The sequence below is a fragment of the Papio anubis genome, chromosome 2 (genome assembly GCF_008728515.1).
Source record: "Papio anubis isolate 15944 chromosome 2, Panubis1.0, whole genome shotgun sequence".
Taxonomy (NCBI): domain Eukaryota; kingdom Metazoa; phylum Chordata; class Mammalia; order Primates; family Cercopithecidae; genus Papio; species Papio anubis.
This window is the reverse complement of record NC_044977.1, coordinates 14,091,937-14,664,279: the sequence shown is the minus strand read 5'-3', so window position 1 is coordinate 14,664,279 and position 572,343 is coordinate 14,091,937. Positions and strand designations below refer to the sequence as shown.

The 572,343-nt window shown below is 37.7% G+C and overlaps 5 protein-coding genes, 2 long non-coding RNA genes, 2 other non-coding genes and 2 pseudogenes across 29 annotated transcripts in view; 5 read left to right on the top strand and 6 right to left on the bottom strand.

Moving 5' to 3' along the window:
- The window catches only part of LOC110742507, a 67,957-nt gene extending 37,295 nt beyond the window's left edge, over positions 1-30,662 (bottom strand). The window contains exon 1 of the long non-coding RNA XR_002520237.2: positions 25,137-30,662. This is a non-coding gene — a long non-coding RNA (uncharacterized LOC110742507). The remainder of the gene's footprint in view (positions 1-25,136) is intronic.
- A 57,176-nt stretch (positions 30,663-87,838) lies between these two features.
- On the bottom strand, positions 87,839-307,378 carry NSUN3 (NOP2/Sun RNA methyltransferase 3). 12 transcript variants are annotated; one of them, XM_031662949.1, is made up of 8 exons: positions 305,461-305,570; positions 293,082-293,680; positions 285,248-285,591; positions 275,264-275,418; positions 274,408-274,529; positions 202,335-202,466; positions 195,966-196,023; positions 189,364-189,458 (listed from the first exon to the last, which is right to left on the bottom strand). In XM_031662949.1, exons 2-7 carry the CDS (start codon positions 293,216-293,218, stop codon positions 195,996-195,998), a joined length of 918 nt encoding a protein of 305 aa, XP_031518809.1. In that variant the 5' UTR covers positions 293,219-293,680; positions 305,461-305,570; the 3' UTR covers positions 189,364-189,458; positions 195,966-195,995. The 12 variants fall into 12 exon arrangements, with proteins under 12 accessions (XP_021789647.2, XP_021789646.2, XP_031518809.1 ...); XM_031662950.1 differs by lacking the exon at positions 189,364-189,458 and adding an exon at positions 194,593-195,068; XM_021933955.2 differs by lacking the exons at positions 189,364-189,458; positions 195,966-196,023; positions 202,335-202,466 and adding exons at positions 87,839-91,104; positions 108,149-108,306.
- On the bottom strand, positions 139,907-153,560 carry LOC103880988. Its single transcript, XR_642330.4, has 3 exons — positions 148,596-153,560; positions 146,623-146,660; positions 139,907-144,311 (listed from the first exon to the last, which is right to left on the bottom strand). It is a non-coding gene; the product is annotated as an uncharacterized LOC103880988 (long non-coding RNA).
- LOC116273986 lies at positions 270,993-271,052 on the top strand. Its single transcript, XR_004182469.1, has one exon. It is a non-coding gene; the product is annotated as a U7 small nuclear RNA (small nuclear RNA).
- Positions 307,379-307,543: 165 nt separating the features above from the next.
- Positions 307,544-311,246, top strand: DHFR2 (dihydrofolate reductase 2). The gene has a single exon (XM_009198597.4). It carries the CDS (start codon positions 308,518-308,520, stop codon positions 309,079-309,081), a length of 564 nt encoding a protein of 187 aa, XP_009196861.1. The 5' UTR covers positions 307,544-308,517; the 3' UTR covers positions 309,082-311,246.
- Positions 311,247-312,976: 1,730 nt separating this feature from the next.
- On the bottom strand, positions 312,977-386,503 carry ARL13B (ADP ribosylation factor like GTPase 13B). 8 transcript variants are annotated; one of them, XM_009198569.4, is made up of 11 exons: positions 385,832-386,500; positions 370,962-371,032; positions 370,199-370,320; positions 363,030-363,279; positions 331,750-331,855; positions 330,395-330,597; positions 327,490-327,598; positions 323,901-324,126; positions 320,773-320,889; positions 319,421-319,489; positions 312,977-317,133 (listed from the first exon to the last, which is right to left on the bottom strand). In XM_009198569.4, the coding sequence occupies exons 3-11, from the start codon at positions 370,281-370,283 to the stop codon at positions 317,057-317,059; spliced, it is 1,242 nt and encodes a 413-aa protein (XP_009196833.1). In that variant the 5' UTR covers positions 370,284-370,320; positions 370,962-371,032; positions 385,832-386,500; the 3' UTR covers positions 312,977-317,056. The 8 variants fall into 8 exon arrangements, with proteins under 8 accessions (XP_009196833.1, XP_009196827.1, XP_003893868.1 ...); XM_009198563.4 differs by lacking the exon at positions 370,199-370,320 and having other exon boundaries at positions 312,977-315,609; positions 317,020-317,133; positions 385,832-386,497; XM_003893819.5 differs by lacking the exon at positions 370,199-370,320 and having other exon boundaries at positions 385,832-386,496.
- On the top strand, positions 338,500-352,804 carry STX19 (syntaxin 19). Of its 2 annotated transcripts, XM_009198549.4 has the most exons (3): positions 338,671-338,757; positions 348,420-348,479; positions 351,691-352,804. In XM_009198549.4, the coding sequence occupies exon 3, from the start codon at positions 351,704-351,706 to the stop codon at positions 352,586-352,588; it is 885 nt and encodes a 294-aa protein (XP_009196813.2). In that variant the 5' UTR covers positions 338,671-338,757; positions 348,420-348,479; positions 351,691-351,703; the 3' UTR covers positions 352,589-352,804. The 2 variants fall into 2 exon arrangements, with proteins under 2 accessions (XP_003893871.2, XP_009196813.2); XM_003893822.5 differs by lacking the exon at positions 348,420-348,479 and having other exon boundaries at positions 338,500-338,757.
- Positions 377,923-378,340, top strand: LOC116273701 (annotated as a pseudogene).
- Positions 386,504-389,197: 2,694 nt separating the features above from the next.
- Positions 389,198-389,304, bottom strand: LOC116273897. The gene has a single exon (XR_004182401.1). It is a non-coding gene; the product is annotated as a U6 spliceosomal RNA (small nuclear RNA).
- Positions 389,305-392,239: 2,935 nt separating this feature from the next.
- PROS1 (protein S) lies at positions 392,240-493,793 on the top strand. Of its 2 annotated transcripts, XM_003893818.3 has the most exons (15): positions 392,240-392,660; positions 437,184-437,341; positions 440,286-440,310; positions 452,886-452,972; positions 460,219-460,341; positions 460,447-460,578; positions 465,001-465,126; positions 467,439-467,560; positions 469,298-469,413; positions 473,173-473,362; positions 479,514-479,681; positions 481,286-481,454; positions 486,921-487,072; positions 489,112-489,337; positions 492,534-493,793. In XM_003893818.3, exons 1-15 carry the CDS (start codon positions 392,585-392,587, stop codon positions 492,692-492,694), a joined length of 2,031 nt encoding a protein of 676 aa, XP_003893867.1. In that variant the 5' UTR covers positions 392,240-392,584; the 3' UTR covers positions 492,695-493,793. The 2 variants fall into 2 exon arrangements, with proteins under 2 accessions (XP_003893867.1, XP_017810545.1); XM_017955056.2 differs by lacking the exons at positions 392,240-392,660; positions 437,184-437,341; positions 440,286-440,310; positions 452,886-452,972 and adding an exon at positions 457,340-457,391.
- A 25,323-nt stretch (positions 493,794-519,116) lies between these two features.
- Positions 519,117-519,215, bottom strand: LOC116273932 (annotated as a pseudogene).
- Positions 519,216-572,343: the final 53,128 nt, after the last annotated feature.

Below are 572,343 nucleotides of genomic sequence, written 5' to 3'. Positions count from 1 at the left end.
AAGAAAGAAAGAAAGAAAGAAAGAAAGAAAGAAAGAAAAGAAAGAAAGAGGCCGGGCGCGGTGGCTCAAGCCTGTAATCCCGGGCGGATCACGAGGTCAGGAGATCGAGACCATCCTGGCTAACATGGTGAAACCCCGTCTCTACTAAAAATACAAAAAACTAGCCGGGCGTGGTGGCGGGCGCCTGTAGTCCCAGCTACTCGGAGGCTGAGGCAGGAGAATGGCCTGAACCTGGGAGGCGGAGCTTGCAGTGAGCCGAGATAGGGCCACTGCACTCCAGCCTGGGTCACACAGCGCCAGACTCCGTCTCAAAAAAAAAAAAAAAAAAGAAAGAAAGAAAGAAAGAAGGAAAGAAAGAAAGAAAGAAGAGAAAGAAAGAAAGAAAAAGAAAGAAAGAAAGAAGAGAAAGAAAGAAAGAGAAAGAAAGAAAGAAAGAAAGACTGCTTCTCTCAGAAACACTGCTCAGTTTGAAATGTCCTCTCCCACCTGTTCTACCAAACATATCCTTTGTATTCTTTTAGACTCTGTAGTTTCCCTAAGTAACCACTACTTGTCACATTGCTTTATTAGTGATTGTTTATTTTTATATCTCTCCCCCTAGATTTTTTAGCTGATTACAGGAAAAAGATGATGCCTTTCAGTTCTGAATCCAAAACACATTGCTTGGCATGTATTAACAGCACAAGAAATGTGAATAGCTGAATGAGAACCCCAGGGGCATTTTTTCTTTTAAGTTTTCATCTCTGGCAATTCCCACTTCTTAACAATGGACACAATTCTCCTTCTGCTTGAGTGGTGACACGCTGAGACAACATGTGGTGATCTCACTTCATTGAGAACACATGGCCCTTCTCAAACAATCTGTGGAATAAATTGGTAAAGCAACCCAGTTCACTGCAGTAACATCCTCCTCCTACTTATTTTTACCAATTTAGGTTTTCCTGTTAAAAAATACTAATAATAAAAAATAAAAATATTTAACCTTCTTTATATTCATTAATACTTAGCATTTTCCTCTTTAGTTTCAAACACTAAGTTGACTTGACATCTGAAATAGTTTTCACAATAGAGCAGAGTTTGATATTTGGAATTTATGCAAACAATTCTGAAAAGGCCACTGCTAAAGAGAATCTCAGCTTTTCCAGTTTACAGGAAATATCACAAACATTAATTATGATCTGAAATCTGTTTACTAGTGGTTTGTTTTATCAGTGTGGCTCAACCATGTAGAATAATTTAAACAATAGTTATTAAGCACCCACCTACTGCATGCGAAGTGTTGTACGAGATCTATGGGAGATACAGAGTGAAAGGAAGTATAGTTCTTGTCTTCAAAATTGTTGCATTCTATTTGCGAAACTATCACACCAGGTAATATAGTTAAGTGTCACAAAGAATATACCTATAGATGTTTGGGAAATAAAGGGATTTGGAAAATAAAGGGATATGTGACAGCAAGGTATTGCAGACAGTGTACAGGAAAGAACCAAAAAAGCACATAAAACTTTCCAAGGACAGTGAATGACCTACACTTGATTTGTATGCACCTTAAATCTGAGAAGCACTTATGTAGAGTATTTGTTGAAAAGTGAAAGAAAAAACAATGGCAATATAGTATGAAGTCATTTCCCGAAAAACTACTACGTTTTGATGAACACCTTTATAACTCAGTAGGGACCATTGGAAGCCTTTGAGCATGTGATCTGAGACTATGTTTTAAGCAGATTAACATCACATATGTTTATAGGGTGATTTGCTAAGACTTTCAAAAGCAGAGAAACCAACAGGTAACTCTTTTGGAAGTCTGTAAAGAGTTAATGAAGACATAAATGGAGATTTAAGACAGCAATAGAAGACTCAGGATAAATGAGAGAACATTTCAGTAGTAAAATCTCCCAAGATGAAAACTGTCTTAGTCCGTGCAGTCTGTTACAATAACCTGCCTTTGAGTAAGTAATTTGAAAACAACAGAAATCTATTGCTCACAGTTCTGGAGGCTGGGAAGTCCGGGATCAAGGTGTTGGCAAGTTTCATATCTGGCGAGGACCTGTTTCTCATAGGTGGCACCCTCTATGTATCCTCACATGGTGGAAATCAGCTCCTCCGTCTTTTTTTTTTTTTTTCATAAGGGCACTACTCCCATTCGTAAGCAATTCACCTTCATGAAATAATCACCTCCCAAAGCACCACCTCTTAATACTATCACCTTGGAGATTAGGTTTCAATATAGGAATTTTGCGGGACATACACATTCAGACCATAAAAACAATTCTTTGAAGGTCAGGGATAAGGAATTGATATAGGGAAAAATTATTCCTGGTGTTGAGACTGAGCCACTAAAGAGAAGTAGCTGAGAGAAATGTGACATTACACGGAAAGAGGAGAATAAGGAGGGCAAGTAAATTGTAGAATGTTGAGCAGATAATGAGTCCCCATATGGCCATATTGAACTTGTTATACCAGCAAACATCAAAATGAAGATGTTTAACAGGCAGTATCAGTTGTTGGAAAAATGTAGAAGCTGAAAGTATGGTACTTGAAATCATGTAAACAGAGACAACTGTTGTGAAAATATTGGACAAAACAGAGTATGGGGATAGAAATTAAAAGAAACCAGGAAAAATACTTGGAGTCTGCTAAATTTAAGAGATAAAAGCAAAATAGGAGGGAACAAAGGGGACAGAACAAAAGTCTCACAGGATATTTGGGGAAAACCATAGCAGCATATGCTGTCAAGACAAGAAAAGTTGGCCGGGCACAGTGACTCATGACTAGAATCCCAGCACTGAGAAGCCGAGGCAGGAAGATCACCCGAGGTCGGGAGTTCGAGACCAGCCTGACCAACATGGAGAAACTCCGTCTCTACTAAAAATACAAAATTAGCTGGGTATGGTGGCACATGCCTGTAATCCCAGTTACTCGGGAAGCTGAAGCAGGAGAATAGCTTGAACCTGGGAGGCAGAGGTTGTGGTGAGCTGAGATCGCACCATGTATTCCAGACCGGGCAACAAAGGCGAAACTCCATCTCAAAAAAAAAAAAAAAGACAAGACAAGAAAAGTCCACCTTTCGAAGAAAGAAACTGTGAGCACAGCAAGGGTGCCAAGAGATTAGGAAGAAGGATGATATTTTCTTATGATTAAAATCAATTTTGGTAATCAAGTGTTCATTACTATTTTAATTAAAGTTCTCTCTAAACTCTGTTTTTCAAGGATTTCTAAGTACATGCAATATGAGTAGTGCAAAGCAAACATAAGTGTATTATAGAATAAGTATCAATGCAACAATATTGAAATATGTTTCAATTTATTTAGCATTATATCCATGCTTCTAGAAAACCAATTATGCAAACAGCAATATGTATTTTCTGCATACAACATTAGAGGATTTGTATTGCTAACTTAGTCTTTTTGAAGCCATTAATAAACCAGGGAATTATTTTCATTGTTGTCACAAGAATTACAATGTAAACTAATCCACAACCTGAGTAGAGTTACAAAAAATATCAGCTGTCAACTTGCTTTGTGAACCTTGAAAAGTCCTAACTTCACTGATCTCCGTTCTCTCTTCCTTCATATAAACTGTAGGTGCTGAATAAATCTCCAATGCACCTTCCTCACTTTCCACATTTTCTAATAATATTCCTGAAATGCCTTTTAACTGATTAGCTTGTTTAATATATAATGCTGGATCTGATGAAAGGAATGAAGACAGGAAGAGAAAAGAGAAGAATATGAAGAACGACAGGCCTCCCATACACAGAAAGAAAGTTGTATTAGGTTCAAAATACTATATTGAAGAGGAGCTTCAGTTACATGATAAGAGACAGGAAATGTAACCTTGGATGCTCAGCCATGCTCTTTTGCTCCAGGGAATGACAGATTAAAATAGCAAGGACTGTTGTTTTAAGAAAAATATTAGGCAAAATCAGAGCTCTTCTACCAGGGAATACCCTGCAAAGGTTAAAAAGAGACTATCGGATCTCAGCCTCTGTTAAAAATTGGTATTTAATCCTTTTTAAAAAAATAAATACACACAGCTAGGTCCTTCAAGATCCCCTTGCTCCTGGCAGGCTGGGGTAAATTCAACACTCAGGTACTTAGGAGTCACTTAAATGAATCTCTGCCAGGAAGATGAATTGTTGTCCAATCCCAGCGCCACCACAGCCATAATAAGAGACCTTGATATCAGGGGCTGCATTTTAGAAATCTCCCATCCCACAGCACATTACAAAGTCCACTTTAAGTATATATCAAGGGGGCAATCTGCTATTTATTCTCAAATGTGCTCAGTCATTTTCAGAAAAATATTAAACGTGAGCTCGATTTTTTTTTTCTTAACTTCTACCTCTTAATAGCACAAGCAGATAAAGAGGCTAACTGGACCAGTTCATCAGAATAAATGTAGAGCTGGTTAATCTTATAGATTTTTTTTAAATGCAGTATCTGTCCCAGTCATAGGAAAGTTTGAAATAGCTGATTTTCCTTAGTGATTGATAAATTATTTTTAGCAAATAAATGAGACTAGATAAGATTATGTATTTTAATTCCAGATTCATTTGTTAAGTTTTTGTTTTACCAGCTTTTGCAGTATTTAAAATAGTGGAAACTTTCATTAAGATTTCATTAAAGGCATACAAACACAAACACTAAAGACTTACAGAGAAATAATAAAAGCGTGATATTCTGATGTAATAAGAAACATATATATTGATCTCTCCCCCACAGGTCCTCAGATAAGAGCTCCTAAATCCTCGTAGATAAGGGCACTAGGAGGATCTTTTGTTCTAATATTTAATCTTTAACTCAGTTCTTGAATGTGTGTGTGTGTGCGCGCACGTGTGTGTGTGTGTGTAATATTTTCAATATGTGGTTAGTTGAACCCACTTCGGAACCCACAAATACACAGGGCCAGCTGTACTTAAAGAAACAGCTGGCATATGGAGGACTGAACTATACTGATAGACATGGAAGCTAATAAACTTTTCTGAAGGACAATTTGACCATTTGTGTCCAAATTGTTAAAAATATGCTTAACTAATAATTACACTTTGCTAAAAAATATATATATATATGGCTACAAAAAAAATTTACTGCAAAAGGAGCTGTGAAAGCCATATACATAATAGAAAATAAATACATAAGACAACAAAGGAAATTTTGAATAAAAATAGCACGTTATTTAAATTATGAACCTGATGTTATATACTCATGCACTAGACTATTATACAGTCATTTTAACTGTTGTAATGTCTGCTAAATGGATACTGAAAGAGGGAAAATGTTCATGATACACTAATTTTTTTTTAAAGATGAGAAGACAGTATGAGAGTCTGATTCCAGCATGTATATATCTCATACATGCAGACAGACAGAGAGAGGAGAGAGTCCTGTTTGGTAAGGTGTGAGAGAAGCTACCAGTTCACTTCACATTCTGGGTAAAAATCATTCATGCTGGAGCATATTTTATGATATAAAATGCTGATATCCTAATATTATATTTTTTAATTAGCTGAAATAACATTATACACAGATATTTCTTTTATCCACCATTTGGTCACCCAAGGGTACAGTTTATACAGGAAGGCAACATAAATGCCTGTTCTTTCCCTTTGCATACTATTTTTCAAAATATGTATTAATCCCCTTACATTTTCAAAAGGTGACTAATTTTTGCATCATTTTAAACTCATGAATTTAAACATACTGTCTGGGTTTCAGAACATTGTATCTCTTATTCTATTGACTTTCAAATTATCCTACATTTGGCCAGCTGGAGATACTTCAAGATAGCACGTCATTCTTTTTGACATCATCCTATGGAGTCTCTGTTAGCTGTCTTGTTACCCAGTGTGACAAGATTTTGCAAACTTATCCTGTACATTTCTATCCTTCTATGTAGAATCAGCCATTTCTCCATGAAGCCCTTGGTTTTTCAAGGCAATTTGGTCATCAGAAACATGCACTGTTCCTGGGTTAGTCATCGTTTCCAGCCACTTTCAGTGGATATACTCAGTATATACATATAAATAATTAGCTTTAATTATATATATATAAATATATAATGTGTAAATATATGCATATATTTATAACCACATTGATATTATGTAACCTCTTCTATATTATATTCGTATCTTCTCTCTTCCATGCTATGAATCTTGGTTTTCAAATATAGAGAAGATACCCTTGCTTTATCTCACATTATACACAGAATGATCCTAGAATAGTGATACTAACATAGCTACTACCAGCAATAATTATTAGAAACAATTTTTTAAATTTTTACATAGGCTAATCCCTTCTTCCTTCTTCATTTCTAAGCTTATACTCCAAGTATATTTTCTCCGTTTTAACTCTTCTTTATTTCTAGTTTTATAAGTATATATTCTTATCACCATTCCACATGTAATGTCGTGGTAGTCATCTGAAGTTTGCTGTCAAGCAGGTCGCTCTGAGAAGTGCTTGCAAGAGCAGTTTTCTCTGAGTTCCTGTATAGTTAAGAGTTTGTAACTGTTTTACTGATAATTTTGCTACATGTAAGTTTCTCATTTTATGATTTCTCTCCTTGATGTATCAAACGTATCTCTTCATTCTTTTTCTGGCATGAAGCATTACTGCTGAAAACTATGAAGATAATACAGTTTATCCCTATAAGTGATAACTTTTCTCCTCCAGACACTCAAAGTTTATGTTTTGTCTCTCAAGCTCAGGAGTTTCTCTAATGTATCTTAACATTAGTCTTCCTGGGTTGACATTCTTGAGCATATGAGTATATGCTGTGTTCTTTCAATAAGTTTCAAGGTTTTTTTTAACCCCATAAGCTTTCTTGAATTATGGTTTTGAGCATTTGTTCTTCTTTCTGGCTTTAGTTTTCTTCTTCAGAGAATTCTATTATCTGTGTTGCATATCTTTTTTGTTTATCTTCAGTGTTCCATTTTTTTTTTCCTTTGGCTTTAATTTTTAACCTTTCCTTTTTCTTAAGACATTATTAACTATGTTTATTTTCTCTCTTTTTAATATGATTGTTCCTTATATCCAATTCGTTCTTGAGTTCTGTCATTTAATTTCTGATTTTTCCTAATTCTGATGTGTGTTATTCATTTATACTTTGTATCATGTTTGAATGATGTTAAAGTTGCTTTGAAATAGCAGGTTATAATTTTGATCTGTCTTCAGGCATATCGTTATGGCATACTTTCATTGTCAGTACAGATGTTATTCTGCTCCTTATTCTCTTTGTATATTGGTAAGTTTTAATGGGATTTAACCTCAACACTTTTTGTTGTTTATTTTTATGTGAAATTGTATTCTTGAATTTTTAGAAGGGATCTTGGTTCAAATGACATTTTTTTAACTGCACAGAGCTCCTTCTTCTAGTATTTCTATGTAGCATTAAAGTATATAATGCTTCTTACTGAGCTTTTCTGGTTGTTTCTTTCTCATTTTTACTGGGACACCATGTTTCCTTCCTTGCTATTGTCCCCAACCTGATCAATTATGATTTTATTCTTGGCAGTTTGGTGCTCTATCTTGGAAGGTTGATCAGTTTCAAGAGTTTATAAAGTCTAGACAGCTCCAGCTCCTTACACCTGAATGGAAGCCTCACATTCACTCATCATGTAAATAGGTAAGAGCTCTCCTCCTTTGTAGCTGTTGCTCTCTGATGGTATCATGTTGGCTAATTTGGAAGTCTGTATTCTCAAGTCCTTTAGTCATTCATTGCGTCCTTCTTGTTTTTTCTAATGAAGATACTGGTATAATGCAAAGTTTATGGCTATTGGTGACATATTTCTATCTGCTTATATTTTGACGCTTGAAGAAATACTTTGTGACCTGGTTTCATTATAAATATTAACTTCATGGATGTTTTTATTTCTGTTTTCTGGCTGTCACTATATTCCTAGAATTTCCTAGGACATACTACTTTTCAATACAGATATAAGTACAGCTATAGCTACAGATGTAGCTACAGATGCAAAATAGAATTTCAGGTGTAGGTAAAAATGTGGATACATCTACAGATACAGAAACAGAAGTGAACACGCATGGATAACATGACTAGTAGAATAAGCACTGAAATATATATTATTGGGTAGAATTTTGAGTGATTTTTTTTGTTTTGATAATAGTGGCTTTTTTTAAGGCCACTATTATAATAAAAACAAAAACCAAAGCTAGTACTTACAGGTCTATGAGAATCACTTTCAATTCCTTAGCGACATGTGACAATGGTCACTTTCAGGGTTCCCTCAGCATCTAAATCCCAGTCACATCAAATTCAATTATCTCCCTCAGTTCAACTAGCTGTACTTTTATTTTCCTCAGGGTAAAGAAAATAGTTCACTGTTTATTTCCTCCCAACCCTTTGGTTCTCGGTATAAATTCTATTTTGAGTGAGAATATTCAAGACCAACTTCTGCCATTCCATTACAAGCCTCTTATGTCTCCATAGTGTCTAGCTTTTACTATTTAAACATTTTTCAGCTTTCAAACTAATATCTCAAATAGAATATTATAAAAGCCTACTTAGAAGCTATAAAGTCAAGAATTTGATTCTTTGGAGTTCTTTTTTGTTTTCATTTTTGTTTTGTTCTCCCCTCCCCATCCCAGGGCAATAGATTTCACATTCATTTTCCAGTTTAATCATGAAGGCTGCAGAGTTAAATGACAATTATCAAGAAGGAAAACCAAAGTACATAGTATTTCAAAATGTTATCCATTTTTATTTCTATATACAAGTCATTTTCTCTGGATGATAGCATTATCCTTGTTTACAATGCTAATGGTTAAAAATCAAACATTTGGTTATTATCAGACCTCTTCATAGTAATTTAGAATCCTCATTACGGTATCTTTATACTTATTGTCAATTAAATTTGGCTGTTTTTGCTCTGAAAGAGCAACTAAGAGAAGTAACAGTTACTGCTAAAATAAAGTTTGCATTTTCAGGTTCTCTCTTTTCTACTGATGTTTTGAAAGGAATTATAGAGCATAAAATCCCCTGGGGAAAAAAAAGTCCCTTTTTCCTCTTTGAGTTCCCCCAATACCATCACCCTTACCCCAGTTTTCCTATAGGTTTAACCATGTAAGATTACTGATATGCAAGATTAAATGGGTAATGGTAAGTGGATGTTCTGTAATTCTCAGCTGAAGAGACAGCAAGTGTAATGACACTTTTTTCTCGGTGGTACTTCCCATCATGCCTCAAGGGCTACGTTATCCCAAGTCTTTCAGAAACTGAAATAGTTGAGAAAAACTCCATCCTCATCTTGCTCTGAAATTAGGTTTCAATAAATGAGTTCTCTTCTTCGTGGCCCTTTAGCAAGTTTAGTTTTTGTTTGATTTAGCTAATGACTGATAATAAGAACCACAGTACATCAAATGCTACTCCTACCCAGTGGGGTGGTCTTTGAAGAAAGCTATCATGATAAAGTTGCTTTTTAAATCATCCAGAGTTTATAGATAAAATGTGTTTCTATATCATGGAAGAGAATAACAAGGCTAATAAAAAGATAGTAGGCTCAAAATGGAGTCACTCATGCTAAAGTTCCATATTACCTATCCAAGAACTAAATTGTTTATTTGTATGAATCTGACCTTCTGAGAAATTAGGAGAAAGATGAAAACCAAATCCCCAAACAGGGTTGTTTTCAAAGAAAAAATAATAAGAGATTTACAGCAACCAAACAAAATGGGATCAGTAAATCTGAGCAGGCAAAATAGGGAAGTCCTCTCAGCTTTAACTCATACAAGGAAAGTACCTGAGGACAACCAATCCACTTTCCACCCTATTCTGTTTTTCGTTTGTTTGTTTGTTTGTTTGTTTGTTTTCTGCTAAATCTGTCTTACAAAAGTCAATCCTTCTGCCACTCCTGGCAGAGCTGCTTCTACTTTGCAGACTGAAAAATACTACCTGGTTCATGAATTGCTAATAAAAACCAATTGGAGCTTTAAAACTCAATTTATTGAAATTTTGTTCCGTGACAGTAATAATGCTTGTATTTGTGTAGTAATCCACAATACTTTTACATACTTATTTCATTTGATTTTTAATTCTATATTTTACTAAATAAGTATTTACTGAGTATCTATCACACGTCTGGCACTAAGTTGGTCATAATGGGTACAATGAAGTATAAGAAAAAATCCCCAGCAGCCCGGTGGAGATGGAGGCATTATCATTGCTGCTTAAAGAAGGAAGAAACAGTCTCAGAAAGATTAAGCAATTTTCCAGGGTCACTGATAGGTAAATTGATAGCTCAATCTAGTATTCTCTCAGTGAGAATATGATTTTGTACCACCCACTAATAACTTCCATTGGATCATTTACACTAATAACATGTATACATATATTAATATTTTCCTTAGTCACCATAAAATAAAAAGTAACACTTCTGGCTACAGAAAAAAAAAAAAAATCAGCTTTATTTGAAACGAAATTTTCATGCAGATTTCTGTCTCTAGCATAAAACATTTTACACCACTATCAAAGGAACACAAAATCCAAATTCTAAACTGTCAAGCTTTCTTCTGCGTAGAGTTCAGATATTCTGGGATACAAGATAGTAGAGGGAAGAGAGAATTTTATACCTGAACTAGATTTGTTAAGCCAAAACACTTCTAGTGCTTATTACCTATTCAGCGACTCACTAGCCTATCAGTCTACTGTAGAAATAAAAGCTGCATTTACTTTTCTTTCTTTAATCTCAACATTCTTAATTGCCATATTGACAAAAAAGAAACTTGTTTACCTTCCAAATTCTCTGGAGCACCAGCCAGATTAATCCTTCTAAGCAGTGTTTCTTCAGCTCCAGAAACAAGTAGAATGCAAAGTAGCAAGAGGCTCCCTTAACAGGCAACAAACACAAGATGCCTAGACATTAACCTTCACTGGGAGACCCCTGAGGGCATTTACTTCTAACTTTGGAAACAGCCCTGAGGTTGGGGTGGGGGTGTATGCACAACTAGAGCTGGATGAAGGAGTAGGCCAGCTAGGCAACTCCCTATGGTGTCAATCTGCAAGGGAAAGCCTGGTAAATACTGTTGATTGCCTCCCCTTAGGCCGTTTTCCCTTCTTTCTTGATAACAGGATCCCAGCTATGTTCTCAACCACAATTTGTTTGGTCTGAGTGATGAATCATTATCTGTTTGAACTGATGTTGATATCTCATTTCCTTTGAAACATGCTTTTATTCCTAACCTCCCTTGCCTCTATGGGTGGCTATTTGCCCCCAATTCTTAAAAACACTGTGAAAGAAATAATATGTTAGAACAGTGTTGGCTGACACTGCCCCTTTTTCCTTCTTGTTTGGGACACTGCTGTGATGCTGTGCCCACAACCCAGGAGTGGGAAGAAAGGCATTCCAGAGGAAGTGAGACCTAAATATAGAGTACAAATGACCAGACTAAAGAGGTTGGTAATTAGGGCTCCAAGAAGGAAAAGTACTCTACATAAAAATCCAGGCAAGAAACAGCATGGTAACTTACAAAACATTTAATAGGACCATTATAAAGTATGAGACTTAGAGTGGTAAGAAACAAATTAGAGAGATAGACAATGATTGTGTGTCTGGAATTTATTCCTTCCAGTGGGTTCTTGGTCTCTCTGACTTGAAGAATGAAGCCGCGGACCCTAGAGGTGAGTGGTACAACTCTTAAAGATGGTGTGTCCAGAGTTCGTTCCTTCAGATGCTCAGATGTGTCCAGAGCTCTCTTCCTTCCAGTGGGTTGGTGGTGTCGCTGACTTCAGAAGTGAAGCTGCAGACCTTGGCAGTCAGTGTTACAGCTCTTAAAGGTGGAGTGTCTGGAGTTGTTTGTTCCTCCTGGTGGGTTCTGTTCTCACTGACTTGAGGAATGAAGCCGCAGACCCTCGCGGTGAGTGTTGCAGCTCATAAAGGTAGTGCGGACCCAAAGAGTGAGAAGCAGAAGATTTATTATGAAGAGCAAAAGAACAAAGCTTCCACAGCATGGAAGGGGACCCCAGCAGGTTGCGGCTGCTGGCTTGGGTGGCCAGCTTTTAGTCCCTTACTCAGCCTGCCCACGTCCTGTGGATTGGTTCATTTTACAGAGCACTGATTGGTCAATTTTACAGAATGCTGATTGGTCCATTTTACAGAGTGCTCATTGGTGCATTTACAATCCTTTAGCTAGGCACAGAGTGCTGATTGGTGTGTTTTTACAGAGTGGTGATTGGTGCGTTTACAATCCCTTAGCTAGACACAAAAGTTCTCCAAGTCCCCACCCTACCCAGAAGCTCAGCTGGCTTCACCTCTCAGTTTGATTATGCAGGACACTTTAAGCCACAGTAAGGGATTTATATTTTAAACTAAAAGCAAACGAGAGCTATGGAAAGCTTGTAATTAAGGTGACAATTAAATTAGCACCTTAGAAGAAGAATGCATGGTATAACCAAAAGGCAGGTTCAGTCACTCACCACTTGCAGAGTCCCGTTAACAAGAGTGAGGTCTGGTATAAATGACTTTATTCCAAAGCTTAGTTTAGGGAAAGTAGTACAGGTTCCTACCTTTAAGGGTACCACTTCATTTGGGGGGCAGAATGAGCAGCTTTTAAGGCGGAATTTGGCATGAATGGCATGCAGGGGAGGAAGCAAGCAGATGCAGGGCCTGTGTGACTCACTTCAGTGCCTTATGTACCAGGTGGTTCAGCTGGCATCATAACAGGTAGTGCTAGGTTTTAAGGTGTCCATAATCTGAGATGGTGGGACCGAGTTCTATCATTGTCATCCTTGAGGATGTAAATTGACAGGTGTCAACTGAGGCAATCTCCTGGGGAGAGAGAGTTTCAGCTCTGGAGCTTCTGAGTAAGCCCATAGTTTGGTAAGCTTGCCATGTAGCCAGTGTCTGGTGAAGGGAAAGTAAAGATTATAATTGCATTTCTAAAGAGCTAAGTGGGAAGTGGAAAACAGGGGAGAACAAGGAGAGAGAGAAGAAGAAATTAAAAAATAACTCACTCTCTTCCTCTTAGAAAAATGGGGGTACTCAGTTACAATGGGACTTTAATAGAAACAGGGAAACATGAAAATTACAGTTGTAATAATTTCAATGAGAGATGATGTGGGCCAGACTAAGGCTAGTGACAGTGGTACTATTGGGAATTGAGTGAAACATGGATATTCAGAAGGCAGAATAACCAGGAGCTCATGAGTGAATGAATACAGTGGGAAAGAACAGAAATCAGGGTTACCTCCCAGTTTCTGGTTCTGGCAGCTGTCAGGTGCAATGCCAATCACAGAAAGAAGAAAGTCAGGAGGAAGAGGAGGCTCAAGGGGCTTTGAGGTATTTGTGAGTCCTCCAAGGCGAGATAAAAGTCTGAGAGTCAGGAGTGAGATTGGAACTGACTCAAAACATAGAGGCCAGAAGAAGTTCAATGCCCTTTTCAACAGCAGGGATAAATTTGGTGTGTCTGAAACAGATGTGTGCAGGAATCCTGAAGTAGCTCATCATCTTAGTAACAAATCTCAAACTTTACTGTGCATAAGACTCACTCAGAGAAAATTTGCTACAAGCTGTATTCTTGGGTTCCTCACTAAGAGACTTCACTTTCAGAGGACTGCCCTCAGTCTGATAAAAAAATTTGTATTTCTTTAAATAGGAATCCTATTATGATTGTTATGCATGCAGAAGGCAAAGACAAAGACAGAAGAGCTCAAAGAGACGGGAAGAGAATCGAGAACACTGAACTCCAAGGAAGGAGTGGGAATTACTTTTTTTACTCTACTTACTTTTCAGAAAGTAGAAGAGATCAATTGTGCCAAAATTAGGAGGAGCTATGCTAGATTTTACTTTAATTCTTTAAGCAAGACTGGGAATACCATCAATTCAGAGGAGAAGTCACCAAATAGAAGAGATACATGTTTTCTCGTTTGTTTTTCTGACATTTAGTTTCAATTCACTAGTTACTATTAAATATTTAAGCCCACTTTCTCAAATGTCCTATATATAGGATTTTTTTCTTATAAATTGTTTTTAAGTTTTGTTGATAATACTTCAAAGTTATTTTCCTTTTAATTATAAAAAATAACAATTATAAATATCAAAACTAAAAGAAAAGTTGTGATTAATATTACAGATAAGTAGCAACAAATTACATAATCCATTGTTGAGAAAAAGATATATAATTGACCAAAGGACATGGAAAGTGGTTACTAAATAAGTTTTTTGTTTGTTTGTTTTTAGAATCCCTTAATTGGGAATGTTAGGACAAATGGATTATACGTTTTTATTTTAATAGGTATTGTCAGATTACTTTCCAAAAAGGTTGTGGCGAGCTTTTCTGTTCTCACTGACAGGACATGAACTTCCCCATATACTTGACACTCCTCAATCTTATCAATTTTCTAATTTTTGCCAATATGATAGCTGAAAAAATATTTCTTAATTGGTGCTTTAATTTTCATTTCCCTAATGATCAGAAAAATGTCTATATTTTTATTGGCAATATGTATTTTTTTTCCAATAGATTTCCTCCTCATAATCACAGTTTTTTAAAATTTAATTTTATTTTATTTTAGATTCTGGAGTACATGTGCAGAATGTGCAGGTTTGTTACATAGGTGAATGCGTGCCATGGTGGTTTGCTGCACCTATCAAGCCATCACCTAGGTATTAAGCCCCGCATGCATTCATTAGCTATTTGTCCTGATGCTCTTCCTCCTCCCACCTCCCCGACAGGCCCCAATGTGTGTTGTTCCCCTTCCTCTGCCTGTGTCCATGTGTTTTTATTGTTCAGCTCCCACTTATGAGTGAGAACATGCAGTGTTTGGTTTTATATTCCTGCATTAGTTTGTTGAGGATCCTGGCTTCCAATTTCATCTATGTCCCTGCACTAGCTGGATTTCCTAGGCCAACTAAGAATTCCTAAGCCTAGCTGGAGAAGGTGACCACACCCACTTTAAACACAGGGCTTGTAACTCAGCTCACACCCAACCAATCAGATAGTAAAGAGGGCTCACTAAAATACCAACTAGGCTCACGGCAGGAGGTAAAGAAATAGTCAATCATATATCAACTGAGAGCACAGGGCGAGAGACAGTGTTTGGGATATAAACCCCAAGCATTCAAGCCAGGAGTGGGCAACCCCATTTGGGTCTCCTCCCATTGTTCGGGAGCTCTGTTTTCACTCTATTAAATCTTGCAACTGCACACTCTTCCGGTCCGTGTTTTTCCTGCTCAAGCTGAGCTTTCACTGACTGTCCATCACTGCTGTTCACTGCCATCACAGACTCGCTGCTGACTTCCACCCCTCCGGATCCGGCAGGGTGTCTACTGTGCTTCTGATCCAGTGAAGCACCCATTGGATTCCTGATGGGGCTAAAAGCTCGCCATTGTTCCTGCAGGGCTAAGTGCCCGGGTTCATCCTAATCAAGCTGAACACTAGTCGCTGAGTTCCACAGGTCTCTTCCATGACCCAAGGCTTTCAACAGAGCTGTAACACTCACTGCATGGCCCAACGTTCCATTTCTTGGAATCCTTGAGGCCAAGAACCCCAGGTCAGAGAACAAAAAGCTTGCTGCCATCTTGGGAGTGGCCACCACCATCTTGGGAGCTCTAAGAACAAACACCTACCCATAACAAAAAGACATGATCTCATTCCTTTTTATGGCTTCATAGTATTCCGTGGTGTATATGTACCCATTTTCTTTATTCAGTCTATCCTTGATGGGCATTTGGGTTGGTTCTATGTCTTTGCTATTGTGAACCAGTACTACAGTAAACATCGGTGTATGTATCTTTATAATAGGATGATTTATAATTCTTTGGTTATATTCCCAGTAATGGGAATGCTGGGTCAAATGGTGTTTCTGGTTCTAGATCCTTGAGGAATTGCTACACTGTCTTCCACAGTGGTTGAACTAATGTACGTTCCCACCAACAGTGTAAAAGCGTTTCCACTTCTCCGCAGTCTCACCAGCATACGTTGTTTTTCGGCTTTTTAATAATCACTATTCTGACTGCTATGAGATGTTATCTCATTGCGGTTTTGATTTGCATTTTTCTAATGATCAGGGATGTGGAGCTTTTCTGTCATGTTTGTCGGCCACGTAGATATATCCTTTTGAGAAGTGTCTATTCATGTCCCTTGCCCACTGTTTTATGAGATTTTTTTTATTCTTGTAAATTTAAGTTCCTTGTAAATTCTGGATATTAGCTCTTTGTCAGATGGGTAGTTTCCAAAAATTTCCTCCCATTCTGTAGGTTGCCTGTTCACTCTGATGGTAGTTTCTTTTGCTGTGGAGAAACTCTTTAGTTCGATTAGATCCTGTTTGTCAATTTTAGCTCTTCTTGCAATTGCTTTTGGTGATTTCATCATAAAGTCTTTGCCCATGCCTATTTCCCAAATGGTATTGCCTAGATTTTCTCCTAGGGGCTTTTATGGTTTTGAGTTTTACATTTAAGTTGAGTTAATTTTTATATAAGGTGTAAGTAAGGAGTCCAGTTTCAGTTTTCTGAATATGGCTAGCCAGTTTTCCCAACACCATTTAGGTTATTTAATGAGTTTTGATAGAGAAAAAGATATACTTTAAATGTGTCTTTTGGTTATAAAACAAAAACATTATTCTTGTTATAAAGGAAAAATATCCAAGGCCATACAAGGATCACAAAATCAAAATCTAGTCTCAATATACTCCCTATTCATGAGGTGAAATCCATGAACTAGAGCATTAAGATTGTATCATATGTTAAATGGGGAAAAAAGAAGAGTTGTGAGGAAGATTATGAGACTTTCTACTTCAAAATAATTGAGAAAATGCATAGAACGTCATTGAGCAAATTTTTAAGACACAAAACTTTCTGGTCTCTCTCGTGGCTTATGGAATGAAAAAATATGGGCAACAATGCATGAAAAAAAGTGAAGAAAGGAGTTGTGGAATACACTCTATTTCTTTTGAAGATTAAATACATCAAGTATATATAAGTCGTAAATATAAATGACCGAAACCTGAAAGATAAAAGTAAAATCATAGAGCCCTCTTTGTGCAATTAAGCCAAATAATACTAGTCTCTATGTTATTCATGCTGTAGCAAAGGAAGGAAGGGTGGGAGGGAGGCAGAAAGAGGGAAGGAAGGAGGGAGAGAGTGAGGGCATATTATTCTGCTAGACTGTCATATAGTCTAGAAGCTGTGCAATTGCTTTTTTTCCACTACAGAAAATCTAACTTATGAACCCAATTGTCTTGGAAAAAGACATTTTGCCAATTTATCTTTCTATTTCACAGTGTAGCCAAGCCAATTTGTTGGCCACAACTGCTCTGATTATTTTACCATACTATATAACTCTAGTAAGAAACAAATCTTAGTGTCATTCAGTTTGGTAATCAAATTGAGTACATTGCTCTTACATTCTACTTCCAGTTAGTGTTGCCATAATTTCTGAACCTCTCTAATAACAAATACCCTTTGGGCAACTTTATTTTTAATGCCACCCTACAAGAAACTTCCATTATTTGGCTGAGAAACAGTAGTAGGTTATCATGACTTGACATCCACTGTATCATGACTCCAACACAACAGGGTCATTCAGATCAGAATGACATTACAACAGCAATTGTACGGGTCTCTCCCTTGTTACAGTCATTATCTTTGGTCATTCAATTTAAATGCATCATTTAGTTTGACAGCAAATTGTATGACAGAATAAAAGAGACCTTAGGGGTGAAAAAACATCCCTAAGTAAAACTGATTTAACATCAAATAACTTCAAGGTTAACTCTGCACAATCAGTTGCTACCTTGCCATATCTCCTTTACCAAGAAGAATGCTGTCATAGCGAAACTGGGCCATTTAACCTTGAGGGTTAGAGAAACAAAGGAATAGGCTACAAATGTCTTTAAAGACACATGTATAGGAAACTCAGCAATTATAAAACAAAACCTAAATGGTTTGCAAAAAAAATGTATTTCAAACACAGAAAGTAGGGTCAAGTAGTGGTTAGGATTTTAAACTTATTCTTAAGAGCACAGGCTTTGAAGTGATACAAGCTTGTGCTTCAATCCTGGTTTTGTTGTTTACAAGCGATATAATTTTGAGGTGGGCAAATGATTAAACTCACTAGTACAACTACCCTCACCTGTAATATTGAGATTGTAATATCTATTCACGGAGTTATTTGGGGAAATAGAGTAAAATAAAAAGCTATACTTAACACTGAAAATAACAAATGAGGGAGGGTAGTTTTTATGTATGGTACGGTTGTTATTTAACTAATAAGAGAAATGAAAACCTCTAAATAATTTTAAAGTTTAAGTTGAAGATTAAGTTTAAGGAATAGGTGATTACTTCCATATTCCTTCCCAGCTGTCTTATAAATCCAGATGTGTCTTCAATTAGCATAAAAAATATGTTTTTCATGTTATAGCTTAAGGTTAAATGGCCCAGTTTAGCAATGACATAAAAACATAAAAACACATTTCTATGTATTTCTACTTCCTCTCCTTTAAAATTGAAGTATGGAATGCAAATTTCAAAAAATAAAGCAAAATAGCAGTTATATACATGTGCTTCCTTACAAATTGACCTATTGTGTTAGCATGAATCTATAGCTTTAATTCTAAAAGCATACAACTAAATATTATAGCTCCAGTTCTTCCATTAGGAATGTATCTCTTGCATTAATAAATCATTGTTTTCAAAATATGAGACACAACACATCCATAACTATCAAACCCTCATATTTCAATGTAAACAAATGAGGCGTTTCCACTGTCTTGTGGAGAACAAGGGAGTACAGCCCAGAGTGACACAAGACATCGATAAAACAGCCTGAGTGAGGTTGGTACTTTAGCAAGCATGGAAATAGGGTTGCCAACAGACATGTAAGTAGAAAAAAAGAATATATATATTCTTTATATATTATATAATCTATATATATAAATATATATATATTACACTTTTGCCTAGAGGTTTCATAAGTTTGGACTGTAGTAAAATCTTTATGTGCTGAAACTTGCTGTAAAATATTTTATTCACATAAGGTGTGAGTAAATCTTTGTGCGTCTATTGAGGGCCAAGAGACGCCCACCATCTCAGATACCACATAACTGAGGATGTTCCATTGAGCCACTTAGGAACATATGGCAGAATTGGCATCATCTGCAATTTCTTGCTAATCCTAATTTTTGTCTAATCTATTAAATTCAGTGGATTCAATAATTCAAGGGTCTCTTTCTGGTTAACTCACTCATTTTCAGGTTATAGCTCCGTTCTTCAAACTCCTCTGTTTCTCCCTAGGCTACTTTCTAACATGTTGTCTTACAAGAGTGGGCAAACTTTTTCTATAAATACTCAGATACTATATTTCAGTCTTAATTGGCCATATGGTCTCTGCTGCAACTATTCAATTCTGCCGTTGAAGCAGGAAAACCCTCATAGGTAAGCCGTAAATGAATGGCTCTGGCTATGATTTAATAAAACTTTATTTATGGTACCTCATATATAGTTTGATTTTCACACAACATTCAAGTGTTACAAAATATTTTGATTTTCAATCATTTAAAAAAGTAAAAAAAAATAAAAATAAAACCACACATTTTAGCTTCTAAGACACACAAAAAGAGGCAGCAGGCACTACCCAGCTTGTGGACTACAATTTGCTGACCCCTGGGTATATCGTGTCCTTGGTGTGGATATTTGAATGATCTTGGGACCTGTGAGAGGGAGACTCTGTAGCTTCAAGCTACTCTTTGGGTGTGTTAGCTGGTGATCATTCAGCCATTGTTAGCCTATTTGTTGTGTAGTTGTACCCTGTGATCCAAAATTTCTCGGCTTGGTCCATCCCCTTACCCCTCCAAGCCAATGCAGCTTCCTGTCTGCTCCCTGCTTCTGCAGACTCCTGAGTCTCTGCCACACCTTCCATCTCATCTTCATACTCAGGCTGTTCCCACCATTAGTTTAAGTGTCCTTAAACTAATGTCCATGTACTCTGGAATTAAAGGAAACATGCCGATGTAAATGAGATCCACTCTCCATCAGACCAAACCAGTCGGTCTCTTAATTGTGCTGGTCAGCTGCTGCATGTTGGCCAGACAAGCTCTGAATATCACTTTCCTACTGGAGAACCAAATGCTGAGCAAGGCTGCAGGCCCTCTGCCTTAGTTTTCTATCTACATGTGCAATGAACTTCCTCCTCACTCTGGGGCTTTGAAACATTAGAAGGTAGATTACACATTCTATTACAGTATCCCCCAACATCACATTCTCCTTTCTTCAGGGAGAGCATTGTCATTTTCCCTTTCTTGATGACAAAATTATGGAAAGTTTGCAGAGAAAAATCAGTTAACTGATAAGCAAATACTTTAGTAAGTATTAAAATTACTACACCCTTAATATATAAGGGGTAGTAATTTTCAGAGCTATAACCTGAAAATGAGTGAGCTAATATATAGGGCTTTCATGGGCAGAAATGAGGAGGTTAAAAATTTTAGTGAAGAAGAACATTATAACCAAAGAAGAAAGCAAACATAAGATTGTCTACAGACACATTGCTTTCACTCAAAAGCATAATGCTTATTCTGTAATTTGGTTCAGAAACCATTTACAGTGAGGCAAAATAAGCTTTATGCTAATTACTAACAGGACTTTTTACAGATAGCATTGTGTTTAGAAAGTGTATTTACTAGGAGAATAGTACTTTATCTTGTACTCTGGGTTGAAAAATATTTTATACTTTTATTGTATGCAAACTTGTATTACAGAAGCAATTTAATAATGGATTTTTTTTCCATCTGCAGGATGATGGATGAGAAATACTAGATTTGGTACTGAGAAAGAATAGTATACATTCTAAAAATTTTGTTAATGAAATAGTTTTATTTCATATGAACATAAATTATTAAATAAAACTAGAAAAGAATCTGCTGATAGTTTAGTAAATACTCATTTACTTACTCAATGACCATTAAACAAATATTTGTCGAGGACTTACCATATGTCAACTGCTATTGTAAGACCCGATATAGTATGGTGAACAAGACACTGTCAAGCACTATGCAGTCAATAAGCAAAATAAATAAGAAAAATATATAACATGTAAATAAGTGATGTGTGTTTAAAAAAGAACAAATTATTAAACAGGAAAGAGTTCTGTGAAATGTGAACTTAGGTATTGAAATGTTAGATAGAATGGACAGAAAAGTCCTTACAAAAATATAACTTTGGGTTGGGTGTGGTGGCTCGCACCTGTAATCCCACCACTTTGAAGCTGAGGTGGGAGCATCCCTTGAGCCAAGGAGTTTGAGACCAGCCTCGGCAACATAGTGACTCCGTCTCTACAAATAATAAAAAATTAGTTGGGCACATCTATAGCCCCAGCTACTCAGAAACTGAGGTTGGAGAACCACTTGAGTTCAAGATATCAAGGCTGCAGCGAACTGTGATCAAGCCACTGCACTTCAGCCTGGGTGACAGAGTGAGACCCTGTCTCAAACAAACAAAACAAATAAACAAAAAACCCTACAAAACTTTGGAATAAAAATCTGAAGAAAGTGAGGGAAGTAACTATTAATAACCATGACAATTTAATGGAGAAGAACATTCTATTGGCTGTTCTTTGAGAGCAGCAAGTACAGAGACCTTGTCTTGAGAGTATGTGGGATAGGTGGGGGAAACAGTAAGAAGACAGAGTTGCTGAGGTCCTCAGAGGAAGAAATGAGGGTTGAGAGGTAACAGCAGGCCAGATCACATGCAGAGAGGTTATAGTGTGGATCTTGACTTTTACTCTGAGTTTTAAAGCTATGGAAATAGTTGTCCAGAAGACAGACCTAATCTGATTATAATTTAAAAGGCTCACTCTGGCCACTGTATTAATACGGCCTTGTCTTAATCTCTCAGGCTGCTATAACAAAAAATATTTTTTACTATTCTAGTGGCTGGGAAGTTCAAGATCAAGTACATACCAGAAGATTCAGCTTCTAGTGAGGGCCTACTTTCTGGTTCATAGATGGTACCTTCTTCTTGTTTCCTCACATGGTGAAAGCGGCAAACAAGCTTTCTTGGATCTCTTTTATAAAGGCATCAATAAAAAGCAGATTCACTCTTGTGACCTAATCATCTACCAGAGGCTTCATTTACTAATACTATCCCCTATGGGTAAGAATTTCAACATGTGAATGTTGGGAGAATATAAACATTGAGTCCATTGCAAGGCTATAGAAGGGCAATGATAAAAACAGAGGTCAGATAGGAGGCAAGAGATGATGGTGGCTTAGACCTAGGTGACAGCAGTAGATGTAATAAGAATGATCAGATCTAGGATATAGTTAAAGGTTCAGCTGCTAGGTTTCCCTGAGGACTTGCATGTGAGGTCCAAGAAAAAATTAGTAGTCCAGGATGACAACAGGGATTTTGGCCTAAGATACTGGAAATAGACAATTGTCATTTACTAGTATGGGAAAAAACTGATAAAGGCATTGGCTTTGGGGAGAATATGGAGCTCAAGTTTGAACATGTTAAGTTTTAAAAGCCTATTAGACACCTAGATACAGAGGTCAAGTAGGCAGCTGGTGCTAAAGAGAGAAGTGTGGAGTAGATAGATGTGTATATAAATGTGTGAGTCATTAGTGTACAGAAGAATTTTATAGCCTAACAATTGAATAAGATCAAGGAAGGAGATGTCAGCAAAGAGACTGAGTAGGACTAGACAAATAGGAGGAAAACTAGATGAATAGAGTGTTTTAGAAACCAAGTAAAGATAGTACTTCAAGAAGTAGTGATAACAGTTGTTGAGACTGGTTCTCCATGTGCTCAAGTCATGATGGCCTTATGGTTTGCTTCTCTATTATGTCTTCTTTGTATTAGCTGATGTTCATTGTAGTTGGTTATATCAGATGACTTACTGAATGAGTAAAAGTACTTGAGCACCAGGGCTAATAATGAATATATGAATATACGAATAAGTTGGTTACTAAGACAATTTACTAGTGGGAATGTTTTGGATTAAGCTATTCAATAAAATTGAACAAATATATATTAAGTTCCTACTATTTTTAAGATGCCTGGAAATCAGAAAAAGAGAGGCAACCACTGTCCTATAGAAATTCACCATCTAATAGGATTTATTAAAGCTGGCACACCAATAACTTAAATACAAATTGATATGACTTAAATGTCTCCTCCAAAACCAACGCTGAAATTTAATTGCCATTATGATGGTATTAATAGGTGGAACTTTTAGAGAGGGATTAGATCATGAAACCTCTGCCCTCATAAATGGATTAATGCCATTATTTCAGAAGTTTGCCCCTATTTTCCTCTAACTGTCTCAAGTACTTTTGCCTCTCTAGCCCTTTCTCACCATGTGATGTCTTTCATCATATTATGAAACAGCAAGAAGGCCCTCACCAGATGCAGCCCCTTGATCTTGGACTTCCCAGTCCCAAAAACCATAAGCCAAATAAGTCTCCTTTATTTATAAATTACTGAGTATGTGGTATTCTGTTATAGCAGCAGAAAATGGACCAAGATATAAACTGTAATGGGTATGAATGTCATTCCACAAAACTCAAGTGGGCAAAAAATGTTAATTTGTTTGTTTTCCTATATCTCAAGTTAATTTTGTATTTTTGGTTCCCATTTGATAAAAATGAAATCTTAAGATAATCACCTTTGTTCCAGGGGTTTTGTCATAAATGTAGGGTTCTTAGATGATGCCTTAGTATAAGGGAATGGGGAGATGGTATTGTTCTTTATTCAAGAGCTCCTCCTGCTGCATCCTCTGAGATAAACATGTTAGGACCTAATAGTTACTGACCAATGTAGGTTTCCTTCAAGTTTTCCCTTGCTTCCTCCTGTAGGAACTCTCCAGGTGTCGTGCACTCTATGTCTCTGTTTCTCTCTCTCTCTGTCTCTGATGTTTTCAACATCTCAGAGGAACAGAAAACAACCAGCTGCTTTCCCTTGCCACTGTAAGTTGTGAGAAATTCTGTGAGGCTGCTCTAGGCTCTCTCATTTCGGACATGACACTGAAGCCTTCCTTTTGCTCTTACATGATACTGGGCACCAGGGGGAGGTCTGGTCTTGGGATTTTCTTGGTTATTCACTGGGAAGGAGAGAATGGATCTTGCTTTCAAATCTGTGATTTGTCTGTGCCTCTCCAGTTTTCAAGCAAATATGGAGGGGCAGAACACAGCAGCTCTACCATACATAAACGTTCTTGCTTATCTTCTGATTACTTCTTTCTTCTCAGTACAAGCAAATTTTACAGAGTCACTAGGGATGGGAAATACTAATTCTCTCTGATCATGTGTTTTTCCAACTTGATTGTTTGTTTATTTTAACTTTAAGCTTTAGAAATTCCAAAGTTCTTCACCCAACTAGGAGTTTTAAAAGTCTTTTCAAATGGCCTTTCAAAAGTTGTTTTTTTGTTTGTCTGTTTTGTTTTTTTCCTCTCTCTCTCTCTCTGTTTCTGATTCTGGTCATATTTTTTCCATTAAACATAAATGTGGAATATTTTAGCTACCTTCTCTAAAAGAAAGATTATAAAGAACTACAATCCATATCTCAAAGTATTATCCTACTACATTTCTCCCACTGGCAAATACTTGCATTCTTCAACAAAAACTCTTATTCCAAAGCTCCCTTCATGCTAAAAAGGTGAAGATTTACTTGAATTTGTTTCTACAGAATCTTAACTCCTGCATTCAAACAGCCATGGGTACTGTCTTAGCCTGTCATGTGCTGTTATAAGAAAATATCACAGACTGGTTAATTTATAATAAACAGAAATTTATTACAGTTCTGGAGCCTGAGAAGTCTAAGATCAAAGTACCAGCATCTGGTGAGGGACTTCTTGCTGTGTCATACCATAAGAGAAGGACAAAAAGAGGGTGAGAGATAGAAAAGGGGGACAAAACTGTAGTTTTATAAAGAATCTACTTGCATAATAATGAACCTGCTTCCATGATAACAGCATGAATCCATTCTTTATGGTAGAGCCTTCATAGCCTAATCACCTTTTAAAAGTCCCATCATTTAATACTGTTACAATGGCAATTAAATTTCAACATGAGTTTGGAAGGGGACATTCAAATCATAGCATCTGTGGTTTTCACCACCCCCTGCAAGGTTGTGTTGTAAGCTTGGAAGTTAGGAGAAGTTTTCACCTCACTGTACTGTGTCTTCACTTACTGTCTCAGGTGTCTCTTCATTCTCAGAAACAACTTTATTTCCTTCCATCTACAGGAGCTGAGCCATGGGTATAGGTAGAGCTTCTCTATCCTTCTATCACCATAGTTACCTGAATCTAGCCCCTGAGAAGCCTCACATTCTGGTACAATGATGGTTCTCAATTGTTTTTGTCTAAAGTCGTCAGTGATATAAACTGACTCCCTACTCAATCTCTACTCATGCCTTCTTTCTACCAGAGTTGCGTCCAGCAACTGAACATCAGTTCTCTGGCTCAAGAAAGAAAATAAATTCTGTCCAGTTTCTTACAGAACCATAGTATTTCAGTAACTTTTCGACTCTGGCTTCCTCCTGCAACTCCTCAAGACCACCTTAGTTTCCACCTAACCAGTGGTGAACAGGTTACAGGTACAGTTCACCTGCAGATTGGTTTTCCTATAGGAAAGGCAAAAAGAAGAAAAGCGATGTGTGTGAAGTTTTTAAATACTCTCTTTAAAATGTCTCCCCTGTGTTCTACTCTTCCACAATTATTGAAGATTAAAGGGTTTCTATAATTCACTAGCATAAATTATTTGACATGTTGAAATAATTCAGTTAAAACTATTTCTATAGTTGGTATGCTACGTTTTCAATTCCTTAGCTATTTTCTCTTTTACTAAAAAAAAAAAAGAGCATGGTAGCTGAAAGTTAAACTGGAGTAAAATAGCTAAAATAATGTACTTTAAAATCTATTTTGTTTATGCTAAAAATGCCTTCTGAAAGGCCATATTAATATTTATTTTATATGTCTAAAATATTTTAATTCTGGGGTTAAGGAATTTGAAAATTCTTTGATTCTAATTAATCAGAATTTTCTTTTATTTAGTTCTGGAAACCCATAAAAAGTTATTAGCTGTCAGCAGCTTTAATGCCAGTTTATTAGAGGCCCTGACTCAGTGCCTGCTGATAGTTATTGTGAAGGCTGAAAGGTTAACAAGAATGGGCTGCTACCAACCGCCTTGCCAGGTGTTTTTCCCTGCAGTTAATGGACTTGAGCCAATTGAAATTATTACTCTAGAACAAGTTGCAGACTCTCTTAATCTTCCCATAGAAACACTGCTAGACGGGGAAAAGAAAGCTGGGATTTGTATTGTTGCTTTTCACCACTGTCAAATTTGGAACAATTAAAATAAACTATAGTTAATCTTCTATTTGTAAATGAAGGCTTGACAACTCTAAAAAGAAAGAAAGAAATCTTTAAAAATAATGTGCGTGCATAGCATGTTTCATTAAAGTAATAACAGTCCCTTCGATGAAACAATGTCTTGTAAAACCTTTCCCAATTTTTCTTTTGAGGCATTGTGGTTAAGGGCTACATAAGTATTAACATGTCTAAGTTCTTTTAATTGCTGGGTTTATACATCTGAACAGCTGTAATGAAATAATCAGAAACAACCAGATGGAATTGGAGCCAGTCACCATGGGTATTTGAGAAGTGCATGCTGTTTGGGGAGACTGAATATGTACTGATCCAATCTAAAATGGAGCAGATGGCACAGCAAACAGGTAAGCATTTGCTTTATCTTCCAGATATTGTGATTCACTGATTACCTCTATTTATTTTGGGAACTTTAGAACATCTGTAAAAATCAGATGAAAGACAAACAGAGGTGACTGTGAAAGACTTGAATAACGTGTGGAATTTTAGAGTTTTCTCATTGTCAGATGAAGATGGAGGGATTCTCACCACTTGCCAATCTTTAGGAATCACATAGAATTTTAGGTAGACACATATGAAGTTAACTGCTTAGCTACAGAAAATACAAAGGAGGGAAATGCTTTAATTGAATGAAATCCAAAATTAGATAAGTGGAAACAATTAGAATAAGAGGAAGAGGAATGGAAATGGACCAGATATAGTAGAAGTGGAAATTGGTCATGCCCACCCTAACATTGGTATGCTCATCTGGTGCCAACATCTAAATACCATCCTCCCATAAGGGAACTTGAGTCCCTTGGAGAAATGGCTGAGGGCAAGAAAAATCACTGGCGAATTTAAATATTCTTATAATGTCAAAAAACAAGAAGGTCCTCAATAATTAATGGGGACATAGCAAAAATGCCTAAGGACAAGCTTGAAAGATCCAGCTGACCAAATTTGAGCCAATTTGAGCATTAAAAAAAAAAAGAAAAGAAAAAATCATAATATATTGCATTTTAAGTCAACAAACTGTAGAGGGGTAAGCAGGAAAAAAGAAAGAAACCCTTAAAAAAAGGTATGCCAACTACTGTAAGTAGAAGAAATGATACCATTAGAAAATAACTATTTTGCAAACAATTTCAGAATTGATTAAGCAACAATCACCAAATATTACTTAAAAATGTGGAGTAAAATGACCTCCACATTGTCAGCATTTCACCTAACAGATTATTATGGATTATGAAGGAAAAAAAGGGAAAGTTTGCAATAGTGAGAACATCTTATCCCAGGGATCAAAGTAGGCATCACCAATAATGGGACAAATTACCATTATGTGTCTCCTGATATGATACAGTGGGAAACCACAATACCACCTTACTGTCATATTCCTGAACAAAATATTTAACCTGATGTATTCCAAATTGTGGAAGATTTTCCAGAACAGTTTACCTGAATTTGTCAAACCTGTCAAGATATGAAAGACCAAACAAATTAACAAACAAAACCCAAGAGATGATTATAGATTAAAGCAAACTAAGAACACATGATAACCAAATGCAAATTGTGATCCCTGGTTAGATTCTAAAAAGTAAAAATATTAAAAACCACATTCACACAACTTATAGGGGAAACACATGAAACAATTGGAGAACTCTGAATTGAACTGTATATTGAATATTATTAATATTCAGTTTCTTAGATATGAAAACTAATGTTCCCGTGGAAGGATGAGGCCGTTCTTATAAGGCATGTGCTGAAGCATTTAGGGTAAAATAGCATGATGTCTGCAAATTACTTTCAAACGTGTTAGGAAAAAAAAGGCGGTGGGGAGAACATAACAGTAAGTCTGAAGGCCACGTGGAGGTAGTTTGCATGGAATGTAGCAGGACCTGCAAAATGATATGACTGGCTGAAGTGGAATGAGGAAGAGATTTATGGAACCAGGGCCAGCTTTTGGCCTATGTGGTGCCTTTGTTATATATTTTAAAGATTTGCCACAAGTGAACATGGAATTGTGCAAAGAAAAAGGTATCTCTTCTCCAAGAGGCATCTGTACATTTGCCCAGTTACCCTCAGTGCGGTACCTTCCACAGACACAAACTGCACATTCATATGCAATGATCCCGAGTAGAATGTCAAGGAAAAAAATAGGAAGAAAAAGTCAATTCAAACATATAATGGAGACGAGTCTCATCTGAGTGTTCGTTGTCCAGTGCTCTAGCAGGGAGAATAGCATAAAGGTATGCACAGTAAACTGATCATTTGCATTTAGTCTCTACTCAAACATTTTTCCCCGTTGAGCATTATCTACCACAGCTCTTTAGTTCAACATTTTTGCCTACCAGTCTCTCAATGAGTATTAGCCTAGAATGCAAATGTAATACTAAGCACTTTAAAAAGATATTAAATTTCTAGTAAAATATTTAAAATATTATGAAATTAATGAGAATGACATTGGAGATTACTTGAATAACAAGAACAATCACTAATAAATTAGGAAATGGCCAAGTCTAGACATTCAATAGTTGAAGATGAGATGTCATCAAGAGTAATAATACTATTTGCAATTTAAAAGGAATAATCTGAATATTGAGGGATTTAGAGAATGTTTAGGAAAATTGATGAATAGTTTTGCAAAGTTAAGAGGAAAATTATTTGAATAATTTTTTCTTCCTTCTAATAATGAGCATAGTCAAATGTAAATTATATTAAATGTAAGAAAAAGTAAACTTACTTTCACATCCAAAGATAACCAAATTTTTAATAACATTTACTTATGAAAGTTTAGTCTTCCTTTAAATTGAATTAACTTTAATTAGCCTTTCTAAAATACCAATTATTCTCCTACTGAACCCTCTGTTCTCTTATTCTTGTTCATCAGACCTAATTCCACAATTCCAAAACAGATCAATTTAATACTCCCCAGCGTAGTCTCCTTCCAGAAGGATATGCTATTTCTCTTGCCCTCAAGGAACTTACAAATGGCAAATATATAAATATTTACAGTAAAAATAGACCTTGGTTTATCTTGAACTTAGTATTATAAGAGAAGCACAAATAGTAAGGGATTCAGAAGAAGAACAGATCGTCTTCATTTGAAGTCATCAATCAGTACTTCATAAAGGAGGTTGCATCTTAGAAGAATAAGTAGGATTTCTACAAGCAGAGTTGAAGAACTGAAAATATAGCAAATATCCAGGAATCAATGTACAATCCATTTTGGTCTTGCATAGCATACATATAGAAGAAGGTGGACTTAAGGCTCAGAATAATATTGAGGCTAGAGCTTGGAAGCCTTGAATACCAAGCCAAGGTGTTTGGAATTTAGACAATGAGAAACAAGTATGGTAATCAGTCTTGTATTCATTTTCTTCAAAGAATATGATACTATATACTAAAGTTTTGTAAATTCACTTTCTCCAAATCTCAAAGAGAAAGCAATTTAATTTTTTACAGCCATTATTATCATTGATTACCTTAAAGGAAAAATATATATTATCATTATTTGTAAAACCTGGGAGCACTGGTCCCAAATCCTTGTAAAAGACACACTGTTGAATTGGGATCACGACCTGATTTCCTAAGGAAAAAAAATGCCATGACAGCAGGTTCTAAAGTTGCTCTTCCAGACAGCAAGCAGAGAAGATGACTGCCTCTTGAAGGAGTTATCCTGCCCCCAGGTAAATGTTTGTTTCTGCTCAGTCAGCTCAGGTCTTTGATCCCATGCCCCTTAACTAGTTTATCTGTCAAGAGGACGTGGATGAAACCAACGGTGGCACAAACTCGTTTTTAATAGAAAAAAATGACATGGAACATGGAAGATCCATATACTAATAGGCAACAAAGCAAATCATTAAAATCAGACTCCATAGTATAAGCAAATATTCACATGGCAATGCTTTACTATAATTGAAGACAATAAGGAAATACAATTATTCTAAATGACTCAAGCACGAGCACTTCCTGTGTATTTTATCATCGGTTCATTTCTTCATTCATCAAACATTTATTGGAGCACCAGCTAAGTAAAAGGCATTGCAATGAATTGAGAAGCAGTGGCCATAATGACTCCTACTTTCTCATCAGAAAATTATTATAATTAAATGTCATTTGATAATTTTAAAATTAAGGTTCTCAATTCTAGGTCAGCCACACAATCTCTAGCATCGTTATTACTTATTGAGCCTCTGGACTCAGGTGAGTTTTCCACTGATATGCTGTGCAATCCTCGACAAGTTATTTATCTCTCTGGGAGTCATTTGTTCATCTATGAAATAAAAATAACAAAAGCGCATATTCTATAAGGTTGCTGAGAAGATTAAGTAAAGTTAGGCTAATACTTTTTTTTTTTTTTTTTTTTTTTTTTTGAAATGGAGTCTTGCTCTGTTGCCCAGGCTGGATTGTAGTGGCACAATCTCGGCTCACTGCAACCTCTGCTCCCCAGGTTCAAGCGATTCTCCTGCCTCAGCCTCCCAAGTAGCTGGGATTACAGGTGCCTGCCACTGCACCCGGCTAATTTTTGTAATTTTTTTTTTAGTAGAGACAGGGTTCCACCATCTTGGCCAGGCTGGTCTTGAACTCCTGACCTCATGATCCACCTGCCTTGGCCTCCCAAGACTAATAAAATATTTAGAGTCCAGTACTTAACAATAACTCAATAAATGTTAGTTATGACTACTATTTGTAATTATTATCATTAGACTAAAGAGGCCACACCATTATTGAAAGTATCATTGTTAGAATCTCAGAGTGAAGTTCTATATATTTGAATTATTCTGAAAACCAAGATTCAACATCTATGTGTTTGCCTGGTAGTGACAAGGGAAAAACAACTGTTACATTGCAATGTAATGTTATGCATTTATAGCTTCAAGCTACAGTAGGGAATGGTTGTTAAATGAAGGGAACCAGAGAGACTCAAAATGCCTAATCACCTCCTCTTTGGGATTAGTGTTGCATCAAGTCACTGTTCCTGATCATTAGAGGGGACAGTTCACCCATAAGGACGGACCAAATCAGTAACAATCAGATCAATGGACAGACACCTTGAGATATGAGGTTATTCAGATGTTTAGGTTGGATATCTATGGCAGAGAATATATTTTGTAAACTCACCATAGTTGTGCTGGCAATAAAATCTCATTCTTGTTTTTTGTTTTATTTTCTGTTTTTCCTTTGGAAGTTGTGGTCAGCTATTGTAGGTGCTCTTTTTTCCTGTGTATTTGATGCCCTCAGGGCAAATGTTTTCATTCTGCGCAGTGGACTATGTTGAAACATTTATTTTGGAAGCCCTTTATGACTGCCTCTAAAGGAGTTTAGAACTTCAAAGATATTTAGATAAAATCAATGTACAGGCTGGACATAGTGGCTCATGCCTGTAATCCCAGCACTTTGGAGGCCAAGGCAGGAGCATCCCTGAGTTCAGGAGTACACGACCAGCCTGGGCAACACAGGGAGACCCCATTCCTCCAAAAAAAATTAAAAAATCATCCGGGTATGGTGGCATGTGCCTGTGGCCCCAGCTACTCAGGAGGCTGAGGTGGGAGGATGACTTGAACCTGGGAGGTTGAGACTGCCGTGAGTTGTGATTGTGTCACTGATATCCATCCTAGGTGACAGAGTGAGACCTTATCTCAAAATAAATAAATAAATAAAGTTAATTTATATGGGGAAAAAAACACCATTTTTATCCTTTCACCTCCACAGAGTGACCATTGTAAACATCCTGTTAAGTATATACAACTATTATCTCGTCATCAGCAAAGGCAATGTCTCATACTTGCCTTTTCTCATTTCTATATAGCTGCTAGTACTGGAATATCCTAACACACCAAAGAGAATGTAAGTCTGACCTTTTGAGAAACATTGATGTTAAGGTGCTGGGGGCGGGGGGGGGGGGGGTGTGGTTTTTTTTTTTCCTACTCTTATTTGTATTTAAAAAGCTCTAAATGAAAACTGTCATCACAGTGAACAGGCAACCTACAGAATGGGAGAAAATTTTTGCAATCTATCCATCTGACAAAGGGCTAATATTTAGAATCTACAAAGAACTTAAACAAATTTACAAGAAAAAAACAACCTCATCAAAAAGTGAGCAAAGGATATGAAGAGACACTTCTCAAAAGAAGATTTTTATGCAGCCAACAAACATGAAAAAATGCTCATCATCACTGGTCATTAGAGAAATACAAATCAAAACCACAGTGAGATACCATCTTACGCCAGTTAGAATCATGATCATTAAAAAGTCAGGAAACAACAGATGCTGTAGCGGATGTGGAGAAACAGGAATGCTTTTGCACTGTTAGTGGGAGTGTAATTTAGTTCAACCATTGTGGAAGACAGTGTGGTGATTCCTCAAGGGTCTAGAACCAGAAATACCATTTGACCCAGCAATCCCATTACTGGATATATACCCAAAGGATTATAATCATTCTACTATAAAGACACAGGCACACATATGTTTACTGCAGCACTCTTCACAGTAGCAAAGACTTGGAACTAACCCAAATGCCCATCAATGATAGACTGGATAAAGAAAATGTGGCACATATACACCATGGAATACTATGCAGCAATAAAAACAGATGGGTTCATGTCCTTTGGAGGGACATGGATGGAGCTGGAAACCATCATTCTCAGCAAACTAACACAGGAACAGACAACCATACACCGCATGTTCTCACTCATAAGTGGGAGTTGAACAATGAACACATGGACACAGGGAGGGGAACATCACACACTCGGGCCTGTCAGTGGGGGGAGGGCTAGGAGAGGGACAGCATTAGGAGAAATACCTAATGTAGATGACGGATTGATGGGTGCAGCAAACCACCATGGCACGTGTATACCTGTGTAACAAACCTGCACGTTCTGCACATGTATCCCAGAACTTAAAGTATAATTTTAAAAAAGCTTTATATGAAGTATATATGACGCTCTATATAGGAGTAGAACAAGTGTTTTCATCACAGCTTCCTCTGTTTAACTGTCTTTTCTAACCTCAAGGCTATTCCAGATCATCAGTAAGATAGAGTACCTATGCCAGACTTCCCTGGAATTACGTACATCCATTTTGCTTCTCCTGAGACCATTTGCCTGGGACTTTATCCTGACATATGTAGCAGTTAAGTAGGGAAACATCCAAGCGGACATTTCCAACACCTACGTGGTTATATTTTGTATACTTTTAGAATCATCATGTTAAGATGGCAGGTTAGACAACACTCTCCTAGGTATAGATGAAAAGTGGAAAATTGTTTTCATCATTGGGAACAAATTGCTTCGATTTAGACAAAACCTGGATACTAACTCCAGCCTTAAAGCTTTAGCTGAGTTACCTTGGACAAGTTAGCCAACTTCTTTAGACTCCATGTATCCGTCTGTAAAATGGGGATAAAAATACCTCACAGGATTGTTGTTGTAAGGATAAATGTGGCAATTTGATTCTAAATGTGTTCGTTTTGTGATGCCTGACATTTAGTAAGCATTCGCTAACTGGTGGCTATTATTCTACAGCTTTCTTCATTGTTTTATGTTTCAATTTAAACACAGACTTTCAAGTTGGTCAGACCTCGGTTCAAATAATATTATGTATAAAATCTTTGTAAGAGGCTTCATCTTCCTGAATCTCAGTTTATTTGTTTTCTCAAAGGGTATTTTGGGGGATAAACAAAATAATGACTGGAAAATGCCTAACATACAGTGTTAAAGTTAATAGTTCCTCTGCAAGTGGCAGTTTCTTTACCCATTTCCAGTAATATATACCCTAGCTTCTGTATAAATGTGGCCTAAATATAATAAGCATCAAACAAAATAATACTGTTGACTAGCCGAAATCCATTTACAACTCTGCTCTCCATTGCCTGTCTACCCTAGAAAGCCCCTTGGACAACATGGTGACCCTGGATCTGGCAAATGAGATATTCGCACATGTCTGCTGAGGTTTTCTAGAAATGCTTTTGCTTTACCTGATAAAAGGGACAGAAGAGGTTAACACCATTCCCTTCCTGCTTCTTCCTGCCTTGACTGAGGTCATCATTTCTGGACCTCCAGTAACCATCTTGAAACCATGAGAGACAGGGCAATAAAATTTCAGAGACAGCGACCTTGGCATGATTAAATAGATAAACCAATGCCAAACAACTGCTTATTAAGTATTTCTTCTCAACCAAGGTAATAACTGTTTAGTTTGGACAGTCAAATGTTGGTAGGGTTTTCTGTTACTTTTTAAGTGGTGTACTCTGATAGATAATAAACCTCATGTCTACAAATTAGTCCCAAGAAACCGAAAGAAAATATAACCCGTACTCCTGCTGATAATTTGAATTTGATTTTTGATTTTGCTATGTATGCTCCTGGCCAGATGCTTCCTTATTCTCTATTCTAATATCCCTAAGAATTAGAAAATAAAGTGACATGTGTAAGTAATCTTTTATTTAGTCATTCCTCCTAACTCTTATACTTAATGAATTCTTTTGTTTCTATATACAAAGATTAGAAAGGGTGAAGCTAGATACATGTATTATAGATGACATTGAATCCTGGAATGACTCTGTGAAGTAGATTCTATTACCATCCCCATTTTACAGATGAGAAAACAGAAGAATCAAGAGGCCCAAATTTTCACAGTTTGTAAGAGGTGAACCCAGGCAATCTGGGTTCCATATCATATTCTTTGGGCCTCATGTTCTTTATCGGTAAAAGGAGATGGTTTAACTAGATGGCTTCTAAATTTTCTTTCACCTCGAATTTTATACTTCTTTCAGAGTATTAACCCCCAAATTTCTCCTAGTTTTGCTGTCCCCACCCAGTACCATAATTATAATTCCCTTAAAGCACCAAAAGTGGGAAACAGTTTAACACAGACTGGATTTGGAGAACATTGCCTTTGTTTCAATCCTGTCTTAGTCACTTTTACTACCTGTGTGACCATGGGAAGATTACTTAACTTCTGTAAGCCAAGTTCCCTCATTTGTGAAGTTGTATCATACCACATAGATAGTAATTTGATCTAAGGATTTCAAAAGATTATCCATATAAAGTACTTAATGCACAGGACTTAGTGTATAATTCTCAGCAAATGTTAGTCATCTTTTTGTTGTTATTGCTGTTATGTTTACCTCTGAACACTCGATTTCCAGCAAGGTGGTGAAGATTTTCCTGTGATCTTAAATCTATTGTCCTGAGAAAACCATCACTCCCAAGTTTGGCAAATTTTATTAATCTACATTTATGATATCATAGTATTAAGTGCTTTTCTTAATATGCATGTTCTTTCTTCCCAGAAAAAAAAATTATAAATTTAAAACCCACTTTTACTAGGCTTTTAGCAAAAGAAAAAATAGGATACTTTAAAAAGCAACTTTCTTTTATCAACACCTACCAATTATCAGATCCTGATAACACGTATCTCAAGGTAGTTAAGGAATTGACTAAAGCAATTAATGAGCCACTAAATATTATTTATGATGCCTCTGATAGTAATAACTCATCACCGTTCTTTCTGAATGATTAAGGGCAATTCTAAAAGTAATAAGCCAATCATTTTGACCAATCATGTGCCTTAATTTTTTCCTCATGCTTATTCACATTCCTCTTTTAACTTTCATTAAATTATATATACATATACACACACACACACACACTCTCACACATTGAGTATCCCTAATCCAAAAATTAGATATCTGAAATGCTCCAAAATCCCGAACTTTTTGAGTGCTGACATGGTATCACAAGTGGAAAATTCCATGTCTGACCTCATGTGAAGAGTCGCAGTCAAAATGAAGACACACAACAAAGTTTGTTCAGCATCTCTAAGGGAAAAAAAGACCATTCCAGCCCTCTTCAGCTGTGATATATCTTTTTTGTGCGTGCATAGATTCCCCTACACAAGCACACCCACAAAGGGTAATAAAATGGCACATGTGCAGGTGGGATGTGCCAACAGCAGCTTCCCCAAGGTACCCCACATGAGGCCAACACCTACAGCAATACTCACCGTGTTTCTTTGCTTGTTCTCTGTTCTGTGATGTAAAAGTATTATTGAACATTTCAAAAAGACCTGTAGATATCCCTATGGGTAACAGTGATAAGAAAAAGAGGAAGCACGGGAAGTCAAGCTGTTGGAGAAACTAGACGCTGGTGTAAGTGTGAAACATATTACAGAAGATCGTAATGTCAGAATGAGCAGCCTAAATCCCCTGAAGAAACAGAAGGATAAATTGCTGAAGTTCTATGTTGAAGGTGATGAACAGAAGTTAATAAAAAGTAGAAAAACACCACATGAAGCTAAAAATTGAGATCTTGATTGTGTATCGACAGAGTTGATCTATCAGCTTTGCAATGAACACATGCCACTTAATGGTATGCTGACTATGAAACAGCAACGATCATGATGAACTGAAAATGGAAAGAAACTGTGACTATTCAACAGTCTGGTTTGGAAATTTTAAAAAGGACACAAGATTAAATTTTTAAAGATTCGTGGTAATAATGCATCTGCTGATCATAGAGAAATTCAATTAAGAAATTCATTAATGGCCGGGCGCGGTGGCTCAAGCCTGTAATCCCAGCACTTTGGGAGGCCGAGGCGGGCGGATCACGAGGTCAGGAGATCCAGACCATCCTGGCTAACACGGTGAAACCCCGTCTCTACTAAAAAGCACAAAAAAATTAGCCGGGCGTGGTGGCGGGCGCCTGTAGTCCCAGCTACTCAGGAGGCTGCGGCAAGAGAATGGCGCGATCCGAGGAAGCGGAGCTTGCAGTGAGCCGAGATCATGCCACTGTGCTCCAGCCTGGGCGACAGAGCAAGAGCGAGAGAGCGAGAGAGCGAGAGAGAGAGAGAGAGAGAGACTATAATTCTGATTAAAAAAATCAATGTTTGGGCATTATTGCAAAAGAAAGACACTGATTAAAGCTAATGAGGTATCCCTATAGGAATTAAGGATCCCAAGGATAGAATAACTGTACTGACATATGCTAATGCAGCAAGAATACATGAGTGTAAACTTTTGATAAGCAAAAGCTGTGTGCTCACTGTTTTCAAGGAGTGAATTTCTCACAAGTCCATTACTATGCTAACGAAAAAGCAAGGATCACCAGAGACATCTTTTCTGATTGTTTTACAAATATTTTGTACCAGTGACTCCTGCTTACTGCAGGAAAGCTGGACTGGGTGATCACTGTAAGATTTTGTTATTTCTTAACTCATCCCCCTTCTGAAATGCTCACCAAAAATAATGTTTATTCCAGATACCTTCCCCCCAAAGTAACTTCATTAATTCAGCTATATGACCAATGAAGAGTATATACAAAAACATTTTTTTGAATAGCATGCTAGCAGCAGTGAACAGAGGCAACGGTATGGGAGGTTTTCAAAAGGAGCTTTGATGAAGAATGCAATATATGCTTAAGCCAACACTTGGAATAAAATCACTAAAGACACAGTTGTATGTGCCCAGCACCACCTCTGGCCTGCAACTATATTCAGTGATGATAATGAACAAGACGGTGACTTTGAAGAATTCTATATGTTAAATTAAAAAATCATAATGTGTGACCTCCTTACATACAAAGAAAAATCTACTTTCAGAGTCCATCATTAAGCTGGAAGAAGTCAATCTTGAAGAAATTTTTAACATAGATATTGAGGATCCCATTGTTCGTTCATTGACTGATGGTGAAATAGCCAGCAAATCAAAGTGACCATAATAATAGTGATGATGAAGATAACATTGTTAACACTGCAAAAAATGTGACTATAGACAACATGTGGAAACATATGATGGGCTTATTGACGGACTGGAGCAATGTATATTCATCATACAACAAGAAATTATGTCCATTTATAAAATCAAAGAGAGATGTCTAAGAAAAAAATATTGTTACTGAGGTGAATGACTCTGGAGGAAACACTTAAAGGGCCATCCAGCAGAATGCCTCCTCATCCCTAGAAGACCCACTTCCTGGTCTCTTAACTTTTCTGATGTTTCTTCTCACGTAAAAAAATAGAATACAGTGTCCAGTAACCCTTTAATCAAAATGCAGCATCATATATGGAGACTGAAAGCCTGCTGTTGTTCCTTGTTGCTGTAGTTTCACAGCTGATACAGGTATTCGGGAGATGCTACTGTGTTGCTTAGTTGCCTTGAACATATTATCTTTTCATTGTGTTAATGGTATGTCATATTTTTACCCTTATGTACTTATGTGTAAGTGTAAGAAAAGGATTGCTTATCAGTTCCATATAAATTCAGTCAGGAATGAGGGTGATACCAAACAACCAGATTGTTCACATGAGTGCCGTAGATAGTGACACCTTTGTTTTCTGATGGTTAGATGCAGGCAAACTTTGTTTTATGCCCAAAAATATTTAAAATATTTTATATAATTACCTTCAGGCTATTTGTATAAGGATTATATAAAATATAAATAAATTTTGTGTTTAGACTTGGGTCCCATCCACAAGATACCTCATTATGTACATGCAAATACTCCAAAATCTGAAAAAAAACTCAAAATCTGAAACACTTCTGGTCCCAAGCATTTCAGATAAGGAATACTCAATCTTTGTGTGTGTGTGTGTGTGTATGAAAAGATTGAGTATCCCTTTTTATATATGAATGTTTCAAAGTGTATACACACAGACACACACATATATATACACACTTTATATACATATGTATACTTTGCAATTTACATATATACACTAAGAATATTCACTCGTGTGTGTGTGTGTGTGTGTACACTTTGTTTTTAAGAAAGGTTTTAAAAGCTCAAAAGCAAAAAGCAAACAAACAAAATTTTGAATTTTTATGACTGAAAAGACACAAGAAGAAAATCACCAAATTGTTTAAAATCAATAATTTTTTTTTTATTTTCAAGGCTTTTGACTCACAACCTTCCGTCAAATGAGAGTGAGTATTACAAGGATGTTGCATATTGGAAGTGGGATTTTAATCTCTGCTCTTTAAATGTCCCATTCAGAGTATTAATGGTTAACTAATATTGAAATCCACAAAGTACAAAGTTGGGATTTATCTAGTTAATGAGAATGAGCTAATGGGCATTCGCACCACGATCTCCAGCCTACAGAGGGTACCTACCACAGAGCTGTTCACGGACTCTCATGACCCTTCACTAAGGTATTTTTAAACGCCTAATTAAGAGAGTTTCTCTCTCCCTCTGGACAGGTATGGTTAGGAGAAGTATCTGAACAGTTTGAAATATTAAATGAATTCAACACGGTTATCTCCCCGGACCTTTTAACTCCTTCTACACTATGCCATGGAAGTTGCAGTATTTCTACCTTACTGATGGTAGGCCACCAATGACTCACCTATAATTAGACAACCTAATTGATTAAATCATTTGTAGGTGCGTAAGCCAGCACATTAAATTCTGTGATCTTTTTGGGCATATCAATCATTTTATCCAACATTGTCCAATCAAACAATGTTTTTCATCCTCCTTGGTCTAACACCCATAGAATCTAATCTTATACATGTTCCTGATTCCTGCTAAGACAAACTGGGGCGGTCCTACAAGCTTTTGCACGTACAACCTGTATTTTTCCAGAGTATACCTTGAATGTCTCCATCTGTGCCATGTTGAGATCCAACTCCCATTATGGGCATGAGAGCCATGAAGGGTAGTGAAGGTAGGTAACAAAGAGAATTGGCATTTTTTTGTGAGACAGTTCACACCAATAGCTGTCATTAAAAGTTTCATTCAAGGGAATTCTTATTCACTCGGCTGAGGTTAGGAGGTAAGATTCTTCTATGCCCAGGAGATTAGGCTTTGAATTGCTACTGTAACTCTGCAACCCTTACAATCAGATCCTAGGTGTGCTTTTCAGCCATATCTGTCCTGTGACTACCGGAAATGAGAGGAGTACTCAAAGAAGCCCTTGAACATTTCTGATTTCCTCTTTGTGTTCTGGATTGCATTTTTATTACCTAAAACTTGTCCCTTTTACCATGTATGATCTCTGGAGCCTATGGAAATAGCTAGGTGATCCACAATCATAATCAATATTTTTACTATAGAACCAAATGCCACAGCACCGGATTTTCCAGTCCCTTGCCTTCTAACTGTTCTTTACCCTGTGCCTCACAAGTGAAAATTTGAGGAATTATAAAAACTCTATAAGTTCTGGGTTACTAGTGTCCTATCCCCACTTCTGAGAAGACTATCTATGTGTTCCTCAAATGTGTAGAGCTATTCAATTCAAGAAACCATTTCTTAGGTCACTCCTACCACCAGATACTTTATTAGTCAATTTCCTTGCAGAAAAGAGATTACACATGCAATCTGACTAATTTGTGAAAAGTTTAATAAAAGACTACTTAAGAAGAAGCAGGCATGAAGTGCAAGGAAAAAATAAATGAAGATTTAGTAACTCCAGAGCTACCAACAGCTGGAAACTATTATTGTTCCTGGGACTAAAGGAGAGTGAGCAGTATGATAATGTGAAGTTACTAGTTGTCCACCCAAAAGAAGCTAGGGCAACCAACTGTCGAAAGAGAATTGAGTGGGTAATGCCCTGAAATCGCTCTACTCCTAGATTTCTGGAGCAGCAGATACAAATCAAAATTGTTCATCATACATAGTCTCAGTAGGAAAAACATTTCCACTGAGGTCTTGTAGCCAAAAATTACAAGATTAGACATCATTCTAAACATCATGAAAAACACTTGAAATTTTTAAGCTGGGAAATAACATTGGATTCAATTGATAATTTAAACATAATTCTGTGGCTGTTCTGTAAAAAACAGATTTGAAAGAGTCAAGAGAGAAAATGAGAAGATGAATTTGGAGGTTATTACAATGGTTCAGATAAAAGATGATTTTGGTTTGCATTAGAAAGGTGGCAGCAAAGATGGATATAAAAGGTATGGATTGAGGTACATTTTGGAAGTAAATTAGGAGGACTTAGTGGCAAATACAATATGGAAAATGTGGTGAAAAATATATGTCAACTATGAATCCCAGTTTTCTGAACTCACTAACCAGCTACCACGTGGTATAATTTACTGAGATTTGTTCAGTATTAGGTAGCTGAGAATTAAGTTTGAGAAAAATCCCTGAAGGGAGAAGGAAAAAGAAAACGTGTGTGTGTGTGTGTGTGTGTGTGTGTGTGTAGTGCATAAAGAGTCACAAAAGCTGCATAGATTTTTAGGAACAAAACACATTTTCTTATAGTCTATTTCAGCATTTTGGACTCTAACCACAAATAGAAAAGTCAGCTTTATGGCTGTCTTCTGTCACTGGTAAATGGGAGCTTTCAGCGACGTCTGCTCACCTCTTTGAGATAAATGGGATTAGTAACTGAAGGCAGTAAAGTTATTTGTGACAAGCGAATTGAACATTGATTTTATTCTATTTTCTTCTTGTAACTTTTTAAGAAATATTCATAAGAAGTGAGGTTTCAAGCCTGATCAATTAAAAATAACAACAGAATCAATTTATTGTTAAGTAACCCATTCCCAGTATTTCCAGCTTCTGCATTGATTTGGCTTTAGTTTATATATCCTCCATTACTCAAAATTTTATTAACTCTTTCCAGAATTGTGCACTCCACAGACACTCTAACAGATGAAATACGATTTAGTTTCAATGTCTGCCTTATCCTCATCCCAAAATATCTGAATAACTTATTAGCTTTCCTAATAGGGAGCTAGTCATACCTGCAATGAGAGAATCTTGAAAGAATTCTTGGGGGAGCTTTTTTCCTTTTTCATGCTAATAAAAGTAACTCATACCATCGGACTGGGTAGCATGGCAAAACCCTGTCTCTACAAAAAATAAGAAAATAAGCCAAGCATAGTGGAGTGTTCCTATAGTCCCAGCTACTCAGGAGGCTCAGATGGGAGGACTGCTTGAACCCAGGAGGTCAAGGCTGCAGTGAGCTGTGACTGCACCACTGCACTCCATCCTAGGTGACAGAGGAAAAACCCTGTCCCAAAAAAAGAAAACAATTACACTGGGATATCAGAGGAGATTGGTGACCCTCAAGCTTCACAATCCAGCTACTTCCTATAGGAATTCCTTTTTGGTATCCACAAATAGGTAATTTTGTAAGGACTTTTGCAGGGCCTTTAGCAGAGAATCTGGGTGAATGTAGTGCCACCTGGGACTGGTCTTAGTTCAGGTTTACAATGATTTCTCTCAGTGATACCCAGAAACAATGTGTAGAGTCTATTGTAGGCAGCTACGATAAGCCACTCCAGTAAAGAAGACTACTACCTAGAACTTCTTGGCAAAAAATGTCCATAAATTAGTATGTCCAGAAAGTACACAACATAATAACTTTTTTTGCTTCCTTAGAGGTTAGAAGGATATAGTACAGTTTAAGTCCCTCTATTTAAAAGTTTCAGGGGGGCGGAGCAAGATGGCCGAATAGGAACAGCTCCAGTCTCCAACTCCCAGCGCGAGCGACACAGAAGACCGGTGATTTCTGCATTTTCAACTGAGGTACTGGGTTCATCTCACTGGGGAGTGCCGGACGATCGGTGCTGGTCAGCTGCTGCAGCCCGACCAGCGAGAGCTGAAGCAGGGCGAGGCATCGCCTCACCTGGGAAGCGCAAGGGGGAAGGGAATCCCTTTTCCTAGCCAGGGGAACTGAGATACACAACACCTGGAAAATCGGGTAACTCCCACCCCAATATTGCGCTTTAAGCAAACAGGCACACCAGGAGATCATATCCCACACCTGGCCGGGAGGGTCCCATGCCCACGGAGCCTCCCTCATTGCTAGCACAGCAGTCTGTGATCTACCCGCAAGGCAGCAGCGAGGCTGGGGGAGGGGCGCCCGCCATTGCTGAGGCTTAAGTAGGTAAACAAAGCTGCTGGGAAGCTCCAACTGGGTGGAGCTCACAGCAGCTCAAGGAAACCTGCCTGTCTCTGTAGACTCCACCTCTGGGGACAGGGCACAGCTACACAACAACAACAACAACAACAACAACAAAAAAGCAGCAGAAACCTCTGCAGACGCAAACGACTCTGTCTGACAGCTTTGAAGAGAGCAGTGGATCTCCCAACACAGAGGTTGAGATCTGAGAAGGGACAGAATGCCTGCTCAAGTGGGTCCCTGACCCCTGAGTAGCCTAACTGGGAGACATCCCCCACTAGGGGCAGTCTGACACCCCACACCTCACAGGGTGGAGTACACCCCTGAGAGGAAGCTTCCAAAGCAAGAATCAGACAGGTACACTCGCTGTTCAGAAATATTCTATCTTCTGCAGCCTCTGCTGCTGATACCCAGGCAAACAGGGTCTGGAGTGGACCTCAAGCAATCTCCAACAGACCTACAGCTGAGGGTCCTGACTGTTAGAAGGAAAACTATCAAACAGGAAGGACACCTACACCAAAACCCCATCAGTACATCACCATCATCAAAGACCAGAGGCAGATAAAACCACAAAGATGGGGAAAAAGCAGGGCAGAAAAGCTGGAAATTCAAAAAATAAGAGCACATCTCCCCCAGCAAAGGAGCGCAGCTCATCGCCAGCAACGGATCAAAGCTGGACGGAGAATGACTTTGACGAGATGAGAGAAGAAGGCTTCAGTCCATCAAATTTCTCAGAGCTAAAGGAGGAATTACGTACCCAGCGCAAAGAAACTAAAAATCTTGAAAAAAAAGTGGAAGAATTGACGGCTAGACTAATTAATGCAGAGAAGGTCATAAACGAAATGAAAGAGATGAAAACCATGACACGAGAAATACGTGACAAATGCACAAGCTTCAGTAACCGACTCGATCAACTGGAAGAAAGAGTATCAGCGATTGAGGATCAAATGAATGAAATGAAGCGAGAAGAGAAACCAAAAGAAAAAAGAAGAAAAAGAAATGAACAAAGCCTGCAAGAAGTATGGGATTATGTAAAAAGACCAAATCTCCGTCTGATTGGGGTGCCTGAAAGTGAGGGGGAAAATGGAACCAAGTTGGAAAACACTCTTCAGGATATCATCCAGGAGAACTTCCCCAACCTAGTAGGGCAGGCCAACATTCAAATCCAGGAAATACAGAGAACGCCACAAAGATACTCCTCGAGAAGAGCAACTCCAAGACACATAATTGCCAGATTCACCAAAGTTGAAATGAAGGAAAAAATCTTAAGGGCAGCCAGAGAGAAAGGTCGGGTTACCCACAAAGGGAAGCCCATCAGACTCACAGCAGATCTCTCGGCAGAAACTCTCCAAGCCAGAAGAGAGTGGGGGCCAATATTCAACATTCTTAAAGAAAAGAATTTTCAACCCAGAATTTCATATCCAGCCAAACTAAGTTTCATAAGTGAAGGAGAAATAAAATCCTTTACAGATAAGCAAATGCTCAGAGATTTTGTCACCACCAGGCCTGCCTTACAAGAGACCCTGAAGGAAGCACTCAACATGGAAAGGAACAACCGGTACCAGCCATTGCAAAAACATGCCAAAATGTAAAGACCATCGAGGCTAGGAAGAAACTGCATCAACTAACAAGCAAACTAACCAGTTAATATCATAATGGCAGGATCAAGTTCACACATAACAATCTTAACCTTAAATGTAAATGGACTAAATGCTCCAATTAAAAGACACAGACTGGCAAACTGGATAAAGAGTCAAGACCCATCAGTCTGCTGTATTCAGGAGACCCATCTCACACGCAGAGACATACATAGGCTCAAAATAAAGGGATGGAGGAAGATTTACCAAGCAAATGGAGAACAAAAAAAAGCAGGGGTTGCAATCCTAGTCTCTGATAAAACAGACTTTAAACCATCAAAGATCAAAAGAGACAAAGAAGGCCATTACATAATGGTAAAGGGATCAATTCAACAGGAAGAGCTAACTATCCTAAATATATATGCACCCAATACAGGAGCACCCAGATTCATAAAGCAAGTCCTTAGAGACTTACAAAGAGACTTAGATTCCCATACAATAATAATGGGAGACTTCAACACTCCACTGTCAACATTAGACAGATCAACAAGACAGAAAGTTAACAAGGATATCCAGGAATTGAACTCATCTCTGCAGCAAGCAGACCTAATAGACATCTATAGAACTCTCCACCCCAAATCAACAGAATATACATTCTTCTCAGCACCACATCGTACTTACTCCAAAATTGACCATATAATTGGAAGTAAAGCACTCCTCAGCAAATGTACAAGAACAGAAATTATAACAAACTCTCTCTCAGACCACAGTGCAATCAAACTAGAACTCAGGACTAAGAAACTCAATCAAAACCGCTCAACTACATGGAAACTGAACAACCTGCTCCTGAATGACTACTGGGTACATAACGAAATGAAGGCAGAAATAAAGATGTTCTTTGAAACCAATGAGAACAAAGATACAACATACCAGAATCTCTGGGACACATTTAAAGCAGTGTGCAGAGGGAAATTTATAGCACTAAATGCCCACAAGAGAAAGCAGGAAAGATCAAAAATTGACACTCTAACATCGCAATTAAAAGAACTAGAGAAGCAAGAGCAAACACATTCCAAAGCTAGCAGAAGGCAAGAAATAACTAAGATCAGAGCAGAACTGAAGGAGATAGAGACACAAAAAACCCTCCAAAAAATCAATGAATCCAGGAGTTGGTTTTTTGAAAAGATCAACAAAATTGACAGACCACTAGCAAGACTAATAAAGAAGAAAAGAGAGAAGAATCAAATCGACGCAATTAAAAATGATAAAGGGGATATCACCACCGACCCCACAGAAATACAAACTACCATCAGAGAATACTATAAACACCTCTATGCAAATAAACTGGAAAACCTAGAAGAAATGGATAATTTCCTGGACACTTACACTCTTCCAAGACTAAACCAGGAAGAAGTTGAATCCCTGAATAGACCAATAGTAGGCTCTGAAATTGAGGCAATAATTAATAGCCTACCAACCAAAAAAAGTCCAGGACCAGATGGATTCACAGCTGAATTCTACTAGAGGTATAAGGAGGAGTTGGTACCATTCCTTCTGAAACTATTCCAATCAATAGAAAAAGAGGGAATCCTCCCTAACTCATTTTATGAGGCCAACATCATCCTGATACCAAAGCCTGGCAGAGACACAACAAAAAAAGAGAATTTTAGACCAATATCCCTGATGAACATTGATGCAAAAATCCTCAATAAAATACTGGCAAACCGGATTCAACAACACATCAAAAAGCTTATCCACCATGATCAAGTGGGCTTCATCCCTGGGATGCAAGGCTGGTTCAACATTCGCAAATCAATAAACATAATCCAGCATATAAACAGAACCAAAGACAAGAACCACATGATTATCTCAATAGATGCAGAAAAGGCTTTTGACAAAATTCAACAGCCCTTCATGCTAAAAACACTCAATAAATTCGGTATTGATGGAACGTACCTCAAAATAATAAGAGCTATTTATGACAAACCCACAGCCAATATCATACTGAAGGGGCAAAAACTGGAAAAATTCCCTTTGAAAACTGGCACAAGACAGGGATGCCCTCTCTCACCACTCCTATTCAACATAGTGTTGGAAGTTCTGGCTAGGGCAATTAGGCAAGAGAAAGAAATCAGGGGTATTCAGTTAGGAAAAGAAGAAGTCAAATTGTCCCTGTTTGCAGATGACATGATTGTATATTTAGAAAACCCCATTGTCTCAGCCCAAAATCTCCTTAAGCTGATAAGCAACTTCAGCAAAGTCTCAGGATACAAAATTAATGTGCAAAAATCACAAGCATTCTTATACACCAGTAACAGACAAACAGAGAGCCAAATCATGAATGAACTTCCATTCACAATTGCTTCAAAGAGAATCAAATACCTAGGAATCCAACTTACAAGGGATGTAAAGGACCTCTTCAAGGAGAACTACAAACCACTGCTCAGTGAAATAAAAGAGGACACAAACAAATGGAAGAACATACCATGCTCATGGATAGGAAGAATCAATATCGTGAAAATGGCCATACTGCCCAAGGTAATTTATAGATTCAATGCCATCCCCATCAAGCTACCAATGAGTTTCTTCACAGAATTGGAAAAAACTGCTTTAAAGTTCATATGGAACCAAAAAAGAGCCCGCATCTCCAAGACAATCCTAAGTCAAAAGAACAAAGCTGGAGGCATCATGCTACCTGACTTCAAACTATACTACAAGGCTACAGTAACCAAAACAGCATGGTACTGGTACCAAAACAGAGATATAGACCAATGGAACAGAACAGAGTCCTCAGAAATAATACCACACATCTACAGCCATCTGATCTTTGACAAACCTGAGAAAAACAAGAAATGGGGAAAGGATTCCCTATTTAATAAATGGTGCTGGGAAAATTGGCTAGCCATAAGTAGAAAGCTGAAACTGGATCCTTTCCTTACTCCTTATACGAAAATTAATTCAAGATGGATTAGAGACTTAAATGTTAGACCTAATACCATAAAAACCCTAGAGGAAAACCTAGGTAGTACCATTCAGGACATAGGCATGGGCAAAGACTTCATGTCTAAAACACCAAAAGCAACGGCAGCAAAAGCTAAAATTGACAAATGGGATCTAATTAAACTAAAGAGCTTCTGCACAGCAACAGAAACTACCATCAGAGTGAACAGGCAACCTACAGAATGGGAGAAAATTTTTGCAATCTACTCATCTGACAAAGGGCTAATATCCAGAACCTACAAAGAACTCAAACAAATTTACAAGAAAAAAACAAACAACCCCATCAAAAAGTGGGCAAAGGATATGAACAGACATTTCTCAAAAGAAGACATTCATACAGCCAACAGACATATGAAAAAATGCTCATCATCACTGGCCATCAGAGAAATGCAAATCAAAACCACAATGAGATACCATCTCACACCAGTTAGAATGGCGATCATTAAAAAGTCAGGAAACAACAGGTGCTGGAGAGGATGTGGAGAAATAGGAACGCTTTTACACTGTTGGTGGGATTGTAAACTAGTTCAACCATTATGGAAAACAGTATGGCGATTCCTCAAGGATCTAGAACTAGATGTACCATATGACCCAGCCATCCCATTACTGGGGATATACCCAAAGGATTATAAATTATGCTGCTATAAAGACACATGCACACGTATGTTTATTGCAGCACTATTCACAATAGCAAAGACTTGGAATCAACCCAAATGTCCATCAGTGACAGATTGGATTAAGAAAATGTGGCACATATACACCATGGAATACTATGCAGCCATAAAAAAGGATGAGTTTGCGTCCTTTGTAGGGACATGGATGCAGCTGGAAACCATCATTCTTAGCAAACTATCACAAGAACAGAAAACCAAACACCGCATGTTCTCACTCATAGGTGGGAACTGAACAACGAGATCACTTGGACTCAGGAAGGGGAACATCACACACCGGGGCCTATCATGGGGAGGGGGGAGGGGGGAGGGATTGCATTGGGAGTTATACCTGATGTAAATGACGAGTTGATGGGTGCAGCACACCAACATGGCACAAGTATACATATGTAACAAACCTGCACGTTATGCACATGTACCCTACAACTTAAAGTATAATAATAATAAATAAATTAAAAAAAAAAAAAAAAAAAAAAAAAAAAAAAAAGAAAAAAAAAAAAAATAAATACTCCATGATGTTTGACAGCTAACCCCACCAAAGCCACCATCTGAGAACGGAGCTAAGGGCTGGTCCTTTGGAAGTGATGGTCATGATTTTCTCATGTAATCTGAAATACTGGCAACCACTGAATAGACTAGAAGTGGGTGCCGGTCCTTAGAGGCTGACCAACAAAGACACTCTTTGTGGGGTTTTTTACTACTACGTCAAATCAGAGCCTCCTTTAGAGTTTGTATGTGAGACACAAACGGGAATTCAGACAATAAAGTACACAAGTCACTGAGTCAGCTGTTGTTGGTAACAGCATAGAGGTAGCCAGAATCACAGTAGATATTAAAGAAAGCGATGAGTCCAAAGCAGGACAGTCTTCTAGAGCTGCCTTAGGGCCATTATAACTATTATTGTGGACTGAAAAAGAATCTATTTATCCAGAATACTAGTTCTAAAACTGTAGAGCCTGGTTCCTATTCTTTCTTATTTTCCAGTACATCTTTCCTATGACTTACTACCCAAAATTTTCCAAGCATATCTGGATTCCTGACACCTAACTCCTTAACACAAATCCTCATTTTGATAATTATTTTTGAAAACTTATCAACAAACCGTCACTTTTAATGTAGTAAATGGGCACATTACCTTTGAAATAGAATGTCTTGAATCCAAATTACAGCTTTTCTATTTATGCTTGTGACTTTTTCTAAGTTACTTAACCTCTCTGATCTTCAGGTTTTTTATCTGTAAACTGGAGATGAGGCAAGTGTCATAGTTGTAAAGTTTAAACAAAATTTCGCATTTATAGTATTTAACAAAAGATAATTAGCTGTCTGTTGTAGAATATAATATTGTAGAAAATTATATTTTCTAAAGATGGATAGGCTATATATATCTTCTAACAGTGACTAGAATATGTATATTATATATATAAAGTTTCATACCACACTGTCTTCTTATAGTTCTTATAGTTGATATTCCTCTATCAAAGGTTTGATTCGACTTCCCCTTGAAACTGAGGAAATTTTTGTAACTGCCTTAACCCAATGAATGTAATAGTGACACTACTTGACTTCTGTCAAGATCATAAAGACTAAAATGGAAGGGGCTTAATATAAAATAAAATAATAAAAATCATAAAACACAATATGACTTCTGACAGCTTTTTACTCACTTAAAACTCTCAGCCTTTGAACCCAGCCACCATGTTGTGGGAAAGCTTAGGACACTTGGAGAGCCAACGTATAGGTGTTGACTGTGATCTAAATGTTTATGTTCCTCAAAAATATTTGTGATGAAATCTACTCTTCAATGTATTGGTATTAAGAGGTGGGGCATTTGCGACATGCCTAGGTTATGAGGGCAGAACCCATAAAACAAAATGGGATTTGTTCCCTTATAAAAGATGCCTGAAGGAGCTTTTTTACCCCTTCTGCCATGTCAGGACACAGCAACAGGTGCTGTCTATAAGGTGCTGCTTTTGACTAATCACTTTCTGTAATATCTATTGTGATTCTGTCTACCTCTATGTTGTTACCAACTCACATCAGACTTTCCAGCCTCGAAAACTGTGAGCAATACATTTCCTTTTTTTTTTTTTTTTTTTTTTCTGAGACGGAGTCTTGCTCTGTTGCCCAGACTGGAGTGCAATGGCACAATCTCAGCTCTCCGCAACCTCACTGAACTCGCCTCCCAGGTTCCAGTGAATCTCCCGCCTCAGCCTCCCAAGTAGCTGGGATTACAGGCATGCACCACCACACCTGGCGAATTTTTGTATTTTTAATAGAGTTGGATTTTTGCCATGTTGGCCAGGCTGAACTCAAACTCCTGACCTCAGATGATGTCTGAATGGTCTAATATAGTGTTCCAGCGTAAAGTGCTAAGGCCTTAGTTACAGCCATCATTAACCACCAGATATGTGAGTGAACAAGTCTTCAGATCATACCACCTCTCAGGCTTGGAGTCTTCCAGTTGAGACCCCAGACATTACAAAACAGAGAAAAGTCATCTCTACTGTGCCCTTTTGAAATTCCTGATCCAGAGCATCCATAAACATAATAAATGGTTGTTTTACACCATTAAATGCTGAAGTTATATATTGCACAGCACTGTAACCAGAATTTTTGATAAATGATAGGTCTTGTAACGTCGGAACTCCTCAAATATAATGGAATAATATTATAATTACCAAAAACTTTATTATTAACATTATCATCATACTCATCACCATTATTAAAACGACAGTATTTCATAGGTGTCCTAAATATTTTCTCTTGGAAAATGCAAAGTCAAGGGAAAAGCATTACTCAATTTATTCAAAGATTCTCTGAACTTAACTTTCCTGTAGCACACATTTCTTGAAATGAAGAGTGCCTATAGTGTTTATAATGTGTTCCTGCCACTGAAGACCTGAGTCAGGAGAAACTTCCAGAAGTGTTTGACAAGCTGTATGTGTTTGTGTTTATTTTAATTATGCTGAACAATGAAGAGAATTGAAATAGAGTGTTGTGAAGACAAGCATTTTTTTGCAAGTTCCCAAACACAATGGGTGTTTAATGTGCTCAGCTTCTTATACTAGCTATAGGGAAAAAAATGACCTAAACAAGCCCTTTCAATAGGAAGTTGATGCTTTTTTTATGGTAATAGGCAGCAAGATAATTTGCTCTTGTTTATTTCTAGTGAATTTATAGAATTGTTTTTAAAAAGTAAACCTTTCACTCTTAGTAGAACCTGTACACAATACTATTGTCATATGGGTACCAGGCAGTGACAGATGCTGGTAATGTGGTTGGCTGCCTGGCTAGTTCTCAGCAATTCCTTGGGTTAATGAGCTTTTTATGGTTATATTTTATTCTTCCATCTTCTACCCTCACTTATCTCTAATTTCCACCTTCTTGCTGAAACTTATAAAGGCAAAATACCTTTTGAAATATGTGAAATAACCCTATGTCTTTAATGAAAAAGTGCCAGTGTCAAAAAGGAAGGATAAAAAATAGCAGTAAAACTAGAAACTATGGGAGTTTCTTTATACCTTGAATTATGCAATATATGCAGTTCTTAGAAGTTAAGTATAACTTGGACTTTGGTAAATTATACTTTAGATATACTATTAGAGTTTTAAACTGAAAAAAATCTTGTTAAATATCTATTTATTTTGCAAACGCAAATGTTCAAAAATTATTTAAGATAAATAGTGCCTAGTCTTGAAAATTCACATACAAATTGAATTAGAGATGAATAAAAAGTCTTAATGCAAAAGATAAAATAAAAACCACAAAAATATTATGTCTCAATATAAAAATATCGATCTGATTTTGATTTTTTAATCTAAAAAAATCAGAATTTTTTTAACTCTGCAACTGTGAAGAGATCTTTAAAAATGAATTTATAAATTTAGTTTCATAAGCATTTGAAATTTAGATCTCTAAAATATAATTCAAATTAATTTAAAAGGCAAATGAAAAAGTATAAAAATAACTGCAATACGCACTATTAATAATTTCATATATGCATACATGTAAATATACATATATTTGCAGAGAGAGACACAGAGCCCCTACAAATCAAACACAGTAATGAAAAAATATGTCAAATTGTAAAGAGGCAATTCAATTAAATAAACCAATAGCCTAATTAAATTATGTCTAAATATATACATCACAAAATACACAAATATCAAATCAAAACAATGAGTTTTTAAAAATCTAACCAATTGTCAGTCACTGAAATGGGGAAAACAAAATACTCATACTCACTATCATACATTGTTTTTAAAAGTATAAAACAAAACCATTTTGAAGGGCAATTTTGCATTATCTACCAAAAAATGTATGATGGTTCATATCATTTGACTCATCAGCTTCGCTTAGGGAATTCTATAAAACTGAGATATTCCCACAAGTGAGTGAAGGTGTATGCATATGATATTCACTAGAAAAATGTAATAGAGAAAAATTAAGGAAATACCAACAACAGAAGATCAGTTAAACAGAGGTATATACATATATATATATAGTCATTAGAAAATTAAAGTTCTTCTGTACAAACAACTATGCTTAAATAGGATATAAGTAAAAATGCAAGTTACAAATTAATATTTATACCATGATTTAATTTTTTATAAAATAATATTAAAAAATTATAGAAAAACTGAAAACTGTGCACTGTTTAAAAATGGTTATTTCTAGGGATGAGATTATAGGACCTTTCTTTAATACATACTTATATAGTGATCAAACTTTTATATAATAAACATATACTATTTCCTAATTAAAAATTTGAAAATGTAGGCCGGGCACGGTGGCTCACACCTGTAATCCCAGCACTTTGGGAGGTTAAGGTGGGTGGATGACTTGAGGTCAGGAGTTCGAGACCAGTCTGGCCAACATGGCAAAACCCTGTCTCTACTAAAAACACAAAAACTAGCTGGGCATGGTGGTTGGTGTCTGTAATCTCAGCTACCTGGGAGGATGAGGCAGGAGAATCACTTGAACCCAGGAGGCAGAGGTTGCAGTGAGCCGAGATTACACCACTGTATTCCAGTCTGGGTGACAGAGCAAGACTCCATCTCAAAAAAAAAAAAAGAAAAAAGAAAAGAAAAAATTGAAAATGCAATGAATTGCAGTAAGAAAGAAGTAAAACTTAACCGAAGACTCAATTTTATGTGTTTTTGTCCAACCTACAGAACAAATCCATTTAAAACTACAAAGGCTCAACTAGCACTAAAACTCACATGTAATAACCTTGTCACCGATAAGAACTTGTTATATTAGGATTTAATGCATGTGTGATGTAAATATATGATCTTCAGCAGAACTCTGTCATGTACTTCATAACTATGAATATATAAGTGAAAGAAAAATCTAAACTAAAGATACATTTTGAAAGTGTGTTAAAACAGCCTTTAATACAGATTCCATAGGCTCAGATTCTTGGCACTTAGAACAAATCTTTTCCTTGACAGCTCTAAAAATAAAAGGATTGACTAATCAAATTCACAACATTTAAAAATTTAAATTACTTCAGAGGGAAGCTTTCTGAGCATATTTAAATAATTCATTTACAGATAAAGTAAATTTTAATGAAACAAGAACTTCAAAATTTTGTAAAAGTACTCTGCATATATTCAGTACTTAGAACTTGCCGCTAGTTTGTCTGGCCTCCTCATCCAAAGTCAACTCTTGTTTGCTCGTGTTTTTTAAGAACATTGGTCATTCAAACACTGAATCTAAAGGCAGATCCCAGTTTTATATGGTTTATACAATTTAAAGAGCCCTCTCTTAAGAATAAGAATAAAAAGGTACGTGTCTATGAAAATGCATTGCTAGTGTCCCTCCCCAGAGCATCATTATCTTCATGGGACGCCTGCTTCTCTCTGCCCCTCACTTTATAATCAAGGAAAAGTAGTTTCCCTCTGCCTTGATTGTAGTTGTACCCTCTTTGAAGAATTAGGAATGCTTTGCTCTTCCAACAGAACTTAATTTACTTTGCAGACTTTTCTCTTTCCCCAACAGAGGTTTCTTGGCCCTCTTTCAGCAGCCTACTGAACCCCTTTCCACTTTGTGCTTTCAAGAGCAAAGACAACAATTCACTTTTCCTCATAAAGATTTGTTCTTATGACTGCAGAGATTCCCTCCTTATCACATCATCATTTTCTCCCAATTTTATAAAATGAAGATCATAAGAGAAGAATAAATCAAATGTTTCTATTCATTCCTTCCCAAGGAGATACAAGTTCAGCTTTTTCTGAGATGATTACAAGGCGAGCAAATAGCCTTTCACTGTGTTAACATGTCAGGATCAAGAACTTTACTACCTTGTTAAAATACTGTTAGTAATCAGGATACAAAAATGGAACAGATTTATATTTCTTCTTGAATAGCTATAAATGGCAGTAGGCTATGCACAATAATTACTCAAATAATCTGAAATACAAAGGAGGGTATAAAATCAAGAAAATATAAAAGCAAGTGCAACCAGATTACTGCTTGCAACTTGCCTTCAGACTCTAGTTGCAATATCATTAACAAAGGCAGATATAAACCACAAAGAATGGAAAGAAGTAAGAAAGGATTAGAAAAATACTGGCAAATATTGCTGATAATTCCTTTCATTTAAATACAAATTATTATTACACTTAAGTAAGAGAACCACATACAATAAATTTTGAATACTCAAATCCATTAAAAATCAATATAAACTCTTTTTCTTTACCCAGCATTTTTTTTGTAAGACAGCTTTCATAGGAAGTCTGGCTACATATTTCCAATTACTTAGCATCTCACCTAGCAATAAGGAGATATACTCATTAATTTTAAATCGTTTATTCCAGACTAACAATGAGCTGACATACTGTTTGTGCTGGAAAGGTTGACATGGAAAGAGCTTTATTCAATATTTGTTTTTATTATTATCTTCAGACCGTCTTACTAAATAGATTACTTATGAATATGGTAATGAATAATTTGGACTCATAGTTTGCTTTGTTAAACAAAGCATCAGCATCTGCCTCAGGGGAATCTCTTACTTGAGTCTTTGCTTAAAACATTCCTGCCACTTCGCGTTAGACTCCAAGTTACCTCCAAGCCCCTGAAATGAAACCTCATCCAAAGCTTTGTCATTTTCTTGAGAGACAAAGAGGCCACCTTCTGAGAAATCAACTGTAAGCAGTTGATCAAATTATTGCTACCTTGTAATACGACATCATGATTCATCATCTTAGGGCTTATGTTCTGAAGATAACATCTGAACTGATGTATCAGCCCAAATTCATAAAATCCAGAGGAAAAAAAAAAAACTTAATGTGTACCATCTACTTCCCAGGAAAAAATAAATAACTAAAAATAGAAATAAATATAGCCTCTGTCACTCTAAAAATGCACATGAATGCCCAAATGCAGATCCCCCAGCATATGCATGGGGGCCATTTGGGACCATCGGATGCAAAGAGACCTGGAGTAACCCAACGGGAATAATAAACTAATTCTTTATTTCAAACCAGAGGCCACTGAATATCCCTTCTTCTTTCTTTTCCTCTCATTCCTTCTCCCCCAAGGAACCAGCGTACAGCTTTTAAATCAATATCTGGATTCCACCAAGAATTCTATAAATTCTAGTCTTTTCAGTGTAGTGTCAATTTATATTTTGATTCCTCCTAGTCAATCTTTGTAAAATCAAGTCTGTTTTTCTCTATGTCTTAGGCAGTTTGGACTGCTATAACAAAATACCATGAACTGGGTAACTTATAAACAGCAGAAATTTATTTCTCACAAATCTGGAGCCTGAGAAGTCCAAGATCAATAAACCAGCAGATTTGGCATCTGGTGGGTCTGGTGAGGGCTTGCTTGCTCATAGACAGCACCTTCTCATTAGGTCCTCACATGGTGGGAAAGAAAAGGCAACTCTCTGGGGTCTCTTTTATAAGAGCACTAAACCCATTCATGAAGGCTTTGCCCCCAGGACCTAATAGCCTCCCAAATTTCCCACCTCTTAATACTATCACCTTGGGGGTTAGAATTTCAACATATGAATTTTAGAGGGACACAAACATTCAGGCCATAAACTAGAATAATTATGAAAAGGATATTCAGGGTTAAGAGGATCTACCTCCTTGGACTCCTCCTTCCTCAAGAAGTATTTGTGACTTCTTGTGCTATATGATATGATATGAGAAACTCTGCCCACCATGGTTCACACTGTATTGTTTAAGGAGGCAGCAACATGTGGTGGTTGAGAGTGTGGGCTCTTCACACTAACCTCAGCTGTGGTGCATGCTAACTGTGTTATATTCAACAAGCTATACTACTTCCCATACCTCAGTCTTCTCTTCTATAAAATGGGAACAATAATAGAACAAAACCCACGCTGTGATGCGCAGGAGGATTAAATTAGTTAATTCAGGTAAAATATTTAGGATAGTGACTTCTGCAATGTAAATGCTCAATAAATGCTAGCTGTTGTTGTTAGAGAGAGATTTTTCTAGGAAAAGTGTATGGCCTACGAAGTTTCTCTGCATATTCAAAAAACCCCACTATGTGTCCGTCCCTCTCACTGCAATATTCAAATTCTTGCCCAGTTTTCAAATGATCAAATTCGCCATGTGTTCTTCTCTGAATTCCCAAAACCCCTTGATATCCAAAGACATCCAGTAGCTAAACAAAAGCTTTAGCCTAGGTGATTTTAAATTCTTTTATTTATTTGTTCCTAGAGGAACCAATTTTTAACACAGACTTTGTCCATGCAATGTGCTAACCATTAGAATAGTATAACCAAAGAATTGAAAGACATTGTCCCAAGTCTCCTAATTGGATGGGAGGGGCAGTAAAGAGGAAAGAAACAGGTAAATAAGTAAATTAATACCTACCAGTTTTCTGCATCACTTTTCCTTTAATGTACAAATTATAATAGTCCAAGTCATTATCCAATCCATGTGTATTCAATTTTGTTGTTTATGATGTTGAGGAATCTGATGAACTTTACAGTTTATTTCTGACTGCCACTGTTTGTCTTTTAGAGTGACAGCCTGCCCTGGCTTCTATCCCACGAGGGTCTCATGGGATTCTCTCTGAAACACTTAACTTTCTATGACCTGTTCTCTAATTTTCTTCACCCCTAAGCATGGATAGAGGTAAAACTAAAGGGTCTAAGAAGGCATGGATCATATCTGGGGGACTGAACCTTATTATAACCTCAGAACCTAACACAGTGCCTGGCATACAGGAGAGGCACTATAAATACCTATCGAATGGATGAATGAATATTTGAAAGAATTCATAAACAAACACATAAAATAATAAGACTTTTTTTCTTCTTTTCTCCCCCAAGTCCTAGGCCCCTTCCTCCATATATGGACAACCAATATGACTTTTTAAAATTTCTACAATTATACCTTCAATGATAGAATGAAAAAAAAAACTTCATATTTTGTTTCAGAAAACTCTCAAAGCATTTTTCTCTGTGTTCACACCACGACAACTACAATCAACACAGAAGAAGACTTCTGCAACCAAATGTGTGGGACGTTTTCCCCACACAGTACTCAATGGACACCAGCTTGGTGGCCTCCAATTTAAGTCCATCACTGTCTGCCAGGTGATAGGCCAGATACCACAGGTTGAGGACCTAGTCCCCATGGCTGCCTCCCTACACACACGTACCATTCACAAATCCAGGCCTCCGGAACTCCTGACTAACCGGTTTCAAGTTGGGATTCGCATAACCCCATCTTTGGGGTTTGATTTGCAGGAATGGCTCACAGAACTCAGGGAAACACTTATGTCTATCGGTTTATTACAAAGGATATTGCAAAGGCTACAGATGAAGAGATGTGTAGGGCAAGGTATGGAGGGAGGGGAGCAGAACTTCCATACTCTCCGTGGCCACACCACCTTCCAGGAACCTCCAATGTGGTCAGCTATCTGGAAGCTTCCTGAACCCAGTCGTCACTGGTTTTTATGGAAGCTTCATGACATCAGCATTGCTTCCACCAGGGTTAAGGGCAGGGCCCTCTCTTGGTCTTAAAACCTTCAATCAGAAAGGTGGAGAAGGTTTGATTCCTTGAGGCAGGTGAAAGAAGGATAGGAGAAGGTCAGAGAAATTCTATTTCCTGAGGTCTTCTCCTGAAACCTACCACACCCAACTTTATAACAAGGGTTATGAGAGTTATGAACCAGGAGCTGTGCATGAAAATCAATATATATATAACACCACATTTTCTTACATTATTTTAATATTAAACATCTCAGTGGCCTCATATCTGTATAATTCAATAGGCTCTCCAGAGCTGTCCTTTTCAAAATTAAGAGAGCACTCTCCTCCCCTCCTAGTTTTGCCCAGGTAAGACATGAAAATTCCATAACTTTTACTTTTATATGTAATACTTTTCCTCATTTCCCTCTCTTTTGCTCATTGTTTATACTCTTATTTATTTTGGAACTTATCTGTATAATCTCCACACTCTATAACACAGCAAATTGGAAGATGAAGTCTAGGCAAAATTATCCTCTGGACTTTTGGAGAGAAGAAGTGCACCAGGTCTACACTTATAAAATAAAACAACAACAAAATTTGAGAATCGTTTGTTGTAACAACAACAAAAGAAAAATCCACAGAAATATTATATGGATCTGTATTTAGATATATCTTGGGGTAAAATGCAAAAATGACATAATCTTTCACTCCACTCCGAATCCACATGCTTTGTGATTGAATTTGCACTTTCTTCCATCAAGAATGGGACCAGCCGGACGTGGTGGCTCACACCTGTAATCCCAGCACTTTGGGAGGCCGAGGTGGGTGGATCTCTTGAGGTCAGTAGTTTGACACCAGCCCGGCCAACATGGTGAAACCTGGTTTCTACTAAAAATACAAAACAATTAGCCTGTAATCCCAGCCACTTGGGAGGCTGAGGCAGGAGAGTCACTTGAACCCAGGAGATGGAGGTTGTGGTGAGCTGAGATCACACCACTGCACTCCAGCCTGGGCAAAAGAGCAAGACTGCACCAAATAATAATAATAATAATAAAATAAAAAGAATGGAACCAATTTCTCCTCCTCTTGTGTTTGTACCAGACTATGGATCTGCTTTGGCCGATAGCATGCAGCAGAAGTAATGATGTGTCAATTCCAGGCCTAGGCCTCAGGAAGTCTTGCATGCTTCCTCAATTTCTCTTAGAATCCTAACCAGACACCATGGGAGAAAAAAACAAAACAAACAAACAAAAAAAACACTGGTAAGCTCATTGGGGAATGAGAGACCACCTGGAGCAGAAATGAGCCATAGCAGCAGAAGTTATCCTAGATGAGTCAGTCCCCAGATAACCCAGCAGCAGATCACACACACCTGCGTGCACCCAGCTAAGATTAGAAGAACCTCCCTGCTGAGCCAACCCAAGTTGTTGACCTGCAAAAAAACCATAAGTAAATACTTTTTTATTTAAGACATTAATTTCAGGCTGGCTTGCTATGCAGCAAAAGCTAACAGACTCATGGAAGCTACCGATTGTCTATGTTCTTTAAACAGTCTTGTATCTATTTCCTGTGAACTAAGGAAATGTATATTTGTCACCACTGGTCTCTTCTCTCAAGTCTGAATTGTCAGGAGGACAAAAACTACAAGGCAGTGGCTAATAGACCTAGGCTGAGAGGACAAGATTTACAGTTCTCTTCTGCCATCCTGAAACCTCAAATGTTACAAAGACAACTATTAATAATGTCTTTGTAACATTGACAAGTCATAATAATGAGTTCTGCCTGTACTAGAAGATTCTGGTTCTCCTTTCATTTGGGTTTTCATTGCCTGGAATTTCATATTTTTTTTTGTCAAGTCTCAACTGCTGTGGCCCAAAGACCCATTGGGCAAAGCCAAGAGGGGTCTTGGAAGAATCAGGAGCCTCCGTCCCAAGGGAAATGATGACAAATCTGGTTTCAACAGGGGCTTTGTGAAACATGGGCCAAACTGCCCACTGTGTCCCCAGCACAAAAGTATGGTTCAAAATAAGGAGAAAAAGACATTCTCCTGACTTTGGATAGGACAGACCCATGAGTAAGTCAATGCCAATGCCTGGAAGCAGTGACAGAACACGAGGCTGACACTGATGTCCCACTAAGGAGGCGAAGGCTCTGCAGAAAAGGTGGGTGCCGTGGTGTTCAGCTGTGATGGAATCTGTTAATGAGCACGTGTAAGGTACTTCCTGAGAACACCAAGAAATAACCAAAGGCAACAGCTGCAGAAGTTTAAGGACCTGGGGGTTTTGAGCAGTAAACCCTGAATAGAACAACTAAAATGCATAGGCTGGAGGTAAGTTGTGAAATTTGTATGACTTTACATATTATGACATGTTTCATTTCATGCATTTCTCTCAAAATCATTTTAAATATTAACAAAATCTGGAAAATAGGCTGTGAGGAGGTTGCTCATTTTCAAGATCAACAACTTGCCAGCAACAGTGAGAAAACAAGAGGAAACAAGAACTCTGCCTCCCTTTCCTCTCAGCCACTGCAGCCCCTCCTGGCTGCCCCTGTCAGTCTCGCTAATAACACCACAGTCAGTAAAGTAAGCTGGTGTCCCGCACGGTGAATGCTTCCTTCAGTTTTTAATTGAGCCACTGGCTAGCTCGTCAGTGCTCCTTTCACGGGAAAGAATGGCTGAGCAGTCGAAGACTCCCTCTTCTCATATTGCGTGACTTGACACCCAACAGCAAGAAAGCAACCCTCACAGATGCCTAACAAATGCTCTCAACCTGAAAGAGACAAGAGTGTTTTCACCGGCCTCTGCAATCCGCTTGTCAAGTTAGAGGAGGAGAAGCGGGAGAAAAGGAGAAAGCCTGCCAGAGCTCAGTCCTCCCTACCCTCTTGTCAAAAGCATTATAACCGCTCTGTTTGTTTACTAACAAAGACGTCAAAGTCCTTTTCAAGCCTGGGGTTTTACATACTGATCATAGCAAAGAAAAAAGCAACAGAAAAAAGACTGGGACGCTTTTTCCCCCTGCTTCTTTGTCAAACAGAATGTCATCAAAGAACTCCCGGGCTCTGGAAGATGAAGGCATTGCCACCATGGCCTGAAGAGATTTCACTCTTTGTTCATAATCACACCAGGGTCAGGGTCTGCTTGGATGTGACGTATGCCACTTTCAAAACATGGGTAGCAATGTTCTTTTAAAAATACACAAATGTTGGCAGCTGAAAAGATTGGGGGTTTCTGTGCTTTCGCAACACATAATATTTTTCAACATTCTTCAACACTGGACTCTAGAGTGATTGAAAACACACTATGTTCACAGATGCCTTTGGCCAGTACTGAAATACACAAATAGGACAGACATGCAAGTATAGAAAGATTTTGACAGTTTCCAATCAAGAAATAGGATAGGTAAATTTAAATGTTGTCACAGTCAATGTGGTTGCAGATGCACAGAGGGTTCCTGGATTGGTTTAAGATTCAGTTGACCTACACCTTTCAAAATTACCGAGTTCAGGGAGGGACAGGATAAAATGCAGATTCTCAGGCCCAGTGTAAATCAGCATCCCCATGGATGGGTTGTAGTTATCACTATTTTAAGCAAGTCCCCCAGAAGTGTCTTCCTTAATAAGCCAGATGCAGTCTGCTGTATCTGCAACTGGGAGTAGTGCCTAAGGATTCTTCAGATGCAAGATGGTATAATTAGGAGTTTCTTTCCGTTTGTTTGTTTGTTTTGCATTTTCAAAAATAAATTGCCTACACTTGCAAGACCTACGTGAGCAAACAGCATCCTCGCCTTCTAGAAGCTTTATAGTAGATGCCTCTAATGTACATGAACACAAAGTGAGGTGCATTTGCCCACATGCAACAGTGAAACTCACAGACACTGTAACTGAAAAGAATTGGCAGTTGGTAGTGGAAAAAAACGAACTGTGATTTTACTTTCCCTAATGAGGGACTCATTCCCCCAAGAGTACTTAAGTGTCCTTTCCAAAGTCATGTGGAAGTGTGCTTGACAGGCTTAGCCATTAAAAGGCCTCCCAGATTTGATGGACAGGACAGAAGGCTCACAGAAAGAGTCTCAAAAGGTGGACAAAGGGAGATAATCTCCAGAGAACACAGCAGTTCTTCCCTGGATGGGACAGGAAGCGGTGCAGGGAAACATCCCACAGTTGGGCGGGATCTCAGGAAGGGTCAGAAGATGGAGATCCTTCTATTCCCAGCGCAGCCTGAGGGAGTATTAGTGCCTCTACCCAATTTCTACCACCCTGTTAAACTGCCCAAAGTGTTTTTAGTAATAACAACATCCTTTAATGTGAACAATTAGCATTTCTCCATCTTTCAGAGTAATAAATTATCTTTAGAAAACTTTGCTATTTATATGGGTCTGCAACATAAAGATAATTTTGAAAATATTTTTGCTAGGCACACAAACCAAGCTTCTTCATTCACCTTCCCACTGGCTAACTCCTCCCTAAATAGGAATAATGGAGCAACTACTGCTTTTGTTCTGGTCCTGGCTTGGAAAAATTACTCATTCTCTTTGGAACTTTTTCTGCAACATTCAGGATTGGCCCATGTGATTTCTATGTTCATGTAGCTAAAACACTATATTTGTTATTATTCTCCAGGTATAAAATATTAGAAATATTAGAACACTGTTTTCATCAAACCAGAACCCAAAATCTTCTTGTGCTTTTCCTTAATTTGGCATGAGGCTCTGCTTGTTCTGATTTGATCTCTTGAAACTCGCTAATCTTCTGATGGAGGAAAAAAATTAGTTCCGTAAATGGCCCTCTGGTGATCAGGGGATCTTAGAAGCTAAGCTTTATTTGTAGCAACTCCATTCTTAGCATGAGTCCTTTTCTCCCTTTGCACATACCACAAATTCCATCTCTGCGTCTGTGCCAGCTCCTGGCAAGCACTCACACCGCCCTAGCTCACTATGATCAAGTTAGAGTGTGTATCAAAATAAACCCTAAACATCGCAAAGCCTAATAGAAAATTTAATCCATCTCTATTTTTATGAATTCTGCTAATACTATAAATTTTGTTTTTAACTGGTGGATGCCATCCTGTGGGGAAATTGGGTAATACTGAGCCATTGCTAACTTGCCTCTGGTCAGCTCTGATGTAATTAGCAGCAGGTAAATGTGCGTTTTACACTTCAGAAGCCCTGAGATTGAGCTAAAATAAGCCCAGGATGGTCCCTACCAAAACCTCCAGCTCCCGTTAGTGATAGCTGCCTAAATCATTTATTGAAAGGCTGCTAGCAAACTCAATAAGGGAGGCAGTTTTGTTCCACGGATGATTATGTTTCCTGCTACACATATAAAACCTCGTTGTGTCTTCACAACGTCCTTCTGAAAAGTCTGCATGACTATTTCTTTCCTTCAAAAAGCAGAAAGAAAAAAAAATGTGTGGTGTTATATCTCAGAGAGGTAAGAACTCAACTCTGCTTTATCACTGAGCTTACTGCCTACCTCACCAAATGAATCAACCTGATTAGCTGTCGAGCACAAACTGCCGAGAGCCCACCACAGAGCGGTCACCTTTACACTGAACAGCACAGGAAAATTACAATTTCAAAAAAAAAAAAAAACATTTAGTCACTTACTTTAAAATAGCAAATCCAATCATTGTCATGAATGCTGCTTAACACAATTTCATGCCCTCTCAGCCTTGCTGAGCTGCGTTTTTCTCCTCGCTGTCTTTGCACAGGGGAAGCTGAATGATTAAAGCTGGCAGCCTCACCACAGGCAGTTGCCTGTTAGCTTCTAAAAGCACTGAAGAAGTCTGTGGTCCTAGAGATGCCACCAGAGGAAAATGGCAAGCTGGGAGTGGCCCTTGAGAGTAGTTATGTTTGTCCAGCAGTGTTCATTCGCCCCAGGAGTAGGTGACATTAGGGCAAGAGAATTCTCTCCTCTATGGGGGTTCAGTATTTGAGAAATAAACAGACAACAGACAGATTAACAGGAGAAAAGGCATATAAATACATTACATGCATGGGAGCAACTCAGGAGAGTGAGGACCCAATAACCCAATGAGATTTCAAAGCTTGTATCCTTCTTCATAGGGGAAAAGGAAATGGGAAATGAAGGCAATTGTAGAGGAAGAATAAATACTTTTTAGGGGAGATGAATGGGCCCAAAGTACCAACCACAGCATGGGACAAAGTCTGTCTGGGCTCTGGTGTGGCGTCAACTCTGCTCTTTCTTCCTGTCACGTGTCATCCTCCCTCCTGGTTGATGAACTCTCTGGGAAAGGGATTTACAACAGTTGAGCTTCTGGAGGGCCCAGCCTTTAAGGCAGGCAGAGCAACTTCAGAGAAAGCCCTTTCCTACATGCGATGCTGCCCAGACGCTTTCAGTTTGAAGGACAAAGCAGCATATTTGGGGGTATTATCTTTCTGGGCCCCAGCAGTAACTTATTATACATAAGAGGTGCTCCCTTGTACTAAAGTAATTTGAATGTTTTTCCCAATTCCACTACTAGATTGTGAGCTCCTGTAAAGCAGCAAAAATCTTACACAGTGTTGAATCTTTCAAAAATAATAATAATAAAATAACTATTTGGCAAGGTGGCTCGCCTGTAATCCTGCACTTTGGGAGGCTCTAGACGGCGATCACAGGTCAGGAGATCGAGACCATCCTGGCTAAATCACGTGAAACCCCGCTCTACTAAAATACAAAAATTAGCCGGATGAAGGGCGGCGCTCTAGAACTCCCAGCTACTCGGGAGGCTGAGGCAGGAGAATGGCGAACCCGGAGGCGGAGCTTGTAGTGAGCCCCAGATCGCCACTGCACTCCAGCCTGGGGACGACAGAGCAGACTCCGGCCAAAAAACTGAGCAGCACCTTGTAAACATTAATGGCAGTACTTAGAAACTTACTTTAAAAGGAGTCGGGAAACAGCTAAGTAAAACCTGTTCCCACTTGCTTAGGTAATAGTCCTTTTAAATTACCTAACTTCACCAGAGAAAAATTATCATGCCAATTTTGAAACGTATCTGTTTCTCCAAATAACAAAGAAAAATTAAAACCTTAACTAGGAAGTAGTAGAAATAATTGTAAACACCCAGCTTACCCAGCACACATGAGAGAAAATAGAAGACTGAGAGGGAGTGTAACACATGATTGCAGCTAGATCACCGGTGTTTTACTACCTTATTTAAGGTTGATATTAACAACATTTAGGGCTAGAAAATTTATTGTTATGGGTTGTCCTGTGTATTAGATTATGTTGGTGCAACAGTAATTGTGATTTTGCCATTGAATGTAATGGTAAAAACCGCAATAACTTTTGCACCAACCTAATAGGTTATTTAGTAGCATCTCAGCCTCTACCCACTAAATACCGGTCACATCTCCCCCTAGTTGTGACAACCAAAAAACAGCTTCCTCCAGACACTGCCAAGTGTCCCCCCAGGGCACAGTTGGCCATGTGTGAATCATTGATCTGAAGTTACCTTGAGTACTTAGGATGAACTTCCCAAAAGAAACAAAATGGACAATAGATTTTACCCAGCATATTTTTATGTCTGGGTCTTATATTGTTCAGCCAATCACTTAGAAACAATAGTTAGAAACCTATCCTAAACGACTGACTCTACAGTTGACTCTACAGCTAAAGCCACTGGGACCCAATGCATTTCCCTAGAACAGTCATTCCCTAGAACAGTCATTCCTAGATCTTTTTGAGTTTCACCCTGATTTTTGTGATGAAATTAAGAATGAAAAGCAGAGGACTGGTCTTACCCAAGATATTGGATCCTCAGTATCACAGCCTCTTAAGCCCATTAAACCGTTCCGAAGAACTGGGGACCACTCTACTGAGCTCAGACCTCTGACTCACCAGGAAACGTGGACTGGATCGAGCTGCAGTGGGCGGCAATCATTAGATTGAATCAGGGCACTCAAAGACTGAGAGAGGCCTCTGCCCTTCGAGATTCTGAGGACCTCTCGATATTAAAAAGGTAAAAAATTACATGTCAGGATAATAGAAAAAAACATTAAGGCTGCTTATGTGATAAATAATCAAAAATTTAATTCAAACCTGATTTCAAAAGACGGGAGAATTTTTTATCATAAACATGAAAGTTCCTCAGCTATGTCAGGCGTCAGAATTGGCAGATCTATAATGATATTGTTGGAGTCAACATAAAAATGTAGAGATGACTGTCTAAATTTAACATTTTATTTGGGAAGAAATAGTTGCAGTTTGGACATACAGGCAGACCAGGTGGTCTTCAGTATGTCTGAAGTACAAAGAGAAGTTTGGGGATTTTATACAAAAGAAAAATATTATGTGTGCAGCTGAGAGAAAGTTCTTTTGTATTATTAAAGTTTTGGGGAGCTGGCAAGATCTGCTGGGTGGGCGATGGCAGTGGACAAAACTAGTTCTAGAGTTGCAGCAAGTTATCTCAGCAGCTGTAGATCAAACTGGTCTCAGGTTACAACAGGCAGTTTCAGCAGCCAGACTTGCATAGCAGTTGTGGAGAATTATATTTCTAGAGCAATGTTATGTACCTGAGTGCTATTTCTCCTGTTCCTTCCGATTGGGGTCAAGCTTTCATATTTCTCTTCCTTTTTTTTTTTTTCAGACAGTGTCTGGCTCTTTCACCTAGGCTGAAGTGCAGTGACGCCATCACGGCTCACTGCAGCCTTTACCTCCTGAGCTCAAGTGATCCTCCTGCCTCAGCCTCCTGAATACCTAGGACTACAGGTACATGCCTCCATGCTAGACTAATTTTTTATTTTTATTTTTTGTGGAGACAGGGTCTTACTATGTTCCCAGGCTGATCTCAGACTCCTAGCCTCAAGATCTTCCTGCCTCAGCCTCCCAAAATTCTGGGATTACAGGTATGAACCACTGTGTTTGGCCCATTTCTCCCTTTTGTTCAAGTTCTTTCTTTGCAGCTATCAGTAATCAACTATTTTGCAATTAAGCTTAACTGTCCCTCTGTGCCAAGATGGACCTGTCCCAGTTTTCTCTGTCTCACATCAGTGAAAAAGGACAGGGATCTATGTCAGAGACATGGACCACGTTGAGTAACAAAGAAGCCAGAATGAAATATGTCCTCAGGAAAGGTATTTTTGGAGTACAGTATCAAGCTCTATCTTATCAGTCCCTTAGGCATCAACAATCATCTTCAGGTATTGAGGTAGCATTATCCTGGTGGAAGAGTTGGCTTTACAAAGATTAGACAGGCAATAAGGACAAAGCTTTAAAAATCATAATACAAAAAAAAAAAAAAAAAAAAAATCAGCAACAGTATAAAAAATCCAGTTTGAATAATAGTTCTAAACCATGACCTAATTTTGAAAGTAACCAACTAAACAGATCAAAAAGTCCAGAAGTATCTGGTGAGAATTGTTGAAGCCATTTTTTAATCTTGTGTAATTGTGTTTCTACTTAATTAAGTTAGCTATTGCACAAACACTAGCGTAGCTAGTAAGTAATCTAAAGCAATTCTGTTAACTAACACTACTTTAGCTAGAAAATCTAGGGAAATTTGTTGGGTCACAGTGACCTTAGCTCTAGAGTCAGCTCCAATTGTTAAGCATAGGTTTCCAACCATTGTTTCTAAGTAACTGATACAAGGCAGAAAAGCTCTGGCAACTGAGACCCACCAGACTGGATGTATGCCTTCTAGGGGGGTATCTCTGTTAATATTAAAGCATAAGGTAATAGGTGTCAACAATGTTCAAAATTTGTCAACTTAATTTGAATCCAGAAATACCCTAAGCCACATTGGCCTTCTCCTTTCCATTTATTGAGGTGTGATGTTGCCTGTGCATACGATTGATTACCAAATCCCCCATAAATAAAAACGTATCCTATTGAGGCACAGCAGGCAATCCCATGTAGAGTATTCATAGAGAAGTATCAGCAATAGTTATTCAAGGTCTTACTATCATGTTATTACATTGTTGCAAACCATGAACAATTAAAGAATTTGGATCATAAATATTTTTACAAGTTTTTAAGTTCTAACTTTTATAATTTTTAAATCCATTTTCAAAGTAGTTTCTACAGACAGCTCTGTTAGGGTGAAATAGGGAATCTGAACATGTGAGTCTGAAAGTTTGACTTTATAAAAAGGACCAGATGCACAACTTGAACAAACAGTTACATTAGTAACATGAGTGAAATCTGTTATGTGGTAAACTAAAAGTGCACTTGCCTCATGAACAGATCAGAGTTTTGAGTGACAGATCCAACAGTTACATTTCCACCTTTGGCATTAGACTAGAAAATGTGCACTAGGGCATTATCTTTCCAGGAAAAAGTAGGCATGTAAGAAGAGACCAAACATTTTTTTTTTAAGTGGTATACTGACCTAGTCCACAGTCCACTACAGATAGAATCTGCTTTATGTCATTGATGAAGGGAATTTAGTTTTAAATTCCCTGTTTGGGTGCTGGTTCAGTGAGAAGTAGAAATCTTTTAAAATGAGAGATGTGGATCCAGGAGTCAATGCCTTTTAGTTTGGCAGCACAGAGATTGGTGAGAAGGACTGGTTATGGGCCTTCCGGTGAGGCTGGAGAGAATTCTTATGTAGGTGTCTTTTCCAGTAGACCAAGTTGCCAGGCTGCAGATCTTGGTATTTTAGGTCTTTGTTTCCTGGGACTGTGCTGTGGAAAGAGGTTCTACCAAAGTATGATTGCCATTCATTGCTTTAATAATGCCTTTACAATATTGAAGTATGTCTCCTTTCATTGATTGTCAAAAGCAGAAGGAACCAAGTGCATAGGATGGCCTGTGACAGTTTAAAAAGGTGAAAGCTTATCCGCCCCCCCAAAAAGTGACCTTTATATTTAACAATACCAAAGAAATAACTTTAGGCCAAGGAAGGTGTGGAGTTTCCATATATCTTTCCAACTGGGTTTGTAGAGTTCCATTTGTTCGTCCTACTGGGCCAGAAGATTGGGGATAGTAGGCGCAATGGAAATGCTATGAAGTTGTCCAAACTGAACACACTTGTTTTATTACATGGCCAGGAAAACGGGATCTCCAATCACTTTGTAGTTCAAGAGGAGTTCCCTGGGTGGAATAATTTGTTCCAGAGGAATTTTGGCCATAACTGAAGCACTTGCTTATCTACAAGAAAAAGCCTCTACCCAATGGGAGAACACGCAAGCCATTACTGGTGTATATAAATATATGCCCGAGGGAAGAGGTAGTTGGGTGAAATCCATTTGCCAAACCTTGAAAGGCCCATTAGGTCAACTAAAATGTCCAGGATTGGTACATACGGGTTTTCCTAGATTAAACTTAGTGCAGGTGGTGCAAGGCAAACAGGCATGTTTTGCAGCCTTTTAAATGTCACCCCACCAATACTGTTTTTTAAAAGAAATTAATCTGTTAATTGCTTAGTGAGTCAAATTATGTTCTTTGGTTAACAAAGAATATTTTACTAAATTTGGGAAAACTAATTTACTATCAGTTTCAAACCATAGTTCTTTTTTGTCATCAAACCAGCAGCAATGATCTTTCCTTTTCAGCTTCTGGTGCCCATTTTGTGAGTCTTTCGTAATTATTTTTCAGTCATCTTTTGAGGGCTCTTTTAGTGGGGCCACAATAGAGATTTGATTAAATCAAACTTTAATAGCATCATTCTTTACAGCATTATTAACAAGGTTGTTTCTTCTAGCTTCCATAGAGTCTAACCTGGAATGTCTGGAGTTCTGGTAATAGCCCAGGCGTCTGGGACCTGGATGGTATTTGGGAAGTCCTGTACATAGAATCCATCTTTAATTTGATCCTTAGTGGAAGTGAGGAAACTCCGTTATTTCCAGAGCATTCCACAATCCTGAGCAACCCCAAAAGCCTATCTACTGTCTGTGTGTGTATATATATATATATATAAAAATATGTGTGTGTATATATATTATATATATATTTTATATATTTATTTTATATATACATATATTTATATATATATGTACATTTTCTTTTAGCAAGGAGGAAAAGCTGAGCAACAGCAAAAAGTTCTGTCTGTTGGGCAGAAGTAGCCATAGGTAAGGGAGCATCTTCAATGACTTCAAAGGAAGTAGTACTGCATAACCTGTATAGTATTCACCACTGTCATCTTTTAAATATTGTTCATCTGTAAACCATAATAGTTCAGAATTATCTAGTGGAGTTTCTTCTAAATCTTTCTGAAGAGTCAGAAAGTGTCCAATAGTCATGGGGTAGCGGTTGGGGCTCTCACCAAAAGGAGGAGGCAAAAGGGTAGCAGGGTTGAGATTATTACATTGAAAAAGAGTCATGTGAGGAGAAGCTTATAAAAGCAGTTCATAAGACAGAAGGTGACTGGCAGAGAAATGCTGGGTGTGATGTGAATTTAGAAGAGATTCTGTAGTGTGGGGAACAAAAATGCTTAAGTGAGATTTCATGATAATTTATTTAGTGGGAGTTAATTAATAGGGTGGTAGCTGGAATTGCTTGCAAACAAGAGAGTAATTCTCAAGCTACTACTGGCTGTAGTTGCCGGCTGTAATCTCCAAGGGGGTGGTGCTGAAATTCATGTTTCTGGGTTAGGATGTCCAAGGCATTTCCTTTCTATTCATAAACAAAAAGGAAAACAAAGTTGATAATTAGGGTGTCTAGGGCAGGGGTATTTAAAAGCCCTTCATTTAAGTTTAAAAAACCAGTATCTTCAGATTTTTTCCATATAATGGTATCAGGTTGAGAGGTTTTAAGTAGGACATGCAGGGATCAGACAGTCAAAGAGAAGTTTGGTATCCAGTTAATGGCAGTATCCCATCCAGTGATTCCAAAAAGCCCTCAAAGTTGTTATTTTAGTTTGGGCTTACAGAATTGTAGAACACCATGTAGTTGTTTAGGATCCAAATGCAGCTCTGTTTCTGAAATCAGATGACCCAGATATTTAACTTGGGACTTAGCTAGTTGTAGTTTTTCTTTAGAAACCATGTGACCCTTGGAGGTGATTGTCTTCCTTGCGGTCTTGCCTATGAGGAAGAACAAAGAAATAACTCATCGACATAATGTAATGAAGACAAGTTTTAGGAAAAAAGCCACATCTCCTAAATCAGCATTCAGAACTTGGGAGATGTAAAAAGGATTTTCAGTATATCCCTAAGGCATGACCACCCAGGTATATTATAGTTTCACCCAGGTGAAGATAAATATGTATTGATGGCCTTAATCAACAAGAAGCTAAAGAAGGAACTGCAGAGGTTAATTACAGTGAAAAAATGTACTATCAGTTGGTATTCATGTCAGCAAAGTGTGCAAATTTGGAACTATGGGATGATGGGAAATGATGATATTATTTATCTTGAACACATCTTCATCCTTGGCTCTTAGGTTTTCTTATTGGGAGAATGGGAGTTTTACAGAGACTAGTACAAGGAATTATTAAACTTTGAGTCTTGTATTTTTCAGTTATGGGTTTTATGCATTGTCAGGCAAATTGACTAAAGAGATACTGTTTGATATTAGGCATGGGGGTCAATCTGGATTTTTATTAGGAGTGTACTCTGTTGATGATATGGCCCATAAACACACAGGTATCTGTTCCAATAAGGAATTTTGGAAGGCAGCAGAGATGTCTTTTGCACATGAGACAGCGTAACAAATAACTGAAACATCATTAGTAGAGTCCTGTTGACTGGAGGCTAAAATAAGAGGCTATAAACTTAAACTATGAACTTAATTTTATTTTGAGCCAAATTTGAGGATTGCAATCCAGAAATGCAGAATTAGCACAAACCAAGAATGTGTCCCAGAGTGGGCTACATCAGCTCAAAATTTCTACATTTTGTTATCTAGAAAATGAAAGAAGGAGGACAGTAAAGCAAAGGTGACATTCTTACAATTCTGATTAATGCTCAGTGACCTTATATATAAGACAAAGCAAATAAGTGGTTAACATATACGGAGTAAAATGTTAACTAGTATATAGAAGTTTTAAGGTCTGGAGAGAGATAACTGCCTTTATCCTGTCTTTGTGCTTTATCTGATAGGAAAGGTGGTAATCAGTACATGTCAGTAAATATTTGACAGATCTCATCATTATGAGTGAGAGATTAACTTTAGTTTATAGGCCTAGTTTTTATTACCCATATGTCCAAACTGAAGCAATCTTGGGTCGCTTAAAAAACATATTTTTTTTAGGTTTTAATTTTTTTGACAGTCCAGTGAACTATTGGGATCATCAAATTCTAGAATCATTTCCCTCTTTTGGGAGAAGTAGATGCCATCATGGTTTTTCTCTTTTAAAAATCTTATCCCAGTAAATAAGCTGGAGCAGACTCCACCAGTAAGAAAAGATGAGTATCCTGTAAAAATGTCAAGCAGAAAGTAATAGACTGGGACAGAAAGGCTATTGGTGGCTTATTAGAGACTCCCACCCTTTGAATGTTTTATCACTCTGAGGTAGGGGCTGATTGAGGCTGATGGGGTTCAACTGATAGGGTTGCTCCTGTGTCTCTGAGAACTGTTAGAATCTTATTGCCAATTTGAAGAGTAATCTCCTCACAGTGATTAAGAGGGAGGATTGAAGAAAACAAAACACTGAGTCCTCACATCCCCTACATTGTGGGGTAGATAATGGAAGTTCATTTGAAGAAGGATGTCTAATTCATTTAAGCTTAGGATAGTTCTTATTCCAATGGTTTGGCTATTTACAATAGTGACAATTACCAGGAAATAGCCTTTGTGGATTCAAGTTGTACCATTTAGGGTCTCAATTATGGGGTTTTTTGTTTGTCTGTTTGTTTTTTGTTTGTTTGTTTTGTTTTTGAAACAGAGTCTCAGTCTGTTACCCAGGCTGGAGTGCAATGGTGCCATCATGGCTCACTGCAGCCTTGACCTCCCAGGCTCAGGTGATCCTCCCACCTCAGCCTCCCAGGTAGCTGGGCTACAGGCATGCACCATCACATCCTGTTGATTTTTGTATTTTTTTTGGTAGAGATGGGATTTTGCCATGTTCCCCAGGCTGCTCTCAACCTGTTGGGCTCAAGTGATCCAACTGCCTTGGCCTCCCACATTGCTGGGATTACAGACATGAGTCACGGCACCCAAGCCCCAATTGTTTGTTCTGGAAGCATTCATCTGTGTAGTTGGACATTTAAAACTTTAGTGGCCTTCTTTTTATTGATATTATCTAAGGTTCCAGGCCATTAATTTGCCAAATTAACAAGATTAGTAGTTTATATGGTCTCCTATTTTAGGCAGGCTCTTTTTATTAGTTGAGGAAGTTCTTAGTAAAAACCATTAGCAAACATAGAATTAAAGGTGACTCTACTGGAGTCAAAATCCATGGGAAAACTAGAATTTTCTCTAAGTATAGCTTGGAACCTGATATCATAGTTGTGAACTGATTCATTTGGCTGTTGGGTACAAGCTTGAATTTTATTCCAGTCTGTGGCTTTGAGAAATGCTTTGATAATGGCCCCATGTACATTTCTTGCAAGTTGCTGAGCCTGTTCCCAATATTGCAGACCATATGCTGAGGAAGTAGGGACAGGTCTCACTAAATCCTTTTGGACATGTGTCCAATCTGCTTTTGCATTTGGTGATGGGCCTGGCTTTCTACAAGCACACAAACAAGTCAGTAAAGGCCAGAGAAGCCAAGCTGTTTTAAGCCTGAACTGTAATGTAAAATTCATGGACAAAATAATGGGAGTCTTCAGTAACTAGGAAAATCCTTGGCTATAGCATGAAGTTCAAATTTAGTCCAAGGGTCATAAGAAATCTAGGGAAACTCAGGATTGTTAGAGAGCCTGATCTTAAAGGAACAAGTTTTCATAGGTTGAGACTGAAAAGCAGGAGGTAGGGCATTAGCACAGGAAGATGTATTAAAAAGGAAGAAAGTTTGGAAAGTGAAAGATTGAGAGGAGAGGTAGTAGATGGCACCTGAGAGACAGAAGGATTTTGGACTTTTAAAGCCTTTTTTTCTTCCTTTAATTTTTTATTTTTCTTTGATAATATTTTGGAGGAAGAAAAATTTTGATACCCAATTGCATTTAGATGCCTCAATGTACCAATTAAGGTACACATTTCATTAAGATTGCTTAGTTTTAGAGCCTTACTTTCTAGTTTATTCCTGAGACAAACTAGTTTAGAGAAATCAAAAGAACCTCAGGTAGGCCATTATAATTCCAGGTCATCTTTAGTATACTTGGCCCATCAAGACAAGAAAAGATGCGAAGATGGACCATAATGCTTAAATGTATATCCAGCTTCAATTGAGTGCCCAGTGGGGAGTTGTTTTGGCGTGTCTTAAGAATTTTAAATTTTAAGAACCCATTGTGATCCAGTTTAATGCCGAATACACAAAAGCCAATGCAATGCAAGCTCCAGTTCCCAAAAGCCAAATTAAAATGCAAGCACCAAGGGAAGATAAAGTCATACTAGGAAGGACAGTAAGCCTTCTCCAAATGAAGGCAAAAATCCCTTCATCCAAATCTGGAGGTCAAAACCTCACAGCTGAGGTCAACATGAGGAAAATAACCCTCCTCAACAAAAGATATCCCAGACAAGAGAGAGAAAGACTTCTCTTCAAACAGGAAGGAGAAAGACCTCTCCCAACCAAATCCCAAATAAAATGGAACTCAAACCAAATTCAGGAGTTCTGTCCAAGAGAGACTCATCGGGGGAAAACGGGCACTCAAAGATCTCCATTTTAGGTACCTCACATAATAATCCCAAGGGCCAGTGATGCTCCTCTAGGTCAATCAGCTTTGGAGCCCACTTCTGACACCATGTATTTCAAAGTTAAAATTAAAATGTAGAGATGAATCTCTAAACTTAACGTTTTATTTGGGAAGCAAGAATTGTAATTCAAGGCATATATGTAGATTAGATGGTCTTCAGTATGTCCTAAGAACAAAGAGAAGGTTGGGGGTTTTATAAAAAAAGAGGAATGTTATGTGTGGTCTTGAGAAAAAATTCATTGGCATTAGTAAAGCTTTGGGGAGCTGGTAAGCTTCAATAGTGGGTGATATCAGTGGGTAACATTAGTCCTAGACTTTCAGCAAGTTATCTCAGCAGGAGCTATAGATAAAACTGATCTCAGGTTACAATTGTGTATTTGGCCTCAGGTTTATTGTGGCTACAAAAATGAAACACGTTGACTGTCAAGAAAACCAGAACCATTCTGTATTGAAGGTACAGTGAATACATGAGAGATGAATAGAGCAAAAAGAAAATCTGAGTAATATTTGCTGAACTCGGCAAGTTCGGCAGCTGGACCTGCAGAGAATGATATTTCTAGAGCGATGTTATGTATCTCAAGTGCTTTTTCCCCCTGGCTCCTTGACTCTGATTTAGCTGGGTATGACAGGAATGACCTAATTAGTAGGAACAACTTTCACAGTATAATGGAGGGACCCAATTCTTCCTCTCTGTTGTCATAAGGTTCATTCTTCTCCTAGTATAAAGTCCACATTTCTTCGTTCAAATCTATTGAGAGAAGAAATATAACAGCTTTCCAAGAAAGAGTCCTGGAACTTAACCAAGCTACACCACAGAAGTCACATCTATCCTTTAACCAGTGGTTGGGGCTACAAAAATGAAACATGCTGTCAAGAAAACCAGAAGCATTCTGTATTGAGGGCAGAGTGAACAGATGAGAGATGAATAAAGCTGAAAGAAAATTTGGGGTAATATTTGGAAGTGGGAAGGCAGAAAATGAATTCCAGAAATGCTACTAAAGCTATCTACAACTGTGGTTAGATTTTCAATATTTACCTTTAAAAATTACATATTTTAAGCAAAAATTATAATGCTACTATTTTGCCATTTGCCAGATACATATAGGATATTTTAAAATACATATCAATAAATTAATAAACTAAGTAAAAGATGTCAATAAACTAATTGATGTCTCTATCAATTCATAGTGTGTTATTTTGATGTGGTTTGGGAACAGCAAGTTTGAATTGTACAATGATCATCTTTCAATACATTATGTATGTATCTGCATGTTATTTTCATATTTTAACATTATAGAAAGTCTAAATTTGAGACCTTTTCTAAATGTAAAGCTTTGGCCAAATAACCCTACTAGGCAGCTCTCACCACCACAACCACCACTGCTCTAACTATAGACACAGTTTCTACTTCTTTGGATCTTCTAGTTTTATTAGCAAGCTTTCAAAGATACTCACTAAATTAGAAATAGGGTTCACATTCAAATGCTCAAATGAAATATAAATATTTCTGCCTAGAGTGTATTCAGAAAAGTAAACTCCCTGTTAGGGAAAATTACTTAGCAGACAATTTCTATGAAGGTGAGTACACACTGCAGTAAAGAGCTTTAGAGATTGGGAAAGGCTAAAGTTAAGCTGAGCTCCCTGGAGGATTGTTAAAGCAGTTTATTTTAAATATGCTAAAATGTTAGGGTATTACCTTTCTAATAAGATGAGATCAAAGAAGAGTCAACAAACAGAACTAAGAAAATAGATGCTGTTTCAGAGTTCAAAAGTTCAATAGCATATGCGTTTAAGCTTCCTGCTGACTTTGCTGGGGTTGTTAGAATGTTGACGATTTTCAGGAGAGCTTGGAGAGAAACCAACAAAGATTTTTTTTGGTATTTCTAAGCATAAAGGTACCCTCTAACTTCCACGTGGACGTGTTCCAAGAGTTCAGGTTGCAAGTTTATCAAAACTCAATTTGCATTTTTCTGATACACAACCAGATAGCTAAAGTGGCAGGAACAAAGTTCTGTCCTGAGAGTTTTGTGAACAATAAATGCATGTTATAATACTCCTGTGAGAAAATGCATTCAGCGTGTCAACTTGGAATGGCAGGGGCATATTTCCCATCAGAGTAGGAATACTTCAGTTTCAAGTCCCTGGACCAGGAGGCTGAGCTCCGAAACAGAAGAAGATAAGATATGATAATTAAAGGAAACTTAAAGTAAAAACTTATAAAACCCAGGGACGCCAACCAGGGAGTAGGAAGTATCCTCTCCTCACACTCCCATTAACATCCTTTACCTCCATAGGCCTAGGCCCATCTCAAACTGGAATTTGAGAAGATTTCTTTCTACCTGACATTTTTTAATGTAATCCTTAACTCATTTTCCTTCATTTTCTTTCATCGTAAAATAAGCTTACTTTGAGGTTTTATAAAGGGTTATATTTTAGGCAAAAGTAGAGAGTAGCTATTAAGAAGAATATGTCTTTTGACTTTTTTTAACCTTTTTAAAAATTTTGACCCATGTGTAGATCAGTAAAACTACCATAAATTTAAACATACCAACTTTTTACAACATTTAAGGTAATAATTGACTGTAAGAATCATCTTATAGCCTTATAGACAAGAGATGACTAATGAGTCTTCCAAAGGTGTTTAGCCTTTGAGAAGTAGTTTAAATCATAGGAGAATATAGATTAACAATATATTACCTATTCCTGTTCCTGGGTTTTAAGTAGTTAAAATTCTTTTGATGTTACATAATTTAGAGCTGAAATAAAAGTTCAAAATTGGGTATGTTGAAAGAAAATACATTGTTCTACCAAAAAGACACCTGTACTTGTATGTTTATTACAGCACTATTCACAATAGCAAAGACATGCATTCAATCTAGGTACCCATCAGCAGTGGGTTGGATAAAGAAAATATGAGATATATATCTCCTATAGAATACTATGCAGCCATAAAAAGGAACAAATCATGTCCTCTGCAGCAACATGAATGTAGCTGGAGGCCATTATGCTAAGCAAATTAATGCAGGAACAGAAAACCAAATACCATATATATTCTCACTTATAAGTGGGAGCTACAAACTGTATACTCAAGGACATAAAGATAGCAACAATAGAGACTGGGGACTACTAAAGCAGGGAGGATGGGAGGGGGTGTAAGAGTTGATAAACTAATAGGTACTATGCTCACTACCTGGGTGATGGAATCATTTGCATTCCAAACCTCAGCATCATGGAATATACCCGTGCAACAAACCTGCACATGTGCCCCCTGGATCAAAAATAAAAATAGAAAATAAATAAATAAATTAATTAATTAATTAAATACAATTGGATATTGGATGCAACTGTAAATTGAAACAAGCCCAGAACTGATTATGCTAGAGCATAAGAGAGAACTTGCCAGTGGGGTGAAGAAATAGCCAAATGTGACAAGAAATGCCCATCGGGTAGGGAAAAAAAGCCAAAAACAAGGACAATCATGTTGTAGAGAGAAAGAGGGGGAAAAAAAGATGACTAAGAAAAACAATTGTTTTGCACAAATAAAGAAAAGGTGAGTACAAGAGAAGGTAATAATTCCTATCTTTCCTTTTCTAAAATCAGAATGGTATTTGGCAAGCAGTGTATGGATTTCATGATTGTCAGGAAGTAAGAACTGACTAAGTTGGCTGTCACTCCTGGGATTAGGGGCACGTGTGACTAGAATTATAGGAACATTAAGGATCATGCCCATTAGAATTATAGGAACATTAAGGATCATCATGTATCCCCTGTGAGCAGTGTTTTGGCTGGCCGGTCTCAAAATCTAGACTTTGACGTCTTAGGGAAAGCAATGACAACATACCAATCACTGAATTATTGTTACCAGTTGTTTCACATTAATAAGCGTCAATGTTTTTTTTCAGAAAAGTGTTAATCTGCTGGTCTTATATTAAATAAATTCCCCTCTAGAAAAAGGACACAAACCAGGATTGATTTAGTCCCTGACACTGATCTCCTGGGAAGATCATGTAAGAGAAGACACTCATGCATGCATATGATATTCATCTAGTAAAGCTAAGAACCCCTTTCCTCTTCCCTACCCTAAAAGTGCTCCCCAGATAAAACACATACTGATTATTTCAAGACAAAAAAAAAAAAAAACAGCAATTTTTTTACTCTGAAACAGCCAAGTATATTGAAATTTTTTGTAATATACAGTACTTTTTAATTAAGAGCAACTATTAAGCTGGCTTTCCATAGTCAACAAGAAAAGAGGTTACATTGGGATGAGAAAGGGTTTATATATGCATACCTTGGAGATATTGTGGGTTGGGTTCCAAACCCTGAAGTAAAGCAAACATCACAATAAAGCAAGTCACACAAATTTTTTGGTTTCTCAGTGCATATAAAAGTTATGCTTACATTATACTGTACTCTATTAAGTATGCAATTGCATTATGTCTAAGAAGCAATGCACATTCCTTGATTAAAAATACTTTATTGCTAAAAAATAATAACAATCATCTGAGTCTTCAGCAAGTAATAAGTCTTTTTGTTGGCCAAGTGGTCTTGCCTCAATGTTAATGGATGAATGACAAATCAGGGTGATGGTTGCTGAAGGTTGGGATGGCTGTGGCAATTTCCTAAAATAAGAGAACAATGAAGTTTGCCACATTCATTGACTCTTCCTTTCATGAAAAATTTATCTGTAACACGTGATGCAGTTTGATAGCATTTTACTTACAGTAGAAGTTTTTTTAAGACTGGAGTTGATCCCCTTGAACCCTGCCACTGCTTTCTTGGTTACGTTTAAGTAATATTCTAAATCCTTTGTTGTTAATTCACCAATGTTCACAGCATCCTCACCAGGAGTACATTTCATCTCAAGAAACCATTTTCTTTGCTCACTTATAAGAAATAATTCCTCATCCATTCAAGTTTTATTGTGAGATTATAGCAATTCAGTCTCATCTTCATGCTCCACTTTAATTCTCATGCTGTTTCCACCATAGCTTCAGTTACTTCCTCCTCTGAAGTCTTGAATCCCTCAAAGTCATCCATGAAGGCTGGAATCAACTTCTTCCAAACTCCTTTTAATGTTGATATTCTGACCTCCTTCCATGAATCACAGATGTTCTTACTGGAATCTAGAATGGTGAATCTTTTTCAGAAGCCTTTCGATTTACTTTTCCCGGATCCATCAGAGGAATCACCATCTATGGCAGCTACAGCCTTAAAAATTTATTTCTTAAAAAATAATACTTAAAAGTCAAAATTCCTCTTTAATCCATGACTGCAGAATGGTTATTGAATTATACAGTCATGAAAATAACGTTAATCTTGTACATCTTTATCAGAGCTCTTGGGTGACAAGGTGTATTGTCAATAAACAGTAATATTTTGAAAGCAATCTTTTTTACTAAGCAGTAGGTCTCAACAGTGGGTTTCAAATACTCAGTTAACCATATTATAAACAGAAGTGCTGTCATCCAAGCTTTGTTGTTCTATTTATACAGCACAGGCCAAGTAGATTCAGCATAATTCTTAAGGACCCTAGGATTTTCAGAATGGTAAATAAGCATTGGCTTCAACTTAAAGCCACCAGCTGCATTAGCCCCCTAACAAGAGAATCAGCCTGCCCTTTGAAGCTTAAAGCTAGGCATTGACTTTTTTTCTAGCTATGATAGTCTAAGATGGGATCTTCTTCCAATGTAAGGCTATTTTGTCTACATTAAAAATCTGTTGTGTAGTGTAGACATCTTCATCAATTATCTAAGCTAGATTTCCAGAATAACTTGCTGCAGCTTCTACATCAGGATTTGCTGCATCGTCTTGTACTTCTATGTTATAGAGAAGGCTTCTTTCCTTCAACCTCATGCACCAATCTCTGCCAGCTTCAGACTTTTCTTCTGCAGCTTCGTCGCTTCTCTCAGTCTTCACAGAACCTCATAGAACATGAAGAGAGCTAAGGCTTTGCTCTGGATTAGGCTTTAGCTAAAAGTGATGTTATGGCTGGTGTGATCTTCTAACCAGACCACTCAAATGTCTCCATATAAATGATAAAGATGCTTTGTTTTCTTATTATTCATTTGTTCCCTGGAGTAGCACTTTTAATTTCCTTCAGGAACTTTTCCTTTGCAATCACAACTTGGCTAAACGGTACAAAAGGCCTGGCTCTTGGCCTATCTCAACTTTCCGCATGCCTTTCTCACTAAGCTTAATCATTTCTACCTTTTAATTTGAAGTGAGAGACCTGCAACTCTTCCTTTCACTTAAACACTTAGAGGCCATATTGTAGGGTTATTAACTGGACTAATTTCAATATTGTGTGTCTCAGGGAATGGGAAGGCCTGAGGAGAGGTAGCGAGATGAGGGAATGACTGGCCAGTGAAGGAGTCAGGACACGCAGGCTATTTATCAATTAGGTTTGCAGTGTTCTTTGGGCACAGTCTGTGGCACTCCAAAACAATTACAATAGTAACATCAAAGGTCGCTAATCACAGATCACCCTAATACACATGATAATAATTTCAAAGTTTCAAATATTGCAAGAATTGCCAAAATGTGACACTTACACAAAGTGAGCGCATACTGTTGCTTGATGCAGGGTTGCCACAAACCTTCCATTTGTAAGAAACACATTATCTGTGAAGCACAATAAAATGAGGTTTGCCTGTATATTTATCTTATTAGATAGAAACCACCAGATGGCACTGTGTTAGGTGTATCCTGGTAATTTTCATTATGCATTAGTGTACTTGTGGTTGGACCTTAGGGAAAAGCAAGATGGCACTTTGTGCATCTCACAGGAAGTAATTAAACGTGCTAGTAAAGCTTGCTCCATTGCTGAATTTGTGGCTATGATCATTTCTTTACTCTCTGCTACCCACCGTGTAGAAATACACCAACCACAACAGTCTGTGCTACTCACTGCTTAACTAGAGAAGGAAAGAACCACTTTGAGTGGGTGAAAGGGAGTGTTTTGTGGTTGTTGGACTTCTGCACTGTGGGCTGATAGCAAGAAGTGATCTCAGTCACAAATACAACAGCGACTTGGGTGTCTTGCAGTTTACTAAATAATACTTAGTGTTTCATATTGTGTACCTTACAGACAATATTACCTTCATCCTGAAAAACATCTCAGTGAAATAAACAAGCGGAGATATTGCAATTATCTGTTACAGAGAAATTTTTACCACACAATAATGTCATAAGAACTCAAGTATTGACTAAACATAAATTCAGAAATATACCTCTAATATTTAACTATCTAGATTGTGGCTTGTTAATTATTTGGGATGTAGGGCCTCTAAGTGGAATTAAAAATCTATGCAGCACTATGATGTGTAGAGAATTATAGTCATTCAACATAGAACCTAAAGGCCTGACTAACTAAATAGCTTTGTGACCTTGGAAAGGTCATATGACATCTGAGCCTAAACTACTTCATCATAAAATTAGTGGGGTTGAACTACAACTCCATCATATCCGCAATGTTTGAAAGTGTTCGCATGTGTAGGGTTTACAGTCAGAAAGACTCCGGTTTGAATTCCTACTCTGTCACTTAGCTGTATGAACTTGAATAAGTTATTTAACTTCTTGAGCCTTAGTTTCAATATCTTTAAAATAAGGATCATGATACCTATTTCTTTACTTGCTTGAGAAAATCGTGTGTGATTATAAACATGGAGAGCTCAGTATAGTGCCTGGCGCACACTAAGCATTGAATAATTATTAAGTATTATTACTTACAGATACGGAGTTAACCTTTTGCTTCTTTATTGGGCTTTGTTTACAGGGTTGAACATGCTCTAGAATCTATAGCTGACTCAGGCTGTGCTGGCTCATCATTTGGTGCTACTTAGTTTTTAGTAAATGTAGTAAGTAATAACTTGCTTTTTCAGTTCTATCTCTGCTGCTCTATAGTGGGGATGAGCAGGTCTGGCCATAAAGTTAAGGCAAATATTTAAGAATGCAGGAAGAGTGATTTAATCAAAATCACAGCTGGTATGAATGTCAGAGCTTTATCTACTGTTCCAAAAAGTTTTTGGCTTGCAGTAATGTCCTTAGTCCAGGCTGCATCTTGCCAACCCAAGTAATATTTCAAAGGTTGATTTAGATTTGGCTGTTCAAAGCATAGATCACCACTCCAATCTTCCTAACATTTCCAGCCCACGGCCAAGATTCTACCATCCTTAAAAGTTATTGCCACAAACAAAGCAAGGATACACTGCGAAATTAAAATGGGGACGAAATTATCCACAAGGAAGTATATTTTAATTATTTCACCAAGTTTAGGTCAATGTAAGTGGATTTGGTAGTATTTCCTGATGAGATCTGTGTTTTGGCATTAGGAAAAGGATTCAAAAGTGGCCCACCAAGGTCTAAATGATCTCTAAGAGTATAATATCCAGCATCTCTAATGTTCCCACTAAAATACATAAGACGATTCTGTGAGAACAAATAATAAGAAACATAAAAACTTACAGCCATTCCTCAAATCAGAAGCTAAGAATTTTTACTCTGCATCAGAGTAGGGAATATAAACGAAAAGAAAAAGAAAAGCCCTTAGAAATTCAGGGTGACAGATACATGTTCTAAAGATGGTCATTCCAACATATCCCATCCCACGTGATCTTACAACACTGACACTCTTTCATGAACATAGGCCTCCTTAGTTATGTGCTATTAACAAAATACAGAGGAAATCACTGTGTGACTTCCATGGCTAGGTTAGAAAAGTCAGTACTACTTCCACCTCTCTGTCTCTCTCTCTCTGTACCTTGCCCTTGGTATTCAGCCACTGTATATAGGGAAACCTAAGCCACACAGAAAGGCCACTATTAGGTTTTCTAGGCAACAATCCCAGGTAAGGTCTAAAACAGCAGCCAGGACTGCTGGCAGTGTAACAGTAACCACTAGATGTGTAAATGAGGAGGACTTCTGATGATTCCAGCTCTCAGACTTTGAGATGTCCCAGCTGGTGCTGAGTGGAGCAGAAATGAGCTACCCAAATGCGACTTATCCAAATTGCAGATTTGTAAGGAAAAGAAATGTTGTTTTAAGCCACTAAATTTTGGGGTGGTTTGTTACACACCAATAGATAACCAAAAGACCCTGATACACACTTTTTCACATGAATGAAAGTGATCCTTTTGTTGTTAAATTGGAATTGGAAATATTGTGTTCTTCTCTCTCTGCTTGTCCCACCACTCAGAAAAACAGTTTCAACTGCAAAATTGGACTGTTCTTCCTTTATACGCACTGTTACTGTCATTAGAGTTTAGCAGGATATTACCAATAAAAACAATATCATTCACTAATATTTACTGAGTGATTATGATTCAGCATGGTGTTAAGTATTTTGCCTACAATTTCGCATTTATTACCTTCAATAATTACATAAAATATATAAGAGAAATTCCAAAAAGTTAAGAAATATTCAAAATTTCTCAGCTGTAAGCAGAGGACTACTATTTAAAACCAGTATATTGAAACACATGGAAATATACAACCATCCCCACAAACTCTTACATCAATGAGAAAATAAAAACTTCACTGGGAACCCTATGGAAAATAATAACAAAGACACCATAATAAGATAAAATAATACGTCAAAATTTATGGGATGTGGCCACAGCTGTACTCAGAGAACCAGAGTAAAATATATTCAGAGTAAAGCTAATAGGTTTAAATGTTTTCACTATAAACAAATAAACAGAATAAAAACAAATGAACCAAGAATTCAATTCAGTAACTTATGAAATCAATAGAAGGAAGCCAGAATGGATTATCAAGTGAAGCTTAGATCAAATGGAAAAGGTAGAGGTATCAAAACAAAACAAAACAAAATAAACCCAAAAGCACTGTCTTCATGAAAAAATAAAACTTGCACACATTGAATGTAGTAGTCGGGGTAAGCTAACTGTTGCAGAAAAAAATAAATAAATTTTCAATCACGTACTAAAAAATGATTGGTTGTTTATGTCATAATCTAATAACATGGCGATGGGGTCAGGAGGGCTCTGCTTCATAAACTTGGCTTCTTCCATTTTATGTGGCCATCATCGCAAACACGGAAACTCGAAGGATGCCCTCAAAGAGGAAGGGAATAAATGATCGTTAATGGGTGATTTTTACCGACTAGACCTAGAAGCTGTATAGAGCACTCCTGCCCACGTTCCATTCACAAGAATCCTGTCAAAACCTTATCCAACTCAAGTTGGCTAAGAAGTTTAGTCCACCAATATTCCTCAAAGGAAAAAGAAGTGGATTTGGCAGACGTATATCACTGTCTCTGCCACATTACTCTTTTGTGGAGGAAATGTTCATTTCACTTTTCATCCCACATATGGAATACACTCATCCATACCTCAAGGAAAACTCTAAGTCCGAAGCATTCACTGCCATCGGTTGAAAGGTCAAAAACTCCTGATGATATAAAGTCCTTTTTAACTTGCCTCATGTTGCTTCCCACAGTCTGGTGACTAATGAACCAGAAAGAGAAATTATCTGCCTCCCTCTAACACCGACTACATAATAGTGGAGAAGGAACAGTGAAACTGCAATAACCATTCCCATTCAAAAAGGGGAAGAATGGAAAACACAAAATAGTTATTGGTACATAGCAATTCTGAGATCCTGTGGGACACATATTACAAACCTGATTCTGTGCTTTGGAAAGGACATCATCTATTCATTACTCCTTTGGACCCTGCCCTTCTCAGTTGAGGGAGTTTGTTCTTCCATGGGCACAGTTAAAATAAATTTTTGGAAATTATGCCCTCTCTGGGGGCAGAAAAGCTTTGGGAACCTACTTTCTGCTCATCAAAGGCTGAAGTTCCAATAATTGTTGTAGGGTTTAGTAGGAGTGTTTTACTCCAGGTTTTACTTTTTTTAGGCTTCTAAATTATTTGTTTCCTATTAGTGTGACGGACAGCAAGCATACCCAAAGTTCTTTCATAACCATAGTTCCCAAATCTAATTTATTTATTTTATTTTTGTCAACAGATCATTCCAAAATTAATGGCTGCTTTCCTCAGGAATCAGAATTCCTTGAGGAAACAGGGTTAACTAGAAAGGTTTTAAAAAATATATTAAAAATATTGTTACAATTATTATACATAATATGTTTAATAATATTAAAATATTATTATATTATTAAACCTCTAATAATATAACTTCTGTTCACAAGTTATCTCAGTCATATTTGGTATCAAATCTTATTTCTAATCATTTCAGAGCTAGAAACAACCAACTTTTTCAACTCTTCAAAGACCAATTTTCTAGATTCATCTATTCCTATGGATTTTGCTTTCAAGTTGGTCAATTCCTTCCTGAAGCCACCTTTATCTTTAACAATCCCAATTAATATTAGCCAACATGTGTTACAGTTTTATTCTTTCACTTGACTCCCTTAGGCCTGTCAGCTGAGCAGGCATATGGTCTACCTCCCAATATGGCAGGTTATAGCTTTACCAATTGTGTCGTCAGTGCATTATACAGATTGCCATATTTCCAGCCTCCAATATCTGTTTCCTTGAACTCTGACAGCCAAATGCTAACCCACTCCCATGTATTTCAGATTTGTATTTTAAAGCCACAGCCCACTCGTAAATAAATTAAGGAATACTAGCTGCTTTTGGAAAAAAAAAAAAAAAAAAAAACCATGCAAAGTCTCAGAGGCTTAGCATATCATAATCCAGTGCAGATTGACAACAGGGTTTCTACTGCATGCGTCATTCTGGAATGAAAAGAACCTTGTTACCGTGCACAGTGGTTCATACCTGTAATCCCAGCACTTTGGAAGACTGAGGCGGGCGAATCATGAGATCAAGAGTTCGAGATCAGCCTGGCCAACATGGTGAAACCCCATCTCTACTAAGAATACAAAAATTAGCTGGGCACGGTGGCACATGCCTGTAATCCCAGCTACTTGGGAGGCTAAGGCAGGAGAATCGCTTGAACCCGGGAGGTGGAAGTTGCAATGAGCCGAGATCACGTCACTCCACTCCAGCCTGGGTGACAGAGCAAGACTCCATCTCGGGGGAAAAAAGTATATATATAGTACTAAATAAAGTTTTAGTTTTACTCTCTTCAACATATGTTTTCACCATCCATATAGCATCATTCAGCCTGGGTGGAGAGAAAGAGAAAGAGAGCATCTAGAGAATGCACATCCTGCTCTTAATTGCCTCAAACTGAAAATGGCACCTAACTTTTCTTAAATTTTATCAGCTGGAACTAGACTTATGTACCACTGACTGTGTCACTCTTCTGGATGTGAAGACCTGGGAAGTATAGTTTAGTTACGCACCCAGGTAGCGGAAATGGTTCTGGCCTATATGTCCCAGTTCAGTGGAGCCTATGCATCTGTTGTAGGCAAACTCTTAGAAAGAGTTTATAGACTAGACAGGAAAAAAAAAAAGAAGATAAAGCAAGGAAACCACTCTGCTCAAAATAGGATAGAGATTAATACTAGCAAAGAGATGTGAATATATACTCAGTATTATGATCTGGCCTACTGAGATGACTGGATTCAAGGCCTTGATACCTAGTGACAGAAACAGAAGATAAGGCAGGGCGCGGTGGCTCACGCCTGTAATACCAGCACTTTGGAGGCCGAGGCGGGAGAATCATCTGAGGTCAGGAGTTTGAGACCAGCCTGACCAACATGGAGAAACCATGTCTCTACTAAAAATACAAAAATTAGCCAGGCATAGTGGCGCATGCCTGTAAATTCAGCTACTCGGGAGGCTAGGCAGGAGAATCGCTTGAACCCGGGAGGCGCAGGTTGCAGAGAGCGAAGATCGCGCCACTGCACTCCAGCCTGGGTGACAAGAGTGAAACTCCGTCTCAAAAACAAACAAACAAAAGAAACAGAAGATAAAATTGCTGCCTCTAGAAGAATGGAAATTAGGAAGAATTTTCAAGAAGAAAACTAGGTTACCACAGAGAAGACCACAGTAATGTTTCACCGTCAAGCATCCCTTCCACTCTTAAATCACTCCTAAAATCAAGACTGGTTCTAAAGTATGAGGAGCAGTTGAACCTATATGTGAGGGTTAACCTGCCAAGTCTGGATGGATGTAGAGACAGAAACCAAAGCACCACACTACTAAGCCTAAGGGAAAAAAATCAGAGACAAGGTTAGAGGAAAGAAAATTCATGGAACATGGAACAGGTACTAAAATTTCTCCAATTTATATTTTTGAGAATGTACTGATGCTGAAGACGCAAAAGCAAGGAAGGAATATGATGTGATCCTCAAAGGACAGGTTATATTCAAAAGCAAGGCAGAGACTAATTGAGGAGTCATTAGTCAACCCAGTGGAATTAGCCCAGTTCATTTCCCCTTGGATATTCTCCTGAAAATAATTCATTAAAATCAAAGTCTCAGAAGTTTTGACAAGAACAGTCAAAGAGCATTAGATTGTCACATTTTAAAGGATACTAACTTTTATCTGGGAGGAGGGGTAATAAAATTTTTAATGCTTCGAATCCCCAGTTTAGCTCTCTGTAGAATGGATATTTTTTTCTCACCTGAGCATCCAGGCTTTTTGCCATTATCATTTGTTCCACTAATTAGAAAAGAACATACATAAAAATTAACAACTTGAAGTAAATGTGTCTTATTTAGTACTATAAGAATGATATTATATTCTCATATGCTGCGACTTGCAATAATCATGTAATTCATTCCGCATCAGTAAATAGTGATTTATTCTTTGAAGCTTTAATGTGATTCATTTTGCCAGTAGTGTACTTACCTATTAGTTAATGCTTTGCTGCTGCTGACCTCACTAGATTTTTTGGCAAACCTTCATATAGTCTTCATATAGCCTTTAGAGGTCACAAAAATGCCAACCATGTTCATTATGGTTATTTTCCAAACCACCCAAAGCAAAATGTTTTCCCTCAACTCATTTGTATGTTTGCTCCTTAATTGATGCTCCACCTCATGCCAGATTATAGTGAAATTCTTGTCACTTTACATGCAGCATGACATTTACTCAGATGCCTGCTGAATTTATCATGAGCAATGCACACAGAATTTGTATCATGTGCCTTGAAGGCAGACAAACCGTAAACCTAGACCCATATACCTGCAGAATGAAAAGCATTAAGGAAATTAGAAAAGTGAGAGTCCTTGTAAAAGTTGAAAATGTGCCTTCCTCATCATCCTCAAAGGCATCTTGACTACAAATTGCTGTTAACAGATAGATCTTCCAAAACCAGTGCAGAACTTTTATGAATGTTTTTAGGAGGAGATTGTATATACAAGAAATATTCCTTATCTGAAAGACAGATGAGTCCTTTAAAAAAGTCAAAAACGGTATTTGAAAGATTCTTAAAGGCTTAATAAATGGAGCCAAACATCAATCCATTATGGAGAAAGTCCTGCCTGGAGATGACGGGGATTGAAATGGTGCCATTTGACTGTTCAAGGCATAAACATGTCATTGGGAGCATAAAAGAGTTCAGTGAACAGAATTCAAAATTTTTAGATCCAAACTAGATTCTGGTATGGGAACAGTGAAGAACTTTCTGTTGTAAGGTTGATTTACATGAGGTGTACCTAATACAAGAATGTTCCAATAGCCCCATTTTAGTTGATGTCTTAAGCACAGCAAGCACAATGCTAACAGTGTTTAACGTAGCCTCTGAAGCTAGGCCATTTGGGCTTCCATCTCTGCTCTGCCCCTAAGTCACTGTGACACCTTAGGTAAATGTTCTAACCTTTATGTCACTTAAGTTTCCTCATTTAGGAAACTTAAATGAGGGGAGGGCTTACAACAATAATGACTTCATGGGTTTTTATGAAGATTAAATGAGTGAATATAGGTAAAGCAATTTAGAACAGGGCCTGGCTCATAATAACCATTCACTAACAGTTACTATTCCTACTATTCCCAACTTACAAGGGAGGTTACATCCCAAGTGACTCCTAAGGTGGCACAGATGCTTAACGACCACCATTGTCCCCTTAATTTCCTTCCCTGTCTCTCTGTCAGTCCTCTCCCAAAACTTCCCACACAAACTGTAATAATAATAATAAAAAAAATCTAAGCTTCAGCAACATTGTTGATTTTTAATTCGATTTGTATTCAAACCACTACTCGCTAGTCCTGTCCTGCAAGTCACCTGCAGTGATCTCCCAACTCACACATTTTTTTCCACCTTTCTTTTTCCTTTAGGGTCCTTCAAGCCCTAAAATGTTTGAAAACATTTTTTTTAATTGAAATACAATCAATCAGAACTTGGACAGGGCTTCCGATCACATTTTCCCTGGATTTCCTCTAAGTAAGGGTCAGCACTTACTCAGAGGGGCTAAGCCTTTCAGGTTATAGCTGCACGAGCTATCTTTTGTGGTCCAATCTTAATCACCAGTTGACATTTTAGGGATTTAAACACCAAACTCTACTGCTTTGCGTTGCATGCAAACAAAACCAGGACAAGATGTTAATAGACCATTTGTTCTGCAAATATCTGATCACAAAATGTCTGACTATACAGATAGCACACAGCTACAGATACAGTACAAGTCATGCAAAAATGACTCTGAGACCTAGCTTCTGTTTTAGCTCTACCTCCTGTCGGCTTCTTGTCAAACAAAAAAGTGAGAATAAGTGGTATACAAGTCTTTAACGGTTAAGACTCTAGTACAATAGTGTTTTTTTTTTTTTCTTAAATTATGTGTCTAATTTAACACTCTCTGATACCACTTGGTGATCTCGCTTATCTTTCTCAAATATTTTAAACATAATGATTTTCTCTAAGAAAGCAAAATATATGTAACATATATATTATATATGTATATATATATAAAATATATATACACACACACACATATATATATGGCTCTCCAAGCAGGAATTAAATTGAAAATAATCATCTAAGAAAACATACTATTATGGAGAATACTAATTAGCTGAGATTTTTACACAGGAATCTTTTTTCTTTTTGAGATGGAGTCTCACTCTGTCACCCAGGCTGGAGTGAAGTGGTGCGATCTCGGTTCACTGCAACTTTCTGCCTCCCCAGTTCAGGCAATCACAGGAATCTTTAAAACACCAACCTAGATAAAAGAAAACAATTAATTCTGCTGACAAAATTAGATCAATTCATCAGTTAGCTATGCAATGGATATATTTCACACAGGAGGGGATATCAGCTAAGTGACCTTAAAAGTTTTCTCTGAAACAGGAGGTCCTGATAGATTTTTTAGAGAGAAAAAAGGCAAAGCAATGGTAAGGTATTTAAAATGTACTGTGTCTTTGTAACATGGATGAAATATCTGCTATTTATCAAAATTATTAAGATGAAGTTGTCAACCTTATGACACTTTAACAACTATTCTCTTTACCTTTTAAAAAATGACAGGCTCCTTTCACAAACTAGAGTTCTCTTTTGCGGGCAGTGCGCGCCATGTGTTATAACAACCAAACAGCTGTATTTAAAATAACTTTTTAAGAAGCGCCTAGAATGGTATATGTTGCTGATTCTGTGCATATCCTTTTCTGCAATGATACAATATTGTTAGGATAAGTCCATTAAAACCACATTCAAAAGGAACTGAAAATAATAAGATAATAAAATTGAAGAATTTTCATAGTCTACATATACAAGAAGTTCTGCTTCAGTTTATATGCTGATGGCAAGAATGAGCAAAGGTACAGTAACACATGCCTTCTGACTCACTCCAGGAAGAAGAGAACAATACAAATTATGAAGAACAAAACATGAGACAGCTAAATTCCCCATTAATATGTGTTAATATAGATTATGGGAGAGGTGACTAAACCTGGTCGAACTTGAGAACTAGATGAGATTAAAATATTCCAAAGAAGATTTGCAAGCCCAGATACTTATAACATACTTTTAAATATTTATAACCTTTGTGCTAGGAAAAAAATAAAGATTTGTACTATCAAGCCCCAAGATCTATTTGAGTGCTAATATTTTCTAAACCTGGTAGAGACTAGGAAGTTAAGCATCCTTTCTAGGAATTGTTCTAATATCTTACCCAGGGAAACAAAAAGGATTTACCTATGCTTGTAATGTTTGATGTATTCTGAAATGTTTTTTAAAGAATTCTGAAATGATTCTAGATTCAGTGAGACAGCATTTGTGATGCGTGAAAAACAGGGCGCACAGAGAGATACCAAGAGTTTTGTCATCCTTACCTTCTAGGTACAAAGCAGGGAATAAGTATGATGAATGCTGAACAGTCACTTCTCAATATTATATTTAGTTAATGTCTGAATCACATTTCAGAATTTTGGCTGGATGCGGTGGCTCAAGCCTGTAATCCCAGCACTTTGGGAGGTCAAGGAGGGCAGATCACCTGAGATCAGGAGTTTAAGACCAGCTAAGCAAACATAGCAAAACCCTGACTCTACTAAATAAAAAAACTAGCTGGGCATGGTGGCGGGCGCCTATAATCCCAGATACAGGGGAGGCTGAGGCAGGAGAGTCCCTTGAACCCGGGAAGTGGCAGTTGCAGTGAGCCAATATCGTCGCACCACTGCACTCCAGCCCAGGCGGCAGAGCAAGACTCCGTCTCAAAAAAATAAAAAATAAAAAGTTTTAAATACCACATATTTTAATAGTAACACACACACACACACACACACACACACACACACTCACACTTTCTAAGCAATAGCAATTTAGAGTACGTTTCTACCCGGCCCTTCAAGCCTAGCCAAAAAACAAAAATCAAAAAAATGAAGAACAAAAGAAAGGAAGAAAGAAAACAGATTTGATAACGTTTAAAAGAGAACCATGTGAAAACGACTGTCAGATACTACATGATTTCTAGTTGAAAGTGGATGTCAGACTGCCGCAAAACCAGTTCCTAAAAAGCTCACACCACAAAATTGACATTTCATTCTTAATTGAGCTTTCAAGAAACAGAACGTTTTCAAAGCCTGACTTCTATTTTATGCTCTTATTTTTCCTCTGCATTTTTTAACACATCAAGATACACTGAAGTTAATGAGGTCAACAATATCAACATCTGTGATCAAACTACGAACCAATTAGTGTATAAACTAGAGGACGAATGTTTAAACTACATTTTCCATGTACACTTGACTACTAGAAATTGTCGGCCCGTGAGGATATTTCTTCTACCACTAGATTTTATGCCAGCTACTAAGTTACCTATAAAGATTCTGCCAGGTTTTCAAGTTTATAAAATTAACCCTGCAATGCTGGGTAATGATTAACAATATGGATCTTGAATTTATTTTTAATAAATTACAGGTTAGTGAGATAAGTAAAGATTACATTCAGCCCTGTAGAATACTTGATTTCATTGATCAGGTTATTGCTATCAAATGAGCCAGATGCTCTCACTGTGTAAATCCATATATTTTTCTACAGCAACCAAGAGCACTGAGAATAATTTAACTGACAATTCTTTCCAAATACAATCTTTGCAGTACACTCATGTGCCACATGATGACTTTTTGATCAACAATGGACCACATATATGACAGTGATCCCATACTATTATAATGGAACTGAAAAATTCCTATCACCTACTGATGTTGCCGTGATGCTGGTTTAAACAAACCTACTGCACTGCCAGTCATATAAAAGTATAGCACATACAATTATGTACAGTATATTAAACAATTATGTACAGCACATTATACTTGAAATGATAATAAATGACTACATTACTGGTTTATATATTTACTATACTACACTTTTTATCTTTAAAAATAGAAAAAGGTTTTTAGGATAAGAGTATAGAGAAAGAAATATATTTTGTACAGCTGTACAATGCATTTGTGTTTTAAGCTAAGTGTTATTACAAAAGAGCCAAAAGGTTAAAAATACTAAAAAATTTGTAAGGTAAGGCCGGATGTGGTCGCTCATGCCTGTAATCCCAGCTCTTTGGGAGGCAGAGGCGGGCGGATCACGAGACCAGGAAATCAAGACCATCCTGGCCAACATGGTGAAACCTCATCTTTGCTAAAAAAAACACACACACACACACACACACACAAAAATTAGCTGGGCATGGTGGCACACACCTGTAGTCCCAGCTATTCGGGAGGCTGAGGCAGGATAATTGCTCGAACCTGGGAGGCGGAGCTAGTAGTGAGCCGAGATCGCACCACTGCGCTCCAGCCTGGGCGACAGAGCGAGACTCCGTCTCAAAAAAAAAAAAAAGGTGTAAGGTAAAAAAGTTCCAGGCCGGGCGCAGTGGCTCACGTCTGTAATCCCAGCACTTTGGGAGGCCGAGGCGGGCAGATCACAAGGTCAGGAGATCGAGACCATCCTGGCTAACTCGGTGAAACCCTGTCTCTACTAAAAATACAAAAAGTTAGCCGGGCGTGGTGGCGGGGCCTGTAGTCCCAGCTACTCGGGAGGCTGAGGCGGGAGAATGGCGGGAACCCGGGAGGCGGAGCTTGCAGTGAGCAGAGACTCCAGCCTGGGCAACAAAGCAAGACTCCGTCTCAAAAAAAAAAAAAAGTTCCAGTACGCAAAGGCTAATTTATTATTAAAGAAAAAAATCTAAATAAATGTAGCGTAGCCTAAATGTGCAGTGTTTTTAAAGTCCACAATAGTGTACAGGAATGTCCTCAGCCTTCATATTCACCCACTGGCCCATCAAGAGCAACTTCCAATCCTACAAGCTCCATTTATGGTAAGTGACCTATACAGGTGCACCATTCTTTATCTTGTATACTCTACTTTTGCTATACATTTTCTATGTTTAGATACCCACATATTTGCCTTTGAGTTACAATGTCCTACAGAATTCAGTACAGTAACATACTGTACAGGTTCATAGCCAAGGAGCAATAAGTTATACTGTATAACCTAGGTGTGTAGTAGGTTATACCATCTAAGTTTGTGTAAATACACTCTATGATGTTCACTCAATGACAAAATCACCTAATGATGCATTTCTCAAAAGTATCTCCATCATTAGTGAAACAAGACTGTATAGTTTAATAATTTTGATACTTGAAATCCTCACTGAACTCTTTCTTGTAAACCTCTTATTCACTTTTTTTTTTGTGTGATTTCCCCCTCCTTTCCTCACTCAATCTCCTTCTGTTTGAACAGTCTTCCTAAGGTAAGGAAGACTCAAAATTGTGGTCTACAGGATGGAGGAAAGCATGATGCTATGCATAGTTAAAGGCATCTGAAGACTTCAGGATCAATGTTTCTCAGCCTCAGTCAGAGGCTTCAGAATTCTACATAGAAACAGAGTAAGCAAGATGGCGGGAAAAGGGCAGTTGAAGACGGACTAGAGGATTTGCCTTAAGGCTGTATTTATATAGCAATTAAGTATGTATTTGGGCAGTCTCGAGGTTGATGTTTTAATTGACTCAACTGATAACCCATGGAGATTTCAGGACTCTCTACTGGTCAAAACCACTGCTATTGACACCTCTACCACCCAACTCTGAGAATCATATGTCACTGAAAATCTGTGACAGAGATTGCAAAATGACAGAGTAAATGCATAGTAAAGTTAAGTGTCTGTTTTAGCAAGAGATGAACAAAGCAGGACAGTGAATCAATGAAGTGGGACAATGATAATGACAACTGCAATTGGTGCTTCCATAGAAAAGTCCAGGATATAATGAATATGTAACAAGAAGACTTAAGATAGACTAGTGAGTCAGGGAAGGACTCTGTAAGAAAATTAACACTTAAGCAGCTTTATTTGTATATTCCACACACATTAACTAAACGCAAATACATTTATTTGTTGATTGAACAAAAATTTCCCAAACTTCTAATATGTGGCAGGAACTCGTCTGAATGCCAGAGGTACAACAGTAAATGAAACAGACAAAATCCCGGCCCCCATGTAATTTAAATTCCATACTAAAAGACAAAAAATTCACCAGTATGGTGTGGGGTTTGGTGCTCATTACTAAGGAAGCAAATAACTGAGATGAGTCAGATGCATTCTATGAATACTCTGCAGCAGTTAGGAACAATAAACATGTTTTATTTAAACATGGATAGATTTCTTAAAACATGGTATTGAATAAGAAGAGTAAGATATACACTAGGGTTTAAAACATAATACCACCAAAGAAAATTAAAAATAACTCCCACATAAAACAACACTATATATATTACAAGGATTTAAACATATCCATCGCAAACAGATTAGAGTTGATTACTATGTGTCTTAGTCCATTTTATGCTGCTATAATAGAATATCTGAGACTGATTTATAAAGGACAGATTTATTGCTTACATTTCTTACAGTTTTAGAGGCTTGAGAAGTTCAAGGTCAAGGGGTCCACATCTGACAAAGGCCTTCTTGCAGAAAGTGAAGGGCAAGAGAGCAAGATAATGGCATTAACCATTTGTAAAGATAGAGTTCTCATGACTTAATCACCTCTTAAAGGTCACCTCCAAACACTCTTGCACTGGGGATTAGGTTTCTATCACTAACTTTGGGGAACACATTCAAACCATAGCACTCTGAGAGAAGGAGAATAAGAAAGACAATCAAAGATGAGGCTGGGCGCAGTGGCTCATGCCTGTAATCCCACCAGTTTGGGGGTCAAACTAGGCAAATCCCTTGAGCCCAGGAGTTCAAGACCAGCCTGGTCAACACGGTGAAGCCCCATTTCTACAAAAAAATACAAAAATTAGCCAGGCTTCATGGTGAGTACCTGTAGTCCCAGCTATTCAGGAGGCTGAGGTGGGAGGATCACTTGAGCCTGGGAGGCAGAGGTTGCAGAGTGCCAAGACTGTGCTGCTGCCCTCCAGCCAGGGAAACAGAGCAAGAGCCTGTCTCAAAAAAAGAAACAGAGAATCAAAGATGAAGAGGGAAACAACCATAAAACCAAACAAAAAGTAGACTTTACAAAACCTGTTAACAGGAAGTCAAGGACTTAGGAATCTGATTACCTTTTTTGAATTCCGGGTGCCGAGAACAAAAAGAAAGGAAAGGCATCTTTTCCTACTTCACATCACATTTTCACTTTTGTGACTTAACAATAAATGTACATTTCAAATATTCAATAACATAATCATGTATTTTCAGTTTTCTCCTTTTTAAAAAAAGTGAGAAACTGGCCAAAAATTAAATTCAAAGCTACCATTGCATAGAGCGGGCCTTCCGTGTTCCATGCAGATAGAACAGAGGGATAGAAAATGAGTCCACTTCTTAGAGGTGGATGTTAGCTATTTCCACAATTACGGTGCAAATTTATTGTGGAGACACCTCTTTCTAAAGTGACGTAAATAAATTATTGCCCTCTCCTCTATGGAAGGTCCCAGTTACTCCCAAGGAAAAGAGAAACCTATTATTTAAATTATTAAAAAACTATAGGCTGAGAGTCTTAATTACCTTTCTAATTCATAAAATTCAATTGTGTGGTTCCTTCCAAATAGAGATAAGTCTGTGTGTATGTATTCTTGGAATGACTGCTCAGTATTTGTTGATCTTTTTATGGTGAACAGGAGTATAATTCAGGATATAGAGTTTTTAGCAGTGACATCTTTAAGTTGGGTCATTTTGAGTTACTTTTCCTGGCTACCACTATTGTTTCTGGGGTTCATACACTCAACCACAGGGATCTTCACAGCTTTGTAGAATTTGCACAATCCTTAACAAGAGATAGGGGAATCATTCTGTCCTTGATTGGCTGGAGGACTGGGATTCTTGTAACCTTCCTATAAGTTAGACATAAATATATGTTGCCTGTTAGCTAGTTCCTCATCCTCTTCTGTAGCATAAACTAATTAAGGATGCAGAAGATTAATGTTGTAAAAGGCTGATTCTGCCATGGAAAAATCCATTTCCTCTCATTTGATTTTATATTTAAAAGTCTTTAAATGATATAAAATAGTCTAACAAGATGTTCCCTTCCTTTTCCAGTGAGATCTAATCCTATGAGTTCTGAAATAGAGGAAGGGAAGCTAGCAGAAATGAAAACAAAAAGTCCCCAGGAAACTCATCTTAGAGCTATTCCAACCAGTTTTAGAAGCAGCTGTCCAAAATGAACAGTTCTCAATTTTTTTGGTCCCAGAGTCACTTCACATTCTTAATTATTGAAGACTAAAAGAGATTTTATTTATGTGGGATATATCTCTCCAAAATTAAAAGTGAGAAGTTATTAAAACACTTGAATGCACAAACACGCATTCCATTAGCTGTCTGAGTAATGATATCATCACATACCATGTAGTCTCTGGAAATCTCTGCTGTGGCCTGGTGTGAGGATGAGGGTGAAAAAGGCAACCAATGCTCTACTAGTGTTAGAATGACAGTTTTAGTCTTGCAAACTCCCTGAACGTGTTTTAAGGACCTCTAGGAGTCTACAGACCACCTTAAGATCCACTTTTCTGAATGAATGAATGCTAAAATATATTTCTATAGGATTATTTAGCTTTCATTTAAGTATGTGCTGAACCTCATTTTTCCCCAAAGTGATGGGGCCGGGCCAGAGAAAAGCCGATGGTGAAATCTCGGGACACCCCACTAGTGAACGGTATTCAGTCCTTCCATGCAGACACGCAGCCCATTCCTTCCACCATTCACTGCCTGCCAGAAGAGCCACCCGCTCTGATCTCCTCCCTTTCCCTTCCCGTTCCGCCTTTTAAACCTACCGTTCATTTGCCCTATTCCCTGCCAGACTCCCTCCCAACTGAATAAATATAATAAACTAATTGCCTTTAAATATTCGTGGATATACGAGAATAGTGTGTATTTACATTTTAAACTGAGACCTATTAAAATGATCTTAAGGAATCAACTTCTAACGATAAAAATTTCTGAGGCAAGAAATTGGTGGAAAATTTCACCTGGCAAGAAATTTCAGTTGTCAACAAATCACACCAATAGCAACCACCTATAGATGAAAGAACAACTCTAATTTGAAAGATGCTTTTACACTTTTAAATATCTACAAATCCAGCTCAGTGCTTGACACATTGAAAGTCCTCATTAATGTCACAGTGAGTTCCACGGAATTTACCATTAGTCTCTGTGGAAAACCAGAAACATCTGAAAGCAGATGGAATTTCCTCAAGTTATTAAAATGCAATCTACTGTGTTTTCTACGCACAAAAATGCACTTCCAATGCATTTGCAAAGGTAAGGCAATTTCCAAAGTTTCTGAATTTTAAGATGTAGAGAAACAAATATAATTTCTTACTCAATTCTTCCTTTCTAAATTCCTTCTCTATTCTCTTTTTTTCCTTCTTTTTTTCTTCAACAAATAGTTACAGGTCACATACTGTTGTGCCTGTGACTATTCTCCATGGTTTGGACTTATGATTGAATAAATACCAATCAATATCCAGGCAGATTTCTCACCTGGGAGGTGCTTATTTTCTATAACACAATATCTAACAAGCATATTAAATAAGTAAACTCTATGATATTCAAGTTGCTTTTCCCCGTATGATGTTGGTTAGAGACCGTCCAAAGCAGAATTTGTCGGAGACATGGAAGGTGGGGTGAAGCAGCAGCCATTAACTCTCTGAGGGTCATCTTGGTTGGATGAGGTGAGAGGCAAAAATGCAGGTGCTGATGGTTCCAGCTTGCTCTCCCTGATCACATCGAGTTCACTTTCCCATCAGGTGAACCTTCTGAACAGCAGCAAACCTGGGCCCACTAGAAGACACAGAGGCAGGTGCCTTTCATAGATTCTTATTTATTTAGGAGATGGAGTCTTGCTCTGTTGCTCAGGCTGTAGTGTAGTGGCGCGATCTCAGTTCACTGCAACCTCTGCCTCCTGGGTTCAAGTGATTCTCCTGCCTCAGCCTCCTGAGTAGCTGAGATTACAGGTGCCCATCTCCACACCTGGCTAATTTTTTACATTTTTGGTAGAGATGGGGTTTCACCATGTGGTGGCAGGCTGGTCTCGAACTCCTGACCTCAGGTGATCCACCCGTCTTGGCCTCCCAAAGTGCTGGGATTACAGGCGTGAGCCACCACGCCCGGCCACCTTTCATAGACATCTATACATATCCCTTTGTATACCCCATGGGGATGTGCTGGCTCCCCAGATTTCACAGCAAGTTTCAACATTTTCTGCACTAGATGGCAAAGGAAATAAAAATAATAATAATAATAATAATAAATAACGTTTTCCTGTTGTTGCAAAAGCTTTTCCTGTTCTAAAGCCTGATGTAGGGAGAGAAGTGTGACATGCTGTAATAAGCACATTTGAGGACCACACAATCTGTGTTCTAGTCCTGTTACTACCATGTAATAGTGCTACCCTACTGTAAGGGCTTTCACCTTTGGCAATATTGACATTTTGGTCTGGGTGGTTTATTGTGGGGGCTGTGCATGTTTAGCAGCATCCCTGACCTCTACCCACCAAATGCAAGTAGCACCCCCTTCCCCAGCTACGACAACCAGGCATGTGTCCAAACACTGCAGATGTCTCCTGGAGGACAAAATCACCTATGGTCGAGAACCACTGTGTTCATGAGACAGTCACTGTGTTCATGAGACAGTTCTGCTTTTCCTCTTTTGTAAAACGAAGAGATCATATCTCTGTCAAAATGTTGTTAATTAAACGAGATTAGACATCGTAAACGCTTCTACAGATATTTATTAATATTGACCAATTTATTTTTAACTAATGGGTTTTGCCTTTATGTAACCACTTGCTTGGGGTTTTTCTAACTCACCTAATCATAGACACTAATTAAGCATTTTATCAAGTATAGATAGTTACCATGTAATCTTTTTTTTTTTTTTTTTTAACAAAGTAAGGTAAATATTCTTGGTCTGTGCCTGTTTACCAGGAACAGAGGCACATTTGCCATTCAACTCAACAGTTATCTCTCTGATTACAACACAATATTTGATTCAAAAATTCATATTCGGTTTTAGAAACACTCACAGCGTAGACAACTGCCACTACATTTGACAGCGCCTTTTAAATTTCGGCAGCTTCCCCCCAATCTGCATTACAATTCAGTAGAGGATGATCTACTATATCAAGAAATGCTCTGGACAAGCTTCTGATTAGCCGGAGGTTCCAAACAGCGGTGTCTCTGCCCGACAGATGTCAGCAGAATCCAACCTCCCAACCTTGTTGCAACTGTGCACAGGAGCTGCCTAACCACAGTGCTTTGACATGCCCCTCATTAGTTAAGATTTCATACGAAGATGTTCAATAGTAAATCCATTTTTTTTCAGAGGTCAGTATGTATTGGCCCTTCCAAAACCACCCTGGCATCAATCCCAGGACATAATGTATTGCCTAATAAGCACGTAAGCTTTTCAATGATTTGCTCTCCCCCAAATCCCATTTTCTATGATTTGGCTGTCCTGCTGCCAACTCCCAGAAACCTAAGGCTAGATGGGAAGGGGAGGGGGATCCTTAAAGAGACCATCAATGCTACATAAAAATTTGGAAGAAAGGACACCTTTACCTGATTTGGTAGTTGCCACTGATTGATTCACACTGCATTCTTCTAACTCCTCTTTCCAGAAGTCTGAGTCTATGTTAGTATTACAGTTTCCTATCAACAGCTGTCCTTTCATTTCTCCTCCCCACTTTCATTTTGCCCGGAAATCCCCTATTTCATTCCACCTACATGCCCCAGTCTAGTCACTCTGGAGAAGTTTCTGAGTTAATCAGGAAGCTTTAGCTTTTCCTGGCTAAAGCAAAGGGGCAGCTCAGAATAAAACTCATCTTTGGCCCTTGCATTGGGGCTTCCACCTAATCGCCTTGCCCTGCCTTCTCTCTTTGCACATCTCTTACATACTTGCAAGAGCTGGAGTCCTTTCTGCAGCAGCTGTGTCTAGCTTATGAACTGCTCATTCCTCATCCTGACACCTGCTTCTCACCAGTACTTCAAGTTATATTCCCTGGCAATGGTCCTTCACCCGACGTCATTGACTATCTAGTGTTGGAACACCTGAGGTGTCAGGTAATGCTGAAGTAGACTACATTTGACAAGATAACATAGCTTCAGAACTTTTGGACAATTATGGGCCAAAATAATTGCCTACAAGGAGAAAAATAATCCTACATCAATGCAATTCATCCTTTTAAGAGTGAGCTGTTTTACTAGTATTTTCCTTCCAGCATTTTCTTAAGTTTAGTAGCTTACTGAAAACCACCAGAGGAAGAAAGCTGGAGAATGTGGAAGAATTTCTAGCCTAATACATTGTTATTCACATTTTTTTTCTAAATAATCTGCTTCTGGAAAAGAGGATCTGTAAAAGGTAATGAGGGATTAGTGTTGGTTCATCGACACTCTTTTCCCTCTTCCACCCGATCCCATGTCCTGCTTGAAATCACTGACTAGGGTACAATATCAATCTGTCGATACAATCAAGTTCAACTTATTACATTTAGGTTAAATCTGAATTTTCTTACAATAGTAGCAAATCTAGAAGCTTTAGATGAAACCAATGTCCTCATATGAGATTGAGAGAGTGCTGTGTGACGCTAGTAAGGTCATCTGTGTCAACATATCTAGCAAAGTTCTTCTACAGCTCTATCTGTATACAATTTTTGGATATTTGGCTTACTTAGAAGTTTGATAGAAAAAGAAGTATAAGGGTAAACGATGGAAGAACTCTTTTGATAATTAGCAGAGCAGAATGGAAAGGTAGACAAAGAAAAACTGTTATTCTCACTCTCTGTCTTCTGGACACACACACACAAAATCACTGACCATGGTAACCTCTGAGGTGGCAATTTCAGACATTCCAAGTACTGAAATTCTAAAAGAAAGAGAGGATTACCAGGCCAATGCTAGAAGAATGATGAGAGATTGCTTAGGCAATGCCCAAGGGGATGAAGTAGGCTGTGGAATAAGAGACTGCACACACAGGGTGTCACTCATTAGTTTTGTAGGATAAACTTCTCTCCAGGCTCTGGCCCTCAGCCAGGTCCCTTATTTTGTCAGGACATCAAGAGTAAATCCATCTTTCACGGCCAAATTCTTATTAGCAAGTTTATGAAAGGAATTTATAAACCCAGAATTGGATAACACATTGGATGGCAATGTGGTTTTTTATGCAAAGGATTTGAATCATAGCAATTTAGCTAAGTTAGAACTACATTTCCCATAATTGACTTCCCAGTGGTTCAGGAGAGCCCTTTTGCATGAGTTTTGGAAGTTAGGCTGAAGCAGTGGCCATATTGCTTTCATGCTCAGGCTAGTGCAGGGGCACCAGGCACAGTTCCAACCCATGCTCATTGACACTTCAGCTGACACTGGATTAACATGGGGCAACACCTAGCCCTGCAGCTGCTCCAGGCTACCTTCAATTACCCTTCAGGTTCTCTGTCTTCTTGGCCCAGGTGTGTGTTAAGCTCTGTGACAAAGGGCATCAGTTTCCCCTGCAGGCCACCAGCACCATTGAAGTTGGAGGCAGAGTGAGACCAGAGTTTCAGTGCGTCCTCTTGGACTGCAGCTTGAGCGAATAGGTTATAGTTTTCCTTGCTCTCCCCACTCCAAATCTGTCTTCTTTTCTTGAATACCTGTCCTGTAGACTTTAAGCTCCAGAAAAGATGCAAAGGTAACAGTCTTGCAGAGGCTGATTAACCATCTCCCATGATTGCATAAGGTATAATCTGTATAAAAAAATCTTAGCGATTCTGTTTCTCTGATCCTACCCTGACTGTCAAAAAAGAAAAAAAGCTAGTTAAAAGATAGCTATTATGGGTCTTGAGTTCTTCAGGCCCATGTGACAAGCATACTTCTTCTCTATAGACAGAACTAACTGAGAACGAAATAATAACCAGAAGTTTTGTTAAAAAACTTAGAAACAGAACCGAGCATTAATGAAATGAATGAAACATCTATTGTAAAATAGATGTCTTCGTATAGCATCTTCTTGCCAGTTTACTGTAATCTAAGACTCTCTTCTCTGAACTACGTTAAGATAGACTTTTCCAAAGTGTGCCTCTATACCTGTATCAATATGACCAGGAGTGAATGACCAATGTGTGAATGATACTTTTTTCCTTTGATGCATTAATCATTCCATCACAGTTCAATCTACATTGTTTTTTGTTTTGTTTTGTTTTTGTTTTGGTCAGCATGAGATGACTTGTGTATCTCTTTTCACATATCTTATCACTCAAATACTGACCAAAAAATACAAAAGATCACATTTCTTCCCCATAGTTAAAATGCTTTACTTCATTTCTTAGGTTCTGCAAGTTAGAGATAAACTTAACTTCTCAAGCAATCTTTTTTATGAGGCAAATACCCCATGGAGGCTAGCAGACTTTTTCATCTTAGTATGAATTAACTCCATCTGTTTGCTTTCTTCTTGCTGTGGTCAGCTGTGCTAAAAGAATCGATTTCTTAGCAGAGGGTTAGGAAGGGAGAAAATTGTTTTAGAATGCAGGGATCTTTGAGGGAAGAGGAACCCAGTTGAATCATCACAGGACAAAGTGGGCAGACTTATGCAGTCTAATGGGTCAGGGCTTCTGAGAAGCAGGAGAGGGAACATGCTCAGCATACATTTTCTCACTCTAAATTCTTCAGTAGATGATCTAGACTCTGCCATAGATTCTTTCAAGTCTCCGACCTTGATTGAGAAAATTAGATGGTGAATTGTAGTTCAAAGGCTAAGTACATGAACAGCTCTCTCCCCAATCAGACATCAATGCCATCTCAATCTACAGTTCTCATTAGATGTCCTTTGAAAGGCTTTGGCACATATGTGTGGCATCAGAGATCTTGATAATTGCAAAATAATCAAGCTGTGAGCAGTAATTATTGACAATATAGAAGAATCATTGTATTTTTGCTGTTGTTGTTGTTAACTTGAATACAACCTCCAAATTAAGTGCCAAATGCAAGCCAAATGTGAAGTTCTCTCTATCAGAACTCCAAATATTGGAGTTTATTTGATTCCTAAAAATAGTATTTTCAGCCTTAAAAAGAAAGCTTGGAATTATTGGAATAAAAATGAACGAGTGTATATAACCGTATTTTATAAAATTTCACTTTCAAGCAAACTTTATGAGGCATTTTATTTTGTATAGAAACTTTGAAATAGCCTAAAGGCTTTCTTTGACCAGCTGCATATTCTATCTGTTAAATGTCTTCGGAGTGAAAAGATTCCCTCAGCAGAGGCACCTGCAGGATGTGCAACGATTCATTTTTATTCTGAATATCAGTTCTGTGGAAGCATCAGCTCTACTGGCTCATCATTTACATTCACAATGGACATCTGGAGCCAGAAAAATGAAACATTAGACTTGTTTGTGTTGTCAAATTAAAAAGGAAAAAGAGAATGGTTTAAAGTTCTGAGAGTCTCTGTAACATTTAATTACGCTTTCGACTGCAGTCCAATCAAAAATATGCTTTTGCAGGAAAATGGTCACCAAGAAAAAACATGCTTTGCTATTCAGATTGTTGCTAGGTCAACCTCTAAAATCACAAGCTTGGCAAAAAGCAGCCACCACAATGGGCAGAGAGTCTTTCTCCTGAAGAAGCCGAACAGCTCCTCAATAGGACTGTTTCCATACATTCCCAGGGGATGACATTATTCGTTTTTTCCTAATGAAGCACTGTGAAGCCCACTGCATTGAGAAGTTAACTAGATCTGGAAGACTGTGCTATCAATATATGTATCATCCAGCTCTCATAAGATAAATTCAAATCCCAAATACATGATTGGATACCTAGTTGACAGAGGAACAGTGTGCAGTACAAAAAATAATATTTCGATGATTTTCTTACAGAAATTTTTGTTTTAGAAACTTTTTACATAAGAATTTTAGTAATTTTCAAAATCACTGCTCAGAAAGAAAAGAGCCTTGCTGTACCAAAAAAAACAAAAAACAAAAAAAAAAAATTGGGGGCAGGCCAAGCGTGGTGGCTCACACGTATAATCACAGCACTTTGGGAGGCCAAGGTGGGAGGATCACATATGCCCAGGATTTTGAACTCAGCCTGGGCAACACAGTGAGACCCTGTCAGTATTGTAAAAGAAACAAAATGGGGACATTAATAACAACTGCTGCCTTCTAATGATCTTATACTGATTATTCCTGGTGAAATTGTTTCAGATATTAGGCTATTTCTAGCCTAATTCAATCTGATTCAAATTAATTTAATCATCTGCTGAAGGTCTGACAAGAAAAACTTCAATAGGCAGATGAAGGCATTGGCAAAAAAAAAAAAAAAAGTGTTTTTCTTTTCTGTCTTATCCAGCTATTACATCAACATTTATTGAGCCTTTACTGTGTTTACTGCACCATATTAAATAACAGGGAAAATGCAAAATGGAGCTTACAACCTCACTAGAAAGAAGGAACACAATAAATGACAATAAGAAGACAATGATTTCTAAAACTCATAAGAAGCTTTGTGTAAATCAGTGATTTCCCTTTGTTAAACGTTCCCTCTCTACACACACACTGATGCAATGGGACAATTGAAAACACTGGACCTCTGAAAGAAAACTGTACTTGAAGAATAAAACAAACCCCTTCAAACTCAGATTTTTTACAAAATTGAAGCAAATTAATAACTATGAGGTTGGATACCAACTTCCTAAGATGAGTATACTGTAAGAGAACATATGAACAGTATGCAAAACTTTGTCATATTACGGTTACCACATGTTGTTTATATTCAAAGTATTCTTTAAAATACTAGTACTTTTGAATAAATTTGTTATTGTTCTGAATGACTTTACTTATGAATTGACATTTACTTCTAAGTCACTTTAATATTTCACTTGACCTCATTTTTTAAGAGTTGAGGATTGTTTGGTTTTGTATTTCACATTTCTACAAACGTGATAATTCATGTCACCTGGTAATACCTCTGAGCAGCACCATGTATTTTTATTTAGCAAATGACAAGGGATTGGCACAGTGTTCAGGCTTGAAAATCTGTTCCTCACTTATTCATATTTTTTAACATACCAACAGCAGCTAGTCCTTATTTTTTTTAATTCACAAAAGTATTTAGATTCTATTCTTAAAATTCCCTTTACTTAAGTTTTGTTCCCTGTACAAGATGGAGATATTAAAATAGCAGGATGTCTTTACCACACTAGGGTATTGCTTGTGGTTAAGCTGTACATGCCTAAATGCCCAATATCAGTTTAAGGAACCCATCAGGTAATGGTCGTAGCAGGTATGGGGGGCTTCTCCTCTACTTTGGGCTCCCAGTTTCAGTACAGTTGCACATCCTGCCAAGCTAAGCAGTGATCAGACAACCCCAACTCGGTAGTTTGCCACCCAGAAAATCCAAGCAGATGTTCTGTGAGAGAAACGTGTTTGAGAGCCAAAATATATCATGAAAAACTATTGCTTTAATTCCTCCTGTAACCCTCAAATGATTATATCATAAAGTATAGATTGCATTTCTCTACATTTTTCCTATAGCTTATCACTAGCAGGACAGCCGAAGCACCTATAAAACTGGAGTTTTCTGTTCTCTAGCTCAGAGTTTGGTTCTCAAATTTCCTACACAGCAGAAGAACCTAGAGGGCTTTCAGGGCTCCACCCCTGGCGTTTCTGATATGGGAGGTCTGGGTGGCACCTGAACATTTGCATTTCTAATGTGTTTCCAGGTATTGCTGCTGCTGCCACCCCAGAAAGCAGGCTTTGAGAACCACTGCTGGCCTCACGGCTTTCTCTGCTTATTCTAATGTTATACACATTCTACAGTCACTTTAAGTCACAAAACACATTCTCCATACAAATATTAAAGGTATCCAGGCCAAACCATTAATCTCAGTTCAATATAAGAGCTCTCCAGTGTTCTCTCATTACAGTCTAGTGCTGAGGTAGGCTGTCTGCCTTCTGAGAAGTGCCTCTGCTCTTTCCCTCCACTCATGTCCTGCCCCACTTGCAAACTGTTCATGCATAGGCTACTAGCTGGAAATAAGATTAGAAAGTTCTTAATTGGCTATTACCTGTCGCTGTCTTAAGCTGGCTTTGCGCACCCTAAGCCTGGCAAATGTGGAAAGCCAACTCTTTGTCCTGGGTAATTTTGTGGGTCCTTTTGGTGTCCCCCTCTAGTCCAGCATCCCAATACCCTGAACCTGTCTGACCAAAGCCCCCGTGGTCAGGGCAGTGTCCCTTCTTTGACTGGTGGCTGTTCTCTAAGCCTCTGCTTCTCTAAGTCCACTCGCTCACAGTTTCTCACCAAGGGAATGTGCTTACCCTCCCTGTGAAGCAGGATTTTCTTCTTGGCCACTTTGCAAGCCAGGGACCTCCAGCCAGCGATGCCCCACCTGGGCTTCACACAGCCGCACTTCCTATTGCAGGAGATGACCCACCCGGGCCGAATCAGCTCATGCACTGCTTCCTGAGTTCTTGTCCTGCACCCAAGAAGAATGAGGATGTGCTGATGATCAAAGAGTGAGCAAGGCAGGGAGTTTTACGGAGTGATTAAACAGCTTTCAGCAGAGAAGGGACTCAGGTATGATCCTCCTACCCAAAGGCAGGAAAGTCCCCCTAATATGGCTGAGTTCAGGGCTTTTATAGGCTCAGAATGGGGAAGGGGCAGGTATTGGAAAAGGCAACATTTGATTGGTTAAAAGGCAGTATTCAGAAAGAATCAGTCAGGAAAGGGCAGTCAGACAGGAACAGAAGTTCTCACTCTGGGTCATGGGTTTCATCTGGAACCAGAAGTCCAGTCTTTCAGCCTTCAGGCTATTTTTGCCTCAAAGGTGGGGTTTCACCAGGGACTCACTCCTGTTTGCCTATGCATTTAGCTGCCTCCTGTTGTTATCACCTCAGGGTTCTCTTGGGCAGCCTTTGAAACAGTTCTAGGCCCAGTCTCTCCTTCCAGACCTTGGCCCTGGACAATGTTCACACATTTCTTGCCCCAATGTCATTGGGATGTTTTTACTTCCCAAATCCAGCTGTTGGTGAACACAAGCTCGCTCTCTACTCTGCTACAGACCACAATGACTACCCAGTCACCAGTGCAAAATATACCCCACCTGTAAAGTGTGGAGTCCTGATAAGTCAGCAACAATGAGGGAGGGGCCCCAGGTGGGGAAGAACAATTGTTCTTAGAGACAGTTAACCACAAACAATCTGCTTGTACAACATCCTGTTCCCAAACACCTCACTCTGCAGGTAGCCCCTCCAACATGACCCTATAAAACTTCCCTCCAACCCCTGCCTCCTGGCAGATGCCTCCTTCTCTGCTGTGCTGCCCATTTGCCCCCTTGAAATGTATTGTCTCCCTAATAAACTTGCTTTAACTCACTGCTGTTTCAGTAAATTATTTTACCAACCATGACACCAGCCCCAATCAGTCACAACCATGACATAAAGAATGCATGTCAGGTTCTGGCTGGTTTTGTAGTGCCGCCTCCTCACCAGGCCTCAAGCTGAGGGAACCACTACCATCTCTAGTCTCCCTTAGGAGTAATAAGATAGGGAAGGGCTCACAGCAGAACTTTGTCCTAAAAGATCCTCTCCACAAAAGGAATCTTCCACATCCTTGTCCTCTTCCTTTGCTTCACTTCCTCCTTCCACTTCCTTCTCACAAGCTTAGAGCCTTCCTATATGCAATCATGCCCTTTGAACGTCTGCATTTTGTCTGGCATCTCACTAGGAATTCTCTACGTTTTTTCTCTCGGGGCGCTATAGCCAAAAATTTCAATGTAAACATCCTGTAACAAATAGAATCTTACATCCTCTTGAACCAAACTAATTGCAATACCCAGCATCAAGGCTTTGTGTTCTCCAGACCACTCACTTTTGCAAATGCTTGTGAACAGTGTAGATTTTAGTGCGTTTGTCACCTGCACCTATGCCTCACATGATAACCTCATTTAGCCTTCAGGAAAAACACTGTGAATGGAATATTAGAAAAGATAATTTTATAATGATGAAATTGGGGTGCAAGGTCTTAAGCTACTTGGCCAACATCACAAAGTAGAGGAGTGGCTACATTTACTTTTCGTGTCGTCGAGGTGCATTTTATTATAAAATAATAAAATTCATGTGATAGCCTGGCCCGCAACCTTCCTTCCAACTTCACCCAGGTGTGTCCTGTCAGGCTAGTGTCAGAAAAAGGAATGGGCACAAACAAATCAGCCTGGCCCAGGAACAGTGAAGACTTAGTATCAATCGATCAGAATTAACACTCCTAGGAGAAGGCATTACTTTTCAGCCAGTAGCTGCTGTCACCAACCACCGTACTGGCCACCATTTTAAAGGATTAGTTTCAAATTGCTTGTATTCCAAATTCCCACCAATTAACTCAGACTGACACAGGTTTGTGATATATTGAAACAAGAGGGGGCAGCCGTCCTCTCCTGTGGAGAAACAAGGGATTTACTTCTGAAGCTGCTATTTGCATTAATGGGAGTTGTGAATTTACCTTGTCTCATTTCAGTGGGACGAGAGAGTTGGCTGGATGATGAATGTAGATAAGATTGTTCTATTCAAATGATTGTTTGCAATTTCTATTAGTAGCCATGGTTTATCTCCTTGTATGTCTTTATGAACCAAATTTTGCTCAAAAGTCATAATGCTTTAGATTATCAGCCGTATCAGGTAATGTCACCAATGATAAGTGCCTGCTGTTAAAATAAATGCTGTGTTCTGTTCTGCCTCTCATCTTGTTTTTAATGCAGACTCCTAGGGGCTTGTGCAACAGTGGGAATCCATTTATTCGCACAGAACAGCCTTTTGTTTACACAAGATCACTTGGTAATCATGCCGCCTGTGCACCAGAAGTCAAGAAAAATAATAAGCGTGGCTCAATCTGCAACGCTAAAACAAGGGGGCTGTCTTTTGACAGTCAAGCACTATTTCTGAGGATTCATGTGGCTTTTGATAAGCTGCCAAGCAACCAGAGAGGCCACATTTAGAACAAGGCCCACCGAAGACCTTCTGGCCTCTTCATTTTCATAAAGACTCTTCACAGGGCATGTTGAGCCATTTCTCAGTAATTGGAAATCAAACGTATTAAAAGAAAGCATAGCTAAGTATTCTCCCTGGAAGCTCAATAATCCCATTTATCATATTCTTCATACCAAAGAAATTATGTTCTGCAATCATAAAAGGTAAAGATATTGTCTCCTTTTTCCCCATAAACCCCACTGTCCCCAGTCCCATGCACACTTTTTCTGAAATTTTAATATATGCACCTGTTACAAGAAGGCAATTGCTTATGTGACATGGCTTCAGAAATGCTACGAAGTCCTGCAAACTCCAAAATTTTCTTTTTACCTGCTTACCTGGATGAAATGGAATTAAAATAATACTTTCAAGCTAAGTGTTGAGAGTCAGTCTTTCACATATCTCTCATGCTTCTATACATCCTGCTGGGTGTGCCACGAATGAAAGCCCATGACTGCTCCTTGCACTCTGCCTTTTATCAGGGCTGTGTTTCACTGAGCAACCTTGAGAAATGAGGTAACACCTCTCTCCAGACAAAAGGCAGGCTTGCTTACTACTTGCTATAAAAGTATTGAATTGCCCAAGTTATTGTTCCTCAGATGCGATGTGAACCCACTGCATGTGAGGCATCCATCTGTCCCCTAGCACATGGAACTTGAAGCAAGGAGAACTGATGCAAACATACTGATAGTCATGCTGCTTGCTGTGTCATGAGTATTAAAGTCCTTTGTCTCTGACAAAGGAGTCTCATGTCTTCTGCCAGCGTCCATGAAATACTAACAGGATAACTTATTAGCTTGTAAGAGTCAACTCAAATTCCAACCCTGACACTAAGATGTATTATCTGTTCATGTTATACATACCCAGAAAACCACTGGCAAAATAAGGAAGGAAAAATCTATTAGCATATTAGCACAGGTTTCTTTATTGGATTTTCTTTCTTTTTCTTTCTTTTCTTCCTTCCTTTCTTATTTCCTTCCTTTCCATTTCTCTCTTTTCTTTCTCCCCTCCCACTCTCAGTTCATGTGGTTCAGGTGTGTCGAACCCCTTTGCTTCTTAACTCTGTAAGTAGAAACATGGTCTAGTCTAGCTATTTGGAGCATTCCATCCTCCTGTTCACAGCAGTTGGTTCCAGCTCAAGCTAAGTAAATGAGACTCAATTTATTGAACACCAACCACAAATAGGGACTGTTCTAGCAGCTGCAAATATATTTGGAAGCAAAACAAACAAAAAAAAAAGATTCTTTTTTGGAAGAGTTTATATACAAGTGGAATTTTTCTGTACTATCAAGAAAGGACTGCTGTCCTTGAGCTGTGGTGGATAAACTTGTTCAATGCAAGACTAAAGTGGCAGTGGCCATCCTCGTCTCTGTAAAATTCTATTTGATAATAAGCTCACTCCAGAGGAAAGATGACAACATTGATCTCCTAATGACCCATTTGCACTTATTTTTTAAACTGACAAATAAAAATGTTATATATTTATGATGCATAACATGTTTTAAAATATGTATACATTATCTTATGGCTAAATCGAGCTAATTGAAATATGTGTTACTTCACATACTTAATCATATTTTGTAGTAGGAACACTTAAGATCTACTCTCTTGGTGATTTAGAAGTATGTAATACAGTATTATTAACTGTAGTTACCATGCTGTACAATAGATCAATTGAACTTATTCCTCCCACCCAGCTAACATTTCGTCTTGATGCCCCATTTGAGCACCTCTGTGTAGTTATGCATGCCTGAAGCCAAGTTACCCCCGGATATTTCGGTCATCTAAGTGGTGAATTTCATTTTTAAGTCAAGTCATTTCAAGTTGTGTTTTTGTCACTTAAAGAGTCCTATTCATACCTGGGTTAGGTGAATTTGGATAATAGTGCATACTATACCAGATAAGACTTGGGTCAATTAGCCTGTTAGAGCCATAAGAAGCCCTGCTGGAAAAAAACAAAAAAAGAGAGAGAGAGAGAGACAGAGAGAGAGAGAGAGAGACAGAGAGAAAAGTTTAATTTTGTTTAAGTTGGCATTTGTCATACTATATCTTCTTTTCTTTTTTTTTTTTTTTTTTTTTTTTGAGAAAAAGTCTCGCTCTGTCTCTCAGGCTGGAGTGCAGTGGCGTGATCTCGGCTCACTGCAATCTCTACCTCCCAGGTTCAAGTGATTCTCCTGCCTCAGCCTCCCGAGCAGCTGGGATTACAGGCGCATAACACCATGCCCAGCTAATTTTTATATTTTTAATAGAGACGGGGCTCCACCATGTTGGCCAGACTGATCTCAAACTTCTGACCTCAAGTGATCCACCCACCTCAGCTTCCCAAAGTGCTGGGATTTCAGGCGTGAGCCACCGTGCCTGGCCTATTTCTTTTTTCCCATGAACCTTTTCACCTTGTTTGTTTGTTTGTTTGTTTTAGTAACTCCTATGAATTTCTTATAAAATCAATGTTCCACAAATCTTGCTAAAAAATGTTGGTATATTCTTTTCCCTACATGTTCACGTTAAACTCATGAATCAGAGAACCAAGCAGAGTAAACAGAAAATGAGTGCACACATGAAAGCTTTCATCTTCATAGTATTTTACTTATTCCACAAGCATTTAATGGGAACTTACTATGTGTCAGACAGAGTGGAAGGCACTGAATACGTTAACTCAGAAAGAAAATATGAGCAGAGAATATTACACAAAACCAGTGCCCCCCCACCGACCACAGAAACACTCTATGTCTAAAAGTAATGCAGTGTTTCATTTCCATAAGGAAAGTTGATATTAAATTCTATCATACTAAGACCATATTAGAACATAGAGAAGTCCATTCATTTTCCTGATTTTTGTTAGGAATCACGAAGTAAATTTCTCAGATTATATACAGTAGCAATCTCTCAGAAGACAGCTAGAATTGTTGAAATAGCTAACCTATTTAGGACATAAGAATAATGTAATTTTTGGAATAGGAAACTTAATAATATCAGATTTACAACCCAATTTATACTCCAATGGGTTTCAATTTGATCGGGAAATAAAACCAAAGTCAATAAACTGCTGTGTTAAATATTCCGAACAATGAATGAAAACTGCTTTGTAATGTGATAAGATGGAGGAACATATAAAAGAAGATATCTGTGGAGAATAATGTAATCTTGAAAGTCAGACTCACCAGGAAAGGAGTGACGTGAATCTATTCAACAGGTTTTGGGGGTGAGGGAGATTTGTAGGTTTTTTTTGTTGTTGTTAGTTTGCTTGTTTCTAGCATTTGTGTAGTTCTATGCTAGACACTCTGGGAGACACTTTTTAAAATAACAAATAATAATACAGCATTCTACAATCATATTATTCAGTTTGCATAATCAGCTTGAAAGTTAGATATCATTTTTGACTTGCCCTCTAACTGCCCATGAAAAATCAGAAAACAGAAATAGATATGCAAGGGCTAAACATAAGAAATTGAAGAAGAGAAAGATAAATTAGATCGGAATAGCTGTGGAAAACTTCTAAGAGAATCTCAAGACAAGAAATTAATCTAAACAAAGCTATAGGGGGTTATTTTTGCTTTTATTTGCTTGTTTTTAAACTACAGAGTGTTCATTGTGTCACCAATTTGGCCGGGGCAGAGGAGTAACATTGACAAGTAGCTAAAATGTGGGCAGAAAGGACAGGCTCAATGGTGACAGATGATGGAAAGAAAAGGGAAATATCTTTCTCATTTATTTCAATAGGCACTTCTTGAATAACTACTATAGGCAAAACATTATGGTAGCCTTTGTAAGTATATAAAGATTACTAATCTCTCAGATCTTTCACCAAGAAGTATCAGATACAGAACACAGTGCAGTGAAGGAAACATGTAGCAAGGGTCATCTGACTGATACAATTAAGGGCTACTGGAGGCTCAGCATGGGGTGGATCCTCTCTGGTGGGAAGTTAGAAAAAGGAGGATATACTCTGAGTCTTGAGGAATGAAAAAACTTTGACAGGTAGAAAAGCACATGAGGAAAAAGAGATAAAACTTGATAATTCATTGCATAGAAAGAATGTAGAAGTTTGTCTCAAATGAGATAATGTATCTAAAATTGTTACCAAGAAGTGTGAGAATCTTCAGTTCTTAGTCTTACTTGGAGAATCCTGCCAAGTGACTGATTAAGCCACATTAAAAAAAGAGAATTTATTGAAAGAAAATAGATAGTAGAGTGTTTATAGAGAGAAAGAGTACACTCTGAAAGATGAGGAAGAGCAGGCTGAAAGGGAGTGAGCCTGCAGCAGCCTGAGAATTCTGAGTTGGGTTTTTATGTCGGATTTTTCTTGAAGTTCTAGCCTCTGTCTTAAGTTTCCACTTCGTTCCTTTGTCTAGCTTTCCCACTCTTGCCTTAAGTCCCATCCTTTTCCCCTTCCTGGTTCCCTCCAGAGGCATGTGGGACCCTCCCTTACTATTAGTTGGTGCGCATGTGTGGACCCAGTGTTGGATAGGAATTACCCCTGGCATCTCTTAGGAATTTTCCCTTTACCATCTTCTCCTTATCAGCACGCAGCTAGCTACATTCTAACAGGTTAAATGCAGAGTGCATGACTTCTGGGCATCTTACCTTAATGGGTATTCCTTTCTGCTTAGATATTTCCCCTTCTCTCTGCTCACATCTAGTATGTAAGTTTGGGTGGTCTTTGGCATTACAGTTTTTCCAGACCTCCCTTTTCTAAGGGGCTCCCCCTTTCTGTTTATGTCTAGCTATCTGCCTACTCTAACTAAATCGTTCTGAAAATAGCTAAACACAATACCACTGAAAAGGTGTATACGGAGGCCTGGGTCAATGTACGTAATGCCTCTGAGCCTTGGTTCTTCAACTCTAAGATGGGAATAGTCATGCTTTCTCTGCCCTTTCCAGATGACTTTTGTAGCAGTTCTGTAAGAAAATGTAGCAACTTATTTTTTTAGCCATACATATTTTTAACAGCCTTATTGAGGGTATAACTGATATGTTAAAAATGGCATATCTTTAATGTATACAATGCTATGAATATAGACCCATGAAACTGTCACCACAATGAAGGTATAAGCATATGTATCACTTCCAAAAGTTTCCTCATGCTCCTTTGCTTCTGTTTTTATCTTGTGGCAAGAACATTTAACGTGATATCTACCCTCTTAACAAGTTTTTTAAGTGCACAATACAGTTCATTTATCTGTAGAACTTATTTATCTTGCATAAATGAAACTTACACTCATTCAACCACAACTTCCCTTTTCTCTTCTCCCCAGCCCCTTTCAACCACCAGTCTGCTCTCTGCTTCTATGAACTTGATTAGTTTAGAGACATCATATAAGTGAAATCATGAAGTATTTCTTAGGTCAACTTATTTTTTAATTATTAATCTCTTTAAAATTGAAATTTACTTATGACTCCCAAACCAAAACATAGGTATTTAGGTATGTCACTCAACTTTAACAAAGCTAAAATAAAAATAAAAGTATCGCATCCCGGCCAGGCGCGGTGGCTCACGCCTGTAATCCCAGCACTTTGGGAGGCTGAGGTGGGTGGATCACCAGGTCAGGAGATGGAGACCATCCTGGCTAACACGGTGAAACCCCGTCTCTACTAAAAATACAAAAAATTAGCCGGGCGTGGTGGCGGCGCCTGTAGTCCCAGCTACTCGGGAGGCTGAGGCAGGAGAATGGCGTAAACCCGGGAGGCAGAGCTTGCAGTGAGCTGAGATCGCGCCACTGCACTCCAGCCTGGGAGACAGAGCGAGACTCCGTCTCAAACAAAAACAAAAACAACAACAACAACAACAACAAAAAAGTATCGCATCCCAGAAAAATCAACAAGGCCAAATGTTGGGTCTCAGAAAACAATACCCCAAAGTATCGTGCTTTGCTCCGTTGAGTACTTCGAATTAAATGAATTAAAAGAAATGGGAAGACCTCAGAAGCTGCCTCAGAACCAAGGACTTGCTAACCTTCTGTTCTTTCTCCCCTTCAAGCACAGGAAGGGGTTTTCTCTGGAATTTATTGATCTGAATAAGGAAACTTCTTTTCAAAAGAAATGCAATTATCTTAATCCCCTCCATAGAAATGTCACTAAATAACCAGGAAGAATTAATCAGAAAAGAAGAGATTAAAAATCTCTACTTCTTTTGAGGGCAGCCTTGAGATATTACCTAAAAGACTTTATTTGTATAAGATAACCTTTGTTGATGACACAGTTCAGCCCCTCACCTTCCTGTAACTGGCTAGTCCTATTCAGTTTCCTAAAAGAATCATTTACAAATTACTGTCTGCTATTTGAGCCTATTCATTTCCCCTGAAAATCATTTACTATTCCTCACAATTCCCTGCATCCCCCATTTCCCTCTCCCCTACGAAGAGGGCATCTAAGCCTCAACCATCTGGTCCTTCTTTGTGTCTCCTATTTTGTATGACTCCCATGTTTATGAGTGTTAATAAATGTGTATGCCTTTTCTCCTATTAATTTGTCTATTGTCAGTTCTTTTCAACAGACTCAAACCTTCAGAGGGGAGAAGTAAACTTATCTTTGCCCTTATACAAAAATCTTGTGACTAATGATGCAAATAGGAAAACTCAAAAAAGTAGACTTAAAGCAGAAAAAAAAAATGGAATCAAATCTGTGTATCTCGCAGTCTGATCGCAATGCAGGTTTCTCCCATAGCCTCAGAGAAATCCTAATGTGTTTTGACATATTTATCGGTGGGACTCTGCCATTGCATTAGCATTCTTCAAATTATTTCTACATTTAAATTGATTTCAATTACATAGACATTTCAAAACATTAATATTCATTTGAGATATTTCTGATATCTTCTTGGTGTGCTAAACTTTTTTAGGCACTAGTTCATAATTAACCCACTCCACATGTAACTGCTGGAGAACAACCCTATGAAATTCTGATTAGTATAAAAGCCTTTTTGCATATGCTCAAAGTTCCTAAATCATAAACATTTCATTGACAAAGAACTCACCAAGACTGCACTTTCAAATTTCTCTCTTTCCCATTGTTTGAGAATAAGTAACTTGGGTGAGGAAGAAGCTAAAACAACTAACAGATTCATTGCCTTGTTATGAGTTAGAAACGGAGGATTTTGGTTCTGTGGAATAGGTTTAAAGGAGAATAAAGAACTCAGAGGGACATAAAAAGATAACTTGATCCCTTCTTGTGAGTTTCCTGAAGGACTTAGTATGAATGGAATGGGTTTCCCATGGAAATTTATTTTAAAAAAACTAATTGATTTGTGCAAACAGAGGCATGATGCAAAATTTCAGGAGCCAAGGGCAGAAGAAACCATGAACATTTAACTCAGAGAAACGAACAACACTTGTAGGGAAGAGTCACGGAAGCAATGTCATCTAAGTCTCAATGATTAGAAAAACCCACAAACGTTATCTGAGACACATTCAAATTAAATGAAATAATACACAAAATACTTGTCACCTAGAAGGCATCTAAGAAACAACAGTTGCAGCTATTATATTATCTCATTTAGGCTTCACAGCTTATCTAAACTTGAACGCAACGAAAGGTTTGGGGCTGCATTCACCATGAGGGATATGCTGGAATATGAGGTAAGGCAACACTGCCCCCTCGTGGTCTCCTCTGTGCAAAGTCTTATTGGCGGACTTTGGAATTGTTACTCAGCGGCATTCTTGCTCTTCGTTGGGATCCACGGATTGATGGGAGTGAATTTGAACTTGTGTTGCAATTGAAGTACTATCTTGTTTGAGGCCTGAAACTTCCCCAAAGTTGTATTAGAATAGAGAGAACTCCTGGAATCCAGAGAAAAACCTACCGTAAGTGAAGAGTGGTACAGATGGAGCAGCAGAGTGGGGATTGCGGAGGAACTAGCAGTTCCAGGTGAAGATCCTGCTGGGGTTGATCATTCCTTAACTTTAGCCTCCTGAAAGTTCTGTTCTCTGGAAAAGAGAAGGGTGCAATATTAAGAGGTAGTCAGTATCACTAGGGATGTAACAGCTTTACAATTAAAATGTCAAGTGAAGATTTCCTGGCCAGTGGCTAGTTGAAGAGAAGATTAGTAAGAGTCAGTGAGATAAGGGAGGTTGACAGCAGCATAGCAGAGGTCTACGGGTGTCCTGGAGGTCAGCACAACAGAAGAGCTCAGCACCAGCACAGGCAGAGGCTCAGCAACTGGTCCTGCTAGTCCAACAAAGATAAGAGTAGAGAGATTGCTGCTCTGCAGGCAGAACTTTCCGGAATCACCCTCGTTTCTATCCAGTCACAGATCTCAGAGGAAATAGAAAAGGAGCGCTCAGGGAGAAACCTTCTGTCAAGGACTTGTCATGAAACATATTCACTGGCCAAACAAGTTACAGTTTATAACCATTTAATAGATGTGAAAACTGAGATTCAGAAGCTTGGTCAAATTCACACGAGTAGCTTTTTTCTAGCAGAAAGATTAGAACATAGATCTGTGTGATACTAATTTCTCTTTTACTTATAGTGACCTAGCTCCCTTTTATAAACAAACAAACAAAAAACAAACACAAAAACAACCCTGGGTCTTCAGAGACATCTATGCCTCTGCCCTTTCCAATTTTAAAGTTTTCTTACTTCACTTTATGCTTAATTACATTAGCTTCTTCTAATATTTTTCTAGAGTAGGTGGAAGATAAATACTACATAAAATAAATTATACTTCTATGGAAAAATATGTTACAAGTTCCAAACAACTGGCCTTTGCATGAGCCTTTAGAAAATAACCTTTTAATGATTTGAGGGCAGAATCTATGTGGGCCAATCAGGGATTGTTTCACAATCTACAAACAAGTTCCATTAAAATAATGAGAAATAAATAATACTTTAAACTGCTTTGAAAAGAATATTCTGAAGGTTAAATTATCTGGCCTTGATGGATCTCTTTCAATGTAGAGTGAATTTACAAATTCATGCATATGCCAAAGAGACTTGATGTGACAAGGTTATGTTCTTAGAATTATGCATTTTCTTCTTTCGTAGACTTTTAGTCTAAACTTCCAGTGAGATAGAAATAAGCAGAATTGAAAATAATGGCTGAGTCACTAAGAAATTTGTTAGCATACTTAATGTAAAAGAGACTTATTTTTTCATAACAAGTAGAGAAATTTAATCATCAAGCTTCCTTGGAGGAAAAGAGACCAAAAAATGTTTCCTAGTGTTTTCATAGGATGAAAGTGTGGACAATAATAATTTTAAATTACATAGGCTGGGATCCACTGAATGTCAGTTCTGGTTGTTATAGTATTTAAACCGTCCCTAACACTACAACTCTGATTTCCAGATAAAATATCAAATGTTTTCATTTTTTAATTGATTTATAGAATTTGATTTTTTAACCATATTTCATGGTTTTAGAGAATAAAAATAGTCCTGAAATAATTTACATTTGACTTTTGGATTTCCCCCACACTTCCATGTGGAGGAGGATGCTTGACACACTGGAGCTCAACTTTCAGCCCACAACCATACCCCGAAAAGGAGCTTCCATTTGAAAGTTACCATGGTCTCAGTGTAAGCAAACAGATACTGAAAGTTTTGAGAGGAATGTATACCAATACATTTTTATGACTTGGTAACGATGTCCCTCAAATACCCCTCTAGCAGATCAGCTTACTTATTAGTAGAAGATAGGTGCATTAGCAATTAGTATTTGATCACTCTAGTAGTTTAAGCAGAAGGAGAATTAATACAAAGAGTATTAATTCTTGCTTATCAAACTGTCAGACATGCTGGAGGAATAGAGGTCAGGAAATACAGACTCCTGTCATCAGTGATGGCCATTACCTCTCAGAGATTCAGAAGTTTGCAGTAACCACAGGAAAACACTGACAGCAATCAGAGCTGCCTCTAGCACTGAGGTGGATGATTCCCAGGGCCATACCTGGAAGCCCCTGAAAAATCTGACAGGAGTTGAAGCCCACATTTCTGACCACCACTGCCAAGAGGAGCAATAATGGATTTCTGCGTCTCTTTCACCTTCTAAATCTCGTATCTTCTATGTGAAACAAATTTCGTCTTCCCCTCTGTGTCAGAGACTAGAAGTTTCCAAGCAGCATCGAGGCTTCCAATCACCAAAGACTTGTGGCAGAAAAAGTTTCTAGGATCCTCTAAGAAGCACTTATGGTTAAGGACCAGGGAATCTGAATTGGTGACCCAGGCTTGACTACAACTACCTAAGAGGTTATATGGTGAGGTTTGGTTCTCACAAAAAGTGTAGCTGAAGTTGGAAGCTCCTTCCAGCCAACTGGGTCACACTCTGGAAAGAACAGCTGAGCATGTGAGCATGAACGAAAAAGATGCAATTCTAAGGGGAAACCTGGACCATCCTTTGCTGAAGGAGTGAGAATGACCTCCACCTGTACAAAGGAACCTGTACAAAGATCTGGACCAGCAAAGTCATAAATGCCACAGTGAACTCTGTCAAACGAATGTACAAAAACGATGCTGGGCAGCAGCTACAGAAACTATGGCAGTGGAAAAAGAAATCCCACTAGTGAATCAGTCGATCCGCTTTTTCTCTCCCAGTGAGGTCATCGTAAGCAAGATTTGCATCTTATACTGTGTTATCCCCTGGAGCCGTTGAATCATTAGAAGACAGAAAAATTTTAGAAGATACTGGATATCCTGCTATTTTTGAAAGTATAAAATTGAGTTGATTTCAGTTTTTAAATTAAGTTTCCAGATAAAAAATGGTAAATTGAAAGTATGTAAAGGGTCGTTGCTGTCTTCTGAAAGCCCAATAGACTGTATTTTTTTAAATAAAGGCATAAACTCACATAGACAAAGAGTGTTGGAAAAGAGACAAAAGCGACACAGCTTTGGAAGCTAGAAAGCAGCTGGATGAGTGGTAAATTACTTGGCAAATGTGAGAAAGCTGGATTTGCAGCCAGCAGTAGAAAAAGCTGAGCGGTTCCCTGATACATGTGACAGAAGCCCCCAGAGACTCATGATTTAGTAGACCGGGTACCTCTACAAGCACTGGGGTGGGGAAATGATGACTAAAACAGCAGGATTCTTTGGAAGTCATTTTAAGAGAAAAAATTAGACCTTCTGGCTTCTCATCAACTTTGTGAAGCTGGACAACTACTGTTGTCTCGCTCTGGCAGAAGACTAACTGCTTACTTAAAGAGAGTAAAACAGGTTTTTATCCACCAGAGGAGCGCCAGGCACAGTGGCAGGCAGAGGTGCCATAACACAACCAGGAGAAGTAATTCATACGAAAGTTGAGAGCCCCCAGGGTTCTTCCCCCACCTGACGCCTAGAATACCAGCTCTGAGGTCTACCCCCTCCAACCAAGACACAAAAACACCTCTCCTGGGCAAGTCTGCAAATCCAAGAGAAAAGTTTTTACAATGCTCTCTTAAAGGATTTTTCCAAGGAAACACACCCGTCAAATTACTCTGAAGCTCACTGTTCACATACATCCCACACATGCACAAAGCTTCCAAAGGTAATTTTTTTGTTGTCCTGTTCTCACATATGAATGGCTAGCAGAGATACTTGAGGCCAACCTCTAAATGACAGACCGTTGCCAGAGTAAGTATCTGTAACAGAAACCTGAAGGAAAATAAGTCTACATTGGAAGAAGAAAAGAAAATTTAAAGATAGAATTAATATTCTCAGAGGAAAAAGGATATTGCATCAATGAATCAAGTAGTGATATTTGCATTAATTAAGGTGATACTAATTGTTAGAAACAACTAGGCACTTCAGTGGCTTAACAACAGAGGTATTTATTTCCCACCTGTGTAAAGTTCAGTTAGGACTGAAATGGGGTGGGTGCTCTGTTCCACTCTGTTCAGGGTTGCAGGTTTCCTCCATTGTATGACTTCTCCATCTCTTTGGTCCTTATAGTTCTATCTTTTCATCTAACAAACAATGAAAGGAATGGGAAAGGAGGGGTACCTAGATCCTAATGCTTCAGTCTAGAAAAATATGCATATGCTATTCCTGTTCAGTTTCCACTTGCAAGGCAAAAGGAGCTTGAAAATGTGCCCCCAAACTGAGTAGCCACTTTTCATCAACAACTCTATTTTAACAACAACAACCAAAAAAACCTATATATGCGCCACACTGTTGTGAAAAAGCATGTGCCGCATTTTTAAAAAAAGAAAGAAGAAAAAGACTGTCCAGAGGAAAAAACAGCTCTTGGAAAATTTAAAAATATAATAGCAGTTATTAAATCATCAATGTAAGAGTTGGAAGATAAAAATTGATAAAACCTGGCAGAAAGTATAGCAAAAAGACAAAGGGATAGAAAATAGGACAGAAATATAATAAAATTATAAGTGCATCCATAGATTTCAACATCCAGATAATCAGAGTTCCAGAAAGAAAAATACAAGAGGAAAAAAGAGAGAGAGAAAAAATCAAATAAATAATTCAGAGCAAATTCAGAGAACTGAAAAATATGAGTTGCCAGATTAAAAGATTTCACCCAAGGTCTGACATAGTAGATAAAATAGACTTATACTAAGATACATGACATGATGTTTAAGATCACTGGACACAAGAAAACTTTAAAAGCTTTAAGGGCAAAAGATCATATTTCTTATTTCATACAATGATCAAGAATTAGAATGACTTTGGATTTCTCAACACTAAAATGGAAGTCAGAAGACAAGGGAGCATTGTGATCAGAATTACAAAGAGGCATTGTTACCAGATTCAAATTCTAGACACAGCCAAACTAACAATTAAAAATGATGGTATAATTAAGAGTTTCAAACATGCAAAGCCTTGAAAAGTTTACCTCCCTGCAACCTTTTCGGGATGCTACTATAAATTGTGTTCCACCAAAATGAGGAATGAACTGAAAAAAAGGAAGCTAAAGGAGAAAATAGGATCCAGCCTGAGAGAGAAACAAACAGAATCCTCAGGATAATGGAGAACAGAGATCTCAAGACAGGGATTGTGAATCAGGCCTAGAGATTGACCTAGCTACATGGAAGAAGGGAGATGTTTCTTTCAAAATGTGAAATTGATAGCACACCCCAAAATTGACACTATGTTGAGAAGCTATTCAAATAGCTGGGGGGAAAGTTGGAGATAAAATAGTAGTAGTAAGAGTAGCAGCAGCAGCAGCACAGAGGGTGGCATTATAGAAGATATTGAGTTAACATAAACCTGGCTGAAAAAAAAAAGACTATGAAGGAATTAGAGAACATAAGAACATGTATGAAATATTAGTAATAGATAATTGAGTAGTCAGGTAAAATTTCAGATTTTGTAAAATATCTAGTTCTCTCTATAAATGAATGAATGGATTGTTCTAAATTTTCACATTGCATTCTGTCACATATTTAAGGAACACAGCCTCTTAGGAAAGCAGAAGAGAGCCGGGTGCAGTGACTCACGCCTGTAATCCCACCACTTTGAGAGGCCGAGGCGGGAGGATCATGAGGTCAGGAGTTTGAGACCAGCCTGGCCAACATGGTGAAACCCCGTCTCTACTAAAAATACAAGAAATTAGCCAGGTGTGATGGTGTTCACCTGTAATCCCAGCTAGTCAGGAGCCTGAGGCAGGAGAATCGCATGAACCCAGGAGGCAGAGGTTGCAGTGAGCCAAGATCGCTTAGCCATTGCACTCCAGCCCTGGTGACAATACAAGACTCTATCTCAAAAAAAAAAAAGAAAAGAAAAAAAAAAACGGAAAGTAGAAGACAGCCTATGTTGCTACTTTGCAGATGGACTCATATTTTCTTTCCATGCGTGGCCTGTTTTACTTCCTCTTAATTGCTACCTTTCATAGGCGGCATTGAATTAAAATCATTAAGTGGCTTCTGTAAAAATATTGGCAATGTTTTCAAACTTTTATTACAATTTTGATCTTTTAAAGTTTTAAATTATGTCCTCCGAGGAAAGGTATTGGCAATCCTATGTGAGTTTTCTGCAAAGTAAAATTAATATTTAATAATTAAGAATAGGAAAGGCAACTTGGAACTCTGCAAAAGTAGGAGACTTACCTATCCATCTGGTATAATTTGTGCCAGTTATACCAATTAGTACAAATTTAACACTTACAAGAAAATTTCTATAATAAGTAGAAAAAGAAGCTATATTATCCTAACCTAGCTTGCTAAATTTCAGGAATCATCTTTGGTATTTGTACCATGCAGGGTTTAGGAGAGAGGAAACTGTAATCCCTATCTTGTTTAAGCCAGGGGCAGTTTTTTTGTTTTTGTTTTTGTATTTTGTTTTTTTTGTTTTGTTTTGTTTTGTTTTTCCTATCTTGTATACACTTCATTCAGTTTCTGTTAAAAGACACCAAAATACACTTTCCTCTCCTTCCTGCACATTGCAGGTCTGGGTCAGATAAAGCAGCAAAAGGCACTGGTTAAGGAGAAAGATTTCACAGGGTTTCTCAAAGGCCAACCTGTGTATCATGTGCCTACGAATTGCCCAGAATATTTGTTAAAAATGCAATTCCTGGGCCCTGCCACAGAACTACTGATTCAGAAGCCCCATGATAGGCCTAAACATATGATTTTTAAAAAATTCACAAGCATCCCATATGGTTCTTATGCAGCTGAAATTTGAAGACTCACTGACTTAGGGTGTGGGATTTGAAGATCAGCGCATTACAGGCGTCTTAGTGCCACAAGATCAAGCAAGGCAAGTGACTCTTGTTCTCAGAGGCAGAGAATGGGAAGGATGTAAACCTTGAAGGTACAAGTTTGCTGGGGCTGATCATCAAGGAGGTCAGACATTTCCAGACAAACAAGGTTATTCCCATTTTCTGCTGAGGTAGAGGCTATACAGAGACATTCTTGGACCTGTAATGGTATTTTATTTGTTTTATGACTAATTTTATAAATTTTCATTTAACATAAAGCACACTGCAATATAGCAATATGAGAGGGTGTGTTTTGTTTTGTCTTTATAATTTTTTTTTTTTTTTTTTTTGAGATGGAGTCTCGCTCTGTGGCCCAGGCTCGATCTCGGCTCACTGCAAGCTCCGCCCCTCGGGTTCCCGCCATTCTCCTGCCTCAGCCTCCCGAGTAGCGGTGATTACAGGCGCCGCCACCACGCCCGGCTAATTTGTTGTATTTTTAGTAGAGACAGCGTTTCACCGTGTTGGCCAGGATGGTCTCGATCTCCTGACTTCATGATCCGCCCGCCTCCGACTCCCAAAGTGCTGGGATTACAGGCGTGAGCTACTGCGCCCGTCTTTAACAGTTCTTATAGGACTGCCTATGCAAGAGAAGTAACTCTGGCTTAAGCAAGATGAGAGTGTTAGTTTCCTCTCACATAAGAGCTGATAAAGCAGTTACACTTCTTCCAGGACCTATGCCTCTTCCAGGTCTCTGCTGTACCATCTTGATAGTCCCGCTATGAACTTGTGCTTACATCAGGGTTGCTGGAGCTCCGGTCATCATACTTTGTTTCAGGAAACAGATCCAATACCTATCAGCCAAGTCAGTCCCCTTTTGAAGGCCCCTTCCTGGAACCCCTATGTGACAATCTTCAGCTACATTTCAGCAGCCAGATAGTTTCTACTACCCATGCAAAGAACTCTGTGAAATGTAGTCTTGGCTGAATGCATGGCAGTCTCCAACAAAGTCGGGGCTCCATTGACCAGAGAGTAGATATATGACTTAGAAGTTCAGATTCTGTCATATACTTAATATTTGGCTGTGGAAAATTTATTCATCTTCCACAGACCTCCATTTTCTCATATGTAAAATAGGAACTGATACTTTTCATGATTATTATAATGTTTAAGAGATAGCATATGAAAAAGACTTGATACACAGTAGAGACTTAGTAAACGAAGCAATTTACCAAAAATACCTGGAACTTCTAAAATATGTTTTTGCACTTATTGAATGCTGTTATAGGAAAGGTTAATTATCTAGTCACATATAATACCATCAAATACTGGAACTACATCACACTGCCTTGCCAGTATAGCTAACTACTTCATTCCATCTCATTCCATTACTTCTATCTTACCCTCTGGGGAAATACTGATTAGGAATTAACAGACTCTTACAAAGTTCATCAACTGCTAAAGAAAACTAAATATCTAGGAATACTGGAAAAGGCAAATAATGAAGGGATCTACTCAGTATCTGTAACAGATAATGCAAATCTATAGAACTCTACTCTCCACCAAAACAATGTCCTCATTAACCTAATAGACATTTTGTCTTAAGCACACACTACTTTGCTTCTTTAAAGCTTGCAAGAATCTTGGCAGGGAGGGAGGGAGACTGCAGAATCTAGGCAGGCCTCCTTACAAGAGCTCCTGAAGGAAGCCCTAAAACATGGAAAGGAATAACCAGTACCAGCCACTGCAAAAACATGCCAAATTGTAAAGACCATAGATGCTAGGAAGAAACTGCATCAATTAATGGGCAAAATAACCAGCTAACCTCATAATGACAGGATCAAATTCACACATAACAATGTTAACCTTAAATGTAAATGGGCTAACTGCCCCAATTAAAAGGCACAGACAAGCAAACTGGATAAAGAGTTAAGACCCATCAGTTTGCTGTATTCAGGGGACCCATCTCACATGCAGAGACACACATAGGCTCAAAATAAAGGGATGGAGGAAGATCTACCAAGCAAATGGAAAGCAAAAAAAAAAAAAAAAATCCAGGGGTTGCAATCCTACTCTCTGATAAAATAGACTTTAAACCAACAAAGATCAAAAGAGACAAAGAAGGCCATTACATAATGGTAAAGGGATCAATTCAACGAGAAGAACTAATTATCCTAAATATATATGCACCCAATACAGGAGAACCCAGATTCATAAAGCAAGTCCTCAGAGACCTACAAAGAGACTTAGACTTCCACACAATAATAATGGAAGACTTTAACACCCCACTGTCAATATTAGACAAATCAACGAGACAGTAGGTTAACAACGATATCCAGGACTTGAACTCAGCTCTACACCAAGTGGACCTAATAGATATCTACAGAACTCTCCACCCCAAATCAACACAATATACATTTGTCTCAGCACCACATCCACTTATTCTAAAATAGACCACATAATTGGGAGCACTCCTCCGCAAATGTAAAAGAACAGAAATCACAACAAACTGTTTCTCAGATCACAGTGCAATCAAATTAGAACTCAGGATTAAGAAACTCACTCAAAACCACACAACTACATGGAAACTGAACAACCAGCTCCTGAATGACTACTGGGTAAATAATGAAATGAAGGTAGAAATAAAGATGTTCTTTGAAACCAATGAGAACAAAGACACAATGCACTAGAATCTCTGGGGCACATTTAAAGCAGTGTGTAGAGGGAAATTTATAGCAGCACTATGCCCACAAGAGAAAGCAGGAAAGATCTAAAATCAACACCCTAACATCACAATTACAAGAACTAGAGAAGCAAAAGCAAACACATTCAAAAGCTAGCAGAAGGAAAGAAATTACTAAGATCAGAGCAGAACTGAAGGAGCTAGACACACAAAAAACTCTTCAAAAAATCAATGAATCCAGGAGCTGGTTTTTTGAAAAAATCAACAAAATCGATAGACCACTAGCAAGACTAATAAAGAAGACAGAAGAATCAAATAGATGCAATAAAAAATGATAAAGGGGATATCACCACCGATCCCACAGAAATACAAACTACCATCAGAGAATACTATAAACACCTCTACGCAAATAAACTAGAAAATCTAGAAGAAATGAATAAATTCCAGGACACATACACCCTCCCAAGACTAAAACAGGAAGAAGCTGAATCTCTGAGTAGACCAACAACAAGCTCTGAAATTGAGGCAATAATTAATAGCTTACCAACCAAAAAAAAGCTCAGGACCAGACGGATTCACAGCCGAATTCTAACAGAGGTACAAAGGGAAGCTGGTACCATTCCTTCTAAAACTATTTCAATCAATAGAAAAAGAGGGAATCCTACCTAACTCATTTTATGAGGCCAGCATCATCCTGATACCAAAGCCTGGCAGAGACACAACAAAAAAAGAGAATTTAAGACCAACATCCATGATGAACATTGATGTGAAAATCCTCAGTGAAGTATGGGCAAAATAAATGCAGCAGCACATCAAAAAGCTTATCCGCCATAATGAAGTCGGCTTCATCCCTGGGATGCAAGGCTGGTTCAACATTCGTAAATCAATAAAAGTAATCCATCACATAAACAGAACCAAGGACAAAAATCACATGATTATCTCAATAGATGCAGAAAAGGCCTTCGACAAAATTCAACAGCCTTCATGCTAAAAACTCTCAATAAACTAGGTATTGATGGAATGTTTCTCAAAACAATAAGAGCTATTTATGACAAGCCCACAGTCAATAACATACTGAATGGGCAAAAACTGCAAGCATTCCCTTTGAGCCAGTACAAGACAAGGATGTGCTCACACTACTCAACATAGTGTTGGAAGCTCTGGCCAGGACAATCAGGCAAGAGAAAGAAGTAAAGGTATTCAATTAGGAAAAGAGGCAGTCAAATTGTCCCTGTTTGTAGATGACATGATTGTATATTTAGAAAACCCCATCATCTCAGCCCAAAATCTCTTTAAGCTGATAAGCAACTTCAACAAAGTCTCAGGATGCAAAATCAATGTGCAAAAATCACAAGCATTCCTATACACCAATAACAGACAAACAGTGAGCCAAATCATGAGTGAACTCCCATTCACAACTGCTAACAAGAGAATAAAATATCTAGGAATAAAACTTACAAGGGATGTGAAGAACCTCTTCAAGGAGAACTACAAACCACTGCTCAACAAAATAAAAGAGGACACAAACAAATGGAAGAACATTCCATGCTCATGGATAGGAAGAATCAATACCGTGAAAATGGCCATACTGCCCAAGGTAATTTATAGATTCAATGCCATCCCCCTCAAGCTACCAATGACTTTCTTCACAGAATTGGAAAAAACTACTTTAAAGTTCATATGGAAACAAAAAAGAGCCCACATAGCCAGACAATCCTAAGCAAAAAGAACAAAGCTGAAGGCATCACGCCACCTGACTTCAAACTATACTACAAGGCTACAGTAACCACAACAGCATGATACTGGTACCAAAACAGATATATAAACCAATGGAACAGAACAGAAGCCTAAAAAATAATACCACACATCTACAACCATCTGATCTTCGACAAACCTGAAAAAAACAAACTGGGGAAAGGATTCCCTATTTAATAAATGGTGTTGGGAAAACTGGCTAGCCACATGCAGAAAGCTGAAACTGGATCCCTTCCTTACACCTTATACAAAAATTAATTCAAGATGGATTAAAGACTTAAATGTTAGACCTAAAACCACAAAAACCCTAGAAGAAAACCTAGGCGATACCATTCAGGACATAAGCGTGGGCAAGGACTTCATGACTAAAACACCAAAAGCAAAGGCAACAAAAGCCAAAATTGACAAATGGGATCAATTAAACTAAAGAGCTTCTTCACAGCAAAAGAAACCACCATCAGAGTGAACAGGCAACCTACAGAATGGGAGAAAATTTTTGCAATCTACTCATCTGACAAAGGACTAATATCCAGAATTTACAAAGAACTTAAACAAATTTACAAGAAAAAAAAACATCAAAAAGTGGGCAAAGGATATGAAAAGACACTTCTCAAAAGAAGACATTTATCCATCCAACAGACACATGAAAAAATGCTCATCATCACTGGTCATCAGAGAAATGTAAATGAAAACCACAATGAGATACTGTCTCATGCCAGTTAGAATGGTGATCATTAAAAAGTTGGGAAACAACAGATGCTGGAGAGGATATGGAGAAACAGGAACACTTTTATACTGTTGGTGGGAGTGTAAATTAGTTCAACCATTGTGGAAGACAGTTTGGTGATTCCTCAAGGATCTAGATCTAGAAATACCATTTGACCCAGCTACCCCTTTACTCTGTATATACCCAAAGGATTATAAATCATGCTACTATAAAGACATATGCACACATATGTTTATTGTGGCACTATTCACAATAGCAAAGACTTGGAACCAACCCAAATGTCCATCAATGATAGACTGGATTAAGAAAATGTGGCACATATGCACATGGAATACTATGCAGCCATAAAAAAGGATGAGTTCATGTCCTTCGCAGGGACATGGATGAAGCTGGAAACCATCTTTCTCAGCAAACTATCACAAGGATGGAAAACTAAACACCGTATATTCTCACTCATAGATAGGAATTGAACAATGAGAACACTTGGACACAGGGCTGGGAACATCACACACTGGAGACAGTTGGGGGGTTGGGGGGACTGGGGAAGGGACAGCATTAGGAGAAATACCTAATGTAAATGATGAGTTGATGGGTGCAGCAAATCAACATGGCACATGTATACAGATGTAACAAACCTGCACGTTGTATACATGTACCCTAGAACTTGAAGTATAAAAAAAAAAAAAAAAGAATCTAGGCAGAGCTATTCCACTATTGTTCACTTCTCAACTTGTTTTTTATCAGTTGAAAGATATGACCACATGGTCTTCCCATCATAGTGTGTGTGCCTTTCTGCAATGTGAGGGATCACTTTTCCCATTCAAAGTTGACATCTGTTTCCCTATCTGTTGAATCTGGGCCAGTCTCGGACTTGTTTTGACCGATAGATGGTGACAGAAGTGACATAATGTAACTTACAAAACTAAGAAGGTTGCAATAGGCTTTACATACAACTCTGGCTTCCCCTACTTGGAGCACTGCTTGGAGACAGCCATGTGAGAAAGTGGTCTAGCCTATGTGGAGGCAAACCTAGGCGCCCCAGAGGACAGTGAACACCAACCGCCAGATGTGTAAGTTAGGCCATCTCCGACCTTCTAGTCCAGTAGACCCTCCAGCTGAATGTTGCTACGTGAGTGAATGAATCCAGATGAGAATGAAATCAGAAGAGAAGCCACCTGGACAACCTACCAAATGGTAAGAAATAATAACTTACTGTTATTGTAAGCCATTGAGCTTTGAAGAGATTTGTTGTATAGCAATATAAACTGATATAGCACTGTTTTGTGAAGAAGTACATTGAAGCTTTTATTGGCCTTACAGTAATCTCTGACCCCGTGAAAAGAAACACAATACAGTCCTAACACATAGCGGGCACTCAAACGACCTTGTGAAATAATTAAATGAACGAGTCATGAGTGAATTTCCTTTAACTCAATAAAGATCTATGGTTTACACTCTGCAGCATTAAACCTCCATCAGCATCAAGATCAGGGCGCCATCTATTGGACACTCAGATAATTTGAGGAGGCAAAGTAGAGATGACTTCATGATCCCCTTTTTAAATGTGAAACTTAACAACTCAGTAACAGTTTTGAATGAGCCATATGCTTGCCTTAAAGAAGAAACTCATTATATAGATAATCCTATTTTTTTTTATCTTCCCTATTTTTATAATAAGAGCAGCTTCAACATACAATGGTTTCCACTCTATTAGCAGCTTTTTTTTTTTTTTTTTTTTTTTTTTTTGAGATGGTGTCTCACTCAGTCGCCCAGGCTGGAGTGCAGTGGTGCCGTCTCGGCTCACTGCAACCTCCACCTCCCAGGTTCAAGCAATTCTCTGCCTCAGCCTCCCGAGTAGCTGGGATTACAGGCACCTGCCACCACGTGCGGCTAATTTTTATATTTTTAGTAGAGACAGGGTTTCACCACTTTGGCCAGGCTGGTCTTGAACTCCTGACCTCATGATCCACCCGCCTCAGCCCCTTGAAGTGCTGGGATTAGAGACGTGAGCCACCGGGCCCAAACATTATTAGCTTTTTAAATAGCTACCACCAAACAAAATTCACCTTTTGTGGATACAGACTCTCCAACATCTAATGGGATTATTTCTAAGCCTTCCTATATAAAAAATAAAATTTAGTCCTCTGGTGTGCATTCTGTATCTAGGTAATATCAAATGTCTCCAGGAATTTACATAGCTCAAAAGTAGATGTTTAAGAAATATCTCACTGAGAATTATTTTAATTGCCTCAATGGAAGATCTATTAATTATCCTTTGAAATCTTTCCAGGCTGAAATCACCACACCTGTGTTCTGTGATGTATAACTTTTGTACATCAATTGCCCATGTAAGTGTTGGATTAAGACCAAATTGTCTTCCTAGGAAAACCTTGGCCTTGTGCACAGAATCTCATCAGGCACACATCCGCGAGAGATCACGTGACCTTCGCCTCGGATGTGTGTGCTATGTGGAAAAGAAGATTCTCCTTTTCTTGCTGACTTGTATGTTGCAAATAGAGATCAGAGGTCCATGCAGCATCACCTCCCCAAGCCATTTGGTATCTTTTAATATTTTATACACCTGTTCCCGGCCTGAGCAAGCAGTCAGGAATCCTTTAGGAAAACTGACTTTATCTGTGATTAGGGATCTCTGGTTCTAAGAACTGTTTGGGGGATTTTTTTCTTTTTTTCTTTTTCCATGGTCATAGGCTTCTTGTGACAGAAGAATGTGTGTGGCAGAGTTCCTCCTAAAACAGGAAAGGCTGTGGTTAGGGTACTTTGTAAAACAGCAGTGCTCTGAACAGGTGACATAGAATGGGCTGTGGACATTCTTGGAAGAATAAGGGTGATGTGATCTTCATTAATGTTTAAATGTCAGAAGAGATATCAATTAATTGTTGAAGCACATACAGAATTTGTGTACTTAAAGCTGTTACCAAAAAGTGTAATCCAAAATCTCTTCTGTACAATCCTTATCAAAAGCATAGATGAGAGAGAGATGGACTAATGCTTCTGAAGCATTGCCTAAAGGTTATGCCATGCATCAATTCCACTAAATGTTCTCAAATGTATCCTCAGATCAAGGTAGATTATGAAGGAAGGACACATATATTTCATCAGTTTAACCATCCCAGAATTTCTTTCTTTCTGGTTTATTTGTTTGTTTGTTTTGAGAGAGAGTCTTACTCTGTCACCCATGAATGTAGTGGCACGATCATGGCTCATTGCAGCCTCGACTTCCTAGACTAAAGCAATCCTCCTGCCACAGCCTCCCATGTAGCTGGGACTACAGGTGCACCCCACCATGCCTGGCTATTTTTTTCTTTAATTTTTTGTAGAGATGAGGTTTCACCATGTTGCCCAGGCTGGTCTCAAACTCCTGGGCTTTATCCTCCCACCTCAGCCTCCCAAAGTAGGATTACAGGCATGAGCCACCACACTCAGCCCAAAATTTCTTTTTGTTTATTCAGCTATCATCCTGTCAGGACTTTCTGCCATGTCCACCTAACTGTTCTCCCATATACCTTTTCATATCCCTCTAATGCATTCTCCACACACTAATCAGTCTGCTTCTTGAAAAATGTACATCTTATCACACATCTCCCTGAAAGCCCTCCATGACTTCCTAATGGATTTACATTAAAGTCGAAGTCTTTAACATTGTCCATAAGGTTATGCATGATCTCATCCCCATCTGCCTCTCCAGTTCCTTCTAAGGCCATTTGACCCCCTTCAGTAACCTGATGGAGTTATAAGGGAGCAGGTCCAGAAAATAATATTTCTCTTCCCCACACATGTTCTGCCTGTTTAGGCAAAAGAGCAAGGTAAATGAGACCTAAAATAATAATAATAATAATAATAAATAAATAAAAATCTGTACCTATGTCACATGTAAAGATTATACTAGAGAATATCGCTTTTGAATAAAGGGAATTTTTGAAGGCTAAACTCCCGAATTAGATTTATCCACCTAGGTCCAGGCAGCACTGAACAGCTCTCCTCCTGACCGTGGACATAGCCTCAGCTGCTAAGTTTAACTCATTGCATTCTGTCAGCAGTCAGCTGCAGTGCTGCAGGATCTCAACATTTCAGTGCCTTCACGCCACAAAGATTTACTCTTTACTCATATAACATGTCCATCATAAGTCACCTGGGATTCTCCTCTACATCCCCTTCTCTCTAGGAGCCAGTCAGGAGCATATCTCAAACCTGGCTGGTTACCATTGCAGAATGATAAATGGGGTTTTGGAAAGTCTGTCTTTCTGGCGATCACATGCTCTCCTCCAGAAGCGAATCACATCACTTTCAATCCCAGTCCAGTGGCCAGAACGAATAAAATTGTCCCACCAGTAAATTTAGCCTTTCATGTGCCCAGATAATGTGATGTTGGAGAGCAAACATAATGACTATCTCCATGGCCAAGAGAAACTGTGAGGAGGTGCTCTTGGCAGGTATGTCATCCTCCTAAGAGACATGTGAGTAGAAGATAGACTACATATACCAAAATTTGCCACCAAGAGTTTCATGGAGAATAGGGCTTCTTTAGATGAAATCCTTTTTCACGGAAGCCAGATGAATGGGGGAGAGGTATTTCCCTTTGACAAGACCCATTGTGAAAATGTGACGTTTGGTTCAATTGAAATTACACATTAAGCATAATTTGAGTTAGGTATTCATCTGAAACCATGGGCAGCCTCATGTGGAGAAATAGAGTGTATAGAGCTTGCCAAATATGTAGAAGACTTCCAATAAATAACTCAAGTGGGTTCTAGAAATTACAATGTGGTATTGGCAATCCTCAAAGAATAAAGAAAGAAAGTGGTTGTGCAACCTAATTTTTACATAACTTTTTCCATTGGGAAAGTTGGGATGACTAACAGTATAATATGCTTGTGTATCATGGTATTCATTTTATTTGATAAGCTTTTTAAAAAATAGGTACATACAGAAAAGTGTACAAACCAGGATTGAATAGCCTGATATATTTTCACAAAATGAACATATCTGGATAATCAGCACTCAGGTCAAAAATCAGAACATCGCTGTCACCTCAGAGGGCCCCTTGTGTTTTCTTTCAGTCACTAACACCAACACCAACCTATACACTATGGATGGTGATTCTACTTTTGGGAAGGGGAGTGGGAGTGGAAGCAGAGGGAAAGAAGAAATATCATGTTTTACCATGTATTGTTGTAATTGTGCACAAAAAGAATATGACATATATTACCTTTGAAATAAAACAGTGTTTTAAAGGTTGCAGCCACTTTAGACCCTCCTGTCTTGATCCAGTGATTTTCTCCTGATAATCCTGTGTTATATCAGATTGCACTCAGATTCAGTAGTTAAGAGCATGGCTTCTGGAGTAATATAGAAAAGACTTGAAGTCATGTCTTACCAATCACAAGCAAGTTCTGGGCCTTGGTCAAGTGACTCAAACTCTTAAAGCCTAGGTTCTATCATCTATAAAATCATTATGACAATAATAATTAATTAAGGATTAAATGAGCACATCTTTGTAGAGTACTCGATATAGCACCTGAAACATACTAATGGCTCCATAAATTGTACCTGTTATTATTTTGTAGGAGAAAAATGTCAGGTAACTGGCTTTCGGATGTCGAAGAATATACTCTATTTCAATCATTAAATTAAAATACAGTTATTTCATCTGGGCGCGGTGGCTCACACCTGTAATCCCAGCACTTTGGAAGGCCGAGGTGGGTAGATCATCTGGGGTCAGGAGTTCAAGACCAGCCTGGCCAACATGGTGAAACCCCGGCTTTACTAAAAATAGCTTTACTAAAAATAGCTGAGCCTGGTAGTGGGCGCCTGTAATCCCAGCTACTCAGGAGGCTGAGGCAGGACAATCGCTTGAACCTGGGAGGCGGTGGTTGCAGTGAACCGAGATCAAGCCATTGCACTCCAGCCTGGGCAACAGAGCAAGACTCTATCTTTTCACTCTGAAGAGTTGAAGATAATAAGTGGTACTTACCATTCACAGAGTCCGAGAAACACAGAGCTAGCCAAAAACATCTCAGAAATCATCAGATTCCTTTATTTATTACGCAAATGAATAAACTGAAACTAAGACAGTCAATGATTTATTTATACTCACGCCAAGAACCAGATTTCAATTTCTCTGACTCCCAGTCCAGCACTTTCTCCCACTATACCATGATCCATTCACTCAGCCATATCCTAATAGAGCTAACAGTTATTGAGTGTCTTATGAGTACGTGCCAGTAAAATTCAGACCAAAATGCCTATCCCAGGAAAAGGTGAAAAAACACTTTCTATTAGATCAGGCTGACTTATTTCCATTTATTCCATCAGCAGCATCTGTGCTTACTGGAAAGAATTGCAAAGAGATTACCTAAGTATTAGAAGATTGCTAATATGTGGTATTAAAAATTAATTCTGTTTTTGAATATATTGAACAAGATAGGATCTTATCAGCCATCTGCTGCTGAGTCCTCTGTTGTCCCAGTTACTTATATTTATGCTAATGAAAAATCATTTCTCAGGCCTCCAAAACTCTTATTCTTCTCTATTTCTTGTACACACCCTATCCAGAGAAAGGGACTAAGACTGAAATTAGAGAGTTGCAAATTCAACTTTAGTGGACAAGTGTAAGAAGACAGATTTGCGATCTGAGGAAAAAAAGAAGTAGGTGTTCTAGAAAAATATCCTCAAGTATTGATGGTATTGGCTTGGAAGGGGAAAGTTGTGATTGCATTGAGAAAAGAAGTTTTGCCTTGTATTTGAATCCTGGTGTCTCCAGGTTGAATCCAACTGTTAATTCTGTAGCCTTGTCAGTCCCTTCCTTTGACTCGTCATTCATTGTCTTGTCCCCAGAGAGCCTTCCATAACTGATCTGTGACTCTGTCATATAATTTTAACAAACTACAAAAAGAGAGGATTTTGAATTGTTAAAAACATAAGGAAAGCTGTATTGTTTCAGCCATTCAGCATACAGCGCAGCTAAATCAGCTTCATAATTATAACTTTTATTGGTCTCTTTTAAGTCTTATTGACAAATCAGGGAAAACTTTTTCCTTTAAAAAATTTTAAGATTGAGAAGCGTACATTTCCTGTATTTTCTTTTAATAAATAGAAAGGAATGCTGAGATCAGCAAAGAGGGTGCATTAGAGATACATACATTAGCAGATCAAAAAAATATAAATATTTAATACATAGGGATGAACATAAGGGAATAGAAAACCCATTTTTTTCTTGACCACTACATGCATTTAATCAAATGACCATATATTTTGTGTTCTTTCAACAGCATAACACATGGAGATAGCATCAGTAATTCCGGTACCTACTTTATTAATGGATCCTTTTTTCCTCAAACAGTATGAAAACAAAGGGCAGTTATGGGATAATCTTGTTGGTGTATTCTTGAGAATAGGTAATATCACCCCATCACCTTCTATAAAGCACTTCAAAGAGATGTATTCCCTGTGTATGCATTAATACACTGACTCTTAAAAGTGAAACATTATTGAAAACACATAAGAATCAGTGTCAAAACCAACTGTACTTTCCACTTTAGTAGTCTGGCTTGTTTATAAGCATACCATTTTTTAAGGAATCTCATTCAACAAAGCATTAAAAACCTGGTGGTTAATGATTCTAAAGAATTCATTAACCTGGAACATAAAGTTCCCCTTTTTCTCTGTTTACATTCTTCACAGTGAACAGATACATTGAGTTATAACATCCAAAGAAAAAAAGATTTAGAAATCCTGTCTGAAGTAATTTTAACCACTCATTATGAAATACAGCATTCACAAAACGTACATGAAACACAAATACAGAGTTCGGTGTTTTATATTTATAAAGCAAATGGCTATGTATCTACCACCCAGGTCAAGACACAGAACACTACTGGCCCTGTAGATATCCATATGAGTCTCTTCTTGAACATACCTTTCTCTCTCAACAAGAAATAACCAGCGCCATAACTTTTATTATAATATCTCTTTTTTTCATACCATCATCACTGATATGATCATCCCTAAAAATATAGTTTACTTTTGTCCATTTTGATTACAGTGTATTATTTTGTACTTTGCTTTCTTTTTTCAATATTATACTTGCATGTTTTATCCATGTAGTTGCATAGAGTTGTAATTTGCTCACTTGTTTACACGCTGTGTACAATTTCATCATATAAATGTACAGAATGTGTTTATTACTCTAACATTGACAGATACATGGTTTCTTCCCAGTTTTTGGATATCAGATTCAATTCTGCTCAGAATATTCTTGCAATGTATCCTGGTATATATGTGCATAACTTTGCTAGAGCACTTATGGAATTCAGTAAGTGCTACAAATTGCATTGTGTTTCATTGGTGCTGTTTTCCCAAGCGCCACTTTTAAAACTTTTATCAGCTGCATTAAGCATATCTTCTTATTCTGATGTTTTCAAATCTTGGGGCCTTGCTGACACTAGAAGAGTCAGCTTTTCCCAGGGTTCACTAATTCCTAAGGATAGAATGACTCACCTGGGACTATGTGTTTCATATAAAAACCAATCAATCCAAAGCACATACCTCACGACTTCCTCCTTTATCTAGCTCTTACACTCTGGGCTACTAGCTACCTACCCTAGGGCCAGGTACCAGACAAGGGGACGGCCCCTATTTCCCAGAACGTACCAAAAGTAATCAAACTAGCCAATTCTAAATCTGCTTACCCTGCCACCCCATTCCCTCCCACAAAAAGCACGTAATAGGCTCTTGCACAGGCTTTCTCTCATTCCCTTTGCCTCCTGATTGACCCTGCTGTTTCCGCATGTGGCTCTGCATGGCGTGCTGTACCTCCTGTTTCTGGGGATCTGTGAGTATAACAACTTCTTCTTTCAGACAGTCATGTCATGCGTGTCTTACAAGACCTGATTAACACACAGCCCAGGTACATTTTTAAACACTAACACATCTTTTTTTTTTCCTTAATTTTTCCAAGTTATCTTTTATAACCAGTAACTCTAACTATACCTTACCCACACAAATGTATTCTTATAGTTGTCAAAAGATCTCTCTGTGGCTGGGCGCAGTGGCTCACGCCTGTAAACCTAGTACTTTGGGAAGGCGAGGCGGGTAGGTAAACTGAGGTTAGGAGTTCCAGACCAGCCTGGCCAACATGATGAAATCCTATCGCTACTAAAATACAAAAATTAGCCGGGCATGATAGTGGGTGCCTGTAATCCCAGCTACTTGGGAGCCTGAGATGGGAGAACCACTTGAACCCGGGAGACAGTAGTTGCAGTGAGCCAAGGTTGACCCCTGCACTCTGGCCTGAGTGGCTTAGTAAGACTCCCATCTCAAAAAAAAAAAAAAAAAAAGAAAGAAAAAGAAAAAAAGTCTCTCTGTCCCTGCTTATTTGTCCTGTGGTTTAGAAATGATGAAGGTAGAGACTACACACACTTTTGACTATACTTGAAATCCAAGAAATAAGGCAACAAAGGGTAAAATCGGCATGAACCTCCACCAGACAATCTCACTGCTAAGCTCGCCCCCAAGGAAGAATAATTCTCTGAGTGTAATTACCCAGCACAGGTGCAGAAAGAGTCTACAAGAGAGTTTCTAATTTTGTTGCTGAGAACAAAAAAATCAATTATCCATGCACCCCTCTCTACCCACCTCTGTATGTCTCATTGTATGTGTCTCTGTGACATACAGAAATGTAAGGTCATGTGATTAATTTCCCAAGGATGCTGGAAGTGGTTGTCTAGGGAAGAATTATTCAAGAGTGAGTAAAGCAGCAACTGCGAAGTTTGCTATAAGCTTTGTAGGGGTGACACAGGTTTCACACGTAAGGAAATCTATCCCGACATCTAGCTGCTATGAACTAGGATTGGAAAGCCTCACTCGGAACAAAAGAACCTGCTACATCTGGCAAACAGGGGAAACCTCTATCATGAAGCATCTTGAGAGTGTGTTAAAATATGAATACACTTATCTCTTAGGATAAAAGTTTTGAAGATATTGACTCAGATATATTATCCAGACAAATTCCGTATTGGAAACTTGGGAGAAAATCCAACCAGAGGCTGATAAGCAGTTATTATCCAAGAGAAACATGGAAGACAGGAAAGCAGAGACGTAGGAAAGAGTGCTGGCCATGGCTATGGCCGGGTTACTGGAGGAATTAAATTCGCCAGAAAGGAAAGGGAGATGCTAGTAAATGAGAGGAAGGAGGACAAATTATTGCTGCATTATTCCTCCAGTTTCTCACAGTGCTAATAAGAAAGACAACTCACTAATCTGAAAAAACCTTGCAGGCAGCCAAGAAGGTCAAGGAGGAAAAAAAGTAGGAGGTCTCTGAATAAGCAAATCTTTTGGGAAGTTTCTAGACAAGAAAGCAACCCTTTCTTGATTGGGGCATGTGCTTCTATTTTGGCTCCAAGAAAGGAACACTGTAATAAAAGCCTGTCACTGTAAATTAGATTAGGACATTTGTTTATCCAATAATGTGCCAGAAACAGAGAAAAAACTGCATAGGCTGGGTAGAGAAGCGCTTACTGCCTTTAACCAAGTCTGAGCATGAACTTGGGACAGTTGTCTAAGAGGCAAAACAAGACAAATGTGAGGACAGCAGAAGGGCAGTTAGGCGCCCGCTGAATCACACGGGAAAATGACTAAAAACATTGTGGAGACAATGACTGTCTCTCTGGTGTGCGATCACAGACTCCAAGGTAATGAATTGAGTTTGCAAAAAAAGGGACAGGAACAGGTTCAAAAATAACATTCTCAAGCCTGCAGCACAGTCTCCCAGCCGAAAGCTCCAGTGCTTCCTGTTGTTGCCAGGCACCATGGAAAGATCAAGGAGCAGGGAGAGGAAAATGGATGTTATGAGTAGCTGGGTGCCTCCGGTGTAACAAAATAAAAATGTGAACACTGCATGTAATTTGACTTTCCTTGTCAGCAAGGCAGCTGTTTGTTCTGGATAAACTAAGTCATGACCTTGAAGTTCTATGCTTTGTACCAATGATATTAAGAGTCGATGGGATCAAAACCCAATATTCAGAGATTTCAGACCCTCTGAAATGATCGTCTCCAATATATCATGTTCATTTTCTGCCTCAGTACATTTACTTGTTTTTCCTCCTTACTATACCTCTCATTTGTCCCTATTCAAAACCAACCTTCAATCTTCCACTCCTACTTCTTCCTTAAAATTGTACCAATTTTCAACCTTTCCTGACATTTCCTAAATTTTAAATTCTTTCAGTTAGTATCATAGAAATTATCATCTAATCGTTTTCTCTTTGTCCCATATGTGTTCACTGCCATTTGTCCTATTTTACAGGACTTTGAAGAAAGATAGAGAATCTTTCTCTCCACCCCCTTTTAATTCCCAGACTATCTGGAATAGCATTAGGCACAAAGTAAGCCCTCACTAAAGAGTCATTTTTACTAACTCATAAATGATGTCTTAATCAACAGCATTTTCTCTCTTTAAAATAAAATGATAGAATGGCCGGAAAAATGAAACTTCACTCATTAAAACAAGCATTAAGAGCCTGGCTGGAAAAATTCAGTCTAATTATTAGTTTTCCTGACGTGGCATAGGCAAACATTAAAAATGTAACACAGTCCTAACATTAGAGTGCTGCTTGTATGTGGAATTAAGGTGTAAAGTCATTAAGATGCCTGTTCTAGAATCAAAATGGTTTGGAGTCACTCTATGGTGCCATTGGGTATAGACATGTAACTGTGCCAGAGCCAATTTCTTCATTTGTAAAATGACTGCATTAAGGGTAACCACCTCAGAAAGTTGGTATTAGGATTAAATGAGAAAATATATTTTAAAAGTTTGGTGTTTGGCACATAGTAAACACCCAACACATATTAGCTAGTTGGAACCTTTACTCACATCTTGGCATTCCAATTATATCTATGGACACAGATTCTAATCAACATCAAAGATATTGTGTTAAAATTCTAAGATTATTAACTCTCACATCTGACCTTAGAGTAGAAGAGTAAATTCAATTTGGTTTATATTTGGAGGAAAATGTAAATTAAAACCAAAGAGCCTCAGTATGGCTCTTTACTGACATGTAAAAAAACTTAGTATTATTTACCACCCACCGCAAGCATACAGAAATGATTCACATCAAATGTTTTGGGTACACAGGATCAGTGAGACATTACACTAGGCAGTGGATGCATAGAAAGAGAAAAAATATTGACATCATTTCTGAATTTTCAAATAATCTTGAAAGCCAGAAAATCAAGAGAGTTGTATACTGAACACCTCAGTTTTCATTCAGTAAGCATTTTTCTTGAGGTTGAGAAGGGTAACAAGAAAATACAGGACTTGGCCAGTGAACTTCAGAAGACAATCAGGTTGTAAAGTCAAACAACAGGTTAGACAATGTTTTTTAAAAATATTTATTTTGGTACACAAATGCATGATATAAAAAGTAAGTTTGTGTGAACTGTCAAAGAAGATTTAGAGGGAATAGCAGTGGTGTGCTCATTGAAAAACTGGTTCTGGTCAGGGAGGAAGGACTGATTTTTTTATTGTTTGCCAATTGCTATTGTGCCAATATTCCCACCATGGCTGATTTCAAGGTACTAATGAGATGTCACTGAATATAGAGTTGGGGAAAGATGGGGATACTCGATTCAGGATCCAGCACACCAGTGTCAGAATTTAAGGAGAAACTTGAAGGACTGACTGCATTGGAGATAATGTAGAGAGTTGAGAAAATTCCAGATGGAGACAATAGCTGGAATAAAGCCTCTGAGTAAAGATTAAGCACAGAATATAAGGGAGATTGTGTGAAGTCAATCTGATTAGAGTACAGTACACATGTTAAGACATGGTGAATTTGAAAAAGTAGCTTCAGACAAGATTTTAGCAATTTCAAGCAAAGTAGACTAAAGGATCATTTGGTAGCAACTGAGGATTTGTTAAAGATTTCTGAGGAGAAGCTGAACTCATGAAATTAATTCTTTAAGGGGAGTGATTAATCTGTTGTATGCTGTCTATATCAGAAGGAGGAAAAAAACAGAGCCCTGGATACCTGTTAGAAGATGAGGAGCACCAGGTCATAGTGGTGGCATTGAGGATGAAAATGTCACTGCTTTTTTATTCCCATAGTTTGGTGAGTGGAAGGGAGTGGTGTCCAGCAGCTTTTCCACTCCCGTAGTTCAGCAAGTGGGAAAGACTGTTACACGCACTTTTGTTCATCAGGCAGAAAGGAGCAGCACCCAGTGGCTTTTTTCACTCCTATAGTTCAGTGAGAGAGAGTGTTATAGCTCTTTTCACTCCCACCGTTTGGCAGGTTCCGGGTTTTGGTCCTGAAACCAAGAGGAATGAGGTTTGCAGACACTGGAGAGTAAGCAAGGCAGAGTAGAATTTTATTGATCAACAGAAAAGCTCTTGACAATGAGAGGGGACCCAAGATGGGTAGCCATCTGTGAGTCTGAGTCTGGGGTTTTTATGGGCTTAGAATGGGGGATTATGTGCTGATTGGTCCATGGGTGGTCTTCAAAAAAGCACCATTTGATGGTTAAAAAACATCATCCAGAAGGAACCAACTGAGAGAAAGTGGGTAAGACGGGCATAGTTCTCACTCCGGTTGTAGACTCTATCCGGAACTGGCAGTTCATTCCACAGGTTGAAGGTTGAGCCCTACTGGGGAATCACCTTTATCTGCCTGGAATTTGTCTGTCTACTTTCGCTATCTAAAAGGCAAGAGAGCTGGAAGCAACACTGTGGGGAAAAAATGTTGATAAAATAGGAAGACTTGTTAGATGTGAAGGAAGAAGAAAAGAGAATAACTATAACTTTCACATCTGGCCTTAAGAATAGAAGAATCATCTCACTAAGACAGGAAAAGCAACTGAGCAGAAGCTAATTTATGGGGCAGCCAATAGCTTCAACTTTAGAGATGTTCACTTTAAATGTCAGTACTGTCTGCTCTGCTCCCTTCAGAATTCCACAGGCCACACGGATATCTGGTTGCCTCTCTATCTGCTATTTCCTGTCATCCTGAAAGCCCAAACCCAATATCAGAGTTCTCTCCAATTAAACAACAACACAGAGATTTTAAACTCTTTTTCTTCTTGGAATCATCATATCCTTCCTATTTCTCCCTTCACCCCTATCTACTTACTCTCTTTCTATCCAATTCTGAGGATTTTTCTTTTACAGTAAATGTTCAGTTTTAAATAATTTCCTCTCCCATAGTATATTCCTATACATTTTAGTACTATGTAATATAGAGCAAATTTAGTATATTCCTATGCTAAAATAATTTGTATTTTAAATACTTCACTTTAGATAAACTGGCATATTTATTATTCCATCCATTCTCCTAAAATATCCTATGAGATAAGTGAGGGTAGCTATAATTAATCTCATTCTGTAAGTAGGGAAGTCATAAGAGATAATTCATACAATCAAGTAACTGATACAGAGGCAATCACTGATTTAGGATTTCCTTCTCAATATCCTACCCAATAAACAAAATGCTGCTTTTTACCTCTAAATTTCCTTAAAAGGAAGATGCCACACAAATTTATTTTTGTTGTCTATGGTAATTCTAATTGCATTTCAAAGCAATATAAGGCAAAACCTAAACTAGAATTAAGAATAAATGCCTCATAATCAAAATTCCATTGCCTTTTTCAAAACTTGGCTTGTTTTCTGGGATTATCTATAACAACTAGAAAGTGAAGACCACTAAACGAAATTCTAAAGAAGATAATCCTAATGGTTTTTTATTTTGTGTGCCATAATTTACTACTCAAATAACAAAAATTAGAAGCCAAGTACTTAGATTTCATTACTGTCTTTAGCCTGGACATCAAAACCTTATAACTTTCAGTATCTTTGTAAACAATAGGATGTATTTAAATACAAACAATTAGAAATAAAGAGGGAAACAATGCAAGGCAGTTTCAGATCCAAAAGGTGCTTACTCTGTAAGAGTCTCAAACTGCAGTCTCCTCACGTCTCAGATCCTTAGCAGAAGACATGCAATCAAGCCTCTATTCTGAGCTGAATGCTTCTAACTTATTAATTCTAACAGACAAGATAAGGGGAAAGAAAACCTCTCAAGCATGTAAATTTCATTGTTTCAATGTATAAGTAGTTTTAACCCTGAAGGGTAGCTCGCCAACCACTGAGGAACTCTTGAATGCTGAATGATGTTCTTCAATTCCTCTTTTTGAGTTCAACATAATTATTTTGTACATGAGCAACAATTCCTGAAAACACTGGCTTTAAAACTTAGACCAGTTTTTTCTAATATTGGGAAACAGGCCTCTAAGAAGCAATAGGGTTACAAGGTCTGAAGCAATATGGATATAAGCATGTTGGATATAGACTGAGTGTATAATAGTCTTGTATTTATAGAATGAGGTTGATGAGAGCCTACCCTCACTTATCTGATAGTATTTTTTAGGATAATGGGTGAAATTATAAATATTCTAGCATAATTCATACTCAATTTTCTAATTATTTATTTTCCAATCAATGGACTTAAAAATGTAATTACTGCCTCTTTGGCATTTTCAAAATATTTTGCTACTATGCAAGGGTTTCTTACTTAAAAAAAAAAGGTAAGGCCCATTACTTAAATGTTAGGGTGGGAAACATATTGCACTCCTGGTGGGATTATTATTTAAAGTGTTGTGATATTTTCATTTTATATTTGAGAAAATATTTTTAATCAGTAAGCAAACATGGGAACCACATATAATAAAACATGTGAAATGTAGACGGGGAAAGGTTATTGTAAGGCTTCCTCAGATTTGGCTGTTACTGTGAACTCTCTTTAGAAAATGTTCCATCTGAAAAATGTGAACATAGCCACTTTATACTTTCCTTATTCATGGCAGTATTTTCAACATTTTTAATTTTCATAATAATAGTGAGGTAACACCTGTAAAATGCTTTGGAGAAAAGGACTATGTAAATGTAAAACATCACGATTATTACTCTGCAATAAATTCCAGCTAACATAGTAGGTAATTAAGGGAGAGAGCTGGGGAGTAATTAAAAGTAATTGATATCTCACCATCCTTGCAAGGTGCTGTTTTGGCTGTTCATCAATGCCTTCAAAGTAGTGTCAAGTACAAAAAATAAATAAATAATTGTTAGATGAAAGCAGAAACCTGTCAAATCCCTTTTTTCCAACCAGTGCATTCTGATATATAGTCTCAAAAAGGATTCTCGGTAATTCACAAATTCTGTTATTAACAGAGAACAGATAAGAGATTACAGAGTCCATAATAGCATCTAAGGTCTTTATACTTTTCACATGAGGGAGGATTGATGGAAAATAATCTCAATACTTACTGCTTGTTTTGGGGGATGCAAATATAAAGTAAGCTGTTCAGCATTCAAAAACACATATTGCTTAATTGCATGAAGAATATGAGGCTAAAAAAATTTGTTAGCACTGAAATCTCACAGAGATTCCTTTTGACTCCTTCATTTCCAGCTGAAATTTCACTGCCTGGTCTTTAAACCTTGAGCAGGTCATAGTCATCCCCACTGGCATGAGTTGGTCATTTCTCTCCTCAGAATGCCCCGCCCATTTTTCTCTCCTCACTCAAATCTTGTCCATCATTCAAGGCCTGCTTTCCTATGACTTCACTTTTCTTTGTTTTGTTTTGTTTCATTTTTTGAGATGGAGTTTCACTTTTGTCACCCAGACTGGAGTGCAATGGCATGATCTCAGCTCATGGCCACCTTCGCCTCTTGGGTTCAAGCGATTCTCCTGCCTTAGCCTCCCGAGTAGCTGGGATTACAGGCATCTGCCACCACGCCCAGCTAATTTTTGTATTTTTGGTAGAGACGGGGTTTCACCACGTTGGCCAGGCTGGTCTTGGACTTCTGATCTCAGGTATCCACCTGCCTCAGCTTCCCAAAGTGCTGGGATTACAGACATAAGCCACCACGCCCAGCTATGACTTCACTTTTCAAAGAGAATTCAGAAGTGTCATCCTAGGACCATAATTGGAATTTCTTACTCCAAAACTTTAGTAATTCCTAAGCACCCCAGTCACACAATAACAGAGCATCCACATGTTTAGAAAATATTTTCTGATCAAGGTTATGGCATGTTTTCTGGAATAGGAAACCAACAGGAAATTTGGAAATCTTTTGGTTTTCTTTCAGACTTTTATGATGTTAGGTCATTAGTAGTCCATATGCAGTCATGTTGGGGTAAAGCAGCAGATGGGCAAAATTGACCAGGGTCAATTATTTTGTATGCAGGAAGAGTCTCCTAGATTTCTTTAACCTAATGGTAAAACCAGGTCTATAATAAATAGCACAGAACAATATTTTGTCTGCCGTGACACTACATCTCCAGAGTGGATTCAGAATTTTCTCCAACTACTTTTAGCCTATAGATAATGCCTGCTCATTTCTAGCAACACAGTTTTTTTGTTTTTTAATATTTTCCCTTTCACTTTCTCCCTTCCTTGTGATAGCTCCCTGTGAGAGCTACTTCTGAAATTTATCATGTCATTGACGCCACCACTTCCACTGAGACAGCCTCCTGCCTAAGGTATCACTACCACCAGTTATGATGCCTAGCAGAGTCTGCCAAAGTCTTCAAATAGTCTAGACAAGTCAGAATCTTAGAAATTTAGTTAATGTCCAGGTTGAGATTCCACAAGCTGGTCAGCAAAGGTAGATATAAAGAAATAAGTAACGTCCATTTACAGGACTTGCTATGCCAGGTTTAATGACAGTACATCCTTTCTTCAGTTGGTCCTTAACAATAATCTGGTAGAGGATATGAAGACATGCAAAAATTAAGTAATTTCCCCAAGATCACATTATTTCAAAACCAGAACTACAATTCAGGTCTGTGTCATTTCAAAGCCCTCTGTCCATTGCACGCAACTATATGGTCTGGCATTCAAAAGGCATCAAGTCCACTAAGAGTGCTAAAAATGTGAGCACTGGGTGAGATCTGGCTATTTGCTCTCTGGACTGTTTTACTAAATCAGTTGAGTATGAGAATTTTGTACTTACCCACAGTGATTACAATCAAGAAGCTTCTAGAAACTACAGGTGAATGAATCTGACCTTCAGAGAACCTGGGACAGAAAAGACGGAATTTTCTCCCAAATGTGAATAGAAAGGATAACATTTTAAAAAGTCAGCATGGTACTCCAGTCTTATGGAGGAACTTACAAGTCAGTAATTTTATTTCAATGGCTACTGTAGGTAGATATAGGTCTCTTTGCTACTGAGAGACAGTTGCCTTTCTCACTTAACAGCATCCCTCAAGTTGAAGCACCATGAGAAACACAACAAAGGCATGTCGTCAATCAGACATTGGCTTGCTATTTTCCATGAACTTGACATATCCCTGCTTTCCCATATGCCTCGCCTCCTCCTGCTACACATTGCCTTCCCACTCTCCCTCCTCCTCTTCATTTGTCACCTTCTGTTCCCTCCCCTGCTTCTTCTGTTTTCAATTTAGTGAAGTTAAATGTTTTAAGTGTGAAATAATATGCATTAAACTGAGGCTCTTCAGGAGGACAATGGAAATATATGCACCAACCCTCTGTGTGTGTGTCTGTGCGTGAATACAATATATTGAGCCATAGAAATAATATTCACAATAATATAGTATGGGACCTGAAATAAATGTGAGACGGGTGGGTTAAGGTGTTAATAAAAACATAAAGTATGTCTCAGGGCACTCTAACTGTCCTTCTTTGAACCTCAATATCCACTGCTATCTATGTATCACTGTGAAAGCAGTGGCAAATACAAGAAGCTCTGATAGCTATTTTGAAGAGTAGTGTAAAGGTCTGCATGACTCTGAATGTTTTGAATATATCAACATGACAACATAGCATCTACTTGGCTATCAGTAAGTGTGATGATAAATTAGAGCATTACACATTTCTCCTATGTTAAAGAACCTCAAAACACTATATAGCTGACAACCAAATTTACAGAGATCTCAAGCACAACAATAAATAATGTCCTTTGTACAAGGAATCTTTAAAGACTAGTGATCTCTGAGACAGAGTTCATAGTACAGTGATAACTGAATTAACACAACTCTCCCAAAACAAAGGTATAGATGTGGGCACAGTTGGGATTTCTGTTGCCATCCTTAGCACAAGGTCAGAGGAATTGAATGAGGAAGACAAGATAGTGATGACATTTTTCCAAGCAAATCAGTTCTGGGCCTGCTGGCACATGTTGGGGCATTGCATAAGGCCTCAGCTACCTGGGAATTTGGGGGCAGGGGTGCAGCTGGATGTGATCCCTCTTTTTTTAAAAAAGATTTAATCTTGATTGTCCCAAACATTTAATGGAATGCTAGTACATAGTAGCTCTTACATAAAATTTTCGTTACTTAAAATTCTCTTGCACTCAGAAATTACAGGAGCCTCTCACTTTCTTTGTCATCATTTCATACATACCCTCCTGGGCCCACCTTTGTGACACTGTTGGTTTTGTGTCCTCTGCTCTCCACAGTGCCATACTATATATTCTGAATGGCCCGCCATGTGGCCTCCAGGAGAGTCAAGTTCTTTTTTCACCTTTTAATGTTTTTCTTAGGCTCTTGTGGGTTTACGTAGGTTCCATTTTCTTCTCAAAAAGTTGGGGTGGTTGTGGCTAGACTTGTATTTCTCTGTAATGGTGAGCTAAGTTTTTCAGATCAATGTTCCCACAGAAAACAAACAAAAAATTCTCATTTGTTTCTCATCTCTCAGGGATCGCAGCCCTTAGTTGCCCAGCGTCATTGTCTTGAATGTCATTTTTTCCTACATTTGGTTCAGTTTTTTGTTTAATGTGGGAGGGTGTTATGTTTTGAGTGTGTCCCCTCTGCAGTCCAAGTTTTGCCAATATGATAGAGGCAGAGTCTTTATAAGGTGATTAGACTATGAGAGCTGCTCTCTTGTTAATGGAACTGGGCCCTTTTTAAAGAGCCTTCATGTAGTATTCGGCAAGGTTGTTCAATTGCTCTTCTGCACTTCTGCCATGTGAGGATGCAGCAAGAAGGCCCTCATCAGACACCAGATGTCAGTGACTTCATCTTGGACTTCCAAGCCTTCAAAACCATAAGAAATAAATTCCTGCTCTTTGTAAATTACCCAGTCTCAGATATTTTGTTGTAGTAGCACAAACAGACTAAGACAGGGGTAAATCAGGTCTCTGTTACTCCATCTTGACTGGAAGCAGAAGTTGCCTTCATGACACAAGAAACCCTGAGTGACCATCTTGACCAAAGCAGACTTGCTTTCATAGCCTTCTCAATTTGCTGTCAACTTTAAGTGGAGAAACTTTCCTTATTGGTGTATTGTAAAGATAAAACTCAGGAACAGCCAGATGGGAGAGATACACCGGACAAGTTATGGAAGATGCTGGGGGAACTGAATTTCCATGTGCTCTCTGGGTATGCCGCCCTCTGAATACATCAATGTGTTCACCAACCAGGAAGTTCCTGCTGGGTTTGATCTTGTTTTGCTTCCAAGAGAAGCTGGGACTTCCAAACACTCAAGATTGAGAATGCATAGGCAGAAAATGAGAAAAGCACAAGGAAAAACATTTCTTCCTGAGAGAATAAGAGGAAGATATCAACATTTTGAAGCATTCCCTAAGCCTTTTCATATTACTTAATAGCAGGAATAGTAGTGGAGTTAGGCTTAGCAAGAAATAACTGCAAGTCAGTGTGATCAATGCTGTAATACAGATATGTAAGAAAACTGTCATGGTGGAAGGAGAAAGAGTCCCTTCTTTGACTTTGAGATGTAAAGATTTTAAAGAAGGTATCAGAGGAGAAGTTATGTGAGGGAAAATGTTGAATCATGAGTTGCAGTTGGATAGAACGATGGGGTAGAAACTTCAAATGGTTAAAAAAAAAAAAAAAAAAAAAAAAAAAAGCCTATGTAGACAAAGAGGGTGTTTAGGAAATATGAAAGCCAGCCACAAGTAGAAAAAAGCATGCCATGGGGAGTGCTCAGAATAAAGTGTTGAAATGTATAACAGAGTTACATGCTGAAGTATTTTGTAAGCAAATCTATACAGTTTAAATCTGGAACAATGCTAAGCAGAAGTGTGACATAATCAGATTTTTATTTTTAAAAGATAAGTCAGAAAACAGTATAAATCATGAATCAAAGGTGGTACTGAGATTTCTGGATAACAAATGAAACTACCAAATAGCTACTGAGGAGTCAAGGCAAGAGATCATAATAATCTCATTAATCATCACAATCTATACTGGATGTATAGATGAAAGAAAAGATAGATAGAAGAAAAATGGAGGAGATGGAGATCTCAGGTAGTCATATTGGATATAGAGGGTTAGAGGGAGAGAAGAGAAGACAAACAAGAAATTAATATTTTTCTGCTTGAGGGACAAAGTAGATGGTGATGCTATCAATCAAGGCAGAAAATATATCCCAAATGTCTATTGTTTCCATAGTCTTCCATGTGATAGGAACAGATCCTCATCTTTTACCTCAAAGCTTTTATTTTTTAAAATGTGCCCACAAACTACTAAGTTAGGCAGAGTCACTATGTTGTGCCTATCATGTTCCTTCTCTCTGGCTTAGGCTCCCATTCAACTACATCTGCTTCCCACAGTGTAACTTGGAAAAAACTGCCTCATCTACCACAAGAACATGATTTGTCAATGACCATATCAAAGATACTATATCTGAAGGTATAGTATTTGATCCTAAGGCTTCCTTGTTTACAACCTTCGTAATTCCACTGAGTTTTATGCCAATGCAGAGGACTGGGGATGGGTATGTACACTATAATTTCTCCCCCATCAGAATTTATGCTATGTAAATGCAGAAATATTTATCTGTTTCACTTACTGTAATTTTTTTTTTGTATCCATGCAAAGATTCTTTGTTTGACCAAACTTTAAGTCAGGCTACTGAACCTTCTCCAAGGCCCATCTGTGTACTTCCCTGTAAAATGTAGTTTTAACAAGACTTCTACTAAATCTCTTTAGTAAGAATTCCCCATCCTTGATACCTAATTACCCTCAATAACCAATCACAATTTCTCACTCCCTACTCTTGATAGCTCATCAACCTGGCCTGCATTCAGTAGGAATCCTGTTAGGCCATTTCAACCAGAATTGCCTAAGACAATATCTCCTTTTAGTAATTTTTCATCTGCAAACCACCATGTTCCTTGGCTATAATTCCCACTTGTCCCACTTGTATTCACAATGAAGCCCAGTTCAATACTGAGGTCTCTTTTCCCCTATTGCGATAGTCCTGAATAAAATTAGTCTTGCTTTCACAACTGTTGTTGCATTGCCCTCTCTTGCCATTCCAACTTCTGTGACAAGATGTTGCAGCATAAAGGCCCTCACCAGATGCCAATGCCATGCTCTTGCACTTCCCAGCCTCCAGAACCATGAGCCAAATACATTTCTATTTCTATAATTTAGCCAGTCTGTTATAATCTGTGATAGCAGCATCTTTTCTTTTGGATATATACTCAGTAATGAGATTGCTGGGTTGAATGTTAGGTGCCTTTTGAGTTCTCTGAGTAATCTCCAAACTGTTTTCCACAGTGGCTGAACTAATTTACATTCCCATCAACAGTTTATAAGTGTTCCCTTTTCTCCATAGCCTCACTAGCATCTGTTGTTGTTGTTTGACTTTTTAATAATAGCCATTCTGACTGGTATGTGATGGCATCACATTGTGGTTCTGATATACATTTCTCTGATGATTAGTGATGTTAAGCATTTTTTCATGTTTATTGGCCACTTGTATATCTTCTTCTGATAAGTGTTTGTTCATATCTTCTGCCCACTTTTCAGTGGAGTTATTTGTGGTTCTTTGTTGTTGTTGTTTAAACATTTGAGTTTCTTAAAGACTGTGAATATTAGACTTTTGTTGCATGCATAGTTAATGAATATTTTCCCCTATTCTGTAGGTTGCCTGTTGACTCTGTTAATTATTTTGTTGTACAGAAGCTCTTTAGCTCAATTAGATCACACTTGGCAATTTTTTTTTTCTTTTTTTTTTTTTTTTGCAGTTGCTTTTAAAGACTTAGTCATAAATTCTTTCTCAGGGCCGATGGCTAGAATGATGTTTCCTAAGTTTTCTTCTAGAATTTTTATACTTTGAAGTCTTACATTTAAATATTTAGTTCATCATGAGTTAATTTTGTATATGGTTAAGGGTAGGGGTTCAGTTTCATTCTTCTGAATGTGGCTAGCCAGCTAGCCCAGTAACATTCATTGAATAGGGAGTCTTTCCCCATTGCTTATTTTTGTCAGTTTTGTCAAAGATCAGATGACTGTAGGTGTATGACTTTATTTCTGTGTTCCCTATTCTGTTCCATTGGTCTATGTGTCTGTTTTTGTACCAGTACCATGCTGCTTTGGTTACTGTAGCCTTACAGTATAGTTTAAAGCCAGGTAACGTGATACCTTCAGCTTTGTTCTTTTTTCTAAAGATTGCTTTGGTTATTCAGGATCTTTATGGCTCCATATGAAATTGAGAATACTTTTTTCTAATTCTGTGAAAAATGACATTGATAGCTTGATAGAAATAGCACTGAATCTGTAGATTGCTTTGGGCAGTATGTCCATTTTAACAATATTGGTTCTTCCAATCCATGAGCATGGAATGTTTTTCCATTTGTTTGTATCATCTATGATTTCTTTCAGCAGTGTTCTGTAGTTCTCCTTGTAGAGATCTTTCACCTTCTTGGTTAGATGTATTCCTAGGTATTTTATTTTTTATAGCTATTGTAAACGAGATTGCACTCTTGGTTTTGCTCTCAGCTTGAACATTATTGGCATATAGAAATGCTACTAATATTTGTACCTTGATTTTGTCTTCTGAAACCTTGTTAAAATTATTTATCAGTTCCAGGAGCCTTTTGGTGGAGTTTTTAGGTTTTTAGATTTCTAGGTACAGAATCATATTGTTAGCTAAGAGAGATAGTGTGACTTTTTTCTTTCTCTTTCCTGATTTTTCTAGCTAGGACTTCCAGTACTATATTGAATACGAGCAGTGAGAGTGGGCATCCATGTCCTATTCCACTTCTCAAAGGGTTTGTCATAGATGGTTCTTATTATTTTGAAATATATTCTTCCAATGCCTACTTTGTTGAAGATTTTTATTATGAAAGGATGTTAGATTTTACTAAAAGTTTTTTTCCACATCTATTGAGATGATCATATGGTTTTTGTTTTAAATTCTTTTTATGTGATGAATCACACTTATTGATTTCTGTATGTTGAACTAACCTTGGATCCCAGAAATTAAGCCTACTTGATCATGGTGAAATAACTTTTTGATGTGTGGCTGGATTCTATTTGCTAGGATTTTGTGGAGGATTTCTACATCTATGTTAATCAGGGATATTGGCCTATAGTATCTTTTTTCGTTGTGTTTTTGTGAGGTTTTGGTATCAGGGTGATGCTGGTTTCATAGAATGAGTTAGGAAGGAGTCCCTCCATATCAGTTTTTTGGAAAAGTTTCAGTAGAACTGGTACCAGCTTTTTTTCATATGTCTGGTATAACTTGGCTGTGAATGCATCCACTCTGGGGATTTTTTTTTGGCTAGTATGTATAATAGTACGTTCTTACATTGCTATAAATAAATACCTGAGACTGGATAATTTATACAGAAAGGAGTAATTAGCTAATGGTTCTGCAGGTTGTACTGGAAGCATGATGTTGGCATCTGCTCGGCTACGGGAGAGGCCTCAGAAAACTTACAATCATGGTGAAAATGAAGGGGGAATAGGCTCATCACATGACCGGAGCAGGAGCAAGAGAGAGAGGGAAGAGGTGTTAAACACTTTTAAAGGAAAATATCTCATGAGAGCTCACTCACAATCATAAGGACAGTACCAAAGGGGATGGTGTTTAACCATTCCTGAGAAATCCACTCCCTTGATCCAATCAATTTCCATCCAGACCATCTCAATATTTGTGATTACATTGCAATATAAGATTTGGGTGGGAACAGACATCTACACTATATCATTCCACTCCTGTCCCTTCCCAATCTCATGTCCTTCTCACAATTCAAAATACAATTATGCCTTCCCAATAATCTTCCAAAATCTTAAGCTATTCCAGCATTAATACTAAAGTCCAACGTTCAAAGTCTCATCTGAGACAAAGGCAAATCCTTTCTACCTATAAGCCTGTAAAGCCAAAAACAAGTTAGTTACTTCCAAGATACAAAGGGGTTACAAGCATTGGGTAAAATGTCCCATTCCAAAAGGGAGAAATTGAGCAAAAGAAAGAGACTACACACCCCACACAAGTCCCAAATTCGGTAGGGCAGTCACTAAATCTTCAAACTCCAAAATAATTTCCTTTGACTCCATCTCCCACATCCTGGGCACACTGATGCAAGGAAAAATGGTTCAGTGCAGCTAATTAGTTCTTGGTCCTAAATCAAAATATTAACCAATAATTTTATTTAAAACATATTTATTTAGATTTTCTATGGTCTGAATATTTGTCCCCTCCAAACCTCAGTTGAAATTTGGTCACCAAAAGTTGAAGATGGAGCCTAATGAGCACCATGTGAGTCAGAGAGACAAATCCTTCAAGAATAGATTAATGCTCTCCCTCAGGTGTGATTTCTTACTCAGTTACTAATAGTTCTCATGAGAGCTGGTTGTTAAAAATTGCTTGTATTCCTATGTTCTTCACAGAACTATTCACCACAGCAAAGACACGGAATCAACCTAGGAGCCTATCAATAGTGGATTGGATAAAGAAAATATGGTACATATACACCATGGAATATTACTTGGCATAAAAATAATAAAATCATGTTCTTTGCAGCTAGAGGTTTTTATCCTAAGTAAATTAATGCAGAAACAGAAAACCAAATACCACATGTTCTCACAAGTGGGGGCTAATCATTGGGTACTCATGGACAAAAAGATGGCAGCAGTAGACATTGGGGGCTACTAGAGTTGGGAGGGAAAGAGAGGGCCATGGTTTGAAAAACTGTTGGGCTACCTGGGTGACAGGATCATTCATATCCCAAACCTCAGCACCAGGCAATATATCTATGTATCAAACTTGAACATTTGCCCCCTGAATCTAAAATAAAAGTTGAAAATAGTTTAAGTGCCTGGCAGCTCCCCTACCCCCTTGCTTCCTCTCTCTCACCATGTGATCTTTGCACATACTGGCTCCCCTTCATCTTACACCATAAGTGGAAGAAGCCTGAGGTCCTCACCAGATGCAGGTGCCCAATCTTAACTTTCCAGCCATTAGAATCATGAGCCAAATAACACCTTTTTCTTTATAAATTATTCAGCCTCAGGTATTCCTTTATAGCAACACCAAAGGGACTAAGACAGGTTAAACCAAAATTATAAGATAAATATACTTATTTTAAGATTATCATTCCATATATCATAAAACGTTTTGACTAAGTAACTGCTGATCCCAACCATCTTTGATAAAATGTATTCTACTCTAGGACCATCACTCTGGTTTCATCTTTTACTCTCAAAACAGGATTCAAAACCAGTTCAAAGGAACTAATGGGAGACAAATGTCCTTTTCTCCTTCCTGCTTACTTTTTTCCTTTTCAGCCTTTCCCCTCATCCCAAGTTTAATTCTCTTCTTCCAATTACAAAAACAAAATTGTTGAATGTGATTTTAAATCTTTACATGAGATGTTAAGGGGGAGGAGAGATAAAGGTCAACATTTTTAAGCAACAGTGAGGCACAAATGCTTTTTTTTTTTCTTTTTTTTCCAAAAAAAAGTAAATAATGAAGAAGTGAAAAACTTAGGGGGAACTGGTAATCAGAAAGTTAGTTTGAGATTAAAGATGTTACAGTGCAAAGATGTCCAAATAGGAACAGCTCCAGCCTCCAGCTCCTAGCGTGAGCAACACAGAAGATGAGTGATTTCTGCATTTTCAACTGAGGTACCAGGTTCATCTCACTGGGGCGTGTCGGACAGTTGGTGCTGGTCCGCAGGCGCAGCCTGACCAGCGAGAGCTGAAGCAAGGCGAGGCATTGCCTCACCTGGGAAGCACAAGGGGGAAGGGAATTCCTTTTTCTAGCCAAAGGAAAGTGAGACACATGACACCTGTAAAGTCAGGTACCTCCCACCCTAATACTGCGCTTCACCAAGGGTCTTAGCAAACAGCAAACGGCACATCAGGGGATTATATCCCACACCTGGCCCGGAGGGTCCCACGCCCACGGAGACTAACTCATTGCTAGCACAGCAGTCTGAGAGCTAACTGCAATGTGGCAGCAAGGCTGGGGGAGGGGCGCCTGCCATTGCTGAGGTTTAAGTAGACTCCACCTCTGGGGACAGGTCATAGCTAAACAAAAAGCAGCAGAAACCTTGGCAGAGGTAAATTTCCCTGTCTGACAGGTTTGAAGAGAGCAGTGGATCTCCCAGCACAGAGGTTGAGATCTGAGAACAGACAGACTGCCTGCTCAAGTGAGTCCCTGACCCCTGAGTAGCCTACCTGGGAGACATCCCCCACTAGGTGCAGACCAACACCTCACACCTCACACGGCTGGGTACAACCCTGAGATGAAGCTTCCAGAGTGAGAATCAGACAGCAACACTCACTGTTCAGCAATATTCTATCTTCTGCAGCCTCTACTGTTGATACCCAGGCAAACAGGGTCTGGAGCGGACCTCAAGCAAACTCCAACAGACCTGTAGCTGAGAGTCCTGACTGTTAGAAGGAAAACTAACAAAAAGAAAGGACACTCACACCAAAACCCCATCAGTGCATCACCATTATCAAAGACCAAAAGCAGATAAAACCACAAAGATGGGGAAAAAGCAGTGCAAAAAAGCTGGAAATTCAAAAAATCAGAGGGCATCTCCCCCTCCAAAGGAACATAGCTCATTGCCAGCAACGGAACAAAGCTGGATGGAGAATGACTTTGACGAGTTGAGAGAAGAAGGCTTCAGTCCATCAAACTTCTCAGAGCTAAAGGAGGAACTATATAACCAGTGCAAAGAAACTAAAAATCTTGAAAAAAGATTTGACGAATGGCTAACTAGAATAACCAATGTAGAGAAGTCCTTAAAAGAACTGATAGAGATGAAAACCATAAAGCGAGAACTATGTGACAAATGCACAAGTTTCAATAACTGACTCGATCAACTGGAAGAAAGAGTATCAGCGACTGAAGATCAAATGAATGAAATGAAGCAAGAAGAGAAGTGTAGAGAAAAAAGAGTAAAAAGAAATGAACAAAGCCTCCAAGAAATATGGGATTATGTGAAAAGACCAAATCTATGTCTGATTGGTGTGCCTGAAAGTAATGAGGAAAATAGAACCAAGTTGGAAAACACTCTGCAGGATATCATGCAGGAGAACTTCCCTAACCTAGTAAGGCAGGCCAACATTCAAATTCAGGAAATACAGAGAATACCACAAAGATACTCCTCGAGAAGAGCAACTCCAAGACACATAATTATCAGATTCACCAAAGTTGAAATAAGAGAAAAATGTTAAGGGCAGCCAGAGAGAAACGTCAGGTTACCCACAAAGGGAAGCCCATCAGATTAACAGAAGATCTCTCGGCAGAAACTCTACAAGCCAGAAGAGAGTGGGGGCCAATATTCAACATTCTTAAAGAAAAGAATTTTCAACCCAGAATTTCATATCCAGCCAAACTAAGTTTCATAATTGAAGGAGAAATAAAATCCTTTACAGACAAGCAAATGCTTAGCGATTTTGTCACCACCAGGCCTGCCCTACAAGAGATCCTGAAGGAAGCACTAAACATGGAAAGGAACAATAGGTACCAGCTTTTGCAAAAACATGCCAAAATGTAAAGACAATTGATGATAGGAAGAAACTGCATCAACTAACAAGCAAAATAACCAGCTAATATCATAATGACAGGATCAAGTTCACACATAACAATATTAACCTTAAATGTAAATGGACTAAATGGTCCAATTAAAACACACAGACTGGCAAACTGGATAAAGAATCAAGACCCAACAGTTTGCTGTATTCAGGAGACCCATCTCACATGCAGAGACACACATAGGCTCAAAATAAAGGAATGGAGGAAGATCTACCAAGCAAATGGAAAACAAAAAAAAGCAGGGGTTACAATCCTAGTCTCTGATAAAACAGACTTTAAACCATCAAAGATCAAAAGAGACAAAGAAGGCCATTACATAATGGTAAAGGGATCAATTCATCAGGAAGAGCTAACTACCCTAAATATATATGCACGTGATACAGGAGCACCCAGATTCATAAAGCATGTCCTTAGAGACTTACAAAGAGACTTAGACTCCCATACAATAATAATGGGAGACTTTCACACCCCACTGTCAACATTAGACAGATCAACAAGACAGAAAGTTAACAAGGATATCCAGGAATTGAACTCAATTCTGCACCAAGTGGACCTAATAGACATCTACAGAACTCTCCACCCCAAATCAACAGAATATACATTCTTCTCAGCACCACATCACACTTATTCCAAAATTGACCACATAGTTGGAAGTAAAGCACTCCTCAGCAAATGTAAAAGAACAGAAATTATAACAAACTGTCTCTCAGACCACAGTGCAATCAAACTAGAACTCAGGACTAAGAAAATCAATCAAAACCGCTCAACTACATGGACACTGAACAACCTGCTCCTGAATGACTACTGGGTACATAACGAAATGAAGGCAGCAATAAAGATGTTCTTTGAAACCAATGAGAACAAAGACACGATGCACCAGAATCTCTGGGACACATTTAAAGCAGTGTGTAGAGGGAAATTTATAGCACTAAATGCCCACAAGAGAAAGCAGGAAAGATCTAAAATTGACACCCTAACATCACAATTACAAGAACTAGAGAAGCAAGAGCAAACACATTCAAAAGCTAGCAGAAGGCAAGAAATAACTAAGATCAGAGCGGAACTGAAGGAGATAGAGACACAAAAAACCCCCCAAAAAATCAATGAATCCAGGAGTTGGTTTTTTGAAAAGATCAACAAAATTGATAGACCGCTAGCAAGACTAATAAAGAAGAAAAGAGAGAAGAATCAAACAGACACAATAAAAAAATGATAAAGGGGATATCACCACCAACCCAACAGAAATACAAACTACCATCAGAGAATATTATAAACACCTCTACGCAAATAAACTAGAAAACCTAGAAGAAATGTATAATTTCCTGGACACTTACACTCTCCCAAGACTAAACCAGGAAGAAGTTGAATCCCTGAATAGACCAGTAGCAGGCTCTGAAATGGAGGTAATAATTAATAGCCTACCAACCAAAAAAAGTCCAGGACCAGATGGATTCACAGCTGAATTCTACCAGAGGTACAAGGAGGAGTTGGTACCACTCCTTCTGAAACTATTCCAATCAATAGAAAAAGAGGCAATCCTCCCTAACTCATTTTAAGAAGCCAGCATCATCCTGATACCAAAGCCTGACAGAAATGCAACAAAAAAAGAGAATTTTAGACCAATATCCCTGATGAACATCGAGGCAAAAATCCTCAATAAAATACTGGCAAACCAAATCCAGCAGCACATCAAAAAGCTTATCCACCATGATCAAGTGGGATTCATCCCTGGGATAGAAGGCTGGTACAACATATGCAAATCAATAAACGTAATCCTGCATACAAACAGGACCAAAGACAAAAACCACATGATTATCTCAATAGATGCAGACAAGGTCTTTGACAAAATAAAACAGCCCTTCATGCTAAAAACTCTCAATAAATTTGGTATTGATGGAACATATCTCAAAATAATAAGAGCTATTAATGATAAACCCACAGCCAATATCATACTGAATGGGCAAAAACTGGAAGCATTCCCTTTGAAAACTGGCACAAGACAGGGATGCCCTCTCTCACCACTCCTATTCAACATAGTGTTGGAAGTTCTGGCTAGGGCAATCAGGCAAGAGAAAGAAATAAAGGGTATTCAGTGAGGAAAAGAAGAAGTCAAATTGTCCCTGTTTGCAGATGACATGATGGTATATTTAGAAAACCCCATTGTCTCAGCCCCAAATCTCCTTAAGCTGATACGCAACTTCAGCCAAGTCTCAGGATACAAAATCAAAGTGCAAAAATCACAAGCGTTCTTATACACCAGTAGTAGACAAACAGAGAGCCAAATCATGAATGAACTCCCATTCACAATAGCTTCAAAGAGAATAAAATACCTAGGAATCCAACTTACAAGGGATGTAAAGGACCTCTTCAAGGAGAACTACAAACCACTGCTCAGTGAAATAAAAGAGGACACAAACAAATGGAAGAACATACCATGCTCATGGATAGGAAGAATCAATATCGTGAAAATGGCCATACTGCCCAAGGTAATTTATAGATTCAATGCCATCCGCATTAAGCTACCAATGACTTTCTTCACAGAATTGGAAAAAACTGCTTTGAAGTTCATATGGAACCAAAAAGACCCCACATTGCCAAGACAATCCTAAGCCAAAAGAACAAAGCTGGAGGCATCATGCTACCTGACTTCAAACTATACTAAAAGGCTACAGTAACCAAAATAGCATGGTACTGGTACCAAAACAGAGATATAGACTGATGGAACAGAACAGAGCCCTCAGAAATAATACCACACATCTACAGCCATGTGATCTTTGACAAACCTGACAAAAACAAGAAATGGGGAAAGGATTCCCTATTTAATAAATGGTGCTGGGAAAATTGGCTAGCCACAAGTAGAAAGCTGAAACTGGATCCTTTCCTTACTCCCTATATGAAAATTAATTCAAGATGGATTAGAGACTTAAACGTTAGACCTAAAACCATAAAAACCCCAGAAGAAAACCTAGGTAATACCATTCAGGACACAGGCATGGGCAAGGATTTCATGTCTAAAACACTAAAAGCAATGGCAACAAAAGCCAAAATTGACAAATGGGATCTAATTAAACTAAAAAGCTTCTGCACAGTAAAATAAACTACCATCAGAGTGAACAGGCAACCTACAGAATGAGAGAAAATTTTTGCAATCTACTCATCTGACAAAGGACTAATATCCAGAATTTACAAAGAACTCAATCAAATTTACAAGAAAAAAACAAACAACCCCATCATAAAGTGGGCAAAGGATATGAACAGACACTTCTCAAAAGAAGACATTCATACAGTCCACAGATACATGAAAAAATGCTCATCATCATTTGCCATCAGAGAAATGCACATCAAAACCACAATGAGATATCATCTCACACCAGTTACAATGGCAATCCTTAAAAAATCAGAAAACAACAGGTGCTGGAGAGGATGTGGAAAAATAGGAACACTTTTATACTGTTGGTGGGACTGTAAACTAGTTCAACCATTGTGGAAAACAGTGTGGTGATTCCTCAAGGATCTAGAACTAGAAATACCATTTGACACAGCCATCCCATTACTGGGGATATACCCAAACGATTACAAGTCATGCTGCTATAAAGACTCATGCACATGTATGTTTATTGTGGCACTATTCACAATAGCAAAGACTTGGAATCAACCCAAATGTCCATCAGTGACAGACTGGATTAAGAAAATATGGCACATATACACCATGGAATACTATGTAACCATAAAAAAGGATGAGTTCGTGTCCTTTGTAGGGACATGGATGCAGCTGGACACCATCATTCTCAGCAAACTATCGCAAGAACAGAAAACCAGATACCACATGTTCTCACTTATAGGTGGAAATTGAACAATGAGATCACTTGGACACAGGAAGGGGAACATCACACACCGGGTCCTATTTGGGGGAGGGGGTAGTGTGAACAGATAGCATAAGGAGATATACCTAATGTAAATGATGAGTTAATGGGTGTAGCACATGTATACATATGTAACAAACTTGCACGTTGTGCACATGTACCCTAGAACTTGAAGTATAATAATAAAAGAAAAAAAAAGATGTTGCATTGCAAGACTTGCCCTCTTCCTATCTATCCTTCATAGAGAAATCTGGTCATGTGACTCCTCAGCTTAACTCCTCTCTAGCTAAAGGCATATGGCCTATTGACATCCTCCATTCTCTCATTCCTATTATTTCTTCAGTCTTTTCATCTGCTGTTCTCTGCCATGTGCTGCTCTCTCCAGGAATACCAGGTGACATTTTTTTACACACACACTGTGCTGTGTCTTCTTGCAAAACCTCTGCTCATGCTGTTTCTTCTGCCCTGATTACCTCTTCTAACTCACCTTTATCCCCTCACTTCCTCTAGCTAATTCCTAATTCTTACTCATTTCTTAAACCCAGTGAACACATGATTTTTTCCACAAACCTGTCCTGGGATTCCGCCCCCCCTCCCCCAACCCACCCCACTGTCTACTGAGTTAGATACACTTGAGCCTATTAATAGTCAGTATTTCTTTTCTCCAAACCACAGAAACCCAATTCAAATGAGCTTAGAGGAACAAAGTAAATCTGTTACATATAACTATAGTCTTTTCTCCTTCTTTTCATCCCCAGAATTTTTAAAGAGTATCAACTATTCACTCTCTTTTACTTACTTTCCATTCACTCCCTCATCCACCACTTTCTGAGTTTGGCTCTAGTACTACTGAAATATCTTTGGCAAAGGTCACTATCACCTAGAACCACAGATTTTTTTTCACAATCTTCCTTCTTTCTGGCATTCCTAAAAGCTTTTGGGCCCATTGGCAATCCCCTCTTTTTGAAACATTCTCATTCTCTGACTTTGGACATAGCAATCAGAATCATCATACAAAGTGAGACACAACAGTAGTACAATGCAAAGATTGTGACTTGATCCCCAGCCAGGCAGCTTCCTCACAGACTGGTGTTGGAGAAGTCATTTGGCCTCCACAGCTCAGTTTATGTAGCTGCAAAACTGGTATAATAGACATAATATTCACTTGGCAGTATTGCCTTCTGAACTAAATCTTTTAACATTTAAGAAATATTTAACACTTTCTGTGTACCAGGCACTCTCTTGGGTGCTTGAGATATCTTAGTGGAGAAAAAGAAAAAGATAAAAATGTATGTGTCATTGCACTGGAAAAAGGAGAGAGACAATAAATAAATAAATAAATAAATAAATAAATAGTATAGAATGTTAGAGGATGACAATGATAAAGAAAAATATAAACCAAGGAGAGGAGACTAGAAGTGTCCCAGTGATGGAACAGATTGCAATTTTAAATAGAGTGGCCAGGGTAAGTCTCACTAAGAAAATGACACTTCAGCAAAAATTTTTAGAAATGGAGGGAGTTAATCATTTGGAAATTTCAGAAAAGTATGTTTCCGGCAGAAGAAATGAACTGAAAGGGCAGTGTGTCTACAGTCACATATAGGAGGGAGACAGCATTAATAGATGAGTCAGAGGTGTAAAAAAGAGAGGAGTGTGCTCTTAGAGGCCATTGTGAGGATTTTACCTTTTAGTTTGAGTGAAATCAAAAGCCTTTAAAAGGTGTTGAGCAAAAAAGTAACATAACCACCAATGTTAATTAACAAGACCACTCTGGCTGATTTGTAGAGAATGGACTACACGTGATAAGGCATAAGCTAGAGACTGGGCTGCTATGGCAACAGTCCTGATGAAGGATGCTGGTGGTACATATCACAGAGACGGTGGAAAATTGTGGTGAGATTGGTGAGAAGTAGTTGGATTGCAGAGAGATTTTGGAGGTAGAAATGGAACTATTTTCCTATTGGGTTAACTGTGAGAGCAAGAGAACAAAATGGATCACAGCAAGGTTTTAGCCGGAGCCACAGGAAAGACAAAGTTGCCATTTTCTATAATGGAGATGACTGAGAGAGGTAATGAATATCACATCATAAAATCTATGTAGTAAAATATTCTGTTTTGTGAATTTGCCTCTTTCATTCTAAGATTTGAGGTAATCATTCCCTTTCTTATCATATAGTAGTAATTTCATATAATTCCATTTGTTTTTATTTTTATAGCCATTTTGTTTAGATAGGCCGACAAGATTTTATTATTCCCCATGTAAGAGATGAGCTGACTAAGGCTTAGAAAAGCTATGAGATTAACCTAAGACCCCAGTATGAATGCAATGGGTTGTACACTGGAACATTCAGTATTTTGCCTCTTTGCTTGGCATATTTCAGACCATATAATGCTTTCCAAGAATCAGGACAGTGCAGGATAATTTCAAGACAATGCAGTCCAAAACCTTATCATTATACCTGAAGCAACTAACAGAGAATCTAAATAACCTGCTCTGGAAGAGTTTGCTTTGTTTTTCAAATCTGGAAAAAGACTTCATATTGACACTCTATTTTGGCACAGTAAATGACTTCTGTACTGTATTTTTTAATCAGAAAATTGCCCACTGAGGTAGAAAGAAAATCAGGAGAAAGCAATGTTCCAGAAGCTAAATGATGAAAGTCTATGAGAAAGGAACAACCTACCACACCATGAGGGAGGAGGCTGAGAAGTGACCATTGCTTTTAGCAACATGACCATCACTGAGGACCTGGACAAGAACAGTTTAAGAGGAGAGGTAGGAGCAAAACCCTGACTGGACAGCTCTAAAGATGAAGAGTGGAGAAAACTTGGAGGCAGCAAAGCGTTTCTAGTAAATTGGAGGAGAAAAACGGAGTGAAGAGAAAGAGTAGGGTTTTTTTTTTTTCTTTTTCTTTTTTTAAGATGGGGTGGGGAAGAAGAAGGTTTGTGTATTAATGGGAGGAACAGACCCGTAAAGAGGAAATACATGGCGATGTGCAAGATGAAAGTATGGCAGTAATGCTCTTTAGTGGGCAAGAGGGATAAAATTTAGTGCCCAAGGAGAGGGACTGACATTGGACTCTCTATTCCAATGTGTGTAGTTATTCTTCTTCACAGCTGATAAAATGAAGCATGCAGGTCTAAAGGCTTGTCAGCAGGTAAGGGAGGAGGAGTCTGGAAGTTCTCTCTGGAGTGCTTCTGAGTACTCCGCGGAGTAGCAAACAGGTTATATGCAGAAAGTGAGGACGAAGGAGGATAAGATGGAAGACAAAGGAGGGAAAAAAAGATGTAATCCAGCCATGGGAAAGATTGAAAGAGTGAAAGCCAGGGAAGAACAGCGCCATTGCCAGGTAAATTTATTTATTTATTCATTTTTTTAATTTTTAAATTTAATCAGAACGTATTTATTTACTTTTTAAATTGATAAATAAAAGTTGTATATGTTTATTCCATACAATATTTTGTTTTCAAATATGTATGCATTGTGGAATGGCTAACGTAAGCTAATTAACATGCACATTACCTCATTTAGTTATTTCTTTATGTGGTGAGAGTACACAAAATCCACTCTGTGAGCAGTTTTCAAGAACAGAATACATTGTTATTAACTACGATTATCATGTTGTACAAGAGATCTACTGAACTTATTCCTCCTCTCTAGCTAAAATTTTGTTATCATTTGACCAACATCTCTCCAACCTCCTTCCCCCAGCCTGTGGTAAGCATTAGTTTATTCTCTATTTACATGAGTTCAACTTTTTCTATACTCCACATGTAAATGAGATCCTATGGTATCCGTCTCTCTATCTGACGCATGTCACTTAACATAATGTCCTCCATGTTCATCTGTGTTGTTGCAAATGGTAACATTTTCTTCCCTTTTAAATAAATAGCATTCTACTGTGTCTACATACCACATTTTCTTTATCGGTTTATCTACTAGTGGACACGAAGGTTGATTCCTTATCTTGGCTATTGCGAATAATGCTGCAATGAACATGGGAGTACAGGTGTCTCTTTAACATACTGGTTTCATATTCTTTGGACATATACTCCATAGTGGGATTGCTGAGTCATAAGATAGTTCTACTGTTAATTTTTTGAGGAGATTCCTTACTGTTTTCCATAATGGCTGCACTGATTTACATTCCCACTAACAATGTACAAGGATTCCCTCTTCTCCACATTGTCTGCAACACTTTCTTTTGTCATTTTGATAGGTATTTTCATAGGTGTGAGATGACAGATATCTCATTATGGTTTTAATTTGCAGTTTCTGATGGTTGGCAATTTTGAGTGTTTTTTCAAATACCTGATGGCCAAAGCTATAAGAGTCAAAATAGCATAGTACTGGCATAAAAATTGACCCATAGAGAAATGAAGCAGACTAGAGAGCACAGAAATAAATCCATGCATTTTTGTTTGGTCAATTGATTTTGACAAAGGTGCCAAGAACACAAAAGGAAAAAGATGGTCTCTTCAATAAATGGTGTTGGGACAACTGGATATTCACAAGTAGAAGACTGAAATTAGACCCTTATCTCACAACATATGCGAAAATGAACTCAAAATGGATTGAAGGGCAGGCTCCGTGAGACAGCTGAAAAGTTGTGAGTGTTCAAAGTGTGAAAGGGAGAACATCTGACCCCGAACACACATCTCACCGGGAAACCTGAAGGATCAAATTATGGGAGAGGATTTGACCTTACTGGGAGCTGAGATGAATTTAGAGAGCCGGGAAAAATATAGGAGTAGAGGAAGCTGTGGGAAGAGCCCTGTGGGCACTCTTGGTCCCCAGTGAAGCTATTTCTGACTTTGTCTCACAAGGGTCCTTGGGGAGGGCTCCCAGTGGAATTAGGGAAAGACCACAGGAAGAAGGAAACTTCCACTGAACTTTGTAACAATTTCAGTCAAAGCAAAGTTTCTTGGACCAAATCTCGGGGAGGAGGTGATCTGGGATTGCAGACAGAAACACAAAAGCCACAGCAAGCAAACAGAAACAAAACCTGAAAGCCCTGCTTGTTTTCTTAGCAGGAAGGCTTGTAGCCAGGGCCAAAATCTTAGCCTGCTCACCGACTGCCTGGAGATAAATTTGGTGCTACTGGGGGGACATGGTGGGAGTGAGACTGACCTTGCTGGCTGCATGGGAATTGGGTGAGGCCTGTCCCTGCTGACTTTCTCCAACTACAATGGCAACTTGTATGATGCAGCAGAAGCAGCTATAATCCCCCCTGGGAATGTAACTCCATCAACCTGAGTACCACAACCCCCACCCCCCAGAGGCCACGATAAGTCCCGTTACGGCCACCTTGTATCCTCCCTACACCACTGCAACTGATGCTCTCTTGAAAGTGCCTCCTCCTTCCTGGAGGCCAACCAACACTGGGCCAGTGCACTAAACAAAACTACAACCAAGGACTTTCTCAGAGTCCCCTTCACTCCCCTGATACCTCGACTGGAGCAAGTGCTGACTGATATCCACAGATAAGAGTCCTAAAGATGAAACACATCACAGGACCCTTTGCAGACATTCCCTAGTACCAGCCCAGTGGCTGATAGCTGAGCTGGGTGGCTAGACACAGAAAAGAAATAACAATCACTGCAGTTTGTCTATCAGAAAGCCCTATCCTTAGGGGAAGGGGGGAGAACACCACATCAAGGGAGCACCTCATTAGACAAAAGAATCTGAACAACAGCGCTTGAGCCCTAGATCTTCCCTCTGACTTAGTCTACTCAAATGAGAAGAAAACAAAACAAAAAAAAATCTGGTAATATAACCAAACAAGGTTATTTAATATCCCCAAACGATCACACTAGCTAACCAGCAATGGATCCAAACCAAGAACAAATATCTGAATTGCCAGAAAAAGAATTCAGAAAGTCAATCATTAAGCTACTCAAGGAGGCACCACAGAAAGGTGAATGACAACTTAAAGAAATCAAAAATATGTTATAGGATATGGATGGAAAAAACTTCAGAGAAATAGATAGCATAAATAAAAAATAATCACAACTTCTGGAAATGAAGGACACACTTAGAGAAATGCAAAATACACTGCAAAGTCCCAGCAGTAGAGTTTAAAAAGCAGAAGAAAGAATTTCAGAGCTTGAAGACAAGGCTTTCAAATTAACCCAATCTGACAAAGACAAAGAAAAAAGAATTTTAAGAAAATGAACAAAGCCTCCTAGAAGTTTGGGATTATGTTAAATGACCAAATGTAAAAATCTTGGTATTCTCGAGGAAGAAGAGAAATCTAAAAGTTTGAAAAACGTATTTGAGGGAAAAATTGAGGAAAATCTGGCCTTGTTAGAGATCTAGACATCCAAATACAAGACGCTCAAAGAACACTTGGAAAATTCATTGCAAAAAGATTATCACCTAGGCACATAGTCATCAGGTTATCCAAAGTCAAGATGAAGGAAAGAATCTTAAGAATTATAAGGCAAAAACATCAGATAACTTATAAAGAAAAACCTATCAGATTGACAGCAGATTTCTCAGTAGAAACCCTCCAAGGCAGAAGGGATTAGGGACCTATATTTAGCCTCCTCAACAAAACAATTATCAGCCAAGAATTTTGTTTCCAGTGAAACTAAGTTGCATAAATGAAGGAAAGATACAGGCTTTTTCAGACAAACAAAAGCTGAGATAATTTGCCACTACCAAGCCAGTACGACAAGATCTGCTAAAAGGACCTCTAAATCTTGAAATAAATCCTCAAAATACACCAAAATAGAATATCCTTAAAGCATAAATCTCACAGGACCTGTAAACAGTTAACACAATGAAAAATAAAACAAGATATTCAGGCAACAACCAGCACAATGAATAGAATAGAACCTTGCATCTCAATATCTCAATACTAACCTTGAATGCAAATGGCCTAAATGCTCCACTTAAAAGATACAAAATGGCAGAGTAGATAACAATTCACCAACCAAGTATCTGCTGTCTTCAAGAGACTTACCTAACACATAAGGTCTCACATACACTTAACGTAAAGGGTGATGTTTCATGCAAATGGACACCAAAAAGAAGCAGGAGTAGCTACTCTTATATTAGACAAAACAGACTTTAAAGTAACAATAGTTAAAAAAGACAAAGAGGGACATTATATAATGATAAAAGGACTAATCCAACAGGAAAATATCACAATTCTAAATATATATGCACTTAACACTGAAGCTCCCAAATTTATAAAACAATTACTACTAGACCTAAGAAATGAGATAGACAGCAACACAATAATAGTGGGGGATTTCAGTAACCCACTGACAGCACTAGAGAGGTCATAAAGAGAGAAAAATCAACAAAATACAATGGATTTCAACCATATCCTAGAACAAATGCGCTTAACAGATATTCACAGAACACTTTACCCAACAACTGCAGAATACACATTCTGTTCATCAGCACATGGAACATTCTCCAAGATAGTCCGTATCATAGGCCACAAAACAAATCTCAATACATTTAAGAAAATTAAAATTATGTCAAGTACTCTCTCAGATCATGGTGTAATAAAACTGGAAATCAACTGCAAAAAGAAACCCCCAAAACCATCCAAATACATGAAAATTAAATAATCTTCTCCTGAGTAATCCTTGGGTCAACAATGAAATCAAGTTAAAAATTAAATAATTATTTGAACTTTACGATAATAGTGACAAAAACCTCTCAGATACAGCAAAAGCAGTGCTAAGAGGAAAGTTAATAGCATTACATGCCTGTATCAAAAAGTTTGAAAGAGCACAAATAGACAATCTAAGGTCACACTTCAAGGAACTAGAGAAACAAGAACAAACCAAACCCAAATGCAGCAGAAGAAAAGAAATAACAAAGATCAGAGCAGAACTAAATAAAAATGAAACAAAAAAAAAATACAAAAGATAAGTGAAATAAAAAGCTAGTTCTTTGAAAAGACAAACAAAACTGATAGACCATTAGTGAGATTAACCAAGAAAAGAAGACAGAACTTCCAAATAAGCTCAATTAGAAATGAAATGGAGATATTACAACAGATACCACAGAAATACAAAAGATCATTCCAGGCTACTATGAACACCTTTATGCACACAAACTAGAAAACCTAGAGGAGATGGATACATTCCTGAAAATATGCAACCCTCCTAGATAAAATCAGGAAGAAATAGAAACTCTGAAAATACCAATATCAAGCAGTGAGATTAAAATGATAATTAAAAAATTGCCAAGAAAAGTGCAGAGCCATATGGATTCACAGCTGAATTCTATCAGACATTCAAAGAAAAATTGGTACTAATCCTGTTGACACTATTTCAAGAGACAGAGAAAGAGGGAATCCTCCCTAAATCATTCTGTAAAGCCAGTATCTCCCTAATACCAAAACCAGGATAGAACATATCAAAAAAAGAAAATACAGACCAATATCCCTGACGAACACAAACGCAAAACTCCTCAACAAAATGCTAGCTAACCAAATCCAATAGCATATCAAACTTAATCCAGCATGATCAAGTGGGCTTCATACAAGGAATGCAGAGATGTCATACCAGGAATGTAGAGATGTTTTAACATATGCAAGTCAATCAATATGATATACCACATAAACAGAATTAATAACAAAAATCACATGATCATCTCAATAGATGCAGAAAAAGCATTTGACAAAATCTAGCATCGCTTTTTGATTAAAACCCTCAGCAAATCAGCACAGAAGGGACAAACCTTAAGGTAATAAAAGACATCTATGTCTTTTTTTATCCCACAGCCAACATTATATTGAACAGGGAAGAGCTGAAAGCATTCCCCTTGAGAACTGGAACAAGACAAGAATGTCCACTTTCACCACTTTTATTCAACATAGTGGAAGTCCTAGCCACTGTAATCAGACAAGAGAAGGAAATAAAGGGCACTTAAATTGGTAAAGAGGAAGTCAAACTGTCGCTGTTCCAATGATATAATCATATACCTAGAAAAACCTAAAGCCTCATCCAAAAAGCTCCTATAACTGACAAATGAATTCAGTTAGTTTCAAGATACAAAATTAATGTATACGAATCAGTGTCTCTCCTAAATATCAACAGCAACCAAGCTGAGAATCAAGAACTCAACCGCTTTTACAATAGCTGCAAAAAAAATATATTTGTGAATATACCTAACCAAGGAGGTGAAATACTTCTACAAGCAAAACTACAAAACACTGCTGAAAGAAATCATAGATGACACATACAAATGAAAACACATTCCATGCTGTTGGTTGGGTAGAATCAATACTGTGAAAATGAGCATACTGCCAAAAGCCATCTACAGATTCAGTGCAATTTCCATCAAAGTACCATAATCATTCTTCAAAGAACTAGGAAAAATCATCCTAAAATTCAGATGGAACCAAAAAAGAACCCACATAGCCAAATCACAAGACTAAACAAAAAGAACAAATCTGGAGGCATCCTATTAGCTGACTTCAAACTATATTATAAGGCCATAGTCACCAAAACAGCATGTTACTGATATAAAAATAGGCACACAGACCAATGGAACAGAATAGAGAACCCAGAAATAAACCCAAATACTCACAGCCAACTGATCTTCAACAAAGCAAACAAAAAGATGAAGTGGGGAAAGGACATTCTATTTAACAAATGGTGCTGGGATAATTTGTAAGCCACACGTAGAAGAATAAAACTGGATCCTCATCTTTCACCTTACACAAAAACCAACTCAAGGTGGGTCAAGAACTTAAATCTAACACCTGAAACTATAAAAATCCTGGAAGATAACATCAGAAAGACCCTTCCAGACATTGGCTTAAGCAAAGACTTCATGATCAAAAACCCAAAAACAAATGCAACAAAAACAAAGATATATAGATGGGACTTAATTTAACTAAAAAGCTTCTGCATAGCAAAAGAAACAATCAGCAGAGTAAACAGACAACCCACAGAGTGGGAGAAAATCTTCACAATCTATACATCTGAAAAAGGACTAATATCCAGAATCTACAAGAAACTCAAACAAATTAGCAAGAGAAAAAAATCTCATCAAAAAGTGGGCTAAGGACATGAATAGACAATTCTCAATAGAAGATACACAAATGGCCAAAAAATGTATGAAAAATGCTCAACATCACTAATGATCAGGGAAATGCAAATCAAAATCATGATGCAATACCACCTTACTCCTGAAAGAATGGCCATAATAAAAAAAATTTAAAAATAATAAATGTTGGTGTGGATGTGGTGAAAGGGAACACTGTCACACGGCTGGTGGGAATGTAAAACAGTACAATCACTATGGAAAACAGTATGAAAATTCCTTAAAGAACTAAAAGTAGATCTACCATTTATGCAGCAATCCCACTACTGGGTATCTATCCAGAAGAAAAGCAGTGATTATATGAAAAAGATACTTGCACATGCATGTTTACAGCAGCACAATCACAATTGTAAAAATATGGAATTAGCCCAAGTGTTCATCAATCAATGAATGGATATAAAGAAAATGTGGTTTATATATACTATGGAATACTATGCAGTCAAAAAAGGAATGAAATAATGGCATTCACAGCAACTTGGATGAAGGTAGAGACTATTATTCTAAGTGAAGTAAGTCAGGAATGGAAAACCAAACATCATATGTTCTCACTCATACGTGGGAGCTAAGCTATGAGGCTGCAAAGGCATAAGAATAATACAAAGGACTTTGGGGACTTGGGGGAAAGGGTGGAAGGTGGGTGAAGGATAAAAGGCTACATATTGGGTGCAGTGTACACTGCTCAGGTGATGGGTGCATCAAAACCTCAGCTATCACCACTAAAAAACTTGTCCATGTAACCAAACACCACCTGTTCCTGTAAAACTATTGAAATATAAATAAAATGAAATTTAAAAATGGATCAAAGACTTACAACCTGAAACTCTACTGTATAATTACTAGAAAAAAAATATAAGGGAAAAGTTCCATGATACTGGTCTGGGCAATCATTTCTTGAATATGAACCCCAAAGTACAGGCAACAAAAGCAAAAATAGTAAAATAAAAAAGCTTCACAGCCAAGGAACCAATCAACAGAGTAAAGAGACAACCTACACTATGGGAAAATGTATTTACAAACCATACATCTGGTAAGGGATTAATATTCAAAATGTAAAAGAAACTCAAATAATAGTAAGAAAACAAACCAATTAAAAAAGAGACAAAGGATCTGAATACACATTTCTCAAAAGAAGACATACAAAAAAACAGAGTAAACTTAGCAGTGCCTGGTCCACGGCCATGGGAGCATCCACAGCCCTATGTGAGTACCCCAGTGTGGTCTGCTGAGGCAGGGTTCTCTATATGCTCAACAACTGGTAGCTATTATTATTGTATTATTCAAAAGTCCTCTCTCCATTAGTAGAGGTATTACAGAATGCTGAATTATCTACCTGAAAAGTGCTCAACGTATTTTTAGGCAAAAATTTAAGAATTTCCTCTTTAAAGTCTAATTATTTGGCATTTCTACAATCATTTATATTTCCAAATTGCTCCACAGTCATGCTCATTATGTATGTTTCACCACATCTTTGACTCACAAATAGAATAAAATCATGTTAAGTAAGTCACAGGAGGCTCAATGCCTTCTGCAGTAAGTAACTTGGCAGGAGGGAACAGATAGGAATTATCCATTCCGGATTCAACAGTTTACAGCAGTATTTCCTCAAAGTATATTCTGTGGACCATTAATTCCAACAAATACTTCATGGGTCAAGAGTTCTATAGTCAAATAAGTATAGGAACTTTACATAGCATATCCCACTCTTAAAAGTTTTGCAATATGCATTGGCATCTTTGAGAAGCCTGGTGTTAAAGACACTTGTTTAACTTTATTTACTCTTGCATTTCTAAGCCTTATTTGACCACAAAAAATTCTTTTTAAAATGGAGCTTACTTTTATGGGCATGTAGTAGTCATAGTAGGGTCAGTTCTCATATCCATTTATCCCTTCTTCATTTTTACAGTAATTCCAGTTTTAGCTGGGTACATTGCCATTTAGTCAAAAAGTTTTCTTGCCCAGATCCCCTTGATGCTACCTCTGGTCAAGTAAATAAGTTCTGACCAATGAGATATAAGTGGACATAATATGTGTGGCAAGTTAGAAATACCCTTAAAGGCAAGGGGCATTCCTATCTTTCAGTTGCCTCCTTCCTCCTTTCAGCTGACCAGAATTCAGTCTCAGCAGCTGAACCAGGAGGAGTGGCTCACTAAAGACAAGAAAGCCACAAGACAGTAGGACCCAGACTCCTTATTGTGGGCCACCACACCAGTCAAATAGGGCCTAGCTCTAGACTTCTTTATGTGAGAGGGAAATAATCTTCAATTGTGTGTACATAATTGTGATTTTTTTTTCTGTTACTCAAGGCTGAGTCAAACCTCAATTAACAAGGTGTAACACCTACCATTATCTCAGAGAGCCAATGTTCCTCAGAGGACTCTTTGAGATGTGCTGGTCTAAATTCAGCTACTAAAACACCGTGCCTCTTTTCCCACAACAAGTGCAGTTTTGTCTGAATCCAAACATATGTATTCTCCACTTACATCAAATGTACATTTAATTCCAAATATTCTCAAACAAAAGGCAGCAAGTAACTTGGAAGAACACTTGCTCACATCGAAAAATGAACATTCAAGTCCTTACTCTGCCTCTTGAACTTAGAGAAGTATTCTAAAATCTCTGTGCCTCAGACACAGTAAGAATAGTATATTCACTAATTCACATAGTTGATATAATGGGTACATAAAATATAGGCCCCCAAAATCCTAAAAATTATGTAGTATACTATACGAAATATTTTACTATTATTATTATTTTGCTGTTGTGGCTCAAAACATGATACCCCAAAATAGGGCAACTTAGCATGAATAGAAATATCACTCTGTGACCTTCCCCTGCATTTATTCCCTGAGGCCATGTGCTACGTCATTCTTGCCTTGCTATATAGACATCCATGGCCCTATGTGAGTACCCCAGTGTGTCCTGCTGAGGCAGAGACTGGGTAATTTATAAAGAACAGAGGTTTAATTGGCTCATGGTTCTGCAGGCTTTACAGGAAGCATGGTGCTGGCATCTGCTTGGCTTTTGATGAGGCCTCAGGAAGCTTTCAATCATGGCAGAAGGCAAAGGGGAATTCAGCAGCAACTCACACGGTGAAAACAGGAGCAAGAGAGAGAGTGGGGGAGAGGGGTACCACACACTTTTAAACAACCAGGTCTTGTGAGAACTCACTATCATGAGGACAGGACCAAACCATGAGAGATCTACCCCCATACCCAGATACCTCCCACCAGGCCCTACCTTCAACACTGGGAATTACAATTTAACAGGAGATTTGTCAGGGACACTAGACCATAAAAAGAAGGCTTCCCTTCTTCCCTAAAGATCCTCACATGACAGGGGTTGTGCCCTATACCAAGAGGAAAGATACAAACACAGAGGTACAGAAATGAATCTTAACAAATAGGCCTTGCTAAGTTCCCCCAGTTTACTATCATTAGATCATACCCTTTTTGTCCAATCGTACTGCTACATGACTGGCTATTCTTAACTGCACCTCAGCAGCAAAATAGTTTTCACTGGGTCTTTGGCTCTTCATTTTTAAATAGATGTGCTATGCTTTTCTCTGGTTAATCTGTCTTTTGTTATAGGGGTATCGGCCATAAACTTTGTCATGGTGAAGGAAAAGATATTGTTTTATCTTCCCTACACCAGCATATCAGCAAGAACTCTGGTCCCAAACCTACCAACATGTAGGTGAGTGTTCTTGAGCTTTCTCACATCATTTCTATAGGTGTCACTTCTCTGTGGACAGGTAGGAGCAGTGAGACTCCTTGATCCCATTCCAGTGTAAATTCTAAGTGCAAATGACTTTCTTAGAATCTTGTCCCGGCTTCTCAGGAGGCTGAGGTGGGAGGATTGCTTGAGCTTAGGAGGTTGAGGCTGCAGTGAGCTGTGTTCACATCACTGCATTCCAGCCTGGGTGACAGAGTAAGAGCAAGAGCAAGACCCTGTCTCAGAAAAAAACAAAAAACAAAACAAACAAACAACAACCAAAAACAAACTTAAGACTAGGATGCAGCCTTTGGGGAGCTCGTTAAGTCTATGTCGCTACATTAAGGTAAGATCACACAACACCCATCCTAAAATTCTAAATTCATTAATTTATAAATTCATTAGTTTATAAAGACCTTGAGAGAAAAAAATTCTAAAACCTCATCTTCAAGAGCATAGTTCAGGGTTTAACAGCCTTCACTATAAGAACATTGTTGCTTAGAATTAAATTTAAAATTTTTACCCTAATTTAAGTCTCATGCTCTCTTGTGCATACTTTGATAGCAAAAATTTGGTACAGTTTGCTCAATATTCACCCTTTATGTGTGTGTAGATATTTCCTAAAACAACCTTCTGAAATTGTGTCTGCAACTCACATTTCCCATGGCAATTGTTATTTCTATATTCTGAAAAAATCATATGAGATATCCACCTCACTGATGAGGACTTTCATGAATATAATAGAAGTACTTCACTTCTAAATCTATGGATGTTAAGAAATCTATTTATAAGGAAAAGAGACTGAGTAACAAATTTACAAATCAAAACATGCTTTAAAGCTAAAGTTATCATTTCTAAACTAAGTAGCTAGAAAAATAAGACTATTAGTTAAAACAGGTACATACATTATTCAAATGATACAGCTAACATTTTAAGCTTAATATAAATGAAAAGCAAATGCCTAATTGATAGTCATTTATTCTCGTCACTATACAACTAGAATAGGGCAAGCTAGTTTTGTATGTCATCATTCAAAGAAAGAGAGTTCCAACATCCTTTACAAAATTAAAATAATGCATAATATTAATTGTGTTTGTTTTCAGTTTCTAGGACATGTCTGACATATAACACTGGATATGTTCAGTCTCAATTTGTTATTTTTATTGTAAATCCTGATGAAGGGTGTTAGCATTGCATTCAACAAGATTCATCAAGTGATTAATTTTCTTGAAGCAATATGAAATTAACCCAGTAAAATGGAGTTACTTAAAAACACTAATTAGATGTCAGTGTTTGCTTTTCAACCATGATCCCTATGCACTATTTAACTGCGTAGTCTACAGAACTGGTAATCTCCATTTGTCTCTATTGACAAACTTACCTTTATGAAGTCTGAACTGCAAGGAAAGTAGTTGAAGTTAAAAGTAAGAACAAAAATGGGCCGTATAAAAAGAGTACCTCTTTGGTAACCATTAAAGGTCAATTTTCATATGAAAATATATTGTGGAGAATAAGAATGAGTTTTCTTACAGGTAGAGAAAGGAATTACAAACAATGAAAGAAAGCCAGAATAAAACCTGTGGTGGTGAACTGGAAACTGTATCAGTTTTTAATATAAATATGAGTGGATATAAAAATAAATACAGATGGCCGGGCATGGTGACTGACACCTGTAATCCTAGGACTTTGGGGGTGGATCACGAGGTCAGGAGATCGAGACCATCCTGGCTAACATGGTGAAACCCCGTCGTCTCCACTAAAAATACAAAAAATTAGCCGGGCGTGGTGTCGGGCGCCTGTAGTCCCAGCTGCTCGGGAGGCTGAGGCGGGAGAATGGCGGGAACCCGGAGGCGGAGCTTACAGTGAGCCGAGATTGCGCCGCTCACTCCAGCCTGGGCGACAGAGCGAGACTCCGTCTCAAAAAAATAAATAAATAAAAATAAAATAAATAAATAAAATAAAATAAAAATAAATACAGATATGTAAAGATGCATAGGTTAGTTTACACACACATATTTCCTACCTCTGTCCACTGAGAGAGCCTAGGAGCAAAGCTATTTCAGCAGTAATGAGAATACCAGTTTCTTCATTTCTTCATATCGTCCTTCAGTAAAAGGAACCAGAGTTCTTGAAGGAATGGTGGATTCCAGGTCTGAGGCAGGGAAGGTACAAGACCATCCTGGAATATCTTGTGGTGTTAGAAATAAAGAAAATGCGGCCGGGCGCTGGTGGCTCACGCCTGTAATCCCAGCACTTTGGGAGGCCGAGGCGGGCGGATCATGAGGTCGGGAGATCGAGACCATCCTGGCTAACACGGTGAAACCCCGTCTCTACTAAAAATACCAAAAACTAGCCGGGCCTGGTGGCGGGCACCTGTAGTCCCAGCTACTTGGGAGCCTGAGGCAGGAGAATGGCGGGAACCCGGGAGGCGGAGCTTGCAGTGAGCCGAGATTGCACCGCTCACTCCAGCCTGGGTGACAGAGAGACACTCCGTCTCAAAAAAAAAAAAAAAAAGAAAGAAAGAAAGAAAAAGAGAAAATGCTAAAAATTGATGGGAGCACATTGAAGAACAACTTAAAGAAACTCAGTGACCAAATCAGGGTTAATTTGAGAACCAAAATAAACAAGGACGTATTAGATTAAAACCCATAGTCCATAGTGATATAAATGATTGAATAAATTTAAAAATGAATGACAAGGATAAGATTTTGCTAGCAGCAAATTCTAATTAATAAATGTAGAAGGAATGATGACTGTAGAAAATCACCATTAGGACAAAAATAGTAACTATTACAGGTTAGAGTCACAGATGAATGCTAAAATTAGTACAAAGATAGGAGAAGAAGCAGAGTATTTGCATGGCTTTAAACTATCTCCTCGCCAGATACTTACTAATGACAAAAGAAAAAATAATAACTTTACAGTGGAGAAACCTAGCAGACACCACCTTAACCGAGGTATCAACGTTAAAATTACGTAAAAAGACATAATGTATTAATACATATCAACATCCTGTATGTCCTGATGCGATGCTCTGAGAAGGTCACAATATTACTACCATGGAATTCCAAAAATTCATAACTTGAATTTAATCATGGGAAAAAATCAGACAAACTCAAATTCAGCGACATTCTACAGAATAACTGGTCCATGCTCTTCAAAATGTCAAAGTCATAAAAGACAAACAAAAACAGAGGAATTGTAATAGATTGGAGAAGACTAACAAACTATAACACTTAAGGCAAGATAGGATTATGGATTGAATCTCGGATTAGAAAAAGTGTATTGGTGGTACAACTGGCAGAATTCAAATAAAGTCTCTAGATTAGTTAATAGTATTATTGTATCCATGGTCATTTCTTGATGTCATTAATTCTAGTGTGGTTATGCGAGATGTTAATATTGAGGAGAAGTTAGGAGAATGGTATGTAAGCGTTTTCTGTATTATATTTTAAAACTTTTGGTAAGTGTAAGATGATTTCAATTTTAAAATATTTCATCTTCACCCTCATTTTCATGAACTTCAATTGAAAACACTTAATCTTTGTGTTGAGGTTGTCTATTGCTATGAAGTAAACCACTTCAGAGATAGTGGCTTAAAGCGACAGTCTGTTATTATGATGTCTCATGTTTTTAGGGGTTGAATTTGAAATCATAGGAACAGCACAAATTGCTTTTTTTTTTTTTTTGAGATAGAGTATTGGTCTGTCACCCAGGCTGGAGTGCAGTGGCATGATCTTGGCTCACTGCAACCTCTGCCTCCTGGATTCAAGCGATTCTCCTGCCTCAGCCTCCTGAGTAGCTGGAATTACAGGCACCCACTACCACACCTGGCTAATCTGTGTGTTTTTAGTAGAGGCAGGGTTTTTTCATGTTGGCCAGGCTGGTCTTAAACACCTGGCCTCAAGGTGTGGAATTACAGGCCAATTGCACAAATTTGATAACAGATGAAATGAACCAATTTCTTGCAGACACAACATGCCAAAACTCACACAAGAGGAAATGGACAATGTGAGTAGGCTTATATCTATAAAGGAAATTGAACCAATAGTTAATAATCTTCCAACACAGATAGCACCTGGCCCAGATGTGTTCACTGTTGGATTCCACCAACATTTAAGAAAGAAATGATACCAATTCTCTATAGTCTTTCAGAAAATAGAAACAAAGGAAACACTTTCTAATTCATTCTATGAGGCCAGCATCATCATAATACCAAAACCAGACAAGATTTTACAAGAAAATAAAACTACAGAACAATATTTCTCATAAACATAGATGCATACGTAATAAATAAAATATTATAAAATCAAACCAACAAAGTATAAAAGGAATTATATATCACAACCAAGTGAGATTTATCCAAGATTTGAAAGGCTGGTTTAACATTTGAAATGTATCTATGTAATCCTTCATATCATCAGGCTAAAGAAGAAAACTCACATGATAAATCAATAGACACAGACACAAATTCATAAAAAAAATCTAGGAATAGAGTTGAACTTCCTCAACTTGATCAAAAAACATCAACAAAAAACCCATTGCCAACACATCTTATAGTAAGAAACTTGAAGCTCTCTCACTAAGATCAGGAACAAGGCAAGAATGTCCACTCTCATTACTGCTTTTCAGTATCATACTGGAAGTCCTAATAAATGCAATAAGGTGAGAAAGAGAAATAAAAAGTATACAGATGAGGAAGGAAGAAAAAAAAAACTATCTGTTCACAGATGACATGACTATCTATGCAGAAAATCTGAAAGAATCAACAAAAAATTCCTGGAACTAACAAGGCTGCAGGATACAAGATTAATGTACAAAAGTCAATCACTTTCCTAATACCAACAATGAACAAGTGGAATTTGAAATTAAAAGGACATTGTCATTTACATTAGCACCCCCAAAAATGAAATACTTAGGTATAAATCTAACAAAATATGTTCAAGAACTATGAGGAAACCTACAAAACTAATGAAAGCTATCAAAAAAGAACTAAATAAATGGGGAGATATTCCATGTTTATGGATAGAAAGACTCAATGTTGTCATGATGTCAGTTGTTCCCAACTTGGTCTATGGATCAACACAATCCCGGTCAAAATTCCAGCAAGCTATTTTGTGACGGGAAAAAGCTGATTCAAAAATTTAAAAGAGAGGTAAAAGCCTCAAAATAGCCAGCTCATTATTGAAGAAGTAAAAAAGTCTGAGTACTGATGCCACCTGACTTCAAGACTTACTATAAAGCTATAATAATCAAAACAGTGTGAACTGTCCAAAAAATAGAAAATAACTCTATGAAATAGAATAGAGGGCCTGGAAATAGACACACATAAATATAATTAACTAATCTTTGACAAACGGAGCAAAGATGGTCTTTTCAACAAATGGTGCTCATACCAAATGGGGCAACAATCATGCAATAAATAATGATAAATCTAGACACAAACCTCCCATCCTTCATGTAAATTAACTCAAAATGGATCATAGACCTAAATGTAAAACACAAAGCTATAAAACTCTTAGAAGATAACATAGAAAAATAACTTGATGGCCTTGGCTATGGCAATGACTTTTTAGAAACAATACCAAATGTACAATTCACGAAAGGAGTTGATAAACTGGACTTCACTAAAATTAGAAATTTATTCTCTGTACGACATGGTGTCAAAAAAATGAGAAGACAAGCCATAGACTGGGAGAAAGTATTTGCAAAAGATACAACTGATAAAAGATTATCTAAAACATACAAAGAACTCTTAAAACTCAACAATAAGAAAATGAACAACTTTATTTAAAAAATGAGCAAAAGACCTGAACAGACACCTTCCCAAAGAAGACATACAGATGGTGAGCAAGCATATGAAAAGATGTTTAACATCATATATCTTGAAGATGTGACGCATCTACCACAACACCATATATCGTGAAGATGTGATGCAATAGATATGCTCACTCATTGCTGGTGAGAATGCGAAATGGTACATCTACTTTGTAAGATTGACAATTTCTCAGAAAAGTAAATATTCTCTAACCATATAGCCCAGCAATCACACTCCTTGATATCTCTTGTATTTACCCAAATGAATGGAAAACATATGTCCTCACAAAAACCTGCACAGAGTTGTTTACAGAAACTTTTATCATGATTGTTAAAACTTGAAAGCAACCAAGCTTTCCTTCAGTAGATGAATGGATAAATTAACTGTGGTACATCCAGACAATGGAATATTATTCAGTGCTTAGAAGAAATGAATTATCAAGCCATGAAAAGACATGAAGGAATAGAAGCAACTTAAATGCATATTACCAAGTGAAAGAAGCCAACCTGGATAGGCTGCACACTGTCTGATTTCAACTATAGTACGTTATAGAAAAGACAAAATGATAGAGACAGTAAAAAGATAGTGGCTTCCAGAACTGAGGGAAGGGAGGCAAGAATAGAGGATTTTTAAGACAGCGAAATTATTCTATATAATACTACAATGGTGGCTACATGTCACTCTGCATTTGTCAAAACCCATAGAATGTACAACACCAAGCATAAACCCTAATGTACACTTTGAACTTCGAACGAGAATGATGAGTCAAGCAGGTTTGTCAGTTGTAGCACATGTAGCACCATGGTACAGGATGTCAACATTAGGGGAAGTTGTGAGTTTCTGGAAATTGATATATATATGGGAACTCTGTACTTTCTGCTCCATTTTGCTGTGAACCTAAAACTGCTCTAAAGAAATTAAGTTTGTTAATTTCTTAAAAACTTCTTTGTATCAAAATGATCAATTTGGCATTTGCTGGAAATACTTATTAAGCAAAACACAGTAAGTGCGAATCACAAAAGAAAAGATTGACAATTCCAAATGCATTAAAATTGGAAACTTCTGTCAATAAGAGATAACATAAACAATTTTTTAAAAAGCTACATTCTGGGAAAAGACTCGCAAATGTCCAGAACAACTCTAAAAATATTCAAACAAGCCAACAAAAAAGTAGTAAAGGAAATGAAGAGGCAATTCACAAAGACGACCCTAAGTGACCCATAGAAATAAAACAAATGCATAACCTCAGTAGCAATCAGGAGAATGTAAATTTAAACCTAAGATATTATTTCACATCCATCAAGTCAGCAGACATTTTTAGAAGCCTGAAATTACTAATATTTGGTGTGGATGTGGAGAAATACAAAATTTTTACAAAGTGATAGGAGAATAAATCACTCTCTACCACTTGAGAGAGTAATTTAGCAATATCTTGTAAAGATAAAAATATTCAGCCCTAGAAAAACTTTCTCCCACATGAACAAAAAGGCATATACATAAAATGTTTGCTACAACATTGTTTGTAACCTAAATGTCCATCGACAGGAACTGATTAAGTATGTTTTGATATATTTGTTCAATGAAGCACTATACAGCCATTAAAATAAGTGAACTGAAATTACATGTATTACCATGGACCGATTTCAAAACCATAGAGTGGTGTGAAAAAAGTGAATAATCGAATGGTATGTGTAGTGCAATAGTATTTTTTTTTTTTTTTTTAGTAGAGACGGGGTTTCCCCGTGTTAGCCAGGATGGTCTCGATCTCCTGACCTTGTGATCCGCCCGTCTCGGCCTCTCAAAGTGCTGGGATTACAGGCTTGAGCCACCGCGCCCGGCCAGTGCAATAGTATTTTTGTAAAGCTAGAAAAGATGCAGATCAGTTCCACGTGTTTTTATAGATACACACAGTTTTAGAGTGTAAAAACTTGCAAGGGGCCAGGCGCAGTGGCTCACGCCTGTAATCCCAGCACTTTGGAAGGCTGAGGCGGGCGGATCACGAGGTCAGGAGATCGAGACCATCCTGGCTAACACGGTGAAACCCCGTCTCTACTAAAAAAATACAAAAAACTAGCCGGGCGAGGTGGCGGCGCCTGTAGTCCCAGCTACTCTACTCGGGAGGCTGAGGCAGGAGAATGGCGTAAACCCAGGAGGCGGAGCGTGCAGTGAGCTGAGATCTGGCCACTGCACTCCAGCCTGGGCGACAGAGCGAGACTCCGTCTCAAAACAAACAAACAAACAAACAAAACAAACAAACAAAAAAAACTTGCAAGGGAGTGATAAAAATGAACTTGGGCCTTTCTCAGTTATTGTTTCAGAGGAAGGTACACAGAGTAGCTTCAATTTTTTGTAAAATTTTATTCTATTTTTAAAAATTGTAAAGCAAGTAGAACAAAACGGTTATATTTTATATAATATTCTCTTAAATTTTCTATGTGTTGGAAATATTTCTTAGTTATAGATAAATATGATAAATTCAAACAATTTAAAAGTTCACTGTCTTATTAGTACTTATTCCTGGCTTTGGCAGGACAATCTTCCTGAATCTCATAGTTGTAATAGAAGAAATTCTTTAATAACCTAGTAACTTTGACTACAGGAAATGAAAATAGGAACTAAAATCAGGACATGAATTTGTAAGAAAAATCCATAGCCACAAATCCCCTAAATCATGAAAATGAAAGAACACTTCAAGACATCATCTTTCACTGCTCAGTAAGAGATGAAAACTGACAGAAATTGAATATTCTGAACATGATATTTTGTTTGGCTCTCTTACTCCAACTAGTTATTAGACAAAATTTCACTCAGGAAACAAAAAGCCAAATCATGCAGAGATGCCATCTGAAAGTGTATGAGTCCCTACAGCAAATGGAAGGCTAGTCTTTCATCCTGAATTGGGAAGTTAAAAAATCAAACCTAGGTGAGAGTCTGAATGAACATGCAATAATTTTGCATCTTGTGTTTGATTTTAGACGTTCTCTGCAGAAGTGGAAATGATAGGTCAAACAGTTTTGTCCCTAGACCATCCTTGCTTTGAAATGCCACCAAGGAAAACTCAGTTATACTCCAGAGAAATGCATTTTAAAAAAATTGGCAAACCCTTTGATTAGCTTCTCTATTTCTTCTATACCTATACTGTTTTTTGTTTCTCATAGATTGGTTTTTAGATATCCCAATGCTGAACAAGCTTCATGCATCTTTGTGCTGGAATGAAAAGGTGCAAAGGCAACAATGTCCTCAAATGCTGTCCTCTCAACATGCACGGCCCCACTCCCTAGAGAGCAAAGCCTAAGGAAGGACAAGGTTTTTTGCATTCCCAACATTTTGCATAATTTTATCCAAATGATGTTTGTCTTTACATTTCACCAAAGCACTAAAAAGTCAGCATCATTATCAACTTTCAATACTAGGCATAAAAGAAAAAAAAATTCTAAACTACTAACCTCTTTAGTCCTTTAAAATTTGGCCCTTACTTATGGGGGCCTTTCATTGCTGTGTACTGGTTCTCGGGTAGAACCTAGTGAAATATCAGGCATCCAAATAAAAATGTAGAGTTTCATGAAAATCTAACAATTGCATTTTTCAATCATGGAAAATATTATATATTAGGGAAGTCTTCTAGATAAGTAATTTAATTTATTTTTAATTTCTATATCTGATCTTCTTTGACCTTCACCTACATCAGATACCTTTTTGCAAGAGGAAAATGAATAACATGGCAGACAGCAAGTTATTAACTACTCACGAGATTATGAGCAGTTAATTTTCCCAATGACTCATTTCTTGAGAATTCTATTATGATCTCAAAGCATGACAAAATTCATGAGAAAAAAATGAAAAGCCCTTATATTTGAAACAATGGAGCATCTACAGGGCATTATCTTATATTGTTGACTATTTCATGGATTTCATTAGAAGATGGGGTGAAAAGCCTGTGCATTGCTGATGCTTTGAGTACTTGAGTCCTTTCCCATTCACTTGAGCCCCTCACAGCAACCCTCAGTGATGGACTAAAGAGAGGCAATTCTTCTCCCCATACCCTCTACCTCATGCTGCCTTCTGTCTCAGTCACATTCCTTAAGGACAAATAACTTCTCGTTGTGTTCATCTTCTTTCCTTATGCTTAGCAGATTGTCTGGTATACAGTGGGGTTCAATAAATATGAAAGAAATAAATTCTCCACATTTCACAGACGTGGAAGCTGAGGCTGAGAGAGGTAGAGAGACTTGTCCAAGCTGGAAAGGCAAATCCCGAGCCCCGTAACTTTGGCAGTCCACTTGGCCTTGACCATGTTAAGAGATGGAGGGTTACTAACTCCAGACTCTCCTATTAGGCAGTTTACAATGAAAACTGCCGATTTCTCATGTTCTTCAAAAGGAAGGTGGCCCAAAGAGAGTGAAACCTAATTAAGAGAATGTAATGTGATAAAGTATTCATTTACTGATAGTGATAACATCCTGCTCAAGTCAACTAGTGATGACATTTCTGACTGCTACCTTACTTATCAAAGCTGCTAAAAAGGGTAATCTTCTGCTCCTACATGATTTAAATCCCTTGAGATCCATTCACACTTAATGTAATCTAATAACGAAAAATGAATCTTATTTCCCACCATGTGTACCTTGAAGCATTTGCTCCTCAGCAGGATTATATAACAGACACCTTTCAAGTGATTCCATGTCAATTAAGAGAAAGCAACTTTAGTTGTGATTGTGGATATTTAAACCAGGTGTGATTTCCTGCCTCTGTTTAGCCAAATCTCCCCAGGTCCCGTTCCATATAGCAGCTTTTGATTTGGTCTGGTCTAGGTAGATGGGGTGTACATTCCTGTTTATTGTGGCACAGCAAGTTTCCAATAGAATGCTGTCAAGGTAATTTCACACAATGGCTGGGCAGGTGAGTTCTGCATAGGAGAAAAGGTTTTTCATCTTTGCCAGTGCAATGAGTTTTTCATTCCGAATTCATGTAAAGCCTCAAATGAGGTTACAATGGTAAACATCACAGGAGAAGAAGTTAACAATGACAGTCACGGTTCTCAAAATATTTTGGCTTTTTTCACCAAATTATTTATGGAGGAAACTTGTTGTTCTGTGCTTTACTTCTGTGGCTTGCTGTCAGGAGAGTGAGTTAGAGTAGAAGAGTGTGATTATTTTTACTAATGAACTTTTTTAATCATTACTTTTTACTGTTTATAAATGAAATGCATGGAGGAAGTGGAATGAAGTCTCATTTCATATTTTATACATTTAATATTGTTTGAATTTTCAGTGTGGGCTATCTTAGTAATTTTACATATTAATGAAATTTTTAAATGATGGACATCTTCCCAAATATGCTCATTTTTACACAATGCTCATTTTTAAAAACTCTGACAATAACAAAATGTAGCAAATAGCAAGAAATACATAGATACATAAAGCAACCACATTACCCAGTGAGAGATGTCAACTGAGAATATTCATATATACATATTTATTCAAATTAAATTAGAAAAATATGTTTAACATGGATAATATAGTTTTGTTATATATTTCCCTCTCTTAATAATATATAACAATTATTTTTTCACATAAATTTATGAGTGTCTACAGCATTATTTTTAATGTCTTCAAAATATTCCATGATGAGCATGTTTTAAATATTTGTTAACCAATCCCTAAATAACATATATTTAGTTTGCCTCCAAATATTATAATATTTCTCAATATTATAGATAATGCTATATAAGCATTTATATGCTTCTCCAATTAACTAGTTAGGATAAGGATGCTGAAGATATGCAGATTTTAGGGCTCTTACTACCTAGCAGACTATCATGCAAAAATTTTAACAAATAGGTATTCCTATCCACTGTATAGTAAAGATCCCACCAATTTATTATTGACAATGGGTATCTTAATTATCATAAAAACAAAATAAAAATTATTTTTAAAATTTTCATTAATGAAAACAAGCTAGAGAAGCAAGAACATTAATACCAGTAGCATCCTTGTTCAAATTCCTTTCCTGGGGAGAAAGGAAGAAAGGAGCTACAATTTGTTGGGTACCTATCGTTGGCCTAAAAGGAAGAAGCTAAAGCTAAATTAATGCAAGCAGAGTTTATTTGGGCCAAGCTTGAGAACTGCAACCCGGAAGCAGACATTTAAGTTGCCCAGAATATACACTCTGATTAGCAGCAGTTACAAATGGATTCTTAAAGGCAAAATAAGGGAAACAGGGAATAGGCTGACACAAAGTTGTATATCAGTAATTCCCACTGGTTTACAGAAATAACATTGATTAGTGATTGGCTATACGTTGTTAAGCTATAGGGTGTGGGTTATAGCGTCTGATGTGGCATTATTAGGGTAATGTATAACTACTTGTGACAGTAGCAAGCAATTTTAAGAGATGAATACATAGCTCAAAGGGGGAAGCAGAAAATAATTGCTGTCTCATTCTACTGTCTCTCTGGGCCTGAGCATTAAAGAGACGTGCATTCTTCAGATAAAATTCTTTTATTTTCTCACTGTAATGGACCAGTCACCAAGAAAACTGCTTGATATGAGGCATTTCATTCAGTCTTCGATAACAACCCTGGGGAAGTAGACACATATTATTATTCCTGTGTTACAGATAAGGCAGTCAAGGTTCAGAAAGGTTGATTATCTTGAGCAAGGTTACCTAGATAACCCTGAGATGTGAAGGTGGATTTGTCTGACATTATATTTAGGCTGGATGTTCACCAAATTTCCAACTATTTACGATGTTAGCAACACATGACCTTGCTGAGTTCCACATAATTCAAGGCACTCCTGGTCTTAGATCTGGAAGAAATATCTGAATATTTACATCTTTTATAGGGAAACATGTAAAGCAAATAGGGAGGAAATGAGAATATTAGTTTGAAACATTTTCACAAAACTTTCAACTCAGGGATTATTTATATTCTGTAAAACTCAATGTTTCAATGATAGAACTTTTAAAATAGGCTTAAGGAAAATATATTTTCAGCTACACACTTTTGCCTTAAATTAAAATTTAAAAAAACAAGTTTAACTTACTAATGAGTATGTACCTGAGAAATAAATGGCAGATAAAAAATGAAAAGGCAAAATGAGAACTAAGAAAGCAATGATGTACATCAGGGAATATGCACTTAAGAATAATAGTGACAACTTCTAATGCATAACTCACATCCCACACGCCCATATGAAAGGCACAATCTTGAGTAATAGACGTAGCTGTCACTTATAATATCTGTTCTCATACTTGGCGTTAATGAAAGTGGAGCTGCAGGAGGGAAATGCACATGCTTTTTGTTAGCAATACACGGGTAACTTCACCTGTTCCAACTTTTTACATTCCTTTTGTTGACTACATGTTTATAGAGTTTTTCATGTTGGAATTTAATCATAAAGTCATCATTTAAAAAAGACAATTACACCCTATTTTACTCAGTGTTGTATCATGTTAAACTGTATAGCTTTAGTTAAGTTTCCTATATAAATGATTACTCCTTAATAAGGCATTTTAAAGAAGTGGAGCAACACAAAAATTCTGAGCATTTTTTCTAGACTTTTCCCCTATAGTAAGGCAGCACAAACTGACAAATCCCAAATTTTAAATCAGCTGATTATGAAATCTCACATTTCTCCTTATTTTAATGTTATAGTTCTCACTTTTCTTCCAACAATGCAACCTGCTTTTGAAATATGTGTAATGGCCCATATACACTGTGGAATACTATGCAGCCATGAAAAAGGATGAGTTCCTGACCTTTGCAGGGATATGGATGAAGCTGGAAACATCATCCTAAGAAAACTACCACAAGGACAGAAAACCAAACACCGCATATTCTCACTCATAGGTGGGAGTTGAACAATGAGAACACATGGACACAGGGTGGGGAACATCACACAACGGGGCCTGTCGGGGCGGTGAAGGGCTGGGCGAGGGATAGCATTAGGAGAAATACCTAATGTAAATGACGAGTTAATGGGTGCAGCAAACCAACATGGCACATGTATACCTATGTAACAAACCTGCATATTGTGCACATGTCCCCTAGAACTTAAAACTATATTAAAAACAAACAAACGAAACAAAAAAAAGAGGGCAAGGCGCCGTGGCTCAGCCTGTAGTCCCAGCACTTTGGGAGGCGGAGGCGAGCGGATCACGAGGTCAGGAGATCGAGACCATGCTGGCTAACACGGTGAAACCCCATTTCTACTAAAAATATGAAAAATTAGGTAGGCATGGTGGCGGGTGCCTGTAGTCCCAGCTACTCGGGAGGTTGAGGCAGGAGAATGGCGTGAACCTGGGAGGAGGAGCTTGCAGTGAGCCAAGGTCGCGCCACTGTACTCCAGCCTGGGCGACAGAGACAGACTCCATCTCAAAAAAAAAAAAAAAAAGTGCAGTGCCCTAGTTCTTGTAGGAAATCGGATGCTAATCTTGTTTTTTATTTCACAACTTAAATTTACAAAATCACAAAACTAAAATCAGAAGACAAGGAAACTAGGCAAATCCTAGCTGACTGAAGCTTGGGAGAGAGAAAACTGATTTTCTTTTTCTGTTTGCAAATATATACCCAAAGAGAAAAATTTAGGAGTGGGAGTGATGCTGGCGTTCCCATCAAATCCGATAGATACTTGCAAAACGAACCTTTATTCTAATTTATGCTGTGGGAAATCAGTTTTAACCATGTGTTGACAAAAGGCATCTCCCAGAATCCTGACATTGATGCACATAGGGTGGCTATCTTTAATCTGAGACTGGGCTAAAAAAGTCTTCCCCAGCCCCACCCCAAACACACACACACTCACAAAGGCTACTGCCTTCCTAACAGAAAGATCTCCAGAATGCCCCCAAGGCATTCATCCTGTGTTAAGGCAGCGCTAATCTCAATCGAAGCACTTCTGATATAAAATCAATTGTTTCAATCCCCTAAAAGAAATCTCCCTAAATAAACAAATGCATGAATAGTATGGTATTGTTTTTACCGAGGAGTTTTACACTGGGCAATATTCCGACTTCCCTACAGATACAAGACACTGGCATTTATCATGCACACTATTAAGAGAAAAAATAAAAGTTTGATTATACTATATCTAATTGATCTCAAAAAGCCACAGACAAGTTTTGTTTCACCTTATTAGTATTGGCCAGAAAGCATCCTTCAATTCTCTTGGACATATTGGGAACATAGCCTCATTCGGCTCCCTTGCCCTGGCCTCTGCAGAAGCAATGTTTCAAAGAATAAGAATTCTGTCATTAGAAGAACAACACGTGAGAGACGAAAGACGCCCGAGCTCTCATGGGCAGAGAGCGTTCATTAGAACTCTGAGAGCTGAGGTATCTCACCAACTCAATTTAGACAACTTGTATTTACTCAACACTTAGAAAAACTATAAAGAAAGAATAGATAGCCTTCAGGCTATTCCTAAATTACCTCAGGAGTAACACAACTCTTCTTTCCTGCTGGGTAGGGAATCCACTGACTTCTCCACAGAGGGAGTCTACTTTCTACTTCACATTTTTGACAGCAGCCTGGGTCTCCTCCTACTGAGAGTCAGGCCTGGGGGGCATTTTCAATTAGAGCAGAAGGAAGCTTCTTAGTCTTTTCATATCTTGATCCAAATGCCCTAATGCCCTGAGTGGGATAGCACGTAGATTGTAAACTGATGTTCCAAAAAAATCCATGTATGCATCCTTCCTGCATAACTAAAATATAAGACTGGGACATTGAAAATCACAGAGAAGGGACCTTTAAAATCATTTAGTTGACTTCCAGACCATAAAACCTCTACCTGTGAGCCAGACCTGATATTAACCTTCAAAACTCATGTTAAGTCTTTTTAATTTTATGTTATTTTTATTTTGTGATGGAGATTTACTCTTGTTGCCCGGGCTGGAATGCAATGGCGCGATCTCGGCTCACTGCAATCTCTACCTCCCGAGTTCAAGCGATTCTCTTGCCTCAGCCTCCCGAGAAGCTGGGATTACAGGCAAGCACCACCACACCCGGCTAATTTTGTATTTTTTTAATAGAGACTGTGTTTCTCCATGTTGGTCAGGTTGGTCTCGAACTCCCAACTTCAGGTAATCCGCTTGTCTCGGCCTCCCCAAAGTGCCAGGATTACAGGCGTGAGCCATCGCACCCGGTGATGTTAAGTCTTAAAAAGGGAAAGGAACAGAGGGGAAGACTCAGGGGCTTGCAGACTAGGGAAGGGAAGGAGACCCAAAGTTTACACCACTGTGAATAGTTGTAACTTCTTGTTAGTAAGAAGTATTTGAGGTACTTTAAAGTTTACATTTAATGTTTTAGATGTTTTAGAAAAGATCATTTCGAAGTGTCTCCAGTTTATGTGTATTAATGAACAAATATGAAGAGCAAACACACAATGCTTACATAGTACTAGGCACTCGAAATGCTTAATGTCTATTAAACTTCCTTAGTTTAATGGGGAATAGACATGTTCCCCACGACAACCCTATAAAGAGGTGCTATTGTTATCATCACTATTTACAGGTTAGGGAACTGAGAGGTTCATCAACTTTCCCAAGGTCACACAGCTAGTAAGTATTACGGCTGGGTTCATATCAGGAATTCTGGCTCCAGAGTTCACGCTGTCAACTCCCACATGATAACAATCTCTTTCAGTTTGGGAAGATAATTAAATTTTATTTTTCTTTTAAACATCATACAAAGGCATCAACTGGATTGACTTTCAGGCAATATACCGAATCCCTTCCTCCTCCTCCAAGTTCCCTGACTAGGCTTATTTTAAAGGTGTGTGCATTTAAGTTTTTATATTCTCAGAAATTATTTTGTAAATAGCATAAAATTTTTTGGAATTCCCAGATACATGCAAATAAAATTTGGAACTGATATTTGATGCTTTAGCAAGCTGTGCCAAAGTCATTTTTCACACTACAAAAGGTAAGTTTCAATAGCCAAATGATTGGTTTATTTATTTATTCAATTATTCACAATATGTAGAGCATGAGATCTTTTGGGTTAATTTTACAGATGAAAAATTTTATAGAGAGTGGAGAAATGAACAGATGGCATAATTCCAGGAAAAGCCTGGAAACTTAGTAGTTTTCTGCATAGTAATTTAAAGTAAAATTCACGTCAAAACCAAAGCATATGACTAGTTTAAGCAGGCAATCTGTTGTCTGGGTTAGAGTTTACAGAAAAAAGCATAAATATCACCAATAAGTGTATCATCTCTGACTCCAGAGACATTCCTACACCCTCTAATTGGTGCCATTCTGTACTAATCAATATATTACAAGCACCTAATAGGCACTTCTGCAAATCCTGGAGAAACAACTCACACCACAAAATCACGGTAGCCCTGAATATTCATACCGAAGTGCAAATGTTAATTCATGCAGTGCTTGCGTTAAACTGGTCTAATTATCTACTGAAGGAATCTATTAAAGGCATGCTGTCAATCCTACAGATTGGGTTCAGCAAAGTGAAACTGAATTGCGTGCCTTTTCAGCTAATTGCAAAATTCTGCCTGACATGCTTTAAGAATGGTCAAAAAAAGTACACACAGCCAGCATACAGCTCCCAATGAACACTGCTGCTTCTCCTCTTGTCAATCAAGGAAATACAGGACACAATGATAGGAAGAGAAGCACAGCCTAGAAGAAGGGTGTCCTTTCATTACATCTCGTATGGTCTCATGAGGAATGTGGCATGCTGCAAACCACCTGATTTTTTTTTTTTTTTTAAATCTCAAGCGGCATATACCCGGGTTTTCATTGCATAGTTAGAAACAAGAACCAGTAACTTTTAAACCTTAATGATGTTTCTCAATGGCTATATTTAGTATTCCTATCAATTTAGCGGAGGGAAAAAAGTCTGTTTATAGAAGTCTTTTTCTCTTTGTCTCTAACATTAGAATAAAAAATAAAAGTAAGATCTTTCCCTCCTGCCACCCTCACTTTCTCTAGCTTTGCTGCATCACAGGTTTCAACTAGCTTCTCCCATATTCAGATAATGCTGAGTAAACTTTGTTAGGACAGAGGAACTACGTTACAACAGACCCTCTCTATTATTTTCCAAAATATTTTGCGGGATGTGGCTGCTGTGCTGTCCAATCAGATCATCTTTTCTTCTGCTTAGAAAATGTTCATTATCATATTTCCTTGGCCAGTCAGATTTCTCACACACTTTTAATATATTCATACCTATATTCAAAACAGATACAAAAACTCAAGTTCAAAATAGTAACCCTGAGCCGTCAAATAGCTGATTTAGCATTTGCATGCTATTTTAGAAGACAAGCAGAATTTAATCAGATTTTATAAAGATTACTCTCAATAATGAATAAGGGATTGACGATTAAGTTATTTGGGAAATTCATTATATAATGATTCACATCCTATTTCTCTTTGTCTCACATTATGTGTCCAAAATAGCACCCAATCTAAGTAAGTTTACCTTCAAAATCTATCCAGATTCTATTCACTTGCTACCACCTCAACTGCTACAGCCTAGTTCAAGGTATCGTCATCTTTTGCCTATAGCATTGCAATAACATAAAAATTTGGATCTCTGCTTTCACCTTTACCCCTCCTTTAGTCTTATACCTCCTCCACACAGAAGCTGTAGCATAAAGATGACATAAAGAAGTCAAAAAAACAAAAATATCAAAGTGAAATAAGGCAGTCTCAAAAAGACAAATACCATATTATTCCACTTATAGAGGTATCTAAAATTGTCAAACTCATAGAAACAGAAAGTAAAATTATGGTTCCCGGGCTGAGGGTAGGAGTGGGGAGACGTGGGGAGTGGTCCCATGAGTCTACAGTTTCAGTTTGGCAAGATGAGAAGTGCTAGAGAGCTGTAGCACAGCAATGAGCATATAGTTGACACTACTGAATTGTATACTAAAAATGATTATGATGGTAAAAAGGGTTTTTTTAATGTCAGATCTTATCTTTTTTTCTGCTCAAAACCGTCTAATGATTTCACATATTACTCAGTAACATTCTGAACCTTTTCCTTGGTCCACAGGGCTAAGCATGAATGCCCCCAGTCTATAGGGTCTGCACCAACCCCCATACCTACCTATGGAAACTCACCTCCTCTGTACTCGCTCTTCACTCATCTCTCTAGCCAAACTGGTTTTCCCTCTGCTTCCTGAGAACACCAAGCACATGTCTTTCAAAGCACACTCCTCCACAGTTCCAGCTCTCTAAAATTATACCTGATTTACTGCTCATCCTAGCATTCGTCAGCACCTGATCAATATTCTATTTATTTCTTTTCTGTCACCCCCAATTAAAAATATAAACTCCAACAGATCAAAACATTGGTTTTGTTCACTGCCTTATCCCCAATGCTTGGGATAGCACCTGGGGACATTGTAGATGCTCAACATTTATTAACTAAATGAATAATAATAAATAAATAAATAAACAAACAAATGGCATGAATGAACGTGATTATGGATAGCTGAACTATAAAAGAAAATACATTGTATTACTTAGTCTTATTTTACTTATTTATTTATTTTTATTTTTTATTTTATGCTTTTTTTTTTTTTTTTTTTTTGACGGAGTCTCGCTCTGTCTTTCAGGCTGGACTGCAGTGGTGCAATCTTGGCTCACTGCAACCTCTACCTCCTGGGATCAAGCGATTCTCCCCACCTCAGCCTCCTGAGTAGCTGGCATTACAGGTGTCCATCACCACGCCCGGCTAATTTTTGCATTTTTAGTAGAGACGGGGTTTCACCATGTTGCCCAGGCTGGTCTCAAACTCCTAAACTCAAGTGATCCGCCTGCCTTGCCCTCCCAAAGTACTGGGATTACAGGCATGAGCCACTGTGCCTCATTACGTATTTTAGGTCCTTACTCTAATTCCGGACACAATTTCCTAGGGCTGCTCAGCTTAACTCAAATTTATCTTACTAAAGTGGAAGTATTATTTATAGGGTCTAAGAAATATATTAATGTATGAAGTATAAAAAGTAATGTCAGCTGGACGCGGTGGCTCACACCTGTAATCACAGAACTTTGAGAAGCCGAGGCGGGAGGATCACGAGGTGAAGAGATTGACACCACCCTGGCCAACATGGTGAAACCCCGTCTCTACTAAAAACACAAAAAACAGCCGGGCGCGGTGGCGGCGCCTGTAGTCCCAGCTACTCGGGAGGCTGAGACAGGAGAATGGCGTGAACCCGGGAGGCGGAGCTTGCAGTGAGCTGGGAGGCGGAGCTTGCAGTGAGATCGAGACGCTGCACTCCAGCCTGGGTGACAGAGCGAGACTCCGTCTCAGAAAAAGAAAAAAGTAATTTTGTTTAGTTTTTGATGTTGTATTTTTTTTGTTGTTCTGAGGTCACAGTGTACACAAAGGATCTCGTGTGATATGAGCAGCACTGCTTAACAAACCTGTCCTGTAGCAGAAATATTTAGTGTTGCATTTCTGCGAGTGGGTAACACACTGTGAGGTAGTCATAAATTACAGGCTGATTAAAAACACACACACATTAAAATGTGTGTGTTGTCTAAAGTTAAGCTTATTAACTTTAGCCTGCATTCCTGACTGCTGATACGAATTGGTGCCAAGAGGCCTGTAAGGATGGAGAAAAAAAATAATAAGACAGTAAATGAAGAGAGAAACACAGTTAAGAAAACTAGAACAAAAGGTAGAAATGAAAGAACACAAAATCTGTAGCTGGGACGTAAATTAAAACGTTTTTAAATTATAATGAAAAAAATGCAGAAATGCAATATCAGAAGTTAAATAAGGTCATTCATAAGAGAATATCCATAGCGTATTTCCAACCTACTGTGGAGTAAAATTCATGAATAATATTAACGATATTTACATGATCCACTTTTCTCTTGAATAGTGTTTGCCTAATGTAATAAGATCTGGATTGCTTAAGCAAAATACAAATTTGGGGTTATAAGACCTAAACCTGACTGCCCATGTTATTTTAAAAAGAAGAATAACTTTTATGAATACAATAGTTTACAACAATATTATCATTTTATTCCACTAATGTTATGGATTATTGTGATTGAATTCATACCTTGTAATAATTATGTTATTCGTGATAGAGATACTACTCTTCTTTTTCAGTATACATTGGTGTTGGTTTCATTTAAAACAAAGTCTTAAAATTCAAATTTAATTTAAATAATTTTAGTTTTCCTTTGTAACTAGCACATGAGAAAATACAGTATCTCCTAAAGAATTTAGACTATTCTTTAATGAGCTAAACTCTAACTAAAAATTATTTCTCTCCAGTTTTTCTAAAGTCACTTTTTTAAAACATACATCTATGTCATTTCTTTCCAACTCTTAAAAGTTGACAGAAATACATTTGCAAATGTAAAAAGCAAATAACCCTTAGCTAAGAAGCTTTCCTCTTTCTTTTTCCTTTTGTAAAAATATCATTCTCTCTGTGCATATATTTATATAAAACATCCTTGGAGAAAAATGAGAAAAAGATCCTTTAATAATATCAGAGTTTTTTAGCAGTTAAGTGTCTCACAAACTTATTTATTTTACAAGGGCCTTATCTCCAGATAGTTAGGCACTTCTGGAAGTAATTTACATGCTTTTGTGGAAAGGCTTATTTAACCCTTTATTCACATGATTATCTTGGCTCAACTAAGGAAAATGTTTGATGAGTGACAGGTTTTGTGTTTCTGTAGCACAGACAGATCTCTGGCTCCTCTGCTTCCTTTCATGGTTGGTTTGTATTGTTTTGCTTTTTTTACTTGTGGCCAGCATTTTAACTATCTGAAGAAATCAATCCTTATCTCTTTCCACGAAGCACCAGATGACTGTTAGCAAGCCACATACATTTAATGTGTCTCAGATCTTTACCCCATCAAATAGGGAAGTATATTAGCTACCTAAATAATATTGGGGAAGTATGTTGAAAGAGTGTTTTCATGATCTTCTTAAGCCAAACAGATGGGAAGGGACATTGAAACATGACACTCCATGTGCTTTTATTGCAGGTTCATATAATTGATTCAGTCAATATTTTGAGAGATTATTTAGTGCTACGGCAGATAAGGAGATGAATGAGATATGTACTTTTTCTTCAAGGAGCTTACAAAAATCTAAGAGTTTACATTTTAGTTTTATGTATCACAGTAAGTTATGAAACACAAACAGAAGTCAGATAATTGTGTAAAATGACCGGCAAGTAAAATCTCTGTAGAAGCATTCTGTCAGTTATTGAGGCTAAGAAGAAGGAACTTGTGGTAGATCGATTGCCAAAATGTCCCCAGTTCCTCACTTTCTATTCATGCCCTTTGCAATGTGACCAGCTCCTCCCTTTCCACTGGTAGAATCCATTATTTTCCCCTTAAATCCAGACTAGCCTGGTAACTTGCTTTGGTGAACAGAAAGCACCAGAGGAGTTAATTTGCCAGTTCTGAGCTTAGGTCTCAAGAAGCTTTGATCTCTTCTATTCTTTCCCTTGGAATCCACCACCAGTATGTGAACAAGCCCAGGCAGATGGTGGGATATGTCTGGTCCAATTATCTCTATCACCCCAACTAGCAACCAGCACGCAGGAAGAAATAAGCAACTTACTCTAGGCCAGGCAGCTTCTAGTTGATATGTCAGATTTCTACAGATGCATGAATGAGTCCAGCTGAGATGAGCTAAGCATGGTCTGGATTAGTAGAACTGTCCAGCAGATTCACAGGCTCATATAAATAATATAAGCTTATTCATTTAAGCCACAGAGTTTTAGATGGTTTTACACAGTATAACCATCAGTTTGTAATACATAACTGACCTAGGAAAGTGGACATAGCATTTGCAAATGTATGACTTTGTCTACTAGCCATATATGATTGCGTCTATACAATTTGAGCTACTGTATATACATTTCAATGTAACAAATAAATTCCATGAACAGAATTGTAATAAAAGAAATATCATTTGCAACAACATGGATAAATGGAGGATGTTATATTAAGTAAAATAAGCCAAACACAAAAAGACAAATACTATATGACCTCATTGACATGTGGAATCTAAAAAAGTAAAACTCACAGACACATAGAGGAGAATGGTGGTTGACAGGGGTTGGTAGTGGGGAAATAGAGACATTTTGATCAAAGGATACAAATGTTCAGTTATGAGATGAACAAGCTCTGGGGAACTAATATACAGCATGGGGGAAATGTAAGTTTCATAAGAACATGGATTTTTTTTTTCTATATTGTTCGCTGGTATGGTCCAAGCGCCAAGAAAAATGGCTGGCATAGAGTGGGTGCTCCAAAAACTGTGTTGAAAAACAAATGCATTTAACTTTTTTTTTTTTTTTTCTGAATGTTGAGTTAAAGCCTCAGAAAAGGCATTTGAGTGGACACTAAGGAAGTTTGTGGATGCCAAGGGGAAATTAGAAGGCTATAGTGATACTTGATATATACCGTGATGAGATCTTAAACTGGGGCTGAGATAGCAAGACAAGAAGGACAAGTCATTTTTGACCCCATTCAGTGGGCTAAGCTTGCCCCCAAATGTGTATCATAACCCATTCTCTAGAATACCCTCATCTTTCCCATTCAAAATATTAACAAAAATGTAATAGAGTTTCTAATTTCAAGCATTCACAGTCTAGTGATGGAAACATACCAGCAATTTCCTTTTTGTAGTAGCACCCAATGTGGCAGTGCTATGATGAGGGTAAAATACAGAAAGGAAAAAGGATGAAGCAGAGAAGTTTTTCTGGAAAAAAAGCCGATCCAGCACTGAAATCAAAAGAAATACTCAGATAAAGGATCAGGAGAAAGATGTGTCAAGGAGGAGAAGCAGTAACACGAAGACCCTGAGACAAGAGCGAGCATGGAAAGTCCTAAGAAATGCAAATAATTCACTATGGCTAGAGCAAGGCTTCTGAGGAGACATGAGGCAAGAGAAGAAAGTGGGAATTTATCCATAAAGGAAATTGTGTACCTTGATACATGATTAGGTTCGTGGTTGAGCTATGAAGAACCACTGAGGGGTTTTAAGCAAGGCAGTGATATAATGAGGTTTAGAGTTTAGAAAGATTCTCGCAAATGTACCATGATCGCTGAATGGAGAGAAGCAAGAATGATGTCAAGGAGAACATTATTTAACCACTAACATGGTCCTAGTGAGAAATGGTGGATGTTTGAACCAATGTAGTAGCCCTCGGGATGCATATAAATAAATGTGATGTTTTGGAAAGAAAGTATAAGAAAGTGAGAAATGGATAAGTAACATGTGACTTTGGCAACTGGTGGTAAGAGGTGCCACACATAAACTAAAGGATGCAGGAGGGGTGGCAGGCTGGAGAAAACATATGTTCACTCTTTGACAGGCTGTGTTTGAGATCATTTGAACACTGAGGTTAAGATGTGCAAAGATAAGCCTTCAATTTACATAGCATTTTATCTAGTCCAGCATCCAACATGGTACCTGACCAACAGGAAGTACTCAATAATTCATTTGTGAATGAATGAACAAAAAAAGTTCAGAAAAGTGGATCTGAACGTCAATCTAGAAAAAGGAATTATTATCATATACCTGGGAGAATTCATGCTGTAGGAGTGAATTAGATCAGTTCTGCTCAAAGTATGGCCAGTAGGCAATGCTGGTCCTCAAACTGTCACCTGTCCTCAATGAGATAAGTACAGGTATTAAAAGTAAGCATTTGAAAACTTTCATAACAAGGACAGAGTAACTTTATGTCTGTTTTATCTGATGTAAGGAAATCAGACTTACATTTTGTAAGCTCTTGATTTCCTTTTTATGTCATATTTCAGTAACTCCTTTTTGTTTTTTACTTTTGCAAAAGTTTGGGTTGGCGATAGATTGGATATATTAAAAACAAACAATAACAACAGTGAAAATCCTGGTCCATGACCACAGGTTGTTTAAGCGCTGAGTTAGGCCATTTTAGGAAAATGTTGATGGCAGCTCCTCTTTGAGCCAGCCTCACCTCCTACTCTTCCTTCTTGTCTGTTTTTCCAAATTTAATGTTATTCTCTCCCTAGGATCCCAAGAGTAAACTAAAGCCCATTTTGTGCATGTTTGTGTTTATTTAATTTAGCTCCAAAATCATTCCTATAGCATGAGTAAAAGGCATTTCTTTCCCTTGCCTGAGTCCTATAGAAAGAACAACTTGGCTGGCAAAATTCTAAGATAGCCCTTGGTGATATGCTTGTATATCTCTTGAGAGTGGGCAGGAGCTTTGACTTGCCTCCAGCCAATGGAATATGGCAAGGGTGATTGAATGTCACTTTCTTGATTCATATAGATGATGATAGATAGATAGATAGATAGATAGATAGATAGATAGATAGATAGATAGATAGATCGATCAATAGATAGATCGATAGATCGATAGATATAGATCTCCTAGAAGATTCAGTCTCACACTAGCCTTGAAGAAGGAAGCCACTATTAGTTCTAAAGCTAAAAAACAATCAAAAAATTCTATGAACAACCTATGGGAGCTGAGAAGTGGATCCTTTCCCAGTGGAGCATTCAGATGAGACTTCACACACAGCCAACATCTTTGGTGCAGCCTTATGCAACCCCAAGCAGAGGATTCAGTTAAGCCATGCTTGCAATCCTGGCTGAGAAAAAAAGAAAAAATGAGATAACAGTTTTTTTTTAAGCTGCTAAATTTGTGATAATTTGTTATGCAACATAGAACACTAATATAATTGTCAAATTATATTATTGAATTAGATTCAATTTAGATGAAGAGGAACTTAGTGAAATGGAGCCCTGGTAGTGCTATTTCTATAATACAAGACATGAGGAAAAGAGAAAACGTATGGGGAAAATAAAATTTTCTTGGGATACAGTGTATTTGGGGCATTGAAACTAATGGAACATTTTAATAACTTACAATTAAAACTTAGAAAAGACACAACTTGGTTGTCAAATCTTTGAGTTGCTTCTTATAAAATGCAATACCAAATAACAGAAGAACATAGAGATACCGAAAAGAAAACCCACAAAAGAGCAGAGGAGTCATGAAAATGTCTTGGGAATGAGGGAAAAAATTATGAAAAATGAAAGTAACAAGCGAGTCAAATGCTTAAGAGATGTCAAAAAGAGTAAGAACTATAAAAGATCATCATATTTCATTAGAAAATGAAAAACAGTCCCTGAGGCCTTTTGAGAGAGTAGCTTCAATAGAGTATGAAGCATCAAAATCAATACTGTAAGAAGTTAAAGAAGAATGGATGTTGCAAATTTGTAGATTTTTGAATATGGACAAATACAATAATTTTTGGAAGATAAAGGAGAAATGTCTAATGGAAGCCGGGGGAAGCAGAGTGCAGAGTCAAGGAATGTATATTTCAACATTGTGGAAGTGAAGGGTACAATAGAGAGAAAAGAGACTAATGATGCTGGGAAGAGAGAAGTGATTAAGGCATGACATCTGGGGCTCAAGTAGAAGCATTAGCCCTAGAGAAAGATGCTTTTTACTCATCAATTGTTTAAAAAAAAAAAGAAAAGAAAGAAAGAAGACAAAAAGACATATAGAGGAGAGTAGGTTAAGAAAAATAGCTTATAGTCTCCAACTTCATGATAAAGAAGGGAAACTATCCATTTCATAATGAGAGGGAAGGATGGGACCAGGAATTGGAAGTGAATGAAGGTTTGGAATAGCTCTTGTGCAGACTGTGTTAGAGGATCAACAAGAGATTAATGAAAGGATTAAGAAGCAATTAAAGTCAGGCAGCATGAATTGGTGGTAGGCCAAGTCTGCAGAGTTTTGCTTGAAATCTGCTACTGATGCTGGGCGGCAGCTAGAAGAGGGTCTGGATTGATGGCGATCAGCGGCACATAGAAAGTACAGCATACATCACTGATCGTGAGACCTGCACATACTACTTGATTCAAAACGGATGGCCAGGAGATGGAGATTTTAACAGCTGATGGCAAAAGTACTTTTAGGCAGCTATGACATTGGTAAATGTTAAAATTTAACCACTAGAAAACAGAAAGTACCTTAAAGTATTTTAATCACGATCTCTTTTAACATTGTTCCTTAGACAAGTCCTTTGTATTCCCTAGTTCCTCATATTTGATTTTAAAACACTTATAAGGAATTGTCATTTTCTTAAGACAGTTTAAGCAGAAGTGCATGATCTGCTAGGAATTTGTATGGAGAGCTTAACGCCCTGGTTCTGTAATTTACCATTTGTATTTAGAAAGTTATTTTAGCTCTCTTTGCCTTCAGTTCCTCATTCTAAGTGAGATAATATTCTCCAACTCCCAGTGTAGATGTGATAATTAAATAAGATAATTTATGTGATGAGATTGGTATCAATGGCATCTATACTAGATATTTAAATAATGTTATTTAATTCTTTTCAGAGAAACAATGTAATTCCATATATTATTATGTTGTTTCCTAGAACAAGCCTGTAAAAAATACTAAGAAAAATTGGAAATACAGAAAAGTAGAAAAGGAAAAAAGAAAGTGATCAAGAATCTATTATTCATTAAAAACCTTTAATATATTGTTATATTATACAATTATGTAGCTAGAGAGAGGATTTTACGGCCATAAATTCAATCCCTGCATTTTACAAAGGAGAAAACTGAGACCCAGAGAATACAGCTGGCTTTGCTAAGAGCACCAAGCCTATTAGCTGTAGAAGTCAGGGCTGAAATGAGGTCTTCTATCTTCAATATTTTTCTCCCACTGTGATGAGAGAGGTCAAAACACTGCACTGCCAACACCAGCATTGATTAGATCCATAACATACAGGGCAGTCACTGCTCTGGGTGCATAGTCGTTATTTGTTATAATTTCACACCTATTAAGAAACCAGTCAAAAGTATACATGTAGAACAGCAAAAAGACAACCTCTCTAAATAAAATGGGGGAAAAAAAAATACCTTACATGCATGGCTGTAGCACAAACTGCACGAAATTCATTTCCTCCAGTATCATCTTTTGCAAAAGTGTATTTTTGCAAGAGAAAAACATCAATTTTTTAACTATCCTTGGTATCAAGGAAAGCATGATTGCTGTAAGTCATCTGTTTAGTAAGCTCTAAAACTCAGTCCCTAGGGCTCTTGTGCTTTATCAACAGGTCTAAAGAGTGTATATCCATCCTTTGAAAATTCAAAAAAATATATTTTTGCAGATTGTTAAAGCTCTCAAGACTAGTCTGCCAACTCCATACTTAGTCTGCAGTGTGGGAAGGCTCTGACTAGCTTTTCGATGTGAATGAGAAAAAAGAAACAGGAGACACAGAGCAACCTCAAATGATATTCCCTGGAGGTCAATTTTGAGTTCAATTTTCAGATGGTAATTTAGCAAAAAAAAAACTGCTGCATATTCTTTTGGAATGACTTAAGATGACTTAAGACACTAGCCGCCCCCACCCCAGATTCTATTTGCACAATTAACAAAAAGAATTTGTAAAAAGAATATCTTGCCTGATTCCTTTAAAACAGGAAATTGAAGATTAATTGGACAGTGCAACAAGTATTGTCTAGGTCACCAACCTAGGGATATCCCTCCAGGTCAAAGTATATTTATGAAGCGTGTTAAATGTTCACAGTGAAGACAGAGAAAACTCCGGTCAGTGTAAGATAATTTTCATTATCGGTTTAATAAACCCTTATTATCTCCCTAATGTGTGCCAGTTACTTTAGGTACTTGAGAATTCCAAACTAAGTAAGTCCCGGGCCTTGCCATTGAGAATTCTTTAGTCATCTGAGAGAAGAAAATACAGAAGCAGATAATTTCAATATGTTAAATTAGAAAGATAGTGAGGGTTCTGGTTTTAGCACAGAAGAAAGGGAGAGTGGGCAGCACTTAGCCTCATCTCCTGTTCATGAATTCTGAAGAAGACGACTGATATACTGGAGAGGATGACTAAAGTACTAGCGAGGTAGTGAAAGATGAGAAAGATATGCAGGCATCAACAAAGATGAAGGTATTAACCAATATGGTGTGTTCTGAGAACTACAAGCTGTTAGGTATTGCTAAATAATAACATGCAAAGCGGTGTAGGAAGAGATAAGGGTTAAGAAGTACTTAAGGCCAGTTATTGGAGAGACTCATGTACTATGCAGAAAAGCTAATGAACTTAAGCTTGATTCTGTGGATCATGAACTACTGATCAAAGTAAGAGTGTGTGGTAGAAAGTTCACTCTGGACAGTGTGTGGGGTGGACTTAAAAGGTACATGGCTAGAAGGAAGGGACCAGCTGGGAGGGTTCAGATTAACTATAGTGAGGATCTGATACAGGGCAGTGACTGCGAGCATGAAGGAGTTAATACATGAGAGAATGGCCAAAGAGATAAGCTTGGAGGGAATGGTCTTATGTTAGAGAGGAGAGAAAAGAGTCAAGTCCAGGACGATGCCATGGTTTCTGGCATGCATGTCTTCATGTCGCTACCTGTGGATAGGAAGATAAGAAAGAGCAGGAAAAGGGGAAAGAAAATGAGTTCAGTTTGGAACATATTGAATGTAAGGTGCGTGCAAAATATCCAAGCTAAATGGTCTGGCAGATAGAGGTCATACGGGACTGAGGTTCTGGGGTTTCTCCTGATCACCATCTGCTTTCTGCTCCGGTAGCATGTGGCGACACCTCTTGGCTGGTTGCCTGCCCCAGGAAGAAGTAACCCAGCAAATGTGGGCAGAAGCATACTCCCTTTGCACTTGGGATATGTTATCTCATGGGAAGATTCTTCCACCCTGGACAGAAAGCTCAGCTCTAGATAGGGACCAAGAGAATCCAACAGGTCTGTGTTGCGGATATAAAAACGGTGGTGCCTCACAGAAGCACCACTCAGCCAGGCACTTTTCTCTCTCCCTCTTCCTACTGATCATGTGGGACAACCTCAGGCATCAAGTTACTGGTGCAGCTGATGATGCTCCCACGCCCTCAATCCAAGAACATCTTTCAGCCTCTGCCATTTTTCTGTCTCCCATCTCATAGCAGAGCCCCTTCCAATGAATTTGAATTACTCAAGACCACATTCGTATTCCATGTGCGTCTCCCAAAAACCCATCTTCCTTTCCCTTTGCTTCATGCCAGACACTTCCCCTTCCCACTTTTATGGCACTCACTGCGCCACATCAGTCTGCTGGTTTGGTCTCTTGTTTCACATACAGCTTAAAGGATTCTAGAAATAGGTTTTATTTAGTAACAGATTTTATTGTTCTCCTATCTTCTTGACTTTGCAGCCCACTTTCTATACTCAAAGATGTTTTATTTGTGGTAGTGTGACAGAGTGAACCTGGATTTCAATTCCAATCCTATCACTTAAATGGGCAAGTCATATAAACTGAGACTTAGTTTCTTAATCTATGAAACAGAGATTAAAATATTTTCTTTTCAGGATTGTTATGAAAAGTAAATAAGGAAGCATGTTAAAGTGCCTAGCCAGGGATAGGCAGCCAATAACCATTATTTCCCTTCTTGCCTACTCTTCTTAATTCTCTCTCTCATGTCTTTCTACTAGTTTATTTCGTTCTTGTTCTTCTGCTTTCCTACTTTCTAGCATTTTACTTCCCATATCCAGTTTTCTAGCTTCCCTTCCCTCCCCTTAGTAACTCCTCCCTGATTTCATAATCCTACTCAGAGATGGGACAGAACCATGGAGAGAAACGCAGATTGTAAAACATGTGCACTTATAATATCATGGTTTTCTTCTCATATCTCAAGTTCCTTTTAAAAATAAAGTCTCGGCCGGGCGCGGTGGCTCAAGCCTGTAATCCCAGCACTTTGGGAGGCCGAGGCGGGTGGATCACGAGGTCAGGAGATCGAGACTATCCTGGCTAACATGGTGAAACCCCGTCTCTACTAAAAATACAAAAAACTAGCCGGGCGTGGTGGCGGGCGCCTGTAGTCTCAGCTACTTGGGAGGCTGAGGCGGGAGAATGTCGGGAACCCGGGAGGCGGAGCTTGCAGTGAGCCGAGATCACGCCACTGCACTCCAGCCTGGGAGCACAGCGAGACTCCGTCTCAAAAAAAAATAAAAATAAAAATAAAAAAAATAAAAATAAAAATAAAAATAAAGTCTCTGTGATCAGGGCGTGTCTTTTCTTGATTTATTTCTATAAGCAAAGTATCCATTGAGTAGGTACTTAGTAAGCTGTTCTAAATCATTGCTGATGTGTATCTCAGTTAAATCAACTAAGGCTTCCTTTTCTCAGTTTTCGGTGTTGCTCCTCTTTTTCTCATACTATTGACACAGAGGTCTTCTGCTTATTAGTGCCTGCGTCTCTCACCCTGGTGTCCAAAGATGACTTCTGTGTAACAAAACGTTGCAGGTTCCTGTTTGCATTCATTCATATCAAGCCTGTGGCTGTGCAGTTCACCCCATAAATTAAATTACGTAGGTTCATAAGATCTCAAGTCTCATAAGTTGTTTGTTGTTTCTTTAACCATGCTTGAAATGAAAGGAGATATATTTTATGCCATTTAATTAAAGTGTTAAGGAAGTGGCAGTCTCTCCCACAGGCAAAACTTTTTCTGCAAACTCAGAGTACTGTGTTGCATCACCATTGAAGACACTTTCAGCTTCAATTAACAGAAACTTGACTAAAAGTGGCTTAAAAATTTTATTTCACATTATATAAAATCCAAAGGGAGCGCTCATCTGTGGTTAATTCAGCAGGTCAGCCAAGTCATTAAGGACCCGGGTGCTAATGTACCATCTCCAGCATGTCAGCAATCCATTCCTCATGGTTGCAAATGGTTTCACAGGGCTAGGCATCATTTGCAAACAGGCGTATGCTTAGCTAAACACAGGAACTTCCCTCCTGTGTGTTCCCTTTGATTCGTGAGGACACCTTTCCCAGGAGCACCCTAGCAGAATTCCTCTATCACCCACTCATCAGGATTGGATCACATGACCATGGGAACCAATCGTTGGCAAGGAGGTGAGGCACCATGCTTGACTTAGACTTACTCTGACTCAGAACAATCATGACTCACCCTACTAGGGCAAGGCAGGAACTCATTAGTGAACACGTAGCTCTGTGGAGGCACCTGAACAAAACCCAGGCTGTATCAGTAAGATGAAAAGGAGAGAAATGGCTGTCGGGATTGCAACCAACAATGTCTTGCTAGAGTCCTAGCAAATATCGGTAAGTACAATGCCCTGCATAGTAGTGGGACCAGCAGTAAGACTGTGGCAGCTGGGGCACAAAGCTTTACCTTCTCTTTGCTATGCATTTTCCCACAGTCACATGCCTCTAAAGAGGGAATTTACTCTACTATCATGTTCCTTCCTCATAACAGAAGAGATACATTTTAGAATTAAGCTGCTAAGTTATTTGGACACAATGTCTGTGTAAGGTTTGGGACGCTTGAGGCAACTTTTCTGGGCTCTCAGTGAGGGAATTTAAGTAATACTGAGAGATGCTGGGCAAAGTTTGGGAAGGAATTTTGTATTTAAGGAAAGTGCCTTCAGAGCACAATGATATCTCCATAAACTTTGGAGGCAGTATCACTGGAAAGACATGGATCAGGAGCATAAAGAGAGTGGTATCGTAAGCAGTTAGTCTTTGCTGCAGAACAAACCATCACACAACATAAAGGCCTAAAACAACAGACATTTACTATTACTCGGGAGCCTGAGCAACAGTTGGGAGGCTCTACTGATTTGATGCAGATTCAGCTGATGTCTGTTGGGCTCAATCATTGCGTGGCTTGGCCAGTAGCTGCATGGTTTAGGACGGTCTCATGGTAACAGGCTATATGCCTCCTGTCATCCAGCAGGCAAACATTTACTTGCCCATGTGAGGTCCCCCAGGTTTCCAGAAGAACAGGGAAGCAAAACCCAAAATGCAAGGGCTTTTTAAGGCCCTGCTTGTGTCATGTTTGTTCATGTCCCATTGGCCAAACAAATCACATAGCCGATACAGAATCAATGTGTATGAGCAGGGGTGGAAGGGGTGGGCACTAATAGTGCATAAATAGAAGGTGTGTGTGTGTGCGCATGTGTGTGCATACATATTTATGGTCACTTTTGCCATGTAACACAGGAAGGGGGCTCTTGTTTGGGAGCAACTGTTAGGTACCTACAGAAGGATTCCAGAAACTGTTGGGAGGCTTGCTATAGATGTAGATGAACCAAGGGGAAATTGTTATGGAAAGAAAAAACTGTGCCACTCAGAGTAGTTGTTTCCGAAAAAGAATAGAACAAAAGCTATCATAGCAGAAAACACTGGCAGTGTCCATCCAAATACTGCCTCGTGAAGAGGACACTCGGAAAATCTAAGCAGATCTTGTGTCTAGTTATCTCCACCTGTGGAGATAAAGGAATTCGCTTATTTGAAGCATGGCAGCAACCACCTTTGCTTACTTTCTTGTAAAGAACTCCCCATGCTCTAGCTTCACATGTATTTGATCTGCAGAAAGAACCATGCAGTGAAGATAATATGAAGATGACTTGTGTTTGATATTTATATTTCTCACTGAGAATTAATACATTAGGATCCTGGTTTATATGCTTCACTGTTGTATGAGAATTTAACAGTACCTGAGACTTTCTTTACAAAACAAATCACAAATACTGTCATATCACATTGTGACATAATACATTATTTACAAAATATTTATATTTATCACTATTTCTCTAGATTCTATTACTTACAGGGTTAATAAAGAAGCATATATTACCATAGCACAAATTGTTTATAGCTTTCTAATTGTATTTTAACTTAATAAACAATCACTGGCAAGTGCATTTTATGCCTTTAAAAAATTATCCTGAGAAGAGATTTTCAGACTTCATAAGACTATGAATGGGAAAATGACTTCAAAAAAGTTACAATTTTGAGTCACAATGAGTCATCCTTACCTAACAAAAGCAATGATAAGCATTAATGGACTCACAAAGTTAAGAAACAGATCCTAAACAGAGCGAAATCACCGAAGATATGCCGTTCTTTCCACTGGACTATCGCACACATGTTCTACCATAAGTAGTGAACCAGAAGTGCTGGTGATGATTATTAAAGTAAGGATATTGGACTGGGAAATCTCTAAAGGCCATTTCAACCTAACATTCTGCAATTTTATAAATCTCCATCCTAACCTCAAGTCCTGGACATAGTTATCCCATAACTAAATGGAGAAATATATATTCAGCTTTCTAGAGCAAGATCTCAAACTACCACCCACAGGTCCACTGACTGTTTTTGTCCTGCTCATGAGCTAAGAATGTTTTTTACTTTTTTTTTTTTTTTTTTTGAGACAGAGTCTCACTGTTACCCAGGCTGGAGTGTAGCAGTGGCATGATCCTGGCTCACTGCAACCTCCACCTACCAGGTTCAAGTGATTCTCGTGCCTCAGCATCCTGAGTAGCTGGGATTACAGATGTGTGCCAGTATGCTCGGCTACTTTTTGTATTTTTAGTAGAGATAGTTTTTCACCATGTTGGCCAGGCTGGTCTCGAACTCCTGACTTTAGGTGATCCACCCCGCCTCGGCCTCCCAAAGTGCTGGGATTACAGGCATGAGCCATCACACCCGGCCTGTTTTCTACATTTTTAAGTAGTTGAAAAAGTCAGAAGAAGACAAGGGTTTGTGACACATCAACATTATATGAAACTCAATATAAATCCCCATAAATTGCATTCTATTGCAGCTTAGCCACACCCATTCAGTTACCTATGTCTATAGCTGCTTTCCTGTCAGAGCTGAGTAGAGGCAACAGAGACCATTTAGCCTGCAAAGCCTAAAATATTAGCTATCTGGTACTTTACAGACAAAGGTTGCCAGCCCTGCTCTGTAGGAAGAAAATTGAGTATCTGATCCACTGCTTCTCCATTCCTTTTAATGTCTGATTCTCTTACTAAATGTTCCTTCTCAGATTAACGAGAACTAAAATAACTTACTCTCCTCCCCACCTCTACTGGAGAGATTTTACTGTGTGTTCCACTTCACAAGTTGCATGTCAGGCAAATCATGCATATAATTCACACTTTAAATGAGTTAATTATTTAAGTGTTCAATCTTTTAGTCGGTCTATCAGCCGACATTACAACGAAGAAATGAATAAACATGAGGGCATTTCATACTCCTCCCCCCATCATTCATTAGAAATGTTTCAGAGCCTCATTAGTCAGGAGCTTAAGCAGCCTTTATAGTAGGTTGATAAGATGCCAGACATTACTTTCCAAACTACATGAGTCTCACCTAAATGGAGGGAGTGAAATTTCTATCAACTCAGTAGAAATTAACTGTGACTCAGCCTCTCATTGCCTTTCTCTAGCTCTTCAGGAAAATCTAATTCCATCTCTGTGATTTATTTAAATTGCTGGAAAAAAAAAAAACAGTTAAGCGAATAAAGCACTTGGATGCATAAAATGATGTGTCAGTTGCATGCCACGGAGTGCTTTCTGTTCTATCACCAGGAAATAAAAGAATAAGGAAAAATGGGCAGTCTTTAAAAGGATTTTGCATCAGACACTGCACACTCCAACCCTCTCCTGGCTCCTAAAAGCCTGGGCTGTTGTACTTTTTTTCTTTTTATGGCATTAAGATAGCAAACATACTCTCCTGCTTTGAATCCGCTTTCCAAAACATGCTGTTGCTTTTGCACCAGCCGCACCTCTTGAATGACTCATGTTGCGAGGCACACAATATCCACAAGTCTTATCCGCCTATGGGTTTCCCTCCACTCTCGCAATGCATGTGTTGTAAGAGTGCGGTGGGCAGTGACTTTAAGAAAAGTTCCCTGGGTCCCGAAGCTTTGGATGGCATTTATCATAATGCATTTTTATGGTGCCTCCTGCAGTTTTTCTGGTCACATCTGGTTGTTGTGCTCGTTTAGGACTTATTGAAAAGAGCATTGTGCTTGGAAAAAGGAAAAATCACTTGAGAAGGGTAATGAGAAAGAGTTTTGTGCTTCCTTTTTTTTTTTTTCATAAAATGCCAAGATCTGTCAGTTAAATAAAATGAGTGTCTTTTGAATGCTTGTAGTTTTTGCACTTCCTCTTAATGTTGTAAATCCCAAGAGTTTGGCTGAAGTGCCCAGCGCCAGCGTGGCATCTGTTAGTGGAGGCGGAACACATTAATTTGTAACCTCCTGATAGCTGCTTTGAGTTCCAAAGGGTTGAGAGTGTATGCCTATTGGGGAGAAATGTTTATTCTGGCAGCAGGGGGGAAGGACAGAGAATTTGGGCCAATATGAACAGAAAAACATAATGGAGCCCTGTGCTGCTGCTGAAATTAAAGTCTGCCCACCTTCTATGAAATGGTAGTGCTTGGCAATAAAGTACTGCCAATGGAAAATAATGAGCTCTCTCATTAAAAAGTAATCGTTTGTAAAGTAAAATTTCAAAGCATAATTAAGGAGCTTGTGAAAAGTGCTGGGAAAACGGTAGCCTCAAAGTCAGTTTTGGGAGTTATACAAGTTTATATATGGCTAGGAATATTTGCTGGCAAGGTTTGAAGGCTCACCTAAAACTTCAAACTATAATTCTGTTTTCCTACTTTCTTTATCACCTATTGTTGATCATGTTCCTCTTGAATTTATGCACTAGTACATTTTAATTAAAAATTTAAGAAATATGTAGATTAAGTCATGTAAAAACTATCAAAATATGCTTATGTGAAAGCCAATCACTGCAAGCCTTAGGATAGAGTGATTTCGTTTCCAACACAAAATTTTGATCACATGGTCACTCAGTGGGATAGCGTTTTTGAAATCAGGATTGCTCCAGAAAATCTAGGGTGGTTGGCTACCGTAATGAAAAGTTAAATATCATATTGTATATGCCTTTATTCTCAGATAGCATACTAAGCCACGGTAGCTACTGTTTGTATGCTAATATGCAAACATCCTTTTCTGCTTTTCTGTTGACAAATACTGTCTAATCCCCCATCCTCTGCCAAAAGAATGACCAAGGTTTGGTCATGGGAACATACCATCCCATTTTGGCTTCTATGATTGGTTCACTGGTAGGTAAGTGATCAACCAGGGCCCAACAGAGCACTTTCCTTGGATTGCAAAATGAACACTGAAAGGAAAGGACTGGCTCCCTTTTCTTTGGAGATGCTAAGCTGGTATCCTGCGGGATGGGTTGGTTACCAGCTATCTTGCCTGCTAGTAGAAGAAAGCTCAAAAGCAATAGGGGGGATTGAGGCTAACACAAAATGAGAGGAAGTGCTGAGCAGTGTAGAGAAAGCAATCTGAAGACACCATTCGTGTCCTGGATCTGGTCATACCTGGTGCCATTTATTCTTCTTTTCTACAAGGTGGTGGATCAATAGAGGCTAGTGTTTTTCTTAGGCTAGTCTGAGCCAAGTTTCTGTCCCATGTAACTTAAAAAGATCTGACCAGCTATCTTGCCTGCTAGTACAAGAAAGCTTGAAAGCAATAGGGGGCATTGAGGCTAACACAAAATGAGAGGAAGTGCTGAGCAGTGGAGAGAAAGCAATCTGAAGATACCATTTGTGTCCTTTATCTGGTCATACCTGGTGCCATTTACTCTTCTTCTCTACAAGGTGGTGGATCAATAGAGGCTAATGTTTTTCTTAGGCTGGTTCGAGTCAAGTTTCTGTCTCATATAACTTAAAAAGATCTGACAATCTGTCAATAGGCACGACAGTTTCTCATAAAAACTGCAAGGTCTAACTACAATGAGAAAGTTATTGAAACTGTATTTAATCAATTCTATAGCAACTGTATACCAAGGGATAATACAATTTTCTTTTTCCTAGTTAAAATAAAGAGGATATTGAGCAGGAAGAAAGGTATGATTAATGATATCTATCTTCAGAATAGAAACACCATAGAATAATGTTAGGTGTACAGACCACCCCAGAGAGTCTACAGAATTCATATAAAATAAGGAGTTTAGAACTATAAGCCAGACAATAGCTAGCATATTTAGCTGGGTTTTTGGAACTTAGGGCTTTTGTGATTTCCCAATATTTACTATTTCAGCACCCCATATACATTTCTTCCCATTGATTTTTTAAAAATCCTTTAACATTTTCCAGTCAACATCATCTATGTAAAAACCGAGGATACGTATGTAAAAGCAAAGCAGTATCTAGGGCTGGGTAACTAAAATTCAGAGAAAGAAAACTTTTTAAATAATGATTTTAAGGTTGTTGTTCAATCTTAAAACTTGGTGTATATATACGTGCTGACAGCACAGGCACTTCCTCAGCAGCATAGACCATAACTGAGCCTAGTTAGCAAGACAAATTAGTCAAAAAAAGGAAGCTGCCAGATGGTGTACATTGTCAATAACGCCCATCTGTGAATTATGAAGCTGATTTGCGGGTGCATTTGGTGCTTCTTTTCTTGGACAGTGAAGTAGCTGGTAACATCTTTGTAGAGGTGCCTGGTATGCCAGTGACTTCACAGGTAACTTTAATTCCTTCCCAGCCTGAGATTTTGAAGAAAAGTTACTTGTTCTGGCCCAAAAGGATCTTGTACTGCACTAAAGGAGCAAAATGTGGCATCATTTCTTGGGCGTTATAGAGAATTGCTCTCCTCTTTCAAAAACCAGGAACATCATAAAATAAGAAGGACTTTAGACCATTAAACTGCAACCTGGACGAGGAGATTGATATGCTGAGTCACCCAAAGGGACCAATCTTCTAGAGAAAAAAGAAGTTTGGGTCCAGCCAGAAAGCAAAGAGAAAGGAGAGGCACAGGGCTCTCAGCTTTGGCAGAGCCCAACTTTGGCAGTGTGCAAACAAGAGGGAGCCTTCCACCCTTAACAGATTTCAAGCATTCTTAGTTCCACCAGTAAGGTTATGCCTAAGGTGGAAATGGCGTATGGAGGTTATAGGCAACAGATTTTGAATCTCCAGGTGGGTATGTAGGTGTTTCAGGCTACCTTATTCTGACACCTTTAGGTAGCTTGATTGTGCTGATGCCTCTTACTCCGATTCCAAACTCAACAAGCATACTTTTCATACTTTTGATTCCAAAGCTGGTCAATCCATACTGTAGAATTTTCTAATGATTTGAATGTCATGTATTTTTATAGACATGATAGTAATTTCAAAATTAACCAATAAAGCACACAGGGATTATTATTGTCTTTTCATGTATTAAGTTAAACCTTATGAATTGATAATATTTAACTATTTTTTTTTTATCTGCAAAACAGTACGTTCATTGCCTGGCTGGCTTAAGAAAATGAATAAATAACACAGGCTTCAAGGATTTTTGTCCATATGTCACTTAGTTTTTGTTGCAAGCTAATAAACTGGTATTCCACTGTCTACCTCAGAATCACTTGCCTTTTAGTTAGAATAATACGATAAAACTTCCACAGAATCAGGGAAAGTCAGAGATAGAAGAAACCAGATAGCAAATGTCCAGTTCTCTAGTTTTACAAAAGAGTAAACTGAAGGCTAGGCTAGTTAAGCAGCTCATTGAAAGATGCAGAGTTTGTTGGAGTCAGAAGGAGGACTGGGGAACTTTGCTTCTGGAAGAGTGGTCTTGCCACTATATTGATCAAATACACTATGTATCCAGAAACGGCTAAGAGGAGGGGTGGGAGGCAGGGGACAAAAAAAGACTGTAAAGGAAACTAAGTCCTGTTCCAGTTCTCCCTTCAAGTTTTAACAGTTTATACTTCTGTTATTATAAGCACTATACAAGGCACTGTACTACTAAAAATATATATGATAGTAGTTACAATGTTAAATATATTTACTGTTAAAAATTTGCAAAATGTGGCTGGGCACAGTGGCTCACGCCTGTAATCCCAGCACTTTGGGAGGCTGAAGTGGGTGGATCACTTGAGGTCAGGAGTTAAAGACCAGCCTGGCAACATGGTGAAACCCAGTCTCTACTAAACATGCAAAAATCAGCCGGGCGTGGTGGAGGGCGCCTGTAATCCCAGCTACTCAAGAGGCTGAGGCAGGAGAATCACTTGAACCCAGGAGGCAGAAGTTGCAGTGATCCTAGATCGCACCACTGCACTCCAGCCTGGGCGACAGAGGGAGATTCCATGTCAAAAAAAAAAAAGAAAGAAAATTGCAAAATGCACAAATGTATGCAAAACAGTGAATATTACCTATATAATCCATTCAAAAAAATCAATATTGATATTTGACAAATTTCTTTTCAGAATTTTTTTTTTTTTTTTGAGACAGTGTCTCGCTCTGTCATCAGGCTGAAGTGCAGTGGAGCAATCTCAGCTCACTGCAACCTCTGCCTCCCAGGTCCAAGCAATTCTCCTGCCTCAGCCTCCCAAGTAGCTTGGATTACAGGTGTGCACCACCACGCCCAGTTAATTTTTGTATTTTTAGTACAGACGGGGGTTTCACCACGTTGGCCAGGATGGTCTCAATCTCCTGACCTTGTGATCCACTCGCCTCAGCCTCCCAAAATGCTGGGATTACAGGCGTGAGCCACCGTCTCTAGGCATACATTTGTGTTTTATTCTCTCCCCAGTAGCTTAACAATGCTCTTCAAAGAGGAGACAGAATCCAGGGGGATGAAAAACACAGAAGAAAGCCATTCTCTGCTTTTACTAATCATGTGACCTTGGATCATTAACATCTCTTCCACTCATGAGGTCAAAATAGATCCTACTTCTTCACAAAGTTAGTGAGGATTTAATGACATTAATATTTAAAAATGCTTAGAATAGTGCCTGGAATATAAGTGCTACATAAATGTTTATAAAATAAACAAATAGGTGCTCAATAAATATTTATGGAATAAATGAATATATATGTATGTACATAATTTTAAACTATAATACTTTATATAGACTTTATATTCTGCTTGGTTCATTGAATAATACATTGTTAGCATTTTCCTATGTTAATCAGATAAATCAGGCCAGGCACAGCAGCTCACATCTGTAATCCCAGCACTTTGGGAGGCTGAGGTGGGAGGATTGCCTAGAGTTTGAGACAAGCCTGGTCAACATAGCAAAGCCCTGTCTCTACTAAAAAATTAAAAAATTAGCTAGATATGGTGGTACATACCTGTAGTCCTAGCTACTCCAAAAGCTGAATTTGGAGAATCACCTGAGCCCAGGAATTTGAGGCTGTCGTGAGCTATGACCATGCTACTGTACTCCAGCCTCAGGGAAAGAATAAGATCCTGTCTCAAAAAAAAAAAAAAAAAAAAAAAAAAGGAGAAGAAGAAGAAGAAAAACTCCTATTTCATCAATTGTTCATTTTCTACTGAATGATTCCTACCAATGCCCATACTGCTAATATCTGCATGGCTAACGTCCTAAGTCTTTGATCATGTTACCTCCTCAATGAGCCCTGCCCTGGCCACTCTGCAGCCGACAACCCTAATCCTTATTACTTTGCTCTGCTTTTTTGTTTTCCTCCATAGCACTTATCAACTTCTAACATACTGCATTGTATCATTATTTGTGATATTTATATTTACATTCATCCTTCCTGCTGGACTGTAATCTCTGTAAGAGCAAGAAAATTATGTTTTTATTGATGTACCCCAGCCTCCTAGAAGATTACCTGTTACAGAGTAGATGCTCAGAAAATATTTGCTAAAGGGAAAAGGTTTCCTCCTCTTATTTTTCACTATTATAAATAATTCTGTGATGACTATTTCTGTAAGTAAAGTTCTCTTACAGCACCTATTTATTTTCTTTATACCTCCTGAAGTGAAATTGTTGGGTCAAATGATGTGAACATCTTTAAATATCCTACTATTTATTGCCGAATAGTTTTCCAGTTCTCTCTTATCCAATCCGATTCACAAATTGTGGGGAGGAGAGACCATGTAGCAACCAGCCTAGCACCAGCCTTCTCTGTGTTTCCGCCACCCTGGCCAACATTGAGACAACTCCTTCCCCCAGGAATAAGAACTTGCCAGTTTGGGCCGGGAGCGGTGGCTCAAGCCTGTAATCCCAGCACTTTGGGAGGCCGAGACGGGCGGATCACGAGGTCAGGAGATCGAGACCATCCTGGCTAACTGCAGTGAAACCCCGTCTCTACTAAAAAAAAATACAGAAAACTAGCCGGGCGAGGTGGCGGCCTGTAGTCCCAGCTACTTTCGGGGCTGAGGCAGGAGAATGCGTAAACCGGGAGCGGAGCTTGCAGTGAGCTGAGATCCGGCCACTGCGCCAGCCCTGAAGGCAAATGAGAACTCCGTCTCAAAAAAAAAAAAAAAAACTTGCCAATTTGATTGATCCAAGTCCTGGACATTGATAGGGCGAAGCATATTAGTGAATGAAGTGAATGTGCATTAAAGCATGATGCATCCATGTGCATTCCCTCTCAAGTAGTTTTCTATATTTGAAAACAACCCATAACTGTAAACGCACACCTCTTGAAGCAGCTAATTATCTCCTTATTTTTCCCTTTGATTCAGCCTATTTTTTTCCTATGCATAGGTTCTAGGTCTATATTCTGAAAATGTAATTAAAAATGTGAACCTGAATGCACAGAGCTCATTAAATATTTGAATATGCTTCTCATGTGACATAGATTTTAAATGTTCTGTTATCTTAAATTCTGTTATCTGAATATAGCTTCATTTGTTTCTATTCCTTTAAAATTTTGCTATTTAGAATATAATGCAATATTCTAGCAAATGTCTGAGCAGAGTATGGCTATCATCCTCCTCTAGATAGCATTCCTGTGTTAATGCCCATTAGCTTTATTGGCTGCCACAACACCCTGTTGGTATATTAAATTTCCTGCTGAATACATCTCCCATTTGGCTATTTGTGCTGACACCTAATCTTCGGTTCTCTATACTGGTGTCCTTCTTTTTGGAATTTAGGTTCAAGGTCTTATATAATGCTAGTGACCATGGAAAAGAGTCTATTATATACCCCATAACAACCATTTGTTCATCTCTAGATAGTTTTGCTACCTCAATTGTAATTTCATGTTTATAAGAAGAGTTGTTCAGAAAGAAAATGAGATATGGTATATTTTATGTGAGGTACATGCCATACACAATCAGCAAGGGATTTTTCAGCATTTTCTGTAGCAAAATTCTAAGCCAATTCTAAAGGACGCTGACTGTGGAAAACTGACACAGGAAATAAGTCAGCAAAAGAATTTAAAACACAAAGGACAATGGGAGTATTGAGCACAAAAATGGCAAATAAGGTGGCTTATAAATTTGGGGAAATTAAGCTGTCATCTTCAAGCATGCATCGGTTAGATTTTAATTTTGCACCTGTTTTGCAGACAGAAGTTTTGTGTCTAATTCTCATGTAAACATTTTAAGCAATCACGATATATATCTACATTGCTTTTATGGGGTACTGCTGAGAGAATTACTTTAATTACATTTAATCCTATTTAGGACTTATTGAGAGGCATTCTAAAACAATAGGAGAGTGGAAGTGGATAAAGTTCAGGTCAGGAATTTACTAAGTTTTTATGGATTTCTTAGGTTCTGTCCTCCATTATGGGATATAACCATTTTGTAGATAAAATACTAAAGTAGCAAACCCAGGAAAATAGGAGAAAGACACTATTAGTCACCTACTCTTGAAGAAATGTGCCTTCTTTGAAGGCTAGACTTGGTGAAGAACTTGTGAAATGACAAAGATTTTTTTTTTAACCTTTTTTTTTTTTTTTTTTTTTTCAGAGACAGGATCTCTCTCTCTCTCTGTTGCCCAGGCTGGAGTGCAGTGGCCCAGATATGGCTCACTGAAGTCTCAACCTCCTGGGCTCAAGTGATCCTGGCACCCCAGCCTCCCAAGCAGCTGGGACTACAAGCACATGCCACACATACAACTAATTTTTTTATTTTTTGTAGAGAGGGGATTTTGCTATGTTGCTTAGGCTGGTCTCAATCTTCTAGGCTCAAGTGATCCTCCCATCCCAGCCTCCAAAAGCTGTGAGATTACAGGTGTGAGCCACCGTGCCTAGTGGTCTCTCTCTTTTCTTGCAATGCCATCACATTAGGAACTCGCTACCTTACTAGCTAGCTAATTAAAAACTTAGCATGAGCCATGGATTTTTATTATAGAAAACCTGTGCACTTATCTTACGGGACTTGGAGAAGCTTTCGATAATTCCTGAAACTCAAAGTACCTATGTGTTCGCATTTTGTACCTGAAAAGGGACATTATTGAAAGTGATTTGTGGTTGCCAAGTTTCTCAGGTACCATGCAAAGATTCCGCCAGAAGTAGCCTTATACTCCAAAGATTATACTCTACTCACGATAGCCTAGTCATTAAAAATGAATTCTGTGATCAAATTCTCTCTCTTCCACTCCCTGGAAGTGGAAACTAACACCTTTGACCCTCCACTTTCTCATCTGTATAATGAGGATATAACTACTGCTGTGGTTTGAATGTGCCCCCTAAAGTTCATGTGTTCTAACTTAATCCTCAATGCCACAGTATAGAGTATTGAGAAGGGAACTTTTAAAAGGTGATTAGTCCCTAAGGGCTCTGCAATAATAAATGGATTAATGCCATTACAATGGGAGTGGGTTAGTTATCTTGGGAGTGGGCTCATGATAAAAGCATAAGTTCGGCCCCTTTCCTCTCTCTGTCTTGCATGCTCACTTGCTCTTTCACCTTCTGCTATGGAATGATGCAGCACAAAGACCCTTTCCAGATGCCAGTGCCATGCTTTTGGACTTCCCAGTCTTCAGAAACACGAGCCAAATAAATTCGTGTTCATTATAAATTATGCAGTTTCAGCTATTCTATTATGGCAGCACAAAATGGGCTAAGACAACTACCAATAATAGATGTTTGCTTTAAGAATGAAATCATATACTTGCTTGTACATGAAGGCACTCAAGAAGTGCGTGATGATTACGTTCATTATCTACTGCTATGTAACAGTTACATCAAAACTTAATAGCTTCAAACAACAATAATCTTTTATGAGCTTATAATTCCTGTGTGTCAGGAGCTTGGGAGCAGTTTAGCTGGATGGTTCCGGCTCACAGTTTCTCACAAGACTATAAACAAAATGTTGGCCAGGGTTTCAGTCATCTAAGTCGTGACTAGGGCTAGAAAATCCACTTCTAAAATGGCTCATTCATAGGACTTTTGGCAGCAGGCCTTAGTTCCTTGATCCTCGAACCTATCCAGAGGACTGTTTTATTGTCCTCATGGCATGACACCTGGTTTCCCTAAAGGAAATAATCTAAGAGAGAAAGGCTGTAGCTGTAATATTTTTTATGACCTAGCCTTAGAAATTACACATAATCATCTCTTATTGGTTACACACATCATCCCTATTCAATATGGGAGAGGACTACATGCTTGTGTAAAGACCACTGGCAAAGACCATTGGAAACCATCTAGCAGACTAGCTAACATGATGATGATAACTGTGATGATGATGAAGAGGAGGAGGATGAAGGCACAGACCACAGGAGATCAACAGCTTACCTGGAGTTCAGAGAAAGTATGTGATGTTACCTTTGCATTAGTGTACAGAAGAAAGAAGCTGGATACGCAATGTGAAACTTTAATAATTCTAAAGAACACCAAGAAAGTGTCTGAATGAACTGTTGTCTGGAAGAGCAATATAGCTTAGCAGTTCCCATGTTCCTAAAACATAATATATTCTAAACTCATTCAACAAATATTTGATATGTGCTGTGAATTACTCTATTTGCTTGGGATGCATCAGTGAATAAAGATCCCTGTCCCAATGGAGCTTGCATTATAGTGGAGCAAGAGGCAATAAAAAAGAATAAGTTGCATGGCATGCTAATGATACATTAAAAAAATAGAAGATGCACAGTGTAAAGAGGATCTAGAAATGTTGGCGTGGCATATGGGGTTGGTTAAAGGACTAAATATTTGTTGAATGGATGAATGAACAAGTTATAGGCCTGCCTCTGGAGTCTCTGGGAGACAGAACTTCAAAAGTTATATGTTCACCACCAACAACAAAAAAAGAGTTTAAAACATGAATTGAAAGCAGTAGCTTAGAAAGCCTAGAACACATTGGCTCGAAGAGGTCTGGGCCTCACAACACCAGTGAGAGTAGCTGTTAGACTGGACATATTAGGAACCACACACAAAAACCACAGTACTGGACACTGCATGTGAACAGTGACTAGGATTATCTAGGACAACAGGATTACTGTGAATAATGCTCAGCCAAGGGAAAGCGTGGTAGATTCAGATTCGGAAGAGCCTACCTCCCTGAACGCCTGTGATTTCTAGACCATACAGTAAGCCTTCATGACAGTATTACCATCTCCATTCCACAGAAGAGTAAACAAGTATTCAGAAGCCAAATCATTTACTAAGCATCTGACTCGTTACAAAGACATTGTTCTTTCCATGTGGCATATCTCTTCCTCCAAGATCTTCTTGAACATGTGATGGGAGAAAAATAGCACTGGTAAAATATCTAAATGTACAAAGGCATGATTTGTGATTTTTACATGTGGGACTCAAGAAGGGGCCACAAACTTAAATTTTGTAAGTGTCGTATGGTATGTAGTGTTTGTGCAGATCTCCTCTTCACATCTTGAAACAAGATTTCTTATGTTTCACAAGGTACAATGCGAAATATGACTCAGAACCGTTGTTCTCTCTTAAGGGGTCTGTATATATAATGAAAATGACAAGAAGCAACAGAACACAGAGATTACTCTGTAGACACGGAACTTCAATATTTTCCTTCCTGGATTAGTGGGAAGGTGGGGATTATACTCTTCAGGACACCCTGCACTCAACATGGCAGCGGTAGCTATGAATTTGGATCAAATGTTTTTCACTTCATCGGCTCTCTTGAGAAGTAAGCAGAATAAAACTTATCCTGAATTCCTTATTGCAAAATTTTATGTGAGATTATACTCATGACTATTACTTAGTAAAGGTAGAGTAGAAAATTTACCGTACTTATTTTTGACACACAAATAGCTTGACTGCTAAAATAACATGCCAGTGAGAAAGAGAGAGGGAGAAACCAAATATACATTTCCAAAGAAAGCTAGTGGTAGTTAGACCAATTTTTCTACTTGCAAAAGTTATAGACCTCTCTTTGTAACAATAGAAAAGAGAGAGAAACAGATAAAACAGCTAAAGAAATCATGCTCAAAATGAATGGCTTAGAATATCTATCACAACACAAAGAGACAGCTCTCATTTCCTAGAATAGTTTGGAGACTTCCTGCGTGGTCCAGTAGAGCAGCGCCTAGCCTAGTTTTGAACATGAACACATATGTCCTTGCTACCTGATATTAAGTAAGTGCACACGACATATTAAATGTATGCCAATAGCTTAAAAGTAAAAGAAGCCAGTTTTGGTTTGCCAAATAAACACAATTTCAACCTCATCTTGCTCTTTGTCAAAAAATGATGTATTCCTATACATAAATCATAAGCCCACTAAGCACAGCCTCATAATTTGACACCAATCTTTTCTCTTAACAGTCATTACTCAGGTTATCATCTTTGAAAGAGAATGGTGACATTTTTGCTTAAAAAAGAACTCATTTTAATTTTAATTTCTACCCACCGTGCATTTTAAATAAGGCAATGCAAGCTGTGGAATGCTTGCATCTGCCCCTATCAAGCTCAGGAAGCCAGTCCAGGGAAAGGAAGGGGGAAGAAGGGAAACACCTGTCAAGGCCCTGAGAGCCCAAGGGGGCACAAGGTAGGCAGAGAGGCCTCCGCTGATCAACACTTTTTGACAGATGTCGCATCACTGTTGCCATCTCTCTTTTGCCAAGTTTTAGCTCTTATCATATTCAAGAATTTAATTCTCAACTTTGAGAGGAAAAAAAGAACAGAGTCAATGTTTATTCCCCATACTCTTAGCTCTGGTTTGCCAAGCTGATTTCTGAATATGTAAATACTTTTCTCATGGAGACGCAAAAGACCGTCTTCTTGGTCTTGTTAAAGAGAGAAATTAAGCCAGAATGTTCTCAGGGTAGGCTGGCAGGGAAGCCAGGGAGGTATATTTCCACTCATGTAGCTGTTTAAGTTAGTTTAGACAGAAATCCTGATAAAATCACTAGGTGTCCTTTGTGATTGCTGCTCTAGAAATACGGCTATACCTAGTTGGGGCAGAGGAGTGAATAAAGGGCTTTAAGGAAAAAACTGACTGTTCCACTGTTGACAACATTTCTGTCTCAAGGTAACTCACCAGCGAGGCAGCCTGCCAGCACAACACGTGACTCCTGAGCAGCATGGGAATTGCTTAGCCATACCGAGATGATGGTGAGACACTCAGGAGTCATTAGGCCTTTGAGGCCTGAGCAGCATGGGAATTGCTTAGCCACACCAAGATGATGGTGAGACACTCCGGAGTCATTAGGCCTTTGAGGCATTCTAATCTGGCAGTGCTGGAAATCTGTGACATTAGATGCTAAACAGTTGAGAGCACAACACACTCGGGAAAGAGAAAAATATATTATTATAATACAGGGTGAAATATATGATTACTGCTTTGCAAATTTCCTGAAATGAGGCATACTTGTGTAGTACATGTGGAAAAGTGCTAAGGATTGATAAGCCGCTTTCTACAGAGCCCTTCCAAATCAGGCTGGAATTTCTGGTACATCTTTTTGCCCTCTGGGCTGCATTTCAAACAAAATAAAAAGCCCCAAAAGAAACTGACTGAGCAGCAAAGAAACATATAATCAGAATATTAGAGGGCCAGGGTCAACATTCCCCTACCACCTCCGTGACCTCTTTCCGAAGTCCCAAGTCTTTAGTAAAGGTCACTGGCACCCAAGTAAGTAAAACCTGTTAGCAATAATTCTGAGAGATAATCCAAGCATTTTCCCTTTGATTGAGGGATACTATTGTGCTTGCAAATATGCTGAGGGCTATTTCTGTTGGAGATGAGTCGGAAAAGCAAGCACAAGCTAACTAGGTCAGGGGATTGAGCCAAATACCTTATCTTACCACTGTTTCTCAAGGAGGTTTACTGAACATTCCACTAATTCATTCATTCACCTATTTGTTCATTCAACAAGCATTTATTGAACATATACTATGTTGTTGACATCATTTTAGGGTGCCAGACATACGAAGATAAGATAAAATCCCTGCCTCTAAGGAGTTTACTATCCTGTAGAGATCTGCTTGAGCTGTTAAGATTCTGCAAGTTATAAAGATTAAGACTAAGAGAGGCCAGACACAGTGGTTCACACCTGTAATCCCAGCTCTTTGGGAGGCCGAGGCAGGCGGATCACCTGAGGTCTGGAATTCTAGACCAGTCTGACAACATGGAGAAACCCCATCTCTACTAAAAATACAAAATTAGCCAGGTGTGGAGGTGCTTGCCTGTAATCCCAGCTACTCAGGAGGCTGAGGCGGGAGGATTGCTTGAATCCGGGAGGCAGAGGTTGTGGTGAGCCGAGATTGCGCCATTGCACTCCAGCCTGGGCAACAAGAACAAAACCCCCACCCCCCCCCCCCCCCCCCCCCCAAAAAAAAGACTAAGAGAAATTAAACTACTGAAAGGGGCCGGGCGCGGTGGCCCACGCCTGTAATCCCAGCACTTTGGAAGGCTGAGGAGGGCGGATCACAAGGTCAGGAGATCGAGACCATCCTGGCTAACGTGGTGAAACCCCGTCTTCACTAAAAATACAAAAAAAATAGCCGGGCGTGGTGGCGGGCACCTGTAGTCCCAGCTACTCAGGAGGCTGAGGCAGGAGAATGGCGGGAACCCGGGAGGCGGAGCTTGCAGTGAGCCGAGATCAGGCCACTGCACTCCAACCTGGGTGACAAAGCGAGACTCCGTCTAATAAATAAATAAATAAATAAATAAATAAATAAACAAACTACTGAAAGAGTTTCTGGACAGAATAATGGATATTGATACAAAAGAACATTTTATTGGGTTTACTGAAAGTTATAATATATGAATGTGTAAAGTTTTCAATTCCTTATAAAATACCAATCTTGTAAGGGGCAAATTAGTGTAAAGAAAACGCTTTTTAATAAGCCTCTTTATTCTTGAACGGGTGGAGGAGTATTTTGCTTCTGTACTAAGGGGGTGCTGCAGTAATACCTAAAGGTGTCATTCAAACAGAACCCTTAGATGAGTGCACTGCTTTGATGCCTAGTACAGAGAAGAAACAACACGTAATTGGGAATGTCAGTATTCATGTTCTAGTCTTAACTCTGCCATGAACTCATTATGTGACTATTACCAGAATCTTAACCACTTTGGAGGCATCAGCCTTCTTAACTACAAACAGGAGGGATAGAATATATGATTAGATTTAGCTATAAGTTCTGTGATTCTTTGCCTCTTGTGTTCTCGAATCAACCAGGAATGAGTATACTCAAGAAGTAATGAAATCCAGTTAGGCTGCTATGGTTCCCCGCTTAAGTCCTCTGTTCTTACCTCTCTGATAGCATCTCATTACCATTGAGCCTCTAAAATTTACAAATCCAATCTGTTTGCTGCTATGATTGTTCTTTTCTCTGACCTCTCTGTAGCACTTGATTCTAGTAATCGACTGCTCCTTCTTAAAGTTAGTTCTGTCCTTGGCAAGTATGGCACTCTCCTGCTTCTTTTCCATCTCAGCCTATTCTTACAGACTCAGCTGCAACTGTACTAAACACCAGCTTTGTGAGAGCTTAGCCAGGGTTTTTCGTTACATGTGGTGCATACATATACCTTGTTTCAATAATCCTCTTACAGCTTTCTTCCCATTGCCTTTCCGTTGTCTTTCCAGGAGATTTCATTCCTACTCATGACTTGAAATTTCACTTCTATGTGTATCCTGCTTGTTTGCTTGAAAATCCAATCAGGTATCGCCAATTGCCTAGAAAATAGTTTCACTTCTGTGCTCTTGTAACCTCAAACTCAACATATCTCTCATCAACTATTTGTCTCCTCAAAGTAGTTCTATTTTCCTTTTTCAATCAACAATAATACGGTCCACCACCTTTTTTCTTTTTTTGACAGAGTCTTGCTCTGTCGCCCAGGCTGGAGTGAGTGGCGCGATCTCGGCTCACTACAAGCTCCGCCTCCCGGGTTCCCGCCATTCTCCTGCCTCAGCCTCCTGAGTAGCTGGGACCACAGGCGCCGCCACCACGCCCGACTTTTTTGTGTTTTTAGTAGAGACGGGGTTTCACCATGTCAGCCAGGATGGTCTCGATCTCCTGACCTCGTGATCTACCCACTTCCGCCTCCCAAAGTGCTGGGATTACAGGCCTGAAGCCACCGCTCCCGGCCAGGTCCACCACCTTTTATCCAAAACTCTCAAGCTGGATGTAATTTGAAATTAGATGTTTTCAAATATTAGAAGAGTAACATGTCATATATACCATATGTTTTTAACACTCCCAAGAGAATCTCAGTCAGTATCCAAATTTGTCCCTTTGATTGAGTTACTGTCATACTGACAAATAGGCCAAGGAGTTGAGACAGAGAAATGGGCAAACGTAGGTCGGGAGGTTGAACTAAATATCTTTTCAAAAATATGTTAATATTTGGAGAGAAAAACATATGGTTATTTACACAGTAAATATTCTCAGTCAGTTTGGGTAAGATTTTGCAGCCAAAAGACTTCAGGTCAGATCACTGCACGTGTTATCCAAAAAAAACACAAACAAACAAACAAACAAACAAACAAAAACCAACCAACCAAAGACTTTCAGAATTGTTTGGATCTAAGGATTGTGAATTAATATTAATGATAAAAATAACAATATTAAAATAACAATTATTTATTGGAAATTAATAATCATTCAAGTACCATGTTAGACATTTTATGCAATAACAATAATAATAGAGACATGCTTACTATGAAAGACTGTTATTTTCCTCATTTTGCATACAGGAAAACTGTAAATTGCTACCATCATTTATAAATTATCCAGGCTGGAAATGCAGAGTCATTTTTGGTTCCTCTCTCTTCCCGTTCTCCATATCTAATTAGTCTTCAAATCCTGTTAATTCTTCCTTTCTATCAGTCTCTCCTTTTGGAGCCCCACTGCTATCATGTGACCTAACTCAGATCCTATGAACCTCTCTCAGACTCTTAATACCGTACAGCCAAAACCAGTAGCCTTCCTCCTCCTATTCAAACTTTCCCAAACCATTACTCTTCTTAAAGTAGTATATTTATTATGTATTCATTCATCTTTTCACAAATATTTACTCAATATCTACTCTATGTGGCATTCCTCTTTTGAAAAAGCTTCAATGGGTTATTATTGCCTTTTGGATTAAGCCCACATTCCTTGGATTCATATTTGAGGCTTCAAATAATATCTACACTTTCAACTTTATCTCTTCCTATTCACTTAGTTGAACTCTGGACTCTAGCCACTGCACCATTCATACGTTACATTGCGTGTGCTTCTGTGTTTCTGCTGAAACCACTCCACCCTCCTATTATATCCTCTTCCCTTCTCTTTATTTGGTGATACCTTGCCCATTTCTGTGGATTTATCTATGCTCTCCTACTTCCTTTTGCCATCCTTGACCTCTTCTTTCCGGTTTATAATTATGACTCCATCCTTTCTGACTCCATTCACTATTCATTTGTCTTATAATTATATACTGCCTTCTAGTGCTATTTAACTTTTCACATTTGTGAAATGTGAACATGTGTCTTACCTTTGCAACCAAATCGAAGATTCATTGAAGATAGAGATAATTTTATATTTCTCTGTACTCCTTTCATAGCTGAATATAACTCATAAAACTGAAAGTTGTAACATATTTTATGTTTCAATGACTTGTGACAGGAGGAATGAGAGAGAGAACCAATGTCTTCCTAACTCTATATCTATTTAAACATTTTTCTCTCTTTGTCAGTGTCCTAGATCATGATAATAATAAGAAAACAATATAGTAGAGTTATCTCTAGAAACAATATAGAGGGCAAACAGTGCATTGATATAGTTTGGATGTTTGTCCCCTCCAAATCTCATGTAGAAACGTGATTGTCAGTGTTGGAGGGGGGCCTAGTGGGTGACATTTAGGTCATGAGAACACATCCCTCATGAATGATTTGGTGCCCTTCCTACAGTAATGGGTAAATTCTTGCTCTGTATTTACAAATCCAATGGTTAAAAGGAGCCTGGCACCTCCCTCTCTCTCTTACTTCCTTTCTCAGCAGGCAAACAGCCTGCTCCTGTTTGCCTTCTCTTATGACTGAAAGCTTCCTGAGGCCTCACCAGAAGCAGATGCTGGTGCCATACTTCTTGTACAGCCTGCAGAACCATGAGCCAAATAAACCTCTGTTGTTTGTAAATTATCCAGCCTCAGGTATTCCTTTATAGCAACATGAAATGGACTAACACACATACAATCAAAATTACCTTTGAAAACCTCTTAGGAAAGTGCTATAGTAGAGACCACCAGCTGTCAATAAGTCCAACACACCTAGTTTCTCCTCTAATCTTAGAAAAAAATGTTTTTCCAACTTAGCACCTGATTATATAGTTAGGAGCCATGCTATATAAATAATATGTGTATGTAAATAATAGAATCAGAGCGGCAGGATGCTCACAGTAACAAAGATGTACAGTGAGGGAATATCATCTGTTACTCAAAGAAAGATTGTTCTTGGCGTAGCTGATTCAGGTGAGCACTTAAAAGGACCGGGGGTCTTTCCTGAAGGAAGAAATTAAGAGATTCAGAGTGAGAGGCTTAGGCATGAGGCCATGTGACAAGGACTTGCGAGTGGCCTCTAGTTGTCGAGAGTGGTTCCTAGTTTGAACACTGAACCTCAGTCATGTACCTGCAAAGACATTAATTTTGCCAAAAGTTTGAGCGAGCTTGGAAAGAGATCTTTTTCCAGGAAAGCTTCTAGTTAGGGACATACCCAATCTGCACCTTGATTTTAGCCTTCTGAGATCCTGAGCAGAGAACCCAACTAAAATATTCTGAACTGTTGACTCATGGGAACTGTAAGATAATACATTTGTGTTCTTTTAAGTTGATAAGTTTTATAATTTGTGATGCAGCAATAGAAAATCTAATACATCATCTGCTTTCTATACATCAGGTATATACTAAACACTTTACATCCATGATCTTTTTAAAATTGTTTAAATTGACATATAATAATTGTATGTATTTATGGGGTACATAGGAATGTTTCAACATGTACAATGTATAGTGATGAGATCAGAGTAATTAGCATAGCCATCATCTCAAACATTTATCATTTCTTTATGTTGGGAACATTCAATATTCTCTCTTCTAGCTATTTAAAAATATATATTATTGTTAACTATAGTCATCCCATGGTGCTATGAAACACTAGAACTTGGGCCTTCAGGATCTTTTAATTATCCTTATTGTAGAGCTGAGAGACATGAAGTTTAAAGAGGTTACACGATTTGCCCACATTTGCATAACTAGGAAGTAACAGAGACAAAAGTGTATACCCAGACTTACTATCAAAGTCTATTTTCTTAACCACCTCTGATGGGGAAGTTGACCATTCTACTGTAGCCTTACTGCCTCAGTTAATGTTCTGAATATGAAACTCTCTTTGTGCTTTCATCAGCCTCTGTTTGAATTTTTACTCCTTTCTGCTGAGAACTTTCTTCCTTTGTTGATATTCAAAAGAACCTGTTAAATTAATGTATTTCATGAAACATTTATGAAACACGCACTACAGGAAAGCAGGGAATGAAGAGCTAGGGGAACTCAAAGATTCATAAAACAGCTTCTGACCCTCAAAGTTCTTACATACTGGTGGGAAAACAAACTCATACACAAATATCACAAATAAGTAAGTCTAGCCTGAAGATTCCGAAAGAAAACATTCTGTGAATTCACCTGACAAAGGGGCTACTGTAGAGAAGATGCAAAGTCAAATTTATACAACTATTTTCGATGAGACTATATTAATGGGAGTTTCTGAGTTCCACAAGATTAAAAACTAAAGAAACCCTCAATAAAAAAAAATAAAAAGAATAAGAAGAAAAAAAAAAAAGGAGAAAAAGAAACCCTCAACTAATTGTAATGTCTACTTCTAAAATTGATGATGAGACTAGCAATAGCTTCATTTATTGTCTGCTTACTATGGGCTAAGCAATGTGCTAAGTACCTAAAGGTATTACCTCTTTTAGATCTCACAAAATGCCTGTGATATAGGTTTTATCATTGTTCTTCTCATTGCTGTTATTCTAATTTTACTGATGAGGAAACTAAGATATAAAGAGGTTAAGTAACTTGCCTAACATCACACAGCTAGAAAGTAGCATAGAATTCAAACTCAGGCAGATTGACTCTGGTACATATACCGTTAACCAGTATATCTTCCACAACATGATCATTTTATTAAAGAGGAAGGATAATGAGAGAATAAAAGCCACGTGGAGAATGGGGTAGGTGAAGGGAGATACACAGAGATAACTGCTGCAGTTGATTATAGAATTTAGCTGTGTTTCTCGGTACACAAGGCAAAATGGAAAATAATATAATTAATATAGGCCAAGTAATCTGAAAACATTCACTGAAAGCTAAGAGAAATTAATAATCACAGGCCTACATGGGGTAGGGTTAGAGGGGAAGGCAGAAGGGAGGCTTTGAATGACATGGCATATAACACCTTATATAGGATATTTTTAATGTGCTAAAATCAACTCTTACTTAAACCAAGAATAAACCAGTAAAATGAATTTTTGTAAAGACACATGGAAATGAATTTACATTGTCCATTTATGTACCTTTTTTACTTAACTGGATGCAAAAGGGAGTGGCTGGTTAGCAGTGGTTTTCAAATTGCAGATTCCAAATCATTAATGGGTCATGAAATCAATTAAGTGGGGGTCAAGGTCAGTTAAGTGGAAAAGTCTTCAAAAAAATTATACATATCTACGTATACATGTACATATATGTGTGTGTGTGTGTGTAATACATAACAAGTTTAAGGATAAATATTGTGTAATAAAACTTTCTGTATGTCTAGGGGCTTACATTGCTATGTCATCTTATAAACATGATTCAAATTCCCTAAAAAGTCTGAAAGCCACTGCCTTAGCTTTGACTATTCATCTTGCCTATCACTTATCTCAGCTGGGCTCTTGTCAAAAGCTACATTAAGAATAATATCAGATTGAAGTCATTAGAGAGTGCTTGTAATGTATTTTGATTTGTTGATTAAAAGGAGACCTTCATGCTTTAGATTTCAGGCAGAGTGAAAGGAAGTTGTTTTGTAATTAGGGAGGTTTTTATTTGCACAGAAAGGGGGAGTATCTCATTTCTGCAGAAGGGAATCGCAAGAAAGTGTGCAGGATGAAAAAAAAAAGCATTTCCGTTTCTCTCTCTCTCTCTCTCTCTCTTTTTCCTTGAGACTGGGTCTCATGCTTCGTTGCCTACCAGGCTAGTCCCAAAACTCCCGAGCTCAAGCAATCCTCCTGCCTCAATCCAAGTAGCTGGGATTAAAGGGAGCTCATGTCTGGCTTCAAAAACATTTATCATGAAGCATGAGATCTATTTGATCTCTTCAAATGCATGAGTGCCTCCCTCACTCTTCTCTCAGGGTGTCCTGGTCACACAGTTGTCCGGGTGTAATTATTAATAGCTTGCTTTTCTACTCTCAAAAATGTCTTAGTTGGATGATAAATTATATGGTCCCCTTTTCAGAGCAAGGAGCAAATGTCCCTGCCCTGGAAAGATATATTTGTAGGGAACGGCTATACCCAAAATATTCTGTCCTTTTATTTAAATTATAACTTCCCTGTGCTTTTCTTTCTCCTGGCAAATCTTCTAAGATATACTTGTCAGAGGAGATTCTTTGTTTTCCTACTTAGCAGTATCAATAAAGACCATAGCACCATTTCTCAAACTGAAGCTTAAGGACTTGGGGATTCTCAGATGACTCTCTGCTAACTGAGCTCCCAGTGAGAACGTGGGTAATTATATGTTTCATACTGAAGCTATTCTGAATTTTTAAAGATATAATGTAGGTATATTCTGTATCATCTGGAGGGTCACTATGAGATTCTAGTGCTTAAGAAGGTGTTTATGTTATTATCAAGTTAACCCCAAGCAGTACTATTTTAATATTTGTGAAATAACTTGAAAACACTAAAGCTGTTTTTAATATATAAATTCTGTATTTATGGAAAGTTGGAGAGAAAACAGCCTCATAAGACACTACAGAAAAATCAAAGTTTTTTGGTAATTCAAACAGAGAAAATTGGTGGAAGAATTGAAAAATCATGTGATGTACAATAGCTAAGACACACTGAACACTAAAATCCTACAGCTTAATAGTAAGTACAGTGCTTTGATTTCATGAGGCAATACAGTTTGAACAGAACAGCATCATCTGAGGTATTAAATTAATGCTCTTTATTTTAATTTTATTTTCCAATTGTTAACAATGTTTTAGAGCTTTGTGGATTTTAAAATTGTATAAAACTATACGTATACAGAATTTTTTACACTGTTACATTTGTTCATTTAAAATAAATATTTTAATAAAACACTGAGGTCCGAGAGAATGTTTTCAGCTCCTTTATTATACATGGTACTTACATCACCAAACTTTGAGATGCAGAAGAGCGAAAAACACCATGCTTGGAAACAGACTGGTCTGCTGCGAAAGAGAAACAGAAACCACTTTGCTTTCTGTCATGTTGGCTTAATAGAAATGCCAGTTTAGCAAAATGAACGTATTGCCAAGAATGGGAACATAGCTGGTGGTACACTTCAACGAGGTTCTTTCACCTGTTTCTCCCTTGTAATTCCCGTCACCTTCTCATGCTTTATTTGCTCCTGTATTTATCACTCCTCTTAGATCTATTTTGGTTCTCCACTATTTTTTTTCTTTCTCCCTTGACTTTTGTGTACAGTTTTAATCCTTTGCCTCAGCTGCAGTTACAGGTCAGAGGACTTTTACAAAGAGAAGAGACACGATCAAATAAAACACCAGTCATGTAAATACCTGGAATATAGCAATGGCTCAAAATGTATTGACTTTTCTTAGAGATAACCTATTCTTACTTTAAAAATTAGGCAGCCAAAGTTTAGAAAGTTTTAGGCCTATTTAATGTCACAAATTCAGTGAAAGGCAGAAGTAGTTCCAGATCACACTAATTTTTCACATTAAAAAATACTCTGGGGTAACTGATAAGACTATGAAGATTAAGATTTTTCTATCATTTCTGTGCTACCCCAACAATCTATTTTTTGACTGTCCTTGATGTGAAGTACTACTTCTTTTTCTATTTTAAGATATTCTCATTTGCTGTTCTGCCTTTGGATATTCCTTGTAGGTTTGAAGCATCCTCCAGAAGACAATTATGGATTTATCCATTGACATTCCAACCTTATTATTGAGCCTATTTCATTTTGAAATTTTCCCACACTGTATGCATGCTTCAGCATGTTCATAATGTAGTGGATTCTCTATTTAATTTACATCTCTCAGTTCAGTGCACAAGGTTTTGAAAGTGGTTTGACTATTTCTTCAGTTCACTGTAGAAAAACGAAGCATTGCAGCCTACAATACAGATACATTGTTACCAGATAGAAGTATGAGAACAAAAAGACAGCATTTTCAAATATCTTGTTCACTGCAAAAATACCACCAGGTGCCCTAGTAGAATTAGCAAATTACTTAAAGGGTATCCTAACCAATGAGCTGGAGTCGAGACACTTTAACCATTGTGATAATTAGGTTTCCTCAATAGGATTACTCAAATTTCTATGAAAAAAGTAAAAGAGAATGTAACTTATGTGTGTGTGTGAAAGAGAGAGAGAGAGAGAGAGATCGATCCAGCTTTCAAAGCAAAACAGCTTAGTATAATATAAGAGCTCAGCCTTCCTCATGTAGTTAAGTGGGAGTCACTGACATATTTTAATCACAATAATGACATGATAGAATTTTGTTGTAAGAAGAGCACTTTGGCAGCAATAGAGAGTGTAGACTGTGAGGTATGAGGCAGTAGGTAAGAAGACGAGTTTGAAAGAAAATTCAATAGCTCAGTGAGCTTAACTAAGGCAATGCCAATGGTATTAAGAGAAAAATAAGAAAGACAGGTCTTGGTTATTATCTAGAGGTAAGAGTGAGGAAAGGCAAAGAGATAAATGGAACATTACTTCCAAGTTTCTAACTTGGTGGTGGCTGGTGGTGTTTCTAAATCAACTGAGGAGAAGAGGAGTATGAGTCAAGAAAGTTAGAGTCAAGGACATTCACTCTGATAGCCACAATTTTCTCAAGCAATGAGGAGGCAGGGGCATCTTCTTTTTTTTTTTTTTTTTTTTTGAGACAGAGTCTCGCTCTGTCGCCCAGGCTGGAGTGCAGTGGCCGGATCTCAGCTCACTGCAAGCTCCGCCCCCCGGGTTCACGCCATTCTCCTGCCTCAGCCTCCCGAGCAGGTGGGACTACAGGCGCCCGCCACCGCGCCCGGCTAATTTTTTGTATTTTTAGTAGAGACAGGGTTTCACTATGGTCTCAATCTCCTGACCTCGTGATCCGCCCGCCTCAGCCTCCCAAAGTGCTGGGATTACAGGCGTGAGCCACCGCGCCCGGCGCAGGGGCATCTTCTAAAGAAAATAGGAGAGGGTTTATGTGGGAGAGACGTAGAGAATAGTCCAAGTTTCAAAAAGTCACTAATGAAAACAGAAAAGAAAGCCGGCCAAGGAATAGTCAAAGTTTTTGAGCAGTGTAAAAATCTTAGGTGAGCATGAATTTGTGGTAAAATAAATCTGCACAGTTGTGTAAACTTGTAGTGACATCAATCTGCACTGTCTACTGTATGATTTTCTTTCTTTCCAAACAATGCTCAGCGATGTAGGATCTATCAGTAGAGGTATGGACTACTACGGACTGACATAGAATTGCAACTTTCAATATCAAGTGCAATGGGAATGTAAGACAATGACAGAGATGAGAGCTCTGTGTTGTAAGTTGTAAGGCATTAACCTTAGGGTCCAGGATGAAGAAAGAAAGAAAACCAGAAGGAAAAAGGATAGTCTTCAAGGGAATTAAATTTTAAAAACTATAGGTATCAAGAAAACTGGATTGCAGTTTAATAAAAATGAGAGAATAATAAAGCTGGAAGAACAGGAGGTACTGAGATTAAATACTCTTAGGTGGAGAAATTTTAGATCTGTGTTGTTCAATATGGTAGCCAAGAGCCACATGTGACTATTTACATTTACATTAATTAAAATTTAAAAATTCTTCTTCAGGGCTGGGCACCGTGGCTCATGCCTGTAATCCCAGCACTTTGGGAGGCCAAGGTGGGTGGATCACTTGAGGTCAGGAGTTCAAGACCAGCCTGGCCAACATGGTGAAACCCAGTCTCTACTAAAAATACAAAAATTAGCCTGGCATGGTGGCAGGCGCCTGTAATCTCAGTTTCTCGGGAAGCTGAGGCAGAAGAATCTCTTGAACCTGGGAGGCAGAGGTTGCAGTGAGCTGAGATCTTACTACTGCACTCCAGACTGGGCAACAGAGTGAGAGTCTGTCTCAAACAAATAAAGAAAAAAATTGTTCCTCAGTCACGCTGGACTGCAGTGGCACATTCTCAGCTCACTGCAACCTCCGCCTCCTGGGTTCGGGCAATGCTCCCAGTTCAGCCTCCCAAGTAGCTGCGACTAGAGGCACGTGCCACCACTCCCAGCTAATTTTCTCTATCTCTCTCTCCCTCTCTCTCTCTATATATAAAATATATAATATATATTTATATATTATATATAATATATTATATATTTTTTATTTTTATCTATATTTTTATATATATATATATATATTTTAAAGATATGGGGTTTTGCCATGTTGCCCAGGCTGATCCCGAACTCCTGGGCTCAAATGATCTGCCCACCTCAGCCTCCCAAAGTGTTGGGATTACAGGTGTGAGCCACTTCACCCAGTCACACTAGCCACATTTTAAGTGACGAATAGACACATATGGCTGGTACTGTCCATATTTGATAGAGCAGATAAAACAATGCAGAAAGATCCATTGGAGAGTGTGACTCTAGACAATGCCAGGTTCTAGGAAATGCTCAGGAGTGTCAGTTACTGAATGAAGAACATGGAGACAAAAGCTGTTGGAGAAGAGGCAATCAAGGAGCCAGGAAGGCAGGATATTGGATAGGTTTTCCACAGACATGATGAATTCAGCCAGGATGGTGGCAAAAGTTCTGATGGGGAAGACATGAACTAGATACTGTAGTCCTCAGTGGATGTATTAATAGAAGGTGTGACCAGATAGATGAACACCTACACTTTGTTGGGAGTAGTAATATGCTTCCTGGTGGTGCATCCTAAACCCTTCATGCCTTACCACACTGTCCCTTGCTCTTGAAACATGCCTGACTGACTCAATCTAGGCTCTGACACAGATATCACTTAAACTTCTCCTGGTTCAAAAAACCACCTTTTCTAAAATTGTATCAAATTGCTTCTGCCAACTCAATACTGTTGGGTGTAAGAAGAATCTATTGAATTAATTCTATATGGCCAAGTTGACTAGGTAGCTGAAAATAATGCATTAATGGGCAGAGGTACAGCTTCATATAGAATATTTACAGAGATTATCTTTACTATCACAAAGCAGTCTTTTAAGGAAGAACGAACATAGGTAGTTTGATTTGTGTTATGTCTGCTGTAAACAATAGAGTAAAGAAGACATTTTAAAATTGACCTGTAATTCAGTGCTAAGCTTTTTAAAAAATGGGTTATACTAAATCTAAGGAGGAAGAAAGTGTGGTGGAGCTTATATCTCTTTAAAATTTAATTTGCTAACTCAAAGATTAACTTTGTGTTTATAAACACATTTATTACAATATAGGACTTAACCTGAAGCTTTTATGATCAATTTAAGATAAATGATTATCAGGTGAAAATGTGGTATAACTAGTTATCTTGGCTATTCATGACTAAAAATACCACACAAAACAATTTCCAGTGGCATCAGAGCTAGTTGTCACCATCATAACCTCCCTTCCCTTTTGAGAGTCGGCAGCTGTAAGCTATGAGCCCACAGTAATCCTTCCCCAGTAACATTAATTCACAAGTCAACACAAGTTCTCCAGTTCTCTCCCCACTGCCCCTCACCCTAGCAATTACTGTAAATACCTTGACGAAGAAAGGTTTACCATGTTGAAAAAGTTGTTAACACTTTGTGTGGATAAATAGGTGAAGAATCTTTCTCTCTGTAACTTAAAAATTGTAAGCTGATATAAGCTCTGTCCCTCTCCTTTCCTTTCACCATTGCCAATCTCTCTGAACTTTGTCCATTCTTGTTAATATCTGCAATTCTATTTCCACTGGCTTTTAAGAACTAAGAAGGAGCTGGATGCTATGCCTTTGTGTTTTATTTTTCAATGAACTATATACATTTTTAGTCTGTCGGTTCTGCTAGGTTGTATAGTTATTTGTGTGTAATAGGCTATTCCATAGCAATACGCAGTGGAAAATTCCTTTTGACAAGCCATAGCAAGCTTAATTGAGTCATGCCGTATACCATTAAATAGCTTCCAGTGGGGCAAACGTTCTCTTTCCTAAGGTAGCATATGCTTTCCCTGGGTTTCAACATAACAATATGTCCTCACGTGACTAAGGAAATTACTTTTTTCATTTGGGAAAAGTTTCAGAAAGGTATGGAGTTAATCTTTGAGTTAACAAATTAAATTTTAAAGAGATATAAGCTCTACTACACTTTCTTCCTCCTTAGATTTAGTAGAACCCATTTTTTAAAAAGCTTAGCACTGACTTACAGGTCAATTTTAAAATGTCTTCTTTACTCTATTGTTTAATCATTCCCTAATGAGAATCCCATATCAATTCTTTTAAAATTTTTATTTTATTTTAAATATCACACAATAATATTAATAGAAACTCTTCTGTCAAGATAGTATTTCTGGTTCTCTCCCATTGACTTTGCCTGAAGTCACTCCAAATTGTGACATTACTCTTCACGTTTTCAGGACAGATGCTGTTAGAGCTGTCAGCAAAAGTAGTAGATTATCAGCATACATTAGTTAACTTGTGAACCTCCATCTGAATATTCTTCAGCTACCAATGGGATCTGTGTGATTTTCTAGCTTCAATGTCAGTCTGAAGAGTAACATCAGAAATGGGCACCATTCTTACTTCCCTCCCCAGTGCAGCAATGAGGCAGGGAAAGGGAGATTGTAAACCGTTGGTTCAAACCATATAAATGGATTGAAAATAAATTGTGCTATCTGCTCTATTTGTCCCCAAAGCCAAATTTACCTAACACATAATACAAGTAGTCTCATTCAATTGCATCAAAGGACTTTTTGGCATCTAATAAAATTATTGCTATTGGTTCTAATTTTCTCTTTGTATTCCAGATGAGTTGAATTCATCTATGCAGATTATCTCCCGGGCATAAAGGCTTCTAAAGTCTATTAGATTTGTGAGTATTTGCTCACGTAGCCAGGTGTGCAGGTAGCTATTATTTCCTACCTGCCCACATTGTATGAAAGAATATTTTTCACAATACTTCTAAGGGAGTAATATGCAATCTAAGTATAAGGTTATAGGAATATACATAATAAGGTAAAGAACTGCAAGACACTTCGATTTCCAACCACAGATAATATCTGATGCTTAAAAAAATTCAGTACAAACCATTTCAATGCATTACATTTATTCACAGTCTATTTCTGAAACTAGTGGCTGCTGAGCGTGCGGATGGCAGGGAGAAGTTAATGTGTTGGTAAGCAACCTAAATTTTTATAAAGCTATTTTGAAAGTAACTCAATGTCACAGAAACTAATATCAATTACTCTTTGCTTTACAACCGACACTGCAAGTCTGCTCCAAATTCCCATTGTTCAGCTCAGTATCTGCAAAGAAAAGGCAGGCAGAGAATACCCTCCACTGGAGATTTCCGGGTATCAAAATCACAAGACACACTTCTTTAGACTATGGCCTGAAACAGTTCAAAGGTTGTTTTTTCCCCAAGTATTGATTAATCCTTTCATTCCCTGGGAATAGGGTATTACACAAAAGGAGGAAACTGAACAATGGAAAATAGGGGTAAAGTCAGTTAATAATCTTGAGGGTTCAAATAACCTGCACTCTGTGAGACAGCACAGTGTTGGGAAAAAGGCCTGGGTGTTGGAACCGGTTTTGATCATGGTTCTACCCTTTAACTATGACATACGAAGTTTAATGATTTATAATTAGCCAAAGAGAAGAGAAGGTGAGGGAAAACATGCATCCTTTTTTTACAAATAATAATACATGAGGTCGAGCACAATGGCTCACACATGTAATCCCACTACTTTGGGAGGCTGAAGTAGGAGGATCGCTTGAGGCCAGGGATTTGAAACCAGCCTGGTGAGGTCGTATCTCTACAATAATAATAATAAAATTAGCTAGGCATGATAGTGTGGACCTGTAGTCCAGGCTACTTAGGAGACTAAGGGAAAAAGGTAACTTGAGCCCAGGAAGTTGAGGCTGCAGCGAGCCATGACGACATCACTGCACTCTAGCTGGGTTGGGGGCAGTGGGAGGAACTAAATTCCATTTGATTCAAAGTGGAAAAAAAAAAAAAAAAGGGTTTAAATGGAAATGAAACTCTGCTGGCTTTGCAGGACTGGCCTGGCACCTGACCAGGAAAGGTTAACAAAGGTCAAACGAGCCTCCCACTGCATGGCCAGGAAGTGGTTTGTGGAGAAATGGGTTTGGAAGATTTATCTGGTAAGTTCTCAATCATTCAGCTGTGGCCAAACTGAAAGCCTGTGAGCTGTACTCCTGACACCCAGAGTGCGGAAGCCCCAGAGGGTGAAATCCCCCAGAAAATTCATGTTCTCCCCTGGGATGGGGGTGAGGAGGCCATGCAGAAAGATGTTCTGAGAAACCAGTGCTCTAAGAAAGTAACATGTTACCAGACCATGCTTTTTCTAGTTTTAGAACATTTTATATAACTCATAAAACAGTGTTTGTATAAAAATTCACACAAAGTTGCTAGAAAGCATACAATTTCCAAAAATGTCCTGGGTTTTCGTTACATTTGGTTTTCTAAGGATGCACTCCAATCAATGGAAAAACGCAGACACTATGCAAGATTTCATTATCTTTGGTAAAACTATTCTAATCATTTTGTCTCTTCACAGTATTAACCCTGATAACCACTTTGTGCAGGGTCTGCTATTATTAGGATGTCAGAAAAACATTAAAGCTGGATCTACGAGAGGTAAGTATTTCCAAACAGCAGTAATGGCTCCTTGGCCCCCACCTCCACTTCATATATCTATACAGTCTATCTTCATATATCTATACAGTCTATCTTCATATATCTACACAGTCTATTGGCTGTACCCTTTACTTACCAGTGTAGCCTTGGCAAACTACAAACAGAGCTGAGCTTTGGTTTTCTCATTCACAAAAGGGGGTTATAATATTTATTCCTGAGTTTGTTTTAAACATCAATAAAGACAACATATACAGAGGGCGCAGGGGCTCACGCCTGTAATCCCAGCACTTTGGGAGGCCAAGGTAGGTGGATCACAAGGTCAGGAGTTCAAGACCAACCTGGCCAAGATGGTGAAACCCCATCTCTACTAAAAATACCAAAAAAATTAGCCAGGCATGGTGGCGGGTGCCTGCAATCTCAGCTACTTGGGAGGCTGAGGCAGAAAATTGCTTGAACCCAGGAGGCAGAGGTTGCAGTGAGCTGAGATCACGCCACTGCCCTCCATCCAGCCTGTGTGACAGAGTGAGACTCCGCCTCAAAAAAAAAAAAAAAAAAGACAACATATATAAACAATTTATAGAATGTTCAATGCTCAATAAATGTTATCTATTTCATTATAATTTTTTTAATCTTCTCATTTAAAAAAATAATTTCAACTTTTTAGATTCAGGGGATACATGAACAAGTGTGTTATATGGGTATACTGGATGATGCTGAGGTTTGGGGTACAGATGATCCCGTCACCCAGGTAGTGAGTGCAGTACCCAATAGGTAGTTTTTCAGCCCACACCTCCCTCCTTCCCTCCCCACTCTAGTATTACCAGTGTCTACTGTTCCCTTCTTTATGCCCATGTATACTTGATGTTTAGCTCCCATTTATAAGTGAGAACATGTATTAATATTTAGTTTTCTGTTCCTGAATTTGCTTAGGAGAAAAGCATCCACCTGCATCCATGTTGTTGCCAAAGACATGATTTCATTCTTTTTTATCACTGTGTTAATATCACACAGGGTACATGTACCACATTTCCTTTATTCAATTCACTGTTGATGGGCAGTTAGGGTGATTCCACATCTTTGCTATTGTGAATATTACTGTGATGAACACACAAGCATATACGTCTTTTTTTGGTAGGACAATTTGTTTTCCTGTGGGTATACACCCACTAATGGGATTGCTGGGTCAAATGGCAATTCTGTTTTAAGTTCTTTGAGAAATCTCCAAACTGCTTTCCACAGAGGCTGAAGTAATTTACATTTCCACCAACAGTGTATAAGCAGGTCCTTTTCTCCACAGCCTCACCAGCATCTGTTATTTTTTTTTTATTTTATTGACTTTTTAATAATAGCCATTCTGACTGGTGTAAAATATTATCTCAGTGTGTTTTGATTTGCATTTCTCTGATGATTCGTGATGAAGAGCACTTTTTCAAATGTTTGTTGGCCATCTGGATGTCTTCTTTTGAGAAATGTCTATTCATGTCCTTTGCTCAGTTTTTAATAACGTTATTTGTTTTTTGCTTGCTGATTTAAGTTCCTTATAGATTCTGGATATTAGACCTTTGGCAGATGCATAATTTGCAAATATTCCTCCCATCCTGTAAGTTGTCTGTTACTCTGTTGATAGTTTCTTTTGCTGTACAGAAGCTCTTTAGTTTAATTAGATCCCACTTGTCAATTTTTGGTTTTGGTGCAATTGCTTTAAGTAATAAAATTATATATATACACACACAAACACAGATACATGCATTTTTCAGTAATCATAGGAAGCTATAATTCAGTAGCACACCAAGTATTCAGATTAAGCTTCATCACATTATACTGGGTATACTGGGAAAATAATGACATCCAACAAAGTACAGTGTGCAGATTTACTCTGTGATTAACCTACACAAAAGAAACCTATTTTTAAAACCTATTGTGTCTGAAGATAAAAAAACAAATAATGACAACTTAAAAAAGAAAACATCATTTCTACCATCATTGCCCTTCTGTATTTACTCAATATACTTGATTTGGTTCAAGAGTTCTAGCTTTACTTTATTGATTTGGTCCAAGAGTTCCAGCTTTACTTTATTTCTATTTAATTATTATTATTATTATTTGCTACAGAGTTTCACTCTTGTCGCCCAGGCTGGAGTGCAATGGTGAGATCTTGGCTCACTGCAACCTCTGCCTCCTGGGTTCAAGTGATTCTCCTGCCTCGGCCTCCTAAGTAGCTGCGATTACAGGTGCCCACCTGTAATTAGCCACCATTCCTGGCTAATTCTTTTGTATTTTTAGTAGAGTCGGGATTTTACCATGTTGGGCAGGCTAGTCTTGAACTTCTGACCTCAGGAGATCCCCCTGCCTCGGCCTGACAAAGTGCTCGGGTTACAGGTGTAAGCCACCGTGCCTGGCCTTTAGCTTTACTTTAAACATATCAGTTGGACATAAAGAAAAACAAATGATTAACACATTTAAGGTACAGAAAAAAATATTATTCCTAAGACTTCCTGATGATATGAACTCGGTTACATATGCTTGCAAACCAAAAAATATTAATAAGCAAATAGTCTCTAGTTTAAATGCACAGAATGTAATGAACAATTCAAAAGTATCCAGCTTTAGCAGAATTTTGTATTTCTATAATCAGATGAAGTTTTTTTTTTTTTTTTTTTAAAAGGCCGGTTTCCAAAGAGATGCTATCTTTTGAGATGTGCTGCATAATTTTTCTAATAGTTGGAAAAATATGTTTGGACTCTAAGTGAAGTAATTTCTGGAGAAAACGTGTGATTCTAACCAAAGCTAAAACCCTAAGAACATAGAAAGAAATGTATACAGTATTCCCACGATTTATGTAAACATAGAGAGCCACTTAGTAAATGGCATTGGGTTCTGGTAATCACATAATCCACTCTCATTAGGCATCTCCATCTTGTGCATTAATATGTGACATCATATTCTCATAGAACATTTTATAACAAAGTGAAATAAAAAGCCCTTCCAGATTGTGAATGTAAGATAATCAGATTCTGTAGTGCTCATTATGACTGCAATTATGTAACAAAACCCTCCAAATATAGCTCAGTTATTGCAGTTATTAATCATTCTGGTTTTGTCTCAAGCACTTGCTTTATAGCCTGCTGGATAGACTCCATAATTCTATAAGCTGAATGTCGAAAGTCAAACATGTGCATGTGAATCTGCTGTTTTAAAGGCCTTTCAACATAATTTACCCTTTCAATTTGTATTTGCGAATGCAAAAAAAGTAGGGGAAATAAAGCTGGTGTCAATAGAGTCACTGACCTTCGCAGTAAACATAAGATAGTCTTTAACAGAAAACAACTTTGCAAATAAAAAAGCTATTTTGCTACAACTAGAAATAGTACTGCTTAAAAAGTTAGCCTCAGAATACCAATCAGTTCTGAGACAATCAGTTACAAAAGTGTGGCAGGGGGAACCTTGAACAAATCTGTACATTTGATATGGGGGAAAATGGTCAGAGCGCTGGCAAGTGTGCATTTTTGAAGGTTCAAAGCACTATCATAGAGAGAATACAGATCTAAACATGTTATGCATAAAACCACATATTCTGATTAATTTAACTATAAAATGCCAAGCAAAGACAGCAGATTTATTATATAGAACAAACACCATCTGCACCACCTTAAATCATTGCTGCAGATATATTTCTAGGAAAAAAATACACCTGAACGATTCTCAAGCCTAGATTCTAAGGCACTAAAGTATTAACTAAATAGGATTCCAAACAGACCCAGAGAAAGTTACTGCATAATTATTTAAATATTTATTTAAATGTACTGAGTTCAGAAAAATAAATATAATAACACATAAACACGGTTTACAAACTCATGTCACCATTTTCCTGTGCTCCATGATTTCTTCAATTTGGCTACATACATTGGGCCCCAGGCTTTGCCCTTATCTGGAATCACTAAGAGCCCACATTCCTGGCCAGTGGGAGAAAATGTGAAGTTGTGGGAGCAAGTCCTTGCTATTCCTTTAATGTCCATAGGCATGATGTTACTGTGGGAGTTTAAAATTTCACTGATCACATCTTGATTTTCTGCCTTGGAAAGTGTGCATGTAGAGTATACAAGTATCCCTCCAGGACGTAAGGCCTTAATTGCAGACCTGTGTACAATCCGAAAAATGTGAAAGATCAGTTAAGTATATTAGAAAGAAACCTGGGGGTCTGAGAGAAAAGATTACATAGTTAAAACTAAGTAACTTTACTCTGACTTACACTGCAATTACTTTGGATGTTTTCTAGTCTTTTTTCTAGTCTTTTTTTTTTTTTTTTGAGACAGAGTCTAACTTTGTCACTCAGGCTGGAGTGCAGTGGCACGATCTTGGCTCATTGTAATGACTGCCTCCCAGGTTCAAGTGATTCTCCTGCCTCAGGCTCCCAAGTAGCTGAGATTACAGGTGGCTGCCACCATGCCCAGCTAATTTTTGTATTTTTTGTAGAGACAGGGTTTCACCATGTTGGTAAGGCTGGTCTTGAACTCCTGATCTCAAGTGATCTCCCGCTTTGGTCTCCCAAAGTGTTGAGATTACAGGCATGAGTCACTGTGCCCAACCTCTGATCTTACACCTATTTCCTTCTAACTTATCGCTGGATGACTTGGAAAATGATAATCAGACCAATCAACATGGAAAAGATAGAGAGAGTAGGTTAGACTGGTTGATTGTTTTGTTATTCAAAAAGTAGGAAAATGAGGGTAGAGAACAGAATAATGAGTTTGTCTTTAAATCGATGGGAGTAAAAATAAAAACAAAGCATACATACAAAAGCATACATAAGAAGTCATTGATTCCATACTTCCATATATTGCAATTTGGGCAACCCGGTAAAAAGTTGGAAGGTTTTTATCTAAGAAAGCTGAATAAACTATTTGGGAAGACTTCTAAGGCAGCCACTATGAGTTTTAGAACCCAAATCAAAGATCTCTGCATTCTACCATGAAGAGAGCCTATGGAGTAACAGTCAGCTCTTCAGAAAGTTGTATTACCAGATAATAGGTCTCGTCCTTAAAATACACCTCTAGGACTTTTATTGTCTCATTATTAAATAAAAATGCATAACCAAGGATTGTTACATAATTAAGGATCAGAAATGCTTAAGCAATATGTAAGAGAAAGAACAAAATAAACAATAATGACACAGGAAGAAACAAAAAATTCAGGGAACAAAAGAGAAATATGATCTCTTAAACGCAGATAGATCAGCAAAGATACAATATCCATAAAACAATAACAGAATGCCATGAAAAAGAATCAAGAAGAGAGTTCTCAGAAACTAAATATATGGTTACCAAAATAAAGAATATTCTGTAGAAGTATTTGGAAGTTAAGATTGAAGAAACCTCTCCACAAAAAGGAGAACAGTAACAGACTGACTGAAAATGAGACAAGGTGGATCAGTTACTTAGGTTCAAAATCCAAATAGGATTACTAGAAAGATAATATATTCATTATTATTTATTGACCATCTATTATATGCTGAGCATCGTTCTAGGTAGTAAGTATATCTCAATAGACAGAACAACAGTAAAAATTCTTTCACCTCATGAAACTTACATTCTAGCTGGGGGAGATAGAATATAAAAAATTAAGTATGTTTTGAATTAAACTAGTTTGTCTCTCTGCAAAATTCCTTAGTCGAAGTCCTAACCCCTAGTGCCTTAGAAGGTGACTATATTTACAGACAGGGTCCATAAAGAAGTAATTAAGTTACAAGTAGTTCATTAAAGTGGGCCCTAATGGGATATGACTGGGATCCTTCAAGAAGAGGACATTTGGTCACAGAATTACAGGGGAGGACCATATAAAGCAGACACAGGGAGAAGACAGCCATCTACCAGCCATGAAGAAAATCTCAGACGAAACAAATCTTGCTGATGTCTTCATCTCAAACTTCTGGCGTCCAAAACTATGATAAAATAAACTTCTAGGCCAGGTGCGGTGGCTCACGCCTGTAATCCTACAGGCGTGATTACACTTTGGAAGGCCGAGGCAGGTGAATCACCTGAGGTCAGGAGTTCGAGACCAGCCTGGACAACATGGCGAAACCAGCCTGGACAACATGGCGAAACCAGCCAGGTGTGGTAGTGGATGACTGTAATCCCACCTACTTGGGAGGATGAGATAGGAGAATCACTTGAACCCAGGAGGCAGAGGTTACAGTGAGCCGAGATCGTAACACTTCACTCCAGCCTGGGTGAAAGAGCGAGACTCCATCTCAAAAAGAAAAAAAAAAAAGAAAAGAAAAAAATAAATAAAATATAAAATAAACTTCTATTGTTTAAGCCACACAGTCTGTAGTATTTTGCTCTGGCAACTCTAGCAAACTAATATAAATATATACACACATACATAAACATACACATATACAAAGATAAACCTATACACATATACATACACACACACATATATGTACGGGTTTGCACATATTTTTACTTAGTATGCAATTTAGTGATAGATAACTATGAAGAAAATAAAAGCAGAATAAAAGAATTAGGAGTGCTTGGATGAGAGGAATTACAATTTTAAATGGGACAGTTAGAACAGATTGCCATTTTAGAAAGTGACATTTGAACAAAGTTCTGAGGAGGTAAGGGAGTGAGCCAAGCAGATATCTGAGAGAAGAGCTTTCGATATCAAAGGAATAGCCAGTGAAAAGACCTTCAGGCATGTTCAAGGAAAGAGGACGTCAGTGTGGCTGGAGCAAGCTGAGCCAGGGGTGGTAATTTGAGATGAGATTACAGAGTTAAGAGGAGGGGATGGAGAGGGTCTTGATGAAAACTGTCAAAACTTCACCTTTATAATGAATAAAAAACACCCACACTCAGATCCATCATTGTTAAATTTTTGAATTTCAAGAACAAAGAGGTGGTGTTTAATGCCTCCAAAGAGAAAAACAGGTCACCTATTAAGAGCCCAGGAATCAGACTGGTATCAGTGGAGAAATACATTCCAAATCCTAGGAAAAAGCAATTTAAAGTGAATCCTATTTGCAGCCAACTCATAAAATAAATATGTAGCAACAATACAGAAACTTGCAGATATCTGATGACTCGGAAATTTTAATTCTAGCAAAATGAGGAGATAAAGCAAGAAAGAGGAGAAATGTAATTCAGAAAAGAGTGGATGCAACACAGAAGAGCAGTGAAGGGAGTGGAGCCTCGGAGTCAGAGCTGTGCGGGAGTCTGGAAAAAGAGGGAGCTCTCCAGAAGGAAGGGAGAAGGGAGAGAAGAAAAAGAGATGAAATGACTGAAAACTGAGAACAACTTGAAGATTTAGTATACATAATTGGGAGGGAAAGGGAGAGATGAATTTTCTCATCTATTTGATTCTAGGAAAAATGTTTCAGTAGTATTCTGCTCATGAGATCGAACCAAGAGAGAAGGAATTTTAATTCTAACATATTATTCCATTATGCAGTGTACAATATTTACAGAATTAAACAATATACACCATATATGGGTCTTTTCAATGTTCAGAATTACTGCAAAGACCAATCTTAGTAATGTTACAGAATAGATTTTAAGGTCTCAGAAGGAATATGATCAACCTTGACAATATGAAAGCACAGCTGTAAGATACTGGGAAGTAGAAGGGAGGGAGAAATGGAAGGCAGGGTGGGTGTGTGAGTGTTCTTATTTTATAAAAACAAAAGCCAAAAGATATTTGCCTCTAATTATTACTTTTTAAAGAATAAAGATAAATAAAAAAAGATAATAAAGGTGTGATGTGTATTTAGGAGAACTTTCCCCCACTAATAGAATAAGAAAGGTAGGTCTAAGTGTACGGTACTAAGTTTCAGAGCCGACAAGGAGAAACTGAGTACGGCGTGAGATTGCAGGGTGCAGGGTAGTGTGAGGAGGGAAGGGTGGTATAAGGGACATAAATCCTTGCAATAGGGCAGTAGTTAATGTCTAATTTTTTGATAATTTTAGAAAATGAATAAACATATTATTTAGAGATTTGGGGGTGACCTGAAAAATGAATTAGGAACAGAAATCATCAGAAGTAATTGCCTCTGAGGAGTCAGACTGGAGGAAGAGAAGAAGGAGTTGCAGGAGAACATTCCTTTTCACTAGGAGCTCATTTGTAGTTTAATTTTTTACCCATCTGATGTATTTCTGTAATACAAATTAAAGTGGAGATTTGACAAAAGAATAAATATCAGAGCTTTTGCCATGGAGGTCACTTATATGTTTTTTTGTTTTTGTTTTTGTTTTTTGAGATGGAGTCTCGTTCTTGTTGCCAAGGCTGGAGTGCAATGGTGCGATCTTGGCTCACTGCAACCTCCGCCTCTCCAGTTCAAGCGATTCTCCTGCCTCAGCCTCCTGAGTAGCTGGGATTACAGGCACCCGCCACCACGCCAGGCTAATTTTTGTACTTTTAGTAGAGATGGGGTTTCACCATATTGGCCAGGCTGGTCTCAAACTTCTGACCTCAGGTGATCTGCCTGCCTTGGCCTCCCAAAGTGCTGGGACTACAGGCGTGAGCCATCACACCTGGCCAGTTATATGTATTCTTAAAAATTTTGACTGGTAAGGGATAATCTCTCTAGAAAAGGTATTCCCTGAGGTTCCAGATAACTAAAATTTTATGGTATCCAGGACTTCTATACCTCTCATGTATTCATTTATTGATTAAAGACATCTTTTGGGGGTTCCTACCACTGAGGGTCTTCTCACACTTTGGTGCTTGTTGTTAGTCTCTAAAAAAACTTTTTATGTGTTTCTTCTCCTTATGATTCACTGCCCTCTAAATATTCCCCATGCAAACAAAAATGGCTCCTATCTAGATGCTGGAGATGTGAACTGCTAAAGGGATAATAAATATCCTGTGGTAGGAAGAATGATAACCCTTCAATGATAACCACATCCTAATCCCCAAAACCTGTAAGCAAGCCATTTTACATGGCAAAAGGCAATGTGCAGATGTGACTAAATTAAGGATCCCGAAATGGGGAGAATATCCTGGATTATCCGAGTAGGCCCGATGTCATCACAAAGGTCCTTATCATTGAAAGACGGAGGCAGAGAGTTGGTGAAGATGTGATTACGGAAGTCCAGTTTGAACGGACAGGATTGCTGGCCTAGGGCAAAGAGCCCAGGTATGTGGGCTGCTTCTGAAGGCTGGAAAAAGTAAGGAAACAGATTTTCCCTTAGCACCTCCAGGAGGAACACATCCCTGCCAGCACCTTGATATCAGTCCCACATGGCTCATTTTGGACTTCTGACCTCCAGAAGCACAAAGGTAACAAATCTGTGCTATTTTAAGCCATTAAATTTGTGGTAAATTGTTACAGCAGCAATAGGAAACAAGTAATACACATCTAATGATGGCATTGTTTTCTTTTTTTTGTTTTTACAGCAACACACTAAGGCAAAGGCCAATTTGCTAAGTGAAGTTGTAACTACACTCATTTTGGATCATTTTCTACTAACTATAGCAATACGTATAAGACTTTCTTCAAAAATGTTAGATTATTAAAAGGGTATAACCACTATAGAAAACAATATGACAGCTCCTCAAAAACTTGAAAATAAAGTTATTATGTGCTCCAGCAATTCCACTTCTGGGTATATTCCCAAAACAAATGAAAGCAGGGTCTTAAAGAGATATTTGCACCCATGTTCAAAGCAGCATTATTCACAATGGCCAAAAGATAGAAGCAACTCAAGTGTCCATCAGTGGATTAACTGCCAAGCAAAATGTGTAGATAGATACATAGATATGATGAAATATTATTCAGCATTAAGAAGGAAGAAAACTCTGACAGATGCTATAACATGGGTTAACCCTGAGAACATTATGCTAAGTGAAATAAGCCAGTCACAATAAATAAATATCACATGATTCCACTTACATGAGGTATCCACAATAGTCAAATTCATAGAGACAGAAAGTAGAATGGTGGTTGCCAGGGGCTAAGAAGTGAAGGGAATGAAGAGTTAGTGCTTAATGGATATCGACTTTCAGTTTTGAAAGATGAAAACAGTTCTGGAGATTGGTAGTACGACAATGTGAATGCACTTAACACTATTGAACTGTACACTCAAAAATGGTTAAGACAGCACATTTTATGTTATGTATTTTACAACAATTAAAAATAAAGAAATACACCATAAAAATGTTAGATTATCGTGGATATAGGCAGTATTTGAATTCAGATATTTCCAACCTCCCATTAAAATGACGATTTTGGTCTTAGTTCCACAATTAGCAACGCCGATGCTTAATCAAGTAAGTATGATTCTTTCTCATTAAAGCTATACAAAAGTACACAGAAGCCTCATAATTTACAAACAATATGTTCCTGGCTTAACGCAAATTTAAATTAATTTCTATAATGTTGCCAATGTTGACTGATTTTTCTGCTTAGCTTTCGACATTCATAATTTATCTTTCTAAAATTAGGTTGGTATAACTTAACTGCCCGCATTATTTTCTAAGTGAGAAAATTGTATGTGGTAACACAAAGGCTTTTTAAAACAAATTGGGTTAATCTCAAAACCATAAGGCAAATGTGAGGGATCCCTGTCAAATGGTCTTAGTGTTTTGCTACTGCCGCTTGCCGCTTGCCGTGTAAATATGATTTTAATCCTTTTGCTTTCAGTAGTCATGTATCTTAACACTATCAGAAATTCGTATGCAAAGATAAAGGCAGGCAGGCGATCTGGAAAAACTCACTCCCAGGATTTATAGCTAAGATTTTTCTACTCTGAGAATTATCTTATGCCATAGATCGGGGTCCCCAATCCCTGGGCCTCCAGACAAATCCCAGTCTGTGACCTATTAGGAACCCAGCTGCACCGCAGGAGGTGAGCGGTGGGTGAGCGGGAATCACCACCTGAGCTCCGGAATCGAACTCATGCCTGATGATCTGAGGTGGAACAGTTTAATCCTGAAACCACCTCCCTGTTCCTCTGCCCCAGAGCCATACATGCCATTTTTCTCACGAACTGAACCAGACCATGTTGTGGCCTCCCACTGCTTTTGCAGAAAGTATAAAACTATCTCTATAATCACAATTTATCATTACACACTATAGTTTCTGTTAACGCAAGAACATACAACAACTTTATAATCAGACAAATTCAATGATTTAAAAAGCAGTGTTTCTGGTTTTTGTTTTCCAATCAAAATTAAAAGATGTGTTTTACAATATACTAAGCAAAAATTAACACACTCCTAAAATGTAAGTACCTTAAATACACAGGGCCCTGTCCACTAAAATAATGTCTGGGATAAATCATCTGCGTCCATAACAATTTACACACATTTTGAAGTAGTGTACAAGAAACAAGTAATTATTATCACAAGAAACAGGTTTCATCCAAACCATAAACAGAGGACTGTATATGTATTTTTACAACAGTTAGATGGTAGGATGTGAGAAGGGCTGTTTGGGGGAGAAAAATGATTCACTCAAAACAAAAGAAAGATATTGCTTAATAGGTCTTAACAAGCCCACTAACAAATTTTAAATTCTGGAGGTGGCAAAACATTTAGAAACTAGAAAGACTTGAATAATACTAATAAACTTTGGCAAAGCTGTGGTACTGACCACATAAAAAGACAAGTCAGGATTAGAGAAAAAAGAAGAAAAAAAAAAGGTTAGGTTTGGGATCTGGTAAAAGGCAAAAGGGTTCTCTATGCTTGTGTAAATGTCTTTAGCATGCAAGTTATTATTATTTTTTTAAATAAAAGGAAGGAAAACTAAACAGCCAGCCAAGCAACATCCATTTTTGCATAATAGTATAGTATCCTCTATTAACCTCTCTAAATATGCCATGGCCCCTCGGCTCCTCAATGATCCTGTATCATGGTTTAACAAGATCCTGAGTAATGTCATATTATTCACTCACGCTAACCACTAACTATAATGCATGAAATTATTACAAACCAAGCTGTATTAAGACTGGTATTATTCATCATTGAATTCTAATGATAACAGTAAACTTTCTAATCATATTTAAGTAGAAGTCAGAAAAATGTCATGACTAACAACAGTAGAAGCAAAAGCATTATTTGATCAGATTAAGTAGAATGCTAACCTAGTACTCTAAAATGGAAACTAGTAAACATTATCTTGGGTTTTCCGTATTCTTTAATATAAAATGCCCAATTATAATGCAGAGCTGGAGAAGTACTTTTTAAAAAATTGACATATCATAATTGTAGATAATCTGAAGGCATATGTGTTATTTTCATACATGTTTACAATGTAGAATGATCAAATCAGGGTAATTAGGAAATCTATCACCACAAACATTTATCTTTTCTTTATCTTGGGAGCATTACAATTATTCTCTTCTAGCTACTTTGAAATATACATTAAATTATTGTTAACTACAATTTCCTTACTGTACTATCAAATCCTAGAATTTATACCTTCTACCTAACTGTATTTTTGTACCCATTAACCAACTTCTCTTTATTGGAGGAAGTACTTCTAAAGGAAGCAGAATTGTGACATAATATAATCCCTCTATCATTACTCTGAAACACACATATTCCCTTCAGAAGTCTCCTACAAAAGTGCTGATCAGGTTTAAACTCTACTTGAAATATGAGGTAAGATTCTCTCTTGCAACCCTGCTGTAGGAAACAAAGGTGATCTTGATTAATTTTATAGCATATAATACAATGGTCTGCTGCACAATGAAGGTAAGAAAAAAAGAAAAAAGGATATAGTAGAAAATGATTTTACCCCAAGTACTACTAAAAGAGAAAGAAAGATGGCCTCCTTGCCACAGAATGTATACCAGATAACCTGTTACTATATGGCAGATATCAGGTATATAACTTTCCCCAAATCTTCCCTTCTCTTTCAGTGTATCGTGGAACAGGCTGAAATGCACTTTGTGTTTGAACCACCTAGTTAATGAAGCTGCTGAAAACAAAACAATACACAGTTTTTAAAAAGAAACCATTAAATAGAATATAATGTTAAACTTCCCTCATTTGTGAACAGAAACTCCTCAATAGATTTTTGACAATTCACAGAATACACTCAAGTGGCACTTCAGGTCTATCTCTTATACTCTGTTGTGAATCCAAAAAGCTCTGCAACCTACAGGTTTTTAAAAATTAAGTTGTGAGGCCGGGTGCGGTGACTCACGCCTGTAATCCCATCACTTTGGGAGGCCAAAGGGGGTGGATCACTTGAGGTCAGGAGTTCAAGACCAGCCTGGCCAACATGGTGAAATCTCATCTCTACCAAAAATATGAGAAATTAGCTGAGTGTGGTGGCGTGTGCCTGTAACCCCAGCTACTCGGGAGGCTGAGGCAGGAGAATCACTTGAACCCAGGAGGCGGAGGTTGCAGTGAGCCGAGATCGTGCCACGGCACTCCAGCCTAGGTGATAGAGACACTGTCTCAAAAAAAAAAAAAAAAAAGTTGTGGCAGATTCATTTGGGTTAAAAATCTGACTTAAACCCATGTAAGGCTATTTATGGCCAAGACCTATCTCATGTGGTATAACTATTCATATGTCTTGCTGAAAAAATATTAATATGTTTGATTATGGAGTATTGTTCCAGACGCTCCTGTGGAAAGGAGGTTAGACCATGTACTAAGTATGTACTATATTACTTCTTTAAAATCTAAACAAATTCTGAATTCTGAAACACATCTGCCATTAAATAAGATTTTCGGCTTGTATTTTGGATCCAAATGAATTATACTGTAAAACTATATACAATATCTTCTGTAAATATGCATGTATGAAAAAACTAGTTAGTATGATAAAACTAGTTAACCACATAGTTATCCAGTTAAAGCTTAATTCTAATTACTTGTTGCAAGTAAATCATTTAAACGTTAACTTTTAAAAGCATCAGGTAGGCACATCTACTAATAAGTCGTCTATATGCAGGAGTCTACCAGCGTTTTCTAAGGAAAACTGGATTGTTTTGTGTTCTCAATACTCCAAGGATTCCTTCTTTCACTCCCTCAAAAAATGTTTTGATCTGCGTGTCTGTATTTTAAAGAAACTGTAAAATCAATAATAAACTCATTTTTTTTAAGGCATTCATTTTGTCTTTCCCAAAGTTTAATGATTTGCCTTTCACTGAAGTTCTCCATCCTTGAAAGGTCTGCTTAGAGGAAAATAGAGAATCATGCCTCAAGAGCCTTTTAAGAAACTGGCTTAAAACAAGGTGAGAATGTGTTGCTTCTCTAGCACAAGACAGACCACCTTTACATTCCCAGACTAATCTACATAGGCTTCTAACTAAAGGAGAGTAAGAAAGGACGATAAAAGAAAAATTATTCCTTGACTGAAATACCTTAAAGAAAAACATGTATTATCTTAATTATAGCATAAGTTCAATGACCTTGAAAAACTAAAACAAAACAAAACAAAACCCAAAATGTCTTGAAACACAGTTATCAAAGTTCCAAAGGAGAGTGTCTCAAAACGTAACCAAAATTTAAACCACGATGCAGGATGTCCTATTTTTTCCCTTGGTAAATATCTGAGTTTCAAACAGAGAATGTTATTTTTATAAATAGCTATTAAAACATACTAACACATTTTTAAAAATATAAATTCCCTTTCTAGGATCTATTCTTTTGGTGCTTGATTAGAAAATTTGGCATTCTGATGGGAGGGTCAGTGTTAATTAGATCACTGTATTCAACTGTTTTCTGCATTTAAAAAGGGCTGAGCCAAAAATGCAGAAAAGAACAATCAGCACAGCAACAGTGCCATCTTTTGACCGAAACAAGAGTGATTTTCCCTCTTTCATTAATTCTTCACGACTTATCACCAGGAGATAAACAAATTCCTTTTATGTCATCGCTGTAACAAGTTTGAAGTCACAATCACTGTCTTGCCTACAGTTTCTGGTACAGAAGTAAAAGAATCATACATGTCTGTGCTCCTGAAAAATTAAGATTATAGCCCCCAAATACTATGATTAATATATTTATTCCTCATCTTTATTCATGTCCCTTCCTTCGCCATTAGAGTATCAAGGCAATAGTACCATTCCATTGGAAGCAAATATAAGTAAAGGGTGCCACAATATTAGCAAGCTTGCCTTCTCAGAAATCTAGCATTATACATTTTTTAAAACCAAGTCAAATTGTAGGAATTTAAAAAATTTAAAATAAGCATAGGAACATAAATCCTGCAATTGGTCCATCGTAACCATTTAATATTCAATTAATATTTCAGAAAGCCAATGAGACTACCTTATAAAGCTATTTGCAACATATGTAGAAAAGAAAAACAGTTATATAATTAATAATGTGAAAAATGTAGGAAAACTACAGTCAGTCTTTTTATTTCACTGCGCAAATGACAGTTTAAGTCCAAAATTGAAAAGGTGAGATGCTTCCAGAGAACACTGGACACATTGTACATATTCCTCTGTGAGGAAATTGTTACATTTTCTTTAAACTAGAATAGAGCAGTAAGGAAAAAAAAAAAGAAGAAGAAACCGTGTCCTTTGCAGCAACATGGATGCAGCTGGAAACCACTATCCTAAATGAATTAATGTAGGGACAGAAAACCAAGTATCGCATGTTCTCAATTATAAATGGGAGCTAAACATTGTGTACTCATAGGCATAAAAATGGCAGTAATAGACACTGGGAACTACTAGAAAAGAGAGGACAGAAGGGGGGTAAGGGTGGAAAAACTATTTGATGCTATGCTCCCTACCTGGATGATGGAATCAATCAAATCCCAAACCTCAGCATCATGCAACACATCCGTGTAACAAACCTGCATATGTACCCCCTGAATCTAAAATACAAGAAATTATTTAAAAAAAATAAGTAAACAAAATAGAAAGAATCTACCTGAATAAAAGAGAACAGAATGTGGATTTGGTCCAGAAATCAAACAAGATGCTGACTCCTATGTTAACTGAGTGTAGGATACGTGATCGGCTTAATTAATAACATTAACCTTATGTTTACCTGGTGCTCTAGTTAAAGAGCACTTCACAGACAGAGTTTTAATAAAACCTTATGAGGTAAGATGTACAAGGTATATAGTCTGACCAGATTTATCAAATCGAGGGTCACAAAGACTCTGATTTGCCTGAAGTGACACAGCTAATAAATGCAGCACGAAGACTGCCACTCAAATCTAAGACCGCAAACTTCATCACTGCTATGTGCCCTGAAGCAAATATTACGACTGCCAAAATAAGTTTGGAATTTGGGGCAATAAGACATAGGACACCACATGCATTCATTCTATCGTCCCAATTGTCTCAAATACCCATTGAAGGTAAAAAATAACTATATACCTCCAGGCACTTTTAACATAAAGAAAGTAGAATTAATAGGTCTTAAGCAATGACCTGAGAATCTGAGCTACCAGTCCCTTTCATAGAGCATACAACCTCCACCTATTAAAGTGCTGCTGTACAGCATTATGATGAGGTGATTGAAAGCACACACTTCACACTGAGACATAATTTGAAACTTTTCATCACAGATTGCCATTTAAATGATAGTTGTGTTCAATTTTAACATATTAGACTCAATGTAGAAACTCAATCTTGGTAGTTATTCTAAATAACTTGGTAATTCATTTAACAATACTTTGTACAACTCTAAAAGGTAGATTAAAATACTGTTTTCCTCAGAAGCTTGACTCAGCAAGAAAATAAGTAGACAAACAGCCTGTACTAAAAAGCCTATTTTCAGCCTTCATTTACCTGATTCTGCCATTAATCCTCAATTTCCTGAAACTTTCTTCTGATCTGGCTTCCTAGATGCTATTTTTCCTTTGTTCATCTTCTATTTCTCTGAAGTCTCCCTTTAGCCTCCGCCTCCCCACCTGCCTTTCCTCTTTTTCCTGTCCCTTAAATATCAGTCTGCCCTAGAACTTTATCCTTCATTTCCTTTTTTAACCTGACATTAAATGTTTTATATGTTACCTTATTCAATCTTTCAATTAAGTTCTGAGGCATGAATTATTATTCTTACTTTGCAAACGAGAAAACTAAGGCAAGACAGTTATTTGTACAAAATTTCTCAGGAAATGTCCAAACCAGGATTAAAATCCAGGCAATCTAGTTCTATAACTCATACTTTTAATGGCAGTTATCCCCTCCCATTCATTATGTAAGGGCTTTGTCAACTACTTGATTATTGTAAAATCTTTCAAATTGACTTTCTTGCTTAAGGGTTTGGTTATTTTCGGGCTGGGCACAGTGGCTCATGCCTGTAATCCCAGCCCAGGTGGGCGGATCACGGGGCCAGGAGTTCAAGACCATCCTGGCTAACACGGTGAAACCCCAACTCTACTAAAAATACAAAAAAATTAGCTGGGCGTGATGGCAGGCGCCTGTAGCCCCAGCTACTCGGGAGGCTGAGGCAGGAGAGTGGCGTGAACCCGGGAGGCGGAGCTTGCAGTGAGCCCAGATCACGCCATTGCTCTCCAGCCTGGTCCAGAGAGCAAGACTCCACCTCAAAAAAAAAAAAAAAAAAAAAAGTATTTGGTTATTCTCTTTGCATCTTCCAGCATTACCTGATCAAGGAATTTCCAACTTGTAGCAGACACCTCTATTCTTCAGCGTCTGTTCTCATTTCCTTCTGTAGTGATGGGATTTTTAATTGGGTACAGCCAAGACTAATTTCCTAAACTGCCTTGTAATAACCACTATCATATGACTAAGTCTGGCCCATGAGACGTGAGTGGAAGTAATGTTGAATCATGCTTTTTCTCCTTCCTACTAGTTGCAATGCAGATTAAACAGCAAGAACTGGGATAGTCACCCTGGAATGTGAGGCTGAAGATTGGGCCTGGATCCCTGAGGATTCTGGAGTCTGGTCATCTACTGATTACCTAGACAACCCTGGGAAGCCTCCTCAGACTCTTATTTATTTAAGTCTCTATTATTTTGAGTATCTTTCTCTCTCTGTTATATTAGAAGAAAAACTGTCTTAACTAATACTGAATTTGCTACCACGTGGAGTTGTAGCAGAATCTAAGTATAGAACTGCCTCAATAAACAGGCAATAGAGGGCAAGGTCACAGAAACTACAGGTTAGAAAGCCAGTATGATGGCTAGATTAATTTAGGTTCAACTTGGCTGAACCATGATATTCAGATATTTGGTCTAGTATTATTCTGGGTGTGTCTGTGAGGGTGTTTTTAGATGAGAGTAATATTTGAATTGTTACACTGAGTAAAGCAGATGGCCCTCCATAATGTGGGTGAGCTTCATACAGTCAGCTGAAAAACTGAAGAGAACAAAAGACTGACCTCCCTGGAACAAGATGGAATTCTCCAGCAGATGGCCTGTGCACTTGACCTGCCATGTTGACTCTTCCCTGGGTCTCCAGGCTCTAGCGCATCCAGCAAATTTGGAACTTAGCCTTCATAGCTGTATAAGCCAATTCCTTAAATCTCCCTCTCTCTCTCTCTCTCTCTCTCTCTCTCGATAGAAAGACAGACAGACAGTGGTCCCATGAGATCATAATTTCCTTTTAACTAGGTGAATGAGCTTGTATTCACTTAGAAAAAAAGTGAATAAAAATGGTCTCTTCACCTAGACCCACTTCAAAGCTCAGTCTTTGAAACTTTTTCGTTGATTCTCCATGGAATATCTCCCTATTCTGTTTTTCCCAAGCAATACATTTTTAGCTGCTTGAAAACAGGGTTTGTGTTGCATTCATTCTGTATTTTTTACATACAGCACAACTGGAAACTATATTCTTAAAATATTAAATAAATTAATGGGCTGGGTGCAGTGGCTCACGCCAGTAATCCCAGCACTTTGGGAGGCTGAGTTGGGTGGATCACCTGAGGTCAGGAGTTCGAGACCAGCCTGACCAACATGGTGAAACCCGATCTCTACTAAATGCAAAAAATTAGCCAGGCATTGTGGTGGGCGCCTATAATCTCAGCTACTTCGGAGGCTGAGGCAGGATAATCGTTAGAAACCAGGAGGCCTCCGCCTCAGTGAGCAGTGAGTTGAGACTGTGCCATTGCACTCCAGCCTGGGCAACAGAGTGAGACTCCGTCTCAAAAACATAAAATAAAATAAAAAGGCCAGGTGCGGTGGCTCACACCTGTAATCCCAGCACTTTGGGAAGCCAAGGTAGATGGATTACGAGGTCAAGAGATCAAGACCATCCTGGCCAAAATGTGAAACCCCGTCTCTACTAAAGGTAAAAAAATCAACTGGGCATGGTGGCGCGCGTGTGTAGTCCCAGCTACTCAGTAGGCTGAGGCAGGAGAATCGCTTGTACTTGAAAGGTGGAGGTTGCAGTGAGACAAGATCGCGCCACTGCACTCCAGCCTGGCAACAGAGCAAGACTCCGCCTCAAAATAAAATAAAATAAAACAAAAAAATAAAAACAAATAAATAAATAAATGCTACCTTAATTAAGAGGCAGGTCAGGAAGAGAATTTTCAGTGTAAAACAAAGAAATATATTTAACTGAAACTAACACACAGAAATTCTGAATAGAGTTCTGCACATGTATCACAGTATAATATTAAAAAAAAGTAAATGTGGTAAAATGTAAAACAGTTGATGAATCTCCATAAAGAGCACACAGGAGCTCCTTGTACTATTTATTCTTACATTTTTTTCTAAGTTTAAAATTATATCAAAATAAAAATTTTACCAAAAAATATTCTGCGTAGAGAATAGTTGAAGCAACCTCTAACTTTTATGTTATAGAACAAATGGAAAAGATAGAGGCCAGAGGCTTTATCTAAAAACAAACAAACAAACAAACAAACAAAAAAAAAACGGAAAAAAAAAAAAGCTTTTGCTAACAAGTAATTTATAAAAATGAGAAAAGTTTTTCTTCTTGCCAACTGGGTCTTAAATAATAAATTCCTACAGAACGTAAAACAGCCTGTTAATGAAGGCAGCTACTTAGCAATTGTGGTCTCATTTCTGATTGAGTAGAACAGTTTGGTGACCTTTTTAAAGTAAACTTGACCTTATGGAACATGGCCACTGTTTTAAAATTGAGATATGTTGCCCCAAAAATGCCATTAAGACATTTAAAAATGTCAGTTGTCCCTTACACTGCCTTTCTAGTAAACAAAAGGGAAACCTAACGGAGTTTGGGAGAGTGGGGCAGGAGACAGCAGATAGTCTGATTTAAAGAAAATAAATCTAGTTAAAAAAAAAAATTAGCCAGGCATGGTGGCTCACACCTATAATTCCAGCCCTTTCAGAGGCCAAGGCAAGAGGATTACTTGAGTACAGGAGTTTGAGACCAGCCTGGGCAACAGAGAGAGACCCCTGTTTCTACAAAAAATAAAAAATTAACCAGGTGTGGTGGTGCATGCTGTGGTCCCAGCTACTCAGAAGGCTGAGATAGGAGGATCACTTGGGTCCAGGAGGTCAAGGCTGCATGATCACCCCACTGCACTCCAGCCTGGACAACAGAGTGAGACTCCATCTCAAAACAAACAACAACAAAAACAAAACAACAACAAAACATATATATGCCTAATTTGATATAGCAATAGAAATATTTTAATTAGGCCAGGCACAGTGACTCATGCCTGTAATCCCAGAACTTTGGGAGGCCAAGGCAGGCAGATCGCTTGAGCCCAGGAGTTTGAGACCAGCCTGAGCAACGTGCCAAACCTCATTTCTACAAAAAAATACAATTAGCTGGTGTATACCTTTTGTTCAAGCTACTCGGGAGGCTGAGGTGGGAGGACTGCTTGAGCGTGGGAGATGGAGGTTGCAGTGAGCTAAGATTGTGCCAGTGCACTGCAGCCTGGGTGACAGGGTAAGATCTTGTCTCAAGAACAAAATAATAATAATAATTTTTTTATTTGCTACAAAATAATTTAACAAATGGTAAAACCACATCTTTAACCACTTCTTTTCTTCCCTGAAGCACTTTGGGAATTTTTTCTTCATTTACTTTTCCATTTCTTTTTTTTTAATACTACATTGTTGACTTCTAGTATTCCTTTCCAATATTTCTATTTTTGTTCCTTTTCAGCAGTTCCCATTTCTTTCATTTTTCCACTGTCTGTTTCTCATCATTTCACCCTGTTTCTATCAGTTTACTATTTCTGCTGGCAAACAGCAGTCTGGGCAAGAAAGCAAATTAAAAAAAAAAAAAAAACAAAAAACCCCGACCACTATTATACACTACGACCAAAGAAAACATTCAGGTGAAAAGCTGAAGCTCATGTACAATCTATCAAATAGATGCAGATTTAAAATTAGGTTTCATGGCACTATAAGAATCCAAAACACAGACATTTCTAGGTTGATAGTTCTAATGCCATCGTCAGTTTTGAAAGTATTATTTTACAAGCCTTGAGGGTAGCCTTCACTGTGCTCACAGTAAGTAATCAAATTTCTAGATATCACACTGTTTATTATCAAAAGAGTTGTGTGAATTCAAGATAAAGAAACATGACCAAGCTTGCTGTTTTCAGAGATACCATACCCAGCGGCTATTCTTTTGTCAGCCTAAGAAACAAAAACAGTGCTGATAATTATCTTCTTTCCACTGACAGTAAGCTTTTACCTTGAAGAAGCAATGTTTCTTATAAAGTACTAGTACAAGAGTAATGACATTAGACACTTTTGAAATAGATTATAAATGACACATTTTAACATACTTATTATTGGTTTCCACTTGGAGACTTCACGTTTAGTACCTCTTCTTAACAGTTCATTACCTCATTAATATGAGTATGAAACGGTAGGGATTAAAACTGCTCCACTAAATTAAATATAAGGATCTCATTTTGTGTTGCTTAGGTGGGCCAAGAGTGACAACAAACCCACAGTAGGCCTGCCTAACTTCAAGGTAGGGTCTCTGTCCTATTAACCATTGCCTCTTAACTCACACAAATGAAAAAAAAGAAAAGCCTTCAAGAAAACCACGAGAATTGACCTGATTTTGTCCCATGGCAAATGTGCTTATGAATGGAGATAGTTTATAGTTGATTTTAATGATTTAAAAGGATTTATTCAAACCGTGTGTGTGTGTGTGTGTGTGTGTGTGTGTGTGTGTGTGTGTGTGTTAAGAAGAAACTTTCTTCAAGTGAAATTCTACATGCTTAACCGGAAAAAAGATACCCTGCCTATAGTTGGATTTGGTGTGCCAGACTAAGGGGCTCCCCTGTTCATCCCTATCTATTCCTTCAAGACAGCTCCCGAAGCAATTCTACAGAAACCCTACGTCTTCACAGTGCTGAGTTTGAATGCCAATGTCCTAAATAAATCTTTGGAGGAAAAAATGACCATCATTTCCTAAAGAAAAAAGTCATTTGACTCCTGCAGTAGCCAGACTAAAAAAGAAATAAAAGCCTACCAAGTTTACTAAAGGCATTTTAGTGACTCCATTTAGGTCAATGGCATGGTAAGTTCAAATTCCTGTAGTGAGTGGCAGAATGAGGCCAAATGCCAGGAGAACCTTGCTGATAGAAGAAGAAAGAGTCACAGGGACTCTTAATGGATAGGCTGGATCGTGGTTTTTCAGCCCAAGGTCCAATCCTTTGGATCATAAAAGTCATTGTTCCTACAGAAAGAAGATTCGGGGGAGGCAAAAAGAACACAGAGCACCAAGAGATAAGTAAGAATGCTCAAGCAACAAAACAGCCTTTTCCCAAAATAGCCAGGTCATCCTCTGCTGCACGCAATGGTCACTCTTTAGAAATCTTGAAAAGTCAGTTCAAATTTTTTAAACTAGAAGAATTTATGTGCTCCCATGTTTCAAATGCTTTAATATACTTATTATACTTATTTGCTCAGTTTTGTTTTGTTAAATATCCATTAAAAGTTTTTCAAAATATTCAGAAAAATGATGTTAAACTCTTAACATCAGTCATATTTTACAAATTGAATAAACTATGGTGAGTTAATGAAATGTTTAAAGTATCATCTTATTTTGAAGACTGCTTTCTTCTAACATTAATCCACTGATAATCATTGCTCACCTGGAAAAATTCCATAACTTCCCAATTATTTATTCCCAATAGCTTTCTTCTCTCTCTGTTTGCTCTCTTGTGTCTACCCTCTACGTGTAATAATCTTTCTAAAATAAATGTAATTATGTAATTTCATTATTAGAAATACTTCAGTAGCTCTCCACTGTATATATAACAGTTGTGGTAAACTATGGAATAAGTTATTCCCTCATCCTCTTAATCATGTTTCCATGCCAAACATGTAAGAGGCAAGGCTCTTACTTTTTGTCTAATAGCTGCTAGGAAGAGTTGATTAAGCCCCCAGATTTAGATGTGGGACTGGACTAAAAAGCTTGCAACTGGGACTCAGGTCCAAATCATGCCACTCAATTCAGCTTCATCACAGAGACCTGGTTGGGGTTCAGGAGTGAGCTAACATAAAAGATCAAATTGTCAAATCTGATTCACACAGACCAGAGACCTTACCTACTATCAAGCTTTACTATTTAATAATAATTTTAAGTATACAGGCAATCAAGTGGCACAAGAGAAGCAGAGAAAGGTCTGGGACAGCTGATATAGCGCCCCAGGTCTTGCTTTCAGTATTGGGTATGAATTTTTAATTCAGAATAGATGAATTCTCTAAATCATGTTCACAGATCACTTCACACAATGGGGAGCATTTAGGTTATGTCACAACATACCTTATGCAGTTGATACATGGTATCTCCAGGAAGGAAGCCATGCCCCATAAATCTATATAGATGCTAGTTTGTGTTTACCATAGGCAATCCTAACCAGGAACATGCTGCTCAAAGCATGCCATAAATAAGAACTATCCTCTTAGCAAAACTCATTAGTCTATTTACCAAGGAAGCCAATTATCTACATGTTTATGAGAAGATTTAACTGAGTCACCTGCCTTCTTTCTTTCCTTAGGAGTGTCCCCCTGGAAATCAAAACAGAAATGGATCACAGGCCAGCTGCTATAACTCCTTCCCAGAGAGTTATCAAGCTCTTGCCTGGAACTTTAAAAAGCTGATCTTTTAATCTCCATTAGGATACAGTTTTGTACTATTTCTTTCATTAACCAGATTGTGTAAGGAAAGAAGAGTTTTAGGTATTCCTAGCTACCTCAATAAATGAATACATAAATGAAGGAATGGCATGTTTTCAAAGACTATTGAATAATTGAAATGTTCACGATAAATTAAGTGGAAAAAGATATCAACTGTATGTCACTATGATTCCTATTATTCTACATACTAAAAGCAGCCAAAGGTAATAAATAAATCAATAAATATATATGTATCTTAGCTCCAGTATATTATACTCTATTGTATATTATTATACAATAGTATAATATTGTATATTAGACAAATCTCTTTAGTTTAAATATTTACCTGCTGCTTATTTTGTACTCCATCCTTAACAAGAACAAAGTTAGGCATCCTTCCCTCTATTCCCTTAGCATCCTAACTGTTCTATTATTATAGGTCTTAACCACATTTTATGATAATTGGCCTGAGGACCTTGAGAACAAGAATCATTTCTATATTTTAAAATCTGCAATGCTTAGCTAAGTTCCCAGTATAAAGTAGATAATGTTAGGCCGGGCATGGTGGGTCATGCCTGTAATCCCAGCACTTTGGGAGGCTGAGGCAGGTGGATGGGAGTTTGAGACCAGCCAGGCCAACATGGTGAAACCCCGTCTCTGCTAAAAATACAAAAAGTAGCCAAGTATGGTGGCACATGCCTGTAATCCCAGCTACTCGAGAGGCTGAGGCATATGAATTGCCTGAACCCAGGAGGCGGAGGTTGCAGTGAGCTGAGATCATGCCACTGCACTCCAGCCTAGGTAACAGAATGCGACTCTCTCAAAAATAAATAAATAAATAAATATTAAAAAGTAGATAATGTTAAATAAATTAATAAATGCTGATAACATCTGATTTTCAAGATTGTATTCATATTGTCAATATATCTTTGACACATATTTTTTATGAAAGAAAATATAGTAGTTACAAATTATAGCTTTGGATGGCCCCTCAGGCTTTTATAATTTCGTTGAATGTGTAATATTTTGATCAGTAAACTCTTGTTAAAAAGAAGTATGTTCTTTCCCCAAATAAACTGTGCATTTTAAATTTCATAACCTCTGACTACTGCCACCTAAACTTAAAGAAAAAAGAAGTAAGATGAAGAATACAGAGGAGGTAGAACAGAAAGAGGAAGAGAATAATTAGTAGTAGTAGTTGCAGTAGTTGTTAATAGTAGTTTGCTTTTGTTTTCTGGATTCCAAACATATGACTAAGCATATGATGACAGTATGCAACATGAACTGAATTATTCAAACGTTAAAAAGAAAACATATACATAGCTGAAGCAGTGGTGGAAATTTTCCATTCTGAGAGCCCCATATATTCAAATATTATTTTTCCAATATAAACATATCAATTTTTTGGTCACTGTGTTGATGAATGATGAAGGCCATGCTGCACAGTCACTAGGTATTCTTTATCTTAGCTCCAGTGCATCAGAGAATAGACGTTAGTGTTTTTGTTTTTTGTGTTTTTTTTAATGTTTCTTTCAAAACACAATTCTTGCTGTCAGAGTACCACCTTTAAGGATTGTTATCTGGATGATTTATACAAATTTTCAAAACATTACCGAATAATCTAAGCTTCCTTTTTCAATGAGCTCACAAATTGGATTTTACTTGTCAAGTAGTGAGAAAAGAAAACCAGAAGGGGTCAGTATTTTAAATGTAATTGATTTTCTCCTAGGAAACAAATGACATGATACATTACTGCAATAAGTTACCTACATTTTTGTTATAAATCATATTCTTCAGTTAGTGCTTTCTCACCCAAAAATCATGTAAACTTCTCTTATACAAATATCATAGTCACTTTTTAGAAAGACTACATATATTTCATTTTCAGTATATTTTCCCACTTTATTTTTCTTGATATAAAGAATTTGATTAAATAGTATGAACATACATAGCATGTAACAGGAATGACCGGCTCAAAAATTATTTTGAGAAATGATAATAAAGGTATACTTTTAAGTGGCATTCCATTAATAGAACTGGCTTATGTTTAATTATTCCTTTTATCCTTGCCCCTCATTCTCATCTCCTGAAAATAGCTTTGGGACAGATGTGTGAGGAAATCTGATATAACTTTTATCTTTATGTTCTGTAAATTCAATAGAAAATTCTAATTTTTCTATCTCTATATGGATAAATCAAAGAGTCTTTAAGTATACAAAGAACTCATATTGTTTTGAGATCTTTCTCCTGTCATCACTGTGCCTTCCAATAAGTTTTTCATGTTAAAAAACAAAAAACAAGTTAGATTACTATTTTTATCATTATACATACTTCTATATGTATATTAATTTAAAAAAATTTAAGGAGCATTACATATCTACTAACAGTTTTTTAAAAAAAAAAATTAACATCAGTGCTGGGCACAGTGGCTCGTGCTTATGGCCTCAGCACTTGGGAGGCCAAAGAATCAGGATCACTTGGGGTCAGGAGCTCGAGACCAGCCTGGGGAATATAGTGAGACCTTGTCTCTAGAAAAAAATTTAAAAATTAGCCAAGTGTGGTAGCATGCCTCTGCAGTATCAGCTACTCAGGAGGCTTAGGTGGGAGGATCACTTGAGCCCAGGAGATTGAGGCTGCAGTGAGTTATGATCGTACCACTGCTGCACTTCAGTCTGGCAGACAGAGCAAGACCCTCTCTCTAAATTATTTTTTTAAATAAAAATAAAAAATAAAGAAATTAACATCAAAAAACTTCTATCAAATAAGACATTAATTTTCATTTATTTTTCATAAAAATGTACCAAATGTACCAGATTAATATCGAATTGTAGAGTATATGATTATAGGACACTGTCTTTCCAAAAGCTGAAATTCTGAACACTGTGCAGACTGCTTATGTAACATAAATATAAATAATTTCTGGTAAAGTGACAGCATGACTTCATACAGTCATAAAGGGCATAAATACCTTTTTTAAAATTGAAAAATAATAATTGTGAATATTTATGGGATATAATGTGATATCTTGGTCTATGTACACATTGTAGAAAGATTCAATCTGGTTAATTAGCATATCTATCACCTCACCAACTTATCATTCTTTTGTGATAAGAACATTACAGATCTATTCTTTTAGCAATTTTGAAATATACATCATTAACTGTGGTCACCATGCAGCATGATAGATCATTATAACTTATTTCTTCTAACTCTCAGACTTTGATCAACGTCTTACCTTTCCCCATCCTTCTCTTCACCCTCAGCCTCCAGTAACCACCTTTATATGCTATTTCTATGAGATCAACTCTTAAGATTCCACATGGAAGTGAGATCATATGGCATCTATCTTTCCATTCCTGGCTTATTTCACTTAGCATAATGTCCTACTGTCCCACCTATGTTGTAGTAAACAACAGAATGTCCTTGTTTTTAAAGGCTGTATAAGTTCTCATGTGTATAAAGTACCTTTGAGCACTGTATCTGTCAACAGACGATGTACATACAAGTCTAGCCTTTGGCAAAACAATACAATCAGAAAGTTTCCCTTATTTACCTCTTGCCTATCTTTTCCACTCCTTTTCTCACTTCTGAGTGCCATCTTCTGTCCACAGTATGAGGCCAGACAATATTTGTTTACCTGCATTCCAATTGCTCTTTGCAAATGAAAATAAGGATCTGTAATCAATCCTTCATATGAATGAAACTCATACACATCTATGTATTTACTCTCTTGCATGCTTGCATTTTAAAACCTTTTATCTCATATTGTGGAATAAAAGGGTTGCCTTTTGTTAACAAAAGGTAATGCAATAACTATCTGAGGAAAGATTGGAAGACAAGCAGGAGGAAACTCTAGGTAAGTGATATAGTGATAAAACAGAGCTATTCCTGATGATAAAATTGCTATTGTCTCTTTTTTTTTTTTTCTTTTTCATTTTTTGACGTCAAGGGCAGGAGATAAAAGAGAGATTATGTCTGGTATTATCATTTTTTTTTCCTTTATCTTTTTAACCCCAAGACTTGTAGATGTCAGGAATCCGATCATTTTCTCTGCATATAGCTTGGATATCTTGCTCTCTCCCCTTTGTTATCATAATCACATAGCCAAGGGACTCGGAATTCTGGCTGCTTCAAGTTATTGCAAAACCTCTCAGGCAGACCAGGAAGCAGAGGCAGGGAATGTAGAGCAGCTGCTGAAGGAAAAGAATGGGAGATGGCTGGTGCGGCAGTCTTTCCCAGTCTCATATGATTACATGAAAACCTACACTGAATGTGATCTCAGCTTTGTGCCCTGCCAATTTGCTACTAAACTGATGTGCTACTAAAACCATTCCTTTAGGGAAGTAAGATGATGGAAGAGAGGAGTGGCCACTACAGAAGAGCCTTCGTTGCTGGGACATAAGAAGATGCCCATCTGGGGTTCATGCATGCGAATGATTTTTTGCAATGATGATTGAAATGCTAAATGATATTAAGAAAAATGTATTAAACGATAAAAAAATTAAATTACATCTGTAGCCATGTTTTGGCTATGTAGAAGCAATACTAATCAAAATAAATTATGGGAATTGCTTTACATTTATGCCTAATCACCTTGCAGCACAATAATGATTACATCATTATTTTTGTCAGATTAACTGTGCTATCAATTTAATTACACCTATAAATTCTAAATACTCAACCCATGTAATATACTGTTTTTAAACAATTACTTAGTCTCTTCTACATGCCAGGCACCAAATTATATGGTAGGAATAAAAATAATAAAACAATCCCTGCTCCCATGGGGCTTACAGTCTTGTCAAAAAGAGAGGCACATACTAGATAATTGTGTAGCAGAGGAACAATAAATCTATCTTTAAGTGAAGGTGAGGACATGAGGACAATATCCACACCACTCCCTGGAAATCAGGCAAGGCGTCAGTAAGGAGACATCAGAGCTGATTCCTGAAGAATCAGTAGAGTTTGCCAGGAGAAAGGGGAGCGTAAATTAGAAGAACTCTCAACGAAAAGGAACAGGAAATGCACTGGCCTTGGAAAGGAGATACTGTATGGACTGTTGAGAAACTGCATGGTTGGAACAAAATGAGTAAGAGTTCCGAAACAATGAGGTTGCTGAAGTAAGAAGGGGCCAGGTCAAAAGAGGACTTGAGCAGTACATTAACAGTATGAAGTATTGCAGTTATTTTAGAATTTGTCTAGCAAATTCTGGTTTTCACTGGAAAATCCCCCAATTAAAAATAAAAGAGCATGAAATTTTGCTGGTAATGGGGAACCACTGTAGGATTTCCAGAAGGATAACTGACACGAGATTTTCATTTCGGATGTGTCACTCTGGCTTCACTGTGGAGAATCAAGTAGTATGGCTCACAACTGGAGACATGTAGGACAGTTAGGGGCCAGTTAAAATCATTTAGGTGACAATACTGGTGGCTTAGGTTAGGCTATTCAGGATGGAGAGAATTGGGTGAACTTGAGACACATGTAATAGGTACATGTGTCTCAGTGATTGAGACGTCTTAGTGATTGATTCAATAAATGAGAAAGAGGGAAGTGGAGATCGATGTCTGACTTAGGCAAATATATGGTGGTGTGGCGTTTACTAAAACCGAGAAGAGAGGGGGAAGAGGCAGGTTGGTGGAATTTCTATTCTGATTTTTTATTTTGTTGATTTGGTGAAGATTATCTCTCCTAAGATAATTAGAAATTATGATTTTTATCTTAATTATTTGAGCTTTTAGTTTCTGGAGATCTCGGATAGTAACTGAATATACAGGTCTGAGGCTAAGGAGAAAGATCTGAGCTTAGACTCGTATTTGGGAGATAGTCTAAGCTCACGTATTGGGAGATATCAGCTGAAGCCATCAGATAGAGAAAAGGATCAACATCAGTAGGCTAAAGAAACTCAAAATTTGTGGGATGAGCCAATGAGCAGCAAGTTGAATAACATATGAAGAAGGCATAACTGAGAAGTAGGGAGAACCAGGAAAGCCTATGATCACAAATGTCAAGGGAAGAGAATATTTTAAGAGGGAGCAAGCAGTAAACAAAGTCCAGTGCAGCAAGGAGTATAAACTGGTATAGCCTTTTTGGAGAACAATTCAACACAGCTATTAAAATATTTGATCCTTGATTCTACTTCTCAATATTTATTTAATCTAGAAAAATGCTAGTAGACATGTCTGATGAGACAAATTAAAGAACGGTTTATAAAAGTAAACAAATAAACAAACAAAAACAAGAAACAACGTAAATATCCAGAAATAGAGGATTAAAGGATTAAAAAGGAATACAATAGATCCTCTTGAATATTTCACATAAGTTAAAGAGAATAAAGTAGACCTACATGGAAAAGACTAAGAAGTATTTGGTGAAAAAAAAAAAAAGACCATGTTACAGAAGAATATACATATCATGATAAAAGTTATTTTAAAATGTATTTCACTACATACAGCTACTAATCCAACAGTGAACTCTAAGAAGAAAGCTGATATTTGGTTGGGCATGTGGCCAACAGGGCCTTTTGCTTCATTTGTATTATTTTTTTTTTTTACAATGAAAATGGTTTCATGTATTACCTGTATAATCAGAAATATATTTTAAAAATTTTAAAAATTAATAGTTCTTTAATAAGAATAGGTTTGGAAGAGTAAAGGAAACAGAAGATAAAATATAATTAATCAAGGAAAAACAGTAGACAGAATATATCACAGAAATATATCACAGAAAACCTGGTAATAAACAGAAAGAAAAGGAAGTCGGGGGCAGATTTGTCAGGAGACAGAGAAGAAAAATAATATTCTCAGGAAGCCTGTTTGCTTGCTTACTGATTAAAAAAAAAATGTAGATCACAATGTTAATAAGCCATCACAAGATTTAGTATCTGTTACAGGTGTAAGGAATAACAATGGCAAGGCTGGTGTAGCAGGAACAATTAAGAAACTGAGGCTGGGGGATGCTGCCTCATGCCTGTAATACCAGCACTTTGGGAGGCCAAAGCAGGCAGATCACTTGAGGTCAGAAGTTCGAAACCAGTCTGGTTAACATGGTGAAACCCCCGTCTCTACTAAAAATACAAAAATTAGCCAGGCATGGTTGCGGGCACCTGTAATCCCAGCCACTTGGGAGGCTGAGGCATGAGAATCGCTCGAACCCAGGAGGCAGATGTTGGAGTGAGCCAGGATCACACCACTGCACTACAGTATGGGTGATAGAGCAAGACTCTATCTCAAAAAACAAACAAACAAACAAACAAAAAATGAAGAAGCCAAATCAATAAAGCTTAGGTGAGAAAAGATTTACAGAAGGATCTAGGTCATCTCAAAGCTAATAACCCAAAGGGTAAAAGGGAAAGGTGGTATAAAGTTTTCAAAATATCTTAGTGTTACATGAAAGGTGGACATCAGAAGTATACAAACAAATGGTCTAACTGCTGGATGAGAAATGGTCAGAAAAGCTTTCTGATAAGTCCTACCAAGAATCACCATAATGAACAGGACATAATCTGATACAAGACTATGTATTAGTATTGGTTAAAATATTTAGGAAATGGTATATGTTCATTGCTGTGTATCAGTCAGAAGTTGGAAATGTACACTGTCATTCACTGTCTTTCTATGTGCAAGAGGTAATAAGTGATTAAGGGACCATTTAATTGTATTTTAAATATTATAGATAATTTTGGTTTAGCAGCTGGGTGTGGTGGCTCATACCTGTAATCCCAGCACTTTGTGAGGCCGAGGCAGGCAGATTACGAGGTCAGGAGTTCAAGACCAGCCTGACCAACACAGTGAAATCCTATCTCTACTAAAAATACAAAAACAAAAACAAAAAAAAAAACTGGGCTTGGTGGCGCACACCTGTAATCCTAACTACTCAGGAGGCTGAGGCAGGAAAATAGCTTGAACCAGAGAAGTAGAGGTTGCAGTGAGCCGAGACTGCACCCACTGCACTCCAGCCTGGGCGACAGAGTGAGACTGTCTCAAAAACAGACAAACAAAAATATATGATTTAGCATTAAACAAGAAGAATTACATGGGAGTAGCACATACGTCAAAATCGCTGTTGGAATCCGAACAACAATGTTCCAAAATGGCTCTGTTCTTAATGAAACCAAATGTTCAGTGGCCAGGTCCTTCTGGAAAATTCTCAGAGGGGAGACACGCACTAACAATGAGCTACAACTTGCTAGGGGCTGATTCATCCAGAACATTAACAAAACATGCATCCTGATTCAAAGCTATTCTTAAAGGGCTGCTCAGATTCTGGTAAAAGAAACAGGGCTATGAACCCCCAGGCTTGGGTCCCAGTGAGCAAACAACTTTGAACTACAGTAAAATCGTCTATGCCCTTTAAGAGACAATGCACAGCAATACTACACGTCACTGGGGGTGCAGGGAGGGGCGGTGAGCATTACAGCATGAGCGATAAAGGGGAAGAAGTTGGGAATTTTTTGAGTGCAGCCTTTGGAGGAATAATCACTGACACCTACACAGCAAGCCCTCCATTGGGGGCCTGATATGTTCTATCACACCTGCTTAAATTACATCAGACACCAAAATACACTTTTGTATTAACAGTCCCTACCTTAAGAGCTCTATCTGTAGAAGAGGCAAATTCCTCCTTTGACTTATCCTACAGGATGCCTTCTGAGAGTCAGAAGAAAACAACCAGCTTCGATCATTTGAACACGGAGCATCCACTAACACCTAGAGAAAAAAAAGGACAAGCGATGCAAATATGCACTGACAATCTATTCTCAGGCACGAAATAGAGAAATTCTCTAGAACATGGTAAACAAATAGCAAATAAATAAAAACATTTCTTTTTTAACTGAAAATACACCACAGTAAGTTTTTCCTTATGGCATTTCCTCACTAACACTTTTCAGAAAAACTTACCATGTACTTTCAGTGTTTGTTTTTTGGGGCTTAGGATGGGAGAATTAAAGTTTACTATGTCTACTAATGCTATTTGATATACCTGACAACCACAGCAAAAACTTTTACAAAAGTTACGAATTGTAATTAGACATTAATATATTTCTGAATTCTCAGCACTTATTTCTAAGAATGAATATTTCAATTTCGGCTCACTGAAATGACCTCTTTTTCTTCAACTGTCATACTCTAATATGAAATGTTACTGAATTAAAGCAATACAGTAGTGACCCAAATAATATCTGATCTTTTCCTGAGTATCTTTGAGTTACCTGCCAATACAAAACATTCTATAATCCCCAATCCCAATGTTACTGCTTCCTTTGAACCATGCTGACGACCAAATGAAAACTGCTTCCACATTCACTTTATCAAAATTTTCCAGGGTACCGAAAAACTGTATCAGGCTATGTCTGAGAACAGATGGAAAATAACAACCACAAAGCAACATAATAGTGGTATCATTGGGCATCCATCAGTTTGTCACAATGTAATAAAAGTACCTTGTCAAACATTTCAGGCTGGGCGTCTCCCATTTTTCTGCCATCCAATTCGGACACTTTAATTACATTTATCAAAGGCTGTGGGATGAAAGATTCTAATGTCTGCCTCAGCCACTTCAATCTCAGACTATCATATTCATTACAATGAAGATAACCTAAATAAAAAGGATTAAAAAGTTTCAAATGAAGGCAATAGAACTGTTAAATTTCTACTTTTCAGCAAATAAATTTCAGGAAGAAGTTAATTCATCAAAATTATGCAGAAATAGGGCTCAGAGGTAAACATTATAATGTCCTTATGCTTTAAAAACAGAAATAAGGTGTACATGTATGTATATATAGATACACACACCTACTACATAAAACATTTACAATAGTCATGCCTACACAGTCTCTCAGAAGCTCTCAGCATTTTCTCCACCAAGTTTAATTTTATTATAGGTAAAACCTATAAAAAATTATAGATTCCTAAAGATATGTTATACAACCAATACCTCAGACACGGTTCTCGCTCTAAAGAACTAACGCTTAAGAGTAAACACAGGTGGTAATTCAGGTGCAAGAAGATGAGACTCACATTGGGGCAGATGCAGGAACTGTCCTGGCTTAAAAGTCTCCTGTCCCACAGGAACCATCTTTTCTTTTAACAACTCCACAGGCTTTCAGTGTCTCCACAGGGACATGCCCAGTTATAAGAATCACTGTACTCAGAAGACCCAAAGCATGGCATCTCTACCAGGTCTCCAGGGGTTATTTATTCTTTCTCCCAGCCCACATGCAGTTTACCAATCAGGCTCATTTTAATCATAAGCAATCTCGCCTAGAAACATAGTGACAATCTCTGTCAGGTTACCAAGGAAACAATACTAGAGAACTAACTGAACATGAAATTTTAACATAGAAGGGGAAAAAAAAATTGCAAAGCCTTTGCTCAAATACATACTTACATATACGTATATATATTTACATATATATTTACACACACACATATATATATTAGGTTTTTTTTTCTGATTGTCATTCCACTGTTAAAAAGTAAAAAAAAAAAAAAATTTAATGACTTCTCATCATCCACTGAATAAAGTTCAAATGTGGAGTCCTTAAATCAAGGTCCATAATAGCCAGACCCCAGGACAATCTTTCCATTTTAATCTCCCACTATTTCCCCAGTATGCTCTGTGCTCTATCAAACTTGATGGACTATTCCATTTCCCACACATACTCTGTACTTCTCTTATTTATCTCATATGAGAGGTGTTTCTATGTATGGCTTACCTTCTCTACTACCAGGGCTCCATTTTTTTTTTTTTTTTTTTTTTTTTTTTGAGATGCAGTCTCGCTCTGTTGCCCAGGCTGAAGTTCAGTGGCATGATCTCGGCTCACTGCAACCTCCGACTCCCAGGTTTAAGCGATTCTCCTGGCTCAGCCTCCCAAGTAGCTGGGATTACAGGTGCACATCACCATGTCTGGTTAATTTTTGTATTTTTAGTAGAGATGGGGTTTTGCCATGTTGGTCAGGCTGGTCTGGAACTCCTGACCTCAGGTGACCTAACTGCCTCGGCCTCCCAAATTGCTGGGATTACAGGCGTGAGCCACCGTGCCCAGCCCAGGGCTCCATATTTCTATGTTTCTATAGGGAAGGAGCCCAGGAGGTGGCATCAATTTTGTTGAGAAGAAGAGCAGAAAATCATCTTAAAGCACATCTGTACAGCTAGTTTTCATGTTTATTTTGGATATCTTTTGGAGGACTCGCTAATGGAACTTAAATAGGTGTCTAAGAGCCCTTGCCTTAGCCTGAAATCACTAGAAAACAATTTAAGACAGAAGTTCATGGTATGGACAGGGTGCAATTCTAAGGAAGCAAAAGTGAGAGAAAAAAGGAAGTAAATCATGGAAGGAGCAGGATAGACACAGGAGGATTTGTAGTCAAGCTGTCTACAGCTTCGGTCAGTCTCTCAGGGCAACTCTACAGTTTGAAATTACAGAGGCTTGTTACGAACTGGAGGTTAGTGCAGCAAGGAGGAAGAACAATTGGCTGGCTGCTTTTTGTCTCTTTCTCTCATTGGTTAAAGTCCACACCAAGAGTTGATAACTTCTACCTACTTTGGGGTTGTGTACCTGACCCCTTCGGGCACCTGCTTAAAAAACCAGGCAGTACCCAAGCCCAAGTATTGCAAGCACACAGGTGAGGTGATCTCTGCTTGTCAGCTGGCACTCATCGGGAGGCTCTTCAATTTGTGGCAGTGGTAGCATGAGCAGCAGACAACTGCATGAATGGCATGAGCCTTTGCTAGGGTTTCTCCAGTCTCTGGAAACAATTCAAGTGGCTCCAGCCATGAGGTGAGGGACGGGAGTAAAGATGAAGCCAACCATATCTGTAGTGATGCATAAGCTGGGTCCACAAGATAACCCCCAAAGTCACTCCTGCCATGTCCACCACTGCCTATCAAATACTAAGGGCCTCAGAGGAAAGAGGTCTTACTCATCTTTCATTCAATTTTCCTCTTTTTCTAGTTTAAATGTTTCATATTCTATTTCAACTTTTTTAGTGGTAACCCAAAAGACCTTTAATATGCACGTGTTAAGAAAATTCTAAGCTAAGTCAATTTTCACCAACTTTCCTAAAAGATGCAAGAATCTTGTAACACTCTTGCTTTAGATGCTACTGTTATTGTATATCTGGGTTTTCTTTGGATTTACATTTTTTGATACCACAAAACATTAACATGGTCTTCTATAGCCAAGGATGGTTAGACTTTCCCCACATAATATCCCATCTTTGCTCTTCATTTTTTTCTAACTCCTATCTTCCATCTTGGATGACTATCTTTTTTCCTGAAGCACATCCTTCAGAATTGTTGGTGACGAACTGTTAATCTCTCTCTCTTTCTCTATTTCGCTTTTGCTCTTCAGGAGCATTATTGACTGGATATATTTCTGGATTGACAGTCATCTTTTATATTCCTTTGAATGCTGGTTTCTCTTATTACCCTCAAGTGTCAACCCTCTGTCCACTGTCCCTTTGAAACTAAGCTCTCCATTCTTTCTGGTTGCTATTAAGTTCTCTTTATTTTCAGTGTTCTGCAACTTCACTATAATGATTTCAGAGGGTATTTTCTCTCCTCTCCCAGCATCAAAGCTGAAGACAGGCAGTTTTCCTTGCAGTCATCTGGAGAGGACAATTTCTTCCTGGTTTACCTTATATGGAGGGTATAGCACTCCGAATCTCAGCTTGATGAAAATGAATCTTCTATTAGATGCTCTGCTTGGGTAGGCTCTGGCTTTGTTTTATACTCCTTCACTCTCATGAAGCAATAAAAAACATGTAAGTTTTTCATGTTAAGCAAATGTTCCCAAGTCAAAAGCCAGCTTCAGTACACAATTTACCTTCAAGGTTCCCACTATCTCTTAGATTTTGGCCACTGAGTATTTAAAGATAATTTAAGCATTAAAAAATGTGTCTAATATTATATCCTACATTTTTAGTTATTTTCTTAAGGGGGGTTGGTTAGGGCACCCAGTCTGTCACACCACAGGAAACAGAAGTCTTCATCATTTCTATATCCCTTACCTCTATACACATACCATCCAATGCCTTGCATTTAGTATGTGCACACTAAATGTAGATGACTTGATTGAAGCATGGCATTATAATAATGAATACTTAAATTATTACAACTGAAAATCAGGGCAGCTTTTCACTAAATTGTATATAGTCTGAGTCAAGACTCTCAAGTCAGCATTTTAAAATAGCTTCCAGCAGAATTATTGCTTAGATGCAGATTTTATTTGAAATGGTCTTAGGTTGGTTAAACTTTTTAAAAATAAGAAATATAAAGTGTCACAATGCAAGTTTCACATATATACTAACACTACACTGAGACAATTTTGTGCTTGTCAAAAACAAAAAAAATCTTAATACTTTTTTCATTTAAACAGGAAAAAGGGCAAATTTAACAAATTCCTGAGGATTTAGCATCTGTACATGGCAATCTTTGGTCCAAGGAAAGAAACTGAAATTGGTAGTTTCATTCATTCATTCATTCATTTTAATAGACCTAACTTAAAAACAATAATCTTGCCTTCCTTCCAGTTTTTCCAATTATTCTTTGGAGCCATAAGCTATAATTTATGATCATTTTCAATGCTCCCCTCAGTATTATAACTGGAATAATGATACTGTCCTGTGTACTAAAAGTGCTAGTGGGCAGCAAATCCATATGGGTCTGCAGCAACTTCAATTCTTGCCTCCTCAGAAGAAAGAATTAGACTGAGGGGCATAAGGCAGAAAAAGAGACCAAGCCAAGTTTAAGATCAGGAGTGGAAGTTTACTCAAGAGCTCTAGAGCAAGAAAGAAAGGACAGTTCACCTGGAAGAGACCCAGGCGAGTACTTTGGAGGTCAAGTGCCCGTTTAACCTTAATCCTAGGACTTTATATGCTGGCCCACTTCTGGCGTCCTGCACCCCTCTTCCTTTATTCTTCCTTAAGGGTGAGCTCCCCACGTGAGCAGTGCCTTCCTTACACTTGGGAGGTGAGCACGCACAGTGTGTTTAGAAACTTGTATGCATGCTCACCTGAGGCTTTCTTCCCTTTTCAGTGGAATGGCCCCAGAAGGTCATACTCTGCCATTTTGTCTCTTGATGCACATGCTTGAGCTCACTTGCCTAATTCCTGAGATTTTATTGGAAGCTGATGACCAATTTCAAATGTTTTTATCTGTTTGGGAAATTGCCTCTCCCTGGTGCCTGTGGTGAATTATCACTTTAGTGTGACAACTGTGCAGCATCAGGAAATTGCCTCTCCCGGGCACGGCTGCCAATGATCATTTTTAGAGAGGCAGTGTAATAACTGCCAAATCATCGCCTGATGGTTGCCTGACATTCCTGGTAGGTGGGGGTTACTCTCTCCTGCCCTACTCATGCCTGATTACCTGTAAAAAAAAGTGCTGCAAAGGATAATGTTAAGTTTCTTTAAACTTACCTGGAAGCAATGTTACAAATTCACAAAAGAACAAAACGGTGATGACGAATTTGTTAAAATGTGGTTGACATTAGAATAAAATGCACTTGAGGGTACAACCACTTTGAGGTTCTGGTTTATTAAGGACTTGTTATGGACTAGGCCAGTGGTATGTGCTGCAGACACAAAGATAAATAAGAATCTGGGCCAGATTTGGTGGCTCACACCTGTAATCCCAGCACTTTGGGAGGCCGAGGCAGGTGGATCAGTTGAGGTCAGGAGTTCAAGACCAGCCTGGCCAACACGGTGAAACCCCATTTCTACTAAAAATACAAAAATTGGGTGTGGTGGAATGCACCTATAATCCCAGCTACTTGGGAGGCTGAGGCATGAGAATCACTTGAACTGAGGAGGCAGAGATTGCAGTGAGCTGAGATCACACCATTGCACCCCAGCCTGGGCGACAGAACAAGACTCTATGTCAAAAAAAAAAAAAAAAAAAAAAAAGGATCTGAAGGATCTGTCCCTGTGCTCCAGGAGACTCACAAAAGATGCTACAGAAGTCAGCATTTGTATTACTGGGAGACCCTGGAATAGTCAATAGCACAACTACAACAATGAAAACCTGAGTTCAGATCCCAGCTCTGCCACTTACCTTAGGCAATTTGGTACTTCTCCTTGTCTCAGATAATTCTTTAAAATGGGAATAATAATACCCAACTCACAGAGTTGGAGAGTTAAATAATGGTCACCAGTGATAGTCACAGTTCCTCAGAGCTCTAGGACTTTAGGAAGACTTATATATGGGGGTATAACAAAAGATGCTGGGAGAAGGTTACAGGAAGAAAAAATAATTAAAAAACAAGATGTTGGAAGCAGAGACTACTAAAAAAATGTTTGAAAAGCAGAGATTTAAGCAATGTGATTAACACAGGCCTTGGCACATACGAAGTGTTACAAAATGGTTATTATTTTCATTACCACAAAGATGCACCTAATGCAGGGAGTTCAGAGAAGGCATTCCAGGAAAGTTAAATCCTGAAGTATAATCTGAAGAATGAAAAGGAGCAGGGGAAGAGAAAAGAGAAAGTGACACCTGTAGAACGTGGAAAAAGGACTAAAGATGAAGAAGCAGGGAGGACAGCAAAAGCAATTAACAAAGAAAGCAGTCTTTTCAGTCTTCTATACTAATCAGAGATCAAAAAGTTATCACTATTAGGTGTGGTGGCTCACGTCTGTAATCCCAGCACTTTGGGAGGTCAAGGCAGGCCGACTCCTTGAGCCCGGGAGTTCGAGGCCAGCCTAGGCAGCACAGTGAAACCCCATCTCTACAAACAATACAAAAATGAGCCAGGCATGGTGGCATGTGGCCTATAGTCCCAGCTACTTGGAAGACTGAGGAGGGAGGATGGCTTGAACCCAGGAAGTCAAGGCTGCAGTGAGCCAAGATCGCACCACTGCACTCCAGCCTGAGCAACAGAGCAAGACCTTGTCTCAAAAAACCAAAAAAGTTATCACTGACATCAAAGAGATTTTCATGCCTAGAAGGACATAGGCTTCAGCCAGAAAGTTGACTAAGACACTCCACCAAGCTGGGTCATCCTTAGTTAATATGCTGATGTTTTCCCATTTAGAACCCATATTGTTTGCTCTTTTTCTGCCAAGACCAGGACATTAAAAAGGCTATGCTGACAAAAACCATGGTCAGTCCATCAATGTTGTAACAGGTGAGAGCAGCTGGACCAACAGAAAGTAGACTCTTTTTTTTAAATCATCCTGAAACATAAGCTTTGTAATCATTCAAAGCCATGAGCCTCTTGGCCCAGAATAAAGGCCAGTACTGATCTAAAGAAATTTGGTGTACAAATGCACATTTAGTGCAGCCATCATTTTACATTTTGCTTATAAAAGCTTTGATTAGCATTGCTTCTACATTCCAAATTCAAGCACTGTAGCTAACCTAATTTGGGCTTTAAGCATCAGCATGAAGACATCTGTACTTCTTAGTAAATCATTATCATTAGTCCTACTTAGATGAAAAGCTACTTTACTTGGAACACTGCCTGTAGTTCATTGCCCTTGATATAAGAACAGGAAGATTCTTCTCAACTTCAAACTCCTAGAATATATCAGTTTGCCTTTGGATTCCTAATCAAATCAACTTTGCTACCATAAATGTGTAAAATATTTATAGCCTACTAATGAGGATAATTTAGGATTAAAATGCCCTCTCTTCATGGTAACCACATTTGACATTTTCCTTCCATCCTTTATAATACTGAAATTCATATCCAGAATTAATTAGTATAAGCCTTTTAACTTATACTTAGAAGAAAAAATAAGTGCTCCTTACAACATACAACTCCACAAAACTTCAGCCTAAATGATAAAAATAATGAGGTAAACTTGTAAAATAATATTTTTGTTGTGATTTCTTATTCTAAAATACAGCAAGCTTCAATAGCTGAGTTTTAACCAGAACTCTAAAACATTGGGCATATTTCCTCCTAAATATACAGTTAACTGATATATTTGTACCAAGGCCTAGTACAACTAGATTCACATTTCTCATAAAATAATTTTAAATCTATTTCAACAAGGAATGCTCTCATATAAAAGTATAAAAGCAGTCTTCAAACTGGAACATACAGGCCTTGGGGATACACACCCTGTTCTAAGGGACAGGAAGGCTTGGACAGTTTCAAAAGAAGCCATTTTCAGATCATCAACTTCCTAAAGGAGGAGAACCCCTCCAGTGGGGCATCTCCTTTCACACGGCCCTTCACCAACTTTACAAATGACAAGCAAGCCTCCCACACATCTAGAATCCTATTATGACACAATGTGCCAGGGTGTAGAAATCTCCAGAACATCAAACAAGGGCAGTTCAACACATCAGTGTCTTGGCTGAGAAAGTGAGGTCGGCCAGGCACAGTGGCTCACGCCTGTAATCCCAGCACTTAGGGAGGCCGAGGTGGGCAGATCACTTGAGGTCAGGAGTTTGAGACCAGCCTGGCCAACATGGTGAAACCCCATCTCTATTAAAAATATAAAAATTAGCCGGGCATGGTGGCACATGCCTGTAATCCTAGCTACTCAGGAGGGTGAGGCAGGAGAATCGCTCGAACCTGGGAGGCAGAGGTCGCAGAGAGCTGATATCGCACTACTGCACTCCAGCCTGGGAGACAGAGCGAGATTCCATCTCAAAAAAAAAAAAAAAGGCCAACACTGCCTTTTGTAATTGAGATGGTTTCACGTCGTTTGCTTTCAACAAAATCAAAAATGGACTTAAATGGTGCTTACCTAATAGATTATTAAAATAATGCTTGATGAAAGACCTGTATGTGATCTGGGGCTATAAATCAGGAGTCTGAAGAATCAGTAAAACAACTGTAACAAAATTCTCTTTGGGACAGGATCTCACTGTTTCCCAGGCTGATGGAGTGGTGCAATCTCAGCTCACTGTAATCTCCACCTCCCAGGCTCAAGCAATCCTCCTATCTCAGCCTCCTGAGTAGCTGGGACTACAGACATGCACCACCTTGCCCAGTTAACCTTTTCAATTTTTTTGTAGAGACAGGGTTTTCCCATGTTGCCCAGGCTGGTCTAGCACTCCTGAGCTCAAGTGATCGCCTGCCTTGGCTTCCCAAAGTGCTGGGATTACAGGCATGAGCCACCACGCCCAGTTCATCATCTTATCTGTATGAACAGCACTGGCATCTATAAAGAGAGAATCATCACACAAAAACCAGACAGATTTGATGCTCAACTCTGCCTCATCTAGTAGTAAGTAATATTTATTCAGGGAAACATGTATTAGTTTTAAAAGAAAAATAACTAGTTTTGTTTGTTTGTTTGTTTTGCTTTTTTGAAACGGAGTCTCTCGCTCTGTTGCCCAGGCTGGAGTGCAGTGGTGTGATCTCAGCTCACTACAACCTCCACCTCCCTGGTTCAAGCAATTCTCTGCCTCAGCGTCCTGAGTAGCTGGGATTCTGGAATTACAGGTGCCCAACACCATGCTTGGCTAATTTTTTTGTATTTTTTAGTAGAGATGGGGTTTCACCATCTTGGCCAGGCTGGTCTTGAACTACTGACCTCGTGATCCACTCACCTCGGCCTCGCAAAGTGCTGGGATTACAGGCGTGAGCCACCGTGCCCGGACAAAAAAGAATTAGTTTTAAAAGAAAAATCATTAAGAAAAAAATTTATAGTAAATGTTGACTTGTTACTTTTAACAAACATTTATAAAACTGTGTATCACTTTGGTTCTGATAATAATGGTAATGAAAAAGTGACCTGAAAAGACTTTTTGGATTGTCCAATACTAGACTCTCTTCTCACATGTGACTATGAACACTTGAAATGCGGCTAGTCTCAACTGAAATGTGATGTAACTGTAAAGTAACCAATTTTAAAGACCTGTAAAAAAATGAGAATGTAAAATATCTCATAATTTCTATTTTGATTACATATTGAAATAATATTTTGAATGTATCAGGTTCAATGTATTATTCAAATTAATCTCACCTGTTTCTTTCTACCTTTTAAATGTAAGTACTTAAATATTTAAGGGTATATATGTACTTCGCATTATATTTCTACCAGAAAGAATTGCCTTGGAACCTTATATTCTACTGACATCAAAAAATTATTTTAAATGTACATGTTTCTGTTGCAGAGAAGTATGACAAGGATATCTATATAAGACTCTGAAGTATAAAGGTAAACAACAACAAAAAAAAACCCTATCCGGCTTATGAGCATTCATATCATCTGACAGATCTGTATTTGCAAAATGTTGAAGTTTTATTTCCAATCACCTGCTAGAATTAAGTTGCTGAAAAAAATGTTATTTATACTGACTTCCTCTGCAAAAATTTCCATTATTCTCCATATTGTCCTAGTTTTCAAGCTTCCCGAGTTTGCAAACTCAATCTTATGTTTCTCCCCATATATACTTTCAAAATTCTCCGTAACATACGGATATTAAAAAGTTGTCAAATACTGAACGAAAAGCACACTACCTGGACAAGCACACTGCAGCAGAGCTACTGATTTGCCTCCAGGAGCAGCACACAGATCCAGAACCTTCTCCCCATCCCTTAATTCCAGAGCCAATACTGGGAGAAGGGAAGCAGCATTTAGGAGATAATATTTTTTCAGGTTTCCAATTTGGTGTCTTTCTGAAGGGATTCGGCCCGGAGTTCTGCTAAGGTAGCACTTCATTGATTTAGGATAGTTGGGTAAAGATCCCTGAAAGAGTGTGTGATAACCCTTTAAATGTAAATCCTTTTCCAGTTCAAAAGGATAATTGAATCGGTTAAGCAGGACAGCATATTGCCAGCATGATGGAGATGTCAGTATCTTCCTAGAAATAGAAAAAGAGAAAATAAGAGAATATTAATATTATACACACCAATACAATTTTATATTATGAATCAGGTGAATATGGTCCTAGTTTTATACTTCACTTACCTGCGATTTTAAGAGACAGGATCAGTATTCCTGACTCTTCCTTCTGCCTCATGAGGATCTGATAGGACTGAATCCAGCATTGTTATGATCCTGTCTTTATTTTAGAAATTGGTATTTTGTTCATTGTGGCTTTTCAAAAACTAATTGTGATCACTGAAATATTATATTATTGAGGCAAGAGAATAGAGTCTGGAGACAGGGAACCTAAAGTCATTTCACACTGAATTCCTAGAACTAAATTGAAAGGAAAACCCTAACTTTCCATGCCTAAGTAACAAAAGAACCAGGGGCTACTCCCTTTGCAAACCCTCACATTTTCTGCATGGCAAATGGGAAATTGAAAGTACCTCTAATTTGTTGCTTTTCGCAACCAATCACATGCTTGAATAGAAGTGCAACTTCGTAACTTCACTTCAGTCTCTGACTGGTTGCTGTCCACAACCAATCAGATATTTGCACAGGAGTGTAACCTTTGTAACCTCACTGCAGCCTCTGTTTGGCTGCTTTCCGCAACCAATCAGACTGATTGCGGGCCACTACATCATTTACATGAGGCGAGCACCACGTGGCCAATGGAAAACCTCTAGTGGGTATTCAGACCCAAGAATATTCTGTATCTGTGGCCCTTGTGGCACTGCTGTGGCCATTCTCACACTGCGGAGTGTACTTTCACTTTCAATACATCTCTTTGTTGCGGCATTCTTTCCTTGCTTGGCTGTGTGTTTTGTCTAATTCTTTGTTCAAAACTCCAAGAACCTGGACAACTTGCAATCAAGACCCTTTACTGGTAACATTATGATTACTGAGTTTTTTGAGGTTTAAATTCTGCACCAGAGAGGTATGCCTCAGCTTACACTCAGCTTAGTCCCTCCCTGCAGAACATCTTGAAAAACAAAAAACAAAAAGGCGGCCTGCCTTTAAATACCTCTAAATCTGTCCAAATGAATCTTTGTCCATCACTCTGCACAAGGAAGTGTTTTTCTTAGTGACAATATTCAATTTCTTAGAGACTCTGAATATTAGAGGGAAAAGTACTACCATAAAAGGGTATTAGAGGGAATGAGTGTTTTCCTCTGATGAAGATAAAAGGTATGGGAAACTAACTACAGTGTGAACTCTATACTAATAGAGTTAATGAGGCGATGAGTGGCTCAGATGATAAAAAACCAAGGATGATTTAAAAACTACTTATGGATTGATGGTGCAGGCTTTCCCCCAGCAGCTTTACCTTGCCAAATTTGTATTCGGTCCAAGAGTTCCATCTCTTGACAATCACAAACTCATATCAACTGACAGATGATCCAGCAGGAAATATTTAATTTATTTACTAGCTGACCTTTCTAGCCGAGTTATTTGGGAGCCTCATTAACTATGGTCAATTAAATAAATTCCAGCTGCTTCACACCCTGGAGCTGCCTATGTGAGGAATGGCTGGATTGAAATGTAACACCTGTGACTGGAAGCGTGCCACATGAATTTCAATTTAGGGCTAATACGTGAACCTGCTTTCTCCTTTCACTGCCTCTTACTATGGATGGTGTGTCACGGGAGCCTGGCATATCTGTTTCAGCTATTTTGGAGGATGACAACCTCTTTCCTTAAGAAAGAGGTTCACAAACTTCAGTGTGCATCAAGGGTCTGTAAAACAGACTGCAGGGACCCAGCCAGAGTTTCTGATTCAGGAGGTCTGAAAGAGAGCCTGAAATTTGTATCTCTAGCAAGTTTTCAGGTGATGCTGATGCTGCTGATCCCCAGGACCACACTTTGGGGGAGACTGCTTTAAGACTGACCCCAAAGAGAAATCTGCAAATGCCACTATTGTAAGTCCTATGGCAGTTCATCCTAATCTTACCCTGCAAACAGGCTGAAAAATCTATCCAGTGTTGAGTCACATGTAACAAAAAAATGATCAGGAACGCAGTGATACAGACAGGAGTGGCTTGACTTGCATCGTGTGCCTACCCCTTAGCTAAAAAGGAGGAGAACACTTCCAATTAGTTAACATCAGACAGGACAAATCTTTACTCATTCTTTTTTTCTTCAGAATTTTCGAAGCATCTTGAATGTCTATTCTTTCAGATGAACTTTGGAATAAAAGTTCAGTTAAAAATAATTTATAAAATATTTGTGTATGTAGACAGGTAGAGATATAGTAACCTTGCCTAGGATTATATTAAATGCTTTAAACTTGGAGATATTTCACATCTTTATTGCAGTCAATTTTTCCAATCCTGATCACATGTTTCTCCATTTATTCACATTTTCTTTCCTATCTCTTAGAAAGGTTATTAATCCTGCATATTTCCTTTTAAGCTTATTGTTTAAGAGGATTATTAATTTAGGAACATTAGCTTTTGTATACTATCCAATATGTTAAATCTTGAAGGATGAGAAGAAATTATCTGTAGGAAGAAATGAGAAAGCAAGTTTCAGGACAAAGCTAACACCACATGTACAAGCACACAGGTATGAGAAAGAACAGAGCATTTTAAAAAACAGTTGTCTGGTATGGATCATGGCAGAAGATTACCAAGTATAATGTGATAAGGTTTTAGAATTTTATTTTCTAAGTGATGAGAAGCCATTTAAAAACTTAAGGGGGAGAGAGCCCCAATCAGATTTAAAGACATGTACTGAGGATTGCTGACAAGATGGCCCATTAGGAACAGCTCCGGTCTGCAGCTCCCAGCAAGATCAACGCAGAAGGCGGGTGATTTCTGCATTTCCAACTGAGGTACCTGGTTCATCTCACTGGGACTGGTTGGACAGTGGGTGCAGCCCACAAAGGGTGAGCTGAAACAGGGTGGAGCATCACCTCACCAGGGAAGGGAAAGGGGTTGGGGAATTTTCTCCCCTACCCAAGGGAAGCCGTGAGGGACTAAGCCCGAGGAACCATGCACTCTGGTCCAGATACCATGCTTTTCCCATGGTCTCTGCAACCTGCAGGCCAGGAGATTCCCTTCAGTGCCTACCCCACCAGGGCCCTGGGTTTCCAGCACAAAATTGGGCGGCTGTTTGGGCAGACACCAAACTAGCTGCAGGAGTTTTCTTTTCCATACCCCAGTGGCATGTGGAACGCCAGCGAGACAGAACCATCCACTCCCCTGGAAAGGGGTGCTGAAGCCAGAGAGCCAAGGGGTATGGCTCGGTGGGTCCCGCCCTCATAGAGCCCAGCAAACTCAGATCCACCGGCTTGAAATTCTCACTGCCAGCACAGCAGCAGTCTGAGATCAACCTGGGATGCATTACTAAGGCTTGAGTAGGAGGTTTTACCCTCACAGTGTAATCAAAGCCACTAGGAAGTTCAAACTGGGCAGAGCCCACTGCAGCTCACCAAGGCTGCTGTGGCCAGACTGGCAGATTGTTGCTTTCTGGGCAGGGCATCTCTGAAAAGAAGGCAGCAACCTCAGTAAGGGACTGATAGATAAAATCCCCTCTCCCTGGGACAGAGCACCTGCTGGGAGGGGCAGCTGTGGGCGCAGCTTCAGCGACTTAAACATCGCTGCCTGATGGCTCTGAAGACTGCAGCGGATGTCCCAGCACAACGTTCAAGCTCTGCTAAGGGTCAGACGGCCTCCTCAGTGGGTTCACTGACCCCCGTGTATCCCGACTGGGAGACACCTCCCAGTAGGGGCTGACAGACACCTCATACAGGAGAGCTCTGGCTGGCATCTGGCAGGTGCCCCTCTGGGACAAAACTTTCAGAGGACAGAACAGGCAACAATCTTTGCTGTTCTGCAGCATCCACTGGGATACCCAGGCAAACAGGGTCTGGAGTGGACCTCCAGCAAACTCCAGCAGACCTGCAGCAGAGGGGCCCGACTGTTAGAAGGAAAACGAACAAACAGAAAGGAATAGCACGTCCACTCAAAGACCCCAGCCGAAGGTCACCAACATCAAAGACCAAAGGTAGATAAATCCACAAAGATGGGGAGAAACCAGTGCAAAAAGGCTGAAAATTCCAAAAACCAGAATGCCTCTTCTCCCCCAAAGGATCACAACTCCTCACAGGCAGGGAACAAAACTGGAGAATGAGTTTGACGAACTGACAGAAGTGGGCTTCAGAAGGTGGGTAATAACAAACTCCTCTGAACTAAAGGAGCATGTTGTAACCCAATGCAAGGAAGCTAAGAACCTCGAAAAAAGGTTAGACGAATTGCTAAGTTGAATAACAAGTTTAGAGAAGAACATAAATGACCTGATGGAGCTGAAAAACACAGCACAACAACTTCGTGAAGCATACACAAGTATCAATAGCTGAATCGACCAAGCAGGAGAAAAGATATAAGAGACTGAAGATCAACTTAATGAAATAAAGCGAGGAGACAAGTTTAGAGAAAAAGGAATAAAAAGGAAGGAACAGAGCCTCCAAGAAATATGGGACTATGTGAAAAGAACAAATCTACATTTGATTGGTGTACCTGAAAGTGACGGGGAGAATGGAACCAAGTTGGAAAACATCCTTCAGGATATTATCCAGGAGAACTTCCCCAACCTAGCAAGGCAGGCCAATATTCAAATTCAGGAAATACAGAGAACACCACAAAGATACTTCTTGAGAAGAGCAACCCCAAGACACATAATCATCAGATTCACCAAGGTTGAAATGAAGGAAAAAATGCTAAGGGCAGCCAGACAGAAAGGTCAGGTTACCCACAAAGGGTAGCCCATCAGGCTAAAAGCATCTCTCGGCAGAAACTCTACAAGCCAGAAGAGAGTGGGGGCCAATGTTCAACATTCTTAAAGAATTTTCAACCCAGAATTTCATATCCAGCCAAACTAAGCTTCACAAGCGAAGGAGAAATAAAATCCTTTACAGGCAAGTAAATGCTGAGAGATTTTGTTACCACCAGGCCTGCCTTACAAGAGCTCCTGAAAGAAGCACTAAACATGGAAAGAAACAACCAGTATCAGCCACTGGAAAAACATACCAAATTGTAAAGACCACCGACACTATGAAGAAACTGCATAAATTAGTGGACAAAATAACCAGCTAGCATCATAGTGACAGGATCAAATTGGCACATAACAATATTAACCTTAAATGTAAATAGGCTAAATGCACCAATTAAAAGGCACAGACTGGCAAACTGGATAAAGAGTCAAGACCCATCAGTGTGTATATTCAGGAGACCCATCTCATGTGCAAAGACACACATAGGCTCAAAATAAAGGGATGGAGGAATATTTACCAAGCAAATGGAAAGCAAAAATAAGCAGGAGTTCCAATCCTAATTTCTGATAAAACAGACTTTAAACCAACAAAGATCAAAAGAGACAAAGAAGGCCATTACATAATGGTAAAGGGATCAATGCAACAAGAAGAGCTAACTATCCTAAATATATATGCACCCAACACAGGCGCACCCAGATTCATAAAGCAAGTTCTTAGAGACCTACAAAGAGACTTAGATTCCCACACAATAATAGTGGGAGACTTTAACACCCCACTGTCAATATTAAACAGATCAGTGAGACAGAAAATTAACAAGGATATTCAGGACTTGAACTCAGTTCTGAACCAAGCCGACCTAATAGACATCTACAGAACTCTCTACCCTAAATCAACAGAATATAGATTCTTCTCAGCTCCTCATCACACTTATTCTAAAATTGACCACATAGTAGGAAGTAAAACACTCCTCAGCAAATGTAAAAGAATGGAATTTATAACAAACAGTCTCTCAGAACACAGTGCAATCAAATTAGAACTCAGGATTAAGAAACTCATTCAAAACCGCTCAACTACATGGAAACTGAACAACCCGCTCCTGAATGACTACTGGATAAATAATGAAATTAAGGCAGAAATACAGATGTTTCTTGAAACCAATGAGAACAAAGACACAATGTACCAGAATCTCTGGGACACATTTAAAGCAGTGTGTAGAAGGAGATTTATAGCACTAAATGCCCACAAGAGAAAGCAGGAAAGATCTAAAATTGACAACCTAACATCAAAATTAAAAGAACCAGAGAAGCAAGAGCAAACAAATTCAAAAGCTAGCAGAAGGCAAGAAATAACTAAGATCAGAGCAGAGCTTAAGGTGATAGAGACCAGAAAATCCCTTCAAAAAAATCAGTGAATCCAGGAGCTGGTTTTTTGAAAAGATCAACAAAATACATAGACTGCTAACAAGACTAACAAAGAAGAAAAGAGAGAAGAATTAAATAGACGTCATAAAAAATGATATAGGGGATATCACCACTGATCCCACAGAAATACAAACTACCATCAGAGAATACTATAAACACTTCTATACAAATAAAATAGAAAATCTAGAAGAAATGGATAAATTCCTGGAGACATACACCCTCCCAAGTCAAAACCAGGAAGAAGTCGAATCCCTGAATAGACCAATAGTAAGTTCTGAAATTGAGGCAGTAATTAATAGCCCACCAACCAAAAAATGTCCAAGACCAGACGAATTCACAGCCAAATTCTACCAGATGTACAAAGAGGAGCTAATACCATTCCTTCTGAAATTATTCCAAACAATAGAAAAAGAGGGAATCTTCCCTAACTCATTTTATGAGTATCATCTTGATACCAAAACCGGGCAGAGACGCAACAAAAAAATAAAATTTCAGGTCAATATCCCTGATGAACATCAATGTGAAAATCCTCAATAAAATACTAGTAAACCAAATCTAGCAGCACATCAAAAAGCTTATCCACCACGAAGTCAGCTTCATACCTGGAATGCAAGACTGGTTCAACATATGCAAATCAATCCAGCCCGCAGTCTCCCTGCCCCTCCCACAATGCTCGACTCCAGGATTCCCCTGGCTCGCCTGCTCTCCATGGCAGACAAGGAAGCAGCCTTCGATGATGCAGTGGAAGAACGAGTGATCCACAAGGAGTACAAAATATGGAAAAAGAACACCCCTTTTCTTTATGATTTGGTGATGACGCAGGCTCCGGAGTGGCCCAGCCTAACTGCCCAGTGGCTTCCAGGTGTAACCAGACCAGAAGGGAAAGATTTCAGCATTCATCGACTTGTCCTGGGGACGCTCACATCGGATGTACAAAACTGTCTTGTTATAGTCAGTGTGCAACTCCCTAATGATGATGCTCAGTGTGATGCATCATACTATGACAGTGAGAAAGAGAATTTGGAGGTTTTCATTCAGTTAGTGGAAAAATTGAAATAGAAATCAAGATCAACCATGAAGGAGAAGTAAACAGGGCCCATTATGTGCCCCAGAATCCTTGTATCATCACAACAAAGACTCCTTCCAGTGATGTTCTTGTCTTCGACTATACAAAACATCCTTCTAAACCAGATCTTTCTGGAGAGTGCAACCCAGACTTGCGTCTCCGTGGACATCAGAAGGAAGGCTATGGGCTTTCTTGGAACCCAAATCTCAGTGGGCACTTACTTGGTGCTTCTGATGATCACACCATCTGCCTGTGGGACATCAGTGCTGTTCCAAAGGAGGGAAAAGTGGTGGATGTGAAGACCATCTTTACAGGGCATACAGCAGTAGTAGAAGATGTTTCCTGGCATCTGCTCCATGAGTCTCTGTTTGTGTCAGTTGCTGATGATCAGAAACTTATGATTTGGGATACTCGTTCAAATAATACTTCCAAACCAAGACACTTAGCTGACGCTCACACTGCTGAAGTGAACTGCCTTTCTGAGTTCATTCTTGCCACAGGATCAGCTGATAAGACTGTTGCCTTGTAGGATCTGAAAAATCTGAAACTTATGTCACATTTCTTTGAGTCACGTAAGGATGAAATATTCCAGGTTCAGTGGTCACCTCACAATGAGGCTATTTTGGCTTCTAGTGGTACTGATCACAGAATGAATGTCTGGGATTTAAGTAAAATTGGAGAGGAACAATCCCCAGATGATGCAGAAGATGGGCCACCAGTGTTGTTGTTTATTCATGGTGGTCACACTGCCAAGATATCTGATTTCTCCTGGAATCCCAATGAATCTTGGGTGATTTGTTCTGTATCAGAAGACAATATCCTGCAAGTGTGGCAAATGTCAGAGAATATTTAAAATGACAAAGACCCTGAAGGAAATGTGGATCCAGAAAGCAAGAGTCCTAGGTATGTCTTTACTTCTTGTGACTTTAGACTCCCCTTTTTTTTTCTTTTCAACCTGAGAGTGATTTAATGCTGGTTTTGAGACAGACTTTGTTCAGGTATCCCTCTATATAATAGGTACCACCAATAATGCTATTAGCCCAAACAGTGAGTGTTTTCTAAATATTAATGGGGGGGGGGGGGCTTGGTTCAGCAAGGCCATAGACCTAATGTTGAAATTTTCTTCAGGAATTTTCTAGTAACAAACCTTGATCTAAACTAGCTACAGAAATGAAAATATTATGTGTGATTATTTTTCTCCTTATGCTATATCACCAAATTTTTCAGACTCATTTAAGTAGAGGCTAGAGTGAGTAAGACACAGAGCCAAATGAGGTAGGTGTCTGAGCCATGAAGTATAAATACTGAAAGAGGTCACTTTTACTCAGGAAATAGGGGAGAGTCAAGACATATAGATTCCTACCCTAAAATCTTGACACCTGCCTTTCCAGGATGCACATTTACATACGTAGACCAGTTTCTTCTTGGTTTCTTCAGTTAAGTCAAAACTACATGTTCCTCTTTCCCCATACATTTTTGCTCATTAGTGTATTTCTTGAGCTGTTTTCATGTTGTTTCTTTTCTGTGAAATGGTGTGTTTGTTTGTTTGTTTTTAACTTGGGACTACAGTGTTGTAAAGATATATGTTTTTACCTGACAGCTATACCACAGGCAGACTGTCAAGTTGAGAAGAGTAAATCAATACTTGTATTTGTTTTAAAAATTAAATTAATCCTTGAAAAAAAATAAATGTAATCCATCACGTAAACAGATTCAATGGCAAAAACCACATGATTATCTCAATACATGCAGAAAAGGCCTTTGACAAAGTTAAACACCCCTTCATGCTAAAAACTCTCAATAAGCTAGTATCGATGAAACACATCTCAAAATAGTAAGAGCTATTTATGACAAACCCACAGCCAATATCATACTCAATGGGCAAAAAATGGAAGCATTCCCTCTGAAAACCAGCATAAGACAAGAATGCCCTCTCTCACCACTCCTATTCAACAAAGTATTGGAAGTTCTGGCCAGGGAAATCAGGCAAGAGAAAGAAATAAAGGGTATTCAAATAGGAAGACAGGAAGTCAAATTGTCCCTGTTTGCAGATGACATGATTGTATATTTAGAAAACCCCATCGTCTCAGCCCAAAATCTCCTTAAGCTGATAAGCAACTTCAGCAAAGTCTCAGGATACAAAATCAACGTGCAAAAATCACAAGCTTTCCTATACACCAATAACAGACAAACAGACAGCCAAATATGAGTGAGCTCCCATTCACAATTGCTACTAAGAGAATAAAATATCTGGGAATACAACTTACAAAGGATGTGAAAGACCTCTTCAAATAGAACTACAAACCACTGCTCAAGGAAATAAGAGAGGACACAAACAAATGGAAAATAATTCCATGCTCATGGATAGGAAGAATCAATGTCGTGAAAATGGCCATACTGCCCAAAGTAATTTATAGATTCAATGCCATCCCCATCAAGCTACCATTGACTTTCTTCACAGAATTGGAAAAAAATACTTTAAACTTCATATGGAACCAGAAAAGAACCCACATAGCCAAGAAAATCCTAAGGTAAAAGAAAAAAGCTGGAGGAATCATGCTACCTCACTTCAAACTATTCTACAAGGCTACAGTAACCAAAACAGCATGATACTGGTACCAAAACAGATACATAGACCAATGGAACAGAAAAGAGGCCTCAGAAAGAACACCACACATCTACAACCATCTGATCTTTGACAAACCTGACACAAACAAGCAATGGGGAAAAGATTCCTTGTTTAATAAATGGTGTTGGGAAAACTGGCTAGCCATATGCAGAAAACTGAAACTGAACCCCTTCCTTACACCTTATATAAAAATCAACTCAAGATGGATTAAAGGCTTAAACATAAGACCTAAAACCATAAAAATCCTAGAAGAAAACCTAGGTAATACCATTCAGGACACAGGCATGGGCAAAGACTTCATGTCTAAAACACCAAAAGCAATAGTAACAAAAGCCAAAATTGACCAATAGGATCTAACTAAACTAAAGAGCTTCTGCACAGCAAAAGAAACTATCATCAGAGTGAACAGGCAACCTACAAAATGGGAGAAAATTTTTGCAATCTATCCATCTGACAAAGGGCTAATATCTAGAATCTACAAAGAACTTAAACAAATTTACAAGAAAAAAACAAACAACCTCATCAAAAAGTGAGCAAAGGATATGAAGAGACACTTCTCAAAAGAAGATTTTTATGCAGCCAACAAACATATGAAAAAATGCTCATCATCACTGGTCATTAGAGAAATACAAATCAAAACCACAGTGAGATACCATCTTACGCCAGTTAGAATCATGATCATTAAAAAGTCAGGAAACAACAGATGCTGTAGCGGATGTGGAGAAACAGGAACGCTTTTGCACTGTTAGTGGGAGCGTAAATTAGTTCAACCATTGTGGAAGACAGTGTGGCGATTCCTCAAGGATCTAGAACTAGAAATACCATTTGACCCAGCAATCCCATTACTGGGTATATACCCAAAAGATTATAAAACCTTCTACTATAAGGACACATGCCCATGTATGTTTATTGCAGCACTATTCACAATAGCAAAGACTTGGAACCAACCCAAATGTCCATCAGTGATAGACTGGATAAAGAAAATGTGGCACATATATACCATGAAATGCTATGCAGTCACATAAAAGGATGAGTTCATGTCCTTTGTAGGGACATGGATGAAGCTGTAAACCATCATTCTCAGCAAACTATCACAGGAACAGAAAACCAAACACCACATCTTCCCACTCATTAGTGGGAACTGAACAATGAGAACACACGGACACAGGGAAGGAACATCACACACCACTGGGGCCTGTCGGGAGGTGGGGGGCTGGGGGAGGGATAGCATTAGGAGAAATACCTAATGTAGGTGACGGGTTGATGGTTGCAGCAAACCACCATGGTATGGGTATACCTATGTAACAAAACTGCACATTCTGCACATGTACCTCAGAACTTAAAATATAATAATAATAAAGACGTGTACTTATTGCAGACTGAAGCAGAACTCTTCAGAAATTATTCTATCTCATTCTTTAATGACTAGACAGAATAAGGCCTAAATAGAACAAGCGAAATTTCTGATCTTTCATGATCTACACCCAACCCTACCGAACTATATAGATGTCCTGTAACAAGTTTCTTTAACATTTACTGGTCTCCACATAAACCATGCCCCGCCCCCCAACCTCCCTGAATAATCTTTCCTCTCTCACTTATCCGTTCTCAACTCTGGGAGTTTTCTCTCTCCAAGGAAACCTTTCCACTTACCACCCAGTTCACATCCTCCACCATACTCCAATATCATTATTAATAAATGTTACTGATTGGATGTGTACAATGTTCATTTTGCATGCTTCTATCATAGAACCATCATGACAAGCTCGAGAGAGGCAGCTCTTACTCCTATTTTAGAGGTTAACTGAGGCTTTTAGAGATTTGGCAACTTATCTGAGGTCACATTGCTAGTAGGCAGAAGTATCTGATTCAAAATCAGACTGACTTTAAAGCCTAACAGGAGTGATTCCCAAAGTGTGAGACCCTGGTACTACAGCACAGAGCTACAAAAGGGGGCGGGAAAGAGAATTTTACCCCAACTATCACTTAGTGCAAGTGGCCCTGACCTCCCTGAAACCCTCTTGCCTCTAACAATGATACCAGTTAGACACATCCTGCCTATAGAAGCAGCTGCAACAGACCAACTCTTGAAGAGACTGCTAAGGCTGCTCAGGCTGGTGCTTCTTAGCCCTGAGAAAGCAAAGCTGTGGATTAATATGATTCTTGCAGCTCCCCTTGCACACACCTGCCACTGACCTCCATTCTCCTCCCCACAACACACACACAAACACACACACACACCCTCCTGTGCCTTCACTGGGTGGGTTGCTACCCTGGGGCTGGAGGGAAGTGGCTTCCCAAATCCGTCAAATCCAAAGCTTTGACGGATGGGCAAGTTGCTTAGCAGTCAGTAGAGGGAATGTACGTTAGATGACTCTAGAAAACAGAGGCCAGGCGCCACACTCCAGGCCTTCTCCCAAGATTCACAGTTAGTCTGAAGCTGCTCCATTTACTGGTCTTCCAGGTGAGAAGAAGTGCAAGTACCTCAGCAGCCAGCAGAACTGGAGACACACAAGGTCAGTGACCTGCAAATTTGCTAGTGCATCACTGATATCATTTTGAAAAAAAACACATTTTAAGTTGACATTAAAATCTCACCATATGTTTAAAGGATGCAATTTCCAGCATACTGTAAAATTTGACATTTTAAAATACAAATTATACTGCTTTTAATATATGACCAGTATAATCTAAATATCAGAATGATTTTGATATCCATCATCACCCATTTAAAAATTCACAGACTGACTCGTCTTTAACAGGTGGAAATGTTATGCTGCTCGTTTTCCTCTTTTATTTACATTCTACTTCATATAACTTCATCTTAATACATTTTCATGCTTGAAATCTTTTTATCACCCTCTCATACTTCTCTAGCCCCCACATATACACATGTGTATATACTAAATTTGTTTTTCCTGTGTTAAACAAATTTAAGTGTTAAATTTGGTAACTTCTGGATTCAGGGATCAATATTATTATTAGTATAAAACCCATCAAAACAACTTATAAACACAGAAGTAAAAATTGATAAGAAATGGATATCTTAATGAAATAAGCTTTTGTTTCCATATATTCATAAATGAATATTACTTCTTACTATAATAAAATCAGTCAGGATTCAACACCATTTTTAAGCCTATTTTGTGTTTTTATAAGAGCTGAGAAAAACCTTCAGTTAAATAAGTGGATGAGAATTAAATATATTTTGTTATAGGAATGTTTCTTACTTTGAATTCTTTTGGAGTTATATCCCCAAATCACTTAGCGACCTATCATCAAAAATGTCTTAAATGAATTGTTAGCTGACATCTCAATCAAGGCTCCTTTACTTTTGTTGAAAGCAAAACTTGGAAACCACCTATCAGAGAATCTGTTAGTCAGTTGCTTTCTCACACTGACACTCCAGTAGTTTCTGGCACATGGAGGTTTTGAATACCCGGAGGAATGCGGCATAGAAGCCAGAATGGTGCAAGTGTGCCTTTTTTTGTGAAAAGGGTGAAGGAAAATTGGGGAAAGGCAGGTTGGGAAAGGAGAATATGTACCACCTTATGTACAGAGGGGCAGAGTAGTTTTCTGAAAGAGAATACATGAAAGTTGAGGATCTGAAAATTGACTGCTGTCACTTGCCTGAGCCTACATACCCCCTTGGAAAGTCTTTCTATTTCTCACTCATTGTTGCTCTTCCCTCCAATATGCTAAGTCTGTTTTGTCTTCTTTTTTTTAGAGACGAGGTCTCACTCCGTCACTGAGGCTGCAGTACTGCTGTGCGATTGTGGCTCACTGAAGCCTCGAGCTCCTGGACTCAAGCGATCCTCCTATCTCACTCTCCCAAATAGTTGGGCCTACAGGCATGCACTACCAAAACCAGCTGATTTTTTATTTTTTCTAGAGATGAGGTCTTGCTATATTGCCCATGCTGGTCTTGAACTCCTGTCCTCAAGCAATCCTCCCGCCCTCAAGCAATTCTCTTGCCTTGGCCTCCCAAAGTGCTGGAATTACAGGTGTAAACCATCGTATATTATCTTCTTGTCAACATTCATTCATTCTCTAAAAATACACTGTCTGTCGACTATATGCTAGGCACATCTATTTACTGATAATGATATAAAATTAGCTTATATTTAAATTCCTAAGAAACAAAAGAGAAATATTAAAACTGACCAAAAAAATAAATATTAAGTAAAACTTGACAGATGGTACACAGGAATAACTGAAGTTTGAGAAACAGTTAATAAAGCTAAACTAACATATCACACTGTGTGTCACCCTGCCTGCTTACCCATTTCCCTAACTTGTTTATATGGGAACCTTGACTTATTTTTCTCTGTCTCCTTGGCTAAGTGCCTGGGGCCTAAATCCCAGAGTAAACTGATTAATTTTATTAATTTTGATTCAAGGCTCTCTGAACTACTTACTATTTTAACAAAGTCAAAGCATTAAAAAAGTAAAAGATAGTTAAGTTAAAATCTTGCAACACTGTATAATGTATCATTTGGATAATGATACTATTGGATAATTATACTATCAAATTATTTGATAGTATAATTTTCATTCAACTTTTCTGTGACTTTATTCTTTTTTCCTACTATTCTACTCTCCACGCTACCTTCCTTCCTAGTGACGAATATGAAAAATATCATTTAATCTAGAGACTGTTAAACGCAATTAATATAACCCTGTAGATTACAGAACCTATTTAAATGTCCATAGCTAAAAAAGAGAAACCCCTTGATTTAGTGCTATTATTATCCACTAGAGGGTGCTCATTCAACTATTTTAAAAGTTGTTTGGAAATGAAAAATAAATCAATTTATGGAAATGCACCAAAGTATGTTTCTGAGTCATTTTATTTTTATTCTTCAGAGATGCTAATGAGGAGCTGATGGCTCCTATTCTATTCTGGCAAAGGCTCTTCCTTGTATCTCATAGAAGCGCAATTTAAGTCCAGATTTGGTATTCACTGCACCTCAGATAGGAAATCCCTTGCGTTTCTGGTGGAGCATCAACAGGCTAAAAATCCTGAACATAAGGAGTCCTTCATACTACGGGATCCAAGCATACATTTGGAAGGATGCAACTCCAGATCCTTCACAGCAGCACACAAGGTGTAGGAAAAGGCGTGGACTTTTAAGTCACAGGACTGAATTTGCCATAACTACAAGACACCTATCAATTGTTCTAACCTCTGACTTTAAAGGGTCTAAAGGTTACTTCTTTACAGAGATTTGCACAGATTAAGGCTGAAAACGTGTGTGAAGCCAACACATAGGACAATATAGAAATCCAGATACTAGTTCATTTCTCTCTTCCCTAACCACCTGGGACTACACCCCTCACAGATTATGGTAATATTAACTGATTGTGGTGTGTGTGTGTATTTTTTTCCTCTCTGTATGTGAACTTTGGGTCAGTGAGGAGAGTGTCCAAAAAAAAAAAAAAAAGATGTTGCAGACAGTTCAGACTTATACATTGTTTGTTTTGCTTTCTATGAAGTACACGTATAATTTCCAAAGTTAATCAAGATTTCTATTTAACTCTTGTATTAATCACACATTTATTAAGTATCCATTAATTATCCAAGTAATCATCCATGTATTTGAGGGCAGGATATATACAGTCCATTTTTGTATTCTCATTGCTTAGCACAATGCCTAGTACACAAACACTGCCAAAACTGGGAAGAAGCAGAAGACTTGCCCAAGTCTTAAGGTATTGGTTCTTCAAAACCCTCCCTTGTCAGGAAAAAGATAAGCACGTTAGTAAATTGTAACAATAAGACCTTGAAAGAATTACAATAGTTCTATCAAGAAAATGCAATGGATACACCAAGGGCAAAACTAATTTATACAAAGGACATACAGAAGGCTTGATGAAGTGGTTAATCATGGTAACAAAAATAATGCTAATGCATATGAAGGCCTTACTATATGTCAAACAACATTCCATTCACATTGTATATACATAAATTCATTTTCTCTTCCAAAATGATTATATGAAATAGAGACTATTTTTTCCCATTTTACAGACGAGGACAGTGGAGCACAGAGATATTAACTCACCTAGGTCACATGCTACAAGATGCAGAGGTGGGATCTGAACACACACTACTGTACAGAGGGAGAAGGGAAAAAGGCATTCCTAGCAGAACAGCATAGCCAGTCCCAAAAGCATGAAGGAGCCTGCCCAGAAATATAAGATCTTTAGTACAAACATAGTACTGCAGACTGCTGGGGAGCAAAGGAGGTTTGTACTCAAGGTGTGACACAGTGGAATTTGGCAGCCCTGAGAAACAGCATGACAAAGTGGGTAAAACAAACTCTCAAGGCTCTTCAAAGTGTGAGATGTGTATACTTGGGAAAGTTAAAATGTGAGATGTGTATACTTGGGCAAGTTAAAGTGTGAGATGTGTATACTTGGGGAAGTTACTTAATCTCTGTATGCCTCAGCTTTCCTATCTATAAATGGAAATAGTAACTATTTCAGAGGGTTGTACATAGGATTCTTATTATTCACAAAGGGATTACAACATCGACTGGTACACATTGTTTTACCTCTCTGTATGTGAACTCTGGGTCAGTGAGGAGAGTGTCCAAAAAAAAAGATGTTGCAGAGAGTTCAGACTTATATGTTCTGTTTGTTTTGCTTTCTATAAAGTACATGTATAATTTCCAAAGTTAATCAAGATTTCTAATTAACTCATATTAATCACACATTTATTAAGTATCCATTAATTATCCAAGTAATCATCCATGTATTTGAGGGCAGGATATATACAGTCCATTTTTGTATTCTCATTGCTTAGCACAATGCCTAATACACAAACACTGCCAAAACTGGGAATAAGCAGAAGTGGTTGCTAAAATAAGCAAACAGGTAAGTACTAAAGATGGTTGTTGCAATATGCCATATAAGAGACTGTGATGTGTGATGATCTAAGTGAATGGCAGCAGTACTGCATTTTTTAAAAAAGATCCAAATTAAGAGGGGGCAGGATAGTTTAGTCTCAAAGACAACTCTCACTACTGACACCAACTACAAGTTCAGGGATTCCCAGGATGATTCTCAGGTTTGATTATTCACTGGGACACAACCGAACTCACTGAAAGCTGTTATAATCACAGTTATAGTCACAGTTTATTACAACGAAAGCATACAGATTTAAAAAATCACAGGAAGAGACTCATAGTGCAGAATGCACAACAACTCAAAGCATGAAGCTTCCAGTTGTCCTCTCCAATGGAATCACCAACGAGGTTAACTTTTGCTGGCAGTAATGTATGACAGTATGCACAAGAGTACTGCCAACCAGGGACACTCACCAAAGCCTTGGTATCCACTCTTTATTAGGGCTTGGTCACGTACATATGATTGACTGTCCATACAGCTTTTAGTCACAAGCCCTTCTGGATGTTGAGTTGACATCTGTGAACCCCAGGCCTCAACATAAATCACATCGTTAGATTATCAGGTATGACCTCAACACCCAGGTAAACAAAGATACACTTATCAGGAAGGACATTCCAAGGGCTTAGAGATTGCCACCCAGGAGCTGAGGGCAGTTGCCAGACCTATGTTTATATAAGGTTCATTTTTTACTACAAAGGCGGTGAAGGTATACAGAAGAAAGGAGGAAACCAGACTGATGGTGATACACTTAATTCAGATAAAATATGCAGGTAGTAAAGGCAACATAGGTTTGGAAGGGAAAAATAATAATACACTTTTGAGTTTGCCAAGTAACTGAAGTTGCTAAAAAGAGAAGTATGGGACTGAATCTTGGGAAGAACCTCACAGCATGTGAGCTGTGACAGCATAGTGATAAAAGTCATGCCATGAATGGGTTTACCTGAGGAGAACATGAAGGCCACAAACAGAGCAAACATTGAACCAGGGTAAACTTCAATTTTAAAGGACTGCTCAGAGGATGACTAGACAAGAGAGGTTAAAAAAGAGCAAAACTAAACACTAAATATTCCTCACTACTACAGGAAACTAAAAATATTGAATAAATTACTTTCTAAATAGGCCAAAAAAAAAAAAAAAAGCACTTGACTTTCCCTGGAAGTAGACTCTACAAGTACATTATGTCTTGCAAATAAGCAGTTAAAAAACAAAATATGCCATTCTGTTCTTATTTCCCCATACCATCTTCCACGCTCAGACTGCGTCCTAAGCTGAGAAACCTTTATTTTTGCCTACGGCAAATTTAGTGCGTGTTTATGCAAAACTTAAATTACCATGAAAACTCAACAATAGGGTAGATGAAGCAGAAGGCACAGCTAATTAAATGGATTTGAGGTTCACTGCTCATTTTGTTTAGGGTCAAATAAAAGTATACGACTTTCTGCGTACACTAAGTAGAAAAATAAGTCATTATAGAATATGAGTAGCCAGACTGCTACAAAGTCTACAGAAAAAAAATACCTCTGGAAATCTTGTCTTTTTTTTTTTTAAATCACATCCCAGATATGAGACAGTATAGAACAAGGATGAGCTATGGGAGTTCTTGAGTCAGACAACCTAGGCACAACCTCAGTTCTGCCATTTATTAGCTGAGTGAACCTGGGCAAGTTACTTAAACTCTTAACGGGTTTGTTCTGAGGATGATGTAAGTCAGCATTGTCTGGCATACAGTAAGCATGCAATAAGTGTTTGGTTATTTGGATACTCTACTTGAGTACCTTTGTATACTGAAAATCTCATGAATTTATTACATACTTTATTATCCAGTTTTTCATCACTGTGACAGAAAATACCCATTTGAAGATTTTCAATACTTTTGAAATAAAACCCACAAATATAAACGGTTTGCATATCACAGCATTTACCAATTTCTATAACAGCTTAATTGTCCTAAAATTATCTCAGAATCACCTCAGACTTTGTGATCTTTATTAGCCAAAACTCAACTTGTTTTAGAAAAATGCTTAGAACTGCCCTTTGGAAAGGAGAAATGCTTAAGAGTTGATCCAAGAAAAAAAACGGACAAGCCAACCATCTGAAAAATTAGTCTGGACCAAGTTCCAGATACTATCTGTAGCCATGAAACTTCCTTCCTCACGCAACATGTAGGGGACTTTTGCCCTAACTTCATGAACAGTGCACCTTCTTCCTCTACCTAGAAGGTCTAGTTCTTCCTGTCAAAGTAAATCCTATAAGTTGCCAAGCCCAGCTACCCTTCAGGCCTTTGCTGGTACCCTCAGGCTTTGTTAGATACTTGAATCACAGTATTTACAAATTAGTTTATATAGTTGTAATCACACCCATCTCCTCACTTCTCCCATAAATATTAACTAGATGGCATGTAAACTGGACATGCAGACGGTCTTGCTCTGTATTCCAGAAAGCGTTATATAGTGTATCAGGCACTCAGTGTCAAGAACCCATACAGTAACCCATACATTAACAGCAGCTTACCAAACAGACAAATCACATTTCTCTCACTTCCATGCGTTAAACATTCCTTGTTTTTATATTTAAATAATTTTGTGTGTATATGCACGTGTTCAAAATATACCCAGCCATCGACATAGGAAAGAAATATGATTATCGAATAAAGTGTACCTTTGGCTAAGATAAAACAGTGCTGGCCTTAAAGATTTGTTGTATTATCTTCTAAATTTCAGAAACCAGTCAATTATTCCAAGTTTTATGGTTTTTCTTTTACAGTATAATTAATTTTGTCAAACTAGTGGGCACTCCTATTTCAAGGATAAAAGCAATTGCTCAAAGCAAAGGCATAACAATTTGTGCTTACTATCCCTAGAAAGTTTTCTTTCCCCTTTCCCTCATGCTATGATTCAATCTATTTCTTCTTAGTTGTTCCTTTCTATAGCTTCAGTAGGAAAGGGCAACCAGATTTAGATTCCTTTGGCTTTTATACTTATAGCATCCCTCCCACAAAAAGGAGGACTACATATTGTACTTTGTCTATCCCATCACAAAGCATTGAGATGAATCATACTAACCTTACTGTATTCCAGGCATCTCCAAGTTCTTTGGAATACTGTTTTTCAAAATGATCCAACACAACTTTGCAAATCTGTTTTGCAAGCTTCCCCTCTGATTTTGCTTTCAGCTATGACGATAAGAAAAAGTTGCTGACACACAGTGATATTACTACAAATTTATTGAACGTCAACATTAGCAAGGTCTTTTTTTTTTTTTTCAAGACAAGAACACTTTTTTTGGATAATTACTAGTTCTTGAAATGGAAGCAATACCTTACATGTACCAAAACTGTACTACATTACCTACTTATGAAAAAGCAAGGTTTTTCCAAATAATTATTTTCCAAACGTGAAGCAAAGGTTAAAACGGAATCTACTGGGGCTGAGTAAACTGTCAAAAGGAACAAAATTAATTTTAAAAAGTCACTGTAAAGGCTGGGTGGGTGGCTCACCCCTGTAATCCCAGCACCGTGGGAGGGGGAGGCGGGAGGATCACATGAGGTCAGGAGTTCAAAACCAGGTTGGCCAACATGGGAAACCCCGTTTCTCCTAAAAATACAAAAATTAGCCAGGAGTGGTGGTGGGCGCCTGCAACCCCAGCTACTCAGGAGGCTGAGGTGGGAGAATCGTTTGAACTCAGGAGGTGGAGGCTGCAATGAGCCGAGATCACACCACTGTACTCCAGCTAGCTCACGCTTTGCATGGAAGAGGCGACAGGATCATTTCCCAGTTCAAGACCAGAATGGGAAATATATCAAGGACCTGTCTCTACGGAAAGTAAAAAAAAAAAAAAAAAAAAATTAGCCAGGTGTGGTGGCCCGCTCCTGTAGTCCGAGCTACTAGGGAGGCTGAGGCTGGAGGATCGCTTGAGCCCAGGAGTTCAAGGTTGCAGTGAGCGATGATGGAGCAGCCGCATTCCAGCTTGGGTAACAGACCAAGACCTTGTCTCTAAATGAAACTAAAAAGTCACCGTGGATGTTGACACCAAGAAAACTTGGTGAAAGGCATTTGAGAACTCTGTACTAAGTTTGCAACTCTTCATTATTTTTAAGTGAAAAGTTAATTTAGAGGGAAAAAAGTCACTCCAATTCGTCGTGAAACTTCCCTGCAATTGTTTCATTTATTCATCCAAGAAAAGTGTATTCAATGCCTACTATGTAACAGATACTGTACTAAGCTCCCGGGATACCGCTATGACACAGAAAACAAATCTCAGCCCTCCAAGAACTGAAGAGAGTGGGTACCAGAAGTCTGCGAGCTGGACGGAAGGGACTCAGCATTACTGCACTCAGCATTACTTCAGGGCTTGACAGTAAAGTCAAAGAAACGCTGATCTCGCGAGTGGACGAACAAAGGTGATGTTCCCCCCTCCCAGCACCCTCCCTCACCACCTCGGCCGCGTCCAGAAGCGTGTCATTCAGATAGAGGTACCCAGCCGGGCCCCAGGCCTCACCCGGGTCAGCATTGTCCCGCTGAGAGCTTTCAAACAAGAGGTGTACGCAAACCGGCATCAAAAAGCCTCCACGGAACTGAAAGAACAGTCTGACTTCCGGGATTAGCGGGCACCCGCTTTCATTCTCACGGTGCCTCTTCAAGTTCTCGCGAGATACTGATTTGTCAGCGCTATAGAAATCTCGTCGAAGAGGCGTAGGTCCCGCGGGAGATTTCGCGCGCAGTTACTTCCGGTAGCTGGTAAACGCGGATACTTCCCAGGACGCGGAGGAAGCGGGCCAGGGTCAAAGCGACTTTCGCTACTTGGATTGCTCGGCGTAGCTCTGGGCGGCCGGACCTTAGAAAGTCACACATCCGCGCGCCTGTGGCCCCAGCTTCTGCAGATGCTGAGGTGGGAGGATCGCTTGAGCAGGGGTTTGAGGTTGCAGTGACCGTGATCGCGCCACTGCACTGCAGCGTGGGCGACAGAGCGAGGCCTTGTCTCAAAAAAGAAAGAAAGAAAAAAAAAAGATAATCGCATTTTGTGCTCAACAGTCTGTGTATTGCTGGGGCTCAATAAAAGAATGTGTTTTGGGGTTATGTTGTATGATGACTGCTTTAAAATATTCTCAAAACGAAGCTAGTTACTGACCTAATCTACCAAATCTAATGACCCTTGTTAGCCTAGACATTCAGTACCCAAGGATAAAAGGGTGGAATGTAATGAAAAAGAAATTAAGTCATGCTTTTCCCCAGACCTGGCCCATGGGGATAATCTCTTCTTTTAATGGGGAGTGTTAAATGATTAAACTGAAGTGTAAAGCGGTTACAACAGTGATTAGGAAACAGTAAATGCCCAAATGTTAGCTGCTGCTATTATTTTCACTATTGCGATCATTGTGATTTTTATCGCGTTGATACCAGATGTATGAAGACCAAAAGGATCCTCCACTCTAGCCTCCCCAATTCACCTTTACAAGGAGCGAAGTTTAATGGTTCTTCAAGGAAGTTGTTTATTACGCCTATTTTGATAGGAATAGTTTATTTGCTCTTTTGGTGTCATGCTTCAGTAACTATCATTTGTAGCAACAATCAGCAATTAGAAAAAATCAGCTTGATATGGTCCCTGATATTTAATAATCATCATTTTGAGTTGTCCCTTGATGCTCATATCAGTATAGGTACATGCTATAGGTACAAGTCTTATATTCATGTAAAAATATGTCTTTCCCACTAATCTGATTTGAAGCTTAATATATTTATTTAAACAAGTTTCCAAGTCACCTAAAAAAGGCATCTTATTAGAATTTAGATTTGGTACAAAAGACAATGTTATTCAGGAATGAAATGATGCCATCTCTTGGATGCCATCTGTTTAATGTTTGTGGAAAAGTCGGTCTAGCCTTTCAGCCTCTGTATTTTTTATTTTATAAATTTATATTTTATCAATATATTTTATATATTTACATGTTTTATACAATTTATTTTTCTATGCTTATTCCAGAATGTTGCAATTAATCAATACAGTGGTATTGTATTTGCAATGTAGACATGTAAAATAATTTGAAGAAGGGAATTTCGCAGCAGTCTTGGCCTGGCTTCCTGGTGTAGCCAGCAAGCTCGGAGGTGCTAACCGCTGCTGTCATGGTTCGTTCGCTAAACTGCATCGTCGCTGTGTCCCAAAACATGGGCATCGGCAAGAATGGGGAACTGCCCTGGCCGCCGCTCTGGAATGAATTCAGGTATTTCCAGAGAATGACCACACCTTCTTCAGTAGAAGGTAAACAGAATCTGGTGATTATGGGTAGGAAGACCTGGTTCTCCATTCCTGAGACGAATCGACCTTTAAAGGATACAATTAATTTAGTTCTCAGCAGAGAACTCAAGGAACCTCCACAAGGAGCTCATTTTCTTGCCAGAAGTCTGGATGATGCCTTAAAACTTACGGAACAACCAGAATTAGCAAATAAAGTAGACATGATTTGGATAGTTGGTGGCAGTTCTGTTTATAAGGAAGTCATGAATCACCCAGGCCATCTTAAACTATTTGTGACAAGGATCATGCAGGACTTTGAAGGTGACACGTTTTTTTCAGAAATTGATTTGGAGAAATGTAAACTTCTGCCAGAATACCCAGGTGTTCTCTCTGATGTCCAGGAGGAGAAAGGCATTAAGTACAAATTTGAAGTATATGAGAAGAGTGATTAATATGAAAGTGTTTTCTGGTTTAAGTTGTTCCCCTTCCCTCTGAAAAAAGTATGCATTTTTACATTAGAAAAGAGACTTGTTGACTTCAGATCTATGGATAATTATTTCTAAGCAACATGTTTATTCCCCACTAATCTTGACTATATCAGATACCATTTATGAAACATTCTTGCTATAACTAAGTGTCTCTCCAAGACCCCGACTGAGTCCCCAGCACCTGCTACAGTGAGCTGCCATTCCACACCCATCACATGTGGCACTTGCCAGTCCTTGATATTGTCGGACTTTTCTAATGTTGGTAGTATTTATTAAAGATGAAGATGCACATACCCTTCAACTGAGCCGTTTCACTGGTGGGAAATACCGAAAGCTTCCTACGTGTATATCCAGAGGTTTGTAGACAAATGTTGCAGCCTCGTTTGTAACAGTGAAAAACAGAAAACAACCTGAAGTCCAGTGATGGGAAAATGAATATATTTCTGTCTTAGATTGGGGAACCCAAAGCAGATTCAAAGACTGAAATTTCAGTGAAAGCAGTTTATTTGCTAGGTCATACCAGAAGTCATCAAAGTATGGAGAAATGGAACTGGGAAGGTAAAAACCAGTTCAAAGTCAGTGAGGTTCTCATTGGTAACAAGCTCCATACTGCTGAGATGCAGGGAAACGGAGGGGAGAAAGCTGGAGTATTTAATCCCCCGCTCCTTGGTTGTCAGCTCCCTGTCCTGTGTGTGGGCAGAACATACTCCAGCTACTCTATAGGGAGTCCCAGGTGTTTGCTGTAAGAAGCTGCTGGAATCTACGGGAACAGTGAATGCCAAGCACTTAAAGCAATTCCATGTTTAAGTATGTAAGCTCTTCGTACTTTTTTTTTTTTTTTCTTTTTACGACAGAATTTCACTCTTGTTGCCCAGGCGGAAACCCTGGCTAACGACAACTTCCGCCTTCCCAGGTTCAAGCGATTCTCCTGCCTCAGGCTCCTGGGTGGCTGGGACTACAGGCGCGTGCCACCACGCCAGACTAATTTTGTATTTTTGGTGGGGACATTCCATGTTGGTCAGACTGGTCTTGAACTCGACTTCAGGTGATCCTCCTGCCTCGGCCTCCAGGGGTGCTGGGATTACAGGCATCAGCCACTGCACTTGGCAGATCTTCATTCTTTTAGTAAAATGTATAAAGCCACACATGGTTTATTTGAAATATTTTATAATTTAAAAAAGTACAGAAGCAGGAAAACCAATTCTAAGTTCGAGTGAGGGATGATGGTAGTTTGAACCAAAGGATTGCATGTAGTAAGAAATTGTGATTTAAAATGTATTTTAAAGTTGGAAGTAGCAGGATATTCTGATGGAGTTTGACTTTGGTTTTGGGCCCACTGAGTTTGAGATGCCTTTGAGAAATGAAAGAAGTAGAGAATTAAAAACCGGCCAGGCATGGTGGCTCATGCCTGTGGTCCCAGCACTTTAGGGGGGCTAAGGCGAGTGGAATACTTGAGACCAGCTTGAGCAACATGGTGGAGGCCCATCTCTACAAAAGATAACAAAAATTGGCTGGGCATTGTGGCACACGACTGTAGTCCGTGTACTCAGAGGGCTGAGACGGAGGGATCAATTGAGCCGGCGAGTTCAAGGCTGCAGTGAGTCGTGATTATGCCACTGCACTCCAGCCTGGGTGACAGAAGAGACCCTGTCTCAAAAAAGAATCTGAAAACAATGGAACCATGCCTTCAGAATTCTAGAAAGTTATTTTCAACTGATAAATCTATATTCAGCCAAATAATCAAGAGTGAAGGTAAAATAATACATGTTTAGACAAGCAAAGACTCAGGGGTTACATGTACCCTTTCTTGGGAAGCTATTGGAGAAAATATTCCAGCAAAATTAGAGTACACAAACCAGAGAATGACATGGATCCAGCAAATAGGATCTAACACAGACAATATTCCAGCTATGCAGCTAGCTTTAAAAAGAAACAGTAAAAATATTAATAGGTTAGCTGAATGGAATGGCCCATGCCTGTAGTCCCAGCTACTCAGGAGGCTAAGCAAAAGGATGGCTTGAATCCAAGCGTTCCAGACCAGCCTGGCCACCACAGTGAGATCCCTTCTCTTAAAAATAATAGGTTATTGCCAGATTGGGGCATTTGGAAAGAAATGCATTGAAGATAAACAAGGGGGAAGGGTTGGTTAGGCGATCATTAATTCTAGGGCAGGAAGAAGTACAGGATAGGAAGTAAGAGCATCATACGCTGTTTTTCTCAACAATGAGCAATATGTACATAGTCAAAATGATGTGGTGACTGCTTAGCCCCTAAATCTGGTAATTACTTTGGGACAATATGAGAGGAAAAGTGAAGATAGTGATGGTGTAAGAGCTAAATCCTCATCTGTCATATCAAGAAATCACTAATGTATAACATAATCAAGAAATGACTAAGTAGTTACGTGAAGAAAAAATAGAACGTTGTGGAAGAGTTAGAAGTCATTGCTCTGGAGAATTAGGAGGGATGGGGCAGGGGACTGTTAGGATGCATTATAAACTGAAGAGGCTTTTTAAAATTATATGTATGAATATATGCATTCACTTGAAAAACTAAAAAAAAAAATAATTTTTTAAAACCCATGAAGGTAACTACCAGAAGGAAAAACTAAGAGAATGAAAAGTGCTTGCCTCTGGAAAGAACAAGTGGCAGGACTGCTGTTTTCACTGTAAGACTTTTGGTGCCTTGATGAGTTTGTGTCCTTTGTAGGGACATGGATGCAGCTGGAAACCATCATTCTTAGCAAACTATCACAAGAACAGAAAACCAAACACCGCATGTTCTCACTCATAGGTGGGAACTGAACAATGAGATCACTTGGACTCGGGAAGGGGAACATCACACACCGGGGCCTATCATGGGGGGGGCGGGGAGGGATTGCATTGGGAGTTATACCTGAGGTAAATGACGAGTTGATGGGTGCTGATGAGTTGATGGGTGTAGCACACCAACATGGCACAAGTATACATATGTAACAAACCTGCACGTTATGCACATGTACCCTAGAACTTAAAGTATAATAATAAAAAATAATTAAAAAAAAAAAAAAGACTTTTGGTGCCATTTGATTTTACTTAACCATTTTTCATATATTTCTTTAATAAAAATAATTCTATCTTAAAAGTTATACTCATTCATTAAAAAAAGAACTTTAAGAATGTAGTAAGAATCATATACTTTATTTCTGTTAGAGCAAGGCAATGTGTTACACTTGGAAAGAGGTCATATTAATTTTACCACATATTTTTGGGACTTAGCATCTTTATATTTTCTGATTTTAAATAAGCAATTTTGCTTATGAATTTTGTCTGAATCTCTAATAATCTCCTTATAATGCCTAATTATGCCCTTAGTTTGGGTAGGTTTTTCAAAACTTACCAGTTATTTCATTTTAGATTACCACTCATGTTCACTTATCTATAGGTGTCTTAGTATCATCTTATTTATATTTGAGATAACCATGTCAGATGTTAAAATACTTTCCCCATTTTTCTTATAACCATTTGACTTTAAGTGTGAAGGTATTTAAAATTTTTTGTGTGTGTACTATAAATTGAGTTTATTGATTCCACTGCTTTCAGGCTTATACATTTTTTCCCAGAGTGAAGCCACTTGTTTCTCCCCTTACCTCTTCATAGTTTGATCTTTTATGTTTAACCTCTTAATCTATCTAGAATCAATAGATGTGTATCATGAGAATGTTAATGGATTTTACTCCCCACCCCCACCCCAAATAGCTACTAAAGAACAAACAATTCTACATTGAGTTTTAGGAATAAAAACTGTTAGCAGCAAACTTGCATTAAACCACTGCAGACATAAGACATTGAGCTGACACAAATACCATAAGTCACATTAGTTTGTTTTTTGTGCTTTTTTTAATGTTAGTGTTAAAGAACCAAGAGCAGCTTAGTAAGGACGTACCTCTAGGCAGGAAACAAATTTTTACATACCTAAGCAATTTTACTGTAAGGTCAGTTGATCTAAGAAGTATTTCAGAGTAACTTATGGAATAACTCCTAAACTAGCTATGTTTTATGAATTTTCATATTTATATAAAATGTGTGTCAAAACCCTTCATGTTCATATAGAGGTTTATGTCGTCAAAAAGGACAGGCTTTGTAGTAATACAATATGACATCAAGAGAGCCCTCAGCTCCTTAAAATATATGGCAGAAAAACACAACAGGAAACCTGTGATCAATGCTAAAGAACACAGCATTGTTACAGGCAATCTTAGGCTTAAAGATCAGGTGAGATTCTCATTTTACTAAAATTCTGGGTTCCAATGTGGTCTGTACAAACTCCAGCAGACATTCCACTGTGTCTAGGAAGTAAATATAATGACTTTTATTTTTATTAAGCTTTATGTAGTCTTTTAAAATTTCTTTTTTTAGGGAAGTGTATTTAAAATGTACATAGTGCAGTAGAACAAGCATGTTAACTGTTATGGGCTGAAATTTGTCCCCCCAAAATTCATGTTGATGCCTTAACCCCTTAACCTCAGAATGTGACTATAATTGGAGATGGGCCTTTAAAAAGTTAAGTTAAAAGAAGAAAATCGAATACCAAACACACAGAGACACTGGGGGTGGGTGGGCAGTGGAGAAAAAAGGCCATGTGGGGACACAAGACACTGTCTATCTCTCAGGCAAGGAGGGGGCCTCAGGAGAAAGCAAACCCACCAACTTGCTCTCAGACTACCAGGCCCCAGAACTGAGAAAATAAATTTACGTTGTTTAAGCAACCTGTCTGTGATACTTTGCTATGGCCACCCTAGCGAACTAATACAATAACATAAACATCAATGTATATTAAAAATGTTTTCTGATAGAAGATATAATAAAAATTTATCCAAAGCATTTACCTAGGTTGTAAATGGTTTCCTCATCTGCACACAGAAGGAACTTACAACTTATGCCCTCAATAAGCGAATGAACTTTTTTCCTATTTTCCATTTAATTATAAGCTGATCTCTTTCATTAAAGGAAGTTCATTTCTGGCTTTCTTTTCTTCCCCCCTCCAAAAACAGGTATCTATTATTCTGTTTCTGTAAAGATATAGGATTATTGCTATTTTGATAACCTATGCCATACTTAATTGAAAATTTTAAAATCTTTGAATTTGTTCTTTGGATCAGTTGGAATATATTTCCTGATAAACTACTAAACCATTATTAGCAGAATCTCAGTGCAAAGCATATTCCACTTAGCAAAAAAATTCACTAAGTAAAACCAAGGATGATAAAGTTTATAAGCTACAGTTTTATTCATATAAACAATTTAGTTTGTGAATAGCTTTTGCTACCTAGAAGCATTTGATTGCTTTAGTTGTATTCTATAAGTGAACTGCTCCAGGCTGTTCACAGGTTATACATATTACGGGAATTCTAGTCTTCGTCTGGCATTTATAAAAGCACTTAATTTTAAACTTGCAGAAAACATGGTACTTAAATAATTTTAAATATTATAAATTTGCCTCCCTCAATACAAAAGTAAACCAAACTACATTTCTTTCTAGTGTTGTTTCTATGCATAGTTTTATATTTGAAGTCAGTTACATACAATATCATGTATACTATAAAATATGCATTTTACACATAAAGGCACATGAGAGTATCTTTTAAATAAATAAAAACATATCTGTTGACCAATAGCTTTAACACAAGACAGACATCAAATCCTCTAACATTGTATGATGAAATGCTATTTGTAGCTGCATTTAAAATCACAGCTTTCTTTCCCACATACATAAAAACTTGCAGGGAGAAAAAAGTTTTGTGTGTAAAGTAACAAAAAAATGCATTATTTTAATCTACTCATTTAAACTGTTTTTCAATAATCATATTTAAAAATCTTTACCTATTTTATTACCCAAAGGAAATCATTTAAATCTACCAAATGAAAAGAGAAACAGAATGTTGACATAAATTATTTTATTGTGTGAAAATGTCAAAATTCAGAATTAAGAATAAAAATATAACATATAACAAAATAGGCATTTAATTGTTAAAATACACCTGGATTTACAAAACATATTTTAAAATGTTTTTAAAACGCTTAAGGAATAAAAATTAATTTTTTGAGAGAGCTATATAAAATGTGAATTCTATATTATATTTAATTTCAAAATCATTTATTTTTATTAAATGAAGTCAGTAGCTACACTATAGTAAACACAGATAGAAAACAAAAAGTTTAAAAACATGTATACTCCCGAGATAAATATTAAAAAGATGGCAAAAGTACGAGTTTAGTTTTAAAATTGAGTAAATGTTACAAAAAGCTGTGCAATTTTCCCTTTAAAATCCTTTTCAAAATTTACATTCTGTCTTTTCTTATTGCTTTTTATCACTTTTCAGCCACCTCTCAAATTCAGGTTGTTATGAATTTTAGATCTGAAGTCAAATGCTTTTAACTCACTCCGTGTGCTTGGTAAGTCCGATGTACAAACTCCAAGAATATATACAATGCTGACCGGAGTACAGGTGACCTGATTGTTAAAATTCGGTGAGTTAAAAAATGTGAATAAAATTTCATGTTCTGAAGTAAAATTTTTAAAGTAAATATATTAAATGACAAAAAATGTACTTAACGTTATTATCAGATACTAGTATATGTCTGTTGTGTCAGTACAAGTTACCAAAAGCACCAATCTTAACAAGGTGATATAAAAATCATTCTGTTTATACTATTTTCACTGGGATATAAAGGTTTGTTTTCAATTAAATGTAACATTATGAATCTGTTATTCAAAATATACATCTAGAAGTCTGTCTAAATGCCAAATACAGAATCTTATGGATGCCATTCTTAAGTGCAAGAGAAGTGCTATCATCTTAAATTAAGAAATTATTTTGGAATTATTTATTTATAAAAGTAATTTTGGGCCAACATTTTTATTCTCGTTACTTTAGTACACAAGCTGTTTCCCAGTTGTGAAACAGAAGTCTTTGGACCTGCAGTAGGTTTTCCAGTCTTTCTGCCTTTAATTTCATAGTTTAATTTTAAGGCATGAAAGAATTAGAATCACCTAAAAGAGTTACTGCAGCTTCTGATGGAACAAGGGAGTATAGGGAGCACCGTGATCTCTGAAAGTGTCTAACCTTTAAAATAGGACTTTATTGAGACTTTTAATAGTATCTCACAGAATATATTTTGATTAATTTCAAAAACATTTAGGTACAAAAAGTATTTCCAGTCTCTCTCACTGAGTACTGTTTTCAAATCATATAATTGGTAGAATAAAGATCTGAGAATCTATTTCAAAAATATATTATTTTTAAATTAGGTCAAATTATGACTTACACTTAAAGAACAATGCTATTACAAAACATAACTCAAGCCATATAAATATATCCTGTTTGTATAGTTCATGTCTGAAAGTAAATCAACTCTATTTTCCAGACACAATTTAAACAAATCATCTATAAAAAAAAAGGTGTATAATCAATATCATAGTAATTAAAAGTTTTAAAGATTTAAAAAAATATAAAAATAGTTTTAAAATTTTGGTTATAAATTCCTAGAAGTCCCCCTTCTATGTGCATGTATCTTACAAAAAATACTTAATATCTAGAAATACAGGCTATTGAACAAATAGTAAAGAAAGTGCTGAGTTCACTGGCTCTTTTTCTAAAGTTTTCCTTCAGAAGTATCCTCATGAGTGGGGATGTATAAACCAGAGTCAACAGTAAATCTTGCTAATTTGGTCCAAATGCTGATTTTATGTACTGGTCATTGTGCTTCCTTTATTTTTTAACCATGAAGAACACAAATAATTAATTATCAAGTCAGGTCCTTGAGTATTAATCTTCTCACTAAAATCGTTATGGTTATCTTGCCCCAGTCATCAATATACAACATGTTTCTTCTTCTGAGAAAGAAGAATGTCCCACTTCACCTTGCTGATATTAAGAGAACTCCTCCATACGTCTTGTTTATGAGATCACATCATGAGCATCACCATTAGGTCGCTGTGGCACAGCCAAGGGAGGCAGCGGCTTCCCATAGAAATCTAAGAAAAGAAAAAAAAACCAAATGCACAAAACAGTTATGATAAATCAAGATTTTTGACACAGTTCATTATTTTTTAGACATTTCCAAAGAGATAAGCTTACAGAATCTTGGCATGCCTCTCTAAAGCAGACTTCCTCTTCTCTCGTGCATTTTAAATCTTAAGAGACGGTACCAACGTTCCATCCTGTTGAGCCAAATTATACTCTATTCCTTTTGCTTTCAATCCACTCATGAATTAATCATATATTACTTATTATAATGGTGAAAACATTCCTTGCTTATGTTTTACTCTCCAATCCAATTTCCACTCCTTACTTCTTACTTTGACTACTGCAATAGCCCCCAAATTTGGATTCTTACCCCAAATATAGCCACTATCAAGTTTGTACTTTACATTGCAACAAAAAATACTTTCCTAAGCACCAAATCTAACAATAGCATTTTCCCTTTTAAAAATAAAAGCATTTCTTGAAAAGTTATAGCAAGTTCAGACATCTTACCATATATATGAAGCCTTCACAATCTGGCCCTAAGCCATAACTCCACTTTCAACACTCTGTAATTTCATATTTTCTCTTTCTTACCCACTCAATGCACATACACCTAATCTCCTATCACTGGCAACTTCATGTTATTCTCCAACTAAACAATATTCTTTCCTGCCTCTCCACCTTGAAATAGTCTGTTTCTTCTGATGACTGACTCTTCTCGTTCTTTGAATACTTCGTTATACTGCCACTTCCCCTAACTGCCCATGCACACAGTACTCCTACTGTGCATAGTACTCCAACTGTACACCACAGAACTCATTGTCATATATTCTACAGTAAGCTGAAGAATTGCCCTCTCTATACAGTAGGATCCTCACAAAGGCAGAATGTACATCTTATTCATCTTGTGATTACCAATGTTTTAACAAACAACAAAATACTTGTATGTTAAATGAGTTCAATAACAGAAAAAATATGTCGTATGAAAAATTGATTTTTCTTCATATGTATATGTGTGTACATATAAATATACACACTAACATTACCTAGTTTTCTGACAACATAGTGAATATTTACATTGACAATGTATCTGATGTACGTGAGTTCACTAACAGCTGTATAATAAAAAAGAAATAAATCTTCTGTAGTCAATATAAACATCATGATGTAAAGTCAGTAAACTAAACAGAGATATGAGAGTTCACTGAAAATACCATTTCACTAATTCTGCTATAGTCTAAGGACAAACTTTTCTGTCTTTAAAAAAAAAAAACCATGAATTTTCACTAACGATTATCAAGAAATATTTCATTATTGACCTAAATAGAATTCTGGGGGGGAAAAGCAAATAGCATATTTATATTTATGTACTTTTTAAATAAAAATATTTAAACTGGTTTGATATAACTTCAAATTATATGGTAATGCTTTTCTAAAGATTAAACTTCTGAGTTTTTTCCTAGTAAGTGAAACCAAGTTCTAGACTAGGTAAATACAGAGCCATCAAAAAACGAATTGGATGTTCTTAACAAACAAGTTTATTCAGCTACAATTATCTATAATTCTTTTGCATTCTAGAAATGTTTTACTGAAGAGACCTAGATGATGGTCTGAATCAGAACTTCTCCCTGTTTTATAAGGCAGTTCTCTACTTCTCCTAAACATCCTTCCTCTAGTTTTTACATCCTAGAATTCTAATGCCATAAACTAGCTAGACTATAGCATATGTTAGTTATATTCAATGAAAATTGTTCCCTTAATTCAACAAAAATGTTAGTAACTTTCTTTCTACTTAGTCGAACTTTATTAGGTTTACTGATTCGATCTCTGATTTTATAAACTGTGTTGATCTTCACTTTAATATTCAGTGCTGGTTGTCTTATTAGGATTAGAGAGAAAAAATTATGTGGCATTATCACTGAGTATATTGAGCATATACAGAAAACTACAGCTTTTTAACACTTAAGTTACAATTGTAAGGTCTCATAGTTAAATTATTTTAAAATCTTTCCTTTTTATAACTCCTTGTATAAATATATCATGGATAATAAACACAAGCTATGATTCTTTTTACCTCTGTATTCTAAGGTAAACACCAAATCAAATGATATAGATGTAAAGCACACTTAAGAATAAAAAATTAAATAAAATGAAAAAAAAGTATAATGAAAAAGGATGGCTGTGGATTTGACAGGCTTCCAAAACTAAAACATAAGTTTGTTGAAGTTATAAGGTTAAAGAAAAGTTAATGTAACATGTACAGATGATATCTGAAAACCAATCCTTTTGCATTACCATTATGACGTGTTTCACCAAGAGGCTCAAGTTTTGGAAGTCTAGTGACTTTAGGGGTTCCCCAGCCAACTAAAGAAAAAGAAAAACATTTTAAAAACACTGTTAAACAAGGCTTCTTTAGGTCTGTTGAGAGGATCCCTCCCTGGAAAGGAAGCATATATAACATTCAATGTCAATTCAAATATATTGAATGACACTATGGAAAGCCAGAAACCCATTTTAAGTGGCTTCTACATTTTAAAATGTAATTATAGGCTGCTAATATCTGCTTTAACTTTTCAATAACTTTTAATAAAAAATAAAAGCACCTTCACCACTATCAAAAACAAACTCATGATATCATTCTAACTCTAGGCAGAAACTAAATATTTTCTTAATAAATTGAATACTGGAAATGAGTTGATAAGAGATTCTTAAAATGTTACCAAATAATTTCTAAAGCCTTGCAGCAGGGATATAAGGGCACTATACACATATTTCTCTAGTCATTACATATTTATTGACCAACTATAGTAGGTGAGGTACTAAGCTTAGTGCTGAAAAGTTACTCACAATTATTGTGCAAGTTAAGTCCTAGTGTTTTATATGCATTACTCCATTTAATCCTCGTAACAACTTAGGACATGGGCACATATATTGAAAATATATTAGAAAAAATTAATACATCTTGGTTTCAAATGTTAAGTTTCAGGATGAAAGGTCCAATTTTTTATTTTTATTTTTTTCCGAGATGGAGTCTCACCCATGTGTCACCCAGGCTGGAGTGCAATGGCATGATCTTGGCTCACTGCAACTTCCGCGTCCCAGGTTCCTGAGTAGCTGGGATTACAGGCACATGCTACTACACCCAGTTAATTTTTTTTTTTTTTTTTTTTTTTTGTATCTTTAGTAAAGATGAGGTTTCACCATGCTGGCCAGGCTGATCTTGAACCCTTGACCTGGTGATAAGCCCGCCTTGGCCTTACAAAGTGCTGGGATTACAGGCGTGAGCCACCGCGCCGAGCCAGTCCAATGTTTTGAAAGCTCATGTTAGCCATTCATCATGAAACTTAAATTAACATGTGGGTACTGATATTTCAAACGGAACTTGAACATATTCTAGGAAATATTAGGTACGATTTTCTTACTAGTTTTTACTTATTTTTTTCTTCATAAAACTTTTTTTATTCAAAAAAGCAATAGACATTTTTGTTAGCAAATTTTGTCCAAATTAGAGTAAAAGATTCTTCTTCACAAATATACAAGATAACGAATATGCAGAATAAAAATGACAAGATTCCTTTTTTTCTTTTTTTTTTCTCTATTGTTTAAAGCAATATTTCTAAATTCAGTATCGGTATCAATTCACTCACCAGGAGGAGGGGGTGGGGGTGGTGTTGGACTCTCAGGAGCACAGTCATCTATATTAAGTGGTTCTACCCGGTGGTTCCTTTTCATTCTTAGTTTCTTAGTTTTCTTTCTACCATTAGCTACAAGAATATAAACATGAAACTTCATATCTTTATGAAAAAGTGAACTTTTATAATAGAAAACAAAGAATACAACAAAAATATTGATATCATTAACAAAAAAAAAATCTTGACTATTCAACTTTGGAAATTGTTACAATAATCAAATGTGTACTGGCATTTACTAAGAATATATTTTTTAAGTGATAGCTTATTGAATGAATGAATGGCCAATGAATATGATACAAAGAGCCAAAATTCTACATTTGAATTTCTGAGAGGTTTTTCACAAAAAAAAAAATGTCATATGAAACAAATATAATTGTCTAATTGCAAGAGTTTCCATGAAATTCATAATAATCTGGGAAAATAAGCTACTCATTACTGTGTCACTCAGTATATTTCATTTTTTCAGTGGAATATGTAGAATGATTCTAGGTGTAAATAGTTCAAAAATAATCTCTTGAAATGTGACATAAAAGGCCCTCAACAAATCTAAACATGTTACTTATTTAAAATAACCCCTACAAGGCTATGCACGGCAGCTCACACCTGTAATCCTAGCACTTTGGGGGGTTGAAGTAAGAGGAATGCGAGAGCCCAGGAGTTAAGAGAATGGTCTGGGCAACATAACGAGACTGCATCTCTATGGAAAAAAATAAAAAGCATGGCTTTGTTTTCACGTGCCTGTAGTCCCAAGTATTCAGGTGGCTAAGGCAGAAGGATCATTTGGGCCCTGGAGTTCGAGGCTATAGTGAGCATGATTGTGACACTGCCATCCAGCTTTGGTGACAGAGTGAGACACTAGACACTATCTCAAAAAAAAAATAAAATAAATAAATAAATAAGTAAATAAACAAATTAAATAACTCCTAAAGAAGGTAGGCCCAATACAATATAAACATGTAACCAAAGTCACATTAGAACTAGCAGAATTGAATGTGTTCTTTCTTAAAAAAATTATTTACATATTGTAACTTAAACACATATAAACACTTTAAGGAAATCTATGTTAATGTATAAATTTTAATAGGGTAAACTAAGATGACACAGTAGTTAACTAAATTTAGAACATCAGTGTTACTGCAATTTTTTTTTTCTCGCCCTCCGCTCAGGCTAGAGTGCAGTGGTGCGATCTTGGCTCACTGCAACCTCCACCTCCCAGGTTCAAGTGATTCTTGTGTCTCAGGCTCCAGAGTAGCTGGGATTGAAGGCGTGTGCCACTACACCCTGCTAATTTTTGTATTTTTTGTAGAGACGGGCTTTTGCCATGTTGCACAGACCGGTTTCGAACTCCTGACCCAGTGATGTGCACTCCTTGGCTTCCCAAAGTGCTGGGATTACAGGTGTAAGCCACCCTGCCCAGCCAATGTAACTGCAATATTTCAAAATTGCAGTGTGTGTGTGTGTGTGTGTGCATGCAATGTACTTTCTAAATGGGAATTATCTGTAACATAAAATATATACATTATCTGTGAAGCCTACAAAACAAAAAATACAATCACACTTAGAAACAAATTATTATTCTAAATAAATTAGTGTTGTTTGAAACATTTCACTTCATATAAAAACAAATAGGTCTTTGTACAATTAAAGTGGTAAGCCTAACAACTGGAAGAATAGATCCACAAGATGTGGAAGAATACAACCACCAAACGGTACTTTGGGGCAGGCAGTAGTTCAGGGTCATGGAAAAGCACAGGATGTGGATCAGATGATCTGGACCGGGGTCTCAGCTTACACAGACAGGATATATGATCTTAAGTTACTCAACCTCTTCAAGTCCCTGGTTTCTTCATTTATATAATGGAATACTATACCCCTGGGATTGCAATGTTAAATAACAAAATATTATGTTGAATAATATAGCGCATCCAAAGGCATGTTTTAAAGTATAAAATGTTAGTTATTATTACAGTTACATGATTTACTATCTGAGATCTCCCTGTGCTATATTTTCAAATCATTTGCCAAAATTACTTTGCTCTTTAACAAGCAGTAGAGAACTATTTAAAAACTTAGAGACCACCGTTAATAGGTCTACCTCCCTTTCAACTCGGCTGACAGTTATATGGGTATAAATATGACTGCCCTAACTTCCCAACTGATAAAAAGTATAACTTTCAAATCTAATATTTTCATCCAGCAAAATATCCATGTTAGCTAATCTGTATCTCAGGAATTGAAATCTTATTTTCATAAGCCCGGTGATACTATAAAAATGTCTTATAAATAATGAAGCCATATTAATAACTAAAAATGTTAAGGAAGCAACAATCATAGGGCATCTCTCATGTGGCTGACACTGCTAGGAGTAGAGTTATTTTCTAAGTAACCCTAAAAGTCTTGTGAATAAAGACAATGTTTATCTGCATTTTAGAGATGAAGAAACTAAAGAATGTTATATAACTTAACGTATATCTAGTAGATAAGAGAGTCAAGATTCTATCCCAAGTTGTCTGATTCCAAATGCAGGCTATATCCCTACCATACCAAAAATAATGAATGTTCTGTTATATAACATAGCCAGTTAGAAAAAGAAAAGCAATTATGAGTTGAAGATTTTTTATATTAAAATAAGAGAAAAATGGCTACTTGACAAGACATTTTAAAAATGTTCTACCGATTATGTTTGCAACCTACAGCCATAGCCAGTCAATAAAGGAAATGATGCTGATGTAGCACTTATGAGCCTTAAAAAACAAACAAAAAAAACTTAAGATATTACATTTATTCCAAGAATTCTTGAGAGCTATGCTGTATCCCAAATTTATGAAAATAAAATTAAAAATGGAATTTTCTGCTAAAATCCTTATAAGTTACAAAGGACCACATTTTAAGCCATCATGGAAAAACACGTTAGGAACAAACTGGCTGAATAATAAAAGACCTTGAGAAAATCATGGTAAACATGGCATCGAAGACAGAAAAATATTGCAGTACTCGTTTATAAAAACAAACATAAAAAATGAGATGAAGTGTAAGTTTTATTTATATATACATAAGATAATTACTTTAAATAACTAGATTACCTGATTCCAACGATGGCCGGTCTGTCTCATCTTCATTCTCTAACTGCTGTGTTAATGCCTCCTTATAATTTTCTACTAGTCCAAATTCATTATTTTTTTGGCCACTGTCATTAACCTGACCTTCTGTCTCTATTTGCTCATGCTCCATTTTATGTTTCAGGTGGCAGCCATCACTGTCTTTCTCCATTTTTTGCTTTTTTTTCTCTCTTTCAAGTTTTCTTTCATTCTAACAAAAAATAAAATACATTATCTTTACTATGATGGTTTTATCTAAGATAGTTTTAAGGGAGAAATCAAATACCTTAACAGCATTCTGTAACTTCAAGGACACTGTGAGATTCCTATTTTAAAAATGATTTCATGAATACATCATTAAAAGATGCCAAATGTCAAACCTTCAGTAAACACAGAAAGTATAACGAAAGAAAACAAATATTACCAGTAATTCCACAAACTAGAGATGACTGCTATTCATCTGTCTTATTCGGTATATAATCTGTTCAGTATATAATCACTAAGAGATGATTTTCTCTGCCAACCCCCACATGTACATACACACATCATGTACAGACATACATCACCCAGAAACATACATAAATGTATATATCTATATATACATTTACAAATACATGTAGATTATGTATTTGATGTTTAAACAAAAAAGAAAGTTTTTATTGAAGAATATACATTTCTTTCCATGCCAATGAATATATGAAGTGCTCAGAACAGTGCCTTACACATAGTAAATGCTACATAAATATTAGCTACAATTATTTTCAATTATATTATTATGTTTAATGTTTATAGCATACCAATTCTGTATCAATGAACAAATAATTTATTTCCAATTTTTCATTATTTTAAAAAACAGAATCATCCTAATAGCTTTTTTTTTTTCGTTTTTTTTTTTTTAAATTAAATTGCTAACAGTAGAACTGTTGAGTCAGTGGGTAGGCAAATTTAAAAATGTCACATATAGTCACAAACTTCCCTTCAGAAAAACTGAATCAATGTACACCCCAGGCAAAGGGTTGAGACAGTGATTTTTTTCTACATCATATTCAATACCACATATCATGATTGACCTTTTACATCTCTGCCATATTAATACATATTTTTATCTTAGTGTTACTTTCATTTGAGTTTAAGCTAAAATTTTTATTGCTAGCAAAAATGAACTATTACTGACTTTTTTTTTTTCTTTTTTGAGACGGAGTCTTGCTGTGTCACCCAGGCTGGAGTGCAGTGGCGTGATCTCGGCTCACTCCGCCCCTCCAGGTTTAAGCAATTCTCTGCCTCAGTCTCTGGAGTAGCTGGGATTACAGGCACGTGCCACCACACTCGGCTAATTTTTTGTATTTTTAGTAGAGACGGGGTTTCACCATCTTGGCCAGGCTGGTCTTGAACTCCTGACCTCGTGATCCACCCACCTCGGCCTCCTAAAGTGCTGGGATTACAGGCGTGAGCCACCACGCCCAGCTACTTATTGACATTTTAAATGTTTTTTTAAGGAAACTGTCTTTGGTAACCCAATGCCCACTTTTCTATTAGATTCTCATTATTTTCATAGTAATTTGTAAGAGTTATTTTGTGCATACGTGTCACTAGGACTAGTCACAGAGCCACATGAGACTATGTGTTCTATTTTTCACTAGAGTTTATTTCTTTTCATTTTTGCTTTTTAACTTTGTAGAATAGCTCTTTTAAAATTGGGTAATACAAGATCTATCTGCCTTTTTCCTTTATGATTTGGGGCTTGATTGTCCTGCTTTGAAATGTTTTCCTCCTCCAAGCACATATAAAGACTTAACTATATTATCTACTAGTAACTTGAAGACTTTCGCTTTTTAAAACATATTTAAATTTTTGATACTTTTGGAATTTAACTGGGTATACAATATTCAATAATTTTCCTTTTTCTAAATGGTTAAGTTGTTCTATTATTCTTTTCTCTCAGATTTGAAATGTTATCTTTATCTTGTACTAAAATGCTCATACATAATTAGGTTTATTACTATCTGTTCCATTGATCTGTCTGTGTCTTCTAGAACCAATACCTTCCAATATCTCACCATTTTAATTATCCGCGGTAATAATCAAAAAAATGTTAGGTGCTTCTGTACCAAGAAACATGCTAAAAAAGTTTTGTGGGGAAAAAAAGAAAATTGGTATGTTTTGAATATATATATATATATATAGTTAATTTGTTTTTATTTCTTTACTGGCCATCTTCTTGAAATTATTATAGTTTCAAAGCATAAGTGTACTTTCCCCATGCCACTTATTAATTTGAGAACTTCCTGTATGTGATATACTATGTCGTACACCACTATTATTCACTTCTATACATTGTGGAAAACACGGTGCTGGGAGAAGCACTAGAGCCTTCTACATAATTTATACCCATGGTACTATAAAATAATTAGCCATTATTTATAAAGCAAGCCTTATTATACATAGAGAATAACTGAGGTTTCAAAGTAGAAAGCACAACTTGACCTCTTCTCTCTCAATATTTTTAAAAGAACATAAAACAAAACTTGACAAATATAATATCTGATAGAATGGAGACAAAACAATAGCTCATGCTATTAAGATGGTCTTACTATAATTAGAAAAGCACATATTTAGGGTGAATGCAATGAGGTTAATGAAAGATTGAATACAATTAAACCTCCTGGTATCCAAGCAACTTAAAAACAAATGTCTCATATTACCAACTATTTTGCAAAATAAAGCAATACCAAAACTATCCAATCATCTTCTTACCTGCGGAGCTGCCTCCCTCCTCAGTAGCAGCCCCAAGAAAATTTAAACAATCATCCACCTTTCCAGATGAGCACCTGTGTGGAAGGAGGCAGTGACAGGGGAAGAGGAATGGGGAATACACAGGCAGGACCAGGACGTCAGCCTAAGGTTTAGGAAGCACTGCCTCAGAAGAGGCATGGCTGCTGCCAGCCACAGAAGCAGAGCCAATGCAAACTCTGGACACGAGCAGAAAATGAAAACAAAGACACAGATACAGATACGCACACACATACAACCCCTTAACTTCTCCATAATTAAAATCTACAAATTAATGTTGGTAAAATTTCTGATTTAAAATGGAAATAAATGATGTTCAGATACAGGAGAATTTATTGCAGTTTCAAACATCCTTAAGTATCTCGGAAAAACAGAGAATTGTTTATGTACTCTAATGCATTCTAAATAAATATTACAAATGGGCAGTAACAGCAATACGGAAACAGAAAATGTAAGTAAGAGTAAATATATTATTACTATATGAAATAAATGACAAAATAGATTTATCAACACAGCAACTATAATAATTGCTACAGTCAACTTTTATTTATTGTCATTTAATTCTGAAGTCATATTCCCCCTTTTACACTAGAGTCAAAGGTAATTTAACAGTAAGACAAAGCAGTAAACCTTTCATCAGTCTCTCATCTCCAATTTCTTATAGAAATAATCTCTCTGAAGAAACAATTCTGTTTCCCTGCCTCCTTTCCCAACTTTCCACCTTCTTTTCCAAGTTCCAACTTATAACTTAAGATACAAAAATTCCATTTGCCATCATTCATACCTCAATGATTACAGATGCTATTGGCTGGAAAGGATTCGTTGGTTCTGGGTCCAATTGAGCCAGACTACCGGTTCCATCAAGTTCAGCCTGCTCTTGTTCATTTTGTTTCCTATTGTTGGAGGAAAAATAATAGAAATTACCTTTGAGAAAGGGTTGAACCATGTTTAAGAAAACTGCAATAGGTATAAGGCTATTACATGTAGTAATTTAAATATCTAGACATGGTTTTCAATTACTGAGAGCATTTCAAAAATCCTTATGCAGGCAAGAGGCTTCTTCCCCATTATGTAAAGACTAATCACTTCATTTTTTAAAAATACTGATAAAAATGACATTTCTTATGACTGACTTCTTAATATCAACAGTGTAATTATTCTTCCATGTGCCAAGAGTATTACTGATCAACTTATTAATTACCCTCCAAAATCAATGCTGTCCTCTTTACTGGTGTTAACAAATAGTAATTATTCTTATTAACTCTTAAGGGCCAAGTCTTCTCTTATAAAACTAGGAAAACATTCCTTCAACTCAACCTATGTTTTCACTTTTGCATAAACATGTTTCTTATTTAGTATAAAAGAATAAAAGACTAGAATATCTATAGTTTGATTCTATAGAAGTATATGACAGAGTAGTAATATAAAATATTTTATCAAGTTGTATATCATACTTGAACTAGATAACTTCCGTAATAGCGTTGAGTGGCTATAAAAATAAGTTACCATATGTATCATTCAGATTAAATAAGTATTTCCATATCAGTTACCACTGAACATTTACTATCTCTGTGATTTATAGTTAATGTTGTTCCATATATGATGAGTAATGTTATTAAGATGAGCAGCTGGCCGGGCGTGGTGGCTCACGCCTGTAATCCCAGCACTTTGGGAGGCTGAGGTGGGTGGATCACGAGGCCAGGAGTTCAAGACCAGCCTAACTGACATGGTGAAACCCTGTCTCTACTGAAAATACAAAATTAGCTGGGTGTGGTGGCGCATGCCTGTTATCCCAATTACTCAGGAGGCTAAGGCCGGAGAATCGCTTGAACCCAGGAGATGGAGGTTGCAGTAGGCCAAGATTGTGCCATTGCACTCCAGCCTGGGCAAAATTCCATCTCAAAAAGCAAAATTCCATCTCAAAAAAAAAAAAAATAGATGAGCAGCCAAAGACCAAAAAAAAAAAAAAGAAATAGAAATATTGTGGATTTTTAACTGGACTGTAAGTACGGTATAGCAATGTAAATGTTCATTACCATAATATTTACTAGCTGTGTTGTAGATGGAAATACATATCCTTTTATTATGAACCTAGGAAGCCAAGATTTGGAGATTTGCAATTTACTACTTCTGTGACTTTGCACCTGGATCTTTGAGCCTTAGCTTTCCCACAAATGTGAATAAAAATAACCACTTCAGAGAGCTGTTTCAAGGGTCAGATAAAGTAATATATGTGAGACCACTCTGTGAATGAACTTTCTCACAAGATAGCCATTGTTATGTTATTTATTAGTAAGCAAATTCAGGAATACAGTATTAATATATTATTTTTACTTGGCATGTGTTACTGTTTTTCAAACACTACAAATGACTATCTGAACCAATTAGATTGGATTTAGTGAAGTAAAAAGGTTGTTTTTAATCACCCGTCTCCGAATGTCAATTTACTTTTCATTATGGAATACTGGCTCAACAGGAGAGGTCTCCTCAAGAGGAGAGGTCTCAGACCACAACTGGCATGGATAAGGAGAAAGAAAGAAAGGGCAAGGAGTACCGGAAAAGCCTGCCATAACATGATCTAGAATAGAGAATATCATTATGGAAAAGGAAAAAACATTTAAAAAGTTACTAACATTAGATTTCTTTTATCCAACTCAATTTGTTGCTTCTATTTTTATTTTCTTAGTGGAGGAAAAGGAGTTTTCACATAAGTATAGCCATATATTTAATTTTTATAAATATTATATATAGAAGGTATACTTACATGCATGATTGGTTGTACTGAGCTTTATATGATAAAAATAGATACTAAGAAAAAAACAGATTCTCACAGGAACTAAAACCTTGTATCAACAGCTGCCAAAATCATTCACTCTAATCTGTTTTTTATATAAAGAGATCCCTGATGAATGACATGCTCATATTATGGAGCACTTGGGGATAGAGAGTCATTTCTACAAATATTTATTTAAGTCCTATCGATGAATTACATGAAAAATATGTTATCAGAGGATTTCCTTCACAGTATAAGAAAGCTCCTCATAATGGGGTCACCAAGGGTAGTAGGTTCTTGCCCACTGGGCTACAATTATGTTAAACTACACAGAAGGCCAGATGGAAAGCAACTTTGGATCAGATTTTGCTTGAGTTGAATGATTCTCTACCAGTTCACCTTCGATCCTTGCTGAAACTAAAAAGGTTCCTCAGTGTCAACGTTATTGACATATTAAGCCTGATAATTCTTTGTTGTGGGAGACTGTCCTATTTGTCATAGGACGTTCAGCTGCATCCCTGGCCTCTACCCAACAGATGCCGAGTAGTACTCCACCCCTCCCCCTAGTGGTGAAAACTAAAAATGTCTCCAGACACTGCCAAATGTTAAAAACTACCCTGTGCATTGAGAACCACTGCACTAAAGATACCCATAAGAAATCAGAGAGAAAAATTTAAAACTCTGGAAGGCAATGGTTACATAAGGAGTAAATTTAACTACTATACAACCTCCAGAAAAATTAGGAATCTACCACCCAAACTTGTATAGAAAAAGATCCATAGAAATACAAAATTTACCTAGTGTCTTCCTTCATATAGAAAGAAGAAACTGAACAGATAAAACTAACAACTAATTCATCAAATTCTTATGTTTTTGATTCTTCAAATGCACCGTGGTGCAAAATTAATCTACTTACCTTTCTTCTCGTAATTTTCGCACTCGTTCAGCTCTTTCTTGTTTCTCTTGTTCCTCAAGAGCACGCTGTTCTGTTGTATCTTTTTGGATGCGTTCATTTAAGGCATCAAAGTCTCTTGCAATAACATGTAGCAGCCAAAAAAGGCCTTTTTTAATGGACTTGTCAATTTTCTTTCCATACCCCGAGATTGCTGAACATGGTTCCTAAAACAGAAATTTATTTGACTAAAAGATTAAAAGGTCTCCACACAAATCTATTCATAAACCATTAAGTATAATTAATAGCAAATCAAAATTAAGCTATTTAAGTTAATGATATGAAGCATCTGCTTATTTAACTTCCAAAACATAGCATTGCAATGATTATTAACATTAGTATATAGGACTTAAAATATTTTACAGATAACATCTGTACGCTATGTGAGATATTATAAAGAGGGTGACAGTGCCACTTACAATATTAGAAGAAAAAATTTAATTGCCATAAAAAACACCTCTATTTATTAAAAATGCCAAGAAGTTTTAATTCCTTATACTAAACTCTACAGCAGTAAACATCCATAAGATTGACAGCCTAATGTTTTTTGAAACCAAAATAAATTATTAAATCCACTGTCGATCTTCCTTAAGACTGTATGACATCTCTCCTGATATGATTTATCTTTTCTTTTTCTGTTTTTTAGAGACAGTGTCTCATTCTGTTGCCCAAGCTGGAGTGCAGTGGCTGGATCAGAACTCACTGCAGCCTTAACCTCCCAGGCTCCAGTGGTCTTCCCACCTCAGCCCCCTCAAGTAGCTGGGACTACAGGCACACACCACCACACCCAGCTAGTTTTTGTATTTTTTGTAGAGCTAGGGTCTCACTATGTTACCTAGGCTGGTCTGAAACTCCTGGGCTCAAGCAATCTGCCCCCTTCAGCCTCCCAAAGTGCTGGGATTATAGGCATGAGCCACCATGCCCAGCAATATTATGAATTAATTATGAATCATAATTCAAAATTAATTATGAATCTCTCATATGTTTAAATGTTGTATTTACACTTTTCTTTCCCATTACAAATGTCATACTATGATGTGTTGGCACAGTGCACAGATCCTATCAGCAATATCTTAAAATGCAAATGGGAAGCTCCTTGAAATCATGGAGAGATGGTTCATGGAAATGACAATGAAACAGACAACAAATATTATGGTATTAAGTTATATCAACAGAAAAGTGGGAGTGTGATTTCATAGGTTACAAAAAATTCTTTGAAAAGATTGTCTTTTAACTGCTATCACTTTTATAAAAACCAAGTTATACTGAACCTATTTGAAACGACAAAAAATTAAAATTAAAAAAAAAAAAAACCTTACTATCTGACACAGGCACTTGTGCTCATTGACCAATTTTTCCAGAGATAGACATTCAATGACATCAGCTTCTCCTAACGCTCCTTCTTTATCTTGTTTGTTTGCCAACCTAAAAGATAAATAAAGTACTTTTATACAGCATATACATAATTGGATGGAAACTTAAAGATATTCTGAACACATTCTTTTTTTTTTTTTTTTTTTTTTGAGACTGAGTCTCATTCTGTTACCCAGGCTGGAGTACAGAGGTGCAATCTTAGCTCACTGCAACCTCCGCCCCCCAGGTTCAAGTGATTCTCCTATCTCAGCCTCCAGAGTACCTGGGACTACAGGTGTGTGCCACCACGCGTGGCTAATTTTTTGTGTTTTTAGTAGAGACTGGGTTTCGCCATTTTGGCCAGGCTGGTCTTGAACTCCTGACCTCAAGTGATCTGCCAACCTCAGCCTCTCAAAGTGCTGGGATTACAGAAGTCAGCCACCATGCCTGGCCTGACCACATTCTTTGATTCCCAAGTTTTAAATCTACTGATTACAGAACACACTAGTTTCTTAAAATGTTTTAGTACCAATTTTGTCATTTTTCCTTTATTATTGCTAAAACAGTTTGTAACTACTGGCCTATAAAAGGAAAATCAAATAAAGAGAAGTGTCAAGAAAGCAAACAACAGATCAATATGCCAACAATAAAGCTACGAAACAGAAAAAGAAGAGGACTAATTTCCCCAGGTCACATCCATAAATTATATTCTTACCTTCTTAAAATACAAACTGTAATGTTTTAAATGCCCAAATATTTATTCTGAATTTGTAATATTTGAGCTTATCTACAATTATAATGTGTGAATGTGTCCACATAAATGTACAATTTACTGAAGACCCAAGGCCACTTCTAATTGACTTGGCAAAGCACTGGGAATTAAAAAAAAAAAAAAAGATTGTACTCAATTAGAGACAAACTGGACACCGACAAAATGAAAAAACAAAATATTCTATAGAAAAACAGGATTTACCACAATATACCACTATTTAATTATAAAACACAGATTTAAAAGTTTAATAAAATACTGCCTTGCTCAAAGTTTGACAGACTCTTTAGGTTAAAAAAAAAAAAATTAAGTACATAGACTAAGACGAAACCCTTAGAAATTATTGAAACTGTGTCATTCTTGCTTATCTATATAACTTCTTTTTTGTATTTCCCAAATTACCATTAAATTTGCATACCTTCTGTTTTGCTGCCTGAGTCACATTACTTCACCCAGATATTAAAAAATCATTACCATGATAGCACTATTACACCTAACAAAATTAACAGTAAGTCTTCAATATTACTCGATTTACTCAATATTCTCCAGTATCATTTTACAAGCGTTATGTTTAAATTCAGATCCAATATGCATTACTTATCACTTACCTCTTTTTGAATCCGTATTACACCTGCCCTCCCCGCTACCACCCCCACAACTCTTTTCCTCCCATGACATTTATTTGTAATTTTTCTTTAGAATTTCCCATATTTGGGATTTGGCTAATACCTTTCTTATACACTTATTTAACATACCTATCCTATATTTCCCATATCTGGTGGTAAGAAGCTGGATGAGTTTCGGATGAAATGTTTTTGGCAAGCATATTTCGTAGGTGGTGCTTGTATTCAGGGAGGCATATAATATCACTTTTATATAATGTCCTGTTTTAGTGGTATAAAATTATTGGATTTACATTTAGCCTGATCCATCCAAAATAAAGTTCTTGATTAATCTTTCACTTAATGATTTTAGCAGCCATTGATGACCTTTACTTAATTCTATTATTTTACCAAAGTTTATGAAACAGTAACTTTTCTAGTTCCATATTCCTTCTGCATTTACTAGCAGGATTCTTGCTAAAAAAAAAAAAAAAGCTTTCACCAACTACTTGGTTGACTCTTAAAACTCACAAAGTCAAGATAAATGTTTGATCCCTTGCCCTTATTTCCTAATTGTCAAAATAATGCATTGATGGCATAGCAACCTCTGAAGGTAATCAGGTTGATTAAAAAAAAATCCTATAAATTTAAGGATTATTAGTGCAGTTTTGTTATGTAAACGTATTGCATAGTGGTGATATATTGCATAGTGGTGAGGTCTGGGCTTTCAGTGTAACCACAAGCTTAATAATGTGCATTATAGACATTAATTTCTCATCTCTAACTCCCCTTCTACCCTCCCACCCGTCCAAGTCTCCAATGTCTATTAATCCACACTCCATGTCAATGTGCACACATTATTTAACTTCCACTTATAAGTGAGAACATGCTATAGTTAACTGTTTCTGAATTATTTCACTTCAAAAAATGACCTCCAGCTCCATCCACGTTGCTGGAAAACATATGTTTTTTAAATAGTTGAGAGTATTCCATTGTATGTATGTACAAAACACACACACACACACACATTTTCTTTAATCATCCATGGAAGGACATTTAGGTTGACTCCGTATCTTTGCTACTGTGAATAATGCTGTGATAAACATCTGAGTTCAGATATCTTTTCTTGTATAATAATTTCTTTTCCTTTGGATAGGTACCCAGTAGTGAGGCTGCAAGACTGAATGGTAGTTCTTTTTTTAGCTCTTTAAGAAATCTCCATACTGGCCGGGCGCGATGGTTTACACCTGTAATTCCAGCACTTTGGGAGGCCAAGGTAGGCGGATCACAAGGTCAAGAGAGCGAGACCATCCTGGCTAACACGGTGAAACCCTGTCTCTACTAAAAACACAAAAAATTAGCCGGGCGTGGTAGCAAGCGCCTGTAGTCCCAGCTACTCGGGAGACAGAGGTAGGAGAATGGCGTGAACCCAGGAGGCAGAGCTTGTAGTGAGCCGAGATCGCACCACTCCACTCCAGCCTGGGTGACAGAGCGAGACTCCGTCTCAAAAAAAAAAAAAAAAAAAAAAAAAACCTCTGTATTGTTTTCCATAGTGATTGTACTAATTTACATTCCAAGAATGTATAAGCGTTCCCTTTTCTACACAATCTCGCAAACATCTGTTATTTTTTAACTTTTTTGTAACAGCTAAAACTTCTGACTTGTGTGAGATGGTATTTCATTGTGGTTTTAATCTTCATTTCTCTGATGATTAGGGATATTGAGCATTTTTTCATATGCTTCTTGGCCATCTGTGTCTTCTTTTGAAAAATGACTATTCATGTCTTTTGCACATTTTTAATGGGGTTTTTTGTTTTGTGTTGTTGTTGTTGATTTCTTTGTAAATTTTCGATATTAGTCCCCTCTAGGATGAATAGTTTGCAAATATTTTCCCTCATTCCGCAGGCTGTTTGCTCCGTTGATTACTTCTTTTGCTGTGCAGAAGTTTTTGCTTAATAATTAAGTCCCATTTGTCTATTCCTGGTTTTGTTGCTTTTGCTTTTGAGGTCTTAGTCATGAATTCTTTGCCTAGACCAATGTCTAGAAGTTTCATCAAAGTTTTCTTCTAGTATTTTTCAGGTCTTACCCGTAAGTCTTTAATCCACCTGAGTTAATTTTTGTAGATGGTGGGAGACAGGATTCCAGTTTCATTCTCCTGCATATGGCAATCCACTTTTCCCAGCATCACTGTACCCATCATCTGGATTCTCTATTCTTTTCCACTCACCTATTCATGTATTTTTATACTAGTACCATGCTACTTTGGTTACAGTTACCTTGTAGTATAATTTAAAGTCAGATAAGATGATGCCTCCAGCTTTGTTCTTTTTGCTTAGGACTGCTTTGGCTATTTGGGCTTTTTGGTGCTTTTTCTTATTTTGTGAGGCATCATTATGAACTAATTTGTTTCAGTTATTGCTCTTTTTAAGGCTCAAAGGTACCCATTTTGAGGCGGTGGGAGTCCCCTTCAGGTCGGCTCTTGGACCCTTTTGGTACAACTCCAACAGTCTTTGATAGCTTCTTTGTGTTCCACTATCAAACAAGGTTCCAGACTTGCAATCATCCATTTCCCTAAGAAGCCTTGATCTTTTCAGTGGAAAATGGCATTTTAAAGACCAAAACCTAGGAGTTATAGATATACATTTGCTATTGACTTACTACTGCTTCTAGGCCCTTTCAGTGCACAAAGCTAGGAAATAGAAAAAAAATCTAATCGTGCATTCGTGCTGATTTTTTTCATTTCAAATCAACTACCAAGTTTTACTGAGCTTCTTAAATCTTGTTTTTGTTTATTTCTTTGAGACAGGGTCTCACTCTGTTGCCCAGGCTGAAGTGCAGAGGTGTGATGTCAGCCTCTACCTCCCAGGCTCGAGCCATCCTCCCACCTCAGCCTCCCAAGTAGCTGGGACTACAGGCGCATACCACTATGCCCAGCTAGTGTTTGAATGTGTTTTTTGTTTGTTTGTTTGTTTTTAATTTTAGCAGAGACGGGGTTTCACTATGTTTCCCAGTCTGGTCTCAAACTCCTAGGCTCAAACAATCCTCCTGCCTCAGCCTCCTAAAGTGCTGGGATTACAGGCATGAGCCACTGTGCCCAGCCTTAGATCTTATTTGTATCTCTTTTTACTTATGCTGAAAACTACAGTTTCTAATAATATTGTTTTATCCAACTATATATAGGAATTTCAACATAATATCAATATTTTTACTAAATATAAGACTACTAAGTGCAGGTTAACATATCTTTGTGGTTATTTTTGTCTCTACGCTATATCCCACTAGAGATGCAGAGTCAATAATACTGTTTTAAAATTACTTAAAACAATACTTCTCTGTGTAGTTTTGCCATCACCTAGATATATACCTAGGTTCATTTCTTTCTAGGTGCTTTTGCATTTTACGGATAGTTTGTGTATTTGTTTTAAGATTTAATTTCTAAAATATTTATATTGGCCAGGTGTCGTGGCTCACGCCTGTAATCTCAGCACTTTTGGGAGGCAAAGGCGGGTGGATCATTTGTCAGGGGTTCAAGACCAGCTTGGCCAACATGGTGAAACCCTGTCTTTACTAAAAATACAGGGGAAAAAAAAAAATGAGCCAGGCGTGGTGGTGCGCACCTGTAATCCCAGCTACTCGGGAGGCTAAGGCATGAGAATTTCTTGAACCCAGAAGGCAGAGGTTGCAGTGAGACGAGATTGTGCCACTGCACTCCAGCCTGGGTGACAGAGTGAGACCCTGTCTCAAAAAATAAAAATAAAAATAAATTTATATGGTTCTAAATTCAGAATTATAAAAACAAGGTACAATCAGAAGAACTATTTGCCATCTATTTGCCTTTTCCTTCCCTTCTCCTATAGGTAACCATTTTCATTCGTGTTTAGTTCATCCTCCCATTATTTCTTTTTGAAAATATAAACAAGCATATGGAGAAAATGGTATTTTAAGGACCATAATTTGGGCACTATGGATATTCAATGCTATTGACTGTTTATGTATTTGTGTACATATACAATATTTATATCTACCCTTCCTTTCTTCCTAAAAGTTAGCGTATTATATATATATTCTTACGCAGCATGCTTTTTTTTAACAGAAAAGTAACTTTTGAAAGTACCCTGAAGCAGTATAACAAAATCTTCATTATTTTTTATAATTGTAAAATGCTTCCCTTTGAATGTTTCATCATTTACTCAGCCAGTTCTATGCTGAAGGACTTTTGTGTTTCCAGTGTATTGTTTTTACAAAGAGTGCTATAAAAAGTAGGTGGGCAAAGGAGTTATTTCTTATTTTGAGTACAGATTCCAGGAAGTAGAACTATTAAAACAAAAAATAAATATAAATGTGATTGCCCGGGCATGGTGGCTCCATCTATAATCTCAGAACTTTGGGAGGCTGAGGCAGGTGGATCACCTGAGGTCAGGAGTTCGAGACCAGCCTGGCAAACATGGTGAAACCCCATTTCTACAAAAAAATTAGCTGGGCGTGGTGGCAGGCGCCTGTAATCCCAGCTACTCAGGGGCCTCAGGCAGCAGAATTGCTTGAACCCAGGAGGCAGAGGTTGCAGTGAGCCAAGATCATACCACTGCACTCCAGCCTGGGCTACAAGAACGAGACTCCTTCTCAAAAAACAAACAAACAAACAAACAAACAAAATATATATATATATATATGATTTTGATAGATACAGCAATGTCCTTCTTGCCCTCAAACAGTAACAAGTCAGGTAGAAAAAATGGGTCTGAAATTTGGTAGTACAAGAGAGATTTTCATTTCTAATTCTTCCTATAAACATTTCCCTCTGGTATAAATTAATTTTGAGTTGTTATATTGACAAAATAAATGATTTAACATATATTGCTAGATAACTTTAGTTCTATATAAAATTTATTTTAAAATAAAAACAGCAGGCATAATAAAAAGTAAAAAAAAAATTAAAAGTAAAGTGGGATGAATGGTTTACAGACATGAGCTCTTTCCTGGATGTTCCCCTTCTGAAATTCTACGATTTTATGAGCTAAGCTCTTATGGGACTTCCTAAAATAGGACAGATTTCAACCATTTTAAAGTAAATGGAACAAAAAAAGCCTTTACACCAAGCTTTTCATTCCTATTTCAATTCTATATTTTTAGCAAGTTTTGATATCTATAGAAAAGAAAGTAACCTTTGTTTAAATACAAATCCTTTTTCTTAGAATAATATATTACATATATAACGTACGACTAAATTTGCAGATCCAATGCCAAATACTCTACGTAGGCAGTTTAACGAGAACTTCCTGTTACCAACTAGCTCCAATGAAAATGATCTTCCTTTAATCTAAAGAACAGGCATCTAACAGGCAGAACCGGATTCTCCAGGTGTGAAGTAAGCAATCTATTTTCACTTGCTATTAACAGCAAAAGTACAACTTTATCTCTTATTTGACTTCATTATTTGGCTTTCAATTAACAACATGAAAACTATACAGAAATTAGCCTGTGCCCTATAAGATAGAGATTTAGATAATTTGCTCAAAACATTACATGAGATGTTCAGATTTTCTCTCAAAGGCAGGACTCCAACACGGCAGGTGGAAAACCAACAAAAGGAAGAAGACAGAAAGGTAAATAAACGACTCTTTTTTGTACCTTTTAATATGAGGTATCCATAGACTGAAATCTGGTTATACTGGTACATTTAAAAATCACTCAACAAATAATAAGGGTTACTTGTTTTACTCAGATTTGGACGGGGGTACCGGTAGCTGATTTGTTCACATATATTACTGACATGCTGACTGGGATCTGGGTATAAAGCTCTTGAAAATAGACTACTATAATAAAAATCAACTTCAGAGGAAAGAAAAATTTTTTAAGTCTTTTAAAAAGTAAGCTCTCATTTTAGAAATACTAGAAAGTCAGATGTAAAAACAAATATAAAATTATTTCTTTTATAGACACTATCAATGTGCTTACTTCAGAGAACATTTTTATATTTAACTCTGAAAAGCAGCTTATACCCAAATTTGACACATACATATAATCTTAAAAATCTGAGATAATTTGCTATAATGGTCTTAATTGCTTCATTGTTGTTTACTAGACTCTTCTAAAATTTAAAAAATTAGAAAATAATCTTGTGAAAGGGCTACCATAAAATATCGAAGTACTTACTAACCTTTTATAATATTTCAACTAGTACATTAAAAATACTTAAGTTACACCATTTAACATAAGGGTTACCATTTAATTGATAGCTTGAAAAATTTAAATCAGCATCATTTAAATACAACGTATGTAGATAGGTTAGATACTTTCAAAGTTATAATTGTTACTATGTTAGAATTTAATAAATATTCCATTTCAAATCAAAATAATAATGACTTTTATATGTATTTTAAAGGTGGACTTGAGAATTGGCCATATAATACCTAGAACACATTATCTTCATAGCTATGCAGTTTTAAATGTAATATAAAAATCATTTTATGTATGTACAGGTTACTTAAATCAGACAAAATTTCAAAAATTATACAAGTCTTATATTTAAACAAAATGATCTTAATATGTTGTTAAACAAGTTAATTCAATAACTTATTTATACTAAATAAAAAGTAGGAAAAAAGCATTGAAAGCTTACACTGCAAAAAAAAAGAGTCAGATAATTCAAAATTAGACAATATATGCAATTTGTATTTTTTTTTAGTTTTTAGAAACTACTATTTGGCCCTCACTTTAGCAGTCAAAGAGGTTAACATTACAGTAAGATCCTCTGCTTTCACTTGCGCTAGAAAAATGTTGCAAGTTGACTTCATATACAAAAGCAACAGAATATTCTGTTTTCTCTTGGGTAAAAACTGGTCACATTTCTTGAAATGTTTTCTTGAAATGTTTTATTTAATCATTACAGTAACTATCAAAAGAAATGGCCTACTTTTAAAAAAATCTATAAATACACTAAGTATCTATCCCAGGGCATATTTCTTAAAGTACTAGGTAATTTTTACTCATGTTTCTGTTTCTAGGGATTTTCAGTGTCTGTAATAGGGCAGAGAACCTTTTATTTGAGTTGAGTTGCACCAGTTTACTTTTCTATTTCCCAGAACAAGTTGTCAAAGCTGATTATCACACATAGGAGTTATTGTTCTTTCTTTTTTAAATATCATGTTTAAGTTCACAGATACAGTTCTTGCTAGTAAAATCCAAAACTATAAAGCAATGCTGTAAGTTAAACATAATAAAAGATGATTCATATTTGTATATAATTCTTCCAATGTAATAAATTTAAGGTACAGAACAGACTGCATAAAATAGTAATTTCATTTCACCTAGTCTAAGCAATTAAATGATTTCACAACTAGGAGTTTCATATTTTATGCTTATATGATTCCTGTCCTTGCATGTTTTCAATTCTAATATGCATGTTTGTCTTACTTTGCCTAGTATTCTAATTAATGAAGATATAAGATCAATATATTGGATAGTTATACATATAGTTATGAGTATGCAACTACTAGAAAATGCAATTTATATATAGCATATAAACAGATCTCAGTACCTATCTTAAGTCAATTTCTACACAGATGAACAAGGATTTAGGGAAACATTCTCAATTATGTTAATTCTGTAAAGGTAAGCAACTATGACTTCAGTCAAAATGCACAGATACAGAAGTTACTCCCTCTTTCTGTAAACATACAGAATTTGATGTAATCATAAGTTTACAAAAGACAAATTTTAAAACAACATCACTAAATTTTAGAGTAAAAAAGAGAAGTTTTCAGGTGCCAGAAATGATGAGGAAACATACTTAAAGCCAAAATGAAGAGTAGTAATTAAACCTAATTCCACTGGGCAAATACTTTACCTTAAAGCTGAGGTTTAGAGTTTGCTGCATTACAGGGAACTAAAACTGAGCTTCCTAGATGAAGCAGTTAACTAGGAATAATACACCATAATCTGTATACAAAGACAGGAATAACTCTGTTGACTCACCCAGGATTATAGCAGGAAGTGAGATCCACTTAGGCTACAAAAATCACTAGAGAAAAATAAGGCCTACATTCTCCTACCTGTGCTATAATGCGCAAACTCCATGGGGCGTTGGTAGTCACAATCAAAAAAATAGCCTCAATGTATCCATAATTTATCAGGACACTTAGAGCATTCTTGTATAACTCCTCAATGAAGCTAGGCTACTGACGAATTTCACTAAATACACTTGCCCACCTTTGTAACAGAGTGGCCACCAGTCAGTGACCACAGCAAACACAGGAAATTACTCCTAAGAAACTAGAAATAACCTAATTATGTAAAGGATCTTTCACATAAATATTCTCTAAATGTTCAAAAGAAATACAGGCATAGGATTCATTAACCAAGACAAACACAGTATAACCTTTATAGCTCACTTTAAACATCATTTACATAATATGCATGCCATGATGTATAACACTGAAAGGAAACCCGATTCTATTTCCATGTTTTGCCTTGAATATCAATAATGTACACAGATCTAAAAAAAAAAGCAGGATATTTTCTTGTTTTTTGCTTGTAAATTATATTAAGATTAATAAATACAAAGGACATATTAATATATTTTAAAGGGCTCCTTAAAATACCTTTTATTCAAATATAAAAGTGTGGTGCTTGTTCAGGGAATATTACATGAATAAAAATCCAGGAAAAAACAACCTTTATACAGGTCAAACTCCAATATCCTGCTTTCCAAAATCAGTGGCAGTAAAATGCACCTTCTCAAAGGCACTTCACAGGAAAATTTACCTTCCCAAAGGCCTGTGTACACTGTGCTCCAATATCAATTTGAAATATCGTCTATTTCTTAAAATATTTTAAAACTATGATGCTTTAGAAAAAAGTTTTTGATTACTTTATTTCTAATTTTTTAAAAAAGAGGCTGGGTATACTGGCTCACGCCTATAATCCCAGCACTTTAGGAGGTTGAGGCGGGAAGACTGCTTGAGCCCAGGAGTTCGAGATCAGCCTGGGCAACATAGCGAGACCTCATCTTTACAAAAATTTTAAAAAAATCAGCCAAGCACAGTGGCATGCAACTTTAGTCCCAGCTACTCGGGAGGCTGAGGGGGAAGGATCGCTTGAGTCTGGGAGGCAGAGGCTGCAGTGAGCCGCAATTGAGCCACTGTACTCTAGCCTGGGTGATAGAGTGAGATGGTATCTCAAAAATAAAACAAAGCAACACACCCAGAAAAGGAGAAAGATCTTTCCAGTCATAAAACCATTAGAGGGAGTTGTTTCAGGATTTGTTCCAAACCATGCAATCAAGGAGAAAGTTCAAGACGTTGTAGTTCTTGAGGAATGTGAAAATTAAAGATTGTTAAAAGCTACTGAGCCATTGTATAAATATAGGACTTAATTTTCATGAATACAAAATCAAAATATTTTGTTTGATGCCACTTTCTCTTTCTCTCTCCTCTGAGCTTCTAACACTGTTACTCTTTCTTTCTTAGGGGTGCAAGTCAGTTTAAAAAAAAATAATGCAGCAACTAGCACTTCAGCTATATATGCTGTAGCTTTAAGAATTCATAGTCAAGGTAGAAGGATCCCTTGAGGCTAAGAGTTCAAGACCAGCCTGGACAACAAAGTGAGATCCTTTCTCTATTAATTTATTAATTAATTTTTAAAAAATAATTCATGGTGACAAGCTAGTATAAGAGATCTGGTTAGATGACTATGACTTGAATCAGAAGAAAATATAAGAATCCCAATCTCCATATAGTACCAAAGATAAAATTCACTATTTCTTAGAGAGACTTTCTGTAAACATAAGTCTGTGAGATCCAAATTATTTTTCTTCTTTTATAGTGTAAAGTGATCAATTTGGTCTGATTATATTAAAGAGCCTAATAAAGCTTCAAACAACAACATTACTTGAGATACTATATGCTATATTATCTCCTGCTGAATTTTTTCTTTTAAATAGATATAGTATGTATATTAGTAACATAACACAGTATTTGATATAGATAAACATTATTTGTGTGTATTTCACTAGGATAACCAATTTCTACTAAATACACAATAGGGAAGAAAACAGATTCGCAATCAAGTAGACATGCCTAAACGAAGCCTCTGCCACCTTTCAGTTGTGTGGCCTTAAGCAAGTCACTTTAAAACTCCCCTTATTTGGACACTGCTTTTCTTGGACTGGACTGCTTCTTTAATTTTCTTAATGTCTGAAAGGCCACGAAAATAATACAAAGAAAATCGAGAAAATAAAGTTATTAAAGAAATTATTTTTAAAAAAGCAAGTCCCTAAATACATGAGTTTGTAGGTTGAAAAGACCAACTAAATGTTTACCAAATAAATGCATCAAGCCCTACCCCAGATCACATTATTATGAAATTTCAGAACACCAGGAATATGAAAAGAAAAGGTCAAGAATTTCATGAAAGGAAATATAAAACCCAGTCTACAAAATATCAGAAAACAGAGGGCAGAATATTCAGGGGTAACAAAACTAGAAGACGTAGTAACAAAACTTTCAAAATTTTGAGGGAATATAATTTCAAACTAAAAATTTTATCCACAGAAAATACAGTATTCAAGTATAGGACAGAATAAAAATATTTTCAGTAATGCAAATTATCATTGCATTTATATTTTGAAAAGAAGCTATAGTACACTCCCAAATCAAGGAGATAAACCAAGAAAGGTGAGGAACTGGAAATCAAAAAGAGAGAACAGACAAGAGGAAAAGAAAATTCTAACACAATCAGATTACATTAGAAGTTCCAGGAAAGGAGCCTCAAAAGATGAATAAAATGAAATAAAACAAAACTATACACAGTCTATATTTAAATATGTCAAGAGGATATTTTCAATTCACTTCAGCTTTAGAATGAATTAGTGATGCATACGTACAAAATTAAGCAGGTGAAAAACTTTGGTAATTAATATTTTTTTAAAAAATTTAAATGTTATATGTTTCTTGATCTATGTGATAGTTACATGGATGTATTTACTTTGTGAAAAATCATCATAATATAACTTTATGTTTTGGGGACTTTCTGTATATGTATAAATACGTCAACAAGAAGTTTTCTTAAATGTATTCATCTATCTCTATCCATTGAAAAAACTTAGAAATAATTTAAAAAATTATTTGAGAAAGGAAATATAGCCACAGTACCTTAGGTGACTCACATATAAATAGTATTTGGGTAGTCATAATAATGTAAACACAAAATATTGATTAACCAAAATTTGTGATATAACTGTATTAAAAGGGTAAAGCTGAGGGAAGAATGGGGGTATGAGAGAAGATTAAATCTACATCTTCCATAGAAGAAATTCAATATAATAACTAAAACCAAAAAAGCAGCCAGGTATGGTGGCTCATGCCTGTAATCCCAGCACTTTGGGAGGCTGAGGCGGGTGGATCACTTGAGGTCAGGAGTTCAAGACCAGCTGGCCAACATGGTGAAACCCCGTCTTTATTAAAAATACAAAAAATAGCTGGGCAGGAGGTGGCAGGAGCCTGTAATTTCAGATACTCAGGAGGCTGAGGCAGGAGAATCACTTGAACCTGGGAGGAGGAAGTTGCAGTGAACTGAGATCACATCATTGCACTCCAGCCTGGGCAACAAGAGCAAAACTCTGTCTCAAAAAAAAATAAAATAAAATAAAATAAAACTGAAGAAGCAAAAATACCTACACATGCAAATTACCTAGAAATAGGAGTTTAGACGCAACATGTAGCTAAGGAGCTGAAAATGACTGCCTTATTGACTGCCTTTAAGGAATGGAGGATTGGAAAGGGGATGTGGTAGGGAAGGCAAGGGTCAGATATATATCTTTAGAAGCCTTGACATGACTTGATTTGTTAACCTGTGTACATGCATTATTAATTTGAGGGAAAAATAACATTTTTAAAAAGCTTATTTAAAAAGTTTATGGCTACATTAAATGTGACATGATATCTTCAACACTTTGGGGAATAATTTATTTTCAGCATCAATATGGTAATACTAGAAAGAGCTTATAGATAAGGAAGTCATAAATACCACTAAACCAAAAAATGAACACTAGGAAGCTACACAAGATAAATCACTAAGCCAACTTACTTTAACGTCAAATTTTCTCTATACTGAAAAGAAGACTAGTTCTTATCAGATGTATGTAATAAAACATGGATGATAATTCTGCTTTCACAAAGTTGCCACATGGTAAAAAGTTTCCACAATTAATTCCCAATAGTTTTATGTGTCTTTAAGTATCCGTATCAGGATAATTATCAAATATTTTACACAATATTTGGCCAGGAATGGTGGTTCATGCCTGTAATCCCAGCACTTTGGGAGGCTGAGGCGGGCAGATCACTTGAGGTCAGGAGTTCAAGACCAGTCTGGCCAACATGGTGAAACCTTGTCTCTACTAAAAATACAAAAATTAGCTGGGCATGGTGATGGGCACCTGTAATCTCAGGCACTCGGGAGGCTGACGCAGGAGAATCGCTTTGAACCCAGGAGGTGGAGATTGCAGTGAGCTGAGATCATGACACTGCACTCCAGCCTGAGTGACAGAGCGAGACCATCTCAAAATATACATATATTATATAATATTAAACACAGAAGAAAAAAACAACTTTTTAACACCTAAAATTGGCAATTCTTTCTATATTACCTTCTAATATTCCTCCTGACTAATCTTCCTTTCATAATTTTTCCAGGTCTAGTATCATTCATAGCTTATTTTTTTCCTTGGATCTTACAAAAACACTAGCTTTGGTTAGCTCTACTCTGAAGGTAGAGAAACTGTTCCTTGCCAGTAAAGTAAAATATAGACAATAAAAATATGCAGAGGAAGAGGGGTATGGAATCTCTTTCCAGCTTAGTCCCCTATTATAAATTGTACTGACTGAACTTTTTTACCTTTACTGTAGCAAATCAGTGGCAAAAACAAAACACTACCAGCTATTTGAATTAAATATTTAAAATAGGTAAAATAAATAGTAAAATGCTCTAAGTGCATTTCAGCAACAAAAACTTGCTCTTAAATATTTCCCACCAATACTTAAAATGCTCAGCAATATAGTTATGTGGCAATAAAGTAATGTACCAAATGTTTCTGAATAAACTTTTAATATCTATAAAACAACTTTTCCTGACAAAAACAGATTTCAAGGTCTTATCCCTTGTGAGGCTCTTTTCCCAACCACTTAACTGACCTAATTGCCTCTTTTCAGAACTCACCCTAGACGATCTCTCTAACACCACTGAAAAAGCTTCACAGCATAGTAAAGCTATGCTATACTATGGTGAAGTTACTATGCTCTAGTATGCTATAGTATAGTAACACATACTCTGCTATAGTAAAGAGTTGAGTCCTTCAAACTATATTGCCGGAATCTGAATCTCAACTCTACCACTAGCTGACAACACGGTTCAATTACTAAAGCTGAGATCTTAATTTCATTATCTATAGAATAGAGATCATGACAATACTTGTTCTTATAAGAACATACAACACACTTAGAACAGTGCCTGGCACATATTAAGAGCTCAAGTAAATCTAAGATATCAAGATCTCAACATGAGAACTCAAGTAAATATAAGACTCATCAGGTGTTGGGAAAGAATAAAGACCCTCTACTTTCTCCTCCCAATATTAACTCCATGAAGTCAAGGGTTTTTATTCATTCTGGTACCTCATAGAGTTAATATTTGGAGGAGAAAGTAGACAATTAAGTTAATATAAATAAGTAAAATATATGGTATGTTAATAGTGAAAAATGCTAAGAAAAACAAAGCTGGGAAGGGCCAGAGAGTTGAGAGAAGGTAGAGTCCAAGATAGGGTGACCAAGAACATCCTAACTCAGAGAGTGACATTTCAGTAAGGACTGGGTTGGATAAATATGTCACATACTACATGGGAAAGAACACTTCAAATAGAAGAGAAGGCAAGTGCCAAGGCCCTAAAGCCAGATGGTGCCAGATTTGTGTGAGAACCGCAAGGACAGTGAGACTGAAGCAGAGCAAGGGAGAGTTGTAGGAGATGAGGTCAGAGGGGTGACAGGAGGGTGAAGTCATTGTGGAGCTTTGTAGGCTGTAGTTTTTCCTCTAAGAGATAATGCCAAAGGAGGATTTTAGGCACAGAAATGACATGGTCTGACCTACATTTTAACTCTGAATTCTGTGTTAAGACCAAAGGTTTGTGGTGGGGGCAGTTTGGGGGTAGTTGGTACAAAAAGGAAACAAGGAGAACACTTAGGAGACTACTGTAACGATCAAGATGAAAAGTAACAGGGACTTGGCTGGGCACAGTGGCTCATGCTTATAATCCCAGCACTTTGGGAGTCTGAGAGGGGTGGATCATGAGGTCAGAAGTTCAAGACCAGCCTTAGAAATATGGTGAAACCCTATCTCTACTAAAAATACAAAAATTAGCCAGACGTGGTGGCACGTGCCTGTAGTCCCAGCTACTTGAGAGGCTGAGGCAGAAGGATTGAACACGGGAGATGGAGGTTGCAGTGAGCCAAGATTGTGCCACTGCACTCCAGCCTAGGAAACAAAGCAAGACTCTGTCTCAAAAATAAAAAATAAAAATAACAGGGACTTGAACCAGGGAGATGGTAAGAGGTGGCTAGATCCAAATACATTTTGAAAGAGATGTTGACAAGACTTGCTATGTTTGCATATGAACTGTAGGGAAAAAAAAAAAAAGTCAAGAATGACTTGCGGCCAGGCGTGGTGGCTCATGCGTATAATCCCAGCACTTTGGGAGGCCGAAGAGGGTGGATCACCTAAGATCAAGAGTTTGTGACCAACCCGGCCAACATGGTGAAACCCTGTCACTAATAAAAATACAAAAATTAGCCAGGCGTAGTGGCACATGCCTGTAGTCTCAGCCACTTGGGAGGCTGAGGCAGGAGAATCACTTGAACCTGGAAGGCGGAGGTTGCAGTGAGCCGAGACTGCGCCACTGCGCTCCAGCCTGGGGGACAGAGCCAGACTCGGTCTCAAAAAACTAACAAACAAAAAAAGACTTCCGAGTCTCTGGTCTGAGCAACTGAAAAAACAGAGTGGCCAGAAGAGAGATGGGGCAATTTATGGGTTCAGAGGAAGATTATGAGCTCATTTTGGACAGAGGCATTAAATGCAGCTGTCAGGTAGGTAGTTCTTTAAGAGCAACCTAGACTGGAGATACAAATTTGGGTCATCAGCTTATGAACAGCATTTAATGCCGTGAGACTAAAAAATGATGGATAAGAATAAGACTGAGTCTAAATTCTTCCAATATTTACAGGTGGGGGAGATAAGGAGTGGCCAGGAAAAAGAAAATAGTGATAAAGGAAGAGCCAAAAAGGTAAGGGAAAAAACCAGGAGAAATACTTTTCTTCAAAGTGTTTCAAGAAAAGATTGTGTTCAGTGCTGATGGGTTAAACTCATCAAGTCCTATCGCTTCTACTTCCAAAAACATATCCTAATGGTTCCCATTTACTCCATCTCTATCATTCAAGTCTCTTCTGTGAACTACTCCCACCCACTCCCCAGGAAACTATTCTCTATATAGAAAGCAACAACATCTTTTAAAAATATAAATCAGGGCCAGGCATGGTGGCTCATGCCTGTGATCTTAGCACTCTGGGAGGACAAGGTAGACAGATGGCTTGAGCCCAGGAGTTCAAGACCAGCCTGGACAACATAGGGACACCTTGTTTCAGTTTTAAAAAATTTTAAATTACATATCAAGAAGAAAAAAATATATACAAATCACGTCAATATCCTATTTATCTTTTAACTGTCTTCTACTGCACCTAGAATAAAATCTAAACTCCTTCCTTTGGCCCACAAGCCCTTTATGATGTGGTCCATGCCTACCTTTCTACTTCATTCTTCCCATGTTATTATTCTCATTCCTTTCTATCTACATTCACTTTGTTCTTATGCAATAACTCTGTTCCTAAAACATATCGGTCTCATTCACTGCCTTGGCACCCCAACTCCTATACCTAGAATATACTCCCTTGGCTCTTCATCTGCCTGGCTTCTCAACATTTAGTCTCACATCTCAAATATCTGCTTAGAGAGTCCCTGCCTGATTATTGTATCAAAACCTAAAATTATCCCATTTATCTTTTAAATTGTATATTGTCCTTCTCACCCTAAATTATAAATTCCTCAAGGACAGGAGGAATTTATATACTTTATATACTTATATAACTGTAAATTAAATATATATTACAGCATTTAAAACTTTACATATAGTAGACTTCCATGATTATTTCACAAAATACCAGTCCTTTAAAACCAAAGGAATATTACCAGGACATTGGTTTAACCTTTTACCCAAAACAGGCATCATTTCTGTAACATGCCTGATGGGAGTCATCATTCAAGAACATCTTGAAAATCTCCAGTGATGGCAAACTCAGCACCTCATGAAGCAGCTCATTTCATCTTGGGAAAGCAGTATTTGTTTGAAAAGTCTTCTTTACAAATTGAATCAAACCTCTTTCCATGTAATTTCCACCCACTGCCCTTTGGAGTTATGCCAAGTAAGTCTAATCCCACTTGCATATACAGATCTTTGTGTTTTAGAAGATAGTCGTATACACACCCTATATCTTCTCTTTTACAGGACAAATATTACCATTTGTTTCAATGAGTCTCCATTTGGCATGGTTTTCAAATCTCATCCTTTCCATGCTAGTTTGGTAATTCCTAATTTATGAATTTCCATCTCAAAATATGCTCAGAAGTTCATAGAGTTCCCCTTACCCTTGCAATTTGCTCTGAATAGCATAGAGTTGGCAGAGTTTAGTTTATCCATACATCAGACTATTATTTATAAAAGCATAATGACTATTCTGATAGTTCTGATAGAAAGCTTAATTAGCCTGGGTAGGTGGCTCACACCTGTAATCCCAGCACTTTGGGAGGCCAAGGTGGGTGGATCACGAGGTCAGGAGTTAGAGACCCACCTGGCCAATATGGTGAAACACCGTCTCTACTAAAAATACAAAAATTAGCTGGGCGTGGTGGCAGGTGCCTGTAATCCCAGCTACTCAGGAGGCTGAGGCAGGAGAATCACTTAAACCCGAGAGGCAGAAGTTGCAGTGAGTGAGCAGAGGTCGCACCACTGCATGCCAGCAAGACTCACAGAGCAAGACTCCATCTCCAAAAAAAAAAAAACCTTACTTAATTAAAATCTCCAATACTTTCATAGACACTATTGTGAACCCAAGAGTCTTCTACTCTGTAGATATGAAAATATTTTTCTTATAGCTAGATGAAATATTTTAAATCTATTCCTGTTAAATATATTTGTTATTTTTAGTATAAAGTTCCACACTATTTTAATCTTTGAATCCCTACCCTGTACTTCAACATACTAAAGATTCCTCCAAATTTTATACTATCTACACATTTGTTAAGTATGCCTCCTATGACAACATCCAGATTAATAAAAATATTTCCATAAACATATCAAACACTGAGTCCTACAGCATAACAGCATCACATTCAGAGATTTTTTTTTTTTCTGGTTGATATTAATATTATATGTGGTCCAATGAGCTATTTGTACTCCCTAACAGCCTCTTCTTATCTTCAAAAATGTCAAGAAAGACATTTCTAAAATCAAGATGCTCTGTGATAATAGTATTTTACTGCTTCTTAATCCCTTCATTTTATATATATGTATGTCATTTCATGTATATCTATATCATTAAATATCAGTTAGGTACATCAATTTGATTCTTACGGATAACTACCAACACAGCATGTGATAAGTGTCAATATTATTATTACTCCCAAAATAAGATTTTATATAAATATATTCTCATGTTTATAAAGTATCACCTAATACAAATCGATATAAATTTTGTTCTAAGACAGTCTGGATATCTTTGCAAAAGAATGCTAAGAATGAGAAATCAGCATGATCAAACCAATGTTTTCATATATATGCAACAGTTAGAAAAAACACTATGCCAAGTAATATGTTAATTCAGAGGCTTCGGAAAATTTAAAATAAATTCAATATTATCCATGTAGCTTAACGTTCTCATATAAAATCTGTACTGTCATTACAATGGTTTTAACTGAATGACGCATATTTAGCAAACCGAGTATTTTTTAATATTACATTGGCCAAATTAACTGGAAACACTATCTTTAGTAACAAAGGCACTTTCAGCATCTGAAGATTAATCCTATAAGTTGAAGGTATAGTCAAAAGCATTCTTTATTTTAAAAAAAAACTATCATGTGACAGATATTATGACCCTGAAGAACTTACTTTTGGCCAACTGTCTCTGCATCACTGCTTTCTCGGCTATTGCACACAACTAAATGGCACTCACATGCAAAGTAACTTACAAATTATTTTATATTACTTTCCCTATTTAAATGGCTTTTATGAGGAAACTCATGGATGTTTTCTAATTTTTTAACCTCATTTGAGAAAACTAGGAGAATTTTTGCTGGGATATAGACAGTTATGTGAAGTCAACTGCTACTGGGGAAAAATATCAAATTTCTACTTGTTCAATACAAAAATTTTTGCTTCTTAGGAGGAAAGGGAAGATGAAAGACCGACTACAAGAACTAAAGCAGAGAACAAAGGAAATTGAACTCTCTAGAGACAGTCATGTACCAACTACAGAAACAGAGGAGCAAGGGGTGTTTCTGCAGCAAGCTGTTATTTATGAAAGAGAGCCTGTAGCTGAGAGACACCTACATGAAATCCAAAAACTACAGGAAAGTATTAACAATTTGGCAGACAATGTTCAAAAATTTGGGCAGCAGCAGAAAAGTCTGGTGGCTTCAATGAGAAGGTTTAGTCTACTTAAGAGAGAGTCTACCATTACAAAGGAGGTAAAAATCCAGGCAGAATACATCAACAGAAGTTTGAATGATTTAGTTAAAGAAGTTAAAAAGTCAGAGGTTGAAAATGGTCCATCATCAGTGGTCACAAGGATACTTAAATCTCAGCATGCTTCAATGTTCCGCCATTTTCAGCAAATCATGTTTACATACAATGATACAATAGCAGCAAAGCAAGAAAAGTGCAAGACATTTATTTTGCGTCAGCTTGATGTTGCTGGAAAAGAGATGTCTGAAGAAGAAGTAAATGATATGCTTCATCAAGGAAAATGGGAAGTTTTTAATGAAAGCTTACTTACAGAAATCAATATCACTAAAGCACAACTTTCAGAGATTGAACAGAGACACAAGGAACTTGTTAATTTAGAGAACCAAATAAAGGATTTAAGGGATCTTTTCATTCAGATATCTCTTTTAGTAGAAGAGCAAGGAGAGAGCATCAACAATATTGAAATGACAGTGAATAGTACAAAAGAGTATGTTAATAATACTAAAGAGAAATTTGGACTAGCTGTAAAATACAAAAAAAGAAATCCTTGCAGAGTACTGTGTTGTTGGTGCTGTCCATGCTGTAGCTCAAAATAAAGAAGCTATTTTAAAACTTTTTCCAGCTTTAGGGTAAAAGATAGCTCATATTTCAGTGTCTTGTATTGTTTTTCTTCATCTTGTGGATCCATTCACATACTTTCAGCACTGTCAAGTTGTAATTTTCCCCTTTAACCCTAATCCACTAAAATTACAGAAACTTCTGTAGCCAGTTACATAAAACACGCTTTTATTTAATTAAAGTAAAAAAAAATATATGGTTACCATCAACTCACAAATTAACTATTGAAAATGAGATGAATAATCTTAGTCTTCTGGTCAGGTATTAGCTCTATATTATACATTTTTCTCATCTGTTAAGTAGTAATGACTACCTAGGCAATCCAACTGGCTGATTTGAGAATATTTTAATAGTTAAGAATCATGCTACAATAAAGCTAAACCAAACTAGAACCTTTATCAAATCTTTTCTCTTTTTTTTAAGACAGAGTTTCACTCTGTCATCCAGGCTGGAGTGCAGTGGCATGATCCTGGCTCACTGCAATCCCCACCTCCTGGGTTCAAGCGATTCTCGTGCCTTAGCCTCCCAAGTAGCTGGGATTACCGGTGTGCACCACCACACTCAGCTAATTTTTGTATTTTTTAGTAGGGGGCAGGGTATTGCCATGTTGGCGAGGCTGGTCTCAAATTCCTGATCTTCAGTGATCCGCCCCGCTGGGCCTCCCAAAGTGTTGGAATTACAGGCGTGAGACACCACGCCCGGCCCTTTATCAAATCTTTTATCCTCAGAAGGTAACTTAACTCAATGTCAACAGATCAGAGAAAACTCAACTGTGTACTTAAAGAATCTAATTAGTAAGTGGGAGCTGAATCTAGCTTAAGGAATAAGAAGACGAGTTAAGGTATTGCTTTCTTGAACTTGGGTCCATACAGGGCAATGTATTACAGATTGGCAGATAAAGTCAAATTAAAGGCAACCATATTCTTGAATATTTTGCCATGACTTTAGGAGAATGCTATACTATACTATGAGTTAGGGATACAGTCTAAATTCACACGACACAGGGATAGAGTTTTGCAACTCACATTCTAGTGGTGAAAGCAGAGTAACAAATACAAACATTAGATAATGTTAAGTTCTGGGCAGAGACTTAAAAGGGCAATGAGATGACACAGAGACTATCATGGGGTGCTTCTTTAGATTGGGTAATCAGTGAAGACCTTTCTGAAAGGTGAAATTTAAGTGAAGATCTGAATGAGTACCAGGGAGGGTATAATTCCAGGCATAGGAAACAATTAGTACAAAGACTCTGAGGTGGGTCTGACTAACTCTATGCAAAGAAAAATAACAATCCAGCTAGGGCATAATCAGAAAAGAGCAGTGAGATACAAGATGAGGTTAAGAAAGGTAAGGGCTAGATTTAAGGTTTTGTAAGCCATGGAAAGAAGTCTGAAGTTCACACAAGTGTAATCAACACAAGGCTCTCAGATTGTTCTAGACCTGATAGTAATATTATATAATTTACAATTGAAAAAGATCATTCTATCTACTGTATGAAGAATGGGTTAGAATGGATTTGGGGGAGGTGAGTAGAAGACAAGCACATAGGTATAGAAAACAATTAGAAAGTTAATACAGTAGGAAGAAATGATGGAGGCTTGGACTAGGATGGTAGAGGAGGTGGTGATGATGGCAGCAGCAACAGTAATACTAAAGAGGAATAAAGTATTCGTAATGTCCTAGTCACTGTTCCAATTATTTCAGAGTAGACAAAGTATGAAGTAGACACTATTTTTACAATTTTACCAACATGAACACTGAAGTGCAACAAAATCAACCTGTTCCAGGTCACAGAAACTGCATATAGTGAACAGGATATGAACCCAGGCAGTCTGACTCCAGAACCAGCTCTTAACCATTCTCTTACTATAAACTATATAGTGGTGGTAGAAAAAGTTAGATTAACTTCTGATAGACTTAAAAGGTAGAATTATAGGATACAGATTAGATGACGATGCCATTTACTGAGATGGGAAAAGACAGAGATGAAGGTTTCAGAATTGGCCACGACAAGGAAATCAAAGATGCTATTTTGGTCAAGAGAATCTGAAGTGACTATTCAAAGGTCCAAGTGGAGGTTTTTAGGATATTAGCTATATCAGTAGGAGCGCTTGAGATACGTCAGGACCAGAAGTACAGAGTTGGGTCATTTGAGTAAATAAATGGTATGTAAGGTGGTATGAAAAATATGTGGATGTAAAAAACTGGAAGTGCAGAAACAGGCCTGGAGTATTTCAAAATTTAGACTCAAAGCAGAAAAGGAGTTAATAAAAGAAACTAACTGAAACTGTCAATGAGGTATAAGGAAAACCAATGCAAGAGGAGAGTTTAAAGAAGGAAAAATGTGAAGAAACAATCAATTTTAGGGAAAATAAGAGCAGTAAAATAACAATAGATTTGGCAGCATGAAGACAATTACTGACTCCAAGAAGAACAGTATCAAGGAATTACAGAAATAGAAGCACAAATGGAGTCTGCTGAGGAAAGAATGTGACATGAAGAAATACAGCAGCCACTACAGGCAACTCTTTCCAGAAGTTTGAATAAGGTACTATAAAAAGTAATCAATAGTTAGAGAGATATGTAGAGTGAAAGGATTCCACTATACTTCCAGGCAAGAAACAGGAAAGCACATTCTGCTGACAGGAAAGATCCAGAGAGAGAAACTCCTCACATAAGAAAGGGAAGGGATACTATTATACAAAAGCAGAAAGAGGTGGAATATGAAGCACCTGAACTTGGGTAGGAAGAGAAACCCTTCTTCCACACTACAGAAGAAACGGCAGGGTTTAGGAATAAAAGCAGACAGTTGAGTAAATGTGGTAGTGGGAAACATGAGAATATTCTTGTGTGATAGTTTCTATTTCCTTAAAGAACCCAGGCAAAAACTGAAAGCACAGTGGGGTTAAGGGAGAACAGACAGAGAGGACAAGGAGGGAAACTGTCATTTTGAGAGAACAACAAACATTCTAAGATAAGAAGATAATCAGGCAGTCATGATAACTTTAATATGAGACCAGCCATCACAGTCATGTATTACTAATCTATCAATGTTTGGTATTTGTGTGCTAACATAGAATGTGTAGGTGACTGGGTCTGACCAAGACGGTGGCTTTTCCAGGTATGTACAATGAAGGAAAATATGTCAAGAGAGGTTGGGGTATTTGAAATGACTGAATTTGTATATGTAAAATATGTATTTCATAAACAATACAAAATAATTTTTAATTTATAAAATATCACAAAATTGAAGAGCTTTCTATTGTGTCAATTATCAAGCATCGCTAGAGAAAAAGATGTTTCATGTATCTCAGCTTCAAATGTTTAAGAAACATTATAAAAAGGGATAAATTTAAAAGATTATAAACTCCACAGCTGACTAGTGATAGATGTCTCTCTGTTGTTCCTTCTAAATATTTTTCTACAGCCTTAGCGATACATGTTTATAATAGTTCCTAAATCGTTTATTATGAAAACTGATAATATTAAGTACTATTTAATATTCATTAGTATAATTACATCCAGATGAATTTGTAAAATAGTTATTTTCTTTCAGCATTTTATATTAGAACATACTGCTTTTAAAGCAAAACTTAAGCACAAAAAAAATCATCACAGAGCAATGTCTCAGAAACCGTTTTCATTGTTCTGTTTTCAAACCAATTAGTATCACCTTACACAAAACAGATAACACGATAACTTAATTAGTTGTAGCATTTTGTGTATTTTATATACACACTTAATAGGCACTAAAAGTAGTTATTTTTTCTTAAAATAATAACCTTAAAGGGAAAAAAAATTCTTAAAATAGGTGAAGGCAAAATATTGCAATACTAAAAGCATGCAATAATAAAAATAAAAATTACTGTAAGCACTAAAGCTCATATTCATAACTACCAAACTGTGCCATTTTCTGTAATTACAAGCTTCATAGAGCTTGAATTTGTAAAATGAAATACTTTGAAACTGGTTCTCCTAATTCATCTACACCTGGACACAGTATATTATCAATAACAATATTCATATCCACCGTTGCATTTACAGAACACTAGTGAAACACTGTAATAGAGGCTTGAAAGGCTTTAAATGCATTATTTGGAATTCACATAACAAGACAGGTATTATAATCCCTATTTACAAGTGCAGACATAAAAGCTTAGAAAGATTAAATAACCTATTTAGGGCCTTTCTGACTCACACTTTCTCCTACACCAGTAGTTGTCAATTTTTGCTATGAATCAGAATGATCTGGAGAGCATGTGTGGGAAAAAAAAACCCCAAAGTACATCTGGTCTCACTGTCAAAAATTTTGAAGGTCTCAGCTGATGCTGATGCAGGTGGTATGGACAATATCTTGCTGCCTAGTAACACTGCCAAAGAGTTTTTTTCTGTGTTATTTTGTTTTTAACTAGATTGAAGTGATGGGGCGGCAGGGATGGGGACCTCTGCAGGCTCCCAGTGCTTAAATTATCTACAAAATCAATCAGCTGAGAAGCTTTACTGTAAATTACAGTTGCTATGAAGATGAATGTTGTTAAGAGACAAAAGGACACATTCAATAAGGACATCTGAAGATGAGTCAACATATAAGTAAATGACATTAATGAAGATGACAGTGTGGTAAGGCTCCAGTGAAAGGGGAGAAATCTTAAGCCAATAGGCCTTATAAATTCAATAAGTAGGAGTTTCAGAGGGTGAAATTAGTAAATTAGGGGACTCACTACTCTATCTAAGGATCAACTGATTATGTGACATAGGCAGACCATAATTCCATATTTATAGGTCTCCAGCATTCTAAAACAGCACTCGGATTCTCTATTATTTAGACGTCTAACATAATAAAAGTACATTTGATTCAATTTCTGATAACTGTATTAGGATAATCATAACCTATCTAACTTCTCCTGGGTACTTACAATAAAGAATATTACTAAAAGAAACTTGCCAACTAACATTATGCTGTAATACTGCCTAGAAGGAAGGTGAGTCAGATAAGCATATAAAGGTTGGAAACAAACAAAACAAAATCTCATGTTGAAAAAGTAATAATTAAAGCCTGGCTATTGTTTCTCCTAATATGGAAACTCACTGACAGGGTTTTCAATCTTTTTAGTTGCAAACTTCTTTAGGATCTGCTCACAAGAAAAAAGCACATACACTTGGGATTGTGTGTATGATTGCAGAGGATCTTGGGAAACCACTCATGGTGCAAAGACCCTGGGTCAAGAATATCTGTCTGTCTGTCTGTCTGTCTAATGTATTTGTACTGCTCCTTGAAGAGGAAGGCTACCCATAGGCAGTGTGCCCAGAGTAGCCAAGAAACTTTTTCATTGGAATATTCATAACATCCAGTAAGATCAAATCAGAAATATTATGTTGTCTGCCTCAAGTGAAACTCTATATATGTATCGCATTTTTTTTGTTGTAATCATTCAATTTGTGAAGACTGGCCAAAAGTTAAGTTAGTTCATGTAACTCCACAGAATGGCAGGCAGTGTGTAATGAGAAAAGTGGCACCTTCCAGTAGTTCAAGAATGCTAACACAACTAGAATTGTTATTATCCTAAGAGAAAATTTTAGCCTGTGCCTCTCCAGGATTACCCTGGTTAAAAGCATTAGGGGATTCAACTATAAAAAGAAGGGGTAATTTTTTCTCTCTCTGAGGCCAACTTTTAAGACTCCACAGGTACTAGCAAGAGGGGGTGTAGAAAGAGCATGTGCCTTCTTATGACATCAGTGTAACCCTGGACTGCTGAAAGTTTCAACAGATTAAGCTGTTTAAAACACCTCGCAGCTCAGTTTATTCCTCAGTTAATCAACAAATCATGCCTTGTACTATTAATGGAAAACGTCTATACTGGATGTTGAGCTTAAAATTTGGGATTACTGCTGCTTTCTGCACTATTTATAAAGTTGCAAAACCTGTTTACTTTTTCCCTTGGAAAGGCCTTCTTTGTCAAGACTACCTAGTTTGAAGGTTTTTTGTTTGTATTTTTTTTTAAAAAATCTCAAGGGCCAGCCAGATTGATTAAGCTCTAAATAGTTAAGTTGGGGGTGTGGAGCAGGCAAGAGTAGATAACATAATTCATACCTTACAGTACAGGCTAAAGTTAATTTCTAAATAGTTGATGTGAGAGAAAAAGGATTTTGTAGGTTAATATGATTACAAAGCATAATGTTTGCATGGCATTTATTTTTACTCTCTTTAAAAGGAATGCATACCATTTTTAATTTTTATTGAAATTGTTTCTGGTTCATGCCACTCTACACAGCTGAATACAAAGAATTAGAATATTTTACAGCTACTTTTATTATAGAAGAGGCATTTAAGCCCAAAGAAGTAAAGTTACTTATCACCAAATTCACAGTAGCTCTTAAGAATCCAGGTTCCAGACTCTGTCTCCTCCCTAAACTAATGATTTTTCAACTTTTCACCACTTATTTCAGAAGATTTTAATTAACATATTATGCTGATTAATAAATGCTATATAACTGCCAAAAAGAACTTCTGAGCTAATAAAACAAAGAAGCCTAGTGATATTCTGATTCTGACTTTTCAAGAAAAACTTCCAGTCTGTGACATCAAGTAAAATCTGGCTGATACGGTTTACTTCTGTGTCCCCACCCAAATCTCATCTTGAATTGTACTCTCATAATTCTGTGTTGTGGGAGGGACTGGTGGGAGACGATTTCAATCATGGGGGCAGTTTCCCCCATACTGTTGTCATGGTAGTGTATAAGCCACACGAGATCTGATGATTTTATCAGGGGTTTCTGCTTCTGCATCTTCCTCATTTTCTCTCGCCACTACCATGTAAGAACTGCCTTTTGCCTCCCGCCATGATTCTGAGGTCTTCTCAGTCATGTGGAACTGTAAGTCCAATTCAACCTCTTTTTTTTCCCAGTCTTGGGTATGACTTTATCGGCAGCAGGAAAACAGACTGAGACACTGGCCAAGGCCTGACTTGCCATCACACATGCTGTCAGGCTTGTGTGTAGGAACAAGTAGAGAAGAACTAAAAATTGTCATAACCTGCTACTGTAGTCATCCACTCTACTTCCCACAAAAAACATGTCAATTTGTAATTTTGTGATTATAGAAAAGATTCTTAATCTTTAGATTAATTTCTTTCTATTAAATGAATCTTTTCACAGGTCTGTTGTTTTCTGCTTGCTTGTTATTGGGGGTAGGAGGACAAAGTTATCCAAGCATTAAAATGACTTCTAAGAGGCACTGTGCGTAAGTTATCTCAACTAGTTTAGGCTCAGATAAGGCGCAGGCAGAAGAAATTAGATGCTGTAAATGTATTTGGCATCTGAGTGGTCCAGATGTCTGTGGGCAGTAAGGAGGAAGCTGTGTGCAACAAAGAGAACTGCCACCTGACTCTAATACAGGTATCCCCTCCTGCTACCCTTCCACAGCCCCCATCCCCTAGCACTGAGCTTAGCACTGTTCGCTGAACATCTTTCCTACTTATTATACAGCAGATCTGTCAGTGCCAGACCCATTATACGCTAGACATTATTTCTAGTCGCAGGGGTTATATTAGTTTAAAAAAAAAAAGAATTTCTAATATGCATGGAGCTATGAAAGGAACTTGAAGGACTTTAAGCTAAGAAGTAGTAAAATTATCAAAATTGTATTTTTAAAAGTCTCATATTCTTTACATATTCTTGTATTGTTTCACTGGTCATCACAAGCATGTACCAGTTTTGTAATTTGAAAAATAACAAATAAAAGAACTGCTGGCAATGTAAAGGAGAGCTTGGAGGGTAGGCAAGACTGGCAGTTAGAGACTGGTTAAGGGACTGTTCCTATCAGCAACACAGGTGATCAGAGAAGAGGAATTGAAGACAGGTAACACTAAAGGGAAAAGGAGTAGTAAAGAGATTGAAAAGACAGTAATATCAATACGAGAAATTAATTGCAAGTCAGAGAAAAAAAGGTAAACAGGAGAACTTTCAAATATGGGGCTTAGGCAGACATTCGAGAGGTGTTTATAAACATATTTAAAAAAAAGAGCAGGATACAAAATTTCATTTATTTATTTGTTTGTTTGTTTTGAGACAAAGTCTTGCTCTGTCACCCAGGCTAGAGTGCAGTGGCGTGATCTTGGCTCACTGCAATCTACACCTCCCGGGTTTCAAGCAATTCTCCTGCCTCAGCCTCCTGAGTAGCTGGGACTACAGGTATGCACACCAGCTAACTTTTTGTATTTTTAGTAGAGACGGAGTTTCACCATGTCAGCCAGGATGGTCTCCATCTCCTGACCTCGTGATCCGCCCACCTTGGCCTCCCAAAGTGCTGGGATTACAGGCATGAGCCACCGTGCCTGGCCCAAAATTGTATTTATTATATGAATACTGTATACATTACATGTCTCATAAATATATATGCATAGGAAATTCATCAACATGCTAACAGTGGCTGGCTCTGGATGGTAAGTCAATCAAGTTTTTAAATATTCTTTTCCACATATGTACAACTACTAAATATCAATAAAAATACATATAAAAAAACTTTTCCCTATATCTTTGAAATTTATTAAGAATGTGTACTTTTGTGTACATTTTGTATATTTTTGAACCACATTCCTTCCAAAAAGCAGTTTCCCTTTAGTAATAAAACTCTATGATTGTAAAACTCCCATGAGAAAATCTGGTCAAATGGCAAACCATTCTATATTTCATAAACATATTACACTGTCCATAATTAATTCTTATATCTTTGTAAACTCTCACTAACTATGCGTTTATAATGGTGAAGCAATCACAGTAGTTGTGTATTTTCTTTTCTATTCAGGAAATTCACCAGCTGAGAGAGGTGACAGAATTGAAAGCAAATATCTTGTTGTTATTTGATTACCCAGTAATCACTGTAGTCACTTAACAACTGGATACCCCTACTTTGAGCCGTTTCCACAGATATCTGCATGACTGCCTCCCTCACTTCAAATGTCAGCTTCTCAATAAGGCCTATTAGGATTATCCTAATTATAAGAGCAACATGTCCTTATCATCACTACTACCATAGGCTTTCTGATATTCTTTTACTTGTTTCATTGTTTTCAATTCACTTATGATCTAATATATAATGTAACTTACTAATTCTATTTAGTGTATATCTCACCTCCTAGAATGTAAGCTCCTGAGGTCTAACTTGGATTTTTGTTCTTATTCCCAAACACATCCCCAACCCCAGAGCTATGCTTGGCAAATAGTAGATGCCCAAAGAAATATTTGTTGAATTAATGCATGTATTAATGAATAAATCTATAAAAGAGTAAATGAAAAAAATTAAATGACTAGTTTTTAAAAAGTACATAATATTGTTTTACAAATAACCACCATTAATATTTTTTACTTTAGATATCACTAATTCCCTGCTTAAACATTTGTAAATACCAATTTAGCCTATGTGGTTCAGCAAAGTTCTCTCTTCATACATATCCCTGTTAAAAGTTTTCCTTTAGATTCAATAAACATGAGAATTACTTATACAAATCAAATAACTTCTCTAATATATAAAAATTTAAAACTATAAACTTTACCAATAATCATATAATACAGTTTTAACTTTTGCAATCAGAGCTTCCAAATCACCTCATTTAAAAATGTTCATTTACTACTGAAGACCACAGAGAAACTCTACAATTTTTCATCTAACCACGTGAGAGGTTGATTTTTTTTTTTTTTTTTTTAATCCTTAATAGTGAACCATAACAAGGGAAAAGGAACAAGAAGGCAAGGGCAAACATTTAGTTTACTCCAAGTTAAAGAGCAATTTAAACTACTTTCAGTTTGCTATGCCTCATGGCTATAGCACCATCTACTGTTTACTATGCATAAATGCTATGAGGGCTGCTAGTACAAGAGTCCTTTGTCACTTTGTTTTTAAAAAATGTTCACCCACATGGACGCAATCATGTAAGTGTATGTCTAATTTGATAACAATCACATGTCCAATACGGAAATGTAGAAGTGAAAACTGAGAAATCAATGTGGTATTAGAAAAATAAACCATTTACATAACTCTGAAACAATAATACTCTTTAAGAAAAAAAGGACAAAAGCAAAACACAAATTATTAAAAGGGAAAAAATTAAGAGATATTTTAGAACCTTGTTAATGGAATATTTCAAAATGCAAAATTCTATAAAAAGTAAACTATCACATAAAACAATGAGTTAATATTTGAATATCTAAGATATCCACTTTTAAGAATTCTATATAGCCTTAGCCCTTTTTCCCTACAGACAGCATTACAAGGCCTCAGTAAATTAACAACTCCCAGTTAATTACATACATTTTAGTATACTAAAGCATGACTATTTTAGCTTATTCAGTAGTCTGTAACAGGTAAATTTCTTTAGTGGCCAATGCCACCGTCCCTACATTTACAATGCTAACATTACTTACACCAATATAGGTTTTCCCGATATCCTAGGATGTCTTAGCATTTCTGACATAGCCTCTTTTGTCTCTTCCATTCTCTCTTCATCACTGGAATCCACAACAAATATTACCCCATAGGATTCAGCATAGTAATTCTTCCAGATTCCCCGAATTCTTATTCCACCTCCCAAGTCAAAGATGGTGACTTCAAACTTTCCTTGTCTAAGGTTAATTTTTGAAAATCCAACAGTGGGAGCTACATCTTCAGGGTATTCTGTTTCAAATGATACAAAAAAAAAAAAAAAAAATCTTTAGACTTTAATTGATAACATTAATTTTTCAACTAAAATTTTAGCACCAAGTGAAGTATTTAGCATTCACTGACAGAATAAACATTATATGGAAGCATACTGGTCTGGGGACAGGCCAGAATATCAAACTAGAAATTTTACTCCATGCAGATAGGAATCTTTCTTTCTCCTGATATAAAACCCGCACTTAGCATATAGTAGGTACTTAATAAGTAGCTGCTGAATTAATAAATGAATAAACTCTCTTGCCTTTAAGGCTATTTACTATCCAAGTTACAAACAATAAAAATGTCAACCTTTCAATACCACAGCTATCCCTAGGGGCTGTTAAAACATCTGTGGAGTTATAAAGAAAACCACGAACACTTAGAGAATAGAAGAGTTTAGAAGAAACAAAGAATGAGAGAAGCTATAAAAATAAGATCGCTGTTTTTTAATTAGCTGAATTAAAGCTATATTTGTAATAAAGAGACGTTTAAGGGCAGCTTACAACAAAAAGTAGATTTCATTCTTTCTATAGGAACATATTTTGGAAAACATAAAGAAGATACAGGATGTATATGAACTGTCAAGGAGTGATAATGACAATAAGAGATTTAAAAGATACCTGAGGATCTTAAAAGACATCATAGGAGAGACAGAATTTAGGCCTTAAAGCTGTGTAGGATTTAAACAGGCAGAAGAGGAAGGGAAATGACAAAGTAAAGGAATAAGAACAAATTGAACATTGTGCCTGCAGCAAATCCTTAAGATTAGGAATGCAAACAGAAGAGGGTTCTGAAGATAGAGAACAAGGAGCTATTGAAAATATCTGGCAGACCAATGATATAATCAAGGTGACTGAAATAGTGCTTTATTAAGATTAATCTTGCAAAAGTCTCTAGACTGACTGGAAGTGATAGTAATAGCCTCTTTTCAGAGAGGCATGAAAATAAAGGAATAGAAAAGAGAACTCATGAAAGATTAATGGCCTGCTGACTCATGGCTATAGAGAAGAGTTCAAACTTCATATTTTTTTCTTCTATTTTTTCTTCATCACTGGAATCCACTATAAATATTATCCCACAGAAAACACTGTTCAGAGCTGCATGGTCAAAACAATAGCCACAAGCCACATGAGACTTTTTAAATTTAAATTTAAATAAACTAAAATAAAATTAAAAATTCAGTTTCTCAGTTGCATCAGTTACATTTTAAGTGTTCAAACGCCATATGTGGTGGCTGGATACAGTGGCTTAGGCCTGAATCTCAGCACTTTGGCAGGCTGAGGCAGAAGGATCACCTGGGGCCAGGAATTTGAGACCAGTCTGGGTAATATCTAGAGTTAAAAAAAAAAAAAAAAAAAAAGCCACATGTGGCTAGTGGTCCATCCTACTGGACAGAGCCAACATAGAACATTCCCATCACTGCAGAAAGTTCTACTGAACAACACTGGTGTTTAGAGGGTCTTATTTCCACATTTAGCAAAACATGTGCTATTACAAAGATTAATTTGAAAGGCATTCGCTAAACTTAGGTGTGACTGAGAAACAGACTTGCAAGACACCAATCTCTTGGTAAGCGCCTTAGTGAAGTTTACACAGCACCTGAAGAAAGTTAAAAGCCACTACAAGTCATACTTTTGCTAATACATTCATTACCTAGAAAGAGAAAAAGGTAAAGTTAGACATATAAGCAGCATGATTTTCCAGAAACAGGATTACACTAGGCATTTAAAAATGTGATCTAAGCCTAACCAGAACTAGTTTGTGTGGATAAAATAGGCAGCTGTCTTTCAGTATGAATAGAGAGGAACTCCAGGCAATCATCCGTGAAAACAAATCAACTATGCTGAAGTAGGAATAAGGGAACTAACAAGTATCAAACATCTCCTCGGTACCAGGACTTTGTTAGGCATCAAGGGTGCAAAGAGGTATATGATTGCTGTCCTCAAAGTACAATGTAATATAGAGAAGCGGAATATTAATAGGAATAACACAGAATTTGTACGTTCTTAAAGAAAAAAAAAAAACCTAGAGATGATAGCATGTAGGAATTCAAGGGAAAGAAGCTGAAAAAGGGAGGGGCAAGTTATGGTCTAGAGAGGCTTTCAGAGAAGAAATGAAATCTTGAAGACTTCATTGTGAGTGAACACATAAAAGCTACATAATTGTAACGGAGAAGGGAGAACTATATTTTAGGCAGAGGGAGCAATTCAAGTACAGATAAAATGATGGCAATATGCCCAGTAAACCAATTCAGATTAAGGAATTTTTGCAAGGTTATATTGTAGGCAGAGACAGGCCTCAGAGGTCTTCAGGACTCCCAAAGCCTGTTTTTTTTTTTTTTCTGATATGTGGAACACCTTCTATTCTTTCCTCTGATTCCTACTCAGCATTTGTGTTTCACAACTTAAGACTAAATGTTCAGGTACAACTTTCCCCATAAATCCTTTTCCGATGATTCTTCCTACTTCTACTGTCACCTTTACCTCTATCATAATAATCTGTCCTCTGCTGATCTTCACAATAGCCTATACCTTCCGAACACATGGGACCATGTCTTTGTATCCTTAGCATTCAGCACAAAGTATATAGGGCTCAATACTACACCACCAAACCACTGAGATAACTGAAGCTGCTATCCCATACATCCATCCTTTCTTTTGCCCTTCCATATATTTATCCATCTATCCTTGTACATGTATTTAGGGCCCATTATAGATGAGAAATCATACAAGAACCAGGAACAAAAAGACGCATGGTCCTCAATTCTGAGAATTTCAATAAAGTACATATGGTAAGACACCATCTCTAGAAAGTCCAAGATAAAATGCAAATAAATAATCAATCAATTTTTGAGCATTTCTTATAAGCTAAGTACTATGTATGGTTTTAGAAATACAAAGATTAATAAAATCCATCTTCTGATCTGATCTCACAGAGCTCTTAGTCTATTGAGGAAATATACACACAAACACACACACATACAACTACATATGAAACATATATATATATAATTTTTTTGTTTTTTTCTCTTCACAAATCACAAATAACTGCAATATAATGAAGACAAGGTAATATCCAAAAATGCTAGGGACCAATCTAAACAAATAATTTTTGCACCAAAAATAACAATAGTTCTCTATTAGGAAACACTATTTGATAGTCAAGAGAATCCTAGATTTTTTTTACCTAGGCTCATGACTGCTTACAAGACTATAATCCCCAACTACTATGGCAGCTAGGGGTGGCCATGAGAGGAGGCTAGCTAGCGATATGTTGTTAAACATTTGGAGGAGGAGAACCCTGATACATGTATGGTATCTGCCAATTTCCAAAGTATAAATACTTCGACCATGGCCGATTTCAAACTAACAATATGAGGTACCTGAACACAGAATTGGGAAGAGATATGCATAAAGGGATCTCGCTAGTTCAAATGAGCCAATATGAACAGCAGGTCAGGAACACCACTGCTTCTTTTCAATGACGTGAACCAAAATGATGCAGCAGCTTCTGGTTCAGCTCCTAAAGGAAAGGAGGATGGCCTCCCCTTACCCTTTACCCCTTCTTTGTAGCTGAAATGCACATTTTGTAGTGAACTACCTTCAACCATGTAGGTGAGGGAGAACACTGAGGATGGCAAAGCAAATAGAACAGAGAACTGAGTACTAACACAATGGAGCTGACAAACCTGTCCTAGACTATTTTTGCCTAGGCTGTTATGAGAAAGAAATAAACATCTATCTTGTTGAACCACTGTTATTTTAGGTCTCTGTGAGAACAACTGAACCTGTGTCCAACTAATGCAATTACTGACAACCATGAAGAAGAGAAGTTTGATCTAAAAAAGTAAAGTTCCAGAAAGGGGTATTACTTTTATATTAAGAAGTTATAGAGAAAAAAAACAGAAAGAATGAAACCTAGTATTTGAAAGCACAACAGGGGGACTACAGTCAATAATTTAATTGAACATTTAAAAACAACTAAAAGAGTAACACAAAGAATAAATGCTTCAGGGGATACCCAATTTTTCATGATGAAATTATTATGTATTGCATGCCTATACAAAAATCTCATGTACCTCGTAGTATACACACCTACTATGTACTCACAAAATTAAAAATAAAAAAGAAAAAAAAGCTATTGTGAATAAAAAAATTAGCTAGGCATTGTGGAGCACGCCTGTGGTCTAGCTACTCTGGAGGCTAAGGCAGGAGACAGCTTGAGCCCAAGAGTTTGAGATAACATGAGCTATGATCATGCCACTGAACTCCAGCCTGGATGACAAAATGATACCCTGTCTCTAAAAAAACAAAAAAATATGGACCAGGCTCAATGGCTCATGCCTACTATCCCAACGCTTTGGGAGGCCAAGGCAGGAGGATCACTCAAGGCCAGGAGTTCAAGACCATCCTGGGCAACATAGTGAGACTCATCTCTACAAAAAATTTTTTAAAAATAAAAAATAAATAAATAAATAGAATATGGATTTTTAAAAAAGCTATTGTAGACACTACAGATAAAAGAAACTGAGGGTTTGGATTTAGCCAATGGCAACACAGTCAGAGAGGAGGCAGACACATCTGAAAAGAAACTAGCAGACAGTTTTTTCTCAATTTCGCACAGAAACAACAACAACAAAAAAGAAGGTTGAGAAGAATCAGAAATAAGTAGAAAAGTAGGAGCCACGGGAGAGATGTTTTAAGAAGACCTAGGCGCATGGTCTAAACAATTGGGACACCAAAATGAGCAAAATGCCTTTAGAGAATTTACAGCCTGAAGAAGTAGAGAGATACACAAACAAAAGGCAATTAAGTAGTGACCAAGTAGGTATCAGTAAGAGGAGGCCAAAAAAGCGGACATGGTCAGTTCTACTAATCAAGGTAGTAACAGTTGGGGCAGTTGGGGATTAAAAACGACTTTATAAAAGAGGGGATTACATGACAAAAATACATCTTTAAAGATCAGTAGATATTCTCTCTAGTTAAAGAAGTGAGAACAACATAAAAATATAAAGGAAAGAGAAGGCTTAAATCTGGGAAGCTTCAAGTAGTTCTATGAAATTAGAGTCCTAAAAAAAACTTCAAAGTAAGAAACTGAAGAGTAAATATGGGATGAAGGACAAAAAGAGAATGAAGGGTGGGGCTCAAAGTTGAAGGCAGTTTTGACATTAAGCATTTTCTAGACTCAGAAAAAGGAACTTATGAATATATGGAGGTGGAATACATAAGAGAAAGGAAAGAGGATGTTCTAAGCATGCCCAGTATACATAACAAATTAGGTAATCTGATTAGCACATTCTAAGATGCCTGCTCCCATGATGTCAGGCTTTAGAAGAATGGATAAAAGAAGGTTAGAAGAAAGTGTCACGGCCTCCAGGTGAAAACTGGTTTTCCACTTGTTTTTGTACGGCCCACAAGCTAAGAATGTGTTTTACATTTTAAATGACTAAAATAAAAGAAAAACATTTCATAACACAGGAAAATTATATTAAATTCAAATTTCAGTGCCGTAAATAAACTTTCAATGGAGCTTAGCCATGCTCATTTGTATACGGATTGTCTTTTTTTTCCCTTTTTTTTTTTTTTTTTTTGAGACGGAGTCTCACTCCGTTGCCCAGGCTGGAGTGCAGTGGCGCGATCCCGGCTCACTCAACTTCCATCTCCCAGGTTCAAGCAATTTTCCTGCCTCAGCCTCAGGAGCAGCTAGGATTACAGGTGTGTGCCACCACACCGAGTTAATTTTGGTATTTTTAGTAGAGATGGGGTTTCGCCATGTTGGCCAGGCTAGCCTTGAACCCCTGTCCTCAGGTGATCCGCCTGCCTCGGCCTCCCAAAATGCTGGGATTATTATAGGTGTGAGCCACCATGCCCAGCCTGTATACAGATTGTCTATGGCTGCTTGCACACTACAGTGTAAAAGTTTTGTAGTTCAGAAGGAAACTGGATGACTGCAAGGTCTAAAATATTTACTATTCAGCTCTTCACAGAAAAAGTTTGCTGACCACTGGTTTAAATGATGGTGAGTGTCCTGTAAAGATATAACGTAGAAGATAGCATAGGCATAGACTTTAGAAAAATTCATAGACAATAACAGATGATTTACTTCTAATTTACTTAACATTACAGAGTAGCATTTGAGGTGAGAAAATGTTTTTCGCCGAGAGTGAGTTTTGCAACCTGTTAATAAATAAATGCCCTTCCACTATTTAGTAAGCACGATGTCTTACTGCAATCATCAGTTTCCAGAAACAAATACACGTTATGCATTTCTCCCAATTCTTACCCTTTAGATCAGTGGCACCAGGGACCAGTTTTGTGGAAGACAATTTTTCCATGGACTGGAGGGTGGAGGTGGTTTCAGGATGATTCAAGCACATTACATTTATTGTGCACTTTATTTCTATTATTATTACATTGTAATACATACTGAAATAATTATACAACTCACCATAATGTACAATCAGTAGGAGCCCTAAGCTTGTTTTCCTGCAACTAGACAGTCCCAGCTGGAGGGTGATGGGAGGCAGTGACAGATCATTAGGCATTGGATTCTCATAAGGAGCACGTAAACTAGATCTCTTGAATGTGCAGTTCACATAGGGTTCATGGTCCTCAGAATCTAATGCCACCACTGATCTGACAGGGGGCAGCACTCGGGCAGTAATGTGAGTGATGGGCAGAGGCTGTAAATACAGACGAAGCTTTGTTCACTGGCCTGCCGCTTACCTCCTGCTTTGTAGGCTGGTTCCTAACAGCCCACAGACAGATATTGGTCCATGGCCCCGGGGTTAGGGACTCACGTTAGATGCCTGACTGGTGATACATTCTAGGTGCCCAACAAAGTCACTAGCATAGATACTGCTATATTGTAGCACAAAGCATTAAATTAAGATTACCTGGCCGGGCTGGGCGTGGTGGCTCATGCCTGTAATCCCAGCACTCTTGGAGGCCAAGGCAGAAGAATAGCTTGAGGCTAGGCATTCCAAACCAGCTTGGGCAACATAGGGAGACCCCATCTCTACCAAAAAAAAAACCTAATAAATTAAAAATTAAAAAAAAAAAGAAGACTAGCCAGCATTCAATGAGATACACTCAATGAGATGTAGTATGTATGATACATATTCAATATTCAATGAGATGCAGTATCTATGATATAAAGCCATTTAATGATATAGAGGCCTTATCTATAACTTAATTATAAAAATTACTTATCATATTGAAAAAAAGCATCAAGAGATTCAAAGAGAACTATGCTGCCTACCTATACTTCTACCTCTCTTTCATATAAGCACAGGCATGTGACTAACTTCTAGCCAGGAAAATGTAAGTAGAAGATAGGTATTCTTAAAAGCAGGGCAGCTCATCTTCTTGAATTTTCCTTCCTATTGTCTAGAATACAAACACTATTCCCTCTTAGCAGATCAAAGGCATCAAGGAGTCTCTGCATCTCTGCATGTATTCAAATCTGAAACATGGGAATAGTCTGGTCCCATTAATCCAGAGCCTACTTGCCATGAGTCACCAGTATACTAAGAATATAAAGTAATGGAGTGCACAGTATCTGTACCAAATTAATAAAGAATAAAGCAACTTAACATAAATAAATAATTCAGAATAATTTAATAGAGTTCAGAAAGCACATAAATATTTTCAGCTTACCTCCTTGGATTCCCTTTGCTGTTGCAGTTTTACCAGCATTATCAAGTCCCACCATCAAAAGAGTCACCTTTCTTAAAATAATAGAAATTTAAAAATCACTTTCTTTGTTAATTTAGTATTGAGGAAAAATAAATGCAAATTCATTAATTCAATTAACATTTAAGGAGCACCTATTAAGCACAAGAAAATCTGTTGGATGCTAGGGAGTACACTAATGAATAAAATATAGATTCACAAGCAAATTCATGAAAAATACCTTTAAAGGATCATCCTTTTGTTCTCTAAGCAAATAAAGTAAAACTGTACAATAGATAATCCAAAGGACAGAGAATAAGGGAAAGAAGGAAGATAGGAAGGTGGGGAGACAATCTCTGAGTTATCTATCATGGCTAAAGAATCAACTTCCTAGTTTATTGAAAGCTAACAAATTATCACAAATCTGTTTATCTTATGAAAGTACATAACTGTTTTTAAATATGTAGCATCTTATCAAATATAAATTTATATATAATAACATGATTATGAAGTGCTAACATTTTGAGAGAAGGTTACTACAATTGTAAAGTTTAAAATATTTCTCATGATACAGCTAAACTGCACAGGAAAAAAACAAAAAACAAAAAAACACCCAGTTCAACTTAAAAACTGAAGAAACATAAATCCAGATAAATTAAGTAATCTGGTCAAAGGTCACACAATGAATCAGTTACAGACTCAGAACCAGAACCCAATTCACCTAATTCGTAGGGACTTATATGTGGGACAGGTATAAAGGAGCAAACTTATTATACTGGTCCTAGTCCTATTAACTTGGTGATTCCGTTTACCACTACACAGTCATTTCTGTTCTAGGTTGAACTTTGCACAATATAAGAGGTGAGGCAGTTCATTACCACCATGGATTTGGAAATGAAAACTGCCTTGGGAATACACAGAAAAAAAGCCACAGCTTAACACAGCTGCCATATTTAGACCATAGGGTATGATCAATCTCCTATGGAGTATAGTTCTTCTTTAGCAATCATCCCACGGAGGGTTGAAAACAGAATTCAGATGGCTGTAAAGGGTGTCCTTTCATTTCTCTAGGCTTTGCTCTCTTGGATTTAGACTTGTGGGGAAAAAAAAAAATCAGGTGTACTCGAAGGGGCCATATAACAAAGACAGAAGACAGAGGTGAGAGTATGAGGCAGGCTAGTTATGGGTCACAAGCTGAGAAACATCAAACTTACTCTGGCAAAAGCCAAATTGATAATTTATTAAATAAATAATCACTGACCATCTTCTATATACCAGACACCAGTGTTCTAAGTATTTGAGATACACTTGTTTATTACAGCAACCACCACCATAATAAAACAAAAACAGATAAATAAATTCTTCCTTGTTAAGCTTACATTTTAGTGACAAAAGACAGCCAGTAATAATATGATAAATAATAAAGTGTAGAAGGTGATTAAGTACTATGGGAAAAAAAATAGAGTAGAGCAGGGTACAAGGGATCAAGGCTGGGGGTGGGAGGAGGAGGCAGGTTTACATAGGGTGGTCAAGGCAGACCTCATTCAGAAGGTAAAAATCTGAGCAAGGACTTGAAGGATGGAGTCATGCATATATTCAGGGCAAGAGAGAATAGCTGGTGCAAAGACCCTTAGGTACAGAAATGCAGGAAGGTCCAAGAATCGGCAAGGAAGCCACTGTGATGAAACCAAGTGAGAAAGGAGCAGAATAGGAAGACAGGAAGTCAGAGACACATCAGGGACCAGTTCATGTAAGCCTATATGCCATTGTGAGGATTCTGACTTCTACTATGAGTAAAATGAATTCCATATTAATTTCCTTTGTTATCTAGGAGCTTTTATCTTCTCTAGATGTTTCAACCATCCCATACCTAGCATGGGAAATAAACAGAAGCTGTGTCTATACTTGACTCAGTGCGAGAATAAGGTAAATCACAATAAGCAGCACTCCAGGGCCCTATTCTCAATTGGCTGGTGGCAAAGCCAGTGGGAATGCCACAAAGACCCACAGCAGATTATAGATTTATGGAGAAGAGGTAGTAGGCAAGGTCCAGGAACCTCTATCCATCTGGAAATGTACCTGCATTATCAACTATGAAAAATATGGATTTACTTCCTAAGGAAGCTGTAAGATATTAAGAATATAATTTTATTATTTTGTTTGAATTCATAATTATGAATTAAATAACTCATAGAACTATCAAATATCAAAGAACAAGATTTAAGTACAAAATAACTTCCAAAACCAAATATAGTAAATGACTATTCAGAGAAGATGGATAACATAGCATTTAAAATGAGTAGCTTAGCAAAGCATGGAGGCATATTTCTGTAGTCTCAGCCACTCCAGAGGCTGAGGCAGGAGGACTCCTTGAGCCTGGCAGGTCAAGGCTGTAGTAAGCCATGATTGTGTCACTGTACTGAAGCCTGGGCAACAGAGCAAGACCCTGTCTCAAAAATAAAACAGGCCAGGTGTGGTGGCTCATTCCTGTAATCCCAGCACTATGGGAGGCTAAGGTGGGCAGATCACTTTGAGTTCAGGAGTTCGAGACCAGCCTGAGCAACATGGCGAAGCCCCATCTCTACTAAAAACACAAAGATTAGCTGGGCATGGTGGCACACACCTGTAATCCCAGCTACTCAGAAGGCTGAGGCTGGAGAATCGCTTGAACACAGGAGGCAGAGGTTGCAATGAGCCGAGATCACACCCCTGCACTCCAGTCTGGGCAACAGAGCAAGACTGCACCTCAAAAATAAAATAAAATAATAAAATGAAATAAAACAAGCCAGGTCAGGCCTGTAAGTTCATTCCTGTAATCTCAGCACTTTGGGAGGCTGAGGAGGGCAGATTACTTGAGCTCAAGAGTTCGAGACCAGCCTGGACAACACGGCGAAATCCCATCACTACAAAAAAAGAAAAAAAAAAAAACCACAAAAATTAGCCAGGCTGGCAGTACATGCCTGTAGTCCCAGCTACCTGGGAAGCTAAGCTGCGAGAATTGCTTAAACCCGGGAGGCAGGGGTTGCAGTGAGACGAGATCGTACCACTTGTACTCCAGCCTGGGCAACAGAGTGAGATGCTGTCTCAAAAAATAAAATAAATAAAATTAAAATTAAATGATAAAATAAATATTTTAGATAATTCAAGTTACTAGAGATACAATGAATTGGACTAAAGTAACGCTAATATTAAAGCTAACTCAATTGTTCTTTATGTATACAATGCATTTCAAGATCTACAGTGCTTTAAACATTGCCATGAACCAAAGCAATTACTTTTGGGGAATAAATCCCTGTTTTCTACTAGTTTACATCATTTATTCCATAAATATTAAGCACCCCTTACATAGCAGCAAACAAATATCCACAATTATTAGGCCTCATAAACCTTAGAGCCTAGAAAGAAAAAAGGCACTGGAGAGGTAATTACAGTAACATGAGATAACTGTTATAAATTAGGAGAAGCAGTGGGCAGTCATAAGGATAGACAGCAGACCACAGAGCCCACTCTGGAAGTCAGAGAAGACAATACCACAAATAAACAAATAAGCATCAACTGAGTTGGCAGTTCCTGGAAACATCACGAAATCTTTTCACATCCCTTACAAGTCAAAGTAAAAATTCCCTGATATACCATTTCATGAAAAATAACTCCTTGTTCTCCATTACATAGAGCATCTCACGTTTTTCTCCATTCTTCAAGATTTCAGTTTTTTAAAAAAACAAACATCTAAATACATATATACTGTGCATTTTGAAACACTGTTCCTAAGGCCACCAAGAAAATCAGCTTTTACCTTAAGAGTCTGTCTTTATTTATAGGCTATTAGGCTCAAACAAACAAAAATGTCCTTCAAAGAAGAAAATCACTTTAGAGAATTATAATAGTGTTGAGACTGGCATAAAATAATTCTATTTCTATTTTCACTTTGACTACCTTTGCAACTAGTTAATTTTTAAGATTATGCCCTATTCCTGGAAAAGGCTTTAATTAAATGTTTTAGGGAATTAAAGCATTACTGAATAAACATAACTAATAAGCAGTACAAATAAAAATCACAGCATGAATTACTGCAAAGCCTGATAACGAAGGATTAAATTTATACTTTCAGGACAGAATGGGATTAAAAGGTTAACATTCACCTAAAACTCAGGCTTCTATAAAGAGGTATAATTTATTTAACCTATGTTAAAATGTACACGTAGCTACAGCTTTTTAAAACATGATAAATTGGACGGGCACGGTGGCTCACACCTGTAGTCCCAGCACTCTGGGAGGCCAAAGCAGGAGGATCACTTAAGCCCAACACCAGCTTGGGCAACATAATGAGACTGTGTCCCTACAACAAGCTTTTTAAAAAATTAGCTGGGAATGGTGATGTGTGCCTACAGTCCTGGCTACTTGGAAGGCTGAGGTGGGAGGATCACTTGAGCCCATTGAAGCTGCAGTGAGCCATGACTGCACCACTGCATTGAAGCGTGGGCGACAGAATGAGACCCTGTCATTCATTCATTAATTCATTCATACATGCATGCATACATACATACAAAAATATGGTAAATTATTATTGGGAACAGTTTGGCTGTGGTGCTGTATGACAACAGAAAGATGAAAGATTGCCAATATCTCTTAGTCTGATGATTATCTGATCAAATACATTAGCCCTTCAAATTGAAAAAATAATATACAGTGCTCTTAGGTTTACAGTGTCTACAAAAGTTGACACTAGCAATAAAATCAATCATTTAATCATTTGGTCAGATGGTAATACAATTAAAGCACATTAAGCATTGTGGATACAAAAATGCCTCAGACATCATTTCTGTCCTGAAGTGCTCAACCTCTAGTGAGAGTGACTAAAACATAAATACAAATACATTCTGACACTACGAAAGTTTAACATCTTTAGCTATATATGTAAGATGATAAAGGAATACACAACAAGGGGACTTTATCCAGCCCAAAGTTAGGGCAGAAGGTCAGAGAAGCTTCTTAAGGTAATGCCTAACCTAAGTTCTTAAAGTGAGAAGTTAGCCAAGCAAGGAAAAGGTGAAAACAGAAGGAAGATGAAGGGATTCCAGAATGAGAACACTGCACGAGAAAATACCACTCACGTTATGAATTGATAAACAAGGGGTTAAGAGGACATCTCAGTATAGCAGCCTCAAACAAAAGAAGAACATAGTCACAACTCAATAAGTAGTGAGTCTAAAGGGAACTTGACATACTTCTACTTCAGGAACCAGTAAATGAGCATCCCTAGTCCAAAAATCTGGAATCTGAAATGCTCCAAAATCCTAAACTTTTTAAACACCAGTATGACGCCACAGTGGAAAATTCCACATCTGACTTCATGTGACAGGTGGCAATCGAAACTTTGTTATGTGTACAAAATTACTTAAAATATTTTATAAAATTACCTTCAGACTATTGCATATACAACATAAATGAAATTTGTGTTTAGGCTTGGAGGCCATTCCCAAGATACTTCGTTTTATATATATATGCAAATGTTCCAAAATAAAAAAAAAAATTTGATAAATCTTAGGTCCCAAACATTTCAGCTAAGAGATAATCAAACTGGGCCAGGCACAGTGGCTCACACCTGTAATCTCAGCACTTTGGGATGCTGATGCAGGTGGATTACTTGAGGTCAGGAGTTTGAGACTAGCCTGGCCAACATGGTGAAACCCCATCTCTACTAAAAAAAAAAAAAAAAAAAAAAAAAAAAATTAGCCAGGCCTGGTGGTGCACACCCGCAATCACAGCTACTCAGAAGGCTGAGACAGGAGAATCACTTGAACCCAGGAGGTGGAGGTTGCAGTGAGTTGAGATCACACCATTACACTCCAGCCTGGGCAACAGAGCAAGACTTCGTCTCAAAAACAAACAAACAAACAAAAAAAGAAATAAACTGTATTATCAAATAATTAATGATGGAACCTTTCCAGAAGTTGAAAGTGATCACCTCATTCCTAATATTATAGTCATCCCTAGGTCTTTGATTACTAGAAAGGTTGAGATACAAAGAACTCTGAAGTATTATAGGATTTACAGTATGCTATACTAGTAATAAGTAACATAAGAGGAATTATGGGTACTCTGAAATGTAGCCACAAACTTGGTGTTAGAGACCTGAGTTCAAGTGCCAGATTTGCCGTTTCTAGGCTATACGACACATTACTTCTCAGAATTTCATCAATAAAATAGGATAATAACAATAGCCATTCTAAAGGGATGTAATGAAAATTAAATAAGACAGGCTGCAATGAGTTGGGATGATGTCACTGCACTCTAGCCTGGGTGACAGCGTGAGGCTGTTTAAAAAAAAAAAAAAAAATCTAACCACAGCATTTTTCTGCTTAAAATCCTTATAGAAAATCAAGTCTCAATTTGGCAGCCCCTACTTCTGCCACTCCTGGGAGGCCTGCCATGCCAAGGATTCCTTCTATGCCAGGTATTCCCCCAGCCCTTCACAACCATCCCCAGCTACTTTTTATACAGGCTCCTCTACCAGAACTTCCCTTAATCAGCTCTGTAGCACCTGTATCAAATGTGCTGGGCACACAGTAGGCTTCTCTACTGAAAGAAACAACAAACATTTTCTGACCCCCATTTGCTGAGTAAATAATAAGTAAAATTAAAATACATTAGATTGAGAAAGTACTATAATGAAGTTAATTTATACAAATCTTCACATCAAAATAGCTCATATTAAAGAATGTTATTAAATCCACATACATCAAATTGGTTGAAGTTTTCTGAAAAAAGCTTACATGCTCATGGTTTCTAGGTACTAATTAACAGAAAGACTTTCAAAACTGAAATAGGGGTCTCAGCAGCTCAGGCGGCGGGAGGAGTGCCAGTAGCCAGGCAGCCCAGCTTCGCGAAGGCTCTCAGCGCCGTGGCCCACAGGTGCCCAGCAAGCGCCCTTCCCGCCGCCAAGATGCCCAAGAGGAAGGTCAGTTCAGCCGAAGGGGTGGCGAAGGAAGAGCCCAAGAGGAGATCTGTGTACTTGTCAGCTAAACCTGCTCCTGCAAAAGTGGAAATGAAGCCAAAGAGGCATCAGGAAAGGATAAATCTTTAGATTAAAAAAAAAAAAAATGCAAACAAAAGGGAAAAAGCGAAAACAGGTCAAAGTGGCTAACCAAGAAACTAAAGAAGATTTACCTGCAGAAAACGAAGAAACTAAAACCGAGGAGACTCCAACCTCTGATGAAGCAGGAGAGAAAGAAGCCAAGTCTGATTAATATAATATACCATGTCTTATCTGTAGTCCCTGTCTCCCTTCTTGTACAATCCAGGGTATTTTTATCAACTGTTTTGTAAGTGCAAGTTTTTTAGTAGCTCTAGAAACAATTTTGAGAAGCAGGAAATCCCACCTCATTCCATTGTTAAGTTTTTTCAGGAGGTGAAATAATTCTCTGGTTGTTTATTTTTCATGAAATCAGAAAATAGTATGGGATACTGAATTACAGCAAGTTCTGAGTGTCCTGGACGTCAGCTTAACATTCCATAGATTAGGGCTGAGTTTTTATATATTGTAATACAAAATATACTAAATGGCAATACAGAGTCAGAATCCTGCATTTAAGGTCTTGAACATTTTAAATTACTCCTATTCCCATGTTTTTTTTCACAGAATTGTTTCCTAAAGAAAACCACTCCTTGATCGTGGCTCTCCCTGTCGGAACTGTGTACACTGTAACAGAAGTCCTGTTTTCCTGATAACTGTGTTAATGTGCTGAGAAAGATTGAAAATTTGGGTATATCGTGTACATGGTATTAAACTGTGAATTGGTAGAACGTGTACAGCTTATCAAACACTTGTAGATACTGGCTCTTGATAATCCTCTTAAGAAAAATTTGCCTCCAAATGTTAAGTTGGAACATCACTATAACTATTTTAAAAAGAGGCCGGGCACCGTGGCTCATGCCTATAATCCCAGCACTTTGGGTGGCCAAGGTGGGAGAATTACTTGAGCCCAGGAGATTGAGACATGCCTGGGCAACATGGTGAGACCTTTTCTCTACAAATTAAAAAAAAAAAAAAATTAGCCAGGCATGGTGGCACGTACCTCCCAGTTACTTGGGAGGCTGAAGTGGGAGGATCACTTGAGCTGGGGCAGTCAGGGCTGCAGTGAGCGGTGATCACTCCTCTGCACTCCAGACTAGGCTATAGAGCGAGACCCCCTGCACTCCAGACTAGGCAATAGAATGAGACCCTTTCCTGAACGACATTATGGCAATCATTTGAACATCTACAAATCTAAACTTCCTCATCTTTTAACTAAGGAAGATAAGACTTTCAATATGTTAATTACATAAAAGCTATTCTTTTTTTTGGTGGGGGATGGAGTCTCGTTCTGTCACTCACGCTGGAGGGTGCAGTGGCGAGATCTCAACTCACTGCAACCTCTGCCCCCTGGGTGCAAGCAATTCTCCTGCCTCAGCCTCCCAAGTAGCTGGGATTACAGGAGCCTACCACTATGCCTGGCTAATTTTTTGTATTTTTAGTAGAGACGGGGTTTCACTATGTTGGCCAGGCTCCTCTCGAACTCCTGACCTCAAGTGATCCATCCACCATGGCCTCCCAAAGTGCAGGGATTACAGGTACGAGCCACCATGCCTGGCCCATAAAAGCTGTTTTTTAACTTCAAAAATATTCTGCAAGTCAAAGAAAATATTTCACTAAAAACACTAAAATCAAAGTTTGACACATCGAAACTCTATTATCTAAAACATTTAAAAATACATGGAGCAAGTTCTAAATTTTAACATTAACATATAAATTCTAAAAGTAACAAATACATATACAAAAAAGACTTCAGAACAGGGTTTTGTGATACGTATGTGAGAATTTTAAAGAATCACTATATGACAAATTGATAGAATGAAAAAATGTATTGAAAAAAGTGTGATTTTATTGCAGAAATATGCTATTTTCTGACATTTCGATTCAGATCTAGAACCCCATATTATAGCAAAATCATTATCTAAATTTATTGAGTATGAATAAATAGTGAGAAGGCCAAACTTGGGTTCACAGCCTGCTTTAAAGCCTTGATCAAGTCAAATTCTTAGCATCCATTTTTTCATCTCTAAAATATAAGAGGGTAAAATAAGAGTGTCTCTAGGTCCTTTTCTATCTTAAAATTCTAAAATTCTTACTATGCATAATCAATTAGAACTAGAGGGATAAAAAGAGATGTAAAATATTCCAGTTCAGCATACAGTACAATAGATAATCCTCGCTAATCTGTATGTACAGGTTAATTAGAAAATTAAGAACTCAGCAATTTCTATAAATGGTCTAGATTTATAGTTATATTTATTTAGGCCAAGAATGATGGTATTAGGGAGTTAAGTATTCCCTCAATGAAAAAGTTCATAGCAAAGAGGACAAACACCACTAGAAATGTTGTGTACTGTAACATTTGAATATCTTATTTTAGATTTGGCCACAGCAAACAACAATTTACTAATAAATTTGAAGTAAAGCTTTGATAGGTTGTATTGTGATGCTGAAAAAACATAGATGGACAAGAAATCAGTTCCAATTAAAGGTTAACTCTGTGGAAGAAAGGGAGGAGATGAATAGGGGGCAGGAAGTTTCAAGGATTTGTTACCTACTTATTAAAATTGAAATATGATGACTAAAGATTAAAATTTATAAAACCTGGCAGGCATATGGTACTTATTATATCTTCCTTTTGATTAAATAACAGTAAAAATATTTTTCGTTATATATACATAATATATAAGGAGTTATATAACATGTATATTTTTATATAAACAAAGAATTTTGTTGCCAAAATTTGTATGCAAAATTTGTTGCATAAATTTCTTCAAGACCCAGGTAAAATTACACCCCTTCTAAAATCCTCTTTCCTGATTCTTGTTAAAAATCTTAAAAATCATCTTTCAACTCTTGCATATTCAATCATTGTATTTTACACGCAATATTTTATCACCTAGATGCTATGTTACAAATAACAGGAGCTCAAAATGTGTAGATGAGAATGTGTAAGGGTTAGAATCTGCTGAAGGCCCAGAGATTTACTGAGCATCATAGCTTCACAGACCTTGTGTCCTGTACTCAGGATGAAGGCTGCTCCCTATAGGCTAAATAAATTGCAACAGATTAAAATTTTTTAATGTTAAAAATTATAATATAAAAGTACTAGAAAAAAGTATACGTGAATGTAATATTGGAATGCTGATGAACTTTCTAAACATTACACTGAAAAAGTAATATATCTGAATTTAAAATTTTTATTTAGTCTTATTGATTGATTGATTGATTGAGACAGGGTTTCACTTTTTCGCCCAGGCTAGGCTGCAGTGGGGCAACCTTGGCTCACTGCAGCCTCCACCTCTGGGGCTCAAGCCATCCTCCTGCCTCAGCCCCCCAAGTAGCTCGGACTACAGGCACATGCCACTACGTATGGCTAATTTTTTAAAAATTGTTTTGTAGGGATGGGGTCTCACTATATTGCCCAAGCTGATTTCAAACTCCTAGGCTCAAGCAATCTTCCCAAAGCACGAGGATTGCATGTGTGAGCCACCACACCCAGCCTGAATTCAAAAATTTTAAATGTTTATATACAAAAATCACAAAAATTTGAAAATATAACAAATGGAAAGAAAATACTTGCAATATTATACAACTGACCCTTGAACAACACACGTTTGAACTGCACAGTTCTACTTATACACAAATTTTTGTTTAATGAAAGTTACACGTGTGCCTTCCTCTCCTGCCTCTGCCCCCCTAGCCTCCATGTCCACCTCTTCTGCCTCTGCAATCCCTGAGACAGTAAGACCAACCCCTCTTCCTCTTTCTCCTCAGGCTACTCAAAGGGAAGAGGATAAGGATGGAGACTTTTATGATGATCCGCTTCTACTTAATAGTTAATACATTTTTTCTTCCATACATATATATATATATATATATTTTTTTTTTTTTTTTTTTTTTTTGAGACAGAGTCTTGCTCTGTCGCCCAGGCTGGAGTGCAGTGGCACGATCTCGGCTCATTGCAACCTCCATCTCCCAGGTTCAAGTGATTCTCCTGCCTCAGCCTACCGAGTAGCTGGTATTTACAGGCACCCGCCACGGCGCCCAGCTAATTTTTGTATTTTTAATAGAGACAGGGTTTCTACCACGTTGGCCAGGCTAGTCTTGAACTCTTGACCTCAAGTAATCCGCCCACTTCGGCCTCCCAAAGTGCTGGGATTACAGGCCTGAGCCACCGCGCCCAGTCCCTTATGATTTTCTTAACATTTCCTTTCCTCTAACTTTAACAATAAATTATACATATAACATAAAAAATCTGTGGTAACTGACTATTCACGTTATCAGTAAGGTTTCTAGTCAACAGGAGGCTATTAGTAATTAAGTTTTTGGGAAGTCAAAAGTTATACATGGATTTCTGACTGTGCTGGCAAGGCGGGGTTCAGTGCCCCAAACCCTGTGTTGTTTAAGTGCCAATTGTACTACAGAGAAACAGTAGCTATGATAAACACTTAAAATTTCTTTTTAAAAATTCAGTAGGAAAACACACCTGCCCCAATAGAAAAAACATAACAGGAATCCAATGGACAATTGCTGAGAAAAACACAAATGTTCAAGGAAAAAAAAGCTAATCTTCCTAATAATCAAAAACAACAACAACAACAACAACAACAACAACAAAACAGAAACTTAAAGCGGAAAGCAGTTTCCCCTGTAACCTGAAGAAGATGAAAAACTGATGACTCCTGATTTTCTCAGTGAAAAAGGCACTCCAATGCCCTGTTGGTAGGAGTAGAAACAGTGTTTTATTTTATTTTTTTAATCCTTTCTGAGGAGGAATTTGGTAACATATTTTTAAAAGACAGACTTAGGAACAATAAAAGTTTCAAGAGTTTATTTCCACATTCATTGATTCATGAATGGAGCCATACCAAACTGAACCAAAATTCATGAATGGGGCCATACCAAACCCCAAATAAGTGGGGTTCGGTACTCCACTAAGGGGGATCAAGCATTAAACTTTTATAAGATCTTGACTCCTGACCTAGACTGGTGCCTTAACACTTGATCTCTGACTCCTGCCTTGTCCTTATCACACAAATCTAATCCCTGATTCCAATGTCTGGAATAATATGCTTACTAGGAGAGAATCTAAGTGAGGAGCGGTGGGTAAATACAATGGGTACAGAATATATTAAACAGATCTGCAAAGTAATCTCAAATATAATGTATTAATAACCATCATCATCTCTTTTACAAATTCACTCCTCACATTTGTCAGGATATCTTCATAAAATATAAACATGAAGAGGAATCTTAATAAGAAATTCTACAGAAAACAAATACATAATAATCAAACAGGCAATTTCTGTTGAAAAAATAGAGAATACCATAAAAGCACAAAATTTTGTTTTTAAAATTAGCTTGCTCACCTCTCATTTATTCCAGTAAAATAAATGGAACTACTTGCTAATGTTATTTACTTAAGGATGACTATTACTAAGAAAAATCAAACTACATACAATATTTGGCAAATATTTATTCAGCCACTGTTATAAATCAGGCATTGAACAAGAGGACTTAGAAGATAGGTGTAATCCAACTTGTTTTCAAATCCTTTGACAGTTATCCAAATTGAGACGTTTACCTACGTCCTTTATACTACACTATGATCTAGAACAGTAAGGTCCAGAAGAAATGTAATATAAGCCACATATACATTGAAATTCTCTAGTAATCTCATTTTTTAAAAAGTAAAAAAAGGTTAATTCTAATATATTATCTAATCTAACATATGCAAAAGTTATCATTTCAACATGTAATCAAACTTTTAACAGACTGATAAGATGCTGACTTTTTTGCATAATAAATCTTTCAAAGCGCACTATGTATTAAACATCTCAATTCAGACTAGCCACATTTCAAACGCTCAACAGCCACATGTAGCTCGTTGTTACCCTACCAGACAGGACAAATTTAGATGGTACTTACTAAAGAAGAAAATACAATCTGGGTTATGCCGCTAAATTTTACTAATGCTTTATTAAGAAAATTCAATTATCTGTTCTACTTGGAAATCAATACATTCTCCTTTCTCTGAACTCTGTCTTTTCTTTAAACAAATCATTCCAGAGCGTATATACACAAAAGCTGCTAAGGAAAGCAAAGACTAAGAATGATGAATTAAATTGAACACTCCTTCGAATTACACGTTTTCACTGTTCTTAGATAAAAGAACGTAAGTTATATACCTTCAATAGAAACCAAACACATTTCTTAAAAGCAGACACGATGGAAAATGAGGCGCCAACTATTATGAATGACCCTCAAGTCTTAGTAGATACTTTGAAATTAGACCAGAATATAATTAAAAAAAAAAAAAAAAATCAGAATCTATACACCTAAAACCACTCTTTGACCTTTCTTTTTTTTTTTTTTTTTTTTTTTTTGAGACAGGGTTGCACTGTGTCACCCAGGCAGTGGAGCGATACCGGCTCACTGCAACCTCCGCCTCCCGGGCTCAAGTGATCCTACTGACTCAGCCTCCAGAGTAGCTGGGACTACAGGTGCGCGTCACCGCGCCGTTTATTTTATTGTAGAAACGGGGTTTCGCCATATTCCCCAGGCTGGTCTCGAATCCCAGAGCTCCAAAGATCCAACAGCCTCGGCCTCCCAAAGTGCTGGGATTACAGGCGTGAGCCACCAAATCCAGCCCATCTTTGACTTACAGAGTTGATCTTACCACTTATATTTAAAACATTCAAATTCAGTTAAGAGCTAATAATCAGGACGAATCTTTAGTTTCATTTAAAGTTACTTTTTTTCCAACCTAGACATGTATTTTCCATTATAATGTGTCAGTGTAGCTTTTCAGATTCATTCTTTAAAGGACAGTTCATTCTCTTGGCAAATATACTTAAAATGTTAACAATTAAGAAAAAAAAACAAAACAAAAAACTTTGCTTTATCTTATCCTTGGCCCAATTCCAGACTAGAACTATGAAAAGTCAACATTATTTATATAACAAACACGAGGTTTCTTTACAGGTTAGGCCTCAGTTTCAAAAGCATCAATTTCACTGATTATTTCCTAAGACAGCACCTGGCACAAGGTATTGTCTTAATAAATATTTGTTGAATGAATGAATATCAAGTAACAGGTGCTAATTATTAACACTTCTAGCATTGCAAAATGAAATGTTAAAAAGTGGACCCTTTTAATTAAAATGTTTTCCTAGAGACTGTATGAAAATTGGAAGCTACATTACAGTTAAGAAAACACTATCCATCACTTGTTCTCATTGAATACAATATTTCTAAAGCACAGAGTATTATCACTCTCGTTTAATATTTAAGAAAGGTGGGGCCAAAATGGTTGAGTCATATAATTATTAAGTAGTGGAGCCAGATTTCAAGCCCACGTGCTCAAATACAACTGTGTGGGGGTGTGTGGAGGTGTAAGTTGGAATGGAATGTGCGCATATTATGAAAACTATATTCCATGTCCCCTTCTTGTTAAAAGAACTTCCAGTACAAAAGCTTCAGAAGAAAAACACACAACGGATAGTTTTCAATTCCACACACACACACACACACTTTTTAACAAATTCAAACCTATTTAAAATATAACAACGATAAGCACTGTCAATCGTAACGTAAAGTGGACCAGACAGAAACGCTACATCCTCCAATCTCTCCCTCCCGGGACACCCTGGGAATGAAAGCATCCCTTGCGGCCTGGGACAGACTCTTGCAGGCGCGGGGAACAGGCGGCGCCCCGCCCCTGGGGCGCAGCCATCCCCAACCCCTAGGACCGCCGGGACAGCTGGCTCCAGCCTACCTGACCGGCTCCCGCCACCGCTTGAACCAACCGCAGCAACTGGCCATCAGACTGAACATCCCGGGTCGCTCCTCCTGCCACTTCCCATCCGAGCCCGGAGCGGACACCGGCACCCCGCTCTTCCCCGGGGGCCTCCGCCACTCCGAGACGCCCCTAAAGTGGATAAGTCGGAAGGAAAAGCCGGGAGAGAGGTCAAGGCGGCCAGTCCGAGCACTAAGCCCTGCTAACCGCGCCGGTCCGCGACGACTGCTCTCTTAGCCAAGAAACAGCCTGGCCAAAGACGCAGATACACCGTAGCCGAGTTAGCGGGACCCGGCTGAAGAAAAGCCCCGCGTCGACGTGCAGACGTTACTTCGAGGCGCGTAAGGCGTTCCCCAGGAAACGCCCGTACTGCACTCCTCCAATCATCGGTTGAGGTCCTGCGGTGGAGGCCTCTGAGTGGCTGTAGAGTCCTGGCTACCCGCCCCTGCGCGAGACCAGGAAAGGTGAAAGGGGAGTACTCTAGAAGAAGGAGGCGGAGCTCGAGGTAGCTAGTTTTCGTAACTAGGCAACCGGAGCGTCCGGAGATAAGCTGGAGGATCCAGGACAAATCTCCAGAAAGGCCTATCTTTATACCTATACAAAATGTGTTGCCAATCCACGATGCTGTTCCTTTTCTTTCTCCAGTGTCCCCAACTGAGATTCAGAGATCTCAGGTCTTGTGCATGGGTTTTCTCTTTTTCTTTCTTTTCTTTCTTTCTTTTTCTTTTTCTCTTTTTTTTATTTTTTGTTTGTTTGTTTGTTTTTGCGCAGGGATGGGAACCCTCCAGGATTCTGGGCGACTTAGGCAGCATAACTACAGGAACAACACACTGGGGCAATTCTTATAAGTTAAAGACAAGGGGGAAATTCGCTTGCTAAATTTTCTCGATAGGTCACATAAGAGTGAAGCCTTAATCTCTGAAATATTTATCACCGTTACATATGTGAAATGGAATTGTATGATATTTGTTGTAGGGGGGACTGTGATTACAAAAGAAAAATGCATTTGTTGTAGAAAATGTGAAAAATACTAAAAAGAAACAAGATGAAGAAAATGAGATCTCACAGGACCTCTCAAAGATAACCATTTGGGGCCAGCGCGGTGGCTCACTCCTGTAATCCCAGCACCTTGGGAGGCCGAGGCGGGCGGATTACGAGACCTGGCGATCCAGACCATCCTGGCTAACACGATGAAACTCTGTCTCTACTAAAAATACAAAAAAAAAAAAAAGAAAGAAAGAAAAATTAGCCGGGTATGGTGGCCGCGCCTGTAGTCCCACTACGCGGGAGGCTGAAGCAGGGGAATCGCTTGAACCCGGGAGGCGGAGGTTGCAGTGAGATGAGATCTCGCCACTGCACTCCAGCCTGGGCAACAGAGCGAGACTCCATCTCAACAATAAATAAATAAATAAATAAATAACCATTTGATGTAGGTTTCGGGATTTTTAGGTACATAAATCGCTGACTATTTGATTTCTGCAAGATGAAGATTGTTATCTCTTGACTATTTTGTAATGGTTTATTTTTTAAAGAGGTATGTAATATTTGCATTTCTTTTATATTCTTTAGAGAATAAGAAATGACAAGGAAATTTCTATAGGGAAAAAAAATTATGCACAATATGTAGGGATCTGTGTGTCCATTTTCTACTTAAATAAATATTATCAAATCCTGATAAAAGGATAGAAGGCACTGAGAATCCCAGTGTATTCATGGGGAATATAATGATTTGAAACTAAGATAGATATAGGTTTTAAATTACTCTCTGTCCTTTACTAACTCATGTAACTTTGTTTTGTTTTGTTCTGTTTTTGAGACAGAGTCTCCTTCTGTCACCCAGGCAGGGGTGCAGTGGCAGGATCTCCATTCACTGCAACCTCTGCCTCCTGGGGTCAAGTGCTCCTCCTGCCTCAGCCTCCCAAGTAGCTGGGACTACAGACGTGTGCCATCACGCCCAGCTGATTTTTGTATTTTTTGTAGAAATGGGGTTTCATCATGTTGCCCAGGCTGGTCTCGAACTCCTGGCCTCAAATGATCCACCTGCCTCAAAGTGCTGGGATTACAGGCATGAGCCATGGCACCCAGCCTCATGTAATTTTAATTCAAATTTATATACATCTCATACAACTTGCTATCTCCAAAATATTGTGCCTTATGGGGAACAAAGGGGGTGATACCTTTTCTTCTCATCTTAATAGTCACAGCCAACACTCATATAACAAAAAGATAGAATAGCAAGAGAAAAGCATAACAAATTTATTTAATCCCAGTTTTATGTGACATGGGAGCCTTGCAAATGGAGATGCAAAGATACGGGGAAAACTACCCATTTTTACACTTGGGTTCAATGAAGAATGAAAAGCCATGTAGAACTCTTATTGGTCAAAAAGGATATGCCCTAATAAGAAGAGACTATGTGAAGAAACTCAGCAAGTCCTGTCTGTTCAGATTCCTCTCGACCTAACTGTTCAGCATTGCTTCTTTCAGGGTCTGGGTTAGGATGCTTTCTAGAATGGGAGTCTTAAGACGTACTATCAAACAATGCAGGTCAAAGAATTTATTTATGGGCAGGTCTTTCACAGAAAGGAAGAAGGTTAGAGTAATATTTTGGGGTTTATGGCTGGCTTTGGGGAAAGGGGGTTGTGCTTTCTGTAACTGCACCTGGAGAAAGAGGAATTATAGTTTCTATGGCTTGCTTAGGGGGAGAGTGAGGTGCCAGAGATGGGGAACAGAAGGTTAGAGACGGAAACTTTGCTTCCAAGGCCTTTATTTTAGGATATCTTTTTCTGAGCTCCAACAACCCTATCTATAACATGGAAATTAAAATACCTACTTTGCCAGGTTGCTAAGATGATGAAATGAGAGAAATGAAGCTCAAGTGTAATTTCCGATAAGTAATAGATAGCAGATTTTAAAGTTGGTGTCACCTGTCCCATAAACACTTATGGTATGTTTCCTCCTACCTCCAAATATCCATGGTGGGAGATAGGAGAGCAGGACAGGATGAGACTGCAATGCTCCCTTAACTCCAAGCCAATTTAGGACTGTTTCTGCTGACTCTACTTTCATGACTCGCTTTCTTAAACTAGTGTCTTGCAAACCCTACAGTTATATTGTTTGTATTCACTCTTTGATCCATTTACTATGATTGGGCTTCTGTCCCATCTAACTACTGAAAACATATTTTTTGATATAACTTATATCTTCCTAATTACCAAATCAGCTCTCTTTTCTATTATTTAATACATACAATATAGTTAACTTTTCTAAAACTGTTTCCTGTCTTGGTCTTTCACAGTTATGCACTGCACTGCCCTACCCTGGTTCTCTTCTTCATTTTTTAAATTTAGTATGGACCGCTTCATGAATTTGCATCTCATCCTTGCGCAGGGGCCATGCTAATCTTCTCTGTATTGTTCCAATTGTAGTACATGTGCTGCCGAAGTGAGCACTACCCCTGGTTCTCTTCTGAGCTCCCTGGCCATTCCTCCTCTGGCTTTCTGTATGTAACCTCTAAGATAGGACCTTTTTCCTCTGCTTTTCTTTTTTAAAACATGTTCTCTTGTGGAAATTGATTATTACTTCTGTGACTGAAGGGTCTTGCGATGTGTATGTTTCTTGAGCATTTTTGGAACCATACTCAGTATTGTTTTTTACAAATATATACTCAACACCAGTTTTGCAGTAAATTCTCAATTATCTTCATCCAGAGTTTCTTAGAAACTACCATTTTAAACAAAATAACATATAATAAAACCAATTTTACCATAGACAAATTGATATAAACCAGAATTAAGTTCCTATGGTACATTTCTGGTCACAAAAACATCACCAAACGTCAAAATAAAGATGAAAACCCTAGAAATAGTAAACGTTGAAATAAATATGAGCTATACATACATTTAAGAAAGATTAATGACAACTAAGATAATTATTTGTCCACTTATTCCAGTTCAGGGACATAGGTGGCATCTCAGGGTAAAAGGTGAGGACTAGCCCTCGACAGGACACCATTCTATCACAGGGTGCTCTCATACACGCCCACACTCAGACTGGGACAGGTTATACACACCAATTCACCTAACATGCACATCTTTCGGATGTGGGAGGAAGCTGGAGTACCTGGAGAAAACCCATGCAGACGTGGGGAGAACATGCATACTCCATACACACAGTCGCCTGGGCCAGTAATTCATTTTATTTTTCTCAGCCATGTCATAATGAAACAATACTATTAAAGCACCTGCTCTACTTCTTGCCTTCCCCAGTTCTGCTAGTGATAACGTTATCGAGCATTCCTAGTGCCAACATGCAGTCCCTTAGCAAAGCTGACTCTTAGTTTTTGAATATCTTAAGTGGTTTTGTAGCCATAAGTGCTGCTCACCATGTCTAGTTCTCTTTCCTTACAGGCACATGAAATAACAGTTATTCCCACCCTCTTCAAGTCAGGCATACCTCATGCCTTGCTTTGTCTAATGAAATGTAAGTGGTATGTCACTTCTTGGTAAAACTATTTAAAAACTGGGGCACAATTCTCAATGTTCTCTCTTTTCTTGCAATGGTAATTGTAGAAGACTATGTTGACTTTGAGAGACTGTAAAATCAAAGCAGTATGAATTGCTGAGTTAACACATGGAAGATAATTACCTGGAAAGTCATGCAGACTTGTAGTAGACTTCCAATGAGCAAGAAATAAACACTTGTTATCTAAAACACTAATTTTCTGGCTTTTTAGTGTGTAATCTGGTTTATTCTGAATGATGAAAAGAGTTATGCTGCTATGATTCTAGTTAACATTGTCATTTCAGGATAATTGTTGACATTTTGGCATAAATATTCCCAGGCACACATTGTTGAATTAAACTGAATGAAATGTTTACGTACCAGTCGCTGTTCTAAGCACTAATAATATAGTTGTGAACAGAACCTTTAAAAATTCCTGCCCTAATGAATCTTACATTCTACTGGTGAAGACAGATGAAGTGGATAATAAATATAAATAATAAGTAAATTAGACACTATGTCGGTAGAAGATGATATGGAGAAGTGTAAAACTGGATAAAAAGATGAGATTAAGATTATGAATGAGATTAGATTAAAAGTTAAATTTTGGACAACTTTTAATTGTATATTAAGGTCTGTATCAAAACCAAAGTTTGGCTAAATGAGATTACCAAGTGTCAATTCATACTGAGCTAAAGCCAGATATCACTTTCACAAAGTTCACTTCTGAGATTAATTAAAAACCCAGAATTTTATCCAAAGACACATTATCAAATTGTATATTAATAGATTCCAGATGGTTTTACAACGTTTGACATTATAATGCAGGACACATAATTTTCAGTGCTGATAATTATTACTGGCAGTGTGATGAAATTTGTGGTGTTAAAAAGATATTCAGGCCTGGAGAAGTGGCTCACCCCTGTAATCACAAAGCTCTGGGAGGCCAAGGCAAGAGGACTACTTGAAGTCAGGAGTTCCAGACCAGCCTGGGCAACACAGCAAGATACCATCTCTACCAAAAAAAAAAAAAAAAAAAAAAAATTAAAAATTAGCCTGGCAGAGTGGTGTGTGACTGTAGTCCCAGGTACTCAGGAGACTGAGGCAGGAGGATTGTTTGCGCCAAGAAGTTTGAGGCTGCAGTGAGCTATGATTACACCACTGCACTCCAGTCTGGGCAACCCAGTGAGACCCTGTCTCACATAAATAAATAAATAAGGCCAGGTGCGGTGGTTCACGCCTGTAATCCCAGCACTTTGGGAGGCCGAGGCAGGTGGATCCCTTGTGGTCAGGAGTTCAGAACCAGCCTGGCCAACATGGTGAAACTCTGTCTCTACTAAAAATACAAAAAAACTAGCCAGGCATGGTGGCGGTTGCCTGTAATCCCAGTTACTCAGGAGGCTGAGACAGGAGAATGACTTGAACCCGGGAGGTGGAGGTTGCAGTGAGCCGAAATTGCGCCACTGCACTGCATCCTGGGCGACAGAGTGAGACTCTGTCTCAAAAAAAAAAAAAATTTTAAATTAATAAATAGGTAGATGTATAGATATTCACCTTCAACTGAAGTCTTTAGAGGAGCAAGATTTTTTTTTAAGGCAGATTATTCTAATATTCCCTTCTTTTCTTCATATTCTTTATAATTTTTGTATTCCTGTATGGCATACAAGACCAAAAAAACATATGATCAAAATGACCCCATTTACTTTTACTATCACCATAGTTCTTCCTAAAGTCCTCATTGAGTTCCAGGTTTTGGTTAATATTTTCAGGGACAAGTCAGTGTCTCACTATTTCTCCTTTTGAACCTAGGGATCCTGTCCTCTTGAACCCTGGAAGTTTTCTTGACCAGTCAGAGAACTGCGTTCCCCACCCCTTCCCCTTCGGAAACTTCACACTGTGGAGGAAAGGAACGAAAAGCAGCAACTAGGGGGCTGGTGAGGAAGGATGTCTCGGCAGTGTTTACTAGGCCTCCAACACTAGAGCCCATCCCCCAGCTCCGAAAAGCTTCCTGGAAATGTCCTTGTTATCACTTCCCCTCTCGGGCTGGGGGCTGGGAGCGGGCGGTCCCCTCCGCCCCCGGCTGTTCCGCCGAGGCTCGCTGAGTCGCAGGCGCCGCCGCGCAGCACTGCTCAGACCGAGGCGCACAAGCTCGCAGCTCCGCGGCGCCCAGCGCTCCGGTCCCCGCCGCGACGCGCCACCGTCCCCGCCCGCGCCTCCGCGCGCTTCGAAATGAGGGTCCTGGGTGGGCGCTGCGGGGCGCTGCTGGCGTGTCTCCTCCTAGTGCTTCCCGTCTCAGAGGCAAACTGTGAGTAATCAATAGCGTCTCTTCTCCCTTCCCTAGCATTGTCGACTGAACTACGTGCCCTGGTTAGTAGGATTTTCTTCTCTAGAACTGCAGCCTCCTAGAAAGTTTCCAGTAAGTACCGACAGACACCCAGCGCATGAAACAGCCGTGGATAGAGCAAACTGTAATGGTGGGGCAGGATCACTATCTGCACAGTTGCGAGAATGTATTGCCTACAGTACAGATGTAAGAACCTAGATGACACTAAGTATCGATGGAGGGATGAGAACACCTGCCCGTTTCCCTTCAAAGCTGAAGTTCCCAGTCAGGATGAGCAGATTCTAGTATATGAGTAGGGAAGAAAAGGTAACACACTGTGTTTTCCCTTTGTCCAGGCGCCTGCCCCCAACCTGCACCGGTCTCCTGAAACCTACCTCCCTTTTGCAATTTCTGGACTTTGAGCTTGGTTTGCTTGTCTCATATTAACGACTTGTTTTAGGATGACTGAGGGTTTATATAGCAGTAGGTATATGTCACTTTCTAACCCTGAAATCAAAAGGACTGTTAAATACTGTATTCTGTTTCTCAGATCGTTTGTACTGAGGATTTTTTAACACTGTGTGCCACTGATCTGAGGTGGTGGCATGAATTCTTTATCTTTGTGTTTCAGGTTCTTTACGTCCTTATGCCCGGGTTCAAGACAGGATATTAAGTTTTCTCTGAAAAATATATAAGGAATAGCAAGGCAATTAGTACATTTTAGTGGTCAGTTAATTTGTTTTCTAAAGTTGTAAGCGTGTTTGTTGAATACAAATGCCTTTTTGTTTGTTTGAGAGGGACTGCCCTGCTGCCCAGGCTGGAGTGCAGTGACTCCATCTCCACTCACTGCAACCTCCACCTCCGGGTTCAAATGATACTCATGCCTCAGCCTCCAGAGCAGCTGGGATTACAGGTGCCTGCCTCAACACCCAGCTAATTTTTTTTTTTTTTTTTTTTTTGTATTTTTACTAGAGACGGGGTTTCACCATGTTGGCCAGGCTGGTCTCAAACTCCTGACCTCAGGTGATCCACCCGCCTCGGCCTCCCAAAATCCTGGGATTACAGGCATGAGCCACCACGCCTGGCCAAAAATGCCTTCTTGTTTTATGTTTTATTTTTAGGGATTGGAACGGGAGTGAGAACTCTAAATTACAAATAACTTTTAGGAGCCTAGAGCCCCAAAGTAAACTTTTCGAAGATGGAAATTTCTAGAGAATTATATATCAATTTGCTAACATTCCACTAGTTTATATTAGTCATCAGGATGAATGCAGTACTTTAAAAATCTAACTTGGGACTAAAACATTATTTTTTGAACTTACACTAAAGAGCTACAACTGCAAAACTTCAGCATTCAAACCCCTATCATTAAGCCAATTTGTAACTCCAGGTGCTTATTACCTATATAGTTCATTAGGACAATTAAATATTTGCTTCCTAGCTAGTGTTTTGGAGAGGAGAAAGGCAAAGTAGCTTGCCACACTTAACTCCTTGTCATCATAGAAATTTGCTAGGCCTTTTCTTTTTGTAGAGATTGTTACATTTTGACTGAATCTAGGCAGAGGTAAAAATTATATGGGTTTGTGTGTGTGTATTATATAGAAACATATGGAGAATTACACTTGTTATATATAAACACTGATAGAGCAGACAAATTAATTCTTCAAGTATATCACATAAAGAATAATTGGCCCCATAATGCCTTCAGTTAAAAAGTTTTTGATTGCTTAATTGGATTAAAAGTCATCTGTGGTTTACTAATGAGGAAATTTAGATATAGATGTGATGTTTTTAGTTCATATGATTTAATTTTACTTTATTTTTACTTATTTACTTGTTTTTTGAGACGGTCTGGCTCTGTCACTAAGTCTGGAGTGCAGTGGCATGATCACAGCTCACTGCAACCTCCCCCTCCCGGGCTCATGGGATCCTCCCAGCTCAGCCTCCTGAGTAGCTGGAACAACAGGCATCTGGCACCATGCCCAGCTAATTTGTGTGTGTGTCTGTGTGTATTTTTTTTTTTGGTAGAGTTGGTGTTTTGCCATGTTGCCTAGCCTGGTCTTGAACTCCTGAGTTCAAGCGGCCTGCCTACTTTGGATGGCCAAAGTGCTGAGATTACAGGTGAGAGTCACCGTGCCCAGCCTCTAAATGATTTTAAATTTGAGATATAATTAGAGTTATAAATATTTTATTTGTAATTCATTGTGTAGTCCCTTACTTAGAATTATTTATTTATTTATTTAGAGATGGAGTCTCACCCTGTTGCCCAGGCTGGAGTGCAGGAGTGCAGTGGTATGATCCCAGCTCACTGCAACCTCCACGTCCTGGGTAGCTGGTATTACAGGCATCCTCCCACCTCAGCCTCCCAAGTAGCTGGTATTATAGACATGTACCACCACACCCAGCGAATTTTTGTATTTTTTGTAGAGACAGGGTTTCACCATGTTGGCCAAGCTGGTCTTGAACTCCTGACCTCCAGTGATGGTCTTGAACTCCTGACCTCCAGTGATGATCTTGAACTCCTGACCTCCAGTGATCCTGCTGCCTTGGCCTCCCAAAGTGCTGGGATTACAGGTGTGAGCCACCACACCCAGCCTATAATTCATTGTTTAGGCCATAGAAAGCTATGGCCCATTAAAAAAAATATTTTTGTGATTAAAAAAAGTCTCGCTATCTTGCCCAGACTGGAGTGCAGTGACTATTCACAGGTACTACAGCTTTGAACTCCTGACCTCAAGCAATCCTCCAATCAGCCTCCTGAGTATCTGGGACTATAGGTATGCACCACCATGGCTGGCTTATAGTTGTGATTTAAAGAAAAACATTTACAAATCATAGTTTTATTTTAGGAAGAGTTATTAGAAATAATCTAATTCAACTTATTTGTTTAAAAATAAAAAAAGAAATTGTTCAGAGATATTAACTAATTTTCCAGAATACATATAATATATATACATACATATATGTATCAGAGAGAGGGATGAGAATCTCTCTATTTAACATATATACTGTCACCCAGTCATGGGTGCTCACGCCTGTAATCCCAGCACTTTGGGAGACTGAGGAGGAAGGATCACATGAAGCCAGGAGTTCAAGACCAGCCTGAGCAACATAGTGAGACCCTGTCTCTACAAAAGACATTAAAAAAAAAAAAATTAGCCGGATGTGTTGGTACACACTTGTAGGCCCAGCTCCTCAGGGGTCTAAGGTGGGAGGGTCACTTCAGCCCAGGAGGTTGAGGTTGCAGTGAGCATGATTATGCCACTGCGCTCCAGCCTGGGTGATAGAGCGAGATCCTGTCTCCAAAAATAATGAAAATAAAATAGATACTGTCTACATATTTTAATCATTTCCCACTTAAGGCATGTGGTGAGGGGAAATAGGAGAAAGAGGATGTCCCTTTGGCCTTATCTAGACTGCCACCCTGGGTGAGTGCAGGCTACTCTAGACACTACTGACTCATATTTTCCTCCTCTTTTGTACCCTTTTCTTTCCTTCTCTAACTATTCCGTTTACTATGTACGAAGCCTTGTCTTTTCTTAAATTATCTTCACTAAAAAGTCCAAAATGTTGCGCTGATGGAGAGATTTTATCAAGGTTAGATTATAGTTGGAGTTTGTGCTGGAAGAGTTAGAAACAATTTCTAATGTACAGCAATACAACATCAAACCCTATGCCATATTCTCCTACTATTAATTCGATGCTAAGAAACAATAGGCCTTTTCTGTTCACCAAGTTTATATCTTTGCAGCTTGAGGGATCTATATACATACTTAAACCTTCAAAATATTATGCCTGATAATACAGTATTCTTTGCCTATAAGCAACAGTAATGAACTCTTGCTAACTAAAGGAAAGAAAAAAGGAAAAGAAAAAAGAGAGGAAGGAAGGAAGGAGCAGTTGAATAATTTATTGGAAGGCTACTGAATGGCTAGCTGAACACCTAGGCCTACAGAAGCCAGGAATGTGAACATTTAGGTGACCTATACAGTGGGAACTCATGTGACAGTACTTTAGGAGCTGCCAATCAAATGACTCAATTCTGTCTTCCAGTCCTGTGTGTCTCTGTGAACAGTTCAAATTCCTAGGAGACCCTGATCATTTTGGCTTAGCCTGGCACTGGAGTCCTGTGATTGACAGCTCACTAGAATTGCATAGAGTGACGGAAGAACAGTTCCCACAAAAGAATGGATGCTGGGAAGGACACAGAAATAAGAAAAGTCTACATATTCTAATTATTGGCTGTCTAACATATACACTTGCCCTTCTTTCCATACACACCATTTGAAAATATTTATCTAACATAATGCAAATGACTACTGCACAGAGAAAGAACCCTTTCCTCGATTGGTTCCAGGCACCACATCCAGGGAGGAAGGCTTGAGGCTCCCATTTCCTAGGTATCATCAAGTGATGACCATGATTCCTGTATTTCTGTGCTAAGATTTATGGGTAAAATGATACATTATAGTGTACCAATACATCTTATATGCAAAAAAAAAGAAAGAAAGAAAACAAAAGCAAAAAAACAAAAATGGAGGCAAGGGAATACAGGTAATGGTTTTAGGGCTTGCCTGTCTCCCGTTGGTTGCAAGCATGAGCTGGTATTTATGACTGTTTCCCTATCCATTTCGTAGCTCTCTTGCCCTCAGGATGCAAGGGCCTCGTGTTTGTGTTTGCTCAATAAGATGAACCACAGCATAATCAGGAAGAATCTGAGCCCTTATTGTCCCTACCTGTGGATGGTCCATCCATTGTTTCTTTTCCTATATCACCTGTGGACAGTAGTCATCCTGGAGGGGCTTCACACCTAACCCTGATTAGTGTCTGGCAACAACACTATTTTGCCTGGATTATTGTCTTCCTTCTAACATAATCCTCTTATTATTGTTTTTTTTTGTTTGTTTGTTTTTTTGGTTTTTTTTTTTCCCCAGCAGGTAAAGAGCTTCAAATGGCAACACAGCAGTCTTAGCTTGTAATTCAGTGGAAAATATGTTAGGTTCCCTAGTGAATGTATTCCTTGGAGGCCATTCTTGGTTTCCAAATTTGTAGGTGAGCAGAATGCAGTTGTGAGGACAGAATGTAAAAAATTTGAGATTAGGTAACTGTATTAGTCCCCTAGGACTGCCATAATAAAATACCACAAAGTGGGTGGTTTAAACAACAGAAAGTTATGGTCTCAGGATTTTGAAGTCTAGAAGTCCAAAATCAAGGTATCAGGAAGGTTGGTTTTTTCTGAGGGCTGTGAGAGGAGAATATGTTTCATGCTTTCTGCTAGCTCCTGGTAACCTCAGACGTTCCTTGGCTCTTGGGTGGCATTATTCCTGTATCTTCACATCGTTTTCCCTCCTTACATGTCTGTCTCTGTGCCCACATTTCCCCTTTTTATAAGGGCACAAGCCTCACTGGATTAAGGCCTACCCTAATGACCTCATCTTAATTTGATCATCTGCAAAGACCCTATTTCACAATAAAGTCATATTTACAGGTACGAGGGGATTAGGACTTCAGCATCTTTTGGGGTCAGCCCATAACAGTCATTAAACATCATATCATGACAAGTACTTCTTTCCTTTTTCTTTTTATTCCTGATCTGTGTATTTCGGCTTTAGTAAAATAGCGCTGTATTTTATTTTATTTTAAGACAGTCAAATTTGCCAGTTGGGGGTTACTGATACTAATATTAAGAAGCTCTGATAACTCAGTACTATTGGACCAACCTACAATCTTTTTTTTGTTTTGTTTTGTTTTTTTTTGTTTGTTTGTTTGAGACAGGGCCTCATTCTGTTGCATGGGCTGGAGGAGTGCAGTAGCGCAATCATGTCTCATTGTAGCCTTGACCTCCCAGATTCAAGTGATCCTCCTACCTCAGCCGCCCAAATAGCTGGGACTATAGATGCATGCCATTACCAGCTAATGTTCTTTTTGATTTTTAATAGAGATGAGATATTGCTATGTTTCCCAGGCTGATCTTGAACTCCTGGACTCAAGGGATTCTCTGGCCTCAGCTTTCCAAAGTGCTGGGATTACAGGCATGAGCCACTATGCCCAGATAGCACTATATTTTAATGATTGCTGGTACAGAGAACATACCACATTTTTAAAAACTATATTTTGAAAGATAGTGTTGTCTTACAACAACAAAGATAGTTGTGTCTTACAGTGAGTGAGCCCTCAATAATTGGTCAGTTCATCATTCCATAAGGTTAGCTCCTTCCAGATATTAGGATATACAGTAAGGCCAAGGAAAACTACAGTCATTCCACTGATTTGTTTTCTTAATTGTGGTGTTAATTCCTTAGATGTAGTGTCATGTGGCTTAGCATAAAACATTGAATAAGTCTACCAATAGTTGTGCTGACAGAAAAATAAAATCCCAAAAAGTGTGTCTACCTATGCTGCTCCTCCATGATGGAAGAGCCCTTCTTAATCAACAATCCACCAGATATCTGATTGAATTTTGTAATACGTTCAACTTTCAGCAGCTCAAGGAATAGCAATCCTGGAGACAAACTTGGTGTTTTTACTTTGATAGCGAGTCTGGGTGGGCCCTAGTGAAGGAAAGTTCATGTGGCAGATCCAGTGTGGCCAATGTGTATCCTCCATCCTTGCCACTGTGACTGCCTTTTTAAATAAACATTGGATAAACATTAGACTGAGGGCATCCCGAAGGCCATATGTGGCCTATAAACTTCTGTGTTTGGCCCTCATACATATCAAAAATTGGAACACTTCATGTCAAAATCTGGTTTTATGGCTTCTCTTGAAAAACAAAGGAACATCTGACAACACTGGCCCACATCCCAACATGGTAAGATTCAGCTCAAGCTGATTGTGAGCTGCCTTCTTCTCTTTTTTTGTTGAAACAGAGTCTCGCTCTATTACCCTACCTCAACCTCCCGAGTGGCTGGGACTACAGGCTGTGCCACCACGCCCAACTAATTTTTGCATTTTTAGTAGAGATGGGGTTCCACCATGTTGGCCAGGCTGGTTTTGAACTCCTGACATTGTGATCCGCCTGCCTTGGCCTCCCCAAATGCTGCGATTACAGGTGTGGTGAGCTGCCTTCTTTAGATAGAATGTTACCTCTTCAGTTTGCCACAATGCTGAGCATCTCCCATTGTCTTTAATCAACTTATCTTCCTTCCAAATTATGCTGCCTACTGGACAGTTAGAATTTTTAGTCTGTGATCCTTGCACCAGATAGACTTGAGAGGAAACAAAACTGACGGTCATTAAGTAGGTCATTCTGTCCTCATTATTATTGAGAACTTCTCTGGTGTGGGGCTGTCTTGTGAATGTTCATCTGGAACACAAACATTCTCATCTCTGGGACAATTCTTGCTTGAACTTCATCCCTAAGCCTGTGATCTACCTCTTTACAAGTCACTGAACCTCTGGAAAGACCATTTGCAACCATCTCAGGCAATTTCTCATTGTAGGCAAGGTGAACAATGAGAAATTCCACTTATATGTCTGCCCATAGTGAGGGTTTTGCTTCTCCAGTGCCTCTCAGGACCGCCCCTGAGAGAGGTTAGTTTGTTAGTTTTTGGCTGTAGCTTTATAGGAGGTCTACATCTGGCTCATGTTGGTATACCACAGAGAAGCATCTGTTGATATGGTTAGGACTACATCTGGCTCATGTTGGTATACCACAGAGAAGCATCTGTTGATATGGTTAGGACTACATCTGGCTCATGTTGGTATACCACAGAGAAGCATCTGTTCATATGGTTAGGATGTTTTGTCCCCTCCATATCTCATGTTGAAAAGTGACCTCTGGCCAGGCACAGTGGCTCATGCCTGTAATCCCAGCACTTTAGCACTTTGGGAGGCCGAGGTGGGTGGATCACTTCAGGCCGGCAGTTTGGGATCAGCCTGGCCAACATGATGAAACCCTGTCTTTACTAAGAACACAAAAATTAACTGGACATGGTGGTGTACACCTGTAATTCCAGCTACTCAGGAGGCTGAGGCAGAAGAATCGCTGGGACCTGGGAGGTGGAGGCTGCAGTGAGTTGAGATCATGCCACTGCACTCCAGCCTTGGTGACGGAATAAGACTCTATAAAAAACAATAAATAAAAAAGAAAAGAAAGAAAAGAAAAGTATCGGGGGAACCTGCCCCCAATATTTCAATGTAGGTTCTTTCTATTTTCTGTAAGTGTCGGCCAGCTGAGAAATAAAGAGAAAGAGTATAAAGAGAGGAATTTTACAGCTGGGCCACCAGGGGTGACATCACATATCAGTAGGACCGTGATGCCCTCCTGACCCTCAAAACCAGCAGGTTTTGTTAAGGATTTCAAAAGGGGAGTGGGTGTAAGAACAGGGAGTAGGTCACAAAGATCACATGCTCCAAAGGGCAAAAAGGAGAACAAAGATCACAAGACAAAGGGCAAAAGCAAAGATCACAAGGCAAAGGGCAAAAGCAGAATTACTCATAAGGGTCTATGTTCAGCAGTGCCCATATTGCCTTGAAAACATCTTAAACAACAGAAAACAGGGTTTGAGAGCAGAGAACCGGTCTGACCTCAAATTTACCAGGGCAGAGTTTTTTCCCCACCCTAGTAAGCCTGAGGGTACCACAGGAGACCAGGGCGTATCTCAGTCCTTATCTCAACTGCATAGGACAGACATTCCCAGAGCGGCCGTTTATAGACCTCCCCCCAGGATTGAATTCCTTTCCCAGGGTCTTAATATTAATATTCCTTGCTAGGAAAAGAATTTGATATCTCTCCTACTTGCACATCTGTTTATAGGCTCTCTGCAAGAAGAAAAATATGGCTCTTTTTGCCCAGCCCCACAGGCAGTCAGACCTTATGGTTGTCTTCCCTTGTTCCCTAAAATCACTGTTATTCTGCTCTTTTTCAAGGTGCACTGATTTCATATTGTTCAAACACACATGTTTTACAATCAATTTGTACAGTTAACCCAATTATCATAGTGGCCCTGAGGTGATGTACATCCTCAGCTTACGAAGATAACAGGAATAAGAGATTAAAGTAAGACAGACATAAGAAATTATAAAATTATTAATTTGGGAACTGATAAATGTCCATATTAACATGAAATCTTCACAATTTATGTTCCTCTGCCGTGGCTCCAGCAGGTCCCTCCATTTGGAGTCCCTGACTTCCCGCAACAGAAAAGAAAGAAAAGGAAAGGGAAGGAAAGGGGAGGGGAGGGTAGGGGAGAGGAGGGGAGGGGCGGGGAGGGGCTTCCATAGTAAGAGGTGGTGCCTGGTGGGAGGTGTTTGGGTCATGAGGGTGGGTCCCTTATGAATGACTTAGCACCAGCCCCTTGGTGATGAGTGACTTCTCACATGAGATTCATAGAGGTTCACATCAGATCTGGTTGTTCAAAAGTCTGGGACCTCCCCTTCTCTCTCTTGCTCCCATTCTGGCCATGTGATCCACCAGCTCCCCTTTTGTCTTCTACCATGATTGGAAGCTTCCTGAGGCCCTCACCAGGAGTAGATGCTGGTACCATGCTTCTTGTACAGCCTGCAGAGCCATGATCCTATTAAACTCCTTTTCTTTATAAAATATCCACCCTCAAGTATTCCTTTGTAGTGAGGCAGACAGATTAACACATTTGTAAGCCAGAGATTTTCACCAGTTGGTCATAGATCTCTTCTTATGAGACTAATGAGGGGGGTTTGAGGGTGAGGAGGAAATCGAGAGTGACCAACCCCTGTAGGCAACTAAGTTATGCCTTCAGTCTCATCCTATTTATACCACTTTAGCATGGTTTATGCTATCACAACTACATAGCTCAATGGAAAAGATAGCATCCAGCTTATGATGAGCTGTTCAAATCTCATGGTCACCAGGTGTCCTATGGTCAGATTTTCAGACTCCACTTAAGTCCCAAAAAACAAACAAACAACAACAACAACAACAACAAACCTAAGAGCAGTTTCTCAAAAGAAAGAAATTACTTGTCGAAGAAAACAAATTACTTGTGGAAGAAAATGAGACTTGCTCACAAATCATGGGGATCTCTACTGAAATTTCTCTTCTGAAACTTGCTGCAGCTTCTGAAGAGAACCCTGCTCTTTGATAGAAAATTTGAGCACAATTGGATCTGATGGATCATTGGCTAGGCCAAGTGACAGAGCACTTGAATTGAAGTTTGAACTAGCTGGAGAGCATTCTCTTATTGTGGTTCCCTTCTGCATTTGGCAGCCTTTCAACTCCTATGCTAAATAGATCATGGTAGAAAACCTTAAAATGGAATATGTCTCAAAAATAAGATATTTACCAAAATTTATTCTTCTACCTTAGTGATGGAAACTCAGGTACATAACAACTTCTCTCACTTCTGCAGTAATGTTCCAACATGACCAACCTCTTGCTGAAAATAGTCCACTGCTCTCAGTCCTGGGGAAGGAATGAAAGCCTTGGGTTTGAATCTGATTGGGCCTATAGTTAGATGGTTTTAGGACAGAATTCTGCTTATCAGCTGACTTGCATAAGCCTCAGTTCCAACCAGCATGTGTTAATCAGCATACCTTAGGTCTTAGACATTTTGCTTCCTCAAAGGCCGCTATCTAATAATCACTAAAGGTTTTTGGGATATTTCTCGTCAGTGTAGTTATTCAGGTAAGATACCTTATTTTAGTTTGGAGAAACTAGGAGAAAAGTTTATAGTATGAAACTGTAACAGAAGGATACTTCTTCAAGGGTCTCTCTCCTCTCCTTCACTCAAGAGATTCTGGATCAGTCAGGTAACTCAAAATGAGTGATTAAGGAGAGGCGGTGATTTATTTGTATTGTGATTGAAGTACAGCCTCTATTTGCTAATATAGGGAGTTTGTGCATGAAACAGTGAAGAAATCGGTGGGTTGTCTATTCGTCTTAATCTCATGAGATCTCTGCTTGTTAATCCTTTCTCCAAGATATGATCACTACACACACCCCAGTTTTTGTTTAAGTGAGTAACAGCTGTTACCTAAGCTCAGCCACCCCTGTTTCTTCCCATTCCACTTGAAATCTGGGGGCTCACTTCCATTTCTGTCCCTCCCACCAGCATGTTTGATCTAGGGAGAACTGCCAGTAAAATGCTTATTAAAAATTCCAGTGGGTTCTCCAATAGGCTGTTTTTCACAGGATCAGTGAAAATACAGTCTTCTCTTCTATACTGGGCGAAAGGGGGGATGATTGAGGAGAGATAATAGGTAGGCGTGGCATAAAAAATTCCAACCAGAATTTCTGTCTCCTAGTCTTTGTGAATTCTTTCTGTTACATTATGCCAAGGAATGTCTGGCTTTTCAATGTTATTTAGTGTGTGCCAAGATTGGTCTGGGATGGCATTAGCCAACCAAGCCAACTGTTAGAACTGAAGCTGGCAGCCCTAGCTAGCAAATGGAATGAAAGCAGCAATATTACCACATTCAGCCTGATTGAAAATTATGCTATCTCTTTGTGTATTCATTTTCTATTGCTTTGTAACACATTACCACAAATTTAACAGCTTAGGAAAACACAATTTATTACCTCACAGTTGCATTGGTCAGAAGTCCAGGCACAAATCCAGTTAAGTTGCTTAGAATCTCGCAAGGCTAAAATCAGTGGGTCGGTCATGGTTGAGATCTCATTTGAAGCTTGAAGTCCACTTCCAGACTCCCTGATTGTTGGGAGAATTCACTTCCTTGCAAATATAGGATTGAGGCCCTAAGCTCCTGAAGCCTCTCTCTCGCCATTGCCATCATGTGGCCCTCACCATAACATGGCGATTTGCTTCTATAAAATCAATTTTAAAAGCATCAGCTGCTGCTTTTTGTCTCCTATGTCTGTTTCTGAAATCTGAATTTGGCATACAAAGCTCAAAATCTAGGGGATTCCAGCCTTATCTCTTCGTACAAGTGACCTTTCCCTGCTTCTTCTCTCAAAATGGATCATTCTCTGTCCGCTCTCCCCTATGGCCTTTTCACATGCTGGTCCTTCTGTTTGAAAGGCAATTCCTCTTTATCATCCTCCCAATCATCCCAGGTGATCTATCCAAAGACTACTCGAGTTTTAACATACTTTATGATTTTGTTTCCCTTTTTCAGAATCATGAATTAAACTATGATAAAGCTTTGTAGGATCTTAATTTTTCCATTTATAGTAAAGGGTAATTTAGAAAAGTGTTTTTTTTTTTTTTTTCTCAATAACTAGTCTCTAAAATTTTAAAAACCATCTTTGCTTTTTTTTTTTTTACTCTTTTGTTTTATTGGTTATTTTATTCAAGGAATAAACCTTAACAACTCTATTTTATCTATGTGTTTTTGCTTTGATTATAACCCTCTGATTTTTACTATTAACAAAGAAACAAATTAGCACATTATTGAATAACATCTGTTACAGGTATTAGTTTAAATGTTTCATGCCCTTATATTGGTTAAGATAAGATAGTCTATGAAGTGATAGCACATTCATCCTCAAATCTCCAAATTGATTTTCAAATTTCTAAATCTTGATGACTTGGCAAAATAAGAGTTTATTTCTTAATCATATAAAGTTCAGTGTGGTTTGCATAAATCTCTTCCATCTGGAATACATGGCATCCAATGTTCCTGAAAAAAAAAAGGAGCAATGGAGGTGGTGTACTTGTTTTTAACTGCCTTAGCTTAAAAGTGACAGACGCACTTCTACTTCTAGTTCAAATAGTTACAACTCAATGAAGCACATGGAATATGAAGCTTGAGTTTTGGAAAGTGAAGTCCTAAAAACATGGTCTATAACTCTGCTACTCCAATGTGGTCTATGGAACATCAGCATCAGCTTTACCCAGGGACTTACTGAAAATGAAATATATCTGGCACTACCCTAGATGCACTCATCCAGAATATGCATTTTAACAAGACTTTCAGATAATTTCTATGCACATTTAAAGTTTGAGACAGTCTAGTTTTTAAGGAGATTGAGAAGATAGAGAAATGAACAAATTTTTGCAGAATGTCCAGAGGTGGTAATTAGGGCAAGAGAAGAGGAAATGTCAGAGAAGAGAGAAAGAAAGCTGAGCACCATGGCAAGAGAATGCAGCCTGTGCAGAAGTTCTCCAGTGAGAAATTACTAGATGTGAGGTGGAAAAAGACTTTTAGGAATGGGCATTTCTTTTTTCTTTCTTTCATTATTTTAAAATTCCTTTTTTTGGATTGTTGTTATTTTGAGAAAGAGTCTTGCTCTGTCCCCTAGGCTGGAGTGCAGTGGTGTGATCACGGCTCATTGCAGCCTCAACCTCCTGGGCTCAAGCAATCCTCCTGCCTCAGCTCCTGAATAGTTGTGACATGAGCCACCATGCCCGGCTAATTTTGGTCATGTTGCCTAGGCTGGTCTTGAACTCCTGAGCTCAACAGATCCTTCTACCTCAGCCTCCCAAAGTGCTGAGATTACAGATGTGAGACACTGCACCCAGCTAGAAGTGGCATTTCTAAGTTTCAACTTTAAATTACAAAAGTTGCTTAAATATAAACAACTGAACCCCTAATTCCTCTGCCTCCAGTGTTTTTTCAAAAAGTGTCGGTTTTCACATCTAAATTGATTAAGTACTCTATTAGTCTGTTTTCATGCTGCTAATAAAGACATACCCAAGACTGCGCAATTTACAAAAGAAAGAGGTATAATTGGACTTACAGTTCCACATGGCTGGGGAAGCCTCACAATCACAGTGGAAAGCAAGGAGGAGCAAGTCCCGTCTTACATGAACGGCAGCAGGCAAAGAGAGAATGAGGAAGACGCAAAAGCAGAAACCCCTGAGAAAACCATCAGATTTCATGAGACTTATTGACCACCACGAGAACAGTATGGGAGAAACTGCCCCTGTGATTCAATTTTCTCCCACCAATTGCCTCCCACGACATGTGGCAATTATAGGAGTTCAATTAAAGATAAGATTTGGGTGGGGATGCAGAGTCAAACCATACCAAGTACAAAGAAAAGAGGCTCATAAGATGCAAGTGAGGAAGAGGTTAGTGAAAGCTAATCTATAAAACCAACAGTGACTACCCACAAGAATGAAGGAATACAGAGGTCTTGACAGATGTTAGAATTTTATCAAATGTTGGATTGGGTTTCATATCATTATTCGGTGAATCAAAAAGGGCAGGATGATGTTTGACATTAGCAAGACCTAAATTATCTTTACATTGTTAAGCTTTGATTGAGATTAACATTGCATTAATTTAAAAGAAAAAAACCTTTGTGATGGAAAAGAAGTCTTGACCCTTGTTCTATTAGATGACACAAATTCTTTTTACCTAAATATTCCTGTTTTATTAGGTTTTATTTTACATATATCTTATAAAAACATGTAAGTAAAAATAATAATAATTTAGGGGGGTTGGGTAATAATTCAATACTTTATTTTATTTTATTTTTATGATTTTTTGAGATGGAGTGTCACTCTGTCACCCAGGCTGGAGTACAGTGGCATGATCTTGGCTCACTGCAACCTCCGCTTCCCAGGTTCAAGTGATTCTCCTGCCTCAACCTCCTCAGTAGCTGGGACTACAGGCGCGCACCACTGCGCCCAGCTAATTTCTATATCTTTTTAGAGATAGGGTTTCACCATGTTGTCGGGCTGGTTTCGAACTCCTGACCTCAGGTGATCCACCTGCCTCAGCCTCCGGCAGAACTGTGAGTCAATTAAGCCTCTTTTTAACATAAATTGTCCAGACTCAGGTATTTCTTCACAGCAATGTGAGAACGAAATTTGAGCATCCTTAGATTTTTATATCTGCTGGGGTTTTGGAGCCAATCCCCCAAGGATACTAAAGGACAACCATGTTTATAGGGTACACTGTAGTGTTTTGATATTTTTATACATTGTGAAATGATCTAATTGTGCAAATTAGCATATCCATCACTTCAAATATTTATCATTTCTTTGTGTTGAGAACATATTAAGTCCTCTTTTAGTTGTTTTGAAACATACAATCCATTATTAACCTTGGAATTTGGGTCTTTATGTCTCATTGGATATATTTCCCTGGCTTACACTACTAGCTGTAAGCCAGTGAGTCCCTAATATTTTAAAACTATTCAAGAAATCCCTGTTTAATGCAATCTAATTTGAAAATATAGATATGCAATAAAAAATGCATCTGTAGTACCACTGACCAGAGACCAATGTAACATTTTGTTCTATATTCTTCGAAGCTTTTGTCCACAGATACACATTCTTAGAAATGAAAATACATGGAACTGTGCTCTATACAATTTTTGTAACTTAATGTTTCATATCATTAAACTATGATGATTTTTTTTATATCAGTAAGTTGAAATCTATATCACCCTTTGAAATAGATATATAATTTTCCTTTATGTGTGCTTCTTATAATATATTTAACCAAAACTATATTTTGGACTTTTAGATTATCTCCAATGTTTTGCTTATATCAATTATATTGTAATGAACACATTCATATATATTTCCTTATACATACATTCATATATATTTCTTTATACATACATTCATGTATATTTCTTTATATATACACGTTTATTTCTTAATTTTCTAGAAATAGAGTTGTTAGCTGAAAGTCCATATAGTGTGCCTATTTTGAAAGTTTGGGATACATATTGTTACATTTCCTCCTGGGAATCTGCTTTTAAAAGTAGATTTTAAGGGTGTCTTATTCCTCTCATCTTTGCCAAAGTTGGACATTAACTTCATTTTAAATCTTTGTTAATGCAAACATCATAAAGACTTTTTTAGGGAGGTAGAGGGAGTGGATGGAGTGGATGTATTAGTTTGATGTGAGACTTGCCCAAAATGCTTTAAAAAACTTGGCAAATACTGGAATCTCTGGATCATAAAGTGAGGGTAAGAAGATCATGAAATTCAGTCATAAATGTTAATGTACCCTTGTGTGTATCCACTGTCTTGTGAGGCTTGAAAGAATTCTGATAACATTTGTGTGTATGTGTGTGTGTCTGTGGGGTGGGGGGGGGAGGAGGGGGGAGAGAGAGAGAGAAAGAGACAGAGAAACAGAGTGAGAAAGAGAGAGAGAGAGAGAAAGAGAAAGAGAGAGACAGGGTATCAGTCTGTTGCCAAGGCTGGAATGCAGTGGCATGATCTTAGCTTACTGCAACCTCAGCCTCCCAGGCTTAGGCAATCCTCCTACCTCAGCCTCTTGAGTAGCTGGGACTGCAGGCATGAACCATCATGCCCAGATTAACACTTATGTTTCTTTCAACTTCTTAAATGTCCTTATTAGTCTTTTTTTTCCTTCTTTTATGAAATGCCTAATTATGTTTTTAGTTTATTTTTTTTCTAGTAGAGCTTTTCATTTCTTATGGATTTGTAAATTTTCTATATATATTAAAAGCATTAAATTTCTTTCATAGAAGTGGCATGTTTTTTCCTACTTTGCACGTTGATTTTCACTAGTACAGATTGTGTTTTTGGATGCAGACATTTTTGCTATTTATGAGCCACATCTGTTTTTGTATTTTTCTTTTCAATTTTGACTTTAGTGTGGTATGAAGGAATGTCTCTCCCACCTCAATAACATATAAATGTAGTAAAACCTTGCCAAATGTGATAAGTGGGGTACCAAATCTCAATTTTGTAAAAATAGGTTACATTGATTGAGAGGTCATAAAAATGACAGACATGAACCCATTTAGCTAACCTAACCGGCCAGGTTTCGGGTCTGGCTGCAATATGTGAAGGTCCTCGTTGTGGTGTGGCACTGCCTAGTGTTGTTGTCTGCTTCGCTTAAATGTTGATGAGAATGATTCTTGGTCCTGGCACTGACTGAGACTTTAAGGACAGCAGTGATGTATTCTAGGAATCTCCTGCTTAGTGAGTGCCTCTTTCTCCAGAGCAATTTAGAGACACTGGTCCATGAGAATCCTGGAGCCTGATAAACACATATTCCGTGGATCTGTTATTCTGTTACTGTGCCGTGCTTGCAATGTTTTTATTTCTCTGGCACATTTTTGATATCCGAAAAATGTAACTAACAGCCAGATTCTTGCTACTAGATACTTGCATAAAATCAGGAGCTTGAAAGAAACGAATAAGAGAAATATATAGAACAAATAACCTCAAAGGAAATAGAGGTAATTGAAGTCACACAAGATATCTTTCAAAAACTTGTAACTAATATACTAAATAAAATAAATGTGAGAGGATCTGGCACCCATAAAACAAAAATAGGCTGCCATGGAAAACAAAAATTAGAGAACGAAAATATGATCTTTAGACTTAAAAGTTATTTTCATTTATATTCTGTTTCTAAACATTATTCTTTGTTTATCATTCTAAATGGTCTTTATAAACAGCTTTTAAAATTCTTCAGCAACAATTCATGATTTTGAGTGAAATTACATCAGCATTACAGATTAATTTGGGCATTACATCCTGAAAGTACTGGACTTCCCTATTCAGGATCGTGAGACATAAGACTTTTTTATACCTTCCAGTAACATCTTATGTTTTTTTGCTATATCATTCTTGCCCATGACTTACTTATTCCTTTGTATCGAATAATTCTTATTCAGTTATATCTCCCCACCACACACGGTGTAGGTTTTCTGATTTTTGGTGGTGTACAGGAAACCTATTGATTTTTTTTTTTTTTTTTTTTTTTTTTAATCTCAGTCTAGTCCAGGCGCAGTGGCTCACGCCTGTAATTCCAGCACTTTGGGAGGCCGAGGCAGGTGCATCACCTGAGGTCAGGAGTTTGAGACCAGCCTGGCCAACATGGTGAAACCCCGTCTCTACTAAAAATACAAAAAAAATTAGCTCGGCGTGGTGGCAGGTGCCTGTAATCCCAGCTACTCTGGAGACTGAGGCAGGAGAACCTGGGAGGCGGAGTTTGCAGTGAGCCACGATAGCGCCACTGCACTCCAGCCTGAGTGACAGAGACTCCACCTTAAAAAATAAATCAATCAATAAATAAATAAAATAGAAAAAATCTCAGTCTAGATGTTTTTTTTGGCGCGGTGGCGGTTTGAGACGGGGTCTCGCTCTGTCACCCAGGCTGGAGTGAAGTGGCGCTATCTCGGCTCACTGCAAGCTCCGCCTCCCGGGTTTACGCCATTTTCCCGCCTCAGCCTCCCAAGTAGCTGGGACTACAGGCGCCCGCCACCGCGCCCGGCTAATTTTTTTTTTGTATTTTTAGTAGAGACGGGGTTTCACCGTGTTAGCCAGGATGGTCTCGATCTCCTGACCTCGTGATCCGCCCGTCTCGGCCTCCCAAAGTGCTGGGATTGATTACAGGCTTGAGCCACTGCGCCCGGCCTAGATGTTTTTTAATACTCTTGTTAGTGCTAATGAATTTTCAGAGGGTTCTATTGGATTTCATTGGTAGATAATCATTCACCTGCATATGCTAATTTGCCTTTGCCTATACAATATTTATTTTATTTTGTTAAAATATGCATAACATAAAATTTATCATTAAAACCATTTTTAAGGCCGGGCGCAGTGGCTCAAGCCTGTAATCCCAGCACTTTGGGAGGCCGAGACGGGCGGATCACGAGGTCAGGAGATCGAGACCATCCTGGCTAACACGGTGAAACCCCGTCTCTACTAAAAAACACAAAAAACTAGCCGGGCGAGGTGGCGGGTGCCTGTAGTCTCAGCTACTCGGGAGGCTGAGGCAGGAGAATGGCGTAAACCTGGGAGGCGGAGCTTGCAGTGAGCTGAGATCCGGCCACTGCACTCCAGCCTGGGCGACAGAGCCAGACTCCGTCTCAAAAAAAAAAAAAAACAAAAACAAAAACAACCATTTTTAAGTGTACAGATCAGTGGCGTTAAGTACATTCACCTCGTTGTGCAGCCATGACTGCCAACTATCTACCATACTTTACATCTTGCCAAACTGAAATTTCATAACCTTTAAAATATACCTCCCTTTTCCCCTATTCCTGCATCCCCAGACAACCACCATTCTATTTTCTGTCTCTATGAATTTGACTACTCCAAGTACCTCATGTATATGAAATCATACCATACTTATCTTTTGGGGTCTAGCTTATTCCTTTTTGCATAATATTTTCAAGTCTCATTCATGTTATAACATGTGTCCTATAGAATATTGTTACTTTGCTTCTTTTCATCAATTATTATTTAACTAAAATTTGGAACAGTGATAAATGATAATAATGATTTCATGTATCTTTGTCTTGATCTCAAATTTAATGAGTATATCAATAGTGTTTAATTGGCTAATGTTTTTGTAGTTGGTATCTGGTATGTACTCTTTGTCATGTTAAAAAAGATTCTTACACTTTGTAGATTCCTAAGGCTTTGACTTTTATTATTAATTTTTCTTTTTTTTTTTTAAAAAAAAAGAAAAGTCTGGAGTACAGTGGCGTGATCTTGGCTCACTGCTACCACCACCTCCCAGGTTCAAGCCATTCTCCTGCCTTAGCATCCTGAGTAGCTGGGACTACAGGCGCGCACCACCACGCCCAGCTGATTTTTGTATGGGGTTTCACCATGTTGGCCAAGCTGGTCCCGAATTCCTGACCTCAGATGGTCTGCCCGTCTTGGCCTCCCAAAGTGCTGGGATTATAGGCATAAGCCACTACCCCTGCCCAAGTTTTATTATTAATTTTTCTTATATCAGAAATGTTTTCTGTTTTTTTTTTTAATTGATTTTAGGCAGTTAATTTGATGTTGTACTCATTCTGTAACACCTAATCATTTGTACATTTCTAGAATAACATCTACTTGGTCAGGTTGTGGGATTTTGGGGATCCATTATATTAAAGTAGCCAATAATTTACTTAGAATTTGGCCATTATACTCCTGTCAGATCAGTTTATGTATTTTCTTTTCTGTACTATCTTTATCAGGTTTTGGTTGGTGTAACTATTTTAACTAAAAGAAATGTGAACATTATAGAATTTCTACCTGAGGCTATATAGGATACTAAATAGCTGGGCTTTAAGTAGAATCCGAATATTATTAATTTCAAATAGGGTTCTCTTTCCATGTTTTGCTTTTCTTTTTTTTTTCTTTTAGTAACTTTACTGTTGACCTGCCCCAATTGTGAAAGGTAATTAATTTTATTCATCCTCTTTTCTCCACGCCATCTGAGTTTGACAGTAACATTATCTTTTCCCTCTGTAGGATTTTAGGATATTGTCTCTATTTATGAAGTTCTAAAATTGTCCTAAAAAGTCTTAACTATAGATTTTCCCCCGTTTGCCTTGATCAAAAAATGAATATACTTTGAAGCCTTATGTCTTTTAACGGATTAGGGATTTTAAAATATTTTAAAATACTGTTTTAAATTATTTCCTTCCCTCCGTTTTTTTATTATTATTATACTTTAGGTTCTAGGGTACATGTATACAATGTGCAGGTTTTCTACATATATATACATGTGCTACGTTGGTGTGCTGCACCCATTAGCTCGTCATTTACATTAGATATATCTCCTAATGCTATCCCTCCCCCTTCACCCCACCCCACGACAGGCCCCGGTGTGTGATGTTCCCCACTCTGTGTCCAAGTGTTCTCATTGTTCAATTCCCACCTATGAGTGAGAACATGCGGTGTTTGGTTTTCTGTCCTTGTGATAGTTTGCTGAGAATGATGGTTTCCAGCTTCATCCATGTCCTTACAAAGGACATGAACTCATCCTTTTTTATGGCTGCATAGTATTCCATGGTGTATGTGTGCCACATTTTCTTAATCCAGTCTGTCACTGATGGACATTTGGGTTGTTTCCAAGTCTTTGCTGTTGTGAATAGTGCCACAATAAACATACGTGTGCATGTGTCTTTATAGCAGCATGATTTGTAATCCTTTCGGTATATATGCAGTAATGGGATAGCTGGGTCAAATGGTATTTCTAGTTCTAGATCCTTGAGGAATCACCATACTGTCTTCACAGTGGTTGAACTAGTTTACAGTCCCACCAACAGTGTAAAAGCATTCTTATTTCTCCACATCCTCTCCATCACTTGTTGTTTCCTGACTTTTTAATGATCACCATTCTAACTGGTGTAAGATGGTATCTCATTGTGGTTTTGATTTGCATTTCTCTGATGGCCAGTGACAATGAGAATTTTTTCATGTGTCTGTTGGCTGCATAAATATCTTCTTTTGAGAAGTGTCTGTTCATATCCTTTGCCCACTTTTTGATGGGGTTGTTTGATTTTTTCTTGTAAATTTGTTTAAGTTTTTTATGGATTCTGGATATTAGCCCTTTGTCAGATGGGTAGATTGTAAAAATTTTCTCCTATTCTGTAGGTTGCCTGTTCACTCTGATGGTAGTTTCTTTTGCTGCGCAGCAGCTCTTTAGTTTAATTAGATCCCATTTGCCAATTTTGGCTTTTGTTGCTGTTGCTTTTGCTGTTTTAGTCATTAAGTCCTTGCTCATGCCTATGGCCTGAATGGTATTGCCTAGGTTTTCTTCTAGGATTTTTATGGTTTTAGATCTAACATTTAAGTCTTTAATCCATCTTGAATCAATTTTTGTATAAGGTGTAAGGAAGGGATCCAGTTTCAGCTTTCTTCATATGGCTAGCCAGTTTTCCCAGCACCATTTATTAAATAGGGAATCTTTTCCCCATTTCTTGTTTTTGTCAGGTTTGTCAAAGATCAAATGGTTGTAGATGTGTGGTATTATATCTATTCTGTTCCATTGGTCTATATCTCTGTTTTGGTACCGGTACCAAGCTGTTTTGGTTACTGTAGCCTTGTAGTATAATTTGAAGTCAGGTAGCGTGATGCTTTGTTCTTTTTGCTTAGGATTGTCTTTGCTATATGGGCTCTGTTCTGGTTCCATAAGAATTTTAGAATAGTTTTTTCCAATTCTGTGAAGAAAGTCATTGGTAGCTTGATGAGGATGGCACTGAATCTATAAATTACCTTGGGCAGTATGGCCATTTTCACAATATTGATTCTTGCTATCCATGAGCATGGAATATTCTTCCATTTGTTTTTGTCCTCTTTTATTTTTTTGAGCAGTGGTTTGTTGTTCTCCTTGAAGAGGTTCTTCACATCCCTTGTAAGTTGGATTCCTAGGTATTTTATTCTATTTGAAGCAATTGCTAAAGGGAGTTCACTCATGATTTGGCTCTCTGTTTGTCTGTTATTGGTGTACAGGAAAGCTTGTGATTTTTGCACATTGATTTTGTATCCTGAGACTGCTGAAGTTGCTTATCAGCTTAAGGAGATTTTGGGCTGAGACGATGGGGTTTTCTAAATATACGGTCATGTAATCTGCAAACAGGGACAATTTGACTTCCTCTTTTCCTAATTGAATACCCTTTATTTCTTTCTCTTGGCTGATTGCCCTGGCCAGAACTTCCAACACTATGTTGAATAGGAGTGGTGAGAGAGGGCGTCCTTGTCTTGTGCCGGTTTTCAAAGGGAATGCTTCCAGTTTTTGCCCATTCAGTATGATATTGGCTGTCAGTTTGTCATAAATAGCTCTTATTATTTTGAGATAGGTCCCATCAATGCCTCGATTACTGAGATTTTTAGCATGAAGGCCTGTTGAATTTTGTTGAAGATCCTCTCTGCATCTATTGAGATAATCACGTGATTTTTGTCTTTGGTTCTGTTTATGTGATGGAATATGTTTATTGATTTGCGTATGTTGACCCAGCCTTGAATCCCAGGGATGAAGCCAGCTGATCGTGGTGGATAAACTTTTTGATGTGCTCCTGGATTCAGTTTGCCAGTATTTTATTGAGGATATTGAGGATTTTTACATCGATGTTCATCAGGGATATTAGTCTAAAATTCTCTTTTTTTGTTGTGTCTCTGCCAGACTTTGGTATCAGGAAGATGCTGGCCTCATAAACTGAATTATGGGGGATTGCCTCTTTTTCTATTGATTGCAATAGTTTCAGAAGGAATGGTACCAGTTCCTCTTTGTACCTCTGGTAGAATTCGGCTGTGAATCCATCTGGTCCTGGAATTTTTTTGGCTGGTAAGCTATTAATTATTGCCTCCATTTCAGAGCCTGTTATTGGTCTATTCAGGGATTCAACTTCTTCCTGGTTTGGTCTTGGGAGGGTATATGTGTGCAGGAATTTATCCATTTCTTCTAGATTTTCTAGTTTATTTGCATAGAGGTGTTTATAGTATTCTCTGAGGGTAGTTTGTATTTCTGTGGGATTGGTGGTGATATTCCCTTTATCATTTTTTATTGCGTCTATTTGATTCTTCTCTCTTTTCTTCTGTATTAGTCTCGCTGGGGGTCTATAAATTTTGTTCATCTTTTCAAAAAACCAGCTCCTGAATTCATTGCTTTTTTGAAGGGCTTTTGTGTCCCCATATCTTTCAGTTCTGCTCTGATCTTAGTTATTTCTTTCCTTCTGCTAACTTTTGAATGTGTTTGCTCTTGCTTCTCTAGTTCTTTTTATTGTGATGTTAGGGTGTTAATTTTAGATCTTTCCTGCTTTCTCTTGTGGGCATTTAGTGCTATGAATTTCCCTCTACACACTGCTTTTAATGTGTCCCAGAGATTCTGGTAGCTTGTGTCTTTGTTCTCATTGGTTTCAAAGAACATCTTTATTTCTGCCTTCATTTCATTATGTACCCAGTGGTCATTCAGGAGCAGGTTGTTCAGTTTCCATGTAGTTTAGCGGTTTTGAGTGAGTTTCTTAATCCTGATTTCTAGTTTGATTGCACTGTGGTCTGAGAGAGAGTTTGTTATAATTTCTGCTCTTTTACATTTGCTGAGGAGTACTTTACTTCCAACTATGTGGTCAATTTTGGAATAAGTGCGATGTGGTGCTGAGAAGAATGTATATTCTGTTGATTTGGAGTGGAGAGTTCTGTAGATGTCTATTGGGTACACTTGATGCAGAGCTGATTTCAATTCCTGGATATCCTTGTTAACTTTCTGTCTTGTTGATCTGTCTAATGTTGACAGTGGGGTTTTAAAGTCTCCAGTTATTATTGTTTGGGAGTCTGAGTCTCTTTGTAGGTCTCTAAGGACTTGCTTTATGAACCTGGGCGCCCCTGTTTGGGTGCATATATATTTAAGGTAGTTAGCTCTTCTTGTTGTATTGATCCCTTTATCATTATGTAATGGCCTTCTTTGTCTCTTTTGATCTTTGTTGGTTTAAAGTCTGTTTTATCAGAGACTGGGATTGCAACCCCTGCCTTTTTTTGTTTTCCATTTGCTTGGTAGATCTTCCTCTATCGAGTTATTTTGAGCCTATGTGTGTCTCTGCATGTGAGATGGGTGTCCTGAATACAGCACACTGTTGGATCTTGACTCTTTGTCCAATTTGCTGGTCTGTGTCTTTTAATTGGAGCATTTAGCCCATTTACATTTAAGGTTAATATTCATATGTGTGAATTTGATCCTGTCATTATGATGCTAGATGGTTATTTTGCTCGTTAGTTGATGCAGTTTCTTCTTAGCATCAATCGTTTTTGCAATTTGGCATGTTTTTGCAGTGGCTGGTACCAGTTGTTCCTTTCCATGTTTAATGCTTCCTTCAGGAGCTCTTGTAAGACAAGCCTGGTGGTGACAGAATCTCTCAGCATTTGTTTGTCTGTAAAGGATTTTATTTATCCTTCACTTGTGAAGCTTAGTTTGGCTGGATATGAAATTCTGGGTTGAAAATTCTTTTCTTTAAGAATGTTGAATATTGGCCCCCACTCTCTTCTGGCTTGTAGAGTTTCTGCTGAGAGATCCGCTGTTAGTCTGATGGGCTTCCCTTTGTGGGTAACCCAACCTTTCTCTCTGACTGCCCGTAACATTTTTTCCTTCATTTCAACTTTGGTGAGTCTGACAATTATATGTCTTAGAGTTGCTCTTCTTGAGGAGTATCTTTGGGGTGTTCTCTGTATGTCCTGAATTTGAATGTTGGTCTCCCTCGCTATGTTGGGGAAGTTCTCCTGGGTAGTATCCTGAAGAGTGTTTTCCGACTTGGTTCCATTCTCCCCGTCACTTTCATGTACGCCAATCAGATATAGATTTGGTCTTTTCACATAGTCCCGTATTTCTCGGTGGCTTTGTTCATTTCCTTTTACTCTTTATTCTCTAAACTTCTCTTCTCACTTCCTTTCATTCGTTTGATCTTCAGTCACTTATACCCTTTCTTCCACTTGATCAAATTGGCTACTGAAGCTTGTGCATATGTCACGTAGTTCTCGTGCCATGGTTTTCAGCTCCATTGGGTCATTTAAGGACTTCTCTACACTGTTTATTCTAGTTAGCCATTCATCTAATCTTTTTTGAAGGTTTTTAGCTTCTTTGTGATGGATTCGAACATCCTCCTATAACTAGGAGAAGTTTGTTATTACTGATCGTCTGAGGCCTTCTTCTCTCAACTCATCAAAGTCATTCTCCGTCCAGCTTTGTTCCATTGCTGGCGAGGAGATGCAGTTCATTTGGAGGAGAAGACTCACTCTGACTTTCAGAATTTTTAGCTTTTCTGCTCTGGTTTCTCCCCATCTTTGTGGTTTTATCTACTTTTGGTCTTTGATGATGGTGACGTACAGATGGGGTTTTGGTGTGGATGTCCTTTCTGTTTGTTAGTTTTCCTTGTAACAGTCAGGACCCTCAGCTGCAGGTCTGTTGGAGTTTGCCGAAGGTCCACTCCAGACCCTGTTTGCCTGGGTGTCACCAGCGGAGGCTGCAGAACAGCAAATATTGCAGAATGGCAGATGTTGCTGCCTGATCCTTCCTCTGGAACCTTCGTCTCAGAGGGGCACCCAGATGTATGAGGTATCAGTTAGCCCCTACTGGGAGGTGTCTCCCAGTTAGGCTACTCGGGAGTCAGGGACCCACTTGAGGAGGCAGTCTGTCCATTCTCAGATCTCAAACTCCGTGCTGGGAGAACCACTACTCTCTTCAAGGCTGACAGACAGGGACATTTAAGTCTACAGAAGTTTCTGCTTCCTTTTTTCCAGCTATGTCCTGCCACCAGAGATGGAGTCTACAGAGGTAGGCAGACCTCCTTGAGCTGCAGTGGGCTCCACCCAGTTTGAGCTTCCTGGCCGCTTTGTTTACCTACTCAAGCCTCAGCAATGGCAGTTGCCCCTCCCCCAGCCTCACTGCTGCCTTGCAGTTCGATCTCAGACTGCTGTGCTAGCAGTGAGTGAGGCTCCATGGGTGTGAGACCCTCCAAGTCAGGCACAGGATATAATCTCCTGGTGTGCCGTTTGCTAAGGCCTTTGGAAAAGCACAGTAGAGTGGGAGTGACCTGATTTTCCAGGTACTGTCTGTCATGGCTTCCCTTTGCTAGGAAAGGGAATTCCCCGACCCCTTGTGCTTCCCAGGTGAGGTGATTCACTGCCCTGCTCTGTGGGCTGCACCCACTGTCTGACAAGCCCCAGTGAGATGAACCTGGTACCTCAGTTGGAAATGCAGAAATCACCTGTCTTCTACATCTCTCATGCTGGGAGCTGCAGACTGGAGCTGTTCCTATTTGGCCATCTTGGAACCTCCCCCGCTCCGTTGTTTTATTTCCAGAACTTATATTGATTCTGAGTTTTTTTTACTGTGTCTCTTATTTTTTTTTTCAAATTTTGCATTTATTTATTATTTTGTCTATATAACAGGAGATTTTCTTGACTTTATCTTTCATGTTACTAGACTGAAATTTAGCATGGCCCATTCTATTTTTCAGTTCACCCATTAACTTCTTATTTCAATCATACTTTAGTTCTCTATTTTTTTCTTTTTCATTGCAGACTACTTTTTTTTTTTTTTATGGATGGCAGAGCCTCTCAAATTTATTTAGGATATTAGATACACATTTTTAAAAAGTTTTCTTCTGTGTCTTCAATTACCTCTATTTTCTTTTGGGTCATTCTTGTTTATTTCTTCCATGCTATTAACTGTATGAAAATATCTGGTGATCTTTGATTGTTAGTTTATACGTTTTGAAGAAAGTCCTAAGTAAGCTGGATAAACTAGGTAGTGGGCATGGGTTATTCTGTTTTTGTTTACGTCTGTTTCCCCAACAGGGCTTTCTCTTAATTGAGAAACTTTTTATCAGTCCTATAATTGGGCAGATGTATCAATAACCAGGCTTCTATTTAGGTGCCTATGAGAAAATTGTGCAAGGGCAATGCCAAGGTAAGGGAGGAGGGCATTTCTCTTTGAAAATAACTCTTTCTAGTTGCTTTATTGGCTTTCTCCCAATCTTAAGTGAGATAAGGTTTGGAGTGACTGGAAGTCCTGCTCTTTGTCATCCCAGATCCACAGATGGAACCTTCCTTCACGATATCCTCCCTATCTTTAGGGAGCAGTTTTTAGGTTTTATTTTAAAGGCTAGAATCTTGGCTTCTTAGCTTCTGCAAACAGAAGAGGGAGAGAGGGAGACTTGAACTGCTTTGTTATTCTGAATGGAGTTGTATAGTTAATCTGATGATTATTCTTAGCATTGGTTGATTCTGGAGCTTCTCTGGTGCCGGATGTTTTAAAATTGTATCATACTTTGTCACAATTTGCTTTCTTTTCACTCATTTGGATTGGCACTCAGTAGACCCTGCTTATATGAAGACTATCATTTCTTATTAGCTCTGGAAAATATTCTACTCGTATTTATATAATTTCTTTCCTCCATATCTTCTGCTCTCTCCTTCTGAAACTTTTCCAGGATTGATTCTTTATGACTTTGACTCTTATGTTTTCTACCTTTTTGAAATCTTTCTCTAGATTTTAGGAGATTTCTTCAACTTTTTCTTTCTATTCCCCGCTTGCCCCCTGCCCCCCACCAGGAAACAAACCTGGGCCTCCCACATGGCACAGGAAGGAGTAAACTTTTTCTTTCAACACTTCTATTTTGACAATCATGTGGTAAATTTCTTGACATTTCTTTGACTTTACTTTTGTCCTCTTCTTTCTTGAATGTGTTATCTTCTTAAGACACTATAAGGATATTCATTTTACTTTTCAGTTTGTTTTTAAAGTTTTTTTTTTTTTTTGAATTATCTGTTTTTTTTCTGAAGTCAGTTTTCTTGGTCATTCTTTTTCATGTTACCGGTAGCTGTTTTCTTCAATATTTCTGTTGATTTTTTGTTGTCTTTTCATATATAAACAGCAAAACTGGGTTAGTTTTAGGTGGCAGGTATAGGTTTCTTCTGCTGTTTTATGTGTTTATCTGGTTTTGTATTAGTCTTTCTTCTAAATGGGAGAGTTATCAGGTAGTTCTCTATACATTTATTAGTTTTTTTTTGTATATGTATGCAATGAATGTGTATTGGGCCCAGTCTGATTATATTACTGTCACACGTGTCCATGTGAAGAGACCACCAGACAGGCTTTGTGTGAGCAATAAAGCTTTTTAATCACCTGGGTGCAGGCGGACTGAGTCCAAAAAAGAGAGTCAGCGAAGGGAGTTGGGGTGGGGCCATTTTGTAGGATTTGGGTAGGTAGTGGAAAATTATAGTCAAAGGGGTTGTTCTCTGGGAGTTACAAGGTGCTCAGTGGGGGAGCTTCTGAGCCAGGAGAAGGAATTTCACAAGGTAATGTCATCAGTTAAGGCAGGAACCAGCCATTTTCACTTCTTTTGTGATTCTTCACTTGCTTCAGGCCATCTGGATCTATACTTGTGGGTCACATGCAATATGATGACTTAGCTTGGGCTCAGAGGCCTGACATTTCTGTCTTCTTACATTAATAGAAAAATAACATAAAATAGTGTTGAAGTGTTAGGGCAGCAAAAATTTTTGGGGAGTGGTATGGGGAGATAATGGGCAGTGTTTCTCAGGGCTGCTTCAAGCTGGGTTAGGAGCGGAGTGGGAACCTAGGGTGGGAGAGATTAAGCTGAAGGAAGATTTTGTCATAAGGGGTGATATTGTGGGGTTGTTAGAGGAAACATTGGTCATATAGAATGATTGGTGATGGCCTGGATATGGTTTTGTATGAAATGAGAAACTAAACGAAAGACACAAGGTCTGAATAAGAGAAGGAGAAAAACAGGTATAAAGGACTAAGAATTGGGAGGACCCAGGACATCCAATTAGAGAGTGCCCAAGGGGTTCAGTGTAATTACTTGCTTGGTTGGTGAGTTTTTGGGCTCTATCCTTGAGAGAGTCTTCCTTTTTAAGTTGGAGGCTGAGCTTGGTGAGGTGTGTTTTTAAAAGACCATTAATCCATTCTACCTTTGCTAAAGGTTGAGGATGGTAAGGGATATGAAGGTTTTACTGAATATCAAGAGCCTGAGAAACTGCTTGGGTGATTTGACTAGTAAAGGCCGATCCATTATTGGAATGTATAGAGGTGTGAAGGCCAAACCAAGGAATTATGTCTGACAGAAGGGAAGAAATGACCACAGTGGACTTCTCAGACCCTGTGGGAAAGACCTCTACCCATCCAGTGAAAGTGTCTATGCAGACCAAAAGGTATTTTAGTTTCCTGACTCGTGGCATGTGAATAAAGTCAATTTGCCAGTCCTGGGCAGGGGCAAATCCCCGAGCTTGAAGTGTAGGGAAGGGAGGGGGCCTGAGTAATCCCTGAGGAGTAGTAGAATAGCAGATGGAACACTGAGAAGTGATTTCCTTGAGGATAGATTTCCACGATGGAAAGTAAATGAGAGGTTCTAAGAGACGGGCTAGTGGCTTGTAACCTACAAGGTTATGAAATGACAACAGAATAGAATGGGCCAGTGAGGCTGGAAGGAGATATTTTTCTTGGTCCAAGAACCACTTGCCTTGTGTGGGAAGAGATTGATAGGTGGAAGTTTCAGTGGGAGAGTAGGTAGGAGTGACTGATGAGAAGGAGAAAAACTGGCAGTGAGGGACAGAAGTTGGAACACTAGCTGTTTCTTTAGCTACCTTATCAGCATAAGCGTTGCCCTGAATGATGGGATCTGATGCCTTTTGATGGCCCCTGCAGTAAATGACCCCAGCTTCTTTTGGAAGTAAAGCAGCCTTGAGAAGAGTTTTTATTAAAGAGGCATTACTGATGGAAGACCCTTGCATAGTGAGGCAACCTTTTTCTGCCCTTATAATAGCATGGTGGTGCAGGATATGGAAGCCATATTTAGAGTCAGCATAAATATTGATGCATAGTCCCTTTGCAACAGTGAGAGCTCGAGTTAAGGCAGTAAGTTAGGCTTGCTGAGATGTAGTGGATGGGGGCAGAGCAGTAGCCTCAATGATAGATGTGGGAGATACTATAGCATAGCCTGCCTTTGCTGGTGAGTGGTGATTAGGCCTGGTGGAACTGCCATCAATAAACCAAGTGTGATCAGGGTGAGGAACAGGAAAAAAGGAAATATGGGGAAATGCAGCAAATGTCAGGTGGATCAGAGAGATACAGTCATGGGGGTCAGGTGTGGTATTCGGAATAATGTGGAAAGCAGGACTGAAGTCTGGGCCAGGAACAATGGTAATTGTGGGAGACTCAACAAAGAGTAATATAGCTGAAGGAGCCGGGGAACAGAAAGTATATGCGTGATGTGAGGAAGAAAATAGATTTTGGAAGTTATTGAGAGGTGAAACCGGCTGGGCTTCTGGGACAGGTGGAGACTTGGAGAACTTTTCTGTCTAGCTAAAGGATTGTAAATGCACCAATCAGCGCTCTTTGTCTAGCTAAAGGTTTGTACACGCACCAATCAGCACTTGGTAAAAACAGACCAATCAGCACTCTGTAAAATAGACCAATCAGTTCTCTGTAAAATGGACCAATCAGCAGGATGTGGGTGGGACCAATTAAGGGAATGCAAGCAGGCCACCCGAGCCAGCAGTGGCAACCCACTCAGGTCCCCTTCCATGCTGTGGAAGCTTTGTTCTTTTGCTCTTCACAATACATCTTGCTGCTGCTCACTCTTTGGATCCGCGCCACCTTTATAAGCTGTAACACTCACTGTGCAGGTCTGCAGCTTCACTCCTGAAGTCAGCGAGACCACGAACCCACCAGGAGTAATGAACAACTCTGGACACGCCACCTTTAAGAGCTGTAACACTCACAGTGAAGGTCTGCAGCTTCACTCCTGAAGTCAGTGAGACCATGAACCCACTGGGAGGAACAAACAACTCCAGACATGTCCAAACATCAGAAGGAACAAACTCTGGACACACCATCTTTAAGAACTGTAACACTCACTGCAAGGGTCCGCGGCTTCATTCTTGAAGTCAGTGAGACCAAGAACTCGCCAATTCCAGACACATTATGAGAACTGTAAAGAGTGAGTTGAGCATAGTTTGTGATTTTGAGGGCCTCTAAAAGTATTAGGGCTGCAGCAGCCACCACATGGAGACATGATGGCCAGCCTAAAACAGTAAGGTCAAGTTGTTTGGACAAAAAGGCTACAGGGCGCGGTCCTGGTCCTTGTGTAAGAATTCCAACCACACAGTCCTGCACTTTGGCTGTGTGTAATAAAAAGGGTTGAGATGAGTCAGGGAGAGCTAGTGTGGGAGCAGTCTCTAAAGCTGTCTTCAAGAAATGGAAAGAGGAGTGGAGAAAGGCTTTAGGATCTATGGGGTCAGCTAGATTTCCTTTTGTGAGTTCATATAATGGTTTTGTTAGGATGGCAAAACCAGGTATCCAAAGGCAGTACAGCCCAGGTAAGTTGCCGGGACTGATGGGTGTCAGGTCAGTACTGGTAAAAGCAAAGAGAGGCTGGGACTAGGGGTGCAGAGGAATAGTGAAAAAAACATCTTTAAGATCAAGAATGGAATAGTGAGTAGTGGAGGAAGTTATTGAGGGCAAAAGAGTGTACCAGTTGGACACCACATGGTGGATAGGCAAAACAATTTGGTTGATAAGGCACAGATCCTGAACTAACCTGTAAGACTTGTCTGGTTTTTGAATATGTAAAATAGGGGAATTTTAGGGATATTTTATAGGTTTTAGAAGCCCATGCTGTAGCAGGCGAGTGATAACAGGCTTTAATCCCCTTAAAGCCTATTGTGGGATGGGATGCTGGCATTAAGCGGGGTAAGGATGATTAGTTTTTAATGGGATAGTAATGGGTGTGTGATTGGTTGCCAGGGAGGGAGTACAGGTTGGGGGATATGAGAGGAAGATGCGAAGGAGGCTTTGGGTTGGGAAGAAGGGTGGCAATGAGATGTGGCTGTAGTCCAGGAATAATCGGGGAAGCAGATAATTTGGTTAAAATGTCTTGGCCTAATAAGGAAGCTGGGCAGGTGGGGATAACTAAAAAGGAGTGCATAAAAGAATGTTGTCCAAGTTGGCATGAGAGTTGGGGAGTTCTAAGAGGTTTAGAAGCCCATCAATACCCACAACAGTTATGGAGGCAAGGGAAACAGGCCCTTGAAAAGAAGGTAATGTGGAGTGGGTAGCCTGCATATTGATTAAGAAGAGAATGGACTTACCCTCCACTGTAAGAGTTACCCAAAGTGTCTGTGATGGTCCTGTAGGCTTCTGTGGCAATCAGGTAGCATCAGTCTTCAGCCGCTAAGCCGAGAAGATCTGGGAAGGAGTCAGTCAGAGAGCCTTGGGCCAGAGTTCCAGGGGGTCTGGTAGTGGCTGCTGCATGAGTTGGACAGTCCGATTTCCAGTGGGGTCCCGCACAGAAGGGACACAGCTTAGGAGGAATCCCGGGCTGCGGGCATTCCTTGGCCCAGTGGCCAGATTTCTGGCACTTGAAGCAAGATCCTGAGGGAGGAAGTCCTGAAGGAATGCCTAACTGCTGTGGCTTAGGCATTTTGCAGTTCTTGTGTGCTGGAGGTGTGGCTGGGGTTTCTCTCACAGTGGAGGCAAGGAACTGCAACTCAGAAATACGTTGCTACTTGCTGCCTCTATTATTGTATGCCTTGAAGGTGAGGATGATTGAGTCCTGTTGTGGGGTTTGAGGGCTGGAATCTAATTTTTGGAGCTTTTTCTAGTGTTATGAGTGGATTGGGTAACAATATGCATTTTGAGAATAAGACGGCCTTCTGACTTTCAGGGTCTAGGGCGGTAAAGCGTCTCACGGTTGTTACCAAACGAGCCATGAACTGGGCTGGATTTTTACATTTGATGAAAAAGAGCCTTCATGCTAACTGATTTGGGAGAGGTTGGATTATGAAAAAGGAGCATTAACCTTGACTATGCCATTAGCTCTAGCCACCTCTTTAAGAGGAAATTGTTGGGCAGGTTGGGGAGGGCTAGTCATGGAACGAAACTGTAAGCTGGACCGCGTATGAGAAAGGGAGGTGATAGAAGGGTTATAGGGTGGGGGAGCGGAGGCTGAGGAAGAATTGGAGCCTGATTCAGCCTGGTGGGGAGCGACCTGAGGAGGAGCAGTCTGGGGAGGAGGGGAGAGGTCAGATGAATCGGTAGAAAAGGAAGATTGAAAAGAATCAGTGACGCTTGGGGTTGGGACTGAGGGGACAGGTGAGAGAGAAAGAAGGAGCATTTGGGATGAGTCGCATTGGGAAGGACTGGTATGTAAAAGAATGCCTGGATGTCAGGCACTTCAGGCCATTTGTCCATTTTATGACAAGAATTATCTAGATCTTATAGGATAGAGAAATTGAAAGTGCCATTTTCTGGCTATTTGGAACAACTGTTGAGTTTGTATTGGGGTCAAGCAACATTGCAGAAGAAAACAAGGCATTTAGGTTTTAGGTCAGGTGTGAGGTGAAGAGGTTTTAAGTTTTTGAGAACACAGGCTAAGGGAGAAGAAGGGGGGATGGAGGGTGGAAGGTTGTTCATAGTGAAGGAGGCAAGCCCAGAGAAAAGAGAGGGTAGAGACTCGGAGAAGGGGGGTGGGGAGCAGCCCTAGGCTGCAATGTGGGTGAGCAGCCAAAGCAGGTGTCCCTGCAATTGAAGGGAACGTGGGTGAATGACCAAGGCGGGCGTCAGACACCAATGGACTGCGGGTGAATAATCAGGCAGGCGTCCCGCAGTGATTAAACACCAAGGGAAGATTGTCTTCCCGAGTGCGTGACTGGCGCTGGAGTTTTGGGTCCACGGATAAAATGTGTCTCCTTTGTCTCTACTAGAGAGGAAAACAACTGGAATTGGAAGGACAGGGAGACTGAAGGGTAGTGAGAGAGGGAGATTGAAGGGTAGCAAGAGAGGCTGGAGACGAGAGTGAAAAGACCGCTTACCCGATTTGAAATTGGTGAGATGTTCCTTGGGCTGGTGGGTCTGAGGACCCGCAGTCATAGGTGGATCTCCTTACGGAGTGAGGGCGAGGACAGGGGACCAGTCTCCCGAAGGAGTCCTCCTGTCCCAGGTCTTAGGCACCAAATGTCACACGCCTCCATGTGAAGAGACCACCAAACAGTCTGTGTGAGCAGTGAAGCTTTTTAATCACCTGGGTGCAGGCAGGCTGAGTCTGAAAGAGTCAGCTAAGGGAGATAGGGGTGGGGTCATTTTATAGGATTTCGGTAGGTAGTGGAAAATTACAGTCAAAGGGGTTGTTCTCTGGCTGGCAGGGGCAGGGGTCACAAGGTGCTCAATGGGGGAGCCTCTGAGCCTGGAGAAGGAATTTCACCAGGTAATGTCATCCGTTAAGGCAGGAACTGGCCATTTTCACTTCTTTTGTGATTCTTCACTTGCTTCAGACCATCTGGATCTATACTTGCAGGTCACAGGGGATATGATGGGTTAGCTTGGGCTCAGAGGCCTGACAATTAGTTCATGTACATTGGGATGGGGAAACTATTGTTGGTGTGTCATTGGGGATTTTCAAATTAATCCCTCTGCTTCCAGTTTCCTTCTCCCACCCTCCTGCTAATGCTATGTTAAAGTCTTTCTGAGGGTCTTTAGGCGAAAGGGTTCTTACTTCCATTGTAGGCATCTTTAGGCAAAAGTGTTCTTATTTCCATTATAATTCTGAGTGTGTATATTGGATCAACTCTTCCTCTCCCTTGTTTATTCACCAATGAGTTCTCATCAGCTTTCCAGCTTGGAGAATTTATTGAAATCACTTATTTAATAATGACCCCTCCCATGGTCACAATTGTTATATTTTTTAAACAAAAAACATGTTTTTAAAAATTCTCTTACTCCTTAAAATTTTTACAAGCATTTATCTTAATATCATTTTTACGTGGTCCTAGAGGGAGAAGACAGAAATACTCTCTGCCATCATTAACCATAAGCATCACTTTCTATGCCTTTACAGAGAAGCTAGAAATAGTCCATGACTTACTTGCCTTGTGTATTAGTCTGCTCAGGCTGTTACAACAAAACAACACAGACTTTGTGGCTTAAACCATAGAAATTTATTTTCTCGCAGTTCTGGAGTCTGGAAAGTCCAACATTAAGTTCAGTTAACCCAGTTTCTGCTGCAGACTTTTTTCCTGGCTTGCAAATGGCTGCCTTCTCACTGGCTACTCAGATGGCCTTTCCTTGGTGTGTGCACAGGGGATAGAAAAAGCACAAGAGAGCTATAGAGAACTCCCCTAAATCCCTTATAAGGACACTAATCTTTTTTTATTATTATTATTTTTGCTTTTATATTTTATATTTATGTATTTATATAATTTTAACTTTTGTTTTAGATTCAGGGGATACATGTGCAGGTTTGTTACATGATGCTTAGATTTGGGGCAAAATGATCCTGTCACCCAAATAGTGAGCAGAGCAAACAGCAGTTAGTTTTTCAACTTTTTTCCCTTCCCTCTCTTCCCCCTTTAATCATCATCAGTGTCTATTGTTGCCATCTTTATGGGACACTAATCTTAGGGGGTCACATTATGACCCCATCTATTCTTAATTACTTCCTTCAAGAACCTGTCTCCAAAGATAGCCACACTGGGTGTTAGGGCTTCAACATATGAATTAGGAGCACGGGGTGGGGGTGGTGCCGGGGGGAGATGGGGACACACATTCAGTCCATAACACCTTGCCAAGTACAACGAAAATGCTTATTTTATCGTTTTACTTACTATGGGAAAAAAAGTAGTTTTTTCATTTTGTCTGTGGCTGACTTTTTTTTTTTTTTTAATGTGGACTTGAGTTTCTATGTTAACCGCCTCTTTTCTTGCTGCTTGTTTTATTTTTATTTTTTTCCTTGATTCCTTTTCCCAATGATTTTCTCTCCTTTCCTTCATGAGTTATTGTTTTATTTCACTGTTATTTAGACTGTGTCTTAAAATCTTTTGGTTATTTGACAGAGGGTTCTGAGATGCTGGTAGAAACCATCGAATTAGAAAGACTTACTTGATGATATACCAATATTCCAAGTAATCTCACTTGCAAATAAGCACTTTAATAGATAAATTATATCCTAAGAGTCAAGGGAACGCCATTGATATCTGGAGTCCTTCTAAGCTTCTAAGCACAGTTTCAGACTTGCTTATTTCAGGGATGTAGGGGCTATTGCAAGTACGGGGATATTGCAAAATTCGGAGAATTCTTTTACTGTTGCCTTTTTAAATGTCCAGGAACACTTTGCCTGTTGCTTTTCCAAACATAAATACAGACCCAGGTCACAGAACTAATAATATTGATGTAATTGTAACAAAATAAGTCAAATAGAACAAAAATAAAACATTTTCTGTGCAGTAACTTCTTGGTGCATGATGTCAAAATCAAATAATGTTTTGGGGTCCTAGTGGGTAGGGGATAAAAAAAGTGAAAGCTGAGTATGGACGTATCTTGCTGCATGTCATGAAAAAGACCTCCTGTTGTAGCATCAGGAAACATAACCAGTTTGCAATCTAGTGGTCAGGAGAAAAAAAATAGACTTGTAGAAAATTCCTTCTTTATCCTTGCCAACATCTGAGCTCTTGAATCCCTTCAATGAAGCGTCTTCATTTATCACTGACCAAGAACAAACAATTCAAATAAAATAAATGGCCAGTGTGACTTTTTATCTGGGTAATAAAGCTGCCTATTTTATCATTTGAGTAAAGATATTTGCTGTTTGGAGGGAATAACTAATGTGTACCGCTTTCTCTGTCTAGTTAAAAGTTTTAATCTGCGGAAACAATGCCAGAGTGACTTTTTTTTTTTTTTTTTCTTTCCTAGAAAGGGACTGTAAATTGAAGTTATAATTAAATCTTGGAGTAAGGAGAGGTCCATTTCACTTCTGTTGTAGTTAAACAGTTCAGGCATTGCTCCTGTACTCATTCATTGATCTGTTCCAGAATGGAGGGTCAATGGTCACATTTTTTTTTTTTTTTAATTCCACCAGTGGCTTTTCTACTTCTAAATAAATACCAGCCTACACTCCCCTATCCTTAATGGTTTAGAACTCACCTTTATATGTGCAATATTTCGTTCACAGATTACTTTCTCTTTTTCTCTCCCTGGATTTAAATCTTTATCCACACCTATCTCTTATGATCTTTGACTCTCGTAAAGTATTTCTCATCAGTCAGTATTTGCTCAGTCCTTCAAAAAGACCTAGATACAGTTCACCATTACAGAATGTTCTTTAACCCATTCCAAACCTTAACACAATGTGAGAAGAAATTGTTGGGCAGCAGCATAATCCTCACTGTGATACAAAATGTAAAATCTAGAGAAAAGCAGGGATAATAGTTGGCCAATCCCTACATAAAAACCTGTCTTTGAGTTTTCCTTAATCCTGGCAACCTTCACATTTTAAAAATTGCTTCCTCTCCCCAACTGGAAATTTTCTGTGGTAGAAATCTTTATGAAAAATAACTGAAGTATTTTACAGTTAATGTAATTATTTTAAATACATTTTTGAATATACAGCCATTTTTACCATTATTATTTAGTATTTTTTACCATTATTAACTAGCCTTTTGTTTGTGTGTGTGTGTGTGTGTGTGTGTGTGATGGAGTCTTGCTCTGTCACCCAGGCTGGAGTGCAGTGGTGCAATCTCTGCTCACTCCAGCCTCCACCTCCCGGGTTCAAGTGATTCTCCTGCCTCAGCCTCCTGAGTAACTGGGATTAGAGGCACCCGCCATCACTCCTGGTTATTTTTTTATTTTTTTATTTTTTGAGACGGAGTCTCTCTCTGTCACCCAGACTGGAGTGCAGTGGTGCAATCTCGGCTCACTGCAACCTCTGCCTCCTGGGTTCAAGTGATTCTTCTGCCTCAGCCTCACGAGTAGCTGGGGTTACAGGCACGCACCAACACGCCCAGCTAACTTTTGTATTTTTAGTAGAGATGAGATTTCACTATATTGGCCAGGATGGTCTCAAACTCCTGACCCCGTGATCCGTCCTGGCTAAATTTTGTATTTTTAGTAGAGATTGCATTTCACCATATTGGCCAGGCTAGTCTCGAACTGCTGACTTCAAGTGATCAGCCCACTTTGGCCTCCCAGAGTGCTGGGATTACAGGTGTGGGCCACCACGCCAGCCCATTATTAATTAATTTTTAAAATAATATATGCAATTTTTTTTCCTCAGGCTTTTTTTTTTTCCCAAGGTCTTGTGCTGTCACCCAGGCTGGAGTGCAGCGACATAATCAGGGCTCCCTGACCTCAACCTTCTGGGCTTAAGCAATCCTTCAGCCTCAGCCTCTCAAGTAGTTAGGACTACAGGTGTGAGCCACCATGCCCAACAACTTTTTTTTTTTTCTTTTTTTTGAGACATAATCTCACTCTGTCGCCCAGGCTGGAGTGCGGTGGCGCAATCTTGGCTCACTGCAAGCTCCGCCTCCCGGGTCCTCGCCATTTTCCTGCCTCAGCCTCTCGAGTAGCTGGGACCACAGGCACCTGCCACCACACCCGGCCAAGTTTTTGTATTTTTAGTAGAGACGGGGTTTCACCATGTTAGGCAGGATGGTCTCGATCTCCTGACCTTGTGATCCGCCTGTCTCGGCCTCCCAAAGTGCTGGGATTACAGGTGTGAGCCACCGTGCCTGGCCCATGCCCAAATACTTTTTAATTTTTTTGTGGAGATGGTGTCTCCCTATGATGCCCAGGCTGGTTTCAAACTCCTGGGCTGAAGGGATCCTCCCGCCTCAGCCTCCCAATGTGTTGGGATTACAGGTGTGAGCCACGGTACCCAGCCTCAGTCTTGGTTTAAATAAAATATACTGTTTCAACAATTGAGACGCGTGAAGCACAGTTATATCTCAAAGTATTATCTGGTGGTTCTCTGTATTTGTAAAGTGAAAGCCATTTTCCTTCACCTTATCCAACACTGAAGCCCAAACAAAAAGAAAAACACTCAGCCAACCCAAATACTTGCCAAAGACTCTCTTCTCAGAAACATTCTTTCAAGGGCAATTTTTCATTTTTGAGATGCCAAATAAGAAGAGCCTAGGGAAAAGAGAGATGGAAAGTAGAACTAAAAGAGAGATGAGCTTTTGGAGGGAAGAATATGAGAACCATCTTTGCAAAAAAACAAGGGAGCAAAATGGAAGAGCTTCAGAGGATAAGCTATCCTAAGGTCTGGACCCTCCTCCATCTGCCACCTCATCCTTACCTGACTGGTCAGTGTTGGACAATGCAGATCTTTGGTCGTGAACAGAGGGTGGCATTAGCAGAGGCAGTGCTAGCATCACTATCATTACAGGGGGTCTTATGAAATCAATAACAATAAATTACTTTTTTGGAGGTAAGTCAATCAAATTTACACTAAAAAAACAAAGATTTACCCCTCACATGAAGAGAACATATGAAGGCTGTGAATACAGTTTCAAAGAGAATTCCAGTTGATGTTTGCACAATGGTTTTATTATTGTCATAATTGTTCCATCTGCTTTGGTCATTATTTTGAAGAAGGAGTGACTCAGGTAAGTTAAAAAAATCAAGTTGACTCAGTTGTACTTCTTATCTTGCAAGACTCATCAACTCCACATTTTAACCTAAAATTTTGAATCTGAATGTAACACTTTTCAAGCAACATAGTTGGATTTTAACAAGGACTTTCTTGAGATACTTCCTAATACAAAGAAGTGAAACAAATGAGTAAGGGACAGTGTGCTAATACAAAAAGAGGACAGGTTTGGGATGCTGGTTGTCTGTGTTCTTAGCTATGAAAGCTTGGTAAAATTAACTCAACTCTAAGTTTTAGCTTATTCATGTATAAAATGGAAAATTTTAATCTACTTAGAACAGTTATGATTCAGATTAAAGGAGATAATGTAAAACAGCATTTATGTGTTTATATGTCATGGTTATTATGGCAAATTACGAAACTTTTTAGATATTCCTGCATGTCAGCAAGGTGAATATTTTTGGGCAGAAGGACTTTGAGCCAACTGGTGAAAGCACTTCAGACCCCATGCTTGTCTCTTCCCACAGTCCTGTAGTTTTAATTTGGGTTCATGATGTCATGCTTGTATCTTTCTGGCAAGAAGCAGTAGACTGCTTCAAAAGCCATTCTCTTAGATGGATGGGTTTATTTTGTAAAGGACAACTAATTATTTAAGATAGCGACCTTATCCACTGCACAACCACATAATTTCTTTTACAAAAATTAAAATCAGCTCATGGCAGTTGTGCAAGAGTAGAGTATGAGCTGTGGCAGTGGGAGCCATGGAGAACAAACATGTAGAAAGTTTCTTCTGCTCTTTGACCAAGTATTGTTTGGTTGAAAGTAGTGCAGCCAAAACCGTAACCAAAGAAGGTATTATGCTTCCAGAAACTTCTCAGAAAAAGTATTGCAAGCAACAGTAGTAGCTGTTGGATTGGGCCCTAAAGGAAAGGAATTCAAGCAGTCAGTGTGAAAGCTGGAGATAAAGTACTTCTCTCAGAATATGGAGGCGCCAAAGTAATTCTGGACCCCAAAGATTATTTTCTTATTTAGAGATGGCGACATTCTTGGAAAGTAGGTAGACTGAAATAATTCACTGTTGAAATGGCATCAATGTGAAGCTGCCCATTCCACTGAAGTTCTAAAATCTTATATCATATATCACCATGTCTTTTATTATAAAGTAATTATATCTAATGACATCAATGTCTCTATGATTTAGTTTCACTGTACTGATAAACACATTTCCAAATAAAAATATGTAAATAAAAAAATTAAATCAGGTACATCATGGACATCTGAGTAGCAGAATATACAGAAGAAAAGAGCACTAGGCTAAGGGGATGGGTATATTTGAATTCCATTAGCGTAGTTTACAGCAAATGATGTCACCTCTCAGCTTCAATTTCTTCAGTAGGAAAATAGGGATGATAATTTTGTCTTATAGTTTATTTCATTATGTGAAAATCAGATGAAATAATTAATTCATGCTTTGAACATTGTAATGTATCATGCCAACTTAAAGCATCGTTGGGCTGGACTAGATGAAATCCAAATTTGGTGCAAATATATTTAGACAAAAATTTTTTTGTTATTAGCTTAATTTTCTGTAGGACAGAAGCGTAACAGTTTTTGCTTTTTAATATTCCTCTCAACAATAGAGACAATAAAACTTCCTGATTTTTGAAAAGCAGCAGACAACAATGGATTGCAGCTCTGAGAGTTGGGATGCCTGTGATCCACCTGTAGTTTTGTTGTTTATTCACTTTACAGTTATGGGAAAATATGTTGCCTGCTTTTTACCTGAGTTTCATCATCTCTTAAATAATAAAAGTTGTTATGTTTACTTTTCTAAACTTAAGTGGACATTCCTAAGAACTCGAAAACCTTGGCTGTTCTGGGTGATTTAGACCTTTGCTTTCACAAGCATGAATACAGTATGTGTTACTTCACCTGATTTGTACCGTTTAGTGGGGGCCCATACGGGGAAAGAGATGTTCTTAAAATTCACTATCCAACTCCTAATTCCAGAAGTTAATATTGTGTAAGGAAAAAATGCCAAGAAGTGAATATTCGTGGTGCTTTATTTCCTAAGTGCTTTTAACCTTGATTTTTAAAATTGAATCAGTGTATTCACCCTTTCATTAAAGTGTTATTGTTTTCCCCTGAATCACGTATTTGCTGTGAAGTTCAAAAAGTCAAATTTTTTTTTTTGCTGTATTTATTAAAAACTAGCATATGTAAAACTACTTCAAATAAATGAGATAATTGTCCATGACAGGCCCTTTCATTGTTGACAGGACTGTCATTGATCAGTCAATAACACACTTGGCAGAGAGCATGATCACAGAGTACCATCTTTTATATGCACACTGCCTTGACTTCATCTCTATTTTCATGAGCATGATAAACATGGCAAGAGATAGGGTTATAGATCTAACCCAAACGATTTATTCATTTATCCATTTAAACTTCTGCTTTGGCAAGTCAGAAAAATAAAGTAATATTACTTCATTCTTGAAAGATGTTTCAGTTACTTAACAAATGTGGTGAGTGACTGTCGATTAGTCTTTTTGCTTTTTTTTTTCCTTCTATTATTCAACTTCTGAGTATTTATTGCTTATTGTTTACCAGGTAATAAGAGACAAGAAAAGGAAAAGAAATTCAGACATTTATATTACTTGTTTATCTTCTTAGTGAAAGAACCATTTGTGGTTAAAATCAGGAAAAAAGTTATTTGTAGATTTTATTTATATTTTTTACATTTTTCATTAAAAAGCTATATTAACATACTAAAATAATAAACCAAAACTCTACGCTCTCCATACTTTTCTCAGATATAATTGTTGTATTAGCAGTTTGTCTTTCCAAACTCCTTTCTATGTATTTTTCCACATGATATTTACATATCTACTACTTTAGCTGATTTATAGAGAATTATGCTATGAGTGTGGCATTTTACAACTTGCATTTTAACTCACTGTATCTTTGAGATCTTCAGTACAAGAATATCTTCCTTTTAGCAACTGCATATTATTCCACAGTACAGGTTTATTATAGCTTTTATTTCTATTCACCTCTTTTTTTTTTCTTTTTTTTTTAAAGTCAGGGTCTTGCTCTGTCACCCACACTGGAGTGCAGTGGTGTGATCATAGCTGACTGTAGCCTTGACCCCCCGCAGGCTCAAGTGATCCTCCTGCCTCAGCCTCCTGACTAGCTGGGACTACAGGCATGCAGCACTACACCTGGACAATTGTTAAAATTTTCTGGAGATATGGGGTCTCTCTTTGTTGTCCAGGCTGGTCTTGAACTCCTTGGCTCAAGTGATCCTCCTGCCTTGGCCTCCCAAAGTGCTGGGATTACAGGCCTGAGCCACTGTGCCTGATCCTGTGCTCCTCTTGATAGATATTTAAGTTGTTTTTAATTTTTTGATCTCACAAACAGTCTTTCAATAAACGATTCTATTTTTTCCAGCACATGGGCATATATGTAGAACATACTTAGAAGCAGAGTTGTTGAGATGAAGAGTGTATGTGCTTTAAATTTTAGCAAAATACCTTCAAATAAAACCTGCCAGTTTATGCTCTACTACCAGTGTACAAGAATACATGGTTTCCCTTACTCTCACCAATAATTGATATTATCATTCTTTTAAAGTTTTGTCAGTCTAATATGCAAAAATCCAATTTTTAAAAAGTTTGATTTGAACACTTTATAATGTTTATTGCCCATTTTTTCTCTGTAGTGATGGTTTATATGATTGTTTATATTGTTTTCTTTATAGTTTGTTTATATTTTAGAAATACAACCATACGTGCATTTCTGTATTGGTCAGCTTATCTGGATGCTGTTTTTTCTATTCTATATGCTGTAGGTATTTTCCTCCAGTCTGTTGCTTGATACTGAACTTTGTTATGTTATTTTTATTGTTGCTGTTCAACAACAATCTCCACAGAGATCACAAAGGTTTTTCATTAAAATTGAGAAAGTTTATTACTCTTGCTTTAAAGATCATATGGCTTTTTTTTTTCTTTTTCTTTTTCTTTTTTTGTCTTTTTTGAGACAGAGTCTTGCTCTATTGCCCAGGCTGGAGTGCAGTGGTGCAATCTCAGCTCACTGCAACCTCTGGCTCCCTGGTTCAAATGATTCTCGTGCCTCAGTTTCCCAAAAAGCTAGGATTACAGGCATGTGTCACCAGGCCTGGCTAAGACTACAGCTTTTGACATAGGCATTTCATTATGGTTTTTTCTTTTTCTTCAGATTTTTTTTTTTTTTTTTTTAGAGTGAGGGTCTTACTGGCTGGAGTGAAGTGGTATGATCATAGCTCACTGTAACCTTGAACTCCTGAGCTCAAGTGGCACTCCCTCCTTAGCCTCCCAGGTAGCAAGGACTACAAGTGCATGCCACCATGCCCAATTAATATTTTTTATGCGGTGGTACACTCTGGTAATCCCAGCTACTCAGGAGGCTGAGGCAGGAGAATCGCTTGAATCTGGGAGACAGAGGTTGCAGTGAGCCGAGATCGTGCCACTGCACTCCAGCCTGGGCGACAGAACGAGACTCCTTCTCAAATATATGTGTATATATATATAATTTGTTTGTTTGTTTTTTGTAGAAATGGGGTCTCGCTCTTTTGCCCAGGATGGGTTTGAACTCCTGGGTTCAGGTGGTCCTCCCGCCTCAGCTTCCCAAAGTACTGGGATTACGAAGGTGAGCCACCACACCTGACCTCAGCATGTTTTCTCCAATGTAGTCCTAATGAAGGAAATATTGAATATTACCTGGTATGTTTAACCTCAAGTATAAACCTGAATAATTTGTGTAGACCATCATACGAGGGCTGCAGCTGCACACCAAACCTGCTCTCTGAATTGTTAACCAACGTGCTTCTGTATCTGCATTTCTTTCTTAGTTCGATCATACTGATTTTAAATGTCATAGAATTCACAGGCAGAAAATGATTTTAACGCTTATTGTTTAATAAAACAATATATTTTAGTTGGAAAAATGATTAATTCATATAAACTTATTTTTTCCTTCAGTTTTGTCAAAGCAACAGGCTTCACAAGTCCTGGTTAGGAAGCGTCGTGCAAATGCTATGCTTGAAGAAACCAAACAGGGTAATCTTGAAAGAGAATGCATCGAAGAACTGTGCAATAAAGAAGAAGCCAGGGAGGTCTTTGAAAATGACCCTGAAACGGTAAGCATTTATGGAAACTGTCAAGTTCACACATCTAGACATACAACTACAGACTGAACATTTCCAGCCTGTACTCCCTTCTGTTCCATCTTAAAGTCAATGATTTTGTGTATCACCTTCCACACATAACCACTTCCATTTCAGGAGGAAGTACCTCCAAAGGAAAATGGGCTTGTTAGGCAGACGGTTCTGACTAAACTACAGTTCAGTTACACCTCATTATCAACAAATAGTATTGACCTCATGGTTTGTAAATATTTTCTTCTAACCAGAATTTGATAGTGTTAGGGGGAGAGGAGAGGAAGTGCCTTCAAAGGAAAATGGGTTTGTTAGGAAAATGGGGTTGATCACCAATAACAGCTTGTTCTGACTAAACTACAGTTCAGTTACACTTCATTATCAGCAAATAGTATTGACCTCATGGTTTGCAAATATTTTCTTCTAACCAGAATTTGATAGTGTTAGAGGGAGGGGAGAGGATGTCTCAAGTATTAACGTGTGTGTGCGCTAGTTTGAATTGTTATCACAATGCTTCATTAAATTTCTCCATTGGCATTTTTTTTTTAATTTAAATTTTAATTTTTTGAAACAAAGTCTCTTTCTGTTGCTCAGGCTAGAGTGCAGTGGTGCAATCTCTGCTCACTGCAGCCTCAGCCTCCCGGGTTCAAGAGATTCTCGTGCCTCAGCCACCTGAGTAGGTGGGATTAGAGGCATGTGCCACCATGCCTGGCTAAGTTTTGTGTTTTTAGTAGAGACGGGGTTTTGCCATGTTGGCCAGGCGAGTCTCAAACTCCTGGGCTTAAGCAATCCACCTACCTCAGCCTCCCAGAGTGCCGAGATTACAGGCACGAGCCACTGCACCCGGCCTACTGTTACTTTACATGAAAGATTTTAAGTCAGAATTGTAGGTATCATCTAATATTGAAATTTTAAATAGATTTTAAATAGATCTCAAAGTAGAGAGAACAGTGTAATAAATTTCAGTATGCAAACTCCCCCACCCCTTTAATAATGATCAACACTCTGTCATTCTTATTTTACCTTTTTTTACCCCATCTCTTCTAATTTTTATTTTGTTATTCTGGAATATTATAAGGCATGCCTGTCTGCCCAAGATACCATATTAGTACATCACTCATTAATATTGAATATGTATTTCTAACATTGTAGATACATTCTATCAGCTTAGCCTCTAAGCAGCAAAAGCCCAGAGAGGGAGAAGACCTTAACACAGAGGGGGAAAGATAGTGAGTAAGGAAAACTCATTTATGCGCTTCCTCTCTTCCACCAATTCTAACATTGGTCTCACTGACAGAAGAGAAAAAAGTGACAGAAAGAGCAAGACAGAAAGGGGAGAAACGAAAAAAAAAGTTACTTTTTTTTTTTTTTTTTTTTTAAAGACAGGGTCTTGCTCTGTAGCCCAGGCTAGAGTGCAGTGGCATGATCATGATTCACTGCAGCCCTGACCCCCTGGCTCAGGCAGTCCTCCTCTCTCAGCCTCCTATGTTGCTGAGACTACAGGTGTGTAGCCCCACACCTGACTAATTTTGGTATTCTTTGTGGAAAGGGAGTTTTGTCATGTTGCTCAGGCTGGGCTCAAGCAATCTGCCCACCTTAGTCTCCCAAGGTGCTAGGATTACACGTGTGACCACAGTGACCCCCCTGCCACACCCCCACCAAACATTTGTTACTGTGTTATGATTCTCGTGATTACAGGTGTCCACATCTCTAATACCGCAGTCCACATTTCCAGTCTTCACAGTACCACTTATGCCTCAACATCTCTAATATATTCCTTTGACGGTCGCAACATCACCTTTGAATCCCATTATCTATTGTGTAGGTTTATATGTGAGAGGAGGAAAGAATGAGGCCTTTGACTCAGTTCTGGATGAGCTTATGTTCTGTTCTTACTAAGTGGTAACATTGAATATGTCTTTGTATAGAAATTTTGGTTTCTCGTGAGGTATTCTTGTACTGTTAATGGTACACATTAGATATATCGTGGCTTAAGAATGCTTTCGTGGACCAGCCTGAGAACTTTACTATCAGAAATTTTTAACATTTTTCTCCCTTTAAGAAAGCACATTATTTACTCCAAATGACTGATTTACAGACAAACTTTTGGTATATAACCAATTTATAAGTAAGGTATTACACGTACATAACATGTACAAGATAAATGTCTACTTTAATTCACTTAAAAGTATGTCACTGTTAGCTGGGCACCTTGGCTCACACCTGTAATCCCAGCACTTTGGGAGGCCAAGGCAGGAGGATCACTCGAGCCCAGCAGTTTGAGGCCTAGGCAGCATAGTGAGACCCCATCTCTACAAAAAAATAATTTACAACAACAAAAAATCAGCTGTGCATGGTGACATGTACCTGTAGTTCCAGCTACTTGGGAGGCTGAGATGGGAGGATTACTTGAGCCCAAGGTTGAGGCTGCAGTGAGTCATGGTCATGTCACTGCACTCTAGCATGGGTGACACAGAGAAACCTCATCTCGAAAAACAAAAACAAAAACAAAAACAAAACAAGAAAGAGTATGTTACTGTGATTGAACATTGAATCTGTGTGGGTGATCATTATGATATAAAATGTGTCAAATGGTTATCTAATCATTATGGAAAAATTAAAGGATGTACAAAAAAAGGGCATACATGATTATATTTACCATCTTAAATCGAGCTTGTTTTCAGATTAGAAGCTTTTGAAACATGATTAATTGATCAGTATTTCTTTAAGCCTAAGTATCTTATTGGTTTAACTTTATTGTTTTCTCTTGGTATATCTTACTATATAAAAAATTATAATGTGAAAATGATGATTATATGTAATTTATTTGCATCTTTGACATAAAAACACATTATAAAATTAAGTTTTAACTCTATAATGAAATTTAGGTTTGCTAAGATATATGTTTTCTTTTTCTTCTTTCTAGGATTATTTTTATCCAAAATACTTAGGTAAGTTCCAAACATCTCAATTATATAATCTTAGAAATGGAAGGGAACTTAGATATGTTCCTGTCTAACTCTCTACCCATCTATTCCATCCAATGTAATTTCATTATCCTTGGGAGTGAGGTTTCATTTTATATGCAATTTTGCTGTCTTTATATTTAAGACATGTTGAGAAATTTGGAACAGTTCTTTAATTACCATGTAGCATTTTAAATTTTAGTGTTTTTCTTTCTCATGTCTTTCTCATGAAGCTCTTGGGCTGATGCTCAGTTATATTAAGGTGCTGGACATAGTCTATGAGCATGTGCGTTTTCATGGGTTAACTTTTTTTATTTTGTTTTTTGAGACAGGGCCTTGCTCTGTCACCCAGGCTGGAGTGCGGTGGCCTGCTCTTGGCTCACTGTAACTTTTGCTTCCCTGGGTTCAAGTGATTCTTGTGCCTCAGCCTCCTGAGTAACTGGAATCACAGGCATGTGCCACCACACCCAGCTAATTTTTGTATTTTTAGTAGAGACGGGGTTTTGCTATGTTGGCCAGGGTAGTCTTGAACTCCTGACCTCAAGCGTCCACCCTCCTCAGCCTCCCAAAGTGTTAGGGTTACAGACATGACCCACCCTGCCCAGCCTTAGCTGCTGTAGTTTAAAAGGGCAGTGGGATATAGATATACATCCATGAAAAAGACGTTTTCTTTTGTAAGGTTACATGTTACTCCTCACTTTTCAAAACAAAACCCAAGAATTTATACTATGAAAGTGTAGAAAAGATAGTATATCTAGACTATTTCAGCTTTTTAATTTTAGATAGAAATGTAAATATTTTATAATAAAAATAGACAATATTTGACTGTTAAATATTACGTGTGCATTAAAAAATACAGTGCTGACTCTTGCTTTTTAGGTCCATGTAATGAGGCTGTGTTTTTGCAGGCACACTACTGTAGAGGATACATTCCTTTGATCGGAGTACATTTGGATAAAGATAAATACCATGTTAATACAGCATTATGTGTTCTGGGGAAGTTCCTTAGATAAAATATTTTTCTTTTCTCCTTGTATCTCTCTTCCACTTTTCTAGTCCCACCCAACTCTTTCTTCTCTTTGCCTATCTCATTTGGCAACATGGTAAAAAAAAAAACAAAGTATAAAACAAAACAAACTAAAACAAAAACACAAGATGTGGGCTCCAGCCTCAGACCCAAAAATTTTTAGCTGTTTCAGATGAAACAAGTTGTTTAGCTTTTCAGGTTCTGTAGTTTTAAGTGTGCCCTGTAACTATATTTCTAACTTCAGAGCTTTTTTTTTTTTTTTTTTTGAGACGGAGTCTCGCTCTGTTGCCCAGCCTGGAGTGCAGTGGCCGGGTCTCGGCTCACTGCAAGCTCCGCCTCCCGGGTTTACGCCATTCTCCTGCCTCAGCCTCCCGAGTAGCTGGGACTACAGACGCTCGCCACCTCGCCCGGCTATTTTTTTTGTGTTTTTTTTTACTAGAGACGGTGTTTCACCGGGTTAGCCAGGATGGTCTCGATCTCCTGACCTCGTGATCCGCCCGCCTCGGCCTCCCAAAGTGCTGGGATTACAGGCTTGAGCCACCGCGCCCGGCACTTCAGAGCTTTTAAATCACCAAATAAGTCAATGTACATAAATAACTTACTGTGTCAAAATTTCTTCAAATGTATTCTTGTTTAATCACCCCATCAAGTGAAACAAAAATATACTTTTTATTATGATTTGTCTTTTGATTTAAATTTCATATTTTGGTCTTTATTTGTATATAGGCATGTGTGGTGAATTCCACTGTTAAAAACAATTTTTAAAAATGTCCTGCCTGAGTTAGACTTTTTTTTTTTTAATTTGATGTGTATATTCTATAGACCAATGGCTCTAATTTGAAAAGCAAAACAAAACAATCCTTTCCCTGGTAAATCTAACAGTAGTTTTACTAACTACAACAGCTCATATAGGAAGGCCCCTGTAGTGAGATAAGGTCACCAAAGAAATTAAATAACTATAACCCATATATTTGGGGCAACATTTAGACTTAGTTTTCAGGGGCTAATAAAGCACTTCAGTTGGCCTACATATTCCCTGTGCTATCTTGAAAACATGCGATTTGGAAATAAGTACTCTGGGTTTCATTATAGTTTTTAAATTGTGTTCTTCTCTTTTGTAAGAAGTAGAATAAATCACTACCATTTTCATAGGCCTCGTATCACCTAACAGAGTGGGTGTTTCTATTAAAGAGAGAGAAACTTCCTGGGAAGAATGGTAAACTCTGAGCCTAAATATAAACATTAGAAATCATTTTTTGGTGTAAGCTGGCAAAAAATAAAATAAGAAAAAAACCCTGAAAAATAAAAAATAAAGAAATTATTTTTAATTTCTAATTCCTGCCAAGTTGGTGAATTACCTCAGAATGCTGACTCCCTCCCTTCGAATCTTCTCTAAAGAAACAATAAGATTCCAAGCACGAATAATAACAAACTAAAATGACAACAACAAGAAGTGTAAGAAATGTCTGGGTAGACGAAAAGCTGGCCTGACCTGCTGGTATGTGTGGTGGGGGGATTGGGTTCTAACTGACAAGGCAGTAGTGACAGAACAGATTTGACCATTTAAAACATGGCCTGAGCTTTCCAATTGAGAAAACAAACACAAAAAGTACAAGAGAGCAAACCCCGAGTAACAAGAAGTTTTAAAATAACAAAAGCAGAGATAGAAATAAGTGGAATAGAAAAACAAAAGTGAGCATTAACAAAAGCAGATTCTCATTCTTCCAAAAGGTTAGTGAGACTGACATCTGGCAAGAATAATTAAGGAAAAACAAAATAGAGAACGAGGAAATGCCAATACATAGAGTACAAGGTGGAAAGGGAAAGTATTCTAAAGTCAACACAGGTTAAAAACATTATCGTAAAATATTATAAACAGCTACATCAAATACATTTGGAAGCCTAAATAAAATGGATGTGTTCCTAGAAAAACACAAAATATCTGTAATTTCACGGGAAGCAATGGAGAACTTAGTTATACAAACAAGTATTAGACAAGTTGAAACGGCAGCCAAAGCCCTCTTCTTCCTATTTCTCCCAAAACCCAGATCCAGATGGTTTTACAAATGAACTCTTACAAATTTTAGGAAACTGTTAATGTTTCCCTTATTAAGATATTGTCCTTAAAAAATGAGCTTATTCTAAGAGGCTCGTGTAATCTTGACTCCAAAACCAAATAAAGACATTTAGTAAACTCATTTTAAAATTTAAGTGAGAGAATAGAAGAAAAGAAAAAGAGAATTCCTTTTGCTTTCGGAATTAATTCTAAATAAAATGATATTCAGTCTGATCTTAAGTGTGTTAAAAATAATATCATGATCAAGTAGAATTATTCCAGAAATTTAAAGATGATTTAGCGTCAGAAAATCAGCTGGGTGCAGTGGCTTATGCCTGTAATCCCAGCCACTCAAGAGGCTAAAGTGGGAGGATCACTTGAGGCCAGGAGTTTGACACTAGCCTGGATAACACAGTAAGACCCCACCCCTAAAAGTGTAGTATTACCTCAGTTCATACAGAAAAAGCAGTTGATAGAGATCACTCCTTAGTTATGATAAAAGCTTTTGTCAAACTAAGAATATAAGAAAAGGTTCTGAGGTTGGTAAAGGTTAAATACAGAAAAACCACATAATTTATCTTCCAAATTTTCACACTTCAGTTCACGATTAATACTGCACAAGGTAAATGTCAGCTATAAAAAGAATAAAGTAGGATTGTTTTGGGCAAATTGGCATGAGAAAGGAAGGAGGGAGGGATGGAAAGAGAAAGAGAAAAGAAAAAAGAAAAAGAAAGAAAGTGAACAAAATCTACAGTAAACATTACACCTAATGGATAAAATTTAGTTACAGCTTCTTTAAGGTTGAGAACAGAAAGAAAAGTACTGGAGGTTACGTTCAATGCAATAAGGAAAGAAAAATAGGGATTTTATAGATCATAAGCTATAATCTATTCCTGTCATTGTTTTTAATTGATGTAATACTGGAAAAAAATAGAATCCATAGACAAAACATAAGAACACATAAGAGATCTAGATAACTCTTTGACTCTCCTATAAAAATCCATAGTAGTTCTTTATGCAAGCAATAGTCTAGTAGAAATTAAAAAGATGATACCATTCACAATAGCAGCAAATCCCATAAAATATCTACAAATATCTTAAAAACACATAAAAGCCTTATGGAGAAAATTTTAATACTCAAATTGAAGACATAGAAAATGAATTAAAACCATGGAAAGATACTTCATGATCTTGAATTGAGTGATGCTGTAAAGTGATCAATTCTCAAATTGATTTTATTTTATGTTATTATATTTTATGATTTTAGAGATGGGGTCTCTCTATGTTGCCCACGCTTGTCTCAAACTCCTGGGCTCAAGCAATTCTGCTGTCAGGGCTTCCCAAAGTGCTAGGATTATAGGTGTGAGCTACTATGTGTGGCCATCCTCAAATTTATATGTTCAGAGCAATCTTGTTTAAAAAAAATATTTTTAAGAAACTTGGTAAACTCATTTTAAAATTTAAGTGAGCGAATGAAAGTCCACACATGTCTAAAATACAAAAAAGAGAAATACTTTATCAAATATTAATAATACAAAGCTATAGAAATAAAACTATATGGTATTTTCAGAACATGTAGACTAATGAAACTGAACAGAAAGTTCAGAGAAAGACTCATGTATCTATGACAACCTAATATTTGATAAAGATGATACTGTAAGTCACTGTGGATTATTTAAAGATGTCATTGCTAAGAGTGGCCAGCTATTAACAGACAAATAAATGTGGGTTTCTAATTACCACCAAGTGTAAAGGTGAATTCTAGGTGGAATAAAGACAAAAATGTTCAAATAAAACTATGAAATTAAAGAAACAATGTGGGAGAATATCTTTGTGACTGATGGCCTGGGGTAAAATTTTAAATTCACACACTGTAAGGTGAAATAATAAATTTGATTATAACAAAATTAAGAATTTATCTTACAAGAGAGACATGAATAGTAAGATTAAGAGACAAATGACAGATGTTTCTGTCAAATAAATATCAAAAATTTAAATATCAAGAGATGATATTTATAAATGTTTAATTTTTTTCAAATCTGCAGGAAAAACAAAGATCAATAGAAAAATGGTAAAAAAAATGGGGAAAATTTTCAAAGAAGAAAAGTTTCAGATTTGGAAAATGACATGAAAATATGCTCTATCTCCTTAGAAATCAGAAAAACAATGTGATGTTACTTTATTACCTGTTAGTCTGCCAAAAATTAGAAAGCAAGGATGTAGAAATCCTCGTACCCCACTGGTGAGAATGCACTTCTGCCAAGCCATTAAGTACAATCCTATTTAATGATCACACAATTTCACCCCTGGATATCTATTCCAAAGAAATTGTTATGCAGGTACTAAGGAAACATACATGAGGATGTACTTTCCATCTTCTTGTAGAGGTAGAAAATTGGAGGTAATTTGAGTGTCTATCATGGGTAGACAGAATTATAAAGTGGTGGTTGCATACTGTGATGTAACGCTTAGTGGTTAGTAGCAATGAATTATGTGTAGCAGCATAGATTGATCATAAAAATCAAGTACTGAGTGAAAAATATTAGAGGATGTGATATTTATACAAAACCATTTACACACATGAATAAAAACATGGACATGAATTGTAAATATATATTTTCAAGAACACTTACAAATTTTAAAAATACACATAACCACTGGGCATGGTGTCTCATGCCTGTAATTCCAGCACTTTGGGAGGCTGAGGAGGGCAGATCACTTGAAGTTAGGAGTTCGAGACCAGCCTGACTAGCATGGTGAAACTCCATCTCTAGTCAAAATATAAAGATTAGCCATGAATGAAGGAGTGGTGGCGAGGCCTGTAATCCCAGCTACTGGGGAGGCTGAGGGACGAGAATCGCTTGAACCCAGAAGGTGGAGGTTGCAGTGAGCCCAGATCGTGCCACTGCACTGCAGTCTGGGCGACAGAGACTCTGTCTCAAAGAAAAAACAAAACAAAGCAAAACAAACAAACAAAAAAACAAAAGCCACATAACCCATTAGAATGACTGCCTAAAGGGTGAATGAAAGTGGAAATGGAGGAAATGGAGATAGAAAGAAATATATACATATTTTTTGAAAGCAAGTGATGGGCTTTTCAAAGACCAGTGATCATAATGCTCTCAAAGGGATGGGGTATGAATAACTCAGCCCTGTGCTCCTCCAGTCAAAACAAGCAAACATTCAGCCTTTTATGTGATGTCTTTTCTGTGACTTAAAGACAGAGGGGTATAAAGTAGTTTCTTGGAGAAATAAAAAATTTACTTGACTCGTGATCCATTATAATTCCTTGGTCTAGGAGTCAGTGACTGTTCGAACTATTTTTTAGAATTGACAAATCAAGATAGCTAGGATAGTGGTGCCTATAGAAAGTGGCAAAAGGAAACCAGTTTGATTGTTAATAAAACTAATGGTGAAAAATATAAGTAAACGTACATGTAGCAAGATCTTTTCCTAAGAGGTTATGCCTTGACCACCAGAACCTCTCTTGAAAGGGTCTGTTGCTTAGCCTTTCTCTCCTATGGTCCTAATTTCTGTTTTTAATCCCTTTTCTTGTGGGAGCTTCTGCATCAGTTTACAGAAGCAGAGACAATCTCCCTCCAGCTTTCACCTTCCTGTTTACCCTCCTCAATTTTTCCTATTCCTGTTGTGTGGTAAAAAAGTTAAGCGGGAATATGAGGGTTCTGTATTGCTCTGCTTTGGAGTGGCAAAGCAACTGGCTCTCCACACTGTAATTCTGAATGCACTTTTCCATGACAGTATTATCATGAATAGTAATGTAGGCTCCTATATAACGTGCCTTATGTGTTTAAACTAATGTAGTCTGGCCTGGGGTTCTAAATCCATATGAAACATTTCACTTGGGTCTCCAGCCTCAGGGCTTTCAAATTTTGGCTGTTATTCACTGTAAAATTTGCCAGAGATGCGAAATGAAGCTTTTACAAAAGTGATGATTCTAATGAAGTATTCACACTAGAATAAATGAAGTCTGAGAGTAGATGATACAAGAGGAAGGACAAATGAACCAAAGATAAGACTACTCGAGACCTAAAACTACTTGGGTTTTACTGGGGCTGAGTTTGGCTCCCTTCCCCTCTCTATCTCTTGTACCCTTTTGCGTTACTACCTTCCATCATGGAATACTGCAGTAAGAAGGCCTTTACCAGATGATTAGCACCTTCATATTGGACTTCCCAGCCTCCAGAACTGTAAAAAAATAACTTTTTTCTTTATAAATTACTGAGTCTGTGGTATTCTGTTATAGCAACACAAAAAGGGCTAAGACGAAACACTGGTGCCAGACATTGGCTTGTTTCTATAACAAATACCTGAAAATGTGGAAGCAGTTTTGAACTGGGTAATGGCTAAAAGCTGGAAGAATCTGGAGGAGCAGGCTAGAAAAAGCCTAGATAGCTGTGAATGGACCATTGAGGATGATTCTGGTGAAGAGTCAAAAAAAGAAAAGACATGTAGGAAAAGAATGTAACTTCTTAGAGATTACTTAAGTGTCATGATTAGATTGTTGGTAGAAATATGAATGCTAAAGGCCATTCTGATGAGATCCTAGATGGAAATGAGAAACAAAGCACTGGAAACTAAAGACCAACATTGTTACAAGGTGGCAAAGAAATTGGCTGAATTATCTCCATGCCTGAGGGCTTTAGGGAAGGCTGAATTTAAGAGGTATGTACTAGGATAGCAGAGATTCTAAGCAAAATATTGAAGGAACTGTGTGGCTACATTTATTTATCTATTTATTTATTTAGAGACAGAGTCTTGCTTTGTCACCTGGGCTGGAGTGCAGTGGTGTGATCTTGGCTCACTGCAGCCTCTGCCTCCCAAGTTCAAGCAGTTCGTGTACTTCAGCTTCCCAAGTAGCTAGGATTACAGGTGTGTGCCACCACACCTGGCTAATTTTTGTATTTTTAGTTGAGACAGCATTTTTTCATGTTTGCCAGGCGGCCTCAAACTCCTTACTTTAAGTGATCCACATGACTCGTCCTCCCAAAGAACTGGGATTACAGGTATGAGCTACTGTGACCAGCCTTTATGGCTACTTTTAACTGCATATAGTAATATATGAGAAAAAGAGAAATGATTTAAAGATGGGATTTATAAGTCAAAGGGAATCAGGGCAAAAACATTTGGGAAATTCACAGCCTGGTCATATAAAGAGTGAAAAGGTCTTTAGGAGAGCAAACCAATGGTGTGTCCCAAGTTACCATTTGCCAAAGAGATTACCATGAATAGAAAGGAGCCAGGAGCTCATTATTTTAAGTGAAGTAACTCAGGAATGGAAAACCAAACACTGTATGTTCACAGTCATAAGTTGGAGCTAAGCTATGAGGATGCAAAGGCATAAGAGTGATACAATGGACTTTGGGGACTCAGGAGAACTGGTGGAAGCGGGGTGAAAGATAAAAGACTACACGTTGGGTACAGTGTATACTGCTTGGGTAATGGATGAACTAAAATCTCAGCAATCACTATGAAAGAACTTACTTATACATGTAACCAAACACCACCTATTCCCCCCAAAACCTGTTGAAATTTAAATAAATAAATAAATAAATAAATAAATAAATAAATGGATCCAAGTGCTGTTTTTCAAAACAATGGGTGAAAGACCTCAAAGACATTTGAGAGATTTTTGAGGCTGCCTCTCTCATCACTGGCCCAGAGCAGGACCTTGATGCAGTTTCCAGAGGGGCACCTGCAGGACCACCACTGCTCAGCACGACCTAGGGACTCTGCTGCTTGAATTTCAGCACAGTGTCCCTTGGCCATCCCAAACATGGCTCAAGTGGGCCTAGGTGCATCTCAACCCACCACTCTGGAATGTACATACCTCATAAGCCTTGGTAGCATTCATGCGGTGTTAATTTTGCAGGTGCACAGAATGCAAGAGCTGTGGGGTCATGGTGGCCTCCATCTAGATGTCAAAGGTTATTATGGACAGTCTGGGGGTGCCCAGGCAGAGACTTGTTACAGCAGCAGAGCTACTGTAGTGAACCCCCACCAGGGCAATGCCTAGTGGAGCCATGGGAGTTGGGAAGCCCCAAGAGCCCAGAACTATAGGGCTACCAGTATGCAACTTCTGTCTTGGAAAGCTGCAGGCACAAGACTCCAACTTGTGAGAGCCGCAGCATGGCCTACACCCAGAAAAACCATAGGGATGGGTTGGCCAAGGTCTTGAGATCTCAACCCCTACCCCTGTGTGCTCAGAAGTCAGCATACAGAGTCAAGGAAAACTGTATTAGAGCTTTAACATTTTATGTTGTTTTTCTTAATGAGTTTTGGACTTCCTTAGGACCAGTTACTGTTCTTACCTGTTTTACCTTTTTGTAATGGAATCATGCTTATCTCACTGCATTTTGGAAACTCATAGCTGGTGGGAATTTGCTTAGGGTGAATCATGCCATGAATCTCACCCACATGTGATTTAGATGAGACTTTGGACTTCGGACTTTTGAGTTGGTGCTAGTATGAGTTAAGACATGGGGGCTTATATTAGTCTGTTTTCACACTATTATTATAAAGACATACCCAAGACTGGATAATTTATAAAGAAAAGAGGTTTAATTGACTTATAGTTCAGCACGACTGGGGAAGTCTTGGGAAACTTAGAATCATGACGGAAGGCAAAGGGAAAGCGTATTAGTTAATTTTCATGTTGCTAATAAAGACATACCTGAGACTGGGTAATTTGTAATGTAAAAGAGGTTTAATTGACTCATAGTTCCATATGGCTGGAAAGACCTCATAGTCATGGCAGAAGGTGAATGGGGAGCAAAGTTACATCTTACATGGCGACAGGCAAGAGAGCTTGTGCAGGGGACCTCCCATCTATAAAACCATCAGATCTCGTGAGACTTACTCACTACCATGAGAACAGTGTGGGGGAAATTGCCCCCATGATTCGATTATCTCCACCTGGCCCTGCCCTTGACACATGGGGATTATTACAATTCAAGGTGAGATTTGGGTGGGGACACAGCCAAACCGTATTAGGAAGCAAGGCACCTTCTTCGCAAGGCAGCAGGAAGGAGAATGAACACAGGAGGAACTACCAAATACATAAAATCATCAGATCTTGTGAGAACACCATGGGGAAAACCGCCCCCCGGACTCAATTACCTCTACCTGATCTGTCCCTTGACACTTGGGGATGGGGAGTTTAGAATTCAAGATGAGATTTTGGTTGGGGACACAGCCAAACCATATCAGGGCTACAGAGATGGAATGAATATATTTTGCACATGAGAAGGACATGAATTTTGGGGGCTGGAGCAAATGCTAGGCTTGAATGTGACCCTCAAAAAGCATATGCTGGAAACTTAATTCCCAGTGGAACAGTCTTGGGAGGTGGGGCCTAATGGGAGGTGTTTAGGTCATTAGGGCTCCACCCTCAACACCAATTATGAAAGGACTGGAGGCTGCAAGTTCGGCCTCTTGCTCTTTCACCCTCTCAACTCTCTTGCCATCTGCTGGGGGATGGTGTAACAAGAGGGCCTTCATGAGATGCCAAAGTACCTTGATATCAGACTTCCCAGTCTCCAGAACTGGGAGAAGTAAATTTCTTTTATAAATTAGCCAGTCTGTGGTATTTTGTTATAGCAACACAAAGTGGACTAAGATAGGGGCTCCAGAAACACCCCCATGATGTGTAAGGTAAGACTTACTTGGGAGGATATTCTGACTCACCATGGTAGGCTGAATAATGACCTCCTTACTCCACCCTGCCTAGACCTCCCCGCCCCAAACATATCTATGTCCTAATCCTCAGAACTTGTGACTGTTACCTTATATGGCAAATAGAGACTTTGCAGATGTGATGAAAGATCTTTCCATGGAGACATTATCCTGGGATATCTGAGAGGACTCGATAAAACCATAAGGGTCTTCATAACAGGATGGCAGGAGATCAGAGGCAGTAGTAGGATATGGAATTGACAAAGCAAGAATTGGTAGACATACAAGAATGAGGCCACGAGCCCAGGAATGCAGATGCCTCTAGAAGCTGAAAAAGGCAAGGAAAGGGATTCTTCCTTGAAGTCTCCAGAAGGAATGGATCCCTGCTAGCCCTTTGGTTTTAGACTCTCCGCACTGTAAAACAATACATTTTTATTATTTAAAGCTACTAAATTTGTGGTAATTTGTCATAGCAGCCATAGGTAACTTAAACACATACTGACTTCAAATGAATCTTTTAATCTGTCTGTGATAAATTATATTTTTCCAAAGATAGTTCAAAAATGTCTCCCATTCCACATGCCCTTCTGCAGTGTCATTTTGCCATATCCTGATCGAGAGGTAGAATAAATCCCCTACCCACACCCTACCCTTTGAATCTGGGTGGATCCTGGGACCACTTTGATCAATATAATATGATAGAAGTGATACAATGTCCCATAACTGCCATAGCAGCTGGCTTTCTCTCTCTTAGAAGTTAGCTGTCATGAAAGAAGTGCCACTGTAAGACCAGCATGCTAAGGGAAACACCCACACGGAGAACTTTGAAGCATGATCTATCACATGGAAAGACAGATGCCGAAGAACATAAGCTCCATCTAGGAAGCAGTCCCCTGCCACAGCCATCCTGGTTGACTCCATTGGCAGCAGAGACAAACAACCCAACCAAACTCTGCAAATATTTGACCCACAAATCATGAGAAAAACACAGTGATTATTTAGGCTACTAATTTTGGGGGTGGTTTGTTACTTGGCAAAAGCTAAGTAAAACACCATCTTTTTTTATAGTAAGTCGGTGACTGTCTGAACAATGAAGTAATACATATAGTGTCTTTAATGCCTGTTAAGAAATATATTTTTGGCACTAAGTAACTTCTAGTTACCTTAAAGTCGCAAAGTATTTCATCTTTACAATTCCACCTGTCATTTCTTAGTTTCCTAGCAATATCTACCAGGTTGCTATATCTGATTTCACAGCGTTGTAGTGAGGAATGAAGGGAATGAAGTAAACCTGTTTTGTAATATAGAAGCATTATACAAATATTATTGTATTAATCTCAGGGCAACATTAGAAGAATTCAAAGTAGCCTATAGCAAGTAGAAACACGAACTGATTCTATTGACTTAATTATGTATACTTTATAAATCAGACTCTGGTCAATAGATTTGAGAGTAACATCTTGTTTCTGCTATGGAATTAAAAGCATATATGACAATAAATTTCTGTGCTAAATCAAGGTTTTTTTCACTTCTGACTTTAAGGTTCTTCTCCAGAGAGAAGAAGCTGTTACAGACCTATTTTTTATGATTCTGTATCTGTTGCCATCTTACTTGTAGATTTTTAATTTTGCAAAAAGGTAGATGGAAACGTTTAGTGTTGCATTTTGAAGGCTGAATCTTGTGAATCCACAGGAGCATAAATATTCTACCTCTTGGGACGGTTCCTACCATGAATTCAGATCAAGTATGTGTGTCTAAGAAGATTATGTTCGTTTTTCTTTTCAGTTTGTCTTCGCTCTTTTCAATCTGGGTTATTCACTGCTGCACGCCAGTCAACTGATGCTTATCCTGACCTGAGAAGCTGTGTCAATGGTAAGCACTTCTACCATCTATTGAAAAAACAAAACAAAGACTCTGTAGGTAAAGTACACCCATGCTAATGTAAACTAATGTTTCAAAATCGAGAAATGATCCTTTGATGGGTTGTATGTCCAGCAAAGAAGTATTTTCAAACTGCATTTAAAATACTTGTTTGTGGTTGTAAATGCCGCTGTATTACTCAAAATGAATTTTTTTGCCTAATGTTTAAACTGAACAGGGTTCTTTGTTTTAGTAAGCTTTAGGTCAACAGCTTCAGAATTTTTATTCTCAATGGCTTTATTTTGGCTGTTGTTGCATAATCAAGTAGTGTGACTAAATGTTACAGTAGGTTAATAGCTCAAAGTAGAGCCACGTTTATTCTTCTAACTTTCTGGCACTGATAATATAAACGTGGAAAATGTTATATGAATCAAATTAGCTTTCTTGCTCTGAAGTTCACAAGGGGCTTAATGATAATTCTGGTAGATTATTCTTGACTCTTTGTTGGGAAATCGGTAAATTAGTAAAAGCAAATGGTGCAACCGCAGATATAAATTGTGATGTTTGTTCAGAGAATATTTTACATCAAGCATTGACATTCTCTAGATATTCATTTAACTGTGTTTTTCTCTAACTTAAAGTGCTTGCAATTACACAGGTAGAACAGTTTGTCTGAACACGTATGTTTAATTATTTAATTCATGCTTTTTCTTTTCTTAAAATTTACCAAAGAACAGAAGAATAATAGTTTTGATAAAAATTTTCTATTAGTTTGTTTTCTGTGATTTTTAACTAATACCTAATGTATTACCACGTTTCAAAAAACTTGATCCTATGAAGACTTTTTAAAAAATTGTGGAATTAATTAGGCATTATTTAGGTTGGTTATTTATTTATTTATTAAACAACAAAAATTTTCTTTGACTAACATATGCAAAGAGATAGAAATATTGGCAGTATTGGGAGTATTGAAAGTATTGGAAGGATAGGAAGAACACGTATGGTTGATTGGGAAGTTGAGAAGCTGGTGTGCAAATGTGCAGAAACGAAGGGACTATTGCAGTGTGTGATAAGGGGACAGAAATTACAAATAAAAAACAAATAGTATGTCATTTGCCATATTGATAAAGTGCTTTGATAGTTTAGGAAGAAAATAAACAAGGCACTATAATTGATCTTTACTTGTACTTTTTTTTTTTTTTTGACAAGCTCTTGCTGTGTTGCCCAGGCTGGAGTGCAATGGTGCAATCATGGCTCACTGCAGCCTCAACCTCCTAGGTTCAAGCAATCCTCCTACCTCAGCCGCCTGAGTAGCTGGAACTACAGGCACATGTCATCACTCCTGGCTAATTTATTTTTTATAGAGATGGGGTCTTGGGTGTGTTGTCCAGGCTGGTCTCAGACTTCTGGCCTCAAGCAATCCTCCTACCTGGGCCTCCCAAACTGCTAGGATTACAGGCATGAAACACCATTCCAGGCCCTACTTTGTACTTCTTAATATTGCTCTTTTTCTCTGCTAATATTCCTTATTTTAAAATCTATCTTATATTAATATAGTCACTCTGGCTTTCTTTTGATTAGTGTTTTTATGGTTTACTTTTCCGTCCATTAACTTTGAACATACCAGTATGTTTATATTTCAAGTGAGTTTCTTTTGGGTCTTGCTGTTTTCTCCAATCTGACAATGTCTGTCTTTTAAGTGGAGTGTTAGACTGTAAACATTTACATTTAATGTTACCATTGATGATGGTTAAAGTCCATTAATCCCATCTGTTCTTTTTTTTTTTGCGGGGTGGCGTGGGGCTGGAAGTTGATTACATTTTTCCATTTTATCTCCTCTGTTATTAATTATGCTTCTCAAACTTCTTTTACTCATTTCTTTTCTTTTCTTCTTTTCTTTTTTTTTTTTCTTTCGGTCAGGATCTCACTCTCTAGCCCAGGCTGGAGTGTGGTGGGGTGATCATAGCTCATTGCAGCCTTGAACTCCTGGTCTCAAATCCTTCTTCCTTTCTGCCTCAGCCTCCTTAGTAGCTAGGGCTGCAGGCATGTAGCACCATGTCCAGCTAATTTTTAAATTTGTTTGTAGAGATAGGGTCTCACTTTGTTGCCTAGATAGTTTTGAACTCCTGGCTTCAAGTGATCTTTTTACCTTGGCCTTCCAAAGTGCTGGGATTACAGGCATGAGCCACTGTGCCAGACCTCATTTCCTCTATTTTATTTTTTTGTGTTGTTTCTGCCTTACATTTTAATATTATACATTATAAACTCCATGATATGTTAATTTATAAATAGATTATCAAATGAGAAAATATTGTTTTATTGTTTTATGTATTTATTTTTGAGACAGAGTCTTGTGCTGTCATCTAAGCTGGAGTGCAGTGGCACAATCTCAGCTCATTGCAACCTCTGTCTGCTGGATTCAAATCATTCTTGTGCCTCAGCCTCCCAAGTAGCTGGGATTACAGGCCTGGCTAATTTTTTTGTATTTTTGTGGAGACAGGGTTTTGCCATGTTGCCTAGGCTGGCCTCAAATTCCTGGCTGCAAGTGATCCACCCACCTTGGCCTCCCAAAATGCTAGGATTACAGGCATGAGCCATTGGCACCTGTCCCAGAAAACATTGTTCTGTATTTTCTCATATGTTTACCATTTCTGGCATTCCATATTCTTTTTTATAGATCCACATTTCCATCTGACAACATGTTCCTTCTGCCTGAAGAAATTCCTTTAACATTTCTTATACTACATATCTGATGAAGATGGATTTGTCTCTCTTTTTTTTTTTTTTTTTTTGAGACAGAGTCTGGCTCTGTCACCCAGGCTGCAGTGCAGTGGCACAACCTCAGCTCACTGCAAGCTCCATCTCCCGGGTTCATGCCATTCTCCTGCCTCAGCTCCCCGAGTAGCTAGGACTACAGGTGCCTGCCACCACGCCCAGCTAATTTGTTGTATTTTTTGTAGAGACAGGGTTTCACCCTGTTAGCCAGGATGGCCTTGATTTCCTGACCTTGTGATCCGACTGTCTTGGCCTCCCAAAGTGCTGGGATTACAGGCATAAGCCACCGTGCCCAGCCTTTCTCATATTTTTAAATTAAAAAATAGTATATTGCCTTTATTTTGGGGAGATATTTTTATTGGGTAAAGACTTCCATGTTGGTAGTGTTCCATCAGTATGTCAAAGATGTCTCTCCATTGTCCTTACACTTGAATAGATGCTGATGGGAAAACTACTGTTGTTCTTAGTTTTTTTTTTTCTTCTATGTATGCACTGTGTTTTAGATTTCTCTTTTTCCCTGGTTGTCTCTAATTTGACATAGTATTTTTAGGTTTATCCTGATTGGTGTTTAGTGGGCTTCTTGGATCTGCATGTTCATAGTTTTCGTCAAATTTAGAAAACGATTTACTATTATTTATTCAAATTTCTTTTTTCTTTTTCCCTGCTATCTTTCCTCTTCTCTTGGAATGTCAATAACATGTATTAGGCCATTTGATATTGTTTAACAAGTCATTCATGCTCTAATTATTTATCAGTTTATTTATGTATTTATTGTTTTTATACTTCTTATCTGTCCTTCCTTGATTTTGGATAGTTTTTATATCTTCAAGTTCACTCTTCTTTTCTTCTCCCAAGGATAATTTACTTTTAATCCCATTTAGTGTATTTTTCATTTTATATAGTCTATTTTTCATCTCAATAAGTCCCATTTGGGTCTGTTCCACATCTGCTATTTTATTTTATTTTTTTTCATCATGCCTATATTTACTACTGGAACATGTGGAGTGCACTTAAAATAATTTTATTTATTTATTTTTCTGATTTTTGGTCATCTCTTTCATTTTAGATATATTTTCATCTACTGATTTTTCTCTTGGTTATAATTTTTTTTCTTGTTTCTTTACATGCCTATTATTTTCTTAATTTAATTTAATTTTACATTATACTTTATTTTATTTGGATATAAGATCTCACTGTTACCCAGACTGGAGTCCAGTGGTATGATCATAACTCACAGTAACTTCAAACTCCTGGTCTCGAGCTATCCCCCTACCTTAGCCTCTCAAATAGCTGGGACAACAGGCATGGACTACCACAGCTGGGGAATTTATTTTTTAAATTAATTTTAAAGATTACATCTCGCTATGTTGCCAAAACTGGTCTTAACTCCTGGCCTCAAATGATCCTCCCTCATCTGCCTCCCAAAGTGCAGAGTGAACCACTGCATCTGACTCCTACTTATTTTTAATTGTTTACTGAACCAAACAAACAATACTGTTCTCAGTATAAATAGAAAAAAAGAACTTAGAACTTTCAGTTTGGGCTAAGATGATGTAACAAGGACCAAGTTTATCCTCCTGCCTTAAATCAGTAGAACTTCAGTCTAAGTATATCAAATAATGGTTATGAACATTGGAGAACAGGAAGCAGAACGCTGTGAGTCCTAAGGGAAAGAAAATAAGCTTACAGCTTATGTTGCTGGGTCCTGGATTTTCTTGTCTTCTTCCAAACAGTGTTTGATTTTGTTGTGGCATTTAGGTAACTTATGTGGAATACATTAAAAACAAATCTTTTGAGGTTTGATTTTAAGCTCTGTTAAGGCGATCCCGAGTAGCCATTAGCTTAAAACTAATTTAGCTTCAATAATAAGTCTATGTCCTTGTGAGGAGTCTACCTGATGCCCTTTGTACTATGAAATATTTTAGGTCTGGGTAGTCTAAAACAAACTATCCTTATCCCTCTATGAGCTCTGGAAATTTTCCTGTGCAAATCATCATTCAGCCAAAGACCTTAGGGGATCTTTTTGCAGATCTCTAGAGACTCTTTCTCTTTCTCTCTCTCTCTCTCTTTTCCTCTCTCTTTCCATACACACATATTTTTTTTTCCCTCTCTCTGCCTTTATAGTACTCTGACCAGCAAAATTCCAATTTGATCTCCCCAAACTCCAATATTTGTTTTCTCAACCCAGGGAGACCACTGGGCTCTGTTTGTGTTTCTTGCACTGTTGCATAGAAGCTATCTCCAGGCAGTAATGTGGTCCAATTGTAGGTCTCAGCTTGTTTATTTTCTTTTCCTTAGGAATCATGGTGTTCTCCTTCCTGTTCTCCAATGTTTGAAAAATAATTATTTTACATAGTTAGACTGAAGTTCTACTTATTTAAGGCAGGAAGATAAATCTGTTCCTTGTTACATCGTCTTAGCCCAAATTGAAAGTTTTAAGTTCTTTTTTCTTTTCTTTCTTTTTTTTTTTTTTTTTTTTTTTTTTTTGAGAGAGAGCCTTGCTCTATCACAGTGGCATGATCTTGGCTTACTGCAGCCTCTGCCTCCCAGGTTCAAGCAATTCTTGTACTTTAGACTCCGGAGTAGCTAGGACTACAGGAGTGTGCCACCATGCCCAGCTAAGTTTTGTATTTTTAGTAGAGACAGGGTTTCACCTTGTTGCCCAGGCCCCAAGTGTTTGGCCTACCTTGGTCTCCCAAAGTGCTGGGATTACAGGTGTGAGCCATCATGCCTAACCTCTTTTTTCTCTTACTGTTGAGAATAGTATTGTTCTGTCTACCTCATGGGATTGTTCTAAGGCTCAAATGAGGTAATATATTTGGAAAAATATCTAAATTTCAGTTGCAAAATACTGTATATATTTGCAATATAAAAGTAGTGTTATGGAATCTTTGGGATGTTGCTTTTCTGTCTGGAAACTTCTGTAGCCAGTAGTGCCTTTGCCCGAGTTCTTGTCTGGCATCCATGAAGAATGAGGTATGCAGAAAAGTAGAGAGAGCAAGATGAACAGGAGCTTTACTGAGCATTAGAACAGCTCAGAGGAGACCCTCAGTGGGTAGCTCATCTCTGTAGGCAGGTTGTCCCATCAAGTGTTCAGCTCTCAGCGGAGAGGAGGCCTTGAAGCAGGTGGATCCTCTTTGTAGCCAGGTCATCCCATTGTCTCTGCAGCTGTCAGTAGAGAGGAGGCCTAGAGTGGGTGGCTCTTCTCTGCAGCTGGTTGTCCCATCAGCAGCTCTCAGCAGAGGAGGGCCTGGAGAGGGTGGTTCTTCTCTGCAGACAGGTCATTCGATGTCTGCAGCTCCCAGTAGAGAGGAGGCCCTGGAGGTGGTAGCTCCTTTCTGCAGCTGGTCGTCTGTATATCTGTTCTGTTCTGGCTGAGTCTAGGGTTTTTATAGTCTTTAGAGTGGGAAAGTGCATGCAGACTGGTCCATGGGCTGCCACGGGTGGACCCAGGAAAAAGCACCAAGAGTTCCCCCTTCAGTCAGCAGGACTGGCAGCCCAGCCCATAGGCCTCAGGCCTTTCCCAGTCTGAAGGTGGGACTTCATGGGGGATCCACCCTTTTCCACACAGGCAGCTGTCTACCTCTTGCCACTGTTCATGGCACCCAGGCTCTTTGTGCCAAGGGGGTGCCTGCAGGCCAGCACTGAGCTGCCCTCAGCACCCCTGTCAGCTCCCCTCCCATGCTTGTTGGAGCCCAAAGACTAGAGGGGGCTGGGGGCTGGCATTTTAGCACTGCCCTGAGCCTATGCCCACCCGGCCAGGCTGCAACAGCAGCCGGCTTCAGCCCCAACCTTGTTCCATGACCAGAGTGGGTGCCAGCAGTGAGGAGAGACCAGGAAGCAGGAGCAGGCACTTCTGAGCCTGTGGTGGGCACAATGGGCCTTCCCAGGCCCCCAAGAGCACAGAGATGCCCAGGTTTACAGCCAGGCTTGGGCAGCTGCAGCTGCACTCAGGGGACTCTTGTCCCACCAGTTTGGAAGGGGTGGGGCTCCCCTTTGTCCTTGGCTTTCACCAGCTCTGTGGCGCGTGCAGCCCCAGCCATGCCTCTTAGATCAGGGTGGATGCCTGCTGCAGGGAGAAGCCTGGAAGCGGGAGCAGGCCCCCAAGAGCACAGAGACACCCTGGTCCAGAGCCACGACAGGGAAGCTGCAGCAGCATCCGGGGAGTGTGGGGCTCCTACCTGCTCTGTGGAGAGTGGGAGACCCTGGCCCGCCTCCCTACTGCAGCTGGCATCTTGACAGCAGCCACTCTAGATGGGCCACTGCTGCCATCTGTAGTTTATTTTTACAAAATAATTATAAAGATTTACCTAATGGACTCACTTTTTAACTTAAGAAAAGTATTATTTAAAGGGAGGAGTTGTGCTTTTTTTTTTTTTTTTTTCCATTGGTTCCAGGCTTCAGGATTTTTATTATAGTGCACACAATTTTCTTTTATCATGACATGAGGTTAAAAAAATAAATAGATGTCTATTTCCTTCAGCCATTCCAGACCAGTGTAGTCCTCTGCCATGCAATGAAGATGGATATATGAGCTGCAAAGATGGAAAAGCTTCTTTCACTTGCACTTGTAAACCAGGCTGGCAAGGAGAAAAGTGTGAATTTGGTATGTATAACAACCCCCGCCCCCCAGCTCATCAGGATTGGTCTCCTGAAAAGTTCTCTGCAGGTTATGTTACTTTAAAAATAATTCGTTTTTTTCTTGTTTTAGATATAAATGAATGCAAAGATCCCTCAAATATAAATGGAGGTTGCAGTCAAATTTGTGATAATACACCTGGAAGTTACCACTGTTCCTGTAAAAGTGGTTTTGTTATGCTTTCAAATAAGAAAGACTGTAAAGGTAAGAGCAGGATGGTAGAATTAAAACGCATTTACTGTATGAGAATAATCCCAGTTACAGAAAATTTACTAGCACATTTTTGGAAAAATGATTGTAAGTGCTTATACTAACACATTTTTATCCATATTGAAGCCTTGTGATACTGTGGAACTGCTTTTTAGTTTTTGTTTGTTTTTGAGAGATAGGGTCTCACTCTGTCTCCCCGGCTGGAGTGCAGTGGCTCTATCACGGCTCACTGTAGCCTTGACCTCCCGAGCTTCATTGATCCTCTGACTTCAGCCTCCCAAGTAGCTGGGACTACAGGTGCATGCCACCGTGTCCAGCTAATTTTGTTTTGTATTTTTTGTAGAGATGGGGTTTCACCATGTTGCCCAAACTGATCTTGAATTCAAGTGAGCCTCCTGCCTCAGCCTACCAAAGTGTTGGGTTTACAGGTGGGAGCTCTGTGCCTGGCATGTATTTTAGTTTACAGTACTGATAACGTGATTTTTAAAAATTTTCTTATTGTATGTGTGTGTACACACTTGTGTGCATGTTTCAATAAGGAATTTCATTATAAAATCATTGTTTATCTTCTGTCTTCAGACATATTTTTTATTTTCTTCTAGTAAGATAAATAGTCATAAAAAGAAATCCACTGCAATAACCTCATCCATTGTATTTTATTTTTTCTTTTCAGAAATAATTTTCTGATTTCCAATATCAGCCCTTCGACTGGCACCTCATTTCCTGTTGTGGTTTTGGGAAAGAAAAGAAGATCTAGTTTCTTTCTCTTTCTGCCTTTAAGATCATATCATTGGTCATAACTCGTTTTTCTTCTTCAGTCTTAAATATTCCCTGTTTAGCTTTCTAACAAGTCATTTTACTAGTGTATTTCTTTTATTTTTCATTGTTTTCCTATCCCTACATTTTGACTTTTTTTTTCTCTCTGTATACTGTCTTTCAGTTTGGCTGTGTTAATGCTATGACTAAATCATCAAATATTCATACCAGGTGTGTGGATGACTAAAAGTAAGATTTCCCACCTGGACTTAAAATTTTCCTTTAGAAACTGGATACAATTAATATCAACATTCTTTCCTCCACTACTTTTTGTTTGTTTGTTTTGCTAAAATGTTTTAAAAAAAAAAAGGAAGTTAAAATGTGAATTTCTTGTTCAACTCTTTATTTTATATATGTTTTGGTAAAGCCCTAAATTGGATTCATATTCAAATCATCTATCTCTTACTGAATAGCAGTGTTTAATATGATAAACTTTATTGTAGTATTATTTAAACTGCAGTTAAATGACTCTAAAGTGAACACATTAACAACAAATTCTTCTAAACAGCTACCCAATGTGTGACCATGTATCTTTTATCCGCCTATTTGAAGGTCTATTTGAGTTTGGATTTTGAGACTATTTAGAATAAGACTGTCATTAGAACATGAGTTATAGAAAAACCATCACGATGCTGGATACCATATGCATTTTATAAACAAATAGTACCCACTGATACTTCTACACTTAAATACTTTAATAGTCTCTTTCTAAAGAATTTTTGTTTTTATTTATTTATTTTTTAAGATAGAGTTTTGCCTGTCACCTAGGCTGGAGTGCAGTGGGATGATCTCAACTCACTACAGGGTCCATCTCCTGGGAGGTCCTCCCACCTCACCCTCCTAAGTAGCTGGGACTACAGGCATGCACCACCATGCCTGGCTAATGTTTGTAGCTTCTGTACAGATACAGACGGAGTTTCGTCACATTGTCCAGGCTGATCTCAAATTCTTGGGCTGAAGCGATCCATCCACTTCAAGCTCACAAGGTCATGGGATTACAGGCATGAGCCACCACACCTGGCCAAATTCGTGACTTTTTAAAAACTCAAAAGTATTTTTAATTCTTATCCACTCAGTTAATACACACATATATATGTAAATGATTACAAAAGTGCTCTTATTAATAGGAATGTTCCTGATGACCACATCTGTTCTTATATTTATTTACATTATTGTTTAGCCATGATATGTAAGTAATAAAGTAGAAAACAGATAGAAGAATATATGAAAAACTATTACAGCCAGGCGTAGTGGCTCACGCCTGTAATCCCAGCACTTTGGGAGGCTGAGGTGGGCGGATCACGAGGTCAGGAGATCAAGACCATCCTGGCTAACACGGTGAAACCCTGTCTCTACTAAAAATACAAAAAACTAGCCGGGCGAGGTGGCGGGCGCCTGTAGTCCCAGCTACTCGGGAGGCTGAGGCAGGAGAATGGCGGGAACCCGGGAGGCGGAGCTTGCAGTGAGCTGAGATCCGGCCACTGCACTCCAGCCCGGGCGACAGAGCGAGACTCCGTCTGAAAGAAAGAAAGAAAGAAAGAAAGAAAGAAAGAGAGAGAGAGAGAGAGAGAGAGAGAGAGAGAGAGAGAGAGAGAAAGAAAGAAAGAAAGAAAGAAAGAAAGAAAGAAAAAACAACAACAACAAGAAAAAACTATTACAATGGGACCTTTGCCACGATGTAGAAATGCTTGGGATCCAGTTGCCAGTAACTGTCTAAAGATGAAAGAATAAAACTTTTCTCTTCTTGTTCTTCTTCTTCCTTTTCTTCTCTTTCTTTTTTTTTTTTTTCGAGACAGAGTCTCGCTATGATGCCCAGGCTGGTATGTAGTGTGAGCTCGGCTCACTTCAACCTCTGTTTTGCGGGTTCAAGTGATTCTTCTGCCTCAGCCTCCCGAGTAGCTGGGACTACAGATGCACGCCACCACGCCTGGCTAATTTTGCATTTTTCGGTAAAGATGAGGTTTTGCCATGTTGACCAGGCCGCTCTTGAACGCCTGAGCTCAAGTGATCTGCCCGCCTTGGCCTTCCAAAGTGCTGGGATTACAGACATGAGCCACTGTGCCCAGCTGAAAGAATAAAACTTTACAATCAGACATCAGATGTCGGTGTGGAGTCATAAAACCAATGTACTGTAACTTAAACTTGTATGATCTAAATAATTCCCTGCAATATGCCTCAAACCAAATACACTTAGTGACCTATTTTTACTGATTTTATTTTATTTTATTATGTATTTATTTAGTGACAGGGTCTCCCTCTGTCGCCCAGGGTGGAGTGGAGTGGTGCAATCATAGTTCAAGGCACCCTAACTTCTGGGTTCAAGTGATCCTCTTGCCTTATCCTCCTTAGTAACAAGAACACATGCCACCATTCCTGACTAATTTTTTTCTCTTTTCTTTTTTTTTTTTTTAATATATAGAAGTGGGGTTCCACCATGTTGCTCAGGCTGGTCTCGAACACTTTGGCCTCCCAAAGTACTAGGACTACAACACTGCCACCATGGCCGACCACTCCTGGCTAATTTAAGAAAAAAACTTTGTAGAGACAGTGTCCCACTGTTGCTCAGGCTTACTTTATTTCAAAAACATAGTTTTTAGCTCTTTTTAAAAAATTGGATATTTTACTTTGAATTAATTAAAGATTCACATGAAGTTGTAAGAAGTAATACAGAGAGATGCTATATACCTACCCCTTACCTCGTTTTCCCTTAATGGTAATATTTTACAAAATGATAGTACAATTTCACACTCAGGATGTTGACAATGATGCAGTCAAAATATAGAAAAATTCCTACAAGAAACTGGTTTTATTATTTTTGTGCAAGTTATTTTAAATAATATCCTAAATTTTGACTATTAATCTGGAAAAAAGGCGGTCAACTTTTGGAATAGAAAACATATTTTCTGTTCTGAATTTGTCTTTCTCCAGAGAGTACGCAGAAGAGATAATAATTATATCTCCATTGAACTATTTCTGTCGCGTGTTTTGTTTTCTTCACAGGTGCTCATCTAGTAACTAGTTACTATCAGTATGTTGTCTCCTTCATTTTGCACTATAATATATGCATCTGAAATTTCTGGAATATTCATTTAGCACTAAATTCATATTGGATTAACTGCAGATTTATAAGTACTTAGAGACCTTAATCTTATTTTAAATTTGAATCACTATCGTCTGCTTTAGACAATAGTAGTGTACAAATTAGATGTTTGTTCATTTCCAAAGAAACAAGATAGAATAGATGAGCCATCCCATGTACAAAAAATAATTGTGATAATGTGGAGTGAATCTGTTTTCAAGACCTCCATTTATTTTCATACCACAACCTGGCAGATAAGAATATTTTTAAAGCTTTCTCCTTCTTAATATAACTAGAAAGGAACATGGCAAACATGAATCAAATTCCCTATGCATTTGTAGGAAGAAATCATATTTAGTGAACTAACATATGATGATAGATTTAATGTTTTTTTGTCCGAAGGCCAATCTGTTATCTCATTACGTATATTAAACTAGTCCAGGAAACACAAATCAAGGGTTCTTTGCTAGTGTCTGCTGGTATGGGGAAAATGTTTTTTAATATGGTTATTTTATTTATAGATGTGGATGAATGCTCTTTGAAGCCAAACATGTGTGGCACAGCTGTGTGCAAGAACATTCCGGGAGATTTTGAATGTGAATGCCCTGAAGGCTACAGATATAATCTCAAATCAAAGTCTTGTGAAGGTAGAATGATGGTAGTATCATTACTGATTGTGGAGAGGGTGTGTGTGAAGCCTGAACTGATATTTGAAAGCATTGGTTTTGTTTGACTTCAACAGTCATATTTTCTTATCCCTAGTATAGCTTGTTCAATTGGGTAATCATTGGCTTTCTTCCAGAGTAAAAGTATGTAAGACACATGGTCTTTAAGTTTAGTGTTATGCGCGCCGATTGGCCCTTTACGCTACCTATGAATTGGAGACCTCCATGTGTGATAAAAACAAGATAAACATATTTTCACATCATTTACATTATATTCAAAGATAAAGAGAATTTCAGTTTGGAAGGAAAAACAGTAGATAGAAAAGAAAGACACAAGCTTAAAAGTCATCTGAGTGAGACAATGAGCATGGTTAAAAACTTTAGTTTTTATTCCAAGCTTTTCAGTGATATTTCTGGGCATATATAAATAAGTCATTTATTCTAAAATAAAAAGTGACACAGTTCTATTATCTCAAGATAAAGAAATGGTAACAATACACTAGAAATTTAAGAAACATTGATCAGTAATGTCAGAGCCTGTGGGTTTGGGGCAACCCCTTGGAGGTGCTGTTGCTTCGAGTGACTGCAGTGGCTCTGCCCTGTGTGCCCCAAGAAGCTTCAACATATTATAGTTGTTTGTTTGTAGATCTGTTTATCATGATATACAGATTATCTCATACCTTCCTTTGGATTTTTTAAAATTTTAAAACAGATTTAATGCCATGGCTGGAACTAATCAATACTAATTTTTCTATTGTGGTTGTGTGTGTGTGTGTGTGTTTATATATATATGTGTATATACATACATAAGAAAATATATATATACACATACATATATGTATGTATATTCACACACATGTATAGTGTACCTTTTAAAAAATAGATTTGTGGGTACAAGTACAGTTTTAATGTACCCTTTTAACCATTTTTAAATGTACAATTCAGTGGCATTAATTACATTCTTGCCATTGTGCAGCCATCACTGCTATTTCCAAAACTTTTTCATCAACCCAAACAAAAACTCTTAAGCAGTAACCATTAAGCAGTGAGTTTTCTTTTATTAGTTATCTTGATGGAAGTAACGTCTACTCTTGTTTCTTGTCTCTATGAAGTTTCCTAAATCAATAATAATTTTACAATATATTTTTTAACTACGTATGCTGCTTTTGAGATTTTGATGTCCTATCTCCTTTTGCACTCACCAAAAATATTCCCCTGCCCACCACACACACATTTCTCCTTTCCCACCATTGCAGATAGAAATTACCATGAACAACTGTAGACATCTGCAAAATTATCATTAGCCAACTTCATCCCCTGTATTGTAGTTTTATTTAATGAATGACATACTTTTATAAAAGATTTGTATATGACTCTTATCTGATCTATAAATTTAATAATATGCAATTTTAATACTATTGAAGGATTATTAATTTTGGGAATCTATTTTAAATTATTTTATGAGAATATATTCAATAATAGCATTTATGAACTTGTGGAGTTTTAAAGGTCATAGGGCATATCCAATGAAAATGTAAATGATCTTATATAGTTCTGAGATAGATGTTTGCTTCAACATAATATTATAAATTTCCAAGAATGATTTTCTCAAAATATGGAGTAGGGACAGGGACCATATAGATTTTGTAATATGGGAGATTACATCATAATGAGGTTTTTTTAAAAACAAAAAAACAGAAAGATAAATAAAGATATTTCCCTAAATTCTCTGCCACCATTAATTATTGCATTATGAGAGGCCCAATGTTCTTGATATTGTCATTTAATTCCTGACTGCATCAACCTTCAGTTAAAGTGGTCTTTTCTTCCCTTCCTTTCCCTACCTTTCTTTTCCTTTACTTCTTCCCCATCTTCCTCTCCCTTCCTCTTCCCCTTCCCATTTCTTTTTTCTTTTTCTCAAAGCAATGAATTGTGAGGCAATCTCAAGGGAATTGAAATAATCAGAAATGACAGTTAAGTTGAGATTCTCAATCTTTTTTTCTTCAAATTCAAAATGAGAAATTTGGTAGAATTGTTATACTTAATCACCGAAAGTTATAAATTAATTTTAGTTTCAAATATGTAAATAAATAAAAATTATACTTGTAACTCATTTAAATTTTCACGTTAAGTATTATATTTAAATGTAGCTTGATGTCATAGTATTTCTTTCCCTAACGTTCGATTATCGTTGATTATCTCATACTACAATCATAATATTCCTGTGCCTATAAGATTGAACATTTAGGAGATACTAAAGTTTGCGTGTGTGTGTGTGTGTGTTTTTACCTCAGATATAGATGAATGCTCTGAGAACATGTGTGCTCAGCTTTGTGTCAATTACCCTGGAGGTTACACTTGCTACTGTGATGGGAAGAAAGGATTCAAACTTGCCCAAGATCAGAAGAGTTGTGAGGTAAACACTTTACACTGCTTAACTGCTCCCCTGTTTCCTAAAATGAGAGATCCGCATACTCATTTTCACATAACTGAGTTAAGTCAGGAAAACACAGATGTTCTACAACAATTGCTATAGCTTTAAGCAGGTTATAAGTCATGATTATTTTCTAATTATGGCCACGTAAGTCATACACATTGGAGATAATTAGTGGCTGAGTTTAAAAAAAGAGGGTAGAGTCACAGTTTAGAGAGTACTTATCTGTAGCCTGTACATTTATAAAATACAACGTGTGTGTTTACTTAAGAAATCAAGAAAAGCTGAGTTTAATAGCCCTCATTGTGAAAAAAAAGTCTCCCATAGAAACTTAAGTGAAAACATTTTCCACTGTCTACTTTTTTGGATTCCACTCTGACTAGTTTGATCATGTCTTAGGCATGTTAGTGTTTGTAAAGTGCTCATGAAGTTTCAGAGGGTACAAGTGCAGTTTTAACATACACTTTTAACAATTTCTAGGATTTAGTGGCGTTTAAGTATATCATAATTCAGAGAGGTTGATTTCTTAATCTGTGTCTCTCAGACTTGCTTTTAGTTACTTAGATTTAATGCATAACTGACCCAGGAATTGAATATTGGGTGTAGGTGCTTGTTTTTACTTCATTGAAATAAATGTCACCATCTGAGCTCTTTTTTTTCCTGCGTGTTTTTTTTGACAAGTAGAGGCAACATTATATATAATTATGAGGCAGACCATAAAAAATGCCTAAATAATGATTTAAGTGTACATACATATTTCTATATCTGTTGCCAAGACAAAGCTGTATATGTCCGGAAAAATGTCACATTCAGTAGTATGCACCCTACCTGGAAATAAGCTAGTTGGCATGTGTAGTAATTTTGGTATGGTACTACTTAATTGAAATGCCATGCTGTGTGAACATCTATTTTGTAATTTAGTCCTTTGTTATTTCCGTATTTGGTGTACTTACATATCACCGTCTGCCTTGAAATAGATTTCTTAAAGTTTTAATGGGAAACAAAATGTTATTTCTGGGCCTATATTTAATACAGTGCTATGTACGTAATTCTCCTCAAGATATCCTCATATGTGCTCAATCATTTATACATTAAAAGCTTTTCATTTTAATGTTTGTTTTCACTCTTAGAAGAAAATACTTGATACCATATGTGTTGACTTTAAATAATCTTCTTGTAAATTCCTTGGAGACTATGAGATCTTAATTTATATTTATTTCCTTCATGTTTTCTAGTATTCCCTTTACTATCTAGATAGCACATTCTTACTCAGAAACCTTTTGCTTAATAAATGAATGAGTGAATGTATGAGGTGTTGTTTATTGGTACATTAATTCTTACACCTATTTCTGACTTCAAATAAAAATAACTTTCAGACATAATTCATGGAAGGTATTATACCTGACAGTTAAAGAAATATATGTTGGTTTTGGAAGAGTTTGTGTTTAGGACTAAAATTTGCAAAAGAAGTATTAAAGACAAAGATCTAAAACCGTGCACATTGAACGAGACTTTAAAACCCACGTATTCTTTATAGATAGACTGAACAAGGAAGTGGAAGATATGTCTTTATTATTACCCAAAATATTCTTAATTATTTTAGTGTGTTACAGATGATACATTAGTAACCAAACAAGAATGCATGGCCTCACACAAACATTCAGCACTAACCTATGCATTGTGATGTTCTTGTTGTTTATTTGGTTTCTTTTATTCCAGGCTGTTTCAGTGTGCCTTCCCTTGAACCTTGACACAAAGTATGAATTACTTTACTTGGCGGAACAGTTTGCAGGGGTTGTTTTATATTTAAAATTTCGTTTGCCAGAAATCAGCAGGTGAGGAACCACTAGCAATGATAATTTCTAGAGGTTAAGCAGATGAGGGCAGGAGAAAAGTGGCTGAAAAGGTTTGAAATGTGTGAAATTGTATTACCTCTCAGATAATGTAGTCATATTCCCGATCAGATGATTTGGGGAGCCCTAAAATTAATTTATTCCTTCACACGTATAATTTTCATGCTAAAACCTTTTTGAGTCGTTCTAGGCTGACTTTCCCCAATTAACATTTTACCTTATTCCATATTCTTCCTTTTGTAGAAAGTGCATATTTACTAAGAAGCTGGGAACGTAGATTTAATGTACTTGTGAAATTTCCATTACTCTTTACACATGTTATGAAAACGAAGTAATAAAAAATACTCAGTATTGCTTTTAGAATATCATTATGTTCAAAATTATTAAGGAAAAAATTTAAACTTGCTTAAGTGGCATTTTAAAGACATGCATTGCATAATTTTAGTTGGCTATCTAAATACTTTATCCATTATTATTGTAGTTAGATTGAGTTCAGAAATGAAATAATTGATTATGTTTTTTAGTCTTGATTCCACTTTATTTTTATAGCAATGTTTAGATCCAATTTTTATTTTATTTTATTTTTGTTTTTTTTATTTATTTTTGAGACAGAGTCTTGCTCTGTCACCCAGGCTGGAGTGCAGTGGCACAGTCTTGGCTCACTGCAACCTCCGCTTCCCAGGTCAAGCAATTCTCCTGCCTCAGCCTCTGAGTAGCTGGGACTACAGGCATGAGCCACCACACCCAGCTAACTTTTGTATTTTCGGTAAAGAGAGAGTTTCACCATGTTGCCCAGGCTGGTCTTGAACTCCTGACCTCAAGTGATCACCCCAGGTGATCTGCCATAATTGTACTTTAGTTATCAGATTTTCTAAGAAGCATACATTGCTGGAAGTAGGAGAAAGAAATTGGAATTTTTTTGGAATAATGAGAAGGAAAAATACTTGAGACAGAGTATATAGTTCAAATTTTAAAATATTTAAATTAAGTAAGCTTGCATGTTTAGAATTTGATGTCAGATGCATGAATGATTACTCATTAAATAACTAAATTCATAGACATTATTAAAAACATTGAAAATTATTCTAAGATCAATAACTTATATAAACACTTAAGCAACTGGGCTCCTTCCATGCTTTATTCCTCCCAATAAGTGATTTTTTTTTCCTTTGACATCACAGAGCAAGTAATATCTTCTAATGATAGAGATTGGAGAAAACCCTTTCCTGCTCTGAGAATAATAAGGATGAGAGAGAAAAATATTAGTTGTAGTAAATAACACTTTTAGGAATACAGTTGATCCTCCATATCCTTGAGTTCCTCATCTGTGGATTTAACCAACCTCAGGTCGATAATATTCAGAAAAAAAACCACGATAAATATTGACAATACAATGCAAAATAATACCAATAAAACACAATACAGTATGACAACTATTTACATACCATTTACATTGTATCAAGTATTATACATAATCTAGAGATGACTTAAAGTACGTGGGAGGATGTGCATAATATGCAAGTACTATGCCATTTTATATAAGGGACTCGAGCATTTGTGGATATTGATACCATCCCGGGGTCCTGGAGCCAATCTCCCGTGTATACCTAGGGATGACTGTGTTCATTTCTTTTTTTTTTTTGAGATGGAGTCTCGCTCTGTCACCCAGACTGGAGTGCAGTGGCCGGATCTCAGCTCACTGCAAGCTCCGCCTTCTGGGTTTACGCCATTCTCCTGCCTCAGCCTCCCGAGCAGCTGGGACTACAGGCGCCCGCCACCTCGCCCGGCTAGTTTTTTGTATTTTTTAGTAGAGACGGGGTTTCACCGTATTAGCCAGGATGGTCTCGATCTCCTGACCTCGTGATCCACCCGTCTCGGCCTCCCAAAGTGCTGGGATTACAGGCTTGAGCCACCGCGCCCGGCCTGTGTTCATTTCATTTCTAACTGACGATTCACAGTAGTTTATTCTCTAACATTGGATTGGAATTGGCCAAATTATTTTTTCCAGAATTTATTATTTATTTATTTTAAACTTTTCATTGAAATATAAAGTATGTACAGAAATGTACACATTAGATTAAATGTACAGCTTGATGAATTTTTATAAACTGCTACCTGTGTGATCAACACAAAGAATAACTAGTGCTTTTATTTATTTTTGCTAATTTCTTTACATCAGTTTCTCATGATCAAATACTTTCCCTACATAAATGTCAACAAATTCACTCTGTTTTCCAGTTTACCATGCTTGTGAAAAAGAATGAATTGTTCCCCATTGTAATGAATCACTATGTTGATGATATATTCCAGAAACAAAATATGCAGAGCATGACTCTTTGAAATACGATTTTAGCCTGATTTTACAAAGAAAAGGAAGTTATCTCCATAATAGAATCAACTGCTGGAAGATCTTGAGCATACACAGATTTGGATTTTGGCAAGATAATATCGTTTCACATCCGCAAAATGCTCAGATAGTTATGAAAGAGGATAGAAGTCCTTATTCCAAGCAAAACTGTTCTTTTTTATATAATCTGAGTTCAGTAAGTTCCTACTACATTGTTATCCATCCAGCATACTTTACTCCACATTTTACCTCTTTTTAGCATTTCTTTAGAATTCTAAAGATGAAAACATTTATTTTGTCACCTTTTCTTTGTTCCATTTGAGGGAGATCTGTGCCCCATTGCAAATGGTGCCTCTATTACTATTACTCTTATATTGCAGTAAGAGTATGGGATTCTGTCCTGCCTAATTTAGCAATTATCTGAAGTCCAGACTCTTTAACTTAAATTGCCTGTATTTTAACTTAGGTGACTAATAGTTATACATCTATTGTTCCTTTTCCATGTTTGTCTTTCGTCAATCATTTGGATTTGCTAGTCCCTTGGAAACTTCAATGCTGATTCTCATTGAAGTGTTTTAAGGATACTGAATCAATACATGTTATTTTACATCCTGCATCCTAAGATTTTTCTCCCCTGTAATAGCTACATATATGTCTAGAGTCTTAATAGCAGCAGATGTTGCCAGCACTCAGATACCCCCAAACACATGGGTAGACTGTATCTTTTAAGTTTTCCTTCTGTGTATTCTACTAGAGTGACTTATTTTAGGAAAGCTAATAGATATATTTTAAGTTTTTAAATTTTACCTTTCTTACCACACACGAAGGCTTAATGATGTCTGTAGTCATCCATATGCCATCTTGTAGATCTCCATGAGTGATTCCTGACAGGTGAAATTATAGGGAAAATATGTCTTTTGATGAATAAACCAACGATGAAATTGTAACACATTTTATGATCACTTATGGATGCAGCAAAAACAAAAACACAAACAAACTACCACTTCTTCATGTTAGATTATGTAGTGTATAAAAGGCTCCAGGAGAGAGATAGTATGCCTGATACTTATACATGTGTATTAATTCCAGCATTTGGAAGGTGCTTTCAAAACACATGCCAAACAACGATGACAAATTACCAAAGCATCTGTTCTCTGGGGAAAAGATTCCAAGAATAAGCAAGAAAATATAATAACTTAATTTTAAACATACATGGAGCCAGAGATAATACATGAGCCATTAATTCTGCCCTTCTCTTTTATTAATTCTAGAAAATGAAAGAAATAGTTGACTCTTTGTCCGTGTTACTGTTTGTCAGTATAAGAAATAAAGAAAAATGCATTGAGCTTTCTGTATATCTCACTCTTAAGGATCCCTCTTTGTCCATTTTTTAGATTTTCAGCAGAATTTGATTTCCGGACATACGATTCACAAGGCGTGATACTGTATGCAGAATCTATCGATCACTCAGCATGGCTCCTGATTGCACTTCGTGGTGGAAAGATTGAAGTTCAGCTTAAGAATGAACATACATCCAAAATCACAACTGGAGGTGACATTATTAATAACGGTCTATGGAATATGGTATGTTTGCAGATTTCATCAATATCTTCCCACTTTGATGCAGTTTGTATAAAATCATAATTTATTTTTATAGTGATACCGAACCAAAATGGGTTTGGAGTTATCTGATGCTATAGGAGGTATATTCTACATACTGTAAATCCCTGAAACATCCTGAGTAATAATATTCTCACTTAATATATTAGAAGCATTGTTTTTAGTTATTTGCTTGAACTACTCTGTCTTTAACTTTTTTTAGTGGCTGATTGATGAACAATGGTGTTAGGGATTATTAGGCAGCCTAACAGTTTTTTTTTTTTTGACACGGAGTTTTGCTCTTGTTGCCCAGGCTGGAGTGCAATGGCGCAATCTCGGCTCACTGCAACCTCCGCCTCCCGGGTTCAAGTGATTCTCCTGTTTCAGCCTCCCGAGTAGCTGGGATTACAGGCATGCACCACCACGCCTGGCTAATTTTGTGTTTTTAGTAGAAACGGGGTTTCTCCATGTTGGTCCAGCTGGTCTCGAACTCCTGACCTCAGGTGATCTGCCCGCCTTGGCCTCCGAAAGTCCTGGGATTACAGATGTGAGCCACCGCGCCCAGCCTTTTTTTTTTTTTTTTTTTTTTGAGACAGAGTCTTACTCTGTCGCCCAGGCTGGAGTGCAGTAGCATGGTCTTGGCTCACTGCAACCTCCACCTCCTTTGTTCAAGCGATTCTTGTGCCTCAGCCTCCTGAGTAGCTGGGATCACAGGTGTGCAACAGCACACCTGGCTAATTTTTATAATTTTAGTATAGACAGGGTTTCACCATGTTGGCCAGACTGGTCTCAAACTCCTGGCCTCAAGCTATTCGCCCACTTCGGCCTCCCAAAGTGCTGAGATTACAAGAGTGAACAACTGCACTCGGCCAGCATAACAATTTGTGCAAAGACACCATTGATCAAGGAAAACTCTCCTCAACTGTCAATAATATGTTTTAAATTAAGGAGAAATAAACATAGTAACAAATTCAAAAAGGTAATTCAAATTCAAATATAAGCAGATAGATAAGTAATCCTTTTAAAAAAAATAGACACAGGGCCTTGCTATGTTGCCCAGGCTGGTCTTGAACTCAAGGAATCCTCCTCCCACTTTGGCTTCCCAAAATGCTAGGATTACAGGCATGAGCCATTGTACCAGACCTAGTAATCAGTTTTTTTGCAAACAATATACAGTAGCAGGTACCAGTGTGCTTAGAAATTAGCATTTTAGCCACTGGCATTATAGTGGCTCACACCTGTAATCCCAGCACTTTGGGAAGTCAAGGTGGGTGGATCACCTGAGGTCAGGAGTTCGAGAGCAGCCTGACCAACATGGTGAAACCTCATCTCTACTAAAAATACAAAAATTAGTCAGGCATGGTGGCGCGCACCTGCAGTCCCAGCAGGAGAATCGCTTAAACTCAGGAAGCGGAGGTTGCAGGGAGATCACGCAGCTGCACTCCAGCCTGGGTGACAAAGGAAGACTCTGTGTCGAAAAAGAAAGAAAAGGAGAGGAGAGGAGAGGAGAGGAAAGGAAGAGATTAACATTTTAATTTAACCTTACATATAGCCTTTATTCTAATGATCAAGAATAGCACTTTAATGAACTGGATTAAAGTGAGACTTTTCTGAAGGGATTACTGCTAGTTGATAGTGGGGAGAAGTCTTTTCTGAAGTATAGAGTCATTGCTGCCATCAGCAGAGGATAGCTGAGAGAAGATTGGCTTCACCTTAGAATGTGGTGCACAAAAGAGACATCTTTTATGCCTAGAGGAGCTGGCAAGAAGTTTGTGCTGATCTCAATTTATTTATTTATGTTATTTATTTATTTATCATCACTATTATTATTATTTTGAGATGGAGTCTTGCTCTGTCACCCAGGCTGGAGTGCAGTGGCATGATCTTGGCTCACTGCAACTTCCACCTCCTGGGTTCAAGCAATTCTCCTGTCTCAGCCTCTTGAGTAGCTGGGACTATCGGTACCTGGCACCATGTCTGGGTAGTTTTTGTATTTTTAGTAGAGATGGGTTTCACCATTTTGGCCAGGCTGGTCCAGAACTTCTGACCTCAGGTGATCAGCTCTCCTCAGCCTCCCAAAATGCAGGGATTACAGGTGTGAGCCACTACACCCAGACAAGAAGTTTGTATTGAGAAGCCATGTGAGGTTGTCACTAAATTATTTTGGTCTTTCAATTATGCAGACATGCACTCATTTATTCAATAAGCTTTTAGTGAGTGCTTTTGATGCTAAGTTCCTGAATTCAAGGCATTAGAACTATAGCATATCGGGGGAACCTGCCCCCAATATTTCAACATAGGTTCTTTCTATTTTCCATAAGTGTCAGCCAGCTGAGAAATAAAGAGAAAGAGTACAAAGAGAGGAATTTTACAGCTGGGCCTCCGGGGGGGACATCACATATCGGTAGGATTGTGATGCCCACCAGAGTCACAAAACCAGCAAGTTTTTATTAAGGATTTCAAAAGGGGAGGGGGTGTAATAACAGGGAGTAGGTCACAAAGATCACATGCTTCAAGGGGCAAAAAGGAGAATAAAGATTACATGCTTCTGAGGAAACAGGACAAGAGCAAAATCAGAAACTCCTGATAAGGGTCCAACAAAGATCACAAGGCAAAGGGCAAAAGCAGAATTATTGATAAGGGTCTGTGTTCAGCAGTGCACATATTGTCTTGATAAACATCTTAAACAACAAAAAACAGGGTTCAAGGGCAGAGAACCGGTCTGACCTCAAATTTACCAGGGTGGGGTTTTTTCCCCACCCTAATAAGCCTGAGGGTACTGCAGGAGACCAGGGTATATTTCAGTCCTTATTTCAATTGCATAAGACAGACACTCCCAGAGTGGCCATTTATAGACTTCCCCCCAGGAATGCATTCCTTCCCCAGGGTATTAATTATTAATATTCCTTGCTATGAAAAGAATTCAGCAATATCTTCCCTACTTGCGTGTCCATTTATAGGCTCTCTGCAAGAAGAAAAATATGGCTCTTTTTGCCCGACCCCACAGGCAGTCAGACCTTTTGGTTGTCTTCCCTTGTTCCCTAAAATCACTGTTATTCTTTTCTTTTTCAAGGTGCACTGATTTCATATTGTTCAAACACACATTTTACAATCAGCTTGTACAGTTAACACAATTGTGGTCCTGAGCTGACATACATTCTCAGCTTATGAAGATAACAGGATTAAGAGATTAAAGTAAGACAGGTGTAAGAAATTATAAGAGTATTATTTGAGAACTGATAAATGTCCATGAAATCTTCACAATTTATGTTCCTCTGCCACGGCTCCAGTCAGTCCCTCTGTTCGGGGTCCCTGACTTCCTGCAACAATAGCAAGAGATTTTCCTCGCTCTAGAGCTTAGTACCTCACAGATAAGTAGCTGATGCTTCTTTGGGAAATAATATAATGTAACAGGAAATATATTACAGTAGAGGTATGAGCAAAGCACACTTGGGCAAATGTGGTGAATTTATAAATGATTATAAATTCTTATCTTTGATTATGAGTCTAATATTAATCTTATCTTTGATTATGAGTCTAATATTAGGAATTTTAATTGTAAATGTATCATAATTCATTCAGCAAACTATTTATTGGCACTTCTATGTGCTAATCCTTATTCTAGGTGGTAAAGATACAACAGCAAATAAAAAAAGTCAGTGCTCTTACGCAGCTTGCATTCTAGTGGTTAGATGCAAACAACAAATGCATGAAAAAATAAATATGCCAGATAGTTATTCCTGTTATAAGGAAAAAGAAAAGCCAGATAAGGGCAAAGAGAGTGATGGTGGTTACTATCCATATAGAATCAGGAAAGGCATCTCTGATTAGATTAGATCTGAGCCGAGACTTGAGAGCACATGTCGTGAGAAATACATGAGGGAATATAAAATGATTCTGCACCATGTGAACAGCAAGTAGAGAGTTTCTTGGAATAGGATGTGTTTGGTATCTGAAGAATAACACAAAGAGTAGTGTAGCAGCAGGGGAGAGTAGTTAGAAAATGAGGTTAGAAATGTGGTCTAGAATAAGATCATCGAGGGCCTTGGGGGCAATGATGAGGATGTGGATTTTATGCTAAATGGAAGGACCCTGGATGGTTTTGAGAAAGGACATGGATCTAATTTGCATTTTAAAAGATAATCCCAATCAGAAGCAGATGACTTTGTGGAAACCAGAAATGGAGAATGAGAGTAGAACAGGATATGGAGTTAGGAGACTGTTGGAAGAATCCAGCGGAGAGAAGATGGAAGCTTTGACTAGTGTGCTGATGATAAGGGTGGTGAAAAGTGGTCAGATTCTGGATATATTTTTAAAGTTAAGCCTTCAATTCAAATTTTTGAATACTCAGCATAAAGAGGGGTTTTAAGGGCCTGAAACTGTTTGTGTTGACCAGTGGTTCCAAATACTATCTCATCCAATGTCTGAATGCTCCTTTACTACTCTCTAATGAAATGTATCAATAATGTAAACTACCTTCACATATACCCAATCAAAACCAATATAATGCTCTCATTATTATATTAATATGGATAAATTAAAGGAAAGTAATTTATAAGAAAATAATATGTATTTCGATATATACATAGTCAACTATAACTACAGCACTTGTCAAAGCTTGCTTCTATCCATAAAGTAAAAGCTACAAATGAAGACTAATGCTGGGGTGTTATATTAGCAACTCAAATACCATTAAGTGCATACATGGTGTTGCCATTGGTATTATTAATTTTCCAAAGTGGTGAGAAGTTCCTGGTAAAGATATGAATGAAACAAATGTCACTCTATCCTTAGTTTTCAAGATTATTACATTCTTGAAAAATGTAATGAATGCTAAAATAGTGCAGCAAGCATTTTGTGTATATGTATACACAAACTCAGATGATTGTAAGCATGAATAGTCCCTACGTGAATACCTAGCAGGGATGTTCAAAAGATTTTAAGCAGACTTGATATTTTATTATTAGTTCTGCATTACTTATTATTGTTAATTCTGCATGACTAGCCTATGTACATAATGTAGATTGTCTATCATCTTGCAGTGCCAGCATGGCCCCTACTCATTGTGACAAATAAAAGTGTTCCCCACCTCCAAATTTTCCAAATGCCCTGGAGTGGAGTCATGGTGTCTCACTTAAAATACTTGCATGGCTACAGGAAAAAGGTCTGGGGCCTGAGCCGTGGGGAGGGGAAGATCCAGCAAAGGAGACTGAGAAGTAGTGGTTAGAGTGTAGAGAGAGAAGCAAGCGGGTCAGGTGTTGTAGGCTAAGTTAAGAAAGTCTGTAAAGGAGAGAATAGTTGTTCGAATGCTGCTAACTGGCTATATTAAGGAAGGAGTGTTGACCAACTTTAAGTTTGTGTTACTAAATTTATTCTATGTTGGAGGATAGTTTTTCCCTTCCTATCATGGTGTTTTAATATATTTATTGTCTGGCTTATATTATTAGTTAGTGAGTGAAGAGTTTGCACTTTGAGTGCTATAGTTTTACTTGAAGTGATTTCAGCAGTGGTTCTTCAAATTGCCTTTGTGGAAGGAACTTTTATTGTTGTTTCCCCTTACTTGAAACCTTTTTTAAAAACCCAAACTACTCTCAAAATAGGAAAACTTCAATTTAATTTTATGTATTTTTTTCTTATTGCCTCAATCACTTTTGAATTTTAGAGAAAAAATAATTTGTGTGCAATTAACAGAATACGGAACATATTGATTTTTCTGGCTTTATATTAAGAACTTATTTACATTATTGATCTCATATTTGTATTATCAGACAATTGCAAAATAAGACCACTTAAATTTTTCCTAAGATAGAATGGCTCACTTTACTGTTAATTTTCTAGCAGCCTGGGATTGAAAGATACATAATTGGATGTTTAAGCTTAACAGAATACTATTATTTTTTAACTTTAAAATATGGTACGCTTTTAATTTTTGATCAAGTGCTGCCACCCTAAATGTCTTTTTATCACATTTATCATAATTTGACATTCCAAATGAGTTGTAACAAATTAATAATTACATTAAAATGATTACTTTACAAAAGTAGTTTTTGGGAATAATAACAATTTTTAGATCCCAGTATTTCAAATGATATGTAGTAATGCTTGGTTATTTGGTAATTTTTCTTTTTAATTGTAGGTGTCTGTGGAAGAATTAGAACATAGTATTAGCATTAAAATAGCTAAAGAAGCTGTGATGGATATAAATAAACCTGGACCCCTTTTTAAGCCTGAAAATGGATTGCTGGAAACCAAAGTATACTTTGCAGGATTCCCTCGGAAAGTGGAAAGTGAACTCATTAAACCGGTAATGATCCAAGCTGCTGTCATTCATCATGGATGAATTCCTTTTGTCTGTAATAGATTTGAATATGTGTTTTTCTGAGAGTCAATAGAAGTTGTTTTGTTAAGCATACTAAGTGTGACAACTTGAAATGATCATGGAAAAATAACATCAGTAACCCTTGTTATTGTATTAATGAAATAAGAAAATGATATAGTGGTTTTGTGCCCATTTAAATCCCCAGCATAAATCATGAAGTGGATTTCTAAAATTCTCAAGTTAATGCTTGACAATGTTAACACTACAGTTCAGTGTTAACATCATGATAATCCATACTCAGTTGTTAAACATATAAATTAATATATTTAAGTCCAAAATTATGCTATTTTGTGAAAGCCAGTCAAAGGACTTTCTCAAGTCTATTTTTAGGACTTAAATGCAAGAGCTAAAGAATACCACATAAGGTGAAATTTATTGTTAAAAAAATACCTCTTTACTGAGGGTACAACTATAGCCTGTCACAAATTGAAATTAGATGTAATAGATATTTTTCTAAGTATAATATTTGTTTAATAGCTATACAATAGGTTTCATGAAAGAGACTAACCACTAACTCTTGAAAGAGTTTTAAAAATTTCGTTTGAAATCACAGACCTGCCCGATACACTTGCTGGTTTAATTTAAATATTTACTATCTTATATCCATCTTTCACTCCTGGCAATTAATAGTTACTTTAACTTTTAAAAGATTTCTGTTATATGATATTAAGCTTGAATTAATTAACCCATGTTGACATGAATATACCTGTTGTCTGAAACTGAGAAATTAAGACACTTTAAAAGTAAAATAAAGTATTCAAAAAGTATCAATCATTTATGAAATGGCTTTTACATGCCTTGAGGCTGGCAGGATGCTTGATGGAGGCTAAAGAATGCAAACACTTTTGTGTCTGAAGAAACTTAGAGTCTGATTGGCAAGACAAACCCATATTGTAAATGCCACTAGAGAAAAACAAGGCCGGGCGCAGTGGCTCACACCTGTAATCCCAGCACTTTGGGAGGTTGATGCGGGCGGGTCACCTGAGATCAGGAGTTCAAGACCAACCTAGCCAATGTGGCAAAACTCCATCTCTACTTGAAGTGCAAAAATGAGCCGGGTGTGGTGGCAGGCACCTGTAATCGCAGCGAGTCGGGAGGCTGAGGCAGGAGAATCGCTTGAACCAGGGAGGCAGAGGTTGTAGTCAGCCAAGATCCCGCCACTGCACTCCAGCAAGACTCCATCTCAATCAAATAAACAAAGAAGACAAACAAGACAGCTTAGAGCCCAGGGCCACAGCTAGAAGCAAATATAGAACTTGAGAGCAGAAAATTTACCACTGGATGATGTAGGAGAGGCAGGTGGGGCTTGAAGTGTTAAAAATCGTTAAGATCCCACCGAGCTCACTTGTACTGAAAAAGACTGTCCATCTGAAGAATACTTTGAAAAGAAAAACTTAAATAAAATTCAAAATATTTCCAACTATTATTAAAGAAAGGATTTTTTTCCTGTAAATGAAAACCTATACTCATAATCGAGCCACTTGTTTAAGTTTAAAATGCCCTCCTTGACTTATATTTTAATTTGCTAGATTAACCCTCGTCTAGATGGATGTATACGAAGCTGGAATTTGATGAAGCAAGGAGCTTCCGGAATAAAGGAAATTATTCAAGAAAAACAAAATAAGCATTGTCTGGTTACTGTGGAGAAGGGCTCCTACTATCCTGGTTCTGGAATTGCTGAATTTCACATAGATTATAGTAAGTGATTTTCCATTTATCTCTATTTTTGTCATTAATGAGTAAATTTATTCATCGACAAACAGGAGCAATTTCTTTGGTAAACATTATCAAGTATCTGCTGTGTGCCCACTCTAGTCTTATGCTTATTCATACTATTATATACCTTTTACAGAAAGTTTTCAGTGTATTGGGAAAAATATAAAGGCATTTGAATGTGCTTGTGTTGTTATTTCAGGTTTATCGGTACAAAGCCTGATTCCTTTTGGGTAAATTCAATTGAGCTATTTCAAAGTTCACTGATTTCTCACTTGTATGGAGTCTACCAATGAATGCATCAAAAAGATTCATCTTCATTTCTAGCATTTCTATTTGATGCTTTCTTAAAATTTCTACCTCCCTGTTGAAATTCCCTATCTGTTCACACGTGTCTAGTTTATGTACTGAGATTTCAATGTAGTCATCATAATTATTTTAAATTCGCTGTCTGATAGTTCCAACTGTGTCATATCTGGGTCTGGTCATTTTGTTTGTTTTGTCCCTTGACCACGTGTTGTTTTTCTTGCATCTTTGTGTATCATGTAATTTTTGGTTTAGAGTTGGGCATCTTATGTATAATGGTAGAGACTGTGATAAAGAATATTTGCGTCTGGAAATGAGCACGTTTCTTTTGCTAGGCTCTTAGTAATGAGATTTAATCAATCTGGTAAAAAGTTGAGCTTCTTAAGTTTTGCTGGTGCCAGGATTACCCTTAATGCACCACAGGTTTCAGATTTTTAAATTTAGTTTTGTTGTATTTTGTTTTTGAGATGGAGTCTTACTCTGTTGCCCAGCCTGGAGTGCAGTGGTGCGATCTTGGCTCACTGCAACCTCTGCCTCCTGGATTCAAGTGATTCTTCTGCCTCAGCCTCCCAAGTAGCTGGGACGACAGGTGCCCACTACCATGCCCGGCTAATTTTTGTATTTTTAGTAGAGATGAGGTTTCACCATAGTGGCCAGGCTGGTCTCGAACTCCTGATCTTCATGATCCAGCCACCTCGGCCTCCCAAAGTGCTGGGATTACAGGTGTGAGCCACCACTCCCAGCCTCAGATTTTTAAAATACCACCTTCTGCTTATAATAAGGGAATGGTTTGCTAGCAAGTTTTTCTCTTTCTTTTCTTTCCTTCTTTTCCTCCTTCCTTTCTTTTCTTTTCTTTTTTTTCTTTTCTTTTCTTTCCCGAGTCTCACTCTGTTGCCCAGGCTGGAGTGCAGTGCCACAATCTCAGGTCACTGCAAGCTCCACCTCGCCGTTTCAAGTGATTCTCATGCCTCAGCCTCCTGAGTAGCTGGAATTACAAGGGTGCGCCACCATGCCCTGCTAATTTTTGTATTTTTGATGGGGTTTCGCCATGTTGGTCAGGCTAGTTTCAAACTCATGACCTTAGGTGATCTGCCTGCCGTCAGCTTACCCAGGTTCTGGGATTATAGGCTTGAGCCACCATGCCTGGCCTAGAGAGTTTTTCATCATAGCAGCTCAGTTTTATGTATTCCCTCCATAATATGCCTCAAGAAAATGTCTCTCCCACTTGTGTCTCTCAAGTGTCTTGCCCACCCCCAGCGGAGTGCTCTTGTTACTTGACATTTGCTAAGATGGCAGAGAAGACGCGGAGGTTGGGGAAGCATTCTATGTTGTTCTGGTACAAATTCAGTCCTAGGCAGGTATTGTATCCCTGGGTCTCAGGAGTGTGGAATTCACTCTTTCTCTTCCCTGACTCTCCTCAGTAGGGGAGATGTCTAATGATCAGGACTCAAGATGTTTTCCTGCTCCTTCTCCATGATAGATAGCTTTTCTGTTTGTTTTTCCTAATCTGTAGTTGTAATGAGTCCTCATATGTGTCCTAATGACAAGGTTTGCTGCCTTTCTCCTGGCTTGAAAACTTTGTTGTGTAGAGAAGACCAAGAAGGATCTAGGTGGGGCTTTGTGGCTTCCCTGTAACTGGTGCTGCTTTCAGAACCGTATTAAGAGAGAGGCTTTCTCGGGTCTCCTTCCTCGCACTCTGTTTTCTCTTGAGTGCACAGTAAGGTCTGTGGAGAAGAGCCTGTGAATGAGTATGAATTGTCTTTGTGTCTGCAGTTTCTAGGGCTTCTAAGCTCTTACATCAGCCCCCACTTGGAGTTCAGCAATTAGTTTAAATCTTTACCTAAATTATTTTTAGCAAATTGCATGGCATCTCCTATCTGCCCTGGGTTAGAAAGTGTTCTCATTCTGGCTCTCCTTGGAAACACCTGTCTTTCTTTAGGTTTCTGGTTAGTGTGTTGCCCTGTGACCTCAGCTCTTTGATAGTTCCAAGAAAAGTCATGATTATGCAGATAATTTGGCTTTTGTTGTTGTCAGGGTAGGGGTAGTGCTCTTTCCAATTTTCTACAGCCTAAGTAGCGCAGGGAATCTTGCCATAGTGACCTTATAAATAATACTTCTGTGAACATCCTAAAACATACCTCCTTCTACCTTTATGTGATTAATTCTATGGAAGAAAATTTTAGAATTAGGTTATCTCTATCAAAGGTTATGCAAATATATAATTATTAGAGGTTCAATTACATTCTTTTCCAAAAATCTTTTATCAATTAATATTTCTACCAACAGAATGAGAAAGTGTATGCTTGAGTTTCTTTTTTCCAATCTGATAGTTCAAAAATTAAATTTTGTAGATTTGAATATTAATATTATTTCCCTAATTTCTACTGAACTTGAATATCCTCCCATATGTTTATTAGCTATTTATACATTCTATTTATTTTATTGAATTCTTTGTCTTTTTCTTTTTTAATAGTTCATTATTTGAGCTACTAACACTTTGAGCATTATAAATTGTTAGCATTAATCTGATATCTCTGCTTTAAGAAAATAATTACATTTTAATTATGTTTATTTGTAACCTAAAATGGGCGAGGTAAGGTGACTCACACCTATAATCCCAGAACTTTAGGAGGCTGAGGCGGGCAGATTCCAAAGAGCTAGAGCCCAAGAGTACAAGACCAGCCTTGGCAACATGGCGAAACCCTAACTTCACAAAAAATACAAAAATTAGCCAAGCCTGATGGCATGCGCCTGTAGTCCCAGCTACTCAGGAGGCTGAGGTGGGAGGATGGCTTGAGCCCAATAGGTTGACGCAGCAGAGAACTGTGATCTTACCACTGCATTCCAGCTTGGATGACAGAGTGACAGCATGTCTCAAAAAAAAAAAAAAAAAAAAGTGTTTACTAAATTAATACAAATTTTTAAATTTTATGTAAGTAGGACGTACAAATGCAGATTTATTACATGCATGTATTGTGATTTATTGTGTAGTGGTGAAATCTGGACTTTTGGTGTACACATCACCCAAATAGTGAACATGATACCCAATTGGTAATTTTTCAACCCCTGCCCTCCTGCCACTCTCCCATCTTTCGTAGTCTCTTTTTACTACATTTGTTTGTTTGTTTTTGAGATAGGGTCTCTCTCTGTCATCCAGGCTGGAGTGCAGTGGTGCAATCATGGCTCACTGTAACTTAGACCTTCTGGGCTCAAGCAGTCTTCCCGCCTCAGCCTCCCAAGTAGCTAGGACGACAGCCGCGTGCCACCATGCCTTGCTAATTTCTATGTTTTGCAGAGACAGAGTCTTCCTATGTTGCTCAGGTCAGTTTTCAAACTCCTCGCCTCAAGTGATCCTCCTGCCTCAGCCTCCCAGTGCTGGTATTACAAGCATGAGCCACTGTGCCCAGCCTTTTTTACTACATTTCTAAGGACAAATTTTACGAAAGTGATTTCCCTTTTTCTAACATAAATTAATACAATGCCTAGCTGTGTTCTGCATATGAAGGATTTTTTGTTTTTAAGTTATAAATGGGGTGAGGATTAAATTAGGATAAAACTAAATCCACAATGATTTGGCCAAAGGAAAAAAATCCTGAAAAGGTAATGAAAATGAGTTACATTGTATCTAAAAAAATTACTTTAATAAGTAATTAATCATTTCATGGATAATTTGTAAGTGATCTACTTTGTAATTAATATTTAATGTTACATTTTAACTTCTATACATTTGCATGTTCATTTTAGTTTGAGCTTAATATCCTGTGTTAAATTTACTTATATCAAGATAAATGTTTAGGTGATAGAAATTCCAATTACCCTGGTTTGAGCATTACACATTGTATGCATTTATCAAATGACATATGTACCCCAAAATATGTACAATTATGATATATCAATTAAAAATTACTTATTTCACAATGATTACATATACACATTCTTTTTTTTTTTTTGGAGACAGAGTCTCACTCTTTTTCCCAGGCTGGAGTGCAGTGACGTGATTTCAGCTCACTGCAACCTCTGCCTCCTGAGTTCAAGCGATTCTCCTGAATCAAGCCTCCCGAGTAGCTGGGACTACAGGTACACACCACCATGCTCGGCTAATTTTGTGTATTTTTTTTTCAGTAGAGATGTTTCACCATGTCGCCCAGGCTGGTCTCGAACTCCTGAGCTCAGGCAATTCCGAAGTACTAGGATTACAGGCATGTGCCACTGCACCTGGCCTATATATTTTTTTCTTCTGAGTGGGAATTCCAGGATTATAATAGAACACTTGGTGACATTATATGTGGCTAAGTGGAAGAACATCTTGTCAAAGGAAAATGATTTTCCTTATTCACATTTACTCTTTCAAGGGCTCCATGTGGTATTTGGGCTTTGCTATATGTTACATTATATTACATGAGGAAGACTTCATTCAGACTATGAACTAATATTTTTAGGAATCCGACTACTCCGGAAACATATTAATTCAACAAATATCTATCGAGTGACTGCTGGGGAAACAAAGCAATGATAGAGACATATACTTCCCAGAGCTTGCGCTTTAGTGGAATAGACACTTAACCTAGTAATGAAGAAAGAGAATGTGGAGGATTATGACAAGAGAGTCACGAAACAAGGGTTCCCATTCTGATTTCAAAACTAACTGCTGATGTCAGTGTATTTCTCTAGTATCAAACTCTCCAACTCTCCTATGTATATAGATCATATTTATCCTTTGGAGTGATGATGGCAACTGTACCCAGATTTTCCCTCCATGATTACAGAAAAATTGTTGAACTTTCAAATGTGTACTTTGAAATATGACCACTTTGAGAGCATTGGTGAGTGTGCAAGGGAGAAGGAAGAGCTGTTAAAGAGCAAACAGGGAAAATCCGTGATAATCCTTAACACCACATTCCAGAATTCTCTTCTAGGAAGAACGGGAAGATGGGACTCCATTTGATTGTTTATTGCCTGCATTAAAAAAAAATTTTTTTTTTTGTTTTGTTTTGCCTAGGTTATATAGATCATTGAGAAAGGGAACAAAACGTTTAGTATTACACAAGATAGTTTTGAATATTACCCGGACTGTATTAATAATAATTCCTCCTGGTGCACTTTAGGAGTGCATTGATCATATTTCTGTTTCATTCTTTTAAATAGATAATGGATCCAATGCTGAGGGTTGGCATATAAATGTGACCTTGAATATTCGTCCATCCATGGGCACTGGTGTTATGCTTGCCTTGGTTTCTAGTAACAACACAGTGCCGTTTGCTGTGTCCTTGGTGGACTCCACCTCTGAAAAATCACAGGTAACTTAACTCTAAACCTATATGAGCCTTGTTTTTCTTTTCATTTTTTAAAATGGATATATAGCAGTACTTACCTCAAAGGACTATTTCGAAGATTAAATAAAGTAACTTATGTAAAGTGATTTGGCAGTATTTACCTCAAAGGACTATTTTGAAGATTAAATAACATAACTTATGTAAAGTATTTGGCACAATCTCCAGCACATCATTAAGGACTCAAAAAAATGTCTATTATTGTTACTTTTTTTTGCTGGCTTGTTTCCAAGGTCTGAACGAAGAAGTAAGGGGAGGGAGGATTGAAAAACCTACTGCATCTATAGGTAAGATTAGGCAGACTCTCACAGAGGCTGCTTGGAATCATCCGAGTGCACAGAGATCCACCCTTATTAAGAATCCTTTAAGCATCATGGGAATTAGTCTGTACTGTCAACACAGAAGTGAGTCTAATTACAGTGCACTGTGAGATATTCAGTGCTTAATTATAATGCTTTGTTCTTTCTTACACTCTTAATCTTTTCTCCCAAGAGTAAGTTAGGAAAAAAGAGAGAAAGTTAAAACTGGTCCACTTGGCTTCTTACTGGCAACTCTTATTTGAAATTAGGAGGAAGAACACAAAAAAACCTTAGATGAAAGGAAATATGAGGGTTATCAGAAGATCTGTATTATTCAGACTTCTATTAGAGGATAATTGCTCTGTCTATGTGTCATCCACAGTGGATTCCAACAAGTTACAGCAAGAAGCTGATGTTTATGCCAAGGCTGGCTTGGATGCTTTCAGTAGATTTTAGAAAGAGACCTATGGTTGAATAATGTCTATTGTAGTAAAACAGGTTATGCTGTTTGCAACTTAACGTATGATTCAGGGAGGAGGATGGGAAGTTTCTGGTGGTTAACCATAAGTAATCTAAAAATATCCTGATGAGTTTTTTTTGTTTGTGTTTTTGTTTTAATCTCCTGTCTTTGAGGAGCTTTCTACATTTGGATTTCATGGGTTTTTTTGTTTGCTAGTTTGTTTTTCTTTGTAAACAAAATTGAATTCCTATCTTCAACACTACGTTCATGCAGTGGAGGAGGTTAACGCATGCCATGTCTTTGATATTTATTTTATCCTTTGAGTGTTTGCCTCCATGATTCTTTCTTTGTATGTCAGATTTCCTTCATAAGGTCTATGTGCAATATTTCATGACCATATTCCAGATACCACTGATCATTCTGGAACATTTTCTTTATTAACCATCTCTTTTAATGAGTTTAAGGATATAGACATGTACAACACAATAACAGATTTCCTCAAGCAACCTGTATTTGCAAAGTATAGTCTTTTCACTTCAAATAGGTATCTTGGATTCCTAAATAAACATTTCTGACTATGGTTTTATCACTTTCCTCTATGCCATATAAGCTACATGAAGAGATCACACTCAACACATTGAGTAATTTAGGCATAACGGCAGTTTGAAAAGTTCAGCAGAATGAACACAGTTTCTTTCTGGAGAATCTTCTGGTAAATGTTCTATAATGTACTGTTGGCAATACCTGGTGTTTCTTTCTCAGGGCCTCTTCACTTATTTTATCCCAAGTCTATAGGATTGCTTGTGTGGCACAAAGAAACCTGTTAGTCCTGCTGACATATGCTTACTAAAGCATTTTAAATTTCCCAAGTCTTTTCTTCAACAAAGAGTGATTCAACTCCTTCCCTTTTCATATGTAAACTTGGAAATTAGGAAGGCTCATAAACAGAAAGATATTGCTTAAGACACTCCTGTAGGTTCCGGTTGTTTTACTGAATTTTCAGAAACCAGTATACATTTATATGTTAGCTAAACTTAGAGTTTGTAAAACTAATGTGTTTTTTAAAATTTAGTCATAATTATTATGTTAGTGTTATAATAATTGGTAATTTTTCACTTAAATTTAGAGGCTCTATCATACATTTTCTTTCCTTATTGAAATTTAGTTTTTGACTTTCAAAAACTCCAAAGTCACTCTTAAGCAGCATCACTCTTACTCCTTGCTTATGTTGAATCTTTGTTCTTCAGGATATTGTGTTATCTGTTGAAAATACTGTAATATATCGGATACAGGCCCTAAGTCTATGTTCCAATCAACGATCTCATCTGGAATTTAGAGCCAACAGAAACAATCTGGAGTTATTGACACCACTTAAAATAGAAACCATCTCCCAGGAAGAGCTACAAACACAACTTGCCATCTTGGACAAAGCAATGAAAGGAAAAGTGGCCACGTACCTGGGTGGCCTTCCAGGTACTTTTTCTTCAGTTTTAAAAAGTATATTTTAAATCAAATTGATAGTATTTGAAATATATAATTATACTAAAAAAGCATCAGAAAGGAACATAAAATCCAGTACCCATTATTCTTTTTCTAGGGACTAGTACCGACAGTTTATTGGCATATTTTTGTTTTATTTAGTTTAAAAACGTTAAACTAAGGCTGATCAAGTTTTGCTGCATTTGGCTATCCCAGGCAGAAAGGATATGTTATTTTATTTCGTCGTCACAATAGTCTTATAAGTTCAATATTTTTTTGTATTTATCCAATATTTATTCATCTATTATTAAGTTCATCTTATCATTTATCCAACTTTTTTATTTTTTTATTTTTTTTTTGAGACAGAGTCTCGCTCTGTCGCCCAGGCTGGAGTGAGCGGCGCAATCTCGGCTCACTGCAAGCTCCGCCCCCCGGGTTCCCGCCATTCTCCTGCCTCAGCCTCCCGAGTAGCTGATACTACAGGCGCCGCCACCACGCTTGGCTAGTTTTTTGTATTTCTAGTAGAGACGGGGTTTCACTGTGTTAGCCAGGATGGTCTCCATCTGCTGACCTTGTGATTCGTCTGCCTCTGCCTCCCAAAGTGCTGGGATTACAGGCCTGAGCCACCGCGCCCAGCCCTATTTATCCAGCCTTTATTAAGACCCTGGGTCCCAGGTGCTCACAACATAGTAATAAACAATCTAGTGGCAGAGGTAGACATTAAACAACTAATTAGGAAAATATCAAAATATTAAAATTGTGATCACTTTCATGAGGGAAAAGTATGGGTTACTTTTAGAACCTGAAAATATGACTTCTCACCTGGTCGTGGGGACCAGAAACAACTGGTCTGAATAATAGACTAAACTATAAATCTGATACTGAAAAGGTTAAATAAATTTAACCAGGTGTGGGAGTGGGGATTGGAGTTATTATGCAAGTACAATGTTCCATGTGTGGGCAGAGTGGAAAGGGATGACACGCTGGAGGAATCTGTAGGATATCAGTATGGTTAAAGCATACTGAGCAAGGGAGACGGTGGTATATAGAGGCTGTGAACTGGGTGGTTGGATGGATTGTTTGTAGACCGAGTTCAGGGTCATAAGTCTTATAATGAGAGACATGGAACTATTAAAAGTTTTAAACAAGGAAGAAGTATAGCAATATTACAATTTTAAAAAGTCACTCTGCATGCTGGATGGAGATGGATAGGTGGGAGACAAAAGTGGGTTTAATTGAGATGATCTGAGAGGCTATTCAGTAGTCCAGATGAGGAAGCAGTGACAATAGTTGCAGTATCTAAACTACCATCAATTGTTGCAAAACAAACGGTCTGGGCATTGTTCAAACTGCTTCAAATATATCCACTTGTTTAATTTTCAAAATAGTCCAGTGAAGTAAGTGCCATTGTTATCCCCATTTTACAGATGAGGAAACCGAGGAAGCTGCAGGAATAGGGTGATAGCAGTAAAGATGATGGACAGTGAATAGATTGGAGATATGTGTTAGAAACAAAATTAATAGGATTCAATGACTGAAAGACAGACAGGTATAAGGGTGACTTTTAGCTATCTGGCATGAGCAGTTGTGTGGATGGAGATTCCATTTACCAAGATGGGGAAAACTGGAGGAAAAGCAGAGTCATCTTTAACTAAATATTGGAAAATATGAAATTGGCACCAATATTTCACTTTAAATGGAAAAAAAGAGGCAGAAAGTTATTTAGAAGCATTTTCAGATGACATTTGCAATTTATTCTCATAGGGAGAATTCTGAGTTTGATGTCTGGACCTCTGATAACCTTCAATATATTCAATATATTGCTTAAACTGCTCATGGTCTTGATTTCCCATACATGGAAATTGTATCTGGGATTTTGGGAAATAGAAGTAAATAGGCTTTAAAAGCTATAGATAGATAGATAGATAGATAGATAGATAGATAGATAGATAGATAGATAGATCAATAGAGGTAACATAGATCAATAGAGGTAAGTAGCGAGCATGCCTAATTATTAGGGAGTAAAATTATACTTTAAATGAATGAATTCTATATTGAAATCTATCTACTACCTTATCCATAAGTTAGTTGAATGCAATTTTAGGAAATCAAACCAACAAAGAGTTTAAAAGAAGTAGAATTATCAAAATTTCAGTGGTTTTGGGACTTTGGCAACAGCACTGAGGACTAACTTCAGGCAAAATGTCTGGAGAAAATTTGAGAGGAGCTAAATATTGAGGTATTAAGAGTATAAACTGTGGGATGGGTAAATTATTAATTGCATGCAAAGTAGGCATGCTAAATTGCATGTGAAGAATTAAAACCCAAGAGAAATGGATGATTTTGAGTAATTTCGTTCCTCAAAAAATGAATGAATTTGAGTAATTTCTTTTCTCAAAAAAGGAAAAGTGGCAAAATCTATGATATTTAGCCCAACTTGAAAGAGATTCTTAACAAATGCTATGAACTCATAATAATGTGTGAACTTTATTCACTGTCTTGGCAAGTTAGAAGTTGAAAATTTCAAGATTTTTTTTTTTTGGCACGAGGTACTGAAGATGAAGAATAAGGGCTAAAGAATATCCATTGTGAGTTAAGATTAATGGAGAGGAGAAGCCAACAAAGAGGAAGGAAGATTGTTATTTTTAGGAACTCCAAATAGTACATGAAAGTGAATCCTCTATCATGACCTATTGCATGCTCAACAAAAAACTATTTCTTTGGAAAAAATACAGAAATCTGCTTTTATTCCAACAATAATAAAAGAGATATATTGATCATGGCATTTAAAAGAGATTTCCAAGTAGCTATAATTTGGAGTTGAAAAAATGATTTAACAATGCTTAACATATTGCTTAAGTTTAAAAAGAAAATAATGTGTTATTTGTATAATAAAAATAGAATATCACAAGAATATGCTTGTTTTACTCTCCCTCAAATGTGTTTAAGTTTAAATGGAGCTAATTGTGTTTATGAAATCCGAGGAACTCGTGACGTGCTGAATTCAATGAAGTACAATAACATGTATATCAGTCACTTAATGTATATTTTTGGAATAGAATTTCACTATTAACTTTTCCTTTAGGATTAAAATTTTGCTGGTAATAGGAAGTCTGAATGACTTCTCTCAGTGTAAACAAACAAGATACTAAAAGTCTTGGACTAATAGTCTAATATTCTGCTTTTACAGATGTTCCATTCAGTGCCACACCAGTGAATGCCTTTTATAATGGCTGCATGGAAGTGAATATTAATGGTGTAGAGTTGGATCTGGATGAAGCCATTTCTAAACATAATGATATTAGAGCTCACTCATGTCCATCAATTTGGAAAAAGACAAAGAATTCTTAAGCCATCTTTTCTCTGCTGATAATACCTTTTCCTTGTGTGTAATTATACTTACGTTTCAATAACAGCTGAAGGGTTTTATTTACAATGTGCAGTCTTTGATTATTTTTAAAAGGTCCTTTGTCAAGGAAAAAAATTCTGTTGTGATGTAAATCACAGTAAAGAAATTCTTACTTCTTTTGCTATCTAAGAATAGTGAAAAATAACAACTTTAAATTTGAATTTTTTTCCTACAAATGAGAGTTTCAATTTTTGTTCATAAAACTAAATTTTATCATCATGAACTACCGTCTAAATACCTATTTTTTTTTTCAGAAAGCTAAGAAGTAAGCTCAAACAAAAGTACATGTAATTAAATACTATTGTTCATAGGCAGATACTATTTTGTTTTTTGTTTTTTTCCTGATGAAGGCAGAAGAGATGGTGGTCTATTACATATGAATGGAATGGAGTGTCCTAATGCCTTATTTCAAAACAATTCCTCAGGGGGACCAGCTTTGGCTTCATCTTTCTCTTGCGTGGCTTCACATTTAAACCAGTATCTTTATTGAATTAGAAAACAAGTGGAACAAACTTTCCTGAGAGCAGCACAGGAATCTTACTTCTTGGGAGCTGCAGTCTGTCCGGATGAGACATCAGATTAGGTTGGATACGTGGGGAAATCTGAAATGGGTATATTTCTTATATTTGGCTGTGTCGTCATACAAGGTCTACATTACAAAAGATAGAATTCAGAGACGGACAGGAGAATGAACAAATGTGGGAGTTTGTTGTTTTCCTTGAATCCAACTTTTAATTACCAGAGTAAGTTGCCAAAATGTGATTGTTGAAGTACAAAAGAAACTATGAAAACCAGAACAAATTTTAACAAAAGGATAACTACAGAGGGATATAGTGAGTATTGTATCTTTGTAATCAAAGAAGGAGGTAAGATTGCCACGTGCCTGCTGGTACTGTGATGCATTTCAAGTGGCAGTTTTATCACATTTGAATCTACCATTCATAGCCAGATGTACATCAGATGTTTCACTGACAGTTTTCAAAAATAAATTCTTTTCATTATATTTTATATCATATAATAAACCGGTGTGTAATTTTAAAATGCATGTGAATATCTTTATTATATCAACTGTTTGAATAAAACATACAATTACATAATAGACATTTAACTCTTCATACAACGAAGTAGTTCTTCAGTTAAAAGACAGATAAAGCTCAAATATTTGAATAATATTTATGATTGGGTGGTAGACTGGAACTCAGAAAGTGAAGAGAAGTAAAAGTAACATGTGTCTTTTGACACATCCCAGAAATTGTCTTGCTAGATATAATTTTTCTACCGATTGCCACCAGGTACTATGGGGGATGAATATCAGCAAGTGGCTATTGATAATTACATTCATGTAAAAAAGCAAGGAAAAAGAAAAACAGAGAAAACATGAGAGAGGGAAATAAAAGAGTGAAAAAAAGGGGAAAATGAATTTCTTCTCGGGAGGTGTTCCCTGCTTTTCACTTGATTATGCCACATACAAGTCAGATATAGGGATCGATTCTACCTTTCACATCAGAAACCTTTCTGCACGCACTGATGCTCGTCGAGGCTCCAGACACGCATTTATAAATTTCATCTACCTTTGAGATGTGCTCATACATGGCTAGAGAGAGGGTCTAGACCTATGGCTAAGAATCTTTGATTGATGTTTAATTTTGAACTTTGCCAAGAAGTATAGATGCCTACTTTTAAAGAGTTGGTAGAGAACAGTAGTTTTCTGAAGGCAAAGTGGATATTTGGTGCCATTTCAGCTTTGTATATAAGTGAAAAAACTCCAAATAACACGGCCATCCAGAGTCCCTTAGAACTCACATTTTGAAAAAGTTTTCTTTTTTCTTTTTGAACATGTTATGTGACATGGTAATAGAACTCAACCATTTGCAGCGGTCAGTGATGGGTCAGTAAAAGCGATGATCAGATTAACCATCAGTACTGGTTAATCTGTAAGAATGGGACTATTCACCTCATTTCTCCTGTCTGAAAGTGTAATTCCAGTCTTAGTCCGTATATGTCAGTGCAATAAATATTTCCAATTTTCTTTTCATTCTAGAATTAAGGAACTGGTGGTATTACTGGAAAGGGGACTTTTTCATGTGAAAATTTATTTTTTCACAAAATAATTGCCTATTTATTTTTGCATTCCCCTAGACCTTTAGTTGCAATCATCAGTGGGAACTGAAATAATACAGAAGATGAATATCTGAAATAATTTTATTTCAGATTTCATCATGTTGCTATTAATATTGATTTGGGAGATACACGGTCACTAGAGACTCAAAGGACTAGTCTGATAATTTCTAAATCATTCATTCAGCAACAAATATTTATCAAGCACCTACTCTGTGCATGTGGAGTCAAAAGTAGAATGTCTGAGGGCTAAACCCAATGGAATAGGAAGTCACAATACTCAAGTTGGCCCTTGGTAGTCCTCAGATTCCTGTTCCTTGGAGCTACAAAGCAGCTCTTTTGTGGTCATCCTAAGAAGTGATAAAACTTTTGGTCGGCCGGGTCTGGTGGCTCACGCCTCTAATCCCAGCACTTTGGGAGGCCGAGGTGGGTGGATCACCTGGGGTCAGGAGTTCAAGACCAGCCTGGCCAACGTGGTGAAACTCCGTCTTTACTAAAAATACAAAAATTAGCTGGGCATGGTGGCAGGTGCCTGTAATCCCAGCTAGTCGGGAGGCTGAGACAGGAGAATCACTTGAACCTGGGAGGTGGAGGTTGCAGTGAGCCAAGATTATACCATTGCACTCCAGCCTGGGCAACAGGGTGAGACTGTCTCAGAAAAACAAACAAAGAAACTTTTGGTCAGTGGTTTGCTCCTTTTGAAGAAGATAGTTTTAATGATGGTCTTGCACGCGGGTTTCTTGCTATAGCAAGCTTTGAGCTTTCAGAGAACTTATATTTGAAAATTGGATCTTCTATGGAAGAGACATTGCTTAGGGATTCATCTAGTGCCGTGCAAGATAACCTCTGGCTATCTTGTATTTGTGTTTGCAGAATGCGAAGGTGAGGGGCAGTTACCTTGGCCAGCATACGTGGGTTTTGGGTACATATTATTAATAATATAAACAGTGCAAGGCCAGATTACAAGGTCAAACTGACAATGGGAAAATATCTTAGCTTCAAGGTGTGAAACTAAGAGTGTCAAAAATAGAGGGGAACTGAGTATGGGGAGGTTTGGAACAAGTTGCAGAGCAGTGAGGTTGGGGGTACTTCCTGATCCACAGTCCGATACTCTCTAGTGTACTTTGGACGTGCCATGGTGTAGCGGTTGTCTTGCTTGTGGATAAGAATAGCATTTGGTGAATTTACACTCATTTCTGCTACCCTACTTGCCATAACAAGCCCTCCCCGAAGAGAATCCTATTTTCATGGGAAAGAAATTGTAAAGTAATATCTGCAATTTGCTACTGATCGATTCTCTTTCCTGTTAACATTTCAAACTGTGAAATCTGCAATCTCATTCTGGAACTGGGGTGTCCCTAATCTCCAGATGGGAGAACCACTTGATACATCAAATCCTTCCTCCAGTTGATTTGAAGAGAAGGGAGAGTGGGCCAATATTTAACTGACATAGGAAGAATCTGGCATTATGATCTGGAGGTCCCAAACAATAAATACAAAAAAAAAAATTTAAATAAAGACAAATTGAACACTTGGGCTGACACTGGAGCTTCCGAAGATGAGCATCTTCTGAGCCAACTCAGCATGTATGGAGTAGCTGCAGGAGACTAACAACTGGCTGTTCTGAAAAACAGGCGCAGTCTTAGTCTACCTTGTACATGTAGCTAGTCAAGTTGCAAAGCTGGGATTGCAAGGCAAGTTGCGAAGAACCAGGATGTCTGGGTCAAAAGTCCATGCCCAAATTTGAAACTACACTGTTCCCGTATTCTTACTAGTTACCCCAGCACTTAGTAAATGGTATATGGTTGGAATAAACAATTCCATCACATCTAACAATTGGTTGGATAGAACTAATTCTCTCTCCAGTTCTACATATAACTGGTTGTGTCATTAAGTCTCAGTTGTTAATATTGATCAGTTAATTAATGTTAACATTTTGAAGATTAAGTATGATATGACTTAATTGAATTAAGCAAATGCTGACACTGACTCTGAACACTTAGATAATTAGAAGCGTGGGCTAGAAACAATCCCAAGAAAACAATGGAGCAAATATCTTGGTACTGCCCTCAATGTACTCAGTCCAGGGGAGAGCGGACACGTGGACAAGTAATTAAAAAATGGGCCTGAGTTTGGTAAAGACTGAAATGCAGAAATAAATATTTGCAGGGGGTTCTGGGAAGGAGAAATGGATTCTAAACGAAAGCTCAGTGAGGTGCTATTTAAACGAGGCCCAAAAAGACAGATACGAATTTCTGTTCATTTTCCTGCATCCAAGTCCTGTCTTTGTGACCATCTCCGACAATGCTTTCAGATTCTCTCTGTCACACAGATATCTTATTTCACCATAGTCCTCAAAAATCTCCTTTCTTTTCCTATTGATTATTGCATGAGGTGAAAATAATTAATCTTGGCTTTCAAGGAGTTTCATCATTAAACCAGTAGATCTAAACCCAGGCTTCTTATTAGATTCATTGACCCCTTTGCAGACAACTCAATCAGAAGATTCTCATGGGAAACCAGGGTTACAAACCACAGATTCAGTCTCCGTGGGTAGCTCTCTAACCTCATGCACTCCTCTCCTTGCCCCTCCTGTCTTCTGTGCACATGTGAGGGGTGTGCATACACGATGCACACACACACATACACAGACAATAACAGACATAAAGTCAAAGAATGAGTTAAAAAAAAGGGACAGGAGGCCGGCCGCGGTGGCTCACGCCTGTAATCCCAGCACTTGGGGAGGATAAGGCAGGCAGATCACAAGGTCAGGAGATCAAGACTATCCTGGCTAACACGGTGAAACTCCATCTCTACTAAAAATACAAAAAAATTAGCCGGGCATGGTGGCCGATGCCTGTAGTCTCAGCTACTGGGGAGCCTGAGGCAGGAGAATGGCGTGAACCCGGGAGGCGGAGCTTGCAGTGAGCCGAGATCACGCCACTGCACTCCAGCCTGGGCGGCAGAGTAAGACTCTGTCTCAAAACAAAACAAAGCAAAACAAACAACAACAAACGGGACAGGAGAAAGAAGGACAGGGAGGAAGAACAGGTGTGTGTGCGCACGCGCGCGTGTGTGTGTGTGTGTACAAAACCAGGAGGACAGAAAAAGATAACAAAGAGAAGACATAAAAGAAAACAAGAAAGGTGGAAAACAGATTCAATGAAAGTTTGGTACAATACAAATTTGAAAATGAGGGAAAGAAAAGTAAAGAATATAGAAAGATACTTGATGAGGAGGGTGAATAAGAGATGGAGAAATAATAGAAAAATAAATATCTACCTTTTTTTGTAAACAAATAGCAGTAGAGAGTGACAAATTGATGCCACACCAGATGAGCATATAAGAAAGAGGAGAGGGGCCAGGTGCAGCGTAATCCCACTGTGGAAGGCCGAGGCCAGTGGAAGGCTTGAGCCCGGGAGTCAGAGATCATCGTGGGCAGCATGGCAAAACCGTGTCGCTACAAAAAACAAAACGAAACAAAAACTATCCAGAGATAGTTGTGCATGCCTGTGGTCCCAGCTACTCAGGAGGCTGAGGTGGGAGGATCACTTGAGTCAGGTGAGGTTGAGGCTGAGGTAAACTATGATTGTGCCACTGCACCCCAACCTGGGTAACAGAGTGAGACCCTGTCTCAGAAAAAAACAAAGGAAGGAAGAAAAGAAAGAAAGAGGAAAGAAAAAGAAAAATGGAGGGAGGGATGGAGGAAGGGAGGGAAAAGAGAATAGAAGAGAAAATTAAAAAAAGAAAAGAAAAGAAGAGAGAAAATTTGGTAGGGGAGAGGAGGTTTAAGCAAACATATTAAAGGGGCCAGGTGCAGTGGCTCACATCTGTAATCCCCAAATCTTGGGAGGCCAAGGTGGGAAGATTGCTTGAGGTCAGGAGTTCAAGACAAGCCTGGGTAACAAAGGAAGTCCCCATATTTACAAAAATAAAAAATGAAAAATAAAAAAAATTAGCTGGGCACAGTGGCATGTGTGCCTGTAGTCCCAGTTACTTGGGAAGCTGAGGCGAGAGGATGATGTGAGCCCAGGAGTACAAGCGTGCACTGCACCCCAGCCTGGACAACAGAGTGAGACCTTATCTCAAAAAACAAACAATAAAAATCTCAAATATAAAAAAGGGAGACAGACACAAAGAACAAATATAAATGGAAAGAAGAGGAAAAGATTTCTAGACTAAAGACAAGAAAGAGGCAGAGATTATAAAAAAATATAATTCAGAGATTATGAGAGAGAGAGAGAGATGAATGTGTCTGGAAAGAGAAAATAGGAACTAGTAGAAAATGATTTTAAAAAATGAAAAAAGCTAGAGAAAGAAAAAGATGATGAGCAAAGAGAAAGACAGAGACAGAGGATAAATCACAAAGGAAGAGATAAGGAAATGGAAAGTGAGGCAGGAGGAAGAGGGTCCTCAGCTAGTTTATCCAGGGTGAGGATGCAACCTTGACTTGCTGTGGAAATGATGCTCCAGTGCTCTGGAGGAGGAGCTGTTGGCCAAGTAGCTGCTAGACAGCATACACCCCAAATCATCTCTGACCTTCTTGGTCATCAAGGAATCCTACAGAGGATTCTCTGTAGGACTGTACAGGAATGATGACCTTGTGACATCCTGCCAGGAGTGGGGATGGTGGGGAGCTTGCAACCACGAATCTGTCTGTCTTATTCCTGACCTCTTTGGGGTTCAGCCAATTTACAACAAATGGAGCTGTCAGTGATTATGTTTGGGGAAGTGCAGAGTGAAAAGGGCTGTTCTGAGCTTCATGCTGAAAATGGAACTAAGAAAACGTTTAAACTTACTGCCATACAGCAAGCCCAAGTATCAGCTGTGGCTGGCACACTAATGGCGAGCTAGAAATACAATGGGCAACACCTGGGATGGTGTCCAGTAGGATGTCAATTTACCAGCTTATGAAAAATCCAGTAGGATGTCAATTTACCAGCTTATGAAGACTAGTGAGTTAAAGAGACTGATATATTCATCCTATTACGTGAAGGAAGAAGCTTGCTTGGACTGCACTCTGTGGTAGAATCCATCATTGAGATAATGCTGTAGCTATCCTCGATACGTGTTCAATACCTCCTTGGAGGAGTTTATCAATTTCAAACATTCTTCTAACTTTGATATAGCTCAAGAAATATGTAGAATAATTATTCTAAAAGTTTAAATACTTTTTCTTTTCTTCTGCAAGTACCAGATTTTTTTTTTTTAATTTTTAAGATTTGGGATACATGCGCAGAACGTGCAGGTTTGTTACACAAGTATACATGTGCCATGGTGGTTTGCTGCACCTATCAACCCATCATCTAGGTTTCAAGCCCTGCATGCATTAGGTATTTGTCTTAATGCTATCCCTCCCCTTGCCTCCCACCCACCGACAGGCCCTGGTGTGTGATGTTCCCCTCCCTGTGCCCATGTGTTCTCACTGCTCAACTCTCACTTATGAGTGAGAACATGCCATGCTTGGTTTTCTGTTCCTATGTTAGTTTGCTGATTTTTAAAGAATCTGCTCAGAGCTCAGAACTTTGTGCTCTTGAAAACGTTTGGCAAATGTATATCCAACTAAAAAGAGTAGCTTTCAAAGAAATTTTTATCTGTGCTGAGCCAATTTGAGTGAAACTCTCCTATTCGTGGTATCTATACTCTCCCCTCTGATGTTTCAAATAGATGTTCTCTAGGAATGTCTTAGACACCTAAGTATCTGTAGCTTTTAAGCACTCACTAGTTTTTCTCTCATCAGCGCTTTTCAGCTTCACAAAAAAATCTGTTCATGAAGCATGGCGTCCAATCCTGTCTTCCCTCCTTCCTGTCAGTCTTTATTTCTAGGAAGAAAAACTAAGCCTTAATGAACCTAATTACTAGAAAGCGTCTGGTATAATAATGTAGTCTTCTTGGGGGTCAGATTGTTCAACCCAGAGAAGACCTACCTGGGTAGCTTTGGGGGCCATAAAACTAAACATGAAGACTTGTGAGAAGATTTCTCATTATCTTCTACCTCCCATGCGGAACTTTCCAAAATACACAGTAAAGAAAGAAAAATCAGTAAAATCATGCATCTTAAGTCTCTTGTTTGCATCGTAATCATCACAGTCCTCCAGTTATTTCTAACACATAGAACCTAAGAACCCACTGGTACGGTAACTGTGGGGGTGTTGGGAAGGCAGTGATCAATCCATTAATCCAACAACTATTTGTGGAACACACAAAATGTGCCAAACACTATGCTTTCTGGGCATTTGGGCTACATGAATGAACAAGACACAAATATCTATGTACCTTTGTACAAATATGGTCATAAAGATGACTAACCTAGAAAGCAAATGTGGCTTCTATGATTCTTCTCATATCATGTCTTCAAAGATGCTAATTTAGTCTTTTAGTATCAAGCTGACAGATTCCAGGTTACTTTTAACTGTTAATGTTCAGTAAAAAATAAATAACTCTGTGAGTGTGGAATTTAGATAGAGATCTAATCAAGTGGACCAGTCGATGTCACTGGGCAATCATCTCTCAGGCGCTGTGTGGACATCTTCACTGATGCAGAGCTCACTATTAACCAAAGGCAGCTCAATTTCCCTTTGTTCATGGCATCAGTTTGGGACTTTCAAAAAGCAGATTCCAACAGAGATTAGACAGGTGTTAAGGTCTGAATTGTGCCTCCCCAGAATTCATATGTTGAAATCTTGAAATCCTAAACTCCAAAGTGACTATATTTGGAGATAGGGCCTTTGAGGAAGTAATTAAGGTTAAATGAAGTCATATGGGTGGGGCCAGAATTCAATATGACTGGTGTCATTTTATAAAAACAGAGAGACACCAGGCATGCTCAGACACAGAGGAAAGGCCATGTGAGGACACAGGAAGAACATGACCGTTTGTAACCAAGGAGAGAGACCTCAAGAGAAACCAAACCTGCTCATGCCTTGGTCTTAGACTTTCAGGCTCAAGAACTGCAAAAAATCCAGTTGCCCCCTAGTCTGTAGTATTTCATTATGGCAGCCCTAGCAAACAAATACAACAGGCAACACATTTATTGGGAGAAACATCTCTGAAGGAAAAAGGAGGGTACAGGAATGGGTAGGAAGAATCTTCAGGTAGCTCTGTAAATCGGACACCTGTGAAGGAGAGAAGGAAGTAGGATGATAGGAAGTCTCAGATCTGAGAGCAGTTCCAAGAAGGTTTCAGCTATGTTGATGAGGAGTTCTTGAAAAAAGTTGCCCATCAGAAGGGTCCTGTATCAAGTAGGAAGGACCTGGCATAAGCACCCTCACTGTGCTCAGTTATTAGTTGGGAAGCAGCCCAGGTAGGTCCAGAGGAATAACAAGTGGTCTGTCAGTCAGCTCTGTTTTGCAGCAGGTTCTCTTGGAGATGGTCTGGGCAGAACCCTGTTCGTGTCTGCTACAGTCAGCTCTGACTATTAGAAAGCAATCCTTTTCATGAAACCCAAAGCAGACTCTCCATATTCAACACTAAATACTCCTCAGTTACTGACAGTCAATGTAAATGAGCTTACAGCTCCCTTGGTTGAAAGTAATAGAAACTCTGTTTGAATTAGCTTAAGCAAAAGGAGAATTGTAGAAAAGGTATTTAGTTAATGTATGGGATTCCAGGGCTGAAAGAATATTCCCGGGGCTTGGATTCGCTGTAGTGAAATAAGGATGTTCCTTCACTTTGTTTCTCATTACCGTTTCTCTTCAAGCAACTACACATTACTCTCTCAGTACACGCTGGTTTCCTCAGCTCTTCAGTTTACACTGTGGGGCATGGCTGCCAACCACTTCTGCATTTATATGTTCATGTTAGATACAGTTCAGACATGGTAGAGTAATAATCATTTCTGGGTTTCAGTCCCAGTTCCAGAATTCCAAGGGAAGTATTATTGCTTTAATCCACTGTATTTGTTTATGGAAACTAAAACACAAAGGTGGACTGTTGAGTAAAAAGAAATATTAAAATATTGCTAAGTACTCTGTATTGCTACTATGTGTACTATTACTATTGTAATTTACCCATTTATGGGCTCCAAGAATAAATTTAAAAATAAAATTAACATTAAAAATGTGGTACATGTATATCATGGAATACTACATAGCCCTACAAAATAATGAAATCACATTCTTTGCAGCAACATGAATGCAGCTGGAGGCCATTATCCTAAGAAAATAAATGCAGAAACAGAAACCAAATACCAAATGTTCTCACTTGCAAATGGGAGCTAAACATTGGGTACACATAGACGCAAAGATGGGAACAATAAACATTGGATATTTTAAATGGGGAGAGAGGAAGGGACCAAGTGCTAAAAAGCTACCTGTTGAGTGCTATGCTTACTACTTGTGCAATGGGATCATTAGAAGTCCAGATCTCAGCATTATGAAATATACCCGCATAACAAACCTGTCTTGTCTTAAGCCAGTCTTGAAAATGATAACAGGCTGCTTTATTTGCCTCATTTCAATTTTGTGCTGAAGAAGAGAGACTGTACTTTCCACTTCATCCAAAGTGGCTCAGATCTGTCCCTTTGTTTCACAGTGCCAGATTTAAGAAAATAGTAATATTTTAAAACCTTAAAATGTGTTTTTATGCTGTATGTTTCAGCGTCACAATTTTCACCAGCACCGTTGGAACATACCCGTTCAGACCAGTATGGTGTATGAACAGAAATGCTAATGCACTAAGCACTCATGTTAATGGTTAGGTAACAAAAGAAATAGATTCTGAGGTTGCTTGCAAATTATGTGAGGAGGAAGGTAAGGAACCTAGGAAATAATTAACTAGCATAATTCATTCAGATATATTTCCTCTGAAAGCATTAAAATGTCATTGTTGCTTCCTGAAAGAATTACTTTAAAGCACATATATATTGTGGTTCTTTTACATGATTTTCAGAGAGCTGATTGTGTGGTTTAGAAAGTTAAAAAAAAAAAAAAAAAACACTAGAATCTCATATTCAATTCAGCCTTGATTTATAGACTATAGATTCATACAAATAAAAATTTAATTTTATGATCTATTCATTTAATGGTAGTTATATAATGCTTTAAACATTTTTTAATCCCTTTTATTAAAAACAAATATAAGGCTTCTTTGGAGTGGGCAGAATGGGAGATATTAAATAAATCAAATGTTAAATAAGAAAAAACAGTTTTAATTAATAAAGCTGTGTTTCTAAAAGTAGCTTTTATCACCTTTACTATTACTTACATTTAAGTTGACTGACTAGAAACTGGAAGGTGCCAGGCTATTAGACCTGAAAAAGTAGTGCCATGACCATGTTGAGGTAAAGTCAGGAGAAGTGTCGTTCAAAATTATTCTAGGGATTTATATTATTCTGTATCCAGGGACTAAATTATTTAGCTCTACTAATTGTATAATAGAATATGGAAAGTCTATTTTACACTGAGGAAAGAAGCTCAGAATACTTCCTCTGAGTTGTACAAGTTTAGTAATTTGAATAGATACTTTTTATTTTTGTTTTCAATAACTGCGTTGGTTAATTTTAGGTGCCCAACTTATACTGGATTAAGGGATACCCAGCTAGCTGGTAAAGGACTATTTCTAGGTCTATCTGTGAGGGTGTTTCTAAAAGAGACTGGCATTTGAATCAATGACCTGAATAAGCAAGCACCATCCAATGGGCTGAGGTCTGGGATGAAACATAAAGGCGGAGGAAAAGTGAATTCCCTCTCACTTCTGGACCTGAGGAAACCTTCCTTTCTTGCCCTTGAACATCAGAACTCCAGGCTCTCTAGCCTTTGGACTCTGGGATTAGCACCAGCAGGTCCCAAGGTGCTCAGGCCTTCAGCCTTGGACTGACAGTTCCATCATTGCTTTCCCTGGTTCTCAGGCCTCCAGACTTGGACTGAGCCATGCTAGTGGCTTTCCAGGTTCTCCAGCTTGCAGACGGCGCATTGTGAGACTGACTTCCCAGCCTCTATAACTGCATGAGCCAATTTCCCTAATAAATCCTCTTTCATCTCTCTCTCTCACTCTCTCTCTCTCTCTCTATAAAATATCCTTTATATATATATCATTTATATATATTTATAATTTACATATAAATAAATATATTACATATAAATAAATATATAAATGTGTGTGTGTGTGTATGTGTGTGTGTGTGTGTGTGTGTATATATCTCCTTTGGCTGTATCTCCCTAGAGAACCCTAGTACAGCAACTTAGATTTTTACAGTAGCATTTGGCACCCACCTTCTCTCCACGTATGCTTTTAGTTTAGTACATCAGTGGAACCCGTAATTAGAGACAAATGTGAGATGTAGCTACATTTCCTCAGCTTTCCCTCACTCCAACATTTTTCCTCATCTGCAAAACTCTTCAGTTAAAAGACTAAGAATAAATCCTCATTAACAACCAAAGGAGCTAGTCCCGTGCTAAAGCCCATTTTAAAAGCAGGCTACTTTTTTGGCCACTAATTGCTTTGCTTTATATTCAAGCTCTCTTGGGGGGTTTCCAAGGTCCTTCATGATCTTTTTCCTAGCTACTGTCCCCGGACATCTACTTTATCAGGTCCTTACTTTGTGATTCTTCACAGGTACCATCTAATCCACGTATCTTCATCATTTAGCTTTTGCTTATTGTGGTTTTTATTCAACTAAGACAGCCTTCCCCAACTTTCATTCAGATTTTTTCCAAATCAGTCCATCCATTCTCCTTTTAGCATATTTCTCTATAATTTCATGGATACTGTTTAATTATAATATGTCTCCCTCCATAGATTTTTATAAAAAGATAGGCATTGTCTGGACCCCAGTGCCTGACACTTAGTAAGCGATAATATGTCTGTTGAATAAAAACATAATTTCTATTGTCTATAAGTACTTGCTTGACTTCCTTACTAACTAGGCTGTGAACATTTAAGTATAGCTGCTTCTGGACAATATCACTGCCTCATGAAATACCAATGAGTTCATGGATACTGAAAAAGTCATGGTTTATTAAAATCATGAGGTACCAGTGATGGCCAAAGGGAGAACAAGGAATAAAGTAAAAACGGATGAATCATGTGAGTTTCAGTAAGCACTTTTTTAGCATGCTGAGATGAACTATATTATGCTTCACTATCATGTCCTCTAGAAGGTAGAATATTTCAACAATGAAATTTTTCAGAGCTGAGTGTTTATAGCAGAGCATTAACAGAAGATAAAAGGAAATATAAAAGTCTTCTGTATTTATGTTTCATCTATAAAGAAACCAGAATGAACTGTCCCTACTCAAGAGCATAACAGAATGATTTAGGGTAAAAGATATTGTACCCTAAAGAGATATTACCCTGTAAGGAAGGTATTAACATGCAAAGGTGCATCCTATTTTTCTTCTCATTATTGGAATTTCATGTCCCAGGCAAAACAGATGACTCCTATTACTGTAGAACATCCCACACCCACAAATCATGCCAGAACTGTCCCAAAGGAAATCTTCAACTTTTATATCAATCTGGACATGTCATTATTTTTCAAATACTCTTACAAAAGAAGTGCTTCATCATTACTTTGACATCCTTGAGAATAACTCAAATGAATCCTATTCATTGCAAAGGAAAAAACACAATTATTTACATTTAACAGACCTGTTTTCTTCCTCTAGACTGAGAACCCTAATATCTTTAAAAAATTATTTTAGGTTTTTGGTTTCTTTTAGATTCGGGGCACATGTGCAGGTTTGTTACATGGGCATATTGCATGATGCTGAGGTTGGGGGTACAAATGATCTTGCCACCAAGGTAGTAAGCCTAGCACTCACTAGGTAGTTTTTCAGCCCACAGTCCCTCTCCTTCTTTCCCTGCTGTAGTATGCCCCAGGTCTATTGTTCCATTCTTTGTGTCCATATGTACCCAATGTTTAGCTCCCACTTATAAAGAAGAACATATGGTATTTGGTTTCAAGTTCCTGTGTTAGTTAACTTAGGATAATGACTTCTTGCTGCAACCATGTTGCTGCAAAGGGCATGATTTCATTCTTTTTAATGGATGCATAGTATTCCATGGTGTATTGTACCACATTTTCTTTATTCAGTTCACCATTAATGGGCATCTAGGTTGATTCCATGTCTTTGTTATTGTGAATAGTGAATTTATTTGAATATTTTCTTCATTCCTATTTCCTTGCACGAACCTTGAGTACAGTCTTCTTAGTTTCTCATTTTTGCTCAGCACCTTTTTTAATTGAGGTGAAATTCATATAATATATAATTGTAGTCATTTTAAAGTCATCTAGTAGCATTTAGTGTGTTTACAATGTGCTCACCAATTCTTTTACTTCTCTCTGTTTGATTCCTTATATTCGTGTTCTCCAGAGAAACAGAGCCAACAGGATATTTAGAGAGATATATAAGAGGGAACTTATTTTGAAAATTGGTTCACAGGATTGTGGGGGCTGAGAATTCTCATGATAAACTGTCTGCAAAGTGGAAAACAAGGGAAGCCTGTGGTGTAATTCATTCCTGTCTGAAGGCCTGAGAACCAGGGCAGCCCATGATGTAACTCCCACTCTGAGAACACAGGGGCACTGGTGTAGGTCCTGAAGTTTGAAGCCCAGAGTGCCTGAAGTTCTGATGTCCAACGGCAGGAGAGGGTGGATTTCTCAGCTCCGGGAGAGACTCTGATCTTCCTCTGCTTATTTTGTTCTAGTCAGGTCCATAATGGACTCGATGAGGCCAACCTATGTTGGTGAGGGCACATCATGTTTATTTAGACTGCTGATTCAAATGCTTATCTCTTCTGGAAACATTTTCCCTCAGACACACACAGGAATCATGTTTTACCAGCTATCTGGGCATCCCTTAGTCCAGTCAAATTGACACAGAAAGCTAATCACACTTCTTTTTCTATGAATATAACAAATTTCTATTGTCTCTTTATGCCTGAGCTCAACCCTGTGTTTTCAGAACTCACCAGTTAAACTGATGTCTAAATTTCCTGAGAAAAACTGAGGCCTCACAATCTCTCTCTGTCTCCTTGTCAACCTAGATTTTCACTCTCTTTCACCTCTTCTTCTTTCTCTCTCTTTTCTTTTTCGAGACAGGATCTTGCTCTGTCGCCAAGGCTAAAGTGCAGTGGTGTGATCTTGGCTCACTCTAGCCTCCGCCTCCCAGGCTCAAGCAATTCTTGTGCCTCAGCCTCCTGAGTAGCTAGGATTACAAGTGTGTGACACCACACCCAGCTAATTTTTGTATTTTTAGCAGAGACGGGCTTTCACCATGTTGGCCAGGCTGGCCTCAAACTCCTGACCTCAGTTGATCTGCCCGTCTCGGCCTCTCAAAGTGCTGGGATTACAGTGTGGGCCACCATTCTTGGCCCCTTCTTTATTGAAGAGGAAAAGCAATTTTCCTCCTGTCCAGAACAACCTTTCCTTTCTTCTACTTCATTTCCTTAATTTTCTTGGCATCTTCCTTTCATTCCTAATGAGCTTTTTCTTCTGCCTATTTTGCCTGGTCTACAAATGTATCCAAGATTTTTCCATTCTGAACACAGCCTTGGGCCAATACTTCTTCTTTCCAGATACCTATTTTTCTCCTTCCCTTCATCACTGCTAAACTTCTCAAGAGTAATTCATATTCTCTGCCTCATTTAAAAAATATTTTGTTTATTAGTTAACCCTCCACCCAACTCAGCTCGCCCACTAACATTGCTCTTACAAAAGTCACCATTCACTTCCTGTTTGCTAAACTGAAGGCCTCGGTCATAATTCTCACTGACCTTTTAACCAAATTTGACCGATGTTAACCAAAGCCTCCTGTCTGATCTGAAATACTCTTAGTCTTTGGTTGTTGTGTCCTACCTCTCTCAGGATTCCTTTCCAGCCTCTCGGATTTCAGGGGTTTGGGGGTGGGAGTGGGGCAACTCTGGGAATATCATCCTTTAAATGTGAGTTTTTCCAAACTTCAACTTTGGCTTTCTGTTTACTTTATATACTTCCATAGCTGGTTTCATAACCTTTCATTGCATCTCCTGTCTTCTATTTTAGTTGCTTTGCAAACTGAAAAAACACCACCAAAAGCATTGGGAAGTGAACTTGTATCTTTTGGGTATTAATATTTGGAACTGTAACCTGAAATTTTTCATCCCCAGCACAAAATTACTTTGAGGTCTTGAGTTTTATCTTAACTCATGTAGATTTTATATTCTAATTGATATTATACCCACCAACATTTAATTTTAAAAAGAACATGTTACTGTGGAACTAAGCTATCAGTTGAGGTAGTTTGGCTTTAGGATTTTCTTTTCTTAAACCTCATCCCATATACTGTGAGTCTCTCCCTGTCTCTCCAGGAATTGGGGATTTGGAGTGTACATGGAAGGGGTATAGTTTAACCTTTCCTTAGTCACCTCTTATTTTCAGTTCCTGCTTCTAATACAGTTCACTTTATGTATTATTTTGCTGTCTTTTAGTACCATCCATTCTTGTCAGGATATTATCATTCCAGATGTGGAAGATGGACTCTTCAGGTTTTCCCAAACATAGCTGACACAATGAATTTGTAGGCATAGCAAACTGACTGAAGGTTTGATGGCAATTAAGTGGACCTTAATAAAGTAAGTACAAATTTATATTAGCCATTTCTGTTTATAAAATTTCTCTGTTATCATATCATGTGATCATTTTCCATTTGCCTCTGTCTCTTTACTTCCTGAAGATTTTCTGCATCTACAATGAACAATAAGAACCACTTCCTTAACCTCTTCCTATAAACTTAATTCTTTCAGCATGGAGTAGTGACAGGTTGACACTTCTTCATGTGAAAATCCAAAATCGGAAATGCACCAAAACCTAAAACTTTCTGAGTGCTGACCTGATACCACAAGTGGAAAATGCCACACCTGAGCTCATGTGACAGGTCACAGGCAAAATGCTGTCAAAACTTTGTTTCATGCACAAAATTATTAAAAGTATTACACAAATTTACCTTCAGGCCATGTGTATATAAACCATAGAAAAAACCTTAGATTTGGGTTCCATCCCCAAGATATCTCATTATATATATGCAAATATTACAAATTCTGAAAAATTTGAAATCTGAAACACTTGTGGTCCCAAGCATTTTGGATAAGGGATACTCAACCTGTACTTTGAATTTAGCTTTTAATCTGTTTTCATCGCAAATGCTTGAAATTACTTACCATGGAGTAAAATGGATGATCAAGAGGACACTTCTTGTATCTCCTGAAATGTGGCATCATCTCGGTGCACTGCTGAGTATACTCACTTTGGAGTGTGCCCTACATTTTGAGAGTTCAAATTCTTTGGAGATAACTTCCAAAGATTTATCTCTGGTTCTGATTTCTGTATTTTTTTTTTTAAATCTGTACCTCTAGAGTATCCACAGTGCCTACCTGGCATTACAAAATAAACAGAGCCAGAAATTAATAACTTTTTATTAATTCTGGCAAATCTGTTTTTTTTTTCCTGTTGTATTCTCTATTTTAAATAAAAGGATTATCCTTCACTTGAGTACTTTCTCTAAAAACCTCATGCATGTGTAACTTCATGCTTCCTTCTTCCCTTGCTTCTCTCATGTGTATACATACATATATGTAAACACACGTATAATTCAGCCATCAAGTCTTGTAAATACTACTACTATATTATTTGGGAATTTGCTTCTTTTTCTGAATTACCACTGTAGACTCCTTGTTTTAGGCTCATATTCACTCTTATCTGAATTATTGCATTTGTCTCTTAAATGTCTTTCTGTCTCAACTTTCTAATCACCTTGTCTTCATTCCCCTTTTTTGCCATTACATATTTTTTGAAAACAAAGATCAAGCTGTTCTTGTACCTTAAAACTGTATTTGTGTGGCCAGGTGCAGTGGCTCATGCCTGTAATCCCAGCACTTTAGGAGGCTGAGGCGGGGGGGATCACAGGGTCAAGAGATCAAGACCAATCCTAGTTAACATGATGAAACCCATCTCTACTAAAAATATAAAAAATTAGCCGGGCGTGGTGGCACATGCCTGTAGTCCCAGCTACTCAGGAGGTTGAGGCAGGAGAATTGCTTGAACCTGGGAGGCAGAGGTTGCAGTGAGCTGAGATTGCACCACTGACCTCCATCCTGGACATCAGAGTGAGACTCTGCCTTAAAAAAACAAAAAAAACCAAAACCAAAAACAAAAAACTGTCTTTGTTTGCTCACTGCCTAAAGGGGGAAGTTCAAACTCATTTTATTTTTGTCTGCGGTTTTTTTGTTTGTTTGTTTCTCTTTATATACAATTTCTTTTATGCCTTCTATAGCTCAGTTACTCTAGATGGTACTTATTTTTTGAACACATTTGTTTGTGAAAAGATACTATATGCCAAACATTGTTATAAGTGCAGAGAATAAAAAATTTACCCCAAATGTTCTGCTCCGAAAGAGCTTCACTTTTAAGACTCCTTTGGTTTGGTCACTGCTATGGTTTAAAGATTTGTCTCCTCCAAAACTCATGTTGAAACTTCATCCCCAAGGTGGCAGGATTGAGAGGTGGAGCCTTTAAGGGCTGATTGGCTCATGAAGTTTTGCCCTCATGAATGGATGAATCCATTCATGGATTAATGGGTTATCATGGGAGTGAGACTGGTGGCTTTATAAGGAGAGGAAGAGAGGCCTGAGCCAGCACATTAGCATGCTCAGCCCTCTTGCCATGTGATGCCCTGCACTGCATTGAGAATTGGCAAGGAGCCCCCACCAGCAACCAGACTCTCATGAGACAGGAATGACTCCTTGACGTTGGACTTTTCAGCTTTCAAGACTGTAAGAAATAAATTCCTTAAAAAATTAATTATACAGTTTCAAGTAATCTGTTATAAGCAACAGAAAATAAACTAAAACACAAAATTGGTACTGATACATGGAGTGTTGCTGATGATGAATAACTGAAAATGTGGAAGCAGCTTTGGAATTGGGTAATGGGCACAGGCTGAAAGAATTTGGAGGAGCCTAGATTCTGCAGAGAGCCTAGAAGACCAGGGAATGTTTGGAACTCCTTAGAAACTGGTTAAGTAGTGGTGACCAGATGCTTATAGAATTATGAACAAAAAAGGCCATTCTGATGAAGTTTTGGGTGAAATTGAGGAACGAGGTCTTGGAACCTGGGGTAGAAGCCATACTTGTTGTAAACTGGAAAAGAACTTGGCTGAACCAGGTTCATGCCTGAGGGCTTTGTGGAAGACCAAACTTGAGAGTCATTATCATATCTGGCAAAATAAATTTCTAAGCAAAGTGTAGAAGGAGCTGCATGGTTACTTTTGGCTCCTTACACTGAAATTCAGGAGTAAAGGAATGATTTAAAGATACAATTCATAATTAAAAGAAAAACAGAGTGGGAAGATTTACAAAATCGAGCCAGGCCACATAAGGAGTCAAAAAGTGTGTTCAGGACAAGAGACCAAAAACGTAGCCCAGGGACCATTTGCTAAAGAGATTAGCATGGATAGAAGGGAGCCAGATGTTATTCCACAGGACAATGGAATAAAGACCTCAAAGGCATTTCAGATGTCTTTGAAACTGCTCCTTTCATAACAGGCTAAGAGGTCTAGGAAGGCAGAATGGTTTTTGGGTACAGGTAAGGAGTGCCCTCCATAGGCTCCTGCACAGAGATCCCTTAGGTATATGCTCTCTATATTTCAGCACAACACTCCTTGACCATCCAACTGTGGCTCAATTGTCCCCAGGGGTGGCTTCACTAGGCACCACTCCAAAGGTACAAACCTTAATCCTCAGGGGCATCCACATGATGTTAGTTCTTCAGGTCCACAGAATGCAAGAGCTGTGGAGGCGTGACAGCTTCCACCTAATTTCAAAGAATGTATCAAAAAGCCTGTGGGCCCAGGCAGAGACTTGTTGCAGGGGAGAAACCACCACAGAGAACCCCATATTAGGGAAATGACTTGGGGAGATGTAGGAGTGGAATTGCCACTGAGATCTTAGAACTGTAGAGCTACTAGGGTGCAACACCAGCCTGGAATAGCTGAAGTGCAGGCTGAGCCATGGAAAGTCACGGAAGCAGGCTGCCTGAGGACTTGGGGGCCCAACTCCTGTACCAGTATGTTCAGAATGCTGGATATGGAGTCATGGGAGATTATTCTCTAGCTTTAAAATTTAATGCCTGAACTTTTGGTGCCCTCAACCTTGTACTTGTCAGCCTCCATAACTGTAAGAAATAAATTCCTTTTAAAAAAATAGATTGCCCAGCTTCAGGTATTTTGTTATAAGTAACAGAAGACAAACTAATACAGTTGTGCTGTTTTCTCTGCATAAAACATAATTCTCTCACTTTTGCCCTGATAAACTTCTATTTGTTGTTTAAGTCTCCATTGAATACTACTTCTGTGAAGTCTTTCTTTTTTACTCTAGAAAGAATGAATTATTCTGTCTATATTCTGGCCAAATATTTTTATGCTCCTGTACATTTTCATTGGTATTAGCTCCTAAATACTTCACAAAAATATTTATTTCTGACCATCTTGAACACTACTACTCTTGGCAAAGCCACCAACACCTTCCATCTTTACTGCTACAGTCTTTTTCTATCTGGTTGTTTTTTATCCACATTTGCTTCTATCCATTCTCTTCACTGCAGCCATAGTGCAGTGACTGCAGTCACCGCTCTCCAGCAAAATCTCTTCAGTGGCTTTCTTGGCTCTTAGATGAGGATTAGCATTCTTAATTTAGTATCCTACTCTCTGCCTGGCCTGGCCTACATTAGCAGCCTAATCTTATACTTTTTCCTTCCTTGTACTTTGCTCTCCATTCATTCTGGATGTTACTCAGTTTCTCAAACAGGTGTTCATGAGACTTTAGCATATGTTAATTTCTCACTCTAGAAATCCACCAGTCCCGTTTTTACTTTATTTAGCTCACCCTGCCTCTATCATCAAATCTTGACTGAATCATCATTTGTTCAAGGAGGTCTTTGCTGCCCTCCATGATAGATTGAGCACCTCTATTACACACTCACATAACACCATATTCCTTTCCTTCACAGACTTACCCATTTTAATGACTTTTTATTATTCCTTTATAAATATCCATCTGCTCTACAAAATCGTGTATACTATTAAAGCAGCCTTTTTTTTTTTTCACCTTAGATTCCAGTTCCTGGAAGAATGCGCTCAATAAATATATCTTGAATGAATAGAACGTAATATATTATGTTTTAGCAAGATTGTAAGTGCCTTCCTTGAGATGAGGGCCCATGGATCTCTCATATTGATATCCTCAGAATCTAACACAGTGCCTGAGTTGCAATAAAACATTGAATTCAGGGGGGTCCGATCCAAGATGGCCGAGCAGGAACAGCTCTGGTCTGCAGCTCCCAGCGTGATCGACGCAGATGACAGGTGATTTCTGCATTTCCAACTGAGGTACCTGGTTCATCTCATTGGGACTGGTTGGACAGTGGGTGCAGCCCACGGAGGGTGAGCTGAAGCAGGGTGGGGAGTTGCCTCCCCCCTGGGAAGTGCAAGGGGTCAGAGGATTTCCCTTTCCTAGCCGAGGGAAGCCGTGACAGACTGTACCTGGAAAAATGGGGCACCTATGCCCAAATACTGCACTTTTCCAACTGTCTTAGCAAACGGCACACCAGGAGATTATATCTTGTGCCTGGCTCGGCAGGTCCCACACCCATGGAACCTTGCTCACTGCTAGCGCAGCAGTCTGAGATCGACCTGTGAAGCAGCAGCCTGGCAGGCGGAGGGATGGCCACCATTGCTGAGGCTTGAGTAGGTAAACAAAGTGGCCGGGGAAGATTGGACTCACTGCATCTCACCAAGGCCTGCTGCCTCTGTGAACTCCACCTCTAGGGGCATGGCATAGCTGAATAAAAGGCAGCAGAAACTTCTGCAGACTTAAATGTCCCTGTCTGACAGCTCTGAAGACAGCAGCGGTTCTCCCAGCATGGTGTTTGAGCTCTGAGAACGGACACACTGCCTCCTCAAGTGGGTCCCTGACCCCCGTGTAGCATAACTGGGAGACACCTCCCAGCAGGGGCTGACTGACACCTCATACAGGTGGGTGCCCCTCTGGGATGAAGCTTCCAAAGGAAGGATCAGGCAGCAATATTTGCTGTTCTGCAATATTTACTGTTCTGCAGGCTCCACTGGTGATACCCAGGCAAACAGGGTCTGGAGTGGACCTCCAGCAAACTCCAACAGAAACCCTACAAGTCAGAAGAGAGTGGGGACCAATATTCAACATTCTTAAAGAACTTTCAACCCAGAATTTCATATCCAGCCAAACTAAGCTTCATAAGTGAAGGAGAAATAAAATCATTTACAGACAAGCAAATGCTGAGAGATTTTGTCACCACCAGGCCCACCTTACAAGAACTCCTGAAGGAAGCAATAAACATGGAAAGGAACAACCAGTACCAGCCATTGCAAAAACATGCCAAATTGTAAAGACCATCGATGCTAGGAAGAAACTGCATGAACTAACAGAGAAAATAACCAGCTAGCATCATAATGACAGGATCATTCACACATAACAATATTAACCTTAAATGTAAATGGACTAAATGGTCCAATTAAAAGACACAGACTGGCAAATTGGATAAAGAGTCAAGACCCATCAGTGTGCTGTATTCAGGAGACCCATCTCACATGCAGAGACACACATAGGCTCAAAATAAAGGGATGGAGGAAGATCTACCAAGCAAATGGAAAGAGGAAAAAAAAAAAAAAAAAAAAAGCAAGGGGTGCAATCCTAGTCTCTGATAAAACAGAGATCAAAACCAACAAAGATCAAAAGAGACAAAGAAGGCCATTATGTAATGGTAGAGGGATCAATTCAACAAGAAGAGCTAACTATCCTAAATATATATGCACCCAATACCGGAGCACCCAGGTTCATAAAGCAAGTCCTTAGAGACCTACAAAGAGACTTAGACTCCCATACAATAATAATGGAAGACCTCAACACCCCACTGTCAATATTAGACAGATCAATGAGACAGAAGGTTAACAATGATATCCAGGACTTGAACTCAGCTCTGCACCAAGTGGACCTAATAGACATCTACAGAACTCTCCACTCCAAATCAAACGAGTATAAATTCTTCTCTGCACCACATCGCACTTATTCCAAAATTGCCCACGTAGTTGGAAGCACTCCTCAGCAAATGTAAAAGAATAGAAATCACAACAAACTATCTTTCAGACACAGTGCAGTCAAATTAGAACTCAGCATTAAGAAATTCACTCAAAACCACACAACTACATGGAAACTGAACAACCTGCTCCTGAATGACTACTGGGTAAATAACAAAATGAAGGCAGAAATAAAGATGTTTTTTGAAAACAATGAGAACAAAGACACAACATACCAGAATCTCTGGGACACATTAAAAGCAGTGTGTAGAGGGAAATTTATAGCACTAAATGCCCACAAGAGAAAGCAGGAAAGACTGAAAATTGACACCCTAACATCACAATTAAAAGAACTAGAGAAGCAAGAGCAAACACATTCAAAAGCTAGCAGAAGACGGCCGGGCGTGGTGGCTCATACCTGTAATCCCGGCACTTTGAGAAGCCAAGGTGGGCGGATCATGAGGTCAGCAGATTGAGACCATCCAGGCTAACATGGTGAAACCCCATCTCTATAAAAAATACAAAAAATTAACGGAGCGTGTTGGCGGGCGCCTGTTGTCCCAGTTACTTGGGAGGCTGAGGCAGGAGAATGGCGTGAACCCAGGAGATGGAGCTTGCAGTGAGCTGAGATTGCACCACTGCACTCCAGCCTGGGCAACAGAGTGAGACTCCATCTCAAAAACAAAAACAAAAACAAAAACAAAACAAAACAAAAACTAGCAGATGGCAAGAAATAACTAAGATCAGAGCAGAACTGAAGGATATGTGGACACAAAAAACCCTTCAAAAAAACAATGAATTCAGGAGCTGGTTTTTTGAAAAGATGAACAAAATTAATAGACTGCTAGCAAGACTAATAAGAAAAGAGAGAAGAATGAAATAGATGCAATAAAAAATGATAAAGGGGATATCACCACCAATCCCACAGAAACACAAATTGCCATCAGAGAATACTACGAACACCTCTATGCAAATAAACTAGAAAATCTATAAGAAATGGATAAATTCCTGGAGACATACACCCTCCCAAGACTAAACCAGGAAGAAGTTGAATCTCTGAATAGACCAATACCAGGCTTTGAAATTGAGGCAATACTTATTAGCTTAGCAACCAAAAAAGTCCAGAACCAGATGGATTCAGAGCCGAATTCTACCAGAGGTACAAAGAGGAGCTGGTACCATTTCTTCTGAAATGATTCCAATGAATAGAAAAAGAGGGAATCCTCCCTAATTCATTTTATGAGGCCAGTATCATCCTGATACCAAAGCCTGGCAGAGACACAGCAAAAAAAGAGAATTTTAGACCAACATGGGACAATGTGCACATGTGATATGTCCTTCACTCTTCACGAGTCTCTTTCATTAGCATCATAGGCTTGATGGGAGGAACGTCTTAGAGAGAAAGAAGTAAAGCTGAGGCAGCTGAAGCAGTAGAATGAGCACTGACTTAGAAACAGAATTGTTCATTGACACACTGAGAGAAAGAGCTAACACAGAAAACAGCTTAAGATGGTATAGCAGCGTGGAAATGACTTGGGCTCTGGTGACAAAGATCTAGATTCCCCTTCCAGATGATTAGCTGTGAGTGAGCTATTATTGTTTAAGTTTCAGCTTTGGAATATTTAAAATAGGAATAATATCCATGTCAGAGTATCAATGCAACATGTAAATGAGCTATGGCATGTAGAGATTTAAATACAGTGCTTGATATATAATAGGTATTCTGTAAAAAAGTTACCTTTTAAATAGTAATAATATTATATTTAATCATAATAGTCAAAACGTTATCTTAAATTATTTTAACCAATAAAACTCCCAATGGTCAAGTTAAAATTGTACTCCTCAATAAATGGTGTAATTGTTAATCATTTTTTTAAAATGTCACATTCAGTTTAAATCCTCTCTATTCTCAAAGACAAATACACTCTTGGCTCAGGGTATGCCTCTGTGTCAGTCAGGGTTTTTCTCACTTTCTTCTCCAAGGTTCTGTAAGAAGGCTCTTTTTGCAGATATTCCCTGTAGCCTGAGCTTGGGTGGCTATGGACAATACCGAGTGCCATACCTTGTGCCAACCATGCACCTTTTCTCTTAAAGGAGAAGGAACTTCTGAAAGTGGGGGGCTTGACCGTCGTTTGTATACTGTATTATTCTACTAATTTTTTATCAGTATCATTACACTTTCTATCAAAGTGTATCAAACATGTACACTTTCTACATTTCTTTTATATACAACTTTATTTTCAAATTCTTAAAAAGTTTGCAAAAAGTTACTATAATAAATGAAAGGCAATCATGAATTGAAACAGAAGAGTTAGATTGAAAGCTATGGTTAAGTGCCATAAAGCAGAGATGTGTGTGCAGAGACAAAAATGAAACAGATATGAAGGAAGAAACAGAGCAGCCGTGAGGCTCCGGTGGCCTGGAGAGAGAGCGGGATGATTTGGTTCCAGTTCTTCAAGGGGGATTGGCTGCTCATATTGCTCTTTGTTTGTGTAATGTAGTCTTTGTTTTTGGTTGGGTTCCCCAATCTAAGGAAATGTTAAACAAAGCACCTGAAAGACACTCTCTGTGTTAGGTCAGTTTCTTCAAAATAAGGAGATGTTAGGCAAGGATTCATACGCAAGTAATTTATTAAAGAAGTGCTCCGGGTTAAATTGGCAAGAGTAGGAGGAAAGGAGGGGAGGGAAGGTAAGAAGCCAGGGTATCGCTTCAAGCGGGGGTGATGCCAGTCTGATTCAGCAGGGAGTTTTGGAATGTAAGTTACAAGGCACTGTTTGTCCTGACTTAAGGCAAGGGAACTGGGCTTTCATACTCCCACACCAATGAGTCATTAGCTTGTGACCGTCTTGGGAGGCATGGTGGTTGCAAATTCCAAGCATTTCCCGTTTTCTGCTTACGCTGGCGAAGATGCTCCACTAGCTCAAGGCCCTACTTCAGAGAGGTTGGCTGGAGTGGCATCCGGAACTGTGGCAGAATAAATTTTTTTTTATGCCAGGAAGTGTGTGGTAATGCGTTACAGTTGCCATAGGAGTCACACAGCGACCATACTTTTTTATCAAAAAATCAGCAGGCAAAAAACTGCTTTCTCAAATACTTCACAACTTTCTAAATGCTTCATCTCAATTTCTATACCAAATTCCATCATGATCTTTAAATCTTTTTTTAATATTAATAAATTTTTAGAACGTGTCATCCTTGTACAGGGGCCATGCTAATCTCTGTATCATTCTAATTTTAGTATATGTACTGCCAAGGTGAACACTAAATCATTCTTTGAGTAGCACTATACACTTATATCTATAGAATAAATACACTTTTTTTGCATAAACTATCTCAAATGAATTTCTGTACCTGCAGTCAAAAGAATATTGACTAAGATTGTTTCCATTGTTCCTTTTCCCTAGAAAACAGACTTGTATTTATGAAGCTGACCAGTGCTCCTTCCTTGATGTTGCTCGTAGCTAGATCTTCTAGTTGTCCATCATCTCTTCATGAGGGTTAAAGATTCAGGAAACTTTCATTTGTAGCCCTATCATAGGCAGCTTCCAAGACACTCCTGTTGAACCACATCTATGGTGACTAAATTAGATTTTTCTGGAATTGGAAGGCATTCAAATAATGTGTAGACTGGTCTTAATTGTGGACCTATCTCTCTTCATTATTAAGTCTTTTAAGAGTGTCGAAATTTGGCTAGGTTTCTACCTCTTTTAATATGTCTATTTACTGAGTTTGTTATGTTTTCCATAATAGAAACTCATGACCAAAAAAACAGTGCATATCTAATCTTTAGACTGGATAATCTTCATCACTACTCAATACATTTTTTCTTTCTTCATAAAAATATTTACTTATTAGTTCATTTCTTTTTCTCTCATATACAAATATCTTTCTTTCCTACTAAAGGTCATGAGAGAAAAATTATTTTATACGACCATTATAAACTCATGAACATGCAGGAAGTCACTGTACTAAATGGAAGAAAGTTACAAAATTAGTGATAGTTTAAGACCAAAATTTAGATTGATAGTTATGTTTAGGCTGATTTTATATTTGTTGATAACTTTTTATGTTTCATCTAATAAGAAATTTGTGGTGAGTGTTCAATAAAAAAGGGAAAGAAGGAAAGTAAATTAGGATTTTGTCTCATAAAGTTTATTGGTGTATTTAAATCTTACATTCTGAGAGAATATTTTGAAAGGCATTTGGCATTTCTTGAAACAATACATAAAGATATGAGAGTTGAAATGATAGTTCTCTCTCTAAAACTATCAGTTGAAGGCAAAAAATTCATCAGCTCATCTGATACTTTCTATGGTGAAAGAAGTCATTAATAGAATTTTGCTTCCCTGTAGTTTTTGCTTTATTTAAATGTTAGAAAGTTTTTATTTCTAGAAAAAATTTAAGGGCTTTACAATATAAGAACTTTTGTATTTAAATCCAGAATCACTCTTTTATCAAATTGAGCTTTTGATTTTCATGTTCTGACTGGAAGAAAGATTTTAGTTTATAAGATATGAATCCATTAAATAATTTCATCATGATTACAATTTGAATGATTACACTCACCCTTAGTATTAGAGATGATACTAAAAATTAAGTAGAAGGGAATTGGACCTCATTTGATTTTTTACTCTTGAAAACAGATGAAATTGTCTAAATGAGAAAAGTATGATCTTGTGCGGCGTGTTTAACATTTCCAATTTAAATTGCTTTGACTGCCCCTGTATGTGCATTTATATTTGTCCATTTATGTACACAGTTTTTTTTTAGTTGCATTAAAAAGGCACTACAGTTATAAAATATCATTTCAACTGTAACTTGTGATTTTGGAAAAAGTTATATAAATAACACAACTTTGAACTTTTGATAGATCTTCTATATGAAATATCCAGAATACTAAACAGGAAATAAATATTATTTGCTCCCTGTGGTTTTATCAGCTAGATTGACTTGGTTCTGACTTCAAACACACACTGTCTGAGTCTTCTGATAAATAAAAGTGCTTGGGTTTACATCTATGGTATATTCCAGCAAACCCTTGCTAAGCTCTTTTTGGCAAGATGAAGGCTATCAGCATGAACCAAAACAAATAGCACACTTTTTTTTTTTTTTTTTTTTTGACTTTTCATACCATTTCAAATAAGCTGATGTGTGCTGGATTGACCACACGATGGCAGTACATGAATGCCTTATAAATGAAAGCAAAGCAAAATGACTCTCGAGACTGTGCAATCACCCAAAGTATCCTCCTAAAACACAAATGTGGCCGGGCGCGGTTGGCTCACGCCTGTAATCCCAGCACTTTGCGAGGCCAAGGGGGGCGGATCACGAGGTCAGGAGTTCGAAATCATTCTGGCCAACATGGTGAGACCCTGTTTCTACTAAAAATACAAAAATTACCCGGGTGTGGTGGTGGGTGCCTGTAATCCCAGCTACTTGGGAGCCTGAGGCAGGAGAACTGCTTGAACTCAGGAGGCGGAGGTTGCAGTGAGCTGTATCGCGCCACTGCACTCCAGCCTGGGTGACAGAGCAAGACTCCGTCTCGAAAAATAATTAAATAAATAAATAAATAAATAAATAAATAAATAAATAAACCCCACGAATGTGTCTCAGCTACTCCACGGAATATCTTTCATATTGAAAATATGGTCAATTTATGTCCTTAATATTGAGATTTTCCCTTTCACCACAGACTGATAGAATTGTTACTATTCAGTGAAAGCAGGTATATGTTAAAGACATTGCTTTGGTTTTATTTTAACTGAAAGAATGGCCAGGCATATATTATAATCAGTAGGCATAAAGTAGCATTAACCCCTCACTAACATATAGCTCTTGCAAAAACAATAATTTCTATAAAGTATTTTTCCACTCTATTAATTCTCAAGACATCCTTCAGAGGTTACTAATAAGCTAAATAACTATTTTAATGATGAAAAATGTAACCTAGATATTAAAATTTCAAGACAAGTGGAAAATAATGGGAGTTATCTTTTAGAAGGGGACCATTTTTGGGTCAATGGTTGTACTCCCATCAACCAAAGTGAAATAAAATCAATAGATGGGAGTACACATATTTTAAAAGAGAAATGAGGCAACAAAAAGTAAATAAGATATATTTGATTTATAAAAGAGTTAAGTCTTGTAATCTATATTGTACTCATGAAATGTAGGGACAGAAAGTATTTATTCTTATTATTCGTACATTTTTCATGACACCTTATTTCTTTTTATTGTTGTGTTTTCAAGCTGCTTGTTCAAGTTTTCAAAAACACTTCAGTTAATTCTGCCTGTGACAAGTAACCATACTGTCCAATCATTCATTCTATAGGGAAAATATTTCTACCAGTTTTTTGAGATTACCCTTTGAATAACAGACATTCCAAATGTCTATATAATCTAAGTATACCATCTTGCTCTTCTACATTACTTTTGCTTATCTTAAACATACCCAAGCCGAATTGCATATCCCGTCTTCATTGTTTGACCCTACTTGACATTATGTGTTTCCTGAGCCTTTTTGGGAAAATCAGTTATTGATACAAATTCCTGTAGTTAAAAAAAAATCTTCTGGCATTTGAAAACTAAGCACAGAACTCCTAGTTGTCCTGTGGATACTGCTGAGAATGGACAACGATCGATCTGTTTCCCTTTACTAACTTACTTGTATGCATAAACTATACCATATGCAGAATCTCAGAGGTAGTCTATTAAAAGAAGGAAATCTTGTCTCTTCTAATTTTATCTTTGTATTAGTCTGTTCTCTGTTGTTTAGATTGCTCCCTTAAATCACTTGTGTTTGCAAAAAGTAAAAGCTACAGAGAAAGAACTCACAGCAAATTGTACCTTCCTCTTATCTCCTTTCTCTGCCTCATTCATCCTTTCATTTCCTTTTCTCTCTCCTCTCTGCTCCCTTTTTCTTAAACTTGGAATTCTACTTTCTCAAAGACAGACGAGAATTGTAGGAAGTACGGGAGGAAATGCACAATTATCAAATTACAACCACAAGGGATACAGTAATAAACATCAATCTGAAGTTATTTGGGAATAGATTGCATGGTTATTACAGACACATGCAAACTGTATGTAAATAAACTTGTGACCCACTTACGTATTGGTCTTGGAAGTCATACCTCACTTCTTAAATGCTGCTTAGTCTGACGATCCTGAAATTTCTCTATCCTCAGCATGAAAGATTATCCCCATTAAAACTAATATCAATATTTTCATTTCAATAGCTTTAAATATGGAGCCAAAATAAGCATATGTGAACAGTTGCTTCATCCTGTCATCCTCATCTATTTAGTCATGATAATTACACTACTATAACCAGCTTGAATTTTCTTTTAGTTCTAATTCTAAAATGATCCATGTTACTATGATGAATATGTGTTTTTATGGAGCTGGCTCCATTTCCTCATCCTTAGGATTGGGTGATTGTGTTCCCTCTCGGGATGAATTAGAGTAGTATATTTGAGATTATATTTCATTAGTTTTATTGCTGCTTGTTAAAGTTTTATTATCCTCTCTGTTTTATATTTCAGGCTGGCAACACTTGCCAGCAGTGCTAAGTGACTTGATATATAAGAATCATAAGTTTGTGTCCGAAGAACTTGCTGTCTGCAAATATAATGGTGACTTAGAAGTGATATTTTATAATGCTATTAAACATATGCATACACAAAACGGCTATCTAGAATCAAGGAACTTTATTGCAAATTTTCTCTCATCCCAGTTCAAGTTTGCAGCATTTCTCATAAGTAGTATATAATATGCTTTAAATAGGAATTCATTCATTCTGAATGATTTTCATTTATTTCACGTAAGTGTTATCTACTATGTAGTTAGAATTCAATAATGTCTTTAAAGCAACCTAGCACTTGGGTAAAATCTGAAGCCACTTTGTGCTACTTAGATTGATATCTCTTTACTTAGCTGAATAAACAGTTAAGTAGGTACAACGAATAGTTGCACATCACATAATTGAAGTAGTGCTAGACAGGTTGACGGGTGAACAGAAAGCATATGTTCTACTATAGTTACAATCCCCATTCCTCTGCTCACTATCCTGTGTAGCACTCCCTAATACATTTATAGCAGTTATTAAAATGTGTGCAACTATTACCATAGGGAACATTATTCAAATAAACTATCTGAAATTGGACTTTTTCTTAACAGTACATTTGTAAGCAAATCTTTGTTTTTCAAAAATGCAGTGTTTTAGTTTTCCAGTAAAGGGAATATTAGCTGCAACCTCTTTCAATAATGTAGTCTTTTGAAGAATGATTCATTTATGAATATCTATTAAGGTACCATTATGTACCAAAGGATATCTTGAATTTTTTAAAAACACATTGTCATTTTCATATTATTAAACTTCATGTAATTGAAACTAGTAAATGATATGAAAATCTACAGTTAGCTTGATGTTCAATTACCAATAACCTAAAATTTATTGAACATTTTAGAAAAACAGAAGTTTAATCTATATTTTTATAGGGTTACCCTTTCTTGGTAGTATTCTAACACTTAACACATTTTACAGATTTGGATTAATCATGAAATCAAACTTCTCCTTACCCATTGAAAGCAAAACAGTACAAAAACAAAGTTTGTGTGAGAAAAAGAGGTAATCTAGAAATGTCAGCTTATGCATTCTCGAAGCAGACGGAATTTCATGCTTGCCTTCTGAGTGGCAATGCAGGGGGCCACAGACCCCTGAGCACCCGGCATTGCACTGTGTCCCAGCATTTATTCTAAGGGGCCAGGGAAGTATCAAATAATTTGGCACGTCCAGCATTAGAGAACTCTTGAGATCTCTGTGGTTTCACGTAACTGTGGAGATTTTTATTCAGTTTCCCACTAATTCTAAGAACCCAAGGGATCCTAAAAAAGAATGATCCTGAGACATCATAAGAATTTGAATTGTCTTTTAAAGAGCTTGGAGTTTGAGAACAAAATAAAACATAATGACAGTAGATTGTTTTGAAACTAAGCATTTACATGCGATGGGAACAAAAAAATTTAATGTGTACATGCTTGCCCCTTCTTTTCTGCTTGCCTCTAACTGCTAAGGTGAATTCTTTCCATTCCTGTGTTATATTCATGCTAATTTGGGCCAATGAATAAAAACAATCTGAAAAGGAAAAAGTAGGGTATTTACTTTGGGAAGACAGAAAAATAATGGGATTGAAGGAAAATAAGAGAGGAAGGAAAGGCAAAAGCTCATATGGGGTGTTTGGGCTGAGTAGAGTGCTTGGTTGGGAGTTAAGAGTATTAGAGAGGGGGCTGGCCGCGGTGGCTCACGCCTATTATCCCAGCACTTTGGGAGGCCGAGGCGGGCGGATCACGAGGTCAGGAGATCAAGACCATCCTGGCTAACACGGTGAAACCCCGTCTCTACTAAGAATACAAAAACAACAACAACAAAAACAAAACAAAACAAAAAAATTAGCCGGACGTGGTGGCGGCGCCTGTGGTCCCAGCTGCTCGGGAGGCTGAGGCAGGAGAATGGCGGGAACCCGGGAGGCGGAGCTTGCAGCGAGCCGAGATCGCGCCACTCACTCCAGCCTGGGCGACAGAGCCAGACTCCGTCTCAAAAAAAAAAAGTATGAGAGAGGAAGCTGCTGCTACCCATGTGGGGAACAATGAATTACAGAGAGTGCTATCATTTGAAACTCATATTAAAATTTAATTGACATTGTAACAGAATTAAAAGGTAGAAACTTGTAGAAGGGATTAGGGTGTGAGGGCTCCAATGTCATGGGTGGCATTGCTGCCATTATAAAAGGGTGAGTTTGGCCCCATCTTGCTCTCTCTCGTACTCTAGACTCTTCCAACTTTTACCTTGTGAGGATTCATTCTTTTTTCCCTCTGAAGGATGCAGTATGGAAGACGCCATCTTGGAAGAAGAGAATGACCTCACCAGACATGGAACTTGCGGTTGACATAACGTAGATTTCTCAGCTTTCAGAACTGTGAGCCAATACATTTCTATTTATAAACTATCCAGTCTGTGGCATTGTGGTATAGCAGCATAAAACGGACTGAGGCAGGTGGAAAGAATAGAATGTGAGATGATATGTGGTTTTTAAAGTATTTTTCCATTCTGTTGCGATTTTGAAAAGGACGTGTTTAAATGATTTGAATGTCTTTTAATTACTTCTGGTTACTGTTTGTGTTTCTCTGATCACACAAGGCTAAGCTGAGCCTGAATCACATGGGCATGGTTTTTATCCACAATACTCTACATTTCTGAAAGACATCAGTTTGCCAAATGTAGCAAACTCTTATGATTTTGCTTATCTCTTGGTAGGGAGCTTGTATCAGGCCATTTTTTCAGGCAGTGCAAAGACAGAAGTGTGATCACGCTCCTCTTCATTTTGAAGTTTTAGGCCTCTCATCTTTGGAGCAAAGTTTGTGTTCTTGAATTACAAGACTCTTGAAAGAGAAAACCTTGTGGTGAGTGAGAGAAAATGAGCCTATAAGAAAAATCTTGGAAGGAGGCTTTGTTCAGTGCCACTGAGTTCAACTCCATTCCCTGGAGATGCTGAAATTGAGGCGGCCTAGGGTATTCTACCGAAACTTTCATTGAGACCATCCATTGCTCTGTATTTCGTATTGAAAGAAGAGAGAGGCTATAGTCAAAACAATTAAATGTTTTAGCTATTGTGTTTTTCCCAGTAGCAGAAATGGTGGCAGTGATCTTCTGTCCTTATTCTCATGTTGATCAAGTTATAATACCATTCTTCATTTTCTTCTGGCTGTCAAAAGTAATACAAAGTTCAACACATTCAAACCTAAACTTAGGCTTTTCCCTCCTGAGATTTCCCCTCCAACTTTTCTTATCTTTGGTCTCCTGGTCTCTCAGTTTTAGAACTTAGAAATAATCTTTCGTTTTCATCTTCACTCTTGTCCAGTCTTTGATGATCTGTAATTTCTGCTCTTAATGTTTCTCAGACTCTGATGATTGGCAACAATACGATTTTACTCAAGGTGTTCCAAATGGAGAAGGCTGTCCCCTTCCTCTCTAATTCTTTTAAGAGCGAAAGTTAGTCTCCTGCCTTAAGGTAGTATTTGCTCTTTACTCTAGTGCCCCAGCCTGTGTCTCATCCCATACATACTTGGCAATTATCTATTGCTTGTGGGAATGATTGTGAAGTTTATTAAAATGCATTATTTTCATGTGCATCTGTCCTATATGCATACTGAGTCCATAAACTATAAAAATTACTATTTTTGCCTTCTTTTCTCAATGACTGTGTCTTATTGTTGAGTATCCTTTTGAATGTATACATTTTAAAATGCTGGGTTTGTAAGAAGTTCTTGTCACTTGGTGAAATTAATCATAAGAAGCACATTTTCAGTGTATAATGCAAGGTAAGAGATGTAAATGACAGTTCAACGAACAAGAAGGGAATACAGCCACATTTCTCAAGTACCCCTTGAAGCAGAGAAAAGTGGACATGTATCCTAAGTGGCTGGAGTATAACTGGAAGCAGCTGTATTAAATATATTTGATGTTCCTGTTTAATCATGAAAATTCTGGGGAATTATTCTTATTTCCATGGTATCAGTATTTATTTTAATATAAAAATAATCATTTAAATTATATACTAGTTTAACAACTTATCTTCCCTTTTTGTGCCTCCAAAATGTAACAAAATTGGTATTCTAAAATTTGTCTGAGTAATGGTGTTTCTCATCTTTTCAAAGGTATCTTTGAGATTTTAGAAACTTGTTGATAACAAGGCCAACACTAGGTAGAAAATGAACAGCATATTAAAGGCTATTAAACAAGTGAAAAACAAGTTGATATGCAATTTCCAAATGGAGAGCTGTTTGCATTTTCACTGAGATTGTGAATATAGTAGCAGAGATTTAAAAATTGAAAGTGTTCATTGAACTCATAATATTGTTTCATTTATCTGTTTTAATTGTGTTTAAATAAATTTACATATTCTACAAAAACCATTTTGGTATATATCTCTAAAATACAAAATCTGAACTATTCTATTTAAAATTTCATTTCATTTCTAAAGAGACTTATGTTAACTTAATGTTTGAATATAGTACTTCTTAACCACTTTTTAAATGAAAAAAACTTGTATTACAAGTTCAGGGTAGAATTATTATTAGAATATTAATACAAAAACTTGTTACAAATAAAACATATGTATAATATGATAAAATGCTTTAATTTTATGCATTTAAATACTTATATTTTGCATTTTAATTATGTATGCTATTACATCTAATCACATATATAATACCAATAATGTTATTATTATTATATGTGATTACTTATGTATGATACTTATAATAAAATGGCATATTTATAATATACATAATATTAATATTACATTATGTTTACAATATTTATTTTTAAATATTAATTATTATTAATTAATTAATTAATAATTAATATTATTTATTTTAAATATTTATTTTTTCTATTTACAAATCTGGTTGCATATTATTTTAGTTATGGCACAATTGTAAACAAAATAAAACATTACTGAAAAGTTAAATAAAATGAATACAAGAAAATAGACCATTAAAGACATCATCAATATTACCAACTTAGAAGTCACATGTTAAGATCCATGTTATCTTAAAATGTATTGAAATATTTTAAATGTGATTCTCATGTTTACTGTAGACCCCCATAGCATTTTGGTAAAGTCTTTAAAAATTTTCTTATTTTGGTTAACATGTTGATTACCCCAATGTCTTCCTTCAAATTCTATGGAGTACACTTCAAAGTCTGACAAAAGTCAAACTCTGACTTTTCTATTTCTACATTTAAAGTTGTGTAAAAAATATATTTGATTATGAACTTTTCAGCTATAAAAATTATGTTTAGTTAAATCTACTTGTAAGTAGTTTTCTTTCCAGATTGCCATAATATTATTTGCATCTTTTCAGATGGACAGACTGATTCTGAGAGGGTATGAGTCTCATAATTTCAATTTCAATTTTGGAAAAGTGGACAAACATGAACTTCGATGCGTCCTGAAGTCCCCTGTCTTGTTCTTCATACCAACTGCTTTCAGGCCATAGCCTGTTAAAATTATTTTAATTCACTGGAACTGCTAGTTTCTCAGGAGTATTTTCTGCAAGTGTTCAATGCTTAAAGTCATGTCTAGCAGTACGGGTGGCATTTCAGTCATAATTGATGGGACTGGGGGGGTATGGTATTATGGCAGTTACCTCTACAATCTGACTGGGTAGATAAACGCCTATTCTACTCACAATTTCAACTTTGCATTATTTTGTTTATTAGTAGAGTGCCTCTTTTGAATAAGGATTTGTAGCAGCTATACTTTTTTTCTAGATATGCAAAATTTTCTTAAATCTAAAATCTGAAATATTTTGGGAATAATAATTCCATAATATTTTTTACTCTGTGTTAGTTCTTTGTTCTCTTTCAGATTCACCTCTTTGAGACTGACAAACACTTGACATTATAAATAAATGTTTTTTGAAGATTTATATTGCTTTTCTAAAATTAAAGTATTTAAATATCTATCTTATTTAAATATATTTATTTAAAATATATATAATTTAAATATCTTAGAAATGGAAATAAACACTTAAGTTAAAGCAATCGATCCTCCATCAGCCAATCAATAAACACTGAACTCCGTTCTAGGCTAGAACCGTGCAGATTCCACAATTACTTTAGGACACAGTCCCCGCTCTAGTTGATCAAATATTCCAAGAAAACTTCAGAGTGGCGTAGGGCATTTTTCTTTCAACCTTTTCAGAATAGCAAACAAAAAGCCCAATAAAAGAAAGAACTCTGTTTTAAACCATTATTTTGTTTAAAAACATTATTATTATGCCTAAGAACCTGCTATACTGCATACATGTAGTATCACTGAAGAAATAAGCCTTATTTCAGTGAATGTCAATTGTAAAGCTGAGAAAAGTTAAAAAGTGCTTGGCGGGATCTACTGATTTGTGTTTTCTCGAAGCCTCCTCTTATATTAGGCTGTTTCTAACTTCAGTTGGGTAAAAGTGTAAAGTTTCTAACTACATATTGTAACACTGATATGGTAAATGTTGTATTTATTTTCTGGTAAATTGTATATTCCGTTTTCCTCCCAAACTCAGTGACCTTATGATTTATGCTTTTTTCCCATATGAGGCAGTGGTTCTTGACCTTGGGCGCACATTAGGATGACCTGGGGAACATTTAAAACACATGGACTACCCAGCTGTCATAGAGGTTCTTACTTAATCGGATTAGGAGGAGCCCTGGCATCTGTACGTAATAAAAACTCACAAGGCAATTTTAGTATGCAATCAGGACTGAGAATTACCGGTAGGAGGGGAAGGGGTTTTATTTAAATTATCTGGAAAATCCCATCACTGGGAATATGAATACATCCTGTGTGCATAGTGACACAGCATATGTTTTGAAAAAGCTCTCCTACCAATTCTAAGCACTGCGAGCAACCCCAGTGTGAGGAAATAAGTTCTTCATGTGCTCGGTTGTGACGTCCATTTGCAGCTCTTTGGAAAAATCATGTTGGGAAGACGTTGGTTTATTAAGTTCCATAACCAGTCAATATTAGCGAATTATCTCTGCACCTCTTGACATAGTAACACTTTAGTTTGATTAGTTATTAGATGTACAGCTGAGATGAAGAGCCTTTGTAATCAGAACACAAGACAGATGTGTTTTGAAGAGGACAATGGGAAAACCTGGACAGCTTAAGACAGTGTTGGCGTCCTATCACCTGTGGAGATGAGTTGCTGGAAAAGGGAAGTGTCAGCTTCATAATTGTACCTAGAGTCAATCCTTTGTCTATTTTTTTTATCAGTATCTCAAAACTTTATTTAGAAAACTGTTCCTGTTGAGTCACTAAATACACTAACAACTTTGTCACTGACTATGGCCAAACTCAATCACTTTGGAGCATTCAGTTTTTCTTATTGTTTCTACCAACATCAATTAATCTTAACTTTTTCAATAGTAATTTATAATAACAAAGAGATTTGGAGAAGAAATGTTATTTCTTTTTTATATTGGATTCAACACTGTGTACAGATGAGGCTATGTGATGGCTAATTTTGTGTGTTAACTTGGCCGGGCCATGATGCCTAGATATTTGGTTAAACATTATTCTGGATGTTGCTGTGAATGTGTTTTTAGGAAGAGATTAACATTTAAATTGGTAGACTCTGCGTAAAGCAGATTGCCCTCCATAATGCATGTGGGTCTTATTCAATCAGTTGAAGACCTTCATAGAACAAAGATTGACCTCTCATAAGCAAGAAGGTATTCTGCCAGCAGACTGCCTTTGAGCTTGAACTGCAGTTCTTTCAAGGGTACCCAGACTGTGGCCTACCCTGCAAATTTTGGACTATAATCATGCGAACCAATTCCTTAAAATAAATCTCTCTCCTCTCTCCCTCTCTCTTTCTTTCTCTCTCTTTCTCTCTCTCTATATATAATATATACACACACATATAGATCTATCTATATATTATATAGATATACAGAATATATAGCAATTTAGATCTATACTGCTATATCTATAGAGAGATAAAGATTTATATTGATTTATCTCTATATAGATCTGTTTATCTATCTAATCTATATATATTCTGTTGACTCCGTTTCTCTGGAGAGTCCTGACTAATACAGGTCATACTAAAGATATGGATGGTATGGTGGTTACTGTGGGCCCATCTGTCTCCAATTCTGGTCATCTGGACCAGTGATATGAATATTCCATGAGAACTTGTTAGAAATGGCAATCTTTGGCCTTTATCCTAGACCTACTAATTCAGAAACTGTGGCTGTGGCTTGCAATCTTTGTTTTAACAGATCCTACCTATAATTCCTAAGCACACTAAAGACTAAGGACAGCAGTTACTATGGTTTGAATGTCTGTTTCTCTCCAAAATTCATGTGTTGGAACTTAAACCCCAAAGTGATAGTATTAGAAGGTGGGGTCTTTGGTGGTGGTTAGATCCTGAGGAGGTCGGCCCTCATATATGGGATTAATGCCCTTATGAAAGGGCCAAAGGAGACTATCTAGGCCCTCCTTTTGCCCCTCTGCCTTCCATCATGTGAGGACACAGCAACAAGGCACCATCTTGGAAGCAGAGAGCTAGCCTTCACCAGACACGCAATTTGCTAGTGCCTTGATCTTGGACTTCCCAGACTTGAGAACTGCGAGAAACAAATTTCTGTTGTTTATAAAGAACCCAGTCTGTGGTATCTTGTTCTAGCAGTAGGAATGAACTGAGAGAACAGTCATAGGTCATAGAGGACTTTGGGAATTAGCATAAACTATCTGCAATCTCACTCTGACTCTATTTTCTAGAGGTAATCCATCTAAGTAAGAAGGGACATAGATCAGTGGTTTTTAAACTTGGCTGCACATTCAAATAACATCAGAAGCTTTGAAAAACCCATGCCTGCATTGCAGCCTACATCAGTTATGAGTAGTTCTAAAATGTGCCCAGGTGATGCCAATGTGCAGCCAATTTTAAGAACCAGTAGCATAGCTAAATCAGATATGTTTGCTGTTGGGAATAGAGGAAACAGTTATAGTGTTAAATGATCAAAATATCCTCCGAGTAATTATAAATTATGAAATATAATAATCAAAACTAGCATATATTTTAAGTTATACCTATTAACTTATTTAATCTTACTAATAACCTTATACCTATCCTCCTTTAGCAACTGAGGCAACAGAGATGCAGAAAGGTTAAGTTGGCAAAAGTGACAGTGACAAAACAGGGACTGACTTGATCTCAGGTACTCTGCTCCAGAACTTGTGCTCTTCGCTGTTACCCACCACTACCTTGCAAATGTTAGTCGATGTGGGTGAATGCATGCTTTTCCTGCAATTGACTCCCAACTTAAAGAAAACTGGCATTTGTGACCCTTGCTAATTTCCTATCAGTGATCTATGCAGGCATGAAAGGAGATTGCTAACCAAAAGGCCAGGACATAACTCACCACTCCTCAAGCATTTAAACAAAAATAGAATCCTGGAAAATATCTGAAACTAGAAAAAAAAATCTGAATGACGAGAAAAGTGTTTTGTGTTAAGCCCAGAGGAACAAAAAATGAGGAGGCTCTGGTTGGTGAAAGGAACTATCTTCTCGATTCATGTAAATAGCCTGGCATGGCATAGCTTCTTGATTAATGGAGCCATATGGTGTCATCAATGATGAATTTATGTGGGAAAAACATACTCACAGTTTTGAAAACATTTTAAATTAATTGTTGCATGCTGTTATTCATGACTAGTGTGTGTGATGCAAAGGAAAATACTGCATTTGCTTTAAGCACCTATTAAATTTTGGAACCTTTAAAGTATAATATCCACTAAATCCACTTAATGTTCAGCATGTTAATTGAGTTTGGCACTTTTTCTGTTTATTTATCATTTTACACATAATTAAATTTGGAGTCTGGTCATAACCATTGGGTACAGAATCATTTACAGATGTCTCTATGACAAGTTTTTAATTCAACTTGCCAGTATGAGGGTCCGATTTGGGGGAAGAAAGCAAAATAAATAAATAAATAAATAAATAAATAATAAATAAAATAAAAAAATAACAAAAACAAAGGAACAGTTGAAAAACAACTACAGTGACAGCATTGTAGACTTCAAACATCAATCTGACTGAGATTGTGAATTAACATGATCTTAGTTTTACATGAGCTTTTTATACAGAAATGATTGATTCCACAATGTGGATTTGTCTTACACTTAATTGTGAGATATTTGTGTTGCTGGGTGGTAAAAATTTGTTGAGTAATTCCCTTCCTGTAAAAGAAAAACTGTCAAACATAAAGCTTGGTATATATCTGTCTAATAATTTAGTCTCAAACTCAGAAAAAATAACCATTTTTTTCAGTTTTGAGATGGCACTTGGTGCTTATTTACATTATGGGTTTTTTGTAACTTACACTTTGAAACATTCTTTAAGTGCCTTACAATCCTTGGTCGAATATTTTGTTTTGTCCTTATAAAAGAGTGCCTCTGAAGAAATTGATTGGTTTACTCTGAAAATGTATCATTTCTTCAGTGTACATTAGGCAGGCATAGAAATCTATTCTTGGCCATCACATCACAAGAATTCCTATGAAAACGTCTATACCGGAGAAACAGCTGGCCTGTTTCCTGTTAACGGTAAAATTATTGTTTGCAGAATAAAGAATAGCACTGGTAATCTTTTCCTTAATCAAACTCTTAACTTCATCTGCTGTTTATTTGCTGAGAAGCAGAAATCTGAGTTATTGCTTTTGTTCCAAACTCAGTGAAACAGTGCCTTTAAAGTATCAAATATAAAGAAAAAAATATAAAATTTCTCCCCAAGTAATAGGAATCCAAGAAGGTACAATAGATACAAGTAAATTCATTTTCCCAATTAATTTATCTGTGATCATTTGTTAAACCTAACATATTTTCTCTTAAATAGGAGCAAATAGTAACAGACGCAGGCCACCTACTTATTTTCATTAGCTATTAATTTATCAATACATTCACAGAAGTTTATACATTAATAAAATGATTATTTTTACATTTAATTTTTAAATTTGACAAATAATAATTGTACATACTCCTGTGGCACCTAGTGATGTTTCAATGCGTATAATGTATAGTGATCAGATCAGGGTAATTAACAAATCCACGTAAAACAGTTTTTATTTGTGTTGAGAATGTTCAATATCCTCTGTTTGAAATTACATATTATTGTTAACTGCAGTCGTCTGACAATGGCATAGAGCAGGCGTCCCCAGCCCCCAGACCAGAGATAGGTACTGGTCTATATCCTGTTAGGAACTGGGCTGCACAGCAGGAGGCGAGCGGCAGTTGAGCGAGCATTATCACTTGAGCTCTGCCGCCTCTCAGATTAGTGGTGACATTAGATTCTCATAGGAGAGAGCACCCTATTGTGAACCACGCATGTGAGGGATCTAGGTTGCATGCTCCTTATGAGACTCTAATGCCTGATGATCTGAGGTGGCCAGTTGCATCCTGAAACCATTCCCCCCCCAACCACCAATCTGTGGAAAAACTGTCCTGTCTCTGATGCCAAAAAGTTTGGGGACTGCTGGCATAGAGCATTGGAACTTATTCCTCTTATCTAGCTGTAATTTTGTATCCTTTAACAAATCTCTCCCTATCCTTCCCTTCCCTCTACTCTAGTTTTCACTTCTACAAAATCAACTTTTTTTCTTTTTCAGCTTCCACATATTAGTGAGGACATGCAATGTTTAAGTTTCTGTTCCTGGCTTATTTCACTTTTGTATTTGTTATTTTCTTTGTGTGTATGCTGTAGAGAGAAAGAGACAGAGAAGGAGAGAGATGGTTTTAGTTATTAATTTGGGGTAATTTAGACACACGTATCTTTTCATAAGAAGATAGATCATTGTTAAAATAGAATAGCACATGACTTACTATATTAGTCCATTCTCACATTGCTGTGAAGAAATACCCAAGACTGGGTAATTTATAAACAAAAGAGGTTTAATTGACTCATAGTTCCACATGGCTGGGGAGGCATCAAGAAACTTACAATCATGGTGGAATGCACCACTTTACAGGGTGGCAGAAGAGAGAATGAGTGCCAAGCAAAGGTGAAGCCCTTTTTAAAACTATCAGATCTTGTGAGAACTCACTCACTGTCACCAGAACAGCATGAGGGAAAAGGCCCCCATGATTCTATTATCTCCATCTGGTCCTGCCCTTGACACTTGGGGATTATTATAATTCAAGGTGAGATTTGGGTGGGGACACAGCCAAACCATATCACTTACCATTCTGTGTGGGGATGGATGTTGGCTTTCGAACCTTTTCATTTCTTTATCTTGATTACTATTTAGTAGAAACTGACACAAAATTAATGCTCCTGAAATGGTAACATGAATTTTACTGGTTAAGATAGAATTCTAGTTCTTATTAAAAGGATGATGTGTATATATCATGAGGAATTGCTTTCATTTTCTAAAAATAAAAGTTTTCCTAAGAAATTCAGTCTCATGTTTATGTCACTTTTACTTACTCTATGTCAGGAAGAAGGAAGAAGTCATTGCTGATATAGTTTACTGCAATAATGTCTGTATAAGCATACTGAAAACAGCAACACACTTGTTAAATTTGGGGCACTACTTTGATTTTTTAGAAACACCCAAAACCCACAAATACCTTTGACAAAGCAAGTGATCCATTTGAAGGTACTAGAATATTAATCTTTCAGCAATGGTATGAGGCAGTAGGCAACTTTGAAAGGAGATGATTAATTTCTTGAAGAAAAATCTCAGCAAATATATTATTTATATGGCTTCATCATATTTCTCTCATCGCTTCCTTGTCTTTTTTCCCTGATGTATTAGCAGTTTGTATGGCAGTGTCCAATTTAGTTAGTCCCTGAATGTATCAACTTCTAATGATTAATACAAGTTAAAAAATTCAAATATAGTTTGAATTAACCTAGCATTGTCTTTGTAACAATAGGATTTTTAGTATACTAGAGCAGACAACACAGATGTGAGGGTCTTAAAAATGTAAATAAAAGGACAAATATTGAATATAAAGGAGCAGTTTAATGTACTGGCTAAGAGCATGAACTCTGGAGTCATAGTGTCTCTATTCAAATTCTAGTTCTTCCAGTCACTAATGTGTAACCTTTCAGCAATTAACCAATGTGCACCTCAGTTTCCTTCCCTGAGAAATGGGACTCACAATGCACTTACCTTAGAGAGTGTTTGTGAAGATTAAATAAGTTGACATGTGTAAAATGTGCAAGCTTTAGCTCTATTTAAAAATAATAAATTAGAAAAGCACTTAAAATTGATGACATGTGCGAAAGGCTGGATTTAGTTTATAATCTTGAGAACAGGATAGAAGAGAAACAAAGGGATTTCATGCTGTGGTTGGGAGGGGTGGAGAGAGGAAAATATTTTTTTCTATTAACTATGGAAAGCTTCAAGGAGGAAGGAAGAAGACTGCGGAGGCTGATATTGTAGGCTGCTGAGGAGAACTTTTGGAAAAGAGAGTGAAAAAAGTGGAACAGGCATTGAAACCTAGGGAGAGATCATTGTAAATTCAAATGGGACATACACAAAAATAGGTTTTAGACTTAATCAGAAATGTTATGGAAAGCTATTTTAAGACTTAGAGAGTTAAAGTCAAGTGAGTCATGGGGTAAAGAAGAGAAAGGACTAACTGTGGCTTTGATAGTGAGAGGAAGTTTTGTACAAGGCAGTTACTGAGATAGAATAGGTATGTAGAAACAATAGATTTCGTCAATAGAATATATATGTAATGTATGAAATGAATATATATCATGTATGTATAGGCATATATGTTATATATACACATATACATTTATAAAGAAAATAAGTTTAATTGACTCACAGTTCTGCATGGCTAGGGAGGCCTCAGGAAACTTACAACCATGGTGGAAGGCACCTCTTCACAAGGTGGCAGGAGAGAGAATGAGTGCTGAGTGACAGCAGAAGTGCCTATGTATAGGGGGTATATATTATATGTACATATATGCATATTATATGATACACATACGATAGATAAGGACAATTATTCATCAATCTTTAGGTTCAATTTATTTGGAAGTGACTTTTTGGTAACTTTCATTTCTTGCACTTGGCCAAAGAGAAAAACACAAGTAACTGGATTAAGTTTAGACATAAATTAATTATAGGAAACTCATACTCCATAGTGTGAGACCTAAACTCCATAGTGTGACCTCTGTCCACATTTTTGTTGTTTTGTTGAGTGAATACTTGAAGACAAGTTATAATCTCCTAGTAAGTGTGGTATGATTTGATAAATTATAAAAATGTCTGTTTTTTTCTGGGGAAATATGTTTCAATAATTGAATCATAACTTATTTTGTATAAAATACTCATTGATTTTAGCATAGCAAGTCCATCTAACTGTCACAAATTAACTATGTCATACATTTGAGACTACTTTTTAAGACTGATACATAGATTCTATTGTACTTCTGGATTCCCCATACAATTGATACTGTATGCCAGCTTCAGAAGTTCAGAGGCAAGTGCAAATGAATATAACTTTATTTCTATTTTTCTAAATTGCTTAAGATGAGCCTTATCAAGTTGGACAAACAACTTTAATAGTGGGAAACAATTGTATTTCATTGTGAAGGGAGAAGTTGGCACTTTAGCAAAGGTTTATTTCATAATCTCCATATATTTGTTGGTGCAAAAGTGATTGCAGTTATTGCCATTACGTTAAAAACGCAATCACTTTTGCACCAACATAATATACCTTGGCACCTAGTTGCAGAAACATATTGAGAACTGCTTCTGCATTGTGTGTGGTGGAGTGGAGAAGAAATGAGCAAATGGGAAAGACATGTAAGTTACACAAAGCCTAGAGAACTTCAGCTAACAGGGGAAGGGCTGGCAGTAAAAAGTGATTTCCAAATAGAAATGTGGCCAAATTATACCTGTTTTGACAAGCATAACTACTCAAGGTGAGTCTTGTTAAAGGCTGTAGGATGATTCACTCACCAGGTGAAGATGACTGGCAGCAATCAGAGACGCCAGCTAAGGTTCTGCTGGGACTAATGATGCGATTTTGCTAATTGTTTCTCTTTTTCCCATCTAACCTTAAATTATGGTAAGAACCTCAGGGACCTTGAGAGCTGGATGAAATATTGGCAACACATGGCTGGTCGTGATGGGCGCTAGGTGAGAAGGCTCCTGTGTGACGGTGGTAGTAGGCGTAGTAGTAGAGTTCTTCAACTTAAAGCACAGGCAGGAACTGCAAGAAGAGACTAACATCTTTAGATTTTGTTTGCTGCCATTGACCAGAGTGATAAATTTCTATTCAGTTTGGCTTTCAGTAAACTGTAAGTTGATCTGGGTTGATTAGCTCAGGTAGATATGAATCCTGATAAGAGTCAATGAGGAAAAAGAGAGTAGTATTAGAGGTGATGGGTGTTGTCAAGATATCTTTTGTGTATCAAGTGGCCCTACCATCCACATAAAGTGGAAGGATCAGCCTAATAGAAACCGCATTGTGTTCTACTTCTATCTTTAAAATATTTGTCTTCCTAGTCAGAAGAAGAGAAATTTTCCAGTCTGTTCTTATACATTTTTTCCTTTTCAGTGGTCAGTATAATTATTCTCAAGTCAAAATGACCATATTTTTACTGGTAGAGTTTTCTTTGAGGTGCAAAGCAATCAGATATGGCAAGAGTATATCTCAAAATGGCTACAAAACAGAGAAATAGCTAAACAATTAAAGAAAAAAAAAAAAGGAAAACATGCTTTTTTCTTCATGGTAAAAAAAAATAATATTGCTTAGATGAAGAAGTTGTATATGTTTCACATACCCTAGTTGAAGATTTCTATTTTATCTAGTAGATTTGTACTTGAAGTCATAAAAATGATCCTGAAAACCTTTGGTTTTATTTTGGTTAATAAATTTAGTGTTTCTTTGTTGTTATTAAGAACACTATCTTCCCAGTTAGATGGTAACATCACTTCCTATGTGTCTAGCATAGGTCTCTTCACTTTGCTTAATTGATGTCAGTTGAATTGGAATCGTCTTACTTCCCTACTTTTTAAGTGGTGGTTCAGTACTTAAACCTTTTCTTCATTAAAAGTTCTCATGTCACAGTGGAACAGTTTTTTTTTTTTTTTTTTTTTTTGTCTTAAAGTTGTAAAAGTATTAGATTCTTTTATAGATCTGTCTATGTCCTGCTGTTAATGATTTTTACCTACAGTGAACTCAGGGAGTTTCTGAAGGAATCTTCACTGAGCATTACAGATTTAGACTCTAACCATGCGGTGTAAACTGTTCTTTTACCTGGGCAGTGCTTGAGGCCAGTCCTCTGTTATGAATACTCTCGACCTCTACCATAATTTTAAACTAAAGGTGAATTACCACATGATTAACACTGTGATTTGTCTTAGGAGATAAGGAAAGAAGATTCAATGATCATATTTTCTTCAATACGTTTCTTCAGCCTTAAATTAAATCAAAGATGGTATTTATAAAAGACCCACTATAGATAACATACATGCAGCCAGAGTTTCCATATGACTAGCCAAAAGACTATTTCTTTCTTTGAAATATCCTATTTAGGGTATCTTAATCTGGAGTCCATATTTTGTAGGACAATTAAACTGTGCATTATTTTCTAGACAATATTTATTTCTGATTCAAAGGAGATAACAAAGAAAAGGCTCTAAATGCTCTGTCTCCTAGTACTTTTCTCTCATCTCTTTGTACTACTCTTCATCCTCTCCCTCGGCTCTCAGTAGGGTAAGCTCCTTTGTGCTTTCAGGATTTTCACCAAAACTCACCTTCACATTGAGCCACGCCAGTCAACATTGACATCTCAAATTTCCATCTCCACACTTGATGTCCTCCCCCCTTATCTTTTTCTCCTTAGAGCTGTTTACAATCTAACATATCACATATATGATTGACTAATTAGTTTTCTGTCTTTCCACACCGTAATCTAAGCTCTGTGAGAGCTAGGTATGGTGCACTATCATATTCATACTGCCTAGCAGTGTGCTGGCACATCTAAGTATTCTGTAAATGTTGGTTAATTTAATCATTGAAAAAAGAATGATTGTCATGTCTGAACAAATGGCTAAATTTTTCCTTCTTTGAGTGTAGTCTATGCTGAATGTAAATTTCTCCTGTGTAAGGCTCAACTAAGAATTTTTGGAAGGCATGGAATTAGTTAGAACCTCTGTGGTATTTGAAATAATCACTGTAAATTGAGGTTCAGTGTATTAAAAATGTACATGCATTAGCTTGTAAGAAGCTTGGATAAGAAAATATTCTTTGTCATACGGCTTTCTTTTTTTTTTTTTTTTGGCTTTCTTTGTTTTTGTTCTGAGGAATAGATAAATAAATCAGCAGAAAAAATATTTAGATAGGTGGCATGCAATGGCACCATTGGGAAATGTATTTGATGACTTACAATAAACTATATTCCGAGTAAATTATAATTGCTGCCCAGGAGAGAAAAAACCCAGAAATTAGTTTCACCTTTATTTGATGGGAATTACGTGCACATAATGCACTTGACAAAAAATAATCACAAGGTGGAGGTAGAACGATTCACAGCAAAATATTTATAATTTCACAATTGGGTACAAATCAAATGTGAGTCTGCCTAAAATGGAGGAAAGTCATAACATTTTTCAAAAGCAATTACTAATACAAATTGGTTTTTTCTTTTTTTCTTTCTTTTTCTTTTTCTTTTTCTTTTTTTTTTTTTTTTGAGACGGAGTCTGGCTGTGTTGCCCAGGCTAGAGTGCAGTGGCCGGATCTCGGCTCACTGGAAGCTCCGCCTCCCGGGTTCATGCCATTCTCCTGCCTCAGCCTCCCGAGTGACTGGGATTACAGGCACCCACCTGGCTAATTTTTTGTATTTTTCATATAGACAAGGTTTCACCATGTTTGCAGGCTGGTCTCAAACTCCTGACCTCAAGTGATCCACCTGCCTCGGCCTCCCAAAGTGCTGGGATGACAGGCATGAGCCACTGCACCTGGCCCAAACTGACTTTTCCTTTTGGAGCATGTTCTTTAAACTGTGCACCATACTAAGGACTTTGCACATGTTAACACACTAAATTCTCCAAACTGTGAGGTAGGTGCTATTTTTTCTATTTTGCAAGTGAGAAAATTGAATCTCAGAGAGGTTATGCATCTTTCCTAGTTATGCAGCTGCTAAGTGGTAAGACAAAGATTCTATTTCGCCTAAACCTAACTCTTAAGTACACAACATATTACTGTGCATCAAGGCCTTAACTTGAATGCTAGACCTAATAGCCATTTTTGACGATTTGAGCTCAACTCCGTGAGGTATTCCAACATCTTTGGAATGTCCCTTAGGATCGAATTAGCCGACTGATACTGACAGTGACTGTATCTCATAGCAACTTTTTAACATCCAGTCTTTCGTAGTCATCAGAAATAGATAACTTCAAGTCATAGTAAAGGTAGGGTCTTGAATTTGCATTAGTCCTTGTATTAATTTATCCAAATTCTGAAGTCAACGTTTTAAGTAGATTCAGTGTTTGAAAGAGTCAGCCTTCTAAAGAATTCACAATGCGAAAAGAGAGAAAAGAAGTTAAGGGAGACTGCTGATTCATAGATGGAGAATCTCCTTGGATCCTGGAGATCAGCTTATCTGTCCCCTTGACAGCGAGATGTTACCTGCTATAGATCGGAAGAGAGGGAGCCATACAGCAGTAAAGTAAATGCTAAGCTGGAAAAAAAAATACTAAAAGATTTAGTGTCCGGTGTGAGTGTAGTAAACGTTTGGAAGTAGGGTAAAAATGATGGAGAGCTGTGAGTGTAGAGTCAGAAGAAAGGGTCTTACAAAAACCCACCGTTTGGACTTTCAGCCTCTGCTTCCCCAGATTATCCTTGCCTTTCATCTTCATTAGCCGCTCCCCCACTCAGGACTGCCTACGTGGTCTTTTCAAACAGATTTGATCACAGTCACCAGTTCTGCTGACTCGAATGCTATTAAACAACCAATGATTTCTTTTTTCTTTTTTTTCTAACTCTGGAGAATATTATGTATATATTATAAACCAATAACTTTTTCCCTCTTTTCTCTCCTTTGTTTAATTTTCCCTGGTTGCTCTTAAAACTATGTCCACTTTTCCCTAGCTGTAAAATTCTTCCTATATTGTTGTGTTAAGTTAGTCACAATCCATTGTGGATTTTATGTTTGTGATTGTAATTTAATCTGTTATAGCATAACCATGCTCAATTTGTTTACTTCAGTGACCTACTATTCTGGAGTGGTTTAAAAAAACAAAACCAAAAAAAACCCCCAAAAAAACCCAAGTTCCCCGATGAGGATATTAAGCCAAATTCCCTCTGTCCAGATGGCTCCTGCTACCAAGCCAGGAAAATGCAGGTCCTCTATACTTCCTGCTGATTTGTTTATAGTGGCCCTTGATTGCTATTAATGATCCCCAGCTGTAGCGACTACCTAGCCCTGTCTACCTTCCGTCTCTTACACCCTCATTAACCCCTTGGGGTTGGTTCCAGCTTCTCTCCTGTCTATTTCTTCCTTGCTTCTTTGCAAAGGAAGCAAAACTTTAAGTTTTAGACCTTCCTAGGAAACTGGAAGAACAATAATAATGAGATGATTCTAGGGAGAGCTTCTTTGACTTGTATTTTTCTTAACTTCATACTCATACAACCATATATATCTTCATTTTCAATCACTTTTTAAAGAATAAATTCGGAAGCACCTAATATAAAAGACTGATGAATGCACATATTTTTATCCATTTTAGATTACTTTTTGGAGTTATTTTAGGGACAGTTTTGTCAATTATGCAAGGATTTTTATTACTTGAAGCCTACTCTTGACTACCACCTCCCATTCCTTCTTTGTACTTGCTATTTATTTTAGGTTTTCAAAACACAAACAAATAAATATATCATAGTGTTAACCATTATGTTCAGAAACTGAATATTTTTGTAATCTATATTTGAAATAGATGGAATGCTCTACAAAGGGAAAAAAAAGATAGAATGAAGAAGCAACTCAATTTCATTCTTTTAATACCTGGATAGAACATGAAGCAGATATGGTGCCATGAATTAAAGCAGAGTGAAGTAAATTAAAGTGTCTTTTACCTTTGGTGTTTTTCTATCTTCTCTTTTCTTTTTTTCTCTTCCTGACTTTAGATATCAAGCTACAAATTTCTCTGAAGATGTTTCAAGTGCCTGTTTGTATTTTAGAAGGGCATTTAGTAATAAGCTAACAGCCATGGAACATGTTCTAACTGTCAAGTGCTGCGTCATGTACATTACCTGCATTAGCTCTTATTTCTTAAAAAAACTTCTGAGTTAGATACTTAAATTACTCCCATTCACAGAGGGAGACCCTGACAGATTGGGTATGAACATCATCTAGTGTATCTTTAAGAATAACTAAACAAATGCACTATTCAGCCATTTATCTCCAAACAAAAGCTCTGAAGCTAAAGCAAGATAGGAAGAAGACTTTACAACCATTACACTGGGGGGAAAATTATAAAATTATAAACTGGTACCAGGGAGCAAGCTCTTAAATGACAGCAGCAGAAAAGTCTTGAGGCCCATTGTTAGGGGCAGCAATGGAGGGCTCATTGGATTAAAAAGATTTAATCTCATTGCTTTTCCTTTCTAAGGGAGGAAGAACAGATTGCTTTCTGTTTTCATCTCTGAATGGTAGGAAGAAATTCCCACATAATAGGAATAAAGAATATACATTTTTAAACTAAAAAAAAAAAAAAACTGTGAAAGCGCTCTGATATACTTGTAATGCCACAAATGAACACTCATTGGTGACAAGTCTTATAATCTGGTCTGCTGAATTATTTTAGAATGTGTGGACAATTTTTGTGGCATTTTGTGACTCAATTGTTTTTAAATTGCATTAAAACTCAGGCAACATTGATAGATTTTATTTTAGATCATACATCATTTGGCGGTTACTTTTGCCATCTGGTCTTTTTTTTTTTTTCTTTTTCTTTTTTCCAAAGCTTTTTATTCTCTGACTAATCTTAATAGCTTCTCAGTTTAAAAATAACTGTTATCAGATAGTATGCACTTATGGCTTGACCAGTGAAACCATCTCTCCAGGAGGGATGTTTTGTTTGTGGGAGCACAGCATTGCTGAACTAATCCCCCTGGTACAAACACACTATCCAAGGCAACACATTGCAGTGTATTTTAAATGAATAGATACATTCCAAAATGGAATGAGGGCTTTGGGGAATTACCCACATTTAACCAAATAACCAGCTGTGCAAATGCTAAAACACAATTGATCTACTACGGTATTTGAAAATCATGGAAGGTCATTTAGTTCAATACTCAGATGGCTACCCAGCAGGTCTAGAAGCTTTGCAGGCCCAGCAGTAACTGATATTAGTCATTACTGGAGATGATCAAAAAGGCCGACTGGGCCTTTCTGAATCCAGCTACCATTTCGTTCATGTATTCCTCCCCACAATTCCCAGATCCTGTACATTTTTCCTCCCTAAATTTTGGCTAAGGAGAAGGTTTTTGGCACATTTTTATCCCTGGTTCATTTGACTTCTTACTCCTAGATAAGAATGACAAAATTAAACAGGCATACAATGGAGGAACAGGGTTTGTATTCAAAGGGAAAATAAGAATTTTAGGCAAAAGTATTTTCGTCATCTACTATCTCTTCCTTTCATGTTTTATTAGTTCATTTTTCATGCTTTAGTAAAATTTAATTTATTTGATGAAGTCGTACCCCTGAAGTCTATATTCACTTTTTTTTCTTCTAAATGGAAATAAAACTCTTTCACGAATCTTAAATTTCATTGTTATATTTCCTTTGTTTTTTTTCTGTGTTGGTTCTTTTTTTTTTTTTCTCTCAGTTGTATTCTAATGAGTTATTCCTGTGAATGAAATATTATCCTGGTTTATATATACCTTTTTTTTTTTTTGCCAGTGCTATAGATAAAATTGTTAATTTATTAAGAAGAGTCATGCATTCCACTTCAAATTGTACCAGTGTATTTTCAAAGTATTTAGAATAGGTTGGTATAAGATGTTGCTGAGTTGATAGCCCTTTGTTTTTTTTAGATAGGGGCCCTTATAGCAAACAGAAAATTACTTCCTTTTGGCATTTTGAGTTGTTAAAGAGCTTTGAAATAATTATTTGAAACATGCTTAAGAAATGTAATTTTGGTTCAAATAAAAAATATTTATTTTTTGAGATAATAGTTTAGGCTATTTTTTTACATTTTACAGAAAAATTTTACATTTTTCTAATGAGATGCAAGTCCAAAAGAGATCAACTAAATGTATTATTTTGCTTAGATTAATAGCAATTACAGCAGAAAATGCTGAAAAATCGCACTTCTACAGAGCTCTAGAATTTTATGTAAAGCAGTGTTATTATATAAAAGGGTCTAAGAAACTAATGATACAAGGAAAATGAAACTACCAGGTAAACAGAAGCTTTTCCTTTTTTACAATTATATTATGTATATTTAAGGTATACACAATAAAAAACAATCTTATTGATGATGCTGAAGTGTTGCATTTGAATGATGAAATGCCAGTGCAATTTTTTTTTTTTTTTTTTTTTGAGATGGAGTCTTATAACTCTGTTGCTCAGGCTGGAGTGCAATGGTGCGATCTTGGCTTACTGTAAACTCTGCCTCCCAGGTTCAAGCAAGTCTCCTGCCTCAGCCTCCCAAGTAGCTGAGATTACAGGCGTGCACCCCCACACCGGGCTAATTTTTGTATTTTTAGTTGAAACGGGACTTCACCACATTGGCCAGGCTGGTCTCAAACTCCTGACCTCAGGTGATCTACCCACTTCGGCCTCCCAAAGTGCTGGGATTACAGGCGTGAGCCACCATGCCCGGCCCGGTGTATCTTTAACTCTGAATTTCAGGAACAAACTTTTTAAATTTAGTTTTAACTTGTTTCATGGCCTTTTTGTTACAAAAGACACCCTCTTTCTTAGATAACGTGTGTGAAATACAAGGACTACTAGATTTCTCCTTTATACAGTGCTTTCAAGTTAGACTTCTCGTATCTCTCACCGCCAAGGAGTTCAGGAAACTTTCAGAATGTATTTATACAAAACCTTTCATTATGTAGATTTAAAATCTAGTGTCTGCTGCTTCATGAAAGGATCATGTACTTTACACTTGCAGAGTCACCAGACTGCTTTGTATCTAGGGTCAAGTTGCAGGCTTGCACAAGTTGTCTCCTTTTGTGCAGGAAAGAACACTATTTACATTGAAATTATTGCTCTCTCACAATATTTAGCACAGATGACTAGCACTAACAGAACACCAGTAAATGTTTGATGAGTCTAATTGAATTAAATTGCTTTCTGATAAAAAGTGGTGGGTTACTGAAGAATAATTATGATCATCCTAAATTTGTTCTGCCATTTTGGGAGGGGGTGGGCTGACTTTTCTACAGATTTGCTTTTAAATTTGCAATCTAATATTAGGCCACATTCTAGGTTGGTGCCTTTGAATAGTTTAATTCATAATGTTCACCTCAAGCAAAGCTGATTAATGTTTAAATACAGTATTCTCTTTAGAAGTTAGATTTTGACATTTGCCTTCTGCTACTCTTCTGATAAATTTGGATCTTTTCTGACACCTAAGTTTAGCTAGTTACTTGAATAGACCAATACCACAAAATCAATCCAACCACTTCAATCCAAAACTTAACAAACATACGCACAAGGGGTTAGAATAATCAAAAGGAGAAAAAGACTGACAGTGATTGAAGATAGGGAAGGAAGTAGGACAAAAAGGGGAGGGCTGCGTGTTAACTAAAAAGTCTGGTTTGGAGTCACCAGGCAAGAAAAGTGTGGGACTGATACAGTTTGGATTTATGTCGCCACCCAAATCTCATGTCAAATTGGAGGAGGGGCCTGGTGGGAGGTGATTGGATCATGGGGGAGGATTTCCCCCATGCTGTTCTCACCATAGTGAGCCAGTTCTTATGAGAGCCAATGGTTTAAAAGCATGTGGCACTTCCCCCTTATTTCTCTCTTTCTCCTGCCACCATTTGAAGAAGGTCCTTGCTTCCCTTTCACCGTCCACCATGACTGTAAGTTTCCTGAGGCCTTCCAGTCATGCTTCCTGTTAAGCCTGTGGAACTCTGAGTCCATCAAACCTCTTTTCTTCATAAATTTCACAGTCTCAGGTAGTTCTTTATGTTAGTGTTTGAATGGACTAACATGGGACAAAGAGATGTCACTAAACATTTCAAGGTCAGGTATACAGAAGGTGAAGTATTAGTGGATGGAGTAGCGTGGCAGAACCATGTCTTCAAATTACTGCAAGAAAATGAAATGAGGCCTAATATCAGAAAGGCAAGACCAAAACACAAGAAAATGCTTAGTGTCACTAATAACTGGAATGTATGAAGCCATATGCCCTTAACAGAAATAGAATGATAACATGACTTGTTACTAAAACCAATTATAGGTAAAAAAGATCATTAATCTTTTCATTATAGATATAATTATAATTACATGATATAAGGGTAGCATGTATTGTAGAAAAGTATGACATTTGTGCAAACTGTATTAGGGCTTACATTATTTTATATATATATATATTTTCAGACTGAGTCTCACCTGTGGCCCAGGCTGGAGTGCAGTGGTGCAATCTCGGCTCACTGCAAGCTCTGCCTCCCGGGTTCATGGCATTCTCCTGCCTCAGCCTCCCCAGTAGCTGGGGCTACAGGCGCCCACCACCACGCCCGGCTAGTTTTTTGTATTTTTTAGTAGAGATGGGGTTTCACCGTGTTGGCCAGGATGGTCTCCATCTCCTGACTTCATGATCTGCCCGCCTCGGCCTCCCAAAGTGCTGGGATTACAGGCGTGAGCCACTGGGCCCGGCCAGGGTTTACATTATTGAGAAAGTAAAATTATGAGAGAAATAATGATCGGCCAGGCTAAGATAAAAATGCCTCTATATCTAATTCTGCCCACTTTAGGCCTTGGAATGATCTGTGCTATAGTTCATATAGCTGTCTAAAAGTCTATTTTCAAAGTTTGACTATAAATTGGTGTGTTTATTTTTGCCTGGATAGCATTTGCATTTTTCTTATTTCTGGTTATCTGCTTTTGCTGGTGGAATATCAGTAATAATTGGAATTGGTTTGTGGTTTGAATTTGGGATAATTTTGTTTTCTACTTGGTATTTACCAAACTTTTATTTTAAAAGCTCTACTTTACACCTATGCACAGCCTGAGGGAAATGGAAGTTTAGTACAATCAACTAGGTCATTTATTTATTTGCAATTAGTATTCTTCTATCAATTATACAATGTTCACAGACAACTGTTTCACTAAATTAATTCCTTTTGTTCCTTCAAATTGTATTCCCTTTAAACATGTTCCCAGTGGTAAGGAAATTTGCAAGTAAGAAAAGTGATCTATGATGTCAATGATAAGGCTTTATTTTAAAACGTTATTATTTTAAACACACAAAATAAATACATTATCCCCAGCACTGGTATTATTATATTAGTCAATGTTTTTTAATAATGCAGGAAAGAAACACACAAGAATTACCTGTGGAAAGGGAGCTTATTAAGTTTATATAGAACTACAGTGTTGAAAGTTCCAAAATTGGGATATACTATCCCTTTTGGAGACTTGAAACCATTAACTACTATCTAGGATCCAATAAGACAACTTTCATTTAACATTTATATTTTTTAATAATAAAAGAATTTGATTGGTTTAATTTATCATCTTTCAATATGGAGCAACTTTATTGGATAGAATTTCAGGCCAAAGTTCTTCGAGATGACTGGCCTCTCTTTTCTCCTTCTCCAATGCGGTTGTTTTTGACTAGTGCACTGATAATTGCTGCATTCAGTTGTGGGGAAAGGACTGAAGTTGGTTTCACTCAATATACATTTGAAAGCACTAGACACAGGAAAGGGCCAGTTCTGGCCACTTTCCTTCAGAGGATACTATCAGCTTGGCAGTCATCTGAGATTACATGGATTTCTCTTTAGTATCCAATAAAAATACCATTTTCCATTAAGTAAAGATCAGCTTTCTTAATTTTTTTAAATCAGTTAATTAAATTAGTTTTCTTATTTAAATTAGTTAGAAAATGTGGTGGGAATGGAAGAATTTAGGGAAAATTGTTTTATGTTACAGAACTAAAATTGAAATATTTTCTTATGAAGACACTAGTTTCCAATGTCCTACCTTTTTTCTTCTTGAAATCGTACACATTAAATTTGTGTGTATTGTCTATATAAAGGAGTTGGTGGGTATTGTTTTATAAAAGCTAAAATTTCAGGGCTCATTATATCTGTGATCTGTAGGCTTAGCTGTGAAATGTCTGAAGTATGGAAACCAGGACTTCTCGGACTTGTGAATTTCAGATGATAGCTCATGGATTGTGAGTCTAGAGAAACCTTCTCTAAGTGTAGAGTTCAGTTTTATTACTATAAATAAAAACACTGCCTTTTTTTTTTTTGTTTTTTTAACATGATACTCACAGGGAATAGAACAAATATAAACTGCTGGCTTTCCTCCCAGCAATTTTTGCTGTTTTAATGGAATATGTTATGAGGCAGTTAGCAGGAAACACTGACACACTACATTTTTGGGTAAGGTAGGCAGTAAAAGATGAAGTGGAAAGGGAGAAGCTTCTTAGATATTTCAGCAGTCGCATAAAACCAAATTCTACAGAGAGCTGTCTGATTCAGTTGTCACATCCTGAAAGCGTTGCAGTATGCTCTGGGAGGAAGTTTCTAGCAGGTTTAAAAGAGGATTTTGACACACAAGCCACAAAAGGTGTGGGGCTTAACATTTCCACTTACCTAGTCACACCAAATTAAAAACAGAGGACTGGGGAGAGGTGGCTGGGCAACTCTAAATTATGCAGGAACAGGAAGTTAATTATTGAACCTCTCTGGCCATCTGCATACAGTTTAAATTTTGAGAAAAACTATATTATTCTGATGACTACAGCAGAAATGCACTCATGTTTATAGGATATGGGAATAAGGTTAACGTTTATGGTATGCTTGTTACATGCATCATACTGGGAGATAGCACTTTTCTGTATCACTTATAATCCTCAGTATCTTTTTTGTGGAGTCTTAATATCTCCATTTACATAGATGAGAAAAGGGGTCTAGAGAGATTGACTGATTTACTTAAGGTCCCACAGGTAGGAATAAGCCCATCCATCTGGAATTGGGACCCAAAACGGACTGATTTAAAACCTAAGGTGCTTTCAGAGACCTGGAAAAATTTATTTACTATTGTTCCAGGAGCAATGAGAAGTTTCCTCCTAGAGTTATTGTGAAGAACTGCTCACTAATTAAAAGGATATTAAACAATGAGTACATAAAAATTTAGTGCCTCTTTCATTTGTTCAACAACAGCTGCCTTGAGCCAGTGCCATGGGTATTTTGTGGGAGGCAGAATAAAACAGAAACAAGCCACAGTATCCACCTCCAAGAAGCTGACTGCTTGGGAGGAGGATATGAATAGAAATTGCAATATCGTATAAAAGGAGCTAGAATATGGGAGCCTCTGATAAAAGTACAACAAATGCTACCTCATATTATGTATTTAAATATGCTTTTAGCATTTTTTATTGAGGTAAATTTTATACACAGTGAAATGTACAGACCTAAAATATACAATTTAATGAATTTTGATAAATGCAAGCACCTGTGTAACCAATCCCTAAAACATAGGACATTTTCATCATCCTACAAAGTCCTCTTAGGCCCCCTTTCACTGATTTTCCTGCCTTTAGGAACCATTATTGTAAATTCCATTATGATAACATTTCAACTTGAAATCCAAACTAACGAAATCACATCTTTTTTTCTGTTTTGTTTTAGCTTCTTTCTCTCAAAATAGTGTTTCGGAGGTTTACTCATGTTTATTGCATTCATAATACTTTTTTTTTTAAATTGCAGACTAGTATTCTATTGTATAAAATACCAGAATTTGCTTATTCATTCTTCTATTGATGAGATATTCATTTTGTCTCCAGTTTTTTTTCTGCCTGTTGTTGTTTGATATCTGGCTTCTTAATTTAGGCAGGGGTCTCCAAATATTTTTGATTATACCAGCCAATAATATACAAATATCATTATTGTGAACCAGTATCTCAAGGCACAATACACATTTAGGGTGAGGTTTTTGTTACTAGCAGTGTCTAGCTGTTCATAAATTTTTTTGTTGTTGATTTCTTATCATATCCTATTAGACTTCCATTGATCTTACCAAGTGTGGCCAGTGTAGCCAGTGTGTAAATACTCAGTGTGGCCAGGGAGGCTGTCATGCTGGAATTAATAATAATGTAAACGCTGGCATTCTTTTTGCTGACTGGCACTTACACTATTTTTATTATTTTCAGTCCTTACTTTAATTGGAAGAGCTATTATAAGACACTTGCCTATCTTATGGAGATTCAGTTGAAACTGGTTAATACAATTTGTAAGTTCACTTGTTAAAACTGTAAAACCGTAAAGCCATTTTCTGGTGCAAATGTTGACAGTGACATCGATAAGATGAAAGCAAATGCGCAAATGAAGTTACCTCTGTCCCATTTCTTCTAACTGTAAGTGTTCCACTCTTTCCTAAGGACATCCTGAATACTGTAGGTTATATGAATATATGACATATATATTGCCCTAATCAGTACACTAGTGTCACTCTGTATATTACAAACTTATAAAACTTAATGACTTTTTTTTTTTTTTTTTTTTGAGATGGAGTCTCGCTCCATTGCCCAGGCTGGAGTGCAGTGGGGCATCTCAGCTCACTGCAAGCTCTGCCTCCCGGGTTCACGCCATTCTCCTGCCTCAGCCTCCCCAGTAGCTGGGACCACAGGCGCCACCACCACGCCCGGCTAATTTTTTTTTTGTATTTTTAGTAGAGACAAGATTTCACCATGTTAGCCAGGATGGTCTCAATCTCCTGACCTCGTGATCCGCCCGCCTTGGCCTCCCAAAGTGTTGGGATTACAGGCGTGAGCCACCATGCCCGGCTCTTTTTCTTTTTTTAAATATAAAAATGACAGATAATTAGGGATGCTGACATTTTCTACACTCAGTACAGTGCCTAGACTGACTTACATCCTGGGATGCATGCACTCCATTTTGGAGACCCCTGATTGAAAGCATGGAGTCGGAGAAAAATTGTGGACAAGCTAGTAGTGAGAATACTCATTGTTTTCTAATTATAGACCATACACTGGCTCTCTGTAGGATATTATATGAGTTACTCAATATTTTTGGAGCTTGTTTGTAAGATAAGGCACTTGGACTAAATACCGCTGAGGTCCCCCTGGATCTAACACTGCATGATGATGAATTCCTCGTCTTTGTACTTTTCATGTTTTCAGGAGACCCATCCCTTCTTAATGTAATCTCCCTCTTACTACAGCAATGCCCCCTAGTAGCCTTTAACACAATATTGTGGGCTGAGTTAGTCTCTCATATATCTTTTTTCCCTTTATAGTCTAGCAAAATGTCTTGTTGCAAAAAGACTCCCAACAGATGTTCTGCCAAAAACAATATGTAGGAGTCTAAGATGGCCAAGTCCAGGGCCACCCAATTGGTGTGATCCTGAGGCAAATGTTTAAAAGTCAAGGATGAAAGAAAGAAAAATGTATACGGATATTCTCACTCTCCTAGGCAGAGCTGGCAATAACTGTAGACCACTTAGAAACAGGTGTAGCCACAGCAGGGAGAAGTTTTATCTCATTGTTTTCTTGACTAGGACTTAGTTCTCTTTCTGATTCTAACGAGTAACTAGTTATTTACCTGACTGCTAATCTAATGAGAACGTTCAGCGGAGACTGGAAAATTATTACAATCACTTGCATTTTAGAGTATTTTGAATTTGGCCATCTTATCTTTGGATTTCTGAATTACTAACTTTGGGAAAATAGGGTATCCTTTTCATTCATTCAAGGAAGTTTCAAAATACATAACTAGAGAGTGAAGTAAAATCTGAGAAAGAAGGTGGGTTGGATTTTGAGCAGATGGAATATCAGCTTGATGTGTTTGGTCTTCATCTCTTAGCTCATGGGAACTTTTTTATTTTTTGACTAGGCTTGGATCTAGTTCTAAAATCAGGTTTTAAGAAAAAAATATTTTTAATTGTGTTTGAGATGCAATGTAGGAGTTAAAAATTGAAACAAGATACCTAGAGGAGAGCAGATACTTAGTGATGAGAGCAAGTGCAATGGAAAAATTAAAATAGGTCTAGAGAGGAAAAAATATACAAATTGGTAACAGAATATAAGAAGGAAAGAGAAAGTGTCAAAGATGATACTGAAATAGTTTAAAAATTAGTCTGTGATGAATGGCATTTAAACATGGTAATTATATATATGTATTTATGTCATATATATGTTTGATAAATATGTATGCATGTATTTTTTATTACTGAAGTTCAACCAAAGCTAAATTTCCTGAAGGGGAATTATTGTTCAGCAAAAGAACCATGAAGCGTATACTAATGAAAAACATGAAGGCTTGCCCTCAATATACTCTTTCCACCCCCTTTGGCAGTGATGTAATGAGGTGCTATTAGTATTTTTGTTGTCAGCAGCTACTCATGCAGACTACATTAATTTTGTTGAAAATTGTCATTAGGAAAGTTAATTATTTTTAAAGTGTTAACTGATTATTGTCTAAGTACTATGTGTTCACTAATTATTATTCCTTTCCATTAATTATATATAATTACTTAATTCCTAAAAGCAGCTGATTCTTGTTTTACCATGCTGTTCATTTCTGTTAATTTGGCTTACCAGATAATCCTTTGCACTAATGCAGAACCATACACTTGAGTGTTCAGAGTAATTTGATAAACATTAACTTGCTAATCCTAATGACTACTTGGTATCAGAATGAAAAACTTTCTTGCTAGCTTATGTCTTATAGTCACCATCAGGTTGACAATTGAATAGTATCTGAATAAACAAAGATAATGAAACCATATAAAATGCTTGATAATTATTGAGAATTAGCTCATTTCCTCAGTGAGGGAAGAAAAATAAATCATACCTGATATATGGAATTATTCTGCTTATCTTGTAAAAACAGAAACTTTTAAAATCACAATTTTAATGTGAAGGAGAATAAGTAAATATAGACAAACATTATAAATCAAATTTACATTTTATATCTACATGCAAAACTTGAATTTATTTGTAGATTAATTTTGGGACACAGTCTGATACAATTTATTGTTCCTTATAAATATAAACAAATGTTGTATGAAACAATTTAATACTGTGCTGTTTAACAATGTAACTTTTTTTAATACTGTGCTGTTTAACAACGTAGCTTTTTTTTTTTTTTGTATTTTCAGGATATTTGCCTTTGTTAGTTCTTACAAAATATTAAAATGATGGGTTTGTGTGTCATCAAATCTATTCATTATTTAAAACAGCACGTTGCCTTCATTTTCTTATACTCTAATCCCCACTGATTATACTTTGCACTCTGACTATAACTTCAACTCTATTTGCAAGTATCTTTTTTCTCTGGAGATACTACCATCAACTTTTTATATAATAGAGGCTTGAAAGAAAATGTTTGAGAAAGCAAAATAGTGACCAATTCACCATGACATAGAATAAAGGGATTTAGCTTTATATTTTTAGTCATTGTCTAATAGTATATTAGAACACATTTCAAAGACTTATTTCATGCCCTTCTGATAAAGACAGTAGAGTAAGACACAACTATACAAACAGAGGAATTTTATACAATGAGTGGTTGAATTCCAGCTTAGATCAAATGAATTGTATCAATGTGTCTTGATACAATGCTACGTATCAAGAAGCATTTCAATTGCAGAATATATGAATTAAAAGCTCGTTTTCCTTGGTTGGGTACAGTGACTCAGGCCTGCAATCCCAGGATTTTGGGAGGCCAAGTTAAGGAGATCACTTGAGCCCTGGAGTTTTGAGATCAGCCTGGGCAACATGGCAAAACCCAGTGTCTACAAAACAAAACAAAACAAACAAACACACAAAATAGCCAGAAGGCTGAAGAATTGCTTGAGTCAGGGGAAGTCAAGTGGCAGTAAGCTTTGATAGCGTGATTGCACTCCATCCTGGGAAAAAGAGCGAGACCTTGTCTCACAAACAAAAACAAAAAACACCTACAAAAAAAACACCTTATTGTTCTCGTTTGTCAATGTCAATAAATCTGAAGGCTGTTGGTTGTCATATAGGGAAGTTAACTTGCTTAAGGTAGAAGAATAACATACATCTTAAAAAAATAAGCTACCTGGGTCCAGTAAAAATCAGCCAGCTAAAAGGAGAGTGCAATAGTTTATTCCTTGCACACAGCATACTGTTTGCTTAGAATGAACAGGAGAAACAAAACTGTTAGAAGTAGTAGAAAGTGCATTAGATAAAATCATGTTTGTTTGAAAGTGTTTTTCTAATTGTGATGCAACCTATTATTCTAATTTATTATTATCACTATTGTAAATTAATAGACATGGATTTTAATCCCAATTCAGCAAACTAATTAGCAGTGAGATCTTGGCCAAGTGTTTCATCTTCTCTTGACCTAAATCTGCTCCACTCTAAAGTGATATAACTAGATAATCTCTAAGGTGTCTTCAATAAAAAAAAAATGTTATTTTATCGAAGTCCAAATAAATATGTTGCATCTTGGATGAGTTAAAACCCACATAATTAATTATGTAAATTAAGAACTCGACCCACATTCATTAAAATATAATCAACAGGTATTAAAATAATTTTAGTTCTGTAAATTTCTGTAAATTTAGGTGCATATCTTTATTCATGTTCATTTTTTTCTTTAATATATAGACAGATGAGTGATTTACCATCTACATTTTTAAAAGCTAGATTCTCTAATTTTAGTGATTATTAACGAGTGAGATTAGGTTTCTAAAATGGTGAATATTTCACTTCTCAAACATATTTTCATTCCTTTTCTCTTATTTTTATTTATTTTTTATTTTTTTGAGATAGGGTCTCTGTCACCCAGACTGGAGTGCAGTGGCACAATTAGCTCACCACAGCCTTAAACTTCTGGGCTCAAGTGATCCTCCCACCTTAGCCTCCCAAGCAGCTGGGACTGCAGGGGAGTGCCACCATGCCCAGTTCATTTTAAAATGTTTTTGTAGAGATGGGGCCTTGCTATGTTGCCCAGACTAGTCTCCAACTGCTGGCCTCAAGTGATCCTCCCTCATCAGCTGCCCAAACAGCTGGACTTACATGTATGAGCCACCATACTTGGCCTTGTACTGTACTTTCTTACATTTTTTTCTCTTTGTAACTACATGGCAGAGCATTTGGTATATAGAAATTCTCCATTGTAGTTCTCAGTTTTCCAGACAAATAACTAATTAATGGAATTTTCCAGGTACAAACACAGTATCTCAAAAATGAAGTCACATGCATTCAGTTAAGAGAGAATGAAGAGAGTATTCTTCCTCAACCTCTCTGTTACTTTCTAGCTAATACCTACTTAAAATGTATGGTGAAATGCTTAAAATTTAATGTTGTTTATTACTTCAATTTGTTATCCTTTGTATTTTTATAATCTCCCTTTTAAAACCCAGTGACTGATTTCTTAGGTACTTTTCTTTAAAGGCAATTGGGTTACTCTCTGCATAATGTTAGCACTCTGCATTTCTTCAATTAAAAGTACCAAATGAATGAGAAGAGTGAAAGCTGTCTCACATATAACATGAATGTGCTTTTCAAAAAAGGGAGGTAAGATAAAGACTTGTCTTTAGATAAACAGAATTAATTGAAACTTTAGCAAATATCAGCTTTTCTCTTTGTGACTTTACTCCTTTTTTTTTTTCTTCTGTGCCTATGCTTACCCATGTACTCTTTAAAGCCTTGTGGGGAATGATTTCCATATTCTGGGAAGCAGAATGGAGGCTTTGGTGCTGATAAGGGAGCTAAGCCATTGCAAACTTCTAGAGAGAAACAAAGTTTATGAGAAAAGTTTCCATTTCCTTGTGCTTTTTATCTTGAACAAAGTTTAAAGTTTCAAGGGCATATGATCGTGGTAGAATTGCCACAGGGTGGTGGAATCAACTCTCAAAATGTATAGTGGTACCTTTAATGTAGGTAATAGAGAATGACTCATATCTGTAATCAGAAAAGAGAGTTCATTAGGCGATAGGCTAAGACCTCTTGATGTGGATCAGTCAAAACTAATCCATTTTGACCAAAAGTACTATTAATCAATCAAAGCAAGATCATCTATGGTTTGAAAATAATTTTAGTAGGATAATCTTTTTTTGCCTTCAAAATGACCTTACTCAGAACTCTGACTATACAACAGATAAAAGTGAGGTTTTGTTTGTATACATTTACTTTCTAATTAACTTCATATTTGTTACATTTGCTTGTTGTAAAGTCAACATTTAGAACAATATTTAATCCATGATACATTTAAATGTAAGTATAACCACCCTAATTAAAGGCAGAGCCTATTGGGGTGAAAGAACAAAACCATCTATATGTTGTCTATAAAAAACTCACTACGAATATAAAGACGTAGCTCCGTTAAAAGTTACAGAACAGAGAAGGTTGAACGATGCAGACATTAAACATAAGGAAGTTGTGTGACTCTATCAATATCAAGAAAAATTGACTTCAGAACAAAGAATGTTACCAGGGATAAAGAATAATATGACATAATAATAAAGGGGTCACTTTATCCAGAAGATACAAGAATTTTAAATATAAATACACCTAATAACAGAGCTTCAAAATATGTAATCCCAAACTGGCAGAAGTGGAAAGATAAATAGATAAATCTGCAATTATAGTTGAAGATCTCCACCCTCAGTTTCTCACTGTGGTTTCATGTGGCCTTTCCTCTCTGCACACATGCTTCTGGAATCTCTTCCTCTCCTATAAAGGATAGAAGTCTTATGGATTTAGAACCCCATATTTTTTACCCCATTTATCCTTAGTTACCTCCTTAAAAACTCTGTCTCCAAAAACAGTCACATTGGGCTTTAAGACTTCACCACACAATGTAGTCCCTGACAGTCCACTCTCGCCAGCAATATTTATGTCCTTCTCTAATGCAATATAGTCATCTTGTGAAGGTTAGTTTTCTGCACTAATTTGACTAGGCTAAGGAACGCTGAAATAACTGGTAAAACATTATTTCTGGCTGTGTTTGTGAGAGTATTTTGAAAGAGATTAGCATTTGAATCAGTAGACTGAGTAAAGAAGACTTATCCTCACCAATGTGGGGGTGATCATCCAATTTTTGAGGGTCTAAGTAGAAATAAAAGCAGATAAAAGGTATATTCTCTCTTTTCTTGATCCAGGACATCCATCTTTTTTTTTTTTTTTTTTTTTTTTTTTTTTTTTGCTCTTGGACATTGGAGCTCCCGGTTTTCCAGCCCTCAGACTATGGGACCAATACCAGCAAACCTCCAGTTTCTCACGCCTTCAGCCTTGGAGTGGGGGTTACAACACTGACTTCCATTTTTCTCAGCACTGGGCTTAGGCTGAATTATGCCACTGGCTTTCCTGGTTCTCCAGTTTGCAGATGGCATGTTATGGGACTTCTCGGGCTACATAATTGCATGAGCCAGTTTTCATAATAAATCTCCTCTTACACATATCTATATGTATTTTATTGGTTCTGTTTTTCTGGAGAACCTTGGCTAATATACAACCTATCTTAATATCCCCAAAAGTCTTAATTCATTCCAGCACACATTTCAAGTCCAAAGTCTCATCTAAATATTATCTAAATCAGGTATTGGTAAAATTCAAGGTATGAATCATACTGGCGCAAAATTCCTCTCCAGCGGTGAAACTGTGAAACCAGACAAGTTCTGTGCTTTCAATATATAATGGTAGGAAAGACATTTCCATCCCAAAAGGTGGAAATAAGAAATAAGAAAGAAGTGATGGTCCCAAGTAAGTCCAAACTAGCAAGCCAAGGCTCAAAAACAATGTTCTTTTGCTCAATACTGTACACTCTGGTCCCACTGGGCGTCAGATCATCCCCACAGCCTTAGGAGGTAGTCTTACCCCTGTGGCTCTTCAGTGGCCTTGAACTGAGGCACTGGGTAGTGGTGTCCTTGCCCTAATCTCTGAAACTCAGGAGGAGATAGCCTAGCCTGTGGTGGGAGGAGCAGCCCTGATTTCTGAATCACTTTCAGGGTCATTCTTCCTTTTATTTCAAGTTTATTTGAAGTTGGAAAACTTTATTGTTACATCCTGTAGCATTCCAGAAGTCTGACAGCCTCCTTTTATTCTTTCCCATTTTCTCTGTCCCCTTTAGTCTCAGCTGAACAGATTACCTAGGGATTTAATCAGCCTACTCGGTCGAAGCCAGAAATAAAGATACATACATATCTTTTTATGAAGTAATCGATAGCTAAACCCCTGGTGTTCTCTCCAGAACATGCTTTCTAAGTTTTTGCAATATGGATAGGTTGAGAAATTTTCAAATCTTCAAGTTCTGGTTCTTTTTGTTTAACAATTCCTCTCATTTATCTTTTTCTTCTCTCATTTTACCATAAACGGTAAAGATATGCCAGAATGCACCTTTAATACTTCACTTAGAAATTCCCTTCACAAGGCATCCAAGGTTATCACTCATGGTTCTATCTTCGAGAAAACATGAGAAAACAATTCAGCCAAGTTCCTTGCCACTTTATAATGTGAAAGTTGCCGATAGCAGAATGATTTCTGGTCTGACTTTCGTCAGGTCCAGACAGAGTAGGGCTGGGAAGGCACAAAGGAGAAGTGGCCCATGCTTACTTGTCTGAAATAAGAAGTTTTGCCAAAGACTTTCTAAAAAATCCCACAGGAAGCCCTTTTACATCCTTCACACCTCTTCTGCTTTGACAAGGTTTATCTGGTGGCTTGCCATTCTATGCATCCTAAATTCTAATCCTTATTCTCATTCCTGAATAAACTTAACATAGTTGGCGATAATTTTCTTTAGTTTTCTTTTTTTTCAGGTTGATAATAATAAGGACTGCATTTTCTCAAACTTCTAATAACATGTTCCTCATTTTCATCTGAGATCTATCCTGAAGCATCACATCGTATTCACATGTCTACCAACATTCTGTTCATGATGATGTACGTATTCTGTAAGACAACAGAAGGTTGTAAATGGCTGCCTTCTCACTTTGTCCTTATCTGGCCTTTATTCTCTCTTTCTCTGTCTCTCTCTCTCTGTGTGTGTCTCTCTCTCCCTCTGTGTGTATGTGTGTGAAAGAGAGAGATAGTGGGAGAGAGAGAGAGAGAGAAAGAGAGCATGCTCTGGTATCTTTTTCTCTTCTTGTAAGAACACCAGTCCTGTTGGATTAGGTCATCACTCTTATGACCTCGTTTTGTCTTAGCTACCTCCTTAAAGGCCCTATATACAAATACAGTCACCTTGGGGCTTAGGGGTGCAATATGTGAGTGTCAGGGAACACAATTGGTCCATAACAATAACAAACTACCAACACTTAGTGGCTTAAAAACAAAAACAGCTTTGATTTAGCTCATAAATTTTTCAAGTTGGGTAGGACTCAGTTCAGCTTGTCTCTGCTCCACTCAATGTCAACAGGGGCAGCTAGAAGGGTGTCATTTCCTCATGGGTCTAGCAGCTGATGCTGACAGTCGTCTGTAATCTTAGTGGAGGGTGTCAGCTGTACATCTACAAGTTCTATGAGGCAGCTAGGTTTCAAAGGTGAGTGTTTCAAGAGATAGAGAAAGAGCCAAGCAGAAGCCGTATTCCACCTATGACCTAGCTTCTCGAGTCACACAATATCACCTATTTTACATTTTATTGATAAAGTTCTACCCGGTGTCAAGCAGAAGAAAAATAGACTTTTGTTCTTGACGAGAGAATAGCAAGGATCTAAAATTATTGCTGTAGAAGGAGAAATATTACCGTGACCATTTTTTGAAAATACAATTGACCACATTATATATGGTTACCACGCTTTGAGAATTATAAATTGGTATCTTCTCTTTGGTTTACCACTAATCACATCTTCTCTTGCAGTTTTGTGTCATAGCAAGTAATCAATCATAAATATTTTTCTTTTACCTCAGAATCATCAAAACACAAGGGCAGAAGTCAACAGGACTTTATGCATGGCTCAGCAATTTGCAGATTTATTAGATACTATTTATATTTAATCAAATATACCTACTTATAAAGGGCAAGAGTTTTAGCACAAGACAACAAACGACTTATTTTAGCCCGGAAGGTGGCTGGATGTAAGCAACTGGAGGAAAACAGACAAGCATAGTAAACTGCTTTGGAAAATACTTTGAAAGCAAACTAAATTTCTGAAATTATTCTATAGCTAAGCATTATAGATTGTGGCTCATTTTCTCAAGTCAATGTGTTAAAAATAAATGCTTGAAATTAATACATCAAGTATTTAAGAATAAAAATAATATGTGTAATAAAACTATAAACTTAAAGTAATACTTAATTTTTATTTATTTTTGAACATCCATTATTTTAATTACTGGTCTCTCTGAAATCCCTCATTTTTGCATAACTTACTAGTTGCACATCATGTTACAATGGTACTTTATTCCAAAACTTTGTTACAGGCCTTTACAAAGAAAATGAAAAACCCATTGTTCAATCTCCGTAACTATTGTCTTTTTTTTTTTTTTTCCTTCTTTCCTAGCCTCTTTTCATTTTAGGGTAAGATTTCCCAGTGACACTAACCAACACACAACCTTACTGTTTCTCTGAATCTCACTTTCTTCCTCATTTTTCTCTGATGGAGGTGACATAACATAGGAAAGCATTCCTAAATGGCTGCCTGTCTTTGAGGCCTTCCCAGGTTAGATGCTGGTTAGCCTGTGGTCATTACAGGAACATACAAATTGTCATTTCGTGCCCCTGCAGGAACTGACTGTGGGTTTGTCTTCACTTTGACTGGCGCCAGGCAAATATGAGATGCAAAGTTGTGTTGAACCACATAATAATTCTGATGGGCATTAAATTTTAAGTTTGTTCAGAAAGAGGATGAATTTATGAATTACAGAACAGTGAATCCTTTGAGAAAGAAGACGAAATATAAAATGAGATGCAATATAGATTTATATGCAATGTTGACGTTTGGTTGGCATTGTTTTTCAGATATTCTTATTTTTGTATGTGACATGCAATTATTTAGTTTAGACAGGTAAGTTCTTGGTGAAGAAGGGAGAAGGAAAAATTGAAACAAAAATGAAATGACAGCATTTTAAAAAAGCAACACAGCAGGCAGTTTTCTAACAGGTGAAATGAATAAACTCCATTATTAAAATAGAGCAATATGATAATGTTAGTGTATGAGATACTTATTTAGAATCTACTAAAACCTATTATTTCTCAGTAGATGCTGTTTTGTATATTGCTTCCCATGAGAAAATGTCCTGCAGACTAAAATCCTGGAGTACTTTAAGGAGCGGACTGTTATATGTCACCTGGATTTAAGAGAAAAATTTATTCATCACTGAAGTTTTTCTCAGACTAAAAAGATAAATAAATACTTACATAAAGAGGTAACAACCGAGCTTATAAAGACAGGTTCTTATTTTAATTTGGAACAGTTCTACTCTTAGAAAATTTGTCAACCAAAGCACACAAATTGAATCGTGTTTATTTTATTGTAATTAAGTCAAGAGTGGACATTTTCTACACTATCCCTTAAGAAATAAACAATAAGGTAAGTTACTTTTTACTTTTTTTTACACTATTTATTTTCTCAATATGAAACTAATTAGTGAGCTCATTCTTTTAACAGCTGTCCCTGTTGTTCAGGATTTTTCTAAGAAGATTAGGGCCACTGGATGGAAAATAGAACTTAAAAAATCTAATAATAATAATAAAAAACCCACAAAGCATGTCTGAGGAATTAAGTAAAAACAATAAATAAGTCATTTTACAAGAGTTCAGTGATCTTGAACTTCCTATTCCACTTACCCACATTGAGGTTGTGTTGGTTAGTGTCAGTGGGAAATCTTACCCTGAAATGGAAAAATATTAGCAATGAGTCAACCTCAAAGGGTTCACATTGAGTTTGAATAAGTATCCTGAGTTCAAACGTCTATTGGGATCTTAGTTAAACCTCTACCATCTACTAGTGCAGACCCAAAACTTCAAGCGAACTGGCTTTTTTCCAATATTGCTTCTGCAATCTTCTGTTCCTATCAGAATATTAATTTCTAAATTCCCTATATCCCTTAAATTTAATGTATTTTCCATTCATGCTCAATGGGTGTTCCTTCTTCACAGACTTAGTAAGGTTGAAAGTAAATTTACATATGCAGAAGATATGCAGTGTTTGGGAAAAGGTGAAGAAAATCTAATACCAAAGAAGTAAAACTCAGAGTTTTAGAGCCTCTGATTCTAAGTGAATATGAGAAACAAATGGGAAAAGAAAAGGTTAAAACTTTACAAAATTCTGCAAAAATGCATGACAATAAGTAAAAACAGTGTTAAGTTAGCTGGTTACATATATTAAATGTCATTTGATGAGGTCTTTGTAAAAATAATTCAAGCTATTAGATCTTTGGTTTGCACTGCCAAGCATAATTTATCCATTATCTGTTCCTCATTAAATCAGAAAATGTCATATAATGTATCTTAGTAATTTAAAAAATGTGATATGGGGGTTGAGAATTCTGAACATCAATATTCTTATTACTAGACTTTCCTCATACTACACAAGCCAAATCTTAAAGGAGGTTCGGTTGTATCCTAGAGCAATTCCTTAGCTATGACATCTTAAAATTTCATGCCAGTGTGTTTAGAGTTGAACAAATTAGGAAGATATGGTGAGTAAAACTGGCCCTCTTGTAATTTTATAATAAATTGTTATGATATATTTTGCTACCTTTGTTTGCAACTTCTAATCAAATATTTGATTGATGCAATAATCATTAACAGGTAATAAATAATATTAGATGAAAGATTGCTACAGATATTCATGAGATGTAAAAATATCACCACAAATATTACTTGTTAGTCACCAAGGGAAAAAGATATACTTTTATAGAGAAGGGATAAGGCTGTCACCCCATAAACTGAGAATCCAATGTTAGCATCACTGATAGTGCAGATTTAATGTGTGTCTTATTGTGATGCAGTATGAGGTACGTAGCATGACCTATAAAGTATTATGTTGCATCACACTCCAGCACAATGTTTGTTCTAATTGACTTCAAGACTTCTTTTGAATATTGAGAGAATTTCAAGATGAAGTGAGTATTAAATGGCACAAAAAATTAAGTTTACTAAGTGCAATAATGGTGTTTTCTTATACAGGAAAATATTATCTTTATGGATTATAGATAGTGATGTGGTGATCTATTTAGGGCTCAAATGTCATGATGTCTATATTTACTCTAAATTATAACACAAAAATAGATTAAATAACATAGTAATTGCCAGTTGTTAATTGTGATGATGAATGTATTACTCAGGGTTCTCCAGAGAAACAGAACCAAATGAATGTATGTCTGTATATATACATACATATGTGTGTGTGTGTATATATGTAAATATATGTATATATACATACTCATATGTGTGTGTATATATATGTCTATATATACACACATAATACATATATTTGTGTGTGTGTGTATATATATAGATTGAGAGAGAGAGAGAGATTTATATTAAGGGAATTTTGTTTTAAAGAATTGCCTAAAATGATTATGGAGGCTGGTAAGTCCAAAATACGTGGGGTGGATGAGGGCAGCGCCAATGTTCAGGTGAAGTCTGAAGGCCATTTGCTGGGGAAAGCTCAGTCTTTTGTTCATTTCAGGTTTTCAAATGATTGGATGAGGCCCACCCACATTATGGAGGACCATCTGCTTTACTCAAAGTTCATGGATTTAAGCATTAATTTCATCCAAAAACCTGCTTACAGAAACATCCAGTATAATGTTTGACCACATATCTAGACACTGTGGCCCAGCCAAGTTCACACATTAAAGTAACCATCACAATGGGTATATGAAACTTTATTATTAGTTTTCTACCTTTCTGCTAGATTTAAAATCTTCAAAATTAATATTTTAAAACATATTTAAAAATTTATCTTGTGGGTATTTATTTCTTATAAAATGTTTCATTAGTTTTTGTTTCATTAGTTGTATGAAAAATTAAAATATGAATTCTGAGAATACAGAAAAGTTTATTATCAGTGCTTACTTTATCAACCTTAGCCAATGACACTTCCACACTGCTCTTTACAGCATTATACAGAGAACTGAAAAGAAAAAGAAAAAAAAATTAAAGTCTTTGATGTTTAAAGTAGGAAAAACAGATGTGAAAGATTCAGCAGTTTAGGTTTCTGGTATATTTTATGTTGCATCTGTGGAGAAAAATGAAAAAATTATTCTAATCCCATAGAAGCTTTCAAAGGAAATTTTTTTAAAATTGCAAGTCCAAATCAATTACATCATGCAGTGATATCTATATGGACATGTTTAAACAGGATTTGACATATCTCATGGTCTCATGGCTTGTAGTGTTGAGACAAATTTCATTTTAATAATTGAATACTCTTTAGTAATGACAAAAGATTACTCAACCCATTAAGAATATTTGGGGAATAGCTGAGAGATGGTATGATTGCACTCGAGATTTCTGACAGAGCTCAAATTAGAGAAAAAAATCAAGTAAAAATATGCTGGTGTTGTTTGTGATAACAACCAAGGCACTTAGTAAATAATTTTAAAAAGTAATGCCTGATTCAGTGATTTAAATCAAAACAATACAAATGCTGGAAAACTATGAGTTGGAGTTAACTGTGCTCACAGGAGAAGTGCCACTGGTGGGAAAAAAGTGTCTTGCTGGAGCCACTGGGACAAGAATAGGAAGCAGACAGGGAACAGAGTAGCTGTTTTCCTCCTCCAGTCCTCCAGACTCCGTCTAGCACCACCTATTCTCAGTGTCCAACAGGGAGACAGTTGAGCAAAGCAAAAATATGGTTTATAGATGTCCGGGCCCAGCATCACACAAAGCAGTATTGAAGGTTGGGCTTGAAGCTTACTATGCAGCACACGTGCTGCTGATAACAGATCACCGAATATAATTAAGAATTTTTATCTCAAGTAAAATAATGTATTATAGAAACACTATATATATCATAAAGCTTTGGCCATTATTTCCTCTACTTTTTCTCCTTAGGTTACCTTTGGCCACTTTATTCTCATTACCCCTTCCCTCAAAGTCAAGGAGAGAAGAAATGGAAAAGAATAGATATGAAAATGTATAGAAATTACAGTTTGAAGAGAAGATTAGAGACCAAGCCAGCCACTATCTTATGTTCTGGGAAATGTAGATGTCTGGTGAACACAAATGCCTTTGTGATCTTTAACACAGTATTTTATTGCTCATTAAATCTTCCTTCCAAAGTATCAAGCACAGCTGAAAATATGATTATATAAACTAGGAATTAGAGTGTGATCTAAAACTTCCGCAAGAGCATTTCTTTTTTTCTTTTTTGTTTTTTTGAGGTAGGGTCTCACTCTGTCACCCAGGCTGGAGTGCAGTGGCAAATCATGGCTCACTGCAGCATCAACCTGTCCAGGCTCAAGTGAACCCCCCACCTCAGCCCCGCTACTAGCTGGGTCTACAGGTGTGTGCCACCATGCCTGGCTAGTTTTTGTAATTTTTTTGGTTGAGATGGGGGTTTTGCATGTTGCCCAGGCTGCTCTTGAATTCCTGGGTTGAAGCAATCCACCTGCCTCAGCCTCTCAAAGTACTGAGATTACAGGCATGAGTCACTGTGCCTGGACACATTTCTTATTTTATACTAAAAATAGAATTACATTGGGTTTCTTATTTTAATAAAAAATTAGCCCCCTCCATCTATAAGGTGTTGCATGTTTAATGTGTTACTTGATTAACAACAACACACAGCCACATACCCCATAGATACATAGTTTAAGAAACATGACAGCAAATCATTTATCCATGTGTCACTTAAATGTATAAATCATGCCGGCTTTGTTAATGTAGTCATGAATTGCTTAACAACAATAAAAATGGGGTATGTTCTCAGAAATATGTTGTTAGGTAATTTTGTGTGTAAACATTATAGAATGTACTTACACAAACCTAACTGACATAGCCTACTGCACATATAGGCTATGTGGTATAGCCCATTGCTCCCAGGCTACAAACCTATATAGCACGTTACTATACTGAATACTCTAGGCAATTATAACACAATGGTGAGAATTTGTTTATCCAAACATAAAAAGTACAGTAAAAATAGAGTATAAAAGACAAAAATGGTACACCTGTATAGGGCACTTACTATGAACAGAGCTTGCAAGACTGGAAGTTATTCTGGGTGAGTCAGTGAAAGAATGTGAAGGTCTAGGCATTATTGTATACTACTGTAGACTTTATAAACACTGTAGACTTAGGATATACTAAATGAAGTTTTGAAAAGCTTCTTTAATAATAAATTAGTTTTAGCTTAGTGTAACATTTTTACCTCATAAGCTTATTTTTAAAAATGTTTTCACTCTTTTGTAATAACATTTACCTTAAAACACAACACCTTATACATTTGTACAACAAAAATATTTTATTTCTTAATATCCTTGTTCTACAATTTTTTTTCTATTTTAAAAATTATTTATTTTTTACTTTTTAAATGTTTTCGTTAAAAAAGACTCACACACATTAGTTTAGGCCTACACAGGGTCAGAATCATCAATATCACTATCTTCCACTTTTGTATATTCTGCCATTGGATGTTCTTTAGGGACAACAACATGCATGAAGATGTCATCTTTTATGATAATAATGTCATTTTCTGGAATACATTCTGAAGGACCTGCCTGAGGCTGTCTTACTGTTAATTTTTTCCCTATTATGAAAAGAGTACATTCTAAAATAATAACAAAACTATAGTATAGTAAATGCACAAGCCAGTAACATAGTCATTTATTATCAACTATTAGTTACTATATATAATAGTACGTGCTACACTTTTATACAACTGGCAACACAATAGGTTTATTTACACCAGCATCACCCCAAACACGTGTGTAACAAGTTTTGCTAAGACGTTAAGGCAGCTACAGTGTCACTAGGCAATAGAAATTTTTCAGCTCATTATCATCTTATGAGACCACTGTTATATATGTGGTCTGTCATTGACTGAAATGCTGTTATATAGTGTATGGCTACATAAATAAAAATATATCTATAGAATCATAGAGACTCTCATATCTATCAGTATAATATGAGAAATTATTTGTATTGAAGCTAAACAATAGAGCAGAAAAATCACAAGATAGTAGATCTAAAGGCTGCTATTATGTTTAGTCTTTCAATCTGTGAAGGCTTTGGCAAGTTAACCTGACATTTTTGGCATTTTGTCATCTTTCAAATGGTGGTAATGCTTAGTCTTTGTAGGGAACTAATGCTTCGGTTCCAACTCTGTGCCAGGCACTATATTTTAATAAATATTTATAGTATCTTCATGGGATACATATCATTATCTTCATGTAACAGAAAAGAAAACTAAACTTCAAAAGGAATAGAAAAAGGAAAGATCAAAGTCACAAAGCTAAGTGATAATCAAGACTTGAACCAGCGATTTCCTCTCCAATCTAGGATAAAACAATATATATGATTATATGAAGTGGTATATAAATGTATTTATTCAGGGTAATTTCTCTTTCAGCTTTCATCACTCTAAGACAAGAAAGATATTTTTAAAACTCTCCCATCAAGCTTGTGGGCAGCAAATCTTAACACAAAAATTAATCCTCTAAGAGGAGGAACTATTTCTTCTTTTGCACCTCCAACTTAGTTTCCTGTGATTCGTTTTATTTTTTGACATGGATTGAATTATCCCAACAATCACTCAGATTTTCACCTATTGAATGTTTTGTGTTAAAGGAAAAAACAATATTTGTTAAGATAACTTCAAAGTGTGTTTCATTCCCTTGAGAAATGAGAAAACCTCATTCTTCCAATATAACCATGGTCACATTATGTGTTTGAAACTATTTTTTTCCCCCACGGTTAATTTGTTCCTCCAATTCCATTTTGTAAATGGTACTTTTTTTCTGCAACTGAATTCACAATTCCCATACTCAATACTTCACTTAATTTCTCCTTTATCTGAATTCCATCAGCATTTAGAGTTCATGGCAAATAAATAATTGTGTGTGTGTGTGTGTGTGTGTATTTCCTCTAAGGTAAAGATTGCTAATCATAAGAACACTCAATATTTGGTGGTAACATTTCAGTGTTGTTTCATATTGTTACCTGGTATTTTTCAGAGTATTATTATTGCTTTCCAATTAGATTATAAATGCCTTGAAATAAGCCAGATTTTCATTATTATCTCAAAAGCTTACAGCAACAATTGTCGTATTGCAGTTGCTTACGCAATTCAATTAGCATCATTAATTCATCAAGATTTTATCATAATGGTTCTTTAAATTCATCACTATATTGATATAGACTCAGCTTCAATCTCTATTAATAACCTTATTTAAAAAGCTGCGCATAACATTTAATAGGCTGAAGAAAGGGATGTATGGAAATAATGAAATAATGTTTTCCATTGTATAAATTGAGTCTCAATAATCATTTCATTGAAAATATTTAAATCTGTAAATTAGTTATTTATGAGAAGGAACCAGTGAAAACAAATTACTTCAGGGAAAATGATTCTCCCTTAAAACCAGAGTGTATACTAGTAACCAGAAGTCATGATTACCTGGATGGGTATGACTAGCTTAATACAATTTTTTCTCTTATTGTTCCACAGTTGTCCCACTGTGGACATTCTCCTGTATCACCACCCCTATTGGTACCACCCAAAGAGCAGGGTAAAGTTTCTGTTAAAGTAGAAAGGTAGACTGTGTAAGTATAAACTTTCCCTGAGACTTTCTGCCAATCTGGCAAAATTCAGGTCAATAAATCTGAACCACCTCTGAGATTGGGCCCATAGAACAGCCATTGTTGGGGCCAGGTCCACACCAGCTTTATCCTTCGATGAGTGTGCTGACCTGAATAAACTCAATCAAAAGGCTTTATTCAGTCTCAGGTGAAAAAAAATCTCTTAAAAGAATCTCTTTTAATGCATCTACCCTGACAGTTATCAGGGCTATCAGGAGAAAAGGAATTGTTAGAATAGATCGTGATCCTGACACCACGTTTTTAGAGTCAGCTTATTCAGGTAAAAGGTAAGGCATTTTACAGGACAAACTGAAAAAGAAATTGCAGTCATTGCCTTGTTAAACCTTGGAAGAAATGAAGAATTTCAGTCTTTGGTGCTGTCAAACTGACACCATTCATCATCCTTGAATTGGCTCTTGGCTTTAAAATAAATAAAACAAACCAGGGATCCTCTTCAGAGCCCCATAATAAAGAAAGGCAACTCCCTACTGTAGCTCATCTTGATTTGGGAGTTGATAGCAAAAAGAAAAAAACCCAAAAAAACAAAAAACAGATTTCAAGAATACTCCCAAGACTGAAAACCACACTGGAGTCAAACAATCTCAAGAAGTTACTGAACTAGGTATTGATTACAAATGGGGGGTGGGGGGGCTGTTTGTTATTTGATTTTTCAATTTCTAAGGAATGAGGTGAAATTCACATCTCTCCGGAAGAAAGCATGCTTTGGTTCCTGGAAGCAAGAGTTTACGTGACTTGAGTTCATTTAAAGAGAATAATTTATATTGGCATGAATAAATAATAGCAGGGAGTTCTAACTGTCCAAACACGATATATAATACCCTGAGAAAAAATGTGGACCATGTTGTAATGTCTTCTGTATTTCACGTTATGAGAGAGCATAAGAACTAAATCATTTCAAAATCACCTATCTACTCAGGTTTTTTAAGCTACATTTGTCAAACAGCATCCTGGCATCAGTTTGAGATACAGGGGCAGCTTGTGTTGTAATTAACTGTCTACTCTCTAAGCTTGCCCGAAAAACTTGAAAATGAGTGACTTACAAAGGATATCTGAATGATGTTGTGGCCTTTTATCAAGTTGCTCTTCAAGAGAAAATAATAGATAAATAGCCGATGAGTTTTTAGAAAACCATAGACCAAGTTATTCGATGTGAGAGGGAAAATTTCTGCATCTTTAATTTGTAGACGGAAACTTCCCCAGCTGTTACCAATTAAACCCTGCTCACTGCTTCTGGTAGATACATCTCTGAACTGAATACATTTGCAGGCTTTGTTTCCTTTTGTTCAAATTAAATCTCAAACAAACCAACTCCTCTGAATTAACGTAATAGCAGTTGAGTATTGGGCGCTGTCTTCCTTGAGTTTCTTCATCTACAGATCAGACTTTTGCATGGCAGGGTTTATTAAGAATATTTATGTATTAAATCTAGAAATGAAGATTTAAATTCTAATGAATATACTTTAATTCTAAGGTTGAAAGATATCTGAACTGGAGAGTGATTAAAACTAGCTTTTATTTCAGTAAATGACCAAACAAAAGAGGGCATAGTCCACAAGAAAGTGTATGGGCCAGGAGCGAGGAAGTATTACTCCTGGTTTCTTGTGCCACGTGTTGGCGGTGAAGCCTAAGAACAGTTATTTGATTGAGCCTCAATTTTCTTATCTAGAAAGTAAGAACGATTAAAATTCTGTGATAAGCTAAGGGTCCACACTGAGGTATTTTGGATTTTATTATTACAAAGGAAGAACAATAAATTTACTTTCCTTATGTAATGCTCTTAGTAGAGGCATTTGTGAGTAACGGAACTTTGTGATATTCGGCTCCCACGTCTTCACAGATGACTTCATCAACACTTGTGGGCTTTCAGAAATCTATTTTTACTACTGAGAACTA

Bases quoted from the DNA above. Each gene is read 5' to 3' on its own strand.
- NSUN3 (XM_021933952.2), bottom strand. From the start codon at position 293,218: ATGGAGCAGATGCCAGGAAACATCTTCTACTACTGCTGTATGCCCTGT. The intron at 274,530-275,263 runs GTACTTTTATTA...TTTTTTCTCTAG, and splicing joins AGCCTGAAATGTTTGACAAG to GTGTTAGTGGATGCTCCGTG. The intron at 245,999-274,407 runs GTAGGGACTGTT...GATTGTACACAG, and splicing joins CTACAGATAGAGCTCTTAAG to GTCTGCAATTAAGGCCTTAC.
- DHFR2 (XM_009198597.4), top strand. From the start codon at position 308,518: ATGGTTCGTTCGCTAAACTGCATCGTCGCTGTGTCCCAAAACATGGGC.
- STX19 (XM_003893822.5), top strand. From the start codon at position 338,678: ATGAGATGTTCAGATTTTCTCTCAAAGGCAGGACTCCAACACGGCAGG. The intron at 338,758-351,690 runs GTAAATAAACGA...TTTGCTTCTTAG, and splicing joins AAAAGGAAGAAGACAGAAAG to GAGGAAAGGGAAGATGAAAG.
- ARL13B (XM_009198563.4), bottom strand. From the start codon at position 385,890: ATGTTCAGTCTGATGGCCAGTTGCTGCGGTTGGTTCAAGCGGTGGCGG. The intron at 331,856-363,029 runs GTAAGTAATGTT...TTTATCTTTTAG, and splicing joins TCGGGAAAACCTATATTGGT to GTTGGCAAACAAACAAGATA. The intron at 327,599-330,394 runs GTAAGTAGATTA...CTCCAACAATAG, and splicing joins CGAAAATTACGAGAAGAAAG to GAAACAAAATGAACAAGAGC.
- PROS1 (XM_003893818.3), top strand. From the start codon at position 392,585: ATGAGGGTCCTGGGTGGGCGCTGCGGGGCGCTGCTGGCGTGTCTCCTC. The intron at 437,342-440,285 runs GTAAGCATTTAT...TCTTCTTTCTAG, and splicing joins TTGAAAATGACCCTGAAACG to GATTATTTTTATCCAAAATA. The intron at 479,682-481,285 runs GTAATGATCCAA...TTAATTTGCTAG, and splicing joins AAAGTGAACTCATTAAACCG to ATTAACCCTCGTCTAGATGG.